The sequence below is a fragment of the Cydia pomonella genome, chromosome 14, assembly GCF_033807575.1.
Source record: "Cydia pomonella isolate Wapato2018A chromosome 14, ilCydPomo1, whole genome shotgun sequence".
In the NCBI taxonomy this organism is placed as follows: Eukaryota; Metazoa; Arthropoda; class Insecta; order Lepidoptera; family Tortricidae; genus Cydia; species Cydia pomonella.
In genome coordinates, this window is record NC_084716.1 from 20,205,656 (window position 1) to 20,782,371 (window position 576,716).

The window sequence follows — 576,716 nt, forward strand, 5'->3', positions numbered from 1 at the left end:
TCCTTTGTTAAATGTCTGTTTGTTCTTAAGACTACGATCTTCAATTATTTTATTCAAGTACAGGTTGGTTGCGATCAACGATACTTTCAGCATCATTCATTAAGCACACTAGTTTAGCGGGTACAGCACATGACATATCTGTAAGGGCTTTTAAAGAAGTAAGAGTAGTCTTATTTTTTTATTCATTCTATGGCTAATTGGAGAGAATCAAGACCTTTCTTCCAACCATTAGACTCATAATTTCGGATTGCCATGTCAAAACTGCCATCATTCGCTCCACTTGATCGTTGAATCGACTTACTCTAGGCGCTATGAAATATTGTTGAATACCGTTCTCCTTACTGTACGTCTTAAATTCAGTTTCGAAACCAGTGTCCTAATGACTTATTATTTGATTAGGTATTTGAAACATGCATGTACATAGGTACTGCAACATATTCATGTTTATCTTTGCACTTATTGTTTGGAATGGCGTCGATTTACTAGTTTTCCATTTGACACAGTTATCCACAGGTTGCATGATAGTATTGGATATCGCGGCAAATAAATAAACTTGACATAATTTTACCAGTGTCTTCTCCCATCCAAAATGGTTCAGGATCGTAAACAGGGTGTAGTAGCTATTTATTATACTCCTTTGGGTCATACCTTTGGAGTATATTTGAATATAAGCTGTATTCGTTCACTTCTTTAACGTGGTTCTGACTTCTTTATTATTGCGGCTAAGTCATGATCACGTTTTAGCGCTATGAAACTCCACAGTTATTAAATTCGCGTCTGAAAAATTCTGTGTGCTTCGTTGACGATAGTCGAGTGACGAGAAGATTCGATACTGACTTTCCGGTTTTATCATTCTCATGTCCATGTATGCAGTGTTTGCTAATACGTGTTTACTGAACCATACTGAGCCATATCATGACAAATGAAACAAGAGGCATCAGCTAATCTGTTTTTTTTTTTTTCACTCTATAGGTGCTATGCAATATAATCAAAGAGATACTAAAGTCTTGGGATCTTCGAATATGGTTGGTATTCCGCTTTTAATTGTCGATATTCATTTACGTTAGTCAAATCTGTATTAATGAATTGTATAAAGTCTTAACTCGCCGTTACTAGTACTTGCGCAGTTCCCATTAACGTAGTAATACTTTCAGTAATGTTGACATATAAACCGGTCCATCTCATCAGATCGGATCCAATTATAAGCTCACATGGCGTTTTGTGAGGTTCTGCTGCAAAAACTAATGAGTACGTTGATAACGCACACGACTACGAGTATTATACAGTGACTAAACAAAATGGGATCGCTTCCAAATGACATTAAAAAGTAATCCTCTCGTTTCCGCGTAAAGTTTGATCTAATGCAGTGTTGTCACATACAATTTTGCCGAAATGGTAGAACAGGGTGCAAAAATAGGTAGAAATGGGTGGAATTTAAAATGAAAAATAGGTAGATCTACCACTCAATAGAAGTACATTTTTATGATTAAAAATGTTTTGAATTATTTATAAGTTCTTAATATTATTAGTACACATGTTCATTAAAGAAATTGAAACATAAGTTAGGATTTCCATTGTTTGTAGGTAATAAACCTGCTTGTATAATCTGTTTCTTTGGCAAGTTTTCATTAAATCGAATCTAGATTCGGTAGAAATTAGGTAATGTACCGTTACATGTATTGAGAATTGCTTACAATTGTACCATTTTGAAAAATAGGTAGATTTCAGGCCGAAGGAGGTAGATAGGTAGAACGCAGGTAAAATAGGTAGATCTACCAAAAAGTAGGTAGATGTGACAACACTGATCTAATGGTCTTCTTGCTGAGGAACGATCTGCTCCGCTGTCAGATTATGCATTGCATTTATTGATTATGCATACTATAAGATTACGCTCATTGGCTTCAATTTGCATTGAAATGTATACGACAGACTTAACTGTAATCTAAGCTATTTAGTCACCATCGTCCTTGAGTTTTTTGAAGCAAACCATTTCTGTGTGACCTAATTTCCCACAATAATTACATTTTGATGGTTGCATTTCTACGGGTTTCGTGCTCACTGTTGAGTCATCAATGGTTAACAGAGGCTTAGGTTCACTAACTTTACTATTGAAACAATTTGATTGCACATGGCCAACCTTGCCACATTTGAAACAAGACAGGAGCGATTCGTCTCGACTGTTGCGAAGCCTAGGCCGTTTGGCTGGTGGTTCAACACTCTTGGGTTCGCGGGTTTTTGTAGTTGACACAACAGAGATCAATTCGGGCACGGTTATGCATTTACTCGATATCAGGCGTAATCGCAGGTATTCATTATCAATACAACCTATAATTGCTTCGACAGCATCTTTTTCCCTATCACCGCTCATAATTCTCTTCCAAATAGTCCACGCCCGTGTAATAGATTCTGATGGATTTGACGCATCGAATTTGAAGTTACGTAATTTGACTATATCATTTGAATACCGTGCTTCAGGTTCAAACGTCTGCACTAAAGCATCTCGTATGTCGCTCCAAAGTGGGGATTTTACAAGCCACGTATCTCCGAGGGTCTTCGCTCGACCCTGTAATAGTCCCGCAATTTTAGTACAAATCTCGTAATCCGTTAGATTCCAATGTTGTTTAGCCCTATCTACGTGCTCGCACCAGTCTCTCACTGGAACTTCACCATCCGGGTTGAATGGCGCAATATAAATATCGCTTAGCCTTGGGCGTTGTGACGAAGTAACAGCTTTTGACAAAATGCCAGCTAAAAGTTGATTACTTGTATTCATGTTTGTTTGATTTTGGTTTGTTAACCTATCTAATATATCCGCTAACGACGATAATATTCGACTGGATTCATTGTTAGAAGCGTTGGTCGCAGTAGAAGTTTGTACGTCGTTATTGTTTATCACGGTCGAAACTGGTACGTGGTTATTTATTGCAGCAAAAGACGACACGATATTCTCGCCATTTATAGCGCCAGGATTCGACACGTTATTGTAATTTGTTGCGATAGGAAATTGCACATTATTTTGCATGATCGCACCGGAAATCGGCATGTTATTTTGAATTGTATTAGCAGGTGTCGAGACGTTGCTATTGCTCGTTGAAATTATCAGGCGCTCATTGATTATTGCGGTAGGAATCGGCAAGTTATTTTGAATAGTTACAGCAGGCACCAAAACGTTATTTTCGTTATTATTGTTAGTCGATATCGTCGTGTTCTTGTTATTTATCGGGGCACAAATCGAAAAGTCACGATGGTTTATGTCAGGGTATCGCTGAGTCGCGGACGCGTAAAGCAATCTTTTTCCACTTCCGATGTCGGATTTACAAGTTGATATTATAGGAGAAGCCGAGCCGTCATCATCTGGCTCGCTCTGGCTCTCCATGTTGTAGCTGAGTTAATTTTACAATTCACTATTTATTTATACAATTATCACGCAATTATTTAATCAAAATACATAAACACAAAATAGCACATAATCTGAGCGACAAAACAAAGTGATTCAGGTGTGATACAGCTCACCCTTAGGACGCGTGGACAGGCCGGCGGCTCGAGCGAAAGTGAATCTTCCTCCGTTCAAAAACAAGCCAACCGGTCTGGCCACGGTCACCTGATTCACGGAAAGGTTAAAAATGTCGCCAATAGATGGCGCACAAACGCAGGTAACGAGCTAAGCCGCTTGTCACCGTAAATCATCTACTATAATTTCACCGTCCGCCGCTAGATGGCGCAGAAAAACATGACAGTAAGCACTCACAGATGGCGCTAATATCAATTACGCCGACAAATATATTGCATTGATTGTTAAGTACATTATATACACCCTCATGTATGTAATATTCGCTTCCGGGTCCGTTATAACGATAACGTCCTGACACAAATAAATCACCTTCAATCAGATCACTAGTATGACATTCAATATTCCCAGTTCCATTAAGTGTAATGTCATCATTCGCATATAACTTTACTATGCAGTTTATTTCATGATCAATTTTGGACAAATCTGATGGCATGTCACGGTTTAGTAACTCCAGGGATGTGCTGGATTTTATGACTAATACATGTGGCAATTCCATAAAATCATGCCCTACTAGAATAGGCACATGTAACTCTTTTAAGGGCACTACAAATGCAGTAATTAATGCCTCAACTTGGTTAATTCTTAATAAGATTTTAGTTTTACCAATTAGTGTTAAACGGGTCTCATCAACCCATTTTATGTTAGGAATGCAATCTTTTTCAACAACCAGATTATGTGTGTCGACAAAGTCTTCTCTTATTAATGTACATTCACTGCCAAAATCAATAAAACACAAAGTGCCATTAGTAGAATTGTTGATGTGTGCTAACTTATAATACTTTGAACTACTTTGAGAAGGGTTTGTCGACTCAACTGCACACACACGTTTATCTGAATTTGCAACTTTTTTTGTTTTATCACTTGAATAACAATCTTCAGTTTTATGACCTATTTTACTACATTTTTCACATTTGATCAATGTCTTTGGACAGTTTACTACAATATGACTTGGCTCTTTGCAATTAAAACATCTCGACCTCTTTTTACACTGATTTGTATGATGTCCTACTTGGTTACAAGTTGTACATGTAACATTACTGCTGCTAGTAGGGACAGATTTATTTTTAAATAACCTAGACTCCTTATTATCACGATTCATTTCTTTCAGATACTTCAATAATTGCTCGGGTTGTGTAAACCGTGCTGACGTAGCACTAGCACGAATGGTCCTATCGTCAAGTCCATGAATTAAACAATCAACAGCCTTTTTGTTTGTAATTTCGCATGCATTTAATAAAGCCATTTTTGAATAATAATAATCATCTAATGTTTCAGTTGCCTTAAGTCTTCTGTCCAACATTTCTCTCAATAAAGAACCATAATTAACATCAGATGGGAAAGCATTTTTTAATTGTTGTTGCCACTCCGGCCAAGTATAATTTACTGTTATTAAAGTTTCATACCAAAGCTTGGCATGACCAACTAATCTAGGCAATGCATAAAAGGAGGTTTGCCTATCAGACCAGCCATAAATCAGTGCACATTCATTAACCTTAGAGATCCAATTCTCTACTTTATGACTTTTAATGGAAGGATTAAATTCAGGAACTATATTTTTATCACACTGAATCTTATTTTGCTCTGGTTTTACAACATTGTTCATAAACTTCATAAAATCCTGGAAAGTAAACTGACCTGATGCATTCGGCACACTTTGCTCAGCATTGATGTGGCTTGTACTTTCCTGGGCAAGTTGATCCTGGTGCTCAGGTATACGGATTGGCCATGCTGGTACAATAGCCTGTGTTGACGGACCACTTTCTACAAGCTGCATTGAATGGCTTGTGGTCGAAGATCCTAAAACCGGACATGTCATATCTTGCATACCTGGTTGCATCGATGTTACCTCTGGATGTGTACATTGAATTGTTGGTGGAGCTTGCATAGATATAGATGTGTCTTCTATCATGTTACTATGGTAACTTTCTGTCCTTATTTCATGAACTGTAGGGTAGCCGCAGTTATTGGCAGATGCAAACTGATCTGTAGCACTTTGTTGCTCTTCAATTGGCGTTTTTAATTCTCTCGCATGTGTATCTTCTCTATGTACTTGCACTTGTACAGTTTCACGTCTTGGAGGGCTCCGAGTAGGTGTATGTGAAAACTTCAAGTTTGATGATCGCTGTCTATGGGGCGTCTCAAGCCTTTTCCGATTATCTTTGATTCTTCGGTGTACTCTCCTAGTCTCTGGTGTATTTCTATGTAGCTTCTTAGATGTCGTACGATAACGTGATCTACTTCTATACACAACTTCTTCTTTCGACGAATCCGTATCGGAACTCGAACTATTTTGACGTCTTTTACGATTCTTGTCAAACTTTTGACGAGATTTTCGACTCTCCGAAGTGATTCTCCGATGACGTTTGAAAGTAGATCGTTGGCGTGAACGACTTCTTCGAGAAGCAGGCACATTTTCATCAGTAACACTGGATGTATTAGATTTAGATGTTGTTCGATTACGCTCACGTTTACGACGCTTACGATCGCGTTTTTTCTTCATTTTTGAAAGTTCATCCCACTTCTGATGATAACTACTGGTGTAATCAGGAATAAAAACTATTGGTCTGCTGAAATAAGTTGGTTTAATATAGTATTTTCACAAAAGCGTTGTAACAACTTCTCTTATTTTCCAATAATCAGTTCTCCTTGTCATAAGCGTTTTGTTAGTACTCATGTCAATTCGCGTTTCGTTTTAGTCAACGATCTTAACAATGCTATGATATTTTAAGATATTTTCTAGTATTAATCAACTATAATATTTTAACAATTTTTATAACAATGTTAATGATGCTTAATAAAACATTAAATTACAATAGCACTACCATAAACTCTTTAGGTGCATTGACCTAACCTGAACAACGTCAGAGAGATATATATGTCTATCTCACTCTACTTCTTTAGTGTCTCTTCGGCTTGCTGTAAGCTGTCAAGCCTATGGACCAGTTTTAGCAAATATCTATCACTTGGGTTGTTTAGAACTGAATATATTTCGTTTTATTATTTAGTTTATTTAAATTTGATTCAGGCAACAATGCCCACATTACATATTCCTTCTAGACTAACATACATATCAATTTTATAAATTTTATTTATATTTAACTAACATTTATCTAAATTTACTTTTAAATTAAGTATTTGTGTTTTACTAATTTTTAGATTTATTTAGTTTCGTTTTGTCTTTATTGTATGCCGTTATATTTTCGTTGCCTTGTAAAGTCGAGGTATCATCGGCAAACAAAATGCAATCATGTTTTAAGTTTTTATGTACAATAAGCAGAGATAACTGACCGCATATAGATTTGTTTGCAGGTGGGTCAGTTATCTCTGCAGCTTACTATACATTAGAAACATGAGTGGGTCTAGGATGCTGCCATGTGGCACAACGAAGTTATTTTTCTTGTATAACAATCTGTATGTTTCACTTAATTGCGAGTCAGATTAGTATTGTACTGTTTTACACACTGTGTTCAATTTAAAAAATAAGTTCTTAGCCAATTAAGCGCAGGACCTCTTAAACCATATCGCGACAATTTGGTTTAAGAAGGAAGAATAGCTTTGTGATCCTAGCGGAATAACGGTTTTTTTTTCTATGAAATTCTATTTCGGGAGAAAACTTTTTCCACTAACTAAATCTTAACAAGTCAATTTGATTTTGATGTCGATCGCTTCAGCATAATATATTCTAGGTTTATAGGTTACGCTTAATAATAAATGTGCTTGTTTTGCAAATTTTGAAAAAAAAAGGACAACCTATAAACCTAGTTTTTCATTATGTCAATAACATACTAAAAAATCATGGAGAATGGAAAATATTTAGAAGTGGAAAGACGTTTTCTCTTTTTGAATGGGCGATCACGTGGTATACTTCCCTCTTAAGAGTTTAATAAGAGTCGTTTGTGACATACACTCCACAAGAAGCTGAAATTAGGCAGTGATTGCAGGCGTTTTCCTTTTATTTCATAAAATGCGATTAAACTTCAATTCTAAAAAGTTTTAGAAGAAATAGTTGCTTCCATTCGGAGAGCGTAGTGGTTATAGGCTCTTTGGAAAAGTCCAGGCCAAAGTTAAAAAGAAAACTGTAGATAATGTGTCAGCAGGAAAAGAGCTTTGCATTCAAAAGGTTGCTAACTTTATATCCAATATTAAGAATTATTGCTCAATCTTAGTAGAGTCTTCGAAAAAGTTTAAGTCGACATTTAAGTCACGTGTAAGTGGCATAAAATTGCTTATTATGCTCTAGAGCAGGGGTGGCCAAGATCTCCTGTTTACTAACGAAACCCTGTGCGAGCTACCAATTACATACTTCTTGAAACCTTAAATGAAACTGGTCTACGTATTTATATATTTTGACTTGCCACGATCGACTGGACTAACAGTCGCGATCGACCGGACGATCGCCATCGACCTGTTGGCCACCCCTGCTCTAGAGAATAAAGTAAAATTATCTATTACGACCCTTATTAACTTAGCAGTAAAGGCCAAAATCTGCCATACAAACGCCAGACCTGCCGGCGCGCCCCGCCGTGCTCCGAGTACGATTTTCTTTAGTCTTGAACAAATACGGTAAAATAACTTAAAATATTCGATATTTTACTCACAATCGCAGTGGAATGTAGAGTATACAACTCGGGCATAAATGCCGCTTTATGCCCGAGTTGTATAATCAACTATTTAGTTTGGTAAACGCTGCTCGTCGAATCGGCCGCTATATTTAACTAAATCACGTCGCACACGCAACTATGAAATTTTCTCATTTAATATAATAAACATTTATAGGTAAATATTAAAACAACTAGAATTTGAGAAACAATCGTGCTATATTTAGTATTGCAAAGTAATACGAAGCAGCTGCAAACAAACAAGAAATCTGGGTTTTTCGTAAGATTTCGGATAAGTTAAAAAGTTAGTGCAATTAAACAATAAAAACTTTTTTAAAACCTTGCATTTAGAATATATGGTGGTTTTGACAAATAAAGACCCATTATAATTTAAAACATAACAAAATATTGAACGATATACCCCTTAAAGTTACCCGTGGGAGGGTTTATAAATAAATACATAATACAAACATTAAAATATAAGCGACTTACAAGCAAGTAGAACAACTTAACATAAGAAAACATTTTTGTACAATGGTCACTGATACGGTTAGCTCGAGCTTTACACTCCCTTAGTTAATTAAAAATATAAAATTCAAGTGCAAAAAAGTAATATCTGCATAGACATCCGGGGATCGAACCCGGATCGTCGCAGTTACAAAGCGGCTGTTTGACAAATGCGCCACTATAGGATATACATAAGTCGATGAAATTAGGCTACTTATTCTCAAGATAGAATTTAAATAAGAAGGTTAGTGACGGATTTTCGTGACAAAAAGCTTACAATTTTTTTCACCTAGCCCCCATCCGCCAACCGTCCGATAAGGAACTTCGTTCCAAAAATAGCCCTAATAAAGACGAACGAAAGCGGATGACGGCTTCCCTGAAATAAACGTAGGCCCCATTTTCGTCGTTATATGTAGACATATTAACATTATAGAAAAAAATATGATGACAAAATAAGATACATTAACCAGCCCCCTCATTTGTTTTATTTTTATTTTATTAATTACACATTATATAGGTTGTTTATAATGTGTTTTTTGCTTCTAAACTTTTATAATAGGTAATAAAAAATCGAAATTTTAATAGTAGTTTTTATAGACAAGTTAATAAAGATAGACTATAAATAAACTTAAAATTAATAATAAAAGTAAACTTAAAATAAGGGTCTTATAAATAGAAAATGTCCTCATGCTCGCTACCGATGGGAAGAAGGAAATGTGCATTCAACGTGGCAATGCAGGCAATTGAATGGACAGCTTGATGGGATTAAGTGTGATTGTAAATAATTAATTATTTATTGTTATGTTAATAATGATGAAATTGATAACTCAATGTATATATATATATATACCGTATTTTTTGACATTTAGATTTTATTCTAGAAAATTTCTAGACTAGTATTTTTATACAATTTTGGTGCTTGAATAATTCAATGTTTTTTTTTTTTAGAACAATAATAACTGCATCTATAAATTGCTCTGATATTTAGATTAAGATGATATTTGTAAAATTTGACGATTTAAAAGTGCTTGTTGCTAGGCCTATTTGAATAAAGAATATATTGACTTGACTTGAATGGCAAATTGTGCAAACCTATTTTCTCTAATGTCAAAAACCAGAGGGCGAAATTGGGACTATGTTTGCATGGATAAGCGATCGTCCCCTGTCCTGTCTTCTTTGTAATTTAATATAAATCCGTCTTTTCGTACGTCATCAGTACCTGCTGGCAAGCCATATCCTTCCCGTCCTTCATTACGTAGGCGTCCGCCATCCATTCCCCCCACATTCCGAACTTGGGAAGCCCGTTGGAATCCACGATAAATCTATGGATATCATATCGTCCCTGCAAACAATATAGAAGCATCAAACCTAGCCACCTTGTTGATATTTGTTCTTCTAATTTAAGCTATTTTCGTTTGGCGTTTTCAATAATTTGAATTACTTGTATTACATGTTATGACTGGTACATTTATATTCATTTTCACGAAATTAACCCATTCAGTTCAAAACGTAGGAAATAATAACTATTTTTATAGGAAATTAAAGAAATGGCGTAGGTATTAATAATGCATTTTATGACATCTCGGATGTCATAAAATGCATTCTGTGACATTTAATTGAATTTTATTTTCCTTTAATTTTTATATCTATTATTATTATTGTTGTTAATAATCTGACATTGTATGTTTAATATGTATTTTTAATGATTTATTCTATTAATCCTCGAAAATGTATTAAGTGTTAATCTTATTTTTATAATGTGTTAACGTGTAATGTATCATGCATTTACGAAATAAATATGAATATGAATGAATGAATATCGCGACATGTTATCATTTTGCCTTTAAGAAGCAATTTCACTACATACTTACCGGGAAACCCGATCTACCGATCTAGCTCAGCGGTGAATGTGAAAAATCTTTATCAAAGTAAAGTATCACATCAAAAACATTTTCATGTAAAATGTTGCCAAGACTAAACCGTAAGGCTCGCAATGTCAAGTTATCAGATCTCTTGTAGAGCCAAGCTTTTTTTTTTTCTTTAAAACTGATCGGCGATTGGCTCTAGTCACACCTGATGGAAAGTGAAGACAGGGCCTAAGATGGAGCTCACCGGTTCAGTAGTAGCCTATTCACTCTTGCTTTAAAGAGACCGAGGTCATATTTATCAAGGAATACAGATGGCGGGAGCGCATTCCATTCTTTAGCCGTCCGTACCAAAAAAGAGGAGGCAAACCGTGCGAACAAATGGAATGTTTACCACGAACGGGACGCTTCTAACTGTACAAGCCCAGCTTCACCAACTTTACACCTTAGTCAAAATATATGGCTTGGCTTTGGCTAGGCTAGGAGTGGCAATGATCCGAGCTGGAAGGCCCTCAAGTGTTCCGAGGCGTCTTCAGAGGAGTAGGCTGCTGCAGCAGCCACAAAAGACGAGCCCGTAATGGCAACGCCGACGGGATGTCGGAAGTCTACAATCGCGTTCCCGAAACCCCGTCCACAAAGCGCGCGGTGGAACACCCCAGGGGGTTTAGTCCGTGGGAGTCGGACATACCCACTCGGCTTCTCCCGTGCCAGTGGGATCCATAACGGATTCCCCCTGGGACAAAAAAAAAAAGGAGTGGCAGTGATTTGATGCAAATTTTAAGTCGTCCTCATGTTAGCTGATAGATGATTAAATGAACTACGTTTAATAATGTTAATTTGGGCTTGATATATATTTTCTTCGCGTTGGTGTGGTAAAAAATGTTGTGTTTCAAAGTTCGTTTAATTAATCCTCGTGTGAAACCGTCTCAACAAGATTCCACTTTTTGAAGTACTCCATTTTGGAATATTTCGTATGAATATTCGCATTAGCAGGAACTTTGCCTCCTTGTAAAACAAAGAACTATTAAAGTATATATATTTTTTGTTTATCTTTAAAAATATTTAATAGCCGTCTAAAATATTTTTACACAATTTCAATCGTGGCTGAATGCCGAATAGCCTTCGGTGCCTAACCTGTCAAAAAATGACAATATGGCGGAAAATGTTTGAAATGTCACCTTTTTTAATAATTATCTTGCTAAAAATTTAGTTTTTTCTTTGTGTGTAGCTCCGGGGGTAAAAATATTGCAAACTCGAGTAATTCTATAGTTTACAATATTTCACTTACTCTCCTCGTTGCACAATGTGCTTTTTAGGGTTCCGTAGTCAACTAGGAACCCTTATAGTTTCGCCATGTCCGTCTGTTTGTCTGTCTGTCTGTCTGTCCGAGGCTTTGCTCCGTGGTCGTTAGTGCTAGAAAGCTGAAATTCGGCATGGATATATAAATCAATAAAGCCGACAAAGTCGTACAATAAAATCTAAAAATTTAATTTTTTTGAGGGTACCTCCCCTACACGTAAAGTGGGGGTGATTTTTTTTTCTGCATTCTACCCTACAGTGTGGGGTATCGTTGGAAAGGGCTTTCAAAACTAATAGGGGTCTTCTACAAACATTTTTTGATTATGTGAATATATTCGGAGATAATCGCTCTTAAAGAAAAAAAAATGTGTCCCCCCCCTCTAACTTTTGAACCATAGGTCCAAAAAATATGAAAAAAATCGTGGAAGTAGAGCTTAAGAAAGACTTTAAATGAAAACTATAGCGGACATGATCACTTTAGCTGTTTTTGAGTTATCGCAAAAAGTTTCCCCTTCATAGTAAAAAGACTTTAATTAGGTACTGATTATGCAAATTTGCCTATTTGTTTAACTCGCGTTTCATCCCTTGGTTAACAATTTACTATACGTTAAGCTCCAGTTTAGCTTATTGTGACGGAAGAGTAACTACGGAACCCTACACTGAGCGTGGCCCGACATGCTCTTGGCCGGTTTTTTATTAACGTACTTTAGGAATAGGAAAGTCTGGTGGATCTATCCCAGCGGCTTCGAACCCTCTCTTCATGTTTTTTCCGGCAAATTGTTTACACGCACATGGCAAGCAGTCGTCGGCCCAAATCATGTACTGCTTCCATGCACCGTCCACTTTCCTTTTTATATCTACGCGAACCTGGAAAATATTGGAATGATACAATTAGATTACTAAAATATAGATGCAACACACAATACAATCACACAATTACACAATACTGTAAACAATCCAATCAATCAGTGTGTACAATCCTAAGGGCATCATTTATTTGTGTGATGAGATATTTGACCCTGAGTCATGGGTGTTTTCTATGTATTTAAGTATTTATATAGGTATATCGTTGTCTAAGTACCCACAACACAAGCCTTATTGAGCTTACTGTGGGACTTAGTCAATGTGTGTAAGGATGTCCTATAATATTTATTTATTTAACATGCATATAATGATAATCTTTTTACGATGTAAAAATATGTAAAAAATAAATAAGGATTATTATCTTTTTGCATGTGTTATGTCAAAATAATGAATATAATGATCGAAGTTAATCAAAATAAGTCGGCGGGATTCGGCAGCGGTCCGGGCCTGGGCCGGGGCCTCCGACACTTCAGTTTTCTATAGAAGCAAAACTTTATTACTCGTAACCTGTCATTATCTCGTAGAAAGAGAAGTGTCGGAAGCGAGAGTCATCCTTAAATCGGTGAGATTTGGCAGGAATAAAATATACAAATAGAATATATCAGGCATATCCTCCTCAGGAATGCGTGAAAGCTTTTCGCCGCACCAATGACTTACAGCAATAGAGTTATCGATGACTTCTGGAATAGTTGCGCCAAGGTCGAAGTAGTTGTGTGTACGGTTAAGCTTGTGTTTGTGCATATACATCTTGTGTGGCATCTCCGCGTCTCTCGAACAATTTTGAGCTACCACCAATGTCCACTTACCCGTGCCCTGCAATTGACATGGAAAAATAAACAATGAAGGGACAAAAATCTTAAATCATCAATTTAGGAACATAAAAATGCACAAGTGAATGTTAAAAACCTTCCGATTCGAGGAATAGCGGAGCAAGAAACTCGGGGCAACTCTTTCTCTTAACGGCATCAAAAAAAAAACATAACACAACAATAAGTAACAAACCAATAACTAGCTTAAACTTAGCCGTTATTTTAATTTACATTGTTAATGTTAGCTTGAATTACATAATACAATGACCTATGATCAATAACAGTATGTGATAACCACTCGGAAGTTTAAGTTTTAACGTACCAAGGTTTCAATATACATACGTATGCAAAAGCGGCTATAGTTTTTAATATTTGTAATACCTACTAGTTGATGGAGGGTAGATTTAGTTTTTTCTGCCAACAAACTGTACTGCAGTTTGGCAGATTAGTAGTTTAAGCCTTTTTGTAATCTTTTGATTCAAATAAATTAAAAAAAAAGTAGATGTATAGTTACAAAATCAAATTCAAAGTGATGAAAGAATTAACATGATTTCTAATTATTTTTTTTTACTCTTTGTACTTACTATCATTCCCTGCCCTTTGATGGTAAATATGAGGACGGAGCATGATATTATACTGCTTATAACATGACGAACCGACATTTTGCAAACTAAATGTACCCTTAATACATATCTCAAGCGTTATATATAGGTAGATCGAAAGTTTTGTAATGTAACAAACACATAAGTGTCCATGTTCTTTTACATGTCGATGTTATCAATTTACAGGGTTAAAGCGTCGGTTGCATTTAGTTTAGCAGACTGCGCACATCAAATTAATTTTATACGCTATACGCTACCAAGAATTCAAATATCAATTGAAACAACGCAAAGTTTTTTTTTTATGTATAATCTTCTTGGATTAAAATTAAATATTTGTACTCGTAACTTAAGAACCTGCGGTTTAAAGCCAGAGGTAGGCCGGAGCGAGTTTGTGTGGAGATCTTATAATTTTGGTAGGTAGATAACCGTCTACATGCATCATCGAATGCTTTGGCGTTGTGGTGCGCGTGTTGCGGCCTCTGCAAGAAACGGTATCCTCAACGCTCGACTCATTCAGTTTCCGTTTCAAGAAAAAAATACTCAAGAAACTATCGCGAACGCTGACTTTTGTTCTAAACAAAAGTTGCGATATATCAGCGATTCCGATGTAACGCGTAACCTCAGTCCTTATAAGCTTTTACACCATTTCATGAAATGATCGGTTATTATGAAATGATTCTTAAATAATAAAATAAGTGATAATAAAAGAATTCTAAAATGACGTTTCATGAAATGACCCAGTTCTATGATCTGGCCAAGGCACCTAACACCCGTTCCTCAGGCCCGTTCGTATATCTTAAGGCGGGATTCCACCAGTGTGCAGTACTGTACGGTACAAGCATTTTAGTACTGAATATCCTTGTGCCGCACAATACCGCACACTGGTGGACACTGCCTTATGGGCCATCGATGGCTACGATGCCTTTAACCCTTGTAACGCCACGCCCAGAGGCGCCGTTAGGCGTGGGCGACATGGATCACTACCTACGGTCTCGCGGTCCGAGGAGCCTCGCGCCTCAAATAAGTATATCTCGGACACAACGTAAAAATATTCGTTATTTCTTGCGCCACTAAAGAGCCTCCCTTGCTCAAATACATTTTTGGCTCCGTCACTGGCCACGCCCGTCGTTTTTTGACTTAACGATGCCTTGTATTCGGGTCAGCTAAAATTTTCCCGTCTCTTCTACTATTCTGACTGCAAACCCTACACTCCAGTCCTATCTACTGGGTACTCCGGTGTCTCGGGCAGGCTGCGGCGGGTGCCTACGGGTTGTTGCGTAATGAGCCGGTGTGCGAGCGTACTTCGTTTGATTTTGTGTTTGAGGCTTAGCTGGTGTGATGTGACGCTGACATAATCCACCGACTCGCTGCCTCTTAGGTTGAATCAGCAGTCATGCGAGCTTACACTGCTATTTCGTATCAACATCGCCTCTCTCTTGTAATCGCCTCCTTCCTAGTCCTTGCTGCAGGATCTGCTGGCTGGAGTTACCCCAAGTATCAGCGTCAGTAACCAACCAACGCCCGTCGTCAGCGCGTCATCATGAACCTTGTCGGAATGCACGAAGGTTCATATTGGGCTGAAGCACACGCGGCAGATGACCGCTTTGCCGACCAAAGGGTTAAATAAATTTGTTTAGTTCGGAATCCTCCGTGTGAAAGTATCAACTCGCGCTTATCTGATTGCCGAGCAATTTAGAACTAGAGTAGCATGAATAGCATAGAATGTTAATTGTTGTCCATTGTTGTACGGTAAATGTTTTAGTACATAAACAAGGTATTACAGGTGCTCTTTGTGAACATATAATATTATAAGTTAGGTTCTTAGAACCACACTAACGAATTTATAACTATAATATTTTTTGCTTTTTCTGATATCAGAAATGCAGGGTTATAATTGTTCGGAATACTTTCATTAGCACATTGAATATGACACGAAAGACACCAAATTATAATCTTCTCGCTTCGGAATAAACGTTCTTCCATATTTTTTTATGAAACTTAAAATTTAAAATATTAGTTAATACTTACAATTGAGAATTGAAATCAATCGGTAAATGGTCACATCATAAAACTTAACTTCAAAATTATTTCTAACCTTTGCGAGGAAAATTAATTTCTAACAATAAACCATTGATGTTATTGCTAATATTGCTTACAATTGAGAATTGACAATATTAATCACAGAAGATGCGGTTCTTGTCTTTTGTGCGGCTAATCAAATTTTATTTTTTTCAAAATCCATTTGCTCAATCCTATTCCTTTTTTAGGGTTCCGTACCCAAAGGGTCAAACGAGACCCTATTACTGAGACCCCGCTGTCCGTCCGTCTGTCACCAGGCTGTATCTCATGAACCGTGATAGTTAGCCAGTTGAAATTTCTACAGATTATGTATCTCGAGGGTCTCATCCAATCACCGAAGTTAAGCAACGTCGGGCGGGGTCGTCAGTACTTGGATAGGTGACAGTTTTTATAGATAATGGTACGGAACCCTTCCTGTGCGAGTCCGACTCGCACTTGACCGGTTTTTATACTTTATCAACCAATCTTTGTTGGCTTTCAAATATGAAAAGATCATATTTAACGTACTGAATGTAAGGATCATTATTTGTAAATAGCTTATATTTTAACTATTCTTACCTTTATTTATGACAAGCTTATAAAATAGTATAAATTTCCTCTTACTTGTCAGTGGTGGTTCCCGCCATTTTCAATTGTTATAAAAGACGAGTACGCAGTGACAAGCGGCTCAAGCGGCCAGTTCGATTACGGACGTTAGAGTCTGGCTAGCCAAATATTGTTGACAGATATTTTCATATTGTATCACCAATTGTCTATGATTTAAAAAAGCGAAGCTACGGCGAAGCGCGGAGACGCCCGCCCGGGGCTAGAGCGGCGTGGCGGCTGGTGGCTCCTCGACGATCGCTCCGGACGACGTTGACGGCACTCTCCATTGAACTCTTCTTATTATGATAATCAATGCCGTAGTTCCGATTACTCCTAAGATCACGTATATCATAGCGTAGTGATGAATATCGTGATATGATATGCTCTCGGAGTTAACCTCGGTGTTCTTCAACTGCTTGAGTTTTTCTCCGAGGTTGTCAGCTTCTCTTTGTAAATCTTCAGTTTCGTTCTTGCGCTGGAGGTAAGGTATGGTGATGTTGATGACGTGATTTATCGGTGCCATAACTGGGTTGTATAAATCTGGTTTCATTTTAATTTCGGACCAGTGAGGTTTATGCGGGAACACAGAGAAATTATCGGTCTTAATAATGCAACCGTGACCTACATTTATAAGCCCGGCATTCGTCAGCTGGTATGCAGTTACTTTTGATCCGCACACAATTGTTGTATTGTAAAGAATAAACTTTTAATTATAACAAATATGAGACTTTATTCAAGACATCTTTAATGAGCCATGACATGTGAATAGATAACCTAGAGTCTATCATAGATAAAACTAGAGTAGTGATACCACTATAACACTCAGGACCAACACTAACCAGGAGAAATCAATGAAATCGCTGACCTATGATTATTAAGAGTTCCATACGAGGCTCCAGATAGTCAAGACTTAAAACATTCTATTGAAAATTTCAATAGAAAAGACACATCTACATCATAAGAAAAGTCATTATGAGTTTCACATTGCCGTAAACCAAAAGAATATTGAGACTATATTTTAGTTGGCGTTAGGAAAGTCAGCATAATATCTGCAGGCTCGAATGGTATTCCCTGCCTGATGAAGGCTTCCTGGATAACACACTCACAGCCAGGGAAAGCTGACGATGGAGCGGATGTTAGCCTAAAAAGATGAAGACAGAAGATTTTTATTGGGAGGCAATATTAATATATCACCTATAGGTAAGGTCTTAAATAAAGGAGGTTGGGACAGCCATTGTGGTATCACAATGCCCATCGCTTGAACAGTTACAATTTTTTTAGGACTTTCTATATTAAGGAAAATGGCGGAAAGGCATGAAATAAATATGAACTCCACTCTATCGTAAAAACATCAATATTGTTAGCAAATGGATCTCTTCTCCAAGATACATATATATGACACTTCGCATTTATCCTTGACGCATAAAGGTCAATCTCCGGCTGACCAAAGAAACCTTTGCAAAATCATACACTCCTAACTCCCACTCTGTGTCGACGTTAAGTCTCCGGGATTCATTATCAGCCTCTACATTTAATGACTTCACACCATTTCCAAATCATGTTAGATACTTACCGAATTTAAATGAGGAGTACCTGGGCGACCGAGCAAAGCTCGGTTATAACTATTTATAGGGAGCGTGCATGAACTATAGGAGGCAGCACAGGAGCCGTCAGATTTTAGGCGCGAGGCGTAAATGTGATGTTTATTGTACCAATGTAGCCCACAAGATGGCAGAACCTACTATGCATAAGAACACACGTGACGTGTAAATTTACACGTTTATTGTTCCGATTCAGGCCAAAAGATGGCAGACCCTCCAACGCGCACGGTCCCTATTGTAATATGGTGGTGTATAGGTGATAATCTTAAGTACATTTTTTTACTAAATTAAACTTGTCTAAAACAATAAAAATTAAAAAATTATATATAAACTTGAACACATACAAAAAAAAGTTAGTCATCGAAATCGTTAGAGCCGTTTCCGAGATCACAGAAATATATATACAAGAATCGCTCGTTTAAAGGTATAAGAAGATTGTATACCCCCAAAAACCCCCATATACCAAATTTCATCGAAATCGTTAGAGCCGTTTCCGAGATCACAGAAATATATATTGCTCGTTTAAAGGTATAAGATATTGGTTACCCCCCCCCCCCCCCCCCCCCTCATCCGATTGACGTATAATATAGCTGTAATGTTATCCATGCGTAAAAGAATTTTGCAAATATTTGCGCTTCAGTGATAATAATATTAATTCACACAACGATGCATTTATATTAAAAGCTTTATCTGGAATTATTGAACACGTCAAATTTTTTCATTTCGAGTGGTTTCTATAAATGTGGGGGCATTTCAGTAGGATGATAAAATCTAATTAGTTTTTGCAATATGTGAAAATATTTTTTGAATAAAACGATAATGCATGAATTAATGAATGATTTATTGCGTATATGGTAATAAACCTACTTCTCGTTCCCTTTCTTATTTTTTTATAAAATTCGAATATTATTCGAATATTCCAATATCTCGTCAGAAAACAAAAGGCCATGTCATACAGTCAGCATCAAAAGTAGCGGAACAAACAAGGTTTCAAAAGTATCTACCATTCTGATACAGTTAACAAAATGCGGTGGTTATATACTCGTATGTCGAACAATTAAGACAGTAAAAGATATACATACTTTTGAATGTACATTTTAGAGATATATCTATATTTGGAAAAGTTATCCGGATTATCAGATAATTTTGGCGCGTTTTTTGATCCGTCACTATTGATGCTGACTGTACAACACTAATAGATCATAATTACATTCATTCATTATTTATTTTAACTACTTTCTTTACTAGTATCAGTGCAAACCACAAAAAAACAAACGTGATTACGTAAAAAACAATTAAAAATACAATCATACAACATAAAGAACAGCGACTACAGCGAATTTAAGTTTTTTATACAAAACTTGTTTTTGCTCTTTCGTTTATTTTATAAACTAGAGCTATATAAACTATTTACCGGTCTAGATATTATACACCGTGTTTTTATTGAATTTCGTTAACTTCGGGGTATCGGTAAGTACGTTTAAGGAAACTAAATGGCATAGTTAATTTTCATAAAAAAAAAAATTGTTTTTTTTTTACTATTTTTATTTTTATAAAAAGTAACTAAATGATGCATATAGCGTTGTTGTAACACGGGCATTACATTTAACTCAACCAAACAATTGAAAACTGTGACATATCAATGTCATTTCGAACGTCGATCGTCCGAGATAGTACTTACGTTTAGTAGCAAATGTATGAACTCGCACTAAACACTAATCAATAAGTAAACAGGCCCTAAGGCAAGTATAAGCCTTATAAGATAAAAATTTATGATTGATTATCTCCGAAATGGAGTTAATTAGAATATCGGTGTCTTTGAGAAAGTTACTTAATTTCAGCTCAGGAATGCACCCTCGAAATTAACGCAAATAAAACAAAACACTGTGTATACCTCATGTCATTGTATGTGCAAAGTTCCATTACAATCCAATATTTAGTTTTAAAATGAGAACGAAACTCTGTTTGTAGTTTGTATGGGAAAGTGAAGTTCGGAAAGTGAGGATTCTTAAAGCGACTAAAGTTAGACAAATTGTACATGTGACGGTTGCATTCTCTCTTCACACATGGATCGTCCGCTGATAGAACGGAGAAGATAGAATAAGGGCGATTTTACCCCATCGACCCATAGTCGTCTCTCGGTTCATATTTTACGGTAATTTTTATACAGGCCACATCTTGCCCGTCCTTTATTATGAAAGCTTCCACCTCAAACGTGCCGTACACGCCTTCCTTTTCCATTTCTTCCATGCTAATGACGTAGTCCTTTAAATGAAACGAGCCCTGGAATGAAGTAGGTTACTTTAATACTAGTCATAGGGAGATTCATAAGAGTTGGCGCGAGTTAATGTCATCATATATAGTAACCAATTTAGTAATAAGATTACAAAATGGCTGTCTGAAAATTGCTTTTACAGTGTTAGGGAATTTTTAGAGCAGAAATTAGTAAAGTAAAATTTTCAGTAGTAGAGTTTATGTATATTTCTTTACATCTTATTTTTAATGTATTCTCCCAATGACTTTTAAATAAATTATATACGACATCCATTTTGCAATTTTGCTTTTAATATCAATTTATCGATGTTAGTTTTATAAGTTTTATTTATTCTTGGACATTCTATTATTTCATTTTCAAATTGTTACAAGTGGATGTTATTATTATTATTATTTTACTATGAAAAAATTAGCCACTGTTTTATTTTCTTAATTTATCTATACTGATTTATTTTATGTTAATTTTGCATGTCGTGTCTTCGACTGAATATACTGGCACTTCTATGTAAAACCTTTTCTGTTATCATCTTGTACCATACGTATTCTGGCAAATTAAGAATATCTAATTCTAATTCTAATTCATCATAGCGGCGTTTCACTATATAATCCTACAGAATACATGACTTTCTTAGTCAACTTATACAACGTGAACGTGTACTCAATTTCAAAAACTCTTATCTTCATTCGGGTAGTTTTGTAAATTGGTACGGTCACGTCTGAAAATATCGATACGAAAATGCCAAAAACACGTATACACGTATTTATTGCTCATACATTAAGGTAGTATATACATATTTTTGGCATATTTTTCGTATTGATATTGTCAGACGTGACTGTACAATTATACCTTGTGTTCAGATGAACATAATAAAAGCCGTCGAGGGTGGGGGGCTCGGGTTTTTGTAAGTCGGGCCATGCTCAGTAGAATAGAATAGAATATCATTTATTTGTAAAACACAGGTGATACAAAGGGTCTTAATATACAAATAGAAACTCTGTGTTTTGCCTATGGTAATAGTGTAAGGTCAATCAATCAAATCATTTATTTGTTAGAATACAGTCAAGTGGATGTTATCAAATACATTTCAAAGAACAGTGTATTCAGCCAGCTAACGGGCATACAAATCTTATATTCATAAATAAAATTAATCTAATGTATACTACATTATATTAAATTTAATAATATAGACTTATTGCAAAAACTCAAACACGGCTAGACCGATCAATAAATGTATTTCCCCCTCTACGTCCCCTAACTTCTGAACCATGGGTCCAAAAATATGAATAAAATCGTAAAAGTAAAGCTTAATGACTTTCAAGGAAAACTGGAGCGAACCTCATCGATCTAGTCGCTTTTGAGTTTGAGTAAAAAGTCTATTTTGATGGACCGGTAACTGCGAAACTCTAATACACTGAGCATGGCCCGACATGTTCTTAGCCGTTTTAAACACCCTGTAGCTCATACAGTAGCTTCATATGATTTCCTGTTGACGCTTGGAGAGCCTTTACACCTCCAAACCTTATCATAGTACATTAAGGACCTATTACATGTCCAAATTTAATGTATTATTAACCCTAGACTATGCATGTCTGTTAGATTGTAGTCATTGTTTATAATAATATTATTTATAAAAGTGATAATATTAGATTATAATGTAATGTTAATCCAGGTATTCCCTGTTTTATTTATTTATGTTGCTATTCCTATATTTTTCATGTCACTAAGTCAATATATGATGTCATTGTACCACTATGAGCTTCCTGCAGAGGATTTCCCGAGGGGCTACAATATGGGGTTCTTCAAAAAAGGAGTGTACAGGTTTTTAAAGAGTCGGCAACGCGCATGTAATACCTCTGGTGTTGCAGGCGTCCATAGGCTACGGTGACTGCTTTTTTTATACTACGTCGGTGGCAAACAAGCATACGGCCCGCCTGATGGTTTCCGTAGCCTATGTACGCCTGCAACTTCAGAGAAGCTACATGCGCGTTGCCGACCCTAAACCCCCCTCCCCCTCGTTGAGCTCTGGCAACCTTACTCACCGGCAGGAACACAACACTATGAGTAGGGTCTAGTGTTATTTGGCTGCGGTTTTCTGTAAGGTGGAGGTACTTCCCCAGTTGGGCTCTGCTCTAGATCTGGAATGACATCCGCTGTGCTGTGCCCTACCACACAAAGCGAGATGACATTCACAATGCCCATACTTCTCTTTTGGACGTAGTTTAAGGACGTACCCGGATCCAAACCACCATCGGGTGCTTACCATCAGGCGGGCCGTATGCTTGTTTGCCACCGTCGTGGTATAAAAAAAAATCATTAAGCAATTTTCACTATATTTTTTCTTCTTTTTTTTGTCACTTTTTGTTTAGTGTATAATAGCAATTTCAGTTTACAGAATTAATTTTTAATTTAAATAAATTATTATGGCTTACTTTTTTAATAGGAAAGTCTGGTGGATCTACACCGCCGCTTACGAGAACCTTTTCGACATTTTCCTTTGCGTGTTTTTTTATAAAATTAGGTAAACAATCATCAGCCATGATCATGTAGGGTTTGCATCCTCCGTCCACCACCTTGCAAATATCTAATCGTATCTGAAAAATAAAAATATATAGCGATTATAAATTAATTACGAGCCGCATGGCGATTGAAAATGGCGGGACGAATGAAAAGCATAATTTGCCGATTACACTACACGTCAAATTATCTTATTTTATATTCTCTAATTGGGACCGTGCGATGTGCATGGTGGGGGTAAGTAAAGCGATCCCAGCGCATAAGGTGGTAAAAATTAGAACTAACTGCGTATATGATGGGTCTTTAACATTTCGTACAAGTTATATGGCTCGAAATGAAACTTTAATTTACGATTACTCCTGAAATATTTATTTAAATTGTATGGTGTATGAGACCATTGTATTCTGTATGAAATGGTTAATATAACTAAGGTGTTTCATTTGATAATTGTTAATACTGTATCCGTGTAAATAACTTTGCAAATGCCACATACTATGTGATATTTTTCTAAAAGTTAAGAATGGGTATAGTAAGTTATCCTTAAAAGAGAGACATTCGACATCGGACTTTTTTGTAGACCCATAAAAGAGAGACAACCCCACCATACATTATGTTGTTATAGATCAAACGGATTAGGCAGCGTTTTCGATTAAAGCTCCTAGCCAGGGAGGTTTTTTCCGACAACATCGTTATATTTCAACCAATTTACACAAAACCTTAACAAGTTATATACCTAAACCATCCTCGAGAATCACTCTATTGATAGATCAAAGTCGTATGAAAATCTGTTCAGTAGTTTTTAGTTTTGGAGTAGTTTTATAAGATGTAGTGCATTGACGTTTTCCCCTAGACTTGCAGACGCTAGGTTGCGTGACAGTCGTGCACATAGCGAATAGCTTAACAAAAAGATATATGTATCGATGTTAACGGAAATGTATGTAATTCCGTCATTGTATATGGCCTAGGAAATGCACACGCTTGTATGAGCCTTATCAGATTAAAATAAAATATTTATTATCTCCGACATGAATGATGATTATAATACCGGTGTCTTTGGGTAAGTTACCTAATTTAAGCTCAGGAATGCACCATTGAAGTTATCAGAAATAAAATAAAAACACGGTGTATAATTCCTAAAATCGCCCGGTAATATATGAAACAAATTATACTAGACATATTTTCTAAGAAATATGTACATTTCCTACATACCAATCGGAAATGTAATAAATTCACGATTTTTGGCAACAATTCGTTTTCGTGTGGGTCGCAATTCTAACCTTACCTTCTGACAACAATTCGTATTCGCGGGGGTCGCAGTTCTAACCTATTCTAATCTTGCCCTCTGACAACAATTCGTATTCGTGGGGGTCGCAGTTCTAACCTATTCTAACCTTGCCTTCTGACAACAATTTGTAATCGTGGGGGTCGCAGTTCAAACCTAACCTAATCTACTTTTCTGGCAACAGTTTGTTTTATACAACTGTGCAGTTTATAAAATGAATAAAGCAGGTTACTGTTTTATTCATTTTATTCACAGAAACCATTAATTGTATACATATCCTAGTACAGTCAAGGTATTAAATATCGATACGGACAAAGTGACAAAAATATGTACACACTACCTTAATATATAGGCAATAAGGTCATGTGTACATATTATTGGCACTTATTCCGTAGAACAATAGGGTATTTGACTACTAGTCAAATCAGGTTCTTTTTTCGAACTGTCAAAACTATTTGCCATTTTAGAATTCATATGAAACACTAGCAAATGACGTCACGGTCAAGTTACCTTCTATTTATAGTTCTATGCGAATTATAAAATAGAAATAGTGTCTAAAAATAACTGCTGTCCACGTTTCTCTATTAATGGTGTGTTGCTTTATTTCGTGCATGGTGTGAAATAATACCGTTATTTCACATGTTCCTGTACCTATCGAACACCGTCGTAAATACTTTTTCGTTAAAGAAGTAGAATTCCCCACTTTCGAGAATGTCTGTTTTGCCCTAGGGTTAACTGGTAGAGAATGCCTTTAGACATTAAGTCCGAATTTTGTGTTTAATTTTATTTTGCAATAAATCTAAATAAATAAATAAATAAAAATAATAATTGCTCTTGCAAGCTGCTCGGGAGGAAGCAAAAGGCTAACGTCGTTAGTTATATGTCTATGAGTATTTTATTTGTGTATGTGTTTTAGTAAAAATAAAATGTATCAGTTCATCACGATTACTAACGGCACAAGAGTCATCGAGGTCGTCCTCCAAATCGATGTCGGCGTCAAACGCGTCGTGCGTGCGATTCAACTTGTGCCGGCGCACATGCAGGGTCCACGGCATCTCAGCGTCATTCGCACACTGCTGCGTGCTCAACACCGTCCACTTGCCTGCGCCCTGTAATGAAATCGCATTTTGAGACATACCTGCTCTGAACCGACGAGAGCTCATTTGGATTTAAATATTTATCTGTAATTTTTAAGGTCCGACCGAGATCTCGGTCTCGGCATTCTCGGCCAAAAATCAGGCCGAGATCTCGGTCTCGGCTGGAATCTCGGCCCATTTTGGCCGAGAGCCGAGAACTAAGCAATGAATTATCATTGGTGAATTTGAATTTTCCGCGCACGAGCACCGGGATCTAAGCCCGGGATCACACCAATCGGGCGATGCAACCAACGGGTGGTTGCATCGCCCGATTGGTGTGACGTTTTTTTGTGATTTTGATTGGTTTAGAACCCACATTTTAAGCCAATTACTTACCAAATACTAAGCGTTGGGATCGGATAGGCGCGGTTGCAACTTGTTCATTTCATTTGGGTCTTTTCGTTTGTGGTTGTTGTTATTGATGAAATAATGAGTGTATATTGTGCTCGGGATGTAACTTAGATTAACTTTTTGTGACTGGAAGATGACACTGGATATTTTGATACTAAATATATTTGTGTTAACGGGAAAAACAAAGCAGTAGGTAAGTACAAAACGACACCTGTAGCGGATTTTTTGGGTTACAATATATAACTCTATATTTTGATTATTATTATTGTACCTTTTTTTGTGCACATCCTTACTGAAAAAACCTGCCAAGTGCGTGTCGGACCACGCATAATGGAAGGTTCCGTACCTTCACACAATACAAAAAGGCCGTACAAGCAAAAGAGTGTATGTTAGTGACACTTTCGTCGTTTTAATAAGATCAGTTTTTTTATAACTCTTAAATGGCTTAACCGACCATATTCTAAATAATTTTCCTGAAGAATTATTTGCTTATCTTCATAAGCAAAAATTTGAAAATGGTTTTGCTATCCCGGTTCAAAAGTTAGAGGAGATCACACTATTTTTTTTTAGCAATTAATTCCAAAAATATTGACTTGATAAAAAAAAAAAACATTTTTATCAATCTTTATGAATTTTTAAAGACCTATATAATGATGAGCCACATTAATTATTTTTAACTTCTAGTTACATTTGTATGGAGTATATATTTAAGAATATATTTTACAACTTTTTTTTAAAACTAAGAAGCAAATTATATAATACATTTACATCTACGTTCCAAATTTGTTTATAAAATATATTGTATAGCTTATGAGTAAAATGGCTGTGACATACGCACAGACCGACAGACATAAGGACGTGACTAAACTATAAGGGTTCCATTTTTGCCATTTTGGCTATGGAGCCCTGAAAATACTATTTAATAGCGCTACGAATTGATTACCTATCATAACTTTTTACTGATAAATCGTCGAATTTTGATATTAAAAACATTTTTAGTGAAAAATTCGTACAAAACTGCAAAAAACTGCAAACTGCAAAACTGTAAAAAAAAGCTAAAGATGTATACAACAGAAACACGAGATGCCCCAACAAACTTGTATTAGACTTCGTTCCAAATAGTTCAGTTTTTATGAACAGTTATTATATGTGTATGAAAATATTAAATATGAAATATTATATTAATACTTTCCTTCCGGAAAATAGAAAACCCTTGCCTTGAAACTCATTTAAAATCTATTCATGCGGACGGAAGAAGTCAAATTTATAATGCTCTCAAAATAAATTCAGAATTCAATACAGATGTGAATAACGAGTAATTTACTGTTTTCTTCTTTGGTCATAAATATTGTGTTGTTAACCTTTATATTTTTGACTTACCAACATTTGCTGCCCTCTTATACCAATGAGAAGACCACAGGAAATAATGATGTTCACTGTCAAACGTCGCATCTTGCAGGGAAGAATAAATTGCGAATTCTGTCACAGTGCGATATAACGTATATAATTGCTTACATGAACATGTTTATCGTGACTTGTTGTCGTATTATCCGCACTTGTAGATCCTATCATTATTGCATAGGTTTCCATATTAACATATCACTACCAGCGACCCGCAGGGCGGGTTCTTTGTTCGTAAGCGCTTTTAGCTACAAACGGGAAAACACGTGTTATGGGCTACGCTCATACTGCGTATAGCTTGCGCTGGCAGTGAATGTGACTGACTTTACGTAACTCGACGCCAATATTCTTAAAAAAAAACGCATTTTTTTTGTTTTCTCAGTTACGAGACGCCATATAATTGACGTCTTTGGCAAAAAATAGTTATTGGTCCCATTTCATACTTACTTACTTACTTACTTACTTACTCCGTTGGCTCAGCGACCCAAAATGAGACTTGGCCTCCGACACAAGACAGCGCCACTTTTCTCGGTCCTGTGCGAGCTCTCGCCAATTGTCGACTCGAAGCTCGCGCAGATCCGCCTCCACCATGTCGCTCCAGCGATACCTAGGGCGTCCGATAGGACGTCCTCCTGCTAGGCGACCCAGGTACGCTCTTTTTACGTTCCGATCTTCGTCCATTCTCTCAAGGTGGCCCAACTAACGGAGTCTGTGGGCTTTACTTTCTCCCATGATGTTAGGTCCCATTTCATGGTAAACTATTTATTTATTCCATTTTTAATTTTTTTGTTACGCTATATTTTTGTATGTTATACTTTATCACGAATAAATGCGATGACATCTGATTTTTTACCGGACCCGGGTATGTCCTTAAACTACGACCAGACACACCGGCGCCCCCCTCCCCTTCCCCTTAATTACGGTGCAGTTCACTGCGATCGCCAACCCGCCTGCCAAGCGTGCCGATTATGGCGCTTACCCCCCAATGCAAAGTACAATAAAACCATGGCCCCGAGAATCCGGCGACCCCGGTACCTTGGCTACGGTAGCCGCCAGGGTACTGGCGCCACTGGCGGGTTCAGGGGTGCGATCGCTTTTATAGCATTTATAGCTGCCGCCACATATATTGTAAGGTGCAGAAAGCATAAAAAGGTTATAATACGGTGTCGTCTGAACAAAGGATTTCCTTTGGCAGAATTAATCTTCGTGTTCCTAAGGCAAATTTAAGAAGTGGAGCCACTCAGATTTTTGTTGCAAGAGGGAGGGATTTTCAGCGTTGGCGCCGTCTGAGGTTAATAATTGTTTAAGTTTAGGTTCAAGTCAAGTTTGGTGTCATTTTCAACTAGATCAAAAATGTAGACGCAGATTTCATCTAAATTGGTTGAGCAGTTATTGATTCCCCATACATCTCCCTTTTCACTTTTAGGGGTTTTTTTTTTGGATAAAAACCATGCTATCCTTTGTTGTTCCCCGGTATACCAGATCTGTATCCCAGATTTCATCAAAATCGATTCAGCTGTTATTGATTCCACATACTAATTTCCACCTTCCTTTTCACACCCTGATTTTTGTGATAAAAACTATCCCATGTTCTTCCTCGGGACTCAAACTATCTCTATACCAAATTGGTTCAGCGATTTTAGCGCGAAGAGGAATTTAAAAGAAGTTTTTTTTTGCTCGGAAAGGCATTAATATGATACCATAAATGAATTCGGCATCCTTGATTTATACGTAAACGATACAAAACTTGGCCTAGTAGCTTAAATGATATAGATATCAAGATAAAGTTCAGAGCCCACCCCTTAATAAATTACATCAAAAATCTTGGTGGCTCCATCTTTTAAATCCATCCTTGGCTCCTAAGGACCAATTCTGCCACAGGAAATCTTTTGTTCACGCAACACCGTATTTTATGACCTGCACCTTCGACTAATAGTCTGTTTTGAACACATTCATGTTCACTGTTCAGGCCTAATTTAATTTTTAAAAGCTCAAACAACCGGACATAGATTTGATATGTTTTGTTTGGCAGTAAAGCGAAGACCACTGAGTGACAACTACCACCAAATTTTGAATTTATGACATTGAATTATATATGAAAATCTTAACCTACCCGCGAGTTCACTGACCGAGCGATCAGCCGTGATACGTGCCCATGTATTACCTTCGGTACTATACATGTACATATACTGCTGGGTACAGGCCTCCTCTCATGCGCGAAATGCATGCCTTATAAGATAATAGTACATTACGATACAAGTGCGAAAAATAGGAAATTCGAAACGAGTGGCGATATATTAAAACACGACAGAAGGGAGTGTTTTAAATCGACACGAGATGCGAATTACCTATTCGCACATGTATCGTACAACGTTTTACAGTAAATATGGCCCTTTAAATGTTCGACACAGTAACGTAATATGCTAATTTTCGCACTAGTGCGGTAAAGTAGCACCATATGTACTGTAAAAATAAATTATTGATTATCTCCGAAATGCAGTTAATTAGAATACCGGTATCTTTGAGAAAGTTAATTTAAGCTGACGAATGCACCCTTGAAATAAACGGAAAAAAAAAACACGGTGTATCGGTGGTTCGACCTTGCCCATCGAGGTGGGTGCCATAATGATCGTGTGGTAGTACTTATTACTTCGGACAACACTCGGCTCAAAGGAGCCATTCTTCTTTCGACCCTGTTAAAGGCGCTTGCACGTGCGAATAGGTAATTCGCAACTCTTTAATTTATCACCACTCGTTACGAATTTCCTATTTACAGCACTTGAATTGGAATGGCTAAAAAGAAAAACGAAACACTATTTATACTTCAAAATTTTCCAGTCTACCTACTTATTTAAGAATACAGAACCTCATGTTTGTGTATGGTAAGGGTCCTGACCAAATTTTCTGTCATCTTTTTTTTTCATTTTTTTACTATAGAGGCCGGGAAACGAAGGGTTACATACCTATACAGGATACGCGGCCGTTAACCCCGTTTCTCGCCGAGATTTGTATTTTGTATAGTGCTTTTCTCAAACTAGCAATAAAATAACCGGCCAAGAGCATGTCGGGCCACGCTCAGTGTAGGGTTCCGTAGTTACTCTTCCGTCACAATAAGCTAAACTGGAGCTTAAAGTATAGTAAATTGTTAACCAAGGGATGAAACGGTACCTTTCACCCGAGTTAAACAAATAGGCAAATTTGCATAATCAATACCTAATTAAAGTAAGTCTTTTTACTATCAAGGGAAAACTTTTTGCGATAACTCAAAAACAGCTAAACTGATCATGTCCGCTATAGTTTTCATTTAATGTCTTTCTTAAGCTCTACTTCCACGATTTTTTTCATATTTTTTGGACCTATGGTTCAAAAGTTAGAGGGGGGGACACATTTTTTTTTTCGGAGCGATTATCTCCGAATATATTCACTTTATCAAAAAATGTTTCTTGAAAACCCCTATTAGTTTTGAAAGACCTTTCCAACGATACCCCACACTCTAGGGTTGAAGCGAAAAAAAAATTCACCCCCACTTTACGTGTAGGGGAGGTACCCTAAAAAAAAAAAAATTTTTAGATTTTATTGTACGACTTTGTCGGCTTTATTGATTTATATATCCATGCCAAATTTCAGCTTTCTAGCACTAACGACCACGGAGCAAAGCCTCGGACAGACAGAGAGACAGACAGACGGACATGGCGAAACTATAAGGGTTCCGTTTTATGCCATTTGGCTACGAATCTACTATTTAATAGTTGAATGCCAAGACATTGTGTCACAATTTGACGTTTAAAAACAAAAGAAGGTTGCTTTACAGGCCATTAAATACACGTGTGATGTAAATTTACGGCCATATTTCGACACATAATGAAAACTTTTAGAACGCCATTTGACTTTGATCCTTATTCTTTCTCTGATATGATTATTTTATGTTATAAATTGAATTATTACAAGCTTTTATTTACTTTCGGTCAGGTCCGTTGTCTGTTTGTAATCAAATCTTGCAAGTTAAATTTGATCCACTTTCCGGTTTCCGATCAAGCTGAAAATTTGCATACATATGTAAGTCAGGTGACAATGCAATATTATGGTACCATCGAGCTGATCTGATGATGGAGACAAGAGGTGGCCATAGGAACTCTGTGATAAAACAACGCAACCTAATTGTGTTTGGGGTTTTTAGAATTTGCTCGATGAGTATTAGTTGCTTGTGGAAAGAAAAGTACAGTCAGCGATAACAGCTTGTACCAAAAATGATTTTTTTTCCAAAAACTTATTATTTATCTATCTTTAACGAGTTGCCTTTTTTATGTATAAATGCTGTACTATATATTAAACTAAATACATGCCTGACTTTATCTGTTTATATTTTTATATATTTTTAGATATTCCCAACTCAATCACTTCCACTTTAAAAAAATTCCATGCATTATTTTCTAACTTGTGTTAAGGTGGTTCGATTTTCATACAAAAAACAATCGCTATTTATTAATTAATTACACAATATTATTACATAACTAGTTGCGCATTTATCTACTTTCGAATATTCATTTGCGCTAAATTAATAGAAAAACTTTGTTTCATACAGAAATCATGCAATAATCAACGTTATATTTTTATAAATTTTACTCATGTGTGTGTGACAAATGTCGTGTACAAATACATTGCGGCGTTGCCACTCCATGCCTCGGGCGGCCATCGGCGCGACGTTGCGATGTTTGACGCGTTTTTAGCTGACTCTGTCGACACTGACACTCAGTGTGACCAGGCGTACGATAATTGTCGTACATGTACGATAATTTGGGCCCCGGTATGACGTAATGTTCCAAAGAGCATTATCGTACACTAAAGTACTATAATTTCAGCCCTTGGATGATGCCACGTTAAAAGTCTAGTACTTAATTTGAAGAAAAATATGACACTTTCTCTCAGAAATAGGTTAAAATTAGTATCTTTTGGGTGTTCGGCTCCTTGGTGTAAGTTTAAAGTTTAAAATGTCACAATTTCCTGTATACCGTTTGAGTCTATCCCAAAAATACACAAACATAAACAGATTTTTTGCGCAATTTAGACGAAAATTGTCTTTTTTTTATTATTAATTGGAAATTTAAGCTTATTTTGCTAGACATTTTTAGGGGCTGCCTTTTTGATTGGCGAACGATATTTTTTTCAACGGTACAATAATATTGACCCTCAAGTACGATAATTCTCTTCCGCTCACCTGGCAACACTGCACACTGCTGAAACTTGACAGGACCTGGGGGCTACCGTGAAAACCTAAATTCGCAAATTGCGGGGATCTTTCTCTTTTACTCTCACTAAGACGTAATTAGAGTGACAGAGAAAAATGCCCGAAATTGACGAATTTCGATTTTCCCGGTAGCCGCCCTGGTGCTTGAGGTACTTGATAGAAAACAACGCTGCCGCATGTTCTGAATTGTGATTTTATGTGTTTTTGGATTAAAAATGATAGCAACGTCTAAATCAAGTTACAAAAATCATCGATATTCTGGTCCGCGAAAAACCAGGAAAAGTGTAACTGTAATTGGAGTCTATAACTAACTAGTTCACTTTTATAAAACTCAATTTTGCCCGAGATTGTACTTAGGTGAATAAGTGTATTGGTTGTAATGGCTAAGTGTATTGATCTTGAATAATTAGTTGGCTAATACATATATGACTCCAACATGATATGGACATTTACATCATAACTATTATACCTAGTTGGTTACTAAGTTCTGTTACTCGATTTCTTTCTTTCTTTCTAGCGTTGTCCCAGCATATTGCCACGGCTCAATGGAGCTTGGGGTCCGCTTTGACAACTAATCCCAAGATTTGGCGTAGGCACTAGTTTTTACGAAAGCCACTGCCATCTGACCTTCCAACCCAGAGGGTAAAACTAAGCCTTGTTGGGATTAGTCCAATTTCCTCACGATGTTTTCCTTCACTGAAAAGCGACTGGTAAATATCAAATGATATCTGTTCTGAAGTTCTGTTACTCGATTTGCAACCTCTTTATTTCCGTTAAAACAAATGCTACCGAAAAAATAAAAAATGAAATAATGTGGTGGATTTGTGAGCTATAATAATTATAGCTATATAATTATTATTATATACCACACATAATGCTTATCTCGTCGTATCTATAATGAATTGGGGCCTAAAAGAGAATCGTATTCCAATTTTTTGAAACGCTTGTATTACTTTCTATATTAACTAAAAGTTGCCTTAAAATTCAGCTTTTATACTAAAAACGGCTTTAAATATGTTAAATTAACAAAATATGTTTTGACAGATGCTTTCGCGCCCAAAACGCTCTTTGAAAATTGTGTGACGTCACAGTTTATGGTTTGACACATAACTACATACACACGTAGAAGATACGAACTGTCAACTGATATTTGTCATTTGTTGTTAATCGCCTAACTGTCAACAGTGTCAATCCGAGAGTTGTGACGTCATCAGAATCTTCAATGACGTTTCGAGTTTGGTCACGTGACGTGTGCCAAAAGATATTTTAAATTCAATATTTACAAAAATATGGTCATTACAGGTCCCCTAAAAGTAGTTTAACATGTTCTTATAATCCAAAAGAATTTTTTGGGATACAATTATGCCCTAAGATTTGTAGATGGAAACAACCCTATTGCGTTGCACAAATGTGGGCACCCGCCAAACATGATTTTGGGTGTGTCATACTCAGGGCTAACACAGATTCATTTCTGTGAAAAAGGTGTGAAAACCGGAAACTGGAAACCGTTCTCGAACCAATAGTGAAGCCCTTAAGCCACACCCTATTTCAAAACCAGCCATGGATCTTTGAACAGGACTCAGCTCCTGCACATACCTAAGGCAAAAACAACTCAAGCCTGGTTTCGAAGGAACAAAATTGACTTTATTGCCCACGAAGACTGGCCGTCCTCCAACCCGGACCTCCTTTCATGTTGGATTATGCCATATAGCAGGTTATTGAGGAGAAAGCCTGTGCTAAACCCCACACAAATCTTGACTCCCTCAAGCGGGCCATAGTTAAGACAGTGACGGAATTAGACATGACAATCGTGCGTGCCGCTATTGATGACTGGCCTCGTCGTTTGAGGGCCTGTGGTAAAGCCAGAGGAGGCGATTTTGAATGATATTGTCATATGTAATTCCTGATTTTGTGTACTTCATTTTAATATATACTTTATTAAACTTTCGTTGGTATATTTTATGTAGATAAAGATTATTGCAGTAACAGAATTTAATAACCAACTAGGTAGAAAACAATGAAATACATAAACACATAAATTGGATATGATGTGATCCGTTGAGTGAAATTGACAATAAATAAAATAAATAAATAATTTTCTATCTCTAGGCATTGTGTGAAACTTCTAGTTGTGTCAAAATATCGGGAAATCAATAATATAAACAAACATGGTAAATATCTCATTTCTTTTTATAATGGTTATAAATAGAAGGCCATGCAATTTTGTAACTCACTGTAATTTAATTAAATGTATCGTAAAAAAAATGTTTTAATTCTACTGTAAAATAGTACCTACTTTTTAGGGATCCGTAGCCAAATGGCAAAAAACGGAACCCTTATAGATTCGTCATGTCCGTCTGTCTGTCCGATTATGTCACCGCCACTTTTTTCCGAAACTATAAGAGCTATACTGTTCAAACTTGGTAAGTAGATGTATTCTATGAACCGCATTAGGATGTTTACACAAAAATAGAAAAAAAAACAATAGATTTTGGGGGTTCCCCATACTTAGAACTGAAACTCAAAAAATCTTTTTTCATCAAACCCATACGTGTGGGGTATCTAGGGATAGGTCTTCAAAAATGATATTTAGGTTTCTAATATCATTTTTTTCTTAACTGAATAGTTTGCGCGAGAGACACTTCCAAAGTGAAAAAATGTGTGTCCCCCCCCCCCCTGTAACTTCTAAAATAACTGAATGAAAAATCTAAAAAAAAATATATGATATACATTACCATGCAAACTTCCACCGAAAATTAGTTTGAACGAGATCTAGTAAGTAGTTTTTTTTAATACGTCATAAATGGTACGGGACCCTTCATGGGCGAGTCCGACTCGCACTTGGCCGCTTTTTTAAAAGGCTGGGCAGTAAGGGATTGCTTTAATTTTAGAACAAAACAGCGTTTTTTTTTTTAAAAATACCGGAAAATCTGGCTTACAAATTTGGACTTTCTTAGGTTCATTCTACTTAGAATCTTCTCCACCCTAGCATTAAAAAAAGATATCCTAAAATATCCATACCATTACGTCACATTTTAGTGTGAAAGAAATTTCAATGTAAAACTAAAATTTCATTACAAATTTTCGGGTTTTTTTAGCACGAGGATTGATTATGCTAGTGATTCTGAGTTGGAAGAACCCAAAAATATCATGATGTGTGAGAATCAGATTTTTTTATATGTTTATGGAAAACGCTCATATTTCTCATAAAATAATTTATTAATAATAGGTACTTGATAATACTGATAACAAAAAAAAATAATAATAATGAGTCTCGAACCCACATCCTCTTGCATGTATTTCCACGTACATACCGCAACGCTATTGAAGCCTACTCACGCTGTGCCAAATTGTCTACTACAAGGATCCCAGTAAGACTGTTTGAATGTGTGAGTGATACTTAGAAATAGAGTCAAGAAACATTCTGTCGACATTAAGGGGTAGTTTTTGTACAATGAAGTGGTCAATGTTTGTTGTAATAGTTCAATATTTATTTAAAGAGTGCGCTAAACATAATTTACAGTATAGAAATACCAAGACTACTCCACAAAAAAATTAAAACTAAAATTTGCAATTGTGGCGCCATCTAGTGAGGTTTAAGCTTTGGGTAACCTAATCGAACCACCTTAAATATTAATACTTGCTAAATCACTGTGTGACACTGCCTTTACTGTTCTGAGCTATCTTCTTGCCCTGGGCTCCACGGAAGACCAGCGCTGTAGCATATATGTTAGAGCATATGCTGAGTGGTGTCCATTTGTAGCCTCTAGTACAGCATCATCACTGTAACTATTGCATGTTATTATAGTTAAGTAGTTATGACTGTTTAGTGTATTATATCTTCTTTCTGTTTTTTCTAATGTGGTGGTGTTTGTAGATGGTTTTGCAATAAACGTTTTTCTATTCTATACGTGTTCAATTTGTTAAATATCAAAAAGTGGCGCCAACTTACCGGGCACTACCTAATGGTTACGGCGTCATCGCTCGAAACGATGCTGCTTTGGCCTTTGATCTATTAGATGGCGCCTTTTTGATATTTAACAATTTGAACACTTATCAGTGAAAGAATAAGGATCAAAGTCAAATGGCGTTCTAAAAGTTTTAATTATGTGTCGAAAGATGGCAGTAAATTTACGTCGCTACAAAGTGTTCTTTGACAATACACCTCTATTTCAAATTCTCTTTGGTATAATTTACTAAATAAATAGTGCTCTAGTCACTAGAGCCTAGTGCAAGGCACTAAACAGATTCTGGCAGGCTTTAATTGGGTCATTCTCAAATTATATGACAGCGGTTAGACTCGACTCCGTCAAACTTTTCATACGTTTAGTATGGTTTGACTGAGTTTAGACGCAGGCACAAATCTGGAGAATGGCCAATTACGGTTCATACCTAACAAGGAGATGTTCGAACCAATAAAACGCACCGTCATATGTAACAATTTTTATTTTACCAATATTAATAATATATTAACATACGTGGTCCAAAGCCACCTGACTCTGATAATAATATAATACAAAGAATTTGCACAAGAGGTCACTGAACCCATAACAAAAAAACGAGCTACGACTAACTAGCAAGCCAAAGGCCCGCAGGTAAAAAAGGAGAAACACCCTTGACGTAAACATTTCATAATATATTAATCGATATCACTATTTAAAACTACTCGGGAGGCAATGCTAGGCCGAAATCAGACGTAACCGCCATCCGTACATACCTTTGCGACCGCCCCTTTACATGAACTTCACATTACTTGCTATCATTATACATTATATACAATGGGAAATAAATATATTATATGCACGACAAAATATATAATCGTGTATGTACACATAACCGCACCCACATATCACAAAATATAATCGCGTCCACCCACGGCCTCGGAACGGTGCATTATCGTGTCCATACACCACTAAATGCCACTAAAGTTTAAATTAACATTTTTGGTTTCCACATTGTACAAACAATTTCGTCCAAAAATATCTCTTACGAATCCCACCCGTGGACAGTCTAAAAAATTTTCAAAATTATACAATAGAAAAGTCTAGAAATCGTAAAAAACTTTTGGGTCCAAATGCGTCAGAAATAAAGTCTTGGTTGGCGAGTCACAATTTTAAATATCTCTAAAATGATTGGTAAAAGTTCCAAATCAACTTGCACAAAAATCTTCGATCCCGAACTAACGTGTGTAGCAATTCGTCATAATTTGAATTTTTTTGGCAGAAAATGTACACTGCATAAACATTCAACATAGTTAAATATATCAATTGAAATGTTGAGACGAGCATCGATACAATAATATCCGCAGTTGAATTTCCGATTATCGTTTATGCAAGTGATCGGATTCGGTACATCATAAGACAATTTAAAGCTTACGGCGAAACTTATCGATGTGAATTTATATTGTTATCCATAATCGGTACAAAGAGACATAACCACTAATTTAATGTACTTAACACATCACCTGTCGTTATACTATTGACTATCGCGCGGTCTTAGCCTCGCTCGAACGGGTGCATAGCTCGAAAGAAACGTCCCTCGTTTATGTAAAAGTAACGTGTATTTTTACACAAGTTGACATTAAATAAATATCCCTTCTGCATTTACATAGACAAGAGTCATTTCTTAAGTTTTACCTAAAAACTACGTGAGCTATATTTTGGGGTTTGTTCCTGGTTCGTCGTATTTCCTGTTTCGTCGGATTCCTGATTCGTCGTATTCTTGTTTCGTCGGAATGATATACGTATAATTAAATATGTCGTGCAGTAAATCTTCATATTTAGCAAATACTGGTTTACTGCACGACATATTCAATTATATGTATATAATGCCGGCGAAACAAGAATACGATGAATCAGGAATCCGACGAAACAGGAATACGACGAACCAGGAACAAACCCATTTTGGGAACCATTTAGACTATACAGTGTGCAACTGTAAGGTAAAAACGGAACTCCCAACTCATTTTAAATCTTGCAGCGATAAGCGTTACCTTTCTATGAAAAACAACGTTGTAAACGCTAGATTTAAATAGTATTAACAATGAAAGACTAGCGTTTTTATGTCGTTTTTGAAATAGAAACCGAAATTCTGAAGGAAAGAACTTTTCGGTTATTAACGCTGGTCGCTTTAGTATTAGTATTAGTAAAAGGGCATAAGTCGTATTAGTAAATTCATTAAATTCAATGCTGTTTGAGGAACAGTAGCCAGAAACATATTATTAAAACGTGACACTCAACACGCTGTTGCGTCGGGTAACGTAGCGTCATGTTTTAATCATATAATTCCGGCTTAAGAAAAATAAAATTTAAGAAGCTTATTAAAAAAAACACTAAATTCAAAACAGCAGCGAAAAAGAAAATGAATTTAAAGAGCGGTTTTTGATCTCACTTTATTCAAGGCGAGAGCGAGACAAACTTATTTGTTCATTTAATGTTGGTATAACTGTAGCCCTTTTAGAGTTGTCGCAGCGTACTCGAAGCGAAAACTGTAGCGACCTTTTAAGGCCACTGTTCTATCATTCAGTACCAAGGTCAGAATGACCTATACTCCGTTTTTTTTAAGATTAGTATTTTTCTAACCTCAAAAGTAAAGGTAATTAATCTTTTCTTCCGAAATGATAAGGTTCCCATGATACAATAATATGTAAACGACACTAGAATTCAGTGCATAGTTACTCCGATTAAATTTTGGAGGAGCAAAGTTACCACTACATTTGAGGTTATAAAATTACTAATCGAAAAAAAAATGGAAACAATGAAAGCCCTACTGATATTATATAGACATTTTACTATTTAATTTCCCGTTAAAATAACTAAATTTTGAGGTTACTACGAAATAATGCACACATTATTGGCCACTTCTATTGACACATCCTGATTTAGACTTTTATAGAAAAGCTAAGACACCAAACACTTTATATGCAACTGCGTATTTAACATTCAAAATACCTAGCCGATGTACGAATGTTTGTATTTCAACGTAATTAAAACGCTTTGCAAAAATTACGGCCTCTAGAGAAAACACGAATGGCTAGCACAACCCAAACATATTCTTAAATAAATAATTCAAACAATTCAAAGTGTATCGATTATACAACCATGAAAAAAAAAACCATAGATATTTGAGTCGCTTAACTTAAAACTTGTAACACAGTATTGGTTGAACGACGGAGTTACTTTATTTGTTTTTATTTTTAAACTGAATTTAGCTGACTCCGACACGGCTATCCTGATTAAGTGCGCGTCCTCACCCTTAGATAAAATGAATGGTATAAATATTCCAATATGGACTATAAACCTGGTTGTGCTAGCAATTGGCTACATAGATGGGCTCGCTCCGTCCTCGGCGTCAATTTTGAATCTCTCGTCACGCTCATAGCATGTCGATGGGCGACGTAACTTGAACAAGAGCGTACTGACATGGACGTACATCATCAAGGACCTTACATTCCTGGATGCTGCGTCTGGGAAATTCCGTTTAAGTCCGAAATATGACATCTATATCATTTTGTATTTACTTCTGCATGGTGGTTCTCATGAGGAATAGAGACATCAATTTTAACGTACCGTTATTCAAGGTTTTGTTCGCACCTCAACAGAATTACCTAGATGCAGGATCCAATTTATCCGCAGCACTGTGGAACGACGCCGTACTTGTGGTTGGACATGAGAAATTTCTGCTTTTCGACGATAAATTTTTACTATACTAACATAAATTTATGAAATTTTGTAAGGATATTGGGAATCTGTTCAGGACTATACCTCCCAAATTCTACCTTTTTTTTAGTCGACACGATAAAAAGTTATCATTGAAAAACAGAAAATTCTTAGGTTCGACCACAAGTACTGCGTCGTTCCACAGTGCACAGGTCCCTCCATGTACGAGTGCAGCCGGCGCCGGCTAGTGGCCGACGGGCTCCACGTAGTTGGCCGGGTAGAGCCCGACGCGCCCGTCCTTGCGGCCCTTGCACCAGCCCTGCTCGTCCTCGTCTTCTAGTTTCTCGAATAGGTCGCCTGGAAATAAAAGATAAAATTATATACAAATGGTAAAATTTAAAATCCGATATAGAATTTTACCCTCATCTAGTATTTAAATAAAATTTTATTGCTGTGCTTCTCATGTCTTGTGATAGTGACAGTAATATTAGATCCCTAGTGGCTTTCATATTGATTGTTACTGTGGCAAGATACGAAGCGGCACAGAAATATGATTCCTCGACTGTAAGTCTACATTCGTCCCAGATTAAGGCCCAATTCCCTTTCGACTGAGACGGAGACGAGAGGAGACATGCGGGAATCAATAGCATTGGTTTGTAATCCAGCGGAGTGAATAAGAGATACTCGTATGGATGCCAATGCTATTGATTATTATATTATAAAACGAGACTTGATCACGTATTAAGTTCTTAATTTACCTCCTACGTTGCTAAAGTTCAAGTTGATAAACAAGACCAAATGCGGGAAGTTCAAATACTCGCTCGGCTAGACGATGTTGATTTCAATTTTAGCCAATCTTCTCTAAGACCATGGGGACAACGCCGTCCTCGAAATCGGTTATTCGCGTATGGTCTAAAACGCAAAATGACTAGTGTAATATTTTGCCTATATCGCTTTTAGTCTACATTGCGAACGGTCTAGAACGCAAAATGACCACTTTTTTATTTCATTAGGTAGGTTAGGTTTGTTAGTTATCTTCAAATGGCCGAAGGCCAAACCGCCCCGCCGCGGCAGCGGGGCTCCGTCGATATTGCTAACGTAAAGATAAAACGACGAAAATGATGTAGGCATTTTGCGTTCTAGACCGTTCGCGATGTAGACTAAAAGTGATGTAGGCAAAATATTACACTAGTCATTTTGTGTTTTAGACTATCCACGAATAACCTCTCGAAATGTCGGAGGTAAATTTAGGAAAGTTTAAATCATCTTATCTCTTATCGCCGCCTCAGTGGCATCCTTAGCTAGGAAACCCATGTGCAAATTGATTTGCCGATCATAACTATCAAATTTAAATAACGAATGAGGGTATAATCATATATAAAAAATTACAAAACTATTGGAAAATTTTCATCATATTGAACCGGTATGATAAACCACAACCGATTGCGATACGTGTAATCCAAATATGATCAGTAATGATATAATTTATGACTGTTCGAGCAAGATAGTGCATTGCCGGTGCAATGTGTTTGCGAAGCCCCTTCTACATTTCCTACAAAAGATCCATCGATTGTGTAAAACGTACAAAACCATACAGCGCCATCTTCAATCAATATAGTTCGGTCATCCACGATGACGCGCAGATATCTCAAATCAAACCCTTAACTATGGAAGGTGGAGGTAAGGAATTAAATCTCCATCCAAGTGTCATCAAAAAACCTTAAATAGGTGGCGCTACAATACCTAGAATACTTATTAAAAAAATCAAATCATAGACAGCGCATTTCACTCCGTCAATAACGCCTAGGTTGTTAGCTACTCTAGCGCTACTCTGGAGAGATTTGGAACTATTATTTATGGCTGACAGCTGGACACTTTTGCAACAGTTCTACCATAAGAGATTTCACTCCTTTTATTTTAAATCCACACTCCATACCTTTAATAACATGGCATGATACCTTCTATACCTTCACCATAAGTTTTACGAGGCCTTAAACACTAGCGGCTGCGTCAACTCAAACGCAGTGCATCTCGCTTACACCAATGTCAGTACGAGGGAGATGCATTGAGTGTTAGTTTACGCAGTCGCTAACGAATATGTCAGTATCTAACTCGTGGTAAAGATACAGCTCTCGAATTCAAAACACGATTTTTTCTTACACTACAATTTTTCTCTTTAATACTTCATTGAGAATAATTTGCGTTAAACATCTACACGTATGCTTGAGTAGAGTAATATATCAAATTTAGAGTTAGCTTAAACAGGCTACCAACTGTGACAAATAGATTAAGGCCTCATTTACACGGTGTGAGAACTCGCATGCGATTTTCATTACATTGCGGTATTTGATCGGTCGGCCGAATTGATTGTAACCTCAATAGTCCGCAATGTAAGTAAAATCGCATGCGAGTTCTCGTGCCGTCTAAATCAGCCCTAACAATTCCATTATTTAATTATAACCGTGTAGAAGGGACGGGGTGTACAGTGCACCGTAATAAGGTAAGGCTCGCCTCAGTTAAGGGTATAGGCGCGGTGGCACGGCACGGCGATGGCGTCCGGTCGCCAGACAAGCTCGGTCTCTAAGGTACAGCAAAACAAACAGGTACAGTAAGCAACAGAATCGGTACAAAAATGACCTGAGTTAGTGCAGAATCATGGGCGCGTCCCGTGCCACCATGCTTGAATCCTTTTCAGTCACGTTAGGTGTACTTTTATTACCTTTCATATGCGTAACAGGGCAATTCTAGTTAAGTTTTTAGATCTATTTCCTTTACACTAATATATGATACTAATTTGACGTTTTTGGTTGAAGAAATGTCACTTTTGATACTGACAAATCAGTATCATATTAGAAAACGGAACTAATAACTAGAACTAGAATTGGCTCGTTAGTAGGTGTCGAACGTGGAACTGTATAGTTCGTGGCCGCGAGGAAGCGCAGAATTGTCAAATCTAACCTTTGATAACATGACAATACGAAACAATATTGTCAGACAATATTCAAGGCACGCGTTTTCGCGAATTACACGATATTTAATATAAATAAGAATCCAATACGTAATGAACGGAATTACGTTCAGCAATATGAGGTTAAATTCTTTGCATTTTGAAAAGAAAACGGTTATTTAAGTAAGTACCTATGTACTTTTGATTATATATATACAGGATGATTCAGGAGACGTGAGCAGGATCAAGCCTGCGTATTAAAGTAAGTGATCAGTAACTGTTTCGTACCAGTATTTGTGAGATAAACATTTAAAAAAAAATCCGTTCAAATTTTTTTATTTTATTTTATTTACGACATTTGGTCACCCTCTTTGTTTTATCCATAACAAGATTTAATGACATCGGAGGCAGGTTACTTTTGAAAAATCGTATCTCACTCAAGTGTGCCATTTTTCCTTTAAAATTTGTCCTTAAAAAAAGTTAGATAACAGAAAAAAAGCGTGATTGTTTTACTTAAATATGACGGTGAGCGATTCATTAACATTTACTGATTGTGAAGGCTTGGTCCTGCTCACGTCTCATGAATCACCCTGTATATATAACCAATCAGTAACTTCATATGTTAACAATATGCAGGTTATATATTTGCCAAGTTTATCTTTTATCCGAAAGAGATATTTCATAAATCAACGGAATTTCCACCCCACATTACGATACATCGGATAAAATTTATTTCTAAACATTGAGAAGTAGACGCGATGCAACTAAATTTTGCAGAGTGGCACGGTTCGACGCATCTAAAAAACAAAGTAAAGCAAGGGTAAACTGATACTACGTACGCAACGTATGAAGTGCATTATACAAACTGATATTTGTATGATTGAAAATACTCGTCATGCATTACGTTGCGTTGCAGACGTGGGCTCAGTTCATCCCTGTCTGGCGTAAGAAATTGTGAAATCATTCGTAAAAAAAAATATTTTGGAGTCGCACCGATCATGCTGCTTGCCCGGGCATGCTGAAATTTTCTAGTAACCGTAAATCTTCTTCGAACGAGTTCTCCAGCGGTTTGCGGGGCGGTTCTAGAGGGAGATGCCGGATGGTACCTCACCTTGCCTGAAGCTGAGCTCGTCGCTCTCGGCGCCCGTGTAGTCGTACAGCGCGCGCACGGGCTGGCCCGGCTCGCCGGTGTCGGTGAGCGCGCCGCCGGACTCCTCGTCCCACTCGTCCTCGTCGAACGGGTTCTCCTGCGGCTTGCCGGGCGGCTCTTTAGCCGGGGAGCTCTTGTTGGATTTTGGTGCGGAGGCCGTGCCGTTCCTGGAATCGAATTACACCGTTTAGTCTGCAGTTGGGACGCGTTTTTAAAAATCGGATCATTATATTTAGTTCACAACGCTGAAGGAGATGATGGAGGGAACCTATCGCAATCTCGAATTTTTCTTTATTCGATGTTTAATTTGCCAAATTTTCATTAAACCGAACGAGTTTCCTTTTAAAAAATCCATCAAATTTTCAAAATTCTGTAGAAATCATTAGATTAGGTTAGATTTGTAACCTTTCTGAATATCCGACAGAAAATTTGGCAAACTAAATACCGATTTTTTTTTTCGAGAAATTGCGATAAACTAGGTAACCGATAATAATCTATCCATTATTTTATTCAGTGAAATTTGTTAGAGACCTTAAGGATGTATTCGTTTAGTCAATTTGTGACAGTTTGGGGCAGATTCACTTTGCTATTGATGCACAAATATAGCTGTGTTCCTTTTTGGCCTATCAAGGAAGAGAAACAGTGAGCACAGGAACAGTTGAGCACTTGTCCAAGGATGTTTCTATCACCAAAATTTTAAATCAGGCCATCAGGAAAGGGCAGGTACTAACGAATCCATCAACATCGGTTCCTCAGAAATGTTGGCGAAGGCGCAACGCGGGTCTGCAAGAGCGAGACGGAACGAGCCGCCGCGTGATAACGGCGCGTGCGAGGGACAGGAAGCGCACGCGAATAACTCCAGGCGCTCGATGCTGCAGGTAGGATAGGATCAAGGATTAGGTTAAGGCTGGGGAGTTCAGGTTTTACCCAATGTATAGGTACTTTGGATAAGTACATTCATGACAGCGTTACAACACTATATTGTGGGGAAAAAGTGTACCGACATCCGTGATTTTAGAAAACTTCCCAAGGAACTAGGAGCATTTTCTCGCTAAAAAGCATTTAATGTACTTTTTATTTTATCACGTTAGGCTTAAAAAACAATAGATACTCACGTGACAGCAATAGGTGCGCTGATGGTCTCCTTCTTGATAACGTTGTTCGTATTGTTGGCGTTCGAAGTATTGTTGTGGTTGGCTGGCGGCGGCTCGTGGTTGGCCTTCGTCGCCATCTTGTTGTTTGTGATCGGCGGCAGCTCCTGGGGGTCATTGAAGACTTAGAGCAGATCGGAGGATGTGTACTCGATGCTTGTATGAAATAGTGCCTTTTGCTTTGATTTCCTAACTTTATCTTACGAATAAGATGTGGTGCGAATTCATTGTTATAATGTAGTCACAAAAGTTGCTGAGGTATTGAGATACAGGTCATAATTAAATTAATTTTGAGCTCTGTGAGTAATTGATAAGACAATAACCGAACACGTCATGCAAGTAGAAGTATTTTGCTTAAATTTACTAGGTCATTTTACAAGGCATTATTTCTCAGAAACATCGAGTTATCCTTCGTTATCATCTGTTATCGTTTTAAATTTCATATATATCGGGGGAATATAATATTTGTATTCAATAAATACTTTATAGGAATAAAATATATTTAACTATAAAATACAGATAATTGTTAATGGTTTCATTAATGATCATGCCAATATGCGATAAGCAACATCCATCATGCGACATTGATAGAAAAATAAAATAAATAATATAAAATCGAAGCGGTACAGCTAGAATTGAAATGAGAATGACTCTCTGCCCACTCCCGGTTCTACAAAGAACTAAATCGCTTCATGCCAACTACTGACCTCTTATATATTATAATAAAAAAATTACCGTATACGTATAATACGGTAATACACGTTATACGTTTTCATTCTCATTTGAATCCCCTGAAGGGCCTACTCACGTCTGTCGGCTGCTCGGGGGCGGGAAAGGGCCGGGACAAACTTGGTTAGGCCCGCTGTCAATGTGTGGACTTAACCTATGTAGGGATACTTTTGGATGAACAATCACAAAGCTTAGTGACTTTAATGAGAATTTATATACTTAAAAGGACAGTATTTTTCAATAACCGTTTTGAAATATGGGGTGCAAATACACTAAGCAAAAAAATAAGTTTTCAAAAATAAAATAATCTCTTTCTACCATATAAAAAAAAAAGATTCCTGTTTGTTTCTGGTTTTTGTTTGTTCATCGAAAAGCAAGAAGGCAGGTATGACAATCAAATTTTAGATCCACACTTTTTGTCATCTACTCTTGGATAGGTACTTTGAACTTACATATTTTTACTTTCTGTCCTAAAAATGTATTGAATAAAGCAAATGTATTATTTATTTATTTATTTATTTATTTAATCTTTATTGCACATAAGAAAACACACTGTACAATAGGCGAACTTAATGCCGTAAGGCATTCTCTACCAGTCAACCTTTAGGCAAAGCAGATAAGTTGTAGGCGGTGCAAAAACATAGGTATAGGTGATACAATTGATACAAGTACGAACACAATACATTCATAAAAAATACACATACATAAACATACATATATATTAATAATATTGATACAAATACATATACTTACATATACATACACATATATATATATATATATGAAATCAGATGAACTTACAAAGCAGAAACATTAAGATTTTCCAGTACTGCCAGCAAAGTGCTCACTTAAGGATTTTTTAAAAGCAAACCTGTTCGGACACTGTCTAATTTTGACAGGGAGACTATTCCAAAGGCGAGCTGCCTGAATAGAGAAAGAATCGGACATGTAACCAGTTCGGTGAGATGGTATAGACAGAGATAGATTGCCAGAAGAGCGAAGCTGACGGACACGAGAGACACCATAGTAGTGGAAGAAAGATTTTAGATATTCGGGGGACTGAGGGTCGTTAAGAACAGAAAAGAGGGTGCAGAGCATGCGAATGTTGCGCCGAATACGAATGGGAAACCAGCCAAGTTTTGAGCGGAATGAGGAGACATGATCGTATTTGCGGAGACAGAAAACAAAACGGATACAATTATTCATTAAACGATCTAATTTGTCCAAGAGCTCCTCATTTAAGTCCGGATAACACACATCGCCATAGTCGATTATTGGTAGGATTAAAGTTTGTACTAATAATATTTTGGTTTTAATAGGTAAAAAGTGTTTAAGTCTGTTGAGAGCATGAAGAGAACCAGTAACTTTGCGGCTTATTTCAGCTATCTGTGTCCTCCAGCTCAGGGTACTATCGATATAAACACCCAAGTCTTTTACACTTTGGCTGTAGGGAATAGGCGTGCCACTAAAGTATACAGGAGGTATAAATTCGAGTTTAAGGAGCTGTCGGGCGCCGCCTATGACAATGGCCTGACACTTGGAGGGGTTAACGAATAGACCGAACTTCTGAGACCAATGTTGGATGTGTATGAGGTCCAGATTTAACTTATCAATGGTGGCAGTAAGGTCAGCAATGTTACATCGGTCATAGAGTTGCAGGTCGTCGGCGTAGAGATGGTACGAGCAGCGAAGGTCCGGAGTTATAAAATTGACAAAGATAGAAAACAATAGGGGTGAAAGAATACCTCCTTGTGGTACACCAGTGGCTAAGTCACACCATTCGGACAAAGTGCGGTCGACACGTACAGCTTGCTGACGTCCACAAAGATACGCCGAGAACCAATTCAAGGCACAAGGCGACACGTTGAGGTGCTCAAGTAGGGCAAGGAATTATTAAACATAAACAATAATTTGAAAACTGTGTTACTCACAACCGGGTACGTCGCTCCAGTTGATAATCTGCTAAAATGTGTGCCCCGAATAAAAATATATTGAATACACTTAATAGAGCCAAATCAAGCTAACTCTGCATCTACTTTGAAATGATGAAGTGTGCTTCACTATAGTCTATAAACGCCATATTCTGATTGGAATTCTTCCACCTCACTGCAAAGTCCTAATCTGACCTTTTCTTTGCAATTTTGGCCAAACAGTGTGGATCTAAAACTGTCCGTGTCCGTGTTGGTGGGTGTCCGTGTACGTACGTCCTCGCTGACGGGTCTCTGGTTGAGCAGCGTGATGGGCGCGGTGGGCAGCGACTCCTTCTTGCCCTTCGCGATCTCGCGGAACTCCTCCGTGTACTCCTGCGACACTAGCTAAGTCACACCCGGCTCGAGACAATGGGACATTCTACCGCTACACGCTACCACCTTCCACCTAACCTAACCAGCTAGTGGTGCCCGTGGAACCGGACTCCGTGTATTCGAAAGTTTAATTTATTAGAGTGGTGGACCTTTCGGTGCGCTTGATATATTTTTTTTTACAGGTGGGTCACCAACTTCTCTGAAGTTAATATCCATAACGAAAGTCGACAGTGGGTTGGGCCCTTTATACATTATGTTAATTCCTGGTCCACTTCGGATGCTTTCAGGGATCGTCAGCGGTAAGCAGACCATCCATTAAGAACCGCAGGATAAGAGAGTAAATCTGCACAAAAACAGATCAGTATTTTAGATCTGCGCTAACTGAAAGTAGTTTGTCCCATAGTCTCTGAGCAGTGCTTGGGCGAAATCAAGAGAAAACATAAAAAATAAAACGATTAATAGAAAATAACACGACCACTCAAAGCATGTTAACTAACAAGCTCCGATCTCTGGAAACATGCAGGTTACTGAAGAAAAAGGAAAGTTACATTCTAATTGAAGGACTATTCAAAACACAGGCGAAATTAAGTGCATTTTTTGTAGTCGCATATGAACTATATAAAATATACAGTGTTTGGTGAGTTGAGCAAAAACTTAAGTATTTTGAATAATCTTTCAGATCAGAACAAAATCATACCACTAAAACAGTAAAAACTAAAAAAAAACTATGTTAAAATAGCAGTTGATCAAGTAGATTTAATCAGCTGACACTAAACACGACCATTCGAAATAGCTGGCAGTGCTGTGCTTGTCTATGTATTGTTTTTGAAGATATTTCTAAGCCTAGTTTGTTTCAACTAAATTGCTTTCAATAATCGCCATCGTAATTGCCTTAGGGGAGAATCATGTCCTATCGATTAATCATGTCGTACTAAAAACCTTACAATGTTTTCCTTATTAAAATCGTTTGTTTGTTTTGTTTTACTAATTTCATTACGTGTAATAACCTATCGTGTTTTGACATCAAAAGACAGGCACCTAACTGTATTGTTTTATTATTTTGTATTGGTCTTCGTCTTCTATAGTCCTTTCGTCTGTTTGTAAACGCTGCTATGCGTGCTTACCGAATACCAGTAGATTTACAAAAGATTCGACTACTGCCATTATCTACGCAATATTGCCAAACTAAATATTTGCTATTAGATCTTTCTAAATAGTCCGTCTGTCAATATTTCGTTACTAAAAAGATTCATAAATTGTATTAGACGTGTATAGTCTCAGACTAATTCTTGCTTCAATTCGTGCGTGCAAATTTGGCAGCTAATGTAAGTAGATGGCGATATACGATTCCTTACATTAGGTATGCAGTAACTTTGGTTGTCAAAATTTCACTTTTGATAATTTTACCACAAAACATGTAGCCGTATAACGCCATCTTTTCCATTTTTTTTTCTAAGACTTGAAACACCATTCAGGATGTAACAAAACTACTGGGGATCCATTTAAGGGCATATTCGGTATCAGGTTCTGATTAGGAAAAATTTGAAGAAAAATTTTCAACCCTCTATCCAAAAGCCAAAAATTTTTCGTGTTAAAAACGTTTATCTTCTGCTTTTTCCTATATTTCCGATACCGAATATTCCGTTAAACGGATCCCGACTATTTTTGTTACACCTGTATCCTATCATTCAATGATTCATTGCTGATGCCGGTGGTTGAATCACATGTAAATCGACCAGACCCGTAACGGTGAGGATGAGTGAGCGTGCTGTGATCTTTGCGTCTCTATTCGTCAATATTGTCGTCTTGCAACCCTCACGGTGTATGCCTCGTGTCACCAAAACCATTGTGAAGTCAATCAAAACTGACGTGTTAGCCCGGTTCTTGGTTCTAGTGCTTTTGTACTGGGCGGTTAGCAGGTTTCGGGAATCCTGTGTGCTATTACGGAATACCGAGGTTTAAAATACCCTTATAAATAAAAATCTGTTGTGTTGAAGAAGTCTCCATTCAGCAACTCGGCTACATACACCTAAAGGTCACCTAAAAAGGTAATAATAAATCACTCTTTCAGAACGGGACACAAGTTGCACTGCTTTTCTACAAAAAGTCCTGTCCTGGCTTCAACTAAAATAAAAAAGTTGCGCGTTTCGGAATGGCTAACCGTGATTAACATTAGTTTAATTTGTGACGAATATGTTTTTTGTATAACACGAATTAAATTCATTAATTAAAGTGCCTAAGTGCAGTGTTGGGATTATGTTCTGGTCCGCATCAAAAGCGCAATGCTGGTTACAATTTTTTGGTGCTAACCAGCCAACCGCCCAGAAGTCTAATTTCAGTTCGATCGAGATGTACCCTTAACATCAGCTAGAATCTACGTAGTAGCTCATGTCTAGAATAATTAACTCTTGTAAACATAGCCGCGATTCAAAGAGTTACGGACTGTGAAAAAGGTGTAATAAAAAATCGTGTCTCGGGGGTTTGTCAACTGAATTTAAGATAACAAGAACTAGGGCCAAGCGATACTTGCTTGAAATGTAAAATTTTAAGCACGATTATTTCCTACACTATTTTTCTACTTTTAAAAACTTTTTCTCAGGGTTTGAATTGTTAAGTTTTAATTTAAAGTAATAATACGTCTAAAGCTGTAAAGCGTTGTTTTATTCGCTTCTCGCTAAAATCTTTCTTTAATTGAAGGAAATTACCGAACGAGGATAGAATTTATAATTATATCCGCGTTCATAAGAATATTGCCGCGTACTTCAAAAATCTAAAATATTCTGGGTCTATACGTCTTCAGAAGTCAAACGCGAGTTAATATCTGTGTCCGGGAACATCTCGATCGATCAAGAGAGCTATGGGCCCTACACCGTGACGGCGTACCATCGCGGCGTTGCCGTAGACCCAGCAGTCGGGCGCGCCCCGCTCGGGCGCGGCGCCGCAGAAGGGCAGGCGCGCGCGCAGGCGGCGCAGGCGCGCCGTCCAGCGCCACGCCGAGCTGGCCGCGGCGCTCGTGGCGGTCACGGCGCGCGTCAGCATGGCCGACGCGGCTTCGGGGAGGAATTGGAATAGCGGCGTGGCTGACGGTTCTTCCTACCATATCACCACAGTATAAGAAGTCTTTATGAGGAGTCTGGTTACCGGTGACCTATCTTCGACCATTTTTTTAAATCTCTTTCGAGATACAACTGAAGCCACATCGGGTAGGAGTTGCAATAGCGGTATGGCTGACGGATCTTCCTACCGCACGAGTAATCAACAATACTGTGTGCGACAGACGAGTATTTCCGATGCCGTTGCTGTGTTTTGAAGTCATGGTTTTCGCAAAAACTGTGTGGCCACGATTATTAAATGTCTGCGCTGCCTGGATACTGCGAGAATATATTTGAATGGACTGTATCGAAACTCGAAAGACAAAGACGCTCTGCCATTTTTTGCCTTCCTTGCGCAGATTACCATGTAACCTACTAAACGTTAAGTACACACATTAGCCGTCTGACAAACTAAAATTGTGGAATCGCGCTAGTAACTTTTTATGAAATCAACTACTACACATGTTATATTCAAAACCCTCCGTATGACCTAGGTCCTATAGCTTATTCCCAAAAAGTCCCAACCTACACACAATCACACAGAAGTCGGACCATTTCACGATTATAATGATCCAATTTAAAATTGACTAGTTCCTAATGATACAGTTAAGAGTAAGCTTCTGGGAATTAGTTGGGTCGCTAAAACTAATCGGCCCTGTGATTTTATCATCCCTACTGAATATTTAAAGGGTTGAATTAAAATCCTACATAAACACGTTATTCAGAATGTGAATTAGCCTAAAACTTGAGAATAATTGAATTTTAGATTAAGTTTACGCACTTTGTTAAAAAAATGTTAATCCTTTTACCTGATAATAAGTTCAAATATAAATGAGATAGAGGTAAAGAATGCGAGGGCCGTGTAAAGTTTGCGTAATTCTTATATCGGTGCGGTATCACTTACAAATATGCTCAGCAAATATTGGCCAATGGCATTGGAAGGTATTAACTAGATACAAGTAACTACAGATAAAAGCGTTAGAACTACTGGGAATTTGAAATTTTTAAAGTACGTAGTGTCATGCTGATCTCATACTAGGCCTAGGTAAGAAACATCTAGATCAACGTAAAGCATTCGGTTAATACGATGCATAGCTTATAGTTGCGTAAATATTGCTTTGCGTGGATGTCGGATATAATACCATCAATTTTCGAATAAACTAAAATTATTAGAAAGAATGTCGGGAAGTATTTATGTGTATGATCTTCCGGAAAAGATACCCCTTCGTCCGTTTTATATAAGAAAAACCTAGAAATCATATTCACATATGCGTTTTTGACTGGACGGTAAATGGGGCACTCCACGTGTAACAGCCATTGGAAATATCTTTCAATTGTTTACCGTATTGCCGCGCAATAAATTCCAAATTACTAAAGGGATGTGAGATATCTTCTAATTAAAAATTTAAGGAACAGATGTTTCGAACGTCAAATTTTTTTTGACTGTCTTTACATTTTGGTGATTTATTCTGGTTGTTTGGTAGTAATCAGAGACCTCTATCTGACTACGGTAAATATCATCAAAAAATGTGGTCAAAATAAACAACCCGGGTCTGGTTTAAATTGATAGTAATCATATCCGACTTTTATAAGTAAGAAGGTTGTCCTTGGCACTTGACACAAGGAGGGATGAGACAATACCTCAAACTGTGGCCACGCCATGGCCATATTGACTCCGTGGTTGTTGGCCCACCACTTGAGGTCCTTTTGGTGGTCTGCATTGTTTATCGTGTGGTGGAACTCCTCGTAGATTTGGGGTAATCTGGAAACGATGGCGAATCAGTCAGTAACAAAAAACCAATTCACAGTTTTATTAAAACAGAAAGAAAATATGGAATGTTATTGGAAGGACTATTTGTATGTTTTAGCAAACCCAAATACACCATAACCATTAGAAGCAACATTGGGCAGCTTACAGAAGTTCGCCAGCATAATAGTAGTAGTAGTAAAACACTTTATTGCATAGAACAAGTACATAACACAGAGAGAATACAATAAATGTGTACAAAGGCCAACTTATCTCCTATATATTATGAGGAGATGATAAAACCTTGGATCTTTCTCAACAATGTGGACTGCTAATAACAATGCTAATGAACCCAGAGAAACTCAAATAACTAATGTTGTGAATTTTTTGGAGAGTGAATGTGTCCACGTTGATCAGATAATCAACCATCTGTTGCCAGAAAATGAATATCTTGAATCCAAGATATTCATCTGGCAATCGGTGTGGTCGTAATCCAATAAGATGGTTGAACATAAACAGCACAGCGTAGACATTAAGCAACGGTACAAAGATCGGAAGATCGTCAGGGATAACGACCCAGAGAGGATTACTCACGTAGGCTCCTGACTGATGTTGAGGCACTTGTGGAAGCTGAACAGTACGTCCTTGAAGAACGTCAGCCGCTGGGCTTCCATCTGCTGACACCTCTCGAAGACACCGCTCATGTCCTCGATGTAGCGAGGATTGTAGGCGGTGATCTCAGCGAGAGCCGCTTGGTATTTCTCTCGGGATTTGGACACTTCCTCGCGGCATTTGGATACGCGCTCCGCCATTTTCTTAACCTGTAACATAGAAAAGGGATATTAAGATTATTTACTGGGAAGGACCAATTAGTATTAGGCATATAATATAGCGCTACTTTGGGGAAATGATGGTATACATTGGCGATAAAGTTTAGACGATCTATACAATTAAGAATTGTTTATAGATAACGTCAATAGAAACTTAATATATATATATATATATATATATATATATATATATATATATATATATCGAAATATAATATCATCGTATATATGGAAATAATGACGTTTCGTAGCATCTGTCATCTTGATATTAATTTTTTTACGATTGACGCTTGTCGATAAACGATTTAGTACAGTTTTCGTTAACAAATAGCTGATATAAATGATTTCCGATGTCACTTTTTACGCAAGAATATCAAACTATCCTGAAAATAGCGAGAACATACTTAAAACACTACAAGACAAGACATACATACATCTACAAGACCGATCAACTCCACTCACTCTTTGTTTTTGCACAACAAAGACATAAAACCGTAGCTTGCAAACTTGCCAATTTATCTTAACACAATGAAACAGTGTACTCAATGGCCGAAACTCAAAAGTGTGTCAGTCGAAACTGGACCACATCCAACTCCCGGCAGTTCTTGATTTACAAATCGCACCTAAATCTGGGCCAGGAAATAAGTCTTCAATTGATAATGCGAATTGGGTTTAATTTATTTTTAGCCAAAAATTTCGCTTGCAGTCTACATGCAGTGGACCGTTTTTGATAAATGAAACTGCATTACTTGTGTCAAAAAATTTCTATTTTTCTAATTTCTAACTATGGACGAAAAATCTTCAAGAAACTTTGGTGAACTTATCCTAATGAAAACACCATTGAGTTCTCTTAGATTTTTTCCAGGAGTACCCAAGAACTTTCAACTCTTAACTCTTCTTTGAAAACTTTCTGTAATTTGCATGTCGGTAGATGTGATGAATTTTATTTCTTGTACTTGTCGCGTGTTCCATGACGTAGGGCACTTTACCCTCACCATGAGTTTTACGCGGCATTAAACGTGAGGGACTGCGGAAATGCATTGCGAGTTAGTTTACGCAGTCGCTAGCGAATATGCCAGTGTCAAACTCATAGTAAGAACACTTATTCATTTGGTTAACATATGTAAAGTAAGCTACAAGTAATGCTGCGGTTGCAAAATTAGCATAATACCTAGGAGCATGTTTCTACAGAGTGGAAATACCATGCGATCGATTATTTAAACTACATAGGAAGTTTTTTGAGAGGCTCTGAGACCTCTAATTAGTTCACGTGATATATTTTCATAACCGGAAAAAATTGTAATAACAATAGAAATAGACAGCTGCCAGATAACTGTCAACAAGGATAATTGTGGATTTTGCTCTTGAATGAGGGTCAAATTCTTTTGTAATGATGTTTAAAAAATGAGATTGAAATGTTCATCAAACTTTATTATAATAATGAACACTTCAGATTAAAGCTAACGTCGAATTTAGAAAATGGCAAATGTCTACTAAACTAGAAACACTTTCTACTTTAGCAACAGTAAGCCAGATGCCTCGGTAACCGGTGCAGTAGCTTAAGGCCCTCAGCACACGGAGTGTTAAGCGTAAGAGATGCGTAAGCGTATCGTAATACGCGCGTAGAACGAGATCGCCACGAGCACGAACAACTTCAAATAAATCCGCACACGAAGCGTCGTCGTAGCGTAGCGTATGAGATTTCTGTCGTCATTATGACAGGCGTAAAAAACAAACAATAAAAAATCTAAAAGATGAAGACATCTGAAGAGAAAGTAAGATCGTCTATACATTCGCCGAACACATATGATGCCAGCGACGCCATGATTTCAACTATAAAATGATTACGCTTACGCGACGCTTGGTGCCCAGAACTGTACTCGTCTCGTACTCGTAACGTTTTTACGATACGCTTACGCGTCTCTGACGCTCCAGGTGCTGAGGGCCTAAGTGTTACTAAAGTATGAAGTGAAGTGTTAGGTTTTATAAATAATTGCCATTTACAAAAGTCACCGCTCTCAAGTTACCCCAATACACCTTCCACAACTCACATTTTATACGTCTACTTTTACAATTAGATTCACGTTTTATCTGTCGGCGGCCGATCGTAAGATCAGGCAGATTGTAATATACCTGTGTAATGTTTTGACGATAGTCAGTGATGACCGTATGTGACTACTAGTCACATTAAAACAATAGACAGATAGGAAAGGTTGCTTCAGATGCCCAAACGGCAAACTGTCCAGAAATACGGGGCACCGTCGACTTAGATAGATTGTCATGTTTCACGATATGCCTGATCTTACGATCGGCCGCCGACTTATCAAATGATTCCCCCGTCTACGTCTTCCATTAAATTCCTCCGCTCTGCGCAGCTACGACAATTTCCGTAAACGTAACAACGTAAAGCCAGGTGATAAAGTGAAGGAAATCACGAGACCCAGCGGCGTCGGCCTACAGCCAAATTCATTATACTTTAAGCTCTTAGGCTTAAGGTTTATAATGCAATAGCGAGTTGTGGTAAATGAAGTGGAGTACCCAGACACTATGTCTGCGGCCACCCCTCACTGAGCACTAATTGGATGCCATTTTGAGATAAATTAACATAAAGATGAGCTAATTTAAAGTGGTTATTAAAATGGATCCATGGTTCGGTGTGCAACTATCAGAATTTGGTATTGTAATGTATGAAGTATTGGTTTTATGGGTAATAATTATTCTGTTTTTTAGGATTGTGTTAAGATACTGTTTATACGGCTTGCCAATGTCGATTACAGATTTATTTACTAGTAGGTGAATTAGAGCGATTCAATTAGTTTTATCTATGTTGTTTGCAAATGGGTGCAACACGTACATTAAGCATTATAACTTTTTTCTATTTTTATTAAACTAATGCAAAGTATAGTTCTTGCTATCCACGATGGCGCGCAGATTTGTCAAATCTAACATTTAACAACATGACATTACACCTCAAGGCACGCGTCTTCGTGAATGACACGATATATACCAACTAAACACAACCTCACTTAATTCTTCATCCTTTCCAAATCCTACGTAAACATTCTTACACAAATTGACTAAGTCCCACGGTAAGCTCAAGAAGGCATGTGTTGTGGGTAATCAGACAACGATATATACCGTTGTCTATATAAATACTTAAATACATAGAAAACATCCATGATTCAAGAACAAATATACAAATATTTCTGCGCAGCCTCATCACACAAATAAATGCCCTTACTGGGATTCGAACCCAGGACCATCGGCTTCATAGACAGGGTCACTACCCACTAGGCCAGACCGGTCATCACATTAGTAAATTAGTGATTACATCTAAACCCAACTAGCTACTACATTATATACATGGCGCACAACACATCTAGACTTAAGTAAATGAACAGCAATAATCTTGCGCCAACAGCAACAGGCCGCAAGTACTAATAAGGTTAAAATGCACTCCCTCAAGCAAGAATATTCTAGCGCATGAGTTAGTTATAACCTATGTAATAGGATTTAAAACAGGACTCGAGGTTCATTAGCGTGACTCGGGAACAGTAGATATGACGGTAGGTATAGTATTGTAGGGGTGTAGCGACATCACATATTCACACACTCACCAGTAAATGACGCTGCGAGAACAAAACGATGTTGCATTAGTGATGCATCTTAGTACGATCTCATTTGACATTAGAAAGCTCATAATTTTTGCAGCATAGGATTCTTATTTTTTTAGGGTTCCGTACCCAAAGGGTCAAACGGGACCCTATTACTGAGACTCCGCTGTCCGTCCGTCTGACACCAGGCTGTATCTCATGAACCGTTATATTTAGCTAGTTGAAATTTCTACAGATTATGTATTTCTGTTGCCGCTATAACAACAAATACTAAAAACAGAATAAAATAAATACTTCTTTGCAATCTCGAGGTTGTCATCCAATCACCGAAGTTAAGCAACGTCGGGCGGGGTCAGTACTTGGATGGGTGACCGTTTTTATAGATAATGGTACGGAACCCTTCCTGTGCGAGTCCGACTCGCACTTGGCCGATTTTTTTTTCTAATTTGCCTTAACGATATCGGAATATCGGTGCCTACTTCGTCAAGAATAAAATCCTATATGAATAAAATCAAATCTTATGTAACAAATCAACCTCGAGTTAAAAAAGAGGAGGTCGTTTAAAGGACTTCTTTATTCACCTATAGCAACATGATCATACAGAAACTCGTGTCAATATAAATAACCGTTTAATTGTCCAAATTGTTTGTCTACAAAGAGGTAACAGAATAATGTTCTAAGAACAAACTTGTTTCATTAGTCTTGTTGAGTCGTCTCTTAACAATACCTACATTTAACGACACTCCCAAAAAACAGAAAATTTATCCGTACAACCGTCTACTTTATTTAAGAGTCTGCAGCAATCTCGGCCGAATTTCACCTTCCTATACCTATAAACATTTCGTTCTCATTTTTAAACTACGTGTTGGATTGTAATGAAACTTTGCACATACATGAGGTATATCTATTGCCTGTAGTTTGTTTAAATAGCTCCAGCTTACAAAACAAATGAAATAGAGCAAAAACAAGTTTTGCATGAAAAACTTAGATTCGCTGTATTTTTTAACTATGGTATCTGAAGCTACATAAACTAATTACAGGTATAGATATACCTTATCCTATTGTAAGTACAAAGTTCCAGAGCATTCTAGCTAGTTTTAAAATGAGAGAGTAACTAGGTTTGTATGTTTGTAGGATTGTATGGTAATTATATAATTAAGGCTAAACTTAGTTAAGATAATCTCGAAATATTCTGATTGTAACTGAGTTCGGACTGTATCTCAACTCAACAACAACACTGAAATAAACAGTTTTTTTTTATGGAGAATCGAGCTTGTTGCGGACTCTTAATGACAGCAGAGTTATTAATGGTAGAAGCGCTAAAGTCTAATAAAAATACATGCCTTGAATTTAAAACTGGAATAGATGTACCTACAGCAAGCTGCAAAATTTCATGAGCAAATTATTAATGAATTCATTCATAAAATGGCTAAGTAACTTTTTGATACGGAATTATGCAGTAATAATGAGCCAGATTTTGTCAAAAGTCGACAGTTGATCATTTACTAACCTCAATACATGGAGCAGGATTTTTTTAGACTTTACACCTCGACAACCAAACACCTTGGTGGCATAAATGACAGCCACGTGACGGCCATGTTCCATAACTGCTGCAACATCGTAAGTCATCTCAATGACATCGGAGTGTCGTATTGTTACGATGAAACAATGGCCCATAACTACGAATATACAAAGGTACCTAACACGTGCACAAGTCTGATTGCACTAAATTTACATACTTTTCATATTCTATATTTGGCAATCTATAAGAAGCCATTATAATATTACAATCAGATAAGTAACTAATTATATTATATATAATTCTGAGAAACAATAATGAGGAAGTGGAAAGAAGAAAAAATATTGCATTGAAAAAGTTTTGGTCTTTCAAACAAATTCATAAAGGAAAATACAGCATGAAGATAAAAAGAACTATAATGTATACTTGTATACTACCCCAGCTTACTCTACCAATGTCAAACATGGACCTACACAACATCAAACAAAAAACAACACAGCGGGCAATGGAAAGAAGCATCTTAAAAGTTAATAAACTCCAGAAAATCAGAAATTACATAATTATGCGACGCACAAAAATAAAAGACGCACTCACACAAGCCAGGAAACTAAAGTGGCACTGGGCAGGTCAAATTTCAAGATACACAGACAACAGATGGACATCATTAGCTACAACTTGGAAAGGTCCACTGTCAGCCAAAAGAAAAGCAGGTAAACCTTACAAACTGTGGTCCTACCTAATACTGGTGGTCGACCTAATAGAAGCAGTAGGCAAAAATTGGATTCAAAAGGGAAGAAATAGAAAATTATGGAAGAAATGGGAAGAGACCTTTACCCAAATGGGATAGCTCAACAAACATCAATACTTGACTTTAAAGGAATTCAACTGTAATTGAGTTATGGAAATAAACAAGGTTTTATTATTATTATAACTAATTGGCTAACAATTCTCAAAAAATTCTCACCCGAAAAAACATATCTAAGCGTCTTTAGGCTATGGTCTCCTATTTGATGCTATACGCGAAGTTTAACGACAGCGTCAAAGTTGCGATCGACGTCAAGTCTGAACGCCACACAGAGCGTCGACGCTCAACACGTCCGCAGTGGAAGACGACGTTTCAGTCGGTGCTCCAGATTGATCACGTTTTATGAAACCCTATCTTTTTGCTCAGAGCCGAGAGGATACTCAGAAAAGACAATTTAACTATAGACTAAGCAGAGCTCGACGAACTGTCGAAGATGCATTCGGAATATTGGCTAATGTTTTTAGTTTTCATACACCAATACACATGGATCTAAGAGTATCATAGACTACCTAATATTGGCAGCATGTTTGACGTACAGGGTACTTAAAGCTTTCATTGATTTTAACAATAATTCGTCTTTTTCTTTATTGAATTTCGCCAGTTTGTATGTGACACGACCTCAACGCTGCAATGATTCAAAATAACTATGGACGAGAAGCAAAGCGATTTAATGCCTCGTACGATGTCAAGACGCCGACGTCGAGGTGTGAAGGAGACCGCAGTACATCTCGATGGCGATTATAGAAGACCACAGCCTTACGCTTTTGACAATAATTTCGCTAAACACTTCCTTAACGGTGATTGTTCGCATTGATAATCGACAAAAATCCACAAATTCCACATTCCCTCTCTTTGCCTTCGTAGATAGTGTAGATAGGTTATCTTCATATCTTTTTTTTTTATTAATCAGGAAACAACTCTCTCTTCTGATCAATAACGGATTTCGCTTTGAGCTACCACTCATGCAGACTTAATTATACATTAATCCGTACACGCGTTGCATTTTCACGTATCACGTAAAGTACACGTGCCTTTGTGAGCACCCTAGCCAGCCGGCTTGAAGCGTCATCCATCATGAACGCCAACTCAGCAGTCCTAGGGCTGTCACGCAGTTTTTTTCATTATATTTAGTGACATCTGATGGATTAACTGTATTTAAATGCTATTTTTATCTCTTTATTTTACACACTTTAGGAAATTAAAGTGATAAAATAGGTTTGGCGTACCTGGCAGAGTAATAAAACTGTAATAAAATTAATAATAAGTAGAATAAATGTGTCATTATCTATGAAAAGGGACCAGTTATAAACGATGCTCCGATACAAATACAACGCTGCGCGACGCAGTGCGGCGTAAGCGCCATCGACAATAAGGTCCATTTTCATAGATAATGCCACAAATTAAGTTGAATGTGGATATACCAAATGTATGGAATACTGAAATGACTCACAATATATACAACAAATACGAGAAAAAGAAAGCTTCTTAAGTACTTACTTTAAACCAAACAAAGTTGATAAAAAAAGCTTATATCTAATTAATTTAAAATACATCCCGACTTCGTCTATACCTTGACCACTAATTGATGGAACTTTAGGACCCGTGCGAAATCGCCTTTTCATACAAAACGTGACCCAACTCATTTTTAAATTTTTTTTCGATTTTTTTATTTTTTTTTTTATTATTATTTTTTTTTCGAATTATAAGAGTTAAGATCATTTAAAAATTTGCATGAAATCTGTTTTTCGCTACTAATTTTTAAACTAATCATAGCTATATTCAATATACATCAAATTATGTAAAAATATTATCCATAATTTCAATATCCAGAGAGGAAAATGTTGACTACGTTTGTACGGAGATGCGGCCGTCCCCTTTCCTAAAACGTTGCAGGTGTATTTCAGAACTATTACACGCGATAAATTGTTTATTTCATGAAAGGAGAATTGCTTCTTCATACTCATTGCATGACATATTACATGTCAAAAATTGAAATTAAATTAGATAAGTAGTTTTTTTTTTATGGTAGAGGAGGCAAACGAGCAGACGGATCATGGTAAGCGATTACCACCGCCCATGGACACCTGCAACACCAGAGGGGTTGTAAGTGCGTTGCCGGCATTTAAGATGGGAGTACGCTCTTTAAGTTACAATTATAATTATTAATTTATAATTGCATTATTATTAAAGTTTCGGGTGATATAAATATGTCAAATTTTATGGACGGCGCGCTGCCGTTGTGTCTCTCTTATAAAATGTGGAAAGTACAAAATATGACAATTGCCGCGACCCCTTGAAAGACACCTTTCACGGTGCCTATACCTATTCAACTTGAGCACGTCCAGTCACCCTCTATCGCTACCCATCTTACCGACGTGTGTGTCTTCTGCTTTTACTCACAATAAACTAGCATATACTTTACGCAAAATTCAATCGATATGTTCGATTGAGAAAGTAAAAAGTTTGCATTCACGAAGAAAGAATGTTGGGTCCTATTGAAGAGATACGAATGAGCAAGTTGGCAACCCTAACATTATTTCAGTTCACCTGATTGATTATCTCTATCATCGTGAAAAGCATGTTCGTTTACACCTAGGCTTTTTATAGCTGGTTATTTTCAGGATAATGCTTTGAGGAAAATAGGTCTGAAAATACAATGTATCATATGAACTGTAGGGACTGCGTCCTACATTCGCCCAAGCTTTAGATGATATTAAATAAATAATATATTAATTTAGCTTTTCCCGTTATGCGCAATGTGCATTTTAGTTAATAGCAAACGTAACTGTTTATTACGAGTTTGACCGTTACAGGGATGAGCTTGTAAAACCATTGTAATATAAGTAATCTGTTTCCTTCCCTTTGTCGGCACTTGCCTTTGTGTTAATGTCTTTTTGTTTTATTTGTTTTTGTCAGTTTCCGAATATTGTTAACTTGAAGTCATAAACTATAATTTATAGCCAGCGGGGTAATTCGTGGGAAACTTTAGGATTCGCCATGTGCGAAACCGTTATAGGTTCTGTACCGCTGTTCCTATTGCGTACCTGATGCAAGGTTATAATCATCGGGATCGCGGGAGTCAGAAGATAGTTCGTAGTCAGACGTCAACTCGTTGTCTCGTACCTATTATCATAGGTTGAGCTTGATATCGTATCGCTCCCTCGTATTCTCTTGGTACCTATCTTTAACGGTTGAGCTCGACTATATATCGCTCCCTACTTATTATTGTAATTAGTGTTTGTTTAGTATTGAGTTGTGTTAATATAGATTTATTATTGTTACCGCGTCTGAACTTTTTATTTGCAACAATCCCAACACCTAAGTACATATACCAAACCCCACTGCCAAAGAACCGTTAAGATATACCATAGTATTAAAACTACTCGCATGTATTGTATGTATGTATTTACTTTATCCATCAACGTTGAAAAAAAGGAGTTGCTATGTTTGCTCGTCACAAACTTTGGAATGACAAAATGTAAAGGTATCACTTTAAACGTCAAATGTCTATGAAAAAGAAACGTTTATTGTGGCATGCCCACACTTTGACACATTGAACTCTGTATAGAATTAACTTAGTTAGACGGACTGTACCTCAAAATCGATTAATTATTTTCGTAAGCCGAATGTAAAGCCAGAGGGCAGCCCTACTGATGTATTCGAAGCGCGCCTAAATGAGATTCAATAAGCCCACAAAACTGGCGTATCGCAACACCTTTGTCACATTTTATCGACAGTCACTTATAGGGAATGGGCACGGTGGCGAGTGAATTGAGCCCATGTTGAAAGGTATTAGGAAGAATACGAAGCCTCAATTGGGCGCTTCATTATCATTGTGAATCAGTCCTTTTAAAGGCTATTTCATGTTTTATGAAGCAAGGATTTCTGAACAAACTTCCCATATTTGAATGCGAAAGGAGAGCATAATGTTGTGTTTCATTGCTTTTTAGAATTCTGTAGTCAACTAGGATCTCTTATAGTTTTCGCCACGATTCCCAGAGCCATAGGGCTACTTGGTTACTTAAGTTGGGTCACCGGCCGTACAAAATGTTTTTTTTTTTTCGTTTTACCCCAATGGTGTCGTTGGATACGTCTTTTAAAATCAATAGAGGTCTCCAACAACCATTTTTGATAAATATTTTAGGAAATAATCGCTCCAAAAGAAAAAAAGTATGAACCCCCTTGGGCCCCCTCTAACTTTTGAACCATGGGTCCAAAAAATATGAAAAAAATCTTGAAACAAAAGCTTAACAAGTACTTTCAATGAAAACTGTACCGAACGTGATCGATCCAGCCGTTTTAGAATTCTTGCGAAAAGTCTTTTCTTCTTATTTAAAAGGACGTAGGCACAAAACGCTGCGAAGATACTCTCTTATGCTTATAATGTACAATGATACTTACTAATAGCGCCTGTTTAGCTTATTCTGGCAAAATGGTAACTACGAAAACCTACACTGGCCCGAAATGCTCTTGGCCGATTTTATATGTGTTAAATAAGATCATATTCTTATTCAGCTGTATAAGAAATCCCTACTGGTCTAATACGAAGCGCTCTTAAATGAGATCTAATCAGCCGACAATACCTCGCGTATCGCAACACCTTGCGCCTTTGTCACAGTGTTTTATTGACAGCCGCTAAGCGAGTGGGTACGGTGGCGAATGAAACGTCTTGAAAGGTATTAGCAAGAATGAAGAGGGTCCATTTGTGTTACTCGTACTTTTGTTACTTGTAGAGCTAAATCGATGTATTTAAGATGATTATTTAGGTTCACAGTAATCAATACGTGTAAAGCACATTCGTTTACCAGCGAGATCACGTGCCCGAGTAAATGAAGTGCGGTGTGAAAATGATTGGGAACCAATGACGTGTCCAATTTGTAATGTAACAGTATCGAGGACTGTTACGCTCTGCTTCCACTGCGTTTCGTGTTTTGTTACTCATTACCCATTTATTTTATTAACCTTTAGTTAATACAGGCGAAACCAGAAAATAAAAGGATGAAGAGTTTTAACTTTACTATTAGAAAGGTATTTTTAACTGTATTTTAAACGTCAAGTGGTTTTTAGTGAATATACGATTATCTTATCGTTCCAAATCTTATAAGGTAAATGTGGAAAAGATCGGCATATTTTTTTTGGTTGGGAAGACCGCCATAGAGCAAGATTTCTCTCATACGTCGCTCAGACATAATCAGAAAGGAAGAGTTTCACTCCTGCTCTACCGACCTTCTGTAAGTGGAGTATGCGTACAAACTGCAAACGCAAGAGTTAGAAACGTCTTCCCCACATTAACCTTTGTTCAATATCTCAAGAAGACCTCATGCTGCAGCTCATAAAATGTATGCAGAATTTAATAATTTTCACAACGCAAATGCTTTGAGCATGATTATATAATAGTTCAAGTTCAAAGTTGGCAATGGGACCCCGAGTATGGTTATGCAAGCGGGCAGATGTATTCAATTTCCTACCTCGCCGTCTGCCGGACGCTTTCTAGGTCAATGTGAGATATTAATAAACCACTTCTTTCAGGGTTTCGATGTGTGTAAATATGGGTTGACGTGTGCACATTTAAGATGTCACATCGTTCTAAATATAAATGGCGAGGGGACCGCTCGCGGTAAAATGGAGAGGAAATGCAATTTACCAGTACGATTGTCTTTATCAGGGGGATGTGGTATTAGTAGCCTAAAGTACCCAGACGGGCGAGTAAGTTCGTGAACTTATGGCTCGACGATTTTTTTCGCTTGTAAAGGACGCGTACTTAGGCTAACACACAAGCGAAAAAGGTCATCGAGCCGTAAGTTCGCGAACTTACTCACACGTCTGTTTGGGTCTTTAGGATAGATTTCATAGGGGAACAAAATAATAGCACTAATTATTAGACCGAAGAAATTATTTATTAATTACAGAATTGCAGGTTTACGGTAAGTCTTGTTGGGGACAATTTTGTTCCCGAGCCACAGAAACCAGTGTTCAATCGTGTAGTGCTTCCGTTACAAAACGGTTCATGTAGGTCTCCGCGGAGTGCGGTGCGAAATATGATTACACTAAGTATTGCTATCACTTTCCATCAGGTATTTAATTCGTTTGTAAAAGTTACGAAAATCCTGGTCACGGCACCAAATTGTCAACACTCCCTGTACTCTATGCTATCTATTTAAAGCGGCGCTAAAGAGGGCGACCTTGGTTGGAAAAACTTGTTATATTTTTATCTGTTTATACGCGGTGTCACTGAATCTCGGAAAAAGAAATTAAACTTGTTTAAGTAGTAAAAAATAACAGTTTTATCATTATTGCGATTTTAAAAAAACCTCTTGAATACATTTAAGGGATAAAATCTTTAAAGTATTGTATGTCGTAAGCTAAAATGTATATATGTTTATTATTGTATATTCTGGTTAAACTAGTAAAAGTTGCACAAGCTAATGTTCCTAAGTGGCTGCCATGTGTGTACATGCCATGTACACAGGTGCAGCATAATGAGTTCTGCAATTTTCTACTGAAACACAAGTAGTTTCTGGAGAAATGAAGGGAAATGGTTTCTGCACTTAAGATCAAGAAATACGGGAAATCTTTGCATAAAAACTCTACACAGCAGCTTCTTGTTATAGTTATTTAACGCCGTTAATTAACAGAACAGAAACGCTAAAAATTTGCAGACCCATGGCAGTGGGTATTATAAATATACAATACAAATACAATACAAATCCTCTTTATTGCACAACCTCTGAAAAAATGTACATGGAAACACATAAAATACATGAATATGATAAATATAATATTATACAAACGCATTATTGCCTTATACAAAGATAATTTAATTAATGGTGCGTACCTACTGTTACAACTCTGTTACAACTCGCGAAAGCAAGTTCCTATGGTTGAACAAACTAAATATCGTAAGATATTTTTGACACTTCGTCACGCAAAATGTAATTATTTCAGATGTCAGTACCAGCCTGGCCGCCCCTTATCTACCCTTGGCTTTAAGTTAATGACTCTAATTAATGGTCTGGATAAACTAGATTACAGCGGGACCGCTAAGGACAGATAAAAAAGATAAACCCGAGCGTAAATGAATATGTCAAAATACGCAGCTGTGCAAGTAGCTTTCAGTTGAGTAGTGTCGCATTTTAATTTATACTAATATTATACTTAATATGTAAGTACTCGAGACAAAACCTGAAAATCATATTATACCTATCTGACTTTCAAATCCGCATCGGCGATTGAATCCTTTAACAGAAAATTATTGTTCGTCATTTGTACTCATCGATTTATTCTGACTGACCATAGCATCTATGTGCTAAATTATATTTTATATTGTACATAAAATGATTACCTATAAATACTTAACCGCATCGTAAACGGCATAACTAACAGCAAAGACCTTGGATAAAACAAATGGGTAATAAGTAATAAAACACAAAACGCAGTGGAAGCAGAGCGTAACAGTCCCCGATACTGTTACATTACAAATTGGACACGTCATTGGTTCCCAATCATTTTCACACCGCACTTCATTTACTCGGGCACGTGATCTCGCTGGTAAACGAATGTGCTTTACGCGTATTGGTTACATCTTTAAAAACGCGGACGATTACTAAAGAGAAGCTTCTCATTCATGTTGTTATTGAAATACTTTAAGAATTGTGTGTTGACAAATTTTAAGTACTTCAAGGAGGATCTGATATTCATTTGGTCTATATAGGATCAGATTTTAACAATATTAATTAGGTTACATAAAGAGGAGGGGAGATAAAAGCTTTGAAAAGCTGATCATTGTTGGAAACATGGAGGGCAAACGAGGCCGGGGACGGTCTCCATCAAGATGGAGCGATCAAGTAAAAGGGTCCCCATCAACCAACTTTTGCCCCGTCGTCAGGGACGCGATGAACAGGCACCGATGAAGGCAGATCATAAAAACCAGTTGTGGAGCATCCACATTCACTGATGACAACGATCCTCACTCATCAGGGAGAAGAGAAAGTTTGAACAGCCTTAGTTGTCAACCTATGTTACTATTTTTTAAGTTATGACTACTATTCCCTAAACTTGGAAATGCGCGAACCGAATTATTTTCGTCTCCGTTGAACAATGATGCAATCAGACACCGCTGTCTCAAAACCGCCTAAAGTTTCTCTAAATTCAATTAAATAGCGCTGAAAACTGGGTGTAGTTTAGCGTTCTGGTAAAACTTTCCTTCAAGTCGATTCAGAAAGCACGATACGAGCCAATACCAAGAGCTACATTTGGCTCGCTATTCTAAAAGTAAAGATTTAAATGAATCTTCCAACAGAAAAATATTCGAGGTATTGCCAGTTTGCGGAGTTTTATCTCGCAACATTTAAATTAAATTTATCTAACATGTATTGATTTTAATGCGGGGATGCATACCGCACTTAACATATGACAGTTAATTATTTAATATTAAAAGGCTATCGACACTATTGATTACATTTATTATTTATTATTTTCTGTACATAGGTACAGAAGAGATAAATTAGAAAATATTATACGGTCAACCTAACCAAAATTGCAGTCATACGAAAGTCATGCGAGTTGCCTGTAGATTTAATGATTTGATGTGTATGAGATACGAAATATTTTCTAAATAACGATGATGTTTAATCTTGCGATACAATCCTGGCTTTAATATTTAACTACTTTTTAGAATATACGAACATTGTCACGATGGGCCAGGGCCTGCCCATAAACAGCCACTTAGCTACGTCGTGCATAGTATATGGGCCAGGGTGGGCAGTTACATTTTGATAACTCGGTGAGACACGGTTAGTACTTATATGGAGTGCTCGGGTGAAGGGATTACCCATATGGACCGCACGAATAGGACCGGTGGAGCATCCTACATATTATTAACCTATACCAAAATCGGTATTTGATAATGAAAGGTTTCTGTTTATTTATTTAGGAGAACTTACACATATTTGACTAGTGGGTAATGTGCCGTATGATTTTTCATCTTAACGGAAATTTAAAAAACGTTGTCTGATGATCCAGGAAATGCTCATCCACCATATTTTTGGTATCAATACTGTACTGGATCCGTTTAATACTCTTTCGTAGTAAACAATTGGGATTGAACACACACGATACAATACTAAGACCGGCCAAGTGCGAGTCGGACTTGCGCACGACGGGTTCCGTATCATTACGCAAAAGACGGCATAAAAATCACGTTTGTTGTATGGGAGCTCCACTTAAATATTTCTTTTATTCCGTTTTTGGTATTTGTTGTTATAGCGGCAACAGAAATACATCATCTGTGAAAATTTCAACTGTCTAGCTATCACGGTTCATGAGATACAGCCTGGTGACAGACAGACCACTGTCCAGTGGAGTCTTAGTAATAGGGTCCCGTTATACCCTTTGGGTACGGAACTCTAAAAACGATAGTGTGCATTTCAGGTACCACCAAGATAATCTTTATTCTTTTTACACTAAAACCATGTGGCACATCTAACTTGTGGGACCATGGAATGATTACTAAACATAAATATTTCAAGAGTAGCGATCCAAATAAAATTGACATTCGAATTACAATTTCAAACAGATTACATTCGAAAGGCCATCTACTATTCTCGCGAAAGCGGACAAATATGGTAGTATACATTTCTGTGACCACCAAGATTCGTATGTTCATAATGAATTGATTCCATCAATGCAAATGATTCTACGAGCGAACCGAATACCGCGCTTCCGATTAGAATTCTCATTCGAATTACAAACGTATTCGACAGCCCATGCAATCCCAAGTCGATATTGGTCCAAACCGCGTCTGCGGTGTTGTCGCGAAAGCGGGCAAGTGTGCCACGGGCACACACCATGGGAGCGTGGGGAAGGCAAAAATGACATTCTTACGATTCCACGGCGGTTTCACTGCGGGTGGATTAGATGCTTTATTGTTTTGTTGATAGCTGTGTTAGTTTATATATTAGTAGTATTAAAATATGTGGCTTTGAGGCGAGTAATTATAATTAACAGTATTCCATTTTTTTTACTAAAAGCAGAGCTATGAATGAATTTTTTCTAAGCAACTTAGGCTAAGAATATGAAATCGAATGTTATTTATTTATATTTCGCCCTATAACTTTAAATATGTAATAGTTATTTGTTTTACAAGGGGGCAAAGTTGTTGTTTAACCTTTCGTGCTAATATTGATACCCGAGCAAGTGAAAGATTGCAAAATTGAAGAGGAGATCGTTAAGTGGAATCTTGAGCGTTGCAAGGGTTTTAAGATACGAGGGTTAAACAAATTTTGCCACCGAGTCAAACACAAAATTTGTCACCACACCAACGCAAGGAAAATACTAACTGTAAAATATCAAACAAAATCAATTCAAAATTAATGTCAATAAATATTTATCATTCAAAATCATCATTTAAAAGTCAAAATTTGCATTTTATTACATTGCTAAACATGTGGATAAAATGCAACTTTCAAGTTTTTGAACAATCAAGAGGTCTTTTACCAGCTGGTGTGGTGGAAAGTACATTTTTAGCACGAAGCGCTTCATGAAAACCTTTTTCATGCCGCCTGCTTTTAATCACCCCTGTCCGATACACGGACCTTTTCAATTACACCTCCTGTTTCCAGTCACCACGGCTTGTTTAATGTTCCCTATTTTGATCAGCAAGATTTTGTGGAGCTTTGTTTGTACAGAGTAATTTGTGTGGTATTATAGTAGATTGTTTTTACATCTGAACTTTTGATTGAATGCCAATGAATGTCGCCAGTCGCATACACAGTTTTCATTTAATGAAATAAATAAAAACTGATTACATTATCGCAAACACTTCGCACATACTAGGCAAATGATCATAATTATGAAACCCTGGGACTTGTATTAATAATACAAACCTGAGACTTAATAATAATAATAAAATTCTTTATTGTGCACTACTAAAGAAAAGCTCATATTACAAACAAAGACAGGACTTAAATTAGTAGTTAACAACAGGCGGACTTATCGCTATAAAGCGATCTCTACCAGACAACCTTCAGATAGCAAACCGGTGGCAAGAAATAGGCTTAATATTAATAATACAAATCGCTGACAGCGTTGACAGACAGACAGACAGACAGACAGGCAGAAGCTAGATAGGAAAAATTAAAAACAACACCGCATTAGGTTATTGGGTGATTAATTTTTTAAACCAAGTAAGTAGTTTTATCCGTTTTAGCGTGTTTCAAAACACGCTAAAACATAAAAAAACCGTTTTGTCTTAATTATCCTTAATTTCCCATACAACGTTTATTAGTCAGTTTTGTAACGGTCCATAGAACATGTACTTATAGTTAACTGCGTTACAAAAGTGGGACACCCAACATTTGTTATGTTTAAAAAAAGTACAGGGTACACTTTTTTCAGAAAATGTCATTATGATAAATGTCAATATTATCCAAATAACAGATAATGAGTTGATAAGTGTATATCAATGCATTAATCAATACTGATAATGAATCTTTATCAGTGCGAAAGTATATCAGTGGGTGAGGGCTGCGATGACTCACAGATAATCGGAATTAGCCTACTTATTGAGTAATTTGATAGGTATGTGTAATCAATGATTGATTTATATAGGTATTGCTCGCTACCAGCAATTATTTGAGCATATCAGAAACATTAATTTGAAAATGATCGCGTAATAGGATGTTTAATTTATTTACAGATATACAGATATTTATTGGTAAAATATTGATTATTGTTGTTAGAAATAAATGTTGGACAATTGTTTGAAATCAATGAATTTTATTTATTTAAGATAAATACATTTTGCATGTCATACATTTTTTACGAATAAAATTGTTATTAAATAAGTTACGAATGTTATAAGTTAGGACTTAGGACCCCATTCAGTACGATGTGTTGAATCAATAGTTGATCAATTGAGTAATAAGCGTGTTCTAAAAGTAATTAATTCAGCTTTTTGTCAAATGTTGAATCACTTTTTGATTCCTTTATGTCAGTCGGTACTGAGTTATAAAGTGTTGGTCCAATGATATTGAGCGACTTCGCGAGCCGGCATTTAGGAGCAAGCAGGACAGGTAACCTGCGAGCTGGGCGACTACGGTTAGATGCACTACACTTGTGCAGGTGTATATTGGTTCTGACAAACATACAGGGACTTAATTCGCACCTGGAGTTTATTTAGGGTGACTAAATAATGACCTGAAACAGAAAAAAAAAATCCGCCATTTCGGGGTTGATCTTATAGTAAAAGTTGCTCAATATGACCTATTTATTCATAACTAACATTATTTAAAACGATTTGATACGGCTTCAAGACAAAAACTGGTTGTGTACAATTATTTAATTTTTCCTTGAGATTTGTGTTATCAAGGTTCGACTGTAAGCTACGGGATATTTCCATCGACGAGTATTTTGACAGTTTATACGAATAAACACTTCATTAGGTCGACCACTTATCATCGAGATTACGTTTGCCTTAACAGTGCAAGCTCGGCCCAATTTCACCTTCCCATCCAAACAGTTTCGTTCTCATTTTAAAACTACGTTTTGGATTGTAATGAAACTTTGAACATACAATGACGTGAGGTATATTTAGTCCTGTATTTGTGTGAAAAACTTAAATTAGCTGTTTTCTTTAACTAAGGAATCTGTAGCTACATAAACTTATTACAGGACTAGATATACGTTATCCTATTGTAAATAAAAAATCTGAGCAATCTAGTTATAGTTAAATAACTTAAGTCACCTGTTGTATGTAGTTGTGACGTGTTCGAATAGACATTTGTTTTGTTTGTGTGTGTCTTTTAAACATGTATTGTCTATTTGAACACGTCACAACTACATCGAACAGGTGACTTACTTAAGTTTTTTACCTATAGTTATTTTAAAGTGAGAGTAACTACGTTTGTATGGAGATTCGAGCTTGCTGGGGGACCCATGATATTCTTCAACTGCATGTTACGTATATATATATTTTTTTATACCACGACGGTGGCAAGCAAGCATACGGCCCGCCTGATGGTAAGCAGTCACCGTAGCCTATGGACGCCTGCAACTCCAGAGGTGTTAAATGCGCGTTGCCGACCCTTTAAAAATCTGTACACTCCTTTTTTGAAGAACCTCATACTGTAGACCCTCGGGAAAACCTCGGCAGGTAGCTCATTCCACAACCGGAGCGTGCGCGGGAGGAAGTTCCTCTTAAACCGCACAGTGCGTGACCATTTAGGTTCTAGGGTGTAAGGATGAACACCCTGCCGACGGCGGGCGGTGCGGTGATAGAAAATAGCCGTGGGCATCATGTCAAACAATTCTTCAGAGCACAGCCCATTGTACAAGCGGTAGAACACACATAAGGAGGCAAAGTCTCTCCTTAGACTTAAAGGTTCAATACCGCTTGTGAGTTTGGGATCGTCGACGATTCGATATAACTGGACATTGCTGAAAGTGCAGTACACTTAAGACTTTTTTAGACAACACGCCACCGCAGTCTTATCTACCTTTAGAACGTGATCTAGTATGAAACTAGAGTAGATATAGGAATACTAGCGAATACCGAGCACGAAACAGAAAATCATTGGTACGCCAAATATTTACCGCTTTGCAAAAACTACGCACAATAATCACAAATTCCGAAACGTGCCTTGACCGATAAAGTATATCCCATAGCGTGTCTGTTATTATTTTTAATTATACTTGCAGCTAAGAGGCAATCGGCAGCGTCGACTGAACGGGTGCAATGTTGTTATTCCATCGACTACAGAGAGAAATACTTTAAGAAACCAGTATAAAGTATATCTGGATTAGCGCGTGTACTGACGTGAAATTACGAAAATGTTTATATAAACATGCAATGCTGTTAGACTCGGACCAAGACAAGTTTGCAACGATTTTGATAGCACAGGCAGTGCAAGTGTTATTTTAAACGTCAAACTTCTATGCAATTACCATTTTGAATCGTTGCAGACTTATCTTGGTCTGACTCTAATATGCTATTGGATACAAAGTGCAACTATTTAGAGGACTCCCTGACCTCACTATCTTGAAGATAAATGACATCAAAATCCGGCGATTTTAGGCAAACATTGGTTTTTTGGCGTTACTTTTGTGTGAATTTATTAAAACCCACCTGTTCCTTACATCGACTGTTATGTTCATATAAAACAGAAGTGTACTTATGTTTTTTATTTATTTCATAATTATTAATGCATAAACAACACTACGTTTTTTCTTTAAACATGATCTGCGCGTGAAGTGAATACGTTATATTGCGAAAGGGATCGACTTAACTCGTACCCAGAATCGTAAATAATACGACCGTTATGGTACATTTTTTTAATAATTTAAGTTACCTACCTACTTCCAAGCTTTTTCAAATATTTTTGCCGCCACAACTGAAGATCTCGGCTAACCAGCGCTCGCGCACCCATTGCGAACACCCACCCAGGTGCTCGTAGCCTAGATACCACGACTGTATCACATAACAAGCGCATTATCATAGCGGGAAAAGTACTGCACTTACGCCCTTATACGTGTAAAGTTCGGTTACATAACGCACATTCGCGGTCATAAGTGTTGCGCGTTGTGATTAATTTAACACTTGTTCTGTTAAATGGTTGTTATGGTTTTATAAATAAGTATTAAGTAAGGAGTAGCATGTAACTATTAAAATGTATAAATACTTTTTTTTATTTTATTAGCCTATTTGTGTGTCCCACTGCTGGGCAAAGGCCTCCCCTCTAGCTTTCCAATCCTCCCTGTGTTGAGCAACGTCCCGCCAGTCCCGCTGAAACGCATCCAAGTCGTCCCGCCATCTCTTTCTCGGTCTGCCCCTGCCACGACTACACTAAATACTTTTAATTTATGGAAATATAAAACGGGCTTGGTCACATTTAAGGGCTAAAAGGGCTTTTTTCTTGACTTTAAAGACCTTGATACAAAAGCTCTTTAGTAGTAAAAAGGCTTTAGGTGAGTAATTCGTTTCCGAAGGTATAAAAATGCTGTAACTTTATACGAAAATATCTAACAAGTCAAGAAAAATAATAGATTATATCTCAGGTTAATATTAGTAGGTATGCAACATAATACAAGGTATATAAACGAACAACGAACGAAAGGTTCCAATATCAGTATCATCCGGATTATACTATACTTATACTACCGATAAACATGTCAGAATAGTGACAAGACGTCACAGCTTATCATTTTACAAGTTATTTATCGAAATATTGATTGCTATTTAAGCCTTTATTGAGACCCCGCGCCTTCGCATGTAATATAATAACTTATATTCTACTAGAACAACTAACGAGACCAACAATGAGCAATTTTTAATAAATAAATAAACATACAGTATGTGTGGCATCAGGGCTTGGAACCGGTATTGAAATACCTGTTAATATCGATCCAAAACTGTTATATTATTTCGTTCATTAAAAACCGGTTAATTGATTGAACGCGGAGTAAAATATTTTTTTCTCTCCTAACCGATGAGGGAACGAATTTGTATGGTTCCTGGAGAACGATGCAATACCGGTTAATCTCGGCTTTCGGAGAGACTCGGTTAAACTCGTCTTTATACGTCAAAGAAATGGCAATACTTTCTCATGCTATCCTTCTTTGACATTTTCAATTTAACCGGTTAATTTCGTTAAACTAAAACGAAAGACGAACTAATTTGGCATAAACCAGTATCTCAACAGAACAATTATTTAACCGGCAATCGCAAATGAAACAAAATCCTTTTCGACGGTTAAAATGGTTTCAGAGTCCTGCATGGCACACACTTAAAAGACTTGAGCAGCCAGCGCTACATTGCAATTCTGAACGGATAATCATTGGAGCGCCTTCTTCTACTCCTCAAAGATATAATTAATCATTTAAATTTAACCAATTAAAATTCTTTGAAATATACAAATGCTATTAAATTAATATAAACTTATTACAGTAACCAAACGAGTGGAACGTCAATTAGATTCAAACTACTCGTACTATTACGAAATTATCACGCCATGTACGGTCAAGGAATTTAATTTCCTACCCATTTCGTACCTTGTCACAGTGACAAACAACATGAAACTAGCTAGAGACCTCATACTATTGTCACTGTGACAAGGTACGAAATGGGTAGGAAATTAAATTCTTTGACTGTACATGAGACTACACGATAAAAATTAATTATATCAAATAAGGTGTCTGACTAATAAGATTATGTACTTTGTATGACGCGGGTGACATGGATTATGAACTAAATTTTAATAGAAATTGTAAGACGAAAAATTTTGCTTCTTCATACCTTAGTTGACTTTGGGTTCCATTAATTGATCTGTGGTCGAATTAGGAATGCGCAAACGGGCAATTTGTCAATGAAGGCAAAAACGTGCTCAAGCTAGAATTGCAAACGTCAAAGCATAAATACATTCAAACCCCTATTGGCAACCTTATCACAACTAGTTAAGAATTACTTTTACCTCGTTAGTGTGACGTTTATTGTGGGTTTTCTATACATTAAGATTATCGGGAGCGCGGGAAAGGAACGTTGCAAATGCATTGCGATGTGCGTAAATCTGAAATGAGTCTGAGGTGATGTGTTGGAGCTCAGAATGGAAAAAAGCAAGGAGTAAAAAAAGGTACACTAACTATTGAAAACAGTTTTTTCTAAATCGTAGGAGTTTTTATACTCTGTTTCGAATTAGTAAATACAGTAAAAAAATAACCTGCATTAAAAGAAGGATGATTCCCGATTTATATATAAGGGCCTGTTTCATAATGTCCAAGTCAAGTATTGGATAACTAATTAACAAATAAATTAAATGCCAGGTAAAACTTCCTGCAAAACTTAGCACTGTATGTAGATACAGTGTAGTAAGACAGTTCAGCTTATTTGAAGATGAAGTGGCAAGTAGCTTATTCAGGACTTTTCTTGGACATTGTGAAACAGGTAGATCTCTGATAGAAGAAGATACTGATAAAAACATATGACGACTTTCAGAATTAATAATCGTGCAGAATTATGATGACAAAAGAACTTAACCAGCAACTTCTTCATTTATCTTTTTTAACATAATAAATGAATAACTAGTGGAGTGTAAATATGCTACTTGAGCATACAATAGTCGTATATAAAACATCAAGAATTTCGCAAAAGTTATATGAAGTTGTTTCTCATAAATGCACGCGTCGTTCAGAAGTTCATTCAGTAGAATGAAGGGTGGAAAATTCATTGAGGCAGCATAATAGGTTTAAAAATAGTCCGCTCTTCCGTGTACGCTCGGTGCTCGCATGTGGAAACCCTCTGGAACAATTAAAACCGCAGACTCGTAGTAAGTATTCTTTGTCTAAGGGCAGAGATATACTGGTCCACCAATATCGTACTGGTTCACCAACATGCTGTGTTTAGTCAGATGTGAAAGCCCCTATGAGCGCAGTTCCATGTTTTTGGTTTGGTCAGCTTTTGACATCTTTAATTTTCCATTATGGTCAGTATACTTATGTACTTGTATCTTCAAACGTTCTTATTTTAATTCACTTTGAATAGTTTTCTAAGACTGCTGTCATATGTTGGCAAAAAGTCGCGCTGAGTCTTCAACTCCAGACATTTTAGTAAGTATATAAGATCGCCAAATTATCATTCGTGTGACATCAAAATGAATCCGCGAATCGCAGGGTTTTGCGAGAATGACAACAATACATGGAATTGAATTCACCAAATTTCCTTCTGAGCGTCAAAGAGTATAGCGCACAATACTTTGGTTTGTAGACGGTCGTCTGCTACGGACACAGGTATCATTAATATCTCTTAAACTCAGTTAAATCAAACCAGTATACTTGCGCTCTCCAACATCAAGTTGTTATGGATATCGATGTCAAGATACACTGGTAAGTACGGGCAAGAGCTCCACTTGAGTTTGAGCAAGCGACAAGTATGTACGGTCAGTTTTTGTAATAACGATCGTCGGAACTTTGGCGAGGAAGTTCTATTGCTCTCAGACTGGACGGAGTTGCAACTTGATCGGAGAAGATAGAAATTAAGTGCGCGAACGGGTAACAAGTACAGTGTACGGTAGTAAAAGTATAGTCGAGCTCTCGAGTAGTTATGCCTGTGAAGGTTGGAAACCTTCATAGTCTCGTGGTAGATAACTGTCAACGATTATTTGAATTCAGAACTATCGCCCTGCTGAAGGAATAAAGATCTGCAGGCGATTTCATTCTGAAAGGGGCAATGAAGCATCTGAGTTAGTCGATATTTCTGTTATCTAGCTGAACGTATAAAAAAAGATCATAATATATTATACTATCAGAAATCTACCTCGAGTGTTTACATTCCCCACCTCAGACCGTATCTCTTTTACAGTACCTATTATGAGTTTAGTTCACTTATATATCCACCTAGAGCAATATGTCCAAGGGTTGAAAAAAACAGTCTCTTAGGTTTTCGTAGAAATATAAATAACGTAAGAGGTCGAAATGATAATTATATGCCGGAACCCAGCGGTATAAATGTTGAAGCTTTAACAGTCAACATGTAAGGAACATCAGCATTCATTGAAACTTTACGTGGAGGGTTAGAGTGGTGGTTTTCATTTATCTGCAGCCCTGACCACTCAAATGTTCGCTGCAACATACATTAAACTACTCTGCTGACCGTCCATAGAGAGTACTGTCGCGATAATATTACAAAACTAATTTGAAACTTAATAAACATAGTTACTGCAAATATCCTTAGCACTGGAATTCTTATTGCGTTACAAGTTGTACAGATGAGTAACCAGTTAGTAATTACATCTCATTAAATAGCTATCGATTGAGTCAAGCGGTTTGACTTGAACCTGTCACGGATGACGTCAAGATCGCGGTTTACAGGTCACGGCTGTTAGGTGATGATGAAATAAACACAGAATATACATATTTAATTTGTAAAAACAAACTAGACTATTTATACATCCCCGTGCTCCTAGGAATTGTTCGGCCGAATCCCTGCCGCTTCTTTTCGCCATCGCCCTACGCGACAACATTTCCATCTTCACCACTTAAATGGCTGGAAGTTCTCAACTGTGCGTTTCTCCAGAAACTTCCTGCCTCGCACAGCTAAACTGTGGAATGAACTGTCGCCTGCGGTATTTCCGGACCGATACGACCTTCAAACTTTGAAGAAAAGAGCGTGCTCCCATCCTAAAGGTCGGCAACGAACTCACAACCCCTCTGGTGTTGCGAGTCTGCTCCTTTGTCTCCAATATCATAAAAAAATATAGGAAAGAGAAACTGCCACGAAATGGCCTCCCTGCATGTGCTATCGACTTCCAGCGCTAATCTTCAGATGAGACTATTAGGCGAATGAATTAATATAGTAGCAAGTGAATCCCGACAGGGCGACAGGTGTTACCCACTAAACCCACTTCTATAATTATGGTCTTTTCAGAACATACGAATAGCAATAATAATAGCATTAGGTAGTTACAGCAATGAAAATAGCGTGTCCACATTGCGTCATATATAGACGAATTAATGATTATGACATGTGCTTATCCGTCTAAAATGCAGACATAAATACTGGATTAAATGTCAGTATTTCATAGATGATTCATGTTCACAAAAAAGCACTTTATAAATCGCATGTAAACCGGTCATTTCACGGCCTAATTATACCAGAATATTTTCTGTAATTTCAATCAGTGGTACATCAAAGTCAATATACCTACACTCAATTTACAATTAAAAAGGTTTTCAACTTTTTGTCAACTCTCAGAGTACATACAATATTATTAAAGTTGCAAATTTGCATTGCCATCCTCATATTAAAAATAACCTGTTCATAGCTCGGTTTCGGCATTAAAATCATGTTTCGGCCGAAGGTTCTGCTTCGGTCAAAAAACTGCCGAACCTTTCGGCCGCATCGAAACTGATTTTCTGTAGTGTACGACCGAAGTTTCAGTTTTGGCAACCTTCGGTATAGAAATCATGTTTCGGTCGAAACTAAAACAAAACCGAACTTCGGTGTCGGAAAAAACCGGTTTCAGTCGGACATCGCCTCAATATCGAAATAAATCACAAGTAGGTAAACAATATTAGCATTACCATACGTAGAGGACGTATTACATAAATCTTAGATCATACCGTGTCAGGGCTGAGCGCATCCTAGCGTGGTTTGTTTTGCCTAGTTTTTGTTCCTAGGCTAGGCATAATCTAGTGCTCAGTGCTGGTTATTTATGCTTAGTACTGTTTATGTCGGCGGCCGATCGTAAGATCAGGGAGATCGTAATGTTCCTATGTAATAATGCTTTGACGGTAGTCGCATTAAACCAAGACACATTCAAATTAAAGTGAGACAGGTTCGTTAGGTTGTTTCAGAAGCCCGAAGGGCAAACTGTTCAAAAATAGGAGTCTTTGAAATGAAAATCTTTGTCGAGTCGGGGAACGAGATTAAGATTTTCACGTGTCATATCTTATCCTAGGGAAATCCCGATCTGCCTGGTTTTTACATGTTCTTGTCCAATGATTTGTCGATTAAAGTAAATGTTAGTATTTCTGTGCCATGACGATCTTTGACAATAAAAAGCAAGAAATTAATAAAATATCGATAAGTTTGCGTAAAAAATTGCTATTTGCATGTCATTGAACGGTGAACACAGAGGAGTCTCTTTTAGTTGAGTGCTTCTTCAACACTGCTGACTGGCAAGAAAAATCAGTGTCTCCTCTTAATATTAGGACTTAGTTATAGACAGTAGACAGGCGAAGACAGCCGATTGGTGGAAAACCTGTTCATTCAAGTCAAGTGCAAATACATATTATATTTCCATACCTAACTCACAAAGGTATACATAGAAACACAGTGGCTAAACAGAGATGATTGTGACCATTTATATACGTAGTCTACAGCGGTATTGATATACGGCACAAAAACCGAACGGGTAAAAATACGGGACGCGATAATTAAATACGGTGACAGTCCTGTATATACAGGACGCATGACAAGATATAGGATGCAAACGAACAGACAAATCGCCTGATGGTAAGCAATTACCTCCACCCATGGCTACTTGTAACACCAGAGGGGTTACAAACGCGTTGCCGCAATTTAAGATTGGAGTATTACGCTCTTTTCTTGAAGGTTTAAAGGTAGTATCAGGCCGGAAAAATACTGTGGGTGACAGGTCACTCCACAGTTTAGCTGTTTGCCATAGTATGCAATAATTAGCAAATCACGGTATCACGGTAGGTATAATATTTTCAACTATTTAAAATGTAACGTTTTTCGTATGATATGTTTTATTTCCTATCATTAGCATCTTTATAGATACTAGCCTAAATATCATGTTTTAGAACAGCTGCTATAAGTTTACATATTGAAACAATTGTGAAGGTTGTTTCCCAAGTCGATATTGATTTTAGTACATTACGATACAAGTGCGAAAAATAGGAAATTCGAAACGAGTGGCGATAAATTAAAACACGACCGAAGGGAGTGTTTTAAATCGACACGAGTTGCGAATTACCTATTCGCACATGTATCGTACAACGTTTTACAGTACATATGGCCCTTTACATGTTCGACACAGTAACGTAATATGCTACTTTTCGCACTAGTGCGGTAAAGAAACACCATATGTACTGTAAAATATGTTTTAGTTTGAAATTCAAAACAAGTATTAAGAAGCAATTTCGAACACTTTAAAGACATGTTAACGTTTATAATTCACTGTGCTAATTTAGTATGAGTATACATACTAATATGCGTATAATTTAGGGGGTAATTTTACTAGCCAGTAGCCACCAAGAAACCTATAAATAGGCCTTTCATTACATTGTGATGTAACAAAAATAGGGGCAAATAACTGTACATTAAAAGACCCATTAGGTAATTTAAGTATAATACATAAAGGATATTCATGCATCCTAAAATGCTGGCACTTAAAACAACTTAGTCGCATGTACTTTGTCATTTTTTATAAGCATTATTTAACTTGCAATGTAATGATGTATGTTTGTACGGGTCAAATCTTGCGAGATAAATTTGACCCACTTCCCGGTTTCCGATGAAGCTGAAAATTTGCATACATATGTAAGTCGGGTGAAAATGCAATATTAGGTATGGTACCATCGAGCTGATCTGATGATGGAGACAGGAGGGAGCCATAGGAACTGTGTGATAAAAGAACGCAACCTAACTGTATATAACGAGTATTAGTTGCACGTGGAAAGAAAAGTACAGTCAGCGATGCTTGTAACAAAAATGAAAATTTTGCCTAAAACTTGTTTTCTTAAATAGTATCTAAGTTTAAGCAGAAAAAATAACAGTTATTTCTAGGTGTGTTCTATTGGAACTTATAACAATCAGATATAGCACCTTATTCCATTAAGTTAAAGTGCATTTTATCTTGGTCAAGTATGTAGATTGTTCAATATGAATGGGATCGTAATTAATTATAATGGCGCCCGCGTCGATATGCTTTTGTACTGTCACGTTGTGACACTTAAAACTTGAACGTGCAAGCGACAAGATGACGCCTCTTCAGTTAGGTTAGGAATAGAAATATAGACGGGGCTTTTTAATGGGGAAAACCTTCTTGAAAAATACATTTTAGGTACAAGCTTTTATCGCTGACTATACTTTTCTTTCCACGGGCAACTAATACACATCGAGACAATTCTAAAAACCGCAAACACAATTAGTTTGCATTGATTTATCACAGATTATATCTGATTTACATATGTATGCAAAATGTCAGCTCAATCGGAACTCGGGAAGTGGGTCATATTTAGCTTCCCAGATTTGACACTAACAAAATAACAATCATACTATTTTGACGATTTGACGACCGGTTTGGCTTAGTGGGTAGTGACCCTGCCTACGAAGCTGATGGTCCCGGGTTCAAATCCTGGTAAGGGCATGTATTTGTGTGATGAGCATGGATATTTGTTCCTGAGTCATGGGTGTTTCTATGTATTTAAATATTTATATATTATATATATCGTTGTCTAAGTACCCTCAACACAAGCCTTATTGAGCTTACTGTGTGACTTAATCAATTTGTGTAATAATGTCCTATAATATTTATTTATTTATTTATTTATACTAACAGGGCAAGTTAAATAAAAGCTTGTAAAACTTGAGATAATTCAGAATCAAGATTCCAAAATGGAACCCAAATATGTCTAGTATCTATTGATAGTATAGTATATATTGTCTGATCTTTCTGTCACGGGATATTTTGGTGGCTGTGATAGTGGATTTCTTAGACGTGTTTCAATGTAGAGTAGGATTTCAAAAAATAAAAACAGGAAAATACGATGGTGATACGATGCTGAGAAATGCGGAAAATAAACATGGTGGATCATCTTTAAATCCGCTAGAAGGTAAGTATGTCAGTGGAACCTTTTATTTACTAGAGTTAACCCTTAGTAGTAACATAAAATGTATAGTTTAGTATTTTCCTATGAAAGGGTTGCTTTATCCTATTGTTACGAAGCTCAACTAAGTGGGTTCTCATTAGATTCCCTTTTTGTGCGATTTTCGACTCTATTCTTATACGTGTTGTATGGATCAGAAGGAAAAATTCTGAAATAATATTTCGTATATTCTTGGCTATTCACACCGCCTACGATGCTCCAGTGTAAATGTAATTTTCTACGAATCCATGGATCAAACTAGACTATACAAGTTGATCTTCAAGACGAAATATATCGTGGATTGGGATAAGAGCGGAATTCAGAAACAATGAAACTGGGAGCCGGATTAAGGAGGATTTCATCGTGGTCGGCCCCGGAGCTTTATACCGACTCTTTCCGACTTTTTGTTACTCGTACAATACTTGTTCTGAAATGCAAGAGGCGTAGGTATTTCTTTGTGACTTAGAGATTAATACTTTTCATAGTAATTCAGGCACATTCATGTTATACAATAGATCCTTTGTCAAGATTTCGCTGATCCGGTATATTCTAGAATAAGTACGAGTAATCACACTCATAATTTTGTTCGAACAGGCGACTGCGAGATACCTACCAGTTGTTTCCTGTATTTTAAACATTGCAACTTAGGGTGCAATATTCTTCAATTCATAATATGGCATATGATAATTTTAGAATATTGAAACCATTTAAAGAAAGCTCCATAAATATGGCCTACCTTTTTAAGTCTTTTCGCTTGAATTATCTTATTAATCCTGTACTTACAACAAATATAATTACAGTCAAACAGTCGTTTTTCTCGCCCTGACCTCTATAACGGAGAGCCTCTCTTGCCTGAACCTCTATAAGCAGCAATTTAATACTGGCAATGTATGACTCATTCTTTATTTTTCAGGAACTGTGTATATTTTTGTTTTCTTTATACTTACAGAGGAATGCTCGGTACAAAAAATGTCAAAACAAAAAATAAACGTGTTGTCGTTAAATGATAAGCTCAGAATTGTTAATGCTTTTGAATCGGGCAAGATACGTAATGAAATACGAAGTGAATTTGGATTAGCAGAATCTACCTTTTATAAAATTATAAAATTCAAATATTCGATAAAGTCTCAGTGCTCCGAAGAAAAGGCTTTTAAAGGCTTTGGAAACGCTCCACAAGTTTGTTGAATACTCAGCAGTTGTTGATAGGGCTATGTTTGATAAAATATATGAATTGGAAAAATGTGCACTAAATATATAAAATCAAAAACACAAAAAAAAACGGATTTCTTTAAATAAAATTGTTAGATTATTTGATTTCATTGTAAACTGATTACTCTAATAAATTATGCTTATCTCGTTTATAACAAAATATTTTGCATATTATTGAATAACCTCTGTAAGTGAGAGAGACTTCCTTGTACCTCTATAAGCTAGAAACTCAGATTAGTGAGAAACCTCTATAAGCGAAAAAAAATGACGGTCCCTTGAACTCTCTCTTAACCAGGTTTCACTGTATTGTTAATTGGTGAACATTATTGAATACTTGTAAGTTTAATTCCTAAGGTCACACATGGTTTAATAGTTAGACGTGTTTGGTAGCTACTATCGTGTGTACTTATATCGGTGCTAGCAGTGCCAACATCAACTCTTAATTGACTTTTGGTAGACCTTATATCGTTGTAATAAGGTTTAGGAATGTTTACGCAATTAACAGTATCTACACAGAGTACGTACACTAATTTTAACAACTTAAAGTATACTCAGCGCGTTTTTATAACCATTCTACCCCAAAGCTGTACTGTAACACATGTTATCCAGAAATATCGATCATGACGTCACAGCTGTGAAGTATTTTATTTCGGAACTAACCAGACGTCCGAATTTATTTACTCGCCTAATGCCGTATCGATGAAAACGATATTTACATTGAAAAAACACCTTGTCCGTACACGCTAAAAAGCACTTTATCTTGATAGAAACACGGTGTATTTCAATCTGTTAAACGGATAGTTATTTCAAGTGTTCGAATATTAAATGTATCTCATTATTATATATAGTAAAGCATCAATTTTCGTAATCACATCAAATCTATTCGATGGTTGGTGGCACCAGGCGGACCCTGCAGGTCTTTTGACCAATAGGTATTAAGAATAATCCATCTGCTGATAAGTAATTGTTTGAGAGATTATGGAAAATAGCTCTAAACGATTGTATATAGTTAGGGTTCTTATATTCTTAGATATAATAACTTTGAATATGGTTCAGTTGGCAGAAAGCATGAAGCTTTGCAAAAATGTAGCTTGTTAATGTTAGCCGACTGTTTTTAATTATTTTAGTTACATCCATAATATGTAAGTTCATGGTTTCCGCTAATGATAATCAGGGATTTAAAAAAATCCTTATGAATTAAACAATGCATTGATACATTAGGCCGGTACTGTATGATGGAACAAGAAACAAAGATGAGCAAGGAAATGAAATATGAATTTTAATCCGCGTGATTTAAGGTCGAGTTTTCCGTGCAAGGTTAACGGCGAAATTCAGTAACTGAATAGTTAAGTTTCAGGGTAAAGTTGGTATCTTAGGAGTAACGTTATCAGTACAGCATAAGACTTGTTATCTCGGGTACGATGACGCAAGTGTGGCGAGGAGAATGTGTAACAACTGGGGCCCATTTCTCGAACGGTATTAGTCTAATATTATTAGTGTGTTGCCATGGTAACCTATACGACATGACAGGGGCCCCTTTCTGGAACGGTATTAGTCTAATATTATTAGTGTGTTGTCATGGTAACCCATACGACATGACAGGGGCCCATTTCTCGAACGGTATTAGTCTAATATTATTAGTGTGTTGTCATGGTAACCCATACGACATGACAGGGGCCCATTTCTCGAACGGTATTAGTCTATTATTAGTGTGTTGCCATGGTAACCCATACGACATGACAGTTCGTGGACTAATAATATTAGTCTAATACCGTTTTAGAAATGGGCCCCAAGTGCTAGTAAAAAAATGATTACTATGTAACACAAGTGTAAAAAACGAACAGTTTATTACACAAGCCATTGTAATGGCGTTGTAGATAGATTCTAAATATGGTTAATTAAAATGGTCTAAATTAAAGATGCATATTTCAATTCATTGTTAACCAAAAAAAACCATACTTGCTAATTAGAAAACTACATACTAATATGACATTGGTGTTTGCCTGATAAGTCAAATCAGCTTCCCTTTTTTTAACAGCCAAGAAGATCAGTCACTACGGAGTTGCAAGCATACGCGTGTTTCGTGCAAAGTTTGAAATAAATTATTTTAACTAACAGTCCCTAATCCCTAATCTCAAGTCTGTAGAATTTCTTATAATACTTCAGTTAGTTAGTCGGTCCAAAGATTTGTCACGAAAAGGCTTTGACTGACGAAGCCAATACTCCGAGCCAAGCGCCACTTGAGATCGAGCCTTAGCTTCTAGCATCGAAGTATGATAAAGCAAACCTATACTAACGACGTGCTTCAAGTATGCGCTGTGTAGATGTTATTTTTGAATTTGATCGCCAGAGGTAAGTTTCATACTACTTAGATTATATAGGAACAATTAACAATTACAACGAATTAGAGTAAAATGTAAATATAGGTACAATACAAGCTTAAACGTCTCTTGTCACCATCAACGTGCCTGCGATACTCGAGCCGGCCAGTATAGCCTGAGACGATGGCAACAGACCTGATGGTATGTCGCTGATACCGTGGAGAATGGGACGAGTGTTGGTGTGGGACGCGACCTGTGTGGACACACTGGCACCTTCACGGTACTACAAAGAAAGCGGGTGCGGCTGCCGAGGCTGCCGAGGCCCTCAAAAGGCAGAAATACGGGGTCTCGACGCCAATTAAAACTTTGTTCCTTTCGGTGTCGAGACCCTCGGTCCGTGGGGCCCGGGAGCTCAGAGCTTCTTTAATGATTTGGCCAAACGGTTGGTTGACGTTACAGGGGACAAAAGAGCTGGCAGCTTCCTCGCTCAACGAATAAGTGTTGCAATTCAGCGAGAAAATGCTGCCAGTATCTTTGACACTATGCCCCAGGGGCCCTTAGGCCTTAGGCTTCTTTAGATATAGATTTTTAGTATTTGATTATATAGGTAATTCAATATTCTTTATTGCTAAATACTACAAATTAAAACATTTAAGATAAGTATTATAAAAACTTTAAAAGATTGCGGACAAATTTAGCTGCCCCATCATGTGGCATTGGATGGAGTAGGTCAGATCTACTTTGACCGATGTCAATAGTAGGTCTGACTGGTGTAACCATTGTAACTAATATAACTTTTAAATTAATTTTACTATCCATATATGGACTTCTGGGTCTGAAAAAAAGATATTTACAATTTATTTTTTTAATTTAATGGCCGGAATCACCGCTGAATTGACGTAACAAACAGGGTTAAATTTTTCAAAAGTTTTCTGTCGGCTCTCTCGAACCCCTTAATTACATACACGTATTTATAGAAAGTGTAATGAATTCGCCAATTCAACTTAACGAATTTCACCAAGAACATATTAATATCACGTGTATCGTATGTGGAATTTGTAGATAAGCTAAAATTACACGTGATTTTACTTACAACGTCATTATAGCTATTACCTTAAAAAGGAAGTGTAATCAATTCGCATCATCGGTATCGAATTCATTACATATTTTACGTATTTCACCAAGAATATATTAATATCACGTGAATCGTATGTGGAATTTGTAGATAAGCTAAAACTACACGTGATTTTACTTACTGCGTCATTATAGCTATTACCTAAAAGTAATGTCTTGACGCGGCGCGTAACTCATTTCATTACCTACTAATCAAGTTTACATCGATAGCAGTACCTATTATTAACCGTGTATAGGCTGTTAATAGGCGCTGGCAGTAATTAACAAAGTAACAACCTACAGTATGACCTTTCAAAATCCAATTTTGAGGTGTGAGGCGAAGGTAGGGTAGGTGTTGTAATAACAACAAATTTACAATCAAGATTCTGTGGAACATATGATATAAACGTTCCAAAAAAGATATTTTTGAAAAATATACATTAAAACAAACGAAACTCGTATTATTTTTTCCTTTAGATTTTTACGTAATAGAGGGGGGGGAGGGGATCGGTCTTTTCTTAATTTTTCTTACATAGGGGCGGAAGGGGGTCTAAAACTGGCAAAAATCGTCTTACGTAATAAATGTAGGACGTCCTAGTTGAATTATGTTCTCCGATCCAGAATTCCAAAGTAGGACGAAACACCTACCAGGCATATATTTCAAGGCAACGGCGTGAATTATTCAGTCCGATAAAATGTCTATTGTAAAGAGGCCGAGTCAAGGAACTCGATCGATCGATAGTTTGTCGTGTAAATAAGTTAAGAGGCGGCTTGTTTGCTGATACAATGGTCGCACATCGGACATACATACATATAATCACACCTAATTCCCGGAGGGGTAGGCAGTGACCACGGATTTCCACTTGCTACGATCCTGACATAACTCTTTCGGTTCCTTCACTCTCATAACATTCCTCATACACGCTCGCCTGTTTAGGGTGCTCTTGACCTGGCCTTTCTTCAGGATTTCCCCGCTTTGATCAGAGAAAGTCCGTCGAGGTCTACCCTTCCAGCACCCTCTTCTACTTCTCCCTTATACACTCTTTTTTAGCCTTGTGTGTTCGGATACACGGTTTCTCATATTTCCGTTGCTTAGATATGGACTAAACTTCAGAGGTAAGTTTTAACTCTGAAGTGTCCAAATATGTATTCCATACATTTTCGTTCCTTCCATTCCGTTACCGTTAGTCTATAAAAAATGGTAACGAAATGAAAAATATAAATCGTGTCATTCACGAAGACGCGTGCCTTGACTCGTATTGGCATGTTTTTAAGGGTTAGACTTGACAAATCTGCGCGTCATCGTGGACGACACAAACTATAAGCTTTTGAAACACTTTTTTTCTCATATTAGTAACGAAAAAGCTCATGATTCTAATTAAAAATAAGTGAAATTCAACTTCTAATAAAATACCTAATCTAATATAATCACCATCGTTGAATTCTAAATAACTAAATCGCGTAGGATATATGGAAAGTAAAGCATAAATTTTCTACAAACGCAAAGTTTTAAACTGTTAGCTAAACTCAATACAGCAAAGCAGTTTGATTGATTACGAGTTCCTTTTAATATTTTGCAACAAAGTTTTGAACACTTAGCGAATTAATCGAAAATAAAAGGTTAATATCGCTTTGATAAATTGCGGTTTAATGTTAGATGTAGCAAGAATACTAAAATATGAGTTCTAGCCTAATAACCTTACCTAACAGGGAAAAGTACCTACGCGTGTTTTATTTATTTAATACACGTACAGTCAAGTGTTAAAATATGGGTCAAAGATATGTCCTATAGCTGGCCGACTTATGAGCGCTATGGGCCAAGTTTTTGAGCAAATTGTGTGCACCCATATTATTACAATTGACTGTACCTACATGCCCGGGTAAATTTTGTATTTACGCCAACTTTTAAATTAAGATTGAAATACTACTTACAATAAACTAGGTACACTTGGTTGCATTTAAAGTGGAACTCGACGACGGAATTTCACAAATATATTTTCGTTCTGAAAGAGATACTGCCGGTAATAAAACGCGTAATGGTCAAATACATTTCTCAGTGATATTTCGATCTATTGCGTTGTAGTTTTGTACCTTATAACATATACTATTAGGTTGTTTTTAGAAATGATAGCTAAATAAGATACGAGCTATATAAAGTAAGCAGTGGTTGTTTCTGCTTGTTCATAAATTTAAGAGCAGACAAAGGTAGGGTACATTTGTGTACTCTTGCTCCGCAATGTCCTTTTCAAATCATGGAATGAATTTTTGAGGTGGCGAACTGGAATATAGCTCGTTTGGAGCGTGAAATGTAAAGTCAGTCTTTCATAATTTATACGAGATTATTTATTTATTTTTAAATGCACAATAAAAATAAGTACAAATGGCGGACTTAATGCCTTAAGGCATTCTCTACCAGTCAACCATAGGGCAAAACAGAAATTCTCGAATGTGGGTGCAGTGAGATTAGTTTACATACCTTTTATATTATTTTATGTTTTTGTGATACAGGAGGCAAACAAGCAGACTAATTGCCCATGGACATTTGCAACACAGGTTTGAAGGTTTGTAGATCGTGTCGGACCATAAATACCGCGGGCGATATCAGTTCATTGCACATTTTACCTGCGCGAAACAGGAAGTTTCTGGAAAAATGCACAGTTGAGGACTGCCAACCATCTAAATGGTGAAGAATGGGTAAGCTAAAGCTAGGTAATTTAAACTATCAACAGTGTTATTCGGCTATATGATCCCAACAAACATGGTACGGGTGAGGAATATACGAATTTCCATATTTAGTGTAAATATGCCGGTATCATGTATACCGGTATCGTGTTTTGATTAGGAAAAAGTAGAAGGAAAATTTTATGACTCGAAACTGGAGTGTTGGCCGACCTGGACAACCTGCCCCATAAAAGTGAAATTCTTTCGCGTCAAAAAATTTTCTTCTATTTTTTCCTTATCAAAACACGATACCAAATATCCCCATTATTTTTGTTACAACCTGTATATTTAAGAAAAATTAAACGCCGATGTCATAACCCCCGCATTCCCAGTATGTCCGTGGAACTTGAACCGTTTGGACTGAATCAGCCGGAGAAATTGGTGATTCACGGAATACCGACCGCTTCACGGAAACGATATGACCTAGATTGTACAGGTTACTTACTTTATTATCGAAAAGCAACAAAGTTACGATCATTAATTTCGATATTATCGAGCGATAGCGTTAATAGGAAAAATATACCAGCGATATTAATTTTATATAGTTGTAACAGTTCTGGAACCCGAACCATAAGCCTCCGTTCATCCACTGTATTTCATAAATCATCAGAGGTAGACTGGTGAGATTATAACCATTATGGAATACGTATTTCTATAGTTCGTGTAATCCACGATGACGCAGAGATTTGTCAAATCTAAGCTTTAATAATATGACAATACGAGTAAATGCAAGCGTCATCATGAATGACACGATCTGTATTGCCGTACCTACTGGCAACTACAAATATTTTTCACAGGCTCAAATCTTATACCTTTAAACGAGCAATTCTTGATATATATATATATTTCTGTGATCTCGGAAACGGCTATAACGATTTCGCTGAAATTTGGTATATGGGGGTTTTTGGTGGTATACAATAGATCTAGATTAGTCTTATGTTTGGGAAAACGCGTGTTTTCGAGTTTTCATGCGTTTTTATTTCGACAAAGAATATGGTCGCTAATTTCGTATTGTCGGCCACTGTCCGTCTGGTCCAGCGGGTTAAGACGCGGACTGCTAAACGAGTGTTACGGGTTCGAATCCCGCCCGGTGACTAACTTTTGTTTTTTTTTATATATGTTCAAGTTTATATATATTTTTTTTAATTGTTTTAGACAAGTTTAATTTAGTAAAAAATGTAGTTAAGATTATCACCTATACACCACCATATTACAATAAATAGTTATAACCGAGCTAAGCTTGGTCGCCCAGGTACTAACTAGATTAAATGATAAAGGAGTCCTTCATTTTGAATAACGTGCACTTGGCGGATTCTTTTTCAAATAGACTTTTCCACAGCGGCTCATGACCTCGCTTTGGTATAATTGGGGTCTTCAAACCGGCCAAATTTTATCCCAACATATCAGAAAAAAAATTGTCCCATTTTGTTGGGTATCAGCTTCTCCACTTTTATTTTAGCTCAGTGGAGCTTTAGCAAATTTCACACTAACCAAATTTATTTCCCTTCGTGACGATGTTAAATATCCAATTCTTTTCCGCGGTTTACGTAACTCGCATGTCGTGTACCATTTGACAAAGTACGAATATCTGTTATTTCCGTGCCCTTTCTTCAACCTTGCTTCTTTCTATTCGAGGTCGCGTTCTAAATGAAAGAAAATTTTATGAATTATGTACACTTAGTTTGAAAGCAGCTGTGTCGATATCTCGAACGGTGCTATAAGATTTTATCGACTTTCTTTCGGTTAAGTTAATGTAAAACTGTTTAATGCGGTCATTATATCGGGTGGGAGAGCGATAAGTATCCAAGTTAGAATTATCTGTTTTGCATGATTTCACGGTGTTGTAGAGATTAGAGTTGCCGCGAATACTCGCTATTATTCGGTATTCGGCATTACTCGTCATTTTTTTGATATTCGTGGAATACCGAATAATAGCTAGTATTATTCGGCATTCGGCGAATAGTCGTCGAAAATAAACTTTTAACGAACAAAAGAACTAATGAGTTAAAAATAATCATTTTTTAAATTATTTTCCTTAATAAAACAATACACAATATCAATTATTATCTGTAATATGTGCCTGTGCCTATCATATTCATGAAATTAAATTAGTAAGGCTTTTTAATTAATATTTAAAATCCAACAGAGGCAGATTGTGGTGCAAAAAAACATTTTTTTATGCACGTTCTGGAGCAAGTCGGTTTCGTTTTTCCTCGTAAATTAAACCTGCCTCGGAAAATAGTCTTTCTGAATAAACAGAGCTTGCTGGTGTGATTAAGTATCGTTTAGCAAGCTTACTTAAAATAGGAAATCTATTCTTATTGGTACTCAAAGCCCACCATTCATATGGGTTTATTTTTCTGTCAGCCTTTGCTAATGCGATGTAGTTGGCTATTTCTTCAGCAGTGGCATTCTTGGGTTGCTCTTCAGTAGGTTGCTCTATAGATGATTCTTCAAAATATGCCCAAAATAGTTTATGAGTTTCCGAATCATGCTCACTTTCATTGTCTAAACGAGACCTTTTGGATGCCGTTTCTGGATCCGAATCATCATTTTCGTCATCTAAAGAAAGCCTAAGACCTTCTCTGAGCGCAGCTCTACGGATCCGTTCAACTTGGGTAGCGTCAAAGTAAAAGTTCTTGTAGCGGGGGTCTAAAAATGTCGACAAGTAATATGTATTCGTAAAGCATAGATCATCCAAGTTAAAACGGGCTTCCATATTTTCTATCAACGCCTTTCTAAAATCATCAACGTGTGCAGTTTGTTGAATCAGCGCATCTTTCATTAGGTATCTATTTACATTACATTAGGTTTTTTTTTTATGTCGAATAGTAATGTCGAGTTATTCGACTATTCGCCAAAGTGAATAGCGATTAATCGGTATTCGACTATTCGCTATAAACACTATTCGCGGCAACTCTAGTAGAGATGCTTTTAGTAATAAAAGCTGTCAAAGGGAAAGTTTAACAAATAACTTACAGAGTTTAAGTTTGAAGCTCAAATATTAACAATAAACACTGCGTTCAAGTCAAACGAGTGAATCTGGGTGATTCACAACGGAGATATATAAAATGGGTCAGTCTTGATGTAGTCTACATTGAGGATTATAACTATTATTAGATCAGGTGGGTCAGGTAAGAGAAACCTAGTTTATTTTGATCAGGGCAAAACCGTAGGTATGAGGAGTCCTTCTTCGTAAGTATTTTTAAATTAATTTTATTCATGCATTTTTAGTATTATCATTTAATTTAGTGTTTTAATATATTTAAGTATCTTTAATAAAAAAATTAAGTACGCGGAAACAATTGCTTATTTTCAACGCTCTTCACTTCAGCCAGTTCAAGACCATTAATAAGGTTTATTTTATCATGAACACAAAATAACAATCTACAAGTCTGTGTTGGTTGTGGTCAGCAGCGGAACAGCGAATGCCAAGGACATTCCAACCCAGTGATTCTTAATTAATGGTGCGTACACTACTGGGCTCTGGAGGCACCCGAGAATTTATAAACAGAATCCATTGTTACCTTGTTTGTCATGGTTTTACTTCCAAAAAGTTGATGGTCCTTGTCGGAAAAATGTCGAGAAGTCCCTTATAAAGTACTTATATCACTGGTCTAACCTGTTGGCGTAGCTTAGAGCAGGGTCCTTTCACTAATTTACGAGTATTCTACCTGTTTGGAGAGCTACCTGCGATTTCCCTAAAGGCTGGAGAGGGTTATCATGATGCTTCATCATAAACTAATGGTATAATTCACGTCAATTTATTGCTCGTACTTCATACTCTGTAGTCTATTATTTAGTATTAGAAGCCTACAGCGTGTCTGCTTGTTATTTAAATTTTCGATTAATATTTACAACGCCTTCTTAATAGTACATTACGATACAAGTGCGAAAAATAGGGAATTCGAAACGAGTGGCGATAAATTAAAACACGACCGAAGGGAGTGTTTTAAATCGACACGAGTTGCGAATTACCTATTCGCACATGTATCGTACAACGTTTTACAGTACATATGGCCCTTTAAATGTTCGACACAGTAACGTAATATGCTACTTCTCGCACTAGTGCTATAAAGTAGCCCCATATGTACTGTAAAGGTTTATAATGTAGACTGTTTGCGTACGCATATCTTTCAGTCGCAATAAATGCAACAATGTCAAACGATATTTTACTACATCCCTTTCGGTTCTTTTAGGTTCTACGAGTATTAGGCCTAAATGAACCACACTTTCACGTCGATGTTCAACCAACAAACACAACAATTTAATTATCGCCTTCAGTCGCCAGAGTTAACTAGCAGCTAACAACAAGAAATGGTCGACTTATTGTACTTACAGGGATGCTTTTAGAAGGCAATGCCGACGGCATCCCTCGCTAGGGCAACTTTTCCTATAAGTGCAGATGACGTCAGATATAGCCGATCGGACATGCATTACGCTCCAATGCGTGCTAACACAAGATGCTCATACTCGGAGTCGTCGAAACGGCGGTGTCCTGACATTGTTGCTTCATACGCGTCACATGTTCACTTCGTGATTAGTACTACACCTACCTGATCAGGACTCAGCGAACTGTCTCCTCCAGCGTTTCGTTCCTGGTTCTGCGCGGTCCGCTCCTGCTTGCACGCCGTGTGGTATTCTAGCCTCGTACGTTCCACTTTCTGCAGCAGCTTGGCCCACGGTTTCTGCGCTTTCTTGAACGCTTCGTCCATTTCTTTCCTTTCTTTTAGCTGGATCATCGACTGTGGACAAGGAAAGAGGTGAATTAATGAAATTGTCATTATCAACAATTGGGTAAATTTAATAATTATTAAAAAAAATCTTATTCTGATTAATGATGACCTTCTTTCTTTGCCCCTAAAGAATACCTAAAACTTCCAGTTCCAGTAGAAATACCTACATTATCTGATTACATAGCTTTTGTTGTTTCCACCGTAACACGAGGCTTTTCATAGTTTTCACCTGTATTTATTTATGTTTTCATCGCACTTGCTCGAAAAGATCTTATTTCATGCAGGTGAACTAAAAGAAAAGGCTTATATTGTTCCCACGGGAGTTATAGATTGTGAAAAAAGCTATAATAATACAAAAGCTAATATAAGCTATGTCAAAAAATTACAATATGGCTGACGAATGTTTGTAATGTTTTAAAGGATTATTTCGCTTAAAATTTTGTTTTTTCTTCGCAAGTGTGATGAAAAACATTGTGCGTAACTCCGGGGGTAAGAATATTACAAACTCGGGTCTTTGATTCATTTACCTCCATCGTTGCACGATGTACTATAATTCATAAATCGTTACATGATCTTTGAATACTACAATTACAATAAAACACTTACTTAATGATGCGACTTTGAAAATGCTCATCTTACAGTTACCGAGTCTCAATAACCTTAGAGGCGAGCTAATCTCTACCATCTAAATAGTCTAGAGACAAACTATCCGCACATTATGTGTACTTAGTGTACACTATGTCTATAGACCCGGTACATAGTTTGCCTTTAAAACCCAACTCGCCACACGTGCCGCCGCATCTAAGGCGGCGATTTGCTGTGTTTGAGCTTTACCCCAAGCTACAAACTTGTTGGCTCCGCGGTTAGCTGAAATAGGACTATTCCCATATACCTATTCAGTGTCGGTAGTGCATCGTTCATAAAGGCAAAACCAGTGTAACGAAGCTGTTCAATCAGAGGAGAAAATATCTATCTATAAATATCTAAAAATGTCTATCGAAATTCGCAAATGCATATGTATATATAATATTATTGGCCCACGGTGTATACCGTGGGCCAATTAAACCCGACAGATTTCAAAGGTGTATTCTTGACCGCATTTAGAGACTAAAATGTCATACAATGTCTTCTGAAATCGGTCTTGTTTTAGAGATAACGACAATTTCTGTGAAAATTTGTTTCTTTTATAACTTAGTCAAAAACGCTTTTTTAGCTGTGAGTGCTGTGACGCTGCCACTATGTGACTTGGTTTAGTTTAGACATACCTACTGACAGATATTAAAGCTTTAAAGTAAACTCGCAATTTTCGTCTGTAAATAATAAAAAAAACTACTTATTCGTTGTAATGATTGTTTTTGTAAATTTTGTAAAAAAACACCAAGGTGTAAAAATAAATAACGTGTCGTGTGCAGAAAACGCTAAAGGAAATTTATTTTTAAACTCATATAACATTTTTTACTCCTTATGACCTCAGGAATGCGTGGTTAAAATCTGTCGGGTTTAATTGGCCCACGGTGTATATCGACGATTGCTGGCTGTTTATACTGATGACAAGTACTTTTCATAAGATATAATAGGTTTTTGCCAAAAATATCATTTTTGGTGCAAGCTATTAACGCTGATCCTACTTCTTTACAGGCAACTAATACTCATCGAGACAATTCTAAAAACCCCAAACACAATTAAGTTGCGTTGTTCCTATGGCCACCTCCCGTCTCCATCATCAGATCAGCTCGATGGTACCATAATACTGCATTATCATCCGTGATGTAGCTACTTATGTATGCAAATTTTCAGCTCAATCGGAAATTGGGCAGGGGGCCAAATTTAAACTAAACCAACTAACATAGCAATAACATTTAACAGGTCAAGTTAAATAAGCGCTAATGGCTTAGCGATAAGAGCGTGCGACTTGCAATACGGAGGTCGCGGGTTCAAACCGGCTCGTACCAATGAGTGAGTTTTTCGGAACTTATGTACGAAATATTTGATATTTACCAGCCGCGCATGTACCTCCTTGATGATGATGATGGGATGGGCTTCATGGGCTAGTTCTCGTGGGCACGTGTTTTTAGCAGCTTTTTTTTAAATAATACTACGTCGGTGGCAAACAAGCATGCGGCCCGCCTGATGGTAAGAAGTCTCCGTAGCCTATGTACGCCTGCAACTGCAGAGGAGTTACATGCGCGTTGCCAACCCTTTTTTTATTACGAAAAGGTAAGCATTTGACCACAATCTGATGGAAAGTGCCGATGCAATCTAGGATTTTTTTTTAATACCGCGACGGTGGCAAACAAGCATACGGCCCGCCTGATGGTAAGCAGTCACCGGATGGAACATCAAAGGTAGTGGGCCAGCGCAGCGATGGTGCGTACGCACATCTCCATGTGGCCCATTCAAACACTCCGCACCCTCGTTGAGCTCAGGCAACCTTACTCACCGGCAGGAACACAACACTATAAATAGGGTCTAGTGTGGTCTAGTGTTATTTGGCTGCGGTTTTCTGTAAGGTGGAGGTACTTCCCCAGTTGGACTGACATCCGCTGTGCTGTGCCCTATCACACAAAGCGAGATGACATTCAAAATGTCCATGCCTCTCTTTTGGACGTAGTTTAAGGACGTACCCGGGTCCGAAGATGTTTGCGTTTGTACAAATAACGGAAATATTACTCTGTAGCATATAGAAAATATCTAACGTTGTCGAATAAAATCGCATAAATTACAAAATATAAAAATGTATAGACGTAAAAAAAACAAATACCTCTTAAAGTTTCTCAGGAAAACCGTGAACTCTGTTATATCACAGCTCCACTGGCGGTAAAACAATAGTATATCTACACGCACAACAATGGGAATGACAATATCTTCCTCTACAAGCTCTGCTCATTAATTTGTGTATAACCTTATGTAATTGCTGTCATCTAAAATTTAATAAAGATAAGTCGCCTTCAAATTAAATCTCATGGCTCCTCTACACGATGGCCCAGAAAGATGGCCATGCGATGGTTAAGACTTAAGAGCACGCACTATGGAATGGGCCATATGGAGATGCGTACGCACCATCGCTGCGCTGGCCTTTGATGTGCGGACGAAAAATCGACACCGTGCCCATCCCATCACCATCCCGCCGCGCCCCGCGCCATAAGCCACCTGTCACCACTACCCTCTCTACATGCTGGCCCATCTTAGTGGGCCAGTATGATGGCCCATCGTGTAAAGAAGCCATCAAGGATGTAAATATAAAATTTATGTTATGATTGAAAAGATAACGTATATTACTTCTTAATTGTGCAGTCACGGACTTTAATAGTTGAGCCATTTAGGGTTTACTTTACATTGCACATTTCATATGTACAATAAAATAAACTAATATCCGCCAGTACGCGAGTCTACTCTAAAACTATGAACTATCGTCACTGGCCTTAAAGTTCTTGAATCTTCATCGAGCCAAACGAGGAATCCCGGCAGGGGGTATGCAAGCAGAAGAAAACTTCAGCAGCGATTGTAAAGAAAATAAGTAGTCTTCAATTTTAAACGAGAAGAAAGGGCTGCAACAATCGTGTGTTCTAAATTTCGGGTCGGAACCTAACCCAAGCATCATTCGGTTACAAGAGCCAGTGACGTACAAATAAGACTTGGATTAGGTTAATTCAGAAGCAGAACTTAAAACTATTATACATATATATACAATCTTTACCTGCGTTAGGGGCAGCCCATTAAGTAAGAACTCTTCTTAAATAATAATACAGCGTTTAAGCTTGAATAATATTAGATAAATGTAATTTGAAAGAGAAAATTTCACCCGAAGAAAAACAAAAGACGAGCGAAAAGGGCATATTTAATACCTTAAAAAAAACACGGTGTACACAATGTATCTAATTAGATACGTACTCGTAAAACTCACAATGGTGTCTAATCACCCGTTGCATGGACGTTTAGGTATATATTAAATATATAAAAATTAATAAAAATAAAAATGCTTTATTTCAGACCTGTTTACGTGATCCATATTATAGTTAGTAACACGCAAAACTTAATAACTACGTTAGTAATAATACCAAACTATATCTATTGATCTATTAATGATATTTCCTGCGCTAAAGTAAATAATATTGACTCAGATCTGTTTCAACAATTTGGCTACCGGTATTTAATTTATTTACATTTCTAGCACGTCCAATGTTGTTTTAAGAGAGGGAATTCCAGAAGCAAGTTTAATTAAGAACGTTCAAGAACGTTTGTGTTCTGAAATGACTGTTGCGAACTGTCTCTTTGTGGAGCGGGAATTCGGACTAAGTTTTGATTAATGGAACTTGGTGCTGGATACAACCCCCTTATTCATAAACGTCTACTAAAGTTACGATGCCGCAAATAATCGTTTGTCTTTTTTAATCATACCAATACGTCGGAAAGGGACAAACGATTATTAGCGGCATCGTAACTTTAGTAGACGTTTAAGAATAAGGGGCTAGTGTTTTGTCATTTTATTACTTATAGCAACACTGGCGGTCGTTATATCTTGCAATAATAGTTATTTGTTTTACATGGCAAAGAACTTTGCCCTTCGACCCTTCGTGCCTGCATTGACATCACACCAACGCGAGGAAAGTATTAACTAATAATAAATTAAAATTAAAACAAGTAATATTACTTTGCTAATCCGCGAGAAAATAACGTGTTAGTCAATCAGTGCTAACCCGTTATACTTACTTGCGTATTTTTACATGCAATTAATGTTCCCACCCTCCCACCGCAAAAATAAATACGCAAATAAATATAACAACCCACCACCAAAAGTACAAAACTCGACACGTGTTTCGCCTCTCTACGAGGCATCCTCAGGAGATGCTGGAGATGTTGACGGTATGACACCCGACAACTCAGTCCTTGTCAGTTGTCAGCATGTAAAAATACGCAAGTAAGTATAACGGGTTAGCACTGATTGACTAACACGTTATTTTCTCGCGGATTAGCAAAGTAATATTACTTGTTTTAATTAGCATGGATTTCCGCAAAGTAACGCCTGATTCTATTAATTATAAATTAAAATCTTGAATTTGTCAGTTAAGTATCAGCAAAGTATAATAAATAAATAATAAATATTATAGGACATTATTACACAAATTGACTGAGTCCCACAGTAAGCTCAATAAGGCTTGTGTTGAGGGTACTTAGACAACGATATATACATATAATATATAAATATTTATAAATACTTAAATACATAGAAAACACCCATGACTCAGGAACAAATATCCATGCTCATCACACGAATAAATGCCCTTACCAGGATTTGAACCCGGGACCATCGGCTTCATAGGCAGGGTCACTACCCACTAGGCCAGACCGGTCGTCAAGTATATAATCAGAATCAATAAAATTCTTACTACTTGGCTAGTATGGTGTTGAGCAAGTCTTAAACATAGACAATCAGAAGAGGAAATATTAGTGGTCATTTTTAGGGTTCCTAGGTAGGGTAAACATTTTTTTGGGGGTTCGCCATACTTAGAACTGAAACTCAACATTTTTTTTCATCAAACCCATACGTGTGGGGTATCAATGGATATGTCTTCATGTTTCTAATATATAATTTTCTTCTAAACTGAATAGTTTGCGCGAGAAACACTTCCAAAGTGGTAAAATGTGTCCCCCCCCCCCCTGTAACTTGAATGAATGAAAGTTTATTCAAAAGAACATATGGTACAGTACAGTAGATGATACAAATATTTACATTGTTGACCCCTAATATGTTCTGCCATATGGCATGTGGCAACTTCTAAAATAGTTCTCGACATTTTCCTCGCTGGATTTTGGCCCTAGATGATTTTTTATAAATATGAGTTCAATCTTATTAATACTTTAAGATAACATATATGTAAAAGCAAATGGAGAAAGATTACATTTTTTTCAGGGTGTATCTCGTGCGTTTTTGAGTCCCTTGCTACGATTATAGAATCTTTCGCTTGCAATATCAAACTTTGCTATCTTGTTGTACAAATAACTATATTTTACAGTACACATGGTGCTACTTTCCCGCACGCGTGCGGGTATTAGCACTTTCCGTGCGTATATCGAAAATTTAAAGAGCCATATGTACTGTAAAACGTACGATACACTTGCGAATAGGTAAATTCGCAACTCGTGTCGATTTAAAACACTCCATTCGGTCGTGTTTTAATTTATCACCACTCGTTGCGAATTTCCCATTTTCTGTATTTGTATCGTAAATAACTATTCCATGTGTGCAGTGTGTCTCTGTATACGCAACGGTGATTCCTATGATTTCCATAATAACTATAAACACTTGCGCATTAATGTCAAGGTCGCCGTGACATCGATACCCAGCAGCTCCGTCCTTCTCTCTTCGTATATCCTGTCTCTTTAATTTTGCTGTTTATTTTCATTGTTCTGTTAAGTGGTAAACAGAATGCGCGTGTAATTCTAGTGGGTATTTGTAGTAAAACAGCCTTGGTTACTTTACCTAGTTTGAGGTTCTGTGCGATTATCTGTTACGTCTAGGCCAGGATTTTTAGTTATTCGATCTGTTTCCGAAGTGCTACTGGTCTGACAGTGTCAAAAGTGACGTTTTTGGTTGAATAAATGTCACTGTTAGTCTTTATAGCAAAATCATCAGACACAGACATATAAATGCAAGATAGTCTCGCAAGATACCGATCCAAATAATTATACCTTACGCAAATACTTCGTTAGTTAAATCATCATCAGATTTGAGGTAGTTTAATCTGATGCTAAGTTATTTCCAGAATTTTAGCTATGATTTTGCGTGGTGTAAAAATTTATCTTCATAAAACTTCGTTATTACTTAATAATAAAGCATTGCTTATATTATTTTGAACATCTCACCCGCCTAGCTGTGCTGCAAACTGTAATGTTTGTACAGTTCAACGCACATGCTGATAGTTGAAAGTGCTGACCATCCAAGTGGGGTTAGACTAAGGATCTCTTGATTAATTGACCACCAGGCTACGGTCAGGCCTCCGCTTCTCTTTCGCAGGCCGGATTGTATGGAATTTGAATCATTCCGCGGGCAGTAGTTTAGGCCGTCTGGGTTAAGACGCTTGTCTACCCGTCAACCTCTTAAAGAGCTTTCTGGTTTAAGTAATACAATTGTTCCATTTTAGCATTCCGTACCTCAAAAGGAAAAAACGTAACCCTTATAGGATCACTTTGTTATCCGTCCGTCTGTCTGTGAAGACCCTTTATGTCGGGAACGCGTGGAGGTATCCAGTTGAAATTAAAACTATATACTCAGGTCTACAGTCCCTTGAAGCTGTGAAAAAAAAAAACTTCTAAGTTAACGCCAATACTAAGATATGGCCGTTTTTGCCGCAAAAAACGTAAATTTCGACTCTGTCAAGGGAATCAAAATTTATAGAGTACTTCGCGTTTATGTAGAACTATGAAATTTGGCAAGTAATATCATCTTTCACTAGAAATACAGGGAAAAATCTGAAAACTATAAATTAGGGAGTACGCTCTTTTCTTTAAAGTATGAAGTTCGTATCGGTCCGGAAATACCGTGGGCGACAGTTCATTCCATTTTAGCTCCTAAATCTACAACACGCACGTGTGTATAATTGTGATAGGGTCGTGACGGGTGTTGCAGAGACAATAGACTGGACACGACCCGGCGTGACGGGGCATACATTACTAGCGCTTACATGCCCGATAGGACATGGGACAGACTATTGAAAGGTTATGGACCCGTGATGACTTTATTTTTAATACCACGACCGGCCCCGCCTGATGGTAAGCAGTTATCGTAGCCTATGGACGCCTGCAACTCCAGAGGTGTAACATGCTAAAAATCTGTACAGTCAGCTGCAGAGAAAAGGTACCCCCTACATATAAATTTTGTATGCATGGGGGTACTTTTTCTCTGCAGCTGACCGTACACTCCTTTTTTGCAGAACCTCATACTGTAAGTGTCATCAATAATTTTAATGATAGGTTTTCACCGTTGTCAGTGCCATTGTGGCGGTTTACTTGAATAATATTAAATAATAAATGACAAAAATGCCCAAAACTATACATGATCAAAATCGAAACATTGTAAATGATGTAAATAATAAACTGCTGAAAAAGAACCTGTCGGGAAATTATACTATTTCGCTACGAAACATTTCTGAATTAATATCAGAGCTGACAGGTAAACAAATCAAAATGTCATTATAGTCTGGTTATTACGACTTGGACAATTGCGGGCAGCCGGACTGAGTTGGAGGGACGCGAAGCGCGAGGCACAGGACAAGAGCGGAAGGCAACGTCTCACGAAGGCCCTCTGGACAAATAGTACCATAGGACGACAACATGTACACGCGAGGAAATACTTACAATAACAAAAATGAGTTTGAGTTTGAAAAATATTTACTAGGCTTTGGAGACGATCAATCTTATTCATTGACAATGTACCAGTACTAATGCAAGGTTACGGAATATACCTACCAACTAACATCATGGTGAGCCGATCTTGGATGCAGTAACATGATAGACGAAATAATTTTTCAGCTATAGAGCTGAGCTGATGGTGTGGCTAATAGTGGCCACACCATCTGGTATGTTACGACTAAATTAAATATAGGTAACTATCTGCAGTAATTATAGTCATTAATAAAATTTCTAGATAAATCAGAGGCATCGCTTACGCGAATTACGACAGAAAGTCGTTTCTCCTAAGATTTTAGGCTGCCAAAGAAAATAAAAAAGATCTAGATACTCTTAGACGATTTTGACCTGTGTGATACGTAAGAAAAAACATGAATTTTATATGGATAAAAAACAAGTACCGACGTTTAAAAAAATGTGGACACCAAATATTTGGATTCTGATTTTGATTCCAGTGAATAAAATTACGTAAGTCAAAATAACGAGTTGCCAATCCACATTGTTTAGACTATACTGAACTGTTGCCATATAAATGAGAAAAATAGCGCCCTCTTGACAATGAACATATATTCCTGGTCAGGCTTTCTTTGTTCACGAGTCATGGGTATTTTCTATGTATATAAGTATTTATATAAATATTATATATATCGTTGTCTGAGTACCCATAACACAAGCCTTCTTGAGCTTACTGTGGGGGTCAATTTGTGTAAGAATGTCCAATAATTATTTTTAAAAAAATACGTTTGTATAGAGCACCGAGCTTGCTGCGGAGTCAAGTTATTCAAAGGAAAGTAGTTATTCAAAGTAATTTTCGAGGCGACGATACATCAAAACGAAGATAGCGCTTTGACTTGGTCATATCATGCAAAAAGTGGCAAACATGTTCACCAGATAAAGATATAGCTAAATAAAATATATGCAATATGAAGCTACAATTCTGGAAAAAAATGTGGTACCATTCTAGAACAAGTGCTAAACACGCGATAACGACACGTCTCAATCAAGATAAGTATCGCGATTAGCATCATTCGGAATTTGACGTTCCGACATGTATCGGAGATTGCTTATCTGCATCTATGTGCGTTGTGCGCATTCGTGCAACTCGTGTGTTAGGAATTGCAGGTGAATTTCGACTTTATAAGGTTTACGGAAGGTCTGTTTTAGTTTAATGGGCCTGAGGGAGAGACTGAGTAATCCAGTAGTAGGATATATTTAGGTGTGATAAATAACTTTGTGTGATCATATTATTAAATATACTACTTCTAGTAAATCACCATCCCGGGGTCATCATCTGGTATGTCACAAAGTGATAAAGATGGTTATACTGTGGCGATAGCATAGTAGGATTTTTATCACCTGTCACTATGCCTGTCACTTTCGCACTTACATACTTATTAAAACGTGATAGGGATGGTGACAGGTGATAAAAATGCGACCATGTTACAAGTGTTACAACCGCTGAACTAGTTTTCCTGTAGGTAATAAAGGGGTATTATATGTTCATTTCCGCTACTCTGAGCTCTGGAGGTTTTCTATGACATAGGTCATTTGATTTTAGTGAATTTGTGGTTGATTCCATAAAAAAATTATACACAAACTTCCTATTTGTTTGTCAATTAATTCCACTTTCTTCTCTATTATCAACATCAATGAGCAATGACCTTTCGCTGTATTACTGTAAAGGGGTTCGGTCTATCTGCGGTGGGGAATGTAAACGCTCGAGGTAGATTTCTGATAATCTATAATAATATTTTTACATACAGTAATAACACAAATATCGACTTCTATAAATGACTGCCGCTTTCGGAATGAATCGCCTGCAGATCTCTTTTCCTTCAGCAGGGCGATAGTTCTGAAATAATCGTTGCCAGTTATCTACCATCAGGGTAGAGAACCTGGAGTTGCAGGGTTCCATAGGCTACAGAAACTGCTTACCATCAGGGGGCCGTATGTTTGTTTGCCACTGAAGTAGTATAAAAAAAGAACAAAGTAAATTAAGCGTTTTTCAAAGAACCAATTAACTTGACGATAAATATAAGAATGCTTGGAAGTTTCTCTAGCAAAAAACAAGTCCTTGATAAAAATAAACATCGGCATAACTGTTATCTTATAAGCGAGCCTTTTATTAAAACATAATGATCAGATAACTGCAATGGATCATCGGTTGATGTAACGCTGATATCATCTCAAATGGCATCATGGCGTCCTGTTATGGGATGCCATCATTATTAAGTCATCTCGTTATCCTGCCTTATTAAGGTTTTCTAGTAACTTTGATACACTATAACGTGATCTATTGATGAAGACCGAAGGTCCATACTGAAGTTATATGTAATACTAAGGCCAACTCAATAAAACAACGCAATCTTATGTTTTAGGCCATTGTAATCTATTTGATGAATAGTGAGTAACTATTTAAAGAAAATTACAGTCACAGTTAAGGTCCGACCGAGATCTCGGTCTCGGTCTCGGTCTCGGCATTCTCGGCCAAAAATCGAGCCGAGATCTCGGTCTCGGCTCTCGGCCAAAATGGGCCGAGATTCTTGCCGAGACCGAGAATAGGCAATGAGTTATCAATGTTATCATTCGTGAATTTGAATTTTCCGCGCACGAGCGCCGGGGTCTAAGCCACTCGTTGGTTGCATCGCCTGTTTGGTGTGACGTTTTTTGTGATTTAAATTGGTTGCGTACCCAGATTTTAAGCCAATTATTATCAAATACTAAGTGTTGGGATCGGATAGGCACGTTAACTTGTTGTGAGTGGAAGATAACACTGGATATTTTGATACTAAATATATTTGTGTTAACGGGAAAAAGCAAAGCAGTAGGTAAGTACAAAACGACACCTGTGGCGGATATTTTGGGTTACAATATAGAACTCTTTATTTTGATTATTGTTATGTGCACCTGTTTTTGTGCACATCCGTACTGAAAAAACCGGCCAAGTGCGTGTACCTTCATACAATACAAAAAAGTCGTACAAGCAAAAGAGCGTATGTTACCGGCCGTTTCGTCGTTTTAATAAGATCCGTTTTTTTATAACTCTTAAATGGCTTAACCAACGATATTCAAAATATTTTCCTGAAAAAGTATTTGCTTATTAAACTTTATTATTTAGAAATGTTTTAATGGTTTTGCTCTCCCGGTTCATAAGTTAGAGGGAATCACACTATTTTTTTAAGCGATTATATCCAAAAGTATTTACTTAATCAAAAATACGTTTTTAGCAACCTTTATGTATTTTTAAAAACCTATGTAATGATGAGCCACATGATTTTTTAAAAACTTTTTGTTACATTTATATGGAGTATATATTTGAAAATATATTTAAAAACTTTTTTCGAAACTAAGAAGCGACTAATATAATACATCTAAACCTACGTTCCAAAGTTGGTTATAAAATATATCGTATAGTTTTTTAGTAAAATGGCTGTGACATACGCACAGACCGACAGACATAAGGACATGACGAAACTACAAGGGTTCCATTTTTGCCATTTTGGCTACGGAACCCTAAAAATACTATTTAATAGCGCTACGAATTGATTATGATAACTTTTTTCTGATAAATCGTCGAATTTCGATTATAAAAACATGTTTTAGTGCAAAATTCGCCTTTTTTTTCTATGTTATAAATTCTCGGTCTCGGTCTCGGTCTCGGCCGAGAATCCCATTGAATCTCGGTCTCGGTCTCGGCCGAGACAAAAAAAGCGTTCTCGGTCGGACCTTAGTCACAGTCGCCATGCGTGAGCGATCGTCAATTTAAGTAATATCTGAACTAAGAAAAACCTCTTACATTTTTTTAAAACAAACAGCAATTATTAGACCTACAACATTTTCTAGCAAAAAACATAGATTGAGAAAATGAAATATCGACAAACCTGTTATCGATAGGCTAAGCAAGTCAAAGATAAATATATAAAAGTAAATTATAATAAGTAATAACCCACCGAAATGTGTATTTATTTAATTTTTAAACAACACCTATTCTCTATGGAGTTGAGGTATCGATAACAGTTATGTCGATAGTTCATTTTGTCAATCACTCGTTTTTGCTAGAAAAAGTTCTAGGTCTAGCAATTAGGTTAGAAGAATAGACAGTACTAGTAAAGATGTCACGGTTATAAGTTTTGCATATGTAACGTTCGTGCATATCGACATCAATGCATGTAACGTGTCAAACATACATGCGATGCAAATAGCCGGCACAGAGCTCTATAACAAACAGGTAATACATATTATTCAGCAAGAGACCATCGCGAGCGCACTATCTCTGTATCTTTAGGTAGGTGAAACTGATGAAGGTCATAAATTGCTTGACGTACTTTTTTGTGAAGACGTTTCTCGTCGGTTATTTTTCTAGGTATAAAAAAATCTAGATCTTGTGGTGGTCTTTACTCGTACTTTAGTCTGTGCCTCAAGGGCCTATTTTAGATTTAAGCTAGTTAAAGTAACACCACTGTATATGTATATCCATTATGTATTCTGTTATTGCAAATAAAATAGTTTTCTACAAAAAAAACAGTTCAATTCGATTTGAACATTCAGGCGAAAGATTGCTGGATAATGTTTAAATATATACATCATTTCAGAAAGGACAATTCTGATCTCAGCACGTAGGTGCTATACTATCGGTCGGCACTGTAAGTAGGTATTAGTCGTAGGTACGATAACAATCTACGTGTAACAGCATATAACAGCGGGGTCATCTGAGAAGCCTTAGTATCCGACCGACTGACCCAATAACACAGGCCACACTGCAGTTTACACTACTAGGTACATAAATAATACAAGTACTTAGAGGCTTCGCTTGAAATTCTATAATATTGGAAAAACGGTTTTGCTGGAATATTAGGTACCAGCTACAAAGACCAGTGTAGTTTTAGAAACTTTATAACTTGGATATAATAACGATTTATCGTATTCTCATTTTAATTCTAGTCGAATCGAATGACAATATTTAGATCTAAAAGACCCTTAAGTTTCAATATACATTTCAAACAAAAAAACTCGACGAAATTGCAACAGAGCATTCGTTAATTTCGAGACGTATTCTGATTACAGGTTATGAATTAAATCTGGATCAATTAAGGATCTAATTCATAACTTTATTAAAATCGGAATACGCCTGATAGCTGGTGTATCTCGAACCTTTTTCACATAACCACAAATACGAAGATTAACCGATACCTGTCGCAGATAATTGGGGACAAACAGCCTCTTGCCCTAAACGAATAAACCGTGTTCATGTCGTGTCATGTCGTGGGTAAAAAAGGCTCAGAATATAGAACGTAACGTAATCTACATCATGCATCGAGATAGTATCGGGCTATCGGCGTATCAGAGCAGAGATCGTGCCTAATCGTTTAACGCTAGATTAGCAATATTTGCACGCGCCGTGTGCTTCCGCGTGCCTGCGCCGGCGCAGCCGAAGCTTGAGAACGTTTTAGTGGTCCCAAGACCATCAAACGCAATTGTCAAACAGATGGACGTTATTAACAAGCCCGCTTGAAGTATGATTGATGCAATTCCAGTCGAGGCGTCAATTCAATTCATTCATATGGTTGGTTGGTATGGTTATGGTTAGTTTTCGAAATTTAGTTTGAATTTGAATAGCCTATTTCAAAGAGAATGGAAGAAATCAGAAAACATCTATATTTTTGTGTTGTATACTTTACAGTTGATTCCATTGTAAACTGGTCATTTGTCTGTCAACTGTCATCATCTGAAGACCCATCCCCGTCTACGAAATAATTAGAGGAAACTGTAGAATCTTATAAGTACACTGGATTTTTGTAACTACTTGTTCATTAACCCCAGAAAGTTAATGTTTGGTAAAATGGAATGGCTGATTAAGAAAATATATAGATTAATTGCTTTTGTAATTGTTTTGTAAATATTTTTTCTTTAAAATAGTAAGTCAAGCAGCTATATAAATGACCAATGAGTATGATACAACCGCCAATAGTAACTCATTATAATCATCTGTTTAACACCACATCATATGTGCGTGCACTGGTATGAGCCGATATAAGTTCACTTCCGCGTCGGTTCGAGTTCGCGGGGCATGCGAGATAATATTAGTATAGTCAAGTTAAGAAAAAGTATGGAAGTAAGTCGTGTAGTCGTGCTTTTTTTGGATTTGTTAGATGGCGCAACTAGATTGATTCCCCCGAGTTGCACCGTTTCTATTATGTACGGAAGACCGTTAAATTTTAGGTATAAACTATAAAGTGCCGTAATTTTGGAGTAAATTAAAAGCTATTAGGTTCAAGCTAAGTAGTGTATAGAGAACACCTTGGTGCATAGTATATCTTAATTAAAAAGATGTGCAATGTATGATACCCTAAAAAAATTTTTTTTTTTTCGATTGCGGCTCGAGGATAAGTCAGTCGGTTGGTGCAATCTCAAGTTAAGCTTTTTAAAGCATTATAAACATTCAGTTAACTTTGCACGCCTGGGCAAATTATGGAACATGTATTTTTAATTATTTTGTACATTGTGCTTCGGGGGAAATTAAGAGAGACGTGAAAATTTTAAAAACGGTACTTATCTAAAGACACTACATTTGCACTAAATAAAAAATAGATTTTTTTCACCGGAAGTTTGTCAAAAAGTTAATAGAATTAATCGCAACGAACTGCAAGCGAAGGTGGTTGGCAGCACGTGGCGCGGGGCGCGCGGGGCGGGGAGATAGCGCAGCGCGCAGCTAGGGTTTGCAATATCCGACAACTTTTCGGATCCGGATACATAGAAATAGGATATCAAGAACGACTGTCAAACTTCAAAAGTGCGACCAAAAATGAAATGCAAGTTTGTGCGTAAATTGTCTATGTGAGATCAAAAATAGTGATGTCATGTTACAACATATTAATAATCTATCGGTGTTTGACTGCTTTATCGACTAGTTATTCAAATGTGTTTGATTGTATAAAAAATGTTATACGAGTAGGTATGAAGTCGCTTCCCTTATGGTCATATAGGGCCCAAAAGGTGCCTATGAAACCAGCATCATATTTAAGTATGTTGTTAAGCATGTTATTCTGACTAAAAAACCATCGGGAGACAGTTTCTAACGTGGTTAAGTCACCAGTTATGACGTCATCAAAAATGGCCGGTGCCGTGTTCAGAATATTGCGTATACCACAGCAAGTATATCACATGTAAGCTTGTGTGGGGTGTCATAAAAAGCAAAATTAAATGCGCTACAATATCGTTTATACATTTGACCTTGTAAATACCATAGTTTGCGAGAAATTTTAAGTTTTATTTAAATATTCCCGAAAAAAAATCCGTTTTTTGTTTTCATCAACTTTACTAGTAACTTTACAGGAAGACATTGTATCAAGATATGAATGCTATATTAATAAGCTATAAAATTCCATTAAAATTTTGAAAATCGGTTTATAAACAAGCAAATTACACTATTTTTGTTCCATACCGGATGACACCACCAAGAGTCGGATGGCTGTTTCAATACAATTTGCAAGGCAAATGATGTTTAAGTAAAGGTAACTTGCTGAACGATATTTATAGTAAAGTAATATTATTATCAAAATTAAGAATACTGAGATCGTTTTATTGTAATTTACTCCGGATCTAGCTAATTAAAGCATATTAAAGTTACACACTAATTAAACAAAAATTTTTTTTTTTACGTATTATTTTGTCCCAGAGCATGCGCAAAGCATAGTGTATTTAAATCCGTGTTTTACTCCCCCACACCCTGTACAGCGTTCTTTGCACTTGCAAGACAATAGCTCCTTGCAGAGGTGTACGCTGGTCCATCATTTTTCTTTCGCCAAGCCTAGTTGCAAGAATCTAGCATTTGTGGGTCGCTATTCAGGTAAATTGGTCCCAATGTGGGTCTGTTAAGCCCTTTTTATATGCTGTAGGAGAGCATCCTGTTGAAGGAATATACTCGATCGCTCTGGTTTTTCCTAAACAAGATCCTCCTCGCAGTATTTACATTACCTATTTGTGTCCCTACTGGGAAGTTATATGTAGGGTTTGCAATTAGAATATTGTGATATTCTAATTATTCGAATATCCACCAAAATAAATATCCGAATAAACTGATTTAGATAACACAGAAATAACGTTTTTAACTATGTTTTAATACAATGATATCACCCCAACTAATTTTAAATGATTACTTGATTACTATAATAGCTAACATAATGTTATCTCTAAAACCGTACTTAATAAGGAGGGTTTATATCTGGATTAGCTGGTGCATAGTTGGAAATACATCCAATGCCTCACCTCGTGTTCATTCGTCATGAAATACTAACTATGAAAGCAATACTTACTTACTTCACTGGATCAGTGACCCAAAAAGAATCTTGGCCTTTGATACAAGAACAACGTCACTCTGCTCTATTCTGCACCACTCCACGCTAGTTGGATACTCCGAGGGCGTTTTAGGGCTACATCGCTCCTGCGGTATATCTTTTCACAGCCCGATTCTCTCCCGTCCACTCCAAGTGACCAAGCCTGCGAAGTCGTGCGGCTATAATCTCGCTAATTATATTGGGTGCCGCAACTAGCTACTCTAGCTCCCTATTTTTCCTACGCTTTCACCTTCTCTATCTTCATCTCTGATAGGTCCCAGAATATTCCGCCAGAATTTCGTCTTCTTCACTAAGAACTTGTTCTTTTTTTTTCTGATTCAGAGTCCAAGTGTAATACTTACCGATGTCATTCATCAAAATCTAATTATTGTCTTATAGACTTGAATCATGGACAGTCTACTGATCAGCTTGGACACTAGAACTCGGCGAAGCGCTGCTGAGCATCTTAGGGCATTTTGGATTCGAACATCTATCTCCTCTTCCCGATTACTTTAGGTAGGTCTTTTCTTTTCAATCTGCGGTGGCAGCATGGTACTATTTTTATCACTTGTCACTATGCCCTTCATGACAAATGATAAAGAGCCGACCATCTTAGCCCTATTCATTTGGAGATATTCTAGTGGTTGATTATCAGACCAATTTTCTCTCCTTCCTACTCTACTATCCTAGCCTTGGCCTTCAGGTTGCTTTTGTTTTGAGCCTATAGCCCCAAGTCATCAGGATATCCAATGATCTAATGTTTGCATTAAGCAACATTCGCATTCATTGTATAAAGTTACTGCGTGACACCTGTATGTACCTATCAAAATTGATGTGCTGTTAGTATTTGAATTGATTAAATATATGAAAATACTATATTTAAATGACAAAATGGTATGAAATTATTCATTAATTTCATTAGAAAATTGTTCCGGTTATAGGTCAATAACCATATTTAACGGATCCGTAATATCCGGATCTTATGACCCGATATCCGGATATTTCGGATATCCGGATCTCAAACCCTACGCGCAGCGATTGTTCCGAGACAATTTGTTTGACACTTTTGACGGACAACGAGCATAAATCTTTCTTCTGGCATTAAAACGGAACTATTGTTTTAAACAATCATTGAGTGAACTAAGTAGTCTAACGTTTTCGTAAGTATATGGAAAAACGCGATTTTTCGAATTTAATAAACATTGAGCGTACCTGTATTTAATTTGTTGACTGTCTGTCTGCATACTCAGAAACCCTACTATTTTTGCAGTACATGCCACTACTCGTGCCTCAAGAGCCGTGCTTCGTCGGTGCATCTACGCGCGTTCCTTCTCTTGCCACTAATCACGCGCTTGTCGCTTCTGTGTATTTATTGGTCTACGTTTTTGGTACTTGATTACAAAACTGCATGTTCCGTATAAAAATGCCAATTTTTTATGGAGTGCGAATTTAAACAAAATCAAATGAATATGATTGCATCAATTTCCAATAGTATTAAAATTTCCCCCGAAGTACAACGACAGTAAAACATGAAAAACTACTTTCCGGGTGTCGCACCATGGTGCGAATTTGACATTGGATTTAGATATTTTTTCTAATTATTTACTCAATTTGCACCGAGTACATTACTTTCCCCAGACCCGCAATGGCCAAAATAGTTTTTTTTTAATGTTGTATTTTTTTTTACCTGTTCCGTAGCTTAAATTAACGTAAATAACACGTGCGAATTTAGATATAAGTGTTGTAAAACGTACGCCAAATTACACCGAGTACACCTTTTTTCTCTTCTTAGTTATAACCATTACATTATTTTCAGCCGATTTCACCCCTTTCCGGGGGGGTGAATTTAGTAACGATTGTATAAAGTTCGATTTTTAGCCCATACAAAACAATCCGTAGTGATTTTATTAGTCCTTAGAATTAGTTCCTGACTTTAGTGAAATTTGAGTTAATTTGACCGTACTAATATGGAGATAAGTGAAAATTAATACTGAATTTGATCGAGCTTCAATACTGTTTTTTTAATACTATTTTTGATGTTTATAAAAAAGAAACATTCGGAAAAAACATACGAACGAGTAGCAAAAAATGCAAAAGTTATATTTATTTACTTTTTAGCGATAAGACCGCCTGTTGTTACCTGGTTCTATTTTCCTTTAAAATTCATTTGTAGTTTTACATGTATGTGAAATGTATAATTGTTGGTGCAATAAAGAATATTTACTTACTTACTTACTTACTTTACACGTCACGGATCACAAAGAAAATTTTTCTTTAAAAGGAACTTCACAAACAACGGGCGATTTTTGTTGACGTATCGGGAAAAATAACTGCCAAATATTAGGGCGTATCCTATAAATACTCGTAATAACGTTATTCAGCAATAAAAAGGCATTGTTTGTTGTTGCTCAAGCACAATTTTTGAAAACAGATAAAAAGTATCCTTCGCTTGAAAACGGCACAAATAACTTTCATCAGTTTCAACCCCTATATACGAATTTGTATCGCCAAAACAAAAACATTTGATAAATACGATGACTCGCAGAGGGATTGTCGCATTTGGCGGTGAGCCACATATAACGCGCCTTTATGGATATGTCATTAGGGATGACATTTGCTCCCGCAGATAAGATATATTTGGGTCAGTGACGCTCTCAACACTGTTTTGTTGAAATCTATCACGATAATATAATGTAATATCATGATATATTTTAACTGTCTTCTTCCGCTTCGTTGCTTTCAAACATCTGTTTATTTAATGTATTTATACTTTTCTTATATTTGTATTATTCTTATGCGTTTCGTCAATGTTTCGCGTTTTCCCCCATTAAAAAAAAAAAAGGTTTACGGGATTTGTATAAAATTTTGGATCCTAAAATTGAAAGGTGTGCCTTTTTGTATGGAAGTGCTTATAAAGAATTACATGCAGATGAAGTCAGGTCCAAAAACTAGTTTGTAATTAACCGTTTTATCTAAAATGGAAAGCATTCATTTTCCTCACCGTACGAAAACACTTAAATGTAATATGCTTAAGAATATAATATGCACTTATGGACTAATAATATAGCAAAACAGAATCGTGTTTACGCGTGCAAGAGTATATGACCAACGCCAACGACGGTATCGCGGCATTTCTGTGCCATCATCGCTGCAAAAAGTCGCTGTGTGGTCTAAAACCTCCCTAAGGTTTACGAATGCTCAGTTAACAGTCTGATGTTACACCTATACGGCTATGCAACTAATTAGTACTTAAGATGTAACCGAAATTAGCATTCGACTTCGCAACGTTTGTAACAGACGTTAATGTTTCTAACTGCTTTGAACGTAGAGCGTGCGGTCGGCAAAACTGACTTTAGTACATAGTCCCTAATTTACAGTATTGATTTGATATATTCACATTGCCGTGTCAATGTTCTATAACATTAATATATTTCTACAATATGTTATAAGATTATTAGGCAAATGTATGCCGAATAATCTATGAGCGAAGACAGTCCCTCAAATTGTAAGACGTCACGGTCTCATCGAAGATGGCGAGACGAGCTTGACGCCTTTGTCTGGTGAAAGACTTCACATTCGCAAGTTAGGGATACGTGGAAGAATTAGAGGGAAGCCTTTGCCCAGCAGTGAGAAACATCATGAGGCTCTTCACCTGCACAGATGTTTTAACAGCGTCTGGCAACTAAAGTAGGGGACCATATGGACAGCAACCTCTGACCGCCTAGACATTTCCGTTCTCGTATGCGACTCAATATATCAAGTGCGATTCCAAGTAGGAGTCGCGCGCGACAGCGCAATGCTAAGGAAGTGAGGAAGGACCGACTCCACAAAAAATTATGTCATCATTTTATAGACATTATCAACGTTTCCAGTCCATCGAGAGATGAGAGCGTACTGTTTTCTGAAGTCTAGCTACATGTTGAACGTTTCGGCATCTAGGAACTATTCAAGAATATTCTCCCATCTCCAGCTGTTTAATTATCTACAACGTGGTTTACTTTGAACAAGATTATAATTACGTCGCTAATCATGTCACTTCACGGCTTCCAGCCGCGACTAATATTATGTCATTAGTTGGTACATAGATAAGCGACGCGCGTTATTATTATCGCCGTTATGTTGAATAGCGTTCCTAATGCGAATATCAAGCTATGCTGTAGTGAGAAGGGTGTACTTCTTCTTTCCTTTGCCTTTATCCCTACTTGGGGTCGGCTCTCCTCGTTCTCATGCGCCAGGATCGTCTGTCTTGGGTTGTCTGTGGATTTAATTGGGCTTGTTCTAAATTGGTGACACGGTGGATCAGGTAGCAGGCCGGCGCCCTGGTCCTCTTTTGGTCTCCTGGAGGGCCAGCGCCTGTTTCACGACATGGTCATCGTTGCGTCTCTTAATATGAAGAAGGGTGTACTTGATAGATATATTTAATCCCACGGGCGTATTAACCTACAAGTCTTTGACGATTACAGTACGGCTGCCACGAGCTTGTCACTGACCTGACACTGACATATTCGCTAACGTCTGCGTAACTTACGTTCTATACATCTCGCTCCCACTTCGCTCAAACTAATATGCCAATACGAGCGAGATGCATAAAAAGTAAGATACATTAAAGTAATTTTAAGATCAATATTTGCATGCTGCCATTGGCTAAACATGTGATACCTACTGCTTATAATGATTATGTCAACTTCAATTTACCATGTTTACGCAAATAAATCATTATCTTATCTTATCTTATCTTACACAAGTAAGTGACAAGCTCGTGATAAGGCTACTGGTCTCAAATCGATGCCTTACGCTGCGTACATCGTCAAATTGTATGGATGGAAGTAGATTGTATTGCCATTAGTTTTAGAACGTGACGCTGACAAATGCCTTAAATCTACAGAAATTACAAATGCGCTCTTAATGCACTTCATAAATAAATCTCGTGTGTCTTGACTTCCTGAGGACTAAAAATCTTTTAAATGAAATACTGTACAATTTCAAAACATGTTACGTTTTTGGGGGCATTTGTCTGGTTATGCGATAATTTTGACACAAAGTCGGGTTAAAACAAAAAATATTACTTTGCTAATCCGCGAAAAGATAACGTGATAGTCAATCAGTGCTAACCCGTTATACTTGCGTATTTTTACATGCAATTAATGTTTAAACCCTCCTACCGCAACTGAAAATCAGACTCTAACCGATGATGCCTCGTAGAGAGGCGAAACCCGTGTCGAGTTTTGTACTCTCGTTGGTGGGTTATATTTATTTGCGTATTTATTTTTGTGGTGGAAGGGTGGGAACATTTATTTACGTGTAAAAATACGCAATGCGTGTAAATAGTATAGTGTTTTTAATAATATATATAGAGAGTCAGAAACTGTGAATAAACCATGTAATAAAAAACGCACTGCGCAACCATGGGTTTCGGCGGACTTGCACAAAATGATTAATAGGCGTGATGAGTTATTTCGCATATGGAAATCGAATCCAAAAAATACGAACTATAGATTGCAATACACTAGATTTAGAAATAAAGTAAATCATTTTATTAATAAAGCCAAAAATGTGTATAGGCAAAATGAACTAATACAATGTCAACATGATAGTAGAAAGATATGGGCCAAGATTAATTGTTGGATAGGAAAAAGTAAGGTTAGTTTGGATGACATTATTATAAAATATTTAGGTAAAGTGCATAGTGTTCAGGATATTTGTGATAATTTCTCTAAGACTTTTACAGAGGAAATACAAAATATTAAACATAATTGTAATGAGAATTTTTTAACTAGATCGAGTTACGTGAGAGAGTCCATGGTAACGCTTCGATTTGTAAACACGAATGCATCTGAGGTTGAGCGAGTTATTGATAGGTTATCATGTCATAAGTCACCGGGAGCGGACGGTATTAGGGTCGAGGATGTCAAATGTTTTAAGGTACAGTTGAGTCCAATTATTGCTGCATTTATTAATATGTGCGTGTCGAGGGGTGTTTACCCAGAAGAGCTTAAGCTCGCTCTAATTAGGCCTATTTTTAAACAAGGGTGTCATTTAGATTTTACCAATTACAGGCCGATTGCTATTCTTTCTGTCATTAATAAGATTACAGAAAAAATAGTAGTCCGCCAGATAACAGATTTTTTGGAAAAACACAACATCATTTCTGATGCGCAACACTGCTTCAGACGTGGCCGGAGCACCGCCACTGCACTTGCAGAGTTCACAGACTATATAAACGAGTGCCTAAATGAGAAAAAGCAGTTGGTGGCGGTGTTTATCGACTTCAAAAAAGCATTTGACACCCTCGACCACTCTCAGCTCCTGCAGGCCATGCACGAGTGTGGCGTGCGGGGCCCGCTGCTGGCGTGGCTGCGCGCCTACCTGGCGGCGCGCGCGCTGCGCACGGTGGTGTGCGGCCGGGCCAGCGAGTGCGCCTCCGTGCGCTACGGCGTGCCCACCGGCTCGGTCTATGGTCCTGTCGGCTACATCATGCACGTAAATAGTCTATGTAATGTGGTAAGTGACTGTAAAATGTATATGTATGCGGACGATACGTGCATGTTGTATGCAGACAAAGACGTAACGGTTGCGATGCAAAAAGTTCAGAAGGATTTAGAAAACGTAATTAAGTGGGCTCACGATAATGGCATTATTATAAACCTTAGCAAAACTAAATGCATGTATATACGCTCGCCATATTGTAGAACAGAAAAGGCTCAGCTAAGTGTGATTGGGCATGATTATGATTGTTTACATAAAGCGGGGCGGGATTGCAGGTGCAACGAAATCGACTTTGTAGAAAGCTATAAGTACCTTGGGTTGACAGTAGACTGTCACATGTCTTGGTCAGCGCACGTAAATAACGTATGTGACAAACTTAGATCTGTGCTCGGAAAATTCTATCATCTACGAAGTGTAGCAAACAGGGCCACATTATATACATTATATCACGCACTGGTAGATTCCATATTATCTTACGGTCTAAGCAGTTACGGTCGGACTTTCTCCTCGTACCTAGACAGAATTAAAGCGATTCAGATCAGATTTTTAAAATTCTTAGTAGACAAAAAAACAAAACGGTCATGTAAAAACAGTTACGATAGACTTTTTTCGATTTGTAATGTATTACCAGTACATGAAAAATGCTCACTACTCATAGCCTTAGAACAATATAGACGTGACGAGTTCAAAAAACCATTAAATCATAAACTACAAACAAGAAGCTTTACCAAGGAACTAACTCATCGTAAACTATTGATTCCAAAAACTTGTAACTATTTTGGGAAGCGGACTAGGAAATACTTGGTGCCCATGATCTTAAATAATGTTACCGATCAAGTTAGATCCTGTCATGATGTGTCCAAAGTTGTGTATAAAAAGAGGCTAAAGAAATCACTATTGGACAGGTTCGAGCAGAATTCTTGACTCGCTTATGTTATCTTAACTAAGTCACTAAGTATATATACTTAACTAAGTAATATAGATCTTTTTTATGTAAGAAAAATGTCACTTCTGTGGACAATATTACTAAGGAAAAGGATTAGGAATACTAAGAATAACTAATCAGATGGATCCCAGACCCGGTGTGGAGCCTTTCCACATTAAAAACGTCATTAGCATAACGTATATTTAAAAAGTTAAGATTACTACGACAATTTCTGTGGGAATGTTCTGTGGTGGGTCTATGGACAGGCTTGTTTCGCTTATATGTGTAAAATCATTTATTGACAAGGGTTCTACAGCGACTAAACTAAACCAATAACTAGCTTAAACTTAGCAGTTATTTTAATTTACAATGTTAATGTTAGCTTGAATTACATAATACAATGACCTGTGATCAATAACAGTATGTGATAATCACTCTGTAGTTTAAGTTTTAACATACCAAGGTTTCAATATACATACGTATGCAAAAGCGGCTATAGTTATTAATATTTACAATACTAGTTGATGGAGGGTAGATTTAGTTTTTTTTTTTCTGCCAACAAACTGTACTGCAGTTTGGCAGATTAGTAGTTTAAGGCTTTTTGTAATCTTCTTTTGATTCAAATAAATTAAATAAAAAAAGTGAAACGGGTTAGCACGTATGGCACGTTATATTTTCGCGGATTAGCAAAGTAATATTTTTTGGTTTAATTAATATGGATTTCCGCAAAGTAACGCCTGATTCTATTAATTACAAAGTCAGGTATTTTTTTTATATGAAAACGTTGCACAAGGATCAGCTAAGCTATGAAGAGATTTCCTCACAGTGCTAATGGTCATCTCGCACCACGAGTTAACAGTACCTATTAGCGACATAGCGCTATGTTATGTGCAATGATTCTTGACTATTGACGGATGCCGTTGTTGCCCAAAGAATGTGTCTTAAGGACGAACCACACCAGAACTTTTTAGTCTTTTTTATGTTATTGGAGGTAAACGAGCATACGAATCGCCTAAAGGTAAGCAAATTACCGTCGCCCATGGACAACTGCAAAACCAGAGAAGTACGTTGCCGGACTGGAGATTGTCGAAACACATACCTACATATATTTATATATTTTTTGGTATAAAATTAACCTTAAGTAGTAGTTAAGTATTGGATCATTGTACAAATGCGTGCCAGCAAACAAATTTACCGGCCGTCTTCAGTAATAAACGGCAGGAACAATAACGGCGCTATAAAATGGCTCCACGCATTCGCACCTACGTCGCGCCCACCTTGTTTTACTGTCCATTAAGCTGATGTTTCGGCACAGGTATCTAATTGTGATGTTTAACCTATGCGGGAAGGCGACGGTGTCAACTCAATTAGGACGTTAGGTGAATCTGAAGAGTTTCTTGGGGCTAAACGCCACAGCAAACTTAAATCATGTAAATCACGTCACTTTTCGATGCATCTGTGATCACAATATTTTTGAATAGCGATTTGAGATTGGCGTTTGTGAGCTGATCGTTCATTTTAATATTTACGACAGTTCAAAACAATAGTCTTTAACTCATCTACGGTTCAAGCCAATTTGGATTTCAATACTAACGCTATGACATCTCTTGTGAAGCCCTAAATGGCTCAACAATTAATGTCCGTGACTGTACCGATGAGACGACACGATGGCAATCAGACGATTGTCGTAATGAGACCATTACGCTGACCGATTGTTCGCGAAACAATGGCCGCTGAATCATTATTACAATCACTGTTTGCGAACTTCAAACTTTTTGTACCTGTAAGAATTAACTTTGAACTTTTGAACTCTCGCTCGCTCACGCTCAAATTTGTACAAGGTGTGGTGAAGTAAGAGGAACATATCCCAGATGAAGGTAGACGGAGGAGATACGCGTCATATTACTCGTGAACGGGTGCTGTTTGTGGAGACCGGTCTGTTTAAGCTTACACGGGCTACATGTCATAAGTTTGTAACTTTACTTTTGAGTGGCATTAACGTGAGACACTTCATTTGGTTCTTGTCTGTTTGATTTAATTTCTTGTCTTTTAATTATTTATATAAGAATTCAAGTCTTGGAGACCCTTTGCATCTCTAAGGATAATTTATTGATCGTTTTTTTCTCTTATCCCATCTAATATACCTAGTATCGGCAGGAGATGAGGTGAATAATTACACACATCAGCCACATAGAATGTACCTACTAATTGCGTATTGTACCTTTTAATTTGTCTTTATGTATTGTGTTTTTCCTTGTACATGTATTTTGAGGTTGTACAATAAAGATGTATAAATATATACAGGTATTGTAGGTAATTGCAAAAAGACAGTTAACGAGGGAATGAGTTTAAAGTGCACGATATTTAACCTAAAATAAATTTTGGTGTCAATGTTGCAGTTGACTGTTGAACTTAATAAAAATTAACACTCAATTTAAAATCTCGCTGTCATTTATATGGCATGTCTTCCCCTTCACTTCAAATCTAAAGTTCTTCAAGAAGCAGGTATTTAGGGTTCTCAAAGGTTGGCAATGCTTAAGTGGCTCCTCCGATGTTGCTTATGTCCATGGGCGGCGATGACTGCTTCCCATCAGGCGGCTCGTCTGCTGCATATTACATAAAAATAAAAAATCTGGTGCCGATACCTATACATAGGATATATGCATATCCGCCAATATTTCTCGGTATAAAAGTTTTCAGACTTGGCCTCATATCAGGTTTTCGTTAAGAAATACAACACAAATTTCTAGTGAGGCATTTCGCCTTAAATGAAGGGGTCAGACGCAGGTTTTGTAATGTTTTGGACGGCGTGTATATTACATGATAATGCACCTGTCGTAAGCTTGCAGCTATGTATGTCGTAACAGCTTCGTTAGCGGTTAAAAGGTTAGCGGTAAGGCAATGAATTAAAAATATAATATTACCGAAAACAAGATGGAAGGACGTAGTGCTAAAAGATATGATTGAGTGCAATGTATCCGAAAACGACGTCAAGGATAGGGCGAAGTATGGGCGAAAGACACGGAAAGCTGACCCCATCACCATTTGGGATATATAGCTTGGAAGAGAGAGAGAGAGACATATAAAAAAACAATAGGACTATGGAAACGAAAAAGAATCAAGGAAAATATGTGCCATAAAATAAATGTATTTCAGCCGATATTCAAATGAAAGAGAAAGAATTTGTAGCATTATTGTGATATCTTCATAAAATAATCGTTGTACATTAACGTCTATCAAATATCTAATAAGCCGTTGATAATCGGTTGTACCAATCCGTCATTTTCATATTTATGTTCGTTAGAAAGGGCCAAAATTTAAGAAAGGTTTCCTAAGTTTGATTATGAGCAGGGGTCGGACAAAAAGTGCGGATGACGTAAAAATGACGTAATCTTGCACACAGGATGATGTTTGAGTTTGTATTTAAACTTCCGTGTGACATGTAGTAACAAAGTAGTATTAATGAAGTAACAAAATAATCGTAAATAAATCCATGGAATTAATAATACAGGTGGTAGGGTGATGTAGTGAATAAAATAAATTTCACGAAACTTGTTACCATAAGGTATAATTATTTGAAATTAGTTAGAACAAGTCTGTGGGATCCTCAGATAAATAGGTTTAATAGTCAAAAGTGGGAACAGTAGGTAAGATTAGTAAAAATAAAAAAGATAATTTGATGTTATTATACTTATTATTTAATGAAATTATGCATAGACGACTATTTTTCTAACAAGTCTATTATTGTTGTCACAGACTTAAAATATGCTACAATGCTACAATAACGAAGTCAATTTATTGTTCATCTGATTGACAATGTGTCAGTCAAAAACGTACTTACTCATTTCAAGTGGCGATATCGTTTAATAAAGAGGTTGATAAATGATAAGTGATAATTGTTTATGAAAATCAAAAATACTATTTGAAATCATCCTATAAGTGGTTTGACGTCATCCGCACTTTTTGTACGACCCCTGATTATGAGGCACAATTAGAAAGCTTGAACTGATAAATTAAAAAAAAATATGGAAAAGACATGCTGAGATGAGGCCATTTCGTGGCACTTTATACTTCCTTTGTTTTTGTTATATCATGTAATTTAATGTGTCTTGTTTGTGTCTACGAATAAAAATTATTCTATTCTATTCTATTCTAAAAGCCCCACTCTTGGAATGTAATACGTTAATTATTCCAGCTACCGCGGCATCTACTTCTAGTTTATTCCACCGTATAATTTGCTGCCAAGAATGAATCTTCATTGAATGCAGACTGCATCTCTTTAATATTAATAAAGCATGGTCGGTGGCTGACATGTCTCCATGTAAATGACGTACGTTGTACGTACTTGGTTGCATATAAGTCTGATTATTCAATTATGTTCAGGCGCCCCTATATAGGTACTTTGATGCAGCGATGTTCAGGAAAAGTACCAAGTAGGTACTTGAAACTGAATTTGTTCTTCCTTCCTTCCATTCGAACCTTAACTTTTCTCAATGTTTCTTTTGTAAGTTACTTCTGAAATATCATTTGATATTAACCAGTTTCGGTAAAAGAAAATATATTGGAATTAGCCCGGGCTGAACCTGAGGTCAAACCCCTCCTGACTTGACCTGAACACAGATGCTTTCGTAAAAAGAGGTTTGAAAAATAGGATCCCGGAGGCCTTTAAGGCGCAATTAGGAAAAGAGCAAAACGGACAACTTTTCTTTTGCTGCGTGTGTATGACCTTTTTTACATCACGCAGCTATTTTACAGCATTTGAGGCATCCAAATACTAAATAGAATACCGGTCTAGTGGTATTTGTGACATTCAACATGTACGGACTCTTCCGGCCGTCTCGCCCGTCCTTTAAAAGGCCGTACGTATTTTCTGGTTCTAGAACGTCGGTAGATACGATATTAAGTGAGAATTCGTAATTCTTATTGCAAAGACATAAGGTCCACGAGTGTTGGTGTCAGTAAGTTCTATGTTATGGAGACGTTAGTGGTGACCGCGGTGGTATGCGAGCCACGTGCGACGGCGTCACCTGACTTTGTTATGGCTTAATGTTACCAAATGTGTAGTCGTGGATGTGATTCGCAATTCGGTGGTTTAAGTGATGCTCACTAATCAAATGTAGATAATGGAAAGGATAATATGAAAAAAAATGCAATTTATTGTTAACCATTAGAAACAAAAGAAATAAAGTCCCTTACGAATCATCGATATGATCAAAATTCACATTATGCCTGGAAAAAGGATAACTTATTGAACTTTATCCAATGTTTCGGAGCTATCGGAGATCACTAGTCCCTCGATTGACCAATTTACCGTACCCGCATGGGAACTAAGTTCAACTACGGTCAGAAACAATTGCATTTGCACCAACGAACTAGGAATAAATGTTCCAGTCATAGAAAATATGTTGCGTGTATAAGGAATTACAGTACTTGTGTTCTGTAAGCTAACAGTAATTAATGTAATTATTGTATTTTCAAATCAATCAATCAAAAAATTATATATATTACCGGTATTCCCCTAAAAATACTGATGGTACCGTATACTCTTTCATTTATACCCAAAAATGTTTTCGTAAATTCCAGCTAATAAACAAATTCTGAGACCCTAAATTAAGTGATTCGTCATTGTCACCGGATAAGGCAGGACCTGTGTTTATTTAGTCTCCTACGACATCTTAACCAATTTGTTGTCCACTGCCGAAAACTTTAAACAAATAAACAAATTGTAAGAGCGCAAATTACCTAATTAAGGGCTGTCAATAACCAATGTCCTTGAAATTGATGTTAATTAAGCAGTTTTTTACGAAAAACTATTTGTTGTAGTAAAACAAAAAATATATATGTTAATATTCATTATAGTTAATAGAATCAGGCGTTACTTTGCGGAAATCCATTCCATTAATATTCATTATATTTCAAAGACCGTGGCCGTACTCGATATATGATTGAACGAAATCGGCTCGATAGAAAATAATTGTTAATATCACCATTAAACGATTGTCTTTTTTTGGGCTTATGTGTTTGCAATTAAAATCACAATTTCAAAACAGTTAGCTACCATTACCTATAAACCGCTAACGAGCGCTAATATTAATTAAACAAATAATCCTCATTTTTTATAAACTTGTTTTTTATTATTCCCTCAGGTCCAGTAACATGCGACAGTACTAGCTCATTTACTCCGATAAAAATGGACAGTGTGCGCGCTTTAGGTATCGACAGCTCTTTAATAATTCGTCGTTTTCACCGGATAAGGCGAAATCACCACACAAGATCTATTTATGTTATATTTTTTGGTATTTTAGTCTGCCCGAACGGGTACTAATAACAAATTTCAGTTCATAGTTTTAGATTAAGTGCTGATTCATCATTTTCACCAAATAAGGCGGCAGATAATCCTATCTTTATGTTGTCTCGTACGATATTCTTATATCTATTCTAATGTCCGTTCGTTAAAATTATGGTCATTACGGTAATCGCCCACTTACCCGCTTGCTCGAGACACTTTTATTCTTGGTATTATTTATATTCTAATGTTGACTTGGCCTAGCGATTTCTGAGTCGAATTGACTTGTATATAGAGATTAGTGTTAATTGAATTAAAGTTTGTTAAGTACTAAAACTTTCTAACATAGTGGCACACTAAGCATAAATGCATAGAATACGGATAGTTCAATGGAATCCTGGAGATTCCATGGATTTATCTGGATGTATTACTTTATAATTTAAATTCTAATGAATCTCTCTTACTGTTATGCTGTGTCATGTTATGTCAGCCAAATCTGTTCTCGAATGACGAAGTTTCGAGACAAGAACCATGGGTGAACATAGCAGTTCAAGCACAAAATAAAAAATTACATAGACAGTACTCGATCAATTTGACCATATGACCCTGGCGGAAACACGTACCTCCGTTTACAATGTTCACAGGTCAATAAACTATCACACAAATTGTCCCATAACACCGTCACGCCAACAGGTCAAGGCGGACTTTCAATTAAAATCTAATTTGACTCAGTAATCCGCGATTAAGTCACCTTAATTCAATTACCGATTCGCAATCACGGAGCCTTAATGAGATTGGACTCATTAAAGATGGAATCGTTTAGTTAGTAACAGCTCTTAACTGATACTGGTTACTTAATGGTAATGAGAGGTTTGTTTGTATTCTGTTCGGACTAATGGTTAGGGATATGTTGTTTTGTTTAACAAATGGGCGAACTCTGGGAAAACAGAGATATTCAAAACGATGAATGTTATTCTGCCCAGCGGCTGTGGCACAGTCGCATTTTTATCACTTATCACTATGCCTGTCACGTTCTAACAAGTACGTAAGTGCGAAAGTGACAGGCATAGTGACAATTGATAAAAATGTGAACGTGCTACAGCCGCAGGTTAACATTAGAATAGAGTTTCTATTACTATATAAATTTAACAAGATTCTACTAGTAGCAGTAGCACCGTTTATATTTAAAGTTCATAAAAACTAGTTGTTTTATATCCGGAGCGTTTTATTCACATGACTCCTTTTAAAAGACCAATATAATAGCGATCGGGCCTAAAAGTAAAAAAACACAAATTATCAATTGAATGATTAAATCATCCAATAGAAAATCAAATGGATGTTTATGAAAAAAATGCTTTCAACGAAGATCACGTGGACGCAGACGCACTTACAAGAAAGAGCAAAGTATTCTAAGATCTTTAAATGCTAAATAATACTAGGACAAAAGAAACCATGGACTATCAGTAATTCTATCTGTCGCCGGTTTCAACTAAGGGCCGGCACACCATCTATTTAACATCTGATAACGCGAGGAAGCTAATGTTTCTGTTCTTTAACAGCTGTCAACACGCATACAAGCCTGTGCACGTGCACGTGCGTGTTATAATATGCACATCTTTATGAGAGACGGCACACCGCTTGCGTATGCGCACAGGTGTGCTCTTGCCTTATCCAAGCCTCGGAAACCGGTTAAATTTCCTAACCGTTATCATGTACTTGGCGCAAATCCTTACAATTTCGGTTTCTCTCGAAGACCCGTTATTTATAAACCGGTTTTTTATGAGAACAGTTCTTGTCAAATTGACCGGTTACGAATAATAAAAACCGGTTTCTTCCTATGTCGGTGTCTATGTTTACGTGGCACACCACCACCAGGCCGGCCGGCCGTTCGAATAAACTGGTTTTTGTAGGTTACAATAAAGTTTCTAAAACGTTCGCGTTCTTATAAAAGTTCAGAGGAAAACCGAAATAAACCCTGTATTTTATATACGGGTTCCAAGCCTTGGCCTTATTCATTTGATTCTATAAATCTGCCTGTATTAATACATTTCACACAGACGCAATCGCGGGAATGAATGATAGTGTTATTACTTGGACACACGCAGGGAATCATAATCACAGACAGGATAACTATCAATAGTTAGGATCTATCGTCGCCGGTTTTAATAAGAGCCGGCCCGGCAGCGGCACGCCATCTATACTGCGCAGTTAAAATCTGATAACGCGACGAAGTTGTATCCCTGGTCTGTGATAGATGTCAACACCATTTTTAGCGTTGATTGGGCCGTTGATTCCCGCCTGATTTAGATCAAATACGGTAATATTTCCAATGACATGGTAAAAACATTATGTCCTAAATCCCAATTTTGGTGACAATCCATAAACCGAATGATAAATTATCTGGACTTTGTGCGAAGTGAGAACAACTTTTGACGGCACTTATGATTATTAGGTAAAAGTACAAGATTTCTACCAAATAAACTGGAACACCATTAGAAATTGACAACCAATTTGTTTTAAATGTTTCAACATAAGTAAGACGTTTACCTTATATATTTACCATCTTATCTTATGATTTTCGGGGGCCCTTGCCCCCATAGGAAAGATCCGCCAGCTACTCAAGAGCTTTTTTGACCATCTCCATGTGCCGAATGATGGAACTTATGGGTAGCCTTTTGAATTCCCTTGGTTCCAGATAGCCTGCTTCAAAGTCCTTCATTCTTCGTCTGGCGAGGACGTGACATTCACACATTAGGTGTGTTACTGTCTCTTCCTCTTCGCCACACATTCGACAATCGGTGTTGTCGGAGTGTCCCATCCTGGCTAAAACTCCTTTGACCCCGTAATGGCCCGTAAACAGTGTAAACACCCCTGTTATCATTTGAAGTTGTCTCTTGCTAAGTTTCCATAGTTTTTTGCTCCAACCGGAGTCTACTCCTTGTATAAAGAGCTTTGAGTGCTTTACATATTTACCATAATATAAACACTTGATAGTTGATACAGATCAGGAACAGGAACAAACAAAATACGCTTAAAGCCAGACGGCTGATAATACACAAGGTTAACATAAATTTCAGTCTAGAATTACAATAATTTGTAAATCACTAGTGCATGTGGCAGATTATCAGACATGTCTCTGGATCCGACATATGATACTAGAGAACTGGACTGTTATTACTAAAGCTTTTCAAGCAAATCGTGCAACTGAAACCAGTATAGATGAGATTGGTAAAGCCCCGTTCTCCAGTTGACGCCGTACAGCGTGAACAGCGTCACATTCATCATACTTTCAGACGTGACCGTACACTGTACAAAACAAAATCTTAACGAGTATATACAGAAAACCGCAGCCAAATAACAGCTCATAGTGTTGTGTTCCTGCCGGTGAGTAAGGTTGCCTGAGCTCAATGAGAGGGGAGGGGGGGGGGGGGGGGGGGGGGGGGGGGGGTTCGGCAACGCGCATGTAACTCCTCTGGAGTTGCAGGCGTACATAGGCTACGGAAACTGCTTACCATCAGGCGGGCTGTATGCTTGTTTGCCACCGACGTAGTATATAAAAAAAAATGTTGTGGATGGGGATCATACTTAGACTGGTTCACTAGAGCCGTTTTGATCGGACAGTGAAGAAAATAACACGTCTGGACAGTTGCCAACTCTCTATGAGTATGATCAGCGACAAGTAAATAGTTAAGATTAGTAGCGTCCATGGAGATAATATGCATTATTAATTATTTTGACGACCGGTTTGGCCTAGTGAGCTACGACGCTGATGGTCCCGGGTTCAAATCCTGGTAAGGGCATGTATTTGTGTGATGAGCATGGATATTTGTTCCTGAGTCATGGGTGTTTTCTATGTATCTAAGTATTTATATATTATATATATATCGTTGTCTAAGTACCCTCAACACAAGCCTTATTGAGCTTACTGTGGGACTTAGTCAATTTGTGTAATAATGTCCTATAATATATATATATATATATATATATATATATATATATTTAATTTGTAAGACGCTTTATAGCGTAACGTAACGATAGTATGATAATGATGAGTCTTTCAGTTATAATAAATGGCGTGTGATAGTGTCTCATTCGATTAAGATCGATATGGAGAAGATCGGCACACATACACCACCACCATACTAACATACCAGGATACATTTATTGCAGGGAAGATCGACACTGTCAGAAAAGAAGAGCTTCACTTCTTTAACTCTACCGACCTGCTGTAAGTGGAGTATATTTACGCAAGAGTTACAAGCGACGAAATAGCTTGTAGAAATGTGGACGGTCTTCGCCGCATTGACTTTATGGCTAGAAACGCCGCTTGGACGGTTTTTATTATTCAAGAGTCTCTAATATGACGCATGCATTCGCAATGCGATGAACTATGAACGTTTTCAGGTTAACCACCCGGAGAAAGCATTTGAAACTATAATAAGCATTTTCCATTATCGATTTTCAATTCTCTGAGTCAAGTTGTTATATTGAACATTGTTTACTTGTCTAGTCATCGTTTCTATAAATTAAATTAAATAGCATCGAATAGCGGAATTCAATTTTCTGTTCGCGTAGTTACGAGTACATCAGAAATTAAATAATCAGAAGAAAGTAATTGAAATTTTTTCACAAATATAATTATTCTTCGGAATTATCCTCTTTATTACAAGCTTTTATTTAGTTTCACCTGTCCCGTTGTCTGTCTGTCGGTCTGTAATCAAATCTTGCAAGTTAAATTTGAACTCTGTGATGAAACAACGCAACCTAATTGTGTTTGGGGTTTTTAGAATTGTCTCGATGAGTAAGTAAGTAAATATTCTTATTGCACCAACAATTATACATTTTACATACATGTAAAACTACAAATAAATAAATATTAAATAAATAAATAAATGAGTATTAGTTGCCTGTGGAAAGAAAGGTACAGTCAGCGATAAAAGTTTGTACAAAAAATGAAATTTTTGCCAAAAACTTATTTTACTTCACAATATGTATCGAGTGCTGCAGGCGCATTATGGACAGCTTTATCCATGTGACAAAATAACCGTCACTTTTTAAAACCGCGGGATTGAAAGTGACGGACACTGTTTTATCACGCTGTCGCGTAGACAAAACCGACTATCATATCCATACAGATAGGTATATCAGTAACTTCAAGGATATATTTGGAAATCGCCTCCAAATTGTTATTTGAATGTATTTTAATCCACAATCACAGGCGGCACTAATAAATAACACACAGTTAGTCCAAATGGCTGTTATAGCTACTGATGTCGCTAGACATACAACCGTGTTTCTGTCAAATTGTGATAAATATAGAACCGTTACTTGGGATTTATTACTTGTCTAACTTGTCAGATTTCTAGGCTCTGTTTTTATCCCGGATTCTGAAATGACAGTTCGATCGCCCAATCTACAACCTACTCGTAATCTGACTAATCGGTCATTGTATTATAAAACCAGACGGATTAGGTAGCAATCCAATTGTGATTGGAAAAGAGTAGTTAGTCAGCTTTACCAGACTACGGCGTGGTTCAGGTCGGTAGCAAACAATCATACCGGCCTGCCTGATGGTAAGCAGTCTCCGTAGCCTATGTACGCCTGCAACTCCAGAGGTGATACATGCGCGTTGCCGACCCTAACACACTGCACCCTCGTTGAGCTCTTACTTTAGTTTGGTTACTTTCTGTGACCGATTTGCAATATTTGTAAATATTATGCGCCGACATCAATTTTAAGTACAGTGAGCTGTGAAAATGCATGGAGAAATTGTGAATGAATTCGCTGATAAAATCAACATGCACTTTTACGGCTGACGGTACAACACGTCCACTGATTTCTCGAGGAACCCTAAGGGACTCCTCGATAAAACTTTGATTTGGTTGGGACGCTCAAACGAAACAGCAAACACAAACAGTCAACATCAAGATTTGTTACAAAATGTACAAATAAATATATATCTGTATATGTACACTTGTATATACAGTCGCCATCAGATATACCGAACTGTACAGTTTGCGTTTAAAAGCATCGAACACAAGCCATCCTTCGGATCTACATATTACAAATTACACAATACATAGTGTTAGAGAATGGTGGATACTTTTTATGCGTTGTCCTATGCGCTAGGAGCTATTGATGCTGATTCTTCCACAATTAAAGCGTTCGCGAAAGTAAAATATTTTAGTAGGGTAAAATCATTTGGTTGAGTTCTACCAGCGTCGTCGTGCGTGACAATGTGTGCCCAATAGCGTAGTTTTCTTATAGATGACCAGAAACAGTAAGTGACTAACCTTGTGGTAGGTATCTTTCTGCCAGTTCTTGATCTGCGCTATGACGTCGTTGACGAGCCGGTCGCGGACGGTGAGGTGTAAGTCGGACAATCTCTCCGCCTCAACCATGCCGCCTTTCCACGCCGCCTCCATCGTGCCGTATTCAGGTCCTGGGGAAATAAAGGGGTTTATTTATTCAAATCATTCATTCTCTAATCTTCTAATGTCATTTTAACTGAGTGTCCGTATGATATGTTGAATGGATACTTCATCATCAGGACTACTTTTTTGTGATATCATTATTTTAAGTTAAGTTTTCCGTGTTAATATGACAATAAATTAAAGTTTACGACCTCGTCTGAGGTCGACTGTACCTACAGGTAGGCCTATATTAATATCTTCCAGACTTTGATTCCCGCGATAACTTGCTAACGCACACATTTTTCATTACCACTATTCACATAACTTTACCCATTGAAAACTGACTCATATCCCCAAGCATTAGAGTCCGTTTTTCCATTTTTACTCGTGAAGTAATTATACCGAGTAGGGTTAACCGCGGAGGTGCAATTTGCGTTAATAGCTGGTAAATGTAGATTGATATAAGCGTTGTAAAAACATTGGCAAGCTCTTAAACCGCCTCACATATTACAAAACAGAACTTTACACGTACGAGACAAGGTTCATTTTTAAAATATCCGATGATATCATCCGAGGTTTTTTAAGTTAGTACAAAAGCCTTCGTGATAAACAACCCTGGGTGATTTTAACCGGTCGTTGGATTCATTTTAATCAATTTAAGCCCGAGGCTAGATATTAGGAGTAATGAGAGTTATGCTTGGATTTTATTGCGACATTTTAGCGAAACCTGTTTAAGTAAGGTCAGTCTCAAGTGTAAGGTTTATTCTACGATTTAAGTTTGAATAGAGGGAAAACAAAAAAATATGAAATCGAACTGCATTTATGCAATCTGTTCTCATTTGGTACTTTAGGAGTTGCAATCCAAATCTACGAGTAAATACAAAACAGAAAAAGATATGGACAAGTGCCACAAAATAGTCTCATCTAAGCATGATGCTGGCGGCTTCAGGCGCTTAAATTGGATTTATGGTGTGCTTAGATATTTTGGAAATACATTAACTTTTAAGAGAGGTATGGGCATTGTGAATGTCATCTTGCTTTGTGTGGTAGGGCACAGCCAGTGGATGTCATTCCAGATCTAGAGCAGAGCCCAACTGGGGAAGTACCTCCACCTTACAGAAAACAGCAGCCAAATAACACTAGACCCTACTCATAGTGTTGTGTTCCTGCCGGTGAGTAAGGTTGCCAGAGCTCAACGAGGGGACGGCGGGTTTAGGGTCGGCAACGCGCATGTAACTCCTCTGGAGTTGCAGGCGTACATAGGCTACGGAGACTGCTTACCATCAGGCAGGCCGTATGCTTGTTTGCCACCGACGTAGTATAAAAAAAAAACTACATATATCTATGCTAGTCTTTACTTAATCTTGCAGTCAGTTATATACTTCCAAGTAACTGAAACTGCGAGAACACAACTTTTTCTCTGTCTCGACAGTAAAAGCCACCGCCGAGTTTTTACACGAAACATTTAACCCGACCAACCTGACCTCAACCATATTTCATTAAACAGGTAGCTCAAGCCCAGTAAATCTCGTCCGAGAGAACAAAATTAAACGACAGAGCGTCCATGGGATCACTTTACTTTTACAAGTTATTGTTTACTCTAAAAACGATCTTATTGTCAAAGTATAAGGTATATTTCCTCATAATACAGTTAGGGGTAGAAATGAAACCGGTCTCATCGCGTGGACTGCTGAAGGCGCAATTTTCGCAAGTGTTTACTGTTTACTTGACGTTTCATAACCGATTACACGCTTGCGAGTCATTTGTGATGTAATAAAGTGTTAATTCGTAAGACGAAGATATAACGAAGTGAAAATACTCTGAAGATGATAAAAAGAATAGAGGTTTTCTAAGTTTTATGAAAAAGGGGTTAAATATTCTGGTAAATATTTGTAGCATTGGCTCATTAGAGGTACTGTGTCTGAGTAACGGCGCGTGCATTCCGAATTCAAACGCGCAAATGACACTTTCGATTTTCAAATCAGCCCAATGGAACGTGTTGAAGCGACCATTGAGTGCGTCGTGCCGAGTTGCCGACCGGCCAATACGCGGACTGAATTACAGATTGGGGCAGGATGTTCCAATTGGACACTCAGGTGAGTGTTTCACTCAAATAAACCAGTATTGTGAACCTCCGAATAATTGAGCGAATGTTAGCGAAGGTCTCCCGTTTCAGCTTGGGCAAAAAAAGCTTTCGTATTTCCGAAATCCGGATGTTCTCCTCGACGGGTCGAAATTCTCAACAGATTCTCGTGAAATTTTGTGAGCAGGTTCGATGATTCAATGGATTTTTTGTCCATTCAGTTTTTGGAAATTCAAAAAATCATATAAGCTCGCAAGGTCTACAGCTCACAGAATTACTAGACTAGTTTATGTTTATTAAGTTGACATGCATATTAGATGCACACGCACACCGCACATCACGGCTAATTTCGAAGAAGATGGCTGCTCGTCTTCAGAAAAGATTGATCTAATATTGCCACTGCCATAGACAGAGGCGTGTGGAATAAAGGTAGGCCTTTGCCCGGCACTACAACATTACAGTCTAGTAAAAATAAACTATACATGCCTCCATAGATCCTCGGACGGACAACTACAGAGTTTTAGCCATATTAACCATATCTTAGTAGGTATTGACCATTAAAAAAATCGGTAGAGGGGTGAGCGAGAGTGACCAAGGGCACTCATTGACTAGCTCAAGGGCTAAAGTTGCTGATGTCACAGGCAGCTGAAGACTGCACCAAGTGGAGAACCGTAAAGCTAGAGAGATATTAGTGAGAAACCGACTTAGGCAGGCATATCGGCAGGGGGCGTTCACAGTTACATTGGTCCGGCCCAATCGAACAGTCGCGTAACATAAACATAGGGCCAGATTCAGATTCGGGCGCCGATTGCGGCATTCGCGGACTTTCCATTTCGTTGCACATGTTTTATTCTCGTTGCATTCGGTTGCGTAAGAGTGAAAAACTGCGGTGAAAACTAAGTTTACATTGGAACTCAGTGGGGTTTCAATGAGCCAGTCTCGATTTATTGGGAATTCAAATGCATTATCGTAAACATGCTATTTATAGTCGTGAGGTGTATTTTAGTGTTTCGTCTATTTATACACAGTGCACGTGCAAGTTACAAAAATAATTCAATTTTAGAAATTGAGTCAATTAAAATGACACTATTTTACTAGCTTTTATTTAACTTGCCCTATTAGTATGTGGGTGACAATCTTGGAAGCTAAATTTGAGCCATTTCCCGGTTTCAAATTGAATTGAAATTTTGCACACATATGTAAGTCGGATGAAAATGCAATACCATTGTACCATCGAGCTGAACTGATGATGGAGACGAGAGGTGGCCATGGGAACTCTGTCATAAAACAACGTCATCAACACAACAACAACATCATCTCAGGCATAAAACAACAACAACTTAGGAGTTTTTAGAATTGTCAGTGATAAAAGCTTGTACCAAAAATGAAATTTTTGCCAAAAACTTATTGGTGTACCATACAAATTTATTATTTATTATTGTTTTTTTTTTACAGTTGGCAATTTTGTTTTAGCTATGAAAAAGTGACTATGTTTACGGTAGTTCTGCGTTTCCAACAGCCTGTGAAGAAAAGGGAAAGCTAATTACGTTTTTTTATCATAGGAAGCAAAGGCGCAGACAAATCGCCTGATGCGAAGCAATTAGCGTCTCCGAAAATAAGAACCTTGAAACTTAAAACCAAAAAAGCGTTTTGAGGAAGCTGGAAATCGTTTTAACACCTTCAATTTCAACAGAAGCCTTATTGAGCTTACTGTGGGACTTAGTCAAATTATGAAAGAATGTCCTATAATATTTATTTGCTCCTAGTGCATTTGCTAGTGTTGTGTTCCTGCCAGTGGGTACGGTTGCCAGAGCTCAACGAGGGTCCTCCTGGAGTTGCAGGCGCGCATAGGCTAAGGAGACTGCTTACCATCAGGCGGGCCGTAAGTTTATTTGCCACCGACGTAGTATAAAAAAAATGCGTGTCATCAGAGTTTGTGCAAACTCAGGAAATGTGCATACATTTTTGCTCTTATTTCAGTTACATAAAAAAAAACTAATTTGATTGGCCTAAGAGCGTTTGAAGTACAAATTATCGTGGTGTTAGGCTAATTGCCATCAGGACTAATTACTAAAATTAATCGTTAGAGATCAATCAATGAACGCAGAGATAACTCCGCTAGTGCACATAAACGCTTCCGCTCGTAATTCGTATAATCACTACAGAACACAGCTAGATGTTTACGTACAGTATTTTGACCTAACATAAACGCTACTACATTCAAAAGCATTACGACGGGTGACGAAATTTCCAACGCTTTTGAATTCATCATAAAGCGCTAGGGATACCTGCGCAGTTTTGCCTGTACAGTTCAACTGCACAGGTAAAGCTGTATAGGAAACTGCACAGTCGCTCCACACACGCTCCGTTTTACCTGTGCAGTTGAAAAAACTGCGCAGGCATACCCTAGTGTGTATGGCCAGCTTAACGCTCCTGTGGTGTGGTGTAATAACATGCAGTGACGACTAACTTAGGTGATCAATGAGAACTCCGCTGGTGCGTATAAACGCTCGTAATTCGTATAATATTTTGTGCCTGCGAGCTCTAACCACGTGGACTGTCATGTCAGACTTAATTTTTTTGTCCTTTTAGGGATAAGTTCGCCTTTGTACATAACATTTTTTTAGGGTTCCGTACCTAAAGGATCAAACGGGACCCTATTACTGAGACTTCGCTGTCCGACCGTCCGTCCGTCTGTCACCAGGCTATATCTCATGAACCGTGATAGTCTGTTGCAGCTATAACAACAAATACTAAAAACAGTATAAAATAAATATTTCAGGGGGGCTCCCGTACAACAGACATATTTTTTTTGCCGTTTTAATATATAATGGTACGGAACCCTTCGTGCGCGAGTCCGACTCGCACTTGCCCGGTTTTTTTGTTTAGTTTTGTCTGTTTTATGTTAACCTGTGTATGAGCATTAAAGTGACATACATACTTTAATATTGTGACCTAAAGTGAATAATGCTGGTACAGAAAAATCTTTATTTATTAGCATTAACACGTTTAATTTAAATCTACATCGGTAACTAAATAAGGATGTTGGTATCCTGTTCTATCCAGTTAATCTTGTCATTTTATTAGTAATTTTTATGTATGTTAAATCACATTTATAATCAGGTCTATAGCGAATTTATTTTATTACCTTTATTTACCGACGTTATAGTTTTTACGTAGTCAATTAAGTGTTTGCCATCGTACTACTGTGACAGCATGATTTGTTGGCGTTCGTGAGCGACACCCGACACCGCAATCAGGCGGCATGCCGTGATACCTTTTGCTGGTTAAGCACATAGTTTTGTTGCAAATGTTATACGAAAGGAATTGTAAGTTTTTCTTGAAATATTTAGCGTGTAGTCAACAAACAAGTACGTCCCTCATATTATAGTTCGTTATTTAGCATTAGAAAAAAGGTAAGCAAACTAGACATGTCTTTTTATTGAATAACGCTTTATAAAAATTAGTAACTATTAGTTATGAAAGCAACAGAATGTAAATGATCGTGTATGATTTACAATTGTTACATATTTCCGTGATTTATTTTTCAAAAGTGTTTTTTAATAAAATGACATGTCGGTATTTTAATATCAAACATTTTGTAAACGCACTTTATGTTAAATTTTAGCTAGAGATACCAGTAAAGAAGAATCAATTCATTGGACGTTTCAATAGGCTTTTAACTAGATGCTTTTTAATTCAATAAATTGCTCTTATTAATGCACTTCAGTTTTATTTAAACAATTATACATAATTAGTAAGCTATCAATGCCCTAAAAGGGTCCTATTGCTCCTAAATAAAGAACATCGTAATCATTTAAGTGACAGCAAGATAACCTGAGAACTATGTACCATCGTCTAAACTGTAAACTGCCTATCCGTAAACCTTATTCCAAAAACATAAGGTCCAACGGCGGTCAAGAGTTTTGCTATCAGTAGGTTTCAAATATTCGCTGTTAAATGCAGAAATCGAATTCCAAAGTGAAACATGTTGAAGAAGACGCACAAATTGCATTCAAGAGCTAAAGTCACAACTCCGTATACGTTGAGGCGCGACAGCTGAATAGACGCTGCCAGTGAGAGCCCATAAAACAATCTCAGGGACTGAATAGTTACTTAACACATAGCAACTACTGCTCTTCATTTTGCTTACCGACCGTATAACGGCGGGTTTTTATTTTGTTGTCAATTTTTTTTCGTCAGATTGCGATAAAATTAGGTGATGAGATAGTTTCTAATTCTGTACAATACAAGCGTTTCACCGTATGTCCTAAATCCTAAATAAAACCGGCCAAGTGCGAGTCGGACTCGCGCACGAAGGGTTCTGTGCCATTATCTATAAAAACGGCAAATAAAATGTGTTTCTTGTATGGGAGGCCCTTTAAATATTTATTTTTTTCTGTTTTTAGTATTTGTTGTTATAGCGGCAACAAAAATACATCATCTGTGAAAATTTCAATTGTCTAACTATCACGGTTCATGAGATACAGCCTGGTGACAGACGGACGGACAGCGGAGTCTTAGTAACAGGGTCCTGTTACACCCTTTGGGTACGGAACCCTAAAAATCTACCACTGAGTTACGATAAAGTATGATATTTTGGACTCAACGGAAACATAGATTTTTTTTGAGACACAAAATTGGTTTCATTCAGAACCATGACTACGACACCGAACCAACGACGAGAGGATTAGATATATTATAAACGTAAGTACATTAGACAGATAAATCCAAAAATTTGATAATGGTCTCGCAAATATCTAGAATATTTCTAAAAAACGGTTACGGTTCCATTTTGGATAGGAGATTTCTTGCCCCATAAGAAAAAAATCTCAAAAATTACAAAGATTCTACTTGAAAAAATTCTCAAAAATTTCCGTCAGAGCATCATTTGAACCACTATCGGCTACCACTGACTAGTACGCTTTTCATAAGCAACCAACAAATGATCAATAGTGAATACAGTGAGAGTTTTCATTTGACGACAGCGTAATTTCTGTGCTCCATTCGTATGGACATTAGGTACCTACTGTGGAACGTGCCAAATTAAAACAGTTAAGCTAATGCGTGCCTAGTGTTTCAACGGTCGTCTAGACTTAGACTGAACATGACTGGACTGGGAAGTTTAGGAAAGTGAGGAAATCGGAAGTTTCTAAATCGAAATCTTACGAATAGGCAAATACCGACTTGACTTGAGATTTGGATCCAAATGTGTCAGTTATAACTCTTATACCAATAACCTATTTCTAATTTCTTAATCTAATTATAATACATGTTTCAAGTTAAGTAATGCATGTGAATGAAAGCTTGGGGTATTAAATTAACATCTAAAGACGAATCAAATGTTTTCGAACCTTTTCTGCTATTCTGTTAATTTGATCTTGAATAATCATTTAATCTCGAAGCATACGTAATTTTACCACATTAAGTCGCGAACTTTAATTGTTGAGCTATTTATTGTTTACATTGGACATTTCATACCATTAGTATCAACAATTCTGTGACCATACTATGTATACTATGTAAATTCTACGTTATTCCGCAAACGTTTTAAGAAAATGAGAAACTATTTTCAAAACCCGTCCAAATACTTTCACCGAAATGAAAATGTCTATCATACTCAGGAGCATACAACGAGTCTGCGAACGGCAGCTCTTTGAAAGACATGTACCTCTATAAGAATAACAGTAAATTGAATACCAGCATCGTTTGACGAAGACATCAAAGGGGAGCGGATACTTTTACTGTACGTCGCACTCGTCGTAAAAGGCGTCTGTGGGCTACTGTCTGAGACATACGTAGGGTTGTCGACCGACTTTAGAATAAGATAGGAATACATTAGTTTACAAGCAAATTCACGCGGAAAAACGGACAAGATAAGTCATGCCGAAAGTCGTCGGTGTCAACCGCACTAGAGTCAGGCCGAGATAAGTTAGCAGCGATTTACAGTGCAAGTGTTATTTTAAACGTCAATCATTTATGAAATTATGACGTTTATTTAACACTTGCACAGGCTGGGGCGTCCAAAACGCTGCCAACATAGCTTGGTCTGACTCTAGTATTCCACAAAATTAGGTGTGGAGTACAGGCACTGCGCGACTTACTAATGTGTATGCATTTTTGGAATAAACAGGTTTTGGGATGGCGATGTGAGCGAAGCACACAGCATGGAGAGGCCCATATTTAATAAAGTGGACAACGAGATTATAAAAATAGGAAGCCCTTATAAGGGTAGCGTATGCCCAATCATTGTGCAAAACATTGGAGAGACTCTTCTAATAATGGACGCCTTTTGTTGTAAAATGTGTAATTTTTAGGGTTCCATATATAGGCGTCATGGCAGGGATCGGAACCGGTTTTTTGCAAAAACATCGAAATAACCATATATTTCGGTTTATTTTATACTCAAAATGTAGGACTCAGTTGTGTTTTTAGATAACGACTTCGTATTATTAGATTGCCCGATTAGGAATGAAATAATGAACAAAGAACTAAAAAATACCGTTTTCGTTCCCATACAAAAAATACCGGTTTCCGATCCCTCATGGAACTGGTGGCATGGCCTCATCTACAGAAGCTCAACTAACACATACATGCGACTTATGCGTTAAGAAGTGTCGTGCAGCAAAAGGCCGAAAATGTATCGGCCGTTTCAACCTCTCTTGACATAGCTTTGCAACAATAGATGCAGTGGCCATAGATGATGATGTATTTGTTTCATTGATTCTCGAAAGCTGATACGTAATGTCTATGAAGTATTAACACTTTAGTACAATTCTCGTATGAATAGATCTGTACGCCTTTAAGATATGGTCGAGAAAGGTATGTTTAGTATTTAGTATGGACAGTTCAACCGGTTCCAAAGCGTAATCGCACCTCTTCGTTACATCACTGAGCGCGGTTTCCTAGTATCGAACTTGTATTGGAATTTGAACTGACAAGAATCTGGAAAAGTTTAGTTCGTTTCTTGAGTGGAATTTTGTAATTTGCTGTCAAGTATTCAATGTGCGACAGTGTCTGGTTATTTGAAATATGTAAAGGAAATGTGTATCTGAAAGATGCACGGAAATATCGTTTGTTACTGTTACATATTTGAGATAATCGGCGCGAGCATTGCGGTTGGCATTTCTGGCTATCCAGATTCTCTATAGATCTCTCGATATAGATCTGGTTATATAGATTTTTATTCAATATTACAATGAAATTGAAGAAATCCTTAGGAAAAGTCAGGTTATGAGTACGCTCAACGAACGAGTACGTATAATAAATATTATATAATTGTCAGCAAGACTAGCAAGTGTAAATCCGTGACCTCTACCTACCTTCGAGAAATAAGTGTAAAAATATGTTATGTATAATCTTTTTGTTCTTTAGGTAGCATATCCTTAACGGACGTCGGCTACCACAGTCCGGGACTCTTCTCTATTCGCAGTCTTTCTCCTAAGGTTTATCCATCCATGTAGTTTTTATTTTCCTTCTGCCCCTTTTCCCTTATTGTTAAAGAACAATATTAAACCGAACCGACCGCTTTCTTTCATCATTGTAAGTACAAATTCTTGTTTCTTTTTCATTATTTAGTACTGCTTGATTGGTAACTTTGCGCCGCCAAGATATCTTAAGGATGCGTTTGTATATCCACATCTCAAAAGCATCAAGTTTTTTAAGCATTTTGTCAGATAATCATAATCACATGTAGTCACATAAACATACTATGTGTTTGTGCATGTTTATTGTTAACAGTAGTGTTTAGATAGTGACTTTTATCTCTCTGTACTGATTTTCTTTTTCGCACCAATTTTAAGTTTATGTTTGGCCCAATGGTTGACTGATAGAGAATGCCTTGAGGCATTAAGTCCGCCATTTGTACTTTTTTTGTATTGTGCAATAAAGGTTAAATAAATAAATAGATATGCCGCCAAAATGAAACAGTTATTCCATAATGTCGTCTTAAAATAAGAGCGTAAGTTCGATTGTATTTCGATGGTTTGATATGACTTTTAAAGTGAAACAATCATTTGTAGGCATTAAAAAAAAACATAATACTCGTATTTAGTAAGGGTCAAATCTCAGTTATAAATTACATCACGCCCATTTCCCAGCCTCTGCAGTAATCACTTTACCTGCATCAGGATTTCTATGAATGCACACGACCGAGTATTGATGAATCATTAAAACATGCGGGCGATCCGATTACTTAATTATGGTAATCGCTAAACGTCCCTTGTGCTGTCCTGTCACTGGCAAAGTAATGAATTCTCGTCGGCCGATGAAAGGCATCCGATGATGGATGGATCTTGAAATGAATATATTGCGTCGCTTGAGCGTTGTATGAACTTGTACATAATTGATAGATATATTGTGTAAGTGGTTGCGTTATGCAGACGTCCGGTTGTCGGCTTATGAAAATATTGTATATGTTCTCTAACTCAATAATGGGTTACAATTTGTCTGACTGTTGTTTATTGATAGTTTTAAATATATCAGTGTGTCTATGTATTACGCCTATTATACAACTTCTTTGTGTTTTTTTTTTTTCATTTTGAATGTTTTATACATAATATGTACATGTTCTTGGAAAATTTATGGACTAATATGAATTGGTATATTTTTTTTCCTAATATGAATTGGTATATTTTTTTCCTAAAAACTATTCTATTCAAAGTGTTACTTGTCACTTTGAAATTTGTCAATAAGAACGTCTAGACTAGGTCCCATAGTGGCGACATCGCCATCAAAAAAGGATTTATGCACTGAAACAAAAAAAAAACTATTTTTTTTAAATTACGATCCGGAATATACCGTTAAAATCTTTTCGTTTCCTCGCGGGTATTTATCATAATGATTGAATTTCAACTTCGCTTTGTTTTGCGAGTTTTCATGAAGTTGTGACTTTCTTTATCTCAGCATTGTGGACGATAATTAATATCATTCCAATTGAACATGCACCTAACATCAAAACGATATTTGAATCATATTTATTGGAATCTCGCTCAGTGTTGTCACATACAATTTTGGTGAAGTGGTAGAACAGGGTGCAAAAATAGGTAGAAATTGGTGGAGTTTAAAATGAAAAATAGGTAGATCTACCACTCAATAGCAAGAACATTTTTATGATTAAAAATCTCTTACTTAACTCTAGACTTAACAGAAGTTGTCCTGTAGTAGCAATAAATAGTCCGTTCATGATTGAATCTCTACAAACTAAACTCTCCCTGCTGCAAGAAAAATATGACTCTGCTGAAAATGAAATTGAGACTCTACTATCGGAGAATCACTGTTTAAAAAAGAAACTAAAGGAGTACGAATTAAAAATTAAAAATCTGACCACTGTGTGCACATCACCAGGAACTATGACGCCATCGCCAAAAGCTGCGAGTGCAAAAAAGTCATCCAAGAAGAAGAGGAAAAAGGTTGACAGATCCAGAGTCGACGAAACGCAAACAGAAAAAAATAAACAAATGGATAATGAGTCCAGCAAGGCACGTGTCTTGACAGCATCGCCTATGAATCGTGACACTCCTGCTAGATCGAGTTTATGCATCATTAGTAGTGACTATACAAGAATGTTGATTAAAGCTGAACGAACCTTTGACAAAGTAAGTCTATGTCACTATCGGGTACCCGGGGGAGGCACTCATCAACTTTTCCAAGGACTCGAAACAAAACTTAAAGATTTCACTTACAAGGACTACTGTGTGATTTTTATTGGACAAAGCGACTTTAGAACCTCAACTAATTATCATAAACTAATTATATTTATAAGAGAACAGATTCAAATGGTTCAACATACTAATATTATCATTTGTACACCAACCTTTATACTAAATAATTATGCAAACCTTTGTAATAAGAGGATTGAAATATTCAACAACTTGCTGTATCTTGATAATCAGACATATGGGTATGCCTATTTATTAGATTCTAATTTAAATTTAACATATTCTAATTACATGTTTACAGTTGGATCTGGGACAATAAACAGTCGAGGTCTTGACATTATATTTAAGGATTTAGCGTATTTTATAAAGTCAATAAACATGCTTACCATTGAGAATAGTGTAGCTGTAGAGCAACATGTTCACCAAAATAGCTTAGCACGTGATTTTTTTCGTGAAGACTAATAATAGCGTGCGTTATTTCGGTCCTGAATCAAAAAATACCCCAAGAAATAATTTAATGGTACTGCATCAAAATATACAAGGTTTACTATGTAAATTAAACGAAGTAGAATTATGTTTGGGCGAGATGATCGATTCGGGAAAGATTATTGATGTTCTATGCTTCTCGGAAACGTTTGTTAAGTGTGGAAGTGAAAATAATATACGCTTACATGGTTACAATTTAGCTGCAACATTTTCAAGAAAAGATAAAAAACGAGGAGGGTCATGCATCTTACTTCGAAATCACATCAAATATAAATCGATAACATGGTGTAACAAACTATCTGCCGAAAAAGTATTCGAATGTTGTGGAGTTGAGTTACCTGACCAAAAACTAGTCATTTTCTGTGTATACAGAATTCCAGATAAAAAAAACCTTAACTTATTTTTCGATAAACTTGATGCGCTTTTGCATACAGTAATGAGGAGTCGTAAAATAAAAGTAATAGTCACAGGTGACTTAAATATAAATACTGAAATATCAGATAACACGTCACAACATTTAAAAAACTTGCTACTAAATTATAACTGTGATTTACACATTACTGTTCCTACACGTGGACTATCATGTATCGACCACATAGCAAGCAACATAAAAAATGCCTTAGGCTATGTCTATAAACTACACCTATCCGATCATGAAACGTGCCAAGTGCTTGAATTCGAAACTTCCGAACCACTAGAATCGTATAATAGGTTTTGGTATATTAAAAAAAGAGACTACAGCGTCGAAAATATAAATAAGTTCCTGAAATGTATTGCTAGCTTAACATGGCATGAAGTAATTAATGAGCCAGATGGTGATCTAGCTTTTAACTATTTTCACGATCTATTTGGTCTTTTTTATGGTCTATGTTTCCCTGTCCGAAGAATAAAAATGAATACAAAATATAAAAAACCTAATTGGATCACAAAGGGTATTAAGAAATCATGTTTAAATAAAAGACATCTCAGATTCTTATACTATAAACATAAAACATCCGAATACAAATTAAATTACAAAAAGTACAGCAAATTACTTAAAGCTTGTATTACTCAATCGCAAAGAAACATTAATTATGAAGCTATGTTTAACTCCAAAAACAAGAGCAAAACAACATGGAATATGATCAAGGATAAAAGAGACTGTTCAACCTTTGAAAGTATTGAGTCGGTTAACGTGAATAACAGATTAATAAATAACCCCGAAGAAATAGCAGAAGCATTCAGCTCCCATTTTCTGAATGTGACTTCAGTTAAAACAGCTAAAAAGCCGAATACAGGTAACATAATACCTGTAAGCGCTAGTATTTTCATCGCTCCTTGTACCGCGGATGAAGTAATTAAACACATAAAATCACTTAATAATACAAAAGCCGTAGGTTTTGATGGCATATCAACTCAAATCATAAAATTAAGTGCAAATCATATAGCTCCTATACTAGCGCATATGATAAATGAGTCTTTTAGTCAGGGGAAATTTCCCACAAAATTAAAACAGTCAATAGTAAAACCGTTATATAAAAAAGATGACAAAGAGAATATGAATAATTATCGGCCTATAACACTTATTTCGATCTTTTCCAAAATCTATGAAAAAGCAATGCATCACAGAATTACTGAATTTTGTAATAAGCATAAACTTATCTCTGAAGAGCAAAACGGCTTTCAAAAAGGAAAATCAACCGCTTTAGCTTGCTATTCATTAATAAGAAATATAACTGAAGAGATAGATAAGGGTAAACACTTAACAGGTGTTTTCTTCGACATGAGCAAAGCGTTTGATTTTGTGAATCATCATATCTTGTTGGCTAAGTGTGAAAAATATGGACTAAGAGGAAATGCCTTAGAATGGCTTAAAAGTTATCTTTCACAACGAGAACAGTGTGTAGAGTTAAGCAGAATAGACGACAATAATGAAGTAATTCAATACAGGTCATCACAAAAAATTAATGAGTCAGGTGTGCCACAAGGCAGTGTATTAGGCCCGCTGCTATTTTTACTATATATAAATGACCTTCCAAGAGTATGTAATCATAAGACAGTCTTATTTGCAGATGACATTTCAATCGTAATTTCTAATGACATTAATGACATTGCTTTTATGAATAATATAAATCTTGCTATTGATTCTATATGTAATTGGTTGGGACACAATAATTTGTTAGTAAACATAAATAAAACGAAATACATTCAGTTCTGCAATATACGAACACAAACTCCGAAGTTAAATATTAAATGTAGAGATGAAATTATTGAAGAGGTTAATGTCACCAAATTCTTAGGTATTTTGGTAGACAGTCATTGTAATTGGAGGTACCATATAGACAACATTTGCACCAAATTAGAAAAATTTACATATGCCTTAAGACAACTAAACCGGGTTGCTGGTGAAAAAGTAGCCCTAACAGCATACCATGGTTATGTTGCATCTCAATTACGGTATGGTCTAATAATTTGGGGTAATGCGAGTTATATAGGGCAAGTGTTCTTAGTTCAAAAGAAATGTGTGAGAGCCATAAGTGGGAAAGGACGTCTGGAACCATGTAGGCCATTGTTTAAAAAATTTAACCTTTTGACCCTCACTGGACTATACATTTTTGAAATCGCAATATTTGTATACACAAATTCTCACATATATACAACGGTTAGTACACACCCTAAGCTCCGACCAAGAGATCCTACAAAATTAGTTATGCCAAGATGTAGAAGCGCGTTACAGAGGAAAAATTGTCACTCTATGTCAATAAAAATATTTAACAATTTACCTCTCGTAATAAGACAACAACCATCGATAACCCAGTTTAGGCGGCATCTATTTACATGGTTAAAAGAAAAATGTTTTTATACAATGAATGAATTTTTAGAATCTGATAACGAAGAATAAAATGTAATCCTTATTTACTTATGATATTTAAAATGAACAATATGATTGAAATTTGTAGTATAATGTTGTATTAATTTTTAAATTATTTCATGTTTGTAAGTACTTATACTAAATATAGTTGTTAGTGTATAAAAAAATTTTTGCATGCTTATTATTAGCTAAGTGTGTGATCTAATTTTACATATGTAAAGATGACCATTAATGTTTACCACACTTAATGCAAAAAAAAAAAAAAAAAAAATGTGTATAAAATGTTTCAAATTATTTGTTAGTTTTTAATATTGTGATGTTAGTACACGTGTTTGTTAAAGAAATTGAAACAAAAGTTAGGATTTCCATTTCCATTGGATGTTTGTATAATCTGTTTCTTTGGCAAGTTTTCATTAAATCGAATCTAAATTCGGTAGAAATTAAGTAATATTCCGTCACATGTATTGAGAATTGCTTACAATTGTACCATTTTGAAAAATAGGTAGATTTCAGGCCGAGGGAGGTAGATAGGTAGAACGCAGGCAAAAAAGGTAGATCTACCAAAAAGTTGGTAGATGTGACAACACTGATCTCGCTAGCAATAATCCATGAACGGACAACTCCGATCGAAATGTACAGATATAACTACGCTATTATGGCATCTGCAAACAAAACTAAAACCCGATGCTCCACCCCTCCGTCTTACAAATTTCTACAGAAAGGGTCAACAGGTTCTGCAGAACAAGAGAATATCCTGTGTCATCCGACTAGAAAGAAAAGAATTGTTCAACCAAAATATATGCAAGTTATTCAGTATCGTTACATCAGCAGCAAACATAGAAAGATGTCTCTAGGCTCTCTAGTCACAGTTCATGCCTATTGTCTGAGTTCTTCGTTATCGGTGCATCTCAAGTTACACCTACAAGACGAAGCCTCAATCAGATGCGATTGGACACGGGTCAAAATGTCGCCGGTGGAGCAACGATGCCTACAAATAAAGTTCGAACAGCAAAACTGACCAGTTGTAGATCTTATGTCTTTGCAATATGGTATATAGTATGTCCACATGGCAATAAGAAAATACATTGACTGATGAGTTTTTTCTTATAAATTGTTAGAAATAACGAGTGCCTGGGGACTGGTTATATCAGATGCGATTAACCATGGGTCAGATGTCGCTGTTGGGGGAAATACGCCAACAATGCTGATAATAAGGAAATGTACAGATGAATAATTAACAATAACCTTCACCTACGGGTGTCTGTCTCGTTTTACAGCCATAAAAGAAACTTTTTTAATGTTTAAGTATAAATAACTTACCGTAAATCTTACGGCGATTCATGTTGCAATAGTACAGAGACGTATGCGTTTTACCTTTCAATCGAAACGAAAATTCAATTGCGCCCAATTTATCTTTGTTTACGAAAATAAAAGTCTAAAATAAATATAGTGAGGAATGCGCTTATTTTATCTCGTATGTGTCATCTCTGCATGTTCATTATAAGTCTTTTAGCCCGTCTATTTATAAGTCAGTGTTTGTAAGTCTTTTTATCTGATAATGATGTTTGTTTGTTTGATGAACTTGCTTTTATGTCTTTCTGCAGTCCGTCTACGCTAAGCTTGCACTTACTCGACAATGTATGGTTAGCCATATTTGACGTAGCGCTTTGCGTGTAATGTTTAGATAGATGGACCCTAGCTCACCAATTCTGTCTTGTGAAACTCTGTGAAGATGCATAAACAGTTATTGCAACATATCTTTATTTATAATATCTCCTTACACTTTTACTCCCGTATTCAACTTAGAAAACCTTTATTAAATTCTGTCCTTTTCTAACAAAACAAATGTGAAAATGACGCAAAAACTACTGTCTTCTTCTTCTTTTAAAATATGGCCTCCATTAAATCTATGAAGATTTTGCCAATGTTAAGTGTCGTTGTTCAGTAGTAACTTTTATGTGCTCGTAGAGCATGACGTTGTTCGGTAGTTGCTGCCAGTAAAGAGATAGCTGGACTTTACTAAAAGCCACGATGGATTGCCGGGTGTTGATTAAAGCATGGTTAAACGCGTTTTAAGATTAATTCTTCATTAGCTGCACACTTCCACGATAGTTCACTGCATACTACTACTGGCCTTAGCGTCTATTTCAGACGATCTAAGGTGCAATGTCTAGAGACATTACACTGCCTGGGACGGAGTCAAGGAAAACGCAGGGATGCCCAGCACCTGCGCCACCCTCTCGACCTCACTGGCCGGACCCACAGGCAAGGCAAGCCAATACGTGTGGAGCCAGGTTGGCTGCAGGAGTCTACCGCAGATTTCAGGTTGGACCCTACTCACGCCTAACGGGGACCCCGTCCCGGGTTTGATTTTGGAGTTTACTTAGTTTTTTGGAGTTCACTGCATAATAAGCTAACATTATTTACACTTTTAACAACATTAATGAGCAAACCACAAAAAAATATTCTCTAGACGTCTTCGCCATCTTCAATCTCACCACAAACGATTATTAACCCTTTACCAGGCTAAGGGATATATATTTCCCACATGCGGCTCTTCAAACATGTGTTCTATTTTCGATGAGTAAGACTGACATTCGATTGTCATTTTTGAACTGTCAGCCTGGTAAAGGGTTAAGGGCTTGATAGACTTAGCATGCATTTATGTATAACGCCATTAGTAAAAATCTTCTTGTCATAATTTCTGTCAGTCTGTCACTGCTTGTTAAAATGTCAGGGTGCTTAGCCAATGTGCCAATCGTTAAAGCTCCGTAGCGTAGCATAGTCTTCCTCTCTCTATCACTCTTCCATATTATTATATTCCCTATTTGTGCGACAGTGACAGTTGTGTTTCGTTCGCTACAGAGCGTTAAAGATTTGCACGTTGGCTACGCACCCTGTTCGTCTTCGCGTCTTGGGGGACGCATCACCTAAACTCATCTTCCTCTATAAGATCATCCCATTTCTTCGCCTATCCTCTCAAGCTTTTGGCATATGTCAGGGCCTGTAGCTCCCAACACAGTCTATGCCCATCGTCGACTCGTTTCGTGGTTCGTTTGTAGTTCAAAACGTCTTCGTATTTAGATACGAGTGACCTGTCTTTAATTCTGCTCAACTCCTTTGTCTCTTTGTCAAAAGCCTAACTCCGAGCAAAAATCTTTTCACCATCAAACACTACCCTAAACTCACCTTTCTCTATAAGATCGTTCCATTTCTTCGCCCACCCTCTCAAGCTTTTGGCATAGGTCTTCTCTATATCCGCTCTCTCCTGTACCAGGGCCTGTAGCTCCCCACATAGCCTGTGCCCATCGTCGACTCGTCTCGTGGTCCGCTTGTAGTTGCCCGGCTCCCAGAAGGAGTCTGAGGTGACTGTGAGCATGGACTGCTCGTCGCTGTGGTGCGACATGGCGGTGCGACAATCACACACCGCCCCTCTGGAAAGAAGGAAAAAGAAGTTTAGAACAACGTATTTTTTAATGATATAGGAGGCAAACGAGCAGTTATATCGCCTGATGGTAAGCAATTACCGTCACCCATGGACTCCTACAACACCAGAGGGATGTTGTCGGTCTGTAAGATAAGAGTACCTATGAGGGTGTTATCGATCCGGAATTAAAGATATAGACTGTCATATTATGCTGTCAATGTTAAATGAATTTATTGTATCAACAACTTTGAAAAACCAACATTAAAGTTGGATTCAATCCCGGTTTTTATTTCGTCTTTTCCTTAAATGTGTGTATCTTAAATGTATTTTGGATCTTAACGACATCACGTCTTTTCTTCAGGTATTAACATTTTGACTTATCCTTACTTTGCAGGGAATGTTTAATACAAAAGAACAATAATTTCGCAGTCGCCATTCAAGTCGAGCTGTAAAGTTATAATACGAGATTGTCAAGCAGATTTGCGAGGTCATAAAAAATAAACTGTTAGTACTGTCACTGCTGTAATACTCGTAAACATACAATAGACAGCCAAAGAAAGTACTCGTAAATAAGAGTAGTTTATATTATCGTGATATACCTAATATAGTTATTTACGATACAAGTGCAGAAAATTGGAAATTCGCAACGAGCGGTGATAAATTAAATCATGACCGAAGGGAGTGTTTTAAATCGACACGAGTTGCGAATTACCTATTCGCACGTGTATCGTACAACGTTTACAGTACATATGGCTCTTTAAAGTTTTGACATATGCACGAAAAGTGCTCTTTCCCGCACGCGTACGGGAAAATAGCACCATATGTACTGTAAAAGAGCTTTTCAATCAAGTACCGTATTTAGGCAACGAAACTTGTTGAGTAGCCAAAAATGTAGTACAAACGACATAAACGCGTATTGAATGAATACGCTCCTGAAATAGCTGCCCGTTTATGTCTTTCCTATGGGAGCGCGTCGGCACGTGATTGGTCAAATTCTTTACAGTTGACTACAGCGTATCGAAATGAATATTACAGTTTAGTTGGGAGCCCATGAAAAGTAATTACAGTTTGGTATACGAAATCTTAATTCAACCATTACAGTCGACCAGTAGGTACAAACAAAATATTTTTTTGCAGTTAAAGCGTTTGCTAACATATCATATAATTCATATATCAAAATGAAAGAGCCGTGTAAAAAAAAAACAATAAATCACACATAAACACAAAATAACAAGTTTACAATAACAATAACATAAACATAGTCTCGCAACCTTGATATTTCCATCAATGACTCCAGCCATCGATTTATACTCTGTGACTAATTATATTTCTGTTCACGTGTTTATAAAATTCACATCACGTCACTTCTTTGGCATTGTGGTCATCTGATGTCATTATTTATATAAAAAATCGGTCAAGAGCACGTCGGGCCATGCTCAGTGTAGGATTCCGTAGTTACCATTCTGTCAGAATAGGCTACACGGGGGCTATCAGTAAGTATCATTATAGGATTTACAAGCATAAGGGAGTACCTTCGCAGTGCTTTGTACGTCTTTTTACTAAGAGAAGACTTTTTACCATAACTCAAAAACGGCTGGACCGATCATTTTCGCTATAGTTTTCATTGAAAGTATGTATTAAGCTTTTGTTCCACGATTTTTTTCATATTTTTGGACCGAGGCCCACGGAACCCAAAAATTATATATATTAAATAATTATTACAAAACAAAACAGTCAAATTAAGGAGTTAATTATAGTTTTTGTGCCTGCAATGTTGTTATCTTAGTCGTATGTTTCGCATAACAATTATATTTCCTTGTTTACGCCCGAATGTGACTTTTAAATGCATTCGTATCTAGATTTTAGACACTACAATTAGTCATGGAAAGGAAAATACTTGACAATCAGCATTGAAGATTATTTTGATGCGACGTTTGTTACATTATCGTACATAATTACGACATAATAGCTATTTTAGACTCATCTCGAATATCGAATCGTACACATTGTCAAACACGTTAATCCTGATAATAAAATTTATAAAAGTTATTATGAGTTTTATTCACTGTCCCTCCGAAGTAGGACACAATTCCACAGACAATAGTGGTTTCAATAAGGCAGCCCTCGATGTGCACGAGTGTCTAGCTACTCAAGCTTATACTAGCTATACTGTAGGTCCATCCAACACAGATCGCTATAAAACAGGACACTATGGATGATGACCAGACACTATGAGGATGTTTAGTAAGTTGAAAACAAGAGGATAGAAACGCAACTGCCCATATCTGCATATTGTCATAAAATAATAGCTCGAAAAGAGAATATTATGTCGGCTGTACATATTCGTCGAGCGCCTCTCGGTCCAATCGAAGAAGCGCGATACGAGACAAGGAAGAGCGAAACGACAAGTAAGGGGCATGTACACACTCTCGGCCTACCTCCGGGTCTCTCGACGAGTGTATACAGCCCACATTAGAATATTATTATATGCGAGTCTCAGCATAAATATTACATAAACCGTTTAGAGCGTAAATATTACGCAGACAAGAACCTATATTATGTTTGTTTATCTCTTCGAACCTCATTTTACTCGCTATTTTCTAGACAGGCATAAAGCATAGCCTCGTCTGTTGACTTTACGTCTACATTCTATCTATCCCTAGACACCGTACGCCACCGCAAATAAACCGAGTGAAATTTGTTTTCTATCTATCTCTCGTGAGCGTAAAACTTGTTTTCTAGAATATATTGTAGATATTAAAGGGTTGAGATGTATACGAAATGAGTTTACAAGGTTTCGCGTTTAATACGTATCAATCGAGGGCCAATATGGGCCCTTAAGCGCCACTTGCACCATTCCACTAAAATTTCACTGGAGCCGGGTACGTTCTTAAACTACGTCCACAAGAGAGGTATGGGCATTGTGAATGTCATCTCGCTCTGTGTGGTAGGGCACAGCACAGCGGATGTCATTCCAGATCTAGAGCAGAGCCCATCTTACAGAAAATCGCAGCCAAATAACACTAGACCCTACTCATAGTGTTATGTTCCTGCCGGTGAGTAAGGTTGGCAGAGCTCAACGAGGGGCGGGAGGGGGTTAGTGTCGGCAACGCGCATGTAACTCCTCTGGAGTTGCAGGCGTACATAGGCTACGGATAATGCTTACCATCAGGCGGGCCGTATGCTTGTTTGCCACCGACTTAGTATTAAAAAAAAAAACCCTTAAATATATGATCACTGTTAGGAGGGCGCTGTTATTCTAATGACATGATGACAGTTCGTTTTAGTATGATAAATTTAGTTCCAATGAAATTCCGCAATATGGCGTGTGATCATATTACTGGTCAGGCTATAACCCAGTGTCAAATTGTACTGGTAACCATGGTGTGGTTTTGACGTCCGGTTTGGCCTAGTGGGTAGTGACCCTACCTACGAAGCTGATGAGCTGGTTCAAATCCTGGTAAGGGCATTTATTCGTGTGATGAGCATGGATATTTGTTCCTGAGTCATGGGTGTTTTCTATGTATTTAAGTATTTATATATTATATATATCGTTGTCTAAGTACCCTCAACACAAGCCTTATTGAGCTTACTGTGGGACTTAGTCAATTTGTGTAATAATGACCTATAATATTTATTTTATTTATGGTAACTCCAGGTTTAACCAGTTAACCCCGGGTAAGTGGGATGGTGAAGGCGCTTAGATTAGAGTTTCCGATTTGCCTTGTTGTTCAGCGAACTAATAAAGTTCCCACGCTAAGTTTTCATGCCAAGTGTATGTCAAGGATGTTATGGAGCTTATAGGGATATGTATGAATTCTTACTACTGCAGAGTTTGTGCAAAGTTAGCGTGGTCAGAGTCTACTTTATTAGAAGACATCAATTTTGTGTGCGAGCTTCCGTGTTTAATTCTTGCGGAAGTTGATCCACTACTCTATTCATTTAAAATCTTAGGTTAGGCTATTTATAATATAAATATAAAAACACAAAACAATACAAAATAAATATAAACACATTATAAAAAACCTAACCTAGGGTGCCGCCAGCAGCGAGGCAGGGCCCAAGCTCAGGCTCAGGGGGCCTACCGCGAACCACGTTCGACGTGTTGCCTCTCTGTCGCACTCATAAATTCGTACGTAAGTGTGACAGGGAGGCAACACGTCGAACGTGGTTCGCGGTAGCCCCTCTGGGCCGCAGAGAGAGGAACCGCCGGACTATCCGCGCCGTATCTAAGAGCCTTCTGCATCTGACCCTAGATCCAACCACCTAGCGAGTCTCTCAAGGTGTTGGTCGAATATTAGGGCTCCTCTACACGATGGCCCAGCGTAGGCCAGTCCAAGGGACGCAGCTATGCGGTGAAATGAGATAGCAATATCACTTGCTCCCTCTAACGAATAAATGCGTCCCTGGGACTGGCCTACGCTGGGCCATCATGTAGAGGAGCCATCACATAATACTCTATTATTATTATTATGTAATTATAGACGAGCAGCTATTTAGCTGATGAGCCTATGTCACACAGTGTCCACTGTGTCCAGCACACCTAGCACGGTTGCATTTTTATCACTTGTCACTATGCCTGTCACGTTCTAACCAGTATGTAAGTGCAAAAGTGACAGGCATAGTGTATGTGATAAAAATTATACATTCAAAGTTAGTAAAGTCGCATCACATCACTAAGTAACATAAGTCTAACTTATTGTTTAACTTATTAAACAGTTAAATATTCTAAACGACATTTATGTTATTAAATAAACTATATAAATATTTGTTTGTTTTAACAATTATTCTCATAAAATACGCCGAAGCACACGCCACCGCTTTAAAGTCCCGGATAGACGTGCGAGTAAGTTCGCGAACTTACAGCTCGACGACCTTTTTCGCTCGTGTGTGAGCCTAAGTACGCGTACTTTACAAGCGAAAAAAGTCGTCGAGCCATAAGTTCGCGAACTTACTCGCCCGTCTATCAGCCACTTTAGTCCCCCGCCAGGTGGCTTGGGTTGGGTTCGCCGACGGTGCCGCCCTTCCACATATGGATTGAAAACCCCTTTTCTACCTTAAAATTTTCAATTTCCTTTAACTATGTTGTGAAATATTTTGTTTATTATATCATAAAAGACTAATTTAGAAACAGTTTATAGTACCTGTTCAATAAATGATGTATACGATACTTACGAGGATGTTAAAATCAAGTTATCCAAACACATATTAAGTAGTAATTTTAGTATCAAATTGAATGTGTATTTCATTCAGGAATGTCTAGCTCAGACCAACCTCACTTAAAAGGTAATCATTAAATCATTACCGACGTGTCTAAAGGTGAAGTTCAAGGGTACGCATTGCGACCTCAAGGTCATGGAAAAACACAAACATGGTAATGTAAACAAGATATGATATCACAGCGAGTGTAAGAGATTAATTCCCTTTCCATTTATTGTTTTACAGTACTTAAGAGCTCCAACAACAACTGACCGCAGCAAACAACTGCAACTTTACCGCACTAGTGCGGTAATTAGCTATTTACGTGCGTATGTCGAAAAATTTTAGGGTATTGTAAAACGTTGTACAATATATATGTGGATAGGTAATTCGCAACTCGTGTCGATTTAAAATACTCCATTCGGCCGTATTTTTTATCGCCACTCGTTGCAAATTCCCTAAATTTCGCACTTGTATCGTAGCTAATGCACTATTGTCTCCAGCTAACACTAAAAAATCTACTACGTATTTGAGAGACTGTTTTAAATCTACTACGTATTTGAGGAGGTAAACGAGCAGTAGGATCGCCTGCTGACGGTAAGCGATTACCGCTAGCGCATAACACCAGAGGTAAGTGCGTTGCCGGCATTTAAGATGGGAGTACCCCCTTTTCTTGAGGGCTTGAAGGTCGTATCGGTCCGAAAATACGGCAGGCGGCGGTTCATTCCACCTAACCTGCCAACTCATATAATCATTCGAATGTACTCTGCTGGATTAGAGTAAAACAAAGAAATGTTGTAGTATTTGGATTCGCTGATGTCACAAATTACAATCGTATTTCGAATGTGTTTGACAAGGATTGCCGTAAAACTAAAATGCACAGCCAGATTATAACTTAAGACATGGAAAAATACAACCACGCTAGTTTAAGCTTGTGTCAATATGTGAAGAAATAAAAAGCAGGTAGGTACACTAGGTACCTAAGATTTATATGTCTCGAGATAAATAAACACTTCAATTAAATTAGCATCATTCATAAAAACGAGAAATAGTGACTTGAGTTATTCTTGTCGTGGAATGACGCATCAAGGTGACGCTGAACTGTCAACTGCAACTGCATGAAGGACGCGACGGGCAGAGCCGTCAGCACTGAAAAAAAGGAAAGCTCTACAAGAAAGAAGAACTGCATTACTGTTGCGACATTACTGTAAGTTATGTATGATGATCACGGCAATAATGCGGGGACGAACATCACTAATTTTATCAAGGAAATTGACAGATACAGCAGCAGTTGGCATCCGAATTTCACCTTTAGACGTTCGAACCTCACATTCAGAGTAAAATTTGCCATTATTGATAGCGGCATAAGTAAGGATATAAATGTAAGTTTATAGTCTCGATAAAGATAGTATGTGCATTAGTTCCATACGAAGCGGTTGTTTATAGTAGCCAGGGGCACCAAGAAACCTGTTCCGGAGAAGTTCCACGGTCGTTCCGGTTGGGATCCCACCAAGGACTATACATATACAAATCATATAAGCGGTGTTCCACAGATGTAAAAACTTAGTGTTTTTTTTTTTGTATTTATTTATGTCAAAAAAGCGTTGGTAGCCTAGCGGCAAGAGCGTGCGACTTTCCATCCGGAGGTCGCAGGTTCAAACCCCGGCTCGTACCAATGAATTTTTCGGAACATATGTACGATATATCATTTGATATTTACCAGTCGCTTTTCGGTTACGGAAAACATCGTGAGGAAACCGGACTGATCCCAATAGGACCTAGTTTTCCCTCTAGATTGAAAAGTCAGATGGCGGTCGCTTTCGTAAAAATAGTGACTACACCGGTTCTCGGGATTAGTTGCCAAGTGGACCCCAGGCTCCCATGAGCGGTGGCAATAAGCCGGGACAAACACTAGGAAGAAGAAGGTATTTATTTATTTAAAAAAATGACACAATGCTCATACTTCAGCATCTGATGTTGGCTGTTATTGAACATATTTATTACAACACTATTATTAAACCATGTGTGCATCATCATTATATGAAAACCCATAAACCTAGATATATTATGCTGAAGCGATCGACATGAAAATCAAAGTGATTTGCTAAGATTTAGTTAGTGGAAACCGTTTTCTCTCGATATGGAATTTCATAGAAAAAGTACCGTTATTTCATTAGGATCGCAAATATATTCTTCCCTGTAAAGTTTGTTTTTCACCGTGTCCTGCTGATCAGGACGGAGACGTCGCCTCTTAAAATCTCCTTGTCCAAGTATAAAATGCGGAGGTGAAAATAAAAATAACGTTGAATATGTAGAAGAGCAGTGGTCCGACTGGGGTTAAGAAAGCGACTAGTGATCGATTATTTTCTTTAGAAAGAAAAGTACGTGTAAATGTACACGAGTAAAATATATGCATGCATAAAGTTATCTCTTATCTAGCCGACGAGATATTCTGTAGGGCTAAGATGGTCGGCTCTTTATCATTTGTCACCATGCCTATCACGTTCTAAAAAGTATGTACCTAAGCGTGAAAGTGACGGGCATAGTGACAAGTGATAAAAATGGAACCATGATGCCAATGCTGGAGTTACATAATATGCAAGCGGCAGAGCGAGTGACGAATAGCGAAGGGTCCGTTTTTCCTGCATCAACATTATCGTTCGCTATTCCCCTTGCGACTCGTCGCCTCGCGTATGTAAGTGCGCCATTATGAGAAATCTCGTTCATCTCTACTCGCTGATCGTCACCGGTCGGACAGCTGTCATATGGAAACATTTGTATGTTGTTAAAGCTACTAGTACCTGGGCGACCGAGCTTAGCTCGGTTATAACTATTTATTGTAATATGGTGGTGTATAGGTGATAATCTTAACTACATTTTTTACTAAATTAAACTTGTCTAAAACAATAAAAATTAAAAAAAATATATATAAACTTGAACATATAAAAAAAAAACAAAAGTTAGTCACCGGGCGGGATTCAAACCCGTAACACTCGTTTAGCCGTCCGCGTCTTAACCTGCTGGACCAGACGGACAGTGGCCGGCACCACGAAATTAGCGATCATATTCTGCGTCGAAAGAAAAAACGCATGAAAACTCGAAAACACGCGTTTTCCCAAACATAAGACTAATCTAGATCGATTGTTTACCCCCAAAAACCCCCATACCATACCAAATTTCAGCAAAATCGTTAGAGCCGTTTCCGAGAGCCCGGAAATATATATATATACAAGAATTGCTCGTTTAAAGGTATAAGATATAAGAAACAACACAATAAATACATCACCTAAGATACTGCAACATATGATGCAATTTTCCGTTGCACTTTTGTCTTCGTCCGTAGCTCACTTGTAAAGCCATCACTTAGTGAGTTCACATAGCTTTGACGTTCACACACAATTTTGTACTTTAACACACTGAATCAAAGTTCACTTTTATTTGGGTAGCTGTTTAATTGACCAAACGTACGCTGACACTGTCCAAAGTAATCAATTTTTAAGTAGAATAACAATTATGTCGTATTAGTTACCATACCATATTAATATACCATAGGCCGACCGCTGACAAACTGGGCTTCGACCATCAAAAAAGACCTACTGACACAAGGCTTGACGCCGGATATGACAAAAGACCGCCAAAAATGGCGCCAGAGTGTTAGATGTGCCGACCCCAAGTGAATGGGATAAGGCAAGGATAATGATGAGTTACCATACCATATTAATTGGGGATATGGGGAAAGAATTCAAATTTGCCTTTTTTCTTCCTGATTAGCAGGAATTATTTTTTTTTCCTCTAACTTATTGTTTTTCCCTGGTCCGGATAATGCAAGCCTTTTAATTATTAATATCAAATTAGGGTAGTTATTCTGCAATTTCGTTTTTAACTAGAATGAAAGTTCAAGTCCGTATAATTTTTGATAACTCATCACAACATTTCTTTGATTTGATTTGACGATCTGTCTGGACTAGTGACCGTGCCTATGAAGCCGATGGTCCTGGGTTCGAATCCCAGTAAGGGCATTTATTTGTGTGATGAGCACAGATATTTGTTCCTGTGTCATGTATGTTCTCTATGTATTTAAGTATTTGTATTTTATATATATATCGTTGTTTGAGTATCCACAAAACACGCCTTCTTGGCTTACCGTGGGACTTGGTAAATTTTTGTGAGAATGTCCCTATAATATTTATAAAAAAAAGACAAGTTGTTTAAAAGTACAACTCTTGCAAGAACACTAAAAAATTCATCGCATTGAAACTGTCGTACCTACGAGTACACACACAGTTGCAAAACTAGAACCTACTTATTTTACAAACTACTGATCTGTGAGTCTTGTTACAAACCGACAATCATCAGCAAATTGAGGATTCATATTTGTAAAGTTTTTGAAGAACTCACTTGCTTTGCTTCGCTTTAATTACGATGGAAGACCAGCACTAGCCCAGCCAGGCTAGCACCATGCTGAGTCGGGAACATTTCCTGGCTTATATGTTATGTTATGTTACTTGTTGTTTTCTTTTTTATTTTGCCACGAATAAACGCTCTCTACTCTACTCTATCGAGGACACAAATCGCTTGATAGTAAGCAATTACCGTCGCCCATGGACATCTGCAACACCAATACTATGCCACATAGCACCTCCACACTTGAGGAGAAAACATGCACTCAGGAGAGAAGCTGAGAAGATCAGCTCCAAACCAGCATTGCCTATCCACAATGAGTTTTTCTACCCACCACCCCAACGCCTAAAGTCCCGAAGTCCTGCGTATGCTGCTGCTCAAACTCTAAATGGTTTCAATGTGACTGAAGCCTGGAAAACTGAATGGACCACTGCTTCTGCTGGCTCTCACGTAGAAACCATAGACCCGACTTCTAAACCATTAGGATTCAACCTTCCCCGGAGATTGTGGTGCCGCTTTAATAGACTGAGAACGGGTCACGGTCGCTGCAATTACTTTCTGCATGAATGGGGGTGGAAGGACTCTGCAATGTGCGAGTGTGACGAAGAAGTCCAGACTATGGAGCATATAATTCAGCGATGCCCTCTGCACTCATACTCGGGACCACCAGAGGACCTGCTGCGCCTAACACCCGACGCAATTGCGTGGCTGAACGCTCTGAATATTGACATTTAATTTTAATTGTAATGTAATTTTTATTCTGTGATATTTATGTAACTACCTATTTTTTGTATAAGCCATACGATTAAATAAATCTGCAACACCAGAGAGGTTAGTCTAGGTCCTAAAGATGGGAGTACGTTCTTTTCTTGAAGGTCGTATACCGAACAATACTTAATCTTCAAGAGATTAATTAAGCTACAATTAGTTGTCAAAGACAATAAAAATAATCCAGCCTATACGTGCCACTGCTAGGCACAGGGCTTGACCTATAGTCCCCACGCTAGCCCAATGCGGGTTGCAGACTTCACATACACCTTTGAATTTCTTCGCTGATGTACGCCGGTTTCACACACATATAAACCCTATTCTTAAATTAGTTAAACCAGGGCAAACTGAAGTCACTAAAACACCATCACGATGCAGTAATCGCAACTAGGATCACAATTACACGGTTATCCCATCTTCGAAGTTTTAATCCCGAAATTTTCATTTAACCGAACGCATTTTTTTTAAACCGTTGAATTTTAAGAGGGTCACCAATCTAACCTATCTAACCCAATAGTTTCTACAGAATGCCTTTATCAAAAGTTTGGAAAATTTTACAGGTGAACAAAAAATACGTTCGGTCAAATGAAACATCGAGCAAACATATTTCGAAGTTGAGATATGTCAGATACTGTACCAAAGGTCACCATTGATACTGTACCAAAATAAGTTCCTACTCAAATCAAAACATCAACACTTCAGAATTCAACCAAGTTCCTTCTGTGCAGCTTTTCCAAGCAGATACTAAAAACATCACTTAACTAAACACACAGCAGTCAAACAAAATCGTCAACAGAGGAAGCTACCGAACGTCATTAAATCGACATAAAACTCTCGACCGACGTGCGAGCAGGACGAGATTGCGGAGATACTAAGTACTAAGTCGACGAGAACCAGTTCGGTTATCCCTGTCTGATAGGCAAGGTAGGAAAGTGACGGATGCCGCCACGCACGGATGGCGTCTGCGCAGGTGTGGTATTCTAATCGCTTAATAAGTTGAAGGGGAACCAGAGTAAATGCCCTGTTTGATTGTACAGGGGCCGAAATTATCCTACGGTGGCAATAATATTAATTATTATTATTAATCAAACTGTTAAATCATTTATTCTTAATATAAATTATAGTATTCCATATAAACGACTAGTTTTGGTTATTTATCCGGATTGCGACCTAAATACGGAAACGTCAAGATTTCTTTGATAATTAAGTAAAGAAAGATATTGAAAAAAACTTTCTAGATAGGAATATGAATATGGACAGTCTAAATACTACTGTTCATATGTTTCTAGATTAGTAAGTACCTGTATGAATCACACGGTAAAATAAGTAAGGTGGTAGTTTTGATTCCTTTACCCCGTTGAACGTATCTTGAATTTTGTTATAAAATCAGGAATTTATTTAGAATTTTACTAAATATTACCCGCCGACCTAAGCCAAGGTCGGGTTGACAGTTAAATTGGTTGACCAGAGCCAACGACTCTTTAAGCAATTTAAGCGCGGCGAGTGGTTTAAGTCTCCCACGGTTACAGAGTGATAACGAGTGTAAACAAACGCGGATCTATTCGCGGGCGACTCATGCGATACTGACGTCACGAGAATACTTCATATTTTGTGCTAATTTTGTGGAATAATTTACGACTATACATATATATATTATATATGTCTTCAAATCGATGTTAGAGTCTGAACAAGCTATCTCTGCACCGAGTTGGCAAACGATAAAATGTGGGCGTGTCACCAATGTCACCATAGACGTCAAATTTCTACTTTTATAGTGGAACAGGCACAATTTGTAATTGCTGGTGTTGTCTAGTGCAGATTTAGCTTAGAAGGACTCTAGAAGGGTTTCATATCGTTACGTCAACACCTAACTCTGAATTTTAACAAATTCCTGTTAGTAAAACTTAAGCGGTAAATGGATCCAACTTGGACTTGGACGTCCATTTGGTAAAGTTGACGCTTAATGTTGCTATAAAGCGTTTAAAGCCCTTAGTTTAGCCGGATCAGCTCCGGAAACTTGTATCGCTCCAAGCCTTAAAGTTACTTCGTCCAAACTAGTGGCTCGTTTAGGGGAACTTAGGGAATATAAGGCTGCAGACGGAGATAAGCAGATGTAAGGGAATTAACCAATAGCATTGGTTTTCTTCGTTCCACTGGATTTCAATTATTCAATGATCATGAAGGATTACAGCCAACCTGTTGAATCCATATCACCTCAGGCGCAGACAGGAGCTCCAGGCTCCTCGAACGCGGTTGGCAAAGGCTAAAAAGTGTCTCAACTACATCGGTCCTAAAATTTACAATCAAGTGTCCGATGACATAAAGACTACTAGAAGCAATATCTTCTTCGTTGCACGATTTCTTAAGTAAAAAGCATGTAGTTAATTAAGAAAAGTACAAAGTCGAATTACAATATACATTCATACTCGGAATCAAACGCAACAAAATTATGCATGTGATATACCTATTATATACCTAGATTATTGTCTTTTATATAATATAAATTATAATCGCAAATACAGCTTATATTGCACAATTATTTTGAAGGAGCGAATATTTAATGGTACTGAATGGCAGAATAGTTGTGCCTTTAATTGTAATTTTGATAATGTGAATGTGACGTGTAAAATTATTATTTTATAAATAAATTATTCAATTAGGTATGGACTCCCGCACGTCTGCTCTCGTCTCCGCCTCACGGATGGATCCGAACATAAAGACACTATTCACATTTTACAGAATGATTCACAGTGATGTCACTGCAGCCTTATCGAACTGGGCGTTGGTTACATCATCGATTGTAAACCGTTGTTATCAGCAAAAGAATCCGATAAAAAACCCGACGCGGTTTAAAATTCACTAGAAATCACTTAAACGCGAAAGTCTTAGTGTAAAATTGACCTCTAGCACAGACAGTTCGAGATAAAAACAAAACACTGGCACGTTCTAGAATTCTCAGGTTTAAGTTCCACAAAAAAAAAAAAACGATACGACCGCTCGGAAACGCCGAGCGATAATACTGACTAGCTAGACTGTTAAGGATAAGTCTAAGAAAAATTCTCGACTTTATGTCATTGTATATTCGAAGGAATTTATAGTTTTTTTTGGAGAATAGCGGCGTGGAAACCGGTCGGCCTTGTAATGAATGTTAGATTCATAGTCCTCATACTTATGTGTTTAGTTCGCACGGAGAGTATTGTGTTTGAATTCTGTATGTGAATGAGTGAACTGTGCTTATAGACTTGGAAATGATCTTAGATTAATGATTGGTATAAACTCAACTTGTTTGTAGATATGTAAGATGCTTTCGCGCTGGGACTGTTACGTAGGTAAGAATTTTTTGTACTCTACATAGCAATAACAATGTTTGTTTTGTACCGCAAATGCACGTCAAGGCATGATTGAATTTAATTGCTAGCTGTTAATAGGGTCCCTTTTGGAACCCTCTGATATGACCACGGAAGCATATCAGTAAATTATAGTAATAAAACAAGTCAACTTTTTAAAAATGTTATGAATGATCCTGGTATAACTTCTATCAGAATAGGGATAGCCATGGTTATTTAACAAGGTTCCCCATGGGAACGAAATGAAAATCGTGTTTTTTTTTACCTCTGGTCCCATACGATTCGTTTACGTCGGGCCCTCAAGGCGTTCGTTAGATTGTTTCCCGCAATTTTGTGGCTAATCCCATGGGAAACCTTATTCAGTATGACCATCTCAATACATTTCTGGCAGTCGGGATTACGAATTCACGAGTACTCAGTAGGTACCTATATTAGAAATAAATATGAAAAAATTAGTACCACCGAGTTTTTTTGCGCCAGTTTTTTCTTGAGGCTGTAGGGTTAGATTGGTAATTTTTAGGTTTCCTCTCCTCAAATGCAAAAAAAAAAACGGAACCCTAATAGGATCTAATTTTTTGGTCGTCGTCCGTCCGTACGTCTATCAGTCAAGACCCTTTATATCGGATACGCGTGGAGGTATCGATTTGTACGGAACCCTCGGTGGGCGATTCCAACTCGCACTTGTCCGGTTTTGACATTCATAAGTGTATTGAAATATGGCTTAAATGAAGAATAAATGTTTTCTTTTTTAATAAGGTATTCTAATTCTAACATCAGTCAGTCATATCCGTAGTAAATTTTTCTCATTCTACTCGTGTTCGTAGAAGCCATTCAACTTAATTATTACTATAGGAAATATATTATTAATAGAATAGCTCAACTAATATATATTCAATGTAAGTTGCACGTGTAGGCAATTCAGCTGAAATACATGTTCTAATCAAGACGTACATATTTGATATGGTTGAGAGTTTACACAGCTGGCGTATGAAACTTATATTAGATTTGAACCATAAACGAAAGAATAATAAGCTATATTACAAGGTAAAAAGGAAAAAAAAATGTTTAATACAATTTGAACGCGTTAAAACTAACCTCAAGGGTATGGGGGTCCAGGCAGCGCATGTCCCATAAGGGAAAAGCCAAAAAGTTCGTCTTAACGAGGTTTCGTCAAATGAAGGGTATGAACTTAGACAGGTTTTTAGAGGTCGTTTTGTTCGTTTGAAAATAATAGATTATTTGTAATGAGGTTAAATATTTCAAGTTGTAGAGGTACTTATAATTTTGGAGGACAATCTTACACAGATCGACTTAGCCTCAAACTAAGCAAAGCTTGTACCATGGGTCCTCTAGGCGACGTTATACATATGTATATACATAGAAACCACCCATTACTCGGGAACAAATATCTGTGTTCATCACACAAATAAATGCCCTTACTGGATTTAGAAGCCGGGACCATGGCTTCATAGGCAGCGTCACTACCCACTAGGCCAGACCGGTCGTCATTTATAATTTTATACCTTCACCACAAGGCTTTGAAAGGAAAGGAATATAGCGTTTTATTTCGTGTTAACGAAGGCTTAGCCTCATCGAGGTTCGAGTTATCTTTGTTGCACTGTAGTAGTAATCATGCTGCGCTGCAACTATTCCCATGAGATGAGAGCTATTGGTAATATACGAAGTTTAACATAAATGTGCGATTTTTAAAACATCGTTAAAATTATTTATGATATGTTAAAAGTTAATATCCTAAAAAGCTAATTAATACAATTAGTGAAGTGTTTTTTTTTTTTCAAACGGACTTTCGTAGCCATAATTACAGCTTTTTTTTCTATTACTTTACAAAAAATATACCTATAGGTCGAATTCTAACCAAAAAGGAAAAAATACTTTAAGTAAAGTGGCTAGTTCAAAATTTAACATATGCAGGTACCACCTGCTGTAAAAGTGTATGGCGACTTTATCGATTCATTAATAATTTCTCCATGCAATTTCTCAGCTGTACATTAAGTTTAAACCATTTCACACACAGTTGTTTCAAATTGTCCATTTAAAACAAATCAACAACAGGTGTCTGTGAACCTAGCATATCAAGTGCTAGCATCTCAAGTTTTCTTGAGAGTTCTAGTAGCATCCCTAATAGTTATATAGTTCTAGGTAGTTTTTTTTAATAGTTCTACTTATTTACGCGAAAAAAATGAAAATTGAAAATGAGATGCTAACTTCCCATTTTGACACACTAGCATCCCAGCCGTTATCCACTCTACAGCCTCAAAATAGCATTTAAATGGAAGCTAGTAACATTTCCAGGCGATCTATAATGAGTTCTAGTCAAAACTGTAAAAAAAAAATTTTTCATATAAGTATGGGATACGAATATCAAAAAAAATTGTAGGTTTCTTCTAACTAAAACTAAGTTTGAGCTGAAATCCAAGGTTTGACAGCCAGCATCTCAGGAGTTCTGGATAGCCAGTTCCCTAGTGCATTAGAATACATACAGTTCTATCTTCTAGAACGAAATTTGACAGAGTTTTGATAGAAATTGTCCGAAAATAGTCTTGAAATCCAGTAAATGCTAAGCTCTGAGCATCGCATCCCAGCCGATGCAGATCTGATACCCAGCATCTCAGCAGTTCTAGCTAGCCCGCTCCCTAGTGCAGTAGAAAACACACAGTTTTATCTTCTAGAATGAAAATTGAAAAAGTTCCGAAGGATTTTTGTTCGAAATAGTCTAAAAATCGAGTAAATGTTAAGTTTTGAGCTAGCATCCCAGCGAAAGCTGGTCTGATACATAGCTTCTCAGGAGTTCTAGATAGACAGCTTCCTAGTGCACTAGAATATACAGAGTTTTATCTTCTAGAACGAAATTTCACCGTTTTTTGACAGACTTAGTCCGATACTACTCTGAAATTCGTGAAATTGCTAAGTTCTGGGCTTAGCATCCCAGCGAATGCAAGTTTAATACCCAGGATCTCAGCAGTTTTGGATAGCTAGCTCCCCAGTTCTTTAGCATCCACACAGTTCTATCTTCTAGAACGAAATTTAGCAGAGTTTTGATAGACTATGTCCGAAAATAGTATCGATATCGAGATATTGCAAAGTTCTGAGCTTAGCATCCCAGCCAATGCAGGTCTGGTACCCGGCATCTCAGCAGTTCTGGATAGCCAACTCCCTATTGAACTAAAATACACACAGTTCTATCTTCTACAACTAAGTTTGGCAGAGTTTTGAAAGACTATGTCCGATAATGGTATCGAAATCGATGTAATGCTAAGTTCTGAGCTTAGCATCCCAACGAAAGCTGGTCTGATACCTAGCATCTCAGAAGTTCTAGATAGACAGCTTCCTAGTGCACTAGAATACACAGAGTTTTATCTTCTAGAACGAAATTTGGCAGAGTTTTGATGGATTATGTCCGAAAATAGTATCGATATCGAGATATTGCAAAGTTTTGAGCTTAGCATCCCAGCCAATGCAGGTCTGGTACCCGGCATCTCAGGAGTTCTGGATAGCCAGCTCCTTAGTGAACCAAAATACACACAGTTCTATCTTCTAGAACTAATTTTGGCAGAGTTTTAATAGATTATGTCCGAAAATAGTATCGATATCGAGATATTGCTAAGTTCTGAGCTTAGCATCCCAGCGAAAGCTGGTCTGATACCTAGCATCTCGGGAGTTCTAAATAGCCAGCTTCCTAGTGCACTAGAATACACACAGTTTTATCTTCTAGAACGAAATTTCATCGTGTTTTGACAGACTTAGTCCGATACTACTCTGAAATTCGTGAAATTGCTAAGTTCTGGGCTTAGCATCCCAGAGAATGCATATCTGATACCCAGGATCTCAGCAGTTCTAGATAGCCAGCTCTTTAGTACATTACTATCCACACAGTTCTGTCTTCTAGAACGAAATTTGGCAGTTTTGATAGACTATGTCCGAAAATAGTATCGATAAAGAGATATTGGAAAGTTCTGAGCTAAGCATCCCAGCCAATGCAGGTCTGGTACGCGGCATCTCAGCAGTTCTGGATAGCCAACTCCCTAGTGAACTAAAATACACACAGTTCTATCTTCTAGAACTAACTTTGGCAGAGTTTTGAAAGACTATGTCCGATAATGGTATCGAAATCTATGTAATGCTAAGTTCTGAACTTAGCATCCCAGCGAAAGCTGGTCTGATACCTAGCTTCTCAATAGTTCTAGATAGCCAGCTTCCTATTGCACTTGAATACACACAGTTCTATCTTCTAGAACGAAATTTCACCGTGTTTTGACAGACATAGTCCGATACTACTCTGAAATTCGTGAAATTGCTATGTTCTGGGCTTAGCATCCCAGCGAATGCAAGTCAAATACCCAGGACCTCAGCAGTTCTAGATAGTCAACTCCCTAGTACATTAGCATCCACATAGTTCTGTCTTCTAGAACGAAATTTGGCAGAGTTTTGATAGACTATGTCCGAAAATAGTATCGATATCAAGATATTGCAAAGTTCTGAGCTTAGCATCCCAGTCAATGCAGGTCTGGTACCTGGCATCTCAGCATTTCTGGATAGCCAGCTCCCTAGTGAACTAAAATACACACAGTTTTATCTTCTAGAACTAAATTTGGCCTAGTTTTGGAAGATTGTCCGATATAGGTATCGAAATCGAGGTAATACTAAGTTCGGAGCTTAGCATCCCAGTGAAAGCTAGTCTGATACCTAGCATCTCGGGAGTTCTATATAGCCAGTTTCCTAATGCACTAGAATACACACAGTTTTATCCTCTAGAACAAAATTTCACCGTGTTTTGACAGACTTAGTCCGAAATTACTCGGAAAATAATGAAATTGCTTAGTTTTTGAGCTAGCATCCCAGCCAGTGCTGGTCTGATACCCAGCATCTCAGCAGTTCTAGATAGCCAGCTTTCTAGTGAACTAAAATACACAAAGTTCTATCTTCTAGAACTAAATTTGGTAGAGTTTTGTAAGACTATGTCCGAAAATTGTATCGATATCGAGATATTGCAAAGTTCTGAGCTTAGCATCCCAGCCAATTCAGGTCTGGTACCCGGCATCTCAGCAGTTCTGGATAGCCAGCTCCCTAGTGAACTAAAATACACACAGTTCTATCTTCTAGAACTAAATTTGGTAGAGTTTTGAAAGACTATGTCTGAAAATGGTATAGAAATCGAGGTAATGCTAAGTTCTGAGCTTAGCATCCCAGCGAAAGCTGGTCTGATACCTAGCTTCTCAATAGTTCTAGATAGCCAGCTTCCTAGTGCACTAGAATGCACACCGTTTTATCTTCTAGAACGAAATTTCACCGTGTTTTGACAGACTTAGTCCGATACTACTCTGAAATTCGTGAAATTGCTAAGTTCTGGGCTTAGCATCCCAGCGAATGCAAGTCTAATACACAGGACCTCAGCAGTTCTAGATAGTCAACTCCCTAGTTCATTAGCATCCACACAGTTCTGTCTTCTAGAACGAAATTTGGCAGAGTTTTGATAGACTATGTCCGAAAATGGTATAGAAATCGAGGTAATGCTAAGTTCTGAGCTTAGCATCCCAGCGAATGCAAGTCTAATACCCAAAATCTCAGCAGTTCTAGATAGATAGCTCCCTAGTTCATTACTATCCACACAGTTCTGTCTTCTAGAACGTAATTTGGCAGAGTTTTGATAGACTATCTCCGAAAATAGTATCGATATCGAGATATTGCAAAGTTCTGAGCTTAGCATCCCAGCCAATGCAGGTCTGGTAGCCGGCATCTCAGCAGTTCTGGATAGCCAGCTCCATAGTGAACTAAAATACACACAGTTCTTTCTTCTAGAACGTAATTTGGCAGAGTTTTGATAGACTATCTCCGAAAATAGTATCGATATCGAGATATTGCAAAGTTCTGAGCTTAGCATCCCAGCCAATGCAGGTCTGGTAGCCGGCATCTCAGCAGTTCTAGATAGCCAGCTCCCTAGTGAACTAAAATACACACAGTTCTGTCTTCTAGAACGAAATTTGGCTGAGTTTTGATAGACTATGTCCGAAAATAGTAACGATATCGAGATATTGCATAGTTCTGAGCTTAGCATCCCAGCCAATGCACGTCTGGTACCCGGCATCTCAGCAGTACTGGATAGCCAGCTCCCTAGTGAACTAAAATACACACAGTTCTATCTTCTAGAACTAAATTTTGCCGAGTTTTGGAAGGCTATATCTGAAAATGGTATAGAAAACGAGGTAATGCTAAGTTCTGAGCTTAGCATCCCAGCGAAAGCTGGTCTGATACCTAGCATCTCAAAAGTTCTAGATAGCCAGCTTCCTAAAGCACTTGAATACACACAGTTCTATCTTCTAGAACGAAATTTGGCACAGTTTTGATAGACTATGTCCGAAAATAGTATCGATATCGAGGTAATACTAAGTTCTGAGCTTAGCATCCCAGCCAATGCAGGTCTGGTACCCGGCATCTCAGCAGTTCTGGATAGCCAGCTCCCTAGTGAACTAAAATACAGACAGTTCTATATTGTAGAACTAAATTTAGCCGAGTTTTGGAGGACTGTCCGATATAGGTATCGAAATCGAGGTAATACTAAGTTCGGAGCTTAGCATCCCAGTGAAAGCTAGTCTGATACCTAGCATATCAGGAGTTCTGTATAGCCAGCTTCCTAATGCACTAGAATACACACAGTTTTATCTTCTAGAACAAAATTTCACTGTGTTTTGACAGACTTAGTCCGAAATTACTCGGAAAATAATGAAATTGCTTAGTTTTTGAGCAAGCATCCCAGCCAGTGCTGGTCTGATACCCAGCATCCCAGCAGTTCTAGATAGCCAGCTTTCTATTGAACTAAAATACACAGTTCTATCTTCTAGAACTAAATTTGGTAGAGTTTTGTAAGAATATGTCCGAAAATTGTATCGATATCGAGATATTGCAAAGTTCTGAGCTTAGCATCCCAGCCAATGCAGGTCTAGTACCCGGCATCTCAGCAGTTCTAGATAGCCAGCTTCCTTGTGTATTAGAACACACACAGTTTTATCTTCTAGAACGAAATTTGACCGAGTTTTGATAGACTACGTCTGAAACTACTCGGAAAATCGTGAAATTGCTATGTTCTGGGCTTAGCATCCCAGCCAATGCAGGTCTGATACCCGGCACCTTAGCAGTACTGTATAGCCAGCTCCCTAGTACATTAGCATCCTCACAGTTCTATCTTCTAGAACTAAATTTGGCAGAGTTTTGATAGACTATGTCCGAAAATAGTATCGATATCGAGATTTTGCAAACTTCAGAGCTTAGCATCCCAGCCAATGCAGGTCTGAAACCTGGCATCTCAGCAGTTTAGAAAAGTTAAAGGCACAACTATTCTGCCATTCAGTACCATTCAATATTCGCTCATTCAATATAATTGTGCAATATAAGCTGTATTTGCACGAATGAAATTCTTAAAAAAATATAAAAGTTATATATAGTCTTCGATTTTATTAAGCAGTATTCACACGATCATACACGTCGGTTTTACACGACTCTATCCTATATCTTGAAATGTTGCTGACCGGGTCGTGTAGACGCGGCCCGCAGCTATATTAATTGGCTGTATGCGTTTTTCTTAGTGGATACATGTTTTTAAAAAGTAAAAAACAATACAGTAATAACTTTCCCGTCGGCTAAAACACAACAATAATGGTTTGAATTTTTTTAATTTGTGTTTGACTATAACGAAGAACTTCTTGTACTATTTTTGCTACAATAAGGTGAACATTTCCGAGTATATTGGAGAAAACAAATTTACGTTTTTAAAACCTGTATCTTGGTCTATAAAATTTTACATAAAAAACTGTATACGAAACTTTTATTTATGTATAAGCAGAATAAATATAATCTTCGATATAAACATAGTTTAAATTTACACTTTCATAGAACAAATTATACGGAAAACGAAATATGTTAAACGAAGGTGCAAAATTGTGCAACAAACTAACGCCGGGTATTAAAAATAGTCTTTCGTTCTAATTATTCAAAAATAAACTTAAACGATATATTATTAAAAGTGAAAACATTTCGTTTAAATAGTTAAATATAACAATTGCAAATATGTAAAAACAAAATCAGCCCATTAGCTTGAACGAATGTTTTCAAATACAAACCCGCTATACCATGTTAACTAACATAAAAAAAAAATTAACTGCCCTTAAAATACTTTTACATTCGAACCATGATATATTTCGATCTAAATCTATTAATTCTTAAATACTGCACTCGCATACTAAGACGCCGTTTTCGAATTTAGTCACAAAAAAGTCAAATCGATAGATTTAGCGTATGTAATTGTACACCTTTTGTTAATTATTATAAATAATAAGTACTAGTTTCTATTAGCACGTCTTGTTATCTTTCATTATAACAATTTTGAAAACAGAGTCACTTAATTAGTAATGATTATTTTTTTGATGGACGTTTAGGTCAACGTGCGTAAAGCAGTGCAGAAGCGCAGCTTATTTGTAAATTTCGTAAAGTTTGCACTGCTAAAAATGGTATTTTTGCATTACACATATCCTGTACTTTAACTTTAATAAACTACATTTTTGTTATTATAAATTTGAAGCAGTGTAAATGAAAGTTGACGAAATCAATTTTTTCCAGAAATTACTTCATAACAAGTGACAATTTCTCTGAAAATCGACTTAATTTCAACGTACTTTTGATACTTAAACAATCCACAACATTTGCTGAAACTGTCCATATACATCATTTTGTATAATATACTACCATATTTTTTGATGAATTTTTAAAACTGTCCCTTTTCGTTACATATTACACAACAAGCGACCTCATTATTAAAAGGCTAGATGATAAAACGTGCTAATAGTAACCAATACGTGTGTTTTAGATATTACGTAACAAAATGTGTACATTTTCAACAACTAAATCTATCAATTTTTCATTTTTGCTCTAAAATCGTTACCGGGCTCTTAATTAATAAATATTGTAGTTTTTTCACTGCACGGCCGCGGGTGCGCTACGAATACCGACCTTACTACTATTCAAATAAGTAACTATTCGAATTTAAGTACTCGTGTTTCCTTGGGATGCCAAAACATACACACCAAGTTATTGTATAGCATTAAGGTAAATTTAAATTCTCATATTAAGTGAATAATGTATATTCTTATGAGAATAAATGTCTTAAACCACAAAATTATGAAATTAGCATCCCAGCCAAAGCAGGTCTGATACCTAGCATCTCAGCAGTTATGGATGGCCAGCTCACTACATAGTGCAGTAGAAATCGCATAGTTTTATAGTTTTGTAAGACTATGTCCGAAAATAGTATCGAAATCGAGGAATTGCTAAGTTCTGAGCTAGCATTTCGACCAATGCTAGTCTGATACCTAGCATCTCAACAGTTCTAGATAGTCAGCTTCCTATTGCACTAGAATTCACACCGTTTTATCTTCTAGACCTAAATTTGACCGAGTTTTGATAGACTAAGTCCGAAACTACACTGTAAAACGTGCATTTCATTAATTTCAGTGATTGTACACTTTAGTTTGTGTTTGTCATTCATTCACCGTTACTTCTGTTTTACTCATTTCCTCAAAGGTTAACTGGAAGAGATCTCATACAGATCGCCTTTGTTGTATTTAATTTACTCTGTAACTGTGTTTTTCGTGTTTTTATTTCTATGTACAATAAAGTATATACATACATACATACATAAATCCAGTAAATGCTAAGTTTTGGGCTAGTATCCAAGCTAATGCAGGTCTGATACCCAGCATCTTAAGAGTTCTGGATAGTTCGGTCCCTAGTGCATTAGAAAACTTACAGTTTTATCTTCCAGAACGAAAATTGAAAAAGTTCTGAAGGATTTTTTTCGGAATAGTCTAGAAATCGAGTAAATGCTAAGTTCTGAGCTAGCATCCCAGCCAATGCAGATTTGATACCGAGGATCTCAGCAGTTCCAGATAGCCTGCTTAGTAGTGCACTAGAATAGATACAGTTTTATCTTCAAGAATGAAATTTGACCGAATTTTATTAGACTAACTCCGAAACTACTTGGAAAATTGCTAAGTCTTGAGCCTTGCTTCCCAGCCAATACAGGTCGGATACCTCGCATCTAAACAGTACTAGATAGTCAGCTTTCTAGTGCACTATAATGCACACAGTTCTATCTTCTAGAACGTAAATTGATAAAATATGGATAAACTATGTCCGAAACTACTCTGAAAATCGTGAAATTGCCAAGTTCTGACTTAGCATCCCAGCCAATGCAGGACTAATACCTAGCATCTCAGCAGTTCTAGATCGTAAGCTTCCTAGTGCACTAGAATACACACAGTTCTATCTTCTAGAACGTAAATTGACGAAATGTGGATAGACTATGTCCGAAACTACTCTGAAAATCGAATAAATGATTAAATGCTAAGTTTTGAGCTATCCCAGCCAATCCAGATCTGGTACCCAGCATCTAAGCAGTTCTGGATAGCCAGCTCCCTAGTTCATTAGAAAACACACAGTTTTATCTTCTAGAATGAAAATTAAAAAGTACAGAAGGATTTTTGTTCGAAATAGTCTAAAAATCGGGTAAATGCTAAGTTCTGAGCTAGCATCCCAGCTAATGCAGATGTGATCGCCAGGATCTCAACAGTTCTGGATAGCTAGCTCTCTAGTGCACTAGAATACACACAGGTCTACCTTGTAAAACGAAATTTGACAAAGTTTTGATAGACTATGTCCGAAACTCTAAAAATCCAGTATATGCCTTTGAGCTAATATCCAAGCCAATGCAGGTCTTATACCCAGCACCTCAAGAGTTCTGGATAGCCCGCTCCCTAGTCCTTTAGAAAACACACAGTCTTTTCTTCTAGAATGAAAATTAAAGATGTTCTGAAGGATTTTTGTTCGAAATAGTTTAAAAATCGAGTGAATGCTAAGTTCTGAGCTAGTATCTCAACCAATGCAGGTGTGATACCCAGGATCTCAGCAGTTATAGATATCCAGCTCCCTAGTGCACTAGAAGCTACACAGTTCTATCTTCTAGACTGAAATTTGGCAGAGTTTTGAAAGACTATGTCTGAAAATAGTATCGAAATCGAGATATTACTAAGTTCTGCTCTTAGCATCCCAGCCAATGCTAGTCTGATACCCAGCAGTACATCTCAAAAGTTCTAGATAGCCACCTTACTAGTGCACTAGAATCCACACAGTTTTATCGTCTAGACCGAAATTTGACAGAGTTTTGATTATGTCCGAAACTACTCTGAAAATCGAGCTTAGCATAAGCTTAGCATTCCAGCCAATTCAGGTGTGACACCCTGCGTCTCAGTATTTCCGGATAGCCAGCTCCCTATTGCACTAGAATACATACAGTTCTATCGATTAGAACGAAATTTAACAATATATTGATAGTCTATGTCCGAAACTATTCTGAAAATCTAGGAAATGATTATATGCTAAGTTTATAGCTAACATCCCAGCCAATGCAGGTCTAATACTCAGCATGTCAAAAGTTATCGATAATGAACTGGAATACACACAGTTTTATCTGCTACAAGCTACAACGAAATTTAGCAGTCTATAGGGAATATTACGCGAAACTCTGCGTAGGGGGCGCCACTACCACAATCCATCACGATCTGAGAATCTACCGCAAAACAAGAAAAACCGAAATTTCGTCATCTAACCTATCTATAACTCTTGCATATTCGAGCGACGAAGAGGCAGATAGCTAAATTTTGATTTTCGCGTTTCCCGGTGATACGTCAATGTCATATAGTATAGCTTAAGGCATAGTACTCTATGGTGTGCGAAAGGTGCTAGTGCTGCATTCTGGCGGCAGACCATTGCAGTAATACTCCCTATTGAAAGTTTAGAGCTTGGTATCCCAGCTAATGCAGGTCTGATACCCAGCACTTCAGCAGTTCTGAACGTTATAAGCCCAAAACTTAGCATTTACTCGATTTTTATTTTATTTCATAGGAAAATTTACAGTTAGAGTAACAAAATAGGTTTCGAAATAGAAGCATTAAGTTATGTAATTACAAGTTTCCACAGGTAGAAACTGCGTAATGTACATGACGTGCGAAATAACAAAATTAGTAATTCCATCTATGCTTATAATTATAGAACTCGGAACTTATAATCTTACTGGCTATCGAGCTTTTTTGTCAAAAAGCTACATTTTGAGATGGAAGCAAGCCACTTTACACGATGATAGTGGAGACCTAATAAAACGATTTTTTTTGGAAGCACCCGTAATTTCGTCCCTTGGGAGCCAAGGTAAAGTGAGGTCTGTTCAAAAAAAGAAAAAAAAAATCTACAAGCTTCACAAATCATTCGATTAAGATACATTTTGTGTCAATCGAAAAAAAATAGCATTGTTTTATTTAAAAAAATATACACAAAATATTTTTAAAGAAATTTAGTATTAAAGTATTCAAATAAAAACAAAACTTTTTGACGCTTTTTTTCAAAACGTGTCTTCCACGTTGGAGAATATCTACTAATAAGTACTTTATTATAAAGTCAAACATATTTCTTATCGAAAACTGAAAACCGCATCAAAATCATTTAAGTACTTTTTAGGGTTCCGTAGCCAAATGGCAAAAAACGGAACCCATATAGATTCGTCATGTCCGTCTGTCTGTCCGATTATGTCACAGCCACTTTTTTCCGAAACTATAAGAGCTATACTGTTCAAACTTGGTATGTAGATGTATTCTATGAACCGCATTAATATTTTTTACATAAAAATAGAAAAAAAAAACAATAAATTTTGGGGGTTCCCCATACTTAGAACTGAAACTCAAAAAATCTTTTTTCATCAAACCCATACGTGTGGGGTATCTATGGATAGGTCTTTAAAAATGATATCGAGGTTTCTAATATAATTTTTTTCTAAACCGAATAGAAAAAAAAATATATGATATACATTACCATGCAAACTTCCACGGAAAATTGGTTTGAACGAGATCTAGTAAGTAGTTTTTTTTAATACGTCATAAATGGTACGGAACCCTTCATGGGCGAGTCCGACTCGCACTTGGCCGCTTTTTATTAAAATTTATGTTCCAGAAGTTGGCGTAGTTTTATTGACATGAAGATTTTTAATTAGTGACTACTTACAAATACCAAAACGTGTAACATGTAACGCGTAACTTACATAGACTTATATTGACTTGCATAGTAATGTATTTTCTGGTTTTGCTCATTGTTATGTGTAAATCATTCGTTTTAGGTAATATGACAGTGTACAATCATACAAATAAAATCTATTTTCGAAATTAACTGTCGTGAGTTATACTAACATTAAACTAATTCTACGGATTTCACTCATGTGTTTTTAGTCACTCGCCGAAGTCCGAAACATGTCGCGCGAGTGACTAAAAACACGTGAGTGGAATCCGTAGCATTAGTTCAAAATCTATTCTATTCTATTCTATTCTAACAAGTGAACAAAAAACAAATTATTATAAAATTTACTAATTACACGCTCTTTGGACTTATAAAGACAAAAACTTCCATACAAATAAAAGTAAGCCAACTTCTGAAACTTGTTTTTTAAAAACTGCTTAACCAATTTTGGAGCGTTTTTCATCATATATTAAAAAATATATTTGAATTTAAAATGAAAAACTTATTTTCAGACATTCTTCAAAGTCTAGGACATTATTTGCAAGAATAAAGCGCAAACGAGAAAGAATAGGTTTTTAAATATTTCACACAAATCACACAAATATTCTTTTAAGAGATTTAGTTTTAACTCTTTTTACGTAAATAAAAGTATTTTTGTTTTCTAATGATATATGATATATAATTATGCACTAGGAAGCTGGCTATCCAGAACTGCTGAGATGCTCTAGGTATCAGACTTGCATTGGCTGGGATGCTAAGCTCAGAACTTAACAATATCTCGATATCGATACTATTTTAGGACACACCCTATCAAATTTTGTTCTGGAAGTTAGAACTGTATATATTATAGTGCACAAGAGATTTGGCTATCTGTAACTGCTGATATGCTAGGTATCAGACCTGCAGTGGCTAGGATGCTAAGCTCAGAAATAAGTAATATTTCAATTTCCATACTATTTTCGGATGCTGGATTTTCAGTGTAGTTACGGACATAGTCTATCAAAACTGTATCAAATTTCAGTCTAGAAAATAAAACTGTAAGTACTCTAGTTCACTAACGAGCTGGCTATCCGTAAGTGTTCAGATGCTAGCTATCAGACCTGCATTGGCTTGGATGCTAGCTCAAAACTTAGCAATTTCACGATTTTCAGAGTAGTGTCGGACTAAGTCTATCAAAACTCGGTGAAATTTTCTTCTAGAAGATAAAACTGTGTGGATTCTAGTGCACGTGGAAGCTATCTATCCAGAACTGCTGTGATACTAAGTATCAGACCGGCATTGGCTGGGATACTAGCTCAGAACTTAGGCATTTCTCGATTTCGATACAATTTTCGGACATAGTCTTTCAAAACTCTGCCAAATTTAGTTTTAGAAGGTAGAACTGTGTGTTTTTAGTTCACTAGAGAGCTGGCTATCCAGAACTGCTGAGAAGCTGGGCATCAGACCTGCACTGCCTGGGATGCTAAGCTCAGAACTTAGCAATATCTCCAAAACGATACTATTTTCGGACATAGTGTGTTGAAACTCTGCGAAATTTCATTTTAGACAATAGAACTTTACGGATTCTAGTGCACTAGAGAGCTGGCTATTATCATTATGGATGTTAGGTATCACTTAACAATTTCTCGAATTTCAGAGTAGTTTCGAACTTAGTCTGTCAAAACTCGATGAAATTTCGTACTAGAAGATAAAACTATGTGTGTTCTAGTACACTAGAAAGTTGGCGATCTAGAACTGCTGAGATACTGGGTATCAGACCAGCTTTGGATGGAATGCTAGCTCAAAACTTAGCTATTTCACGATTTTCCGAGTAGTTTTGGACTAAATCTGTCAAAACACGGTGAAATTTCGTTCTAGAAGGTAAAACTGAAAGTATTCTAGTGCACTAGGAAGCTGGCTATCTAGAACTGCTGAGATACCAGGTATCAGACCTGCATTGGCTGGGATGCTAAACTCAGAACTAAGCAATATCTCGATTTCGATACTATTTTCGGACAAAGTCTATCAAAACTCTGCCAACTTTAGTTCTAGAAGATAGAACTGTGTGTATTTTAAGTCAATAGGGAGCTGGCTATCCAGAACTGCTGAGATGCCGGGTACCAGGCCTGCATTGGCTGGGATGCTAAGCTCAGAACTTTGCAATATCTCGATATCGACACTATTTTCGGACATAGTCTATCAAAACTCAGCCAAATTTCGTTCTAGAAGACAGAACTGTGTGTATTCAAGTGCTTTAGGAAGCTGGCTATCTAGAACTTCTGAGATGCTAGGTATCGGACCAGCTTTCGCTGGGATGCTAAGCTCAGAACTTAGCATTACCTCGATTTCTATACCATTTTCAGATATAGTCTTTCAAAACTCTACCAAATTTAGTTCTAGAAGATAGAACTGTGTGTATTTTAGTTCAATAGGGAGCTGGCTATCCAGAACTGCTGAGATGCCAGGTACCAGACCTGCATTGGCTGGGATGCTAAGCTCAGAACTTTGCAATATCTCGATATCGATACTATTTTCGGACATAGTCTATCAAAACTCTGCCAAATTTCGTTCTAGAAGACAGAACTGTGTGTATTCAAGTGCATTAGGAAGCTGGCTATCTAGAACTTTTGAGATGTTAGATATCAGACCAGCTTTCGCTGGGATGCTTAGCTCAGAACTTAGCATTACCTCGATTTCTGTACCATTTTCAGATATAGTCTTTCAAAACTCTACCAAATTTAGATCTAGAAGATAGAACTGTGTGTATTTTAGTTCACTAAGGAGCTGGCTATCCAGAACTGCTGAGATGCCAGGTACCAGACCTGCATTGGCTGGGATGCTAAGCTCAGAACTTTGCAATATCTTGATATCGATACTATTTTCGGACATAGTCTATCAAAACTCTGCCAAATTTCGTTCTAGAAGACAGAACTGTGTGGATGCTAATATGTTAGGGAGTTGACTATCTAGAACTGCTGAGGTCCTGGGTATTTGACTTGCATTCGCTGGGATGCTAAGCCCAGAACTTAGCAATTTCACGAATTTCAGAATAGTATCGGACTATGTCTGTCAAAACACGGTGAAATTTCGTTCTAGAAGATAGAACTGTGTGTATTCTAGTGCACTAGGAAGCTGGCTATCTAGAACTCTTGAGATGCTAGGTATCAGACCAGCTTTCGCTGGGATGCTAAGCTCAGAACTTAGTATTACATCGATTTCGATACCATTATCGGACATAGTCTTTCAAAACTCTGCCAAAGTTAGTTCTAGAAGATAGAACTGTGTATATTTTAGTTCACTAGGGAGTTGGCTATCCAGAACTGCTGAGATGCCGCGTACCAGACCTACATTGGCTGGGATGCTAAGCTCAGAACTTAGCAATATCTCGATATCGATACTATTTTCGGACATAGTCTATCAAAACTCTGCCAAATTTCGTTCTAGAAGACAGAACTGTGTGGATAGTAATGTACTAGGGAGCTGGCTATCTAGAACTGCTGAGATCCTGGGTATTAGACATGCATTCGCTGGGATGCTAAGCTCAGAACTTAGCAATTTCACGAATTTCAGGGTAGTATCGGACTAAGTATGTCAAAACACGGTGAAATTTCGTTCTAGAAGATAAAACTGTGTGTATTCTAGTGCACTAGGAAGCTGGCTATTTAGAACTCCTGAGATGCTAGGTATCAGACCAGCTTTCGCTGGGACGCTAAGCTCAGAACTTAGCAATATCTCGATATCGATACTATTTTCGGACATAATCTATTAAAACTCTGCCAAAATTAGTTCTAGAAGATAGAACTGCGTGTATTTTGGTTCACTAACGAACTGGCTATCCAGAACTCCTGAGATGCCGGGTACCAGACCTGCATTGGCTGGGATGCTAAGCTCAAAAATTTGCAATATCTCGATATTGATACTATTTTCGGACATAATCCATGAAAACTCTGCCAAATTTCGTTCTAGAAGATAAAACTGTGTGTATTCTAGTGCACTAGGAAGCTGGCTATCTAGAACTCTTGAGATGCTAGGTATCAGACCAGCTTTCGCTGGGATGCTAAGCTCAGAACTTAGTATTACATCGATTTCGATACCATTATCGGACATAGTCTTTCAAAACTCTGCCAAAGTTAGTTCTAGAAGATAGAACTGTGTATATTTTAGTTCACTAGGGAGTTGGCTATCCAGAACTGCTCAGATGCCGCGTACCAGACCTACATTGGCTGGGATGCTAAGCTCAGAACTTTGCAATATCTCGATATCGATACTATTTTCGGACATAGTCTATCAAAACTCTGCCAAATTTCGTTCTAGAAGACAGAACTGTGTGGATGCTAATATGTTAGGGAGTTGACTATCTAGAACTGCTGAGGTCCTGGGTATTTGACTTGCATTCGCTGGGATGCTAAGCCCAGAACTTAGCAATTTCACGAATTTCAGAATAGTATCGGACTATGTCTGTCAAAACACGGTGAAATTTCGTTCTAGAAGATAGAACTGTGTGTATTCTAGTGCACTAGGAAGCTGGCTATCTAGAACTCTTGAGATACTAGGTATCAGACCAGCTTTCGCTGGGATGCTAAGCTCAGAACTTAGTATTACATCGATTTCGATACCATTATCGGACATAGTCTTTCAAAACTCTGCCAAAGTTAGTCCTAGAAGATAGAACTGTGTATATTTTAGTTCACTAGGGAGTTGGCTATCCAGAACTGCTGAGATGCCGCGTACCAGACCTACATTGGCTGGGATGCTAAGCTCAGAACTTTGCAATATCTCGATATCGATACTATTTTCGGACATAGTCTATCAAAACTCTGCCAAATTTCGTTCTAGAAGACAGAACTGTGTGGACAGTAATGTACTAGGGAGCTGGCTATCTAGAACTGCTGAGATCCTGGGTATTAGACATGCATTCGCTGGGATGCTAAGCTCAGAACTTAGCAATTTCACGAATTTCAGGGTAGTATCGGACTAAGTATGTCAAAACACGGTGAAATTTCGTTCTAGAAGATAAAACTGTCTGTATTCTAGTGAAACAGGAAGCTAGCTATCTAGAACTCCTGAGATGCTAGGTATCAGACCAGCTTTCGCTGGGATGCTAAGCTCAGAACTTAGCAATATCTCGATATCGATACTATTTTCGGACATAATCTATTAAAACTCTGCCAAAATTAGTTCTAGAAGATAGAACTGCGTGTATTTTGGTTCACTAACGAACTGGCTATCCAGAACTCCTGAGATGCCGGGTACCAGACCTGCATTGGCTGGGATGCTAAGCTCAAAACTTTGCAATATCTCGATATTGATACTATTTTCGGACATAATCCATCAAAACTCTGCCAAATTTCGTTCTAGAAGATAAAACTGTGTGTATTCTAGTGCACTAGGAAGCTGGCTATCTAGAACTTCTGAGATGCTAAGTATCAGACCAGCTTTCGTTGGGATGTTAAGCTCAGAACTTAGCATTATATCGATTTCGATACCATTATCGGACAGTCTTTAAAAACTCTGCCAAACTTAGTTCTAGAAGATAGAACTGTGTGTATTTTAGTTCACTAGGGAGTTGGCTATCCAGAACTGCTGAGATGCCGGGTACCAGACCTGCATTGGCTGGGATGCTAAACTCAGAACTTTGCAATATCTCGATATCGATACTATTTTCGTACATAGTCTATCAAAAATCTGCCAAATTTAGTTCTAGAAGATAGAACTGTGTGGATGCTAATGAACTGGGGAGCTGGCTATCTAGAACTGCTGAGATCCTGGGTACTAGACATGCATTCTCTGGGATGCTAAGCCCAGACCTCAGCAATTTCACGAATTTCAGAGTAGTATCGGACTAAGTCTGTCAAAACACGGTGAAATTTCGTTATAGAAGATAAAACTGTCTGTATTCTAGTGCAACAGGAAGCTAGCTATCTAGAACTCCTGAGATGCTAGGTATCAGACCAGCTTTCGCTGGGATGCTAAGCTCAGAACTTAGCAATATCTCGATATCGATACTATATTCGGACATAATCTATCAAAACTCTGCCAAAGTTAGTTCTAGAAGATAGAACTATGTGTATTTTGGTTCACTAAGGAGCTGACTATCCAGAACTTCTGAGATGCCGGGTACCAGACCTACAGTGGCTGGGATGCTAAGCTCAGAACTTTGCAATATCTCGATATCGATACTATTTTCGGACATAGTCTATCAAAACTCTGCCAAATTTCGTTCTAGAAGACAGAACTGTGTGGATAGTAATGTACTAGGGAGCTGGCTATCTAGAACTGCTGAGATCCTGGGTATTAGACATGCATTCGCTGGGATGCTAAGCTCAGAACTTATCAATTTCACGAATTTCAGGGTAGTATCGGACTAAGTATGTCAAAACACGGTGAAATTTCGTTCTAGAAGATAAAACTGTGTGTATTCTAGTGCACTAGGAAGCTGGCTATTTAGAACTCCTGAGATGCTAGGTATCAGACCAGCTTTCGCTGGGATGCTAAGCTCAGAACTTAGCAATATCTCGATATCGATACTATTTTCGGACATAATCTATTAAAACTCTGCCAAAATTAGTTCTAGAAGATAGAACTGCGTGTATTTTGGTTCACTAACGAGCTGGCTATCCAGAACTGCTGAGATGCCGGGTACCAGACCTGCATTGGCTGGGATGCTAAACTCAGAACTTTGCAATATCTCGATATCGATACTATTTTCGTACATAGTCTATCAAAAATCTGCCAAATTTAGTTCTAGAAGATAAAACTGTGTGGATGCTAATGAACTGGGGAGCTGGCTATCTAGAACTGCTGAGATCCTGGGTACTAGACATGCATTCTCTGGGATGCTAAGCCCAGACCTCAGCAATTTCACGAATTTCAGAGTAGTATCGGACTAAGTCTGTCAAAACACGGTGAAATTTCGTTATAGAAGATAAAACTGTCTGTATTCTAGTGAAACAGGAAGCTAGCTATCTAGAACTTCTGAGATGCTAGGTATCAGACCAGCTTTTGCTGGGATGCTAAGCTCAGAACTTAGCAATATCTCGATATCGATACTATTTTCGGACATAATCTATCAAAACTCTGCCAAAGTTAGTTCTAGAAGATAGAACTGTGTGTATTTTGGTTCACTAAGGAGCTGGCTATCCAGAACTTCTGAGATGCCGGGTACCAGACCTGCATTGGCTGGGATGCTAAGCTCAAAACTTTGCAATATCTCGATATCGATACTATTTTCGGACATAATCCATCAAAACTCTGCCAAATTTCGTTCTAGAAGATAAAACTGTGTATATTCTAGTGCACTAGGAAGCTGTCTATCTAGAACTTCTGAGATGCTGGGTATCAGATTTGCATCGGGTGGGATGCGATGCTTGGAACTTAGTATTTACTTGATTTCAAGACTATTTTCAGACATTTTCCATCAAAACTCCGTCAAATTTTGTTGTAGAGGATAGAACTGTATGTATTCTAATGCACTAGGGAGCTGGCTATCTATAACTGGTTAGATGCCAGGTATCAGACCTGGATGGGCTGGGATGCTAGCTCAAAACTTAACATTTACTCGATTTTTAGACTATTTCGAACAAAAATCCTTCGGAACTTTTTCAATTTTCATTCTAGAAGATAAAACTGTGTGTTTTCTAATGCACTAGGGAGCGGGCTATCTAGAACTGCTGAGATGTTGGGTATCAGATCTGCATAGGCTGGGATGCGATGCTCAGAACTTAGCATTTACTGGATTTCAAGACTATTTTCGGACAATTTCTATCAAAACTCTGTCAAATTTCGTTCTAGAAGATAGAACTGTATGTATTCTAATGCACTAGGGAGCTGGCTATCCAGAACTCCTGAGATGCTGGCTGTCAAACCTTGGATTTCAGCTCGAACTTAGTTTTAGTTAGAAGAAACCTACAATTTTGTTTGATGTTCGTATCCCATACATATATGAAAAAATTTTTTTTTACATTTTTGACTAGAACTCATTATAGATCGCCTAGAAATGTTACTAGCTTCCATTTAAATGCTATTTTGAGGCTGTGGAGTGGATAACGGCTGGGATGCTAGTGTGTCAAAATGGGAAGTTAGCATCTCATTTTCAATTTTCATTTTTTTCGCGTAAATAAGTAGAACTATTAAAAAAAAACTACCTAGAACTATAGAACTATTAGGGATGCTACTAGAACTCTCAAGAAAACTTGAGATGCTAACACTTGATATGCTAGGTTCACAGACACCAACAACAGCACAAACAAGGCTTCCCCCCCATTTAGGAGGGGAAGTGATTAATCACAACGGGGGCCCCAATAAACCAATGTCAAGTGCAACAAATATACAATACGTATAGAGGTTTACGATATAAATAGGCTCTGATTACATTATAGCAATATAAAATGAATGAAAAGGAGTATACATTTGTTTAAAGGATTGGCGATGCGCATGTAATATATAGATCGTGTCACTGGGAACAATACGCCATCGCTGATATAAAAAAAAAAAAAAAAAAAAAAAAAAAAAAAAAAAAAAAAAAAAAAATTGTTGTGCCTAAAATATTTGAAAATTCCCTCGATCAGCTTCTGACTTGATGATGTAACCAACTGTGAAGCATAGGTTATAAATACCCTTTAAAATAAAACAAAAGGTTCTGTCTCGATTGTAGACTAAATAAAAAAGTGGCTGTGACATAATCGGACAGACAGACGGACATGACGAATCTATAAGGGTTCCGTTTTTGCCATTTGGCTACGGAACCCTAAAAAACCCCAATCAACGAATCTCCTGTATTTTGAAGTCGAATAAATGCGCGGTATAATATTGACGACCGGTTTGGCCTAGTGGGTAGTGACCCTGCCTACGAAGCTGATGGTCCCGGGTTCAAATCCTGGTAAGGGCATTTATTCGTGTGATGAGCATGGATATTTGTTCCTGAGTCATGGGTGTTTTCTATGTATTTAAGTATTTAACTCAACACTAGCCTTATTGAGCTTACTGTGGGACTTAGTCAATTTGTGTAATAATGTCGTATAATATTTATTTATTATTATTGTTTAGTCAAAACTATAATTTATTCGATCTGTCATTATTACTGAGTGCCATTAAACTAATGATTTTGAAATACATTTTACTTACTGATAGTGTTATCGTTATCTATCCATCAACGGTTTGTGGAAAGCAATAACAACAGCACTGCGTATCTATCAATTAAGTATACTTAATTAAACAAGAGTTAATGTAAATGTATACAATAATTTGTAATGGAACTGAGATTTTTTTTATTAAAATTACATTTACTAACTGGTATTTCGTAGTTCCGGTGAAGTTGGCAATGCTGCCGCGTAGAGCGATGGCGGAAAGAAGCGACAGGGAACCAAACAATTTGTCAGAGCACAGACGATTATAATGGCACTTTGTCACGTCAGAGTTGGTTCAGATTTAGCATAGACTATAGACGGACTCTAATTCGTCCCTAACTTCAGTTTTATAAAGTAAGTGTACAGTCAGCTACAGAGAGAGGTACCCCCCCCCCCCCCCCACACCCCCAGCATACAAACAGTCTATGAAGGGGGGTCTCTCTCTGCATCTGACTACATATGAAGCGCATACCGTGCATGCTCTATATCTCGTTATGGTTCCTTTGACCTCCCATTAAACGCACGCTTTTGCCCAAGCTAACGCTCACCCTACGATTAGACATTTTATTGACGTAGTTTAGTTTAAATTGTACTGGTTGGTTTATACTCGCTGAGTAAAGGTAGCTTATGTGTTCGTTTTTTGTATAATCCTTTATAGGGCTCAAGAAGATCTTGTTGAGGCATAGGCTCCTTTTTATATAGAGCAGGGATGCCTAAGCGGTGCTTCAATGAAGACTTCTTATTAAAACTTTTGTACATAGCATTACAGTAGGTACGACTTTTCGCTTTGGTGTCTTTTAGAGGATTGCCATTGGCTGCTGTCGGCGGACGTTGTATACAGGGACGATCGCTGCCGAACTTCAAATTTCGGAGGTCATCGGCCGTCCTCCGTGACGTCAATCAGCTGCGTTCTGAACAGATATACCTAAGGTAAAAATTACTATCCTATAACGTTATGTGGTTGTATTTTTTCAAGAGGAAATTTTTAGGACTACATATAAGGCGGCAATGATACTTGAATTGGGGATTTCTTTTAATCTGGTCCGTTAACGGATTAAACTTCAGAATATCGTGAAATTCCGAAAATCATCCATAATTTTATGATATATCAATGTTCATTTTCTGAATTAGGTACCCGACATTCTGAAGTATACGGCATTACCCGAATACTAAGTTTTCAACGCGTGCGTGTGTTAGTCCAATGATAAATATGACCTACATTTTCGGGACATTTACTTACGGCAGATACTTTCCGCTTATTAGTAAAGGAGTTTTGATTACAATAGTTTTTCACTTTCGATGCACTCCGGAATCATCGGTTAAACACACTTCAATCTTCATACATTCAAAACCTTAGGGAAGTTATCCTAACCTAATTCAAATATTTCTTTCATTATTTTATCATCCACTTAAGTATTATCCAAGCCATGTAAACACAAACCATCTCATCTCGAATAAATAACATTGACTTTTCCAACCAAAATGTTTGCCTCTCCATAATGGACATGGATATTTTCTATTTCTGTCCCAATGTTTGCGTCCATCTATTATGAGACAACATGTCTCGGGAAGCCTATTCAGATAGTAATATCTTGTTATCAATTTGATATGAATATGATCTGTCAGCTGTCATAGTGACATTTCTTCAACCTAAAACAATTTGATAAGAAGAAACAAATTGATATAACAAGAAATTACTATCTGAATAGTTTTCTCGGGTCAACATGTCCGAAGGTAATGTCAACGCGACCTTGGGGTTGGGGCGTGATGAGACTTGTAATTTAATGTGTGTGTTTAGGGCCTACTTTATGCAGATGTTATTCTGATCGTTTTGTGTGATGGTTTTATCAGACACACGGCCCGATTCGAAGAATGATTAAGACGTTTAAGATCTTGGAAAGATCTTTAAAAGATCGATAACTAAACGACATGTCAAAATTGACGTTTATTTCGATTCCACTGCGATCCCAATAAGATCTATCTACGATATTTCTAACGTCAAAGTCATAGACTATACATATACCTAATTCCTGGCAGTCAATCTGTTAGTGCCGACCCTAACTCCCTACTAACCTATTGTGTTAAGGATAACACTCAACGCGGTAAGTTCCCTGTTTCGTACTCCCGATAATGAACTCTATAAACAAGGCTCGGAAAAACGCCCGTCATTTTGAAAACATAACCATAATTTAGGACCCATTTATGAGTCAAAAACGTTTGTTTACTCCACGAACGTCATTGGGGCATTTTTAATATTTGACATTGGTGTAAGTCTGTTGTACAGAACAGGGTTCTCACTAGAATCTCTGTTTTCAGAATGACGGGCGTTTATCACACATAACACGAGTGTGACAATAGGAAGTTGTTTGGATAATGGGCATCAATCAATAATAATGGCGATATTTCTCTTTATTTTATTCACTAACCCTGTTTAAATGTTACGCGATAGTGAACTCTGTTACATGCAATTAAAGGTATCTTTTATAATTACACTCGTGTGACAATAGGAGGTTGTGAGAATAATGAGCGTCAATCAATACTCGCAGAGGTCGGAGTAGAGATCGGAACGGTTCCGGATCGCGCTTTACCGATTTCCCTGAGGAAGAATCGCAGGAAGTTAGTGATCACACGTAGAATTGTTACGATTGTTATACCTAACTTATAGCAACACATATTTGGGGGCTTGGCAGTATTAGCATGTAAATTATGGATATAGAAGAAAATAAGTCATGGGCAAAAATTTCATTTTTGGTACAAGCTTTTAAAGCCGACTGTACTTTTCTTTCCACAGGTAACTAATACTCATGGAAACAATTCTAAATATCCCAAACACAATTAGGTTGCGTTGTTTTATGACATAGTTCCTATGGCCACCTCCTGTCTCCATTATCAGATCAGCTCGATGGTACCATACTATTTCAATGTCACTCAACTTACATATGTACGCAAATTTTCAGCTTCATCAGAAACCGGGAAGTGGTTTTCTTTAATTGACATGCAAGATTTGACCCGTAGAAACATAGTTACGTACATTTCAAGTAAATAAAAAGCTTGTAATATAAGTAAACCAACCAAAATGTTAGCAAGTACATGGTTACCAAAATATTTATCGCGTAACATCATCGGCTGACAGTTCAAAAATGACAATGGAATGTCAGTCTTACCCAACGAAAGTAGAACACATGTTTGAAGTGTTTCATGTGGGAAATATATATCCCTAAGCCTGGTAAAGGGTTAAAGAAAACCGAAAACTTTTACTGCTGAACCAAGCCCGTAAGCGCTTAAAAATGCCAAAAAATTAAAAGAAAATCCTTTGAGTCCTTGTTACAAAAGTGGAGGGTTAGAATTAGCCCTTAAAGTTTAAAAAAACCTTTTATCATTGACAAAAATCAATAGTCATTAGTCATTTTGTTTTACTGTATGTTAACCTGTCTTAACTAACTATTGTGGCGCAGTGATCCAAAGAGGGTCTTGGCCTCCAAAACGAGAGAACGCCACCTGTCCCGATCCTGTGCCACTTCCTGCCAGTTATCGGCTTTGAGTTGGCACAGATCCGCCTGTACACTGTCGCTCCAGCGGTATCTGGGCCGACCCACTGGACGGCGAGTCGGTCGGTCTGTCTTATGTACAATAAATTGTAACATACACACATAAGTGGACAGAGTTAGAAATAAGCGTTGATGCTCCTGACTCATTTAGGCCACAGTAACTGGATGCACTGTAGTAGATATTTATTTATTTATGTATTAGATGGTGGTGGAGAAACGTCGACATTATAGGATAATTTATTATTGCGATTGTTGACACTTGCGCCAGTCACAGCTATCCGTTACTGTTGCAGTAAAAGCATTTATGTGATAAACGTGATCAACACATGATAGCCACGTCAGTAGGATTTAATGTTACGTGTTTATTGCAAGTGTTGAACTGTCATCACTGTCCACGCCAGTCGGATTTCAGGTTTCGGAATGCGGTCTGCGGTCAGCGTAATAGGTACCATCGTTCAGAGTTAACTGACTTTACGTAAGCCCTATTACAAAGACTTAAGGTTTATAAATGGTAGGAGTATTGCTATTATAGACATTACGCCGCGTTACAAGGGAACCGGTGCAAATGTTTGTGGCCTTGGACCGTTAAGGAATTGATTGAGAGTGCAATTAAATTGACAAATGTCAATCGGGTTGCGAGATTGAAAGCAGGTCGGCTGACTTGCATTAATTTGTGAATTTTGTGATATTTTAGTAGATTAATCTACCAAAACAAATGAGGTGAAACATATATTTAGGGTGAGTTATCGGTTACCTAGCTAAACTCTTTATGAAACGACAAAATGACTTAGGGCGATATTTAACTTTTATGAATAAGAAAGTTATTCGATGCAATAAAGATTATTTGTTAAATAATCAGAATCAGAACATTTATTTGCTTTCACGTATAAATACAATTATAAAATATACTCTAACTAAAGTACTTACATGCTAAAATTTATTATTCTAAGGTTCTACTATGGAAGTATGCATTTTAAAATTATTAGCTACGTACATGTCATTTAATAGGAATAAATAACAAAATAAATCATAATAATGATTCGCGAAATATTCATTAAGTAATTCTGTAATACGGCCTATTAATAAAAAAAAATAAAAAAAACATTTATTTCGGACAAGATCCATATACCTATACAAAAACACAAAACAACAAACAATCAAAATATTTCCAACTAAATAACATAAAATAAAATTAAAATATTAATTAAATTAAATTAAAAATACGGATAAAATTAAATAAACATTATTCATTACATTAAATCAAAATTATCAATTATATTACATTAAAATTATCAATTAAATTAAATTAAAATTATAAATTAAATTATATAAAGAAGTCTTTTACTTTTTTGTCAAATAATCTAAAATCTTTACAGTCGTTTATGTCTTGATTTAACTAAAGCTAAAGCTATTTTATTTTATAATCAAACAATGATTTTTATTATAAAATAGACTATATTCCGCATATCAGCATCTTACGGAACCCAAGCTAATGTATAATTAGACACGCCTCATTAACTATTGCGTCTAAAAGGTGCAAGAGCGTAAAATTCAACATTACTTAAGTACTTTGTACAATCAAGTGCGAAATTGTTCCTACGTACGAAATGCCGAGGCCGAAATAGGGCTGCCATCCGTCCGGGTTTTCCCGGATCTGTCCTAGTTTGGAGGCCGTCCGGGGGCCGTCCGGGAGGGGTGTCAACAAGTGTCCGGGGAAAACCCGGACACTTTTCATGTAAGGAAGCACATTAAGAGGCCACAAGTGCCAAAGTTGTTAGTATTCAGGCGTCTAGATCTCAATATTAAAAACACCTACATGCCTGATATTCATATACATAAAACTTCAACATATTTCCTTCAAACTGGTAAACTTGAAAACACGATTAGTAAAAAAAGCCTCGATACTTTTATTTTTCAAACATTGCCCCTTTTTTACATGTTTTTGGTCGGGAAGTCGAAACCCTTGAGTGTTTAAAAATGATTCTTAGATTAATAGTTGAGTAATTACTAGTTCTTTAATCTGGTAAAAGCTTTCTCTTATAAATTTTATAGTTTAGTTGTATACAGCAATTATCTGATTCGGCGCTTACGCCATGTAGTTTGAGGCACCCGCCTACTGTCGCCTTCTCATGTTTTGCGTGTTCCGGCAATTAGATCTATCTCGCTTTCTATTTTTAGAACAGACTGCGCCGAACTCATTGCGCGACGGATGTGTGTCAAATTTTCGCTGGTCATTAATTATTGCGTTTGTAAATACGTACACAAATTGTTAAGCTAGTTGTAAAATATTTTCGTTATTTGTGTTTTGTGTGAATATTTCTATTGTTGGTGTATGTAATATATAGTTTGTGTGTCTGAATTTACAATGGGTAAAACCCGTAAAACAGGGAAAAAACAACATTTAAAATATTTACGGGAAAAAGCCCAGAAGATGAGAGAAAAAAAAAAGTAAGTACATACTTATTTGTGGCTTTCCATCATAGAAGTATCCTTATTATTCATGTGGAATAAGGACCTTTCTAACAGAATTTCTGTTGAAATTTCAGATAAAAAGGACCTTATTGCCCTTAAAGCATAAGGACCCTTCTGTATGGAAAGTCACATTTATCTAACACGTAACGCATCGAACGGAATGGAGTCGCTGTTATTTATGCAAAATAGTAATCATGGGTAATGTTAATTATTACGTTACATGTTTATTAACGTTTTTAAAAACGTAAAATAAGAGTGAATACTAGTTTACACATTTTATTTTATATTGTTTTATCTTGCAGAAAAACTTCCAATACTTCATCTAACGAGTGGCGGGCAGAGACGCCGCCATTATTTTGGAATTTAGATGACGGGTATGTATTTTTTTTTATTTTTATGGTAGAGGAGGCAAACGAGCAGACGGATCACCTGATGGTAAGCGATTACCGCCGCCCATGGACACCTGCAACACCAGAGGGGTTGTAAGTGCGTTGCCGGCCTTTAAGATGGGAGTACGCTCTTTTCTTGAAGGTTTGAAGGTCGTATCGGTCCGGAAATACCGCAGGCGACAGTTCATTCCACAGTTTAGCTGTGCGAGGCAGAAAGTTCCTGGAAAAACGCACAGTTGAGGACTGCCAACCATCTAAGTGGTATTTGGCTTAAAACACCTTATAAATTATTTCACCTTAACTATTCACTATTTTTTTATAAATACTAAGGTGCGTAATGTTAAAACTGAAATTTTTTTTAGGACCGTAAATTTTCTGACAAACCATCCAGAAGGCTTACAAAACGAGGAAAAAGAAGTTACAGATTTACAGTATGGACACAAAGGGTAATAATCTCCACATAAATATGTATATATATATATATATATATATATTTTTATCAATTCATGCATATTTTAAAACTGAAGATAATGATTGTATGTTTTTAGGACGGAAAAATGTTTGTCGGAACATTCTGAAATCATTGAAACAACTGACAATGAAGAGCTTGCCGATTTACAATACGAGTTCCGAAGGTAATGTTAATTGTGATTATCCTATAATACGGATTATTTAGTCACTTACCGGTGTTCGTAACTTAGACATGTAATGCAAATTACGTACTAGCCAACATATCAGGTGACATCGATTATTCCTTACACAGCTAAATTACGAACATTTGCAAGTGGCCGAACAATCCCTATATGTGACTGTACTTTACAATAAAAACAATAGCTTTGTGTGTCCATTGATTGTTGTTATTAAAATAAAATTGGGTACTTTATTTTCAATCCTTTTTTCTTTTTAGGTTTTCTCATGATGATGATAACGAAAACATAACCGGGGGCCCTGATGAAAGAAGAATCGTAGATTTAAAACATTTTTTAACTGAGTTGAAAAGCATTTCCTCCCATTCAAGTGCCTTTGGATGTGGCATTACCAATTTACAATTAATTGGAGAACACAGATTGGGACTTTGTTCAAAATTAAAATTCAAATGCGATATGTGCAACGTGGAACTTTTTATAAATACTTCTGAGAATGCTCCAATAGCAAATCTCAATTTGAATACTGCCGTTGTTACAAGTGCCGCTACTACTGGTGTGGGATATACCCAATTACAAGAAATATTTGCATCAATGAACATCCCGTTTATGACAGAGCCGTTTTACAGGAAAATAAACGACCGAGTTAGCGAAGAATGGGAAAAGCTAGCCACAGTTGAGATGGAAGCAGCAGTTGCTCGCGAAAGGCAATATGCTTTAGACGAAGGCAGGGTTAACAGCGACGGAATACCTGTTATAGACGTTATAGCCGACGGCTGTTGGGCGAAACGAAGTTACAAGAAAAATTATTCTTCGCTGTCGGGCGCTGCTGCTATTATAGGTAGAAAGACCGGTGAAGTTCTGTTTCTTGGTGTAAAAAATAAATATTGCTGCATTTGTGCTCGTGCAGAAAATAAAAAAATAACACCAAAAGAACACAAATGTTTTAAAAATTACTCAGGTTCTTCAACCAATATGGAAAGCGAAATATTGGTTGAGGGATTTAAGCAGTCTTTAGATATGTATGGAGTAATTTATGGAAGAATGATTGCTGATGGTGATGCTTCGACGTATTTAAAGATTTTAGAAGCCCGACCTTATCCACATCATACTGTGGAAAAAATTGAGTGTCGAAATCATCTGCTTCGTAACCTGTGTAATAAGCTCGAAGCCTTAACAAAGGATACCAGATATAAAATCCAAGAAAGAAAACTGATAAATTTGCATAGGATAATGGCAGTACGGAAGGCTATTTGCGCATCTATAAAACATTTGAAGAAAAACAATGACACAAAAACAAAACAAATAAATGACTTGTATTTTGCCATTACTAACTCCTATAACCATGCTTTTAGTAATCATGCAAATTGCCAGGATTTCTACTGCCAAAGTGACAAAAAGAGCGAAGACGTCACTACGAAACTCCGTAACACGCCTCTAGAAATTCAGATCAAAAATATAATTGGTTCCACTGCAGCCAACGCACGCAGTCTTATTGAAGACGTTGACAGCAATCGATGTGAGCAATTTAATGCAATAGTAGCCAAATGTATCGGTGGCAAACGGATTAACTATTGCCTTCGTCGATCGTACCAGACAAGATGTGCAGCTGCAGTGGTGTCTTTTAATTCTAGAAGGCCGCTATATAAATTGCAGAAATCTATGCTTGGCGTGAGTCAAAAGTCGAACTCAAAACGACTCGAGATGCAGAAGTACAGGGCAAGTAATTGCAGACGTAAAATTAAGCCGCGAAGAAAAGTTATCTTTGAAAAATATCCAAATAAAGATAAGAATTACGGCGAAAATTGCTTAAAGCCCGATTTACCGCAAGAAGATTTAGAAAAACTAAAAGAATCTTTTCTAGAAAATTTGGATAAAACAGATGAGGAACGAGAAAAAATTGAAAAAGAAACAATCCTGCAAAGCAACTGTAGCAAGTGGCTAGAAATGCGACGGAACTTATTGACGGCATCAAACTTTGGAAAGATCATTAACAAAAGGAGTAGTACGTCCGCTAGTATCGTGAAGGCTTTATTGTATAAACAGGATCTTTCCGCAGTGCCTTCCATCCAACACGGCAAAGCCAATGAACCAATTGCTCGAATACAGCTAGAGAAGCAAGAAAGTATCAAAATTATGCCTTGTGGATTATTCATTGATAAAAATAATCAGTTCCTAGGTGCATCTCCTGACGGAATCGTGGACGAAAACCGTATTGTAGAAATAAAATGCCCTTTGTCCGGTTACAGAGACACACTTGAAGAAGCCATAAAAACTAAAAAAATTACATTTTGGAAACATTTAAAAGGCCAGTTGGTAATCAACAAAAGGCATGAATGGTACTTGCAAATACAAGGACAGTTAAATATTACAGGAAGGATGGAATGTATATTTGCAGTGTGGACGGGATCAGATCGGCCGATTAAAGTGGAGTTCATACAACGTGACCATAAGTTGTGGAACGAAGTCATGATACCTAAACTCCGATTGTTTTACTTAGAATCTATACTACCAGAGTTGTTAGATCCCAGATACACACGGAATATGTCTTTAAGAGGTTGCAAATCTACTGAAAGCAAGAAACAAAAAATAAATAAATGAATGAATTATTTAGATTGTCTTTTAATTATTTCATTTTACCATTTTATTGGCATGATTTATATGTTTACCCATGTCAATCCATTTTCTAGAAAAAAATAAATAAATATCGGGGGACACTCTTACACAATATTTCAATTAAAACTTTCGCGTTTTTAACGCATATTAAATATTACAAAACATATATTTTAAAACAAAAAACTACAAAACACATAGTTGCGATATAACGATTATACCATAGTTAGATTCTACGGGTTTCATTGTTCTAAAACCAAAGCGAGCGGGCGCGTTTTCTCGGAATATGGTCTACGGCCCGGCCGCGCGGTCGAGTTGAGCCTCGCGGTGTATTGTAGAGGGGAGCGGGGCGTGGGGTGCGAAATCGCTCTAGCCGGCTTGCAATTGTGGACTCTTAAAACTACATGTAAAATTAAAGGTCTTGTTTTTTAAAAATATTATTTTCGGACTCGTCCGGGGAAAAAATGCGATTTACGCCAAATGTCCGGTTTTTTTAAATCTTTGTCCGGGTTTGGCGAAATTCGAGATGGGGCCGAAATGCAGTGTGACCGAATCGAAATTCCTAATACAGTTCGGCAGTAAAAATTACAAAGAAATAAAATAAATAAATGTTTGGGGACAGTCTTACACAGATAGACCTAGCCCCAAATAAGCCAAGTTAGGAAGAGGTATAGGTACTAGGCGACGATATACATCCATAATTATATATTATATTATTATTTTATAACAGCAATGGTAATCTTTTTGCTCTGATAGCGAGTCATTTTGCTTAAGACATTTGTAATTATATAGATATACGAGTATACATACTTATATACATAGAGAACACCCATGACTCAGGAACAAATATGACACAAATTCCCTTACCGGGATTCAAACCCGGGACCATCGGCTTCATAGGCGGGGTCACTGGGCCATACCGGTAGTCAAAAACAAACAAAGCAGGCTATGTGTCGAAAATGCACATTTGTAAAGATAATAAAATTTATATTGGTAATTTTGAAGAAAAACGGAAGAATACACCAGACGAAATTGCGGTTACTGTTCCTGGTAATAACAGCGGTATATTTCTCTTTAGTCCTGATTACGCCATTGTTGCAACAAGTCAAGAATGCCCCAATTACCTTCTAACGGACAAAGGATTTGTAATTTCGGGGATACGTACTCGTAGTAACGATATTTTATCACACTAGGGTTATATTTTTATAAGATATGTCTAATTGTCCACACTTACGAGTCATCTTGCGTATGCTTGCCATTTCCAATGTCGAGGTCAAACACCTTTAATAGTACATTACGATACAAGTGCGAAAAATAGGAAATTCGAAACGAGTGCAGTGGCGATAAATTAAAACACGACCGAAGGGAGTGTTTTAAATCGACATGAGTTGCGAATTACCTATTCGCACATGTATCGTACAACGTTTTACAGTACATATGGCCCTTTAAATGTTCGACACAGTTACGTAATATGCTAGTTTTCGCACTAGTGCTATAAAGTAGCACCATATGTACAGTAAAGTATATTATGTAAGAGTATACTCGGCAACTTGGTTGCTAACAAAAAAAAAATGGAATCGAATTAGGATCTACATTTGCCATCTAGCTACTTTCTTCCCCGCACATGTACCTTCACGACGAATCTCTTTTCATTTTAGCAACTTTTCGCCTCTCAAATAGCATCTTAAAATTTCGAGTTCTTAACACACTGGTGCGAACTTTACAAACTTCGTTATATTTGAGCGGTCTCATTTTTGACACCAAAGCCCGACTATTGTTCTGAAAAATGAGACGACGCGCAATTCAAAGCAGTCTTTGAACTGGTGAAAAAAAAAAGATGGAAAAAAATTGTGTATTATCGCACTAGGCCGCAAAGGTCGGTCGTAATCGTAACCATCAGTGGGAAAGGCGCTGGAAAATGTTGGAGGGAGAAAAGTAATATTATCTGCCTGTTGTGTTTTATTATTTCTAGTGTACTTTGTATGCACACAATAAAAAGGTATTTAGTGGTCATTTCTTTGAGTGTGTTTCTCAATGTTTCAGGGCCAACCCCTTTTCGGACATTATTTTCTCTGCTGTCGTCGCCTATAAGCTTGCTATAAGGCCATGTGGCATTTTTGGCTATTTTTAATGCCTTACGGACTTTTCTAAAGTACATTGCTCTTGCTTGTTTTCTATTGAGCCTTATTGCAAAGACATACAGGCCACCGATGTTAGTTAAAGTATTGGCAGTACAAATACAAATGATGTAATAAATGAGTCGTAACCTTTGAGAAGACATCCCACGTGTGTATTGAGACATTAAGTGTGAAAATAGCAATTCTCCAGGGCGTAAAGCACGTTGACCACCTGGCGCGATTCCTGCATAAAACCAGAATGTTGCAACTATTGTGGATACTAAACTGGGTTTACGGCGCGTGCACCAAAGACTGCAGGTTGACAGACTGTTAAGTAAGTAAGTATATAGGGCAAGTCGCGGAAAGATTCCAAATATTATAAGTTTTCGGACAATTTCACAAGAAATTAGCGAAGTTCCCATTTCGGAAATGGCAAATTTCGTTCCCTATACAAACCATTACAAGTTTCCTCCTAAACATTTACATGTGGAAAATTTCGTAATTATGGAAGTTAAGAAAGATGAATTGTTGTTGTTGTTGTCCTAAGGCACCTCAGAGGTGCAAAGGGCCTTCACAAGTGCGCGCCACGCCTTCCTATCTTCAGCAACTTCTTCTTCTTCTTCTGGCCTCGCTCCAACTCAACCCGACCGCTCGTAGCTCACTTTTGACGGACCGTTCCCAAGAGTGTACACGGCGCCCGGAGCCACGGCTTCCGTCCGGCGGTTTCCAACCGAAAGCTATTGTAGCGTTATTCGTTACCCTCTTCGAATAGTATGTCCAATTCATCTCCATTTCCGTGTTGCGATTTCTTCGTCAATGGGTGATAAGAAGAAGAAGGATGAATTAGGTTAAGATAAAAGAGGTTTCAAACTGCACTGAATGCTTGTCTTGAATTGTGACATAAATCGTAAGATTACTATAATCTCAATCTTATAACTATAATCTACAAGCCGTATCCAACCGTTTTGCGAGGATCGTCGCCATAGGCACGACCTGTGCGGTTTGGACACGAGCTACCTTGAATAAGGCTGACTCATAGCGAAGGGGTGTTAGGAACATTATTTACTCTGTAGGGGCCTGGAGTAGGTAGGAGTCTGTAGTTAGGGTAGAATAGCATAGGGTGTAGTTTTGTGATGATGTTTGCCACTTTCACCCGAGGAAGCGATATATGTGAAGGTTGAAAGGTTGAAGGTTGGAAACCTTCACAGTCTCTTGATAGATAACTGGCAACCTTTATTTGAATTCAGAACTATCGCCCTGCTGAAGGAATAAAGATCTGCAGGTGATTTCATTCTGAAAGGGGCAAGCATCTGAGTTAGTCGATAGTTGTATTGTGTTGTTTGAATCTACCTGGAGCGTATACCATATTTCTTTTACCTAAAAACTTTCCTTTCAATTAGCCTTCTGCCCGAAACACTGCAGATACAAAGAGAAACAGTCCGGTCTGTAGCTGTCGTGATGTACTCTGCGGTCGCTCGGAATGCCGTCCCGACCTGCCTCAAGGAAGAAGCAAGTGTAATACGAGACCCTTACTCCAATCTACAAGGAATGTATTGTAACAAATGGTGCCAATTTGTTTACATCAATACCTTGCGGGTGGAGATACAAACGGTCTCGTCTGTCACAGTGATGCAGTCTGCTGTCTTTTGGAATACCGGCCCGACCTGATAAACGACGCAAGCTTTACTCCGATCTGCGAGGATGATAACATGGAGCTCTCATCTGATCATGGAGACAGGAGGTGGTCATGGGAACTGTGTGATAAAACAACGCAACCTAATTGTGTTTAGGGCTGTTAGAATTGTCTTGATAAGTATTAGCTGCCTGTGGAAAGAAAAGTAGTCAGCGATAAAATCTTGTACCAAAAATGAAATTATTGTCGAGAAAATTATTTAAGGTTATATAATAAAATGTTTCTGATCAGAAATCAGAATCAGAAACAAGGAACTAGGCTCCAGAACTCGAGTTGTAGATGTAGGCATCAAGACCACCAAGCTCAAGTGGGACTGGGCTGGACATGTCTGCCGCATGCACCCGGAAAGGTGGGCTAAAATGGTTACTGAGTGGGACCCACGGAACACCATAGACGGTGCAAGACGGGGTGCAGGCAGACCAAAAAGGAGATGGCGGGACGACTTGGACGCATTCTACCCAAAATGGTGGGGAAATGCCGACGACAGGGTCGAGTGGAGAAAACGAGGGGAGGCCTTTGCCCAGCAGTGGGACACTATAAGAGGCGAACAGAAAAAAAAAAAGTATCAAAACCACACATGTAATAGTTTCCGTTGTTGATTAGAGTACGATTAGAGATTTACGCGTCAACAGACATCAGGCAGCGTGCGCGGGAGTGGATTTATTAACAGCTTGTTGGACATTTACACGGGCGTTAGGGAATCCGTTACACTGGAGGTATTTAACTGTACGAGTGTTTTTATGAATAACACGTGTAGTATGGCTCAATAAAGATTTTTAGATGAGCGTTTTCTGTCGTTATTTTCAAAAAGAATTGGTACAGTCAGCATCAAAAGTAGCGGATGAAACAACGCGCCAAAAGTATCTGGTATTCCGGGTAACTTTTCCAAATATAGATAAATTTCTAAAATTCGCGTTCAAAAGTACATCTTTTACAGTCTTAGTTGTTCTATATTAAGGACATCACTTTTTTGTTAAGCTGTTACAGAATTGTAGTTACTTATGAAACGTTATTTGACCGCTACTTTTGATGCTGACGGTACAATGTCCTACTTCAAATAAAGCGTGTTACTAACGTATTTTATATATTTTGTACACGGCGTTTCACGAGGAACCTTAAAGATTTTAATAGTGTATCCCTTTTGACATTTGAAGATTAAAATGTCCTACAAACTTTTCTGCAATTCGCCTTGTTTCGTTTCCAATTTAAAATATTGTAACTTTTGCTAAACGCCATTTTGATGGTGATGTTGCTAGTTGCCACTATGGGACGTAGTCTAAATAGGTATCCTCATTGATAAATGTAACTATGTAACAGGTTTACTAATAACATATGGTTTTTATGTACAAATACATTTTAAAAAAATTAAAAAAATCAAATATTTTTTTTTGCGAAATTGACCAAAACTCTAACATCCTTCTTTTGGCCTCAGGAAATACCTGGTTAAAATCTTTCGGCTTCTTCGTGATAAGCTGTGAATATCTTGAAACCCAAATCGGATATCGCTTACAAAATCTGCGTCCTAGAAAACCACGACTTCAACTACCAAGACACTTTTAGATTTAAAATATTCATGTTCTGTAGACATGTTACTATCCTCCCGTTACACTGAGTGTGTGAGAACTGAACTCTATGATGGCTATCTTTATTACAATCCCAGGTAACATCTCTCATTCTAGAACCAGTATTTAGCTATTTTAAGACAAATGACACAGGTTTAAGCTTCAAAACTGTAAGCATTAAGCTTATACAATTTCTAGACAGGTCAAAGTAAGCGCATCATAAAGAATGTAGTAAATATTTCTAAGATATAAATAACGCGACAACTGTAGCATAATATAATTGTATAAAAGGCCGGCTCGCGCAACGAGAGGCAAATAAAATTCAATCAGAGGGGAATTAATTGAAATTTACATTAAAATGTAATGAAAATGAAAACCGTCCCCGAACGGCGCTCCGAGTTAATTCAGTTTGCAAGGGATCATCTAGGAATTACATCAAAGAAATGTTTATAATTAATATTTTGCTGGTGCTACAGTCATGCCTAGGATTATAAATGTCAAAATAACTTTATTGATCGAATTTAACTATCGTCCGCTAACATTAAGCTAAATTTACGGTTTAACCACGTATTATAGTCACTCGCGCGACACTTTTTGGAGAGCCTATGTCTCCATTTTGAAGCACTTACAGTTCATAAGCAGCGGTCATTGTCGACCGGTCTGGCCTCGTGGTGACCCTGCCTATGAAGCCGATGGTTCTGGGTTCGAATCCCAGTAAGGACATGTGACGAACACAGATATTTGTTCCCGAATCATGGGTGTCTTCTGTATGTATTTATCTATATAAATATATGGTATGGTATATGTATATCGTCGCGTAGTACCCTAGTACCCACAGCTTTGCCTCTAATATTTATTTATAATATTTGAATAGAATAGAATAGAAGAAATTTATTCAGAAAACGCTTAAGTTTAGGTATCTAATACATGAGACGACAGAATCAATTTATTATTAAGCGTCACTGAAAAGGTCTCCACTCAGCTTAATGTCAAGATACCACCTAAGGGTCTCGACGCTGGTCTTCCGTGGAAACCTTTCCGAGAGAGCGCAGCTACACGCTAAAGTACAAAATTTTATATATTTAAGTACAGAAGTTTCAAGTAAGGCTATAATTATTATTCAATTAAAAACTACAATGACAAATAATTTGCTTTGCTTAACTTCATTGATTAAAAATTAAGATATTAATAAATTTGCCGAGTTTACTTGTATACTAGTAATAGGCATGTAAAGGAAAGGATCCTGCCAAAACGACACAATAGTTCCCTATTAGTTAGGTAAGATAGTACTTACCTGATCATCAATGTGACTTTTATGGATCCATTATCAGACTTATGTTTGCTAATTGTTCTTGATTATTCTATAATACGAGTAGTATAAGAGGCTGTAATTAGCGGCAACCATTTTGGTGTAAGATTTTTCTAGAATAAGATGAACTATTTCTATTCTAATTATTTTATTATGGGCTTCACAATGTCCAAAAGCCCTGAATAAGCTACTAGCCACTTATCTGAAGATTAAAGTCATCGTTGTCGTTTTACAATCTTCAAATAAGCTTAACTGGTAGATAAAGAGCTAACTTTTGCAGGAAGTTTTATTTGGCAGATAATTTATTTGTTAATTAGCTATCCGATGCTTTACTTGGAAATTGTGAAACATTGAAATATTTTTTATTACCAATTCAACTAACTAATGATAGTAATGACGTGAAAAACAACAGTGCATTTCGTCAGACTTACCCAGAACCAAAAAGTAGAGAAAGTGTGCATTACGTACAATTATTTTGCCTTTTCCCTTCTAAAAATTATCTAACAGTTATATTTCCATTGGAATTTATGTAAACGGTGGGAAAATGTGTTGTCCAATTATTGTAATATTGTTATTAATTACATAGACAGGTTAATAACGACTTTCAAGATGCGTACGCGATAGTTATATTAATGTCCAAAATAGATATTAAAAGGTTTATTAAGATTGATGATGTAGGATCAAATATTTATACTTTTAATGAAATTACATTTTATGCAAGTTGTTAATGAATTAACGGGATACTTCGTTCTAAATATGTCGTTAAGGTTACTGCCGAGAATTGTTTGTCGGACTACCAGGAAGCTCACATTCCGATATTTCCGATATGACCTCAGGAGAGTTACCTACTAAATAGTTTTATTTATTAAGTTTCAGTAAGTTTCCCAAGGGTTCCAACTGCGTTGTATTATATATTTCACATCTTACCGATATACGTAACCAACAAAATTGCTTCACTATCCATAACTGTGTTGGGATGCTTACCTGCAAGAGAAAAAATTCACATTAGTATAGGAATTCAGACTTAGACGTAATCTGTATTGATTATAATAGCTATATCTTTAAAAGTGATTATCTAAAATATTGGTTAAATTGATAAAATAATACATTGACTGTAAAATAAGGGCAATATGAACGAAAATGTTTACGAGTCGAACAAAAAATTTAAGGCCAAAATTTAAGGTATCATATTTAAGAGAAAAACTATATCCGTAAAACTGTAACGCACGCCAGAAGGGTTTATGATCATCCGTCACTTCGTTCAGTATTTTGACAGGTCCCGGTAAGTGGTTAATGTAATGGTCAATACAAATTGCAGCGATCGTATTGTTAGACGCGTGCGCATTCGCTACGCCTATTGTTTGCGATGTAATTACCCGCGGTGCAAGGTAGCGACTACTGCGGGTTGCTGGGTGTCGAGAACTTAACGCAGGCAATGTGACATTTTTCATATAATTTCATACATTACAACCGACAGTGCAAGGCAGGGACTACAGCGGATACATAGGTGGCAGGAGATCTGGCATATGCATCGAATACGGGAATGGTATTCAAAAAAGAAACTAAACGGTTATATTTCTGCGGAATCTAAAATCAGGATACATTTTTAAAAGTTTTTCGTGAAGTCTTAATAAATGTGAAAGGCACGTAAAAAAACCGATCTGACATTGGTTATATTACACATATCTTATGTATTTATTCAACGAACAGAGCAAAATAAACAACGCAGATTTCGTCCAAAGTGTACAAAGACAAAGAGCATCCGTAACAATCTTCTTCCAATATTTTACTAACGTAAAATTCAACCACAGACATTGTCAAAATCATTGATCACATAATTTCATACATTACATACGACGTGTCCTCATGCGTGCCTTAGTAACTCTAACTAGTAACTACCTGTGAACCAGAAGTTTCTGTAATGTTTTTTTTACTTTGCTTCTAATGTTTAATAAAAATTGCGGCGGCGATCGTACTGTTTATATAAATACAATTCAATCGCAGTTCTTCCATGACGCGTGCCACATCCTACTTAACAAGGGCCTTACTCACCGCTAAAAGAATTACCTTCTAACGAGATTACGCCTTTCGCCGAGGCCTTAGCTTCGGCCGCAGGATCATTAGCACATATAGACGGGCTTTCTCTGAAATCGGTAATTTACTGTCTTTCTATTCTCTTGTTAGTGATTCTGAAGATTGACAGGTGGATGGATCAACTAGTCCTTATTGTCGCTTAAGGAGAGGAAACAACAAAACACATTCTCCTAAGCTACAAACAGGTAGAAGTATACTTGAGCAAATACTTAGAGACTCCGTGCGCACTAAAGGAGGCAGTCAGCAACCTCAAAACATTGCTAGGCTTCATGGAGCTGGAGCTGGGGTGGTTAGAGTAGCACTAACTAAGTACACTGTTGCGTCAACCAGGTGACAATCGTAGCAAAGAAAACATGTTGTTACATATTTTACTGGAATATATTTAGAAGTTGTCCGTCATGGAATTTAGTCTTTTTTTTTATACCACATTTTTATATATATTTAAATCCTATAATTCTTGGTTTTCAAGGGACTTAGGAAAAGATATTCATGGTAGAAATTAAAAACTGCTACGAAATGCTATAAATCACTTTCGGCTTGTCATATTTTGTAGGTACAGTAGGTGTATTAATTAATATAGAAGTAATTATAGGATTAAAGTAAATATAAAAAGGGGGAAATCAGAGTGAAGATACAAAATAAACTAATGAAATATAATATATATTTTCTGAATCAACAGTAACGTGACTAACAACAGGGACAGACTTCCTTATGAATGATAATCATTATAAAAACATAATAGCTGCCACGTTCCAATGGTTACGTCAAGATAGGTTATTTTCCACATTATTGTTTTACTTTTACAGGAAAGCTTTAAAGTGCAGTTCGAATAGCTAAGACTTCCTCAGTAAACTTCAGAACTAAGTGTTTTAGTGGCAGTTACGCTATTTACTGCCGGCTTAAAGCTTCCTTAAGTTACTTCACGAGACGCAAACTTTCCACTCACACTTTGGATGTGCAAGCTGATGAGATGAAAGACAAATCTGTATCTTTTGTTACGTACACTAGTCATAATCATAATCATTATCAAGAAGATTGTATTATAGGCTAGAAACAGATATTTCGATTATTTTTATGTTTGTGAGTTTTGTAGCTTGATATTTTTAAACCCAGGATATACGAGTGAAGGTAAAATTCAGCTACAAAAATAAGGACTACAGTTATCGATAATTCGGTCAAACTTTTTTCTGAAAACGTCATTTCATACGAACTGACACTGCCAAGCCTTTAGGTCCCAAACAATGCTTACGAAAAGGCCAGACCACACCGAAATGCAAAAAATATCACGCGCATCTTCTCCTTACAAGATCAACTTTGTACTAATGATGAGTGTTTTGTGTTCATTTTTGTACAATAAAGTGTTTCACTACTACTTTATATATAGGAGCTGCAGACGAAGACCAAGCTCTTTTTGTTGAATAAATACACAGTTCGGCAGATATAGACATAGACCAATAACTGCTTATGGTTGGAAAACAAAGGTGTCGCGGCATACGCATCCGATGTGGACTGCCTTTCAATCAATACAGATTAATAACTGTGTCGTTTTCAAGCTTTAGCTTAAATAGCACACCAGTTATCTATATCTGTCCTTTCAATCGTCCGTCACTCGTTACCCGATCAACGGCGACGTAATGGAATCAATTTAAATGCAAATGCGACACGCCGCGACAAGGAAACCATCGTGACACTCGGAAACTTTCAGGGAGTTATTTGAATGGTTTACCGATCGTAGTTTAAATGTAAACCAGTAAATGTTGGCTTTTTGGTTGTGCATAGTTAATACGAATCTTGAGTCACTGGTGCCTTAGCAGCCTGCATTTCGCTTACTTACAGATTGAAGTGGAAACTCAGCATTTTCGAGCGGGACGAGCGAGATAATGTGCGCCGTGCCGTGCTTTATATACGACGGAAAGCAGAGGAATGGTTTGATATTGTGCGTCCAAATGCTTAACACGAAAACTAAACTACATATAAAATGATCGATACCTTGAGTAGTTCTTGAAAAGTCGGACGGATCCGTCACAGCCACATACGTCTTATTTCGCATCACAGGATAGTTGCAACCTTGTAGCTTAGACAAAGTTTTTAATAGTATTTTGTGCAACAGGTACATAATAAGGGTTATTAAATACAAGGGCCGAAGTTAGAAAACAAAACGAAGTGAAGTTTTGTAAAGACAGGCCCAAGAATTTAATCGCATAGTAATATTTTTTAAATACAGTAATATAGGTAAGTATAGTTAAAATTATAAATAAAACCAAAAATAATATAAGTTATTGCTTTGTGATCTACAGAAGTTTTGCCTAGAAGTCAGAATAAAAAAGGAAACAACAATTGCATTTTTTTTTAATACTACGTCGGTGGCAAACAAGCATACGGCCCGCCTGACGGTAACCAGTCTCCGTAGCCTATGTACGCCTGCAACTCCAGAGGAGTTACATGCCCGTTGCCGACCCTAACCCCCCCCCTTCGTTGAGCTCTGGCAACCTTACTCACAGGCAGGAACACAGCACTATGAGTATAATATTGTTTTTCTACTCGTCGACAGTAATTGTTTAATTAAGATTTCGTATACCAAACCATAATTGCGTACTTTTCATGTATGGGCTCCCAACTCTACTATAAGATTCATTTCGATACGCTGCAGTCACTATAAAAAAAAATTACCAATTATGTGCCGCCCGCTCACATAGAGAATACTAAACGGGTCGCGCGTTTATGTCTTTTATTCTACATTTTTGTCTACTGATATTCTTACCAATTTTCATTGGTAATTATAAATAAAAGTATTATTTTAGATGACTCTTAGAAAAAGTATGGTACACAATAGTCATATAATCAAGCTTATCAATCTCGTACTTTACTTAAGCAACTCAGCAAGCTTCGTTGCCTGAACACGGCACTCAACTGAAAGCTCTCTATTATATAACGACATACACAAATGTCTCTGTTTGACCCAATGGTTGACTGGTAGAGAGTGCCTTTTGGCATTAAGTTCGCCATTTTTTTTCTTTATGTGTGCAATAAAGTTTAAATAAATAAATAACGATTATAAATAAAACTAATCTAACCTAACAGCAGTGCTGTTAGGATAGGTGGATCCTATAGACAGGTCCACCGACGGAGTCCCATGCACCACGTTTGTTCTGAAGTTGATTTAATCGACAAATAAGAGTGCCGGAGTAGAAAAAGGATCAGGCGTGACAGTAAATTAAATACACAGTGTCAGTATAAACAACTATGAGCAATGGAAACCACGCCAAGGCGAGTCAGCAGTGAATAACAAAGTCCAAAACAACAGGCAATGCATAGCCAATGACAATGGAGAATTATTCGCTTATAAATTACCGGTTAACGTTAGTACATTCGTCACGTCTTTAACTGAGGAGAATGCTAAGTATTGTTACGTAAAGATGAGTTTCTTCGTTCGGTAAATAATTCTTCGGGTGTTAAACGCTCTATTCTGGTGTCAGCGTGGAGATGAATTGTCTGTGGACTTGGCTGGTTATTTGTAGAATCTTATGGGACCGGTTTTCATAATGCTGCAGTCGATTCATATTTATTTCTTAGCTCAGAGTTGAGTCAAGAGTCTTATCTAAGAAAGATAAATATCTCGTAGCTTCGAATAAAATAAAACATGTTTTCGTCAGGAAAACAATGTTTTCAAACTCTTTTTTCTACTTAATTTTTCTGTAAGCTGGTCTTCCAGTGGAGGCGAAAGGTAACCATACAACTATTTTAGCCACTTAGAATCGCCTCTGAGTATCTACTAGGTAATGACAGCAGCTACAACCAAAAAAAAGCGGCCAAGTGCGAGTCGGAGTCGCCCATGAAGGAATCCGTACCATTTATGACGTATTAAAAAAAACTACTTACTAGATCTCGTTCAAACCAATTTTCGGTGGAAGTCTGCATGGTAATGTACATCATATATTTTTTTTAGGTTTATCATTCTCTTATATTAGAAGTTACAGGGGGGGAGGGGACACATTTTACCACTTTGGAAGTGTATCTCGCGCAAACTATTCAGTTTAGAAAAAAATGATATTAGAAACCTCAATATCATTTTTGAAGACCTATCCATAGAGATACCCCACACGTATGGGTTTGATGAAAAAAGATTTTTTGAGTTTCAATTCTAAGTATGGGGAACCCCCAAAATTTATTGTTTCTTTTTGTGTGAAAATCTTAATGCGGTTCATAGAATACATCTACTTACCAAGTTTGAACAGTATAACTCTTATAGTTTCGGAAAAAAGTGGCTGTGCCATACTATATAAATAAACGGGCAGACGGACATGACGATAGATTCGAGATAGGGTTCCGTTTTTTGCCATTTGGCTACGGAACCCTAACTAGTCCCGATATTGGTTTTTCGATAACACTATTTTGCTCGTATTCAACTTGATATAAAGCATAAACCGCAGATCGAAGCAAAGTGTAAGTTGAATCGGAAACATATCAATGTCAACATTTCAATTTGGCGTAAAACTGTTTATCCGTTACTCCCATTGTCAGGTCCATTGTTTTGCGTCACACACCACCAGTCGGCCAAGGCCTTTACGTCATAATAGATTTTTCATGACATTGGTTTTTCTAAAAATTGAAACACAATTCTTACCAATTGGGGGCGCTGAGCTTCTTTGAATAAAAAATGTAAATTGCTTCCGAAGTACCAGAAAGGGAGTGGAATTAAAAGGATGCTCATTGCTCAATCTCAAAGAGACGGTAAAATTTTTAGCAAGAACGTTCCGGCCCACGCAAAAAGAAAGGTAAGTTAGGTAGTAAAGATATTCTTCTTATCTTCATTTTCTAAGCAAAGGTAAATCTAGTCTTCAATACTGGTCTGTGGTAACCCTGCTTATGAAGCCGATGGTCCTGGGTTCGAATCCCGGTAAGGGCATTTATTTTATTTAATGAGTACGTGCAGATATTTGTTCCTGAGTCATGGAAATAGAAATAATTTATTCGTAAGCAGAAACACAAAATGTGTGTGCACAAACACACATGGGTGTTTTCTATGTATTTGTATACCTATTATATATATGTATTACGTTGTCTATACACCCACAACACAAGCCTTCGTGAGCTTACTTTCGGGTTTAGTCAATTTGTGTAAAGATGTCCTATTATCTAATTATAAATATTTAATAATACGCCACTTATACATTTAACAATTCTTATATTAGTTTTTTAAAGTGAATTTTGCTCCTTGAGGTTAAGTGAGATGTATTTATTATTTTATTTATTTTATTTTATTTCAATAAAATACAGTGGATACTGACTTAATATTAAATACAACGTCCCACAACACTGTTTGCACAGTTTGACTGTGGGATCCGTGGGGCTATACTAGGTACATAATACTCATAAAGTCTAATTATTTGTAGAAAAATCTGATTGATTTAATTGTCTAATTGTGTAAGTAGATGTAAGTAAACAATGTCATCAAGACATTCTAGGAATAGTATCATAACATGCAGCGAAATCACTGGCCATTAGCTAACTACGTTCAAAGACAAGTAGTCATATGTTTTCATTAGGTCAACCTTATCTAATACCCAATATTATTGCGGTTCAACCTTGTCGATATCGAGTAAAAGGTTGCTATTTCGCAGATTGAGGGCTTTTGCGGAAATTATTATTTACGATATCAGTAGTCGGTCAATATTAAAAGCATTAACAGGTAACCTAACTTACTAACTATAGGTAACCTTGCGTTCAAATATGTGTTGATAAATTTAAGATATAGTATGCTTCTGTGTTTCAAATAAGGAACTTATCTAAAACCAGCCGCTTACAGATCCCTACGTAATATTAATAAAACCGGCCAAGAGCATGTCGGGCCACGCTCAGTGTAGGGTTCCGTAGTTACTCTTCCGTCACAATAAGCTAAACTGGAGCTTAAAGTATAGTAAATTGTTAACCGAGGGATGAAACGGTACCTTTCACCCGAATTAAACAAATAGGCAAATTTGCATAATCAGTACCTAATTAAAGTAAGTCTTTTTACTATGAAGGGAAAACTTTTTGCGATAACTCAAAAACAGCTAAACTGATCATGTCCGCTATAGTTTTCATTTAATTTCTTTCTTAAGCTCTACTTCCACGATTTTTTTCATATTTTTTGGACCTATGGTTCAAAAGTTAGAGGGGGGGACACACATTTTTTTTTCTTTCGGAGCGATTATCTCCGAATATATTCACTTTGTCAAAAAATGTTTCTTGAAAACCCCTATTAGTTTAGAAAGACCTTTCCAACGATACCCCACACTCTAGGGTTGAAGCGAAAAAAAAATTTCACCCCCACTTTACGGGTAGGTGAGGTAACCTAAAAAAAATTATTTTTTTAGATTTTATTGTACGACTTTGTTGGCTTTATTGATTTATATATCCATGCCGAATTTCAGCTTTCTAGCACTAACGACCACGGAGCAAAGCCTCGGGCAGCCAGACAGACAGACAGACGGACATGGCGAAACTATGAGGGTTCCTAGTTGACTACGGAACCCTAAAAATGCGTAATTGTCTCTGTTACTTCTTCACAATTAAACCGCTTTAGTGATTTACATGAAGGAGAAAGTTCGAGTCCTGGGGAAGGGCATGTGATAGTTTTTGTCACGGAAATTATTAAATTGTAGCGAGCATAACTAGCATTCATCAAGAGATTCAGGGGATATAAAAAGCTTAAGGACGTCTTTCTAACATTTAGTATAGATAGAGGATAAATTAGTAAAAGCAAAAGAACGATAATAACTGTCTTCGTAAACGAGAAGCACTTTATACTACGTTTTCTTAAATTCTATTGATATAATACATTTAAAGGAGCGAATTTTTACTCTTCGAATTTGCCCCAAATGCCTAAAGTTCCTGGAAAAAAATAATTATTGCAATGCGTTTTACAGGACTTTCCAAATAAGAATTAAATGTAGTGGTTCACAATGATTATACTGCGGTAATACAAACAAATTGGCATTAAGAATTTCAATGGGAATCATATTATGTAATAGAAAATAATGATTTGTATAAAATGGGCTGCATGGGCGTCAAAAGGTCCCTATTACGACTACTCTAAATCTTTTATCCGACCCTTATTCCACACTTGTTACGCACACTTGTCATATAAGCTTAATAACAGCTTATTTGGTAACCACGCCTCGAACTTTCCCTGTAATTTTTTTTTGACGTTTTTATTCAAGTTATTGTGCAATTTATATTGACAGCTATTATGTTAGCCACAATACAACATAAATAATAAGTTCTTAAGGAGTTTGTGACCAAGATGTTTGTTATTGTTACAAAGATTGCTTATATTTTAGTGAATGAGATGTATTGTGTAGCAACGACATTAGTTAAACGTTCTTGGATGGAGATAAGATGTGCTAACGGTTTCTACGCGAGGGCATTATTCCTTGTTTTGCATTTGATATTGTAATATTATTAATAATTTTACTAAAAACGTTGTTGTAAGTATACTAAGAATGTAAGATAGGTTTACATAGGTAGGTTAGCAGTAATTAGCAGAGCACAGACAATTTCTGAAAGGACAAAATAGGATTTTTTTTTAAACTAATGTTTTTAGTTTTTTATGAAAATTATCTGATTGACTGAAAGAGAATGTTGTACATCTATTAGTGTGTGATTATACTAACGATTATTGAATTATCTTATTTGAAATATTGGATATTCTAATGTATGTACTTCCTTTGTTACTTTTATTTTTTATTTTATTTGTTTGACATTTAGAATTTATTCTAGAAACATTCTAGACTAGTAGTTTTTATACAATTGTTTTTTTACGATATTTTTTGAAATTCATAGTATTAAATTTGATCTATGAATTATATTCATTAGTATTATATATGGAACAATGTGTACATCAATAAATTGCTCTGATAATTAGCTTAAGATAATAATATGTAATACTGTCTTACTATTCATAAGTGCTTGTTGCTAGGCCTACATGAATGAAGTATATTTGAACTGAACTGAATTGTAATAAGCTTTATTTTTAAACGACTGAGTGACTGAAAGCGATCAATTGTGTTTACTTCTGCAGCTTAATCCTACAAAATGCTATTCCATTACGTTCTAGCCCAGAGGGCCTACCGCGAACCACGTTCGACGTGTTGCCTCCCTGTCACACGTACGTACGAATTTACAAGTCTCTGATCTGCATCTTCACAAGTGTCGTGTCTGTCAACGCCATCGCACGGAACGGACCGGACACGTATGTCCGCGCCCGTCGCGAAATGACCAGCGGCCAATCATCCAATAACAACGGTCGATGCACTTGTGTCTTATTATTATTCTTTATAATTCTTATTCTATAGAAAATATATTTGCTCTTGAATGCTTATAAAAAGATAGAATCAAATAAAACTAAGATCTGCAAAATGTATGCCATTCCATATCAATACGCAATCACGGGCAAACATGGCTGTACCTCTGAAGTCCTCTGAACACGCTTTAGCGAAAAATTACGTCATTCGCGTGAGACCGCATTAGTGTTCGTTTATATCAACATATTACGATAATCGATTGCTACTCCCACACTCCTGAGAATGACTCCCTTTATTTAGGTACATCAGCTCAATATGCTCTTCGGTCTGAATGGAAATTGGTACTTCCATCAAGCGTGCGTATATTTTATGAGTTGACATTCTGCAGTTATCTTTGTGGGCTATCGTCGTCTTGATTACGTTGCATTTGAATACATTTCGAAACGATTTAAAGATCGAAAGGTGTGTACATATTTAAATAAAGATAACGACAGTGTGGAAAAGATTTGTGTTTTAAATGTTTACAGAAATAAATGCTTCATTCATGATATCTTTTACATTTGTATAGGTATCTAACCAAAAATGGCCAATGTAAAAATGTTCAAATAAATTCCGATCAGCTGAAGATCAAATCGGTGTTTTGATGAACAGACAAGTTTGCCTATAAAATATTGGCTGTACAGTCGCCATCAGATATATCGGAGCGGCTTAGGTACTCAAAAATATATGAACACGAACTCTAACACCTTGACAATAGGGCCGCTCCGATATATCTGATAGCGACTGTACAGATTTAAAGTAACCTAGCGGGCGAGGAGTCGATAATGATTTGCACAGTTGTGTTGAGATTATTTTAAACACCTCGCCCGCTGTCTGCCTCTGTAGCTGCATGCATGCGACGTCTAACGTCGAGTTAATACGGAAAGTGGACAAACAGCTATACAACTGTTACACTATACTTCCGCCGTTTAGGCGTCTCCGACCATCCGCGACGAACGGACATACAAAAACTACACTAACATTTACATGGTCGTGTTTGGTCTGTTTACAATCATTGCAACTTGCCTCGTCGAGGTTGTATAAGCAAGTTACAAGACAACTTGATTTTGAGGAACTATGGATTTCGAAAATAGAGTGTATGAATTGTCATTATTACTGTGTATATAAGGTTCTATTTTTTTATTCCGTGTGGGCCCTGGACCCAACCCAACGGGTCAAAGGTTATGTGTACTGATTCTGTCGTCGTAGACGTTCCTCAGCTACTGTGACCCTTTACTTTCCCAAGATTTATAGATGGCATAGTCTGTCCGTTTTTTTAAGATCAAGTACGCCATAGTAAATGTATGGCGAACTTGAGCTTAGAAATTGGATAGGCTATACACTAGTGGCCACCATAATTTCCAAGCTTTTTTTTAACTTGCTATGTTTGTATGTATGTATGTCCGTCCGGGTCAAATCTTGCAAGCTTAATTAGACCCACTACTCATTATTCGATTGGGCTGAAACTTTACATACATGTATAAGTAAGTTGGGTAACAATGCCATATTATGGTAATTCATAATTAATTGATTTCATAGAATATGGTATATACAATTCTGGTGTCGTTGTTTTTTGGTATAGAGCAGCATATTCTGCCATCACTGGCAATTTACGGTCAAGGAATTTAATTTCCTACCCATTTCGTACCTTGTCACAGTGACAAACAACATGAAACTCGCTAGAGACCTCATACTATTGTCACTGTGACAAGGTACGAAATGGGTCACAAATTAATGAAACAACAACAACGAAACCTGATTGTGTTTGGCTTTGTTAGAATTGTCTCCATGTATATTAGTTACTTATTGAAAGAAAATTACAGTCAGCGATAAAAGCTTGCATCTTAAAATGATTTTTTTTTACAACAAACTTATTTTTGTACTATCATGGTGACAAGCGGCCATATTGTAAGCGGAAAGCGGTAACCTGAGGGATTCAATAATATCTATTCATCCGGAATCCAGAAAACTAATAGAGGCATAGGGTTAATGACATCAATTTCGTAGTTACATACATCCACGACATTCGTGACTTTCGACCCATCTTGTTTACGCCACGATTTAACCGAATCTCTCTAATCAATCTGCGTATCAAACCGGTCTAAAGTGATCAAGTAGTATCTTAGATTATTATAGAAAAGTACAAGCCATTATGCATCTTACGATTTAAGAGAGAAGGATTAGTTGAAGCTAATGCTTGGTCTGGAGTAATTATAAAATTTAGAAAGGTCGTTATCTGAAGTCATTGCCAAGGTCATATTAATTTATTCAACTGGCATATTAGCAAGATCAAGATATGTAGTTAAGCAATTTGCAGACTAAAACTATTTAGGCTCAGTGATCCAAAAAGAATCTTTGCCTCCGAAACGAGAGCATGCCACATGTCCAGATCCAGCGCAACTTCCTGCCAGTTACTGACGCGAAGCTGAGGCAGATCCGCCGCCACACTGTCTTTCTAGCGATACCTTAATTTGCGGACGCATCAATAATATAAACCAATGTGTTTTTTCGGTTCTATAAATAACATATATATGAGTTTTTCGGAACTTATGTACGAAATATCATCTGATATTTACCACTAGCTTTTTGGTGAAGGAAAACATCGTGAGGAAACCTGCATACATCTGCGAAGAAGTTCAAAGGTGTATGTGAAGTTCCCAATCCGCATTGGGCTAGCGTGGGGACTATAGCCCGAGCCCTCTCGCGCATGAGAGGAGGCCTGTGCCCAGCAGTGGGACGTATATAGGCTAAATTATTATTATTATAAATAACACAAGATTAATTGAAATCATTGTCACTAATGCTATATTTCTGAAAAATGTACCTACATATGTCTCACTGTGCATTTTATATGAATACTCGGAAACAAGGGTTAGGTAGGTACTTAGGTAATGTACCTACATGTACTTAGGTACAAACGATTTAATTTTTTGCTTCAGACAACGACATTAATGGCTAGGGGATTAACACAAAAACAAGCTTGTATAATGCACTTTGCAGCTTGATTTAAATAATTAATTTAAAGCAGGTTTTTAAAACTCTTTGCAAGAACACTGACCTAGAAAACTGAAAACAACATTAATTATTATGACTCTGGTTTAAGGTCATACTTATCAATGCACTTAAGTGTAATAAATTAAAGACATGATAATTAATGTAATTGCATAAAAACAAAGCTATCTGGACGACTCGGACGTCATATTTATCAATAAGTAAAAATCCCATTTGATTTCTCCAGTGAAAGTAGTTCGCTAAGGCTAAGCGGACGTGTTTTGTGTAAATATATATATAAAAAATTGTATATTTGTTGTTATATTGAGTCAAATAGGTATTTAAGATGGGTGATGCACGCGAGGGACATGTGGATGAGAATTCAAATGATTGGCGGGCGGGATTACCGAGCGAAGCTCGAAGGCAATTCGTGAAAGCACTGTGAGTATAACTTATTTATAGGGCTCATGGATATTAATACCGGAATTCTGCAATCCCAAACCAAATATCGAACCTATTTTTACGATACTTCAATACCGGAATAAATAAAAATACGAAAAATGTAAAAACTATGAATCAAACGGCTGTTGGCACATAGTATGAATCGATTTATGTAACAAAATATTTAAAATAACCATTTTCATTGTTATTTAACCGATTTTACCTTAAATTTTAAAAATTGTATGGTCATCCTTCAAGTCTGTATTAATTCCGGTATTGAGGGCCAATATCGGGCTTCTATACTGGGGCCCATTTCTCGAACGATATTAGTCTACTATTTTTAGTCCAGGAACAGGGACCCATTTCTCGAACGATATAAGTCTAATATTATTAGTGTTGTCAAGGTATATAACCATACGTTTTGACAGTTTGTGGACTGATAATATTAATCTAATACCGTCCGAGAAACGGGCCCCAGTCAAATCGTATGGCTTGCCATGACAACACACTAATAATATTAGACTAATATCGTTCGAGAAATGGGCCCCTGGGATCGAGAATCGTCCGGTATTGCATACTCTGATTCTCGGTTAAATAATGTAGACTATTCTTCATTCTTCCAACACCGCAGATTGTGGTTAACTACGTGGAAGCGGCCGAGATTAAGGTAGCTTAATTCAACCACAAGCATCCATTTATTATTACCTTCACGATCAACGTATATCTCTAAGATTTACTGTTTGTTAATATTCCTGTGTACAATGTGATATTGTAACTATTGCAATTCTTTTTCGGTTTAAATATTAAAAAATAAACTCGAACGATCTTGATAACAAGGATTATCTAGGTTGATAATCAATCGTATACCAAAACCATACTTACAGTTTAATTTTAACGTTCGATTTCATCTAGTACGTACCTGTCATAGATATCTGTACTGATTAGACTAACTATCAAACGCGATCGACTTGACAACTAGAGGGCACGTTAAGGTCACATTTATTGATAAGTGTCACGTGAAAATCTCAAGATCACAAAGTATCGAACCGAAAAAAGTCTTTGCCGCAGTTATCATTCTGAAGGGCAAAAAGGGTTCCGTTATCGGGGAAGTCTGTTGTCTATATGTTGCCGTCGGTGATCTTAAATAGGTATTACGCACGTTCTCAAAAGTTGTAGGTACCTACTAAGCATGATATTTGACATTCAGCCATGGAATGACTGTCTTCACTACCCATAGGTTGTCTGAAAGAGATTGCCTCGAAGGAATAAATACGCCCGTTGTCTTCCGTCATGAATAAATTATAGTAAATATTCTTTTACTATAACCGACAGAGGGCGCAGCGGAGAGAACGAGAGGATCAATTGACATTTTTATTTTCTTATATCTAAATATTGTGCTGGATGCCTAGTACATTAAACAGTGTACTACCTAGTCAAAATTAAATCTCGAGGATGTAACGTCGATAGTATAACTAAGATTATTTTGACTGGTCGATTGACTGAATGACTTCAGTACCCCTAGTGTAAATAAATTCGATTTTGAAACGTGACGTACGCGTTTAGTCTCATTTTGTATTGGAGTTAGAAAGAGCGCGCCAAGCGGGACGTTTTGGAAACTCAAAATCCTATACAAAATGAGACTTAACGCAAACGCGTTCGTCACGTTATGATGTCGATAAAATTTACACTAGGGGTACTGAATTGTTTATTCATCTGTCGTCAATTGCGGTCAGTGCACCAGTGTTTGCATTATCTCTTAATCCAAGTAAACTATAGAAAGAATGAATCTTTTATTTTTCTTTTCTCAGGGAGAAAGCAGCACTAGGATCAAGACTACCAGGAGTAGCATCGGAGGAAGCGGCGACGCAAGCAACGTTAATAGAAGACGAAGTGTTCAGTAGAGCTCGTTCGCACCCGGAGTACTTGAGGTTATTAGCTTTGATGATAACTCAATTGAAGGAGGTTTAAGTCAACTATTTTTACTTAATGTTGTGACTAGTTCTGATTATATATATTTATTTCTGAATTATACTCTAACTCCCACACCTCAGAAGTTGCCGAGACAAATACAATTTTGGTTTGACAAAATAAAGATTTCTAAATATAATTTCATTATACCATGTTTTTTAAAGTTTAAGGGTTTAGAGTAAGGTCCGACCGAGAACGCTTTTTTTGTCTCGGCCGAGACCGAGACCGAGACCGAGATTCAATCGGATTCTCGGCCGAGACCGAGACCGAGAATTTATAAAATAGAAAAAAAAGACGAATTTTGCACTAAAAATGCTTTTATAATCGAAACGAAGACGATTTATCAGAAATAAGTTATCATAATCAATTCGTAGCGCTATTAAATAGTACTTTTAGGGTTCCGTAGCCAAAATGGCAAACTTAGAACCCTTATAGTTTTGTCATGACCTTATGTCTGTCGGTCTATGCGTATGTCACAGCTAGTTTACTCAAAAACTATACCATATATTTTATAACCAAATTTGGAACATAGGTGTAGATGTATTATGTATATATCGCTTCTTAGTTTTAAAAAAATCGTTAAATATATTTTCAAATATATACTCCATATAAATGTAACTAAGAGTTTAAAAAAACCATGTGGCTCATCATTAGTAAGGTCTTTAAAAATACATAAAGGTTGCTAAAAACGTTTTTTTGATTAAGTAAATACTTTTGGAAATATTCGCTCCAAAAAAATAGTGTGATCCCCTCTTAACTTCTGAACCGGGAGAGCAAAACCATTTAAAAATATCTGAACAATAAAGCTTAATAAGCAAATAATGTTTCGGGAAAATTATTTTGAATATTGTTTGTTAAGCCATTTAAGAGTTATAAAAAAAACTGATCTTCTTATTAAAACGACGAAAGTGCCACTAACATACGCTCTTTTGCTTGTACTGCTTTTTTGTAATGTATGAAGGTGCGGAACCTTCCATTATGCGTGGTCCGACACGCACTTGGCCGGTTTTTTCAGTGTGCACAAAAAGAGGTACAATAAACAATATACAATACAAACAATAAAGTAACCCAAAAAATCCGCCACAGGTGTCGATTTGTATTTACCTATTGCTTTGCTTTTTCCCGTTAACACAAATATATTTAGTATCAAAATATCCAGTGTCATCCACTCACAACAAGTTAATCTAAGTTACATCCAGATAACAATATACACTCATTTATTCATCAATAACAACAACCACAAAACGAAAAGATACAAATGAACAAGTCATTACTTGCAACCGCGCCTATCCGATCGCAACACTTAGTATTTGATAAGTGATTGGCTTTAAATGTGGGTGCGAAACCAATCAAAATCACAAAAAACGTCACACCAACCGGGCGATGCAACCAACAGGTGGCTTAGACCCCGGCGCTCGTGCCCGAAAAATTCAAATTCACCAATGATAACTCATTGCCTAGTCTCGGTCTCGGCAAGAATCTCGGCCCATTTTGGCCGAGAGCCGAGACCGAGATCTCGGCTCGATTTTTGGCCGAGAATGCCGAGACCGAGACCGAGACCGAGATCTCGGTCGGACCTTAGTTTAGAGTACCAACTTTAGAGGTAATAAACTTAAGTAAATATGAGGCTTCTAATAAAGTCCAATAAAGAATTATCAATAATTCTAATGTTATTAAAACATTAACTGATATCGTGTAACATAACAGAGTTTATATGGTTTTATAAGACTGTGAAGGTACACAGTTACTATGGGTGACTTATTAATAAAAGTTGGTTGTAGACACATGTTTAATGTATGTAGTTTTACCATTTATTTGGCTGTAATAGTCACTCATATCCTTCAATTGGGACCGTGCGAAGTGCATGGTGGGGGTAAGTAAAGCGATCCCAGCGCATAAGGTGGTAAAAATTTTAACTAACTGCGGATAGCGTCTTTAACATTTCGTACAATTATATGGCTCGAAATTAAACTTTGATTTACGATTACTCCTGTAATATTCATTTAAATTGTATGGTGTAAGGGACCATTGTAAGCTGTATGAAATGCTTAATATAACTAACGTATTTATTTTGATAATTGTTAATAATGTATCCATGTAAATAGCTTTGCAAATGCCACATATTACGTGATCTTTTTCTAGAAGTTACGAATATGTATAGTAAGTGATCCTTAAAAGATAGACATTTAACATCGCGGACTTTTTTGTAGACCTATGAATGAGAAACAACCCCACCATACATTGTGTTGTTATAGCTCAGACGGATTAGGCAGCGTTTTCGATTAAAGCTCCTAGCCAGCGTCATTTTTTCCGACAACATCGTTATATTTCAAACAATTTACACAAAACCTTAACAAGTTATATACTTAAGCCTTCCTCAAGAATCACTCTATTGATAGATGAAAGTCGTATGAAAATCCGTTCAGTAGTTTTTAGTTTTGGAGTAGTTTTATAAGATGTAGTGAATTGACGTTTTCCCCTAGACTTGCGGACACTAGGTTGCGTGACAGTCGTGCACGCTCCCAATAGGGTTTGAGGGTTAAACAACATCAGTAGCCAGAAATCATAAAGCTTTTGCAACACTCACAACCATAATGTGAAGAGACATGTGACACTGCCATTTTGGATTAAAACAGACATAAATTACGAAAATATTTTATGATCTGTGAAAAAGGGCCAAGTGATCAAATCACGCTATAATGCACTCAATATCAAACGCTCCACGTCAACCTTTTTCCCTGAGATACCCATTGTATTGTATTGTAGTACGGGCGATTTTCCGCAACTTGACGACTGGCGCCTATTTTGCGTGACAGAGGGGGGGCTACTCTTGCCAGCCCAACTCCTCGAGGAATCCTATCAAACCTTTGATGTTGAGTAGGACCTCAGGGAGGTCTCTCGGGGATCCGTGAGATACCTATATAACTCTACATCTACATACGTGCACCTAGGCACCACTTGTGTTTATCCGAGCGCTTACAGACGGACGGGCAGACCGTTTTAATTCGAGAATTAGTCACGAACATGCAAAGGCACAAAGGAACAATGTGGCACAGAGAGGAATATTGGAAACATTGCAGTGACCTCTATACTCATTATTTTGACTAAGCTGGATTTAAACGCTTTGCAAACTGCGCGTTGGGATGCAAAATAACGTTTGTTATGAATTAATGGAGAGTCATTTAATACTATTTTACAGTACATATGGTGCTACTTTACCGCACTAGTGCGAAAATTAGCATATTACGTTACTGTGTCGAACATTTAAAGGGCCATATGTACTGTAAAACGTTGTACGATACATGTGCGAATAGGTAATTCGCAACTCGTGTCAATTTAAAACACTCCCTTCGGCCGTGTTTTAATTTATCGCCACTCGTTTCGAATGTCCTATTTTTCGCACTTGTATCGTAATGTACTATTTCAGTACATATACATATGGTGCTACTTTTCCGCACTAGTGCGTAAATTAGCACATTATGTAACTATGTCGAAAATTTAAAGGGTCATATGTACTGAAAAACGATGTACGATACACGTGCGAATAGGTAATACGCAACTCGTGTCGATTTAAAACACTCCCTTCACTCGTGTTTTAATTTATCGCCACTCGTTACGAATTTCCTATTTTTCGCATTGGTATCGTAAATAACTATTTTATTTGGTCATATTTTTTTAAATAGCTTCTTTTTGTCATTCCAGTGAAGCGGTAAACTTAATCAACAATAGGTTTTTAGCAAAAATATAATTTTTGGTAAAAGCTCCTAGCGCTGACTGTATCTTTCGACAGGCTAATACTCCTCGAGACAATTCCTTAAGCCTCCAACACAATTAGGTTGCGTTGTTATTACAGAGATCTGATGGTCACCCACTGTCTCCATCATCAGATCAGTTCGATGGTATCATAATATTGAATTGTCATCTGACTTACATTATGTTATGCAATCTTTTAGGTTCATCGGAAACCGGGAATTGGGTCAAATTTAACTTGCAAGATTTTATTACAGATACATAGACAACGGGCCAGGTGAAGCTAATAAAAGCTTGTAAAAACTTGAATACTTTCATGTTACAATATTCTGTTAGAATCACAGCCATCTTATTTGCATACATTAAAATAGAGGTCAGTGGTACTGGAACTTCGCTGTCTTGATAAGAGTCGAATCAAGTAATTATATTCTAGGTTTGATAAGTTGATTGTATTAAATCAATCAAAACATTAGGGTGCATTTATAAATCAAGATAAACTAAAATTTGCGAATAACACGAACCCACTTATCGATAAGCGTCTGGTTCCGTGACCCTGACGTCAATTAGTAACGATCCGAATGATTCGTGATTATCTATCTCTTTATAAAATCTTCTTCCTCCTGCCCTTATCCCACGTTATGTGGGGTCGGCACAACATGTTCTTCTCTTCCATTCTCCTCTATCTTTCGTCACCTCAGCACTCACTCCTTTCTTTCTCATATCCTCTTTCACACAATCCATCCATCGTTTTTTGGGTCTACCATCCGCTCTCCGTCCATCAACATTCATTCCTAACATTCTTTTTCCTATATGGCATTCATCCCTCCTCATTAAATGCCCATACCACGCTAACCTACCATCTCTTTATAAAATGTAAAACTGAAATGGCACATGTTGCTTCGAGACCAGACTCAATACATGGTTTTACCATTCCACTTCCTTTTCATTCAGAGAAGTCCAAAAACATACTTGATATGAGTTATGACAATTATTATGGGCTAGATTAATTTGCTGGATGCGTTTTTCAGACCAAAAGTCACATAGGGTCAACTCATAATTGCCGGGAATGCCATCCACTTATCGGCAATCGGTTTGCTCTGTGAGCATCACCAATGAATAACGTAACGATTCGACTGCCCTGGAATTATCACCTAGTATCATTCAAAACCAAAAAGAAGTTAGTAAATTTTAGAAGCAATCAATTCAATACTTTATTTCGTTGAAGTAAGGATCATGAATGAATGGTCAGTGGGACGTGACTAAAAAGTATGGAGATTGGTCTTATTGGTTTGTAGTGATTGTACAGTTGAATCATCGTGTTGTTTAGCTTTGATTGCGCCGATTGGATTGTTAATTGATTGGTATTCACTGTTTCCACTCATAGTGTTTTGAGATAAGGGCGAATTCCTGAAGTGGATACCTTGATGTGGTAAAAGGTAACATATGTATACTTTATGTTACCTATTGATAGGATAGACCCAATACCTGTTACATTTTTAGTTATAAATTGCTTTTAAAAATAATAATACCATGCGAGACATTTAGATAACCTTAGAGGTGTGGATTGATAAACGATGTATGAGTACATAAATTTGTTTTTGGATCAGTGTAATATTTTGTTATAATAATAGTAAATCAATGCAACAATAGTTCAGTAGATTTCGTGACCTAGTAAAATACTTAAATTTATTTTCACGCATTTCGCGTCTAGTTGTCATCCAATTAAAATTGCACGGGCGTTGCATTCAAACTTCCATCGGTATATTTTAAAATGGCTTAAAACGTGTTTGTTGTTTTTAAATTCGGGCAATAAACGGAAAATGTATCGGTGTCGAAAGTAATATTTCTTGCTTTATTCTTCATAAATCATTGAGGTTTAACAGTTTTATGTTCCCAATCAACTTTACTTCACTGTAATTGACATGTATCAATTTCATAAATTACTGTATAAATTATAGCACAAGATTTTATACTCGACACCTGTCGATTTTCTATCATTTCAATTTTTAACGCTGAAAGTCCAGCATCCAGCATCTCCTGAGGAATTGAGGATGCCTCGTAGAGAGGCGAAACACGTGTCGAAATTTGTACTTTTGGTGGTGGGTTGTTATATTTATTTGCGTATTTATTTTTGCGGTGGGAGGGTGGGAACATTAATTGCATGTAAAAATACGCAAGTATAACGGGTTAGCACTGATTGACTAACACGTTATTTTCTCGCGGATTAGCAAAGTAATATTTCTTGCTCTAATTAGCTTGGATTTCCGCAAAGTAACGCCTGATTCTATTAATTATTTATGAAGATTATATAATACATTCAAGACCACATTTCTTCACACCCAGGCTTTAGATATTTACTCAAGAATAAAATAAGGGGAGAGCAAAGGTTAAATGCACTTCCATTGTGGCAATATTTATCCATTCGAGTCGAGCAAGAGTGCGCATATTTTGGTGGATGTCCTTGTATTCCTTTTGTACCTAGTTACATTATTCCCAGGGATACACACGTCTAAACTCACCTTATCCATTGCCAGTTATGTATTTTTTGTACTTTTTATTTTCCTGCCAATTTGACTCTAAAACAGTAATCATACCCAGTACGTATCATCATCAATTATTTTATCATACAGCCGCTCATCGTCGTACAATTGCTATTAACTTTCCACATACATTACTACAAAATTGAATGTTTAACAACATAATGAAACATTTATTAGGCGCTAACTACGCGCATTCAACGCAAAGATATAAAGATATTGCGTGTCTAGGAGCAATTAAAGATGGGATCAACGCAATTAGTTGCGACGCTGGACTAGTGCTAACATCAACTATTTAGACGATCTACTTTAAGATTCAATTATAAATACAGTATTGTAGAGATCATTTAAACGAGATAATTTTGTGAAATGCCTCAAGCAAAGCAATAATATAGTTCGATCACAGTTGACAAGTTCAATCGCAATTGACGACTAACGGGTCAATTACGATTAACAATTGACGATGATTATCGTAATCGCGATTAAGGTTAATTCAAGTTCATATATATGGCGAGTAGGATTAATTATAGATGGCATCAAGGCAATTAAACGTGTCGTTAGAGCTATGACGAATCATTTACAAGATCTTTTAGAAGATCTATTTTAAGATTATATTTCAGACTAACTAGCTTGTTCTAGTAATAATCTAAGCTTTAAAATGTTTCAATCAAACATGAATTGTCCAATTGAATTTTATAACGGTTCCAAGCCGAGTCGGTAGTGACGAAGCTGGATTCAAATTAAGAAAAGAACTTTTTGTGTGTTTATCATGAATATTTGTTCTTGAGCTATGGGCGTTTTCAATGTTTCTGAGTAGTTAATTCGTTCCCTAATACGCATGGCACAAATGGTGCTCAGTTTAGGAAGGACTAGGTCGATTTGTCTTGTCCCTATGATATACTTGCATCTTCAACCCAAGTTTCATCTAACAGCAGAACATACTCGTAGTGTATATCCCAAAATATATTAACATATTGTTGCTGGTATGGAGTGAAACCTAATAACCTATGATGGCGGCACGTATGAGGCCAAATATTCTCCATCGCCGCCCACATCCGTTGTACGTTTTAAGGCTACAAACACTATGTTTTCTAATGCATATCTTTCAATTATTATCGTCGGCATAGAAATGATCAGCCCTCGGGCTACCAATAATGCGTAATCGTCCACAATGACAGCTGGTTTAACATAAACCTTATCACAAACGCGTAAGGCCCACGAAGGGTCAGCTAAGAGTGTTGGTAGTAATTTGGTTGCACGGGTCCGAGTGATATGTAATTCGGTGCAATCTACTTTGCAATCGATGATTACGATTCGATCCGAGAGTGGAATGGTTATCCAAACTAAGTAGCGCGTATGAGAATCGATCTCAATTTTTTTTTAGGTCCAATCACGTGACCAAAATATACTTGTATGATGTGATAAAGTGAAAGGCTACGCGTAAAGGATGTCCCAAAAATAATGCAAAATTTGTATTTATTTGAAAGCACTTTGTTTTTCGTTATAATATTATTTGTTTATGAAATCATAAAATAAAATAAATGGGATCATGTGTGGAATAACGCGTCGGGCAAATAGTCTCCACGGCTTCGCTGGCACATACGCACTCTTTGTCAAAAAATTCCGTGACCATTTTGCATAAATCTGACTGAATTTCACCGATGCCGCGTCGAATTTCCTCCTTCAAAGCAGGTGGTTGTGAGCTTGTTGGCATAGATTTTGACTAGAATGACTGTCATGAATTGATCCACTCTCCCTGAATTTTGCAATCACTCTTCTACAGTTGACGAAGTCAAATCAATGTACCGACCATTTTTACACATAAATTTTCGAACTGTGCCCGCCAAACTTTCATTACTGTTGAAATATTGTTCAATAATGAAAACGCGTTCTTTCGTATAACCCGCCATTTTTACAAACCCTAAACATTCGGCTGCCAAATAGTTTTTTAGGGTTGTCAGCACTAAAATGAAAAAAATTGTGGCAAATTCAAATCTTTCGTTCTTTTTGGGACACTTTACAAAACTCACTATTAGATTCCGACCAAGAGGGAAACTAGACTAATACTAACTAAATGGCCGCCCCTTTTAGCTGCCACTTCATTGAGGGGAAGATTAGACGAGACGTGTGAGAATCAACCAATGCTATGTCTTCTCCGCACGACTTTCTGCTTATCTCCGCCCTAGTGCATAGGCAGCGATATCGTCCGTCACCGGAGCTGTCACGTTCCAGTAGGTACGACAAAGAAACAGCTACCAAAGACCATCCTATCCATGATGATTGGGATTAAATGTCTACATTGGTAGAACAAGTGAAAAAGTGACCTTAAGTTAAATAGCTGCAACATTATTTGCACTTTTTATCTTGTCATTATCATCTCAACTCTATCACGCCTGGAGAACTATATAAGTGCCAAAGAGATGAATGTCCTGTCCACAGCGAGAGGACGTAATAGCGACTATTACGTGAATATGTCGTGTTCATACCCAGCTCCTGCATTAAGCCATAATTACAGTACTCTCGTCTTTGCATGCGACTCGCAAAGCAGTCTACGAACGCGACACACTTGACGATACTCAAGTCAAACGCCAAGAAAATATCGTCATTTTACTGATATTTCCAGTAGTAATTCATGACTGTTTTACAAGTTGTTATTGAACTCACATTGTTTATTAGTTACTTTAGATCAACTCTTGCAAGCAAGATTACCTATCTTCGGTTTTTTAAAGTGACTCTCTTCGCACTAAATCACTTACGTTGTGTTGGGAGGAAAGGAATACTCGTAACGATTGGTCTCGGTCTCGGTAAAATTATGAAATAAATAATAATCATCTTCCGTTTTTCTTTATACTACGTTGGTGGCCCACAAGCATACGGCCCCCCTGAAGGTAAGCAGTCTCCGTAGCCAAATGCAACTCCAGACTTACATGCGCGTTGCCGACCGTAACACTGTGTACCCTCGCGTTAGCCCGGATTTTTGCCACGGCTCATAGGGGTCTGGGGTCAGCTTGGCAACTGATCCCAAGAATTGGAGACCTTCCAACCCAGAGGCAAAACTAGGCCTACTAAATATTAAGTAATAATAATCATGCTAGTTGAAATTATTTCATTATCACACCGTATAAAATGCCGGATAAAAGTACTCATACAGTTACTTATTTATGCAGAATTATATTTAAGGCTAAAAAGACAAAGTAGATAGGTTTCTTGCTGATTTAAGTATGAAAGGATACATAATATGAGTAAGTAAATAAATAAATAAATAAATAAATATTATAGGACATTATTACACAAATTGACTAAGTCCCACAGTAAGCTCAATAAGGCTAGGTAAGTAAGTAAAAACTTTATGGTAAAAGAAAATATAAATATTGATTACATCAGATAGAACATAAATGTGTAGTACGGTCACGTCTGAAAATATCGATACGAAAAAAGTGCCAAAAATATGTATACACGACTTTATTGCCCATATATTAAGGTTCTGTATACATATTTTTGGCACATTTGTCGTATCGATATTTTCAGACGTGATTGTACAAAGGCGAACTTATTCCTGATATAAACCCGACCATCGTACTTAGACTGAGTGAGGATATCTTCCATAAACACTATAAATTACGATGCATTCCTTCACGGCAGTTACGTACCTACTCGTTGCAAATTATAAACACATAAAATATTTACGATAAGCGAGTACGTAGAAAAGCCATAACTATGGGAAATGATGAAATAAATATTGTTTTTACGGTGGTTGTGAACTTGAACAATGATTTGAAATTGGAAGTAGTGAGCAAAATGTGTAGTTCTTTGAAGTAGACGATAAGAAATGGCATGGTATTAATGGTATGTGTAGAATAGCGATGTGGTGGAATATGTTCGCAAGAAGATCCGTTACGAGCTGAAAGTGCTCCAGCTGCGATCGCGGCATTACGTGCACTTCAGATAGTTTGTGGTGCGCGTGCCGCGGCCACTGACTGCTAGAAACCATCGCGAGCGCGGACTTCTGGCTGACGGGTGTGGTATTTCGGAGGTTCCGTAGGAACCGCAACAGAAGAAGGTAAAAGTTTCGTCATTTCTGGAATGGGGAGTTAAATATCAGATAGGAAATTGTACTACAAATCCATTTAATATAAAATTTTAATTTCTTATCGTAATATAAAAGAAAAAAAGAGCTCCGTCAACAAAGTTTTGTACGGAGCTCTAAAAACGTACTGGGAAAGTAAAATGTTCTAGTGCATAAACGTATCATTTTCTGCACACTTTTTAGAACACACCCACTTTCAGAGCACTAAAAATGAAAAATGTTAATAAATATATATTAAAATATATGTACTAGTAGGTCTGATCGGGTTGTATTTTAAATTCAATATACGTGATGTAATCCGTTTAAAATGTTTTTCACCACACTAACTGGTACAGGGCCTCTAGATTGTTCAAAAACTAATGAGAAAGTTGCATTTTATCCACATGTGTTGCAAAGTAATCAGATGCAAATTTTCAGCTGTTTCCTTATGTTAGCTGGTGGAATTGACTTTTAAATGATGATTTTGAATGATACATTTTTATTGCGTTCAGTTGAATTTGATTAAGTTTGATTTCTTTTGTATTTCATAATTAGTATTTTCCTCGCGTTGGTGTGGTGAAAATTTTTGCGTTTCACTCGGAGGCAAAGTTTATTTAACCCTCATACCTTGAAACCCTCGCAACGCTTAAGATTCCGCTTCTCGAACAGTTGGTTCAATTTTGAAATCTTTCGCTTGCTCGGGTATCAATATTAGCACGAGCGGTTAAACAACAATTTTGCCCCCTTGTAAAACAAATAACTAGTTCACCACACCAACTGGTAAAGGCTCTCTTGATTGTTCAAAAACTAAGGAGAAAGTTGCATATTATTGATATTATATACATGTGGGGCAAAGTAATCAGATGCAAATTTTGAGTTGTTTCCTTATGTTAGCTGGTGGAATTGTATACATTTTTAGGACGTTCATTTGGATTTGATTCGTTTTTTTTTTTGGTATTTCATAGTATTTTCCTCGTATTAGTGTGGTGAAAATGTTTGTGTTTCACTCGGAGGCAAAGTTTCTTTAACCCTCGCAACGTCTAAGATTCCTCAGGGTATCAATATTAGCACGAGCGGTTAAACAATAACTTTGCCCCCTTGTACACATCATTCCATGATAAGGTACGTTTTAGTTGACAATTCCTCTTGCATCCTTAGATTCTAGTAGCTATCGTACACGTCACTAACACGACAAATTCCTTGGCTTACGGCGTCCACGTAACGGTGCCGCGGCCGCCGCTGCCCGATTTGGAGGCTTTCCGCTCCAGCCGGTCTATAACGTAATCGGTATTCTTTGTAACCGTTCGAATATCATCGCTTCGAGAGAATTGCGGAAAACGATGTTGTTGCAAAGTATTTTAATTAAATATGTGTCATCCTAAAATGTGTGTACACATTGCGCGTTTTGCTCAAATGCGTAAAATAAGAAACTTCTCTTTATTCACATGTTATTTCTAATTTCAATCATTAATTTGATCCATGGCATAATGCAATGCTTATAAAGACTTTGTCGCTTGCCATAAAGACGCTTTGTCAGGTTATTCGTAAAAGATACAAGCAACCCGGGCCGGGTAGCTCTTTTACGCTACTTGTTTTGTATGAGTCATAACTCCCTAGGGAGTTATAGCTGTCTTTTTTCACAATCCATATCCCGCGGGAACAATATAGGCCTTTGTCGTTCAGTACACCTGCATGAAATGAGATCTTTTTCGAGCAAGTGTGATGAAAGTTTTTATATTTACAATTTGAATACCTTCCGTGTTGCACACAATGCGTTTCATCACACTTTCACAAACCTATAAAGGAACATAATGTTCAGAATCGCGGAAATCACTCTTTTGACTACTGCTAAACTTGCGAAAACTTCAAGAAACAGCATAAAAATTACTTCACATTACGAGTATGTAACTTAGTCATAATCAGACATAAAAGTTTTTGTGGCAAGAAAGTGTTCGACAAATTGAAATATCGACATGTCTGTTATCGATGTTACCTTAACGTTACCTGTATACCTATATTTTATGAAGTGAAGATAGCAACCGCAAAATACACAACTCGTTCGATATCTTCTTTAATATATTGGTATTTTTCTATTCTTTTAATAAATGTACTTAATAAAGAAATTATGTAAAGATTTGTAATTAATTTTCATTCTTGAAATTTCTCGGTAGTTAACAGCAAGTAGAATTTACATATCTTAATTATTAATCTATGACTGGCTTTATCCATAAATCTCGATGATTAATTTTTTCAAACACTCGTTTTTGCGCCAAAACTTCTATGTCTGGTCATAATCAAACATATATGTACATATTACATTTTATATTTTAAGACAGTAACATTCGATAACTGTATTTACTAATATAGTAAAACGCTATCGGCACCAAGGCCGCGTGATTCACCGTTTAAAGGAACACTTGTGTCGTATTGTGATAGTATTTAATTTGTGGCTGACTCAACGTTTACGTTTTCTTTAGTTTCGCGGTCGCCTTGCGGTGAACCTTGACTTTCACAGCTGGAGGAACGTAGGACGGGCTGTGTCTTTATTTCTAATTGAAATATTGTCGAAGTTAGGCATATTACAAATTATGAATGACAAAATAAAAAATGGGTACATCTTGCTCTAACCTAAATACTGGGCCGAGAAGATAGGGGCGTAAGCAATCCATAACTTATGTAGGTACGGTACCACTTTCGAAAATGATAAGCATGTATTAGCAATACTAAATTCACAGGATGATTCAGGAGACGTGAGCAGGATCAAACCTGCGCATTCACTGTTTCATAACAGTATTTGTGAGATTAACGTTAATTTATATTTTACCGTTAACAAAAGTATTAATTTATTTCCGACATTTATGGTCACCCTCTTTATTTTATTTATAACAAGTGACAAATTGAATGTCATCGGAGTCTGGTTACTTTTGAAATAACGTATCTCACTGTTTTACTTAAATATGATGGATTGTGTAGGCTTAGTCAGTGTTGGCCGAAACTTTGATGCAATTGAAAATAACCATTACAAATTGAACCGAAAACTGTAACCGCCCGTTACAGTTTATGGTTCAATTTGTAATGGTTAATTGTCAATTGCAATTAACGTTCAGCCAACAATGAGCTTAGTCCTGCTCACGTCTTATGAATCAACCTGTATGACTATGAATAGGTATGCATATGAATATGGAATTGATGCTTCAAAAATGTATTTAGTAGTTCTTCAGACATTATCAGGGTAGGGTATACTTTAAGTGATCAGATCTAACCGTGTTTTTCAGATCTTTTTAGACAGAACTGATTTATATACCATAATGAAAAAACTGTCCTAACCGAGAGACTATATAAAAATGGCGTTCTTTTTGTATCTAAAAGTTTGTGGTCCTTTCAAGTATTTGTGACCGCGGCCGGCAAAACGTCCCACATTGCCGCTTGCAATAAGAACGAAATTTTCTTGTATCTTTATACGAATAACCTGATATGGCGTCCTTATGACAAGCGACAAAGTGGGACGTTTTGCCGGCCGCGGTCATATTATTCTGCCCTCCGGCCGGAAAGCGGCAACTTTTGCGCTAAACGAAGTTGCATATGGTTTTAGGTCAGGGCAGGCCATAAGATAATAACAACTGGTTTATGGGGTGCCGTCCCTCGTAAATACTCTTAAGCAATGAACCGGTTGAAAATAAGGGTACCAGCGTGAGTGTGACAATTGAGTGTCAGTCTACTAAGAATCGAGTCACATATTCATCCCATTGCACGATTTTTATTTTTATAATATTATAAAAATACCTAACAAAGACTGCCAAATTCGGGACCCACCTCTTTGCCCTCTTAAATAGCGAACATAAAATATTATTAGTATCGGCTGTTAACCCGATCGGTCGGTGCATGCCGTCTTATGTTTCAGAGCCCACTTAAATTTCGCTCGCGACCCATAGTTTGGAAAATGCTGATATACAGTAAAAAACGAATCACCAGAACCGTGGCTCCTAGGACCAAGGTTCCAAGGACGGAAGGGAAGGAAATGACACCACCTACACCCCAAAAAAATTAGACGGGTCACGTGCCGAACACCCTGTAGACAGAACATAAGTAACAAAATACTGGTACATGAATTATGAACAGAATTAGATGCCGTAAATACATATGTGGAATTTTCAGCTTTCGCGGCTAGCGCCATAAATGCCATAATCTCTTGGCCTCCAGGTCACAGCAGCACCCGTCCCAATTTGCATCAGTTGATATTAGTGTAAGACAAGGCACCTTAGACGTACTTGGCGATCAGTAAGTGCTTGATTTTAAGTAAAAGTAATAAAATTCGCAGTGTTGACAATTAACGTGTCCCGCCGAGTTTCTTGCCGGTCCATATTGGGATACCCTCCTCCAATTGAGGGGGGATTTAAATTTTCTCGGGTCAGAGGTGTAGGGTTAGAGCCGGTGAAGCTTTATTTGACGTTCATAAGCGCATTGTAATATACCTACTTGAATAATAATATCTTTTAACGACTTACAAATGATAAATCCGAGCAGCGTGGCGCCCCCGTCCCGGAGCTCCTAGAGTATCATCGATGCACTTCACAGGCACGAGCACAACACTATCTGTGGACAAATTAACATACAATCAAATGCTTGTGCTGCAACAACGTAAGATAAATAAAATAAATATTATAGGACGTTCTTTCACAAATTGACTAAGTCCCACAGTAAGCTCAATAAGGCTTGTCTTTTGGGTACTTAGACAACAATATATATAATATATAAATATTTATAATTACTTAAATACATAGAAAACACCCATGACTTAGGAACAAATATGCTCTAACTATGCTCATCACACAAATAAATGCCCTCACAAGGATTTGAACCCGAGAGCATCGGCTTCATAGGCAGGGTCAGTCACGGACTTTAATTGTTGAGCCATTTAGGGTTTACATTTCATACCGTTAGTATTGGCAACCAAATTAGCTTGAACCTCAATGGATGAACAAATTAGCTTGAACCCTTAATGGATCGACAAATTAGCTTGAACCCTCCATGGATCAACAAATTAGCTTGAACCCTCAATGGATCAACAAATTAGCTGGAACCCTCAATGGTTCAATAAATCAAACAACCGTCCGTGACCGTACCTATAGTCAAAGCTACGCTAAATAAAATGAATGTGCTAGGCTCCCAAAAATGTCTACATACATTTTAAGTGGCAGCTATTCCATATGAAAATTAATTTCCATAAGGACCATCATACGACGCGAGAGGAAAGAGTAAAATCTATATATTATTTTGTCAAATGTCTATACAATTTGGAGAATATATCCTATTCTGTACATAATAAGCGCAAATTCAACGTATGGCCTACATATCTTTCAATTATTTCGAAAACGTATGGTACTCGTAAGTCAACGAAAAATTTAATACATTTTGTTGTCCCAAATTGGGATTTCGTATATATTCCAGCCAAAATGTGGAGCTCTTCAAACCAGCCAAATTTAATGCAAATTTACGAAAAAAAAAACAACAACAAAATAAAATCTTAGATCTATCAGTTTTAGATTAAAATGTTTTAATTTCAATTTGTAATATTTTTTTGCCATCAAGAATTTATACTGAAATCGCTATGACCATATTGCACTCCAGCGGCTGTAGCACGGTCGCATTTTTATCACTTGTCACTATGCCTGTCACATTCTAACAAGTATGTAAGTGCGAAAGGGACAAGTGATAAAAATACGACCGTGCTTTGTAGCAGCTTCATATATAGTACCTATGTATGCAGACTGCAAGCCACGGCCACAGAACAGCCGGATTTCCACTATATCCACAATGGCCGTCCTTGGCCGACCCTCATCCCAGTACTCCTAACACTACCAACACTCAAAACTCAACCTAATAACCGGCTTATAAGACTTGTTTTCCAATGGTAAGGTTCAGTAAAAGTCCATTGATGATTATGCGAAAAAAGTCTCGTTGAAAGAATTCATCTCCGTGGAGGTATAATAATAGAATGATGGTATAGCAGGAAATTAAGTAGTTCTTTGCAATGCACTGTTTTCAAGAGCAAGACTGCAGTATTCAAAGTGCATCGAATTTCCGTTTCCGTTGCAAACATAATTGAGTCCCTTAATTTCAAACTCAAAAAAATCCATCTGTTAGATTTTGGTATTAAGAAAAGTTGATAGGATAGATATTTCCTTAGAGGGTCGAATGGATTTATCTGTTTTGAAGTTAAGCGACACAATTTCATGATAAAATCGGGAGGAGATAAGATATATTTTGAAGAATTGTTATATAATGTTGCCTAATATTACAATGAAATGTATAACACGAATTCTTAATCTACGAAATTTTAAAAAAGTATATGCAGGTGTGTGTACGTGCAGGTTGGCCAAAAAATACGTTGACAATTTTTTTTTTGAATATTTTGCATATTTACACGTCTGTTGAAGAATGTCACTAAAAATTAAAACTAAAATCATTTTACTAGCATAAAACGTATTATCTTCAAAATATTCTCCTTCAGCTTTGATACACAACCGCAAACAATTGTTAAAATTATTAATTATAATTTTTGGGACATTACGAAATAATATGGAGGTAACACGAAAGTTCGATCTACGAAATGTTAAAGTATTTCCAATGTCAGGACCTAATCTCATATACTTCGGACATCACTCACGCCTCTCCCCGGATAGCCTGGAGAGAGTTATTATGACGGGCAAAGTTGAGGGCACCAGACCTCAGGCCCTCCCCCTACTAGATGGTGAGCTCAAATCACTGCACCTATGCAATTAAAATTGCACGAGGCCATGCGTTTGGCGAGGAATAGAAGCCTATGGAGGAACCTGGTCTTCAACAGAAGGACATGGTGTCACGATTCTGAGCATTGATTGAGGGACCGACTAAAGAAGAAGAACCATTTAAAATCTCACTGAAACAGATTTTCGACGATTTGGCATGTAACATCTTCAAACATTAAACAAAAAAGGTAATAAGTACTATTTATTTCAAATCACCCATTTATTTGGACACATGAAATTCATGACCGATAGAAGATTAAGTTACAAAACCTAACAAAAGGAATTTATTGACAATCTGTCCCCCAAATATCGACGAAAACGAAACAAATACCGTTTTGTAAACAAACTGACAAAGTTATAATTTACTACTCAACTGTACCTTAGAAATATCGTTGTCTGTTGGTCAACTTCGTTATTCTAAGACAAAAGGCCGCCACAAACTTCTATAGAACTCAAATAATCACTTCTAAACAAAACAAATAACACGAAACATCTTCACTACACTAAACACTTCACTTTACCACTTGAGCTACTTAGTGCCAAATAGAAAAGAATATTCACTTACGAAGAAAACATGTTTTGATTAGTTTTACGGTCTAGATAAACTATTTTTTTGGAGAAAACTTTTTCTGAATCAGCATTTTTTATGATCTTTAGAAGTAGATTATGTTTGTTTGAGTGTACCTAAATAGATTCGACCAAATAGGTAGATTTTTTGATATCTATTATTTTTTTTACATAGGTATAGCCGCGAAATTGCACGATAGTTGAAGTAGTTACAGTAACAGTACTGTTACGATTTATAAAAATTTTACTACAATAACTAAACTAACCTAACACACGTCCAATGAGAGGTACGCGGGGCGCGCGCGGTCGAGTAGTACTAATCGAATTAGTGGAGTGTGCGAAGGGAGCCGGGGTGGAAGCAAGGGTTAAGGACGGACAGCCGAAAGCGTGAGGCGTGGTTAAGACGGCTACTATAACCAGAAACCGCTTCTTTTGTTCGTCTATTTGCACCGGTCAAAACTCATAAAAACATGTATTGAACGGCGTGAATACCGACATATTCACGCCGTTCAATACATGTTTTTGTTGAACGGCGTGAATATGTCGGTCCATAGGGACTTAAGCAGTCGGCTTACACCATTATTAACCCTTTGACTGCTATAGACGTCAACTGACGCGCGCAGCTACAGCTTCGTGCATTCCGACAAGGTTCACGTTGACGCTCTACACACGACAAGCGTAGCGTTCAGAGGGTTAAAATTGCTCCAGTAAAAATGCGCGACAAGTAATTGCCTGTTGCACCTTTTCAGGAGAATGACGCATAAATTTAAAGACTAAAGAGCTGCTGGAATGTATGAATCGGCGGAAAGAACACTGAGCACTTAGTATGACACGGCATATAAATACTCCCAAGAAAGAGTCATTCATGTACGTGCCCATTGTTAATGAATAGGTATCCAAGACCTTAAAGTATCTGCAACAGCAAAAACGTTTAACTGAATCGAATAGCGGACCAAAACAATTCATACCGACTGGACCGCTCCCAAACGGGGGCAAAAAATATTTAATTTCAATACAAACTTAACTGTCTCTGATCGCGTGCTTTGGAGCAATGACCATTTCTACTAACTCTCCCTACATCGTACCTAACCCTAATTTATCATTGCAAAAGTATCTTTAACAATGTGTCACAAAGTTCACAATTGGAAGCATTGTCTAATATTAATATGAGGTTAGGAACATTTCGATTTAAACGAGTGCTCCGGTCCGGTCCTAACAATTACTTCCAAAACAAGCTCTCTGGACTTGCCATTCATCATTCGAGAGCAAATTACTGGTCTCCGATGCTTCCGTCATGGTTTTAAAGGACTTAAGTACTTCAGAAATGGGTCCATGTATGTTCTTTTGAAGTAGGAAAGAAGACATGCGTTTGGAGTCGTCATAATGGGAATAATGCAATGGTAATGGTTTCACTATTTATTAGACGATGAAAGATAGAAAGCGGGCTAGATTTGTAGCAGTTTTGTATCCTTGTTTTTCATCATAGCTCATAACACATAACATTTTATTATGAGGGGTGTCAGAGAAAACTTAAAAATTAAAAACCCTAGAGGTTATTCTTAGGTAGGCCGTCGTTGTCATAGATGATGATGATGGTATCCTGTTATCCCTCATCAGGGACATATGCTCTCAGAAGGGATTTCCATTTTTCACGGTCCAGCGCGGCCTCCTCCAGCTCCGCCCAGCCGAGGCCAACTGCCTCCTTTTCCACTGTGCGCCTCCAGTTGGTACGTGGGCGAACTTGTCCCTTTTTTTTGGAATTTTCCAAGCCCTTGCTTGGATAGGCCTTGCTTGCTTGGAAGGAAACTTAGATCGACGAAATAAGATCTACCTACAGTCTATTATAAGTTGCTGTTAGTTTACTACTTACTAAATTTGTGAACTTACAATGTTACATTCAACGGTAGAGTTAATTAAAAAAACGAAGGTTTTTCTTATCTCAAACACGTAGCAAAACAATTATAACAAACAGATACACGGTCAAAGATAGGAACAGTACTAAAAGGTTTCAAGAACCAATGAGATCGTTTGGATACTGTCACTTATTGGATTTATATGGTCTAACGGGGCCAACTTTGACCTCTGCTCTAAAGGGCAATGTGGTCAATGCAGATGTATATCTACTGAGGAATGTGGGTAAAAGGCTCCCTGTCACTAGAGACCTAGTGGTATCATTAGCAGTTTATAAAATGCCTGTTTCAGGGTATGTTTATTGATTGTGATGTCACCTGAAATCACTATGCACTATGCTAAATGCACTATCCATTTGTTTAGTAGAATCGTTGTGTCAACGACTTTTTTGTCTACGTTAAAATAAATCTGTGTATTATTTTTTAGGGTTCTGTACCTCGAAAGGAAAAAACGGAACCCTTATATCATAGGATCATTTTGTTGTCCGTCCGTCCGTCTGTCTGTCTATCAAGACCCTTTTTCTCAGGAACACGTGGAGGTATCAAGCTGGAATTTATACCTATCAAATACTCAGGTCTACTGTCCCTTGGAGCTGTGAAAAAATCAAACTTCTAAGCCAACGCATTCAAAAGATACAGCCATTTATGCCGCAAATTTTCGACACTCGCAAGAGAATCAAAAACAACAGGGTACTTCCCGTGAACTCAGAATCTTGAAATTTGAAAAAATTATAGAACAGATAAAGGAAAAATTGCGAAAACCGTACATTTTTGTACGGAACCGGCCGGCACTTGGCCGGTTTTTTTTTTACTTGCTTTTACTGCTGAATGTATAGTCACCATCAGTTAAGTACATCGGAGCAGCCAAGATTCTTACAAAATAAATAAATACGTATATTTGGGAAAAATCTTACACAGATCGAATAAATAGATAAATACATACGAATGACATGACTCGTGAATAAATATTCGTGCTCATCACATAAATAAATGCCCTTACCGGAATTCGAACCCGGGATTACAGCTCGTCATGGGTCTACAAATACCTGAACACGGCTTTATTATCAAGACGATATACATATATTTGCTCACCTTAGCCGCTCTGATATATGTGCTGACCTATGTAACAGTGTATTTGTATTCAAATGTATTCAAACCCTAAGTTACGTCGAGCAGATGATTTGGTAGGTATCACGGAGCACAGCATGCTAATTTTATGTGCTCGTCCGTTACGAGGATTTGCATCGAGATTGTGAAAGCAACAGAACTGGTAATAATCGATCATGTTTGCATAACATATCCTTGCGCCAACTTAGCTTGTAGGAGAGGTAATTTATTTACAATTGAGCCATTTATTAGAAATAACACGTTACTTTGAACGATTTAATTTTTAGTAACTCATTAACTAGCTTCTATTGTGCACACTACGACCTAATCTCACAAGTAAGCGCAATAAGACTTGGGTTGTGGGTCCTAGACGACAATTCATTAGAGCAGAAAACATCCGTAACCCAGGAACAAATTTGTGTGATACACAAATAAATGAATCAGAAACATTATAAAAGGGAAAATAAATTGAAGGAGAGAGAGGGGAAGACCAAGAAAAGTTATATGAGCCAAGTAAAAGAGCATGTAGAGACCGTGTCGTACCAGGACACTAAAGGGCTGGTTCCGGATCGACCAAGGTGGAGACAACTTCATCAAGTTGAACCGACAAGAGCCCTGCTCTTAAATTAGAGAGAAAAAAAATTAAAATCGCTCGTACCAGGATTCGAATCCGACCTCGTGCTTCGTAGGCAGGGTCACTACCGACTAAGCTAGGAAGCCGTTAAAATTGGAATGGATTTTGCTTATTTGAGAAAACTATGAAACAAAATAAATGCAAAAATACTTTGGTTTTGGTTTATGTCTGCGGCTTACATAGGTATACAAAATTCAAATAATATCTCCCGATAAGAATCGTCACCACATAAAAACAATGTATGGAAATCTCACACAGGTCTTGTGGATGCCGCTATATGTCAAAGGATAAACCCAATCTCAACAGTAAATATAAAAATAGACACTAAAATGACAGGCAACTTTTACACAAACCTGTAAAAAGGCTTACAATCATCGTGACATAAAAACACTTACGCCGTTTTGAAAACAGACCCCAAATACCAAGTACCAAAACAAGCTCTTAAAAAACGTTAGACAAACACCTACACACGGCAGCATCTGAGATAACCTTTTTATGTCAAAACGGTGTTGTTTTTATAAAACGAACACTCGCCCACAAAATATACAAATGACATCATAATGACAAAAAAACAGTGTAACTATGAAATCAGGTTAGGTCAGCGACCGGACCGAAAAGCGGACGGTGATTCCAGTAAATGTGAAATGGCTACAAAAACGTATCTCGATCTGTGAGATAAGCATCTTTGTACAAACTCATGTCGCTAAATGTTTGACAGTGGAAATTATACTCTGTTACGCTGGACGTAAGGTTTTATTTGTAAAAGAGGTAATTGTGCACAATAGAGAATTTTGCAGTCGCAATAACAGATGTTTTACACGATTTCGTTTAATTTGTAACGTTCGGCGCAGATGAATTTAAAAATAGAAATGTGTAGCTCATTTTAGTAAACTAGTATGAAGATCTTAGTCCTAACAGCCTAATTACGTAGGTACCATAGATATAAGAAGTAAGGTAGGTACCTACTTGTAGGAGAAAATAAACAACATAGGTAAGGACCTGTTTCGCAATGTCCAAGTAAAGTCGTGAATAAGCTACTTGCCACTTATCTGACGAATAAGGTCAACGTTGGCGTTTCACAATCTTCAAATAAGCTTAACTAGTAGATTAAGTGCTAAGTTTTGTAGGAAATTTTATCTGGCAGTTAATTTATTTGTCAATTAGCTATCCAATACTTGGACATTGTGAAACAGGCCCTTAGTATGTCATTTTAAGTATCCGAATTCAGTGACAACTTCATAATGAAGTAAACGAAAATGTCAAAATGAAATGAAAATTTAATTTCAAATTAAATGATTTATTAATCGATGTAGAGAATAGTGTTTACTCTAAGAACATTAATAGTGAGAAAGAAAGGCTTTATTTGAATGCAGTACTAATGCCATCCTCTTACTTAGCGAATATTAACTATCTAGATAACTTTTGATGCCTTGGTCACGAAAGAAACCGCTGGACGCTGGCTGTAATTACCGTCATACGAAGATAAAGAACAAATGTAGCAGCCAGAGCTGTAACCGCAAACCACTTAGTTCAAAGTTCAATCGATCATATATTTGCCTCTCTATCGAAGATGCAAGAGTTATAGAGAGGCATATAGGCGAAACTGCGTGACTTACACGCGGTAGTTTATTAGCGTATTCGTTTTTCTCGAGGCATTCTTGTGAGTGTGATATGATTTTAACTGAATCATTAGCAAATTAACAAGATATTAACCGATCTAAGCGTTTGCAGGAAATGCCTGTAACGATTTTCTCCAATTAATGGCAGAGCAATGCGTTTAATAATGAAGAGTGCGGTGCTAAGTGGAGATGAGGATAGGCACGCTATTGGAGCATTATGAAATTGCTGCTTCCGCTGAGATCTTACCGTGTTAGCAATGTTGATAGGTTTGCACCTCATTTGTACAGTAAAAAGATGTAGCAGTATACTTTATCAATACATTCAAGATTAAAACTTGAAGTATAAAAAAAAAAACATACGTAAGGCGCGCAATGTCGCCCGTCATGTCAAGCGAAATCCGGCAACGTCGCGGCACTTCACACGACGTCGCTAGCGACACGTGTCGTGGGACAATTATCTGTAAGTCTAATAGCCGTGGCTATGATCGTGTATTATCACAGAATAAATAATAGTACTACCATGCAGAAATGACACTTCCTACATAACCGAAGTTTGACAGCGATTCAGGGACGAATCATGCCATCCCTTTCTAATGTATGGCACTATCCCTTTGGGCTATTTAGGGTTATCAAAATTTAAATCATTATCTTGTCTGTGATCGTCCACGCAAAGGGACGCTAAGTTGTGCCAACCCTAATAATTGCTCGGAGCAGTGCAGATCCGAACGGAGCCGAGATTGACCGAAAGGAGGAGTGTCGCCCCACTGGTAATATGAAATTTTACAAGCTAACCAAGCGTGATGAATTATATATCACACATTCGGAAAATACTAAACAAGACACTTTAGATAGGAAAATAAACTATTTCTATGAATGCTTATCGTTAAAGTTCGATGTATCAAAAGATATGTACCTACTTGAAAACCTTGAAGTTAATTAGTAACATCGAAACACATATCTCCATTTCAGAATGGGAATCTCAATGAAAAGCAAATTAATTGCGACTGATCCCTTTTAAGAGATAAAGAGATTCTCAGTCGGACCTTTAACCAGAATATGATGATCTCTAATTATACATAAGCTGTTACAGGAAAGGTGACAGTTATACTGGTTCATATGTAGCATGTAGCGAACTCTCGGTAAGAGACAGGCAAGGCCAGAGTCATCGTTCGTGCTTCTGCGATACGCCTAGGTCAAGTATTCCAAAGCGAGACTTTAAGCATGTACGCCACTTAATATGGAATTTAAGTTCTGCCTAGATTCATAGAATGTTCAAATTTGTTTAATATGACTATTAAAAAGCATTTGACACTAGATGTTTAATGGGAATCGTGCATTAGCCGAACCAGTGCTTGCGTGCTCAGATCATTCTGATGGCTCAGATACACGGTGCTCAAAATTGCATAGTTATACATTGCCGACTACTGAGGTACAATACAACCAATTTAATCGACCAATTCGACCAATTTAATCGACATCATCTAAATGCTCTAATTGAGCCTTGTTTCAAATTTCACATTTCATCAGAATTCACAAACTCCTTGGCTGCCTGAGCGTTTGAATCTCGCGATTGGCAAGGCAATGCACGACTAGGTTTGACCGGGTACCAGGCAGGTAGATCGAGAACTCGTCTGCGATCAACCGGCCGGCCCATTAAAATACCACAGCCCACGCTCGGAGAGAAATTACTATTTACATAACAAAAAAGTTCGAATACAGGTGGTATCAGAGCGCTATTGGGTTTACTAAATGTGGGTGTGTTTTTGATAAAGAGGCATTATGGGGTGGACCAAGGAAGCTTACTACATGTAAATATTTTTAATTGAATAAAATATTTTATCATTATGAAAACTTTTTTACCTCTTAGACAAACAAGTGCTTTGCCTAAGACACCTTACAGGGTGTTTATTTAGTCACCTGCAATAATTTACAGGCTGAATATATAGGTCATACTGAGCAACTTTTACTATGGGACCTAACCCCGAAATCGCGAAAAAAAAATTACTCTCTCACAGAAAATGTTAAGGTCAGACCCCTGTAGAGAAAAATCATCGCTTCAAACCATCAAGAAAGTGCGCTAGACTGAATCGAAGTAAAAAGCCCCGAGAAGAGATGTTTCGAATACCGGCTACCGAAATCTTCCATTTCTCGAAAAAAGTATGTATAACATATGTAGGGTTTTCATTCCTTTTGGTCAACCGGCCTTGCCAATCCTTGATATGAACGAGGTCATTGTCTCTTTAAAGCAGACAATTAACATGACTGCATTGATATCCGTTACGCTCTGACTGCAATAATTACACAGCAAATTAATTTCGACTGCCTGCAGCGCCCACTCGCCAAAGTGCAACATCCCGCTAAAGTGCCGGCATATTCAATTGCAGATATCCTTAAAAACTGATCCGGGAGAGTTTCTAATCGTTGCCGAAAACGTAGCAAGGTTTATTGCAACGTCGGATGGGTGCGTTTTCCAGTTTCCGGAAAGAGTGTTGCAATGGGGCACTGGAGCGTGCTTCCACGATCATTAGGTTTGTTCAACGTGTTCGGAACTGGCGTTGGAAAGTACGGATTGCGAAATGAGGCGAGGTTATCACTTATATTTAGCGTTTGGCCGGCGCTATCAATGTGGCCAACTAGCCAAAACATGAGAAATTGCGGTGATATAAAGTGACCAGATAGCTGTGACATTAGAGGTGCGACGTGTAGGCGAAACATAGATATGGAAATGATAAACCAATAAATAAAATGTATTGGCACTGGAGGCCTTGAAAACTTTTTTTCTTTTTTAGGTATAATAATAATAAAATGCTTTATTGCACACTACAAAAAAAAAATGGTACAAAGTATGTAAAGGTATAAATATGTAGGTAACAACAGGCGGACTTATCGCTAAACAGCGATCTCTTCCAGACAACCTTCACACATACACTTACATTTCTTGTGTTGTGTTCCTGCCGGTGAGTAACCACCAGAGCTCAACGAGGGGGGGTTTAGGGTCGACAAGCGCATGTAACTCCTCTGGAGTTGCAGGCGTACATAGGCTACGGAGACTGCTTACCATCAGGCGGGCCGTATGCTTGTTTACCACCGACGTAGTATAAAAAAAACACATAAGACGTACATTTCAGTGTATAGGCTTCGAAAAAAAAACCACAATATTTGTAAGAGGTTCCTTATCCTAAACTGCACTAGAAGCAAACATATTCTAGAATGTCACTTATCTAACTTATCTTACAAAGGCAATCCGTGGCATCAAATTATTTGGTTCCAATTGTTTGATTTTTTTCTCAATGACAGAACTTTATAGTTTATGTAAAAAAAGATAGTTGATAGTTAAAAGGTGTCAAATTAGAAGCTAGATTTGACACCTTTAATTTTAAATACTTTTTAGGGTTCCGTAGCCAAATGGCAAAAAACGGAACCCTTATAGATTCGTCATGTCCGTCTGTCTGTCCGATTATGTCACAGCCACTTTTTTCCGAAACTATAAGAGCTATACTGTTCAAACTTGGTAAGTAGATGTATTCTATGAACCGCATTAAGATGTTTACACAAAAATAGAAAAAAACGATAAATTTTGGGGGTTCCCCATACTTAGAACTGAAACTCAAAAAAACTTTTTTCATCAAACCCATACGTGTGGGGTATCTATGGATAGGTCTTCAAAAATGATATTTAGGTTCCTAATATCATTTTTTTCTAAACAGAATAGTTTGCGCGAGAGACACTTCCAAAGTGAAAAAATGTGTCCCCCCCCCCCCTGTAACTTCTAAAATAACAGAATGAAAAATCTAAAAAAAATATATGATATACATTACCATGCAAACTTCCACCGAAAATTGGTTTGAACGAGATCTAGTAAGTAGTTTTTTTAATACGTCATAAATGGTACGGAACCCTACATGGGCGAGTCCGACTCGCACTTGGCCGCTTTTTGTCACGTTTTTACGACAAGATTTTTTTGATTGATGAGGCCTGTTAGTTGTTAAACTCGCAAAAACAGGCGTATCGAGATAACAGGAGTTGAAAATAAACACATAAATCAGTGGGACAAAAACTAAGTACCTAGAAAATATTTAATTAGTCCGAGCTGAGAAAAAGAGTCGACTGCCCACGATGGTTAATAGTAATTAAATTAACATTGTATTGAATATAAAGTAATTTAAGCAATGCACAGGCATACAATGTAAAATACATATTTTTTTATTGCTTGAGGCTCTTTAATAGGATACATTTCGGAGAGTGTGCTGTGGAATTGCACAACCTTATTCCTCCGTCCCCATTTCACCCTCGGACTACCAGACAATCGGCACTTCGGCACCGCTTCATGGTAGGTATTCCACAAATACGCACGAAGCGTTTCGCTTCAACATTCCTTATGCGAACTGCCAAGGAGTGGAATGCCCTGCCCGAGTCTGTGTTTCCGTATGAGTACAATCTGAATCTCTTCAAGGCTAGAGTAAATAGGTATCTCATAGCCCTCATAGGTAAGCGTGCTCCACCGTAGACCGCATCATCACTTATCATCAGGTGTGATCGTGGTCAAACGCCTGCCTATCCTCCATAAAAAAAAAAACATTCTTAAGAGAAATTGTTTTTTGGATGTAAGTGCTGAAAAAGAGTATAATAACAAGCTTTTTATTAACTGAAAATGAATTTTCTTTTTGGTATGAATATAATATAACTGAGTATAATAAATGATCACGTAACTCAGCTTGCTGGATAGTATTTTACATGTTTGATAACCGTAAAGGCACAGGACAGACACGCCATACTACGGAAATTGTTTGAGTATCTTTTTGCTCACGTCATGTCTGTCTGTATTACGCATCAATGTGTGTGTAAGCTCCTTAGGGCAGTCAGTTGAAAATATTTTGAAACAACCATGGTACAATTAAAAGTGGTTGTTTACTTGAAATTGACAAGTACCCATATTTGTCAATTATTTTATACTTCATCGGTGGCAAACAAGCATACGGCCCGCCTAATGGTAAGCAGTCTCCGCAGCCTATGGACGCCTGCAACTTCAGAGATGTTACATGCGCATTGCCGACCCTAATACAACAACATTTTCAAATTTGCGCCCAACGATTTGCTTTTTGTCTCATTCTTGACGCAGGCGCCGCACGCGCTTCATCCCTCAATCGCGCATCGATGGTAACGACCAATTTCTCCGTATATGGGCGCTGCATCCCTCGGTCGTGCATCGATCGTAACGTCCAATCGCTCCGTGTGTTGACTGGCATTTTCGAAACGATCTTCACGATTTTCGTCAGATTGATCGAAGCGATTAATCGTACCATTAGTGAACCCCCTTAGACCCGTTCTAATCACTAAATATTCGTTCTCAACATATTAAAACACTTGATAATGTATATAGGCGGATAAGTGATGGACCAATGATAATAAACTGCTGCACTTTACTGCTGCGTAAGCGGCAAGTTTTTTAAAATAATGTATTAATGAAGGCAATGATTGCAATACTGGCATGCGATGACAGCGTTATTATGGCTTACATGACAGTGTGTCGTGATTCATGCAACGAGAATGTAATGAGATCCGCAATATTTGCGTTGGTATTAAATCAATATTGAACGTAATTATAGTGTTGACTACCTTATACAATTGGTACTGCACGTGCCATTTAAGATTGCATATTTCTCAGGATACCAGATGGGTAGCCCCGTTCTAATCACTAAATATTCGTTCTCAACATATTAAAACACTTGATAATGTATATAGGCGGATAAGTGATGGACCAATGATAATAAACTGCTGCACTTTACTGCTGCGTAAGCGGCAAGTTTTTTAAAATAATGTATTAATGAAGGCAATGATTGCAATACTGGCATGCGATGACAGCGTTATTATGGCTTACATGACAGTGTGTCGTGATTCATGCAACGAGAATGTAATGAGATCCGCAATATTTGCGTTGGTATTAAATCAATATTGAACGTAATTATAGTGTTGACTACCTTATACAATTGGTACTGCACGTGCCATTTAAGATTGCATATTTCTCAGGATACCAGATGGGTAGCCTGTGTATTTAACACAAAAAAGGTAACAAAAGTTAATGTTCTAGATTTTATAATTACGCGCAGAACTTAATTTACATGGCAGTCGCAAAAGATTTGTGTATGTAAAGGGTGGTGTACACAAACCGACTCTACCTTGAGTACTGCGAGGGCCGTTCGAACGAGTGCGACTTAATGTCGCAGGTCGCAGATGAAGTGGCTGCACTAAGGATGTACGGAACGGACTAGAAATCTATGTAAGTAGGGTGCCGGGACCATGTTAAACACATATCTGGTGTGTAGGTATTCTCCATTAAGTTTTTGCACGATTTTGTTATAGACGAAAAAAATGCGTTAATTGATTTTGTATTTTCAGAAAGATATGGAAGAAAAAGACATGCTGCGCCGACCCCAAATGAATGGGATAAGGGCAAGCGAATGATGATGATGATGATTTTCACAAACAGGACCGAAATTTCTGGCCACAGCAGCCCGCTACTTAGAGTCAATATCCACGCCAGTGTTGTCACATACAATTTTGGTGAAGTGGTAGAACAGGGTGCAAAAATAGGTAGAAATTGGTGGAGTTTAAAATGAAAAATAGGTAGATCTACCACTCAATAGCAAGAACATTTTTATGATTAAAAATGTGTATAAAATGTTTCAAATTATTTGTTAGTTTTTAATATTGTGATGTTAGTACACGTGTTTGTTAAAGAAATTGAAACAAAAGTTAGGATTTCCATTTCCATTGGATGTTTGTATAATCTGTTTCTTTGGCAAGTTTTCATTAAATCGAATCTAAATTCGGTAGAAATTAAGTAATATTCCGTCACATGTATTGAGAATTGCTTACAATTGTACCATTTTGAAAAATAGGTAGATTTCAGGCCGAGGGAGGTAGATAGGTAGAACGCAGGCAAAAAAGGTAGATCTACCAAAAAGTTGGTAGATGTGACAACACTGATCCACGCCCACCACTGTTAATATTAATTAAATTTATTGATACCCATACTCTAGTTTAAAGTATGTTTGTAACCTATAACGTAATGTAAGTTAGTTAATAAATAAATATGGATCAAGTCCATGGAATTCTCCAAGTTATTTTGCTCCATATACATCGTGTCATTCACGAAGACGCGTTGCTTGACTTGATTGCCATGTTATTAAAGGTTATATTTGATAAATCTGCGCGTCACCGTGGATGACACGAACTATATCAATAAAAGAAAAACAGTAGGTACCTAACTCAATGAACAGCTGGATGTATGAGTAAGGCTGCCTTCTGGACGCAAGCGGGCATTCTTACAACAGAGCTAAATCTATGAACCGCTCGTCGCCCCGCAACCCGCTGTCGCCCTGGCCACGGTTTAAGGTATTTAGGTTAGCTTATGCTACAAGCAATAAATCCTACGTAATCTACGTCATTCGCGTTTTCCGTTGTCCTTCAATCCCTCAGTGTCGCTGATATCTTCGATAACATGCAAATTACAATCGACTCTCCAAATAAACGATGCAATTTCCGTCTTATTACAATAACATAAGGTTGACTATTGACTAATATGTTCATATTTTTGATTTCTACGTGTACTGTCTAGGGAACCGGTTTGTGGCATTATTCGCATAGCTGATCAAGTATTTGCTAATTTTGCTACGCGTGTAATGTAAAATACTAAAATAGTGACGGAACCAGATGATCGCCCTCGTCGCAATGATTAATAACTCAAGATAGGTTTAAGGCGTTCCGAACTTCCGAAATTGAAGCACTTACATTGTGACAAATTCCCACTCACCGAAAGAGAAAGAGACAAGCTCATGTTCAACAACGAGAATGACAAAGATGAATGGAATGCGAACATTAATCAAACATAACAGATTTCGTAGGTATAGAAATAAATATGGAAGTATTTTTTGCGTTCCTTATGTATGAGTATAACATATCAGTTATATAACATTGCCTCGTCCATTACCTTGAATTTAAGTTATTAGTACAAGGGTTTTTTCAAGTTTTGCGCTTTTAAAGTTTTAACCTTACTGATAATTTCGGGATAAATGTCTTCAAGCTTTCTAGGGAAGCTAACTACATAGCATTAACGTTATGTGAGGTTCTATAGAAATAGCAAATAATGTAAATCAATTTACCTTCATTTCTTCGAAATCTCGCACTTTTTGTGGGCGGCCAATCGGCCATGATTTTATCAGCAGTGTAACTTGTTAAAATACTTAAAATATATATGTTAATTATTAATATTTCAATGAAAATAACCGTCGTATACCTTTAAGGTTATATGTCAAATGTCAAAATTGTTTACATTATTTTCAATTTGTATTGAACATCAGTTTAGTCTCTTGCATGTGTCCACACGATTATGACTGTTGGTCCGCGTTGTGGTAAAGTAATACTAATAACTATGTACGCATTAAAAAAATGTTATAGGAAGAATAAGTAGGTATTATAAGACTTTTCCTGGTGTATACCATAGTGCTTATCTTATCGTTGCGGCATGTGGTTAAATTTAACAAAAACCATGCATCGTCCACCATTTTATTTTTCATGGTTCAAAAATATCACGCATAATGCACCTAAACATGTTAAAACGGAAGACTTTAAAAAAATTGGTGAAAGACACAGATCCAGAATTGTTTCATCTAAGTATTTACCTACTGACATATGTATATTTATTGATTTTCGCTACCCAAAGGTTGTCTGGAAGAGATCGCTTTTTAGCGGTAAAGAACGCCTGCTGTTTACCTTGTTTCTGTTGTTTTTTTTTTATAGTTTTCTTTTATTAAGTTGTGCAATAAATAGGGTTGCCATACGTCCCGTATATACGGGACTGTCACCGTATTGAACGATCGGGTCCCGTATTTGCACCAAACCCCCCGTATCCCATTGCCCCGTATCAGTACCAAATAATTATGGTAACCCTAGCAATAAAGAGTATTTGTATTGTATTTACTTGGCTAGAAACTGTTCAACCTAATACGTATTAAGGTCGCCTGTTCCGATCTAGGTATTGTTATTAGACAATATCCAGGTTAGCTTATACGTAGCACCGACAAGCGACAGGCGACCTTGGTCGTGCTTGCCAATTTCCAAATTCCAATAATACCTGCCTAGATACCTGAGCTATGCAAGTCTATGTAGGTATTTGTCTACAAGTTAGCCTAGATAAAGGGTCCATATTGGCTCATATACAATTCTGTGGCCCTAGTGAAAAAGGGTACAAGTCTCTGGCAGCGCAGGTGTAAAGGGATGTAAGTTCCACGTAACACTTATGCCCTTATACACCTAAACTGCCAGAGACTTGTACCCTTTTTCACTAGGGCCACAGAATTTATTATTCGAATATTTTTAATGATACCGCTTTGTAGTCATAATCATCGTTTCTCCGAAAATTGTTTCTCATTTATATTTTTAATGGTTTTTTATACTACTACCTACATTATTCATAACGATACATATTCCGTTTTTTTTTTACTCATAATATTATTACTGAGAATGTATCGGTGCCCATAATGTTATTACTGAGAATGTATCGGTGCTCATAATGTTATTTGTATCAATTTCTTTATTTATAAACTTATTTCATACAATTGTTTGATCAGAAGTTATATTAAAATAGAATATATATATATATATATATATATTATTATATATATTATTTAGAAGTTATAGTAGTCAAAACGAGGACTAGCATAATATCGCCCACCTTTCTGGCAGGATTTCGGTTCTGCGAGGGTCGCAGTTCTAACCTAACCTAACCCACCTTTCTAGCAGGATTACGGTTCTGCGAGGGTCGCAGTTCTAACCTAACCCACCTTTCTAGCAGGATTACGGTTCTGCGAGGGTCGCAATTCTAACCTAACCTAACCCACCTTTGTGACAGGATTTTCCAATCATTTTTGTTTAAAATTAAAATTAATAATGATCATTACTATGTAAAATTTTATGAAAAACATTTTCGAAGATTCAATAATCGAATTCCCAATTTTATTACTTTAAATCGATATTCGAACAATAATATATGCATCAATTTTAGCAATAGAGATATTTATGAGGAATGACATTATGAATATAATAAATTCGAAGTTACAATCATTATTGTTTAAAATAAATATGTGTAATGATCATTAGAATGTAAAATTTTATGAGAAACATTTTCGGAGTTTCAATAATCGAATTTGCAATTTTATATGAACTTTGGCGCACCCCTAGATAAGTATCATTTAGGTACTAACCCCCCTTATTCATAAACGTCTTCTAAAGTTACGATGCCGCTAATAATCGTTTGTCCCTTTCCATCATACCAATACGTCGGAAAGGGACAAACGATTATTCGCGGCATCGTAACTTTAGTAGACGTTTATGAATAAGGAGGTTAGACTCTAGGTATGATAATGGTACTGCTTGTGCTGAAACAACAGTTAGGAACCAGAATTATTTTTCACCACACCAGCTCTTTAAGGTTTTCTTTATTCTTCACAAACAGATGAGAAAGTTGCATTTTATCCACAAGACAAAAGTGACAAAGTGATTAGATGCAAATTTAGAGTTGTTTCCTCATGTCTGGTAGGATTGACTTTTAAGTGATGCATAGCATTCATTTAGACTTGATTTGTGATTTTTACAGTAGGTATTTTATTTTTACTTTATTTTATTTTATTTGGGATGCTTACTGCCTAAAATACATAGTTAATAGACTTATCTACTAGATGCAAATGACAAGCTTCCACATATATAACACAAATATGAAGGTCTCGAAATAGCCAAATATTACACTATATAAGTTGTATTCAGGTCAGGAACTATGAATGAACGCAGAATTGGGTATTGTTAACTATCTATTAACAATAATATTTTCCTTGCATCGTATGAATAATTTTGTTTCACTCTGTATTAGCAAAGTTTTTTTAACACTCATGACTTGAAACCCTTGCAACGCTCAAGATTCCACTTTTTGATACTAGTTTATACTATATCGGAAAACTAAATTCTTTTTATTCTTCCAATCCTCATGCATGGCTCCAAAAGCTGGATGCTAAGGAAACATTTGATCTGTAAATTACAGACTTTTGAAATGTGGATCTATCGTAGAATGCTTAAGATAAAATGGACCGACAAAATTAGTAACGAAAGAGTCATGTTATTAATGAAGAAAAAGGTGGAAGTCGTAACAACTATTACTACATATTTCGGACATATATATAGAAACTCAAAATATGACTTATTAAAACTAATTATTGAAGGGAAGATTGAAGGGAAACGAGGACGTGGGAGAAGGAGAATATCATGGACAAGGAACATAAGAGACTGGTTGGACGTGGGCAGTACAGAGAAACTAATTCGCATGACTTCAGATAGAATGGCATATAGACATAAGGTCGCCAACCTCCGGAATGGAGAAGGCACTTAAAGAAGAAGAAAACTAAATTACATTTTTTTTTTCTTTTACATAAATCCTTACTAGCTATTGTGAACCTATTTAGCTGGATTTTAATTCCGGCAAAGGAATTTATTTGTGTATTTGTCACAACTACCTCTTTATTTTGGGCTTAAGTTATGAATGTTGCCCATGTATTATGTCATTATCTTTACATGTCTATTATGTGACCAAATTCTTCTTCCTTGCCGTATCCTCATGGCTGAGGGACGTGACGACTGTGGACACTCTTCACCAATGCTCTCCAAGACGCTCTATCTAGGGCCCCGTGGCATGCTAGCCTGAAATGTGGTTTTTGTCTCTGAAGTTATTCTGTCATTGAATATACAATATTCAATAAAAGACTCAAATCACTCTTGATCGAACTGGCGTGTTATAACATAGATAACTTTGTCAATAGGAGTGGCTAACCCAACCACACAAAACAACCAAGTACCTACCTATTTGTAAAATGTATACAATGAATAATTTATGTTGTTTATTGTACATATTGTAAAATGACATGTAAAATACTTAATTTTTATGAATAAAGTTCTGAATCTGAATCTGTCCGCCCAACACATGGCCATATGTCCCTCCCTACGCTTCCTGGGCATGCGGCCAGTGATTATGAGCTTTCCCAGACTATCTGGACCTGTCCTGCTTAGATGGCCGAAGAAACTAAGTACATGTTGGGTGCAAGCAGTGGAGAGCCTCGTTTTAATATTAAGTCCATCAAGAATAGATGCGTTATGAATTTGTAATGTTTTTCAAATGTTTCAAATATTTTGTTTATACGATATTATTTCCCAATATTTAGCATATTTATTACTTTTCTAGTTACAAATGTTAGAATGCACACCTAGATAAATACTACTACAGGAATTCAATAAGACTATTGGTTCATGAATGAATGTTTTTTTTTATGAATGAACAATCAGCTGATGACTTCAATCCTTTAGCTGTTGCGTTATTTCTATAATATTGGAGATATTTGTGCCACTATCAATTTATTTAATCATAACACATCGTATATTAATATATTGTTTGTTGTAAAAAATAAAGAATAAAGAAAAAAAATGCGCTGGTGTCTTTGCACGAATATGACGTTAAAATAAATTAATATAATTGACTACAAATTCAACAAATACCTATTACTTTTACGATATAAAAGAATCTTATCAAATTCCACACCATCTCTAATCTTCCGTTATCTCAGACCCGGCCGAGAGCCAAGACTAAACGATCACGCGTCAGCTTTCGTGGCAAACCTGCCCTCAACCTAAACCTGTACTAGCACAATCCAAATAAAAAACTCACCTGTATTTCTTGAAAATTAAATAAACACCGATCCGTAATCCAATATAACGTATCTTCCACTGATCCTATTATTATAACGACACAACAAACATTCTAGCACCGTATCACACAAGCAATTTAACTGACACGCAAAACACTAATGCACGGGAAACGTTTTTCCTGATTAATTTCATTCACTTTTAAACACCGACGGATTGGAAACGTGATTAAATTAACACAAAATTTCGGCAACGGTCGTTTTAGCATCCCTTCCAACTGAACCATCGGCCATCACTAAAAATGTTGCTATACGAAAGTCACGTTACGGACTCACGTGTACAGTTGCCACAAGGTAATATGTCATTTATAAATACTTATTTTATTACAAACATATATAGGTGAAAAAATATAATATTTTAATGCATATTTCTTAAAATAAAGAGTATTTCATGGATGATTGACGATAATATTAACTGAGGAGCTAACAAACTGTTTACATGTTTTTTTGTTTCTGGCAATATCTTAGCTGTCACTAGTTGACATTTAGCTGTTAGAAGGTACGTTTCAGCAGCTTATATAAAAGCTGGTAACTAGTTATCGTGTTGTGATATTCGTTACTTTTTCATTTCTTTTGTTTACTTTTAAGCAGTATAAACAAATATTAACGTATGTTCAACATTATGTGAGTAAAACAGTGCAGCAGAATTAATATTCTTTATAACAATTTTAACATCGTTTTCTGTCGTATCTGCAACACTGTTAGATGGATAAAGTTGCCATATTCATATTATTACTCAAGTTCACGGACTTATCAAGTTTTGCGTATCATTGGTAAGAATATGAGATTTATTAAGTTTACACATTCCTCATTTCATCAGCACCAAATGAAAACGGCTAGGTATAGTAGTTAAAAAATAAACATGTTCTATCAGACGTTCTGTTTAATACTTAACTCTAAATTAAAAATCCCCTTACAAAATTATACTGAGTGCATTTACAAAACAACAACAGCGCCATCTAGTGAGTTAAAACCTATTTAAAAACCATCGCTCGTGTACCATCTCATCAAAGAGAATTTGAAATAAAGATGGTCAAGAACATTTTGTAGCCACAGTAACTGCCATCTTTCGACACATGATTAAAACTTTTAGAACGCCATTTGACTTTGATCCTTATTCTTTCACTGATATTGTTAAATTTATTAAATATCAAAAAGTAGCGGCTTACTTAATTCAGAACCCTATATCGTAAAGGTTTACCAGCTTTTAGTAGGTGTCCGACTGCACTAAATAGGTGTTTTACAGATTCAAGCTAGGACGAGTGAGTTAAGTAAAACGTGTGAAGCGTTTAAGTAGCAAAATGAACTACTTAAATGTAACTTGAAGGACCCAATAACTACCTACCCAATTTTTGTATAGATTACTTTGGGACTCCCCAGGCAATACTCAGGGCTGAGATGCCTTGTCTGAAGTCTGAGTAGGGCTCATAAAACAACAAAGCTTGGGAGATTTCAATGTTTATCCTAATCTTCAATGCCAAAAGAATAGGTATATGGTCAGTGCGGAAAGAGGAGTCATAGAATGTATTGGTTATAACTCCCTTAAAATCCACGACTCTTCTCTTTCCGCACAGAAACTAGCCTTCGTAGAATTCAAGTCGTTCATCCTTTTCAAGATCATAATAATCCCTATATAAAACTGTACGGGCGATGTAAACAAAAAACAGTGTGACATAGATATTCCATTTAATTTTAACAATTCCTCTGTAACTAAATAAATCACAACAACAGTTTTAGTTTCTTTTATACATTAAAATGGTTCAAAATGGAATTTATGTTATGCATTAGGTAAAAACAAGTTCAATATAAAAATGAAATAAAATGTAAAACAACAGTTTAGGACAAGAATTGTTTTTGCATAGATGTGATGCTTTGTATACGATATACATACGAGTGATTACATACATAACATACAGTTGCAGCATAGAATAAGTATGAAGCGAATATTAAATATCTAAGTAACTTTACATATACAGGCACAAGATTTTTAAGTCTAACACATCAAAAATATATACAAAAATACATATGACTAAACATAATAAGAATATTCGGTATAGGTACAAATGATTTTATTTAACCGCATGCATTTATAATATTTAACGCTATAAATATTTTATTTTGTATATTGATTGATATATTTAAATTTTCTGTACACTTTTATTCATACCAAGAAAACTTTGAATCCTGATGAAACATACGGAATACTTCATTTATTTCATAAAATTGGATATTAATTATCATCATGAGAGACATAGACGAAATACTTTAAGTATAGCTCGTTCGCGTTAAGAATGCAGTAAAATCATCATTGCATTGTAACCAAATCTCGGAAACCGGCTAAATTTCCAAACCGTTATCATGTACTAGTCGCAAAACCTTTTAATTTCGGTTTCGCTCGAAAAACCGTTATTATTGAACCGTTTTTTATGAGAACAGTTCTCGTCAAATTAATCAGTTTAGAACAATAAAAACCGGTTTCTTCTTAAGTTGCTGTCTATGTTTACGTGGCAGCGTGGCACACCACCAGGCCGGCCGGCCCTTTCGTCGCTCGTCGAATAAACCGGTTTTTTAGGTTAATAAAGTTCTTATTACGTTTGAGTTCTTCTAAAAGTTCGGAGCAAAACCGAAATTAATCGGTATTTACCGGTATTTTATAAACCGGTTTTGAGCCTTGCTCGTAACTAATCAAATCGTATTCAATTAGAAAGTATGTCTTCAACTGGTCACTGTCAATTTGATTTTCTAATTAGGAACGATTTGATTGGTGACGGGCCTGGCTAGGCCGGCAGACAATGATGATTTTACTGCATTCTTAACGCGAACGAACTATAGTCTCAATCCGAGAATATGTACAGTCCATAATAAAGAAATACTACATTTATAGAACTTATACACCGTGTTTTTATTTTTATTTTCGTTAATTTCAAGGGTGCATCCCTGAGCTTAAATTAAGTAACTTCCTCAAAGACACCGGTATTCTAATTAACTCCATTTCGGAGATAATCAATAATTATTTTTTATCTTATAAGACCCTTACGAGCGTGTACACTTGCTTTAGGGCCTGTTTACATATTGATTAGTGTTTAGTACGAGTTCATACATTTGCTACTAAACGCAAGTACCATCTCGGACGATCGATGTTCGAAATGACATTGATATGTCAGAGTTTTCAATTGTTTAGTTGAGTTAAATGTAATGTCCGTATTATAACAACGCTATATGTAACATTTAATTACTTTCTATAAAAATAAAAATAATTAAAAAATAACAAAAAAATATATATATATTTTTTAAATTAACTATGCCATTTAGTTTTCTTAAACGTACTTACCGATACCCCGAAGTTAACGGAATTCAATAAAAACAAGGCGTATACAACCATTGTTTAAAAAGATTACACTGTGCTTTGTTGGCACAAACGTAACGAATGCTATAACATCTTTAAGTATATTTACTAATCCCGATAATATTTATTTCAAATACACCAAAAGCTGTCCTTGTTAGATAAATTATCGCTTTTAAATCCCTTTAACCAGACAGACAGGATGTATATGTGATTCTAATACAAGGCCATAACACTTCAAAAAGTAGTCACACTTTTGCCACTAGACTTGGTCTCTAGACGTTTGGAAAAATACTGAATACTACACATAATAGGCACTACCCATGTACTTTATATCTGAAGGAAATATATACATAAACGGTAGTATGGTTAAATGTGGCTGCGGGGTAAGTACGGCCTTCACATTTGGCCCCATGGGGGCCTGTTTACACATTGAGTAGTGTTCAATAAGAGTACGTACATTTGCCACTAAACGCAAGTAGCAGGTATCAAATGTACGAACTTGCAATAATGCAATAAACATTTATCAATGTGTAAACAGGCTCTAATAACCAGCCACACTTACCCGCATTGACCTTGAAAATAAAAAGTACTAAATACTGTAATGGGTTGGTTTGCTTAGTTTATCTAATATTATGAGATACTTTTTATACACATATTTTAATTCGAATTCTTCCAAAGACATCTAGAGAGTTCAAAGCACACATTAGTACATTACCCACCCAGCAAAAATTGCTTATATTTTTCATTACACGAATAATATATATACATTTTAAAAACAGTAAATACCCATTTTACATACAAACCGAAGCTACCACAATATCATTACATGTTATCAATATATAATATGTATATGGCCATAATCTGTCCCTTATACTTAAAATCTTAGCCTAGGAAATGTTTGGTGTCACATTTTATAAGTCTTGTTTAAAAACTTTTAGGCAAGCTATTGTAAGATGTTAATCTCTGAGGGAGTGAAACTTTCATGTAGCTTGGCTAGAAGCATTTAAACGGGCCATACTATATTGCAGTACAGATTTATTTGCTGTATCTCAAGGTGGAAAAATATTTTTTTCGCCAGCTGCCCTAATAATTAAAAAACATCATAATACAATAAGAAATTCACTAAAAATAGTAACACTGAGCTATACATATAACTAACACCATAGTAAAATTAACTAGAACATCCATAAAAATCACTGGGCCAAAAATCATGTGTGTTGAGTTCAACAAACAAATCAGTATTACAAATTGCTATCCATACTCAAAGGCTCCACTCCAGCAGGCATGTGAAATATTTTTATCATGTTTGCTTAAATAATACAATACATACAACGACTTGACACAATATGCCTTGAATATGGATTGAAACAATAACGAATTGCATCAAAGGAACCGCGTCAGTTTCAGAAACACAATACTGGCAACACTTTTGTACCAGTGTTGCCAGGTACATATTTTTTTACCCCAACCACTTCTTTTTTCCACAGTTTCTGAAACTCTCGCATTGTAACATTAAATATATTTTTCAATAATAAATGCACGCTAAGTACGCAAGTATAAAATATCTATAATCACATTTGCTCGCCTCGACCGATATTTTCTAAATAATGATTAACATAGTGGTATGTTGTACACTGTCCAGACTGGCTAGGCGTCGCCGCAGCAGTGCGGGCAGTCCAGACTGGCTAGGCGTCGCCGCAGCAGTGCGGGCAGTCCAGACTGGCTAGGCGTCGCCGCAGCAGCGCGGGCAGTCCAGACTGGCTAGGCGTCGCCGCAGCAGCGCGGGCAGTCCAGACTGGCTAGGCGTCGCCGCAGCAGTGCGGGCAGTCCAGACTGGCTAGGCGTCGCCGCAGCAGCGCGGGCAGTCCAGACTGGCTAGGCGTCGCCGCAGCAGTGCGGGCAGTCCAGACTGGCTAGGCGTCGCCGCAGCAGTGCGTGCAGTCCAGACTGGCTAGGCGTCGCCGCGGCAGTGCGTGCAGTCCAGACTGGCTAGGCGTCGCCGCGGCAGTGCGTGCAGTCCAGACTGGCTAAGCGTCGCCGCAGCAGTGCGTGCAGTCCAGACTGGCTAGGCGTCGCCGCGGCAGTGCGTGCAGTCCAGACTGGCTAGGCGTCGCCGCGGCAGTGCGTGCAGTCCAGACTGGCTAAGCGTCGCCGCGGCAGTGCGTGCAGTCCAGACTGGCTAGGCGTCGCCGCGGCAGTGCGTGCAGTCCAGACTGGCTAGGCGTCGCCGCGGCAGTGCGTGCAGTCCAGACTGGCTAGGCGTCGCCGCGGCAGTGCGTGCAGTCCAGACTGGCTAGGCGTCGCCGCGGCAGTGCGTGCAGTCCAGACTGGCTAAGCGTCGCCGCGGCAGTGCGTGCAGTCCAGACTGGCTAGGCGTCGCCGCGGCAGTGCGTGCAGTCCAGACTGGCTAGGCGTCGCCGCGGCAGTGCGTGCAGTCCAGACTGTCTAAGCGTCGCCGCGGCAGTGCGTGCAGTCCAGACTGGCTAGGCGTCGCCGCGGCAGTGCGTGCAGTCCAGACTGGCTAGGCGTCGCCGCAGCAGTGCGTGCAGTCCAGACTGGCTAAGCGTCGCCGCGGCAGTGCGTGCAGTCCAGACTGGCTAGGCGTCGCCGCGGCAGTGCGTGCAGTCCAGACTGGCTAGGCGTCGCCGCGGCAGTGCGTGCAGTCCAGACTGGCTAAGCGTCGCCGCGGCAGTGCGTGCAGTCCAGACTGGCTAGGCGTCGCCGCGGCAGTGCGTGCAGTCCAGACTGGCTAGGCGTCGCCGCAGCAGTGCGTGCAGTCCAGACTGCAGGAGTCGCCGCCGGCGCGGCCGCGGGAGCGCTACCTTTTCCCGCGCACTCCCAATTTCTCCTGCACACATTGTACAACAAATTAGACGTGTATGGAAAAAGATAATGATTGTAAAATGCTACGATATTTATTATAAATTTCATTTTGACACTCGTAGAGACTACACCTCCAAATCTTTTTAGTATTAGTTCTCTGACATTGACTTTTACATCTCCAAATTTCGATATGAACGGCTCAATGTACGAAATTCTTCGTCCCAAACATCCTTACTCTACCTGCAAAACTCGCACTGCCTCTAGCAGCTCCTGCTTGTCCGCTAGCAAACTAGAGACTTCCTGCTGCGCCGTGTGTACGCACTGACGTAACACTGACACCTCTTCCGCTTTTCTGGAATGAAAATAAAAATAACGTGAAAAAAACCGTTGGCAATAATTCTCTAAAGTAATTAACATTTTTCGCAACTGTACATATTCTGCACTCTTCAAAAACTATTTTATCTCTCGCTTACCAGTAGACGGGGACGCATCAGAGAAGGGTAGGCCGAGTTGTTAGAATATAATACTTATTACGCTCTCAAATCAGTATTATCTTCCGCGATCGTCTCTAAGGTAATCAACCTCTTCGGTAATTATACATCTACTCAGATTATCAATCCTCCCTTTCGCACAGTGTGGGATTTTCGATCAGATTTGACTATTTTCATTGTTTAATTCATCGCATTAGTCTCGTCAAATAAAAGCTCAGAATGAAACTCCAAAATTTCTATCATGCGTAGTTTTGGAGATAATCATAAACTTGAGAAATGTCCATAGAAAACATAGAAACGAAATTTCTTATTTTATGTGCATCTTTTTTGTGTCAATCTAATTTATATCTATTAGGGATATATTGAAGTATACATTTCATCAAAATAAAGTTAAAATTTCTTATTCTGGGTGGCGATATAATTTTTTTTAATATATTGAAAAACTTTTTTTTGCTCGATAATCCTACATTTCTAGCATTTTATTTCTAAACAAAACTGTTCTATGCTATAAAAGGCGGTACTGAAAAAAAAATTGAATTAAAATAACGCAGGATTGCCGAGATATGCATTTTTAAATATTTGGGTCAGGGCTGTCACATAACTCCGGTGGTGTACCTAGGTGAATACCTACATAGTTACAATGTCTGGAAATACAATGAATTATAATGATTAATCTTTATTGTTTTGATATTTAAGCATTTATTCAGTACATTAAGTATTTATAAGATAAATTGTTACACCACAACGGATGTGTTGTTATGTTACTAACCAATATAGTCTAGCCTAAAAGCCTTAACTCTACAGCAGAACGAACGGTCATATCAGCACTGCGTTATATCTCTGATGAAGGATATCATGTGGTATTGGGAAGGGGTCCGCCCTCGCCAATTGCTTTAAAAGCAATTGCTGAAACCCAATACTTATACATTATATCTGGAGGAGCGGGGGTGAGGCGTCATGGTGCCGGTAAAGACCCATGACGCTGCTTTGCCCCGGCAGGAGCTGACCCAGGCCGGTGAATCCAGGAACAAATTCTGGCGTTACACGAGGAAAATCAATAAGCAAATTACAATCCTAGATCTTTTTCGGTGTGCGTTAGAGTCATCTGATCCTTACATTTCACATTTCTCCCTGAAAGACCGTTTAAGTAAACAAAAGCGTCAGCCTATTCCGGCAAAAGTTTTGGCCATTTTAAAACCAATCGAACCAAATTCTTCCATTGCAACAGAGGAGTCGGATTTGTCGGAATTGGAGTTAAGCACGGATTTAATTCTCCCTACAGAAGAAATTCTATTTCATCAGATGATGATGATAATGATGTTGACGATTGAAGACGATTCTCATTTAACTGGTTAATTCAAATTATCTGTTAAAAACTATATTACTGTATCATGTCTGAAAGTCAATCTTGACAACCCTATTTCCATAGAAATCGGTAAAAAACTTAGAAATGTTATAAATCCTAAATCCCGCAAGATTAGCTTTTGAAGATTTGAGTAGTTATAGTTAACCATATTTTAAATACATTTAATAAAAAATAAAACGCTAATATCGGAAAATATAGGAGATATAAAAAAAAATGTTTGAAAACTTTAGTAACTTCTAACTTTTAACTGAATGGCACTAAAATGCTGGATTTTTCGTACAATTAATGAGTATCTCTCACTAAAACTCAGAAATAAAAATTGGAACTATATTGACGGTACTTTAGTAATTATGCCAATAAACATGTTTACTTAAGGTCATTGACCTAATCAACAAAAAAATATTGTGCATTAACTACGCAAGATAATCATTCGGGAGTTTTACACTGGGATGCAGGATAGTATAATGCGTATTATAAAAATATAAAACGAGGGTGGTCAAAACTGATCGAAAATCCCACACTGTGTTCGCTTCCTCCAATTCATTTTGCTGCGATGTCGACGGGGACGGGTCAAGTACAGAAGGGCCGAGTCGTAAGAAAAAAAAACTTACTCTTTCAAATTCCTATCATTCTCCGCGATTCTCGCCAGCTATTAAACACTTCCGTAATGTTCTGTACTAAAACTAAAAATCTTCGATCTCGTTTGTTCTTATTCAAGTTGTTATGGTATAGACGGGGGCTTGCTATTAAATCGGACAGAACGAGTCGTCAAAAAAAAAAAACTTACTACTACTCGATCCTAGCCGAATTCATTAGCATCTTACGTGATTCTTCATTTTCTCTATTTAAACTATCAATCTTCCCTCTCGCTTCCTCCAGTTCCGGTTGGTGCGATGTCTACGGGATCGGGTTGTGTTCAGGAGGCCCGTTTCGCAAGAAAAAAATAATACTTACGCTCTCAAATCTCTGTTATCCTCCCGAATCCTAGCCAAAGTCATCAACCTTTTTCTTAACTCTTCATTTTCTCTACTCAAGCTATCTATCTACCCTCTCGCTTTTTCCAGTTCCGGTTGCTGCGGTGTCGACGGGGACGCCTTATGTGTCAGGAGGGCCGAATCGCAAGAAAAAAATAATACTTACGCTCTCAAATCTCTGTTATCCTCCGCAATTCTAGCTAAAGTCATCAGCCTTTTTCTCAACTCTTCATTTTCTCTACTCAAGCTATCTATCTTCCCTCTCGCTTCTTCCAGTTCCGGTTGCTGCGGTGTCGACGGGGACGCGTTATGTGTCAGGAGGGCCGAATCGCAAGAAAAAAATAATACTTACGCTCTCAAATCTCTGTTATCCTCCGCAATTCTAGCTAAAGTCATCAGCTTTTTTTCTCAACTCTTCATTTTCTCTAGTCAAGCTATCTATCTTCCCTCTCGCTTCCTCCAGTTCCGGTTGCTGCGGTGTCGACGGGGACGCGTTATGTGTCAGGAGGGCCGAGTCGCAAGAAAAAAATGATACTTACGCTCTCAAATCTCTGTTATCCTCCGCAATTCTAGCTAAAGTCATCAGCCTTTTTCTCAACTCTTCATTTTCTCTAGTCAAGCTATCTATCGTCCCTCTCGCTTCTTCCAGTTCCGGTTGCTGCGGTGTCGACGGGGACGCGTTATGTGTCAGGAGGGCCGAATCGCAAGAAAAAAATAATACTTACGCTCTCAAATCTCTGTTATCCTCCGCAATTCTAGCTAAAGTCATCAGCCTTTTTCTCAACTCTTCATTTTCTCTAGTCAAGCTATCTATCGTCCCTCTCGCTTCTTCCAGTTCCGGTTGCTGCGGTGTCGACGGGGACGCGTTATGTGTCAGGAGGGCCGAATCGCAAGAAAAAAATAATACTTACGCTCTCAAATCTCTGTTATCCTCCGCAATTCTAGCTAAAGTCATCAGCCTTTTTCTCAACTCTTCATTTTCTCTAGTCAAGCTATCTATCTTCCCTCTCGCTTCCTCCAGTTCCGGTTGCTGCGGTGTCGACGGGGACGCGTTATGTGTCAGGAGGGCCGAGTCGCAAGAAAAAATAATACTTACGCTCTCAAATCTCTGTTATCCTCCGCAATCGTAGCCAAAGTCATCAGCCTTTTTCTCAACTCTTCATTTTCTCTAGTCAAGCTATCTATCTTCCCTCTCGCTTCCTCCAGTTCCGGTTGCTGCGGTGTCGACGGGGACGCGTTATGTGTCAGGAGGGCCGAGTCGCAAGAAAAAATAATACTTACGCTCTCAATTCTCTGTTATCCTCCGCAATCCTAGCCAAAGTCATCAGCCTTTTTCTCAACTCTTCATTTTCTCTAGTCAAGCTATCTATCTTCCCTCTCGCTTCGTCCAGCTCCGGTTGGTGCGGTGTGGACGGGGACGGGTAGTGTGGGGGCGGGCCGAGGCGCAGCACGCCGGCGCGGTCCCGCGCGAGGCGCAGCGCGGAGAGCGCCACGTCGAGCGGCTGCGGGGGGGGCGAGGAGATGGAGCGCGTGGGGCGGTCTTCGATTAGGTGGAGCTTCACATTTTCTATTAATACCTGAAAGAAATGTTAGGATATTGTCATAAATTTCTAAAGCCTTGTCCTTAATTAAGTCAGACTTGAAATATTTTTTGTGATATTCAATTTTTCAATATAAATTATTACAATTTTAAAATTACAAAATAAGCCTGGTAAATAGATACAAAAATTTTAGTTGTCAGATTTGGCATTGTTAATCCGTTTCCAATCAAAAGTTATTTATTGTGGGAAACTAGTGTCAACAAGAATATTCTGCCATAAGAATCCAAATTAAATTAGTAAATTACCCTTTTCGCTTAAGGGGGAGCCCCCCACGGTTTACATCGATTTTTGACTAGTTTTGAGCCGTTACACCTACATTTGCACTATAGATAGAATTATAAGACAAACGGCTATCGGTTCTTTAATATTTTATCTCCATTCTGGTCTGCCGGATTTTGAAAGAAATGAACACTTATTTTTTTATATATTTTATAAACATTGTCTAAAAAAACACATTTTTCATTACTCGATTGCTATTAAGGATTTTACATATACGAAATCTACACATTTGGGTTCATCTTCGACGTCTCTAAAAACTGGTCAGAGATTTTAATTTTAAACTAATTAACACAAAAGTTATGGCCAATAAACCAGTTTTTCGGCCTAAAATTGTTCAACTTTTATACCAAATATCTCGAAAACAGTGAACTTTGAAGTAAATATGTGACACTATACTGCTTAGAGCCGTTGCTGTTAATATGATAAGCTACAAAAAACATTAGAAAACTTAAGCGATTCAGATCGAAGGTCATTGGCGTTGGGAACCCCCTGAAATAACTAGCCATTTAACAAATTAGAGTGCCGGGCACCCGCTCGGCGGGCGCTCTGTTCGTAGTCGTTTTCCTCTACAAAGCGGGAAAACGCTAGAATCGGCAACGCGTGTAGCGCTACGAAAACGTTGGCAGTGAATGCGTTAATAGCATTAAAATTTAACCATACGTACTTCCAAAGGCATGGGCGGAGCGAGCACCTCGTCTTCAATGAACTCGGCGAGCGCCAGGGCCGTGCTCATGTTTAGGGCTATGCTCAGTTCGCTAACACGGGCCTCTAATAGCTCCTCAAATGGCGCCAGCCCTGATGTTACACCCTGAAAATGATTATACACACTGTGTTTTTATTGAATTCCGTTAACTTCGGGGTATCGGTAAGTACGTTTAAGGAAACTAAATGACATAGTATATATTTTCAAAAAAGTTTTTTAAAATTATTTTGGTCTATGAAGGAACTCATGAAAGGTAAACTCCCAATTGCACTAAAGCGCAAGCTCGTCTACATGTGCATCTTACCCATCCTCACCTATGGTGCCCAACTGGTCATTAACAGAGGCGCAAAAATCACGGCTCAAGGTTTGTCAAAGGGCAATGGAGCGGAGTATCCTGGGTATCCGAAGATCTGACAGGGTGAGGAACACAGAGCTTCGCTCCAAAACCCGTGTCGTCGATGTTGGGATGAAGACCGCCAGGCTTAAGTGGGACTGGGCTGGACATGTCTGCCGGATGAATGATGACAGATGGGCTAAAATAGCCACTAGCTGGCATCCCCGGTGTAGTCGTGGCAGAGGCAGACCGAGAAAGAGATGGCGGGACGACTTGGATGCGTTTCAGCGGGACTGGCGGGACCTTGCTCAGCACAGGGAGGATTGGAAAGCTAGAGGGGAGGCCTTAGCCCAGCAGTGGGACACACAAATAGGCTAATAAAAAATATATATATATATATATTTTATAATTTTATTTTTTATATAGAGTAATTAAATGTTGCATATAGCGTTGTTGTAACACGGGCATTACATTTAACTCAACCAAACAATTGAAAACTGTGACATATCAATGTCATTTCGAACATCGATCGTCCGAGATAGAATGTACGTTTAGTAGCAAATGTATTAACTCGTACTAAACACTAATCAATATGTAAATAGGCCCTAAGGGAAGTGTACACGCGCGTAAGGGCCTTATAAGATAAAAATAAACTATTGATTATCTCCGAAATGGAGTTAACTAGAATACCGGTGTCTTTGAGAAAGTTACTTAATTTAAGCTCAGGGATGCAGATGCACCCTTGAAATTAACGGAAATAAAAAAATACGGTGTATATTAAGTTACGTTATAGCGAAGCACTGAACGCGTATAAGGCCCGTGCACGTTGGAGGGTCTGCCATCTTGTAGGCTGAATCGGTAACATAAACTGTACATTGACACTACACACCAAACCAAGTCCTCTACAAATCACATACGTTTTCTTGCGCATTTTAGGTTCTGCCATCTTGTGCTATATCGCAAGCTTAAACTTTACATGTACACTTCGCGCCAATAAACAGGGGGCTTCTGTGCCGCCCACTACAGTTTATGCACGTTCACTATAAGCGCTGATGTTCTGGCTTAGCAGTTCACCGATAAGACACGCTTCCAAATTGGAGGGCATGGGTCAACTCCTAGTACAGTCACGTCTGAAAACATCGACACGATCGAAGTGCCCAAAATAAGTATAGACGACTCTATGGCCCATATATTAGGGTAGTGTGTACATATTTTTGGCACTTTATCCGTATCGATATTTTCAGACGTTTATCACTCGCTTAACACATCTCGCGAAAAACATCTTGAGGAATCAGGGCTAAAACTAATGCTATAATTCTATTTGTTTAGCGGAGTTTACTTTTTAAATAGAAAATATATAATCCCCACAATGTAATACAACTTATGACTTCATCAGGAACGCTCGGTAGTTCGTACCTAGCTTCAGAATCCCGATTTCAGATCGCATTCGCCCAACGGAGGACATTACAAACCAACATTAAACCACTTACGTTCTCATCAGGAACCCTTGGTAGTTCAGATCTGGTCAACCTAGCAGCCACTTTTGGAGTATCTCTGGGCTTCAGGTCGCAGTCGTCCACGGCCGGCTCGGTCCAGGCCCGCGCTCGCATCGAGAATTTGTTCTAGAGATTACGTTTTATTAGCTTTTTGCCATATCAAAGGTATTGTAAAGCTGCAAGTTATTGTTTAATCTGTCTATTAGTTTCAGTTTCGTAAATTGTTATTTTGATGAATATTTTTTTAACTAGACTTAAATAGACCGGGATATCACCCGTGATTACCTTTTATTATATTACAAGCCTTTATTTACTTTCACCTGACCGTTGTCTGTTTGTAATCAAATCTTGCAAGTTAAATTTGATCCACTTCCCGGTTTCCGATTGAGCTGAAAATTTGCATACGTATGTAAGTCGGGTGACAATGCAATATTATGGTACCATCGAGCTGATCTGATGATGGAGACAAGAGGTGAACATAGGAACTCTGTGATAAAACAACGCAACCTAATTGTGTTTGGGGTTTTTAGAATTTGCTCGATGAGTATTAGTTGCCTGTGGAAAGAAAAGTACAGTCAGCGATAAAAGCTTGTACCAAAAATGATTTTTTTGCCAAAAACTTATTGTTCCATCCCAAGACAGAGAGATTTAAGTCTAGTGAAACTAACCGTGAATCATTAAAAACTGAATACATTTAACACATATAGATACTATGACGAAACATCTGCTAGCGAAATCTTGTAATAAAAAAAATTGATGGTAAGTTTAAACAATTACTTGCAGCTATAGTACAATGCCTTTTTAATGGATGTGTTGTGGTAGTGGTATTTTGGTTTTTGATTATAAGAATATTCAGTATAAAGCATAAAGGAGACACTTATCTTTGTAGCAAACTATAAGTACATGAAATAAATATGCAAATTATGGATGCATGTATAATTTCTGGTAATACATTACATTCATTTCATTATGAACATCTCTAAAGTATTTTGTTATATAAGAAACGTATTCAGTGTCTCTTTTATACAGTATATTATCATTATTTTTCTCAATGAGGGAATAGAAATCTGTTTGAAACAACAAATAATTACATCCCTTCATTAAAGTTCCTTTCCATTTTTTTATCATAAAGAAGAGACATAATGATAGTGTAAGATAGTGTAACATCGGCATTATTGGCAAATTATTATCAGTTATTATTATTAAATAAATGAATGACTATAATTAAAAGGGATAGCCGATAGAATCTGTAATTAAAAGGGATAGCCGATAGAATAATTCGTCTAAGTTTGCAGTGAAACATTTTGGCAATACCACCATAAAGATCACATTTTCAAAAAGATTTCACGTTTTCGGTGGTGTTGCCAAATATATTAATTAAAATGTGTTATAATGATAATGACCCAGAAAACCAAAATAGCAAACTCCACACTAGCATCAATAATTTATTTATTTATATAAATATTATAGGACATTTTATTACACAAATTGACTAAGTCCCACGGTAAGCTCAATAAGGCTTGTGTTGCGGGTACTTAGACAACGATATATATAATATACACATATTTATAAATACTTAAATACATAGAAAACATCCATGACACAGGAACAAATATCCATGCTCATCACACGAATAAATGCCCTTACCAGGATTTGAACCCGGGACCATCGGCGTCGTAGGCAGGGTCGCTACCCACTAGGCCAGACCGGTCGTCACACAATCAATATAACACATATTTACTGTTTCAACAGATTTCCTTAACTATTTCAAAACCATGATCACTTTTAACAACGCCTTATAAAAGTGACAATTATATGTGCACTATGCCTCTAACAGGCGCACTAGGTAGCCAATTGAACGCAGTGTCGTGCAAAAATGGTATTGTTTAAGATTATTCTTGAGTTTTAAGGAATACAAACCATTGCAAATGCAGCATAAATGTTATTTATTGTAGAGTAGGTATGCATTAAATTCTCGTCTCATGTCGTCCAAATAAAAATGGGTTATATTGTAGCTTAAGCATATTCTTGAACATAAATATTATACAGAATAGAGGTAAAATTCTCGTTTGTCCGTATTCTCATTGAATTATAATGATATGAGTAAACGGTTCAATTTGAAGTATATTGCAGTTACGACACTTTTCCGTACACTTCAAATAGAGCTGTCGTTAGTTTTCAAGCTGGCCCTTACGGCTAACTCTTTGTCTATCGTAAGTAAAACCGCACGTGCTACTACCTGCAAAGGTTCGGGGATTTGCGTATAACGCTCAAAAAACCAGTGTAAGTGCGCTCTCCGATAACGCGCCTTTGTTACGCATCTCGATGACACATTTTAGACTGGTACTGTAGCGTTCGCGGCGCCGGCACTCAGTAAGCATTGGAAGGACCACACAAAGTTTCGCAAAATAAGTTTCCATTAGTTCATGTTAAATCTTTTTGTAATTTCCATAGGAGTTCTAATGTAAATAACCGGTTAAAGTGACCAAACCTTTTTAATGCAGGTAAGTAGCACGTGCGGTTTTACTTACAATATACAATGAGTTAGTCGTAAGGGCCAGCTTGAAAACGAACGACTATACTTATATCATTAGGGTTCAATTTAAGTTGCTTTTGAATAAATGCTCAGATATACAGTTTTTATTTTTTGTTTGGACGATTCTAAATCGCAAACTCATGCAATGCTATAGGCAGTGTCAAATTGTTAGTGTTCAAGTCAAATGGCTACATTTAAAATGGCGTTTATGTAACAGTTTATAGATGTATGTATATCTATTAATAATCAGGCAATTACTAGTGTTTAGTGAAGAAAACCATGCTAGAAAACTGAAAAAGGGGGTTGGATTTTTTCCACTAAAAAGTAATATTGCCTAAGGATGTTCTAGCAAGCCTAAGATGATCGCGCTTATCTTTAGAAAAAAAAGTACGACCATCATATAAGTGTCGGATCAAGGTAAATCAGCACAGACTTGACAATGACAAACTATGAAACGTGTTACGATAATGATAAACGTCAACTTACTATGAAAATATAAATTTCACTTCTTTTTTTCTCTCTTTTCTTTCTTTTTATTTTTTAATCTTTTTTTGTGGTTTTTAAATTTGTTTTCTTGGTGGTGTAATGATATTTACTTTTTCAAATCAAATCTTTGTCAAATCTTGTGCAGAATTAGCTTTGACGAACTCTATGTAGGTATATTAATGGATGAACCTAAACATGCAGTGTATAACTGGCTATAACTATTCCAGTGTTATGTTAGTGTGCACTATACCTGTTGTGACGTCAGTAGGCGTTTGTGTCGCTAGAAACGGATTAGAAATAAACAAAGAATGTGATTTAAAAGCAGCAGCAAAGATATTTCCAGTCACGATGTATAAACTTCTGACAGCTGATAGTAATGAGGGCTATCGCGTTTAATTTCGCCGCTAGGGGCACTAATGTAGACGTAGGTGTTTCAAAATGTCAAATGTATAGTTGCGACCGCCAAAATGTAACTTTTGGGGGTTGCAAACTTTTTTCTCGCGAATTTTTACTCCTTATTCATAATTGTGGTAAATATTTTTCCATCTTTGATTAAACATGGTAAACATTAGATGTAGCCCAATTAGTAAACCACCAATTTAAATATAAGCAAAATTAAACAGGTTCAAAAAACGGCAAAAGACGTTACAATACCTTTGTGTTTGTATATTAGAAGGATTAGAACGTATTGACTTTTTTTTAAATAAGCATATGTAGCAGAATTTTGAGATCTGTTCTTCTGGACTTCACACTACAGCGGCGGCAACAAGTGAGCACAAGAACGATAGCCCTCATTCTATGCACATCAAGTCGAGAGGAGCAGATTTGACTAATAGTTAGTCGAAATTAGGGGTGGACGAATTAACCGATGTTATCCTACAACTAACAATGATGTATTATTACTACTGCTCTCATTGAAGATACTTGCGCCTCTCTCGGCTTGAAAAATTGGTTGAGCGTCTTTTGATAAATACACGGGCTGCTTTTAGAAATGTGATAATAAAATAACAAGTAAGTACGTATTTATAATTTGTCATAAAATTAAAAAAAATAAATAAACTGAAAACATTGAACGAATATTTTGCATTTAATAATTAATAACGGAACTTATTACGAAGACTTATTTCTGATCACATCTCCTAAAACAATCTGTATTTTCAACGTCAATCTAGAAGCACTATTCAATATTGAATGAACGTGACGGAAACATCTTCCTCATCCATTCACACATACAAACCCCCTTGGCTACGACACGACTACCCAGAGGTCCCCAACCTTTTTTCTCACAAGGTCTAATGGTTGGGTACCCCTGTACTACCACTATCTTAACATACACTACTTGTTAAACTCTCTAAGTACCTTGAGTCGGTTCTGGGATAGCCGAGCGGGCGGGTTGCGAGAAAAAACACAGGTATACACATAGTTTTAGAGAAACTGAGGATGCATTACTGTTGTGGTCTGCTTAAACTTCAAAAAATCGATCGGGTAAACTATCAATTTAGGCTCTCTGAAGTAGTCATAAGCAGATTAGCTAAGCGGGTGAGGTGCCCAAAATGTCCTGAACACAACTTTATTCTTAAACGAGTATAAAAGTGTAGGTTTTTTTGAACATCATTTTCGATTAGCTACTGCAATGAGTACAGCAGTGCTGAAATGGTTCCATTGGCCCTTATTTTGGGACCCGTACAAGAACAACTGCTGCTTTCAGCTAACAGGGGAAATTGTAGGAGGTCGAAAATGCCGAAATTATAAATGATAGATTTTAAAAACGTCTCAAAATTTCCACATTCATATAACCATACATAATCACTTTTGCTACTTTTATATTTTCAAGTAGTATTTCTTAAAGGACTAATTTCAATTAAATAATTCTAAATATAAATTTATATCAATAGATAGATGTTTTGAAGTTTAACCAGACCATAAAAACCTGTTAAACAAATTAAACGGCAAATATAGACCTTACGTTACACGAGATACGATGGAATTTTGGATGGTAGAATACGGTGGTACAGACATGCACAAAATCAGCTTCTACCATTGGCTGTACGTATTTTTGAATCATTCTCTACAAAAAGTAAATTATGTTGCAATTTAACGATTCTTCGTTGCGCTTTGTGGCAGAATGAAAACCTTTTTTTTTCAATTTCAAAAGTGATACATTGCAAATTAAAGTTGTCCCGAACAATATTTGATGCCAGAATGACGCTATAATAATAGCCACACAAGTCAAGTAAAAAGTTTTTTGCGTCTTAGGCAGGCTCATTGCAATATTTAGATGTTATTGAGCTACATATCACCTCATCTTACAAATTTTCGTGAAGTAGAGTTAAAAAAAAAACAATTGAAGATTTGCCTAGTCAACGGTAGAAGCTGTACATGAAAATGGTTATTCTGAGAGAAACGGATAAAATGGTGAATGTTATCATGCCAGGTATGATGACATGGAAAATGTATCGAATGTCACAAATACAAATGGTACCTACGGGTGTAAAAATAATGCAGTCCGTCTAAGTACAATGTGTCAAGTGTAAAAATATGGATTCTTGCAACTTACTCAAAAATATGTCGCATAGCTCTTAATTCGCCGAGATACGAGCTATGACATAATTTTGAGCAACTTTTGTGCATCCATATTTTTACACTTGACTACTCACAAAACACTTTTAACCGATCAAGGCTTGACAATAACATTTCCGAATTGTCAGTTCAGTAAGTGTAAAACATCATCATAAAGGTCAAACTTCTATTCAAATAGGTATGTCTGACAAGTGGATATCATGTAGCGGCAAACTTAACTTAGATGGACTCCATAACTTTACTTTTACACTTAGATAACAAAATCAAGGGAATTCGATATATAAATTAGACGATTAATTCATAGTCCCAGCAAATAAAATAAATACAAATTCAATAATGACACCTATCAATGCCAAATATTATATAACCTATATGTAATTTGTAGGTTATAAAATGATTTATCTACACACATATCATAAACCCTCTATGATGCTTTCAAAATTCAGAAATAATGGCCAGCATTAAGAGCAACACAGTTACAACAATTTCCTTATCTGTGAAAATGTTATTATTGCTTTATTACCTAATATCAAAATGGATTGACATTCAAATTGCGAACATCTCTGAAAAACAAGCAATTTGATTTTACCTCTATTCTAGTATCAGTCGAAATGACGTTTTATTCGAAATGGAAATGTCAATTGCAAACAATTTTGACAAATCTCACATGTTCGGTGATATCGTACAATATGGCAATCGGCCCCTGACTCTAGCTTGTCTCTGTCTCTGAATTAAAAAACTACGAATACGTGACGTGCCAGTGACATGCCTGAAAAAATGCTTCATTTGTCGCCATTCAGCTAGTTTATCTTTTAATTAGTTTGTAAGTATAAAATTAATTAAACTAACTATTATAGCAAAACTTTCGTGTAAAATGAGCGATTAAGATATTTTGGAGACGCCATCTCATATCCGCGAGTGTCACCACTGTCACCAGAGAACAACGATGCCTCAATGCTGGCTCGTTAGTGAATACATCATAAAGAGTTTATAATATATGTGCAGATAAAATAGTGTATGTAACTGTACATCATTAGGCATTAAATACTCGTGAGGTCCTTTTAAGAAACTCAGTACGTTCGTTTCATAAACTCACACTCGTTTTTTCATGCCTTTCATTATTTAGCAGTTACATAAACTACTATTGTTATTTGACAGTTGTCAAAATTGGCATTTTATTTGTGTGAGACCATAATGTTTAATGTCACAATACTTAAATACGTTTAACATCTTATCTGTAATATTGTGTACGACGTATAAACATGAAATCGGGAGTGATGTTGGCATGTATGTAAGACGTCACGGGTAATGTGGTGAATCGAAGTGACACTGTAATGTATTCTGACACATGTTACATATAGTGCCAACTTGCAAAGATTTTAGTCTAAGTTATGTCTTTAGCGACTTTGCAGCTTACCACCACGCTTAATCGCAGCCTCGTTACAGTCATCTTTAAATGTTTCCACCTTCTTGATTATTGACGGAAAAATTGACTTAGATATAAAAATATATAAAGTAAAATTTACGATAAATAAAAATAAAGTCGAAAGAAATCTTTGCAAGTTCGCGAAACAAATTGTATTAAAGATATTCGTTCTCAACAAAGTATCTTTTAATATTACTTTGTACGGTAAAAGATACACGGTCGAGAGAAATATTTTGAAACTTCTAAAGCCTTACGAGATAAGATAATAATAATAACTCAATTTTGCTTCCAAATTTTGCATTAAGGCGCAGGGTAGGGCAAGGCATTCTCCATATAAACCTTGTGCAAGTTTTATTCGTTAGTTTTGGCACTATAGCATTTAATTTCATTTTTTGCTTGTATCTATTGGATATACGCAGAAATTGATCTAGAAAATTTTCTTTATTAAAAAAAAATACAAAAATCTAAAAAAAAATAAAAAAAAATACATCAAGCCCTAGCTAACAGAAAAATAAGCATATTTACCAAAAATAATAACTGTAGCGCCAACACAAACGAAGAAAAACGCGCACAAAGTTTGTATGGAAAGAGCTTGCCCTACCCTTCGCCTTAACAATTCCAAGTTTTAACAACTTCAAAGTCTACACGTAGGCCTCAGAACCCAAAACGTCCGCAAAGTCCATTCAAAAGTGAACCTTATCCGGTATGAGTTTAGGTCTCACCTGGAACTCGTCCCAGGGTATGGCGGCGCACTCGTCCGTGCGCAGCTCCCCGGCGGCCAGGCGCAGGCGCGAGGCGCCCGCCGCGCTCTGCTGCACCGCGTGCAGCTCGTGCAGGCGCCACGTGCACGTCGATATCTGGGGTAACCAGCTCCACTTGTACCCCCTTATTCATAAAACTGTGCAACCTCTTACAAACCACTCTTAAATAAATAAATATTATAGGACATTATTACATAAATTGACTAAGTCCCACAGTAAGCTCAATAAGGCTTGTGTTGAGGGTACTTAGACACCGATATAAAAAATATATATAAATAATTAAATACATAGGAAACACCCATGACTCAAGAACAAATATCCATGCTAATCACACGAATAAATTCCCTTACCAGGATTTGAACCCGGGACCATCAGCTTCGTAGGCAGGGTCACTCCCCACACACGCACCCACCCACTAGGCCAAACCGGTCGTCAAAAATAAATAAAATAAATAAATATTATCTCTTTCACAAACAAACAAACACCAAAATGACAGATTGGGACGAACGCCATTAAACTCTAATCAGACTTTAAACTGAGACCGACGAAAAGCAGAAAAAGTGTGTATTGGGTAATATTCAAAGCTGCATACGGCCTGCGGGGTTATTATGACAAAGACATAAATGTCAGTGTTAGATCAGTTCACGTACCACATCTCGCCGGCGACAGGAGCTGGTTACAGAATGGTCGCTGGGCGAAGAGGAACGTTCCAAAACTTCTGCCGCAACCTCTACACCGGCCGTAGACATACGCCCGTGTTCGAACTCTCTATAACAATAAGTAACAAAAATATTAGCAAAATAATCTTACAAATAAAAAGTCTAATTGTCACACGAGGACATGTGCACGGTCAGGATGGCCGTGTCGGAAATCAAAATTTATTTCCTGGCCTATAACTCCAGCCACATATATACTCTGGCAAACCAACTTAATCAGTAGAAAAAGGCGCGTAATTCAAAATTTGTATGGGAGCTCATACCTTCGTTCCTACATTTTTAAAATCGTTGTAAGTCTTCGCCGTAATATCGATTCTAATTTAGACTACACACCTGAATGCCTGATCCGCGTCGAGAGGTGATTCACAAGCCAAGCCTACAACGACATAACGTTCGCTGTCAGAGGACGCCGTGGAAGCGGCGTCGCTACGTGCGTCGTCGCGCGTCCACGCGCTGTCGATAGATGTCACTAGAGACGTCAGTCCGCGACGCATTGAAGAGAAACCTAGAGAGAGATGAATCTTATAAATTACAAGAATTATAAGTTATGATTACAAGACAGACGTAAGTAAGTAAGTTCAATGCGGCCAATTCCGTTGAGTATTTGCCGGAAGCTTTCGACTGCTTGAATTAAAAGTAATCGCTGCTTATCGATGAAATTGCCAATAGGTAGCGTTTGAAAAATAGTTCATTGAAAACTGTTGTGTGTTGTGTTGTGTGTTTTGACCTAGATAAATTCAAGCGGAGATAATGTAAGCCTCGAACATGTTTGTTAAGGAAATCGTTTTCGAGGTTTTCGCGGGCATTGATTTCACAGTTTTTTTTTTTTTTTCAAATAAAGTTATAATACTCAGGTTAATACATAATTGTATCATATTAACACAGTATAACTTGTTGTAGTATATTTACCTATCCTATTTATTTATTCAGTCATGCGTTGTACCAATAGTGTTGTTTCCATCTACAAATCTTAGGGCAGAATTGTATCCCAATAAATTCTTTTGGATTATAAGAACATGTTAAACTACTTTTACGGGACCTGTAATGACCATATTTTTGTTAATATTGAATTTAAAATATCTTTTGGCACACGTCACGTGACCGAACTCGAAACGTCTTTGAAGATTCTGATGACGTCACAACTCTCGGATTGACACTGTTGACAGTTAGGCGATAAAGAACAAATGACAAATGTCAGTTGACAGTTCGTATCTTCTACGTGTGTATGTAGTTATGTGTCAAACCGTAAACTGTGACGTCACACAATTTTCAAATGCGTTTTGGGCGCGACAGCATCTGTCAAAATATATTTTGTTAATTTAACATATTTAAAGCCGTTTTTAGTATAAAATTTTAATTTTAGGGCAACTTTTAGTTAATATAGAACGTAATACAAGCGTTCCAAAAATTGGAAACAACCCTATTAGCAACGTCTTAATTTTTGATTTAAAGATGTTTTTACTAGCACATTCGTCTTCTACTGATAACTTGTTAAATATTCGCGGTGATATAGCTACGCGTCCTTTTACCATAGTAGTTGCTAGCGGTTGGCTCCACGTATTTACGACGCTTTAACCCTCTTAGCGCTCGGGTATATACTCGCGGAGTTTTAAATTTGGGATTATTAAATTGCTCAGTTGCTATTAAGTACTTAACTTGATCATGCACGTGCAGGATGTTCAATTTCTTAAATAAGACCGTGTTATCGTTACTGCAGTTTACTTTCGTTTTTGTATCAATTATATTTTTAAATATATTTTTTAATTGTAATTTTAATATCTTTCCAATGTCCAAATAAGTTTTGAAGGTCCATAAGCTTTAAACCGTATCCAATTACAGCGTCTGCCACTTCATGGTATAACATTCGTAATATTTTATTATTAACTATATATATTATGTACGTAAACTAGTGTTTGTTAATTTAGTCTGCGTAGCCGCGAAGTGAATCAAGGCATAAAAAGTTGATATTCACGGTCATATCATATCGCCTTGTATTCTATGTAGTGTTTTCTATTTTGTGCAACAGAGAACAGTGCAGTAGTCAGTACCTCCAAAACTAAGGCCTGGACTGGGCGGTGGCATTTCCTCCGCAGGGAGTGGTTGCGCTGAGCATATCTCCACAGGCTGTGTACTGCTAATGATACCGCTATCGCCGACTAACGTAGATGGCGCCATTGTCGTTTCAGATCCTATGGTGAGAAAAAACAGCATAAACATATTCAGCAAACATGTGTGAAACATATTTTTTCCCTATAGTAAGAGTCGTAAGTGTTTTATAAAATCTGTATTATGTATTTATTAAATTATTTATTCTAACAACCTTTAATATTAATGAATCCCACGTAAGATTGGTTACAAAACAACAATGTGATCACGAAAATTCTCATTCATAGTCTTTAGTTTTCAAGCTGGCCCTTAGTAAGTAAGTAAGTAAGTAATATTTTATTTGTGAAACACAGGTTATAATACAGATGACAGTGAAATGATATAGTACTCTGTGATCTACCATATAGGTGTACAAATATTTAGTCTTATAGCTAACTTATTATCTTACGGCTAACTCATTGTCTATTGTAAGTAAAACCGCACGTGCTACTACCTGAATAAAAAAGGTTCGGTCACTTTAACCGGCTATTGAATTACAACTACTATGGAAATTACAATAAGCTACAAAATTAACTAATGAATAATTTCTTGCAAAAAGGCGTGTTATCGGAGAGCGCACTTACACTGGTTTTTTGAGCGTTGACTAGCCCGCGCTCACGTGCTAATTAGAATTACAAGCCAATGACCGAACCCCTTTTTTACAAGTAGTAGCACGTGCGGTTTTACTTTACATTTAAAACTTATCTAGACAGATACGCTTGATGAAACTATAAGTGGACAAAAAAACTAAAACTCGCTGTAAAAAAAGTGACTCTGAGGAATTGTTTGTGAAATGCCGTATTTTGCCAGTGCGTGAGGAAGTTGTTGCTGGCATTAGAGCAGTTCAATAAAGATGAATTTAAAATCTACCTAAATCACCCTAGATTAACAAGAACAATCAGTAAAAAATGTTAGAGGGTCAGTCATGTGGTAATCATTATTATGGAAAAAGAAGCAGAAGGTACCTGGTCCCCAAATTGTATAATGAAATACCGCATGATATAAGGGAATGTAATATGTTTAAAGGTAAATTGAAAACGTTTCTGTTAAACAAAATTAAATTACCACCACAATAAGCAAGAAGATGTACTGTACTTATTTACTTATTAATGAACTAGGCAATAAGCTAACCCATCTGTCTTTAAGGGAGTTCCCTCTGCCAACAAACTGTCTTGTAGTTTGGCAGAAGAAAAACATTGTAAAAGCAAGGATTGTTTTTACCGGAATATTTTTTTTAATTTTTTTTTTATTACAATAGAAAAAAAGTTAGCCGTTGGTAAGGGCCATTGTGAAAACGACTATACTAGAAGACTGACCCATTTTCATGTCCTGAAGGCTAGAAGAGTCCAAAGGAACACTGTCGAGGTCTCTGGACGACTCCTGTCCAGGGCAGTTCGAGGGCAGAACCAGCGTCAACTCCACTGCTGGCACGACCACGCCTACAACTATTGACCTACAACAAAAAAAAAACAACATAGTTAAGTTCCGGCCTAAAAACTTTTTTTTATAAATACAGTGGTTTATGCCTGTGCAGAGCGCTTTATGAAACCGCGACTGATTTTTAGGTAAGACTAAAACTTTCGTTTTTAGAAATTCAATCAGTTGAAAACATACAACATTATCTATGATTTTGGACACTGAATACTAATTCGCCCAAGATCTTTTAATGAATAAATATTATAGGACATTATTACACAAATTGACTAAGTCCCACAGTAAGCTCAATAAGGCTTGTGTTGAAGGTACTTAGACAACGATATATATAATATATAAATATTTATAAATACTTAAATACTTAGAAAACACCCATGACTCAGGAACAAATATCCATGGTCATCACACGAATAAATGCCCTTACCAGGATTTGAACCCGGGACCATCAGCTACGTAGGCAGGGTCACTACCGACTAGGCCAAACCGGTCGTCAAATCGGTCTTTTAAATCGGTAGGTTCTTGAATATTGGCTTAATAATCACCGATTTCAGTGAGACTCGTTCTAGTACATTTGGTAATAAACTTTACGTAAATGTCTTTAAGGTCTACATTACCCTGCACTAGCGTCAGGTTGCCTGGCCGCATCGTGGGCGAGCCAAGCCATCATCTCCGAGAGCCGCTCCAGCTGGCGCAGCAGGAAGAGCATCTGGTAGTGGTTGAGCTGCAGCCCGGCCAGGCCCGTGGTGCGAGCCACTGCCCAGATGCGGGAGAAGTCTTCGTTGAAGCATAACTGTGGGAAAAAGTGTGTGTGTGTTGTAGAACACGTGGTTGGAACGAAATATATTATTATTGATAAACGTAGTATATTATTGATTGACAAGTACAAAAAAAAAATAGAAACTGCTCACAAAATTTCACAAATCAGTTCAGAAATGCGACTTACAGGAAGGGAGAACAACTAAACATAAGAAAACAGTTTTGTACTAGCTGAAACTGATACGCTTAGCTCGAGCTTCACACTCGCTTAGTCAATCAAAAATATGAAATTCAAGTGCAAAAAAAATACAAAAAGTAATATCTGCATACACGTCCGGGGATCGAACCCGGATCGTTACTATTTACCGCCAACTGCGCCACTTCGGTTCTACGGGTCAAATTGATTCAAATGGCCTAAATATCAATCGTATGATCGATTTTCATGCTTTTAACACAATTTGCAGCGTTTTTTGGCGTACCGCTAGAACTATTATGAATTTATATCGTGATTGTCAGTTTGTTTTCAACCTTACTTAACCCTTTGAACGCCAAGAGCCACTAAAGTGGTCGTGTTGTCGTATCTACCACGCCAACGACCACTAAAAGGGTTATGAAGACGCTGTCAAAGCAATTTTACTGTTTTACTATAAAGTGTAAATTCGTTTGTCATTCATTGAGATGTTGGCATGTATGCCACATTTTGATGCGAGAGAGAAAGCGTTCAAAAGGTTAAAGCTTCTAAACCCCGCATAAGGCTAAAGGATAATCAACCTTGTGTAAAGAACATAAGGTCTACATTTGTACGTGTTACCCAAGCTGTAAGGGGACAGGCGTCCAACAAGGGCGCAGGTTTGCCGTTGGTGGCGCGCGCGCCGCACAGGTCCGCCCACAGAGGCTCGACGCGCGCGCACCATATACTCCTGTTTTCCCGCCATAGCAGTTCTGGGCATACCGCTGTGCCGCGATCTATGTCGTCCAAGTCTAAAATAGAAGATAATATTTTATTTTAACCTATTTTTTTTTTGTGTCATTTGATATTTACCACTAGCTTTTCGGTGAAGGAAAACATCGTGAGGAAACCTGCACACATCTGCGAAGAAATTCAAAGGTGTATGTGAAGTCCCCGATGGGGACTATAGCCTGAGCCCTCTTGCACATGAGAGGAGGCCTGTGCCCAGCAGTGGGACGTATATAGGCTGAATTATTATTATATTATATTATTATTATTTTATTTTAAAGCTTGATTTGAAATTGGTGTCTGAGAATGTAGAGATTTAAAAAAGAAAATAACTTAAAAAAACGCTTGATGTAAGTAAGTAACCTTACCTTATGCCAGAGAATTTGGAATGGAGGTGGATTGTCAAAGAAATTCTTTGTAGTTACAGTAAATTTACTGCCATCTTTCGACACATAACTGAAACTTTTAGAACGCCATTTGACTTTGATCCTTATTGTTTCACTGATATGTGTTAAATTTGTTAAATATCAAAAAGTGATTAAACTATGAGTGACTTTTTGATTCAATTTCACTCACAAAATTTTACAAATCAGTTCAGAATGCGACTTACAGGCAGTGATAACAACTAAGCATAAGAAAACAGTTTTGTACGAGCTGAAGGTGATGCGCTCGAGCTTCACACTCGCTTATTCAATCAAAAAATATGAATATTATAATTCAATTGCAATAAAAGTACAAAAAGTATCTATAAGTATCAAAAAGTAAATCTTCATACACGTCCGGGGATCGAACCCGGATCGTCGCTGTTACCACCTGTATCTAAAGTGGCTATTTGCCAACTGTATCATTATAAGATATACGTAAGTCAGTGAAATTAGGCAACTTTTTTTTTTATACTACGTCGGTGGCAAACAAGCATACGGCCCGCCTGATGGTAAGCAGTCTCCGTAGCCTATGTACGCCTGCAACTCCAGAGGAGTTACATGCGCGTTGCCGACCCTAAACCCGCCCCCCTCGTTGAGCTCTGGCAACCTTACTCACCGGCAGGAACACAACACTGTGAGTAGGGTCTAGTGTTATTTCGCTTATTTAACGTATTTTCGAGAAAGCCATGACGGAAAAATCTTACACTTATTTCGCCTAGCCCCCATCCGCCAACCGTTCAGATAAGGAACTTCGTTCCAAAATTCGGTCAGGAACCTTAACACATTCACTGCCGGGAACCCACCTGGTGGGCTATCGTGAACTTTGTTCAGATGCCGGACAACCCTCTGGGCGGGTCGTTTTGTACGCAGCTATAGACCACCGGTTTCTGGGGCAGTGCGCCGTTTTTTTGTCTGACAGTGAATGTGTTAAAATACACAGACGCAAGGTTAAACTCACTTTCGGCGTGCAGGACGAACTGTTCGTGTACGGGGTCCATGTCGCCCTCGGAGCAGGGGAAGCGGCCGCGCGGCGGCGCCAGGCGGCGCAGCGCGGCCAGCGTGCCGGCCAGCTCCGCGCGCGAGCCCGCCGAGGCTGCGCCACCAGATAATATAGTCTATTACACGGACGCTTGGTGAACGTCAGCGGCCGCTCCGTCGGGGACTTGACGAACGGTAGCCACCCAATCGTGTAAAATACTAGATTGTTAACCAAGGGATAAAAGTGAGAGCGTCAATAGTCCGAGACTGAAATGGTGCCTAGTTTAATTAAAATACATGTGTATTAAAAAAATACATATATATATATAATATTTTATACTATTTCTTGAGGGACGTTTTAATTAACAATTTAGGTATAAGTTTCGTTATTTATGGAATAAGCATTTAAATATCAGACCAATTTTTATATCGGGTTAAAGATATTTATTATTCTCAAAAGAAATTGACATTTAACTTCATGAGACTTAAAAACTATTTACATACATGCCATGCAATTGCGCCCGTGAGCTCTGATTTTATACTTACACTAATTTTTATATAAAAAATCCATAAAAAAAAATGTTTATCGCAAAATAAACGTACTTGGAAAGTAAAATGCTCTAGAGCAGAAACGTGTTACTTGACGAAACGTGACACACTTTTAAAGCATGAAAAATTAAATGTTTTATATCGAGCATCCGAAACCTATCTATTTTAGCATAACTAACAATACTTCTGTGTCCTCTATCCTCGTAAGGCCCAAGGTCCTACCTATAGGACTTATTCAGTTCGATGAAATTTAAATCGTATTCAATTAGGACAGAGTTGCATTTGTTTTGTTTCGTGCAATTTTCAAACAAAATAAAATCTACTGTATTCCGTGCAATATAGGTTCAAATTCCAGTGGCAAATTTTGGATTTTTCATTTCTATGGCTGGGCCTTAAGAAGCTATACTATGACTCAAATCTCTCCTGAAATTTCATCGATTTAGTTTTTTCTTTCGAAATGGCCATAGTAATTTTTGGTTTTAATGTATACTTACTGGTTCTTGGCGACTCTCGTACGTTGGTCAGTATAGCTCTGGCGGTGCATATGTGTAGCTCTTTAGGCCGGTCGCGCTGTTGAGGGATGTGTTCTGGTCCTGCCTCTAGCACTATCTGAAATTGGAACACTTTTTATTTTATGATACTCAAATTTTTTTTTTTTTTATACCACGACGGTGGCAAGCAAGCATACGGCCCGCCTGATGGTAAGCAGTCACCGTAGCCTATGGACGCCTGCAACTCCTTGTGTACTAAATAACCGCTAACGATCCACCATGCAATAAAATGACGATAAACAATAAAAATGGCGGTGTAATTTGAATCAATAATTGGCGACTTTCTTACTGGAGGTCGCAGGAACTAACTCCGGCACGTACCAATTTCAACTTCGAACATTTTGTAGTTCTCGTTCGATATTCGAAATTTCGGACGCAGGGCTGTGCCAAGGCATTTCTTTTATTTTTAAAGTCCTTGATTATTTTAATCCCGGTACACACATAGAAAGGTAAGTATATGTATTATACTAAGGCACTTACTATGGTCATTATACAAGGTGTTACAATAATGACGATATATTTGAAAGCATCGTTAGTATCATATTCCGATAAGGAAAAAGTAAAAAGAAATATTTTATCGTCGATTCAAATACCCACCTGCCATTACTAAAAACAAAAAATTATTCACAAAAAATGACTTCAGTAATAAAAATATTATATGATATATTTGCCCGCCGGCGATGGGGCACCATACATATGCTTAAATTTGTCGCGTCGTCACTTGTTTTCACCCGAGATCCGCTCATTATTTTTGTTCGAAGTTGGACTACACGGTATACACTGGTCTTACCTTAGGCATTATAGCTTCGGCTCGGACGTCATAATAAGCAGTTCCGCTAGCCGCAGCTGTCGACGAATGTATGGTAGCGCCGACGGCGGTGGCGGCCGCGCTGGCCGCCCTGGCCACGTGCGGCAGGAAGGCGCCGAGCCACACGGCGCTGGCCACGTCCACGTGCACGCGCACGGGGCTCAGCTGCACGTACAGCTTCGGGGCGGGGACTGAAAATGTAACATACCTTTGACAATGTTCTCTATTAAATAAATAAATGAAAATAACTCAATACCCTGTTGATAACGCGAGACCGTTATGCAATAATTTTAATTCCTAATCGTGAAATCAAATATCACGAACTCAAACTATACTCTGTATCTTTAGGTATTTAAATAAAAATATACAAACAATTTGTAAATTTTCGGGTAGTAAAAATTCAAAATTCAAAAATTTATTCTGCAAGTAGGCTTCAAGGGCTCTTTTACAAGTCAATACAACATTTATAGTAACATCATATAGTGACATGAAAAATACATAACAACATTTATAAATACAACAGCCAATACCTGGGTAAACATAACATTATAATAATCTTAAAATAAATAATTACTACAATACAATAGAGATGTATAGTCCCTATGGTTAAAAACACATTAAATCTGGAGATGTAAAAGGTCCCCAATGTCAGAGTACTAATACTAATAAAAATTTGGAGGTGTAAAGTCTCTCCAAGTGTCAAAATAAAATTTATACTAAATAAATAAACCGCGTCTGGACTGTTAAACTAGCAGTCTCATAAACTAATGCTACATTCTGTACATAACTAGTATGTACCAAGTCAAGTACATTATACAATATGACAGAGACGTATAGTCTCCACGGTTAATACATTAAGTTTGGAGCTGTTAATACGATTTATTGGTTAACCAATCAAATACAAAACCGCCTGGATCTATCACTGAACGACCTGACTTTAACCTACATTATTTGATCATGTAATGTTTTCATCTACCCTCAACTGGCTTAAGGAGCCATTTATACAGAGTATAGTCATATTGCTTTATAGTACACGATTATTTAAAGCTATCAGCCTACGCTAAACACTTTTCAAGTTTTCTATGTGTCAAATTTCTGCAATTATTTTTAGTATGAATTGGTAATGAACAGAGACAAACGGTGTAACTTTCGTATTTTTACAAGCTTTTATTTAAATTGCCCTCTTAGTATGTCTTTTTAGGGTTCCGTAGTCAACTAGGAACCCTTATAGTTTCGCCATGTCCGTCTGTCTGTCTGACTCCGAGGCTTTGCTCCGTGGTCGTTAGTGCTAGAAAGCTGAAATTTGGCATGGACATGTAAATCAATAAAGCCGACAAAGTCGTAGAATAAAGTCTAAAAAAAAATTTTTTCTTCAACCCTACAGTGTGGGATATCGTTTGAAAGGTCTTTCAAAACTAATAGGGGTCTTCAACAAACATTTTTTGATAAAGTGAATATATTCGGAGATAATCGCTCCGAAAGAAAAAAGAATTGTCCCCCCCCCCCTCTAACTTTTGAACCATAGGTCAAAAAAATATGAAATAGAAATCGTGGAAGTAGAGCTTAAAAAAGACATTAAATGAAAACTATAGCGGACATGATCAGTTTAGTTGTTTTTGAGTTAACGCAAAAAGTTTCCCCTTCATAGTAAAAAGACGTACACCCACAGTTCATCCCTTGGTTAACAATCTACCATACTTTAAAGCTCCAGTTTAGCTTATTGTGACGGAAGAGTAACTACGGAATCCTACTCTGAGCATGGCCCGACATACTCTTGGCCGGTTTTTTATGGATGATATAGGCAGGCGTTTGACCACGATCTCACCTGATGGTAGGTGATGATGCGGTCCACGGTGGAGCACGCTTACCTATGAGATACCTATTTACTCTAACCTTGAAGAGATTCAGATTGATGTATGTATGTATGTATGTTAATGTGGGTCAAATTTTGGAAGCTAAATTTGACCCCACTTCCCGATTTCGGATTGAGCTAAAAATTTGCATACATATGTAATTCGGGTGACAATACAATAGGGTACCATCGAGCTGGTCTGATGATGGAGACAGGAGGTGACAGGAACTCTGTGATACAATAACGCAACGTAATTGTGTTTGTGGTGGTTACCATTGTCTCCACCACCATTATGCTACTATTCGTTTTTCTTTTGTTTACGTATTTTAATCAACTTTGTTTTTATGGTTTTCATGATCGAAAACGGATTGAGATTATGAGATTCATCTTATTATTATGTTTGTCAAATCTGTCATTGGCTGACCTGGCGCTAGTTATGCACGCTTAATGCCGCGCTACGATACACGATACGGACCGGTACGTTCGTTTTGTCCGTGCAATTTTATTTAAACTTAGTGTTAAGTATGTTCGTCATGTTTATTTTATGTTTCTTTCTTTTTGTCTGTTACCTTCCGTGATTATTTCGCACTCGATGGTCTCATCGGAAGATCAGCGCTGGAAGTCGCCAGCAACATGCTGAGATGAGGCCATTTCGTGACACTTTACTCTCACTATGTTCTCTTTTATGTATGTCTATTACTGTTTGTGTGTTTATGAATAAAACAAATTCTATTCTATTCTCGTTGAGTATTAGTTATCAGTGGAAAGAAAAATACACGCAGCGATAAAAGCTTGTAACAAAAAAGTACTTTTTGCCAAAATCTTATTACTTTTATGTTTATAATATGTTATTTCTCAATGTCCAAGTAAAGTCCTGAATAAGCTACTTGCCACTTATCTGACGAATAAAGTCATCGTTGTCGTTTAACAATCTTCAAACAAGCTTAACTGGTAGATAAAGTGTTAAGTTTTGCAGGACGTTATATCTGACAGTTAATTTATTTGTTAATTAGCTATCCAATACTTTACTTGGACATTGTGAAACAGGCCCTTATAGTAATAATTTGCTTACCAGGAAAGTTAACGTCCCCCGGATAGTAAAAGTGCGTCAGTTCAGCGTGTAGTAGTCCCGCGTCGCCCGGCATTGTGGACTTTTCTGCGCACACTAACGGACGCGGCGCCTCTCGAGATTTAGTTGACACCTGTCAAACAATAAATATTTTTTTTTAAGTTAACCCTAGTCATAGCTTTTAATTCTTAAGATGTACTAACAAAATATGGACCATGTTTGTCTGAAATAAATGCATTTTATTTTTATTTTTTTAATAAAAAAAAATCAAATACAAATACGTTAATTTCATTACTTTTCATCAAACTTGCTCGAATAAGATCTTATTTCATGCAGGTGTGCTGAAGGATAAAGACCTATTTTGTTCCCGCGGGAGTTATAGATTGGGAAAAAAAGGGGGGAACTCCCTAGGGAGTAATAGCTTTTTTAAATTATGTCACTTATTCATACAAATCGAGTAGCATAAATGAGTTTTACTTTTAAAATACTGACATTAATAATTTTTACATTTTTGTTCATGTTAAAAATTATTTAATTTGATTAATTTAACAGCCGTTTAAATATTTTTACATAACTTTCAATCGTGGCTGAATGCCGAATAGGTCTGTGCCTTCGATGTATCACCTGCCAAGAAAATACAAAATGGCGGACGAATGTTTGATATGTCACCGTATTTAAGAATTCGCTTAAAATTTTCTTCGCTTCGCAAGTGTGATGAAAAACATTGTGTGTAACTCTGGGGGTAAGAATATTACAAACTCGGGTCTTCAATTCCCTCCAGCCTGCGGCTATCGGGAATTACAACCCTCGTATCCAGAGTTTCACTTACCCCCCTCGTTACACAATATACTATTTTACAACAGTTCATAGGTATAAATGTTAGATTGGTAAGTAATCCATCTTAGGTACAAAGTGTAGGTAAGTATTTATCTCAACAATGTGCAACAATTTGATTGTGTGTGTGTAAGTAATGAAAAAGGTGCGGGTACAGCTTGCTGAGTTTAATTTATACCCGCCCTGGGTCAGCTAATTGAAGAGGTATCGGTATTATTTAGCGAATTATACAATAGACATAAAAAATGAGAACATTTAGTAGGTAACAAGAGTTTTTACGGGGTAAGTAACACTGGAACAGAATAATAAATAACATGTATTTTGTATCATGGAGTTAGTATCTACCTAAAAGTTAACTTTATGAACGCATCCCTCACCGGGCTGGTAACGTGTATATCCTGGAATTCCTCTTGATGATTCATATACAACTTTTTAAGCCCAGATTTTGAACTGTTGGATACTCTTAGCCTCGCACACAGGTGGGGGGATATCATTCTAACACTTAGCATGCATTCCAACAAAAATGCGTGAGTGTCGTGGAATTCTCGGTTGGAACGAAGTACAGTCAAAAATATGAAATTCAAGTGCAAATAAAATACAAAAATAATATCTACAATCTGCATACACGTCCGGGGATCGAACCCGGGTCGTCGCTATTACCACCTGTTTTTAAGCGGCTGCTTGCCAACTAGCGGTGTCTAGAGATGAGAGCGTGCGACTTGCAATCCGGAGGTCGCGGTTTCAAACCCTGGCTCGTACCAATGAGTTTTTCGGAACTTACTCATACTCATACTCTTTTATTGGTAAAATATACAATTTTACATGTCAGCAATAAAATACTCAGTTGAAATTAAATTAAAAATTATTTACATTCGATTAAATTAAAAGGATACAAATACAAATAAATAAAAATGACAAGTTAAAATTATTAAGTTATTCGGATAAATTAAAATCATACATTGTTGTTAGGTACATTTAAAATTAAGAAATTCATTAATGTCATAAAAAGCTTGGGCAGTTAACCATATTACGAAACACGAAAATACGAAATATCATTTGATATTTACCAGTCGCTTTTCCGTGTAGGAAAACATCGTGAGGAAACCGGACTAATCCCAATAAGGCTTAGTTTACCTTCTGGGTTGGAAGGTCAGGTGGCAGTCGCTTTCGTAAAAACTAGTGGCTAATCCAATTCGTGGAATTAGTTGCCAAGCGGACCCCAGACTCCCATGAGCCGTGGCAAAATGCCGGGACAACGCGAGGAAGATGTTCGACAAACGTTAGTACATTCTCCTGTTCGCGAGAACGCTCATTACAAGTGAAAATGCTCGCTGTCAGCAGTAGCACCTTCAAATGTGTTTTATTTATTTTACCTTAGTATGTACACTAATAAGATATCGTAAAATATCATGAGAAACATACAATTGCATATTATTATGATGGCTCAAAAATTTGCACGAGATCCAAAACAAGTGTACACAGCCTGCTTTACAAGTAAGCACAAATGTTACAAATTAATTTAATACCATATCATAGCTACAGTGAAAAATACCTGAGAACAAATAACTATCTAAACATAACAATATAAGAGAGTAATAAACTTTACATTATAAAGATTAAACCTCGCAAATGAGACAAACTTAGAGTCAAAGCTGATGTCATCGGAAATGTGTGATAATTACCTTGTAAACGGTAAAATCGTCTATCCTAAGTACGAGGCACGTGGTCATTAACTTGCCCAGCTGCTGAAGAATCTTCGTTCTCGTCGGAGAAGCTGAAACAATAACCAATTTAAAAGTACTAACAAACTTTTATTTAAAGAGTAAATCGACTAAAAATCTCTGTCTTAGCGTGCTCGGTACAAGACAAAGCCAGATTTTGAAACGGTGTTTTCCGATTTTTTAAAGTTTTTGGTCTCCCATGCTCCCATGAGCCGTGGCAAAATGCCGGGACAACGCGAGGAAGATGATGATTGATCTCATTGAACTTAACACTCACTTATAAATTGAACATATGGCGCGCTTTTGCAGTACAAAAATGGCGTTGACATCAGCAGCACTACCCCAAAGCAATATGCCGTATGACGTGATACTATGAAAGTAGGCAAAGTATACCAATCTAGCTGTCTTTTCATCTGTTAAGTGACGTATTTTACATACTGCAAACGCCGCAGAACTGAGCTTCTTTGCGAGAATATTTATGTGGGAACCCCATTGCAGCTTGGCATCCAATGTTAAACCTAGGAATACTGTACTGCTAGTTGGTTCTAGTTTGATGGTGACCGTCGTTTGTGTAGTTTTGGTCCGATTGCGTTAGAATACCTTGTGAGGTAGTGTTGGCGGACGGAGCGGTGGAAGCACTGGTTTGTGAGGGCGTCGGTTTGTGACTGATGCCGTTGGACACTGGTTCTTCGTTCTTCTTCTCTTGACTGGGCTGCGAGTCATTGAAAAGGAATTAAAATCCATTATTTTAATTGTGTAAATTAGGAACTTTTTCTTCGTATCCTAGTCGGTAAATCCCTGTTTACGAGGCTGTAGCAAAGAGAATTTGAAATAGAGGTACATTGTCAAAGTAAACTTTGTAGCCACAGTAAATTTACTGCCATCTTTCGACACATGATTAAAACTTTTACAACGCCATTTGACTTTGATCCTTATTTTTTCACTGATACATGTTAAGTTTGTTAAATATCAAAAAGTGGCGCCATCTAATAAATCAAAGGCTAAAAGTATGGCGGCATCGTTTGATATTTAACAAATTTAACACATATCAATGAAATAATAAGGATCAAAGTCAAATAGCGTTCTAAAAATTTTCATCATGTGTCGAAAGGTGGCAGTAAATTTACTGTGGCTACAAAATTTTCTGTGACAATTCATCTCTATTTCAAATTCTATTTGGCCGTAGTCACAAACACACAAATAAAGGTATTTATTTGTGTGATGCTGTGTCCACACATATCGGGATTCGGTGAATATTCGTGATGACGTCTCTTTCATTTCCCTTTAGTAGCGAGAGATGCCATCAACATACAGAAATAAGAAGTAGAGTGCTCACTCTATACATCAGTTTTGGTACCAAAACGTTTATTATTTTCGTAGTCGACATCTAGCATCGAGTACCGGAATTATCAGTACCGCTACTTGACACTAGATGTCTCGGATGTCGCGACTGACGAAAATTGTATTTCTAAACAACTAATATTACAAGCAGAAGGAGTTCCGGTTATGCTATTAGCTGAAATTTGTTGAGCGTTACTCATCGTTCGTCGCGACATCTATTGCCAAGAAGCCGTAGTGATAATTCCGCTACTCGATGGTAGATGTCGACTACGAAAATAATATGCGTTTTGGTACCAAAACTGATGTATGGAGTGAGCACTCTATGCATACTTCTTATTTCGCCGAATCCCTATATGTATGGACGCAACATGATGAGTAGGGATATTTGTTTCCGAGTATGAATATTTTCTATGTATCTATCCCATACATAATATTTTACACTGGAGGCTTTTTTATGAAAATCGTCATATTAATCGATTTTAAAGGATTTAGTGGTACAGATTTCGAAATCGATGTCAATTTAGCACTAAAATACAATATGGCAGCCATGCTTTATGAAAGTCGTCATTGAAGTCGATTTAGAGGTTTTCAGAGCAGCTACTGTTGACAGCGATATTCAAGAAGAAGGCAATTAAATTCGTTAATAACTACTGACATTTTACAATTCAGTTTTTAGTAGAATAAATAAATAAACAAAAATGTACCTTATTACTAGGCGTTATGGGTCTCGGGTCCAAGAGGTCCAATAGTGACCCACAAAACGACGATAAGGCTTGCGATAGCCATTGGGTGTGAGGTGTGGCGGCCTCCCTGGGTCATTTTATTAAATAAAGATTACAATCTTAAAACACACAATTAATTTATATTTATTTATTATAAACTTTATTGCACATAAAAAAAGAGTACAACAGGCGGACTTAATGCCAATAGGTATTCTCTACCAGTCAACCATAAGGCAAAACAGAGAAACTTCAAGGTGAGTGCAGTAAGAATTAAACAAAAAAAAACCGTAAATTTTAAGCGAAATAAAATTTCTAAATAAACACTATAGTGTAGTGGCAGTTTATGAATTTCAAATGATTTTTAAGACCCTAAACTATTAAACAAACGTCATTGTTTCTTTTGTGCGATCGGTTAGCTCCCGTATTAGCCACGTTACAAAGCAACAATGTCCTTTAAAAAGCAACCGTATCGTGATAGTGTTAAGGTTCAAATCTATGTAACAATATGAGTAATGGAATTTCTACTGTTGAGTTTTTTTTAAATACCGTAAATAGTTCTTACCGGTATCCTCGCCAATGTCTTCGATCGTTGGAAGCTCTGTGGTAAGGGAAGAGGTCGGCCTGCATGCTCACTAAAGTAACTTGCAGCGCGCCGCCGTTAGAAAGGGACGGATGTTCCGATCGGCCCACTGGGAAGAAAGGGACAACAGTTAACTGGCGCAGTCGGTGCGGTGAAAAGGGCTTGGCTTTCAAACTGGAGGTCGGGGGTTCGAATCCGTTCGTACAATGATAATACTTGCAATTTGTTAAGATGGCATTGTGTCTAAGATTTATTTTGACAACTAACGTAGATACCGCTGTACAGTCGACGTCAAAAGAAACTTTGTAATAGGGTGAAAAATGTATACATATTTTTGACGTGGACTGTTCAGTCACGGACGTTAATTGTTGAGCCATTTAGGGTTTACTTTACGTTGGAGATGTCAAAGCGTTAGTATAGACAAGCAAATTAGCTTGAACGGCCGCCGCACCGACGTAATCCACAACCGGAAGTGGGCGGAAGTTGCCTTGACAGTTTTAATCAAAATAGTTACTCTTAAATGTGTGCGATGCTACCTGTAAAATAGGTAAACTACATGGTTAATATAAAATTATTTCTGAAAAATAAAGTGACGAAATTTAATTTAAGTCCGTGACCGTACAGGTCCGTACATTTTTTTTTTACGGAGTGGGAATGCATTTACGCACGGTGTGTGGGACTCGCCACTCCTTTCCCCTCTCCTGGCAAGAGGGGGGGAGAATTTAGCCCTACCCACTAAACCCACTCCGGCGTTTCACCCTCTTTGCCGTTCGTGAGGGCGCACTGGGATCGATGATGACACTCACCACGGCGCCCTCCGGAGGTCCGTACATTATGTGGTGACTTTGGTTGTCAAAAGACGTTTATCAATTCACGCACCACAAAACATATGGCAATGTATAGCGCCACCTATTTTAGCCTGACAAATTCGAAGCTCCATTTTTTCATAGATTTCTCATCTGGTAAAAAAAAGCGTGTGCGTCGTGGAAGACTCAGTTTGAACGAAGTTAAGAAAGTTGACATATACTGCTTTTCACATCACATATATATTATAAGACATTATTACACAAATTGAATAAGTCCCACAGTAAGCTCAATAAGGCTTGTGTTGAGGGTACTTAGACAACGATATATATAATATATAAATATTTATAAATACTTAAATACATAGAAAACACCCATGACTCAGGAACAAATATCCATGCTCATCACACGAATAAATGCTCTTACCAGGATTTGAACCCGGGACCATCAGCTTCGTAGGCAGGGTCACTTCCCACTAGGCCAAACCGGTCGTCAAAGGTATGAGGAAATCAATTTCATGTTCGTATACGCGTTCCTCATCCTGATCCTCATTCTCATTCCTTCTCATTTTCATTCTCAATTGTTGAAACTTAAGAAAGGGTCATGACGGGTTTTCGTGACGGAAAAATCTTACACATTTTTTCGCATAGCCCCCATCCGCCAAGTCCGTACCGCCTTATTATACGACTACTTTGACTTCGTTTCAAAAATAACTCAAATGTGACATTATGAAGAGACCTTATTGTCGGTGGCGCTTAAGCCATTATCAACGATGCTCCCATATTATAAACAACGCCGCGCTACGCAGTGCGGCGTAAGCGGCAATGCCGGATTTAGATGTCTGGAGGCCTCGGGGCAACAAATGAGTGGAGGCCAATCTGACCCCAAATTATTTTCCAAATATAATGGACAATTTTCCGAAGTCTCTATTGTGGGGGCCCCTTTTTTGTGGAGGCCCCGGGGCTGTAGCTCCGGTTGCCCTCCCCTAAATCCGGCCCTGGTAAGCACCATCGACAATAAGGTCCCTTTTCATAGATAATGTCACAAATGTAAAAGTGTACTTACAGCCGGGATCGTCACATAAATGAAGGTCTATCCTCGGCGCCAACAAATGGTACGATGTTTCCCGAACGTCGTGTTTCGCGAACATTCGCGCGAGAATATCGTGCTCGCTCGACGACGAGCGGCTGTGAATTTGTTCTAGCGGCTCTTCTACCTGTGGGAGAGATTTTAATGTTTACATTTGCGTGTTATATTCCGAATGGTGTTCAGACTTTTAGCCGAATTATTATCGTTTTACTAAAGGGACCCACTGACTGCCAGTTCGCCGGACGATATCGGCATGTCAGTTCGCAAAAGCTGACAATCGCGAATAACTGACAGGCCGATATCGTTTGGCGAACTGGTAATCAGTGGGCCCCTTAAGTTTCACTTGGTAACCAAGTTTCGTAAACGAATTAAAGCTTCGCGACCAGCTTAGAAAATGTAAAAGTGAAAAATACTTAGTTAATTGATTCGTTATCAGCGTGAACTCACGACGGTCTTAAGCGCCATAGACGCTGTTGGCGTTTAATTTCTTTATGTCAAATCCCGCATATTGAAAAAATCCAAAAACTAAAAAATACTAATAAAATAAAATAAAAAAAGTTTAAGTACCAAAAAAATTTACAAGATTTCCTTAACCTATGACTGCCACACTAGGCTATGCCTGTGTTGTGGAGTCAGATTGAAGACAATACTAATTTGAATTACATCCTACGCTTGAATTAATCTGGTCACATAAGGAAAGAACGTCAGCTGGTCGCATTAACATGTAAATAATAAGCGCTTTACCTTTTTATGATAGCAATAACCAAACATGAAACTTTGCATGTAGCATTTCATCAGGTGAAACGCCATAAACGGATTACGCAATTTACACTTTACGCATACTCTAGGCGTATTTTTATATGTTCATGTTAGAGCTGACGGTCTTTCCACCACTATACAACCGGCTGACGGTTTTTTTATTATTTAAAACAGCATCTAAACTATCATCTAAAGTCTGATGACTGACGATACGCATACTTTGGGCGTATTTTTTATATGTTCACTTTACAGCTGACGGTCTTTCCAACACTATACAACCGGCTGACGGTTTTATTATTATTATAAATCAGCATCTAAACTATAATCTGACAAAGTCTCATGACTAACGATACGCATACTTTGGGCGTATTTTTTATATGTTCATTTTGCAGCTGACGGTCTTTCCACCACTATACAACCGGCTGATAGTTATTATTATTATTATAAAACAGCATCTAAACTATAATCTGACAAAGTCTCATGACTAACGATACGCATACTTTGGGCGTATTTTTTATATGTTAATTTTACAGCTGACGGTCTTTCCACCACTATACAACCGTAATATGACCGCGTTCTGTTACCTTTCTGGCAGCCTTGGCCCTGGTGGCGGCGGCGGTGGCTCGCTTGACGGGCTCGGCCAGCGCCGCGGCGCACGCCAGCATCGCGCGCAGCTGCCCGTCGGTCAGCGCCCACGCCACCGGCTCCGGCCTGATCGCCAGGCGAGAACCGATCACGGCGCAGTCTAGACATAAATGTACCACTATGTACTTTTCGAATACGAGAAGTAAAATAACTGATATAAAAAAAACTGGGCAAGTGCGAGTCGGACTCGCGCACGAAGGGTTCCGTACTATTATTTATAAAAATGGCAAAAAAATTATGTTTGTTGTATGGGAGCCCCCCTTAAATATTTATTTTATTTAGTATTTGTTATTACAGCGGCAACAGAAATACATCATCTGTGAAAATTTCAACTAATTATTACGGTTCATGAGATACAGCCTGGTGACAGACGGACGGACGGACGGACAGCGAAGTCTCAATAATAGGGTCCCGTTTGACCCTTTGGGTACGGAACCCTAAAAAGCATGACTAAGTATAAACTTTTATAGTATCTTAAGGGTACTCAACTAAAAATTTAGGTAACAATATCGTTATTTATGGAATGGGTAAAAAATTAAAATAAAATCAAACAAATGTATTTAAAACCAAATTTTAATTGCTTATCGTAAAAAAATGAAAAAATATAACACATCACATTCTGCACACTTCATAGAATAACAAAGACCCATTTCAGACCATGAGAAATGAAAAATGACCCACTACTTTGCACGACCATGCTAGATTGAATGATGCTTTGATATTTTTGGGATTTCCTTTCCAAGTTGAGTGTAATAACTAATGTCATAAATTACGTACTAACCAGGGAGAATATGACGAAAATTTACAGTCTAAAAAAAAAGGAACAAGTGCGAGTCAGACTCGCCAACTGAGGGTTACGCGGCAACAGAAATACATCATCGGTTCATGAGATACAGCTTGGTTACAGACGGACGGTCAGCGGAGTTAGTAATAGGGTCCCGTTTTACCCTTTGGTTATGGAACTCTAAAAATAGTATTCACACTCGGTTGGGACAGTTGGTCATTCTTCATACACCCAGGAGGTTTTCCCGAGAGTCTACAGTATGGGGTTCTTCAAAAAAGGAGTGTACAGGTTTTTAAAGGGTCGGTAAAATTTACATTAAACAACCATAAAAGGTTAAAAATACTCGCTAAATATCAAAACATCCTAAAATATTGTCTAAAACATTAAAAAAAATAGTAAAAAGTAACATAATTATACCCTTTTAATTGCTTTGAAAAATGTTGAACTGGCAGATATCATATCATAGCCACAACTTGACTAATTTACTTTTAAAATGTTCAACTATTATATTTACCATTTTGTTTGTAATGAGTAGTGTATATTACATCACTTAAAAAAATCACACATCTTAATATATATATAAAATGCTAATGTGCGTACGTAAAGACAGGGTTTTCTCTACCACCACCAATTCCAATCAACTTCCTTTTGGGGTGGTAAATACCCCTCGATCTCCCGGTGGGAATAAGAGAGTTTGGTCGCGGTGGGTGGAAGTGGGTGGTTGTGGGTGGCAAAAATATGAAAAAATATACATCTGTCCTTTTCTAACTCATGAGAACTTCTGGAAAGTTCTAAAAATTTCTGGACTAATCTACAAAACTAGAATGTGTACAACTGTAACAATCGATCTAGAATGTTCGAGAAGGTTCTAAAAATTTCTAGAATGATCTAGAAAGATTCAAAATTGTGTGCAACTGCTAAAATCGATATAGAATGTTCCAGAAAATTCTAGAAATGTCTGAAATGATCTAGAAAGATTCAAAATTGTCTGCAACTGCTAAAATCGATGTGGAATGTTCCAGAAAATTCTAGAAATGTCTGGAATGATCTAGAAAGATTCAAAATTGTGTGCAACTGCTAAAATCGGTATGGAATGTTCCAGAAATATCTAAAAATTTCTGGACTAATCTAGAAAACTCTAAAATGTGTACAACTGTAACAATCGATCTAGAATGTTCGAGAAGGTTCTAAAAAATCCATATGGAATGCTCTAGATAGTTCTAGAAATGACTATAATAATCTAGAAGCTTCTAGAAAGTTACGAAATGTGTGCAACTATTGAAATTAATCCGGACGATCCAGATCGAAATTAAGTACATCGGAATGTTCTAGAGTGTTCTGATACTAGAAATTTCGATTTCCAACGGTATATAAACCGAAAATAAGTGACTTTTTGTCAATTGAACCGTGTTTACAGTCGCGAAAAGATCAATTGAAGTCAAGAGTAAACAGTGATTACATAAATTCAAGTGATTTGAACAAATGAGAAAGTAAAAACTATTTGACTATTCTAGAGTGTTCTGATACTAGAAATTTCGATTTCCAACGGTATATAAACCGAAAATCAGTGACTTTTTGTCAGTTGAACCGTGTTTACAGTCGCGAAAAGATCAATTGAAGTCAAGAGTAAACAGTGATTACATAAATTCAAGTGATTTGAACAAATGAGAAAGTAAAAACTATTTGACTATTCTAGAGTGTTCTGATACTAGAAATTTCGATTTCTAACGGTATATAAACCGAAAGTGAGTGAGTTTTTGTTAGTTTTATCATTGTAACAACCAAGATATGCGTTTTGGTTAATTTTATTACACTTTTTATATTTACAAAGCCAAGACGAAAAAAAGTATTTGCAAAACCCAAAGTGGTTTCAAAAAGAAGGAAAATAGCACGTCACAATGAAACAGAAGAACAAAGAGAAAAACGTCTTTTGAACATTCGTAAAGGAGTAAAAAGAATTAGAGAAAATTTAACCGAAGAGGAAAGAGCACGTATTAATGAAGAAACACGATGTCGAGTAAGATCACTCCGAAATCGTCAATCGGCTGATCAACATGAACTGGAAAATACCAGAAAACAAGAAAGAATGACTACTTTACGCCAACGACGAGCTGCTTCATGTAAAATTGGAAGTTTAGAACTTCAGGCTTTCCATTATGATTGCAAAAAACAATACAATGAACATCCAAGTATTGTCATCGGAAAAATGGATACGATATGCGAGTATTGTCATGCACGGAAATTTAAAGGCGAATACTGCAGTTCTGTTAAATCGATAAAATATGTATGCAAATATATTAATAAAGGCAGTGATATGGCTGTTTTTACGTTAACCAATGAAAACCAGCATGATGAAATAGTACAGTATCAAATGGGTCGTTACATTAATACCAACGAAGCAATTTGGCGAATTTTAAGTTTTCCAATACACGATCGAGATCCACCGGTTCAACATTTATCCGTCCACCTATAAAATGGACAACGTGTGTTTTTCACAACAGAAACGGCATAAAAAGTTGCGACGGAACCACCGACTCGAACAACTTTAACAGCGTTTTTTGAATTATGCCAGAAAGACCAATTTGCTAAGACTTTACTCAGAAGTACCCAGCTATTATACATGGGATACAACAAGTAAACAATTTAATCCTCGAAAACGTGGAATGCAAGTAGAAGGACATGATGTGTTCAAGAGTGTAACACAATAGGACGAGTCTACACAGTGCATCCAAAAAACGCTGAATGTTTCTATCTACGCTTATTACTTCACACTATTCGTGGTCCAACGAGTTTTGAAGACCTAAAAACTGTCAATGGTTACATTTTTGAGACATCGTGAAGCATGTCAAAGATTAGGTCTACTTGAAAACGATAATCATTGGGATACACATATAATGTGTAATATGTAAATGTATTTATCATATATGTAATACGTATAATATCATATGTAAATAATTGTGTGAATAAAACATAAATTTTCCATTTACTAAGGTGTTTTTTATTTTAACTTATAATTATTTCAATTAGTTAATTAATTAAATATACTTTCTATACACCGCATATTTAATGGTCGACTACTTACTTACTTACTTTCAATATCTAAGATAGAAATCTATATTATCTACGTTAAAAAATGCATCCTCAAATATTTTTTATACCATTAAACATGCGATGTATTATAACCCGAGCAACGCCGGGTTTCGCAGCTAGTTTATATTAAAATATAAGCTTTTTTTTATTATTATATGACATTATTACACAAATTGACTACGTCCCACAGTAAGCTCAATAAGGCTTGTGTTGATGGTACTTAGACAACGATATATATAATATATAAATATTTATAAATACTTAAATACATAGAAAACACCCATGACTCAGGAACAAATATCCATGCTCATCACACGAATAAATGTCCTTACCAGGATTTGAACCCGGGACCATCAGCTTCGTAGGCAGGGTCACTACCCACTAGGCCAAACCGGTCGTCAAAAGCTTGTTTCCATACCTACCTAAAATTAAATGCAACTCACCCGCTAGCCTCTTTTTGATCACAATTCGACAGTGTGTGTTGCCCAGTAACAGCCTTAGTGGCGGTAAATTCGCGGACGCTCCATGCGGTTTGGCTTCTATCCGAGCGCTCTGCCATTCTAGCTCCTAAAAAAATAAAAAGTAAATCTTATACATATTGTAAGTTGCGAGATCGATGGGACGTTCTTAGTAACCAGCGAAAGACAAGTGTTAACGACAAGTAGATTATTTTTTTTAAAGTCAAACAGAGCTAAAAAAAAGGTCCACCGTTGGAATAAAGGTGTTGATAAAGTATGCAAGAGCAATCACCCTCAGCACTAACTAAACCACTTGTTCAGTCACCAAACTGAGTAATCAGTCTCCAAGCATCACTAACTAATTATAGTTAGTGGTTAGAAAGTATACAGAGTAGCAAAATATATTGCATAGTATAACTGTGTCATTTAGCGAAACTATCAAATAAAATAAAATAAAACAAACTCAGAACTTAACTATTCTGTGGAAGATAAATGCTTACACGTTCTATCGACGCTACCGCCATCTAGCGAACGGTTTGCATACATGTCGAATATATGCCATAAAACTGTGAAAGACTAACGCTTGCGCGAGCTAACTCGACGGCAACGCCATCTAACGAGCAATTGGGTAAACTTTCCGTATTGGAAGTGATGTTGTTACAATACTAAAATAACAGTACATTACTATAGAGGACGGGAAACGAAGGGTTGCAGACCAAGTAGATATAGACGGCCGAGCCAAGTCAGTTAAAAGTTAAATTGGGTACTTGACACATGTTGAATATTATAACAAAATTTAGTTAAATGGATAGAAAATGAGCCATCCATTATAACAAAGTGGAATTCAAAAAATTATAATGAGATTATAAAAAAATACAAGGCTCCGAAACCTCAAAAAAAAATATTTTTTTTTGTCTTCCAAAAATTCGATTCCTTACATTTTATTGAAAAATAACAATACACATAAACACAATATTTCAGGGTCAAAATGGCAATTTCCTTGATCTTCCATACATTTAGGACAGACTTATATGATGTGACGTCACATCACCTTATCATTTTGTTAGAGGCGTTTCAATCGTCGAGTGCGAGCGTCAGACTTTAACTCTCATTTCTGACCTTTGTGTTGCTTAAATGCCATGAGTCCTATATAGACATTTGATCCTCAGGAAAATCAAGATCGTTTAACATTATTTACAAAAAACAGTCAAGCCAATTAGCTTAGAATTACTCCATTCTTAGAATACCTTGACTCTTTCCAGTTACCTTAAATATTAAAAGTTGGCCAGTGTCAGGATTTTTGATCCTAGTCAGTCTTAGGTCCCCTCGCCGGCCCTCCGGCGTCCTTGATTCTACGGTCACTCTGGATATCTGAAACAAGGGTATTCTCAAAATTACATTGAAACATCCTTAACTTAGTGATTATACACCGTGTTTAATTGAATTCCGTTAACTTCGGGGTATCGGTAAGTACGTTGAAGGAAGCAAAATGGCAAAGTTATTTTTTTTTATGTTTTTTTTTTGTTATTTTTTTATATAAAAAGTAATTAAATGTTACATATAGCGTTATTAAAACACGAGCATTATTATATTACATTTAACTCAACCAAACAATTGAAAACTGTGACATATCAATGTCATTTCGTACTTAACACTAATCAATATGTAAACAAGCGCTAAGGCAAGTATACACTCTCGTAGGGACCTTATCAAAAAAAAAAATATTGATTATCTCCGAAATGGAGCTAATTAGAATACCGGTGTCTTTGGGAAAGTTGCTTAATTTAAGCTCAGGAATGCACCCTTGAAATTAACGGAAAAATAACACGGTGTATATGTATAGTCGCGGACTTTAATTGTTGAGCCATTTAGGGTTTACTTCACACCGGTAGTCTTGACATCCAAATTAGCTTTAACTCCAAATGGCTCCACAATTTAAGTCCGCGACTGTACCTACAGTCAACTTTATATATTTTGCTAATATTTTTAAGAAGCGTTACTATTAACACTCACTCCAATGTGAAATAGAGTGCGTATTCTGATATTTTGGTGCACATTGGGCGCTCTTGCATATATGTACTTAAAGCCCGACCAGAAATATATGATCATTGTCAAGAGGGCGCTGTTATTTTCATGTATAGGGTGACAGTTCAATTTAGTACGAATAATTTAGTTCCAATTAAATTTCGCAATATGGTGCGTGATCATATATTACTGGTCAGGATTTACACAAGAACAATTAAATCAGGACAGCTGCGCAACGACAAGATTAGATGTAGATAATTATTTTCACATTCTTTTATTCTCTTAATAATAAGCGTGTGTACACTTGTACAGTTCATTTCGCACACCTCGTCCGCTTTGCCATTTATGCTGTTGACTGGACAGGGACAGTGGGTAGTTAGATGAAAGTAGAAGGTACTATAATAGCCATATTGTGGTATGTTTACCTGCACGTTGCTTGTGAACGCGTCGCACGCGAAGTCTATTTGCACTTGATTCACAACCACCGAGATTCCGTCTATTACCTGCCAACAAACATTACAATGTACTTTTACTATTGGTAAGAAATATAACCCCCAACCATGGGTCCAAAAAATAACACGCTACTTAGAACAGCATAGTACAAAGAGTGGGGAAGTAGGTTATCTTCATGAAACTAAAATTTGACTTATATCTCTTAATTTTGTGCACGTGGACATTCTTGTATATAGGCATGGACTTTTTATTATTGTATTAGTGTAATATCATATAAGTTAAAGTAAAGTAAAAAAAATATTTTTTTATAAGCAAGAATATTATATATGTATGTATATGTAAGTATATGTATTTGTATCAATATTATTAATATATATGTATGTTTATGTATGTGTATTTTTATGAATGTATTGTGTTCGTACATGTATCAATTGTATCACCTATACCTATGTTTTTGCACCGCCTACAACTTATCTGCTTTGCCTAAAGGTTGACTGGTAGAGAATGCCTTACGGCATTAAGTTCGCCTATTGTACAGTGTGTTTTTGTACAATTATAAAAAATTGTATTGTTTGCATGCTGTTTTTGGACAGCTCAATAAGGAGGACAACAACAAATGTGAACATCTATAACTGTACTTTTTTCAAGCAAATAAATGATTTATGATTATGATTTAAGAAAAAAATCGTGAAATAAAAGCTTAATAAATACTTTAAATGAAAACTATAGCCCACATGATCGGTCCAGAGCCGTATTTATGTTATTGCAAAAAATATTCTCTTCTTAGTAAAAAGACATACAAAGCGTTGCGAAGGTACTCCCTTAGACTTTTAAGGTGCGACCAGACCGCAGCTTAAAAAACGGTCACGATACGGAATCGCAGTGACGCATCGTATGCGTACCGTTTTTGACGCATGCTCCCCACACCGCTGCTTAAAATACGCTGACGCACCGTAAATTGATCTGCGTAAAAATCGCAAAAAATATTACACGGAGATCTTATGGCAGACACCACACCGGTGACGTAAAAGACGCAACTGTTTTGTAAATGCAGCGTGTTATACGCAAAGATTTGCGAACAAAAAAGATTCGCGTGAAGCACGTCACTGCGATTCCGTACCGTCACCGTTTTTTAAGCAGCGGTGTGGGGAGCATGCGTCAAAAACAGTACGCATACGACGCGTCACTGCGATTCCGTATCGTGACCGTTTTTTTAACTGCGGTCTGGTCGCACCTTTATGCTTATAATGTAACTACAAAGACAAAATTGCAAACTGTATGTATGCCCCTTTCTCCTCCCCTTGGCCATCGGATAATGAACTGCCCCCCCCCCCCCCTCCTTAGCCCGTCGGCTGGCGACCCCCGGGGTCGCAGGTACGTACCTTATGAATGTAGCTGTATTTGCCGGCGGCGGGCATAGCACCCGCAGCGTCGGGGTTCACTACTCTGGGTTCGGTGCATACTTCTAAGGCTATCCGGACCTCATCTAGTTTCTGAAAGAAAAAAGTGTTAAGTACTTGGTTTTGTACTTAAGTTACAGTTCGTTTGGATATCTGGGAGACATATAAGACTCAAAAATGCGCGGTTTTACAGAGATAAGACCTAGCTAGATAGATTTTTTCGCCCCCGAAAACCCCCATATAGTCAATTTCATCGAAATTGTTAGAGCCGTTTCCGAGATCCCCGATATATATATACAAGAATTGCTTGTTTAAAGGTATAAATAAATATAAATATTAGGTATAATAGAAGTCTGAAAGACTGAGCAATCCGAACTCGTGATTATCTACATTTTTTAAATACAGTAGCGTTGCCTAGCGAATTAGGTTACATTTGACGACCGGTTTGGCCTAGTGGGTAGTGACCCTGCCTGCGAAGCTGATGGTCCCGGGTTCAAATCCTGGTAAGGGCATTTATTCGTGTGGTGAGCATGGATATTTGTTCCTGAGTCATGGGTGTTTTCGATGTATTTAAGTATTTATATATTATATATATCGTTGTCTAAGTACCCTCAACACAAGCCTTATTGAGCTTACTGTGGGACTTAGTCAATTTGTGTAATAATGTCGTATAATATTTATTTATTTGTATAATAATAATAATAATTCAGCCTATATACGTCCCACTGCTGGGCACAGGCCTCCTCTCATGTGCAAGAGGGCTCGGGCTATAGTCCCCACGCTAGCCCAATGCGGATTGGGGACTTCACATACACCTTTGAATTTCTTCGCAGATGTGTGCAGGTTTCCTCACGATGTTTTCCTTCACCGAAAAGCTAGATTTATTTATATATATAAGCTAGATTTATTTTTATTTGTATATTTGATTAATTCACTCGTATAGTCCCGGAAGGACATTTGCATATTTTATTCAATTATAACCACCCTCCGAAAGCCAAAACGCGCAGGAAAACGAAATAACTTAAGGTTAATTTCTCATCAAATAATGAATCCAGTGTAGAGGAATTATGAAACGCTAATAGGGCACCGGGGAAATCAGTGGGGGGTTAAGGCCCAGTCATACCGGACTGACACATACCTATTAGATATATTTGGGTTGGGGCTGGTAGAGAATGCCTTATATCATTAAGTTCGCCTTTTGTACTGTAAGGTTTTTTCTTTAGTGCATTAAGTTTAAATAAATAAATAAATTTCGATCGGTTTTTGGGCACGACGAAATTGACTCCTGTGCTCTTTTTCGATTTCTTTAATTTATTTAAATTTAGAATGCAGAAGTAGTAGTTAGTTGATGGAACTTGAACTAAAAAATTACGTTCTCTCTCCTAACCGGTAAGAAAGAACGGAATTTTACTATCCGCTACTCGCAATAGTTACTCGTCTATCTCGCTTCGATATTTTCAACTTAACCGGTTAATTTCGTTCCACATAAACCGACAGCGAACAAATTTGAAATAAACCGGTATCTCAACAGAACAGTTCTTTAACCGGTAACCGCAAACGAAGACGAAATTATTTTCATTCGCGGGTGAATGAACGAAACCGGTTTTAAAAGTAAAACGGTTTCCGAGCCTTGCGCAGAAGTGTAAGATTGCATACTTAATTTAGTATGTTCTTGTCTTGCATCCCACTAAAATGCCGAGATACATGAGATGGTACAAAAAGTAAAATTTTAATGTTTATTTCATGTAAGTTCGGTATGTAACAAAGCTTTCCAATATCATTTCTACACTCAAGTATCATGTATTATTTGGTGCTACTGTATTTTTTTTTTTCTGAATACATATTTAATAACAATATACATAATGGATATATACAGATTATTACTATAACTAGCTTATATCTAAAATAGGCCCTTACTGTATTTATATTTGAATATTAATGTAGCGACTTTCAACGCGATGTTTATCACAAAAATTCTGATATCAAACACTCAAACAATTTATATATGAATAATCGATATGACCAACGCTGTTCATGAATGTATAATATAAATTATAGGTACTGTAAATACCAGTTCAGAAATTATCAACTGAAATTTATATTACGAAGAGTCCGTGATCCCGAGTGGTCAACAAGTTACGGTGTTATAGCCATGAATGCTGAAGATGCAGGTTCGATTCTTACCCTGGGCAAAGAGAATTTGAAATAGAGGCGGATTGTCAAAGAAAACTTTGTAGCTACGTAAAAGATTTTAGAACGCCATTTGACTTTAAAATATCAAAAAGTGGCGCCATTTTACCGGGCATAATGGCGCCATCGCTCGAAACGATGCCGCCATACCTTTGGCCTTTGATCTATTACTTAGTTCGCACCACTTTTTGATATTTAATAAATTTAACACATATCAGTGAAAGAATAAAGATCAAAGTCAAATGGCGTTCTAAAAGTTTTAATCATGTGTCGAAAGAGGTTCGGGTTCTGAAGACCTTAGTCGATTTTCTGTTTACGACTTTTATTTAATTTTATAAAAATTCAATAGCACACAAGTGCGCGTTGGCTGTATAAATATTTGTCGGCACGTTTACTAGACACTTCTGCCGACCAGAGGGCTGGCCAGTGTTTTGTACGGCGAATAAGTATCGCCCACGTATCGCCATTTGGCGAGGGAATACGGCCAACCTGCTGGGAACCTTGCCCGTTGACTGCGATCTGGGAGTTTTTTATTTTATTTATTAGGAGAACAAAATGTAACGTAAGGTTCTATTAAAATTACCTTACACACTAAAACATGCATTTTCCTCCACAACAGTCCTCACCGAGATACACAGTCCAATTCAGTTTACTTACTCTAATTATGAATAGATATTTCCTATTGGCACAATTTTTTACCTTTAGGTTTTCGTACTCAGTAAGTAAGAAAAGAGGAGGCCTTCACCTGTGAAAGCGGGGTTCTTGAATAATTTACCAAAAAAAAAACAAATACGTAAACAATTTAAGAATTCAAGAAATAAAAGGCTTTTTATTTTATAAGTAAGAAAAACTGTACACAAAGAAAATTCACACTCGAGGGGTCAAGAGGGGTGGTGTCATGATAATACATTTGGCATTCGATGACGACCGGTCTGGCCTTCATAGTTGGTAGTAACCTTGCCTATGAAGCCAATAGTCCTAGGTTCGAATCCCGGTAAGGGCATTTATTTGATGAGTACAGATATTTTTTCCTGAGCCATGGTTGTTTTTTATGTATTTAAGTATTTATATATTATATATATCGTTGCTGAGTACCCACAACACAAGCCTTATTGAGCTTACCGTGGGGCCTAGTCAATTTGTGTAAAATTGTCCTATAATATTTATTATTTATTCGTATGTATTGCAGGTAATATCATAACATTAACACCCCTCTTATAATCATAGCACTCACAGCTCTAGTGCAAACAAGCGGTAACATGGTTAGCATTCAATGTTTATTTTAAGTCGAGTTTGCATAGAAATAGCTGCACGGGACGGAATGTGTTTATGATTCTATTACAGCGTTTTACGGGGTATTTTAGGGTTCTGATTAATAAGGCAACAGGAGCTATTAGCAAGAGAGTTTTAATAAACTGCTAACCGCCAAAAGTACCCATTGTTTTTAAGAGGCTGTCAATACCTAAAGCGCGCACACTGTCTATTTGTATCGGAGTAAATGAGATAGCACTTTCGCATGTTACTGGGCCGGGCAAGGGAATAATAAGAAAAATATTTAAATAAAAAAAGTGGATTATTAGTGTAATATTTTACACAATAGCGGTTTAGATATAAATGTTTTGAAATTGTGATTTTAATTGCAGACCCATAAGTCAAAACAATAAAGACATAAAACCGTTTAATTGTGATTTTAAGACCAATCTTTGCAATTATTTTCTATCGAGCCGATTTCGTTCAATCATGTATCGAGTACAACCACGGTCTTTGAAATATAATTAATATGAAAATATTTTTTTTTTACTTGACTAAAACAAATAGTCGTTCTTAAAAAACTGTTTAAGTAACATACCTAGTAATTCTGTTGATTAAGTTAGATCGGTTGTAGTTTTTACTCACTGATTTAAACTTGTTATGTGTTTCGTGGTCGCGCGACAAACTAAGTCGCACTATTGAGGACTGGTTAGGTCATTTTCCCGAAATCATTATTTCCTTGTAGCGTAATTTCCAGTCGCATTTTTTCCTATTCTTAATTTACACCAGACGTATTTGTTCCTAACATGATTTTTCCATTCGCATATTTTCCCATTAGACAATTTAACTATTCTTTATTTACACTAGACGTATTTATTCCTTGCAAAATTGTCGGTGTTGGGAGTGTTGGGATTGGGACGGTGAAAATTTAACGGTAGGTTAGGTTCGTTAGGTATCTTCAAACAGCCGAAGGCCAAACGGCACAGAATAGGAGCCCCGCGCAGGCGGGGCTCCGTCGATATTGCTAACTGTACGCAATTTGGGTGATTGTGGATACATTGTCTAATGGGAAAATCTACGCATGGAAAAATCATGCAAGGAATAAATACGTCTAGTGTAAATTAAGAATAGTTAAATTGTCTAATGGGAAAATACGCGAATGGAAAAATCATGTTAGGAATAAATACGTCTGGTGTAAATTAAGAATAGGAAAAAATGCGACTGGAAATTACGCTACAAGGAAATAATGATTTCGGGAAAATGACCTAACCAGTCCTCAATAGTGCGACTTAGTTTGTCGCGCGACCACGAAACACATAACAAGTTTAAATCAGTGAGTAAAAACTACAACCGATCTAACTTAATCAACAGAATTACTAGGTACCTACTTCATTATCCACAACCCAAGTTACTAAACTACTTTTTATGTAACACATTTGTTATAATTAAATTAAAACAAATTTGCACTTAATTAACACAATGAACTAACATCATTACCATAATAATATCTAGATAACGACGAACTGGACATGTTGAGTTTTAAAAGGACGTATAACTGCTCTAAAAAGCCGTTATTAGGCCCTGTAGTAGTGTGCACGCCAAAGTTTATCAAAGCAATATGATTGCTGGTTTGTATTTGTTCAATCGAGGGTAATGACTTTTATGAGTACGGCTAGAGAGAGTTTCATGACTTTGACGACCGGTTTGGCCTAGTGGGTAGTGACCCTGCCTACGAAGCTAATGGTCCCGGGTTCAAATCCTGGTAAGGGCATGTATTTGTGTGATGAACATGGATATTTGTTCCTGAGTCATGGGTGTTTTCTATGTATTTAAGTATTTATAAATATTTATATATAATATTATATATATCGTTGTCTAAGTACCCTCAACACAAGCCTTATTGAGCTTACTGTGGGACTTAGTCAATTTGTGTAATAATGTCCTATAATATTTATTTATTTATTTATGACTGGGTATCGGTGGACCGTATGGTTTACGAATTGTAAAGATAACTTAAAATAGAGGTGTATTGTCAAAGAAAACTTTGTAGCGACGTAAATTTACTGCCATCTTTCGACACATAATTAAAACTTTTAGAACGTCATTTGACTTTGACCCTTTTCTTTCACTATTTCAAATTCTCTTTGTTGTTAGTAAACAATTTGGATGATGGTACAATGTTTTCCATCCATATTAATTGAAATAGTGTTTTAAAGATTTTGAGATCAATTGCAAAACTAGAATTTCAGAATGACTTGAGACATGGGAAGCCAGAGTATCAATGTGTCGTTTCCAAGCAAAGTCCCACTTTGTCGCTTGCCATAAGGACGCTTTGACCGGTTATTCGTATACAGATACAAGCAAATCTCGTCCTTACGGCAAGCGACAAAGTGGGACCTTTGACTAGACTTCCAAATAATCTCAAAATTATAATACCTATACAGCAATACAAAATACCAGTAAGTATGGCAGTCGCAGAATTACATATTCATAACTTCCATTGGCGTTTTTATTCCGGAACGTCAATTGCATATCCGGAACTAGATTTTATACCAATAAGATAAGATAATATGTATCCTATGCAAAGGGCCATTGAAATGTGATGCCCTCTGTTTGAATAAGTAATGGAAGGAGAAGGAACCAAAGATTTGTTGTCATTTCCACCTCAGCGGCCACAATTATTATTACCTCTTGGCTCTGCATCCTAATCTCAAGAATTAGCACAGGCTACAGTTAAGAAAGCCACAGACATGAGTGTCATGACCTTCCAATTCAAAGTGGAGGCTAGGCTTCATTGGTGCAGTGAAACTTCGATTGCAAGAATCAGCAGGGAAATGCCAAACTTACTGTTTAGGAGTTTTTGTCTTATCTACTTGGAGAGGTTCATATAAGAGTATTCGAGTACAGAGGTAAAAAAAATTAAAAAAAAATCGTATTAGTGAGGTACCGTAACATGCGAGTAAAGTACAATCTTATTAATTTCTTCGAGTTGCAGAGATATGTTTATAAATAATTTTAAGATATAGAGGTGTAGTATTTATTTCGAGTTCTAGAGGTCAAATTTCAATTTTCAAGTTATGGAGATAAAAATTTGTACTGTACCGTGAAGGAAATCGTTGGCTACTTCGTCTTACTTCATGAAGTTACATTTTTCGAGTGATGGAGGTTTTGGGCATTGAAATCGCATTGTTGTCCTTCAGCGATTCGAGCGATTGTTAAATATCAAATGTGTCGTACATAAGTTCCAAGAAACTCATTAATACGAGGGTCGTTTACGCTCGACGTACAGTCATGGACTTTAAACCCTTAACGCATGTCATAAAACATATTTTGTTTAAATTTGAACTTTAACAGCTGTTAATAGAGTTGAAAACTATAACTGACAAGATGGTTGCATATACGTAGCGCTGGTGGCCTAGCGGTAAGAGCGTGCGACTTGCAATCCGAAGGTCGCGGGTTCGAACCCCGGCTCGTGCCAATGAGTTTTTCGGAACTTATGTACGAAATATCATTTGATATTTACCAGTCGCTTTTCGGTGAAGGAAAACATCGTGAGGAAACCGGACTAATCCCAACAAGGCCTAGTTTACCCTCTGGGTTGGAAGGTCAGATGGCAGTCGCTTTCGTAAAAATCTACGCCAAATCTTGGGATTAGTTGTCAAGCGGACCCCAGGCTCCCATGAGCCGAGGCAAAATGCCGGGACAGCGCGAGGAAGAATAAGATATACGGTAACGGGATAATTGTTGGGAGATGTCATAGCGTCACTATTGACAACAAAATCAGCTTGAACCGTAGATGGGTCCCCAATTAAAAGTCTGTGACCGTACGAAGTGTCAAAGGTGTCCAATTCCTCGACTCCATCTAACTACGCCTGACGGGTGTCAAGATCAAGCCACGTCTGTAAAGGACGAAGCCCTAAATATAGCAGACCTTTACCGGTTCACTGGGCTGTTATCAGATGAATAATTATCCTAGTTTAATATCTTGATGGAGATAACTATTCTAAAAATACGCGCTCAAGTATTTTCAATACAAATAAAAAATGCACAATATTAGTCCCGGTTCAAGAAGCGCGGGCTGGACGTCGTGACAGCGGACATGGGTGAGAACAACCTCTCACCTGAAGATACCGAAGAGCGGGCAAAGTGGAGAAAATTGAGTAGGAAAGCGGACCCTGGCGCTAGGCCGGGAAAACGCTAGGTTGAAGATTAGTCCCGGTTCAAACCCTACACGCCAATAATCGCCAAATTTCTTTAGAATGGTGGTAAACCAAAATAATATAGAAACAATCATTTTACGAAAAGGTCATACACATTGTAGACAATAACATATTGTTATGTCGATTACCTGCAAAACACATCTTTGTATATTAATTATTTAAACACGTTTGACACGTTTTCGTTTAAAGATAACTAATCTCATATTCATATTTATTTATTCATCTGTACAAATTCAAGTTGATGCTTACATATAGAACGTGTCATCCACGAGGACGCGGGCCTTGACTCGTATTGTCATATTATTAAAGGTTAGATTCCACAAATCTGCGCGTCATCGTGGATGACACGAACTATATACAGATACAGAGAAAGAACAGGGTTTGGGCCTTCCAGTTGGCCTGGTTTTTAGGCGAGGCCTGTCAAAGTCAAAGTCAAAATATTCTTTATTCAAATAGGCCTAGCAACAAGCACTTTTAAATCGTCAAATTTTACAAATATCATCTTAATCTAAATATCAGAGCAATTTATTGATGCAGTTATTATTGTTCTAAAAAAAACATTGAACTATTATACATATGGTAAACTTAATAATAAGAATTTCACAAAAGGATCGTCAAACATCAAAATTGTATAAAAATACTAGTCTAGAACCTTTCTAGAATGAAATCTAAATGTCAAAAAATACGGTATATATATACATCGGACCCGGGTACGTCCTTAAACTACGTCCAAAAGAGAGGTATGGGCATTGTGAATTTCATCTCGCTTTGTGTGGTAGGGCACAGCCAGTGGATGTCATTCCAGATCTAGAGCAGAGCCCAACTGGGGAAGTACCTCCACCTTACAGAAAACAGCAGCCAAATAACACTAGACCCTACTCATAGTGTTGTGTTCCTGTCGGTGAGTAAGGTTGCCAGAGCTCAACGAGGGGGGCGGGGTAACGGTCGGCAACGCGCATGTAACTCCTCTGGAGTTGCAGGCGTACATAGGCTACGGAGACTGCTTACCATCAGGCGGGCCGTATGCTTGTTTGCCACCGTCGTAGTATAAAAAAAAAAAAAAACATTGAATTATCAATTTCATCATTAATAAAATAACAATAAATAATTCGTTCTTTACAATCACACTTAATCCCACGGTGTTTCATCATTCATGTGGTCTTGTGTGCTATAATAGGCTGTCCCGTAGGGAACCAGCTTACATCCGAGTTTCACAATCTGGCGCGAATCAGTAAAGAAAGTATGAAAGTATTTTATTTATCTAAAGGTACGTTAATCTAGGCTAAAATTAAATACAAGCTAGTCAAATGTAAGGAGACAGAGCTGCAGAGGTTATAATAGATATATCAATAGGTAAATTAATTTCTAGCATATTGCTTAATGTGGGTCTCTATTGTTTCCCATAATTTTTTAAGCCATAATGTATTGTTTGTCCGCATTTTCGTTAGTCATAATTTGGTTTTTCTCAGAAACGCGTAACTTTTCAGAATTGCCATAAAACAATAATTATGTCAAACAAAGGGATCCGTGCTTAATGTATGTGATTTAATGTCAATGCGTGCGTGCGTGAGTGCGTGCGTGCGTGCGTGCGTGCGTGCGTGCGTGCGTGCGTGCGTGCGTGCGTGCGTGTGTGTGTGTGTGTGTGTGTGTGTGTTTGTGTGTGTGTGTGTGTGTGTGTGTTTGTGTGTGTGTATGTATGTGTGTGTGTGTGTGTGCGTGTGTATAAGAGAGAGAGAAGTTAGATAGGAACGAGACAAAGATTTTCATGTTTCACGATATGGTTAGGAAAATCCCGATCTGCCTGATCTTACGATTAGCCACCGACATAGATATACATGCTGATTGCTACTACACTACATAGCTACCAATGAAATCTAATATAACTATAATGAATTAGTCATTCAAATGAAGCTGTGAAATTAAAAAAATCAATTGATTTCAAACTACACAAAAAACCTTAATCTTAGAGTTATTTTTCAACGACTAACAATCCCAAATATTTACTGTGTGATAATCTGATAATCACATTTGCTATAATCAAGTTTTGGGCAAGTGTTAAAGAGATTTAAACTTTATAATCATGAAGCAAAGTTGCTATTACGTCAGCACGTCACGAGTCATCGAGCTAGAAACGTGATCTGAATACTTATTGTTAGCGTCACTCAAGGCATTGTCTTAGGACCAATACTATAAAGTTTTCCAGATCATAAAATGCTCGGATGAGAAGCAATAAAGACGGTTTATTATTAGACTAGACGATAGCTGGCTAAATTTGATAGGTTTCGATCCGTATTCGATCAGAAGTATAGACAATACACGGTGTTTTTTTTAAACTCCATTACTTCGGGGTATGGCTAAGTACATTTAAGGAAACGGAATGGCATAGGTAGTTATTTTTTTTGGTATAAGTAATTAATAGCATTGTTGTGTAACGGGCATTATATTTAAATCCACCAAACAATTGAAAACTATGACATATCAATGACATTTCGAATATCGATCGTCCGAGATAGTACTTGCGTTTAGTAGTATAAATGTATAAACTCATACCCAATATGTAAACAGGCCCTAAGGCAAGTGTACACGCCCGTATGGGCCTTATCAGATAAAAATAAATCATTTACACTTCCAAGGCATTCCAAAAAAAAGTTTACTTTGTTAGGGTCATGACATATATTACAGCTACCTAAATAACCTGTAGAAATCTGTATAATATACTGTTGAATTTAAAGCTAATTTAACTAATATTATCATGCCAAATATCAGTTTCTTAGCTTTATCAGAAGTGTTAAAACACACTTTTCTAGTCCCCTCTGCAGGGCGTGCATGTAGGCAGAAGAGACAGCCACCCACGTCATTTCCGAATGCCCAGGGGTGGCAGAGTACCGGGCATCCGGGTACAACACCTCGGTTCGCCGCGGTCTCTCCCAGAAGTCGTCGGCAACATCAAGGGTCTGCGACGCTTCTTGGTAGAGTTGGGTTGGCCAGAGTAATACCGACAACCCGCCACGCAAAACAGGCGCAATTATATGACGTCGAGTTGCGGAAACCAAATCCGCGAGTACCTATAACCTAATACACTTTTCTGGAATGATCCTTCCATTATTATTATTATTATTTATAGCCTCATATCATAAATACATTTTTTATACTGTATCTATAGTTTTTCCTTAATCTACGATAACCGATTCTGTGTGCCTTTGGGCAAAGGCCTCCCCCAATCTTCTCCACTCTTCCTTATTTTGCACTAATCTGGTCCATATTTTAGTCCTTCCAGCCATGTCTTCTATTTCATCGGACCATCTTTTAAATTGCCTACCTCTGTTTCTTTTATGTCCTCTAGGATGCCATAGTGTTACAATTTTGCTCCATTTATCTCCTCCTCTAATAGTATGTCCAGCCCACTTCCATTTCAGTTGTTTTGTTTTGTATGTCACATCAGTAAATCCTGTTTTGTCTCTTAAATCCTTGTTACTTATTTTGTCAATTCTTCTTCTCTTCAAGATGCTTCTTTCCATGGCTCTCTGAGTTATAATGATCCTTCCATATTACGTTGCAAATGGAATAAAAACTGAACACAATAACGTCAATAACAATAACATACCTACGCTACTTTCGCAAAAACATTTCACCGTGGATTATTCCGTCTGGACGCCTTAGGTACCGCTGGAGAGACGAAGTGCAAAAAACCTTAGCGAACTCGGCGCCGTCAACTGGACAGAAATGGCTTTGCACAGAGAAGTAAGGCGGTCTTTGGAGTTAGAGGCCAAGATCCACTTCGAGTCGCTGCGCCACTGCAGTAAGTAAGTGAATTATTCCAACTGTACTCACCAACACAATAGGCACCGTCTTCAGCTTCGTCCACTGTATCCGGAAAGTGGCTTTGTTGCAGGAAGCTGACGTCAGTCGCAGCCATCCTGGCAACTCCAACAAGTCTGTCAGCAGATCCTCGTCAAGGGTCAGATCTTGCAGCTCTCCAGAGCCTCGGAGGGCTGATAGGGAGATTTGCTCGGGTGATAGATTTTTTGTAAACCTGTAGAGAAAAATTTGATATTTTTAGTTAAGATTTTGATTTAGAATTTTTGCCACAATCAGTCATGAAATCATTTGAAAATGATATCTGAATTACATGTTAAAGTGATTACTAAGGCATTAAACAAAATTAGAAATTTAATTTTATAAAACTGTATGTATAACTGTGTGCTGTGTATCCCTTTTTAGTTATAAGACAGGCAACTCTTCTTGATGTTTTTGTATTCTTTGAATGGTTTTTTGAATTGAGGTGTGCAATAAAGAGTATTTGTATTGTATAGTATATTGTTGTTGGCAAAACTGAAGTGGGAGTGGGCTGGGCATGTGGCCCTAAAAGACGGATTGTGGTGCAAGAGGCTGGTAGAGTGGAGACCTTGGGGAGAGTTGCACCCAGCAGGGAAGCCAAGAATGCGTTGGTATGACGATATTAAGAGAACAGCTGGATCAAAATGGGTACATAGAGCGCAAAACAGACCAGAATGCCAAAAATTGAAGGAGGCTTACATCTCAAAGATTGAAAAGGGCTAAGAAGACGAAGAAGAGATATTGTATACGCAATATACTGTAAATGTAATTGTTAAATTTTATAAGTATGTGTACACAAAATGTTAAATTGGGTTCTTCTTCTTTGTCATTGTACTCTTTGCAGAGTGTCATGGTTGTGGTAAATTGGGTTACCAACTCATTTATAAAAAAAAATACTTATTTCTAAATACAGGTTTCGGAACTAGCCTTAATTTTCACTGACTTTCATGAAATTGAGTCTACATTGTGAATAATTCATAATCAGTTTAAAAACATGAAAAAAAACTTGGCTAACATTCAAGGTATTTCCTTGTAAACAATTTCGCAGTCTGCACTTTTTACAAAAACTAAAAAACATGCCCTTCCAAAAGCAGCTTTATGTGGTCCCAATAAGGCAAGATTTACTTTGAACTGAAGACTTAGCATAGAAAATCATGTGTTCAATCAAGGTTACTTTATTTGAACATAATTGGTTGATTCATGATATGCTCTTATTTTAAGCATTGAAGTTGAATTGTATGATGCATTGTTTGAATGATTTGTACTTGTAGTATAATATGATGGATGTACAAGGTTGGTTTGTGGTTTTATGCAAAATGAAAATATTTATTAACATTTTCCTCACCTGAGAGGTATAAGTATGAGAAATTTCATAAGTAAATTGAAAATATTAGAGAAGAAACTAAATGTTGGTTAAGAGTGTAAACCTGCCAATCCATTTTTGAAAACAGAATTTTTTTACCTATTTTTGTAGACATTAAAGTTGAAAACAAATAAATTTCAAAAATGGATTTTGCAGGTTTACACTCTTAACCGATAATTAATTTTAAGTTGAGGTAAGAACACACACAAAATATAACTATTTTTACAGTCTTATTAGAAACCCTTAATACAATATAAACTTGTGTAACATCAAAGCAAGAGTGAATAGGCTACTGCTGAACCGGTGAGCTCCATCTTAGGCCCTGTCTTCACTTTTCATCAGGTGTGACTAGAGCCAATCGCCGATGAGTTTTTAATAAAAAAAAAAGAAAAAAACAACTAAATAAATTGTAATAATTATGAGTAAGTATTTGTTTTAATAAAATTAGTCTTTACTTCTGAGTCTAAATATAATACCATGATGTTGTTTTTCAGATATCATGACTAGTTGTTATTATTTTAAGATTGGCAGACTGGGATTCCCCACACCTATACTCAACATAATATACACAGGTATACTTTCGTCTACCAAATAATAGGCTAGCTTTATCTATAACAGAGCTTAAAATAGAACAGTAAAGCTCTAAACCCATTTTCATAAACAACATCACGAAACTACAGCATTACTATCAGATACATTTAATTCAATTATTATCAACGATGTTTAGCTTGTTTTAACAGTCAAATAAAGATGTACATACCTTGAGAGATGCTTCAATAATTGGTTTTTTATTATAGTAACCATTTCTACAACTAAATTATAAACTTCTAACTAATCTCAAAGGATATTATCAAAAAATCATTATTATAGAACAGAACCTGTACGACCTTTTCTTTTGTGTGAAATGTCAATGTCAAAACCATACACGGGCGTTTTTTCACGACCAACTACGGGTCTTTTTCCAATTCATATCTAGTCTAAACTTTTTTTGTTTTAACTGATGTTAGAGATAAATAAATTTTTATAGGCGATTTCATAATTATTTGCTACCAAAAGTTACAAAAACTAGCTCGATGCAAAGTGAAACTTTGTAAGAAACCATAACGTGTAACGAAACGTTTCAGCAGCTGTCATTTTATACCAAGAAACGGCGCGGTTTTTGTTTGCTTGTTGTCAAGTGCAATTATTGATTTTTTGATCACAAACATATAAAAGATATTTATTGTAGAAATAGTGTGAAATCTGAGTTGGGGACCAAATATACGATAGTGTCAAACTGTCTGGCAGTTAATACCCAAAAATTAGACCTGTAAGCTTCTTAAAACAAAATGTTGTGTCAAGTAATTTAATTGTCAGATTTAGACGTATTCTACTCTTTTGTACTATTTAACTGATAATGTTTTGTGCTTCTCTAGTTCCTAGACACGTATATTTGTATCCAGTTGTTATTTAGAATAGACTTAAAGCTTATAAAGTGGCAAGTTTTTATAGTTGGTGCAGTATTTTTATGCAATTAGTATTAAGTAAGTAGCACTTCTTTCTACTTGTATTATCTACGTATTTAATTACAGTTTATGTAGACTTCACGAAATGGTAAACTTTAATGGAAAAATCACCTATACCTATGTAAAGCTAAGTTTTTTTTATTTAAACTGTATTTAGTACTTTTCTCTTTTTTAGCCACTGGCCAGTATTTGCACGCTTCTTAACAGCACAGATGGAGAAAAGCAAAACCTTTGTAGACACAGAGTACTCGTCTGGTGATTCTAAAATGATCAAATCCAAACAGAAGTTCACGGAAGAAAACAACAACGAACTTGATGAGTTGACGAAGGATTTCTCAGAGATGGGTTGTATCGTGAATCCGGACAAGCAGCCATCTAACATTTGTGTCGAGACATGTGTATATGAGTCTTCCGGAGACGAAGCTAATGAGAATGAAGCAGAAGGTTACTCGGATGAATTTGAGGAAGATAAGAGTGAGGATGAGGAGTTGAAGTTGGAGCCGGTGTCTCCGAAGAGCAGTAGTAATGGGAATGAGTTGGCGATGAAGCTGACTAATAGCCGATCTTCTATGTCTAGTAAGCCACCGGCTACGGTGTCTGGTCGATCTACCAGTACTGGGTAAGTTTGTAAAGGGCTTATTCCTAAAAATGTAAATAAAAAAATAAAAATAAAAATTTAATCTGTTTATTGTTATGATAAAACAAATACATGTCTATTTACTTAGAACTAATCTTATATTTTTAATATATGGACTAAGGCAAGGATAGGGGGATGCAACCCCTGGTTAAGTTATTTAGTTACAATTAAATATTTTATATGCTATTGAGTCTGTTTATAAATTACTTTCTATAAAACGAACAAGTGATAGACGAAAGGGATACATAAAAACAAATGTGATAATGAATATCTGCGCTGGTCTTTGTAAAATTGAAATACCTAATAATATCTCGCTGTTTGTTTTTATGACATTAGTATATGCAGGTTTGATTAGTAAATGCATTTAAATAAGGAAATTAACTGGGCAGTTTTTCATAATCACTGCTAACAAATTCAGACTACTTATGAGATATGCATACAATTTAATATATAGTATGTAAATATTCTTTATTGCACCAACAATTATACATACATTTTACATACATTTAAAACTACAAATAAATTTTAAAGGAAAAAAGAAGCCGGTAACAACAGGCGGTCTTATCGCTAAAAAGTGATCTCTTCCAGACATTTTAGGTACCTATATAGTTAATGTAAGGCAAGGGGGTCATCTATTAATTACATCACATGTTTAGGGAGAGGGAGGGGGATATGAAAATGTGACATGTTGTGACAAGGGGCAGGGGGGAGTCAGAAACTTTGTGACGTCACTTTAAATGCATAATTAACTGAAAATTTATTTAATTTTTTTAACTCACTGTACAGTGAAATAACAAGTTTTTGGAACGATAATCGTTTTCATTCGTTTAATTTTCTTTCCTTATCAGTTTTGGGTTTAAATTACTAATATTTTTTTTATCAAAAATATTTTGAAAGTTTTTTTACTGAGACCTAATTCGATTTGCCAATTTCTTTGGAAACAAAAATGCCATAAATGTGACGTCACACCAGGCGCGAGGGGTTTGCCAAATGTGACCAAGTAGGACAAGGAGGGGGAGGGGTCAAAAAACCTAATAATTCGTGTGACTTAATCAATGGATGACCCCAAGGCCGGTGAGGGCATTTATTTGTGTGATGAACACAGATTTGTTCCTGAGTCATGGGTGTTTTCGATGTCTTTAAGCATAAGTATATATTTATTTAGTATACGTATGTATATCGTCGCCTAGGACCCATAGTACAAGTTTTGCTTAGTTCGGGGCTAGGTCGATCTGTGCAAGATTAGTTTTGACCTGGAATTTTAAATAAAGATCTTTTTCTTGTTACCCTGCCTTAGAATGTACAATGTAAATTAAACCCTACCCCCTTACCATTACAGCTCACAATTCGTCCCGACCACCCGCCGAGTGAACATGTCGTTCTCGAACGACAGACTCCGCGAGATCGAGCGACACAACCACATTCTACTCAACAAAATACTGACGGCTAGAAACCGGACGAAATCTTCCATACCGCCTGTTGAGCCGCCGCGGAGACCACTGCCCCCTGCGGCGGTACAGCGGAAGCAGATGCAGAAGAAAATCGACCATGATAATATGGTAATAGAGTTTATTTTGACAAATATTCATTACTATATTTAAATAGATAGAAACAACTCTTCCGTGCCGCCAGATGAACCACCAAGGAGACCACTGCCCCCTGCGGCGGTAGAGCGCAACCAGATGCAGAGGAAAATCGACCATGATAATATATGGTAATAAGAGTTTATTTTGTCAAATATTCATTGCTATATTTAAATAGAAACAAGTCTTCCATACCGCCAGACGAGCTACCGCGGAGACCACTGCCCCCTGTGGCCTTGCAGCGGAAGCAGAACCAGAAGAAAATCGACCATGACAATATGGTACTTAGAGTTCATTTTGTTCAATATTTTTAACCCCCGACGCAAAACAAGACATCTTCTTTTTTGAAATTATGGCCTCAGTCCAGTGGGACTATTTCGCCAGTATCAAGGTCATTAGGAGCTTTAAATACGCCTAAAATTGTACGGTTAGTACAAGACAGTGTACGGTGATTTTATCCGCTCTTGTAAAGCGATAGCTGAACTTTACAAGTAGCACGTGGACTACCGGCCGTTGACTCCAAAATGGTGATTCAACGCGTTTCAAGATTAATTCTCCATTCACTGCACACTACCACATTAGTTTACTGTATAATAACTATAATCAGCTATCGATATTACACTTTAAACAATATTAATGAGCAAAAAACAAAGTAATTAATCACGAGGCGTGACTATCAAGATGACGCTCGAACCGGAAGTCCAAAAAATACATGTTATATGTTTGCGCCAATGTCTGTCTGACTGTGGCATGTGGCCGATTTCAATGCGGTTTTATTTACTTGTAAGCGAGTTTCCTTGCGATGGTTAGTATGAAGAGCTCTTTTCTAAAATGATATAAGACAGTTTTTAATTTTTTTTATAATTAGTATTTGCATACAATGGATTTTGTTGGCATGTATTAACATAGGGTTTTTTATTTTTATTTTAAATATTATTACATACTTATAACCAGTCGAGTACATTAGGAAACCACTGCCCCCTGAAGCAGTGCTGCGGACGCAGATGTAAAAGAATATCGACCTTGACAATATGATAATTGGGTTGAATTTGTTAAATTAAATATTCACTGAACTCGGGTCTTCAAGATCACTTCCCCCTGATGTAGTGCAGAGTGAGCAGATGCAGAAGACAATCGACTAAGTATATCGAATCTTACGAATATGGTATTATGTGAAAAATATCAGTAAGTCTATGTACGAGTATACTAGACACGATATTCTCTGCGGTTCAATACGAGGTATATGTAGAACAATGGAAATTGTACTCTACACACTATGGCGGTCAGTTAAAATTGAAATGCTTTTCTAGGACTCACTAATCTATAAGTTTTTCCCATAAAATCTAAATATATTTCAACGAATCCAGCTTTCATGATTCATTTGAAGACAATTCATATTTCCCGAAAGTGAGATTTAATTTGAGCTTTGAATCTGATTGGTAAGGTTTAAATTCTCTTGGGGTGTACGGTTAACCTATTTGATTCCTAGGCCACTATAGAACCATGTCACAATGCCTTCTACGACAGTGCTTATTGAGTGATGCGTGTCATGTATAGAGTAGTTAAAGCGACAAGGTTCTATAGTGGCCTAGGATTCAAATTGGTTGACTGTATGTGGTCGATACAGTTAGGAAAGGAAATATTAACGCCTTGCAGATTTAGTTCAGCACTGTGTTTATTTTATTGATTGCTAATAAAAAATGTCAGGCGTTATCACTCAAGATTGCGTGTATGTTATTTTGTTAGTGTCTAATCTTGGAAGCTAAATTTGACCCACTCCGATTGAGCTAACAATTTGCATACATAATTATGTAAGTCGGGTGACAATGCATAATTATCAGTGATCGGAACTATGGGAGTAAAACTTTAACAAAACTTGTTAAGCGGACATAAAATAGTGCATACAGCCCTAAAAATATTCATGTCTATAGGGAAAGAAATAGTATAGTACTTACAGCCATAAAAATATTTACATTCATAGATATTCGAATATGTTTAAGGCTATAAGCACTCTTTTTACGTCCGCTTGATAAGTTTTGTTAAAGTTTTACTCCCATAGTTCCGATCACTGATAATTATGGTATCATCGAGCTGATCTGATGATGGAGATAGGTGGCCATATCATAGGAATTCTGTGATGAAACAACGTAACCAAGTTGTGTTTGGGGTTTTTAGAATTGTCTCAATGAGTATTAGTTGCCTGGTAAGAAAAGTACAGTCAGCGACAAAAGTTTGTACTAAAATATTTTTTTTGCCAAAGGCTTATTTTTATTTAATTTAAGCAACAAACAGTCTTATACAAAAAATTATGTAATCATAAGCAATGTGTTAATAGAAGCGCTGGTGGCTTAGTGGTAAGAGCGTGCGACTTTCAATCCGGAGGTCGCGGGTTCAAACCCCGGCTTGTACCAATGAGTTTTTTCGAACTTATGTATGAAATATCATTTGATATTTACCAGTCGCTTTTCGGTGAAGGAAAACATCGTGAGGAAACCGGACTAATCCCAACAAGTCCTAGTTTTACCCTCTGGGTTGGAAGGTCAGATGGCAGTCGCTTTCGTAAAAACTAGTGCCTACGCCAAATCTTGGGATTAGTTGTCAAGCGGACCCCAGCCTCCCATGAGCGTGGCTATGTGCCGGGACAACGCTAGGAAGAAGAGAGTAGCAATGTGTTAATAATATAAGTACCTTGAGTACCCTTCCTTAATTATAATATGTTCTAATCTAAAGTAAGGTGTGGTAAGGTAGAAGTACTAGTGCTCGACGCTGCACTAGTCATCGACATGGGCACTTTATTTCATGGAAATATAGGTTAAATTTGAACAACGAAGATTTTTCTGTATTCGAACTTAATCCTTGTCACTTCGACATAAAGTGCCCATGTCGAGTACTAGTGCAGCGTCGAGCACTAGTACTTCTACCTTAGTAGTATTCTATATTTTTCCTACTCCTCTACTGTTATCTGTCATTTATGCATTCATTAACACGAATATAAGGACATACATAAAAGATTTCAAGAAAAGTCTATATTGTCTATTCCTCATAAAAGCTCTTGTGCTTTTATAAGCTATAACGTTACTGCGATTAATGGCTACCAACCTAACAAAACCAAAACGAATACAGTTTTAAACTAAGTGCATTGCTGCCAACTTACAAAATATTCATTTGGTTGCATAGTAAAAATAATTACTTCATAAGTCAGAAACACGCATGTGACACCCGTAATATAGCAACACCCATAGACTACGAAGACCGCTTAGCGTTGCTTGTTAGTCTCCGTAGGCTACGGTGGCCAAAATTGAGAAAAAACTGTCCAAAAAATTAATTTAGCAAGTAGCAAGTACCAGGGCCTCATGAGTTACGAGGAGGTGTCGCCGACCGGCCGGCCGCGGCCCGGGGCGGGCCGGGCGCGGACAAGGTATGCTCGCGCGTCTTGGCTATATACTTACTTTTGCTGTAATTTGTTTACCTAAATTAAGATTTATTTTTGTTGACTCGTAGGAAAAATATTGTATGCAACGTTGTATAAGTAGGTCAAAAAATTCTCGTGGCGTATTCCTTTACAATGTTCGCCTACGCCTTCGGCTCCGGCTCACATTGTAACTCACGCCACTCGCCTTTTTTGACCCTTCTTATACAACTGTTGCATAAAATACTATTATTAAATGAAGTATCGTTGCCATTCCAGATTTTGCTGAAGAAGATTCAACGCGCCAAGTCGTCGGCGCTGGGCGCGCGGCGTTGATGGCGGCGCGGGCGCGCGGCGCCCGACCAGAGCCCGCCCGGGCGTCCACTTGTACACCCAGCTGCCGAGCTGTATGGCCACATTATGGATCTAATATTTCTTAATGTGTTCATGGGATTTTGCAGCTCCCTGTACTTAATACTTTTACACTTATTATACTTACTTATTTATACTACGCGTGTTTTATTTACGTTCTGATTCTATTCAAATACATATGAAAATGTGACGTTTGTTGCACTCGCCGAAAAGTCTACGCAGAGTAGAGAGTTGCCAGTGGTGCGACACTCCTTTCGGCTTTTTTCGGCTCCGTTCGGCTCAACATTGCTCCGAGCAATTATTAGGGTTGGCACAAATATGACATTTGGTAATTGCACTCGCTGAAAAGTCTACGCAGAGTAGAGAGTAGCCAGTGGTGCGACACTCCTTTCGGCTTTTCTCGGCTCCGTTCGGCTCAACATTGCTCCGAGCAATTATTAGGGTTGGCACAACTTGACGTCCATATACGTGCACGACCACAGATAAGATAATGACTTGAATTTTGACTACCCTAAATGGCCGAAAGACTGCACGATTGGCTCGAATTCATTTGCGTGACACCGCTCGCGCCGTACTAAGCCCATTTTTATTGCCCGTAAGGCCCGTCCTTAGATAATATTATGTCAATGGTTTATAGAGGGTACTATTGCTTTAGACTATATTTATTGCTTCTATTTTTGTGTGAAATTCTTAATGCGGTTCATAGAATACATCTACTTACCAAGTTTGAACAGTATAGTTCTTATAGTTCCTATACCATTTTCCATGGCACTATTTTCGTACTCTTTTATTATAATTTTATTTAATATAGGCTGATGCAATATTTGTTTTATAGCTCCCACCGCAGCTGCTATTCCATTTGCTTACCAAGCGTTCCGTAAAGAGGTCATTTTGACTTAACATTTTTTCACAGTTAATTTTTGTACCAACCCTAAAACTTTAAAGAGGTTATCCATTCACCTCTTCTTCTTAGCGTTTGTCCCGGCTAATTGTCATGGCTCATGAGAGCCTGGCCTCCGCTTGGCAACTAATCCCGAGAATTGGCGTATGCACTATTTTTTACAAAAGCGACTACCATTTGACCTTTCAATCCAGAGGAGAAACTATTAGGCCTTGTTGGGATTAGTCCGGATTCCTCACGATGTTTCCTTCACATGACATATCGGACATAACCAGGAGATTGAATATCTGATGTCCGAGCCGAACATCATTGGAGAAACGAAAGCCGCCAGAATCCGATGGCTCGGGCACGTAGTCCGGATGGGTGAGGATCGTGCAGTGTGGAGGGCGTACTCTGGCGTTCCAAATGGCCGAAGACTGTCTGGACGCCCTAGGTACCGCTAGAGAGACGAAGTGTAAAAAGACCTTAGCGAACTGGGCGCCGTCAACTGGACAGGAACGGTTTTGGACAGCGAAGCATAGCGGTCTTGGGTGTCGGAGGCCAAGATCCACTTCGGGTCGCTGCGCCACGGCAGTAAGTCGTACAGTCAGCATCAAAAGTAGCGGATCAAACAACGCTTCATAAGTATCTACCATTCTTTAACAGCTTAACAAAAAGTGATGTCTTTAATATAGGTAGAACAAGTAAGACTGTAAAAGATATACTTTTTAACGCGAATTTTAGAAATTTATCTATATTTGGAAAAGTTATCCGGAATATTAGATACTTTTGGCGCGTTGTTTCATCCGCTACTTTTGATGCTGACTGTACATACATTCCGAAAAACTCATTGTTACATTGGTAGGGTATCCATTCACCGAAATATGTTATTAAATTTCCCGGTGAAGTTTAAATTGATTTTAATTATGATAAAATGGTAGGGAATAATTTCCAATTAGCTCTACTATCACAGCGGTGCAGGACCTTCATAAACTCTTACTTTGCTTTATTTTACAACAGAGTCATACACATTTTTAGCAAACTCGTCTTTCCTGTAGACATCGCAAAGTTATGGGAACCTAAAATTAATTTTTACGCGGCACGTTTACAGGCGGGATACATTTTTTCAGTACTTAATTGAGACTCACATAAGAGAAACGAGATAATATATGTATGTAAAGCCCGACCAGAAATATATGATCATTGTCAAGAGGGCGCTGACGGCGCTGTCGTGTCTCAGATATAGGATGACAGTTCCGTTTAGTATGAAACATTTAGTTCAAATGAAATTTCGCAATATGGCGCGTGATCATATTTTACTGGTCAGGCTTTACCAGAGTCGTTAACTTTAATTGTATGGTCCACATAAGTGACCTTTTTTTCTAAAATGTGTTCGACTTAACACCTTTGGTCCTCCCATCCAAATCCAGCTGCTCGAGCTCGCCAAGTATCGAGAATAGGACATCCAGACAAGTTGTTCCAATGTGCGTCAGAGACGCCCGAAAAGGCTCTCTGTAACACCGTGTCGTAAGTAGCTAATTCATGAATGTAAAAACATTTGAATAAAGTTTAACTTATTGTCGTAAGTATTTATATCATAAAGCGTTTACGTGAATGAAAGCACCTTGCGGACGAATGATCTCGTAGCATTAATATCATAGAAGTTTGACGTTTAAAATAACACTTGCACCGTCTGGGCGAAATCGCTGCCAACTTAGCTTGATTCTATTATAACCCGAGGACCAATATAAACCCTCTTACCAATCCGCTACCTCGGTCATCCTTGGTGGGGTGCCTTTGGTATTGGTATTGGTATTCGCGGGCTTGGTTTCCGCAACTCGACGTCGTAATTCGCGCCTATTTTGAGTTGGGTTGGCAAGAGTAGTGTCGGCACTACTCTTGCCAACCCAACTCTACCAAGAAGCCTAGCAGACCCTTGATGTTGCCGACGACATCTGGGCGAGACCCCGGAGAACCGAGGTATTGTGTCCGGTACTCTGCCAACCCTGGGCATTCAAGAATGACCTGGGCGGCTGTCTCCTCTGCCTCCATGCACGCTCTGCAGAGGGGGCTATCTGTAACACGTAGGGTTAGTAGGTGTTTGTTTAGTGGGGCGTGGCCTGTTATAGCCCCAGTCAAAAGCCGGAGCTGTGGCCTCGTCAGCTGTCTCAGCCTCCTCGACAAACCGGGGTCGATTGTCGGGTGGGCCTCCTTCGCCTGCCTGCACGTGCCTAGGTTAGACCAGTGTGGGGTGCCTTTATTCCACATATGAAACACTTGTAAATACAAATATTAAGTTGTCTATATTATAAAATGTCTCTTAGTGTGGTGTGCCTGTCGGCATAGGCCTCCTTCCAACTCTTTCCAGTGCTGTCTGTCCAAAGCAACTCTGGTCCAGCGGGGTCCTAGAGTAAACTGGATGCCATCTTCCCATCTGGTTATTTGTTGACCTTTTTTGCGCTTGCAGCCGAGTAACAGTGGCAACTACCACGGTATTAGTATTTACTACAGTGACTGGTTGTATTCGACCGTATAGTAGGCGTTTGTAAGCGGTTGGCAACCAAATAGTTAAGCTCTATTCAAAGTTTGCACCAGCAGCTTGGCCTCGGACTGACGGATTGGTTGCCGGCAATGTACTTACGGGCGTAAAGTACGACATCTGGCCAATTACATCCACATGAAAATGGACCCGATGTTGGGCCCGACTTTAGACCTGAGCAAGTCGTTTTCCGGTTCACCAAATATCAGCACATCGTTATACTCGTAGTCTTATCGGAAAGAGAAGAGTCATGGAATGTATTGAGCCCCATATATTCTACGACTCTTCTCTTTCCGCACAGACTCTAGCAATATTTGAAAAATAAAAATACTTTGTCTTTAATGGCCAAAAATGTTCAATGTTTGATATTTTTGCATTTGAACTATTTTTCTCTCTTGCTCAGTCCCGACTTCGGGCCCGTTTGCAGACTAAGCAACCGATTCGCAAATGGCGTTATACAGTGCGTGTATGCTCTTATTTTTTATTTTACATTTCAAGGCACATTAAAGCCTTGCTAAAGATATATTACAGCCTATAGGATTTATACAGTTACAGCCCTTTGAAGATCCGTTGGGTCGGAAGGAAGGACGCACAAAGCGTGTAATGTAGGGTCCGGTTGATACCTGAACTGAAGGTACTAGCATTAGCTAGCTATAGACTTAAATCGACCGGGATTTGAACCGTGATTACCTTTCATATTGTTTTTGAGCTCCCGATATTTAGACGCAGCTACATGCATTTTGTTGATAGGTAACTGAAGATAGCGGGTGGGTGTCAAAGTTGTGTAGACCGCGCTCGGTCTACCCTCTACGCTACGTCTAGTTAAACTAACCATGAATCATTCAAAACTGTTATTAGCTAGCTATACTACGTACAGATGTGTCAGGTACATATGTCTAGGTGATCTGTCTGTATGGCGAGGCACAGAGGGCTTACCGCGAACCACGTTCGACGTGTTGCCTCCCTGTCACACTTACGTAAGAATTTACGAGTGCGACAGAGAGGCAACACGTCGAACGTGGTTCGCGGTAGGCCCCTAGGCCCTCTGATGTGTCTGCGGACAGTCTTCGGCAGACACGTCTAGGTGCGTAGACAAGATGCCAATTGTTAACGCTCCGTAGCGAACGAGACGTTACGGAGCGTTAGCGATTGCAATCTTGTCTACACACACTGTGCCTAAATCCGCTGTACGGTAGAGGAAATTGATTCTTTAGCAATTTGCGGTTCAAGTAAAATAGGTTGTCTTAGAGCTTTCCAATGTAAACTGAACCGTACCATACGTTACTTTACCTAGCTATTGAGCATGGAAATATTGCATAAGACTAATAATGTAAGTATAGGTACAATAGGTATTTCGTAAATTATCTACCTTTTAAAGTGTCTATCTAAACGAACTCACAGGCACAAATTCTCAGTTCTTCTCTATCGAATAAATTTACACTAGGGTACAGATCAAAAAACTGCACTCGGCATCTAGAGGTATCCTTACGTCCCTGTCGTATAATTTTACAATGTAAATATTTATTGAAAAGTTTCATACCAGCGCTACTTATCTTTAGCTACGTAAGTGTACCACTTATGTATGTAATTAAGAAAGAATGTATCATTCTATCATTGCTCGCGGGAGGGAAGATACAGTGTCAAAAGTCAGAGGTCATGTTTTTCTTACGATAATGATACTCTGGCAAACACGTTCAATAAACACTGGTTATAATTAGTTGTTGATTGATTCCAATCAGTTTTCCTTTTATAATTATTGTGGAAATTTACTAGGTGAGTGTCAAAGGTCAAGTTTAGAAGTTAAAGACAGGGTTAAAATATAAGATACAGTGTGTACTATCTGTATAATCTGTAATTACATGTTGTGTAATATGTAAAGGGATGTTTCCATTCGGCGTATTTATTTTAAAACAAACAGAATTTAATGTAACGTCACAATGTTACAATGTTATCAGTGACGGTATCATTTAGGGCTAAGATGGCCGGCTCTTTATAATTTGTCACCATGCCTGTCACGTTCTAATAACAAGTATGTAAGCGCGTAAGTGACGGGCATAGTGACAATGAAAATGGAACCATGCTGCCACCGATGGTCGTATTTATGGAAGGTATAGTTAAGGAATAGAATCTCCATATACCAAAAATGTCCGACAAAAAACCATAAATAGGTGGCGCTACAATACCTAGAATACTTAAAGAAAAAAATCTAATCAAAGAATTCACTCCGTCAATAACGCCTAGGTTCTTAGCTACTCTAGCGCTACTTTGGAGATATTTAGAACTATTATTTATAGCTGTCAGCTGGACACTTTTGCAACAGTTCTGCCTATGGAGATTCTATTCCTTGCCCCTATCTTCCAAAGTCGCATTTTTATCACTTGTCATTTCATGCGTCACTTTCGTACTTACACACTTGTTAGAAAGTGACAGGCATGATGACAGATGATAAAACACCGACCATATTAGCCCTACAGTATTTAAAAGCTGATATTATCTGTGGTATACGTCTCATTATTGATGCCACGTCCTTTATAGGGATGATTTATTAAAGTTATTATTAGCAGTGAACGTGTTTCTCTTAACGAACACTTTATGTAGTGTCGAAATAATAACAAAACATTACCCAATTGTATGTTTCATCACGTTCCTCTGATATGAAACTGTAAACTCATATTTTAAGTATTTAAACAGATTCTATTCAGCTCCTACGTGACAATAACTCGGTGAATCAGCCTTTGGGAAACGTTAAATAATGACTCATGCATCACTTAATGAATAATTTATTACTCTCTTACGCAAAAACTACGTAATCTTTTAATATGCTACTGTAAATATTTAGTTGTTTTTTGCAAGTTTACTTTCAATTTTCACGCTTCACAGAGTGTTAAAAATAAGTGTTTTAGTAGTCATAATACCTATAATAATATTTATGTTATGATTTAATGGTCTGATGTAAGAATCTGCTTCCAGTAATACATCAGGTACACAATGTGTTTTTTATACGTAGATTTCTGGAGAAATACTCTCTGTACCTGTACTCACGTCACAGATGATATGCCTACTTTTTTTAGATCATATCTAATAATACATGTTAAATTTAGTCGGTTCAGTCAACATCAAAAGTAACGTATCAGACAATACGTTAATAGTACATTACTATAGAGGACGGGAAACGAACGATTTGTAGGTATAGAGCTTTTCTCAAACTTGCAATGAAATAAAAAAATAGGATGATGATGATTGTTTCATGTCCTAATGTGATATATGAATGGTTATTCAGTGCGTGGGGTATTGAAGGGGAACAAAAATATAATTATTTTGGCGCTTTTATTCTCATGTATAGGGTGACAGTTCAGTACCCCTAGTGTAATTTTAGTCGATAGCGAAACGTGACGTACGCGTTTGCGTTAAGTCTCATTTTGTATGGGTTTTTGAACAGCGCGCCAAGCGGGACGTTTTGGAAAGTCAAAAATCTCATACAAAATGACACTTAACGCAAACGCGTACGTCACGTTTCGCTGTCGAAAATATTTACACTAGGGGTACAGTTTACCTAGTATGAAAAATTTGATTCCAATGAAATTCCCCAATATGGCGCGTGATCATATATTACTGGTCAGGCTTTAATAAAGGCTGGGAAATAGGATGTTGTCAGCTGTGTTTGAGTAAACCCGCCAGCAAAGTGAAGTCGTTTAGTAACACCTAGTAACACTGAGAAAAAAAAACATTTAAAACAATTGAAATTGCATTAACGTTTAAACAGTTCCATATGAGCCTATCGAACAAAACAGTAAATTTTACTGTGCCGAAAAGACAGCGAATTTTACTGTTTTGAGTTGCTAAGATGTTGTGACTGTACGTTTATTTTTTTCGTTATTTCAATACTTATAAATGTTCAAACATTTAACATTACCGTTTTTATTTTACTGCATGTTTTTAAATATTTGTTGATATTGTATAAAATAGTTAATTTTAATGAAAATCACTTTAATGTGTGCTCTATAGATCATATTTTTTTCAGTGAACACGACCCCCAGGCTGGCAACACTTAATTCGACCTAGGTATGACTGTATTAGTGTTGATCCTAAAAAAATACTCGAAAATGCAACCTAAAACCAACTGCTAACATCCCTTAACTTCGCGTTGTAAGTATGATTTACAATTAAGGTTTAAAGTAAGGTTTAATTGAGTTCTTATCTTCTTCTTCCTCGCGTTGCCACGGCTCATGGGAGCCTGGGGTCCGCTTGACAACTAATCCCAAGATTGGCGTAGGCACTAGTTTTTACAAAGGCGATTGCCATCTGACCTCCCAACCCAGAGGGTAAACTAGGCATTATTGGGATTAGTCCGGTTTCCTCACGATGTTTTTCCTTCACGGAAAAGCGACTGGTAAATATCAAATGATATTTCGTACATAAGTTCCGAAAAACTCATTGGTACGAGCCGGGGTTTGAACCCGCGACCTCCGGATTGCAAGTCGCACGCTCTTACCGCTAGGCCAGTCAGCGCTTCTTTTAATTGAGTTCTTATACTATAAACAAATCTCCGGTAAAAATAACATTTGAAGGAATATAAACATTCGTATTTTGAAAACGAGCATGATGTTCAGCTTTAAATGATTCTTATTTATTACCGAATAAACATACATTCGCGGTCTATAAATACTTAGAAAGTTTGTTTGAACTCAAAATGGGTCAAGGCACATCTCGTTGCGATAAAAATATTAAACCTAAATTACTCTGTTTTATCTTTAAACGCGATAATATATCTAAATAGACTTGCCATTAATTTTCAAAACATCAAATAAACTGAGTTTAGCATATGTTTATATGTTCATAAATTATGTAAATGGTATGCAGTGGATGGTTGTTTTTACAAGCTTTTATATAACTTGCAATGTATGTACATACATATGTAACTATGTTTATAATAATAATATTAATCTTGGACACGGAGCGGATAGTCCGGCGGTTCCTCTCTCTGTGGTCCTGACCACTGGCAGCTCGGGCGCTGCCCCGCTTCTGGCGGCACCCTAGGTTAGGTTTTTTTATAATGTGTTTATATCTTTTGTATTGTTTTGTGTTTTTATATTTACTTTTATGTACATATTGTAACGAGATAAATAAAGGAATAATAATAATTCAGGCTTCATGCGTCCCACTGCTGGGCACAGGTCTCCTCATATGCGCAAGAGGGCTTGGGCTATAAGTCCCCACGCTAGCCCAATGCGGATTGGGGATATCACATATACCTTTAATTTTCTTCGCAGTTGTATGCAGGTTTCCTTACGAAGTTTTTCTTTACCGAAAAGCTACAATTGTGTTTGTACGGGTAAAATCTTGCAAGTTCAATTAGACCCACATCCTGGTTTCCAATGAAGCTGATGAGAATTCGAGTCAAGTGACAATGCAATATTATGGTACCATCGGGCTCATCGGGTGATGGAGACAGGTGGCATAGCAACTCTGTGATGAAACAACGCAACCTAATTGTGTTTGGGGTTTTTAGAATTGTCTCGATGAGTATTAGTTGCTCGAGGAACGAAAAGTAGGAACATATATCTGTGGTGTTCATACAAATAAATGCCCTTACCGGGATTTGAACCCAAGACCATCGGTTTCATAGGCAAGGTCACTACTCACTAGGCCAGACCGGTTGACAAAATGGTTCTGTTTGTATGTCTTGACTTTCGATTATATCCTCTTGTGTTCTGTACTTCTTCTGTAGGGTTGGGTATACAAAAAACCTGTACTAGTTCAATCGCTGGTCGCTGGTTGCCAGTGAGAACAGTTTCTCAAGAAGTGTTTTCTATTCTCTCCCTGTGATTTTCGTTGTGAAACAGAAATCAGAAGAGGCATAGGAATGGCCAGAAATGCAATGTCCCAGCTGCAAGGAATATGGAGGAACCGCAATATTTCGAGAAAAACCACTGGTCTACGCTCTAGTCTTCTCCATTTTCAGCTACAGAGCTGAGACATGGTCTCTGAAAAAGGCTGACCGCAACCGCATTGACGCGTTCGTGGTGCTGGAAGAAGATGTTGCAAATACCCCGGACTGCTTTCCGTACAAATGTGCATATCTTGCGCGAACTGAACATCAAGACCAAGTTGTCAACCATCTGTTTACGCAGAATTTTGGAGTTTTTCGGCCACATAGCCACTAAAGAAGGCTACAACCTTGAACAACTCATTATTACTGGCAAGGTTGATGGCAAACGGCCAAGAGGTCGCAGTCCAACAAGATGGGCAGATCAGATCCGTTCCACCCTAGACACCCAACTGCACGTCGCACTACACGAGGCCAAGAACCGAAACAGATGGCGGGATACCGTCAGAAGAAAGTTGATTCTACTGGGACTTGACAACGCTCAACAATGAGGATACCGGCGCGAGGAGAGAGGATTTTTGTCGCCGTAGCGACGAATATTCTTCTCATATATCGGATCGAAGTTCACAAAGTTTGACCAATGGCTTTATTTGTATTCGTCTAGACACCGTCTCGTCTGAATATCAAATCTTGTCTCGTGGTTCAATCGTAGTGATTTAAAAACGTTCATTTTCCCGAATAAACCTCCTTAGCTCTGCAAATATTAATTTGCTGGTTTATAAAGCTAGTTTCGTTTGCTACTTTCCGTAAGGCGGTGCCTTAAAACAAGGTAAGGTGTGGTAAGACTATCACCAGGGCAAGACAAACACTTGTATGGAAACCTCATACTGTTTGTCTTGCACTAGCAAAATAAACTATGTTCATCTCACCCCACCTTTTACCTCATATCAGTTGCTATCGCATACATATAAAAGCGATAGTAATTTATTTTATACTTTTTGATTTCGTTTTTTTTTTAAGTTAACTCTTTAAGATTATAATGAAAATGTATTTATCGGCCTTTGTTGCTTGACAAATGACAATAAATAAAATTTTGATATCTCAAATAAGTTTTTACCAAAAATGTTGTATTTGGTACGAGATTTTATCGCTGACGGAGTACTTTTCTTTCCACAGGCAACTAATACTCATCGAGATAATTCTAAAAACCCCAAACACAATTAGGTTGCGTTGTTTCATCACAGAGTTCCTATGGCCACCTCTTGTCTCCATCATCAGATCAGTTCGATGGTATCATAATATTGCATTGTCACCCGACTTACATATGTATGCAAATTTTTAGCTTCATCGGAAACCGGGATGTGGGTCAAATTTAACTTGCAAGATTTGACCCGTACAAACACACATAGTTACATATATAGGTCAAGTGTAAAAATATGGGTGTACACATCTTACTCAAAAATATGTCCCATAGCATCTTATTCCAGTGGAATAAGAGCGTAGTACCATATTTATGAGACGATTTATTCGATACTTATTTTTGCACTTGACTGTACATTGCAAGTTAAATAAAAGCTTGTAAAAATATAAACATTCACATTGATAGGTACAGTCAAGGTATTAAATATCGACACGGGCAGAGTGCCAAAAATATGTATACACGACCTTAAAGAAGTGTGTACCTACATATTTTTGGCACAATGTCCGTGTCGAAATTAAATACCGTACAATCATCACGTACATAATGAACACGACGGTGGAATCCGTTTATTATGAAAAAAATACTAATTAAGGCCTTTAAGGATAACACACTTTATAGATACATAATGTTTTCCATAAATAATATAATATAATTAAAATATGATTGTAAGTTCCAATGACCGTACCGAGACCGACTAAAATATTTACATAGCTGTTTAATCACTGGTCGTAATCAAACAAATTTCTATAGATTGTAATGTTTGTACAATACTACGGCACAAGTGCCCTTGACCAGGATAGGTTAAGTAAGTACATCGTTAAAGAACCATTGTTACGTGTTTTTACATTACATTATTAATTTTCAGTCTGTGGAAAATTTTGGGGTTTGGTGTGCTAATTAATTTAATTACAAAACATGTGTTGACGTCATGAATTGCTGACATATTTGGTAATCCGATTTATTTATTTTTTATTAAAAAGATTCGATGTGTTTTACACATGTAACGGTAACATTCATAGAAAAATTAGTAAGAATTAGGAATTTCCGGGCCGGTACGACTTTAAGGGGTAAAACTGGTATTTGACGGGGGTAATAAGGGGTCATCCATTAATTACATCACACGTTTAGGAGGAGGGAGGGGGTCAACAAAATGTGACATTTTGTGACAAGGGGGAGGGGGGAGTCACAAACTTTGTGACGACAACTACACCAGTAATCGTAAATTTATTTTAGTTTTTTTCATTCGCTGTACAGATAAATAACGAGTTTTTGGAACGATAATCATTTTATACGTTTAATTTTCTTTCCTAAACGTTTTTTTTTATAATTACTAATATTTAATGTTAAATAATTCGGTTCGCCAATTTCGTTGAAAAAAATTGCCAAAAATGTGACGTAACACCACGGGGGGAGGGGGTTTGCCAAATGTGACCAAGTGTGACAAGGGGGAGGGGTAAAACCTGGGTAACCTAGAAATTCGTGTGACGTAATTAATGGATGACCCCTAACCTGAATTAAAGATAACAAAGATTAGACCTATAAGAAAGACTATTGATGATTATTGGGAGGAGGGGTAAAATCAGGATCCCTAGTTAGTCTTAGGGGTGACAAGACTGAAAAAGTTAGGAACCACTGTTCTAAGGAAACCTTTCCGAAAAGAGCTTACTCCCAGCTTAAAGGCCGGTAATGCACTACACTACAACCCTTCTGGTGTTGCAGCGTTGCAGGTGTCCGTGGACAATGGCAATTGCTTACCATCAGGCCATTCGTCTGTTCGTTTGCTTCCTATATCATTAAAAGATTACGGTAAAGGGTAGATGAATGTGTGAGTTTTCCAATAGTCCGAGACTGAAATAGTGTCTTTCACCCGAGTTAAACACTCTACTTTTTATTGCGAATACGAGGAAAGTAAATTCAACATGACTAAGAATGATCGTAAACTTACATAGTACTTCTTAATAATTAACAATTTAGGTTAAAGTATCGTTATTTTTTTAAACTACGTCGGTGGCAAACAAGCATACGGCCTGCCTGATGGTAAGCAGTCTCCGTAGCCTATGTACGCCTGCAACTCAAGGAGTTACATGTATACTATTTCCAGTCTAATCCCACAGGAAACACATTTGTTTTAAATAACACATTCTTATCCTGAAAAATACCTATAATACCTAGTATAAATGAAATAGAAACATAAAATGCGAAACCAATTTTAAGAAATAAATAATCTTGATGTCTGTCAGCCATGTCTATCATGATTGTCATGAAATCTCATTAGTCAAATGTAAACAAACATCATTGAAAACACGGCAAGGCAAGACCAAAACAAACTACGCACCCGTCGTCGCGAGGTCAAGGCGGAGGGAACACGCACGTCTGAGTATCGTATAGAAAAATCTGCGCCTACTTACAGGCTAATTCGAATTCGAACGTACGCTGAAATGAGATTGAAAGGGTCATTCAAATATCGCGCATTTCGCTCGTAATTGTCCGTACATGTATTGGCGCGGGCGAGACACACGATAACTAAATAATACTCATATGATTCAAATATCCTTTTCATGTTAGTGTACGTTCGAATTGGGCTTTAGTCTTTTTCTTTCTTTACAATCCCCGTATAATTTTTTTTTTGTTTTCGTGACTCCATGCCCCCTCAATTATAATTTCACATCAAAAAAATAAAGTGCTGGCAGTTTACTAGTTACTTGGCTGACGCGACGATCCAAAATGAATCTTGGCCTCCAACACAAGAGCACGCTACTTTGCTCAGTCCAGAGCGGACTCGCGCCAGCTTTTGCCGACGTCGACCTCACGGAGTTGTGCCTCCACTCTACCGGCCCAAGTATAGCTAACCCAAGTAAGCCCTTTTGACTGCCTGATCGTCACCCATCCTTTCGAGGAGGCCAAACCAGCGGAGACGATGAGCTTTGGTCTCACCTATCATTAGATTCGGCTCGGCAATCAGTTGTATTATTTCGGCATTGATTCGAATCCGCCGAGTGCCATCGTCTCTTTTGTCCCGTTGTCTGTTTACTCTTCTTGTTTAAATGCTTGTTCTTCTTAATTTCATGTTCGTGTGTTTTGTGATTGTGTGTTTTATCTTATAATTCTTAGTTGTAGGGTTGTTGTATTGCAGATGGCATCTTAAAGATGAGCTGACCTAGCCAACGCAGGCGGCTCATCGATCGAACTGCCTGTAAAACTGAAATGGATGTCATTTACGAAAGAAACAGTGGCCAAGCCTCATGTGGGTTGTTTTTTTTTCTTTGATCTCAAATTACTTAAATCGGAATCGTGGGAATTGTGTTTTAAGGATGGGTCGCCACTGCTGCTCATGATCACATAACAAATGCGCCCTAAGGATCAAAGAATTACAAACACATGGGGAAACTTTCTGAAGGATCCGTCCTCTAATTACGAATCGTCTTTTTCGGTTCCGTAACTCAAAAGTGAAAAAATTAATGCTTATAGTATCTTGTTATCCGTCCGTCTGTCTTGCTGTCAAGACCCTTTATCTCGGGAACGTGTGGCGTATCGAGTTGAAATTAAAATCATATATTCAGGTCCACCTCCCCCCTCCAGGTAACCCTCGGTGGGCGAGTCCGACTGGCACGTTACTTGCCGTCGCCCATGGATACCCCCAACACCCTGGGGGTGCGGGAAGTGCGTCACAACCGGCCTAAGATGGGAGTACACGCTTCTCTTGAAGGTTCGAAGGCCTGCGTGAAATGGAGCTACAGCATACTCGTATAACAACTGACGACATCTGCAGGTCGAAGGGTTGAAACAACTGAATGTCAAACTTGGCTGACGATGACGTAACGCGAGTCAAAAACCTCAGCTTGCGTAAGCAAAATGTTTATCAGTAACGTCAATGAAGTAGCGTAAAAATTGTCGATTAGATACGAACGTAACTCATATTAATGACCACTAGACGCGATAGATATGCTTATGCCCAAATATTAAGGGTCAGTTTTGTATAATACGATTAGTTTTTGCGTTGAATCTGTACTACGCAATTACGTATTATTGTGACGTAGATATTTTTAATGTATTCAATATATTTGACATAACTATAGCAGATAATGGTTTCGGTTTAGTTTAGTTTGAATTATTTTCAGTTAATTGTATTTATATTGTTGATATGTTTTTTTGCTTGTATGTAAATTCAATGTTGACGTGTAAAGATGCCTTTGTGGCGTATTTGTTGAATAAATGTTGAAGTTGAAGAAAAAGTTGTAGTTGCAATATAGTGCGGCTCTTAGCTCGATTTATTATTGAGGTATGCATGCACTTTTGGCTGGATCGGCCGAAAAGAGGACAGTCGTACTTTTTTCAGAATTTGTTTTTCAATACTTATAAGGAACAATAGTTAGTGCTTCTGGGCATTTTCCGCAAATTGACAACCATTGTGCTTATTTTGCGTGAAATCGAGGTAGCGCTACTCTAACCACCCCAGCTCCTACACGAAGTCTAGCAAAGCTATCAGGTTGCTAACTGCCTCCTGTAGTGTGCACGGAGTCCCTAGGTGTTTGCTCTTGTATACTTCTACCTGTTTGCAGTCTAGGAATTGTTTCCTCTTCTTTCATGCACGTGCACATGGGGCTGTCTGTTTTACCCATATTGTGTAGGTGTTTGTTTAAGCCACTCATCCAAACACCTCTTGTCGAGAAAAGTAAATAGAGTTGTTGTTGGCAACACGAACGGAATGCCAGAGAGATAGAGCGACTATATGATATCGCTTGTTATACTAAATATTAAACTAGGGTTTTTTTATACTACGTCGGTGGTAAACAAGCATACGGCCCGCCTGATGGTAAGCAGTCTCTGTAGCATATGTAGGCCTGTAGCTCCAGAGAAGTTACATGCGCGTTGCCGACCCTAACACTCCGCACCCTAACAGCTGCTCCTGTGAAGTATTGTGTGTCTTCTAGCATATGCTTGGCAGAATAAATAATGCACCAATCAGCAGCACTGTATCACATCTTATGTATTCACATCTTCGAGCGCCTTCACCACCAAACATATTTTTACAAGCTTTTATTTAGTTTCACCTGTCCCGTTGTCTGTCTGTCGGTCTCTAATCAAATCTTGCAAGTTAAATTTGACCCACTTCCCGGTTTCCTTTGAAGCTGAAAATTTGCATACATGTGTAAGTCGTGTGACAATGCAATATTATGGTATCGAGCTAATCTGTGATAAAAACAACGCCACTTAACTGCGTTTGGGTTTTTTAGAATTGTCTCGATGAGTATTAGTTGCGTGTGGAAAGAAAAGTACAGTCAGCGATAAAAGCTTGTACCAAAAATGTTTTTTTTTGCCAAAAACTTACCTATTTACATCTTCAAGCACCTTCACCACCAAACGTATTTTAGCACTTTGTCCGTATTGATATTTTCAGACATGCCTATCGGTTATTTGACACATGTTTTGCAATGATATTTATAGCCCCATTGTTGTATGGAAAACGCCGCAGACGTGCTCATATGGATTTGACGCACTAGCTAGAAAATAAATAAACATTGTGCTCGTTATTAACGACTATTGTTATTAAAATGGCCGATATTTGTGCAGCTGGGGATCTTCGTTTGATATACCTGGGTTAAACACACGTTTAAAAATTGTTATCACCACACCAGCTCGTAAAGTCTCTCTTTGAACTTCAACAACTGATAAGAAAGTTACATTTTACCCACATGTGTGGCAAATTGTGAATCTGATGTAAATTTTGAGTTGTTTGCTCATGAAGGCTGATAAGAATTGAATTTTTAAGTGATGACTTTGAATGATAAATATTTAATAATATCTTAATTTGATTTGTAATGTTTTACGTTAGTATTTTCCTCTCGTTAGTGTGATGAAAAATTATTTTTCACTCGGGAACAAAGTTTGATTAACCCTCGTGCCATGAAACCCTCGCAACGCTCAAGATTCCACTTATTGAACCACTCGCTACGCTCATGGTTCAATTTTGGAATCTTTAGCTTGCTCGGATATCAATATTAGCACGAGAGGTTAAACAATAACTTTGTCCCCTTCTAAAACAAACAACTATTTCTCTTTTGTTACTGAATGACATCTACTTAAGATTAGATACTGAAATACTGAACGATATTAAGGTTAAATAGTACCTATACATGTATACTGTATAAAATATAAATTGGCTCGGAATAATGTCTTGAGGCACGGAAGCGTACGAAAACTCAGTTCAGAGTCGGAAGCGTCAGCTAACTTTAGTCGTAAAACAGAAATAAATCCTACTGGCCTAATTTTACGTAGGCTCTATCTGCCCTAGTTTGTAGTTATCTTGATCGATATGCATGTATTATAATATAAACCGGCCAAGAGCATGTCGGGCCACGCTCAGTGTAAGGTTCCGTAGTTACTCTTCCGTCACAATAAGCTAAACTGGAGCTTAAAGTATAGTAAATTGTTAACCAAGGGATGAAACGGTACCTTTCACCCGAGTTAAACAAATAGGCAAATTTGCATACCTAATCTGTACCTAATTAAAGTAAGTCTTTTTACTATGAAGGGAAAACTTTCGGCGATAACTCAAAAACAGCTAAACTGATCATGTCCGCTATAGTTTTCATTTAATGTCTTTCTTAAGCTCTACTTCCACGATTTTTCTTTCGGAGCGATTATCTCCGAATATATTCACTTTATCAAAAAATGTTTCCTGAAAACCCCTATTAGTTTTGAAAGGCCTTTCCAACGATACCCCACACTCTAGGGTTGAAGCGAAAAAAAAATTTCACCCCCACTGTACGTGTAGGGGAGGTACCCTAAAAAAAATTATTTTTTTAGATTTTATTGTACGACTTTGTCGGCTTTATTGATTTATATATCCATACCAAATTTCAGCTTTATAGCTCTAACGACCACGGAGCATAGCCTCGGACAGACAGACAGACAGACAGACAGACAGACGGACATGGCGAAACTATAAGGGTTCCTAGTTGACTACGGAACCCTAAAAATTGGTAAATACGGAGTGCCTTTGTCTGTTGGCTTAGACGGCTTCGTCATAACGAAAACAAATAAAAAGATTGTTTACGTACCTACGTAACGTTCGTAAACGCATTACGTCATTTACGTCACGCAAATCTGTTAGGATATGCTCATATTCACACGCCTTGGATTATTGTACTTACTTTAAAAACCTCGCATACCAGTAATGGTTCAGTATATGTGTATAAAACTAGTTCTTACTGAGACAGTCTTGCCATTTAAGTATTTGTTTTTGTAATCCCACGGGAAACTACGCATTAAAACAAGATGAGTTTTGACTTTTTGTTATTCCTATAAATAACAGGTGTAGAATGTGGAGAGAAGCGAATCATAAAATTAGATGACGAGTCCAGATTGCGAGAAAATCAACGCCTTTTTTAAGCAAAAAACGAATAATTACAAAAAAAGGCAAATCCAAGAGCCGCATAATTAAATATAAATTTCGAATATCAGATTATCAGATAATAGAAGAGATAGGTACTTAAATTGTTAATATTTCTTGTAAGCTTTTAAAATGTCTTACACGCCAGTCACACCACACGGGTCCCATTTAAATTTAATTTCTAAAATTGAAACAAGTATAGACTTTCTTTTCTACAAACAGTTTTCTAGTCAGCAAACGAGCAGACGAACCGCCTGATGGGAAGCGGTCATCGTCGCCCATGGACATAAGCAACACCATAGGAGCCACTTAAGCGTTGCCGACCCTTGAGAACCCCAAATACCCGCTTCTTGAAGAAGCCCATGTCGTAGTGCAAAGGAAAAACAGATGAAGGTTAGACCTGAGCGTTCTCTGGTGTTCCCAATCGTTTTCTATGGTTGTGAGACATGGACTAAACGAGCAGATTTGATCAAGCGTATCAACGCGTTTGAGATGTGATGTTGGCGCCGGCTTTTACGGATACCTTTGAAAGCTATGCGTACTAATAAGTCCATATTGGAAGAGCTACACATAAAACGCCGGTAGTCAAAAATATGCCAGGACCTGACTCTCATATACTTCGGACAATCTCTCACGCCGCTCCCCGGATAGCTTAGAGAGAGCTCTTCTAGATGGTGTACTCAAATCACTGCACCTATGCAATTAAAACTGCACGAGGCCATGCGCTTGGCGAGGAATAGAAGCCTATGGAGGAATCTGGTCTTCAACAGAAGGACATGATGTCACGATCCTCAGCATTGAGGGACCGACTGAAGAAGTGCAAAGGAAATACTTTCTTGTTAAAGTAATGAAACTTGTTACGCTTTTGACCTTAACAATCGTTTTGGTGAGTGGCGCGCATCTCACGCATGATTCTCACTTTATGCTTGCACGAATCAGCGTGAGCGATCTTCAAGGTCGTTTCAAGACCAATTCAAAACCATATTATTATTTATTTGTTAGCCTGTTGTGTCGCACTGCTGGGCAAAGACCTCCCTGTCTTCCACGCTTCTCGGTCTATGGCAATATTAGGCCAATCTTTCCGATAGACCATAACAAATTCTTAAATCTAAATCAAGCTCCTGGCATCACTTTCCGTTTTAGGTCATGTTTGTCCCATCGGAGTACCACAAGCTTAATAAGTCGCTATAATTAAAAACGAGATTCATCCGGAGTTGACTAAAGAAATCCAGAACTAGCTAGACTTTTTCCAGGGTCTAAGTTTCAATCGCTTGCCGAGACTTCATCTCAGGTGGACCAGTTTAAGTACCTATAGTCTCTATTATACTTTTTTTTTTTAATATCACGACGGTGACAAACAAGCATACGGCCCGCCTGGTGGTAAGCAGTCACCGCAGCCTATGGACGCCTGCAACTCCCTTTTTGAAGAATTATATCAAATAATACATAGTAGTAAAGGATCTTATACTTAGGTACCTACCGCAAAAATTATCATCCATATCATCCGATCGGAATATTTGCAAGGGTTTCATACGGTTAAACAAACTTTGCTACCGAAATTCTTCATCGCACCAACGCGAGGAAAAAACTAACTGTAAAACATTATAAATCAAATCCAAATGAACGCTATTAAAATATTTATCATTCAAAATCAACATTCAAAAATCAATTCTACCAGCCAACATGAAAAACAACTCAAAATTCACTTATTTTGCCACCCTTGTGAATAGAATACATCTTTCTCATCAGTTATTGAAGAATAAAGAGAGTTTTTACGAGCTGGTGTGATGAAAAATTTATCAATATAATGGCGAAATGTCGTTTTTGGATTTTATGTGTATATAAAATCGTCCAATATTTTGCCCAAGTTATGATGTCCAACCTATTACTGGTTTGCCCGTTGCGATAACTCGCTAGCCGATGGACACAAAGTGTCCAGACAATGACAACAGTAATGAGATACAATTGGTTGATTATTGTCGTAATTATTGGGACGGACAATAGTAATTAGTCGGTCGGAACCGGACTTCGGCTTTCGGTCAGTAACTCTTGCTTTGCAATTATAATGAGTGCTTGTCTGTGAGAAGTGAGAAACTAAAGCGAAGAAAAATAAATATAATAATATGAATAGTGTCTACTATTCATATTATATAATTGATTGAATTGATTTTTTTACTAGAAATTTAATAATAGATTGCGATGATTTTTTAACTCTTCATCTTTTTTCACTTTTTCTATCGATAATATCGATATTTCTATCGATCGTTTTCTGTGGATAAGGGTTGAATTAACCTTTAAAGCAATTAACATTTGGGTATGTCTGCAAGTAAAGAGTAACAGGAACCTAACCGCCGCCGCCATACAATCCAACTTAAGCTCTCATGCATTTTAAAATTACATAAAATTTTATATGAAAATTCAAGTAACATTATAGGTATGTCGTTATTGTTCAATCAGAGAAAAAGGCTTCACAGCTCTTAACTTAGGGTACCGATGTACAGTCGAATCGACCAAGGTGCTCATAAATATCTGAACACGCCTTTATTGTCAAGGCGCCAGCGTGTGTTCCACGGCGTGTTCACCTCAACAATGTTTGCACCTCAACCGCTCCGATATATCTGATGGCGACTGCATACACTGTATATAATTGCAGACTACAGGCCATTATTAAACGGGTCACAGGTGTTACGAATAGCTCCACTCTACGCCAAACCGAAATGAGTTGGCCCAATAATTTAATCCATTTATTTTCCGTCAAGTGTAATATTAAACGGCTACCGTCCTTGTTTTGGGGTTATTCCCTCTAGTTACCGCCAAGTTGTTACCAGCGGTAACTACTGGAATTTTTTTCCCACTGATAACTAGAAAAAAATCGTTATTATTCGACTTTTAAAGAATTATGAAATAAAATAATAAATATTATGGGACATTATTACACAAATTGACTAAGTCCCACAGTAAGCTCAATAAGGCTTGTGTTGAGGGTACTTAGACAATGATATATATATATAAAAATATTTATAAATACATAGAAAACACCCATGACTCAGGAACAAATATCCATGCTCATCACACGAATAAATGCGGATTTGAACTCGGGACCATCAGCTTCGTAGGCAGGGTCACTACCCAATAGGCCAAACCGGTCGTCAAAATTATTGATTAAATCATTCTATATTTATACTGTTTTTATTACATTTGGAGAGTGAGTAAATCGGCGAACAGCATTGTTAAGACTATACGAAACATGCTATTGTAGGAGTAAGGTTTCACATATAATTTTTAATCTTAGTGTAGTTGTTGTGTAATATTAATTAATAATTTATTATAATGTAATGGGTAACCTTAATAAATTATATTTTTATTTATTTATTGCACGTTAACCAAATTTTGGTGGTAACTACTGGGAAAAAATCCCCAGTAGTTACCAACTTACCACCAACTCGGTTTGGTGGTAACTACTGGCATTTTTTCTCCCTTTTTTCTGGTAACCACTTGGTGGTAACTAGTGGGAATAACCTTTGTTTTGTAACTGGAAGACCTTTCGCTCTTCATTCAAACATCCTTAAGTATATTTTACAACGAAATAAATGGAAAGTTTTGTGCAGATAAAAATATATTTGGAACGAAAATAACCGCGGGCCAGTGATATCAAAAGGTAAACAGATAACTTGCACTGTTTATTTGATTCCGTTGCTGTGTGATTAACCTGAGGCAGTGTCGCGGCCCCTCAGGCCCCGTCCCTGACCCCACTCACACCACAAGCTGTTACTGGCCCCAGGCGCGGCCAAACAGTATAGCCATGTTAAAAAAAAAAAAAAAAAAAAAAAAAAGTGATTAACCTGTTATGTAGGTTACCGTGGCACGCTTCGGATAGGAAAATTCGATATGTATATAATATTTACCTATAAAACTTAAAATCTAAAAATAAATAATTTAAAACTAACCCCCTGCGGCATGGTACCGTAGATGCTGGCAGCATTTCCTCGTATATTATATTAAACATACCGGGTGTTTCCTGTAACATGAGCAAATAATTAAACCATATATTGTACTCCTAAAAGGACATAATTTTTGATTACTTAACGATATTTAAAAATTATGAAATATTTAGACATCAGTGTGTTTGACGTTGCTTGTCACGCGTTAAACGTAACAAAATTCGCAATACATTGCTTCTTAGAATTAAAAAAATATCACATCAATACATTGCAGTTTTTGAAACATTCCAAATTTGTGGTTCTCCAGATACGATACCGTTAAAATTTTTTGTTATAAAATATACTTCAAATAATAGCTGATATCTTCATTTCTAACCATAAGAAAGCAATTTTAAAAATATTAACACTAAGTTTATTTTTATTTTTCATTATTACAAAGTGTGATCTATCAATTAAATATTAAATAAAAAAACCATAAAATTATTATTTAGTAAAACTGGATGGCCCGCTTCTTCTCAGTTAACGTGGAGCGGTGTCTATGTAAGATTTAACTGAAAAATCACCTTTAACGCCACGCCACACCCCCCCCCCCCCCTCGTGCTCATCCCTCCAGACTTTTTCTTACTTAAAGCTTAGATATTATAGTTGACGAATTATAATTTTATTCGACATATAAGTTGTTCGAGAGATCGGTGCAAATAATATTTCGTCAACCATACCAAAAGAACACATTTATGGATGCCAGTGTTTTGAAAAATTAAAAAAAAAAACTAAATGAAACTATTTTCAAAATTGCATCCTTGAGGTTAGATAACTAAGTGAAACTATTTTCAAAATTGCATCCTTGGGGTTAGATAACTAAGTGAAACTATTTTCAAAATTGCGCGACTGTGACAGTTGCGTTTCGTTCGCCGAGCGTGAACTGAGCGTGAACGATATGCACGTTGGCTACGCGGGCAGAGGAGTTAGGATAAGTTATATATTTATTTATTTATATATTTTTTTATATTTCTTTATTTTCACCTCAAGTATACAGGGTTATCCATGAGACGTGAGCATGACCTAGCCTACACAATCTGTAAACGTTAATGAATCGTTCACCGTCATATTTAAGTAAAACAATCATGCTTTTTTCTGTTATCTAACTTTTTTTAAGGACAATATTTGATTACTTATGTACGAAATATCATTTGATATTTACCACTAGCTTTTCGGTGAAGGAAAACATCGTGAGGAAACCTGCATACATCTGCGAAGAAATTCAAAGGTGTATGTGAAGTCCCCAATCCGCATTGGGCTAGCGTGGGGACTATAGCCCGAGCCCTCTCGAACATGAGAGGAGGCCTGTGCCCAGCAGTGGGACGTATATAGGCTGAATTATTATTATTATTTATTTGATTATCTACAATCATGGACTCCCTACAACACTTAATTACCAAAGATAAATTTCTTTAACCGTTATGACAGCACTTTGATTATGAAGAAAATGAAATGTCACATTTGAGTGAGATACGATAATTCAAAAGTCACCAGACTCCGATGACATTCAATTTGTCACTTTGTTATGGATAAAACAAAGAGGCACCATAAATGTCGTAAATAAAATAAAATAAATTTTATGAACAGAAAATTATAATTTATCGTTAATCTCAAAAATATTGGTACGAAACAGTTACTGACAACTTACTGAATACGCAGACTTGATTCTGCTCACGTCTCCTGAATCATTCTGTATAAATATATAAGAATACCATGTAAAAGCAAGTCTAGCCACGTGTTTTTGTATCAAGATATTTGTCTACATTACCTAGGTGATCTCACTTAAATACAACTCCTGTTTTTCGCCTAAGGCCACAAATGCGTCGAAAATGTGTAACTATTGATTGATACGGCCCTGACCTGTCTATCTGTCTGTATTGTTTAACAAAAAAACAATAATAGGTATAGAACTGTGTTTACTGCGACAGTAGTTTTCCAAGGATTTTTCACGGACCTAAATGCGTAATTACCTCCAAATGCGTCGTAAGTATTACCTGCAGTGAATACCCCTTTTGTCATATATTGTATTTAAGCCTCAGCTTTTTAATTTTATTTTCTGTAATGGGTGATTTATCTGAATATTTTGTTTTTGTATTTTTCTTTAATTTATTTAGCGTTACGGTTTAGTTTTTATTTTAAAGACATTCCTAGAAAAAGAACAGAATACCCTTTCTAATTTAGGAACTCGAGTTAGCCAAGCATGTTAACAAACCGTATAAGCAGTTAACCGAGTAACTTTAAAATTGATAATGTATATGTGCATTTGAAAAAAGAAATGAAAAAAAAATGTTTTTTTTTTTTTATTATGACTTGGCTAAACAACTGAAATCAAAATATTAATATTCAAGTTTCTATCGCTGACTGTAAGTTCAACAGGCAACAAATTCTCATCGAGACAATTCTAACAAACCAAAACACAACTAGGTTTCGTTGTTTTATCACAGAGTTCCTATGGCCACCTCCTGTGTCCATCATCAGATCAGCTCGATGGTACCGTAATATTGCATTGTCACGTAACTTAAATCTCATATACATCATGCACCGCGATTGTTATGCCATTTAGGGTTCTAGCTAAATTAGTTGTTCAATACTTGCGCTATGGATGTCCAATTTAGCTAGAACCCTGATTGGCATAACAATTACAGAGCGTAACTGTACATACATGCAAGTTGAATCAAAAGCTGTAATAATAAATTTATGGCTACAATTTCATTTCTGGTACCACATTTTTTATCGCTGACTGTATTTTTCTTTCCACAGTTAACTTTTAATACTCATCGAGACAATTCTAATAAACCCAAACATAATTCGTTTGCATTGTTTTTTCACCGAGTTCCTATGGTCACCTCCTGTGTCCATCAACAGATCAGCTTGATGGTACCATTGCATTGCATTGTCACTCGACTCACATATGTATGCAAATTTCAGAAACCGGGAAGTGGGTCAAATTCAAAGTGGGCAAAATTTTACTCGTACAAACATAGTTATAGCTTAGCATAGTTTCACCGAAAACGGTGAAGGGAAAATCGTGAAGAACCTTGCGTACATCTGCGAAGAAAATCAAAAGTGTAAGTTTTAGCTTAATCGGAAAATAGGAAGTGTGTTTAATTTGACCCAAACTTATACATACAAACAAGCTTTTGTTTAACTTGCAATGTATGTAATTGCAAGTTAAATAAAAGCTTGTAGAGAGTCTGTGCGAAAAGAGTCGTGGAATGTATGGGGCCCAATACATTCCACGACTCTTCTCTTTCCGAACAGACTATTAAAAAAAATATATTCATAATTAAGTACCTGATCCAAATGAATGCGTAATGCCTATTAAAAAAAATCTTAATGTCTATCCAACAAGAAATAAAATTCAATCAAATATGAACACATCATGTACAGCATTAGAAGGTCCAAGGTATTATGCAACCCGATTAAGTACTAGCTCAATGCCTAGGGCTTGTCAGATATCTAGGACAACTCGCGTCCGGTCCATTGTAACTACAAGGACTTTTGGCCTAACGGAACTGAAGTTAACTGGTAGAGAATGCCTTCTGGCATTAAGTTCGCCTTTTGTATAATTTTTACTGTGCAATAAAGTTAAAAAAAAAATACAAAAATAAACTTAATCGACAAAATAGTAATTATCGAATGCTCACAAAATTTCACAAATCAGTTCCGACAGAAATGCGACTTACGGGCGGGGAGGACAACCAAACATAAGAAAACATTTTTTTATTAGCTGAAACTGATACGCTTAGCTTGCGCTTCACACTCGCTTAGTCAATCTAGAATATAAAATTTAAGTGTAAAAAAAATACAAAAAATTACAAGTGTAAAAAAAATACAAAACATACACAAAGCATATCTGCATACGGTCCGGAGATCGAACCCGGATCGTCGCTATTACGTCGTGAAGTCGGTGATATCTTACACATTTTTTCGTCTAGTCCCCATCCGCCAACCGTCCCATAGGTAACTTCATTCCAATAAATAACTGGGGGCCTAAGTCAAGATAAAAATCGTTCATCGACAAACGCCAAACGAAAATGTATCGAGATGACAGTGGCATAGACATAGTCACGGAGCTATTTCGATCCAGTATTTAAGAGGGAAGAATAGCTTTTTGAATCTAAAGAAATAACGGAATTTTTTCTATGAAATTCCATTTCGGGAGAATACGGTTTCCACTGATTAAATCTTTACAAATCACTTTGATTTTGATGTCAATCGCCTTAGCACAATATATTCTAGGTTTAGCATTTTTGAAACAAATAAAAATTGTTTTGCATATTTTTAAACCACTTGCACCATCCTACTAACCCGGGGGTAAGCGGTTAAACCGTTTACCTAGTGTTAAATTCTACTGATAACCATGGTAACTACAGGTTTAACCGGTTAGCCCCGGGTTAGTGGAATGGTGCAAGTGGGCCTAAACTTACTTTTACAGTACATATGGTGCTACTTTACCGCACTAGTGCGAAAATTAGCATATTACGTTACTGTGACGAACATTCAAAGGGCCATATGTACTGTAAATCGTTGTACGATACATGTGCGAATAGGTAATTCGCAACTCATGTCGATTTAAAACACTCCCTCCGGTCGTGTTTTAATTTCCTATTTTTCGCACTTGTATCGTAATATACTATTTCATGGTGTCAAAACATACAAAAAAATCATGGATAACGGAAAATATTTAGAGGTGGAAAATCCTTTTTTTTTATGGACGATCATGTGGTGCAATTCCCTCAAGATTTGACTGGAGTTTTCGCGATTAACTCCCGTATTCGTCTTAAAACTATGAACGAAAATCGTGTTGGTTTAAATCAATATATGGAGTTTTCAACTTAATTGAGACAATTGAATTGATTACCGTACAATCTGCGGCCGAAGTTGCTAAGCGTGCGAGCTATTCCAAATTCAAAATAACGTAACTCCATGATGACACATGATGATTTTTATAACAAAATCTACTTCTAATTTATCATTGACAAACTGTACTGATTATTATAGACTTATTATTAAATGATTATGATATGTATATTGATATAAAACTTGTTGGAATTATGTAGTTTTAAGTGATATTACTGGACATTTTAATTAATTGCTTGTATACGCACTGCTTGTAAATTTTAATTTAGTGCATGGTGCATGCTAATTGCTATTAGCATTTAAACTTAATTTCGTATGCCTTTGGGTACGACATAGTGGAACAATTTTCTCTTTTACTATCATATGCAATAACATGTTGTGTACACCTATGGTCGACGAATAAAGAATTTGTATTTGTATTTGTACTTAAATAAGTTTTTGGAAAGAAAAACAGTTTTGGTAAAAACTTTTATCACTGACTGTACTTTTCTTTCCACATGCAACGAATACTCATCGATACAATCCTAACAACTCCAAATACAATTCGTTCGAGTTGTTTTATCACAGAGTTCCCATTGGCCACCTCCTGTCTCCATCGTCAGATAAACAAACAACAAATATACAAACAAATAACAAATCTATATTTTATAGAATTACAAAACGACAATTTACCAGGGGTCGCCGCACTAGGCATGGCCTGTAACGCGGTGAACCAGTTACGCTCCACGTTATCATAAATAATCATAATATTGTATTGTCATCCGAAAGTGGCACGTGGGTCACATTTAGCTTCCAAGATTTGACAGTGGGGGTCATACATATAGTCCGCGTCATTCACGATGACGCGCAGATTAGCCAAATTGACCTTTAATTATATTAAAATACGAATTAAGGCAAGCATCTTCGTAGACGCACACGATCTATACAAAGTGCCCGTGAGCATTGCGAGAGATATTAACGGTGCATTCCTGATGGCAACAGAAGCAAAAAATGTTAGGTACATATATGACTTTTTTTGAAATTCGACAAAAAAAATTGCTTTTTTTCCCCCCATTTTGGACACTCCTGTACATAAAACGTAATTTTTATTGATAAACACAACCTAAAATTAACTAAAATGTTTAATTTTATTTGGGGGTAGCCTCTCGAATTCATTTTTTTAATTTTTCGATGTCAATCAATATTAGCTATGTCCAGACTAGACCTCAAAGTGGCAATACCGCAGTCAAAAATGTGTTTAGTACCGACTTATGGCGAAATAATGATTGCGAAAAACATAAAAGCCCTTGAAATTGTATGGGATAACACAATACCCAGCGCTAAGTGTAAGTGTCGTAGAAGCATTCATCACAATATATTTCTTTCACGAGTTAGCAACAAAAACGCTATTTATTATTAATTTGTAGATGTATAGTCAAGAACAGGTATACTGAAGGCCCTTATTATCTTAACAATAGCGCTCATATTTCAATGTTTTTTGTACGTGTTGTTGGTTCAGACGAACCAGGAAGTATTTCATATCTGCGTACTATCTGTTAGTATACAAACAGACGCCCTTTTCTCAAAATTACCTCGCACAAATCACTAATAAGCCATCGTATCCCTTAGTAACCCTCATTGGCCAAACGCCAATACATTTACAAACAACTTTCCAAAGCTCGTATTTATTTTTACGTGCTATTCCAAAAAGCAATCTCTGGTTATAACATTAAGGTTTATACTTAAAGAAAGCCATAATTATATTAATTGAATTGAAGAAAAAGGAACGGCGTCAACTGGTAATTTCCGAATGCTCGTATTTATCATGTTTCAGCAGCTGGAAAAACAACTTAATGGGCTGGTTTTAAAGTTTGAAATGGAAGGAGAGGGTATTTTTCGTGTTTTTAAAAGATATAGGTGAGAGATCATATCCGTATTTTCCTTGGAAATGCGATTTTTAGTAAATCGCGCGACTGACGCACGCATAAATCTTCATTTTTAACGACACTGCGGTTATTTTATTCCTCAAGGATTTAGTTTGATATATTGGACGTTTCTCGGGAGTCACTATGTCTGTTGGACGGTGTGTTGAAATATTGCGGTGCTCAGTAGTTTTTACTACTTGGAGGAAAATAGTAAATGGTGAGTCTGACGTAAATAGGTTGTTTCTGGGAAGGGAAGAAAAGTCAGAAAATTTGACTTGGATTTTGGCACCTGTGAGTGGCAAGAGTGAGAATATTTTCTCAGAGTAATTTGGGGCTAATTGGAAGCCGTAGAATACTAGGAATCATATACCTTGGGTTCGAATACCGTTCAATTCTTAGAACAGTTTTAATTTAATTTATTCATTGAGAAGTTCTACAGCGTTTACAATAAATAATATACAAAAAATAACAGAACTCCCTGGAATTTACACAAAATAAAATATCATTTGTGGGTAGACTTGTGAATTGTGCTGTACAAGAATTGTAAATATAAATTGAATTGTAGATCTTTAAGATACAAAGAAAAAGAGAATAAGAGAAGAAAAAAAGTAACTGAAACCTGGGAAATTTCCTAAAATGTGTAGCTAAAGTTATAATTTTGCGAGTATCACTAAGAACAAATTAAATTTCCTACTTTCCTATGAAGATATTTTAATTTCTATTTATTTCGTAAAAGTATACAATTATTATTGTTTTATTAGTATTCCGATTGTATACAATAGGTATACGTAGTTTCATAATTTCGTGAGGAAAATGGTTATTCAATATTAAACGTCAAAATTTATAGACGATATTTAGACTTTTGTTGTTGGGGCCAAAATATTACATTCGTCAGAATTTGGGGCATTTCAGAAAAGTGTCGGGTACGTGACGCTACGGCATGATAACGTCTGATAACTTAGCTTTAGATTCAACGGTACCTAATACAATTATTAAGGTAGCTGCCAGCCTGCCAACGCGTCACATTCCCGATAAAATACATCTACCTATTTGTGGAATGCCCATTTTAGCCGTGCATGAATAAATGCTCAGTGTAGTGTTCCGCAGTTACCCGTCCGTCAAAATAGACTTTTTGCAAACACTTGAAAACGGCGTAACCGATCAGGTTCGCTATAGTTATCCTTGAAAGTCTTTTCTAAGCTTAACTTTCACGATTTTAGTCGTATTTTGGACCCATTGTTCGCCTATGGTTACCCCATACTACGAGTATAGGGTAGACGCCAAAAAAAATCATCCCCACTTTTTGTGTCACCCTAAAGAAAAGTTGTTATACTTTTTGTTTTACGATTTTATCGGCGTAACTGACTTGTATATCCATGCCAAATTTCAGCTTTCTAGCACTAACAATCACGGAGCAAAGCCGCGGACGTACAGACGTACAGACTACAGACAGACAGAAACTATAAGGGTTCCTAGTTGACTACGGAACAAACAATAACACACTTAAAAACAACCTGTTGTATCTATACTTCTGAGGCATGAGATAGTTATCTATTAACATACTTAATTGTAGAAAATTGAGTAAACAATGATCATTATCATACATTTCTTGCCCTCGTAACTTATATTCATTTGATATCCTACCAATAACAACAAATACAATTGCAATAATATTCCAGACAAAGTAAATAATAATTACAAATACGTTTAACTACGCTGCATTTACGATATCAGTGATAATCAATCATTTAATCATTCGTTAATAGATTAAAAGAAAAAACACTAGATAAATAATACTTTTTAAGATTTATTTCAAGATTAGTTTGATGAATGAGATGATACAGGTTGCCAAAACAACGTTGTAATATAATTTGAAAAGGTATGATAAACCAAATATTAACACACCCACCTTAAGTAGGTGATATTATCGGTGAGTAGAGACCCTTAAGGGGCTCTCAACACCCAATGTCGATGAAATTGATGTTACTTAAACAGTTTTTTAAGAAAGACTATTTGTTTTAGTCAAGTAAAAAAAATATATGTTCGTATTAATTATATTTCAAATACCGTGGTTGTACTCGATACATGATTGAACGCAATCGGCTCGATAGAAAATAATTGCAAAGATTGGTCTTAAAATCACAATTAAACGGTTCTATGTCTTTATTGTTTTGACTTATGGATCTGCAATTAAAATCACAATTTCGAAACATTAAATTTATATCTAAACCGCTAACGAGTAAAATATTACACTAATAATGCACTTTTTTTTATTTAAATAATTTTCTTGCCCCTTGCCCAGACCCAGTAACATGCGACAGTGCTATCTCATTTACTCCGATACAAATAGACAGTGTGCGCGCTTTAGGTATTGACAGCCTCTTAAGAGGGAACAATAGCTTTTCGATTCTAACGAAATAACGGTAATTTTCCATGAAATTCCATTTCGGGGGAAAACGTTTTCCACTAACTAAATATTAACAAATCAAAGGATTCTGATGTCGATCGCTCCAGCATAATATAATCTACGTTTATAGGTCGCTGTTTTGAAAAAAAGGAAAACTTATAAACTTAGTTTTTCATTATGTCATACTCGTACAAATCTCATAGAGAATGGAAAATATTTAGAAGTGGAATAACGTTTTCCCTTTTTGTATGGACTATCACGTGTGGTATACTTCCCTCTTAAGTAACCATTGGTGGACCTTAGCTCTTTGCAATCACCATTACGAATCTCTGTTAGCAGTATGGATGATGGTACATTATCGATTGATTGATTTTTTTAGATGGGCTATGAAATACATTTGACATTAAACTAAAAGATTTTTGTAGTGAAAACTTCTTTAGCGGCGCTGTACACTTTTTGGGGTGGGAAAAAAAATGTTAAACTCGCGACAGGTCACGGGACCGACAGATTCGTCAGATTGAAAATTCGTAAGACGGACACGTGACGTAGTCGTTGAAATTATGGATGGAAGTTGATTTTTCTGAGAGATAAACTTTTTAATGTTAAATAATTGTAAAAGTTCAGAAGTGTTACATTTTTAATGTAATATAAATTGTCATGTTTAAGTACGATAGCCCAATAAATGAATATTGTATTTTACCACATAAATGATAGTACTTTTATAATTAAATTCCCCTGGTCCCCTGCTCAGTATGACTTATATATTTAGTGTACCCGCAAATTATTGTAGGTGAATAAATTTATACCCTATAAGAGATCGGTAATTAATTAAAGAAAAAATAAATAAATAATTCAGCCTATATACGTCCCACTGCTGGGCACAGGCCTCCTCTCATGTGCAAGAGGGCTCGGGCTATAGTCCCCACGCTAGCCCAATGCGGATTGGAGATAAGCGGTGGTGGCCGAGTGGATATGGCGTCCGACTTTCAATCCGGAGGTCGCGGGTTCAAATCCTGGCTCGTACCAATGAGTTTTTCGGAACTTATGTATGAAATATCATTTGATATTTACCACTAGCTTTTCGGTGAAGGAAAACATCGTGAGGAAACCTGCATACATCTGCGAAGAAATTCAAAGGTGTATGTGAAGTCCCCAATCCGGTAATTAATTAACGTATCATTTTCATGGCACCGTATTGTGTATAAGGAATACATGTAGTATTAAATCAGTATACTAAACACCAATTTGTCATTTGAATAACGTTTTCTTATCAACCCAATCAACCCGTTAAATTCGGTGCCATATCAATTTACCATGAATTTACCCTTATTTACGAGACGGGTTCACCACAGTTCAGCACACATCATTTGCCGGAGCAACGCTCGCCGTAAATTGGGTCGTTAACCAATTGATATGTTACTTTATTATCAATACTGTAGGTGGTTCCATTTTTATCGCTTGTCGCTATGCCCGTCACTTTCGCACTTACATACTTGGTAGAACGTGACAGGCATGGTGACAAATGATAAAGAGCCGACCATCTTAGCCCTACTGATTGCGTTCTAACTCTGGTGAGGTTGATTCTTAACAAACATTGTTCAGTCATCATCTTCCTCGCGTTGTCCCGGCATTTTCCACGGCTCATGGGAGCTTGGGGTCCACTTGGCAACTAATCCCAAGAATTGGCGTAGCCATTAGTTTTTACGAAAGCGACTGCTATCTGAACTTCCAACCCAGAGGGTAAACACTTCACCGAAAAGCGACTGGTAAATATCAAATGATATTTCGTACATAAGTTCCGAAAAACTCATCGGTACGAGTCGGGGTTTGAACACTTTGAACCCGCGACGGATTGCAAGATTTGCAAGTCGCACGCCTTATCGCTAGGCCACCAGCGCTTCGAATATTGTTCATTAGTAATATATTAAATTTAAACGAAAATATGCTTATTACATTATTTTTGGCGTTAATTTAGACTCTCGGTCCGTAGGGCCCAGCAGCATGTACAGGGCCCCCTACCGAGATCTGAGGAGATGACTCACTCTGGAACTGTCCGGGTCGGGGCCGAGACGTCTGGCACTTCGTTTTCCATACAAAGCATTTCGTGATCACCTTGGAAGTAGCTGTCTGTAGAAAACGAAGTGTCAGACGTCTCGGCCCGGACCTCAGAACAGTGTTCTAAAGTCAGTTATTTTTAACGCGAATGATATTTGAAATATTATTATCTGCCTCTGGGTTATAGCTCTTGAATATTCGAGCGATAGAAAATGGTCTACGCCATCGGGGGTAAGAGCTGGCCGCTAACTCGATCAAATCATAAAAATTATAATTCAGTGGAAATGCTGTCACTGCTGCCAGCATTCTAGGAAGGTAGGCACCTTGCCACAGAGACTGGAATAAATTTCTAGGGTTCCGTACCTAAAAAAAGGAAAAAACGGAACCCTTATAGGATCACTTTGCTGTCCGTCCGTCTGTCTGTCTGTTAAGTTTCATTATGTCGGGAACGCGTGGAGGTATCGAGTAGAAATTACCATTAAAAACCGTTGAAAAAAACCTTATACTCAAGTACCAACCATAATCATATACCTAGAACCTGTGAAAAAATTCAAACTTCTAAGTTAACGAAATAAAACGATACGGCCATTTAATGCTACAAAAAAAACATTTATTTTGACACTCAAGGGAATCAAAATTAATAGGGTACTTCCCGTTGACCTAGAACTATGAAATTTGGCAAGTAATATTGTCTAACACTACACAAGTACAGGGAAAAATCTAAAAACTATAGATTTGTAAATTAACATTTCTGGAAATATATTTTCTTAGTTTCTCACAAGTGAAACTTTTTAAATATTAGGATCGCTAAATTTTCTTCAGTAGTAAGTACCTACCTAGCTTGCTTGTGTGTCAAATAACACAAGGAGTCTAGTGGCAGTTGAAGTATTTTACCTATAATATACATAGACAAATAAGAAGCTATAATTATACAACAATTATTATACAATAAACTCGTCTCTTTGTCCTTCCATCGTCTCTTACGACCGGACGACCGAATGCATCAGAGACATAGTAACAGCTGACATATGACAGGCGAAAATGACCCTTTTGCCAATGTCATTGTCCATATAAGGCGCGTCGTGGCGAGATGTTTACAGATAATTATGAATATATTTACATTTATAATGACACGGGCCGATTGAGTAGCAACAGATATTTATTGTAACAATAGAATTTGTAGCGTTAAGTAAACTGTACGATGCTTTTGTTTATTTCTAGATATTTTTTTTTTTTTTTTTTAATACTACGTCGGTGGCAAACAAGCATACGGCCTGCCTGATGGTAAGCAGTCTCCGTAGCCTATGTACACCTGCAACTCCAGAGGAGTTACATGCGCGTTGCCGACCCTAACCCCACCCCCCTCGTTGAGCTCTGGCAACCTTACTCACCGGCAGGAACACAACACTATGAGTAGGGTCAAGTGTTATTTGGCTGCGGTTTTCTGTAAGGTGGAGGTACTTCCCCAGTTGGGCTCTGCTCTAGATCTGGAATGACATCTGCTGTGCTGTGCCCTACCACACAAGGCGAGATGACATTCACATTGCCCATACCTCTCTTTTGGACGTAGTTTAAGGACATACCCGGGTCCAATATCGAGGCATATTACGACGAAGTTGAAATACCGATGATATGTATTTAAACTATTTAGAACATTACGAGCGGGTGTGATGATTAAAAAATATACCGAAGTCTAACCTAACTTCTAGATGAAGCATTACTCCACACGGATATTTAACGCCTGACATATTAAATAATACACGAACGACACGAAGATATATTGTTAAGAATACGACGTGGGCGAGATTTGGGCAGACTAATCCCAAATAGGTCATAGGTCGTTTGTAGTAGATGCCAAGCGAGCTTATGTAAACAATTTGTCTATTTTCTTTTTGTTTCACTCACGACGTTCCAGATAAAATGCTCAGATTTCCAGACAATACGGAGGAACAAATTCAGTAATCCGTAGGTATAATAGTCCATAGGTACTCTGTGTTAATCCAATTGTTTAGTCCCAACGCTGAGAATTATTTTTTTATCATTTTATCAAGGAGATAAAACTGAAAAACATGAAGCGTTTAGGGTGTCCCGGAAGTAAAGAGACAACTTTTAAAGTCTTACTGGCTGAAAATTTGATTTAAAAAAAGTACAGTTTTAGTGTCATTACGTCTATGGTTTCATTATCTATAAGTAATTTAAATTGGGTATTTCGTTATTGCGTATTAGCTTTTCTAAATGAATCATCAAAATAAAAAGCACTTGCCTATAGGGTTATTGACAATTGGCTTACGTTAGTCTCATATTTTCATATTTAAAACGATATTTTAATTACAGGTTCTCACTTATAGAAATATAATAAATTATAAAAAGTTTTTGCCCATCTTAATTTTTACAAGTTCCTACAGCATAAGAACAGATCTATCTATATATATATATGATTCATTTTTACAAAAATAAATTAAATAAAAGAAAAAAGTAGTTGAATCCTGTAAGTACATATTCAATAATGCACCGAGCCCTGTCCTGCGCCAGAATTATTGTCACCCACGAAGTGTCTAATTAATTTATTTTTTATTACTGCTATGCTATCATTAATCATATAGTAATAGTAGATTGTTAATAAGTTATAATGGTCCTATGGCCGGTTTAAAGGGCTTATTAACCAACAATAGAAGATATAGAAATGACGAAATGCCAATAATGTAGGTAACTATTGTTTTAGTGGGTCTTCTGCGAAACAGTTCGTGAATGTATTAACAAGGCGTGATTCACTACACTGTTAAGTGCCAATAAATTTCCACCTAAAATTCTCTTGAAACTGCAACGATATGGGAAATCCACTTGTAACTGGTGCTGAAAATAGACTTCTCACCAGACCCATTGCAGTTCATTGAAAACAAGGGTTGACAAAAAAAATAACCTTTAATTCGCCTTTATTGCATAACTTCGTCTTCTTATATTCTCCCTCGCGTTAAAAAGGCATTTTGCCACGGCTCATGGAAGCCTGGGGTCCGCTAGACAACTAATCCCCAGAATTGGCTTAGGCACTAGTTTTTACGAAAGCGACACAGAGGGTAAACTAGGCCTTATTGGGATTAGTCCGGTTTCCTTACGATGTTTTCCTTCACCGAAAAGCGACTGGTAAATATTTAATTTATATTTCGTACGTAAGTTCCGAAAAACTCATTGGTACGAGCCGGGGCTTGAACACTTTGAACCCGCGACCTCCGGATTGAAAGTGCGCTTTTACCGCTAGGCCACCAGCGCAGCGCTTGCATAACTTCGTTTTAGCAAGCATTAAATGCAGGAGATACTTACTATAAAAATACACATAGGTAGGTATTGCATTTGTAATTTTGTATAAGTGCTTTTGATTTCTAAAAGATCCTATTATTAGCCGTGACCTGGTGATAAGTAACCAAGAATCGAAAACCGGTATTTTGTGTATGGGAACTAAAAGTGTACTTTTTCGTTCTTTGTTAATTATTCCGTTTCTAATTGGGCTTTCAATATTTATGATTTAAAATAAGTTTAAGTGTAATTTTCATAATAAAACAAATTATAAGGCAAAGTTGGGGACGCGTGGCGAAAATAGTCAGGCTAGTTTTTATTGGTTTATTAACTATTTACGCAGCTTTTTCATTGTAAATTCAATGGGACCTATTTATCAGTAAAAATATTATTTTACTTGTGCGAATTTGGGACCAACGGCGAAGTAAGGGAACCCTAATGTATATACTTTTGCCAGCCCCGATTTTTAACGAATTGCAACAATGATATCGTTTTCTTCTCATTATCGATAGTGTCAATGCAATATTTAAAGGTATTTTACTATTGACACACTGTAGTGTACCAATAATAAAAAATAAATGTAAATGTAAATGTGTGTGTATTAGTCAGTAATTAAACACATTTATTCGCGAATGGTTTTTGTTTACTATCCGCCGGCCGCCACCCTTATAACACCTTACAATCGCGTGCGCAGATGCCCATTGATGGACGCTCAGTGCATTTAAGTCGCATAAAACATAAACTTTTGTTAAAAAAAACAAGGGTTATTGATTTTGTATTTATTCATAAATTTTGTTTTTGTGAAAGTTTGAAGAATGTATGGTAATATAGGGAATACTTTACTCCTATAAGGATGAAAAGGGCTCGCGATCCTGACTAGAAATAACACAAATTTAGCAAAAAAGGTCACATAAAAAAATGGCAAACAAGAAATGCGCATTAAAATCAATTGGATTGGATTAAAACCTTAACAAATTATGAAATCTGAATATAACAACCAAATAATAACGGCATACATAATACAATGCAATTCTATTACAAGCATTGGCCTAGTGTCAATAAATCGAATGATTTATGTTACATGTTCAGTTTCCACGAAACAGCGCAACGTGAGAAAATCACGTACCCGGAGCGCCAAAATAGTCGTAACTAATATCAGTGTAAGTGTAAATATTTAAATCCTAGTTCTTGGCAACAACCATTATGTACCTCAGATTTAAAGTAATATACTTGGGTCAAAGTTCTTTTCGTAATCTTGTTTCTGATGACTCGGTCAAGCTAAAATCTATACAGACCTATAACTAAGTAACTCAAATAATTACTAGTCAGGCATTAATAAAATAATGACATATTCATATCTGCAACGCAGGCTTCGTAAAACCATAAATACGCAACAGGCGTCGTCAGGATTACTAGTTACTTTTTGGCACCCCTTTAAGCACTTACATTTACATTTTAAATCTGTTATTGATTTTATCTTTTGTGGTGCAATAGTGTATTTACTTACTTACTTAATCAACGTCAATTTAGCTCTATTATAGCGCTCTTCTACCTCTTATTTAAATCGTAACCCTATTGTAGCGCTATTTTGCAACCTAAGGTTATAAAAATATAGCCAGCAAGAGATGCAATAAGAGCAAATTTAGTTCTTATGGCAAGCGACAATGTGGTACCTTTGCTTGAAAATAAAAAAAAATGAAAAAATATAAAATAAATATTATAGGACATTATTACACATACACAAATTGACTAAGTCCCACGGTAAGCTCAATAAGGCTTGTGTTGCGGGTACTTAGGCAACGATATATATAATATATACATATTTATAAATACTTAAATACATAGAAAACGTCACGAACAAATATCCATGCTCATCACACGAATAAATGCCCTTACCAGGATTTGAACCCGGGACCATCAGCTTCGTAGGTAGGGTCACTGTCACTACCCACTAGGCCAGACCGGTCGTCAAAATGTCACATTTAATGAAGTGCCTACTTAAATAATGCATGTAGAGGGAAGTATACCACGTGATTGTCGCTACAAAAGGAGAAAACGTTTTTCTACTTCTAAATATTTTCCATTTCCATGATTTTTAGTATGTTAGTGACACAATGAGAAACTAGGTGTATATGCTTTCCTTTTTTTTTTTTTCAAAATGTGAATTACAATTGTTTTTTTTTTTTTAAAGCGAATCCTATAAACCTAGAATATATTATGCTGAAGCGATCGACATCAAAATAAAAGTGATTTGTTAAGATTTAGTTAGTGGAAAACGTTTTCTCCCGAAATTGAAAGTCATAGAAAAGGTACCGTTATTTTGCTAGGATTGCAAAGCTATTCTTCCCTCTTAAATAAGGTTCTGCATACTGGAAAATACCGATGGGGATCGTAAAAAAGGGGAGTGTCATAATAAACATACTTAACGTCGGGGAAACACGACGGCGTCAACCACAGGGGACCTATTTCACTTTTCTACGGGTTGTACTTGCATGACAACTATATGGAAAGAAAGAAAAAGAAATACATGTTAGCTAGTTCATGCCAAGTTTCATGTGATGATAGTGGGTAGTGACCCTACCTATGAAGCCGATGATCATGGGTTCAAATCCTGGTAAGGACATTTATTTGTGTGATGAACACAGATATTTGTTACCGAGTCATGGGACTCATTGGGTGTTTTCTATGTATAAAAATATACATTTATCTATATACGTATGTAAATCGTCGCATAGTAGTCATAGTACAGTCACGTCTGAAACTATCGACACGATCGAAGTGACAAAAATATGTATACACGACTTTATGGGCCATATATTAGGGTATATTATTATATTTTTCGCACTTTGTCCGTATCGATAATTTCAGACGTGACCGTACAAGCTTGGGGCTAGGTCGATCTGTGTAAGATTGCCCCAAATATTTATTATTTTATTATTATTTAAGCTTGAGTTCTTAGAATGACAGCGCAACTTTTATTGTATGGGAGCGGCGCGGCTGTTTGGCGGCGGGTTTGTGTGACTCTTAAGTAGGTTGTAGTGATGGTGACAAATGGGCGTAAGGTGAAAAATGTATTCAGTGTTCATTACTTTTGTATTATACAATAGTTCTCGAAACGGCCCAGCCACATTTTTTTTTTATATTATAGGACATTATTACACAAATTGACTAAGTCCCACAGTAAGCTCTATAAGGCTTGTGTTGAGGGTACTTAGACAACGATATATATAATTTATAAATATTTATAAATACTTAAATACATAGAAAACACCCATGACTCAGGAACAAATATCCATGGTCATCGCAAGAATAAATGCCCTTACCAGGATTTGAACCCGGGACCATCGGCTTCGTAGGTAGGGTCACTACCCACTAGGCCAAACTGGACGTCAATGATACGGACGATATTTTGACTAAGGTGTAGAGTTTGTGAAGTTAGGACGTTGACGGACGTTGGTTAGGACGTGTAGAGTTAGAAGCTTGGGTCTACATGAGATCTGATAAGTTTTTGGCAGTGCGAGCCGATTTTACATGAAAATGTTTTGTTGGTTATAATTTACTGTGATTAAGAAGTTAACGACATGAAAGCGATAGCGATATTGAGCGGTTGATATTGATTTAATACCTAATTAATTTTGTGGTTAAAGTTTGAAAACGGGGAATTCTGTTGACACGTACATTGTGAACAGTTTATTAACTAATAAATCTAATTCAACTTTCAAATGCCACGTCATTTACAAGATAACTCAAAGAAAACTTCTTATGTCAATCAATAGATAAAGGTGACGACTTGTTTGTGTTGGGCGTTACTTTGTAAACTTGTGTTAATTAAATGGAATCTAATTAACACAAGTTTACTCTCAAAAGTTATAGAAGCTGTCATTATAATGGTCCGTCGGCTAAGGGTTATAATATAAGTCTTAAAAATTATAAAACTATTATCTAGTAGTTCGGCCCGAACTGAGAACTCGCGCTATTGCAAACTGTAGTCTTTTATTAACTCCAGCCTGCGGCTGTCGTAAATCTTTAGACTCTCGTTTGCAATATTTCACTTAGTCCCCTCGTTGCACAATGTATTATTTATTCAAATTTGACTGCCAATTTTTCTTGTATGGTGGAACGCTTGAAGTCATTCTAGATTCGGTTTTGTCTTCATTTCTCTATAGATATGTTAATATACCTAATTATGAATTTACAATACTGTTTTTTTCACACCTCAATAAACGAAAAATGGGTCTCTATTGTTTCCCATACAGTTTTAAGTCATAATGTATTGTTTGTCCGCATTTTCGTTAGTCATAATTAGCTTTTTTTAAACCTAACCTATCTATGGGATAACCTTACGAAAATCCTGAGAACTTAACGGTGTCGGAATTATGGCTAATGATAATCTGACAATCATTACATTGTGACTTTCACAAATTATGTCACACAAAGGAATCCAAAGAAAAAAAAAATATTTCTTTAATATTTTCTTCCTAAATATGTACTGAAGAATAATGCCTAAGACATACCCAAGTACTTGCATCAAGAGAATCCATTGTGTAACGCTAAACACGTCGGGTACTCAAAACAAATCGCAAAGAACCGAGTATCATAGCTCAAATATCATTGTGCCTGTAACTGTAAACAGCACGATCAATCGTACCAGATTGTGTGCTCGAACACATTGGCCGACGGATACATGAGATGATGTGGCTACAGATAGGTATGCTTAATGTCAAGTCTAAGGACATAGCAAAGTGGATTGAGAAATAGTAGATTGCTAAGCAAGGGATGAAATGCACTCATTTCTGTGAAGGTAGTAACCAATAGAATAGTCCGAGACTGAAATGATGCCTTTCACCCGTGTTAAACAATCTACTTTTCATTTGGAATAAGTGGAAAGTAAAATACATTATGTATTTAAAAAAACATGACTAATTTTAAACTTTTACAATATTTCTTGAGGGACCTTTAAATTAACAATGTAGGTAACAGTATCATTATTTATGGAATGGGGAGCAAAATATCAGAATGGAAATTGTATAATAAAATCCATTTTAAACCAAATTTTAATTGTGTATCGTAAATTTAAAAAAGTACTTGGCCAGTTAACTGCAGAAACGTATCATGTTCTGCACCCTTTTTAGAACAACAATGATCCCTTTCACAGCATGAGAAATAATTTTTTTTTTATCATAATATGAAATACGTAGGTGTAAAGGTACAATACTAAACTTGGAAAATTAAGAGGAAATCTTAAAGTTTCTTAGTTGTCTATTAGGTTTTACTCGTACCTAATTTGATATTGTAAATAAATACATAATAGTTATTTACGATACAAGTGCGATAAATAGGAAAATCGTAACAAGTGACGTAATCGACACGAGTTGCGAATTTCCTATTTGCACATGTATCGTACAACGTTTTACAGTACATATGATCCCTTCAATTTTCGACATAGTTACATAATGTGCTAATTTACACATTAGTGCGGAAAATTAGCACCATATGTACTGTAAAATAATTATCATAATTTGAAATACGTAGGGGCAATGGTACAATACTAAACCTGGAAAATTAAGAGGAAATTTTAAAGTAATGTTGTCGATTAGGTTCTACTCGTACCTATTTTCATTATAAACAAATAAATATTACAGGACAATCTTACACGAATCAAACCAGTCAGTCAGTAAGCTCAAGCTTCCTGTTTCTGGAAGTTACGCCAGGAGAAAGATTTGCAAGGAGAAATTAAGATTGTTAAGATTTTGGAGCGAGACGTTTTTTGTTTTCCGTTACTAATCCGAGCATATCTGATATGTATGATTATATTTGATATAGGTATCTATATCTACATGGAAATCCCCAAATGAAATGACTCGTTTTCATTGTTCTTTCTATTTATTTATGAAGTAAGTACACGATTGAAAAACGATTTCTAGCAACAAATAATATGTGTCATCGATTACATAACCAGGGTTTTCCAACTTCTTATACTGGACACTTGACAACGAGATTACAATTTACAAAAATATACATGTTTGCCTTTTGTCTTAGAACATTCAAGATGCGAGATATCTTGAAAGAAGGAAAAATCCTTTTACCACAATTTGCGAAATGTATCGGTCGCTGGTGACTCACACTATTCAAATTGTTTCCCCACTAACTTACAAACAGCAACACTTGAGAGGATAATCGAGGACCACTTCTCCATACAAACGTAGACCTTATTTTCCTCACTGGATATGGATATTATGGAAAATATTTTCTTAAAATTCGATGTATATTAAGCATAGCTAGCCCCCCTTTGTTGGACTTTATTAGGTTTTTTGATTATTATGAGAGTTAGGAGCCAAGAACAAATTTTATGCATATCTTTAAAGGTTCTAAATAATATAGAAAGTAAAAAAATAAAAATTAAAGAAAAGAAGGGGTTTAGCTATGTAATTGTGTAATAGTTATTTACAGTACACATGGTGCTACTTTACCGCACTAGTGCGAAAATTAGTATATTACGTTACTGTGTAAAGCATTTAAAGGGCCATATGTACTGTAAAACGTTGTACGATACATGTGCGAATAGGTAATTCGCAACTCGTGAGTCTTGTTGATTTAAAACACTCCATTCGGTCGTGTTTTAATTTATCGCCACTAGTTACAAATTTCCTATTTATCGCACTTTTATCGTAATAGTACATTAGGTACGATACTTATATTGCGAATTACCTATTCGCACATGTATCGTACAACGTTTCAAAGTACATATGACCCTTTAAATTATCGACATAGTTAAATAATGTGCTAATTTACGCACTAGTGCGAAAAAGTAGCACCATAATATCAATAACCAGAAAGAAAGATGGAGACTACGTTTGTATGCAACCCGTCCTCTACTGTCCTCTGATCATCGGTGAGCCTTGTGTCCTTGCAAATAAGGTTTACAAATTGTCAGTTAACAATCTAATGTAAACAGGCTAAGTTATTATTATTCATGCTCATTTGAAGTTCGGAAGGACAGAAGTCCTCTGTGGCCGGTGCCTCTATTCGCCGCGCTCTAAATAATAGTGGTGCGCTAACAATGTATATTCTGATCTCGTATTCAGGATTAAATAGGGCAAACTGGCGTTCGCAAGCTTGTTTCTCATTAACATTAATGTTGACGATGGTTACTGAAAGATTTGACAATTTGATAGACAATTTGATAAAAAAAATCATAAATAATAGTGCCTAATATATTTGTAATTTAAGAACCGTGTATGTAGGCGCATATCGGATAAATCTTATAACTTTTTTTTTTTTTTTTATATAGGTAGGTTTATTTATGTGGCTCTATAATATGTTCTTCATCATATTTTACATTGTTATTTATTAAATAAAACCTTATTGCACAAAAGAAAAAACCGAATATACCATGAGGCGTTCTGTAGCAGTCCAGTCATCCTTACAGTAAACATCTAATTACTGTTTCATTATCCAATTCTGAATATGAGTTGGACTCTACCATACTCTCTTAATCATTATTATAAATCTTTAAACGGTCTTAATCATTACCATCTTTTAACGTACATATATTAATGCATCCTAATTTTATTTTAAAGTAGGTACCTACATAGGTATCGACAAGATCTGACCTAACCTAATCAGAAGGTATTTCAGAGATTTTGTCAAGATACTATATGTACAAGATAAAATACTTATATAACATAATGGATGCTTTTCGCGTGACGAATTGCAAACTATATTTACATGTCATGCCTTATCTAGGGCGTGCGTTTTGCAGTGATCTCGTTCAATGAAAACTTGTTTGCCCTGCGCGCGTGCACTTGCTACTATATAAGGCAAATGTCAAAACGGAATTAAATTCGATAACAAATGCCTCCAACATGTACTTATAAAGACAGACGATGAAGCTTGAAGGTATGAATGAAATTTAAAGTGTCCTTACAATATTCTATAGTTTTACTAAAAAATTGTGTACAGGTTTATAAAGATTGGCAAAGTGCATGAGACGCCTCTGGAGTTTGAGGCTACGGTAGCCACTTACCATCAGGCGGGCCGTATGCATGTTTGCCACTAAAGTGGTCTATAATTATATATATTTTTTTATACTACGTCGGTGGTAATATATTATAACATAAAAAGGATAACTCAATGAAAATTTGTCTCTAAATGGAAATGTATTTACCAAGAGTTTTCTCTATTCCGTACATTTCACTGGAGTTTTTGTACGATTTAAAATGTAGGTTATGGAAACGTATGAGGAATTGTTTCTCGCTAAGGTCGCGCTAATGCCTTGTGTAGAACTTATCGGGCTTCACTCCTCATAGAAAGCAGGTCAAGCTCAGTGCGGTACGGACACATCTCCAGTTCGTCGCGTAACATTCAATAATACATGAGCCGCTGTGACGCCCAACGCAGACGGCGCACACAGACGCGTCCGTATGTATAAAGTGTAAACACAGCCGCGTGGAAGGTATAAATAGCGGCGCCGGTCCGCCCGCCCCGCACTCTGCTTCAAGCATTCGCTGAGAGCACACCTATCTATCGCTACTAAAACTCGTTATCAGTCAACATGGTTGTCAAACTATCAGTTTCCGCGCTGTACGCCGACGGTTTCCCTACGCTGCCTAAAGCGAGGGGACGCGAGGAGTGCATCGCTGCCGACTGCCCGAGAAGACAGAAGATGCAGCAGGTATCGCTACCTGCCTTGGTGGAGGACGACTCCGAGGTCGAAGAGACCTTCGAGCAGGAGCAGCGACCTTACATCTTGCGCGCTGAACATCTGAGGCGCCAGAAATCAGTTTCTCCACCACGGCGCGAGAGACTGCAGCGCCACATGGTACTGCCTTCACTTTCCGAGGATGAGGAGCCTTGATCGCCTTTCTGAAGACCCCTGGATTGAAGTTCTGAAGCCGGCCAGCAGGCCGCAGCCCCGAGCGAAGAGAACCTCTGCTCCGAGAATTCTCCCAGTGATCGGACTATGTAATGTGCAAGGTGTAGACTGCAAGTGTCATGTGCAACCAAAAGTAATGCTAAAAGCGTATTATTTAAGTTAAAGCTAACCTAAGGTGTCACTAAGATAAGTTTAATAAAAGTTTTTTTATGATATTTCTGCATTTTAATTAGATTTCCAGTCCTGTGGGGTTTTTATTGCTGTGTTATCAAACTCAGTAAGTAGATACTCGATTTTAGATGCAGCGTGTTTGAGTTAAAAGTACTAGCTTACATGTACTTTATAGGAAACTAATAATTAATGACTCCATTCTAGTTATTAACTCTAATAAATAATTTATTTTTATGGGCTATATAGTAATTCGTTTAACTCAAGTACGCTGTCGTCAAAATTCTCCAAGATTGCATAGGTATCAATATCACATACTTACAGAGCAGGATCCTTCACAAATCAATAAATATACATTTCAAAACGCATCTAAATACAGCAAATAACTAGTGTGGCTAATAGGTATCTGGTGAAATGTGCAGCTTGGGTTGATGCAATGAAAAAAATCCACCTGAAATGAGGTCGACTGTAATTTATATGACTGAACTTCAATGAAATCGTTGAGTTTCAAAACTATCAAGTAAAATGAACAGGAAAACCTTGTTGTGAAAACCAGAGTTAATATATGTTAGGCTATAACTTACAGTAGTAAAACATACCAATAACCTCTCTGATAAACATTATTATGATAGCCAAGCCACGGCTCAATGCTCTTGTTCAATACAAATATGTACTTACCTACGTCATTCAGCAAACATAACACTTTATTTACTCAACTCAGTACCTATCAATTTATGTACAGTAAAGTATCGTTTGCAATACAACTTTGGATATTGGAATACCTATATGTAATTGAACTGAAGTTCCTAAATAAGTGCGAATTTTATTTCTCAAGTGTACGCTTTACATGAAAACTGCATTTCTGGAGTTGCCATATTAGATACTCAATTAAAATCATTTAGATCAGCCATATTCAAGAGCATGGTCGTAACACACAGTGTTTCAAGTATGATGTAAACATATAAAACTTATAATGTCCGAGAAAGAACCAAATGAAAATGAATCATTCCACCAGATTAAAGCTTACGAACACTTCTTTTTTCATATGTAAATGTCGTCAAACTAAAATTGTTTTATTGGTATTCTGACAAAAATAATACCTAGCATTCGTAAGCGAAATCAAAACTTGTTTCCGCAGTATAAACTCGGTTCTCCATACAAACGTACTTACGCTCTATAATGATTGAAAATATATTAAGTTTTAATCTTATATTTATAATGTGTTGACTTATGTGCCATGCATTTACGAAATAAATATGAGTATGAATATTTTAAAACGACTAGGTGGATTGATATGAAACTTAGCACTTACAATAGGATAAGGTATATCTATGCCTGTAATTAATTTATGTAGCTTCAGATAACATAGTTAAAAAAATACCCTTTTAAAAATTTTCATACATAACATTATTTGGCTCTATTTTGTTTGATTTATAAGCTGGAGCTGTATAAACTAATTACAGGCATACTTATACTCCATGTCATTTAATGTGCAAAGTTCCATTACAATCCAATATTTAGTTTTAAAATGTGAACGAAACTCCATTTACATGGGAAGGTGAAATTCGGCTAAGTTTACCGGAATCTTAAAAAATACGACAACAAAACTTATGAAAAACTAGGTACGTTAGAAAGCAACCTTATTTACGCAGAATCATATTGACACGCATAAAATCTTTCTGTTAGCGAAAAGTATCAAGTAACCAGTTAACTGACAGGTTGATTAACGATGATGATTGGACAGAACCGTGAAAATTGTAATAGACAGATCATTATTCAAAGTCGTCGCTCGGGTTTAGGAAAACAAATGTCAGAGTCAGAGAAATGACGAGCAATTGGTTCCATTCCTTCAGCTGTCTTGATTTTGACGGGTTTTAGTTACGCTATAACAAAACTACGTTCGGCGTCTATTTAATCTTCTATCTAGGTATGTATTGTATAAGTGAGGAGGCATATCAGATGGGACGTTGTAACCTTATACTATAACACTCGTTGAAATGACCATGCATAATTTGATATCCTCCTTTTTCCGCTAGTCTTTCATAAAAAAAAAAACATATTATTCCTGAAAGTCAAACATACCTTATTTTTTATTTTTTTATACCACGACGGTGGCAAGCAAGCATACGGCCCGCCTGATGGTAAGCAGTCACCGTAGCCTATGGACGCCTGCAACTCCAGAGGAACCTTATTTTTTGCTTGATTATAATGGGCAAGGTTATTTTCGACATATTTTTTCGCAGCACGCAGAAATTGTTTCATCAAAAGTTCTCTGATTTTAAAAACAATAAGACATTATTAAAACCTAAATCTCCATATTACCTATGTAAGAATATGATTTACTTAGTTTCTTCCGTTACTAATCCTAAGTAAAATCCATTCCCTATCAAGACATGTTTTCAAAAGTTTTTCAGAAGTCTTATTTTACTGTTGGTACCAATTACCAACCGTAAAATAAGACTTCTGAAAAACGTTTGTGTGGTTGGGCACAGTACAGCGGATGTCATTCCAGATCTAGAGCAGAGCCCAACTGGGGATGTACCTTCACCTTACAGAAAACCGCAGCCAAATAACACTAGACCCTACTCATAGTGTTGTGTTCCTGCCGGTGAGTAAGGTTCCCAGAGCTCAGGGTGCGGAGTATTAGGGTTGGCAACGCGCAATTAAGTCCTCTGGAGTTGCATGCGTACGTAGGCTACGGAGACTGCTTACCATCAGGCGGGCCGTATGCTTTTTTGCCACCGACGTAGTATAAAAAAAGGGAACTGTAACTAAATGTATTCATATTCTTATCATATTAAATACAAACCCGTACCGGTTACACTTGTATTGTACACATAATTGTACACATAAATAATTATCGACGCAATAACCAAAAGTGAATTGTCCTTCGTCAGCAGTTTGATAACACTTATCAAATATTTCAGGAAAATCCAGTTTACGCCCGCACACTAAATATTGGGTTGCCAGCTGATAAGTATAATTAAGTAAATGAATTTGTTTTCAGTAACTGAAAACCTAATTAAACTCGTTAGGATATCAGATTTATGAGGGCCTGTTTAAATTAATACAATCATTAAAAACCAAAATAACAGTAGCGATGTAATTAGTCCGATAAAATTTATATAGATAACGTTAAAACAACTTTAATACATTAAAATTACAAAAATAGGCTTCTGTTAGCAACAATATTTCGGTGCACTTATTTGATTCCAGCCAATGGGCTGTACAATCCCAATCAAACAGTAACATAACATATAATGTGATATTTGATATTGGTATTTAAATAAGGTAGGTAAGAATTATTGCCAAAAGAAAATATGAAATAGAATACTTCAACCAAACAACAGCACAGCACACACACACACACACAGTCCTCAACTGTGCGTTTTTCCAGGTACTTTCTGCCTCGCACTGCTAAACTGTGGAATGAACTGTCGCCTGCGGTATTTCCGGACCGATACGACCTTCAAACCTTCAAGAAAAGAGCGTACACACACACACACACACACAACAACACTAACACTGTACTTATACTGTTTTCAATAAAATTATTTGTATTTGTATTTGTATTTGTACTCCCATCTTAAAGGCCGGCAACGCACTTACAACCCATCTGGTGTTGCAGGTGTCCATGGGCGGCGGTAATCGCTTACCATCAGGTGATCCGCCTGCTCGTTTGCCTCCTCTATCATAAAAAAAAAAACTTAAAGTGTTTTCCTATGTTTTGATATCTACAGACCTACCTTTTCAGAAAGAAGGCGTTTTGTTTTTCATTCCACATAATTATAAGCCTTATAAGTACTAAGTAGTAATTTTAAAATGCGTAATTTCCTATACAAATAGAAATATGCATATGCATAGCAACTACTACAATTTCTTTATTGTTTTGAAGTTCATTGGTGACGCGTTGATAACGGGCGATTATTTATTCAATTTATTACATTACGTCGGAGATAGTGGGCGTTCAATGACAAACACTTTGTTAATATATATTATATGGGAAATATGGAAATTAACTTATTGCTCAATTGCTTTATAACTTCGATGAGTTTTATATTTTTATAATGAATGTAAAGTATGTATCTAATCAAGTTGTACGTATTGATCTCGGGAGTGATCGAACAGTCATATCACCAAATGATTCGGTCAAATTGCGTTTTATGAAAAACAATTTACCTATAGCCAGCTTGAAATGAATGTAGTATGATACCTTTGGGTATGATGCATTACGCGTCCCATCCCCTCTCCCTGATGCAATCCTCCCTTTTTAGGATGAAATATGTCTCGGCTGACGGTTTTTTTTTTATTATTTTGAGAAAAGTATTAGAGTTAGGAAAAAAGTGTCAAGGTAAGAAATAATCCTTTATAAATTTAAAACCGTAGAACAAGCTGGTTTTCCTTAACTCCCGTTACGATTTATTTTAGTGCTATGTTATATTTAACTTCAACAAGATAAATGAATATGTTGAGTCTTACCAAAAATCGCGTATCATCTGTAACGTTTGTGAAATGTTGACGATTGAAAATTATGCTGATCGGCATTGTTCTAATAAGGTACCTACTTTGTATCGTTTCGAAAAAGGTCACTTCTGTGAACAAAATATCAAAAGTTAACGACCACGCACACACAGACGCACCCAACTACAGGTTCCTATTTAGCCGTAAGGCTATTATTACTACAACTGCTCTGTCGTCGTAATGAGTAATAAGTACTTCTAGTTTTTGAGTTATAGATAAGTAATCAAATAGTTAAAATTGTTACAAACAACCACTGTTTATTATGGAGGAGCGGGACTTCCTGACACAGGTATTTCTTACCTACTAGGAAGACCCAACCTTGTTTGTCATATGTGTACCCAACATTTATGAAATAAATCATTTTCATTTTCATGTAACATGTCACGTTTTTTATTTACTGAAGAATGTATCCCGTCTGTAAAGGTGTAATTCAAAAATTAGCTTTTGATTTTCTTAACATTGCGATGTCTGCAGGAAAGCATACAATAAAATGTGTATTATCCGTAAAGAAGGAAGGAAGCAGGTTGTCCTTACCTATGTGATGTCGACATATCACACATTAAGTCTAGTTAGTACACCTAGTCAGGAGCATGCAGCCAGCTCATGGCATGAAGATGATAATAAGATAGCATCGATATGTAAATAGAGATGGTTACGTCTACAGGAGCTATTGCGTAAGGAAGCTGTTTTTAAGGAAATTCGAAGCATTAATGTTACAGTTAGAATGAAGATAAGCATCCTAGAAAAAAAAAAATATTTTTTTTTTAGAGACAAGTAAAAATAATCTTTCGATTATTGTAGTTTTGCGTTTTTTTATTTTTATTTTTTAGGGTTCCGTACCTACCCAAAGGGTAAAACGGGACCCTATTACTAAGACTGCTGTCCGTCCGTCCGTCCGTCCATCTGTCACCAGGCTGTATCTCATGAACCGTGATAGCTAGATCCTAAATAGCTCAACAATTAATGTATTTTCTCTCTTTTCGCTCCCTATTCCACCATAATGTTTTTAATATAAGCTCGTCGGTATTCATATTTAGCTACATATACGACGTTGTTTTGTGGTTATAAAGATTCAAGGAGATCTTATAATAGGTGCTCTTACCAATTGAGTAAACAAGTATTTAATTAAAGTGAATTTAATTATCGATAAGCATCTTATACTTGCTGCAATGCCAAAACGGTATTCGTAGGATTATCGCCTCATCCTCCTTGGTTCGCAGGCTGTCACATAACTATTTAATAAGTTATTCTCTGTATAGGGACCGTGCGCGTTGGAGGGTCTGCCATCTTGTGGCCTGAATCGGAACCATAAACATGCACATTTACACGTCACGTGTTTTCTTGTGCATAGTAGGTTCTGCCATCTTGTGGGCTACATCGGAACAATAAACATCGCATTTACGCCTCGCGCCAAAAATCTGACGGCTCCTGTGCTGCCTCCTGCAGTTCATGCACGCTCCCTATACCCCTCAATGTTGGCCGAACGTTAATTAGAATTGAATATATTGAATATTTACCATTACAAATGTAATGGACGGTTTCTTTACGGACTTTACGAACAAGTGTGATGAAAAGTATTGTAAATATTAATCCTACGTAAATTAAAAATATGTACCTGCTACCTGTAAGTACAAAGCTAAAACATTACAGCTATCCATACATTTTGCCTCACATGTGACTTTAGACCCCAGTTGTATGTAAAGTTTACCACAACGTCACTGCATGGCCACAGTGAAGTCATCATATGTTCGATGGACATATCACGTAATAGACGTGTGAAGTAACACCCACACTGTTATGGCTACAGACATATTTTAAGTTAGATTACTCGAACGTATCAAAAACCATGCTATTTTCTATGCAACACTGATTTACACTTCCACAATTTTCACACATTATTATTTACTTTAATGGGAATTAATTGCGTATACATTAAAGTAAATGTTTTCGGAACGAATTGTGCCCCCCCCCCTCTAACTTTTGAACCATGGGTCCAAAAATATATGAAAAACATCTTAAATCAAAAGATTAACAAGTTCTTTCAATAATAACTATAGCGAACATGATTGGTCCAGCCGTTTTTGAATTATTGCAAAAGGTCTTCACTTCTTAGTAAAAAGACGTACAAAGCGCCGCGAAGGTACTCCCTTATGCTTTTAACGTACATGATACTTACTAGCAGCTCCCGTTTAGCTTATTCTGACAGAATGGTAACTACAGAACCCTACACTGGGCATGGCCCGACATGCTCTTGGCCTATTTAATTCTTCTCACACATCCCGGTGTCCGATTGAAAAATAATAATAAACTAACATGAAGCCGATGTAAAGATGCATTAGTAATTGTAAGATGGACAAAGGAACTGCAAGAATAATAAACACGTCGAGTTTGAGCTCATTAGAAAAGTTTGAGGCAGGGAATATTCAGGATAGATATCCAAAAGATAGTAGTAGTCAGCAATAAAGGCACGTTTTTACAGCAACTTGTTGAAGTGAAAACTTCTTTGGCGGCGCTGTGTACTTTTTGTGGTGGGGAAAAAATTTTAAACTCGCGACAGGTCACGTGACCGAGAGATTCGTCAGATTGAAAATTCGTAAGACGGACACGTGACCTGATCGAAAAACTGTTACAATGTCATTGAAGCTAGTAAGACCGCAATAAATGAATATTGTATTTTACCACATAAATAATAGTACTTTTATACTGATAATTAAAGCGATTCGTGCAAAATTATTCCTTAACCATTCCAAAATATCAAAAATGCATAACGTTAATATTCAAGTTTTCACTTCTGCCGGCACTCCCGGAGTGCAACCCGTTGTTTTTTTTTTACATGATTCGCTGTGCCTGCGGCATCTATTTAAATATATATCTGCGACTGCGGCCTTTGGTCGAGGCGACCACTAGGTCAGATTTGTTTGTTTACGGTACTAATATAATTGGGCGATGTTTACGGAACAAAATGTGCAGTTTGGAGCCAAGTGTAAATGGGTCGTAATTAGATGCGTGATTAGTTTTTTATTTGTCTTTCCTGTTTTTAATAGTAACAATAAAAAAACACAATAACATATATAGAACATCGGGGCACTTAATGCAAACCTCTTTTTACAAGCTTTTATTTCATATGCCCTGTTAGTATGTATGTGTGGGCCAATTCTTGGAAGCTGAATGTGTCCCACTTCTCGGTTTCCGATTGAGCTGAAATTTCGCATCCATGTGTAAGTCGGGTGACAATGCAATATTATGGTACAGTCGAGCTGATCCCATGATGTAGACGGAGGTGGCCGTGGGAACTCTGTCATAAAACAACGCAACCTAATTATGTTTGGGGTTTTTAGAATGAGTATTAGTTGCCCGTGGAAAAGCACAGTCAGCGGTAAAAACTTGCCCCAAAAACTTATTAAAGTTTGAATGTATTTGTTTAAAGTTTTGCGAAGCTCTTGAGGTGGTTATGAGTTGTAGTTTTATTCGTTTGATTTTGATAAACTCATTTCTGAGCGTTATAAGAATATTTACTTACTTAATTTTATTTATTAAGGTTTGCTAACAGGTATAATACAAATACAAATCGACTTAAATAATAACCACAAAAATCAAACCGTAGTATTCACCCAATTATAGATAAACACAACTTCCCAATACTACGCGCTTACATTTTGTACTTATGTTAAAATTCTTAACCTTAGCCAAAACAAAACAAAAAAACTACAAGCATTAAGATACAAGAAAGTAAAATGAAACATAAAACAGATGTAACTATTCAAGAACTAACCTCTAAGCTATGAGAAACTACAAAAACTCCAAGAATACTACAATTTTATGTACCTAACTAGTACAGAGGTACAAGAGCAAAGGCCCCTTAATAGTATCTGTACATATTTAAAACTACTACTAATACTTTTTTTTTATTTGTACTAAAATAAAATAAATAAAATAATTATTTGTACACCTATGTATAGAACACTTCTACGAATTATCAACAGATTATAACGATAACCTACTAGACCAGCGGTTGAACAAAAATGGGTTTCGATAATATTAAAGTTTTTTCTTTTTTGATATGTCATTGGGAGTATGTTAAATAATACTTTGGTAAAAAGTTAGAAATTTTAAGGTTGAGCTTTCGGTTATATTTGAATATTTTAATTTTTGCTAATAACTAAGTAAATATAGAATTAAAGTTACAGAAAACTTTAGCATATCGAATAACACTTCAATTTATGTACAATTTTCAGTTTTTAGAAATCTGGAACAGCTGCTTTCTGGTAAACGTAAAAACACGAGTTATTTTGTAAATATAGAATTAGAGTTGCTGATATTGCAAAATTACGATATTATCGATCAACTTAGTATTCTAGTAAAAAGTTAGACATGTAGACAATGTGCTTGTCTAGATATTGATTTCAGGTTAAGCAGTATAGCTAATATTGAATTAAAGTTTGTAGAGTTAATAATAATCGATCATCAACAATGATCTCAGTTACTAAACAAAAATTTAGAAATATAAAATCACGGCGACACTCATTACTGATATGTATGCATTCCTTGCTTATATAAATACGTTACGTTTCAAACGCGCGGCAAGTTTGCGCGCGCCGCGCGCTGTGGCAGGAGGCAGCGAACAACGGTAGTGGGGAGCGGGGTGCCCTTGACTGCGTCTACGGTCCATCAAAAAAATTCCTAAAGCGTGTTTTAAATTAATAGCAATAGAAAATTGTTATTTTGTTGTTACTATAATAGGTATTGCCCGCGGTTTCGTTCACGTAGAATTACACGCGTTACATGAATATTATTTATTTATTTAAACTTTATTGCACAAACAAAAAAAAAACACAAATGGCGGACTTAATGCCAAAAGGCATTCTCTACCAGTCAACCATTGGGTCAAATAGAGACATAAAAAACACATTCTCATACAGATGACCACCCTTCCTTGTACCATTTTAAAAGCCAGTTGCAGCTTTTCTTTCCCGATTTTTTTCATACGTTTGGACTTGGTATTTTCCTCGCGATAGTTATTTGTTTTAAGGGGAATGTTGTTGTTAACCGCTAATGCTAATATTGATAACCGATAGTTATATAGAGATACGTTATAAGGTATATGCACCCTCATGTTATTTATTTCTGATAAGAAATAAATGTAAGACAAAATTCACAGTGATACATTTCAAGTAGGTTGCCTTGTAAGATTGCGTACGGATAGTTTTTTTGTTTGTTATTTCATCGTATGATATATCAAATGAAAGCTTATTTGAAAGTTGCCGTATTAAAAAAGTTGGTCCAGTTAATGGTCGCCTAGATTAACCGATTTTTAAATAAAATGTAGGCAACCATGGACTGGACCAACTTGTTAAAAAGGCAACCTAGTACAGTTAGTAATATAGTACCTGGGCGACCGAGCTTTGCTCGGTTATAACTATTTATTGTAATATGGTGGTGATAATCTACATAAACTTAAAAAGTAAAATGTGAACTGACAATTATTATTATTTACAATCGATTTTAACCTTACAGCACTTGTCACAGAGTAACGCCATCTATTGTCGATTTCTCTTATTACATAGGTCATTTTTTTTTACTAAATTAAACTTGTGTATAACAATAAAAATTAAAAAATTATATATAAACTTGAACATATAAAAAAAAACAAAAGTTAGTCACCGGGCGAGATTCGAACCCGTAACACTCGTTTAGCAGTCCGCGTCTTAACCCGCTGGACCAGACGGACAGTGGCCGGCAACACGAAATTAGTGACTATATTCTGCGTCGAAAGAAAAACGCATGAAAACTCGAAAACATGCGTTTTCCCAAACATAAGCCTAATCTAGATAGATTGTATACCCCCAAAAACCCCTATATACCAAATTTCAGCGAAATCGTTAGAGCCGTTTCCGAGATCACAGAAATATTATTATATATATATACAAGAATTGCTCGTTTAAAGGTATAAGATAAAATAACTTTTCTTTTGATATATCATGTGACGTTTTCGTTTACACACTAAAAGCACAGTGTAAAAAGTAACAGTGGGCCGACGCCTTTGATGTTTGCGTAAATGCCGACACCGCTTAAGGTCTCCGTACCTACCTAGGGTTATCACAGACTTACACAACTGCCCAAAAGAGGATGGAAATGTTTTTAGTTTTCATGTTGTATGATGTATGTGTACTAATTTTACAAATGACGTCCATTTTGGAAATAAAGATGGCGGACGTCACTTTTTTGAAAAAGTCGTCATGGGTGTTGTTTTCTGGGTTTTTAGGGGTGTGGATTTCAAAAATGACATCTATTTTGAAAATAAATATGGCGGACGCTACTTTTTGAAATGGGTGTCGATGTGTGTAGCCGTCATATCAACCACCTTTAATTCTAAAATGGTCTCTATTTTTGAAATCTGCACCAACAAGAACCGCCAAAATTGACGTCATTTTTGTAATTGGAACCCCGAGGAACCTCGGAAATGACACCCATATCGATTTTTAAGAAAAATTAATGTCCGCCATCTTGGATTTCAAAATAGACGTCATTTTCGTAATCGGAATCCCGAGGAACCTCGGATATGACACCCATATCGACTTTTAAGAAAAAATAATTTCCGCCATCTTGGATTTCAAAATGAACGTCATTTTCGTAATCGGATCCCCGAGGAACCTCGGAGATGACACCCATATCGATTGTAAGAAAAATTAATGTCCGCCATCTTGGATTTCAAAATGAACGTCATTTTCGTAATCGGAACCCCGAGGAACCTCGGAGATGACACTCATATCGATTTTTAAGAAAAATTAATGTCCGCCATCTTGGATTTCAAAATAGACGTCATTTTCGTAATCGGAATCCCGAGGAACCTAGGATATGACACCCATATCGACTTAAGAAAAAATAATTTCCGCCATCTTGGATTTCAAAATGAACGTCATTTTCGTAATCGGATCCCCGAGGAACCTCGGAGATGACACCCATATCGATTTTTAAGAAAAAATAATGTTCGCCATCTTGGATTGCAAAATGGACGTCATTTTCGTAATCGGAACCTCGAAGAACCTCGGAGATGACACCCATACCGATTTTTAAGAAAAATGAATGTCCGCCATCTTGGGTTCCATAATGGATGTCATTTTCGTAATCGGCACCCTGAGGACTTTCAAAAATAATGAAAACATCAAATACTACATGATACATATACAAACAGAAGCAAGAAACAATTTCTTGCTTTTTAAAGTCTTAAACTACTCATAATTTCTTAAAATAAGTTATAAAACATGTCCGCCATTTTGAATTTGAAAATTGATATCATAATATTCATAATTATGATATATTTTTGTTTACACTGAGACAAATAATTAGCACATGTCGTATGAAATATTTTAATTGTGTGTTTTTTTTATTTTTTTTTTATTACGTCGGTGGCAAACAAGCATACGGCCTGCCTGGTGGTAAGCAGTATCCGTAGCCTATGTACGCCTGCAACTCCAGAGGAGTTACATGCGCGTTGCCGACCCTAACACCCTCCCACCCCTCGTTGAGCTCTGGCAACCTTACTCACCGGCAGGAACACAACACTATGAGTAGGGTCTAGTGTTATTTGGCTGCGATTTTCTGTAAGGTGGAGGTACTTCCCCAGTTGGGTTCTGCTCTAGATCTGGAATGACATCCGCTGTGCTGTGCCCTACCACACAGAGCCAGATGACATTTACAATGCCCATACCTCTCTTATAATGCCTGTGCTAAAAATGTGATTGCGAACTACCTGCAATAACTATACAGTACCTGGGCGACCGAGCTTTGCTCGGTTATAACTAACTATTTATTGTAATATGGTGGTGTATAGGTGATAATCTTAACTACATTCTTTTACTAAATTAAACTTGTCTAAAACAACAAAAATTAAAAAAATATATATAAAATTGAACATATAAAAAAAAAAAACAAAAGTTAGTCTCCAGGCGGGATTCGAACCCGTAACACTCGTTTAGCAGTCCTCGTCTTAACCCGCTGGACCAGACGGACAGTGGCCGGCAACACGAAATTAGCGACCATATTCTGCGTCGTAAGAAAAACGCATGAAAACTCGAAAACACGCGTTTTCCCAAACATAAGACTAATCTAGATCGATTGTTTACCCCCAAAAACCCCCATATACCAAATTTCAGCAAAATCGTTAGAGCCGTTTCCGAGATCCCGGAAATATATATATACAAGAATTGCTCGTTTAAAGGTAGGTATAAGATAATTAGGCATTAAAACACTCGTGTGATCTTTTTAAGAAACTCACTTCGTTCGTTTCCTAAGCCCACACTCGTGTATTTTAATGTCTTTTATTATGTAGCAGTAACATAAACTACTAATATATGTTGAAAGTAAGTACAGGCGGCTAACACAATGGTAACAAAAGACAAAAGTTTTGAAAATGTAATTTTCATCATCGTCACTTGGCTGTACATTTGAGGGCCTATCGCGAACCACGTTCGACGTGTTACCTCTCTGTCGCACTTGTAAATTCGTACGTAAGTATGACAGGGAGGGAACACGTCGAACGTGGTTCGCGGTAAGCCCTCTGATGCCACCTCCATTAGTCTTTTGTACGCCGGTTGTTGAGGATTGTAGAAGGACCAGGCAGAATAAAAAAAAATGTTTAAAAATAGAAATGTACTGTATTCTGCCACACGAGTACATATAAAAATAGGAAAGATCAGTTGCTTGTTTCAAGTTCAAAGTTGCAGTGTCACAGCGTTAACTAAAAGTGAATATCATAGACAGAGGTCGCCCCCGTCTCCCGCAGTCCCCGCTGAAGCCTTGCGTTTCGTTCCAACATGCCCGCCCACGTTGAAAGGTTGGTCTTTCAACTGTAGATTTACTTTTCGACTGGTAGTGGACATATTTTGCTGAACGCGCGACGGATGATCCCAGACGACGTCCGGATGTCGGCTACGCGATTGATGCCATCAGATCCAGCGATGACGCTAACGATTCTGCCGAGCTTCCATTTCATTGGAGGCAAATTGTCTTCTTTGATGACGACCATGGTACCGGCTGCAAGTTGACCCTTGGCTTGCCTCCATTTGGTTCGCTCCTGAAGTTCAGAGACATATTCTTTATACCAGCGAACCCAGTAGTGTTGCCTCAATTGTTCTATCCTCTGGTACCGTGTTAGTCTCAAAGGAGGAATCTCTGTTAGACAGGGAGTCGGAAGAGCTGTGAGTGGTCGTCCGATCAAAAAATGGCCTGGAGTAAGTGGTAGCAGATCAGAAGGATCGCTAGTTAAAGGAGTAAGAGGCCTTGAATTTAAAATGGCCTCTATTTGACACAATGCACAATAAATCTCTTCAAAAGTTAAGTGACAGTTACCTAAGACTCTAACTAAATGGTGTTTAGTGGATTTCACCCCGGCTTCCCACAAACCGCCAAAGTGTGGTGAATATGGTGGAATAAAGTGAAATCGAATGCCGTCATTGGCTGCAGACTCAGATAACGTCTTCGCATGACTGGTAAGGAATCTCTTTAAATCATTATATGCCCCGACGAACTGTGTTCCATTGTCGGAGTATATGTCAGAAGGTAAGCCGCGGCGACTAACGAATCGCTTCAATGACGCCATGTAACCTTCTGCAGACAAGTCACTACATAGCTCAAGGTGTACACATTTCGTTTTAAAACACACAAAGATCACGATGTATACTTTTATGGTTTGACTACCACGACCCTTTCGAGACGCAGCCAGTATAGGACCGGCATAATCTACCCCAACAACCTCGAAAGGAAAGCCTGGCGTTACTCGCGGTGAGGGTAAGTTGCCCATAAGTGGCGCTATAGTTGCACCGCGCATACGAGTGCACAGGACGCATTTGTGATACGTTGACCTAGCTTGGGTACGACCACCGATTGGCCAATAGGTAGTCTTTACATACGCTAGCATGGCTTGAGGTCCCGCGTGTAACAAAATGATGTGAACGGAATTAAAATATGTCACCGTTATAAAATGCCCTTTCGGCAAGATAGCTGGGTGCTTTTTATCAAAGTTAAAAGGCCCGTTTCTAAGTCTTCCGCCTACACGCATAAGTCCTTCAGAATCCACAAAAGGATTCAGTTTTGTAAGTGGGTCTTTGGCTTTGAGTAAGGCTTTATTTTTTACATCCTCATATGAGTAAAATGATTCTATCTGCGCTAATTTTACTAAAGTATTCATAGCCGCATGAAGTTCATTTGTGCTAAGGAATCCTGAATATCTAACACTACCCGGTCTTGCGTTATTAATAAACCGTAAAACGTAAGCCGTGACTCGTTTGAGTTTAGTGAAATTGGAAATCTTCGTAAGGTTCAAATCTGATAGAGGGGATAGTGTAGCTTCGCTTGCTACATTAGCAGTGATTACCTCAGCTTTAATGTCGTCACTATCCTTGCTCGCGTGATGATTTTTGGGCCAGTCATCTTCGTCATTACGGAGGAACTTTGGTCCATTCCACCAAATATCAGCAGCAGCAATTGAACCCGCATCAAGTCCGCGTGAGACCAGATCAGCTGGGTTGTCCTTAGTAGGTACGTGTCGCCAAGGCCAACCGCCAGTGATTTCGAGTATATCAGCTACGCGATTTCGTACGAATACTTTGAGTTGGTTTGGTAGCATTCTAAGCCAACCTAAAACGATCATAGAATCGGTCCAAAATGTACAACTGTCTGCTTTCATGCGAAGTGATGTTAGAGCTTTTTGGTAAAGCTGCGCTCCAGTCAAAGCTCCACATAATTCTATACGGGGAATAGTTACCGGCCGAATTGGAGTTACTCTACTTTTTGCCATGAGTAACCGAGTAACTACTCCTGTGCTAGTGATCGTACGTACGTACAAGCAAGCTCCGTACGCAGATTGAGACGCATCCGTAAAAATATGGAATTCCACTCGCGACGCGTAGATTCCTACGACACTGCGAGGAATGCTTAAGTGGTTTAATTCAGGTAAAGACATTGTTATATTAATCCACTTTTCAGAAATGTCTTGAGGAACTTCATCATCCCAAGAAACTCTTGAAAGCCATAAAAGCTGAAGCAGAATTTTACCCTGTATAACAACTGGTGACAGAAGACCTAGAGGGTCAAATATTTTTGCTACTGTGGAGAGGATAAACCGCTTGGTTAGTTTTTCAGGGTTAGGTCCTAAGTCGATAGTAAAGTACAAGACATCGGCTCCACTTTTCCAACCTAGCCCTAGCGTCTTACTTTCGTCCAAGTTGCCAAGATTAAGGTTCCTAGATTCGTCGTTATGTTCATTTATGAGCCTCGGCTCATTTGAGCGCCACTTGCGTAAATGCATACCGGCACTTTTAAGTACTGCACTGACCCAAGCTATAATGCTTGCTGCCTCTTGCTCAGTATCAGACCCGGACAAAAAGTCATCCATGTAAAAGTCATGGGCAATGATTTCAGTGAGTCGAGGGTCCGAGCAGTCCAGTGATAGCTGTTTAAGACATCTAACAGCTAAGAAAGGAGCGCTGGCCGTACCATAAGTTACCGTATTTAATTGGTATGTGCACAGAGGTTCAGATGGATCCTTGCGCCAAATGATTTGTTGCAAATGCCTATCGTCAGGGTGCACGACTATCCTCCTATACATTTTTTCCACGTCAGCCGTGTACACAAAGCGGTATTGTCTAAACCGTAACAAGATAGCTATGAGATCGTCCTGAATAGTAGGTCCTACATACTGAATGTCGTTCAGCGTCACTCCGGTTGACGTGCGTGCGCTAGCGTTGAACACAACCCGCAATTTTGTCGTGAGACTAGATAGCCGCAACACGCCGTGAAAGGGCAAAAAGTTTCCTACTATCTCATTGGAAGTAACCTTGGACATGTCTCCCAAAGTCTCGTATTCTTTCATAAAGTCTTTATACATAGACTTCAATTGTGCCTGTCGCTCTAGTCTGCGCTCTAACGATAGAAAACATTGTTTTGCCCGCTCATAAGAATCGCCCAAAGAAGATGCAGGCTGCTTTAAAGGATACCTAACCATGAACCTACCGTCTGGTAACCGAGAGGTATTTTTTATGAAGTGTTCCTCGCAAGCCCGTTCATCGTTGGTATAATAAGCAGTCGCGGGTTTTATTGTCGCTTCGTCTAACTTCCAAAAACGCGTCAATTCGTCATCTTGATTATTCATTTGAACAAAATTACAACAAATGTTTTTAGAGTTAGGATTATGCGCATTACGACCAGACACTACCCAACCTAGCTTGGTTTCATAAACTGTGGGCTTGTTTCGTCCCAATTTAATTCTATCATTACCTAATAATTCCCAAAAGACCTCGGCGCCAAGAAGAAGATCGATAGCTGCCGGCGAGTGGAACTTAGGATCAGCCAAAACTAAATGTTCAGGTATGTCTAGCATTGATACATTTACCTCTTGCAAAGGTAAGTCGCATGTAACTTGTGGAAGTACGTAAAATGACCTTTTCATACTAAAACTTTTGTCAAACAAAGATGAGAACTTTGCGTCGCATAATTTATGTACAGTCGACTTCATATTTTTAATACCGGTCAAAGACGCATTCACCTCCCTAATAGGTAAGTTTAGCTTTTTACAAAAATCAGCTCTAATAAAATTAGGTGAAGCCCCATTGTCCAAAAATGCGCGCGCCATATGCGGTTTACCGTCACGATCGTATACTTCTACTAGGGCAGTAGACAGTATGACTTGACCTTGTAAAGCAGGATGGGCCGGCAACAAGAGGCCGCTGTTAGCACTACAGCTGGGGCCAGGTGCGGGCTCATCGTGCTCGCTCGGACTGCTAGGAGTCACTTCTATAACAGGCATTGCTACTGGAGCCTTCGACGGCATCCTATCCACGTGTAAAAGCGAGTTATGACGGAATGAACACGACTTGCACGGACCACGCCTACAATACTTCGCTATGTGCCCGGGTTTTAAGCAATTCAAACATACTTTCATCCCTTGAATCTTATCTGCACGTTCGTTATTAGATAACGCGAGAAAGTCGGGGCACTCAAATAACCAATGACCTCGCTTACATAATGGACATTCATATGAAAATAGTGGACTACTCACAATATTGGTTTCACGTTCATCTAGTCCTACGAAACATTTTTCCTTTACCCGTCGCACGGCGGAGCGCGCGTGCGCCGCGGAGTCAGCGCCGGCGCCGGCGGCGAGCGGCCAGGACGCGCGACGTCCGGGGCCATCCATTGCCATGGTTTCCAATAGATCCACACGATCGCTGAGGAAATGTATGATAGCATCGAAAGTAATTGTTTCGCAACTAGGCACAAACTCCTCCCACTCTCGTCTTGTAACATTGTCAAGTTTTTGACAAATTATATACACTAATAATGTATCCCAATGGGTGGTTGGTTCATCAAGGGTCGCTAACGCACGTATATTTTTACATATCGTGTCTATAAGATGCCGAATAGCTGTCGGTGACTCCTTGGTAATTGGGCTTACATTGAATATGGCCTTAATATGATTATTCACCAATAACCGCTTATTGTTATACCTATCGCATAATAATTGCCAAGCTATTTTATAGTTACTACTAGACAATGCCAAGGATTGTACAATTACCGCGGCACTGCCTTCTAGTGAAGCCCGCAAATAATGAAACTTGTTTACATCATCGATTGAGTCGTCATTATTAATCAAACTATCAAATGTGTCGCGAAACTCAAGCCATGTATCATACGAGCCTCCAAATTTCGGTAAAGAAATGGTGGGTAACTTACATTTTATATGTGGATGACGCCGTGTATTGTACTCGGAACCCCCATCGCTAGGCGCGACTTTAGTATGCATGGTTACCAATTCCCTAGCCGCCGCGACTGACGAGTAGTACAAATCCTCGAAATCCGACCTCTCGTTCAATTGGGCCTCGTCATCCTCCGCCATACACTCCAACTTGGTTTGAATCTCATCATACGTGTTGTAAACACATTCCAATTTAGCAATCCGAAGTTGAAGTTCCGTCACCTGAGCCGCACACAATACTTTTTCGGCTAACTCGCGTATATAACCTGAAAATTTAGTTAAACGCGACTTAATATGACCCCTCTTTTTAACTAACTCTTTAATTAATGCTTCATTCATCTTAAATTGCACTTAGTATTTACCTTCTTAGCACTATCAAAACTCTGTTCCACCAAAACACCAGCACAATGAACCAAGAACGTAAACTAAACCACTTTCTTATGAATTTAATGTTAATTACTCCGATGTTGTTTACTATAAGCAATCCGGGCAAGTTATGGCGATAAGTACCTACGTATGGCGGCCGCGCGTCCCGATAGATATGGCAAAAAAACGTTTGTCCGCGCTCGGCCGATGCACTTATTATGCAATTATGTAATTGAAGAATTTGTGTTTTAAAGTCTGATTTATTTGTATTGTAGATTATTAAATAGGTTTTGGATATTGTTTTAAGACGTAATATAGGGTTTTTTAGGCTAAGTTTATATTTAAGTTGTGTCAAATAGAGGAATATTATTGAAAAATAGCTATTAATGACTCTTATGTAAATGATAGAAAGATATTAAGGAACGGACTCACTTTTAGCTCTCTTAACCTGTTCACTCCTTATAGACGACGTCGGAATATAGTTTTCCGGGATAACGGTAGAACAGTTGACCACTTTGTAGCTGATGGGTGAAGATATAGCCGCCTCGGGATGTTTCAAGCTGCACTCCTCACTGGAAATCCGGTATGTTGGATGCGCAGGAAATATTTCACACGATGCGTTTCTCCTTTGTCTCAGCCGTTGTGGAGGTCCTTTGTCCTTAATATCTCGTAGCTCGCTGATTCAAATAATTATCTGGCATCGAAGACCATGTTGAGGATTGTAGAAGGACCAGGCAGAATAAAAAAAAATGTTTAAAAATAGAAATGTACTCTTCTTGAGTGTTCTGTCGATACCCCCGTCAGGGGGGTATGAGGGGCCGCTACCGCACAATGGCTGCGGCGGCTGTTGCGGGTCGCTTCCCCACCGACTGGTGGGGTGGTCGAATGGCCGTCTTTTTGGGGACGGTGTGGGTAGCTGAGAAATGTACTGTATTCTGCCACACGAGTACATATAAAAATAGGAAAGATCAGTTGCTTGTTTCAAGTTCAAAGTTGCAGTGTCACAGCGTTAACTAAAAGTGAATATCATAGACAGAGGTCGCCCCCGTCTCCCGCAGTCCCCGCTGAAGCCTTGCGTTTCGTTCCAACACCGGTATAGCCTTCGACTCAATGTATAATCTACACTTTTTATGGAAACGTAGTTCCTCCTTCCCGTAGAAATATTTAACACGTTCGCTGCGATATAAGGCTTAAATGCCCTATGCATGTACTCCCACTCCGTGCGGAGGCGAAAAACGGTGAACTTCCCGTGGTGCGGGGGGGTGTATAATGAGAATTTCTATATGTACAAAAGAGACAAGTATAGGTTTGAGTTTAGGACTTTAAGGGCTACTAAATAAAGCATTAAAACTGTGGTAAGGTTTTTCGGCCTGATAACGCACTGATTAATATTTTTTTCGATTCCTTGCGGGTAATAGGCCGTAAGGCCCGACATAGATCACAAGGTCTCTCCACCCCTTCCCGCACTGTTGTAGGTGATAGAATAGTTTACTTCCGATTAGTGTTGTGACATCATTAGCGGGAATAGACGTAAATACGATAGTGCACTATTCAAGTGTTTGTTTACGTTTTTGTGATAGTTCATGGTGTTTTATCATTTATTATGCCTCGGTCAAATAAACGGTGCAGAAGAATGCTGGAATTATCGTTTCAGCAAAATGAAAGGGTAAGGCAAGAATTATTAGTGAAAAAATAATGCCATATTAATAATATATATTATTTACTTTCAGATGGTCAAAATGAGGTAGTCTTAAAGAAAAAACACAACTTCGAAAAGAAAGGTGAGAAGAGGAGAATTTGTGCCGGCTGCTACCAAAAGCTGCGTGGTACACTCAACAGCCGAGAAGCAAATAGAAAAGTAAAGAAAATAAAATCTTTCTGCGTAGAATGTAAGAAAGGATACTGCTTGTCATGTTTCTATAAAACTCACATGTAATTAATTAATTTTTCACATATAATGTGAAAAATAATACTGGCTGTCTATTTTTTTTGATTCTTTAATAAATGATATAAAAAGGATATGTCGATAACTTATTTCCCATCACTAATACTTCCTAAAATAAACCTATTATTCAGTGCGTCATCGGGTTACAAGGCCTTACATGTATTTTTGTATATATCTCTCAAGTAAATAGTAGGAACCCGGGGCGAAGCAAGTACTGTAACCACCAACTCGTCGACTATCGATATTGATAGGGATGTGTCCACATTTTTCCATTTTTGTATAATTATAGTCATTTATATGAGTCGATACCTTACTAGGTCAATGAGCCCCATATCGCCGCGGCGTAAACATTGAGTATCAGGCCAATCGGCCATTTAACGCACCATATAAAAAAACGTCAGTTTTAGTTCCGCAGCGAACGTGTTAACTTTCCCATCACCAAGAAAGATTATTTGCTCGCAGTTATTAACTGCTCAATTCCTCGTTTTTTCTCTGTTACTAAGTCAGTACAGTACACATATCAAACATTTTTCACTCATTTTGAAGTCATAATAACTTTTATTCTATAATTAAATTCATGTAATGTCCGCATTTAATTGATGTGCACGATAAATAAACAAATGAATGATTTGAAAGAAAAGACAAACAGCGCTTGAGAAGCTGAGCGGGGGGCGCGGGCGGGGCGAGGTATCTATCGCTCACTAGGTCGGCTACGATAGGCTCCCGCGCGCCGAGCCGACATGTTGACGGACCAGCGCGGCGTGGTTATGAATTTCGCGCCTTTTTAAGTTGATTTTACTATTACAATGCAAGCTACACACAGATATTTCTACCTTTCCATAAAATGGCTGCATATATTATTTTATAGTAATAGACTTATCTCTACGGACTTTAATTCAATATTAGATCTTACAGGACAAAAAACGCATATTAATTGTAAAGCACATATCCTATTCTTCTAATTTTTTGCCTTGCCTATTAACTTAAGAATTTAGATATGATATTGTGGATTTTTCAAACTTTAATTCAATATTGACAAAATAATAAGCTAATTTGAGTTTGACAAAGTAGCACGTTGATTTTTTTTCTAAAAATTTGATAGCATAAAGCTTCATACATATTATAAAAGACGATGCTTAAATTTTGTACTTTAATTCAATATTCAAAATTCATCAATAAAAATACATAAATACCTTATTTATATCTAACGCTCGTTCTAAATTTTCTTCATATATTACAAATATGCTTAAAAATATGTCCCATACCAGATAAACATCACTTTTCACTCTTTAGAATTATCGAAACTTATAGGGCAAAAATCCGGTCCCACTATTGGTCTATACTGCCTACCATTCGATCGCAAATGTCAAAGGTTAAGTCCCGATTACAGCTCACCTTTAAACTTTAAACTAAACTTGAAATTCAATATTGATGTTTTGATTAAGCTGGGCTGTTGATTAAGCAGGAGTGTCTGGGGTAAATCACTGAGATATACAGAATATGAAAACGATAGAAAGTAATCAATTACTTAAGTCGGCAGTCCCCAGCAGCCGGGTTCTTTATGCAAAAGTAGATACCTACGCTCTCATTTTAAGACGACGATAAACTAATTACAGGACTAGGTATACCTCATGTCATTGTACGTGCAAAGTTTCATTACGATCCAACACGTAGTTTTAAAATGGGAACGAAACTCCGTTTGTATGGGAAGGTGGAATTCGGCCGAGCGAGCTTGCTACGGACTCTTAAACTCTTGTCTATGTATTAAGAATTCAGACCGAATATTTAGTTATTTTTAGGGTTCCGTAGCCAAATGGCAAAAAACGGAACCCTTATAGATTCGTCATGTTCGTCTGTCTGTACGATTATGTTTTGCATCTTTTTCGATAACGTTTCTTTCTGCTTTATAGCATAACCGAGGTTTGAACCCACGGACTTTGACAACCACATAAATTATGACAGGTTAATTGTTAAGAATACCCTATATTTTTTTGTGGAGTCATAATATATTACCGGTCATTTTAGGTATGATTTCCCGGATATAATTAAGATATCCTAATCCAGAAAAAGATTATTTGAATCCAGGTTATAGACTATTTTTCCGCTTATTTCGCTTTAAGGTGTCCGAATATTAGTTGTTATCAAACACCTTAAAACATTTTATAGTAGTTTATGTGACTGCTACATAATAAAAGGCATTAAAATACACGAGTGGGTTTAAGAAACGAACGAAGTGAGTTTCTTAATAGGATCACACGAGTGTTTTAATGCCTAATTATGTACAGTTACATAAACTATTTTATCTACACAGATATTATAAACTTTCTATGATATATTCACTAACCCAAATTACAGGGCATCGTTGCTCTCTTGGCGGAACTCGCGGATATGTGGTGGCATCACCGAAATATTTTTATCGCTCATTTTACACGAAACTTTTGCTATAGTTACTTTAAAAACATCAAACATATTTATTTTATACTTAAAACTAATTAATAGATATCTGTACGTCAAATGGCGGCAAATGAAAACATTTTTCACGCATGTCTCGCATTCGTAGTTTTTTTTTTAATTCAGAGACAAACTAGAGTCGAGGTCCTATTTCCGTATCATTCGATACAAACTAACATGCGAGATATGTCAATATTGTATGCAATTGACATTTCATTTCAAACAAAAAGGTTACTCGACTGATATTAGAATAGAGGTCAAATGGAATTGCTTTTTTTTCAGAGATGTTCCAAATTTGAAGTCATAACCAAATCGATTTCGATGTAGTTATGAAGCAATTACAACATCATCACAGATAAGAAATTTGTTATAACAAAACAGTATATTGTATTGTTGGCCATTATTTACGGATTTTGAAGGCATCATCAGGGTTTATGATATGCGTGTAGATAAAATATATTCAAATCTAATTCGTGAACTGCTTATACAATAATTTGTTGCAGTCAACCATTTAAGAAAATAAGCTTTTCAGTTAATTAACACCAAAAACAAATTAATTATTTACAATGGTCATGGTCATCATGTATATTATTAGGATGTATATATGTGCTTTTATAATGGTAATGTAATGTGTAACTTCTATTATTTTTTTATTCTTTTCAAATATATTTAATATTAAAAGAGTAATTTTCGAGTTCTCGGCGTATTTAGCTGGGCTAAGCCAACCAGTCTGTTATTATTTAGACTTTATGAAAGAACTTCGGGCCTTGTTAGCTCCCATTCATTATTTTCTTCATGAATTATGAATGAAGGTTCAATATTTGTCGGAGGTAGGATATTTGAATTAGAGGGTAAAACATACCTATCTTTTTTTAAAAGATTCTTTATTTACAATAATAATATGTAGTTGACAACCAGTTTGGCCTAGTAGATAGTGACCCTGCCTACGAAGCCGATGGTCCCGGGTTCAAATCCTGGTAAGGGCATTTATTCGTGTGATGAGCACGGATATTTGTTCCTGAGTCATGGGTGTTTTCTATGTATTTAAGTATTTATAAATATTTATATATTATATATATCGTTGTCTAAGTACCATCAACACAAGCCTTATTGAGCTTACTGTGGGACTTAGTCGATTTGTGTAATAATGTCTTATAATATTTATTTATTATTTATTTATATGTATAATGGATACATACAGATGATTACGTACTATAACTAGCTTATATCTAAAATAGGCCCTTGAGGCATTGTACCAAGGATGCTGGCAGCATTTCCTCGTTGTATCGCAATACTGATACGTAATCAATTAGCTCAAAGTTTCTATTGAAAATGGGATTTTTTGGGAATTTCTCGATAATGTTTTAAACAAAACATTGACTCGAGGTTCATTTAAAGGGCTTATTATTTCATCAACACCAACATCAGGCTTCCCTTTTATTTACACGGAGGCTTTGAGATTATAGCCCCCACGTTTTCTTATCGTGGATGTGGATAGACACACATTTTTTATAGCAAATAAGGCAATTTTTTCATGATGGTTTCCTTCGCTAAAAGTGAACTGGTAAATATTATCTGATATATTATCAAATATAAATAAGATAACTCAATGATTACTTACATTCTGATGATATCTGCATTCAGAGCCGTCGGGATAAACGGAAATATTTAAATTTGTGTTTATTTAAGATCTTCCTCGCGTTGTCCCGGCATTTTGCCACGGCTCATAGGAGCCTGGGGTCCGCTTGACAACTAATCCCAAGATTTGGCGTACGCACTAGTTTTTTACGAAAGCGACTGCCATCTGACCTTCCAACCCAGAGGGTAAACTAGGCCTGGTTGGGAATAGTCCGGTTTCCTCACGATGTTTTTCTTCACCGAAATGCGACTGGTAAATATCAAATGATATTTCATACATAAGCTCCGAGAAACTCATTGGTACGAGCCGGGGTTTGAACCCGCGACCTCCGGATTGCAAGTCGCACGCTCTTACCGCTAGGCCACCAGCGCTTTTGTTTATTTAAGATGCTAATTAAAAATTGGGGCATCAAACATTGAGCTTTACATTTACCAGTAATTTCACGACCCGCATGCACTTTACGTAATAAAAGACTATCTCTTCTTCTTCCCCGCGTTGTCCCGACTTTTTGCCACAGCTCATGGGAACCTGGGGTCCGCTTGACAACTAATCCCAAGATTTGGCGTAGGCACTAGTTTTTACGAAAGCGACAGCCATCTGACCTTCCAACCCAGAGGGTAAACTAGGCCTTGTTGGAATTAGTCCGGTTTCCTTACGATGTTTTCCTCCACCGAAAAGTGACTCGTAATCAAATGATAATTCGTACATAAGTTCCGAAAAACTCATTGGTACAATCCGGGGTTTGAACTCGCGACCTCCGGATTGCAAGTCGCACGCTCTTACCGCTAGGCCACCAGCGCTTATGTTTATTTAAGATGCTAATTAAAAATTGGGGCATCAAACATTGAGGTTACATTTACCAGTAATTTTACGACCCGCATGCACTTTACGTATCACTTATTTTCCCTCATACAATTCCGCACGTGACATTATGCTCTAAGTTATAAAACTACAGCATCATGTTTTCGAGAGATACCTCCACGTACAGTCACGTATCAAAAGTAGCGGCTCAAACAAGGTGTCAAAAGTATCTACCATTCTTGAACAGCTTAACAAAATGTTATGGTTCTATATGTAGAACAATTAAGACGGTAAAAGATATACTTGTGAACATATATTTTAGAGATTTATCTATATTTGAAAAAGTTATTCGGAATATCAGATACTATTGGTACTTTGTTTCATCCGCTACTATTGATGCTGACTGTACAGTCACGTATCATCGTCTTACCTTAAAGGTCGTATGTTCAGACAATAATTATACAGACATTTTCACCTACAATGACTCTTTGAGTGAGTCACGTGAAAGAGTGTAAACAAAAGTTGAGGATAAGTTGCGCAAATCTTCGGGTCAAAAGTCTTTTATTTGCGTTGGAAGTTTAAATCATTGTTATTTAGTGTGGGAAGATGACTGTGGTGTGTTCAATTTTTGTATTAGCAGGTCCGCCTGGTAACGAAATTATGAGATTTATTGAAAAGATGCTTAGGGTGAAGCCAAACGAGCGTAATTTTTTAGTTCTGAGATGCGTAATTTCGGGTGCTCAATTTCTGCTGCATTCGGTTTCATATAAAACGTCTGTTTGGTTCACACGGCGACGCAAAATGAGTTATCTGCCGACATACATTAGAAACTGCAGCTGAAAAATAACTGAATAATATAGAATTACGCAGCTCACAACTGACAAAATTATGCTCCTCTGGCTTCTCCCGTAGCTATCGCTCTGCTTTTCCGACACATGTATAACGGGAAGTGCTCCTAGGAATTGTTCGGATTAATCCCTACCGCTTCTATTCGCCTTTGCTCTAGATGGTGTAGATGGTTCGCAGTCCTGAACTGGACGTTTCTCCAGAAACTTCTTGCCTCGCTCAGCTAAACCGTGGAATGAACTCTCGCCCGCGGTATTTCCGGACCGATACGACAATCAAACCTTCAAGGAAAGAGCCTACTCCCGTCTTAAAGACCGGCGACCCCTCTGGTGTTGCAGGTGTCTATAGGCCATGGTAATTACTTACCATCGGGCGATTTGTCGGATCGTTTGCCTCCTAGGTACGATATAAAACTATTAAAAAATCCTTACTAGGTACGGCGAGATATGAACTCTGCCGCTCTGGGACATTGGCCATTAGCTCTAGCAACTCAATTAAGTTTCGATAGCTCTGATGGGGATACCCTTTAATATTGAAATTCCAATAGTTTTTGCGTCTCTGTGCATGAGCGATGGAGATGGATGGACGAAACATTTTCCGAATTAAGATTTGCGCGATAGCGCAGCTCAGCTTGCAGATTTGTAAAACTGTGAGAGAAGAAAATAACGGATAATATCTGCAATATCATACGTAATAATATAACCAAAAACTCATTTAAATTCTAGTAACAAAGTTGCTTTATGTTAGTTTAACGTAGGAAAAGTAACAATAAGCTTGCCGCACGCGTTTGCCGCAAAAAAATAATGACGTGTTTTCGAGACGCAGACGCGGCAAAGCCATTTCGTTGATCGCATGCGTCTCGCTGCAATTACTGCACAAAACAACCAACGCTTAAATCCACAAAAAAAGAGTAAACAACATTCAAACCACATTATCCATCAAAACAATAAGATATTATAAGGAAAAAATCCACCGTAAAACGTCATCTTTTAGTATTTTTTCCTTAAGCAGAATTTTTAGGACAAAGTATTCATAAGGATACTTGAATTGGATTATTGAATTGCAATATCTGAAACCCTACCTAGGCTCAGATCCTTCGAGATCTCTGTACTTATCACTTGGAAATGAATAAATTATTTTAATGATTTGATATTTTACTTTGAACTCTATTGCCTATTGCCTGTGGTATATGGGTGACTACTACAAGCAAAGGTTACCTCACAAGACGTCGACATTCTCTCGACAGAGATGTTTCTCGAGCAAAACGAGCCAGAACAGAATTGGGACACTGGCTTAATAGAGCAACGACTTATCCAATTGTGTCCCTGCGAACAAAAAGGGACTTTAAGGCGACTGGCGCTTACTCTATGCAGCTTTGCATTTGTATTGGACCATTGCTAAAAGTGGCTTAAGCGCCATTTACCTTTAGGTCCCTTTTCATACGGACTTACACAAACGAGCCCTAATTTTGAAATTTGAGCTACTGTGTACTGGGTGATGCTGGGGTCATGACCTGGGATGGCAGAAAGTGACTTGAGACGTTAAGCTAGTACGTTAAGCTTACTCTGCAGCGGTATCATGGTTCCATTTTTATCACTTGTCACTATGCCCGTCACTTTCGCGCTTACATACTTGTTAGAACGTGACAGGTATAGTGACAAATGATAAAGAGTCGATCATCTTAGACCTACTGCACCAGTTAGTTTTCATAAAAAAATGACATTTATGATGACATTTCCTACTCTTTGTCATTACAAATAACTTGCAGAGTTGGCTTGGTCTGACTTTATGAAAATCGCATAAAAATGGCTAATTTAAGCCCTCAAGGTTTTCTATAAAGTATTAGCTGTATATTTTGTGACGATTTAGTTACTCGTCCTTAAGGAGAAGTTACTCAGTAGTAGGTATTGATCATTTTTGACAGCCTGATACGACACCCCGTTTACCTTTTATTTTAATAGGTCATTGCAAGTTCTTCATGGCTGATCTCTCTTCTTCCTTGCTTCCACTTCCATAATGGTTTTTAAATGGTTTATGGTTCCAAGATCTTTATTCTGCCATTTCCTAAAAGTTTTCAAAAGGCACCACTTATTTTTTCCACATTAAGAACTTTCAACCTTTTATTTGGAATTATGGCAGTTGGCAGACCTCAACTGTGCATTTCTCCAGCAACTTCATGCCTCGCACAGCTAAACTGTGGAACGAACTACCGCTCGCGGTATTATCGGACCAATACGAACTAGAAGTTATTCAAGAAAAGAGCTTATTCCCTATCTTAATGGCTGGCAACGCACTTGTAACCCCTCTGGTGTTGCAGGTATCCATGGGCGGCGGTAATCTCTTACCATCAGGTTATTTGTCTGCTCATTTGCCTTCTATATCATACAATATAAACGTGTTTTTAGTCATAGTCATTTATTCATAATAATTTAAATATTATATTATCAGTTTTTATATAACATTAAAATTTTATTACTTAAAATATTACGGTTATATGATTCAATTCGATAGATTACATATAGTTACTATTAAATTCCATTTCTAAATTGTTGGGTAGGTCAAAAAAATCTTTGATGTTATTATACAAAGAGTAGTCCAAAAGCCATTTACTTAATTTTTTCAAAAATATTTGAGAAAATGGGTACTACCCGCATTCTTTATCTCCGCTGGGAGCTTATCTGATATTTTAGGTGCTATTTGTGACATGATTTTAGATTACTAAACCTTATATTCAAGTATATATTACTTTTTCATCCAGTTAATTCTTTCCGTCCGCTGCCAGGACTATATTTCGAAAGCTTTCAGTCGCTCGTTGTATACTAGACGTATACTCGCAAAAGAAACCCTAGTTGCAACACAATCATTTCCCGAGCAATATAGCAACCTCATAGGCAAATTGGCTAGCCTGTGTTTATGGGTAATTGTTACGGTGAAATTGCGGTCATATTCCGCTTCGCAGGTTACACAGCTATGCTAATGAACGTGGATTAATTACACCATAAATTATGCCTAATTGTCGATAACGATTCGAATGGAGGCTTGAGTTAGCGCGCTCTTTACTAAAGTCCATACAATTTGAGAATGCTTGCGTACAATCAACCATTGGACGAATTAAACCCAACCGATTTTAACCATCGTTACTGAGGTCATGAGGAGCAAAAAAATGCTATACGACATTTGGCCAAATTCGCAAATTTTTTTTTTTAGATTTTGTTTTTGCGTTTTCTGTACTCGGGTTACACGACATGTTAATTCACAGATAAAAAATAGCGAGTTTACTTTAAAACTTTCTGTTAGTAGTGTTCGTAGATACGAGTATGTCTAAACTAAGTCACTCAGTGGCAGCGTCATAGCTAAAAGGCCTTTTTCACTAAGTTATAACTGAAACAATTTATCTCTAAAACAAGATCGATTTCAGGAAACTTTGAATTTAGTCTCTAAATGGAGTCAAAAATAAAACACCCTTAAAATCTGTCGGGTTTCATTGGTGCACGGTGTAATATGGAGTCCAATTGGTAGTGTGTAGAAGTTTGAAATTTCTTCTAGAAAGTAAATTGTAATTCCAATACGGCCGATAAATTAACCCAGATATAGAATTTATCAGTGTAATCATTAATTAATTTTTATAAGTTACACTTAATTATGACCACGTAGAAATTTACAGCAACTATGTCCTGCAAACATTCTCGCAGACAATGACATTACGAGATCCGAGCTTTTTAAAGTAACCGCCAACAAGCGTTGACAGTTACTTTAAAAAGCTCATATCACTTGTGTGTTGCTCTGCATTGCGGGCTGAATTATTATGTATAGTTAATATTCTCATTGTATTTCTAAGCAAAATTTATTTCAATATACTTCTTAGGTTCTATGTTAACCACCGTTTAAATATTCGCCCATATTGAATTTACACACTGTATTATAAGTGTGGGTTTCCCCGCCAACAAAAAATGTTGCAATCACACTTATGGATCCACCGCCAACTTATCAAGACCAAAACGGTTAACCATCAAATACAGCCTCTAACCATTAGAAACCTTATTGCGACGATATAAGATCTACTATGGATTAAGTATGTCGTTGTTTAGCATTCACAATAATCTATAGTCCCATTGACAATATAACTGGTTTGAGATTCCCCGTAAGATGTGACGTTAACTGATTTCAATTAGGAAAATACATATCGTTGTTGCGTATTTTCCTTTTGGTGTCTTGTCGTTTACCTGGTATTTCAAGAGAGTGTTAAAGAAGAGACCTTAACAACCTACTGTTGTAACTTATCTATCGGTTTTTCAGAACAATTATTTATATAAATAAACCGAACCAGGGTGAATACTCGTAAAGTCGTAGATATTCGATTTAGCCAATGACGAAGCAATAAAAATAAAGCCCACCCCATCTCATCCCAATGTAACGTTATATTGGGGAAATTCGGGTCCCTACTCCCCGTGGAATACTTACCAGAACTTAAGAGGAAAGTGGGGGCACGGATGCGAAATCACCTTTTCATACAAAGGTAGTCCTCATTTTCCTCTCTGGATATTAAAATAAATAAATAAATTTTATAGGACATTATTACACAAATTGACTAAGTCCCACAGTAAGCTCAATAAGGCTTGTGTTGAGGGTACTTAAACAACGATATATATAATATATAAATATTTATAAATACTTAAATACATAGAAAACACCCATGACTCAGGAACAAATCCATCAAATCCATGCTCATCACACGAATAAATGCCCTTACCAGGATTTTAACCCGGGACCATCGGCTTCATAGGCAGGTTCACTACCCACTAGGCCAGACCGGTCGTCAAATATATAGTCGGATATTAATATTATTGAAAATATTTTGACACAATTCGTTGTAAGTATATCGACCACAGCTATGCTTTTTTTATTAATATAAGAGTTAAGAGCATTTAAAATTTGGTATGAAAACGGTTTTTCGCTCCTAATTTTTACATTCTTCAAAAAAATCTAAAAAATTCCAACGTAGGGGCATATATATTGTTAATATACATCAAATTGTGTAAAAAAAAAACCAATTTATCAATATCCATAGAGGAAAATGGGGTCTACGTTTGTATGCTGAAGCGGCCGTCCCTTTCCTCTTAATGCCGTTATGTGTCAGAAAAATTACCGTCACTCGGTCCCCTCCTCGCTCCGAAATCACATTGCTTTACGGAGCATTAGACAGTTCTCGTTGAAATGAACCAATGTAAGATGACCTCGAGATCGGCAATAACTTTTTAATCGGAGAGCCCATTTCTTCTATGACCTTATTTCTAATAAGGCCGAGGACCTTATGCTTCTGCAGCTGCACGTGTTTTACCTGAGATTTTCGTCAAATGCACACAACATTTATTTATTTATTTAATTTGAATTGCTTACATGTATGTACATAGTGTGGCAATGGCAGATGTTTCTTAGAAATAAGTAAATTTTGATCCTTTTCAATTCTTAATTATTTTAAATAATTACTTATTAGGTTTTCCTAGAACCAAATTAATAAAATTGTATTCATTGTCTTGTAGAAATTCATCTACTGTATAAACTGTACAGTTATAACATTCAATAGAACGTTAGCCTCAAGACTCTTGAATTTTCTTATTAGAAATAAGGCCATAGAAGGCATAGCCTCTTAAGGCCCAGCCATAGAAATAAAAAATCCAAAATTTGCCACTGGAATTTGAACCTATAGTGCACGGAATACAGTAGATTTTATTTTGTTTGAAAATTGCACGAAACAAAACAAATGCAACTCTGTCCTAATTGAATATGATTTAAATTTCATCGAACTGAATAAGTCCTATAGGTAGGACCTTGGACCTTACGAGGATAGAAGAAAGGCACTCTCCGATTAAAAAAGAGCAGAGTTAACACATTACCCGTAGATGTTTGTTCGTACTTGGATGAAACAGCTGCGACGCAGATATTCACTGTAGCTGCTAATTTAATGAATCGAATATAACTCAGTGTTCATAGAATAGGCGAAATTTATTAAAAACAAGAGACGCTGACTCCAAGGGGCGGTGGCTCGACACTTGGAGAGACTTTACACCTCCAAATTTTATTAGTATTAGTACTCTGACATTGGGGACCTTTTACATCTCCAGATTTAATGTGTTTTAAACCATAGAGACTATACATCTATATTGTATTGTATTAATTATTTATTTTAAGATTATTATAATGTAATGTTTACCCAGGTATTGGCTGTTGTATTTATAAATGTTGTTATGTATTTTTCATGTCACTATATGATGTTACTATAAATGTTGTATTGACTTGTAAAAGAGCCCTTGAGGCCTACTTGCAGAATAAATTTTTGAATTTTGAATTTTTGAATTTTGCTCCTCGTCCTCTTCGAATCAAATAAACATGGTAAGTGGAACATATGGAACACAAATAGTTACATCTTTCTCACCGCTTGTAACAAAGCACCTTCAGCTTTCACAGATATTTTTAGATATTAGCGGCCCGATTCAAAGAATAAGGTACGATAACCATAAGTTCTGGTTTAGATAAGATCTCATTTAGATATCGTTTGTATGTCGTATAATTGACAGAAGCAAATCGATTCGGGCAACCAATGTCACTTTGACGTTAGAAATATCGTAAATAGATCTTGGTGGGATCACAGCGGAATCGAAATAAACGTCAATTTTGACGTGCCGTTTAGTTATCGTTCTTTTAAAGATCTTTCCAAGATGTTAAGTTTGTCTTAATCCTTCTTCGAATCGGGTCGTAAGTTAGCTAACACAATCCTGCGGAAATTGAAATATGTAACACACTCATTGGCAATAAACGATATCTCATTCATGACTTGCGGCAATATTTTCGTCATATCGCCGGTAGCGGCAGAAGAACAAGCACAGAGTAACGTTACGGCGTGGTGTGCGCTATAGAGAAATAACCACCTGAGCCTCAGATTTAGTAGTAGTAGTAGTAAAACACTTTATTGTACAAAAAAAAAACATAAAACAGGAAAGAACACACATCATTTGTACAAAGGCAAACTTAACCCTTTCAGGGATCTTTCTTAGTTAACCAGTTAGATTTATGAAACTCCTAAAACGATTTAGTGCGATAAGAACAACTGCAGCTTTAGCGAAAACCCCTGCGTAAGTCTCAGAAGTCAAGGTTTCCTTCTTGATATTTTCCTCATCCAAAACTTAACCAATCGTACCGAAATGTTGGGAAGAGAATGAGAAAGAAATTATCTGTGTCTCACCGTTTTGATTTTTGCGTTTATTGTTGCCGATTTTGTATGCTAAACAGAGGTTTACGGCGCATTTTTTTTGGCCGATTTTCACGCTGTTGGAAGTAATCCAGTTCTTATAAAATCTAGAATATCAAAAAAAGCAAAACGTACTGACACAGGTAATGGTATATTTGAACTCATATAAAAAAAAAAACATCTAGGGCAGGGGTCATCAAATGGCGGACCGCGGTCAGGATCCGGACCGCCGACCTATTTTTACAAGCTTTTATTTTATTTAACTTGCCCTGTTAGTATGTATGGGACAAATCTTGCAAGTTAAATTTGACCCACTTTCCGGTTTCCGATGAAGCTGAAAATTTGCATACATATGTAAGTCGGGTGACAATGCAATATTATGGTACTATCAAGCTGATTTGATGATGGAGACAGGAAGTAGCCATAGGAACTCTGTGATAAAACAACGCAACGTATCTAATTGTGTTTGGGGTTTTTAGAATTGTCTCGATGAGTATTAATTGCCTGTGGAAAAAAGTACAGTCAGCGATAAAAGCTTGTACCAAAAATTTTTTTTTGCCAAAAACGTATTTTTGCTTATTTATAAGTAATAAACTCAAGTAGAAACGGATCGCGATGGTAATTTTATTTTCGATATAAGAACTGGACCCCGAAGAAACTAATTGATCTAGGGCCAAAATTCAGAGAGGAAAATACCGAGAACATTTGTATCGAAAAATTACCACTCATGTTTCCCCTTAATGGCGGTTCTAGACTGTTCTTACTCGTTGTTTTGACCTGAAGCCAATCATCGCATTATATGATTATAGGTCGTACGCAAACACCCGGACAATTACATTAACTGGGCCCTTCAAATAGAGCAACAACAACCCGTGTAGATACATTTCGTCCACACTGTTCATTCACAATTCGTAAACCTTATTGTAAAGACATAAAACTACCGAAGGGCATTTTTTTTTAAATCTATGTCGGTGGCAAACAAGCATACGGCCCACCTGATGGTAAGCAGTATCCGTAGCCTATATACGCCTGCAACTCTAGAGGAGTTACATGCGCGTTACCGACCCTAACCCCCTCCCACCCCTCGTTGAGCTCTGGCAACCTTACTCACCGGCAGGAACACAACACTATGAGTAGGGTCTAGCGATTTTCTGTAAGGTGGAGGTACTTCCCCAGTTGGGCTCTGCTCTAGATCTGGAATGACATCCGCTGTGCTGTGCCCTACCACACAGAGCGAGATGACATTCACAATGCCCATACTCGTACCACACAATGCATCTAATGGTGTTGTTATTAGTAAAATATACATTCTTTATTCAAGAGAAACGACCCAAAAAGCAAGCCTCTACTAAAATATAGGTATAATTACAAATCTACTTGAAAAACTAATATCGAATTCCTTGGAAAAACCCTAGGCAGGTTGCTTAATTCATAGAGGCTAGCGAAATTTCTTAATTGGATAATTGTGTAAAAGTTTCCAAAATAGTGAAATTTGCAAATGGAAAAACTTCGTTGTTGCCGCCGCTGTGTCAATTTCTTTTGGCCAAGTTGCCACGGACATTTACGGGTACAGCGTCGGCATCAACAACGTCGCAACAAGACTTAAATCAACCGGGATATGAACCGTTATTACCTTTTATATTGTTATCGAGCTCCCGATATTGCGACGCAGTTACATGCATCTTGTTCACGGGTAACTGGAGACAGCGGGTGGGTGTCGGCGTTGTGTAGACCGCGCTCGGTCTACCCTCATTCGTGCGCGTCGGCTGCGTTCGCTTTCAACGTTACCACTGGTCGCGTCCACACTTTTTGGTCCCAAGCACACAGTGTTTGATCGCTTTGTGTTTTTTTGTGTTTGTGTGTGTTTTGGGAGCTCAAAAACAGTATGAAAGGTAATCACGGTTCATATCACGGTCTATTTAAGTCTACTAAAACTAACCGTGAATCATTCAAAACTGTTAGTCCCAACAGTAATGCAGCTGCAGTTAACATCTGGACGTCTCCTTTAGGATATAATTTGACTGTCTGTTCACCAACAGGCCCGTCAGCTGAAGTTCGGATAACAACTGCAGCTGAATTAATGTTACATCATTGCTGCGGCCTTGACGCGGACGCCAGCACTCTCGATTTCCTTGATTAAACGAGTGACGGATTGAATATCATAATCGCGGCAATAATGCGGCGGATATCCTTTTTTAGCGGTTTTTAAAGTAATCTAGTTCTTCTAAAAACAATAATATTAAAAAAAAACAATACGTATGTACAGACACAGATACTGATAATATTGAACTCATATAAAAAATATTCATCTAGGACCAAACTGTCTATAAAATTTGAAAATAAAAAGTGCCATATGTTATTTGTATAGTTATTTACTATGAATTATTTTTAAGAAGTTTACAGTTTGTAAGAAGGATATGATTCTATTAGATCTAGATAAGTGGTTGTGTTGGTCGGTGGAAAACGACTTAGATACTATCTAGATACGCCTAGGTCTGCCCGCGCTAGTTATTTAGACTAGCTGGAATACTAAGGCAAGGTCAGACTTACCTAGCATACCTCAATAACCTTGACTCATAGTTTTCAATGTTTAATTAAATAACATTTATAACGATAAAATTGATTTCTTAGTATATCTGCAATACATTATAGGTATTAGTATTAGGTAGTAAAATTGTAGAAATAGCTTGTGGATTGCCCAGCTAAACAGGTACGAAGTGGGTGTAAATGTATTGAAATATCTCTGCGTTGCTGAAAAATATGTTATTTTTTTTTATACTACGTCGGTGGCAAACAAGCATACGGCCCGCCTGATGGTAAGCAGTCTCCGTAGCCTATGTACGCCTGCAACTCCAGAGGAGACACACATGACATTTTAAGCTATTTATTTTTATTAGGATAGTCTTTTATTAGGAAGTGCTGGTGGCCTAGCGGTAAGAGCGTGCCACTTGCAATCCGGAGGTCGCGGGTTCAAACCCCGGATCGTATCAATGAGTTTTTCGGAACTTATGTACGAATTATCATTTGATTGTGAGTCACTTTTCGGTGAAGGAAAACATCGTGAGGAAACCGGACTAATTCCAACAAGGCCTAGTTTACCCTCTGGGTTGGAAGGTCAGATTGCAATCGCTTTCGTAAAAACTAGTGCCTACGCCAAATCTTGGGATTAGTTGTCAAGCAGACCCCAGACTCCCATGAGCCGTGGTAAAATGTCATGTGTGTTTACTTTGCTTCGTGATTCTTAATGCTAGAGAGCTGCAATTTAGTATTGTACATATATAAATTCATCATGTCGACAAAGTCGTAAAAATATATATATATTTTTATGTACCTACCTATGTAAAGCGGGACTGCTTTTTTTCGCTTTTTTTGATAAAGTCAACATTTTCAGTAATATTCAGAAAAAAAATGTGCTGCCTTCCCCATTAACTTCTGAACTATGGTTTCAAAAAATATTTAAAAAATCGTGAATGTAGAGCTCAATGAAAACTATAGCGCACATGATCAGCTTTTGAATTATCGCAAAAAGCCTAGTAAAAAGACGTATAATGCGCTCTGCGAAGGTACTATTGCTTTGTTATTTATATGATACCCTGTTCAAAGCCTATTGTGGCGGAGGCGTAACTAACGAACCCTACCCTGAGCGTAGTTCGACATGCTCTAGGCCATTTTTTCTTTTCCTAAGAGGCGAAATTATCAGTGCTTCGAAAAATTAACGTTTTATAGGGTTTGCTTCCATCTCAAAATGTAGCTTTTGGGCAAAAAAGCGCCATAGCTAGTGTAGGTAAACTAAATATGAGGAATGTTGTTGATCGCATTCTTCTTAAATGCTAAGCCGGCGTCAATCTGTGAGATGATAGTCCTAGATTAAGCCATGCTTACATAGCGCGGTTGGGAGTGCTCAATCCCGTCCAAACGGTCTGTTTACCGCAAACAGACGTAAACATAGGCAAACAAACGTAAACATAGGCAAACAGACGTAAACATAGGCAAACAGGGTACCTAATGGAGTAGTGTTTGTCCGACGAGCCGGTGCCAAATTACCAATGACTTTGTTAGTAAGACTCTGTGCCGATTCAGCTTAAATAACTTGTTACGGTTTTGATCATATTTTGATAACATCTTCTTGCTTACGCTGATTGGTGGATAATCGTCACGGTCGTGTCAAAACCAAAACAGTCATCTCTGCTTGTACAATGTACAGAATGGAGTGATCAAAAATTAACCATTAAATGCACCAATTCCTCCAAAGTGATCCTACAGTATGTCTCCATTAGCTTTATATGCAGGGCTCGATTCTACTAGCAATTCGAGCTAGTTTTACTATGGGACCAACACCAAATTCGCAAAAAAAATTCGGCTTGTCCATAGAAAACATCGACATTAGCGGGCCTACCGCGAACCATGTTCAACGTGTTGCCTCCCTGTCACACGTCGAACGTGTTCCGCGGTAGGCCCTCTGATCCGCCAAAATGCCACTTTAAAAAAATACACTATAATAATTAGGTTACGTAGAGAATCACGTAAAAGACGTTGGTTCGCTTCCAGCCTCGAGTACTGCGGGAAAATCATGGTTCCATTTATATTACTTGTCACTATGCCCGTCACTTTTGCGCTTACATACTTGTCAGAACGTGACAGGGAATGGACAAATGATAAAGAGCCGACCATCTTAGCCCTACTGGAGGGCTTGGCCGCTTTTTTCTTTTATTAGATTTATTTCTTATACGTTTTGTGTTGTTTTGTAAAAAAGGCGGATAAAGAGAGTATCATCAGCACTTGCTTACTTTTAATAAGAAAGGCAGCGTACCGAGCTCTAAAAAAGCTGGCAACAGATTTTGTTGAATTTCCGGAAGTCCGCTTTTTTCTAGAATTACGTATTTTGGAACCACAGTTTGAATGTTTAAAGAGGGAAATTTCCTCGACTTTCAGGCCGACTGTTTCTGGAAATATTCATCAATATTAATCACCTTATTCGTAACTTACTAAACGAATCACTACACCTTATAAAACAAAGTCCCCTGCCGCGTCTGTGTGTATGTATGTTCGCGATAAACTCAAAAACTACTGAACGGACTTAAATACGGTTTTCTTTTAACAACAGGGTGATTCTTGAGGAAAGTTTAGGTGTAGGTATAATTTGTTGTGTAACCCGTGCAAAGGCGGAGCGGGTCGCTCGACTCACCTTAAGAAAACGTGGGCGATAAATAACTACTGTTCATCTGACAGCCACATTTCTATAAGGAAAGCGAACACATCTGTATTTTCACACAGGAAAATTCCAACCAATTTTCATGTGGAGGCACTTTATCTCGATAAGACGGGGAATAGGGGGCGTTCACCCCTGAACTCTGAATGTTACGAAACGAATAAGGTTTGGAATATAGCTTGCGTGACAATTACTTATTTAGAAGTAAAATGTCAGTTTCCACGTGTGGAGGCGTGGAATTAGCCTTGCAAATAGGCAATAACAGCTGATGACATGTGAAAACTTGCCGTCTTACTGATGACTGATTACCATTTTATTTATAGATTTACAATTCTCAAATAATTTATCCCAAAAACATTAATCACAAACGCATAAATAATCAATAGAAATCATTACAAAAAGAACTTAAATAAAACCATAGTATTACAAAAAAAAAATAAGCACCAGTATATAAACAAAATATACACTATACGCATAAATTCTCTCTCGAATAATTTTGAAGATAAACTGTACTAAAGTCAAAACAAAATACCAATGTCAAACACGCTTTTAAAATAAATAAATGTTGTAAGCTCACAACAACAAAGGGTATAACCGTGTTTGGATGGCGAAACTGCCTTTAACGAGAAAATGGTTTTCCTTTTGATCGGATATTTTTCTGTAAAAAGTCCTTAATTATTTACATAATATACACAAATCTCAAAAAAATCGGGCTAGGTTAGGTTAGGTTAGTACTACTTTAGTAGATAATAAATAAAAACGATTTTCCTTTTTTTTATTATCTCAAAAATCAAAACGATTTTGGGGCTGATATTTGGTGAAATTACAACATATATAAAGATACTTATCCAAGCAAAAGGAAAACCATTTTCTCGTCAAAGGCAGTTTCGCCATCCAAACACGGTTGTTTACTTCCACTAATTAATTTACTTAACACTAAATTCAACGAAGACCTACACACAACGAAGCTACGTCTGTACGGAAATTAAGAGAACCCAAACAGATCATTTAGACTATCAAAATACTCAGCTTTGTGTACCAAAAGCTCGGACGCCTGTGTTGTCTCCTAAAACGTTTGTTTATTCTAGTGTTTCCAGACTAGACCTAGAATGGAAGGCCTTGTGCGTACAAACAATAAGTTCCAAGAATGACGAAACTACTCTTGACATTAATGCAAAATGTATTGCGCCATTGTTGTTCGCATATAACGATAGGATATTTAGGTATTGTACCTATATGTATAGTTAAGCGCATTAATCGACCGTCCACAATAGTTTAACAAAGGACGATTTATGAAATTTATAGTAATTAGGTACTTTCATAAAGTTTAGTTATTTTACATTTATTTACCATAAAACATTTACATTGAAAGATATTAAACTGTAAGTTATAATACTGTTACGTCTGACGACTTTCTGAACCTCCCTAGGTACCGCTGGAGAGACGAAGTGCAAAAAGACCTTAGCAAACTCTGCGCCGTAGACTGGACAGAAACAGCTTTGGACAGAGAAGCATGGCGGTCTTTGGTGTCGGAGGCCAAGATCCACTTCGGGTCGCTGCGCCGTAAGTATGTATACTCTGTCAGCGCCGCCTCTATAAGGAGTTAGCAAAGCGCCTTATAAAGGGTTCGGTTGACCAGACGGCTGGCCTGTATTTCGCCCAGCGGACAAGCATTGCTATCCAGAGGGGCAATGCAGCCAGCCTTCTGGGCACCCTACCAAGCGGTCTCGACTTGGGACACATTTATTATTTATAAGTTTTTATTTTAAGTGTTTAATTGTGTTTCCACCCATTTGTGTTGAATTATAATAAAAATTTACTTCTCTGAGAGTTGCATATGTGGGTCGACCTTAACAACTTTGACTATGAGGCCAACCACATTTCAATGTTTTCTATGGAACAGTAGATTTTATTTCGCGATTTCGGGTTTGATATCATAGTAAAAATTGTTCAGTATGATCTATATATCCACCGCTCAGAGTATGGTTCAGACATAACAAAATCATTATGTATAAACAACATGACTGAAACTCGAATAATCTAAAAGACTACACTACACCATGAACGTCTTTGTTGATATCAATAATATAAACAAAGAGGTTCATAATATCATATTATAGCTTTCCTTATGTGTATAAGTAACACATTCATCGCTAATCACGACACGATGTCGTTTTGCCTCTACGAAGCGTATCCTCTACATACCGGGAAAGCCATGTTATCCGCTACGACCGTAGCTCAGCGGTGGATGTGTGAACCGTGGAGTATAGATCTCGATTTCCACTGGCTAGCCTAAATTTTTAGACAGTTGAGAAATGTTCCTTGAGATCACGGAGACAAGGAATACCTACATATCTTTTTCAATATGGCCGCCAGCGCGCCATTCGGGAGCCATGTAAATGAAATTCATAATGTACACATTCGCAAACGCATAACTGGTTTTAAGTCAGGTCCCCACTGAAAACCAGCGCCACGGATTGCCGATTGACATTATGCTGAGTAGGGATCCTATTTTAGCGTAGGTATAATGTTTTTTTTAAATGTCTGAATGTTTCCTATGAGAATCGCAAATGCTAAACTTTTGAGCGCTTCGCGGATATCGTGCTAGCGGCGCGGCAGCGGGTCGGATGCACTAACATAATAATATTAAGATTAATTCAACTATGATTATGGGAACGCAATCATAGTCGCAAATCATCTACTTAATACCTTCCTTGTCAGTTTAGTGTGAATGATGGATGGTTCAAGCAACGCTTGCTGCGTCGTTGCTCGGGAAGCGTGACGTCAATGGTTTAAACAATAACACGGATTATTTATGAGACGAAAATAAACGTAGGGCCGTTCATGATCACTTAATGTAGGGACAATTTGTTGATCTGTAGGTCAGTAGTGCGCTGATAAAATATCCTTCCCGTTCTAAAATAATCCTACCATAACAAAGGTCTAGGCCACGAATGGCATGTCATAATCGGAGACGTGAAACATGAACATTTATTTTATTCGCGATACTTAACGAAACTGGAATTTCTTTATAATGCGTCTAGCGCCAATTACATCCACCCTTCCCGACTTCGGGCCTGATAATCGTTTTCCGTTTCACGGAAAATCATCACATCGTTTACAATATTTGAACTGCAAAAAATGATTTGTCTGTAATTGCCAAAAATGTTTAATGTTTGATATTTTTGCATATGAACCATTTTTTTACATTTCAAATATTGTAAACGATGTATTGATATTTGGTGAAACGGAAAATAACTATTTTCGGGCCCGAATCCATAGTGTGGATTTAATTGGCATTTCACTGTCGCACTCATATTCTCGTTAGATAGGCCGATTTTTTATTTGCTGACGATTTTATTTATTGAAGAGCTCATTCCGGACGGAATAAATCTCAAAGTGTTAAAAAAACGTATTAAGTTTTCCGCTGTGTTACGAAAATACTATAATTTTTCATTACTTCGCGGAAGATAATTACTGTAGAAAATGGGCTATCAAAATCGCTGCCAACTTATCTTGGTCCGACTTTAATACTACGGCTCGATATCTCGTGTCTCGATAAAGTTTAAGAAGACGCAAATGCTCTTTACTTTCCACTGTGTGAGGGCCAAAATACAAGACGATAGGTATAAAAGTGCCTTACGCCTACAGTTCTCATTGATCGAAGACCGAGCCATGACCACTATAAAATAGTGCTTCGGAAGTAAGGTCACTGTCCACTAAAGCTAATAGCGTAGCCAGAGATATGTCTCCATTATGTCAAGTCTTGTGTTCCAGTAGCAGACCGATCGTAGGCGAGGGCATAAAAGGGAAATACCAGCTGAGCTCCTCAGATTTGAGAATTTTAGGTAAATACTAAAACTAGTGCGTTAAGGACAACTGCAGCTTAGGCGAAAATCGTGCGTAAAAATCTCTGTAATCGAGGTTTGGTTCTCGACATTTACCTCATCCAAAACTTAACTAATCGTAACAAAATTTTGGGAACCAAATGAGAAAGAAATTATCTGTGTCTGACCGATTTAATCTTTGCATTTATTGTATGCTAGGCATCTGTTTACGGCGCATTTATTTGGCCTTTATAGCGCTTTTAAAAGTAATCTAGTTTTTTATAAAAACAAGAATATCAAAAAAAGGAAAACGAACAGACACAGGTGGTAACATTGAACTCATATAAAAAAATTATGTAGGGCCAAAATCCAGAGAGGAAAATGTCGAGAACGTTTGTATGGAAAAAAGACCACTAATGTTTCCTCTTAAAGAAAAATGTCGATATAATAGAAGACTTTGAGAATTTGCTACACACTCAAATGGTGTTTCAAGAAAAAAGTCGAACACGTGACTTTATTTTTTAACACTTTTGATAAAGCTAAGAAGCCGATATTTAGCACGATAACGATCTATAACTTAGTTTTAAATTCAACGGTATGTAATACAAATTTCTGGGTAATTCCAAGAGACTGTAATACCAGTTACCAATTCTTTCGTGTGTTTTTACATTAATTAAGAAAATTTAAGTATCCAGATCTACCTGTAGGGCTACGCCAGACATACACACACTTAAATTTGCTTAATTAATGTAAGAAAACACGTAAGAATTGGTAACTGACGTTACAGTCTTGTGGAATTACCCTGTAGATTATTCTATTAAGGTAAATGCCATATAGTTACATCACGTGCTCGACAAAGCAGACATTTTTGTGAAAGGCCCCAAAAGATAACCACAACCAGCCTGAAGCGTCAAGTGTGAAACGTACGTTGGAGCTTCTTCTGAACATCCGACTCGACAGGGCGATGGAAATAGCACCCGTACTCAAGGGATTTCCTGAAAAAGATAGCCTGAAGCCGGACATTACTCTCTCTAAGACAATTATCTGTAGTTTTCCGTGGAGTCTGTCAAGGGATAGATTTAGACGCAATAGAGTCTATCTTAATTATTAATCTTGCATTGCCTCTGACGGGTTTGCGTTATTTACGTACACTCAAGTACTATAAACTGGTCGTTTTGCGTGGAAAACTTCGAGGAAAGTGATGATAAGTGCGTTTATTTACATAATAGATATATACAGAGGTGTTACAGTAAAGTAACTGTAAAAATACTAAGCTAAATTAATAACTAGCTTAAATCTAAAATAGGTCCAATGCGTCAATTGTACCAAGGATGCTGGCCGCATATCCTCGTTGTATCGTAATGCTGATACGTTGTGCGAGGAAGCCGCCAGCTCTTCGGTAACCAGTTACGTCAACCAGACGCTTCGCGATTTCTGCATAAAAATTGTGCGCGCTGGGACCCCATGGATCTAGTGGTACTAAATGGTACTCTCTATCGATATCGAAGCTCTTATCTTTATTACGTTTCAGTGATGATTCGTTTTATTTCTCTTTAGGATACTACGTTGCTGCTTAATAAAAAATAAAAATATCTGGGAAACCGAGTTTTGTTCGGAAAACATATTGAAACTAAAAAATGCGCGTTTTCCCAGAGATAAGACCTAGCTAGATCGATTTTTTGCCCCCGAAAACCTCCATATAGCAAATTTCATCGAAATGTTAGAGCCGTTTCCGAGATCCCCGAAATATATATATATACAAGAATTGCTCGTTTAAAGGTATAAGATTAAGTAGGTACCTACTGTAAGTTTTATAATTTTATGCGTGCTCACCTAGTCGATCTCTTCTATACAAATTAAAAACAAAAAATATATCACATTTCATATTTCTACGCATGCCTGTAACGAGCAATTGTGATAAAAACACATTTACTGACTAATAATGTCAATCACCCGGCTTATCAAGCGTACATATCTCCCAAATGTTACATCAGTGACCTTATTCGTTGAATATCATTCGTTAGTCGAAATATCCGATAATGTGACCCAAAAACCGCTGATCTATCAAATAAATACGATCCATTGAGCGACTTTATATGACACTTTCCTATTGCGCAGTTTTCCCGATTTCATTACAGTTTTCCCGAAGCCTCTATTACCTATGCATTAACGCATCAGATATAACATATCCAAGTTAGAAAAAACCAAGCATTTTTTTTACCACGATGGCTCAAACGAATTTAGGGCGAACTGCCAGATATTTCGTATCTAATAAGTTTCCAAAAACTGGTAGGAGCCGGGGTTCGAACCCGCGAAGTCCACATCGATACCTTCTTTACCTCTACGACATAACTATGTAAATGATTAGTAGACATATTATGGCTTGGATGCGTGTCAATTTCCATCCAGCAAGCGACCCGTATAATCAGGGTTCCGTTAATCGCATCCTCAGAAGAGGGTCGCAAAGAGGGGTCACCTCATTTCGCAAATCGTGCCAAAGAGGCTCCATAGACAGGATGGCTTGACCCAAATAGGGCGGAAATTTAAGCCTATATGTTACGAGTAATAGCTATGGTAAGCATTTTGAGCGTCCCTGTTTTTGATGTCTGTATTTTTGCGTCTATAGAGGTATAGTCTGATTGAAACGAAACAGTGTTTTTCGGGGTTCCGGGTTCGTGTAGTTCGTGTCGTTCGAGTATTAAATTTTGCTAGTAGTGTGATGATCTTTATGGACAATAAACAAGATTTGATATTTTGGCTGCCGTCGCGAAAAACAAAAAAGAAAACAGCGAAAAGCAAGAGTGACCGTATGAAGAAAGTCCCTCGGCGTAAGTATTTTTAAAGTAATTTTGTTTATGCATAAATTTTATTACACACACGTACAATGGTATCCTAAAGTAACAATACGTGTACTTACCTTATGTAACTCGCGAAACATGAGAAAAAATATGAAAGCTAGCTATAGTTAAATGATAATTGTCATGTAGGTAAGTATGGAAGAGCAGGGCGTCTCAACACAGGCCCTGCAATAACGATACGTCAGGATTTTCCTAGACAAGTCAGGAATTTTAGTCATTTATCCGGATTACGGACGGACGGATTATAATTTACGGACACTACTAAAAAATAATAAAAAAATGTTTTGGAATGTTCAATTTGAGCTCTTTCAAATGATGATGAAGACTTGACCTATAGTCACTAGACTTTGAAATTTTGCCCCTTCTTCATATCGGGCATTTCCCATAGTTATTCAAAATAAAATAACAAAATAATACTTTCAATGTGTCTGGGTTAGCGTTGTTCATAATTATTCCAAATTTCAAATCGATAGCTTAAGTGGTTCTCGAGATATTTAGCTTTGTTACAGACGGACGAACGGACGGACGGAGTCGCACCATAAGGGTTCCTTTTGTACCTTTTTGGTACGCAACCCTAAAAAGGCATTATCATTTAACTTTTTAATATCTTTAAGTAGGAGTTGAACTGTTTATTTACCCTACGGGTGCTTCTCTTGCCTCATGGTTTATCTTACCCCACCAGTTTGGCAATCAATATTGATTCAATGACATCGGTGCACGGTGCGCACAAGATGTATGTCGGGTCAAAGACATATCAAGTTCTATTTGTTTTAATTCGAATAAGCTTCTAGAAGTTTTTGTGAGTGTTTCGCTCGTATATGCGTTATCGTTAATGGTATCGTATATATGGCAGGGATCGTAACATTCGTTATTGTTAGATAACCTTTTCCATTCAATTTAGCCGGTTTGATTTGGGTTAGTTGTGGTTTTATTACAACATATTTTGTGTTGTGAAACATTTATAAATTCTACGTCTTAAAACGGTCTACAAAATTAGGAAGATATTTTTTTTCAACACAGTGTACTAGTACACAGTGTTGAAAAAACAGTTTAGTTAGGAACCTGGGTACCTATGCAGAATAGACGTTTATTTATATAATACTCATATTAAAAACTTTAAGAAGGTACGTTTTAACAGTTTTGATTGATCACCCACCCGACCCGCTATCTTCAGTTACCCGTGAACAAGATGCATGTAACTGCGTCAACATTTCGAACCAACCATAAAAATTGTCTGTGTGGCAACCATAAAAAATGTATGAAACATTTTGGCTGGCTAACTTTGACATTTTCTATGGAAGAGAAATATTTTTTCGCGATTTCGGGGTTGGTCCCGTAGTAAAAGTTACTCAGTATCACCTATATATTCACCTCGTAAATTATTGCAGCTTAATAAATTAACACCCTGTATAGTAAACCCGATCAATAAAAATAACAATCGTACTTCGTCAAATCCATAACAGAGAAAAATTGTATGGGAATGACAGAAGCGATAAAAATGACATTACTATTTCCATACATTATTTAAGTCTCCATTGACTTTTATATCAACGTTTGTCATCTTGGTGGCATCATGGTTCCATTTTTATCACTTGTCGCTATGCCCGTCACTTTCGCGCTTACGTACATGTTAGAACGTGACAGGCATGGTCACAAATGATAAAGAGCCGACCATCTTAGTCCTACAGGTCAGAAGGTCTCGATTATAAATACTAATTAACAATTACTCACGTAACTAAATACGTTTATAAGCATTAAATTTAACTGAAGCCTTGAAAATGTGTTTTTTGATACTCGCAATATATAGTCCTCATCGTTTTCAATGACGGCGACCCGAAATAAATTTATGGACGTTGTCTAGCATGAACCCTAATGTGGCTGGCCAGGCCGAACTTGCTCTTAAATCTATTGCACGCGTGACAATAAAGTTGGCCAGCTACGTTGAACGTGTACACGTAGGAGGGCTTAGGTCTCTTTTTCCGTAACTGGCGTTTTATGTCTAGGCTAGTGAGGCAGTAATGCTCAAATGTCACAATACCTAGCTGTTGTAACCACCGATGTCACCACGACTGTCAGTTTTTTTCCTCCCGCCCTTTGGCCTATCACATTGCGGTCGGCAGTTCAGCACGGCACGAGCGATAATAGGAATCACTTTGTTATTGTAAATTAGTAATTGTTCGGGCTATCGGGCTCTTATCACACCTGTGGAACAAATGATACCATGTCGTATGTTTTACACTAGTAACATATTGATTTTATTCCGTTTTGAAACACCTTGAATATTATTAGTTCTTTACACTCCGGAATCGCAGCCCAATTTTTAATATCCGATGCTATACATTTTTTTTTATACTACGACGGTGGCAAACAAACATGCGGCCCACCTGATGGTAAGCAGTCTCCGTAGCCTATGTACACCTGTAGCTCCGAAGGAGTTACATGCGCGTTGCCGACCCTAACACTCCGCACCCTCGTTGAGCTCTGGACTTACTCACCTACCTACCTACCTACGAAAAAATCTGTTATTTGTGATTAATTTTCGTATGCCATTCATCTTTGTCATACTTCTAGATAAGCATAAGCTTGTATCTTTCTCTTTCGATGAGCGGGAGCTCGTTAGCTCGTGCACATCTCTATGGCTTGCCCAGATGCGACTAAAGGCAAGTTGTATAATTTGTCACAAGGTTACACTTCAATTTTGAAACGCCTATAGCCTTTGAGTTATAATAAATCATCGGTCTAACAATATTGCCTGTTTTGTGAAACAGCACAGCCGGTGGCCCGTTCTATCCCCTCGGGAGCGGCATTGTTCTTTGTGCTGGCTATTTTTGTATTGCCCCGAAGTGTTCCGGTACGTGTTCAATATAATACCGTACCTACGGTTCGGTACCTAACGGGTTAGTTATGATTATGATGTCCTCCCAAACGTATCCGTGGACGGCGACATCCTGACAATATTTTTTAACCAACTAGGTCCGATTTGTTGTAAGTTTCTCTAAGTCGAGCTTCATCAAAGCGCGAAGATCTCAGGTAACCGTTGGATGAGAGCACGAACACCGGTCGTTGTAAACCTAAATGGACGCCTTTATTTCCAACATCTTTCTGGTGTTTTCACGCCTTATCCTGAGGCTTAGCCTGAGGTCCGCTTGGCAACTGATCCCAATGGTGTAGGCAATTGTTTTTACGAAAGCGACTGCCATCGCACCTCCCAACCCTCATTTGAATTAGCGGTTTCGTCACGATGTTCTCCTTCAAATTATATCGTAGGTCCGAATCTTCCGAAAAACTCATTATTAGTACTAGCTGTACTAGCTAGGGTTTGAACCTGCGACCTCCGGATTGACAGTTACGCCCCAACCACTAGCGGTTCCCAATGCTGTATCCAACATACACGGACCTTAAATTAAGAATCTGAGTGTTTGTTCAAGAACTTGAGAGGTGGGTGAGATATCACTAAAGAATTTCCACCTACTTATTGGCCAGTCACAAAGATAGCGATGATGATGATCTTCTAAAATGTGATGGCACTTGCTCTAACGATCGTCTCGTTCCTTTTTGGCTGGCCTAAAGAAATTCTTCAGCTACCGCTTTTTAAAGGACTTAACTGTCATACCTTGTCTACCGAAGATAGCTCTTTTGTGCAAATGCAAAAATGTATGGCCTGAGTCACTGAGGAGCGACCATGCCAGACATATTACACGCTAAATTGCACTAATGACTGTTACTATCAACAGCTAGTATGTATGGCGCAATTCTGTAACGCAGTATCGACTTTAGACTGTTGTATTAAAATTCAAATTTCAAAGCAAGTTTCGGAAAAAAAACATATAACTGCAATGTTTGCCAAACGGGTTATAAGCTTGCTTAAACACTGTCCTTAAGCGCTTTCTTTAAAGGCTAAATTGGCGTGCAGAATCGATTGCCAACAAAAAAATTGTAGTAATTTGCGAGCGAGTCACGAGACGCTGTAAAGGTAAACATTGTAGTGCCAATCGCTTTCAATATTTGCCAAAAACAGCGATGTAATTAGTTACTCTATTACTATGAGCAATAGGTTTAAAGTAGCATTCCATTTTAAAGCGAAGTATACGTTTGAATATAGTCTTAATTTCTTTAATGGTAAAGTTGTTAACAGATGTTTAATTTCTGATTAATAGCAAATGTTGTTGGTGCCAAATTAATGCCAAGAGTGTCACAATGGTTGTTGGGGGACAATGTGGACATTGGGCCGTATTCGCGGGCAGGGTGCCATTAAAGTCGACTTTACTCCGAATTGGGTCTTGTGGGGGCAAAGACCCGGGCAATAACAGTGCGAAGTTCAACATGTTTGTTCTTTAGGCTCTTTTGTTTACATATGGTGATAATATTGATTGAGATACTGTAGAAACAGGTTCAGTCACCAGCAATTATGTCCTACATAACGTTGCGCACAAAAATATCCGACACACTCTTATGGCTGTACACATAGATTGCGTCAAATATTTTTGCACGCTTGTTTGCGCAAGATATCATTGATAGTGACTGTACTATGACAGCAATTTCTTATAATAAAGCCTGGTGGCCTAGCGAAGAGAGCGTGCGACTTCCAATCCGGAGGTCGCGGGTTCAAATCCCGGCTCGTACCAATGAGTTTTTTGGAACTTATGTACGAAATATCATTTGATATCTACCAATCGCTTTTCGGTGAAGGAAAACATTGTGAGGAAACCGGACTAATCCCAACAAGACCTAGTTTGCCCTCTGGGTTGGGAGGTCAGATGGCAGTCGCTTTCGTAAAAACTAGTGCCTACGCCAAATCTTGGGATTAGTTGTCAAGCGGACCCCAGGCTCCCATGAGCCCAGGCAAAATACCGGGACAAGGGGAAGAAGAAGAAGAAGTATAATAAAGCAGGCATAATACATATAGTATTTCAAAGTCGAATAGGTCCCTGGCCATTATACGATTTAACTTAATTCAACACACGAGGACAACTCTCAAACGTGTTACTAGTTCAACAGTTAAACTACGAGTAGCTATAGGATTAATATAGTCACTATCAGAGACAAGTTACAAATAAAGACTGTTAATTTCCATGTTGTTTATAATGTAGGTCAGGTGACATTATATTATTAATTGACTCAATCGATCCTGTTTCTTGTGAAAATCAAATGTCCCATACAGACATGGATTAAAACAAGTCTAACATCAGTACTCGACCTTTAAAACGCTTGGTATCTTATTAAACAACTTGGCAAGCCTCTGTAAAACTGAAATAGATGTAATATAAGTACTAAACAAAAAGTGACGAAGCCCTCCAGTAGTGAAGGCTGGATGATATTAATTTCATTTGTGCCCAAAAAGTTGTACAACTCTCTCTTAAATTTTCTTACTTTCTAACGAACTCAAATGTCAAAACGACGGATAGGTACAGTCGCGGACTTTAATTGTTGAGCCATTAAGAGGAATTCCTAGTGGTGATTTTTCCATACAAACGCTCTCGACTATTTCCTCCCTGAATTTTGAACCTAGAGCAATGATTTTTTCAAATAAGATCAATATCATCAATATCTGTGCCGCTATGTTTTGCTTTTTTGGATTATTTTATTTTGAAGAAACTTACAGCGCCTCAAAAATCGCAAAAACGGCTCAATTGAATTGGCTGTAAAAAAAGGCACAGTATACAAATATGACAATAAATATCCAAAAAATCAAAACATAGCGGCATAGATTATTTCTTCCTCTTGCAATTTCCAAAATTTCATAATGATTGGTTGCGTTTTGGAGGAGGAAACAGTCGAGAGCGAAACCTCGATTTTTGAGTTTTTTGCGAGTGAATTTTAGTCCGAGCTGCAGTTGTCCTTATCGCACGAATTGGAGGCGGAGACAGTTTATAAATATACGTACACAGAAGGATTAGTGATGGGCATAACATCCTTATTAGGGATTGCAGAACCGGTACTGTTTTAAAGAACCGGGATTTTCGGTACTGGTGGAAATAGGAACAGGGATTTCCCGGTACTTTCGGAACTGGTCTAATTATTTCATTATTTTAAATAAAACGACAGCATTTTGCGAATTTAATAATCAATTAATCACAATTTCTTTTACTACGTAGGTATAATCACAATAAACAAGGCAATTTTTTTTAGAAATACTTATAGTATTTTACATTGCTCACACTTGTGCGTCACAAGTAAAAGATAACTACTTTCATGTTTGCCACTAGATAGCAAAAATGAAATTACATTAACGAGGGGATTTATATATATGTATCGCAGTCGTATTGTATAATCCACCGTATTACAATACGGCTAGCCGATCTCAAAATAAGGGCCATTTTGAAATGCGGCGGTTCAACGATTAAGGTAGGTATGTTGGGTAAATACCGGATGCGGGTGAAGAACGTAGGACATTCATGTCTCCCTAATTTGGCTTTATTTTTTTAATGTTGACAACATTGTGTAAGATGCCATTTCATTGCGCCTCGACTGCCAGTGTCCCCGCGTCGCTCAGGGCGCCGGGCTTGTGCTATGCGCAATCACAGGGAGCAAGATATTTTCGCAATTTTTTTCTTCTATCCGATCTTCGCCCTGTAATTTATTTTGCGTATTGTGACGAAACTGTTTTTGTTTTAATGTATAATTTCTTTTTCGATATTTTTTATATAACTATCCAATCAAAACAGACCTAGGACTGCTGCAGACCGATATCCGATCTTGACCCTTCCAGGTAAAGATCCGAGAGAAACAACCCGATCTTTACCTATTTAAAAAACAGCAGTGATTCTCAAACTTTAAATTTTCTTCAATTTACCTACTGACCTACTTAATTATCACATTTATTGTTTTCTTGATCACACTTTCGTACCATTATTTTTATCCAGTACCACTACCAACGCGACGGTAAATCAAAAGGAAGAGATTTTGGGAGTCTATTTTGTATGTATGTATATTGTATGTGTATGTACACCTACGTACGGACAATGTCATTTTTTTAATTTCCGCAACTCAAAGGTAGCCTGGAAGAGATCGCTTTTTAGCGATAAGACCGCATGTTGTTTACCTGTGCTTATGTTTCTGTTTTCTTTTGTATTGTTTTCTTTTATTGAGGTGTACAATAAAGAGTATTTATATTGTATAGAGATGATGATACATGTTGAATTTTATAACAAAATCGAGTAAAATAGATAGCAAATGAGCAATTTTTTGCAATAAAGTACCTACACATACAGATGCATATATAGATGTGCACGCATACATACATTGCTAGTTTCGGATACAAAATAAGAGATAGGGCTTCGAAATTAGTTTCCTTAAAATGCTTCAAGAGGGCTCCCTTTTCCTAATTATTTACTTTACTCTTTACATACGATCCTTACATTTTATAAAAAAAAAGATTGTATATCAACTATATATATAATTTCAAAATTATACCAATAAAATCGCAATTTTACTTATTTTCCATACTTCAAGATGGGCTCTCAGTGACTTTGACCTTTTTAAAGAACTACTTAGTCTTTTTGATTTCTAAGTTTGATTCTTATTTTTTTGGCGACCTTCATTAAAAATGACTGGGCACGATTATTTTTTTATTTCGATTTTTGTCCCTCCTACTTAAGCACGTAATATCTTCCAGTACATTCCTTTCAATAAACAATACATTTACACTTTCACTAAACCTGTACAGTTCACGAGATCTTAAATTGTCAAAACTTCGAAACCTATCTATTATTTTAGTCGTTTTTCTTATTTTATTACTTCGGGTAAACCTTACAATAAGAGGTTTCTTAGCACATTGATTACATATCAAATTGCCTTATATTAGGTATCAAAGTTTGAGAGCCACAATTTCCTTCTGACATAGGTATCAAAGTTTGAGAGCCACAATTTTACCAATTTTTGTATCAGGGTTCAGATCGGATTCAAAAATACGAATTAAAAACTTTCGATGACAACTTTTAAGTTTGTAATTATTGGTGGCTGCAATTTATATACATTCGAGAAGGGTAGAAACCGGATCTATTTTTTTGTGATATCTTATTCTCTTTCCATTAGAAGCAACTTTTTTTCACCATCCTATGTTCTCCCTTGATGGCAAAACACTCGTTACCCTAAAAAAAGTATGTCTCATCTTTACACAGGTACAAAACTGAAACCGTTCTATATTGAAGATTACCAAAATTCAGGCCGAATCTACGGTTATTATTTAACGATTTGCTCCGTACTTCAAGAATCTATCATGTGCTGAGATCTTGAAAAAACGTTTTTTCACGAGTTCTCTCAATTGGTCCCAAAATTGTCCGGCATTACCCCAACATACTTTACTCAGATTGTCATTGCGATACGTTCTTCAATAAGGCGACCCAAGTTTAGCACCATCGTACTACAAGTAAAATAGATTGTTGTTTAACCATATATTTATACCTACTTACAAAATTTCACAACACACCATGATCACACCCAACTTACTGTCACGGATAGGTACAGTCAAGTGAAAAAATATGGGTGTATACATCTTACTCAAAAATATGTCTCATAGCATCTTATACCAGTGTAATAAGAGCGTAGTACCATATTATGAGAAGATTCTTTCGATACATATTTTTGCACTTGACTGTACGACGACGACCGAAGCAGGGACATCATTCTTTTTTGCAGTTTTTACCTATATGGTAATTAATAGATACAGTATAATATAAAAATGAAAAACAATATTATGTGATCAAAATATGAGATCTGTGATATGAGACCAAAAACAACTTGCTTCGGGCAGCGCAGGATGAATTCCGTCCGGCTCGCGGGCGACGTCGACATGTCGACGCAACGGCGCGCAATGAGTGAGCGCTCACGTCTCGCGTCTGTGTGTGCGCACTCACACTTAGATAGCTCCCGCTCCCGCCCACCGCAGCGCGACAGAAACATAGCTTCAAAAATTCGAGATTTGAAAAGTTGCTCAGCTAGGAATTGCTCTTAAGGTTTAATTCACGTTGGAGATGTCATGGCGTTAGTATTTACAACCAAGTTACTTGAACCGTAGATGGGACAGCAGTTAAAGCCTGTGACTGTACAAATTATTTTAACGGCACTTTAGATTTGGCAGGTGGAGTCCTGCCGCCATTTTGGTGGGATTACATCGTTTTTTTCCTAGTATTGTATATATTTTGTTGATATTCTCTATAATTTATTTATTTGGGTTTGCCAACAAGTAAAATACAAAAAATACTTATAAATTAATTACAAGTTATAAAATAAGATTGCTTGAGTATTCACCCAATTACAGACAAACACGGCATGCATTTAACAGATTTTGCTACCTTTAACTGACTCAGTCAAAGGCCCTAGACGCTACTTACGAAGCAATTCTCTAGTATAATAATCGTATAATAGATTTGACAGACGTTTACGAATATTGCCATAACTAATGATACATAAGTGTCACGTCACGCCAATTTCTTTTACTACGTGTTGGCAGCTTGCACATTTGCACGGATATTATCTACATATTTTTGTATGGATCAATTTTACATTATCGGTCATTATTCTTCATCTGTCCCTCACTACTACGAGACAATACAGAATGACCTCGCTTCTGCGCGTGATTTTATTTTTAGTTCGCAAATTACGGGAAGATCGGACACTTCCGTGGTCCATCGGGGGCGTCGGATTATTAAAATATTGCATCGTTTATGGGTCATAATTGTGAGGCACGTGGTATAAAGTTTTTAATTCTAAGGTTACAAATACTGCAAAAAAAATTGTGGCGGCAAATTGTCAAAGAGAAGCTCCCTAGAAGTGGCCACGATCCTCATTGACGAGGAAACCGATGCAAGGAGGAGGAGGACAAATGCTTAATGATGTGACAAAAATAATACATTACTAGCTTTTGCTCTATGTACGTTAGAGAGATGATTTGATGTTTCCGCTGGGATGACCAATTAACTTTCGCGATCTCCGGTCATATGGCAAAAAGGTCTTTCAGTATACATACAGATTTCATACAGGGATAAGTGCGCCTTTGTTGTATTTAATTTACTCTGTAACTGTGTTTTTGTGATTTTATTTCTTGTATGTATAATAAAGAATATACATTACATACATATTAATCTCGCAAAATGAGTAGTAATAAAAATAGTCAGTCCAAAAGACAGGTATGGGCACTGTGAATGTCATCTTGCCTTGTGTGGTAGGCCACAGCACAGCGGATGTCATTCCAGATCTAGAGCAGAGCCCAACTGGGGAAGTACCCGAAGTTACAGAAAACCGCAGCCAAATAACACTAGAACCTACTCATAGTGTTGTGTTGTGATCCTGCCGGTAAGTAAGGTTGTCAGAGCTGAAGGAGGGTGCGGAGTGTTAGGGTCGGCAACGTGCATGTAACTCCTATTAAGAAAAAAAGTCAGAAATCTCACGTTTTATGAAATAATTGTATCGTATTGTACAGACTGTTTAATCTTGTCTTCCTAGGTAACTTGATCTTGTACAAATAACATTAACAGTGACAACAACTTAACATGTAACTATATAAGGAAAACTGATAATTTTCCTGAACAGTTGTGATGGGTACAACTTATCGAAGTAGGCTACATTAATATTGCAAATAATACCCGTATTCATTTTTAACATATGTATAATGTACAGTCAAATTCATATATATGTATACATTTTTCAATTTATTGCAATGGATTAAGATGAAGAATTGTATACTTTACATATTTATGAACTCGAGTGTCATGATAACTATTGAAGTAACTATTATTTGCTAAGTATACCTACTTACTTACTTGTACTTGTAGGTACTTGGATGTTTGCTGGAAATCTGATGGACACACTTATATGTACTATATCCTATAATCCAATTAGAATAGTATGTAAGGAAGAAAGAGTATTTGTTTGCAGAAATTGCGAAGCGTTGTCGACGTAACTGTTGGCTGAAGAACTGGCGGCTTTCTCGCACGACGTATCAGCATTGAAATACAACGAGGAAATGCCGCTAGCATCCTTGGTAAAATGCCGCGAAGGTCTATTTTAGATTTAAGCTAGTTGTTAATTTAGTTTAGTATTTGTACAGTTAGTGTACAATTAATCAGTAGTATAAGTCAATATTAAGTGTATATTGCTCTGTAAATTGATCACGTTTAACCGCATCCCTGTAGAAATCAGATCATATGTATTGTGGTTTTCATTGTTTTCCATATCATCGTTTCAATGCGCATAGCAAACCGCGTTTTCTCGGTTTATATGTGGCAGCCATCTGGTTTAGTTAGCCAATTGATTAGCCGCCTAGGCGGATAGAAAATAACTCAATGTCTAACAATATGGCTTATTGAAAGTCAGCTCTTTGAAAACGGCTGGTTCACTCGGCTAAGTGATTTAAATGTAGGTAACCTAATAAAAACGTTAAAGAAATGAAGAAATAAAATCAATAAATTGACAGTAAAATAACCAACCTAACCAACATAAAATTCATCAGTGTAACTATATGCCTACACGACGTTCAGCCATCTGGTTAAACGTTGCTTTCAATGACTGCTGGTTGTTTTTCAGTCAATTAATTAGCTGGCTAATTTCATTACTGCTACGACATACATACCAAGTCGGTTAAAATATCATGCCATTTAATTTAGAATCTTATGTAAAAGGTATTGGGTTGTTTTTTGTTCAGCGCTTCAAACAATTAGCATCGTTTATTTGTTTACTAGTTGGAAAAATAACATTTATTTTTAAAAGTAGTCGTCAAAACAAGTTCTATTTTTAGAGAACGCAATGCTTGTTTGGTACACAGTACACGGGTGCTTGTTATTTTGGGGCATTAAATGCAGATATTAATGTTACTTCTCAAACTGACTTTTTTCCGATGTTTGATGAAAGACATTGTTGCAGACACCTGCATTTTAAAAGGTGGTTTAGCTCACTAAAATGTTGATAGAATTTAACGTGTTATTAACCTAATGTAACGTTCTTTGATACGTTTTAGTTGTAGAAGTCACATTATATTGTACGTATAAAATAATAATAATAATAATATTATTATTATTGTGGTTTCGGGCCTTTGAGTGCCACGTCCACCAGGTAGTGATCTATTTTGACAGCCCTTTAAAGTTCATTACTGATGCCCGTTGAATCCAGGAAATTCCAGATAATAATTCAGCCTATATATGAGAGGAGGACGTATATATACGTCCCACTGCTGGGCACAGGCCTCCTCTCATGTGCGAGAGGGCTCGGGCTATAGTCCCCACGCTAGCCCAATGCGGATTGGGTACTTCACATACACCTTTGAATTTCTTCTTTTTATTTCTTACTGTACGTATAACATTTATAAATCGTAAATGAAATTTATGAGATTTTAAAAGTGGTTTAGCAAATGATTAATTTTTAAATTATGATTGTATTTTTTTTTTAATAATATGTATTGGATCTTTAATATGGTTTTGTCAATTTGGATTTTTTTTTTAAATACTTTAGGTTGTTTATTATACTCGAAATTTGAACTTAGTATACTTGAAAGTATTAGAATATTTAGCATCTATACTGGAGACCGATTCAGATTTGAAAATATGTTACGGTTTTGATTTTATTTCAATACAACCTTGAAAACCTAACGGATTTATGTTTACGCTAGGAAAATGTTTAGCCTTTATCACATTGCTCCCCACTTTGGAACGACGTCCGGTGCTGCCATTATTAACTTTGTATAATACTTGGCTCTGCCTCTCCGTGCGAAGGTGCGAATCGCACGACGTCTCACGCTTTCGGACGAAGATGCGGCGCGCGTCGCAGGGTATGCCACACCGAGCTTCATAGTCCATAGTACTGTCGCAAATCGCAGCTTCGGACGAAAACACGGAGAAAACCGCACCATCGTACCGTCGTCGCTTCGCACTTCGCAACGAGCACGGCATCGGCAGTGCGATAAGCGCCGCTAGAAAAATAATGACTGGAGCCCATTCTAAGATGCACCCTGCGTTTCAAGTTAATTCAAGAAGCTCCGGTTGGGCTTCGGTTTTTCTGACGTGTTGAGGTCACCATGTACGCGATCGAGACAGCTTCTAGAGCGTTCTGACAAAACCACGAATACCTACCTCACTGATCCCTTGTTGAGGCATTGGTAGGTAGGTTATGTAAATGTCAATAATATTTCATATAAAAATAAGTTACATTTCAAGGTTAGGTTAGGTTAGGTTAGGTTAGGTTAGGTTAGGTTAGGTTGGGGTGCGGGATTGGTAGACCTCCTCGTGGTGCACCCTGGGAGGGGGAGAATAGCCGCTCAGTTGCGCGTTCGCTATTCTCCCTCTGCGAACTACCAGTCACAGTGTGGTCATGGCAGTCGAGTCTTCTCCTGCGCTGGCTTAGTGCCGTGTTTGTTGTGGCTGGCTGCTCCCGACATGCCTCAGCTAATCTGAGGTGTCAGGGGATGCAGCCGTCTTAGAGGTGGTGCGTTATGCATCGTTGGATGTCGGGCGCTTTGGCGCGACGGCCGCTTTGGCGGCGTGGGATGGCGAGCCTTCAAGGCTTGCGGCGCGGCGGGTCTGGCGGTCACGGTCATGTGGCTGCTGGGTGGGTTTCAGCCTCCCGTTGGGCAACCCGTAACCCGCACTGAGCGGGCCGGGGGCGCTGCTCACTGAGAGTAGCGCTGCGTGGAGTAAACCACTATAATAAATCCCCAATCCCAAGGTGAGCGGATCGTGCCGATGGGATGCATGGCTGGAGGGAGTCCAGTGCCTAGCGTGCGGGGGAGCTCACCCCCGAAAAAAGAGACAACGATGTGGAGCATTGATAATAGAATGAAGGTAGATTGCGAAAATATTCCCCTGGCGGGTCTCCGAAAGGAGGAAGCCCGTCCGCTCACTTCGGTGGGCGGCTGCCCTCCGTATGCAGGGGTGGGCAACAATCGCCTCGTAGGCCGGCACGGTGCCGGTCTCCGTGAACACAACCTTGGCGCAACGAAAATGGACTCTGATACAATTTGGAATCAGGATCTTGTCGAATGGGAGGTGAAGGACTGCGACCTGATGTCGCACTCCAACACCAATGACCTTTGCGAGAACGCAGGAGAGTGCTCAAATGACAATTTGGGCACTTTAAGACTGAGAGGTGGTGGTTCACCGTCGCGAGACGAAAAGGGTCGTTTCGTCCAGAGATCAGCCCCAAAAAAATCCGCAGTGGCCACGGAGGAGCGTCCGCTAACGACGGTGCCCCCCTCGGACGGTGAGATGTCGGAGCCCTCAACAAGTGCAGGGTCACGGAGTCGACTGAGGAGCCGGAGATCGCTCCCGGACATCCAAGTGCTTATAACCCGCTGCGACTCTCCAGCTCCGAAGAGCTGCACAGGGTTTCAGGCTGCAACCGTAAAGGAAAAAGAGACGGGAGCCTGTGTAGGCGAAAAAGAGGCAAATGGGCCAGCTGTTGATGACCGGCATGGAGATGATCAGCCTGAGTCAGACTCAGCCATGAGTTGCTACTCATTAAGTGACAGCGACAGACGATTTTGGCGGAAACGCACTCTGAACGGCTCTGGCTCGGAATCTGACGGGATCGCCGAGAAGAACAAGTCGCAGTCCACATCAAAGCGAGGTCGCGGTCATGCCATAAGCAAGACCCGAGAAACTAAAGCGGCGAGGGAAGAATACCGCCGGCAGGCGGCTGAACACGCTGAGACGGAGTTGGAAAGCATGACCATCCGCATGCGGCCAGCCGCGGAGCATAGAGTCGCGCATGGCACAGAGGCAGAGAGCCAGCTAATGTCGGCTCTAAATACGCAAGTGCTTGACAGCGTGGCTGTGGTGAACAGAGTGGTCGCTACGTCCGGGAACTTGAAGGGTACCTACCAGCGGAAGTTAAAGGACGCGGCCGCTGCGATCACTGATTTCGCCCAAGTGATGCTTGAACGAACTACCACAGAGGAGACCAAGATGCTGCAGCGGACTGTCGCTCGACTGCAAGCGCAGATATCAGACCTCCAAAAGGAGCAAGAGGAGCTTCGGAATGAGCTGCGACTTGCCAGAGCAGCTCCGTCACCGCTGATACCGGCATCTCAGCAGTCGCTTGTGACGCCATCTGGCGCGTCCCAAGAGGAAGCCGAGCGGACAATGATGATGAGGGTGGGCAAAATGGTAAACGCCCGTCTGGAAGCCTTAGAGGACAGGCTCCTTCCAGCTAAGACTGTGCGGCCACCGCTGGCCGCTGACAAAACAAAAAAGACGGCCCAACCTACCCCTAATGTGGACAACAGGCAAAGAGGAACACCTAGTACAGCCCCAACGGTACAACCCGTCGCTGGACCTAGTGGGCTGAACAAGGCACCTGGCAAGACAAAAGCGCCTCCTACACCTTCCTCCACCGCACAAGAGGGCCCCAAAGGCAGGAAGCCAGGAAAGAAGAAGGGCAACAAGACAAGCTCACAGCCTGCCGCAGTTGCGGCCCCGAGAGAGCTCCAACCACTGCCTCCTGCGCCCGCATCCTTGGGCCAGCAATGGACTAAGGTGGTCAGCAAAGGGGCAAAAAAGAAGGCCGCTGCGCAGTCGAAAGCGCAGCCCGCAGAGAAGGCGAAGACCCGCCCTAAATCAGGCCGTCGTAATCTCCGTCCACCACGATCGGCAGCAGTGGTACTGACGCTGCAACCGGAGGCGGAGGCAAGCGGGGCGACCTATGCCAAGGTGCTGGCCGAGGCTAAGGCCAAAGTCAATCTCACGGACCTTGGCATCTCGGTCCTGCATTTCCGGCGAGCAGTCACCGGTGCACGGGTCCTGGAGCTGCCAGGAGTCACCAGTGACGAGAAGGCTGACAAGCTGGCGCAGGAGCTGGCGGAGAAGTTGGGGGAGGGAGTCAAGATCACCAGGCCGACGAAATGTGCCGAACTCCGTCTGTCAAACCTGGATGACTCTGTAACCCCGGAGGAGGTAGTCGCCGCTGTCGCCCGAGTTGGCGAATGTGCCACAGACCGGGTGAAGACAGGGGGTATTCGCCTGGACTATAGTGGTCTCGGCACCGTGTGGGTGCGCTGCCCGGTTTCAGCGGCAAAAAAGGTGACCGATGGCGGTCGTTTACTGGTGGGGTGGTCCTCGGCACAGGTCAAACTGCTGGAGCCGAGGATAATGCGCTGTTTCCGCTGCCTGGAGTGCGGGCATGTCAAGGCGCAATGTCAGGCGCAAGTGGACCGCGGTGGACTGTGCTACCGTTGCGGAAAGCCTGATCACAAGGCGGCGCAGTGCTCGGCAGCGCCTCATTGTGCTGTGTGTGATGCGGCGGGCAAGCCAACGAGTCACGTCCTTGGCTCCAAGACGTGCACTACGTCACGCTCGAGGAAGGGAAATAAGGCTAGCGATGGCTCTCGGGTCTCCTCGCAGCTTTCTCAGGCGGCCACAACAACAACACCCGTGGCCCGCAAGGAGGCGGTAGAGGGAATGGCCTTGGATTAGTAATGGCCATCCGATTCCTTCAGGCGAATATAAACCGTAACCCCCGAGCCCAGGACCTGCTGGCCCAAGGCCTGGCGGAGTGGCAGATCGGTGTTGGAGTCATTGCTGAGCCCTATTCTGTCCCACCTAGGGACAATTGGGCTGGAGATTTGGACGGTCTAGCGGCAATAGTCGTCAATCCATCCGCCGGTTCTCAACCGCTCCAAAAAGTGGAAAGGGGCCACGGATACGTCGCAGCCTGGATTGGGGACATAATGTTGGTCGGAGCGTATTTTTCGCCAAATCGGACCCTGGCCGAATTTGAACAGTTTCTGGTGGAGGTTGGGGCCCTAATCGGCAGAAGCTGCCCTGGCATGGTGCTCGTGGCCGGAGATCTCAACGCCAAGTCCAGGGCGTGGGGATCCCCTGCAACGAGCCCCAAGGGAACGGAGCTGGAGGAGTGGGCGGTGTCGACTGGGCTGGTTGTTCTCAACCGAGGGTCGGTAAACACGTGCGTGCGGCAACAGGGTGGCTCCATCGTGGACGTCACGTTCGCAAATGCTGCCCTGGCGCGCCGTGTTCGAGGTTGGGAGGTGCTGGAAGATGTGGAGACGTTGTCGGACCACCGATATATTCGGTTTGAGATCTCCACTTTTCCGGCAGACCCGAGCGGCCTAAATCGGCCCTTGCGAAGAGATGGCCCGCGTTGGGCGCTCAAGCGCCTGGACCGGGACATACTAATAGAGGCTGCTGTGGTGAAGGCCTGGTTGCCAGTCCCTGAGGGCCCAGTCGAGGTTGACGCGGAGGCGGAGAGGATGGGAGGTGTCATGGTTGAGGTATGTGACGCGGCCATGCCGCGGATCGGCCCAATCCCCCCAAAGCGTAAAGTGTACTGGTGGTCCGTAGAACTCGCGCAGCTGCGAGAGTCGTGCGTTGCTTCGAGACGCCAGTATACTCACTGCCGGAGGCGTCGCATCCGAAACGTGCCAGAGGAGGAGCGGCTATATGCTGCATACTCGGCGGCCACCAAGCTGCTGCGGGGGGCGATCAGCAGGGCAAAGGAATTAGCCGAAGAGGAGATGCTGGAAACTTTAAATAACGATCCGTGGGGAAGGCCGTATAAAATGGTGAGGCGCAAGCTTCGCTCCTGGGCCCCCCCACTCACGCAAAGTCTCCAGCCGCAGTTCCGTGAGCAGGTGGTCGGTGCTCTGTTCCCAACGAGAGACGAGCACGTACCCCCACCCATGATACCTCCAAGGGGAAGGGTAGCAGATGTGGGTGAGGCGCCGGAAGTAACGGAGGGTGAATTAGGGGCAGCGGTGCTACGGCTCCGAGCCAAAAACACTGCCCCTGGCCCCGACGGAGTCCCCGGTCGGGCCTGGGTTCTGGCCTTAGGCCCGCTTGAGCCACGCTTGAGGGCGCTTTTCAGCGGTTGCTTGGCGCAGGGACGGTTTCCTCGTGTGTGGAAGTCAGGGAAACTTGTCCTTCTGCGGAAGGAGGGGCGACCACCAGACTCACCCTCGGCCTATAGGCCGATAGTGTTACTGGACGAGGCTAGCAAGCTTCTGGAACGCGTGGTGGCTGCTCGTCTCGTACGTCATCTTGAGGGGGAGGGTCCGGACCTCAGTGTCCATCAGTTCGGTTTCCGTCGGGGCAGGTCCACCATTGACGCAATTGCGAGGGTGAAGGATCTGGCGGACGAAGCAGTGTCCCGGGGTCAGGTGGTTTTGGCGGTGTCTCTTGACATCGCCAACGCATTTAACTCCCTACCTTGGGCTTGCATCAAGGCTGCACTGAGGCGCCATGTCGTGCCAGAGTATCTGCGGAAGACGGTGGAGGATTATCTCACCGATAGAACCGTCAGGTACCCTGCGCGCGGTGATTGGGAGGAGAAGGAGCTGTCGTGTGGCGTTCCACAGGGGTCTGTTCTAGGACCACTCCTGTGGAACATCGGATACGACTGGGTGTTGAGGGGGGCCAACTTGCCGGGGGTCAGCGTGACCTGTTACGCCGACGATACTCTGGTGACGGCTCGCGGCAGCACCTTCAGGGAGGCATCAATTCGGGCCACGGCGGGAGTGGCGTCGGTTGTGGCCCGAATTAGGAGGCTGGGGCTGGAGGTGGCTTTGAACAAATCTGAGGCCCTGTGTTTCCATGGGCCCCGGAAGGCCCCTCCGGCGGGTTCTAGCCTAATAGTGGGGGGAGCGTCCATCACGGTCAAGTCGACAATGCGGTACCTGGGCATAGTCCTTGACAGCCGTTGGACGTTCAAAAAACACTTTGAGGGCCTTGCTCCCAAACTAATAGGGGCGGCGTCGGCTCTTAGCCGACTTCTACCCAACGTCGGCGGGCCGAACGTGGGCGGTAGGAAACTGTACGCGGGGGTGGTGCGGTCGATGGCCCTGTACGGCGCGCCCATCTGGGCCGATTCCCTGACCGCCGAAAATAAGGCCCAATTGCGAAGGCCGCAGCGGGTCATGGCGGTCAGGATGGCGAGGGCGTATCGCAGCGTCTCCCACGGGGCAGCGTGCGTGTTGGCGGGGACTCCGCCTTGGGACCTCGACGCAGCGGTGTTAGCTGATATTTATTGGCGTGTCACCGAGGCGCGGGCCAGGGGGATCCAACCACCTCTGGAGGAGGTCAGACGGTGGAGACTTGACTCCCGTCGAGTGCTCCTCCAGAAGTGGAAAGAGCGACTGGAGGCGCCTAGCGCCGGCCACTGGACCATCGAAGCCATTCGACCTGTCCTGGAGAGATGGATCGGAAGAAAGGGGGGGCTCCTCTCCTTCCACCTTACCCAGGTCCTCTCGGGGCATGGTTGCTTCGGGAGATACCTGTGTAGGAGGGCGGGACGGGAACCGACAATGCAGTGTCACGACTGCGGCGACGCTGAAGATACGGCGTTACACACGCTGGCGGTGTGCCCAGCGTGGGCAGAGCAGCGGGCCGCACTCGTGGCTGTAGTAGGTAGAGACCTTTCCTTGCCTGCGGTGGTAAGAGCCATGATTGGTGGGGAGAGGCGATGGGAAGCTGTAGCCTCCTTCTGCGAGGACGTGATGGCGCAGAAGGAGGCGGCGGAGCGCGGCAGGGAGGAGGATCCGGCCTCTCAGCCAATGCGCCGCAAGCGCGTGGGGCGGCGGCGGTTGGCATACGACCGCCGATTACCCCCATAAGGGTACCTGTGGGCGGCAGGCTCGGGGACATCTGCCGCCTACACTAGGGTCCCTGCGTGGGCGGGCGCGACGTTTATCAACGCGCTCACTGAGGTGGAGGGGTGATTCCACGAGTCGAGTCCGAGTACGGACGGTCGCTGGCGAGGTCGCGGAAGAGTACTTCGGCGTTCCTGGGACCTCGCCCTATAGCACTGAGGCGGCAACAGAGGGGTTTTAGTGGGTAAACCATGGGTCTCATCAGCCTATATGGGAGTCCCACATAACCACCCCAGGCCCGCCCCCGCGCCTGGGTGGTATGCGTAATGCATTTCCCCTCTTAAAAAAAAAAAAAAAAAAAAAAAAAAAAAAAAAAAAAAAAAAAAAAAAAAAAAGGTTAGGTTAGGTTCCCCCCGCGGGTTGCCCACCTTGTCGTGGTGGAGGGGCTTAGTAGCCGTGGCTTGGTCACCCACGGTGAAACGAAGAGGCAACCAGGGCCGGCCTGTTTGAGGTGCGGGCTGGCCCGAGGAGGACGCTCCAAGTGGGCTTGGTGAGCCCGCTTGTGACGCGCTGGAGGTGGACCGTCGAGGAAGAGGAGTGTCGGTATTGCGGTGAGCCGTTCTCCCTATCCTCGACGGCCGAGGTGGGATCGCAGGGGAAGAGGCGTGATGGTATCACGATGCGCCACTCTCCCTATCCCCTGCGACCTTGGCGGGGCCGTTCCGCAGTAGCGGCGTTGGTGGGGCTGCAGAGGAAGAGGAGTGTCGGTATTACGGTGTGCCGTTCTCCCTGTCCTCTGCAGCCGAGTTTGTGGTTTGCGGCAGAACCATGGACCTCATCTGCCGCCGGGCGCTGGAAGTTTTCTGGCGCCCGTGGCCTCCTTGTGGCGGGCTCGGGGGGGTCCGCTACACTGCAGGACGGAGGCCGAGGAGGAAGGCGCGTCGAACCATCTGGCGCGCCTAGCGTGAAGGGCCTTCGGGCATTTGCGAGGGAGCCGCTCGCGGGCGGCTGCCGCCGGTGGGGTCGCGGATGAGTGCGCAAGCGTTCCCGTAACCCCACCAATAAGGCGGCGAGGTGACATATGGGGGGTTTTTAGTGGGTATACCGTCGGCCTCATTAGCCTGGACGGGAGTCCCACATAACCACTCGGGTCGCCCCCCGCACCCGGGTGGTATGCGGAATGCATTTTCCCCCCTAGAAAAAAAAAAAAAAAAAAAAAAAAAAAAAAAAAAAAAAAAAAAAAAAAAGGTTAGGTTAGGTTAGGTTAGGTTAGGTTTTTTTTTTTTTTTTTTTTTATATAAACTATGTGTTTATGGGTGAATGGCCCTCGCTAACGATACGGGCGACCATTCACCCTGCAACTGTTATTTATAGAGTACTATTGGGCTTATGTATGAACGCCGGGACCCGACATAATCGAGACCCGGCACCCATACACTTAATTTAGTCATGGGTATAGTGTCCCCGCATTATATACGGGCAACACTATTCCATGTACATGTGAATGCTGTAATTTACGTATTGTTGAATTTCTTCAGGCTGTTAATAATTTTGTTAATAAATTTATTGAAGGACTCTATTGTTATCTCTTTGTTAATTATGCTATTTATGTCATACGGATCTATATTAGTGTTGTCACATGTTATTTCATGTTCAATACGAATGCGGTCAAACTTAGGACAATGCTTCAGAAGGTGTTCAATTGTCTGACAGCTTACATAGTCGCAGGGGCACAGATTATCTTCCGCTATTTTAAAGCGATGTAAATATACTTTGTGGTATCCGTGCCCCGTGAGTATTTGAGTTAATTGGAAACTGATGGACATCGTGCTGCGTAGCCTCCTTATTATCTCGATACTTGGTAAGTACTTTTTTGTATGTACGCCAGTTGTACTGTCTTCGTACCATTTGCTTAACAGAGCGTATGTATGCTTTTTATGATTTATCTTATGATATGATAGCGGAAACAGATCATAGTCAGGAGCTTTATGTAGGGCCGCCGCTGCCTTGGCTGCCAAATCGGCCCGTTCATTTCCGATCAGACCGACATGCGCCTTGATCCAGTAAAATTTTATCTCTGTCTTCCCCGACTCTTTGATGTTGTATAATATTCTGTGGATGCTATTGACTATCCTATTTGTACTACTACGATTGTTAATTTCTGTCAAGGCAGCTTTGGAGTCAGAGAAGACAGCGACTTTAGGCAGTTCTTGTTCAAAGCATTCTCTGCAGGCTCTCTCAAGCGCAAGGCACTCTGCCTGGAAGACGGTGCAACTGTTGTGTAATTTCAGCTGTTTCATCGAGCTTCTGCCGTCGGGGTAGTCAACCACAACAGCTGCACCGACCAGCCCATCGTGCTTGCTTCCGTCTGTAAATACCCTGTGCATCTCCGCATCTTCGTAAAACGGGTCCAGTTGATCTTGATTGATCACCTCCCCAAACTCAATGCTGATCCTGTCCGCCGGATGAAGCAACTCATCAACGGAGACCCTTTTGTCATACTTTATATCAGCCGGTAAGTACTCCGTTATCTGAGTACGCTTCACCCTTTCGGTCGAGGCAACCTCCTGGATTTTCAGATGAAGCGGTGTCAACCCGGCGAGTGCGATAGACGCAACTGTAGGCAAAGTCCGGAAGCCATGGATAATCTTAATGGCGAACCCACGCTGGAGGCTGAGTAGTTTATTAGTTACCTTCTTGTAGTTGACAGCACTGTACCAGATTTCCGCGGCGTAGGTAACAATAGGTTCGATGACTTGTCTATAGATAGTCTCAACATTACCAGCGTGGATTCCCCATGTTGGCCTTATATATATACAAAGCTTCTTGTAAACGTTTTGCGCCTTGCGAATTATATATTTGCTATGTTCGATGAAAGTAAGACGTTCGTCAATTATTACGCCTAATAGTTTAAGTTGACTGTCGAACTTTATAAGTGTGTTATTCATCTCTATTTTAGCTGCCTTTGCCTTTGGAGTTGGTGTAATCATTTTCGTTTTTTCCGGACCAAATGCCAACTTGTTGTTCACTCCCCATTCGTAAACAGTCTTCAACATTTGATTGGCATTCCATTCCAGCTGCGTCAGATCTCGTCCGGTGCATATAAGGAGTACATCGTCCGCATAGGCTTGTATGTGGACTCCAGGAGGCAGGGGTTGAGTCAGAAGAGAGTCGATGATGGTATTCCAGAAGATGGGTCCAAGAACGGATCCTTGGACACATCCCCTGGTTTGCGGTTTGGTGATGCAGGCATCCGCGTAATTCAATATAATGGAACGGTGAGTGAGATAGCTTTTTATGATGTTATAAATATTCCCTGGACACTGTACTTCTTGCAACCGGTCTAGAAGGGCTGGCCACCAGGCATGGTCAAAGGCGCCTTGGATGTCTAAAGAGATGGCCAGCACCAACTTTTTGCTCTTCTTTGCTTCTTTTATATATGTTATTGCTTTAGACAGCGCATCGGTGGTAGAGTGCTGTTCTTTGAAGCCAAACTGGTATTCGCTGCAGGCCTGGTTTTTCTGAAGAAAATACGTGAGACGCTTCGCGATAAGCTTCTCAAGAACCTTACCTAAGACATTAATTAGGCCGATTGGTCTGAAGGAAGATAAACTATTGTAACTGTCTTTGTTAGGTTTAGGTATGGTCTTTATACAGGCTGTCTTCCATGGTGTAGGGAAGTGATTTAAGGATAGGCATCTGTTATATATGTTAGTAATTAAGTTGGGGTAGATATCTATGATATGTTGACATATATCGGCGGTCAGGTGATCCAGACCCGGTGCTTTTTTGGAAGACATGTGTTTAATGGCTTCATTGACCTCTTCAATTGTGAATGGAGGCTCGTCATCTGCGTTATAATTATTGTTTTGTACATAGTTTCTTATCCGTGAGTGATAGATAGTGTCTTCTTGAGGGTTGTCATCCGGAAAGAATTTAGATGTTAATTTTTCTGCGGTATCTATTGAGGATGTAGTGTAATGATGTGCATCTATTTTAAGTGTAGCTGGTGGCTGTGGGTGAGGTTTAGACTTAAGGAGACGATTAGTTACAGACCATACGTCGTCCTTGCCTTGTTTGCTACAGAATTCCCGGAATGCGTTTGTAGACGTTTCACGCATCTTGTCCGCGTATTCTTTCCGCGCTTCCGTGAGTTCTGCAACAATATTGGTCAGGTCTTTGTTTCCTCGTTTTAAGTCTTGTAGCCGGTGATGCAAATGGATAACTTTCTTTTTAAGTATGGTAAGCTCGGGTGTCCACCAAGGTACGCGTGTGTAAGGTGTTTGTTTCCTGAAAGTTGAATTGCAAGTTTTTGAGATTACTTTAGTAATGTTGTTAATAAGAGTGTCCATTTGTAAGTTATTTAGATTATTCATGTTAGTATTGATTAAACCGGATGTAGTCATATTCTCTTGAAGCGTGTTTTTGAATAGTTGCCAGTCAGCATGGTTAGTGTTATATTTATAGGTTGTGGTAGATGTCTTTTTCTTGACTTTATTATTAATATTAATATTAAATTGTACAGCATGATGGTCTGATGATGGTATAATTGCAGGACTAATTTTCCAGTCTTCTATGTTACTGGCAAAATTTGCAGATGTCATTGTTAGATCAATTATTGATGTTCTAATTCTGTTGTGGGTGATGGTTTCAAAGGTCGGTTCTCTGCCTATATTGCATGTGACCATGTCACTGTTAAGCAGTATATCATACACGCTTTTGCCCCTGTCGTTGTTTTTAGAGGAGCCCCATGAGGTGTGCCAGCCATTTAGGTCTCCGCACACAATGTGCGCTTGATGTTTGTATATTGTCATCACCTCCTCCATATGGTGTAGTGTTCGTGCTGGATCATCTTTGGGTTCAATATATACAGATGTCATATACATTTTCTTGCTGTCTCTAGTTACGATTTGGATAGTGACTAGGTTAGCAGTGAAATGCTGCGTCATGCCTAGACATGCACCTAGCCCACGTCTGACCGCAATACAGGCCTTGGTTGTGATATTCTTGTCGCTCTGTTGATAGATATCATAATCAGGTATGGATTTCATTGTCATGCTTTTTCCCGTGTAAGGTTCGGTAATGAATATCACATCATACTTTTCGCTAATTGCACATCTTATCAGTTCCTCGGTAGCGTGCTGACTGCGTCCCAGGTTGGCTTGCACAGCTTTTAGCATTATTTTATCTATTGTTCTAAGTGGTCCAGTAGTTCTGTGTACATTATTATTACTGTGTTGTTGCATCTGGCTGCCCTTAGCAATACTGGACCGATAGCCTAGCTATCCGGTCCCATTTTTGCCATTCTGGGCAGTCAGAGCGATAGGCTGGGTGATCGTGTTCATGCCCTAGCTTTTTACAATTTGCACAGCTGGGTTTACTGGTCTCTCTTTGTGGGCAACTGCGCGTGTCATGTTCTAATGTGCAGTGGCCGCAGACGTTTTTGCTCGCACAGTTTAGCGCTCTGTGGCCATACTCCTGACAGCGGAAACACTGTATGATCGGTGATTGATCGTATACTGGTATCACCTGATACCCCACCCTAATCTTGTTATCCTTAAGTGTGGCCCACATAAGAGGACTAGCCTCAATGATCACGTTATTAGTCGCATCTGTCCTGCCTCTAGTGCGACGAACGACTCTGATCAGCCGATCCGTTTGCGGAATATCGCTGATCATGCTCTCGTTTTGTTTTAGCACGGCCTCTGCCACTTTCTCGTTTGTAACGTCTGGTGTGACTCCGATAAGACGCAGCAGAGGTTTCCGTAACTGAGGTGTGGTGACTGTGAGTCTCTCTGTATTTTCTTTCAGAGCTTCGGCATATTTCTTACGGTCGTTTTCAGTGTTACAGGTCACTGCGACCTTTTGCTGTCTGGTGACGCGAACATTGTTTATTGCTATTCCCATTTGCACGACATCCACTTTCTGTTTAATCTCCTTCACTATTTCGTCACCGTTATGCCTAGGATCAATTGATTCTATCATAACAGTGTATCTCGGTTGAGTAGTCGCCTCAGTTTGCCCAGTTGCCACGTTTACAACCCGCTTTTGCGCTCGCCTCTTTCTCTTAGAGAGGACAGTGACGAATTCGCCTTCCCCTTGCATTTCTTCCGTCTCAACAGGTGATGCATTTGAGGCGGGGCTCGCAGTCTGTTTTACAGCACGAGTTGTGTGAGACTTGTCATCTTTTACATGCCTTTGGAGATTTTGTAATGTAATTTTTATGTCTCCGAGCTCTTGACGAATGGTGTCCCTTATTATTTGCGCCGTTTCATGCTTTTTCGGAAGTTCGTCCATCTTCTGTGAAAGGCCGTACAGGCTCTCGGTTACTCCAGTCATGCCCATCACACTCGGTCCCTCATTTGTATCTGCTGTAATTGGGGCTGTCAGATGGTCTGACAACCTAGACCGATTGCGAGTGGGTGGTGGGCTCCTGGCATCGTCGAGCACCTGTCGAATCTCCTTCACTTTCGATGGCTGGAGGTCATACTTCATTATATGTTTGGCTTTATCAAGGGCCTTTGTTATTTCGAAAGACGCCCTTGTTATGGCATCCTTATTTATTCTATTGACGCTCTTCTCCTCGTTAACCGCCTTATATGTGAATTTGGCTAAGTGGCCAACGACTGAAAAGAAAGAGTCCATATCGGTAACGTCTGATGCGTATGCACCAATATCTATCTGCTCATCTGGTTTAAGCTTCTTAGAGAGCTTTGCTTTGGGCTTGGCAATTTGTATGGGGTTTTGTGTCAGCGCCTCTGATTGCTGCTGCGATTGAGATTGTGATTGTAGCAGCTGCTGCGGTTGCAGTTGTGGTTGTGACAGCGGTGGTGGTAGTGGCAGCTGCATTTGCGGCTGCGATTGCAGCTGCGACTGCGATTGCAGCTGTGGCTGTGATTGCAGCTGCGGCTGCTGATGTGGCTGCATTTGCAGCATGTCAATGGGAGGAGGTATGGCGGTTTCCGACACTTCTGTAGTTGAGTCCTGGCTAAGCAAGAGTCGTTCCATATCATTCGAGCTGTCCATACCGAGCTCACCCTCAGGTCCAGACGTGCCAGCAGGCTCCGTCTCCGTTTCCGCCCGCTCAGCACGTCCGGGCGTGAAGGCTGCGCTCGTGGTACAACTCTCCAGCATGTTCAGGTCCATATCAGTGGGGCTCACTTCAGTGAGATTTTTTGCTGCGGTACTTTGGTCCTCGATACGGTCAAGAACGACTATTGGCTGCTCCCGGGGATCGTTTGGTTGCTTTGGAGGAGTGTCCTGAGACTCCTGAGGAGCTTCCTGCGACCCTTGCCTAGCAGATCGAAGACGATTTCTTACAGGTGAGCGAAACACCATTTTGGAAACTGTAAGTGTGAGATAAAAATTTGGGGGGGGGGGGGAGGTAAGGAAAACTTGAAATGTAGAACGAAAGAATTAATTTTTTGATGCACAAGAGTGAAAAGATGATAAAAATCTACTGGTGGGATTAAAAGTTATGGGGAGTTATATTACAAATTTTAGGCGAAACTAAGAAATTTTTAAGAAAATTGAAAGTTTTGTTTCAGAAAAGTTACATAAAGATTATAAATTATATGTCAAAAGATGCGCTTTGACAAGCGGAGGTTAGGTTAGGTTAGGTTAGGTTAGGTTAGGTTAGGTTGTCGCGGAAGCGTGCTTTGGCGTCCCTGGGGCCTCGCCATATAGCGTGGAGACGGCAAATAGAGGGGTTTTTAGTGGGTACACCATGGGTAGGGAGTCCCACATAACCACCGGGGCCCGTCCCAACGCCTCGGTGGTATGCGTAACGCATTTTCCCCTCTTAAAAAAAAAAAAAAAAAAAAAAAAAAAAAAAAAAAAAAAAAAAAGGTTAGGTTAGGTTAGGTTAGGTTAGGTTAGGTTAGGTTAGGTTAGGTTGGGGCGCTAGGTTGGGTAACCTCCACGAGGGTCTGGGTCATTCCAATTTCTGTTGATCCTTGCGGATCCGCAGTCAAGGGAATGGCTTATGGCTGGTGCGCCCTGGGGGCAACGGTAAGTGATTTCATGCGTGGGATTGCTTACCGGTGCTGCTAATAACCCGACACCCGGGAACATCCCGGGAGGGGCGGGGGTAGGATGCTCTTGGCGTGTCCCTGTGATCTCCGAGGCTATACCGGACAGGGCTACCCATACCGGGCAGGCGAAGAGGGAGGGACATTACCAGGAGCAGGGAAGGGGAGGGGGGGGGGACGGGTTTACCTGCTTTCGGTGTCGAAACCGGGTGGACAGGCCCTAGCCACCGTCCCGAAACTCGTTATCCCAAATGATAAGGTGTTGTTGTCATGTCTAGCAGCCTTTGATGGGACCGAGGACCTTGCCTTGGTCGGCCGGGTCAAGAGGAGTTAACCTCAATAAAAAATCCACAACCCCCCGCATGGCGGTTCACCGTGCTGGGGTGCTCTTTTTAGAGCGGCTGGGGTGCTCATCAGTCACTAGTGGCCAAACCTGTGACACCGCCCGACCTCACAGTGTATATAGGGCCACAGCTTGGGTACGGGGATCTCTGCCCCTGTGGAGTTTTAGTTCTCCCCTTTACGTGGGATTCAAATGGCATTGGAAATTAAAAAAACACTTAAAAACGGCCCTTCTCAGGGCCAACTTAAAAACGGCCCTTTTCAGGGCCAACTTGGAAACGGCCCTTTTCAGGGCCAAAGCGAAAACGGCTCTTGTCAGAGCCCACAGAAGCGGGACGATGGCAAAGGGATGCTGGTGCAGGGCATCTTGCGATTGAGGGGTGGCGGTTCGCCGCCACGAGACTCGAAGGGTCGCTTTACCCGTGGACAAACACTGAAAGGAGTGGAGACCGGGGGGACTTCGGTGGTGGATGCTGGGATCCAGGAGGAAGTGGAAGCGGCCGCAGCAATTCATTTTGAGGCTGCCAGGCAACCAACTGTGCGGGTATCTCGGCTCCCTGATAACACTGGAGCACACAGGGCACATAAAGTGGGGGCCAAAAGGGTCCACCCCAAGGACGAGGATCAGGGACTCGAAAACGAACCACCGAAAATAAATTCGGCTCGGAGGGGAAGAAAGGCCAGTGGGGCAGGGTCAGTGGCTCCCCGCCTCAAACTGAAGAGCTCAGCTCGAGTGGGGACAAAGGCTGCTGGTCACTACGTTGGGTTGTCGGCAGCCCGCAATAAGCTGCGTAACAGCGTGGGCCCAGATACCGAGCAGGAAGATGAGTACATGGACGACGGCGACTGCTGGAGTGAGAGTCGAGCATCCTCAGACTCGGAGGACACCAGGCCAACCCCCGGTACAGAAGTCTCCTTGGAGGCCAAGGAGACCTTGGTCCTGGAATTCACGGAGGGGCAAATAATTGAGGAAGTCTGCTCAGAGGCGAAAAACGTGTTAGAGGAGGCCCGCAAGTCCGGGAACCTAAATGGCCAGGTCCACGGCAGAATCAATGCCTCGTGTCGTCGCATCATACAGGCGATGCAGGAACTACAGTCCCGCGAGGAGGGGGAGGAGCTGCGTATCCTCAAAGCGGACAATAAGAGGATGAAACAGCAGCTTGCGCAACTCCAAACGGAGACGAAGGCGCTTAGAAAAGCTTACTCTGAACGGAACAAAAAAGCCAAGGCGGTGGCACCAGCGTCGGCACTAGAGGCACATCAATTGCCAGAGATAGTCGCGGCAGTGTTCGACGAATTTAAGGAGGACTTGAAAAAAGAACTCTTTACCTCCCTGGGAAATATGATAAATGTGCGAATAGGAGAAGTGAGAGCACTTCTTCCCCCGGCGCCGACACTCCGCCCGCCTCTAGCGGCGGACCGCAAAAGGGCAGCTGCGGCCGCCACCACGACGGCCCCTCCTACGGCTCGCCCGAATAATCTGCCGGATGATCCTTGGACTCCATTACCTGTTCATGCTCCGGTCCCTGCTCCCGTCGCGAAGCCCAGGATAATGGCAGAAAAAGCTCTAGCGTCAACAGGGTCAACGCTAATGCCTCCTGCGAGAGCCGCACCTGGCCCAAAAGTGCCGCGGAGAAAACAGGTGACCACCGAGCAGGTACTCCAGGGGGCTCCTCCTCCTCCCCAGAATACTGAGGCATGGACAGAAGTTAAGAGGAGGGCAAAGAAACACCCTCGATCGAAGAAGGCTAAGGCGACAAAGCCACCAATCCCGGCACCGCGAAAGAAGTTGCCGGTACCGAGGTCCGCTGCTATTGTAGTGGCACTGAAGCCGGGGGTGGAGGCATCGTACGCCTCTGTGATGGCCAAGGCAACCACGTCACTCAAGCTGGCGGAGGTCGGGCTTGAGCACGTGACGATGCGGAAGACGGCAGACGGCGCCCGCATCATCGAAATCCCTGGGGCTGACAATGCTAGGGCGGCCGACGATCTCCGCGACAAAATCGAGGGACTGGTCGGAGATGTAGCGAGGGTATACAGACCGGTTAAAATGGCAAGAGTACAGGTAGCCGGTCTGGATGAGACAGCTACCCCGGACTTGGTGGCTGCCGCGGTAATGGCAAAAGGAGGATGCCCCAAGGAGCAGGTCAAAGTGGGAAACATACGGATGGTACGCATTGGGAGCGGGTCAGCCTTAGTGCAATGTCCGGTTACGGTTGCCAACATCCTCCTAGCGTCTGGCCGTCTCACGGTGGGGTGGGCATCTGCCCAGATTCGAGCATTGGGTGTGGAGCCTATGCGTTGTTATAGGTGTATGGGCACCGGGCATACGAGGGCAACCTGCCCCTCGCCAGTGGACAGGAGCGAGCTCTGCCACAGGTGTAGCAAGCCTGGGCATAAAGTGGCTGAATGCAGGGCGGAACCGTTCTGTGCAGTGTGCCATCATGCTAAGCGCCCACATAGGCACCACATGGGAGGAAAGGGATGCTCCCCGCCTAAAGCCAGAGGCCTCGACACCCCCGCACGGACCCCGGAGGCATCAGCACCGGCGCCAGCAAAAGGGGAGACACCAATGGAGGGTATAAACGCAACGCCTTAATGCAAGCACACCCATTACGGAAAGAAATCCTGCAGTGCAATATCAACCGCGCCGTCAGAGCACAGGATCTGCTCATGCAGGTCATGGCGGAGTGGGGTATTGACCTGGTAGTTGTGGCGGAGCCGTATGCAGTCCCTCTGAGGCCGCATTGGTACGGGTCAGCGGATGGGAAGGTGGCCTTGGTAGTGCCTGCAATGGGTAATAATACTCCATTGGTAGGAATACAAAAAGGGCAAGGGTATGCGGCGGCCAAATGGGGGGAAATATTGGTTATTGGGGTTTACTTCTCTCCCAATTCACCGCTGCACGCCTTTGAGGGATTCCTCGACACTATCGAGGGAGTCATCCGGGGAGCTACTCCTACGCAGGTCATGGTCATTGGCGACCTGAATGCCAAGAGCCAGGCGTGGGGTGGCGTCGCCGAAAGCCCTAAAGGGGCAAAGCTGAGGGACTGGGTGGCAGCGATGGGGCTTGACATCTTGAACCGGGGGCACGTCAATACGTGTGTGCGCAGGCAGGGGGGGTCCATTGTGGACGTTTCGTTCGCGACCCCGGCTATTGCGACACGAGTTTATGATTGGCGCGTCCTCGAGGAGATAGAGACTCTCTCCGATCACTTGTATATCCGGATGAGAGTCTCCCCATTGCTGGCATCTGCACTACCGGATGACGGTGCAAGGAGGAGGGCAGGAGCATTTCCAAGATGGGCGCTGGCTAGCCTCGATAGGGAGGTGGCGGAGGAGGCAGCGATGGTGCAAGCTTGGTGTGCTCCCCCTCCTGAAGAAATTGGGGTAGAGGAAAGGGCGGCTAGATTTCGCGTGGCACTGACAGCGGTATGTGACGCAGCCATGCCCCGCGTGAGGCGACAGACAGAAAAGCGCCAGGTGTATTGGTGGTCTGAGGAGATTGCGGCCCTCCGCGTGGCCAGTAACAGAGCCCGCCGAGCCTATACCAGATGTCGACGAAGAAGGCATACTGTGGAAGAGGAGGACATGCTGCACAGGGCCCTTAAGGAGGCAAAAAAGGCCCTCAAAACGGAAATTGCGCGGCGAAAGGACGAGGCGTGGAAGGAGCTACTGGACACACTCAACCGGAATCCATGGGGACGGCCGTACAAAGCTGTACGGGACAAAATGAAGAGGGCGCCCCCTATGGATGCCATGGATCCGGAGCTCCTTAATCGGGTTGTTGAGGGTTTGTTTCCGCCAGCAGACGAGAACTTTGTCCCACCGCGTATGTCGGTTCCAGAACGGGACGATCCGGAGGGTCCCCCATTTGACGTCCCGGCTGTGAGTACCGAAGAAATGGAGTGGGTCATGGACCGTCTGACAGCCAGCCGCAAAGCCCCGGGTCCGGACGGGGTGCCCGGAAGGGTTCTTTCTGTGGCACTGAAGCACCTCGGGGACCGACTTAAGACCCTGTTCGAAGACTGCCTGAGAGCCGGGCGCTTCCCGAGGTGCTGGAAGGAAGGGAGATTGTGCCTCCTGAGGAAGGAGGGCCGACCCGCAGACTCACCGTCAGGGTACCGCCCTTTGGTGCTGCTGGACGAGACGGGCAAAATGTTCGAGAGGATTTTGGCCGCTCGCGTCCAGCGGCACCTCGAGAACACGGGCCCAAATTTGTCTGATCGGCAGTTTGGTTTTCGAGTGGGGCGGTCCACAATGGACGCGGTGAGTACCCTTAGGAGGCACATTCAAAACGCGGAAGACCGGAAGGAGGGAGTGGTGGCGGTGTCCTTGGACATCGCCAACGCGTTTGGCACTCTCCCGTATAGTGTCATAGGAGAGGCGCTCCGGTACCACGGGGTGCCCCCCTACCTAAGGCAGGTCATAGAGCACTACCTGACCGATCGGGTAGTGCTGTATGAAAATAGTCAGGGACGGCGCGCACGTACAATGGCCTGTGGGGTTCCACAGGGGTCCGCATTGGGGCCCCTCCTGTGGAACCTCGGGTATGACTGGGCCATAAGAGGGCAGCAGCTTCCACGTATGGTCACCATCTGTTATGCAGACGACACGATGGTGGCCGTGCGTGGAAGGGAGGTCGAGGATACCCTTTGGAGGGCGGCGGTGGCAACGGACCTCACTGTGGGGCGTATTCGGCTCCTTGGGCTCCAGGTGTCCCTTCCGAAAACGGAAGCCATCGTTTTCGGAGGGCGGGGGTGGCACGTGCACGAAGGGATGACGCTGCCGGTGGGGGAGGAGGCTGTCCGGGTCAAGACCCATGTTAAATATCTGGGCCTTGTTCTGGACAGGAAATGGGACTTCGTTGAGCACTTCACTAGGCTCATCCCCCGCCTGGTAGGCGCTACGTCGGCGCTGGGGCGTCTGTTACCTAACGTGGGGGGGCCGAATGCCCCATGCAGGCGATTGTACACGGGGGTCGTCCGCAGTATGGCGCTATATGGAGCGCCAATCTGGGCGGAAAGGCTGACGGAGAGAACTCGGGCCCTACTCCGTCGGCCGCAAAGAGTTATGGCACAGCGCTCCGCTAGAGCCTACTGCACGACCTCCCATGCTGCGGCGTGCCTCTTGGCCAGCACCCCGCCGTGGGAGCTAGATGCTCAGGTGCTGGCAGAGAGGCACCAGATGAGGACTGAGGCGAGGGACCTGGACCCGGAAGATGTAGAAAGGGCGGCGCGTAGGGCCCTAGACAGGCTCCGGGAAAGGTGGAAGGACGCGCTGGAGGAAAGCCCCTATGGGACATCTACCATAGGTGCTATCCTCCCCAACATGGAGGAATGGTTGGGCCGGAAGCACGGGGCCCTAACATTTAGGCTGACGCAGGTGATGTCCGGACACGGCTGTTTCGGGCATTACCTGCACAAAATAGGGCGCGAATTGGGGCCCCAGTGCCACGAATGCGGAGCAGATGACGACACGGCCCAGCATACCCTTCAAGAATGCTGTCGCTGGGATAGAGAGAGGGCGGACTTGAGTGTGGTCCTAGGGACCAATGACTTCTCGCTGCACAGCATTGTAGCTGCGATGCTGCGCAGCGACAGCAACTGGCGAGCAATGGCCACCTTCTGCGAGAATGTCATCTCGCAGAAGGAGGCCGCCGAACGAGAGCGCGAAGACAGCGCTGATGCGCCACCGCAACGGCGCAGGCGGAGAGGGGGGAGACACAGGCGATATATCATCGCTAACAGCTAGTCCCTCCCCTCCTTAGAGCCAGTGGGTTGGGGGCCCACGCGGGTCGGCTCTACTCGACTGGGAAGAGAGTCAAGCGTCCTGACTCTCTTCCTCATGGGTGCGGGTGCCCGACTGGTCGGTCGGGCTGCCGGGGGGCGTCGCGGATGGAATGCCACAACCGATCCCATGACGCCCCCCTAACGGCAACGCGGGTGACGCCGCAGGGGATGTTAGTGGGTATTCTCCTCCCCTCCCTCTGATTAGCAGAGGGAGTTGTGGGGGAGCGAGTCCCACATACCACCCCCCAATGGGCTTCCCCAGCCCGGGGGTGAGATGCGTAAAGGCATTTACCCCTGCGTCAACAAAAAAAAAAAAAAAAAAAAAAAAAAAAAAAAAAAAAAAAAAAAAAAAAAAAAAAAAAAAAAAAAGGTTAGGTTAGGTTGGTGGGTGGAACACGGATCGGCATCGAGTCCACAATGAAATACCTGGGCCTCACACTCGACAGCCGGTGGAAATTCCACGCCCACTTTCAGCGCCTGATGCCGAAGCTACTGGGAGCAGCTGGTGCTTTAAGCCGTATACTCCCAAACACGGGCGGGCCCAAAGCGTCATGTCGACGGCTATACATCGGGGTCGTCAGATCCATGGCCCTGTACGGAGCCCCAGTCTGGGCTGACATATTGAAGAGGAAGGAGATAGCCCTACTCAGGGCACCTCAAAGGGCGATAACAACTAGAGCCATAAGAGGGTACCGCTCGATCTCTTTTGAAGCGGTATGTGTGCTGGCAGGGTCTTTACCATGGGACCTAGATGCGAGAGCCCTGGCAGCGGTTTACCGTTGGCGTGAGGAGGCGCGTCATAATGGAGAATCGCCAGCGCCGAGGGAAATTGTAGGTCGGCGAGACGCAGTTCGACTGGAAATGGTGGAGGTTTGGGAGCAAAGGCTGGCGCACCCTAACGCAGGCCATCGTACCATCGAAGCGATTCGTCCGATTCTTAATAAGTGGCTAGACCGGACACATGGCGTGCTAACATTCCGGTTGACTCAGATCCTCTCGGGACACGGATGTTTCGGGAGGTATCTAAAGGACAGAGCCAGAAGGGAACTAACCGCAGTATGCCACCACTGCGACTGCCCGGAGGACACGGCCCAGCACACATTGGAAGTGTGCCCAGCCTGGGACGAAGAACGACGCATTTTAAGTGCTGTGGTGGGTCATGACCTCTCGCTGCCCTCCATGGTCCGTGGCATGGTGGACAGTGACAGGTCATGGAAGGCTGTGCTAGACTTCTGCGAGGCGGTCATGGTGCAGAAAGAGAGGGCAGAGCGCGACAGGGAAGACGACCCGGCTTCCCAACCGTTGCGCCGAAAGCGTGTGGGGCGGCGGCGGCTGGCCTATGATCGCCGACTTCCCCCTTAAGGGTTCCTGTGGGCGGCAGGCTCGGGGACGCCTGTCGCCTACACAAGGGTCCCTGTGATGGCTAGCGCGCCGAAATAATGACGCGTTATTAAGGAGGAAGAGGGTATAAAATATCCTCCAGAGTTGTGTCCGGAATTTTCGGACAGCCGCTGGCGAGGTCGCGGAAGAATGCTCCAGTGTCCCTGTGACCTCGCCTTTTCAGCCTAGAGGCGGCAAAGAGGGGTTTTAGTGGGTAAACCGTGGGTCCCATTAGCCCGTACGGGAGTCCCACATAACCATCCCAGGCCCGTCCCCGCGCCTGGGTGGTATGCGTAACGCATTTCCCCTCTATAAAAAAAAAAAAAAAAAAAAAAGGTTAGGTTAGGTTAGGTTAGGTTGAGGAGGCGACGGAGATGTGGGTGCAGCGGCTGGAACGGCCGAGTGCTGGCTCTCGCACTATAGAGGCGGTTCGCCCAGTCCTCCGTGACTGGGTTGAAAGGTGCTCCGGGGTTCTTACCTTCCGACTAACGCAGGTACTGTCGGGGCATGGCTGTTTCGGCAGCTACCTGCACAAGGTGGCCCAGCGGGAACCGACTCCGGAGTGTCACCAATGCGGAGCCGATGTAGACTCGGCCCAACACACACTGGCTGAGTGTCCAGTTTGGGGCGAGGAAAGAGAGGAGCTGGTCGCCCAATTAGGGCAAGACCTTTCGCTGCCAGCCGTAGTTCGGGCCATGCTGGGCAGCGAAAGAGCGTGGGAGACCGTGCTCACGTTTTGCGAGCACGTCATACGTGACAAAGAGGCGGCCGAGCGCGAACGGGAAGCCCTGGCCGAGGCCAACCCGATGCGCCGCCGCCGCACAGGCCGCAGGCGTGCCGCCCATGAGCGGAACCTGCCGCCCTAATGAGAGCCAGCGGGCGGTGGACACGGGGGCGTCCCCGCCCACGATGCTGGCTCCCGAGATGGTAAGCGCGACCTCGTGTCCCGGAAGCGCTTCCATTGAGACGATCGGTTAGACAGCACTAACCATGTGATGGATCCTAGTCAGGATAGCCGCTGCGGGGTCGCGGACGAATTGCGAGAGCTTCCCCGTAACCCCGCAACCATAGCGGTGAGAGGACACCATGGGGTTTAGTGGATAGTGGGGCCCATGTACAGCCCTGAGTTCCACATAACCGTCCGGGTTTAACCCCCCCGACCCGGCGGTATGCGTAAAAGCATTCCCCATGTAAAAAAAAAAAAAAAAAAAAAGGTTAGGTTAGGTTAACCTTCGACGCTTAACGAGTATGACGCGCGATGTCTAAATATCTAAATAAAGGAACTGTTTTTGAGTGTATGTACTTCAAACAAATAAGTAAAAGATTTTTGAAAGCATTCATCTCGTAAATTTACCAACTTTTTACCGGATCCCTTTGTTTGAAATAATGTTGGTCATAATTTTGAAACCGTTAACTTTTCAGGAATTTCCTTAGGTTATTCTATAGATAGGTTAGGTTAGGTTTGTTTTATGGAACTGGAATATTTGGTTTTATGGAAAGGAACTGTTTTAAAGTTCATGTACTTAAAACAAATAAATAAAAGATTTTTGAAAGCATTCATCTCTTACCAACTTTTTACCGAATCCCTTTGTTTGGCATAATTATTGAAAGTCATAATGTAATTATGGTCAGATTATCATCAGTCATATTTCTGAAACCGTTAACTTTTCAGGAACGTCCTTAGGTTATTCTTATAGACAGGTTAGCTTAGGTTTGTTTTATGGCAATCCTGAAAAGTTACGGGTTTCTGAGAAAAACCAAATTATGACTAACGAAAATACGGACAAACTACATTATGACTTAAAACTTTATAGGAAACAATAGAGACCCACTTTTTACGAGTCAATCAATTCATATTTCATCTATCTCTGGAATCAACCTGATCATTTATTACTTTACGCCAGACAAAGCTCGCTCTAACCACAACATTGAGCCAACAAATACTTCGGAAGTACTATTATTAGCTATAACAAAAGACTGCTGATAATTTTCAAAAGCTCACACTTTGACAACCTTTGTACTTAAAAGTATACTTTACCCGCTTGCAACTAGTGATGTTTTCCCATGGCATGATTAAGTTAGAACGGTTTATGGCAGATATATGTCGACTACATAGGTCTCGATTCAGCACGTGCGTTTTTTCTCACGCGCTAATGTGTTTAAGTAAGGTTCCTGAGTCGGGTTTCATAATGCGAAAGGTGTCTCTATCTACGTGTTTTTGCTTGTAAGATATTTCATTATTCTTTTATTTAATGAAATAGGTAGCAAACGACATCCAATTTACAAAATTTCAGCTCAATCGAAAATCGAGAAGTGGGTCAAATTTTAGATTCCCAGATTTGACCCACACTAACCAACTAACTTAGATACTAACAGGGCAAGTTAAATGAAAGTTTGCAAAAAACATACGAAAAATGTTATTTATACTGATTCCGACCACGCTAAGTTTTCATTCCAAGTGTTACGTCAAGTATGGAGCTTATAGTGATATGTATGTATTTATACTGCTATGGTTGTGCATAGTTAGCGTGGTCAAAGTCTATCGAAGATTCGGGGACATTGACATATATCTAAGGACGGGCCTTACGGGCAATATGTATGAGGCCAGTACAGCGGTGTCACGCACACGAATTCGAGCCAATTGTGCAGTCTAACGCCACAACGCGATTGGTTGATCAGTTCGCATCACGCGTGCGATTGGTCGCACTAGTTGCGTTAGACGACACGAACTAGCACCATTCTTAATGCCCGTAAGTCTGTCCTTAGATATACATATATCAATGTTCGGGGATATAAACAAAGATCTATTTCCAGAAGTTACATATCAATATTATTTTCTCAACATTTTTTCCTTAAAGTTACATAACCCTCCAAAGGTAGGCCATCGACTCCCGACCGATTATGTCATTTAAATTTCAAATTTGATTAATTGAAATAAAACCAAAATTCCAATAACTCTAAAACGACATATGCCACTTGAAGAGATAATTAAGGAAAATGCTAATTATTACGTATCACTTTGCATTAATGTTTATACTTAAATGCGGGTATTGATCAAAAAAAAATCCGTTGTTCGGCCGGAATTTCCGCGATAAGAAGCAATAACATAAATATTTAGCACACAATAATACCTATGAACAATCCCAACTCAATACATAACAGGAAAGAAGTAAATTAGGTATTTAGTTGGTATGCAAATTATCCATTATTAATCCTTAAATTAAAGCAATGTTAAATAATATTTTTACAATCAGTAGCTTGAGATTTTTATTCACTGTTAAAACTCAATTGAAGTCCCTTATGTTTAATTGTTTTTGCTTGACCGACCTTGCTTTGTTTCAGTCTCAAAATAACTTTTTATTATTAATATCCTAAAATAAAGATAAGATACAGATATTACTACTTACATTACTATAGAGGCCGGGAAACGAAGGGTTTATAGGTATTATTCTCGCCGAGATTTGTATAGTGCCTTTCTCAAATTTGCAATGAATAAAAGTAGTCTAATTGTTTTATTCGTAGGTTTACACAGCTAAAAACCAATTAGGAATCTTCTACTATTTGATGATTGAATTATGGAGTGTGGAATTTAGAGGAGTGGCATCTCTTATGGTAGAACTGTTGCAAAAGTGTCCAGCTGTCAGCTATAAATAATAGTTCCAAATCTCTCCAGAGTAGCGCTAGAGTAGCTAAGAACCTAGGCGTTATTGACAGAGTGAATTGCGCTGTCTATGATTTGATTTTTTTGTTCAAGTACTCTAGGTATTGCAGCGCCACCTATTTAAAGTTTTTTGATGACTCTTTTTGCTACATGGAGATTTCGTTCCTTATCTCCACCTTCCGTAGATTGAATGTCACAATTTGACGTTTAAAAACAAAAGAAGGTTGCTTTTAGAGGCCTCAGAGGGTAAGGCTGTATGAAATTCCTTTACATATCATCTTCACTCATCGCACCGGATACTTAGTATTCCCGGACCCAATTTGAAGTAAGTCATGTCAACATTTCTTTGCAAGTTTGAGAAAAGATTTATTATTCATGTAGGCATGTATACAGTGCGGTTATGAACGCCAAATAAAGCTACACCTGCTCTAACCCTACACCTCTGACCCGAGAAGATTTAAATCCCCCCTCAATTGGAGGAGTAACGTTCAGGTTTTTAATGGGTCGGCAACGCGCAAGATACAGCTCTTTAATTGCAGCCGTCCATTGGATACGCTAACTGCTTACTATCATGTGGTCCGAATATTTGTTTCCCACTGACGTGTTATGAAACACTATACATATGAATAACGTACTATTTAAAGCACCATTTATTAAAATCAGTATCTAACCCTCAGTTCAAATTGGGTCAAGATAACACTTGGGCTTCAAAAATATAATATTGAGTCAGTTCAATTCAAAACATTATTTACGGAAAAGGCGAAGTTCGCAAGGCGAACTACAGCATGAGGATACACGCGCAAATAACAACGCAAATTACACCTTTCGTGCTCAAGAGAACTGTCAAATTTTTCCTTACACATTACTAACAACACGATTTTATGAATGTTTGCGACCCCAAGAGACTTAAAAAAGGGCACGCGAATGATTACGATGATGTGTTTACTGTTTATTTTTTAGTAAATATACTAAAGATTATTTAAAAAATAAACGATTTCACAAAGCAACATACAAATCTCATGCTCTGAAAGAGGGTCATTGTTAATCTAAAAAGTGTGCAGAAAGTGGTACGTTTCTGCATTCTGCGCATTTTACTTTCCAAGTACGATTTTTTTCATATTTTACGATAAGCAATTAAAATTTGAGCAACTGATCTTTAACTCCCCATTCCATAAATAACCATACTTTTACCTAAATGGTTTCTATGCAGTGTTTCATTTCTATGCAATAAAATTAATTAAGTCTTTATGAAATTTTTCTAAGAGAGTGTATAAGGGAGAAGTAGAAGAGGGAGCTGGAAGGGTAGACCTCGGCGGACTTTCTCTGATCAAATCGGGGAAATCCTGAAGAAAGGCCAGGTCTAGAGCATCCTAAACCGGCGAGCGTGTATGAGGAATGTTATGAGAGTGAAGGAAGCGAAAGAGGTATGTCAGGATCGTAGCAAGTGGCAATCCGTGGTCTCTGCCTACCCCTTCGGAAAATAGGCGTGATTATATGTATGTACTTATAGTACGGTCGCCAAATCTCAAAAGCCCTCTAGAAACACGATTTAATTGACTCGGCTCGGCCTTACCCACAACCGGTATCAATGTGTTCGGACAGTTCTCCTGATCACCGTACATGTGGTAGTAAAGCGGAAAAATGGTGGAGGGGATAGTAATGACGTCACAAAGATGGCGGCCGGACCTATTCTTTTTGGCGGTGTATCTCGAAAACCACTTAACCGATTTGAATCATCGAGGTGTCAAATAATAGCTTATATTATGGAGATTATTTCCTTTTCTACAAACATTTACGTGAAACCTATAGGAAAAAAAATAATCACAAAAAACAGTTTTTTTATAAAATTATTATTTTTTATTTTGTAAAAATCTCCGTAAATATTAGCATTTCGCAAATTTTGTTTAATATAAAACATATTGCTTCATTATCAAGGAATATAATGAGCCTTAAAACATACAGATCGAGTAATAAACAATGAAGCTACACTCATTTATTTGCGCATGGGTAACGATAACTGGCTTTTACCGGTCGAAACTGTGGTGACTGTTACGATACGTATTGAATGGAATTTATAGAGTATCGGTTTTAATTACTGAAATTATAATTAAAATTATAAAAATCAGACACAATAATGTTACCTTACTTCGACGTTTAGTCTCTTTTTTCGTCTTAATCATAGGTAGGTACATATTTCTTTTTACTTAAAAATTTTATACAGGGTGAACTTTTAACCAAGCCGCTCCGAGGCCAGATTTAATTGACTCAGCTCGGCCTTACCCACAACCGGTATCAATGTGTTCGGGCGTTTCTCCTGATCACCGTACATGCAGTAGTAAAGCGGAAAAATGGTGGGAGGGGATAGTAATGACGTCACAAAGATGGCGTCCGGACCTATTCTTTTTGGCGGTGTATCTCGAAAACCACTTAAACGATTGTATTCATCGAGGTGTCAACTAATAGCTTATATTATGGAGATTATTTCCTTTTTACAAACATTTACGTGAAACCTATAGGAAAATAATAATCACAAAAAACATTTTTTTTTTATACATTTGGTTGGTAGGTTTGTCTTATGTTTTAAAGCAGTAAAATCTTTCAAGTCGAAACACAGTATAAATATACATTTTGTTGTCTAATCTAAAAGTATGATGTTCATTGTTTAAGACTGATTAGTGATTACTGAATTAAATAACATGCTATTTGTTATTTTTGTTTTATTTTTTAAATCAGGTATTAATTTATTCACTATGTATCACTATACAGGCAAAATGTGTATCATAGTTGGTCTGTAAGTACTTACTACTTGTGTCGAATATATATAAGATAATATATAAGATGAAATTTTAACCACCAGCCATACTCTGCGCAGTGACTTTACAGGTCATACTGAACAACTTTTATTATGGGACTAATGCCGAATCACGCAAGAAAATTTGGATCTGGAATGACACCCACTGGCTGTGCCCTACCACACAAAGCGAGATGACATTCACAATGCCCATACCTCTCTTTTGGACGTAGTTTAAGGACGTACCCGGGTCCATGACGCATGCTCGCCACACCGCTGCTTAAAATAAGCTGACGCACCGTAAATTGAACTGCGTAAAAATCGCAAAAAATATTACACGGAGATCTTATGGCAGACACCGTACCGGTGACGTAAAAGACGCAACTGTTTTGCGAACAAAAAAGATTCGCGTGAAGCACGTCACTGCGATTCCGTACCGTCACCGTTTTTTAAACAGCGGTGTGGCGAGCATGCGTCAAAAACGGTACGCATACGACGCGTCACTGCGATTCCGTATCGTGACCGTTTTTTAAGCTGCGGTCTGGTCGCACCTTGTATTGTATTGTATTGTATTGTATTCGGGCGTTTTTTCCGCAACTCGACAACTTGCGCCTATTTTGCGTGATATGTTGGGGGTGGGCTAGTCCTGCCAGCCCAGCTCCTCGAGGAATCCTATCAAACCTTTGATGTTGAGTAGGACCTCGGGGAGGTCTCTCGGAGATCCGAGATGTTTAGCCCTGTATGGAGTCACTCCGCTGCATTCCAGCACCACGTGAGAGGCTGTTTCTTCTGTCTCCATGCAACCTCGGCACAGGGGACTGTCTGTGACACCTGTTGTGAAAAGATGTTTGTTAAATAGTCCATGACCTGTTATGACACTGGTTACCATACTCAGTCGGACCTTCCCTAGTTGCAGGAGCGCCCTTGTGAGTTTTCCGTTGATGCCAGGCATGGCTTCTTTTGCCTGTCTGCATCCAGTCTGGTTCAGCCAGTGTTCTGTGTGTAGTTTCCCTGTACGTGCCAGCAGCATTGAGCGTACCTTGTTAAATGGTATCGGAAGAATCGGTTCCGGACCAATCGCCCCCGCATTCGATCCTTGCCTGGCAAGCTCGTCCGCAGCATCGTTACCTCGGGATCCACTGTGTCCCTTGATCCATTGTAGGGTGATCTTGTTATTATGACATACCTCCATTAGTCGTTCGTGGCATTCGTGTATAAGTTTGGATGTAACTATATGGCTATTTAGAGCCATTAAGACTGCTCTACTGTCGGAGAGTATGCGGATGGAGGATCCTACTACCTTCCTTGCAGTGATGGCAGCCGCCGCGTTTATGATGCCCATGGACTCAGCTTGGAATACCGAGTTATGGGCTCCTAGCGGAGTGGTGATCGACATGTTCAGGTCTTCTGAGAAGGTTCCAGAGCCCGATCCGCTGTCTGTTTTGGACCCATCAGTGAAGATTCTCAGCTCCCGGGGATTGAGTCCTTCATGATTGTCGTCCTCATATAACTGTATTTTGTACCTTTTATCGAAGATAGCTTGTTTGTGAATCCGGTCCGTGCCTGACCTAAGCACTGGAAATTCGTCATACACCTTTTCCAGGCATTTTGTGTGAAGAGCTCACTGTGATGTTAGACCATATCTTGAGGGTTCGCAACCTTACCACTGAGAGACTGGCCTCTTGCTGTATGTGTAGGTGCAGCGGTGGAAGGTTTAGCATGACCTCCATGGCTGCAGTCGGGGTAGACCTCGTGCAGCCAGTGGTGGCCGCGCATGCGAGCCTTTGAAGTCTTTGTAGTTTGTCTCGTACGTTGCCTAGGTTTGTTCTTGGCCACCAAACCAGAGCACCGTAACAGAGTAAGGGGCGGATTATCGTCTTATAGAGCCAGAGGGTAATTTTCGGGTTGAGTCCCCACCTCTTACCAATCATCCTTCTGCACTGCCAGAAGACAACTCCCGCCTTGTCTATCCGTTTGTTGATGTGGTTGTTCCAATTGAGTTTATTGTCGAGAGTTAGTCCTAAGTACTTAACTTCATCGGACAGCTGTAGCTCAGTTTGGAAAAGTGTTGGTCTGGTAAAGTTGGTCGCACCTTTATATGGGACAGTCAAAATTTTTTTCGCGATTTCGGAATTGGTCCCATAGTAAAAGTTGTTAAGTATGACCTATAAAATCGCTGCGCAGAGTATGACTGGTGGTTAAAAGTTCACCCTGTATAAAATTTTTAAGTAAAAAGAAATATGTACCTACCTATGATTAAGACGAAAAAAGAGACTAAACGTCGAAGTAAGGTAACATTATTGTGTCTGGTTTTTATAATTTTAATTATAATTTCAGTAATTAAAACCGATACTCTATAAATTCCATTCAATACGTATCGTAACAGTCACCACAGTTTCGACCGGTAAAAGCCAGTTATCGTTACCCATGCGCAAATAAATGAGTGTAGCTTCATTGTTTATTACTCGATCTGTATGTTTTAAGGCTCATTATATTCCTTGATAATGAAGCAATATGTTTTATATTAAACAAAATTTGCGAAATGCTAATATTTACGGAGATTTTTACAAAATAAAAAATAATAATTTTATAAAAAAACTGTTTTTTGTGATTATTTTTTTTCCTATAGGTTTCACGTAAATGTTTGTAGAAAAGGAAATAATCTCCATAATATAAGCTATTATTTGACACCTCGATGATTAAAATCGGTTAAGTGGTTTTCGAGATACACCGCCAAAAAGAATAGGTCCGGCCGCCATCTTTGTGACGTCATTACTATCCCCTCCACCATTTTTCCGCTTTACTACCGCATGTACGGTGATCAGGAGAACTGTCCGAACACATTGATACCGGTTGTGGGTAAGGCCGAGCTGAGTCAATTAAATCTGGCCTCTGAGCGGCTTGGCGACCGTACTATTATGTATGTCTTTGTGTGAATATGCGACGTAATTTCAATAATAAATATGTTTTTTCCATTTCTTATGCGTTTCTGGATAAAAACAATAAACACTAGGTGTAGGTATTATATGCGGTTAGTAACGACGTATTAATGCAAAACAATATTATCTACATACGTTCGCATGCCTATTGTTTGTCTAGCTATGTACTTAAGGTAAAAAAAATATGTTTACTAATAACAGAAACAGCATTACCGAGAAGCAAATTTTCTGATAAAATTTATGCTACATACACACACAGTCATACAGTCGCACACACTAATAATACGTACACTAATAATATATTGGTACCTAAGCATTAACTATAGCAAAGAGAATTTGAAATAGAGGTGGATTGTCAAAGAAAACTTTGTAGCCGCAGTAAATTTACTGCCATATTTTGACACATGATCAAAATTCTTCTTATTCTTATTATTTCACTGATATGTGTTAAATTTGTTAAATATCAAAAAGTGGCGCTATCTTACTGGGCATCGTCTAATGGTTATGGCGCAATCGCTCGAAACGATGCCGCCATACCTTTGGCCTTTGATCTCTTAGATGCCGCCACTGTTTGATATTTAACAAATTTAACAATCAGTGAAAGAATAAGGATCGAAGTCAAATGGCGTTCTAAAAGTTTTAATCATGTGTCGAAAGATGGCAGTAAATTTACAGCAGCTACAAAGGGTCTTTGACAATCCACTTCTATTTCAAATTCTCTTTGACTAAAGGTTCTAATTATTTACTAAAAATTAAAACTATATAGAACCGTAATAAGCTTCTACTACTGAAATGGTAAATAAAGTAAATTCACTGACAGCTAGTAAGAAAACTAAGGGCCTGTTTCACTATGACCAAGTACATGACAACTTGATGTACCTACTTTAGAAATGATATAATATTACTTACGGCCTTATACATAAAATTTAGCAAACCTCTGTTTTTTTTTTTAACAAACACATGTCAGAATGACGGATAAGGACAACAAATAATTATCAAGGGCTTGTTAAATTTACATTATTACATTATTCAAAAAAAAAAAAACAATTCTAAATAGCTTGACAATTTTAGGGCAAGCCGTGTTTTAAATAAATTTAAAGGTATTTAATACAAGTATGATCCATCTCTCTAGATAACAAAAAGTCAGTGTTGTTGAATGTCGAACGATACATTTTTGGCAAAATTTTCATTTTTTCTACAAGCTTTTATCGCTGACTGTACTTTTCTTTCCACAGGCAACTAATACTCATCGAGACAATTCTAAAAAGACCAAACACAATTAGGTTGCTTGGTTTCATCACAGAGTCCCCATGACCACCTCTTGTCTCCATCAGATCAGCTCGATGGTAACATAATATTGCATTGTCACCCGACTTACATATTCACACACTAATATAATGCCGATTGGCGCGTACGGTGTTAGTGTTGATTGATTGAAATAAATAAATAAAATGAAATGAATTTCTAAGATTTGACGTACACAAACATGCATAATACATACTAACAAGGCAAGTAAAAGAAAAACTTGTAAAATGGGTTAAAAAAAACACGCGATTATCAACCAAAAACAGAGTGTTACCTACCTATAAGTAAATACAGTTTAACAGTTGTATTTGCATGTATTTAGTCTATGGCGTCAGAGCTCCCAAACGTTCAAATCTGAATTTATTTATTTTATAAGTCCAAACTCTACCTAAAATATACGCTTATGCAATCCGGTAATATTTGACATTCATACATTTTGTAACTGTTTCTTCTTTTTGTTCTATAAATAACCGCATTAAGAATTAACAGTTTTTTTTTTACTGGGCATCAATGAGCCTTATTTCATCACACTAAGGTTTACGAATTATCAGTTAACGGTGTGATGGTTCCGAAATACATATATAAATACATTTCCTTGTCGTATACGTGTTGAATAATAAGAACTACTTTAAATTCCGTGTGTGGTTCCAGCATTATAACAGGGCACGTTTAACGGATATATTTCGTATGTACATAATACACATGTTATTGTTTCAATTTTTCAGTGTCTGAATTGGAATTGTTACTTTTATTAAGGTTTCTGGACGATGCATCGTGTTTCACGTACATAATAAGAAAAAGTGAATGTAGTTAGCAAAATATTAAAGAGAAATATGGCCTCTGCCTGCTAGTTGGAAAAAATATATTGTAATATATGTGTATGTAAATAAATAAAAAATTAAAAAGCCTTTATTTCTTACAGAGTTAAATTTACAGTAATATTATATTTAGTTACAAAAAGTAGTTGTTGTTAGTAAATATTTTTAAGGTAACTAAAAATTATTATAAAAAATATTATAATAGCGTTATAATGTTTATTTTTATTTTATTTATTATATGTGTATGTATAGTTTGTCAAGTCATTTCGGCCAATAGAAATGGAAAAGCAGCAAAATTATAAAAAATGTTGGCGCGAAGGTTTATCGTCCCGTTAGTCCCTTAGTAAATTTGCTAAACTAAAAAACTTATTTTACACACTATATAGGGGTCATCGATTAATTACATCACACGTTTCGGGGTGGGAGGGGGTCAAGAAAATGTGACATGCTGTGACAAGGGGGAGGGGGAGTTTCAGAGCTACAAACATTGTGACGTCACTTTAAATTCATTAGTATTTATTTAATTTTTTATTCGCCGTACAGTTAAATAACGAGGTTTTGGAACGATAATCGTTTTATGCGATTAATTTTCTTTCCTAATCGGTTTTGTGTTAAAATTACTATTTTTTTTTTTTGCCAAAAATATACAAATGTGACGTCACACCAGGGGGAGAGGGGTTTGCCAAATGTGACCAAGTGTGACAGGGGGGGGGAGAGGGATCAAAAAACCTAGAAATTCGTGTGATGTAATTAATGGATGACCCCAATTATATGTATATATATCCATATTTATACCACGTCGGTGGCACACAGCGATTCGGCGGGAGCGATGTTATATGCATAATATACAATTTTCACTCATAATTCACTCATAACGTTCGTAACTTTGGGATTTTCCCACACTGAATAAAGAGATATCATGATCTAGCAACGTGATATACATTTATATGACTTTATATGACAGTTAATAAAATTAATCATTTATAATCGTACACTTCGTACAGTCATACATGCAATCAAACGTGGCTATTTTATGCAGGTAGGTACTTCGATTGAACATTCCAATATATAATATAAGGATTAAGTAAAAGTGCGGAATAATTTATCTATATATTCTTCTTCCTTGCGTTGTCCCGGCATATTGCCACGGCTCATGGGAGCCTAGGGTCCGCTTGACAACTAATCCCAAGATTTGGCGTAGGCACTAGTTTTTACGAAAGCGACTGCCATCTGACCTTCCAACCCAGAGGGTAAAACTAGGCCTTGTGGGGATTAGTCCGGTTTCCGCACGATGTTTTCCTTCACCGAAAAGCGACTGGTAAATATCAAATGATATTTCGTACATAAGTTCCGAAAAACTCATTGGTACGAGCCGGGGTTTGAACCCGCGACCTCTGGATTGCAAGTCGCACGTTCTTACCGCTAGGCCAACAGCTGATTATATGTCTACCTTGCATCTTTGCAATAAGATTTATGTACGTATTGCCATTTAACGGTGTGCATGTTAATCGAGGGCATGGAATCATGCACTTGTCATAAGATCTGTGTAAGAGAAATATGATCTCCACGTGTAAATTTAAGTCACCGAAACAAATAATACTTGACTCAATCTAGTTTTACCGAAGATGCTACACGAGGCAATTTGCTTCGTCAGGTGATGTATATGATGCTAATTAATGCATCATTGCATAATGTGTCAACCAAATTACGTAATTAATCTACTTCAAAAAAGAGTTCCTCGATTCGTCCGAATTTTGGATCTTATTTAGCTTCACCGCGAGTCTTCTTTGTATAAATCTACACATATATATATATATATATATATATATATATATATATATATATATATATATATATATGTATATGTGTGTGTGCTTCAAATCTTGTAACTTAAATTTGAACCACTTCCTGGATGATTGAGCTGAAATTTGGTATACTTCTGTATTTCCGATGACAATGCAATAGTATGCTAACATGGAGCTGATCTGATGATGCAGTCGGAAGGTAGCCAAAGGAACTCTTCGATGGGAAAACGTAAACACATTGAATTTAGGCTCATTTGAAAGGTCTCTAGAAGTACTTGATAGACATACAACAAAGAGAAAGTGCAGTCGGCAATAAAAGTGTGTGTCAAAAATATTTTTGACGGTTACTTGTTTTTGGTTTGGGATCTATGTTCTGGCTAGATCGATATGATTTTACTTTTACTTATCCAGTTGCATGAGGTTGCTTCTACTCCAATTAACATTAAGTCGTTCATATTTATTATTCATGCTCTGAAAATAGATCGTTGTAGTTCTAAAAAGTGTGCACAAAATGATACGTGTCTGCTCTAGAGCTCTGTACTTTGAAAGTAACTTTTTTTTTTAATTGTTAGGTTTAAATAGATTTGTTGTACAATTTTCATTCTGATCATTGACACATGGGGACATTCCATAAATAACGATATTTTGACCTAAATTGTTAATTGAAAGTACCCTCAAGAAATACTACTGAAGTTTATACTTAGCCATGTTTTTTAAATGCACATGTATTTTAATTTCCTCGTATTCGAAATGAAAAGTAGTGTTCAACTCGGGTGGAAGGGTAGAGTAGAGTAGAGAGCGTTCGAGCACCAAACTAACTCGACAGAAATGGTTGATTTTCATCCCTTGGCTTGCAATACGTCAGAATGTCCCCTGACATGTCAGGATTTTTGGTCCCTCGTCAAGATTGGGGAACTGGGCGAGTGTCAGGGTTTTTTTAAAAGCTCTACTAACCATCAGAAGCTAGCTAAGAGTTTGGAGTTGAGCAGAGGATAGGAAAGGCAGGGGTTGAATACAACATATGGTGTCCAGTTAAGGGGCTAGTGGCCACAAAGATTTTCGAATAAATAGACTCACGGTAGACCGGGCTGGGGCCGGGCCGGAGCTTCCAGCGCTTCGTTTTGTATGGAAAGCACCACGTGATCGCAGATCAGAAAATGACGTGGCATTTAATGGGCGATTTTATACTTTACCGAGGTAATCGTAACAGTAAATTATTGGTCCGTGCAGGAAATGTCGAGATTTTGAGGATGATGCCCATTTTTATCATATGGCAGACCTATCTCTAATAGTTATGAATATGAAGAGTTACACGCATCATTTTATTTTCCGTGGTCTACTTTGGAACCTTGACACGAGCAATCTACTTTGACCGTAATTTTATTGATGCATGCGGTTTTATTACAGCCTTCATGCGAAGGCAGGCTATAAAATGTATTGCACAACACCTCTTATCTATGAATTCATGGCTGCCATAATATTCAGTGTTGGTAGTTACACTAGATATAAATAGTTTTTTCGAGGTTAGATAATTTTCAAATGAAGCTTATTACTTCAAAACGATCAAACAAATATCGAAAACTATTGCCAATTTTAGGGTATGAAGTTAAGGAACGTACATAGGTATTACGAAAATCGAAGTTCGTCAGTTGCGGGCATTTATCTACTACTTGGACCCGGGTACGTCCTTAAACTACGTCCAAAAGAGAGGTATGGGCATTGTGAATGTCATCTCGCTTTGTGTGGTAAGGCACAGCACAGCGGATGTCATTCCAGATCTAGAGCGGAGCCCAACTGGGGAAGTACCTCCACCTTACAGAAAACCGCAGCCAAATAACACTATACTTACTCATAGTGTTGTGTTCCTGCCGGTGAGTAAAGTTGCCAGAGCTTAACGAGGGGAGGAATGCTAGGGTCGGCAACGCGCATGTGACTGCTCTGGAGTTGCAAGCGTACATAGGCTACGGAGACTGCTTACCATCAGGCGGGCCGTATGCTTATTTTCTACCGACGTAGTATTAAAAAAAAAACTCTGTCACTCTAATTTACGCCTTAGTGAGAGTAAAAGAGAAATATCCCCGATATTTGCTCATTTCGGTTTTTTTTTTTGCATTTTAAATCAAACAGCTTCGCTGATCTCGGCGTTGTTACATGTATAATGTATTCTAGTTGTTTCCATGTAGATTATGTTGTATGTATTAGTCTGTAGAAGCATGGATGTCGTAATATAATAACATTCCGAACAAGTGCAAATTGCGCAACTACCGCGTGGAAACTGTATCGGTGGCGATGTACCTATCACTGTTCGATGTATAATAATATACAGGTTGCTGGACACTGTAATAATAAACATCTGGTATATTTCATAAAATGTTTAAAAGTCGTTCGTTGGTCGAGAATAAAGAAATCATTTAATCATTTATTTATTTGCAAGAATGTCCATATAGTACACAAAACAAGTTCTTATGTTCTGCTCTACAAAACATGCATAAAGCTTAACCTATTTTAAACTTAATTAAATATAAAATACATATATATAAATCATTAAGCATATTAAACAAAATAATATTAAGACACAAGTCAATTATCGGAATGAAAGGAACTGGTAAACAATTTGTAGTTTCAAGATCATTTTCAAAACCATATTTATATTGATTTAGGTATGTTTCTTTTACTTTGTGATTCATCAGTTCCGAAGAGTGTCTAAAAAGTGAGAACATTTTAAATTTTTGAAATAAGAATGTTTTTTCTTCACACGAAAAAAAAACTATATTAATCATTAAAATTGTGCTCAAGGTTGAATGAAGACTGGCGAGAAACTGCACAGGACCGGGATTAGTGTCGTGTTGGAGGCCAAGACACACTTTGGGTCGCTGCGCCAAAGGAGTAAGTAAGTAAGTATTAAAATTGTATGTTATTTCTTTACCTTTTCGACTCCATGTCAAACACAAAAGCACTCGGACGCTAGTCACCGAAGTGTCAAAACTGAAATTGAACTTTATGCATATGCACGTAGGCCTATGTTGCTCTGTGGTCTGTGACGGATTAATCCGTCTTCGGCGTCGGACCTACGGTGCGGATATATCCGTCATTGGTGACAAAAAGTTTAAAAGAAACTCATTCCTTTCCATCAAAGGAAAAGTACTGATAAGTTTACTATAAATGGCATACACCCTGTGCGCGTGCGCATTAACGAGGTTACCACGCGTCGGGTGTCGCGTTACTAGGTACTATGTGGTACGATAAACAATCTGCACGTGGAGTACTGGAATATCACCAGGCATTCTATAACTAGGCTTAGTCAGAGACTTGTAAATATTCAAGACGGTTAAATCTCCAGATTTCATACAGTACCGCGTTCCTTGCGTGCCTTTTTACAAGCTTTAATTTTACTTGCCCTGTATGTATGTTGTTTTGTTAGTTATATAGGTTGAGCTGAAATTTTGCATATTTAAGTAAATCGGATGACAATGCAATGGAAGATTATGATAACGTGGAGCTGATCTGTCAGTCAAGTCCAATTTTACGTTTTAACATTGTAAATACCAGTGGGATTGGAGTTTTTATGCGCACATAACCACAATGTGAAATAGTACATTACGATACAAGTGCGAAAAATAGGAAATCCGAAACGAGTGGCGATAAATTAAAACACGACCGAAGGGAGTGTTTTAAATCGACACGGGTTGCGAATTAACTATTCGCACATGTATCGTACAACGTTTTACAGTACATATGGCCCTTCAAATGTTCGACACAATAACGTAATATGCTAATTTACGCACTAGTGCGGAGAAGTAGCACCATATGTACTGTAAATATTTACAGTACATTCGTGTTTTTATTTATAGCCACTCGTTTTGAATTTCCTATTTTTCGCACTTGTATCGTAATGTACTATTTCATTTCTGATGCTCTGAAAGAGGGTCATTGTTGTTCTAAAAAGTGTGCAGTAAATGATACGTTTATGTACAATCACGTCTGAAAACATCGATTCGAAAAATATGTCAAAAATATGTATACACTGCCTTAATATATGGGCAATAAAGTCGTGTGTATATATTTTTGGCACGTTTTTCGTATCGATATTTTCAGACGTGACCGTACTATAGCATTTTACTTTCCAAGTACGATTTTTTTTTGATATTTTACGAGTTTAAACAATTGAAATTTGGTTTTAAATGGATTTGTTATACAATTTCCATTCTGATATTTCACTAAATCCATAAAAACCCTACTAATACTTTTACCTAAATGGCTAATTGAAAGAAATGCTTTAAAACATTATGCTTAGTCATGTTTAAAAAAAAACACATGTATTTTATTTTCTCGTATGTGGAATGAAAAGTAGAGTCACTCGGGTCGGAGACATCATTTCAGTCTCGGATTATTGGTGCATTCACTGCGTTCGAGCCTCAAGCTACCTCGACAGAAATGGGTGCCTTTCATCCCTTGGTTAACAATCTACTTTTTCATGTTGACATCTACCTGCCAAATATTTTTGGAAGAAATATCAAAGTCCCTACAAATATACTATCTACCTAAAATAAAGATTTACGTTATTCCATGATTACAGATTACCTTTTCGCAGAAATGATACGTACCTAAGTATTTACATTAAGTATTAGTCCAGATTAAGCGATTACTGGATAAGGCATGCATTGATAACCACCTGCTTCATTAAAAGGCGTATATCACCAAGAACTTGCCTTAATATTCGTCCTTACGTGTAGCTGTCGTACGTCGATCGATTACTTAGTAAAAAGTATTGCTGAAAGTCATCTTAAGAATAATTATGATTAAATGTAAGCCGGAAACGTTGTATCACTGTTATCACTGTCCCATAAAACAATTTTATGTGTTTTAAATATTAAACTTACAGAATCATGTGACTTGAAAATTCTGCTAATGGCATGGTATACCTAAAACTATACTTGCCCCAATTTTTGGCAATGGAGTTCGTCTAGCGACAAAACAGCTATTCGAGTATTTAATCACTTTCCAGACCGAATCCGAATGATAATAAGGATCAGGATGATGGACACGGACACGGACACGGGCACGGACACGGGCACGGGCACGGACACGGACAAGGACACAGACACGGACACAGACACGGGCACGGACACGAATATGAGACATGAGCATGAGCATAAAAATGATATCCTTATATGTGATGTGAAAAGCAGTATGTGTGACATGGTACCAAAATTATTTCCACCTTGGGCGTTAACACGTTGAATTCCGTCGTTTCCGTCACGACCCTTTCTTAACTTCGTTCCAATGTGTTATACGACACTTACACATTTTTTTTTGTTATCAATAGTCAATGACAAGACCCTTGAAAATAATAATTTAAGTTTAAAAAACACTAGAAAAACACGCTTTTATAAATTTGAAACCTGATCATGTTCAAAGTCCATTACGTGACCTTTCTCACAAGTGCAAACACGACTATGATACGATATTCCATCATGGAATGCCAGTGCCTATCTTCCAGCTTCATCATCAGACCTTGAAACCTAATCGTGGTCAAAGTTCAGTACAAGATTTTTCTAACAAATCCAAACACAGCAAATACGATGTTCCATCATGAAGTTCCAGTTCATATCTTCCGGCTCCATCATCAGATCAGTTCGACAGTACCATATTGTATTGTCATCAGAACTACATACAGCGTGCTCCACCATAGACCGCATCATCACTTACCATCAGGTGAGATCGTGGTCAAACGACTGCCTATCCTCCATTAAAAAAAAACTACCAATTTTCATGACGCTACGATCCTTGGAAGATGGTTCAATTAGTTACCTTAGATTCCATTACATAGTTATTAGTTAGGTTTTCTGGAAGAGATCGCTTTTTAGCGATAAGTCCGCCTGTTGTTACCTACTCACTTATGTCCTTTCTTTGTTTGTAACATGTATTTTTCTTTGTAGTGTACAATAAAGTATTTTATTATTATTATAGTTAGTTACATACAGGTCGACCTACTAAAAGCGTGTTAAAAACATTGCAATTCTATTTTAAGGTGAATTTGGATTCCAACTGCGGCTGCATTACTGTTGCGACATTACCGCTGCAACCTAGACGCGGGCGCTGTATTTGGCAATGTTCAATAAAATGTGACCTATTGAACTTCATAGTCGCGACAGTAATGCGACAGCAAACATCACTTATTTGATTAAGGAAAAAGACATATATAATAGGTACTATATCGGCCGCCACTAGGCCGCAGCAACATGTAGATACAGCAGTAATGTCGCAACAGTAATGCAGTTGCAGTGGACATCCAAATGCGATCTTAACAATGATGAATTAAGTTACCGCTATATTTATTAAGGGTTAATTTAGAAACGATACCGTCACTGAATTTAAGCCCTAGAGATATTGCTGAAGTCTGCACTAGGACATAAATTGCATTACTCTAAATTCAGCATCCACTGATATTTCGCGTTCACCTCTGACCCATACCCTTAACCGGTAGTTTATTGATTTTCCGAGCCACATCAGAATGAGAGCAGAAGCTTGACTGCTAGAAATTGACGCAACCATTCATGAAACTATTATAAATGCAGTATCCACTGACATTTCCCGACACCCACATCTTACTCGAAACACATGACCCTCTGAATCCGTTGTATTATATAAATATTTCTATAAATCATAGCAAATAAGAAGCAAAAACACGAATGCTAGGAACTGCAGTGCCACCACAAGGAACAAAAATATACCATGTATATTATTCAAAAGCCAAAGTTACGCACGGTTAACCCAATTACTTGTACATTTACTCGTAAACACATATTTGGAGAGAATCTTACAAATAAAATAACACAAATCAATCCAGGCAAGTCAAAGATTTCTGTTTTTTTTTTCAAATTATAATGATGGCTAGTCTTTGAAATATTTCCAAATCCTTGACTGCTGAACACGAATCCATTTTGATAAGTCTACGTACCAAATTTGTGTAACTCGAAGGGACTATTTAAAGGGATATGTTCGCCTTTGTACTGCCTGTTCTGTTTCTTTTTGCCTTAATAATAAGTAATACATAAAGGATGACTCACACCAGACCGGGCCGGGGCCAGGCCGGAGCTTCCGGCACTTCGATTTCTATGGAAAGCACCACGTGATCACCGATCAGCCGTCATAGATGAGAAATGACGTGTCGGACGCGTGGGTCCGGGCCCGGGCCGGTCTAGTGTGAGTAATCTTTTTTCACTTTCATGCAAAAAAAAATATTTACTTATTCTACATGGAGAACCAACAGCTATAACTAATTAACTAGGCTATTACCGACACACATAGTGATATAGAGACAATTATAGGACCTCACATAAAGCAACATGTTAATATTTAATATTAAGTTAAATAACACGCACTATTTTACAAGAACGCATGCAATAATATGTTAACAACGTTAAGTATTAATTACTAAAACTGATTACTTAAGTTGGATCAAGTTACACAATGAGTAAATTAATACGTAACAATCTATTACATACATATGAATGTACATGAGTACCAAATAGCAACTGACCAATTAAATATCTAGTATGGTAATTTACAATATAAATATCCATACATTATATAACAACGAATACTCGTAGAGTCTGTGCGAAAAGAGAAAAGTCGTGGAATGTATGGGGCCCAATACATTTCATGACTCTTCTCTTTCCGAACAGACTACATGATAATTACCTACCCAGTTTTTCATGGTAAGTAAGTAATAGTACATTACGATACAAGTGCGAAAAATAGGAAATTCGAAACGAGTGGCGATAAATTAAAACACGACCGAAGGGAGTGTTTTAAATCGACACGAGTTGCGAATTACCTATTCGCACATGTATCGTACAACGTTTTACAGTACATATGGCCCTTTAAATGTTCGACACAGTAACATAATATGCTACTTCTCGCACTAGTGCTATAAAGTAGCCCCATATGTACTGTAAAATATATTCTTTATTGCACCAACAATTATACATTTAAAACTATAAATAATTTTTAAAGGAAAATAGAACCAGGTAACAACTGGCGGTCTTATCGCTAAAAAGCGATCTCTCCCAGACAACTTTTAGGTATACATGGCATGGCATGGCTTAGGTAGGCATGGTAGTTCATGTTATAAAGATCAGTTACTGCCATTTTTCAACACATGTGTAAAGTCATTGTACTTCCCACCCCCTTATCTATGGGTATATCTAGGGCGATGTGAATGTGACATTAACATCGCCCGAGGGAGCAGTTAGCTTGCGTTAGGCTGCATCGTAAACTGTGAAGTGTATGAGGGGTAAGGGTTTACAATTTCCGCAGGTTAGGTCGTGGATTTATGACAAAATGTGTGTTATAATTTTGTATAAAATATTCAGTGTTTATTTTTAAACGTGTATTAATTAGGTTAGTCGCAGAAGCCCTAAATATTATAGTGAAATAAGTATTATCTCTGCAACTATAGAAGTAGAACGTGCGTTATTGTGGAATTCTATCCTTCAAGAAGAAAAAAGAATTCTTTACAAGAATAGAATACGAATAAGAATGATGTATTGCAGTACTGTGTACATTTGTAGATGATAATCCTGATACAATTTGTTATTTCCAACAGTTACCCATTTCGGGTATGCAATACTTAATTAAATTATCAACTAAACTTAAATAACATGCAAAGATCAGACCAATACCATTAAATACCGATATCAATTAATGTTCAAAATATAAATGATTTATCAAGTACCGTAAAACCACCCAACTATGGTCCACAAATAAACTCAATTTTTCTCGTTCAGGTGTGTATTTTACTATATTTTTGTAGTTCTAAGGCAAAGTATGTTTCTAAATGGAAGGTAAAACTAGGAGTAAACCAGAAGGAACATTGGTATAGATACTTAATTTGCTTTTGAACTTGTGGACCATAGTTGCAGTATTGGACTATAGTTGGGTGGTTTTACGGTAACCAGTTTTTAAATCTTACCCGAAATCGGTTACCTTAAGTGTATTTATATCTGGCCTAGTCGGTAGTGACCCTGCCTATGAAGCCGATGGTCCCAGGTTCAAATCCCGGTAAGGCGATTTATTTGTGTGATGAACACAGGTTTGTGTGTTTATTCCTGCGTCATGCGCGTTTTCTATCTATATAAGTATGTATTTATCTATATACGTATGTGTATCGTCGCCTAGTACCCATAGTACAAGCTTGGCTTAGTTTGGGTGGTTTGGGGCTAGGTCGATCTGTGTAAGATTGTCCCCAAACATTTATTTATTTATTCTAATTGTTTCTCAATCGTATGGGTTTTGACAGAAACATCTTACACTTTTTACGCCTAGCTCCCATTCGCTAAGCGCGTGCCGGCCGACAAAAATCCAATTCTCCATAAATTGGACGAATTGCTGTAAACTCTTCATATATTTTTCAGAGTCATACACGTTTACAAATGTTTTGCCTCAACACGACCAACTCTATTATCCAAGACACATTTTAAATTAAAAGCTAATTGATACCGTTCCACGCAAATTGCAACACAAATCCGTTAATCCGATTCCAAACGGTCACGTAAATCCTTAAAATTTAACAAATATTTAAAAATCTACAATTTGAATTTTAACCTTCAGTGCTCATCTTAAAGTGCATTTTCATTTGAGCAACCTTGATGTCATATTGTGACTTGCGTGGCCTAGGGTACAATGATCGTGTTTCTTTTGTTTATGCATTTATTCTTCGATATGACTAAATGCATCCCAATGACGAAAATGCTAGTCTTTCAATAGCATATGTGTGAATGTTTTTGGATGACTAATAGGAATATTGTAGCCGAGTTTGTCCGTGGGATAATTTATTATGAAGGCGCAGACGTACAAAAATTGTACTGTTATATGAGTTTTCATCTCTCCTAATCGGAAAGTTCACCTTTCATAGGCGCATGGCCGGGTGGAAAATTGCATTTCCCACCCTAGGGTGGACAGTATTTTTTTTTTTTATTTGTACTTCGAACAACGGCTAACAGCCATAAATGCCATATTATTCAGTTAAAAGCTCTCATATTTAGCTTCCCCATTTTCTTACCAAGTATTATTAAAAAAATATACTACTTGTATTTAATACTTAAATGTATGATATAAACATACATATTTGTTAATAAATCAATATATATAAAGACAAATGTTTAAAATATTATCATTACATTACACTTGTTTTAAGGTGCGTATACATTTAGGCCGTTTAAGACACAACCCAATTTAAGATTAGATTGTCTATGGTTTTTTATTATTAATCTATTTATTGACAATAACAATATACATAATGGATATATACAGATGAATACTATAACTAGCTTATATCTAAAAGAGGCCCTTGAGGCATTGTACCAAGGATGCTGGCGGCATTTCCTCGTTGTATCGCAATACTGATACGTTGTGCGAGGAAGCCGCCAGCTCTTCGGTCACCAGTTACGTCAACCAGACGTTTCGCGATTTCTCCAAAAAACTTGTGCGCGCTGGGACCCCATGGACCTAGAGTTTCAACGCCAAAAGGTACAAAAAGGTACTCTCTACCGAGGCTCTTATATTTATTGGTTATGGTTTTAGATTTTTTCCGATCAAAATGTAAATGGCGCCAATTCCTGCAAGTCATAACTCATAACCTACATTTCTAGTTCGTGTTTGACTTTCTTCATAGTCAAAATGAAAAGTAGAGTGTTTAATTCGGGTAAATGAAACCATCTCACCCTCAAGCATAATATCTTGGGGGATATGGTTCACTTTCCACCTTTGGTTAACAATCTACTATTTTTACACGTTTTAGGGTCCTTATTTCCGTTGTCTTGTTTATTGTCCCCAAAAAATGTGACGGAGTGGAGCTTTTTGTATGATATTAAATTTTGAAAAACACCCCAAACACTAGCGTCTCTCGAGCGTCGGCGTCTAGTCAACTGTTGCCTGCTGCTCGACACAACGTTGATGAAACTTCGCAGCGACGCCATTTTCTATAGCGCTGATTAGACGCCGACACTCAAAAGACGAGTGTGGGGTGGCCTTAAGCGACACTGATTCTCTGCAATACCTATCTGTATTTTACGACTAAACTAAGTACAACAGTAGTCTAGACTCCATAACTTATTCTTTAGTCAGAGATAAGGATTTAAGTAAGATTAATAGCCTTTTGAAATATTCATTTAAAAAGCTACAAAGCGATAAAGAATGCAGCATACAACATAAAGTCACTTTGAGAATACTACTTCAACTAGCACGATTTATTACTATTTTATTGAATAATTTATCCGATTTAGAACGCCATAGATACGCACTTCTGCGGAGTTCTTTCTTTGGGTTCTTTCGGAGAAAATATGTATGTACATGTATTCTAATGCTATATAATCGATGATCTTTATGAATAAAGAGTAATGTTATTTAGAATCTGATGGTACCCTTACGCAAAAAATACTTAGTTCGTCGAGTCGTTATCACAGTGTACTCACAATGGTCTTAAGCGGCATAGACCCTTGTGGCGTTTAAGTCTTTTATACCAATTTCCGCATTTTAAATAAATCCAAAAACTGGACCAAAAAAATATTTAATCATAGAATCTGATCACAACATTTCACGAGAATCAGTTAATAATTGTGACCTGTAGAGGGAAACATCCCGACATACGAAAGCAAAATGCCCGAGTTAAATGGAGACAATACATTCATTCAGACCACCTATGGCCATAACATATCATTACGTCGGAGGGGTGCTGACCTGCAGCGAGTGTGGCCGCATATTCGCTGCTAAGATTGGCTACGTCAGTCACCTGAGAGCGCACCAGCGACACTCTCAGCGGTAGAAAGCAGTTGCTGTGGCCGAAAACGGCTAGGAGACGATGATGCTATAGTCTCGGTTACGAATTCATTTACTTTAAAAGGCACTGCACCTACTTAATCTTGCTGGTTTAACCCATTGGTTGACTGGTAGAAAATGCCTTAAGGCAAGTCCGCCATTTGTACCTTCTTGTATTGTGCAATAAAGATTAAATAAATAAATAAATACAAGCAACACCACAGAACATATCATGTTCAAACAAATATTCCAAATCCTTAAAGGTGTCAAACCGTTGTACAGTTTACAGTTACACAAACTTACAGCTGCGCTCCGAAAACCATTTTCCCATTATTTACATACCTTAACACAATGCTGTAAGGCTGATAATCGATTGACAGTTAGTTTATTCATGTGGATGGGCGTCAGCCATGTTCTATTTTAGCGTAACGGTGTTTGGCCTCGAACCTTTATTTTGGGGTCATCTGATTGATTTTCAAAACATTATTGAGAATGAGGTAAAATATGAATACCATTGTTTATGTTACTTAATAATCAGTCGCATATCTTAGAATTTTATTATATCTCTTCTTCCTCGCGTTGTCCCGGCATTTTGCCACGGCTCATGGGAGCCTGGGGTCCGCTTGACAACTAATCCCAAGATTTGGCGTAGGCACTAATTTTTACGAAAGCGACTGCCATCTGCCCTTCCAACCCAGAGGGTAAACTAGGCCTTGTTGGGATTAGTCCGGTTTCCTCACGATGTTTTCCTTCACCGAAAAGCGACTGGTAAATATCAAATGATATTTCGTACATAAGTTCCGAAAAACTCATTGGTATGAGCCGGGGTTTGAACCCGCGACCTCCGGTTTGCAAGTCGCACGCTCTTACCGCTAGGCCACCAGCGCTAGTTAGAATTTTATTTAGAATTTTATTATATGCAAATGATTATTATTTCAGTTACATGCGTTACACTTATGGACAAAATTACCTAATACCTACATTTTAATATATGCATACTGTTTAATACAGTTGGAAAATGATTAACAATGTTATATTTGTTGACTAAGCTTTTCACGTGCAAACTTTATTTATGAAATTTAAGAAAGTGTTAAAGACAGATTTATAACTAAAAATAAATAAATTTACATTTAAAAAAATTAGGTCTAGGTTATAATTAATACTAAACAATCATTCAATTTGTATTAAAAAATAATAGGTGTTATTAGGTTGCCATATACCCTAGGTATTCTATAAAATTATTTACAATACATATGGTGCTACTCTCTCGCACGCGTGCAGGAATGAGCACTTTCCGTGCATATGTCGAAAATTTAAAAGCCATATGTACTGTAAAACGTTGCACGATACACGTGCGAATAGTTAAGTCGCAACTCGTTGAGAATTTACTATTTTCAGCACTTGTATCGTAAATAACTATTCTAGGGGCCCTTGCTCCTTCAAGGTGCATTTAGGTAAAAAAAATGGATTGTAGAAATTTCCTGATAAATATATAACAAAACTTCACAACAAGGAAAACGCTTGAAAACCAAATTTCTTCTGAAAGCCGAGTGACCTGGAATAACTTTTCTGTGTCAATGTCTCTATACCAAGAATCCAACGAAATCTCGTACCGCGTTCATATAAGATTTTAGTGAATTCTTATTAAAATATAAATACACGCGCGTTTTTCTTTAATGACAGGGTACATGAAGCTTCTAGGCACTAGGTATTTTCTTTGACACGATATGACTACATCACAGTTTAAATATTAAATGATGTCATATTAACCACAATTCCTATGAAAACTAAACGCATTAATTCTAAACGGAGTCGTATGCAGAACGATAAATCTTATTTACATCACTTCTTAGTCACAAAAAGTTCACCCTTCTTTTAATATTTTTTTTTTCCACTAATATAACAATTTTATTGATCAATTTATACTAACATGCAAATACAAATGCAATCCGCCACATGCTTCGTCAAAACACAAAATTAATATCGTAAAATTTTAATATTGTGGTAAAAAAGACAATAAAAATCTAAAGGTTTTCTTGTTTTGTGAAACTTTCCACAGGCCCTTGCCACCTCACTATGGTTTTGTTTCCCAAACCAGAATTCTTCTTTTTATTCATAATTCATTTCATTGTATTCATTTATTATTGACTTTATCGGGACATCATCGCATATATTTAAGCTTTAGAATTACCTCCGACGGTTAAGCATAGGTATTACGCGGCGTTTAACCGCTAAACTTTGCTCGGAAAATATATAAAAACTAAACATGCGTGTTTTCCCCGAGATAAGACCTATCTAAAAACGCCCATATGGAAACTTCATCGAAATCATTAGAGCCGTATCCGATATTGAATGATGAATGGGAATTGAATGTACGAGTAGTAGATATAGTAGAGCGAATATCGGCTAAACATTTTGGATTGGGTCGGTAGCTCGACTATGGTCGTGTACGTATCCCCGTAGGCATACTATATGTATGTATGCATGTAATATAAAGCATTTCCCTTAAAAGCCCTGTAAACTGTACGCCCAACAAGGTATCCAGATAATCTGAGGCCAATAGAATGTAGATTGAACATTGCTAAAAAATCCCCCCAGTTAATGGCTCGGAAATTGTACAATAAGTTACAGAAAGAAATTAAAGCTGAAACTAATATCAACACTTTCGGTCTCCAAGTAAAGAAATTGTTACTCGATAAGACAGTGTACAGTGTAAAGGAATACATAAATAATGAATATAATGACATTTCAAACATGTAAATTAACTAAAATTCTTAATTTTTAAATATAAATTGTATACATCCTCTATCCGCTAAACGATAATGGCAAGTAATAATAGATTAATCTGTATATTTTTGACGGTCTTAATATGTATTCATCTTTATATTCGATTATAATAAAAACATGTAATAATTATTGAGAAATAATTGAATCTAAATCTAAATATTCGAATGGGATAATATTTTAGTAGTATGGTCTTTTAAACGCATACTTTTCTTGAGAACTTCATAACAACATGATCGAGCATTATTTGCAGCTACAGAAATAAATGACTGGTTTATCGGAGCTCGATGCTAAGATTTCTCCGAATCGTTAAAGAACTGACAGACATGTGCTTTTGTACCTACCTGTCTCGTGTTTTTTTTGTGGAAGACTTTATAGGATTCGCTAGTCGCAATATTCGAGAAAAGAGAAAAGTCTAATCTTTTACACCTATTTTGGAACAAATTCCCTGGTTAAAATATTGGAGTTTTTAAAATTATGGCATTTTAAGCTGTTTGTGTAGACGGTTATTTAATTAAAAAAATAATAGTTAGTAAATATCATTTATTATCAGGCAACTAAGGCCCATAGTTATATACCTTACAAACTAATATACTTACATACAATAATAAAAAAATTATAAGCTAAAAAATATTTGGGAAACTAATCGCAAATTTCCAGGAAAAAACCGAACTCTTTCAGACCCTTTACCGAAATTGTATCAACTCTTTAACGTTTCAATTTTCTCCACGTTTCCTCTTACGTCACCCGTTTCTCAAGAAACTTTGTATTTTACATTTCAAAGAGTTTTATAAGCACTTAGTACTTCGGCAAAACATTTTTATTGGCTTCACAACTTTGAAACTTAGCGACTTATAACATTTGACTTTGAACATAACTTTTATAAGCATTTCCAAGCACTTTCCTGACTTGTTCAATAAGTACTTCACAACTCTTCTTCTTCTTCTTCTGGCCTTATCCCATTTTTATTTGGGGTCGGCTCTCCTAATCAATTTTCTCCAGTTATATCTGTTCCGGGTCGTCGTTGGGTCTATATTCTTATTCTCTAGGTCTTTCTTAACTACGGAAATCCATGTAAGTCGGGGTCGTCCACTCTTTTTCGGTTCTTTCATACATTCGAGCACCTTTCTAGTTTCAATAAGTACTTCACAACAAGAAATATAAAAATGCGAATGAATATATTTACACTATTAAAGCCACTCATATAGTGCACAAGTTGATATTATGTACAAGTTGCACGTACGAAGTTGTTTTTCTAGACGAAAAATTCTGAATGAAAAGCACTCACTCACTCATGATTATAGAATCTTTCGCCTGTTTGTGACTCAAAGTCAGCACTATCGGTAAAAAAACAATTTTGCTATTTTAAAGCTCAAATAACTAATTACCTACATGTTATTACTTATTCACAGTTTTGGGCTAAGATATCATGCATTGAGTGACGAGTGCGAAACGGAGTTCGCTGCCAAAGAAGGCCTCCAACAGGGTGCGTAGACAAGATGCCAATCCTTAACGAAACGAAATGAACGAAAGCAACTGTCTCTGTCACACTAATACGGAAGAGTGACGGAGAGAGATAACTACGCTACACTACGGAGAGAGAACGATTGGTAGGCGGGGGAAGATTTTTTTTTCCTCGCATTAAATTCTACAACTCTGAAACTTTTTTCTAATCTATATTGTGTTTACAAATGGCCACGATACTACCACGGTATCTTGTCCTGGTTACGTACCTACAGTAAGCTGCAGAGTTGAGTGACCCCCCCGAATTTTTTTTGCAGGCGAGGTCACTTAACTCTCCAGCTTACTGTAGGTACGTCTTTTGGCTGATATCATGATAACATCTTTGGGTATAGTGTCGAAGTTTTGAATTACGATTCGGTAGCTTTCGGCATAAACATCGGCCTAAAGTTCGGTTTTTCTGACAAAAACTAGAGCAAAATCGAACCTTCGCTTTCTGTTTCGGCAATAGATCCGGTTTCGGTAAGACACTGTGTAATTATTAAATATATTTTTGACTTATTTTATGTCCCGTCGTAGTGAAAAATAATGAGTAATTAATCGCAAAAGATTAAATCAATATTTTTTAATATTACTAATAATTAATATGCATTCAAAACACGAAAGTAATGTGATATCTACCAATAGGTGTTTTTATTTTGGTCAGCCATCATTAAAACTGTTTATCGTCTCTTTCTGTGATAGACGCCATCTGTCCTAGTGGGTAATTAATGGGACACTTCCCAGTGCCGTGCCAGACGCCGCGACGGCACTTACCTCTATATGTAGTATACCATAGCGTCCGCCCGCGATTTTGGCCGTGTACAAATCGATTAAGCTTTTAAGAGGGAAGAATAGCTTTGCGATCTTAGCGAAATAACGGTATTTTTTCTATGAAATTCCATTTCGAGAGAACTTTCTTGATAAAATCTTAAAAAATCACTTTTATTTTGATGTCGTTCGCTTCGGCATAATATATTCTAGGTTAACTTATAGATTACGTTTTACAAAAATATACATATGTTTTGCAAATTTTGAAAAAAAGGAGAATCTAATAAATTTAGTTTCTCATTGTGTCAATAACATACTAAAAATCATGGAGAATGGAAAACATTTAGAAGTGGAAAAACGTTTTCTCTTTTTGTATTAACTAGCACGTGGTATACTTCCCGCTTAACATCATTTTCACCCCCTAACGGGCTAGGGGTTGAATTTATGTTATAAAATGATTTTGCATGGAATTTTTGTGAAATAGTATTATAATCAAGCTTTTTAATCTCGTACCTTACTTAGGCAACTCAGCAAGCTTCGTTGCCTAAACACGGTACTCGACTGAAAAGCTCTCTATTGTGTCATGATTGTATTAAAATACTATACATTTATTTAGAAACATCACTGTGTTTCTAAAACTGTTTTTTCCTGCTCCAGATGTTATTCTCAGTATTCCGAATGCAAGTGTTTTATTGTTCCCAATATATCAAGCTTTTTGTTGAAATGATAAACAATGCAAATTAGTTTGTTTTGTGGATCATTTCTCTATGAGTTATACGAATGAATTACATCTAACATTGCTCTAACATTGTTTTGTTTTAAGTCATTGACCTGTCAATGTTTACGTCAAACTGTTTTGTAACTAATTTTATATAAGTATTTATAATTTGGCGTTGAAACTCTAGGTCCATGGGGTCCCAGCGCGCACAAGTTTTTTGGAGAAATCGCGAAACGTCTGGTTGACGTAACTGGTGACCGAAGAGCTGGCGGCTTCCTCGCACAACGTATCAGTATTGCGATACAACGAGGAAATGCCGCGAGCATTCTTGGTACAATGCCTCAAGGGCCTATTTTAGATATAAGCTAGTTATAGTAATCATCTGTATATATCCATTATGTAAAAGATTAATTAAAGTATTTATAGAAATACAAATATATATATATTTAAAGAAATCGTGAAACGTCTGGTTGACGTAACTGGTGACCGAAGAGCTGGCGGCTTCCTCGCACAGCGTATCAGTATTGCGATACAACGAGGAAATGCCGCCAACATCCTTGGTACAATGCCTCAAGGGCCTATTTTAGATATAAGCTAATTATAGTAATCATCTGTATATATTCATTATATATATTGTTATTGTAAATAAAGAGCTATAACAGTATTTATTACGAGTATTGTCAATGGTCATGGAAAATATCAAATAAGATTTAAAAAAAAGGGTCTAGTCAAATGTAAAATTATGGGTGCACAGTTGCTCAAAAATATGTCCCATACCTCTTATCTCGGTGAAATAAGAGCTATGGGAGATATTTTTAAGTTGCGTGCCATATTTTTTCACTTGACTGTACATCTACAAACTCAAGTTTTGCGTTAACCCCGTCTACACCTACACATGTTTTTCATAAAAAATACACATTGTAGCCACGTCACACTTATCACATTAATGACTCGAATGTGCCCTCCATAATAACAGTATTAAACATTGATTGCTAGTTCCCCATTAACGATATAATGGCTCGACATCCGCTACCCTATCATTAGAAACGATCATTTCCAATGAAACATAGATTAACTTTTAATTATAATTATAAAAGTTTTCAGCTTTATTCGTAGAAATATGATTTAAAGTTTTAAGCTTTCCGTATCGTATATACTTATGTTACCTATCGAAAACTAGCGCAATTAGCTTACCATGGCAATGCAGTGTGAGAATTTTTTTTCAGCAACTAGTGTTGATTTTCGTTCAATCGACAGTGGGTTCATTCAAAGCGGTGACGGCCCAGTGGATGACGTCCGACTTTTTATCCGGACGCAGGTTAAATTCTGGCTCGTACCAATCAGTTTTTAATGTGATAGTCAGCCGCCTAGAAGCAGTCACCGTCGCCGCTGGACATAAGCAACATTCGGAGGAGCCACTTAAGCGTTCGGAAGATATATACGAAATATCATTTACTACGGTATGATATTAAATTTTTCGGTGAACGAAAACATCGTGAAACCTGCATACTTCTGTGAAGAAATACAAGAGGTGTAGATATGTAGTTAATGTAGTCCTCAACATGAGACTAAATAAAGTCTAAGCTCACTCGCGCACCTGTGTCCAGCAGTTTTTTTTTTGATATATATTTTGGGGACAATATTACACAGATCGACCTAGCGTCAAACTAAGCTCTTATATAACTAGATAAATACATACAGTTCTAGAGCCGAGCCCAACTGGGGAAGTACCTCCACCTTACAGAAAACCGCAGCCAAATAACACTAGACCCTACTCATAGTGTTGTATTCCTGCCGGTGAGTAAGGTTGCCAGAGCTCAACGAGGGGTGGGAGGGGGTTAGGGTCGGCAACGCGCATGTAACTCCTCTGGAGTTGCAGGCGTACATAGGCTACGTATACTGCTTACCATCAGGCGGGCCGTATGCTTGTTGGCCACCGACGTAGTATAAAAAAACGTATATAGGCTGAATTATTTTATTATTATTAACAAAAATGTACCTAAGATGCTCTTTGTCTTTCACTACGTCATATCTTTATTATCTCTCAAAAAATTGTGCCTAAACCTGGCCCATTCTTGAAACTTCATTCTTAATCATAATTTTTAGGGTTCCGTAGCCAAATGGCAAAAAAACGGAACCCTTATAGATTCGTCATGTCCGTCTGTCTGTCCGATTATGTCACCGCCACTTTTTTCCGAAACTATAAGAGCTCTGTTCAAACTTGGTAAGTAGATGTATTCTATGAACCGCATTAGGATTTTTACACAAAAATAGAAAAAAAACAATAAATTTTGGGGGTTCCCCATACTTAGAACTGAAACTCAAAAAATCTTTTTTATCAAACCCATACGTGTGGGGTATCTATTGATAGGTCTTTAAAAATGATATTGAGGTTTCTAATATCATTTTTTTCTAAGCTGAATAGTTTGCGCGAGAGACACTTCCAAAGTGGTAAAATGTGTCCCCCCCCCCCCCGTAACTTCTAAAATAACAGAATGAAAAATCTAAAAAAAATATATGATATACATTGCTATGCAAACTTCCACCGAAAATTGGTTTGAACGAGATCTAGTAAGTAGTTTTTTTAATACGTCATAAATGGTACGGAACCCTTCATGGGCGAGTCCGACTCGCACTTGGCCGCTTTTTCTAATATCGATTATCGATTAATATTTTAGAAGTGCTTTGCTTTCCTTTGCTCCCTGTTGCTTCTGTTTGCTATTATTGTTACGCTAGCTTTCATTATTGTTTCCTTGACTTCTAAAAATATGTTTAAACAAGATTATTTGCAACGCGGCGCCAGCGTGCATAAAGTACTCACTGCACCCAACTATCCACTTATATACTTTATGTCATTGTGATAAGGTCCACGGATAGTCATGTGTCATCAATGGTACATCAGCACAGATTTGCGTCACTTGTAAGATCTATATCGGTGGGAGGTCAAGCGGCCGCCGCGCCGTCTCTGCGTATTTAGAGTCCCTGCCTGATATAAATAACAGAGACATGTATAAATTATCGGGCATATATCTGGACCTTGGGCGAGGCTGCTAAGGATCCGAGTAAATCTATACTGACTAATTGACTATTTTAATGGACTTGATGGTCTCATCGGAAGATCAGCGCTGGAAGTCGCTGGCATCACAACGCTGAGATGAGACCATTTCGTGCCTTTTCCTTTATGTATTTCTGTTTTGTATAATTTTCTCTTCTGTAGTTTTAGGAGGAGGGGGTTTTTGATAATAAATAAAAATAAACGTTCGTGTCGAATTGCAAATCTCCTCTTTTTTAGGGCTCCGCACCCAAAGGGTCAAACGGGACCCTATTACTGAGACTTCGCTTTCCGTCCGTCTGTCACCAGGCTGTATCTCATGAACCGTGATAGCTAGACAGTTGAAATTTTCACAGATGATGTATTTCTGTTGCCGCTATAGCAACAAATACTAAAAACGCAATAAAATAAATATTTAAGGGGGGCTCCCATACAACAAACATAATTTTTTGCCGTTTTTATAAATAATGGTACGGAAACCTTCGTGCGCGAGTCCGACTCGCACTTGTCCGGTTTTTTAAGACGGTTAAAAATAAAGTCAGCCATGATTTCAGCACCCTATTATGAAGCTAATATGTCAAATATTTTTTTTATAATTAATGAGGCTAACGCTTCTAAAATGGAAACTTTTTTATCCATTAATTTAATCTGAAAACCATTTAAATGGCAGTAACACACTTAATCACAATATAAACTGTCGACACGGCTGTTTGATCTGACTCGAAATAAAGATTCTCTAATTTATCCCGTCAGTTGTGGTGGAAAAACACTATTTCTAAGCTGATTAAATGCTCGTTAACTTGTTGTGGGACTATTCTCTATTCTAATAAACATGTTTTGATATGAGTTCTAAATAAAGAACGTTATTAATGATCGCTTTGAAAGATGCAGTGAAAAAATTGCACTCTAAAATTATGACAGCTTCCGTGAGTCCGATTCTGATTTATTTTTATTTTATAATAAGGTACAGTCACGTCTGCAATTATCGGTACGAAAAATGTGCTAAAAATAAGTATACACTATCGTAATATATGGGTAATAAAGTCGTGTACATACATATTTTTGGCACAATTTCGTATCGATTCAGACGTGACCGAACACTAAACAGATATGGTAAAATATCATGAGAAACATAAAATTGCATATTATGGCTTAAAAACTAGCACGACATCCTAAACAATTGTACACAATTAATTTAATACCATATTATAGCTACAGTTAAAAATATCAGAAAACAAATAACTACATAAGTATCTAAACATTACAATATAAGAGAGTAATAAATTTAACATTATAAAGATTAAGGCGCGGTGTATAGTAAAATGCGCTATTTTTAAATCGATATTTACAGGCTTGTACAAGGATTTCATCGATTATTTTCTAGTATGTATAACTTCAGTCTTTGAACTAGCCGTATGCTTGTCAGAAACACGATGGCTCATCTTTTTCTCGATAGATTTTTGCTTTGAAAATATGCTTAAAACTGTATTTATTTCGATATTTTAGAAGTACTATGATGAATATCAATATGAAATTTACTTCATTCAATAGCTTTTAAGTTACTCTAACATTTTGCTTGTCAGTTTATCGATGCGTTAAATTTTTCATTCATAATTATGAATTCAACATTTTGTCTACTAAACGTTACCCTGCGCGGCAATACCGTCAGTACCCCAGTACGCCCGTGACCACTGTCAGCGTCGGACCTGTGCTAGTTTAGCGGACGTTACATAAAATGGATAATCACACTATAAATACACAAATATATTATACACACAATGTTTTCATCACTCTTACGAAGAAAAAACTAATTTTTAAGCTAATTGATTCTTAAATACGGTGACATTTCAGACATCCATCCGTCATATTATCTTTTTTGACAAGTTTTACACACGCACCTGTCCGGCATACAGCCACGATCCAAATGATGAAATGGTGCCTTGCACCCGAGTTAAACACTCTACTTTTCATTTATAATACGAGGAAGGTAAAATACATATACATTTTAAAAAACACTGCTAAGTATAAAATTCAGTAGTACTTATTTCGTGAGGGGTACCTACTTTTAATTATCAATTTAGGTAAAATAATATTTTAAATGGCTATTACAGTAATAATCAAATTGAATACCTATTTCTAAACGTAAACAAATAAAATTAATCCGCTTGTTTAATTTATATAAGTCATTATATTGGAACAGCTTCATTTTTAACACATACAGGATGCAGGAGATATACTGGATTTAAATATGTGGGATTTAAATAGTGCTTAGTGAAAGGTACCATTTCACGTTTTTGTGGAAGTGCTCAAATGGCTGTAATAGTTTATGTTATAAGTGTTGAATTTGTTTGGTATTTCTGGTTTATTAACTTTCATATCAACTATTTATTTTGTAAGGTGAGCAGGAGTGATATTTACCCTTCAAATTCCATTCAAAATTTTGCAAGTACTCGGTTCGGAAGTTCGTATATATTTGTACCTCTCGCCAATATTTTTATTTCACTGGTTAATTATTCTGTAAATTCAAGAATGTCACTAAATTCCATTTTTGATAATGTTAAACATAAAGTCCTTTGTAAAAGTTTGGTATAATACTTTTATACCATGCTATTTCTGTTTTGTATGAAATGAAAACTGGTGACATTTTATTTCTTTTTTCAAGTATAAATTTCGATGACACTGCCGTCAATTTCAGGTCTCAGCCAATTTTATCTTCTTCTTTAAAACCTTGGACCTTGTTATGTCTTTGTGATATGCTTTTACTATTTTTCCTGCCAATACAAAATATAAGTGGAAAAAACCGATCGAAAGTTTTGCAAAATATATTTTCTTCATTTTTGCATTAGGGTGCTTATGTGTAATATGTATATATTAAAATAGTTTATTTTAGTCAAGGCCTATAGTATATCCCTTCAAGTGGCAGAAGCCAAAACGTAAAAAGTAGTCACGTGGCGGGGCCCCGTCGGGTTTTCAGCGCGGATTTAGAGAATATTACAAATTCCACTATTTAAGCTTATCTATGTATAAAAGTATATATTGAAGCATATATCGTTAGAATAAGCACTAAATACGCTATTCGAATAGAACAATTAAATTATTGTCTTCTTCTTCTTGGTCCCTCAATGCTGAGGATCGTGACATCATGTCCTTCTGTTGAAGTTGTCCTTGTTGTTGTTAAATTATTGTAATGTTTATGCATTTCGCCACATGCACCTAACTAATCAAACCTAGCAACAGTGACATTTTTACAGTTTCCTTATTAAAAATGACTACCACCACAAAACAAAGTTATGATTGGAGGTAATTGTTAATTAATTTTCTACGTAGGGCTTAAAATTCAAAGGTTAAGTCATAAAAAGTGCCCGTGAGGAAACGGATTTTTTTTAACCACGTATTCCTGAGGTCATAAGAAGAATTTCATGTACAAGTTTAAGTCAATTCCGCAAAAAAAAATGTTTTTTTTTTTACTTTTTGTATGTTTTTAAACATATTAAGTTCATGTTCTTGGAAAATTTATGGATTAATATAAATTGGTAGTTTTTTTTTCGTAAAAATAAGTCTATTCAAATGGTACCTTGTGACTTTGATATCTGTCAAGAAGGTAGTCTAGACTAGGTCCCAAAGTGGCGACTGGCGACATAGCCATCAAAAAGGCGTTATGCACTAAAACACAACGAAAAATATTTTTTTTAATTGGTATTAACTCTGAAACTAGGCGAATTAAAAAAGTTTATATGACATTTTTGCCTCTAAATACCATCCGGAATATACTGTTAAAATCTTTCCGTTTCCTCGAGGGTACCGTGTATTTACAAAATAACCTCTTTAAAAATCAAGACAGAACTCGACCTAGGCGTTCGATCCCGGATGAACGGTCCTTAGCAACCAAGCGTTAACAAGCGTGTGTATGTATGTTTTCCTTGTCTAACTTGCTAGCTACTTTTGGGCGCTAGAAGAGCGTAAATATACTTCAAAGCCTTTAATTTTGCCACTAAATATGGCAACACCTCACTAACCACCCTCTGTTGGCCGACAGCTTTCTGGCTATCGCATCGACCCGTGAGTGGTGGGCCACCACTTGAAGGGATAAATAACATAGTTGACGATAAAATAATTTTGTTCATCGGAAAGTTTTGTATGTTAATTAACTTTACGGAACAGGTCTTAACTGTACTTCTTTCCAAAGGAAAATAATACTCACTGAGATAATTCTAACAACCTCAAACGCAATTTGGTTGCGATATTTTGACACAGAGTTCCTATGGCCACCTCCTCTCTCATGCATCAGATCAGCTCGATGGTACCATAATATTTCATTGTCACCCTACTTACATATGTGTTACGTAGGGTAGACTTATAAGTATGTCGGTAGTTGCACATTGAAAATAAATCAGTCTGCTATGGATCTCGATCTTTCATTTATCTAACATTGGCGCAGTCGAGTTAAGAATTAAATTTAAAGTGCTTTACGCTCCATTTTAACATGCCGATCGGTAAAATAGAACCATTTTCGTTAGAATCTGATTGGGACAATTACGTGCGTCGCGTAAATCAGTTTATTAAGTTGAATAACATAAGTGACGATCTAAAAGTGCCCACGTTGTTAACGGTTGTCGGTGGCGAGTGTTACAATTTACTTTGTGATTTGTGTTCCCCTGACCATCCGGAGGACAAAGGTTTTGACGATTTAGTGGCCTTATTAAAAAAACACTTAGAACCAGAAAGATCCGAGATAGCCGAGAGACATGTTTTTCGGCAAAGGGTGCAACAGCAGGGTGAAAGCATTCGTGTTTACCTTCAAGGGTTAAAACATTTGGCTAAAACCTGCAACTTCAGAACCGGCCTCGAGGAAAATCTACGAGACCAATTCGTCTCAGGTTTATACAGCGAGGAGATGCGCTCGAGATTGTTCGCCGAGAAAAACATAGATTACAAGAGGGCCGTGGAGTTGGCTAGCGCGCTCGAGGCGGCGGAGCGGCACGCGAGCACGGCGTGCGCCCCGGCCAGCGGAGCCGGCGCCGGCCCCGGCGCGGCCGACGACGGGCTGCATCGCGTGAGCGGCGGCCGCGGGGCGCGCGCCCGCCCGCCCGTCGGGGGCGGCGGCAGCGGTGCACAGCGGGCCCCATGCGCGCGATGTGGCAAATTTACTCATCCACCAAATAAGTGCCGGTACAAGAACTTTTCATGTGATTCGTGTGGCGACAAGGGCCATTTAAAAGTTATGTGTACGCGCAAAGGTGAGAGTGGCGATTTTTTCAATAAAAGGACGGCTAAAGGTCAGTACTTTTTAAATAATAGTAGCGAATCGGACGACGACGATTGCCATTTTTATAATTTGATCTCGAAGGGAGATAACGATGGACCGTATTTAGTGAATTTATCTGTGAACGGTACTTTTTATAAATTTGAGGTTGATACGGGAAGTAAAATATCTGCAGTGTCCAAATTGTTTTATGAAAAACATTTGTCACATTTGCCCATTAACAAAAATGTATTGTTGTTAAAATCTTATATTAGTGATCCTATCAAGGCGCTCGGTTATATTGACGTTGATATACTTTGTGGACAAAATTCGGCTAAACTCAAATTACATGTTATTGAAAATGGTGGGCCCCCGCTTATGGGTCGCACTTGGATAAGAAAATTAAAATTGTTGGAGTATATACAATTTCACAATATATCTGATAGCGATTCGATGGCACATCTGTTAAAAACAGAGTATCCGGAGGTATTTGCGGAGGGTCTAGGTACTTTCAAATCGCGTATTCGGTTGCATCTAACAGATGATGTCCCTGTTTTTGTGAAGGCGCGCGCGCTGCCGCTGGCGCTGCGCGAGCGCGTGGAGCGCGAGCTCGAGCGCCTGCAGCGGGAGGGCGTCATTTACAAGGTCGAGCGATCGGATTACGGAACACCTATCGTGCCGGTTATTAAGTCTAACGGTGATATCCGTATTTGCGGGGATTACAAAATCACAATAAACCCTATACTCAAAGACTTTCATTACCCACTCCCGCGAATAGAAGAGATATTTGCAACGTTAGGAGGCGGCGAACAGTACACAAAATTGGACTTATCGAATGCATTCCAACAGTGTCTGTTAGAACAAGAGTCTCAGCCGATGACGGCTATAACCACACATGTAGGAACGTTTGTTTATCGGAGGGTACCTTTTGGTATTAAATGTATACCAGAAAATTTCCAAAAAATTATGGAAGAGACACTTAGTGGCTTGCCATCTACCGCAGTATTTGCAGATGATATTTGCGTCACCGGAAAAGATAGGGCAACACATTTGGCTAATTTAAGGGCAGTTCTGCATAGACTTAAAGAAAATGGACTCCGTATCAATTTCGATAAATGTCAATTTTTCAGAGATAGTGTGACTTACTTAGGGTATAACATTGATAAGGACGGTTTGCATACAGATACAAAAAAAATAACGCAATAGTTGCAGCCCCTCGTCCCACAAATGTTACACAGTTGAAAAGCTTTATGGGCTTGGTAAATTTTTATTCTAAATTCTGTTCAAACATGAGTGACATCCTTAAACCATTGTATAATTTATTAAAAAAAGACGTGGATTGGGTGTGGAGCAAAGATTGCAATATTGCGTTCACCAAAATCAAGAAGGTATTAAGTAGCGCGCCAGTGCTGGCGCACTACGACCCGACGCTGCCCCTGGTGCTCTCGGTTGACAGCAGCGCGTACGGGCTTGGCTGCGTGCTGGCCCAGTGCGGCAAAGATGGCCGCGAGCGCCCGGTCAGCTGCGCCTCGCGAACGCTTAGCGCTGCGGAGCAAAACTACTCGCAGCTAGACAAAGAAGCTTTAGCTATAGTTTTTGGGGTAACAAAACATCACCAGTTCCTGTATGGCAGGCGCTTTATACTTCGTAGTGACCATAAGCCTCTCAGTTACATTTTCGGTAAAAATAAAGGCATTCCAGTCACAGCTGCAAGTAGATTACAGCGTTACGCTGTTACGTTGTCTGCTTATGATTTTAGTATCGAATTTGTACCGTCTTCACAGAACTGCCAAGCCGATGCGCTGTCTCGTCTCCCTTTGCCCTCGACTGGCATTCGAGCTGAAAGAGAGGATGAGGCAGGCAGCTATCTAAATGTTATTCAGAGAAGTTTCCCACTTAGTTTTAAAGACATTAAAACTGAGACAGCGCGAGACCCAGTTTTGAGTAAAGTTATAGGGTATGTTATGTTCGGTTGGCCGAAAACTGTAAGCGATGTTATGCTAAAATCATTTTTCATTCGTAAAGACAGCATTCATATTGATCAGGGATGTTTATTATGGGGTTATAAAATTATAATACCCATGACCTTGCAAAATGACATTTTAAAAGAAATTCATGATGGACATCCGGGGATAATTAAAATGAAACAAATTGCTCGTAATTATGTCTGGTGGGGGACGCTTGAAACAGACATCGAACGAACGGCACGTGAGTGCGACGCTTGCCGCGCGGTGCGCCCGGCGCCGGCGCCGGCGCCGGCGCCGCTTCACTCGTGGCCGTGGCCCGAGGAACCCTGGTCCCGGTTAAATATTGATTGGTTAGGGCCTTTTAACAATAAGTATTACTTGATTGTTATTGACGCGCACTCTAAATGGATAGAGGCGGAGAAAGTCAACAATACCTCTGCGTCAACAGTTATATCGTGTTTTAGGAGAATGTTTGCGCGTTTCGGTCTGCCTAAACGGGTGGTATCCGACAACGGACCGCCTTTCAGTTCACTCGAACTGAGGACATATTTTGAGCTAAATGGTATAAAACAAACCCTAACGCCGCCCTACCACCCAGCAAGCAACGGGGCAGCCGAAAATGCTGTGCGATCCGTAAAACGAGCCTTAAAAAAGGCAGTCGTTGAAAACGAAGACGCAGAAACTGCCTTGAGTAGATTTTTGTTCAGTTATCGCAACACGGAGCACAGCACAACCGGGCGAGAACCGGCGGTCGCGCTACTGGGGCGGCGGCTACGTGGACGCCTAGACCTGCTGCGCCCTGACGCTAGTGAGGTCGTGCGTGAGCATCAGGTCGCCAGTGAGCAGCGCCGAGCCGCGCGTCTACGCCAGGCTACCGTTGGAGACCCGGTCATGATCAGAGATTACAAGAAGCAGAATAGAAAATGGACGGAAGGAGTAGTTATAGACCGTCAGAGCCCCGTATCATATTCTGTCAAAACTGGAGATGGCCAGGTACACAAACGGCACATTGACCAAATGTTACAGGACAAACGCAAGTCTCGGTTTTCTCTTACTCAAGTCCAAGAGCCTTTGGTGAACGATGACGAGCAACGAGAAGTCATTGAAAAAGAGAACACAGTAGATGAATGGCAGCTTGCAGAAGAGGAACTGAAGTCGCACTTGCCCCCTGTAAAAAGTCCAGTTCAAAATGCCGACTGTAGAATGGGGCCCTCCTCGCCGCAGGAGGTCAAAGGCCGAACTAGGCGACAGGCCGCTTTGCGTTGCATAGAACAATTACAAAAAACTAAATGACCTAGTTAATTACTAAGTATACATACACTCCGCAAATAACTTCAATACTTAGCTAATATTTTGTACTTAATAATAATGATTAAAGATATGAATGATAATTGCACAATGTATCAACGCAACCTTGAACTTCATTCATAATCTTTAAATAAATTATCGATAAGGAAAATCATGTACAAACATTAACTTTAATAACTTAGTATCTGTGGACCTTATGTCTTCGCAATAAGGTTTATGAGTTGTCAGTTAACAGTGGGGATAATGGTAATAACATTTAGTAAAGCCTACTTATTTTGAAGTTATAGAATGTATTCCTAAATAAATAAATATATATTGTAAAAGATACGTAGACTTGAATCATAAATATCATAATACATAATGTATAATTAAAAACTATAATAAGTATCTAGGTTCCGCTGTGAATATAATACTGTTTATTTCACTCGTTTAACTTTATTAGCAGTGCCATTTAAATTAGTTACATTGAAATTGAACATGGTCTTATACGAGAACCTACATAATTTCTTGTAATTATAAGACCATATCTAGTTTAGGTATAAGCTATTATTGTGAAATGAGAGGGAGGTGTTACGTAGGGTAGACTTATAAGTATGTCGGTAGTTGCACATTGAAAATAAATCAGTCTGCTATGGATCTCGATCTTTCATTTATCTAACAATATGTATGCAGATTTTCAACTTCATCTGAAACCTCAGTGGGTCAAATATACTTGTAATATTTGATTACAGACAGAGTAGACAGACAACAGACTGATTCTTTATTAGACATTAATTAAAGTCAGTCAATTATACTCATTACTATATAACTTCGAAGTAGTAGTAGTAGTAGTATAAGTGCATTTTTGCCATTATAAACTTTAAGTAATAAATAATAATAGCAGTTTTCTCGACTTTTGCATTTAAAATTTATAATCGTCTTCATTGTCGTCAATTCAAAAAATAATATAGAAATAGTCGTTACAGTTAGAGTCATGGTTCTTTTTTGAGAAGATAGCATAATTTATCGACTTTTTGGAGCTACATATGCTTGTGCATACCTTATGCTTGTTTTCAGTTATCTCAATACTAGCAAAAACATGCTACCTTTTTACGTTCACTTTCACAAATGACTTAGCTTTGCTAGTATTCTTCCTTTTTTCACTACTTGCCCGAAATTGACTTCTATTGCATTTTTAAGGTCAACTACGTTTTGAATAGGTATCTATATATGATTTAAAGCAGACAGTTGTAACTTTTGTCTGAATTAGTAAGTAATATTATTTCGACACAAAACGATTTGGTATCATTTTACTAGGTTCTCAATTTGCCGCGGTATACTCTAGTATTATATATAATTATCAAATTTTTAATTTCATTAAGTTTAAATCATAATCAATATAAATTTCCGGAAAAGATCCCAGAACTAACAAACCAGAATACGGATGGCGTCAGAATAAGGACGTAGGCTTGCTGCGAGCGCGGCGCGCGGGGCGCCCGCCTGCCTGCTTTACCACTTCGTCTGCTTCACCCCCTCAAAAACCTAAAATCTGTCTATAAGAGCGCCTTAACCTTGCAAATGAAACAAACTTAGAGTCTGATGTCATCGGTCAGTGAGATAGGAGGAGAAAAGGTTGTCAAACAAACATTTCTTAAACCTAGCAATGATCATCGGCTATTAAATTACTATATTGGCAGAACATTGTAATTAAAAATTAAGGTACGGTTTGATCAATCAATCAAATATTTTATTTCTTTGAATGTGGTACATTGTAGGTTGGTATTACATTTCTTGATCAGCACATCCTGCCAGAAGCGGCATAGAAATACTAATGCATGCATGTCATAAAATTAAGTCACTAAATTATAAATTATAGAGAAACATTATCTTATTTGGAAACGAAGATCACTCACGCTGATAGGTGCATGCAAAATGAAGTAAAAGTTGTGCGAGAGAGGCGTGCCAACCACCAAGTCGAGGTCGTGTTAAAACCGTAACAAGTTGTTAAATTCGAATCGGGCTCTAGGGTTGGGACTGTTTTATTTTGTAATAAACATAATATTTATCTTTTATTTAACTTGCAATATAAGTATGTATCTATGTTTGTACGGGTCAAATCTTGCAAGTTACATTTGATCCACTTCCTGACTTTCAAAGAAGCTGAAAATTTGCATACATATGTAAGTCGGATGACAATGCAATATTATGGTACCATCGAGCTGATCTGATGATCGAGACAGGAGCTAACCATAGGAGCTCTGTAATAAAACAACGCAACTGCGTTTGGGTTTTAGAATTATCTCGATGAGTATTAGTTGCCTTTGGAAAGAAAAGTACAGTCAGCGATAATTGTACCAAAACTGTTTTTTTTTGCTAAATACTTATTTTGACATGAGTTCTAAATAGAAAGCTTTATTAATGATTGCTTTGAAAGATGTAGAGAAAATTTTATTTACACTTTTGCGACTCGCGCTTTTACTATTCGACTCCATCAAGGTCTAAAGGATGGGTTATGATTTCAGCAGGTTGAGCATTTGTTTGTGTAGTGCGTTCCACCGAAACATTAAAATGATGAGCCGGTTATGGTTAATTAGGCTTCAATTTGGGTATTGTACCTTAGACCATTTTTGCATTGGATTACAAAGGGCATTCTTCGTTTTAACGGCCTTAATAATTTGGTACTTGTCCTCGCCCATAACACACAGCTTATTTGCCCGTATGCTATAAAACTGTTAACGTAATGCCCCAGAAACTTCATAACTCCATAAAATATAAGTATGTACAAATATTGTAACAGTCATCGCATCATATGAAATTGACAAACGACATCCGACCGACATTTGCTTTTATGAAATGTAACTTTTTGTAAAAGTATTAATAAGCACGGTTATTTTTCATGGCGCTGAAAAATACTTCCTTGTTTCGGGAAAATTATTTAGGACAGTTCGGCGACCTCCCCAACCATATAGGTATCTCTTATTATGCCTATTAAATCCTAAAAAGAATAAAATATTGTCTGATGAAGCTAGTTAAAGTATAGGATCTTATGCTTAACAGTACATCTTATACAAGTGCCTAATTTATTTTTACCCATACCTGGAACTTTGTAGCGATTTGATTTGTATTTTAAGAGTATTTTATCTTTTACGTTTTAACCTCGTAAAGCCCGTCATGCAAAATTTTCCTAATTACGCCGCTAAGCGTTTGAGCGATTTTTATGTGAAATAATCTTTATTTTGTATTTGAGTAAAGAATTTCTTTATAAATATTTGTCTTATTCTACAATCCTATAACCATTTCAAGTGTAGTTTGACCTTTTACCAGTACCTATTGACCTATTTCGTTAGTCAAAAGAAATTCATGTTTATGTAATGAGTTCCCGTCCTGATTCATGGCGACAAGTTCCGTTATCAGTACCGATGTAGTTCTGGGATGATATCTTATCGGTTGATGATTGGGCTGACCCGACGCAAATAAAACTATTTTGTTTGTATGTATTGCCATAATTATTATCTAAATATCAAATATCAAATATCAAACATTTATTCAGCAAATAGGCCACAGGGGCACTTTTACATGTCCATTTTTACAAACAATAAATTAAAAAAAAAAAACAATTACAAATATCGAATCTATGAAATAATAAATACTTTATTAGAGATGTATACTGTCTCTAAATGTCAAATTACACAAAAAAAACTATGATAAAAAAATAAAACCATAAAATACTAAAATTCTTTAGAGATGTATAAGTCTCTAAGTGTCAGAGATAAAATATAAAAATATATATTAAATTATCCTTAGAGATGTAGAGGGTCGCCAAGGCTTGAATTCTTATATAAATAATTAAAAGACAAAAAAATTAAAACAGACAAGAACCGAATGAAGTGTCTCACGTTAATGTCACTCAAAAGTAAAGTTACATACTTTAACATAACCTGTACCCCGCGTAAGCTTAAACAGACCGGTCTCCACAAATAGCACCCGTTCACGAGTATGACGTGTATCTCAGCCATCGCCTCCCTCAACCTTCATTCGGGAAAGTGGCGACCCGATCAACGACGCCACCGTAAGTAAAGACTTTTAAGCGAGCATGACATGTTCAAGCTGCCGGGTTGTATTAATATAAATATAATAAAAAAAATTGTGAGATACAACATTTGTGCTTGTAAGTTACATTAAAGACGGAATAGCGCCACATAAACGCGACTACATATTATTCATAAGGAGTGCCTACCTATAAAACTAAATTATAAATTTAAATTGACTTAGAGATGTATAGGTCTCTAAGTGTCCAAATCATTAAAATAGGTATTAAAATAAAATGAAATTTAAAATAAAATAAAATTTAAAATAAAATAAAATTTAAAATAAAATAAAATCTTAGAGCTGTATAAGGTCTCTAAGTGTCCAAAACTAAAATAATACAATCAAACGAGAACACGATGTTCTCTTGTGTCAGTTCTACTGGACGCTAGTATGGTTATTTCACAGGAAGAAAACGAAAACACTATTACTGACATTTTTATCATACTATCAAGATCAAGCTACTGGCTTAAAGGCATCCTTATCATCTATGAAATCATTCACAGCATAATACACCTTACTTAACAAAGAGCTCTTAACGTGTGACTTAAATTTGTTAAGAGGCAAATTCACTATATCAGTGGGAACTTTGTTATAAAAACGTGTACAGTTCCCGACGAAAGACGTACTAACCTTACGGAGGCGGTGGGCGGGCACAGCAAGTTTATGCTTGTTTCTAGTGTTAATGTCTAAATTAAGCTATCAAAAAGAAATTAAATAATTATCGTTATAGAGACCGTTTAAGCGTTGCACGACTTGCACAGAACGAAGTGGCCATACTTTGTAATGGCGAGTGACTTTACATACAATAATAAGAATTTGTAAGTGTAGGGGCCGTTAGTTAGCCCTTACACTTGCTTGATGCGACTGGTAGCGCTGGTGGCGGAGGTAGAATAATACACTGAAGGTTGGATGGTTACTGAACGATTTATTGAGGAAAACCAGGGTTCATATAGTGGCTGTCTACGTGCATGGCATTTAGGTGACATTTAACAATATTAAATATAATTATAATTTCTTAGATGATTTATACCCTTGACATTTCTATTGTGCGTTAATTAATCTATTTTTTATTTTCTTAATGTCACATGACGTAGGGCTTACGTTATAGTTTATCGCAACGTAAGCATGTACAGTAATGAGACTGTGTACAGTAAGAGACAGACATAATAATAATAATCTTATCTTTCTACATGACATTAAAGCTCTCCAAGGGGCCTCTACGTGTTGGATCTATATCCCCACGCAAGCCTATCAAAACACCGGGATTTATAGGCCCGTGAAATCCAAGGAGATACAATAATCTTAAAAAGTAAACATTATTTTGGCATTCAACAGTTTTCTCCCGCGTCACCTTTTCCTGTTGCTGTGTTGTCCCGTTAAAGGAAAAAATTAGAAATGTTATATGAATGTTCAACAATTTTACGTATACCTACGCTAAACTATTGGAAAACACATAAGAAAAGGAAAGAACTCAACTCAGTGGATCGACGATCAGGCTAAGATCGCAAGATACAGTCGCATTAGGGTTTGTTGCGAGAGCACGACTGGCAGTGGGGCGATATTTGAGAAATATTAAATGTTTAATGAAACTACTCAAACGGCAGGCAGACCAGACGTTATAGACAGCTGAGTTATTCAAAAGTTAAAGCAAAGGGTGACCGAATTTTCATATTAGAAGATAATATCATAGGTAAACGTTTTTAAGATTGAAGGCAAATAATGCTTGTGTCGAACATTTAAAGGGCCATATGTACTGTAAAACGTTGTACGATACATGTGCGAATAGGTAATTCGCAACTCGTGTCGATTTAAAACACTCCCTTCGGTCGTGTTTGTGCAAAGTGCAACTCGTTTTGGATTTCCTATTTTTCGTACTTGTATCGTAATGTACTATTATTGCTCACCAATATGAAAAGAACATGATGACATACATATATTCTTATAATATATTAATATTCTTTATTGTGCCCAAGTTAAAGTTAATAATATAATATTATGATATGATATAAAAAAAATAATGTAAGTATCTATTGAAAGATTGTCTTTTTATAAAACAGTAATGAATGGGTTTAATAAAATAATTAATAATGGTTCCAACTTTCAAATTTTCAATAATATGAGTACCTACAAAGCAAATCGTGGCCCTCAGAAACCTCGGCGACGGCTCGTCTGGTCGTCACAGACCAAAGCTGAGTAAATAAACGCATAAATGTCAAAATTTGTCACACACTAAATAACCAAGAGCTAAATTAACCGTACTAACTCCTTACACACCTCCCAATTCCGAAACCAATATATTTACCGTTGAAAAACAACATCTGTAAACGAAACTCCACCTTATTATCTTCATGTTAAGATATAAGAAACGATTTTTAAAGTTTTCATTGCTGTTTTTGTAAGTTGGTAAATGTACTCATCTTCGTAGAATCGGTTGGCACTGTGCCAAGATATAAAGTTGTCTGATAAAAGTAGCTAATGAAGTGAACAGGCGACGATGTAAATGCGAAGTTGTAAGAAATCTGTACTCGTGCCGTATTTTTCCTTTCTGTTACTGAGAAACTGTTTATTGTGAAATGTTCGTGGAAAATTACTAAATTAAATTGGTTTTACATTTACCTATTTAACTATACACCAGGAAATGAGATACAAATTGAAAGAAATCTCTTTTCTTGGCCATTCATTTTTTACAATGTAAACTATACTATAGACTTCTTTTATTGCATCTATTCTGGAACACCTACCGACATGACATAAATTTATTTCATTTTGCTACCTGGGGGTTGTGTGGAAGAGATCGCTTTCTATGCGAGATGCTATAAGACCTGTGCTGTATTATTTGTATTGTTTCTGTACTAAGTTGCAATTAAGAGTATTTGTATTCTATTGTATACTTTATTAATAGCTACGACTCTTTATTTTTTCTATAATTCCCAATGAATGGCGTTGCTACAGCTTTTAGTGATAAAAAGTGTCGTCAACTTGATAAGATTTGTCCATCATGCAAAGAAATACCTGCAGCTATATCGTTATACCCAATGTAGGCCGAACGATAATTAGAATTGACAATATTACAATTTAACATAAAAAGTTGAACCGTAAACCCTAACGGACGGTTACAGTTTGCGGTTCAATTTGTAATGGTAAATTTTCAATATTATCAATTCTAATTAACGTTCGGTCAATACTGGTTATACCTAGGTTTTTACTATGTCTTACTGGCCTTAAAGTAGCTAGGAAAGTAACTTGTGCTTCCGAGGAATCCATAGAACGAATCAAGCACCTTTTTGCGAGATCGCAAGTCATGCTAGCCGGTTGGTTTTGTTACTTAGTTACCTTGAATATTTACGACACTTCACTATCGACATATGATTACTAGAAACAATTAGGTACCTGATTGGACCTGAGAAACTATTATGCCGGTTAATCACGCCCTTTTGAATAAGTTATCAGTAACAAGTAAACACCGTTTCCAGTGAAGTATGACAAAGTGGACATTCTTTTCAGTTTACGAAAAATACCAAGTTCTATAGCCGTTCAATCTATTCCATAAAAAGTTCGCTCAAAAAGTGAAGGAAGCCATAATACAATAAAAAAAGACCGTGAATGAAAATCGGATACAAACAGACATAACACTAAATAGGTGATAAGCAATGAATTCGTATTTAGTTAAGACTGTACAAGAACATATTTCCGAGTATTATCAACTAATATGCCTATTTATGTACCTTAGAATATATCATTTATTAATAAGTAGGTGTGTTTAACAAAACGTGGTTTTGTCGTCATAATCCCGTCAACTGCGCACATTGCATTTATCTCGGCTATCTACATCGATACATATATCAATAAAGATAATTAGATTGACTGTCGAGTTATCAATTGTTAATTGATAATCTATTTCACAGTTACATGGTTTTTTCGAAATATTATTTATTGCGCATTAGCATTTTCATGTTGTATTTATTAATTCCTACTGATATTATGTTGGAACTAAAATATCAACACAAAAATAACACTAATATTTAAAATGTATCTTAAATTCACTTACTTATACAAAAAAGGTCAACATCAAGACCTGTACCCCTAGTGTAAATTTGATCGACATCATAACGTGACGAACGCGTTTGCGTTAAGTCTCATTTTGTATAGGATTTTGAGTTTCCAAAACGTCCCGCTTGGCGCGCTCTTTCTAAATCCAATACAAAATGAGACTAAACGCAAACTGGTACGTCACGTTTCGAAATCGAATTTATTTACACTAGGGGTACTGTTCTTCTATTCTGACAAGTAAAATAGGAGCGGAGCCTAGTAATAGTTTTTAGACGTTTCGTCTACTATGTAGACTTTACCCTTACACACATAATTTAAATATTTTTGTGTCAATATTTAATCATCCAAATACAATTTCAGTTAATACACACCTACACATCACCTAAAGTTGTCTGGAAAAGATCTGTGGTGTAATAATAGTACGGTCACGTCTGAAAATATCGATACAAACAAAGTGCCAAAAATATGTACACACTACCCTAATATATGGGCCATAAGGTCGTGTATACACATTTTTGGCACTTCAATTGTGTCGATGTTTTCATCGACATGACTTTACATCACGATACAAGTGCGAAAAATAGGAAATTCGCAAGATATATAAAACACGACCAAAGGGAGTATTTTAAATCGACACGAGTTGCGAATTGCCTATTCGCACATGTATCGCACAACATTTTACAGTACATATTTCCTTTTAAATTTTCGATATACGTACATAATTATCGCACTAGCGCGGTAAAGTAGAACCATAATTATGTACTGTAATTATAATTACTTACTAAATTTGTATTTTAACTAAGTAAGTGACGTAAATGTAAAGTACTACCAATGTAAAGTACAAAGTAAACTAAGTACCAGTGTTAAGATAAGTAAGAGGTGTTGAAAGTCTCAGCGATATCAGCTGAAGTTGCTCACAGAGCTGAAACTGTGTTACGAGGATTTATACGTTTTCTCTCACTAAAAGGCGAGTAAAGTGTTGGTCACACCGGCGAAGCGAGCCGAGAGTCTCGCGAGCACGCTTCGGCGTAGTGACATTTGTAAAACTCTGTCTAAAATATTGCACAATCGCTTTTTAAATCATTAGTGGATTCAATTTGAAATACAATGCTGACTTAATCCATTCAGCATTAATTACGAGTATCACGACACACTGTCGTTTTTCCTCTACGAAACATTTCCTCTACATACCTGGAAACCTATGTTATCGGCTACGACCGTAGCTCAGCGGTGAATGTGGTACCGACGCTGACTTGCAGAGAAATGTAATTTAGCTTTTGAAAAAATGTTAAATTGAACCACAATCTCCGGACATCTAGTTGTTTATTACAAGGGTGGATTAAATGGGGATGCAAGCCAGCATAGCTTGGAATAATATTGCAGTAATATAGTTGTCGGTAGGAAAAATAAATAATGTTGGTTTCCAAGTATAAACTTAACATACACCGCAAGGAAGCGTTTACGAAAAGCGATACGTTCTCATAATATTAGTAGGCGCAATTTTACTTGTAAAAATGCCACACTGCGCCCAACACTATTAAATTGCATCATACTTCATTTTACTTCAAAAGTCCACGTTCATCTCTAATTTGATTAGCTTAGGCAGATTGAAACGAATTATTACCTACGGGGTTTTCTAATGCAAGAATATCTATATGGGTTGACCACGAGCTGCAGTTGTAATCGAATGGAAGTCGTACGAATAAAGAAGAATTTCGTCTCGAGCAAAGCAGTGCCCTGTTTAGGTGAATTCATTGATTTATTCGACATTCTCCGTGTTCGCCGCTGTCCCTGGGACAGTGGCCTAAGGAACCTTGATCTCCATAACATAATGATGGAACCTCATGTTTATCTAACCAGGCCAAGGCGACAGTTCATTTGTAAAATAATATGGTACGTTCTAGATTAGTGGAAGGTGATTTACAATTGCCTCTTTCATTATTGATATGTTGTGACATATCAAAAAAACTATGTATACCTAGTATCATAAATATGCACTGTTCTTAATTTGATTTTACAGGATGATTTCAAAATATATGCTAAGGAAACTATTTTTATTCTAGCCATCGCCTAATATGTATTATGTTCAATTAATAAACTAATTTATTTTAAATAATATATTAGTAGCTAAAGCTGAATAGCAGCTAAATAATAGAAAGTATTAAAATTTAAAATGAGTTTAGAATGGCATATCGTCATTATTACTATGTATGGCGCCATCACATATCTTATCTTATACCTTTAAACGAGCAATTCTTGTATATATATATATATATATATATATATATATATATATATATATATTTCGGAGATCTCGGAAATGGCTCTAACGATTTCGATGAAATTTGCTATATAAAATCGATCTAGCTAGCTCTTATCTCTGGGAAAACGCACATTTTTGAGTTTTAATATGTTTTCCGAGCAAAGCTCGGTCTCCCAGATATTGTATGTATCGGAGATAATAAAGTGCTCACAAATATCGGAACATTACTCCTCCTTCTTCCTCGCGTTGTCCTGGCATTTTGCTACGGCTCATGGAAGCCTGATGTCCGCTTGGCAACTGATCCCGAGAACTGGCGTAGGCACTAGTTTTTACGAAAGAGACTGCCATCTGAACTTCCAACCCAGAGGGTAAACTAGGCCTTATTGGGATTAGTCCGGTTTCCTCACGATGTTTTCCTTCACTGAAAAGCGGCTGGTAAATATCAAATGATATTTACCAAATAAATATTGGAACATGACTATTATTCAGAAAGTCTAAGCATATCCAGGAAAAAAGGATATGTAGCATAGCCTAGTAACAAGTTTGTTTTTGACGCTTCACGTAGCATTAGATTTCCTGAAAGAGAAGTGCAAAGAGAATTTGCAAATTTCAGCACGATGTTTTCCGTTCACTGTAAACACACATACCAGCCGTTTATGATATTAGGTAAATGGATTTACTAAAGTAACCCGGACCGTCGTCGCCAGTTGTATTTGTGCAAATAAAAATCGTCATAAAAGAAAAACTACGCAGTGTTTTCAGAATAGTTTACTATTTATTTAATCTACCAACAACATCAATTCAAATAATTTCAACAGAGACGCTAAAACGATAACCTAATTCATTACCGTCCCGTCATTACTTCGGGGAGCGCATTCGACCTCGCCATGTCATCACAGCCGCGCCTCCAAAACTTACTTCTACCTAATAGGTCTGGCCATTCAAGGTCGCCATTTTCATTCAGTCCCGACGAACTGCGGCCCCGAGGGACCGGCTTCATTCACATTATGGCGGCAATTCCATTCATTCGTTCATTTTATAATGGCGACGCGGTTTTATGTTTCTATCCGAGACATGTAAACATAAAGCTTTGCAATATCAAGTTACATTACTACAATGTATAACAATTGTGAATATTAGAAGTTGACAAAATCAAGAGAGATAAGAGATAATTTATTCACGTGCATAGTGATCTTAGATTAACAATAATGTCCGTCATGTTTCGCCTCTCGGTCTCGGCGTAAAAATTATAAATTAAATAACTACACTAAATCCTTAAAATCTATTACCATTTAAAAAGTAATTAATATTATAATAGCAATTTTCCAATAACAATTCTCTCATCCTTTTCTTAAATATGTCAATATTACAATTCCTAACGTCTAATGGTATCTTATATTTATCGTATATTTTAGGCGCTAGACCAAATAAACTTTTCTTTAATAGATCAGTATTGGCAGTTTGGCTTACTATCTTATCATTATCACGTGGTCTGAGATACTACATTATGACGCTGAAATCGATCAGGATTATTTTTGACGAATAATGCTACTTCATAAATATAAATGCAGGGAAATGTCAATAACTTATATTTTGTAAAATATGGTCTACTACTATACTTATAAAACGGGATTTGAAATTTATCCTACTTATCGATTGGTTTAATGTGACTACCGTCAAAACATTACACAGGAACTTTACGATCTGCCTGAACTTACGATCGGCCGCCAAAAATATATAAGTAGTGTTTTTATTTAGGGCGGTATCAGATTAGCGTTTTATACGAGCGTACGCGCGTGTAAGCTAGTATAGAAGACCAAATGTAGGGAAATGTAACACGTGCGTAAGCTCCTAAAAACCAAATGCATGGAAAAGCAAAGCGCGTGTAAGCTGTAACGCCAAAACGATAGTATACGCGCAGAAAAATACGCTACTAGACTAAATACTGAAACCGCCCTTACCCATGATCTTTAATGACCCTATTCGCTCCGTGTATGACTGCGGCGCGCCCTATTGGGTGTGGGACAGATTGCTTATTTGACAGATGACAGCTGCCAAATACTTTGAAGGTGTCGTCCCATGAAAGTTGATATTTTCGCCACGTCGCTTGTATTTCCCCTCATCACCAACTTCGCACATAGCGAATAAGCACGAAGTTATATCTACCAATTCTTAACACTATTTATATTTGCCCAGCAACGCGGACAGGGACAGTCTTAAATATTAACTTGTCTCTGACCATAAAGCGTCCCTGAGGCTTTTATTTCAGGAATTTTGTAAAATTTACAGCGTATACTAGAACACAGTTTTCTACTCAGGGTTATTGTGAAATTGGATTAGGTGGACTCGGGTTTTTACTCGGAGAAATAGGGTTGTTTCCATCTACAAATCTTAGAGCAGAATTGTATCCCAATAAATTCTTTTGAATTATAAGAACATGTTAAACTACTTTTAGGGGACCTGTAATGACCATATTTTCGTAAATATTGAATTTAAAATATCTTTTTGCACACGTCACGTGACCAAACTCGAAACGTCATTGAAGATTCTGATGACGTCACAACTCTCGGATTGACACTGTTGACAGTTAGGCGATAAACAACAAATGACAAATGTCAGTTGACAGTTCGTATCTTCTACGTGTGTATGTAGTTATGTGTCAAACCGTGAGCTGTGACGTCACACAATTTTCAAAGAGCGTTTTGGGCGCGAAAGCATCTGTCAAAATATATTTTGTTAATTTAACATATTTAAAGCCGTTTTTAGTATAAAAATTGAATTTTAGGGCAACTTTTAGTTGATATATAACGTAATACAAGCGTTTCAAAAAATTGGAAACAACCCTATTGTCTTTTAGTAATACATTATGCAAAATTAAATGGCGGATGAGACAGAGAAAAACAGCATTTATGCATTAAATCCGTCCGTTGTAATTTATTTTGTATTTTGTGCAATAAAGTCTAAATTAATAAATAATAAAGAAAAACAGAGCTTATTTTTTTCCCATTGCGCATTACATCGCCGAGCGGAATACTCGTAGATATTATCTTATAAAAAGGTGGCGTTGAAACTCTAGGTCCATGGGGTCCCAGCGCGCACAAGTTTTTTGGAGAAATCGCGAAACGTCTGGTTGACGTAACTGGTGACCGAAGAGCTCGTACAACGTATCAGTATTGCGATACAACGAGGAATTGCCGCCAGCATCCTTGGTACAATGCCTCAAGGGCCTATTTTAGATATAAGCTAGTTATAGTAATCATCTGTATATATATATTATGTATATTGTTATTGTAAATAAATATTATACAATAAATAAATAAAAATAAAAAGGTTAAAATAAGTTGGCATATAAGTTATTGTCATGATAGTTAATTAAAATTACCTCTATTTTATCCTTCTGACTCTTTACACTATCTTAAAGTGTAAATTTTTCATTATCTTCAACACAGTTTCTGCTTACCTACCCATGTCTACCAGTAATCTAATTGGCTGTGGCTATGGTGTTGCCCTGAGGGCTATTTTTTTTTATACTACGTCGGTGGCAAACAAGCATATGGCCCGCCTGATGGTAAGCAGTTTCCGTAGCCTATGTACGCCTGCAACTCCAGAGGAGTTACGTGCGCGTCGCCGACCTTAACACTCCGCCCCCTCGTTGAGTTCTCCATACAAACGTAGTTACGTTCTCATTTTACACAAACATCTAGCTAGATTGCTCTGAAACTTGGTACTTACAATAGAATAATTTATCTATGCCTGTAATTAGTTTATACAGCTTCAGACATCATAGTTTAAAAAAATACAGCGAATTTAAGTTTTTCATACAAAACTTGTTTTTGCTCTATTTCGTGTTTTAACATAGTTTAAAAAGAGAACAAAACTTCGTTTGTATGGGAGGGTAAAATGCAACCGAGCTTGCTGGGGACTCTTTAAGTTAAGATATTCCTTCGTTTACAAAATTTTTACACCTTCTCGCTGTAAACCGTGTATGTATTCTCTATCTATTTTATCTACTACTGCTACTAGTACTAGGTTACTAGGTTATCTCCACGCTTAGGATTAGAAAATGCATCTAAATTCAGATAACATGCACTAACCAAACTTTTCCATAGATAAGGCGCAGTCCTGTAAAAGTGTTAATTATGTTAATAAGAAGGAAGTGTCTATTTAAAACCTAATTATCATATATTAATAGATCAACATTCGTGTCACGATGTAATTGTTCAACATGGCAGCTAAAATTAGCCAGCCGATATATCGGGATGTTTGCATACTAAAATAATATGCGGATGTTTCCTTGTCGTGTCAAGAAAATAAATATAATATTATGTATAGTCTATTAAATCTAGATAGATGGACGAACGTACAGGGGCCTATTTCTCGAACGGTATTAGACTAACATTATTAGTTCACGAACTGTCAAGTCTTATGGGTTACCATGGCAACGCACTAATAATATTACACTAAGTACTACCGTTCCAGAAATAGGGCCCATATTAGGCTAATATTATTAGTGTGTTACCATGATAACCCATACGACGAGTCGAGGACAGGGGCCCATTTCTCTAACAGTATTAGACTAATAATATTAGTCTACGAACTGTCAAATCGTATGGGTTACCATGGCAACACACTAATAATATTAGACTAATACCGTTCGAGAAATGAGCCCCATTTCCCTGACTAATATTATTAGTCTAATAACGTTCGAGAACAGGGCTGGTCTATTCACAAGAGCTGGCACGAATGGAATGAATGAGTGAATATCTTATCCATTTACCAATAAAATGGTAGCCCTGACTGCATACCGCTACAGGTGTCAATCATACAATTAAAGTTTCGTTCATCCCATTCGTGCCAGGTTTCGTGACATAACCCAAATAGTACTGAATGCCTACAGTGAACATCTAAAACGAAAATTGTTTATTTGCCTCTCTATCGCTTTTTACATATTCGAGCGATAGACATATATCTAACTTCGCGCTTTTCGCGACTTATTGCTAATCTAAATTGAACCATTTTACGGAATAATTAAGTCAAAGAAGACTAGAGAAGCGATTACATGATTGCTATTTTATTTTATAATAATTTTTAGGAACGTTACTCACACAAAAAAATAATATATAAATACACAACAAAGACAGAGTCAATAGCAGTGTTATTATGGCTCTGGTCTTCTGTAAGGTGGAGATACTTCCCCAGTTGGAGTGCCCTTCAGAATTTTTGGTCCTTTTTCCGGATTGCGGGGGGACTGTGTCAAGATCTCAGGGTTTTTTTAGAAACTTTAACTTAGCTGATCTAGGGCGAGCATTCCTTTCCTATGGTCCTGAACAGCGCAGAAGAGAAAACAAGAAAAAACTTTCTCCTAGACTGCGAACAGGGAGAAGTATACAGGAGCAAATACCTAGGGACTCCGTGCACACTAGGAGAGGCAGTTAGCAACCTGAAAACATTGCTAAGCTTCATGGAGCTGGGGTGGTTAGAGTAGCGCTACCTCGTTTCACGCAAAATAGGACACAATGGTTGTCGACTTGCAGATAATGCCCAGAAGCACTATGGACGTAAGTAGTCTAGGATTTGTAATCATGAATCATCACTACTGTTTTTCAAATCTTAATATAAACATTTATCTTATCTCTTATCGTGCAATACGCTGCTTATGCATAGAGTGTCTGAATCAGTAGTCATAAATAGCACAAGTAGCATAACCAGTTACTTTCCTCACTTGCCAGTCAACGTGACTCTAATCTATGGATTGCTTGCCCGTAAGATACAGTAAATATTCATTCCGTTATCTACAATTTTTCATGCGCTTTGTATGACGGTTACAGAATAGAAAGAACGAAAAATGAATGGAAGTTTTGGGACCCTATTTTTCTCCTGTTCGAAACAAAATATTCTTCTTCCGGTCTTGTCCCATTTCTAATCGGGGTCGGCTCTCCTAATCCTCTTTCTCCAGAGATATCGTTTCTGGGTCGTCGCTGAGTCTAAATTGTTATTGGAGAAGATTTTTTATTAGAAGGGAGGGAGTTTATTGGAGTTTTCAGAAAATAGTGCAGGTACCCAATTTGCGTAGGTACGAAAAGCTAATCGCTATCAGTTTTACGACAATTAATAATTATTTTGTCTTTTTTACATTGGAATATCGTTTATAGTTTATAAATGAACACCAAAACCAATTTAAAACTTAATGCTCAACTTTCGTTACAAAATTGACAATTATTAACTTTTCTTAACAACTAAAGATATAGTAAATAAGAGAAAAAAATTGTGTAAGTATAAACTTTAAGTAAAATAGGTGCTAAGTTGTTTACAGCACATATTTCACAACTTTTCGATTAATTAACTCATAAAAATTAACAACAGCGGCACGGAAGGCTGGCTAGGTATTTAAAAAAACCGGACAAGTGCGAGTCGGACTCGCGCACGAAGGGTTCCGTACCATTATTTATAAAAACCGCAAAAAAATATGTTTGTTGTATGTGAGCCCAACTTATATATTTATTTTATTATGTTTTTAGTATTTGTTGTTATAGCGGCAACAGAAATACATCATCTGTGAAAATTTCAACTAATTTCAAATTACAGCCTGGTGACAGACGGACGGACGGACGGACAGACGGACGGACGGACAGCGAAGTATCAGTAATAGGGTCCCGTTTGACCCTTTGGGTACGGAACTCTAAAAATCGGACAAACCGGAGTCGGACTCGCCCACCGAGGATTCCGTACTTTATCGTATTGGTTATTATAGCGGTAACAGAAATACCTACATCATCTGTGAAAATCATCATCGGACGGACAGCGGAGCCTTAGTAAAGGGTCCCTTTCCCAAGGTTTTACCCTTTGGGTATGGAACCCTAAAAACGTGGATAAAAATGAAGTTATAGAATTAGTAACAAGTAAGTAATAAGCATAGTTTATTGTTTTCCTAATGAAAACCTCGAACAATAGGTAGTTAACACAGAATGTGGTTAAGTTCTAAGGTATAGCAATATTCATCGTAGTTTCCCAGCATTCCTATATTATTACATTTTTTGCGTTTTTAATAACAATGAATAGGTATGCCCAATACCTAACAGCAATATACATGGTTGAAAATCAAGCTTCGGACGGTCCAAGATTACCCTTTTGGTTGTAGTTGACGACCACTTAATGCGTGCTGTGCGCACTTGTCAAGAGGCCCCGTACGAGACAGGCCAAGAACGAGTGTGTTAGTTAGTTAGTTAGTTAGTGCTTCTGGGCATTTTCCGCAAATCGACAACCATTGTGCCTATTTTACGTGAAACGAGGTAGCGCTACTCTAACCACCCCAGCTCCTCCACGAAGCCTAGCAAGGCTTTCAGGTTGCTAACTGCCTCTCCTAGTGTGCACGGAGTCCCTAGGTATTTGTTCCTGTATACTTCTACCTGTTTGCAGTCTAGAAGAATGTGTTTTGTTGTCTCCTCTTCTTCCATGCAGGCTCTGCACATGGGGCTGTCTGTTTTACCAATATTGTGCAGGTGTTTGTTTAGTGTGTTGTATCCTGTTATTAATCCTACTATTTTACGTAGTTTCTGTCTAGGTATTTTCAGTAGTATTTTGGTGAGCTTGTAGTTCAGTTCCGGTAGAACATCCTTGGTCTGCCTGCATGTGTCCATTTCATTCCAGTACTTGTTGTGCAGTTGTCTATGATGTAAGTCTAGCTGGTTATGTATGTGGGATATTATATAACGAGTGTGTACATGCTGCTCCATTCTCGTCTCGCTCTTCTTTGTCTCGTCTCGCGTTTCTCTGATAGGATCGGAGCAGTACCGAGACTCTCGGCGAGAGCCTCTCAACAAGTGTGTACAGTCTAGGTATTAAATATTGACACGGACAAAGTGCCAAAAATATATACACTTTAATGTATAGGCAATAAAGTAGTGTATACATATTATTGGCACTTAGTCCGTGTCGATATTTATTACCTTAACTGTTCATCCATCATAAGGACAGAAACAGAAAGGTTTCATATGACATTTCATTTGTCCAAATCGGCAAACAAGAATACGGCCCGCCTGATGCTAAGCAGTTTCCGTAACCTGCAACTCCAGAGGAGTTACATGCGCGTTGCCAACCCTAACATCCCCCCCCCCCTCATTGAGCTCTGGCAACCTTACTCACCGGCAGGAACACAACACTATGTGGTCAACTGGCCATTACCGACTAGCCTAGGCGGACGTTAAAGTGACCACTTCTTGTTTCACACTCTGGAGACATCACTGATCATTGAAAGCAACGATGCCAGTAATTGGTATAGTCAAATGTAAAAAAAGGAATAGTAAACTTTGTCTTGCCGGCTGGTCCCTCTACAATTAAATGTTACTGAAAATTATTTTGCCTAGTAACAAGTAATATTATTTATTTATTATTATTATTACGGCGTGGGCGTACATTGAATCCTGAACGAAGCGAACTAACTGAACCCTGAGCGTAACGCTTGCATGAGACACATACTGCTTTTCAAATCACCTAGGAGGAAATTATTATTTAAAATTATTATTTTAGCTAAAAATATTGTATTAAAAAAGTAAAAAAAAATGGTCCTGGAACAGAAAAGTACCACTTTGATCCCTACTAGCAGGGAAGAAAAAGACCTTTTCCGAATAGGTGTTTTGATAACGATATAGATGAGATTCGACTTCGTATCAATCTCAGAAAAAAAATGTTTTTGAGTAACAATCTGCTAAAATGCTCTACGAACGGATCGACACAAACGTTTAGCAGTTCGTTCGGCATACTATACGTCAATACTTCAATAGTGGTAGATGCTGGTAGGTGAAGCTGCTGACGCAAGATGAACGAGGCGAACGAACCCGGTCCGGACCAAGGCTAGGCGGGGTGTGAGCCCCTACTAGGTGTATTTGTTGTGTAGAAAAAAGGTACATATCTAAAGAGCTCTAGCAGATGGTGTTTTGAAGGGTCTGCATATCCTAACGTCCCTAACCAGTCAATATAGTGATTTATTATACTTCATCAGAGCTTGTTCATCTTTTCACATGCTTAAATAGCAGCATCTGTGACCAAGCGACAGCGTTCGTGGCTATATAACCCAATTCTTGAACTAAAAAAAAAACATACATATTTATTTAATCGTATGGCATACATATCGTAAAAATAGAAACAATATAATTAATTAAATGTCTACACATAGACCACCACTACTTCATGGCTTCGTCGCTCAGGGTGATCAGGTCTTCGGGAGGACCGGCGACATAACGCGTCATAGGGCAGTCTTGAATTATGTGCTAGATGGTTTGGGCTTCCACACCGCAGCTGCAGACCGGAGAACATAAATATTACTTTTCTGGTCGGCGAAATAATAACGTGCTAGTCAACTAAAGCTGAAGTGGGATTGGGCTGGCCATGTCTGTCGTATGCCGAATGAGCTGTGGGCCAAGATTACCACAGATTGGCAGCCCAGCGCAAAACGGGGTTTTGGCAGACCACGTCGGCGATGGCGAGAAGAGCTAGACTCCTTTTTAAAAGAATGGCCGACAACTGCTCAGAACCGGGAGGAATAGAAAAAGCAGGGGGAGGTCTTTGCCTAGCAGTAGGACACAACAAGCCCTCAATGATATTCAATCAGTGCTAACCCGTTGTACTTACTTATGTATTTTAACATGCAATTAATGTTAACATCCCTCCACCGCAAAAATAAATATACAAATAGATATAACAAACCACCGCCAAAAGCAAAAATTTCCATACATGTTTCGCCTACGAGGTATCCTCTGGAGATGTTGACGGTCTGGCGTCCGGCAACGGAATAACGCGTCTAAAATGGTCGGCCATATTTTCAATATGCGTAAGAATGTCATATGATATTTATTTATTTAAAAGTACATTAAATTTTAACTATGCGTATACATATTGTATTTTTTTATTAAATACTTATTTACCCAATAAATATGTTTTGAACGCAGAGTAGGCATACACCTTTTGTCTTTAAGAAAACATCTCGCCACATCTTAATAACACTATACAAGTGAGAAAGAAAACCGAAGTAGGAGCCCCGAAAGCGTAAATACAATGGCAGCTGCCCCAGCTTACGTCAAACTCTTTATTTGCGTTAACGTTTAACCTAATTCAGATTACCGTTAGCCAACTGGGTTACGGCTGTTTTCACCTATTTATCCGATAAAGCCGGGCAAAGACTCGTGTTCAGATGTTTATCAAGGTGCTAAGGAAGAAAATTATACTCACACTAACATAAACAATATTACATTAGGATAGTAAAAATATTGTATGCATTCCTCAGTGCCTTAGTGTCTCACTGTAATACTGTGTAATATGTTTCAATAAAAAAAATGTAAAGATATTTCATGTGCAAAGTCAGGATTTTACAGGAGCTTGGTTCAAAGGCATAAAGAAATGTAACTGTAGTTCCATAACTTTTTTAATTATTCTAACGAAATCCTCCATATACTCTAGTGTACGTGTATTTTAGCGAAGCCAATAAGCACTTGATCCAGTATACGTCAAAATTTGACAATTATCAGGTAACAATCTTACAGTAACTAGCTACGTATAACCGTTAAACCTGAATAATTAAGTGGCTTCAACAGCAACTGCTAAGGAGCTTCTAGGGCTCAAAAGACACAAAACCTGCGCGGTGAACAGAAGAGTGACTGCACACTGTAAGTTGAACAAACACATGCTTCAAATTAGAAAGAAACAACTATGCGACGTGCATGTTCTGCCAGGAGTCCTCTCCACTCCAAGTACAGGTATTATCAGGTTAAATTTCATTCAAAGTAGAATTGTATGTTACCTAATTAGCAACCGATTCTCGTGAAATTTTGTGACCAGATTTTGAAATATGTTTTTTTATCGATTCAGTTTTTGTTTTTTTTTTCAAATTGCGGAAGTTTCCATAAGTACAGTCGGCGTCAAATACTTTGTAGCAGTCAAAGTGGCCAAATAGTTCGGTACACCATACTAAATATATGGTGTACCGAACTATTTGGCTACTTTGGTTACTACAAAGTATTTGACGCTGAATGTACATAAGCACCAGTAAAGTCTATGGCGCTTGAGACTTTAGTGACGTTACTGAAAATGACTCAAATAAATAAATATTTTTCATTTTTACACTTTTTAAGATTAGCGCGAGGTCTACAGCTACCATAGCCACTAGTATTATAGTCATCGTCATCATCATCATCATCATCATATCAGCCCTTTATCGCCCACTGCTGCGCATAGGCCTCTCTTCCAGTACGCCACTTATCCCGGCCCTGAGCTAATCTCATCCAGAAGCGACCTTCCGAACGTCGTCCACCCAACGAGCCAACGGATGCCAGGGGCTTCTTTCATCCGAAAGCGGCCACCATTCCGTTAACAATTTAGTCCACCTGTCATCAATCTGCCTAGCAACATATAACAACAGTATTATAGTAGGTATTGATAACGTGTAAGACACATATCAGGGACTGGCTTTAAATGTGGTTATGTAACATTTTTTCTGAGACACGGCTCGGTAAATAGTGCAAAATTAATGATGCTGAAAAGCATCATATAACGACTTCGTTTACTGCTGAAAATTATGTAACTTGTATTCCTAAGGTTGTATTTCTAGCGTAACTGTTACATAATAAATAACAAGAGGATGTAACTTGTTTTGTAATTATAAAAAAAAAATACTAGCTGTAGTAGATGGATATAATCGATGCATATAATTCATTTTCGTTTTACTTTAGTTTTATTTTCAGTGGAGTAATTATGTACAAGCTTTTATTTAACTTGCCCTGTTAGTATGTAAGTGAGTTAGTGTGGGTCAAATCTTAGACGCTAAATTCGACCCATTTCCCGATTTCCGATTGAGCTGGAAATTTGCATATATATGAAATTCGGGTGACAATGCAATATTATGGCACCATCGAGCTGATCTGATGATGGACAGGAAGTGGCTATAGGAACTCTGTGTTAAAACAACAACCTAATTGTGTTTGGGGTTTTTAGAATTATCTCGATGAGTATTAATTGCCTGTGGTAAGAAATGTAGGCAAAAGCTTGTACCAAAAATGTCATTTTTGCCAAAACCTTATTGAGATGTTATGTTGATTGCTACTCCTGGGGACCCCAGGTTCCCATAAGCGGTGGCAAAAGACGCCGGGATAACGAGAGAGAGAGATGATGGAGATGTTATGTTTAGCAATATAAGTATGCATCCGTTCGTGTAATTTTACGTCGGCGTCGGTGCAAGTTTATCGATGCTGCGCCATCGCGTCCCACTTTACGTCTAATTCCTACGCGCGAATGCCACTTTACGACCAGCCGGTATCAAAACCGGAAAGCACTAACCGTCAAGAATTTGTTAGTTTAAACTAAAATATCTTTTATTTAAACTAATTATATCGCGTATAATAATTTTAAAATACATTCCGACATTTCAAACCTTTTGCAGCCTTGGTTGCTGCTCAACGGAAGACCGAGGAAATAGTACATAGTACTATAGAGGCCGGGAAACGAAGGGTTGCAGGCTAAGTAGATATAGACGGATTGGAATATGCGGCCAGCAACCCCGTTTCTCGCCGCGCGTAGTGCTTTTCTCAAACTTGCAATGAAATAAAAAAATGTAGTCAATTTATTTTATTCGTAGGTTTACACACTAAAAACAAATTACAAATCTAATACTATTTGATCGTTGAATGTCTAGACGTTGTGTCACAATTTGACGTTTAAAAACGAAAAAGGATGCTTTACAAGCCTAGGTGTGTAAGGCTGTATAAAATTCCTTTACATAATTATCATCTTCTTCACTCATACCACCGTATACGTAGTACAGAATACCTAATTTGAAGTAGTCTTACTTCAAATCAACATTTTATTGCAAATTTGATAAAAAATGTATACAGTTCTTAAAATGTTGATTACCGTAATTGTAGTGAATTGTGTGTCATTCATTTTGATTTATATGAGTTTTAACGAATAATTTTAGTTTACCTAAAACATTTTTTTTTTATTCATTTTAATTAACACAGTATAACAGTTAAAACTAAAGCACTGTGAAATTACATATTGAACCTAGACAATCTAGACATGTATAATTGGAAAGAGTTGACATGAAACATCAAAATACTAATTAGAATACAGGTGACACTTATAACACAGAGGAGGGACGAATAAAATATAAATGAATTATGTATGTATGAAATCTAGATTAGGAATATTCTGTATTTTGCTAAGCCCTATCCGGGTCCTAGTAGATATGTATGTACCTAGCATTAAGTTGCATTTGTCTACTGTAATCTACTTTGGTTGCAAATAAATATTGAAATTGAAATTGAAATGTATAGTTTTTGTTTCATTACTTTGGTATGTGGAAATAAAATACCTGGAGTGTCCGATAGATACTTACGCCGTACTTGGTAGTATTATAAATAAAATAAATAAAATGCAGGTGACTCTAACTTTGCTCAACCCGTGACCATCAAGATGTCGACTCTTTGAATTCCCCAAATCCAAGTGAACGAGTCTGTACCACACTCTCTTTAGCTTCCGCCCCTCAAGTCAAAGCATTACTCAGCACCCCGATATTAAACTCAGGTATTTTAAGAATGTTGCCTAGTAAAATTCATATTTGCTTACACTGTTTGGTACAATTACTAAAAAATCATGACATTAGGGTCATTGGGTAATTAGAAATTTAGTCGATCGTCAAACCCATTTCAAAGCACCTACGTCTCTCTAGTTTTCAGGCATGTATATATCGCTTATGGTCGATCAGGGAATGGTATTAATCATGCATTAGCTGACCTGGATAACACAATTACGGCAGTGTATCGATAACGATGGTTGGTTTATATAGAAACATTTAAATAGGTAGGTACAGTTGTTGCAGTTATAGCGTAAACATTGTTGGCAATTGGAAAGTAATAAATATTTTAAGAATAATATTGTTTTGCCAAATAAGCGTCGGTTATTAACTAACACAAACGGGACTTAATCGCGTATTAAGTTTTAAATTTACCTCCGACGTTTCGAGGACGGCGTTGTCCCCGTAGTCTCTGGGAAGACTGGCTAAAGTTGACATCAACATCTTCTAGCCGCGCGAGTTTTTCGAACTACCCGCACTTGATCTTGTTTATTGACTTGAACATTCTGCGCACTAGGGATGTTACTTTATCGACACACAACACTAACGATATTCGACTGTCGATATTCGTTCTCGCTTACATAAACTAACGACTGGATTCCATGTGGATGAGATCCCGTTTGTGTTAGTTGATAATGTGTAAAAACCGTGAAAGTTTAAATCAGTGTTAAGCGTCGGTTTTTCATATGTTCGCTGATTTTTTTAAATACACTGTTCAAAGGGCACCTTCAAAGTGGCAGCAGATACCGAGAAGCTAAAGGAATCCAGACTAAGGTGGTTCGCACATTGATGCGTAGACCCGTAAATCATGTAGTGAAGAAGTGTTTCTCCATGGCTGGAGGAAAGGGAGGAAGGCGCAGGCCAGTAACTACCTGGCTGACGAATCTCCGTAGAGATATGAATTTGGGCCTGTCCAGTGTCGGCGCTTATCAGCGAACAAAGTGACGCCCCAAGATTAGGAAAGCCGACCCCGCGTAACGGGATGAGGTGAAGGTAAAGAAGACTGTTCACGTTACTTCGGGGAAGCCTACGACAAAAGGATCAGACGACGAAAGTAGTGGGTCATACCAACGGTGATAAACAGAAGTTGTCTCTCTCTGACGTTTAATTTATATTTGCGAATTAGGTATATAAATTACTTTGTATTAAAATCGGCTTGTAAAGAATAATAATTTTTATTCAATCGTAATAATCAGAATCATAATAATTCTAATTCTTCTTCTTCCTCGCGTTGTCCCGGCGTTTTGCCACGGCTCATGGAAGCCTGGGGTGCGCTTGACAACTAATCCCGAGAATTTATGTCGTCACTAGTTTTTACGAAAGCGACTGCCATCTGACATGCCAACCCAGAGGGTAAACTAGACCCTATTGGGATTAGTCCGATTTTCTCACGATGTTTTCCTTCACCGAAAAGCGACTGGTAAATATCGAATGATATTTCGTACGTATCCGAAAAACTCATTGGTACCTACGAACCAGGATTTGAACCCGCGACCTCCAGATTGCAAGATTTGCAAGTCGCATGCTCTTGCCGCTAGGTCACCAGCGCTGTAAAATAAATTATTGTAAAGGATTCAATTTATAAAACGGGGTTTGGTCCACAAAAACAGTTTTGCCTAATTACTGCCTGTAAACTGTAGATTTGTCCTCCAGAGACATAAGTGACCACGGTCGGTAAAAAGTCCCACTTTGTCGCTTGCCATAAGGACGCCTTGACAGGTTGTTCGCCTTGACAAGCGACAAAGTGGGACGTTTTGCCGGCCGCGATCACATATCCTCTCTACCAGCCTACCATCTAATCTACCAAATATTTGACGGACACATGTCATCTGCACGTGGTAGGATCAACTACTTAGGTCATACTGAGAGTTCCTGGAATCTTGAAATTATTAAAAAATCTTGAAAAAAATCCCTGATTTATAATTTTCAAACAGCAATCCTCAAATACAATACAAATCATCACCGAACAAATTGTATCTAAAAATAGACAATAAGTTATATATCCAGCAAATAAACATTTTCATTGCGTGAACTCTAAATGGCACATTCCAGAGACTTAATATTCTGTCCCGTCAACCAGGGGACAAGAGTAATAGGTCCAGTTTTCTAGAAGGAATGTTGAATAACGATATTCAACATTCCTTCTATTGCATATACGTTAAATGGTTTGGTATTTTTACTGTTACGCTGTTTTTAGCTTGTTTGAAATAAAAATGTACTTAATAGATGGCCCATCATGGAAAGATTTTACATCTGCCACAATTGCGTGCTTGGTTAAATTCAATACCATTACACAGGGGTTTTAAAAGTGACCCAGGGGAACGTAACCATGGTAGAAAAGTGTGACAAGAAAAAGTTGATTCACCCACGTAGGTATCCCCCTACAGCTATTACCTGGAACTAATAAATAAATCCGACATTACCCACCAATGCCATAACAATCCACGTGTGTATGTCCCATACAACATTAATGGCGACCTGAATCCAAGCATTCCTTGACCCAGCGTACTCATAACTATTCGCTGTTCACTGAATGTCTGCCTTATTACAACGACATACAGTCTATCTGTAGTCAGTTAAGTGTTGTTAGTACTGTAACTATAACTACGTAGCGCCTTGGCCCTTTTTGTATTAACTGTGGCTATGGAGGTTTTATAAGATAAGGCGTTTGGGAATTGGATAAAGATTAAGGAATTAATTTTAGACTTATTTATTTAAACTTTATTGCACAAATTTACAAAAAATTGTACAAATGGCCTTAACGGGTTACGGATGACTCACACTAGACCGGGCCGCAGAGGCGGCGTTAGGCGTGGGCGACGTGGGCCACCGCCTACGGCCTCGCGCATCAAATACATATAACTGGGAAGCAACGTAAAAAATGACTCGTTATTTCTTGCGCCACCAGAGGGCCTCGCTAAATGTACTTTGCCCACACCAAATTTTGGTCTTGCCCCGCCACTGCCGGGCCGGGGCCCGGGCCGAGGCGTCCGACACGTCATTTTCTATTACGGCTGATCGGGGATCACGTGGCGCTTTCCATACAAAATAAAGTGCCGGAAGCTCCGGCCCAGAGACAACAGCAACAGTAAATTCGGTGCAGGTCTCTGGAGAGTTGATATAAGAATAGATACAAATCGAGATTACTATGATAATATTAACGGTATTGAAGGTGGAGGTAAGGAATGGAATCTCCATGTACCAAAACGTGTCATCAAAAAACCTTAAATAGGTGGCGCTACAATACCTAGAATACTTCAAAAAAAATCAAATCATAGACAGCGCACTTCACTCCGTCAATAACGCCTAGGTTCTTAGCTACTCTAGCGCTACTCTGGAGAGATTTGGAACTATTATTTATAGCTGCAGTGGCAGCATGGTTCAATTTTTATCGCTTGTCACTATGCCTGTCACTTTTGCACTTACATACTTGTTAGAACGTGACAGGCATGACGACAAATGATAAAGAGCCGACCATCTTAGCCCTACAGGACCCTATTGCAACAGTTCTACCATAAGAGATTTCACTCCTTTTAATTCCACACTTCATAATTAACGAGTTTGAGTAATTGCATTACGTTCAGATACACACTGTATTTACATGCGTGCGTGCGCGTTACATTGAAATTAAATAATAATAATAAATCATGACATTAAACTTTCACGTAGCGTCAGGGCAGAAATGAGAGCCGACTTCTCCGTAAATATAAATACTACTACCGTCTCATAACGCCTAATCATACACTATCAAAGTCTGTAGAAGTACAACAGACTACCTATGTATATCACAGATACAGCTTCCACCGCGGTCAGGCTACGCAAGTGGCTTCTTGATTTAACCTTGTACAGTGTAAAAGACTTTTTTGAACTACCATGCACAGAAAATCATTGACTTATTGCCTGACAAACGATTGTATTAATAATTAATTTTATATTTTGTACATTATGTCATTATTTATAAGTTTTTATTAAGTTTTAGAATACATTTTAGTTTAGTTTTATTGATTAGTTACTTTACTTATTTAATTTTAAATTTGACTGTGTATATTGTCATTTTATGTCCCCTTTAAATAAAAACATGTCAACAAATATAGTTATACATTGTATAATAGTTTATTATATCATCATCATCATTCTTTATTGCAACCATGGTACAGTATAGATGTTATACATAATATACAATGTCTCACATGGACCCTGCAAGGGCACAGCATTTCAACTTGTAACAAGGGTGTTATTAAAAAATATTTGTATTTTGTAAAGCTCTCTAAAGGGTCTCTATGTGTTCGATCGATATCCCCACGCAAGCCTATCAAAAGACCGGGATTTTATAAACCCATGCAATCCAAAATGCAGAAACAAAAAGTAAATCAAAACAACAAATAATTTTAAGTGAACTCTAAATTTACAGTGGACATTACAAAACAGAACAAATAATAAAACCGGACAAGTTCGAGTCGGACTATCTAAACGAAGGGTTCCATACCATTATTAATAAAATCGGCAAAAAAAATATGTTTGTTGTATGGGAGCCTCCCTTAAATATTTATTTTATTCTGTTTTTAGTATTTCTTGTTATAGCGGCAACAGAAATACATCATCTGTGAAAATTTCAATTGTCTAGCTATCACGGTTCATGAGATACAGCCTGGTGACAGACGGGCGGACAGCGAAGTCTCAGTAATAGGGCCCCGTTTGACCCTTTGGGTACGGAACCCTAAAAACTATAAGTAATAGTCTGCCTTGCCAGGACACCCAACACATATGTATATTTGGTGCTCCTCAGGGTAACCCCACAAATATTGAGATTATGTATAAAGATGTAAAGATACATAGCGTAACATCTTTGCGATTTTTAGGCGTTATGATAGATTGTCACAATAGTTGGGAAGTCCACATTGAACACATAGTTAAGAAATTAACCAGGTTTATCTTTGCTCTACGTAGATTGAGGAATATCGCTTCCAGTCAAGCAGCGGTATCGGCATTTCATGGCCATATAATGTCCAACCTCCGCTATGGCATCATCTTATGGGGCAATTGCAAAGACATTGACAGAGTTTTCAAGGTGCAAAAAAAATGTGTAAGGGCCATCTGTAGCGCCCGAAGTAGAGACTCATGCCTGCCATTGTTTAAAGAATTACAAATACTAACGGTCCCTTCTTTATATGTATATGAAATCTGTCTTTATGTGAAAAAAAATCTACACAAGTTTAAAATACAAAAAAGCAATCCGAGAATAACGTTCAAACTCCATGGTTTTAATTTGTGCTATCCCATTGATCACAAAACAGCTTACTTTAGAAAGAGTGTATTTTATATGTCTATTCACACATTTAACCACTTGCCTAATGAAATTAAAATACTTGAACTACCTGAATTCGGACGTAAACTTTATAAATGGTGCTTAGACAAAGCTTACTATAAGATAAGTGACCACTTTATGCCGTCGAGTTAGTATGACATATTATTTGTTACCAATAATTTTATTCGCATCACATGTAATATTTGTATAATTATTTAGCTGTAAGATTAGTTTTAGTATTAACATTGTACGCCGCATCGCGGTTGATTGTGATGATTCTACCCTAACATAATTTTAAGATCATTGTAACTCACAATATGACAATAAAGATTTCAATTCAATTCAATTCAATTGGGTTTGCCTTTCCCGTAGCAAGATGGGGTCTCAATGGATCTACGGCGTAGCTCGGTAAAGTCGTAGCGTACCTACACGTATGACGCTGCCTATGAAGCCGATGGTCTCGGGTTCGAATCCCGGTAAGGGCATTTATTTGTGTGATGAGCACAGATGTTTGTTCCTGAGTCATGGATGTTTTCTATGTAATTATGTATTTGCATATTATATATAAATAAATAAATATTATAGGACATTATTACACAAATTGACTAAGCCATATATAATATATAATTTTTTATAAATACTTAAATACATAGAAAACACCCATGACTCAGGAACAAATATCCATGCTCATTACACGAATAAATGCCCTTACCAGGATTTGAACCCGGGGCCATCGGCTTCGTAGGCAGGGTCAAAAATATAATAATAAATATATCGTCGTCTGACTTCCCACAGCACTCAAATTTTGTGAGAATGTCCCTATGGGACATGCGTTTGCCTGCAGGAGGAGTATTATTCAACCGGCTATCACGTGTTTCACTAATACTCCTACTGCCCGGACCCCCATATCCCTATTTTTTATTTATTTGTGTGATTAACACAGATATTTGTTCCCGAGTCATGGGTGATTTCTATGTAATCATCAGGCTGACCGAAAAGGAGATGGCGCTGGCTGGACGACTTGGACGCATTCTATCCAAAATAGTGGGAGAATAAATTCCAACGACAGGCTCGAGTGGAGAAAACGAGAGGACACCAATGTAGGCTACCAAAAAAAGTAAGTATTTATCTATATACGTATGTAGATCTTCGCCTAGGACCCATATTACAAGCTTAGCTTAGTTTGGGGCTAGGTTGATTTGTGTAAAAATGCCCTCAAATATTTATTTAATAAAGAAATACTATGAAATTTGGTGAATTACTTCACACAGTCATTTACGCTGATTAAGTCGGCGCTTAATTTCAGGGAACCCGACAATTGGCCTCAGGCCGAAGGAATGACGTATTCGTTTAGTACTATTAAGAAAGGAATTAGTCGTAGGTACCAAGAACTTGCTATGATGTAAGTCATGTTCTACCAAATAGATATCTACAACAAAATAGTACATTACGATACAAGTGCGAAAAATAAGAAATTCAAAACGAGTGGCGATAAATTAAAACACGACCGAAGGGAGTGTTTTAAATCGACACGAGTTGCGAATTACCTATTCGCACATGTATCGTACAACGTTTTACAGTACATATGGCCCTTTAAATGTTCGACACAGTAACGTAATATGCTAATTTACGCACTAGTGCGAAAAAATAGCACCATATGTACTGTAAAATATTTTTAAGGTTAATCTAAACTTCTATTTGGTTTTACTTTCCGAGTTTGTCTTAAAAACCTTTTACAGTTATTTAAAGTTGTACACTACTTACTTGTTTCTACTCAGGATCATAACTCACGACCTCTTTCGATTCTGAAAGGAGGATACTGTGTCCCGAGATTTTTATATCCATTTTGTTACCATTTTTGATAGACTTTATATGGCGGTAACGGAATGGAAGGAGAGAAATGTATGGAAAATGGAACATTTTTTTCTCATATTATGTTCCAAAAAGACGTGATTCTGAGTAGAAATAACATGAAAAATTGCATATTTTTTAAATAAATAGCTCATACACGTAACACAACTTAACATACCTACCTACAATTTTGACGCTATAACAAAACTTCCGTGAGACACAGAAATTAAACGGGTTAACATTAAACTCACGTATTTTACTTTTTTTTTCTGCGCCGGTCCGTCAACGCAAGCTCCTGACTACACTCCTCGGTACGGAGTGAAACATGTCGAGCGTTCTCGACTTTTATTACGTGAGCGATTCGTTTTAACATATTTAATTTTGACGCTAATACAAAAACCTTGAGTCATTGTCATCAAACAAAACCTACAAAAAAATATTCTCGCATAATGATTAAATAGGAATTTCCGGTTCTGTAATAAACATTACAGTGCTAGAGGAAATGACGTACATCCTGAATTTGATGTAGTTGTCACCAGCATAAAAAATGCATGTTTTTACAAACATTCGTCATCAGTACAGTCTGCTAAGCAAGACTGGTAGAATAGATAAGATTAGATTACGTTTACTTGTAGCACAACATTAGATTTCAGTACTATATTATATTTATGTCAATTTGTATGAACCCATATTGTGATTGTCAAAAAATCATATTTGTTGTTTGATATAGGGAGCGTGCATGAACTGCAGGAGGCAGCACAGGAGCCGTCAGATTTTTGACGCGAGGCGTAAATGTGATGTTTTTGTTCCGATGTAGCCCACAAGATGGCAGAACCTACTATGCACAAGAAAACACGTGACGTGTACATGTACATGTTTATGGGTCCGATTCAGAGCACAAGATGGCAGACCCTCCAACGCGCACGGTCCCTATTTACGACGAGTTATTATGACGGGCACAGTTGACACCAGACGTCAGCCCCTAGGTAGGTAGGTAGCCTAGCGGTAAGAGCGTGCGACTTGCCCGGCCCCGACGACCCCGGCTGGTACCAATGAGTTTTTCGGAACTTATGTACGAAATATCATTTGATACTTACCAGTCGCTTTTCGGTGAAGGAAAACATCGTGAGGAAACCGGACTAATCCCAACAAGGCCTAGTTTACCCTCTGCGTTGGAAGGTCAGATGGCAGTCGCTTTCGTAAAAACTAGTGTCTACGCCAAATCTTGGGATTAGTTGTCAAGCGGACCCCAGGCTCCCGTGAGCCGCAGCAAAATACCGGGACAGCGGAAGGAAGAAAATTCTATTTACACACTATGTGTTGTAATCTTAATTTTCTTTGAATGTATATTAAATATACATAATTGAAGCTTCAAATGCATTATTGACGACAAAACTAAGTCAACGAGGAAATGCCGCCAGCATCCTTGGTACAATGCCTCAAGGGCCTATTTTAGATATAAGCTAGTTATAGTAATCATCTGTATATATCCATTATGTATATTGTTATTTTAGGGAAATATATTGAAAACAGAAAAAAAAGTCAAGTGCTAAAGTAAGCAATAGAAAATGAAATAACTCGTAATAAATCTGCGTGGCACACTAACCCACAAAGAGGCTTGTTTACTGATCGTAAAACTACACCAAGGTTTACAACCGACTAGCTTCTACACACGATTTCGTCTGCCAGAGATGACGATGATGGTCATGGATAGACACTGTCCTATGTCCTTCCTCGGGTTGCAAACTATCTAGGTACATACCTATTTTGACGACCGGTCTGGCCTAATAGTGGGTAGTGACCCTGCCTATGAAGCCGATGGTCCCGGGTTCAAATCCTGATAAGAGCATTTGTTCGTGTGATGAGCAATGGATATTTGTTCCTGAGTCATGGATGTTTTCTATGTATTTAAGTATTTATAAATATTTATATATTATATATATCGTTGTCTAAGTACCCTCAACACAAGCCTTATTGAGCTTACTGTGGGACTTAGTCAATTTGTGTAATAGTGTCCTATAATATTTATTTATTTTATTTATACCAAATTTCATCTAAATCGTCGTATGCGGCATTTCCGCACCGATAGTACCTTCAGACCTTCAAGAAAAGAGCGTACTCCCATCTTAAATGCCGGCAATGCACTCTGGTTTTGCGGGTGTCCATGGGCGGCGGTAATCGCTTACCATCAGGTGTTCCGTCTGCTCGTTTGTCTCCTATATCTTTAAAAAAATCGGACAAGTGCGAGTCAGACTCACCCACCGAGGGTTCCGTACTTTTTAATATTTGTTGTTATAGCGGCAACAGAAATACATCATCTGTGAAAATTTCAACTGTCTAGCTATCACGGTTCATGAGATACAGGCTGGTGACAGACGGACGAACGGACAGCGGAATCTTAGTAATAGGGTCCCGTTTTAACCTTTGGGCACGGCACCCTAAACATGAAGCCAATGGTCCCGGGTTCAAATCCTGGTTAGGGCATTTATTTTTGTGATGAGCAGGGGTCATGGCTGATTTTTATGTATTTAAATATTATATTAACACAAGTTCTAAATATAGAACCATCACTTTATGTTAAGAGGCTGTCAACACCCAATGTCCTTGAAATTGATGTTACTTAAACAGTTTTTTAAGAAAGACTATTTGTTTTAGTCAAGTAAGAAAAATATATGTTCATATTAATTATATTTCAAAGACCGTGGTTGTACTCGATACACGATTGAACGAAATCGGCTCGATAGAAAATAATTGCAAAGAATGGTCTTAAAATCACAATTAATCGGTTTTATGTCTTTATTGTTTTGACTTATGGGTCTGCAATTAAAATCACAATTTCAAAACATTTATATCTAAACCGTGGTCGAGTTAAATATTACACTAATAATCCATTTTTTTTAATTTAAATATTTTTCTTATTATTCCCTTGCCCAGGCCCAGTAACATGCGACAGTGCTATCTCATTTACTCCGATACAAATAGACAGTGTGCGCGCTTTAGGTATTGACAGCCTCTTAAGCTGTTACAGAATGGTAGAAACTTTTGAAGCGTTGTTTGATCCGCTACTTTTGATGCTGGCTGTACAACAAACGTGGTGACATCAGCAACTTCGCCAAAGAAACGTCTCAGTCAGATGCACTAGTTGGTTCCGAGGTTCCGACTAACCAATTAGGGATATAAAGAACCATCTCAATTCACAAAGATCTACATACGGAACTTTGAAAGGGATCATAAAATGTTTTAGAACGATACCTACAGTAGTGTTTTCATAACTATAACCGGTGTGGTCTGGTTTGGTCGGATTGAACACGCATATGGAGGTCTGGTTTGGTCGGATTGAACACGTATATAGCGGATGTTCAATTGCTGACTGTTACTCATTATTTAATCAGTCCTTCACGAGTCATATAGTTCCCGCATAGAGAAAGCCAGATTTGCGGCACGACCTACATTTTCTCGTATCATGTCCTAACTTTATAGGACTCTAGAGACCTAGAATATAATAATTTTATGAATAAAATTATTCTGATAAATAGACTATATCCTTGTGTATATACAGCTGCATCTCGCCCGCGGATCTGCGTAAAATGTCAAAAGATACAAACATTTTTAAAACCCTTAATTTTACGGGAATATACTTCCCTTCCCGCACAGGCCGTATATAAGACTAGTAATGGAATACTAAAGAATCGATAACGACTTTTATAATCGACAATCCCAATAAGACCTCGTTTACCCTCTGGGTTAAAAGGTCAGATGGCAGCCGCTTACCTAAAAACTAGTGCCTACGCCAATTCTCGGGATTAGTTGCCAAGCGGACCCCAGGCTCCCATAAGTCGTGGCAAAAATGGCGGGACAACGCGAGGAAGAAGATACTTCCCTTCCCGCACAGGCCGTATGTATCACTAGTGATGGAATACTAAAGAATCGATAACGACTTTTATAATCTACTAAATCATATATAATATAACGTCATCGTGTCTGTACGTAATCAAAACAAATAATATTCATCTTCATATAATTATAAACAGGGGCTGCATTTTTAGAGTAAGTAATTTTCAATATAAGTAGATGTCATAGTCTTGAATTGTCGCATTAATAAAAATGTCGTATCGACGCGGAAACGTGAACAATGCGCAGCACTATGACCAATCTGTACCCCTAGTGTAAATTTATTCGATAGCGTCACGTTTCGCTACGCAAACGCGTAAAGTCTCATTTTGTATGGGATTTTGTGTTTCCAAAACGTCCCGCTTGGCGCGCTGATTCGAAATCATATACAAAATGAGACTTAACGCAAACGCGTATGTCACGTTTCGCTATCGAATAAATGTACACTAGGGGTACTGGGCGCTTTTTAGTACCTGCCTTTAGGTGCGTTACGGGGTGATGGGGTACGGACAAATAGTACCCGTGCCGCACCAAAGAAAAAAAATTGCTTTCAGTGCGTTACGCAAAAATACTTCCCGTACATTTTTTCTTTTGAAATGGAATATACTTGAAGTAAGAATATCGGGAGTATAGTCATCTTTATCTTACTCACACGGGAACATAGAAAAACCACCGCCGCACCTGGGGCCAACCAAATGGGTACAACCAAATGCTTCCCGTAACGCAGCGAATGTGATAAACAATGACTTATGGTCATAATAACTTATACGGGCAAAATAATAAACGGCACAAATTATACCACATGAGTTTTTTCCACAATCTCACGTGCCCATTGAACCAAATTGGATTCTTGTGACCGAACTGATTTATATGTTGCCAATTGATTCCCAGAAAGCAATTGACAAAACAATATGTGCTGGCCAATCTAAGTGACATCTTGGACTAGTCATAGTTCTAATGTATCTCGAGATCAAATCATATTTTTTATCTGAATTATTAGAATGTGTTTGTGAAGAGGCTAAAAATTCCTTCAATTGAAATCTGATGCAAGAGTTGGTACATTTTCGTTGGCACTAATGGAACGCTACTTAAATATGTATGGGCTCTGAAATATATGTTTATGAATACCCAGATTTATGATTTTTTAAGTAGTTGTGAAATGAAGCAATCTGTGCAACTATCACATTTACATATGTATTATCAGTACCTACTCGTAGTGTCGATTTATAAATAAATACCCTTGAATCCTGCAACATATTTGGACGACAAAATATTTGGACGACAACATATTTGGACGACAACATATTTGGACGACAACATATTTGGACGACAACATATTTGGACGACAAAATACCCTCGAATCCTGCAACATATTTGGACGACATACTCGCATCTCCACTGAGACGGAGATGAGAAGATCTTCCACTTACCATAAAGCAAATTATTGTGAGATTAAGGCATTTTAATGTCATCAGGCCAGGCAAAAAAAAACATTTCAGTCTACCTATTCAAGTTTTCAAAGACGCTCTCCGTACTAATAACCACACCTACCACAACACGAACACAATTATTCATTAATTTCATTACTGAAATTCTTGGTATAACCCAATTGGGTGTAACCAACGGCCTTCATGAGACCTTGACATAGAAATGTTCTGATCATGAAACACGGCATGAGTATCGTAGTACGGTCACGTCTGAAAATATCGAAACGAAAAAAGTGCCAAGAATATGTATACACAACTTTATTGCCAATATATTAAGGTAGTGTATACATACTTTTGGCACATTTTTCGTATCGATATTTTCAGACGTGACTGTACGACTAAAATTAACGATTGATCGCCAAACTTTTGGTAGCCAAAAAGGCAGGCAAAATATAATTTTTAGATGTTTTATAAAATGTTGTATTGAGCAATATTTATGTTTTACCGTATATTTGCGCGCGTATCAGTTTCAGCTTGTTGTAAGCGTATCAGTTTCAGCTTAAGCAAAATTGTTTTTTTTTTATGATTAGTTGTTCTCCCTGCCTGCAAGTCGCATTTCTGAACTGATTTGGGAAATTTTGTGAATAGTTTCGATAATTATTATTTTGTCGATTAAGTTTTTTTGTTGTATTTGTTAATTAAGCATATACTACGTTTATCAATATTTTTTTATACTACGTCGGTGGCAAACAAGCATACGGCCCGCCTGATGGTAAGCAGTCTCCGTAGCCTATAGTTGTATACGCCTGCAACTCCAAAGGAGTTACATGCGCTTTGCCGACCCTAAACCCGCTACCCTTGTTGAGCTCTGGCAATCTTACTCACCGGCAGGAACACAACACTATGAGTAGGGTCTAGTGTTATTTGGCTGCTGTTTTCTATAAGGTGGAGGTACTTCCCCAGTTGGGCTCTGCTCTAGATCTGGAATGATATCCACTGGCTGTGCCCTACCACACAAAGCGAGATGACATTCACAATTTTGGACGTAGTTTAAGGACGTACCCGGGTCCAATATATACTTCGTTCCAACCGAGTGTTCCACGACACTCGAACACATTTTTTTTAAATTGGATAATTTAAAGGTAAGCATTTGACCACAATATCACCTGTTCGTAAGCGCCGATGCAGTCTAGAATGGAGCATGCTTTCTTAAAAGATTAAAGAAAAGAAAAAGATTCACTCTCGATATGAAAAGATCCAAAGTATGGTGCAGATTTGCATGAAGTGAGTTCCACAGTCCTTAGCCGTTCCCATAATAAAGCTGTAAGCAAAGCGTTTAGTGTGAATCACAGGCAGAGTTACATAACAACGTAAAGGCCTAGTTCCACGGTGGCAGAGCGGAGATGGAATGGATGGGGTATATGGGAGAGATGACACAGCGGGCTTTCAACTTAAAATCATTACAAACAACAACAAACTGTACCGATTGTACGTGGGTGGGCTTAATATTCGCATGAGCAGAAAATAAATAGACTGAATTGGAAACTGCACAATCTGAAACCAACGTTGTGTTATCCGTGACCTGCGTGGGACTTGACCTGTGCATCCACGTGTTTCGAACTGCAACAATGTCCTTATAATTAAAACTCAGGAGTTTGAGAGTCTAAAGGAGCCGGCTGATTACCAGTTCGCCGGACGATATCGGCCTATCAGTTATTCGCGATTATCAGCTTTTGCGAATAACTGTCAAAGATAAGACTTAACCACCCTTAAGTCTTATTTTTGAGTAAAATACATGTATTTTATTTTCTTTGTATTCGAAATGAAAAGTAAAGTGTGAAACTCGGGTAAAAGGCATCATTTCATCCATTGGTTAACAATCTACTATTGCCTCACTCGCAATGTTTAATCGTACATAGTAAGACATTTTCACGGTTTTTTTTTTATACTACGTCGGTGGCAAACAAGCATACGGCCCGCCTGATGGTAAGCAATCTCCGTAGCCTATATACGCTTGCAACTCCAGAGGACGGTGACTTATGCTCAAAACATAAGTACATAACAATGTTATTGTCATCAGATTATTACATCAATCATCCTTATTACCTCTATGCGTTCTTAAAGGATATCAGAAAACCGTTGTACAACGTCACCGATAACAACTGCATTTAACTACAATTATCGCCATTATTGCGAATTTATTGTGACGGCATTCTTTGCAATGGCGTTTGTCTATTACATTATACAGTCACGAAGGTTTGACGTCAGAGTCAGGCACTAGTATACAACGTGTTTTTTTGACACGACATACACCGCGATGGCAAACAAACGTAGAATGGTAAAATAAAGATCTCATATACGATGTAAAGGGGCCCACTGATTACCAGTTCCCTGGACGATTTTTTTTTTATACTACGTCGGTGGCAAACAAGCATACGGCCCGCCTGATAGTAAACAGTATCCGTAGCCTATGTACGCCTGCAACACCAGAGGAGATACATGCGCATTGCCGACCCTAACCCCCTCCCGCCCCTCGTTGAGCTCTGGCAACCTTACTCACCGGCAGGAACATAACACTATGAGTAGGGTTTAGTGTTATTTGGCTGCGATTTTCTGTAAAGTGGAGGTACTTCCCCAGTTGGGCTCTGCTCTAGATCTGGAATGACATCCGCTGTGCTGTGCCCTACCACACAGAGCGAGATGACATTCACAATGCCCATACCTCTCTTGTGGACGTAGTTTAACCCGTACCCGGGTCCAAGGACGATATCGCCCTGTCAGTTATTCGCATAAGCTGACAATCGCAAATTTGACAGGCCGATATCGTCCGGCGAACTGGTAATCAGTGGGCCCCTTAATACCAGTAATACCTCTGGAAGTAGCCGGCGTCTGTAGTTATCAGTTTACCATCCTACGTTTATTTGCCATTGCGGCGTGTGTCGTGTCTTTTCGAAATTCGCGATTGTCAGCTTTTGCGAATAACTGACAGGCCGATATCGTCCGGCGAACTGGTAATCAGTGGGCGGTCTTACACCGTATGTGAGATTTTTATTTTACGATATATAACGAGCAGGCGAATCACTTTCAAAGGCAATTACTGTTGCCCATGTACACCTGCAATACCATAGGGTTTGCAAGTGTGTTGCCAATACAATGCACTCTAGTCTCATATATAGGGACCGTGCGCGTTGGAGGGTCTGCCATCTTGTGGCCTGAATCGGAACCATAAACATGCACATGTACACGTCACGTATTTTCTTGTGCATAGTAGGCTCTGCCATCTTGTGGGCTACATCGGAACAAAAAACATCACATTTACGCCTCGCGCCAAAAATCTGACGGCTCCTGTGCTGCCTCCTACAGTTCATGCACGCTCCCTATAGGTAAAAAACTTAGTAAGTCACCTGTTGTATGTAGTTGTGACGTGTTCGAATAGACAATACATGTTTAAAAGACACACACAAACAAAACAAATGTCTATTCGAACACGTCACAACTACATACAACAGGTAACTTACTTAAGTTTTTTACCTATAGGTACTATTTTTTATGGCATAGCACAGTGGTGGGCAAACTTTCTTCATGGGGGGCTAGAATGTGTAAGAAATTTCAGAGAAGGGACCGAATTGCAGCAAAACGCATTTTGATTAGAAACCGTTAATTAATCGTGTAAAATAACAATATAAACGTTTTGGACCGGCGGCGGGCCGGATAAAATCCGATTGCGGCCCGGAGATGGCCCGCGGGCCGTACTTTTCCCACCATTATAGCCAATCGATCAGCTTCGTAAACCGGATCAGAATAAGAAATCTGCGCTATATGTGAAAGATCTAGATGATAATAGAATATGTAAATGATGCGTTTACGTGACGAGGCATATAACACGTATAAAGCGTCTGGACTAGATAGAGATAAATTGTATTATCATGAACTGAAAAAATGTGTAAATAAAGCCTTATTTCATGAAACGCGTGCGTATTTTAACCAAAATATTAATCAAAATGCCAGCAACTCTCGAGCTCTTTGGAATAATCTTAAGCGCACTGTCAGAATAACTAAAAAATCACATGAATCAGAAATACCTTCACATTTACATGACCCTGAACGTATCAATTTACATTTTCTGGAAGTTGCAGGTAACGTGGCAGCACCGCAATCATATCTTGCTAAATTTGAAACCAGTCGCTTTCATGATTCGACCTTCAGATTGGAGCCAGTGGGAGAAGACCTTGTTCTTAAAATAATCAAGACCTTAAAATCGTCCGCTCTGGGAGATGACGGTATCTCTTTAGACATGTTGCTTCTTACCCTTCCCCATTCTCTAGGTGCAATCACTGCAATTATTAACAAATCTATTTCTACCTCCGTTTTTCCTGACGCCTGGAAGGTTGCATTGGTAGCGCCGCTTCCTAAAACAAATAATGTCACAAGCTTTAAAGATTTAAGACCGATTAGTATACTTCCGTGTTTGTCCAAAATACTTGAGCGCGTGGTATACATGCAACTGTCAGCTTTTCTCGAAACAAATAAAGTTCTTCCAACCCTGCAATCTGGTTTTCGCAAATCTCGTAGCACGACGACGGCACTCCTAGATGTAGTTGATAATATTTTGTCAGCACAAAACGAGGGTCATAGTACGATATTGACACTTTTAGATTTTTCACGTGCTTTTGATGCCATAAACACGCAATTATTACTATCCAAAATGAAATACTATGGTTTTGAGTCAGATACGGTCGCATGGTTTGCCAGTTATCTTAGTGGCCGCACGCAAGTAGTTCAAATCCCAAACAATACTAGTTTATATGCAAAATCAAAGCCATCAGTCGTCTCCAGAGGTGTGCCGCAGGGCTCAATCCTGGGTCCGCTCCTTTTTATTCTCTACACAGCTGATGTCAGTGGTATCATAGAGAATTGTAATTTTCACCTTTACGCTGATGATATCCAAATTTACATATCTTTCGACCCAATTGAAACTGGTTATGCCGTTGACAAATTAAACAAAGATCTTGAGAATATTACAGCCTGGTCCGAGTCAAACTGTTTAGTATTAAACCCTAGTAAATCCAAAGTTATGTTTTTTGGTTCCAAGAAACAGATTAACCAGGTGGAAAACCATCAACCGATTATCATTATCTCGGGAAATGAGGTAGAACGTGTATCGGAGGCGCGAAATCTGGGAGTTTTGATGGATGAGTCATTGCGTTTCGAGGGTCACATAGCGCAAATTGCGAAGAACGCATTTTACAGACTTAAAGTACTTTATCGGATTCGCGATTTCCTTAGTGTTGATTTGCGAATTAAGTTTTGTCTTTCATTAGTACTCTCTAAATTTGATTATGCTGATGTCGTTTATGGCCCACGTTTATTAGCTAGTACAGACCGGATGGTGCAAAGAGTGCAAAACGCCTGCACACGTTACTGTTTTGGAGTCGCCCCACGAGAGCACGTGACGCCATATTTGAACTCAGCACGTATTCTTAAAATGTCATTACGCAGAGAATTGCATCTTTCATCTCTGTTATTTGGTGTTTTTAAAACGTCTAAACCAGAGTATCTATTTAATAAGTTTAAATTTCGTGGTAGCAGGTCAAGCTTGTATGGAATCAGATCGGTTTGCGATGATTTGTTACTGCCTCGCTGTCACTTTGCCGTTTTCAAAGGTAGTTTTAAATACTCAGCAACAAAATGCTGGAATAACTTACCGCCACCTATCAAAAACTTAAATACAATTAGTACTTTTAAATTAAAACTCAAACAACAACTTCTAGAATTTCAAAGCATGCTACCTCCTGGTACTAGAGTAAAGCCGTCGTATCTGTAGTGGTCGAAATCGTTCTTATGCGCCGTTCAACTTTGTTAATCTCGGTACTTACTTATAGTAAAATTATTATATTCATTTATTTCCTCAATATATACTTTATTACCCAACGTATTTATTTAGCCTAAACATTAAACCTACTATCACATATGTCATAGTATCATACAGTATAATCTTATAAATATATCCATAAACATAAACATATATTTGCATACCTATATTATTTTCTACACAAACTAAAACAGTCTTAGCCATACAGTTTCCGACAAGCAGCAAGCAAATTCGTATTGTACGAAGGGTCGGCCTGAAAACCAGCGTTGTAGTAGGTAAGCCTGCTGCAACACATGCTGAGGTTCGCTCCTTTTTAGCATCATAATTTTAAAAGTTTTTTATATCTACATGTAAACATAAATTTGTGCCTAATTAAGTTTCATTTTAAGGCTTGTAATGTTTTGTAGTATTGCCTGTAAACATGTTTCAATTCAATGTGGTGTTAAATAAATAAATTCTATGTCTATGTCTATGTCTTCATGTATTATATTAGCGACACATTTAGATATTTAGCGCTCCACGATTCTGTAGCGTGTGCACGCTAAATAATTTAGATTGAAACGCATTAAATAACTAAATCAATAGCAATTTGAACACGAGAACTCTAAACTCTGCCAAAAACAAAATACAGAACTTATAGTCACTACCTGAATAGTGTACTATAGGTACACATCGTATAAACCATCTTCTTCCTCGCGTTATCCCGGCATTTAGCCACGGCTCGTGGGAAGCCTGGGGTCCGCTTGACAACTAATCCCAAGATTTCGCGTAGGCTCTAGTTTTTACGAAAGCGACTGCCATCTGACCTTCCAACCCAGAGGATAAACTAGGCCTTGTTGGAGTTGTTGGGACAAGTTCGGTTTCCTCACGATGTTTTCCTTCACCGAAAAGCGACTGGTAAATATCAAATATCAATAGGTATGAACCGGGGTTTGAACCCGCGACCTCCGGATTGCAAGTCGTACGCTCTTACCGCTAGGCCACTAGCGCTTCATATTGTATAAACCATAATTTTTTAACTTAGAATATTTGGGAAAGAGTTAAAAATGTTCAATTTTCTTATTAGCTAGAATAGGTACGTATAGTCGCGGACTTTAATTGTTGAGCCATTTAGGGTTTACTTTACGTTGGACTTTATACCGTTAGTATTAATAACCAAATTAGCTTGAAGCTTATTACGTGGCTCGAAAATTTAAGTCTGTGACTGTACTATATCGAACTTTAAAATAATTCTATGATAAACATAAATAAAATAAAAATTGCAAAACATCGACAATAAGGATTTGGATTTGGATCCTGGGGTTTGAATCCTATTCATTACAGGAGGCCGATTTTAGAATTTCGAGCGCTCGATTTCGTCGAAATAATATTTTTGAAATACGAGCCATAGAAATTGGGAATCGAGCGGTATTTACCACTCGTTTTCAATTCCAATAGGAGAATTTAAATGCCTAGTAGTTGAGATATTATTGTACAAAATACAGAAAATAGAGTAGTCGAAGTTCAAAAATCGGCCCCCACGGCGCCAAGTCACAATTGTTTATAGAAAGCGCGAATCGAAATTAAAATAACTTATGGAAATAATCAACTTCTCGTTCGCCATGTCATCCCGAAAAAATTAACTGTTCGAATGGATTTTCGGCCCGATTCGAACTTTAAGATACGTCAAAAATTTCCTAAAGATACGATATGGATTGGATATGTCAGCGTCAAAAGTGTTTCTTCAAACAAAAACGTCACTTGTCACTCGTCAATGACGTATCTAATCCATATCGTATCTATGGAAGGTAGAGTGAAGGAATAGAATCTCCATATACCAATGTCCGACAAAAAACCATAAATAGGTGGCGCTATAATACCTAGAATACTTGAGAAAAAAATCTAATCATAGACAGCGCACTTCACTCCGTCAATAACGCCTAGGTTCTTCAGTTCTTAGCTACTCTAGCTCTACTCTGGAGAGATTTGGAACTATTATTTATAGCTGACAGCTGGACACTTTTGCAACAGTTCTGCTTATGGAGATTTTATTCCTTGCCTCTAACTTCCATAATAGTATCTTTTTAGCAAATGTTTGTCGATAATCGAGTGCTTTCTTGGCTACGGAGCAACCATTTGGTTTCATAAAGCACCAACATTGCGTCATATGCGTGATGAAAATCTGTGTATTCGTCACACAGGTCAATTGATCATGAGCATGAGCATGGTTTCCTGAAATCGTACATTGTGCCCATAACATCAATTGAAACGTACACACCGTGACTCATTTTAACGAACAAATTTACGACCAGTTTTAAATTACATACAATTAATTGGATTTCGTCATACTCATAGCACGTGCTGAAAGGCATGGAAAGGCTGAACTTTCTGGACTCTCAACTTGTTTAAGGTTTCTTAAAGACGAAGGTTCTAAATAAATTGGTTATACGTCATAACCCTTATCGTAGAAGCCATAAAAGTGTTATCAAACAAGTCTTGTTTGATGTGTATTCACGTTGGCACACGATGAGATTTGTCACGAGTTTTTTATCCTACACGCAAGATTTTTAGATAAGTCAGTGATTGTAAGTTTACGTAGTGGTTTTAGTTTACGGATGATAAGATGTTTTAACTTAACTCGTCATTATCATTTAATTTCTAGAGTCTCGCGTCAGCAAATAGTAAACATCAATTAACTGACCGAAGTGTTAGTTAGGCCGTTTTAACTTGGCCTAATGCTTTCGTATGTCTGAATGTTCTCCTTTATAGGTCGCAATTCTCAACCGATTCTCGTGAAATTTAATGACCAGATTCCATGATTAAATTGAATTTTTATGTCGAACCAGATTTTCGAAATTTAAGATAATGCGGAAATTGGCATAAAGGACTTAAGCGCCAATAGCAGCGTCTATTCTGAGGTCACTGTGATGTTTTAAGTGTTTTTCACTTTTACGTTTTCTAAACTTATCGCGAGATCTACAGCTCCCGGGGCCACTATTTATAAATCTTGTTCGAAACCAACCGATTGTAAAGGATATGCTGCAAACACTTATAGTACCTTTTAACTTAAGTTTATTTAAAATCCTTTTAACTTAAATTTGATTTAAGAATAATTTCGTTTCTTCCTAGAACGTGCAGAATGTGGAATAAGGTGCCTGCTGAGGTATTTCCTTTGCGCTACGACATGGGATTCTTCAAGAAGCGGGTATTTAGGGTCCTCAAGGATCGGCAACGCTTAAGTGGCTCTAGTGGGGTTTTTAGGTGCACTCAATGTATGGGAACCAATATTTTTCTCATTAAAGCATGAGACTTGGCACACTTGTTACTAAGGTGGACCAGAGTCGAAAACGCCCGGGAGGCAGCGGGAGACACCCCTCTAGGGGGGAGGGGGAGGGGGTGAAGTTTTCCTACGCCGCGCGCACTGTTGGTCGTTATAACTACTAAACTATAGCTACTAGGGCAAGTGTGGTATCATTTTCGGATAAATAAAAGATGGTCAATCATTTTCTAAAACAAAAAAAACACCTTTACATAGAAAAAAATTGAAATACGGCCCAAAATCTAAAATCTTTTGAGTAAAAAAAATCTTTCAAGGTCAAGAAATTTTTAATGATTACCGATATCGGATTAAAAAAAATATATTTAAAAAGGCGCATTAATACAGATTCCAAAAATATAAGTAACATTGCAAATATTTAAGAAAAAAATTGTTTAAAAAAATATAGAACACCGCGCGGCAGAGTCGTAAAAAATTCTTAGCCAATTATGAACATCAAAAACGAGTTTTATAGGTTGCTAGTGTCCTGTAAGCTGTAACTAATAAGGATGGAGTTTTCATTAGATATAGTATATCATCATATCAGCTCATATATGTCCCCACCGAGGGGCTCGAGCCTACCCTGCATTAGGGTGATCGGGCCTTAGTCGATCACGCGAGCCCAGTGCGGGTTGGTCGACTTCACACACAAGCTTCGAGTTTCCTAGCAGCCGTGTGCAGGTTTCCTCACGATGTTTTCCTTCACCGTAAGAGCGTCGAATAAACGTACATATGAAATCGAGATTCGAAAACACATTGGTATGCGGCCAGGATTCGAACCACGACCTCCCGCACAGGAGGTAGCGGTCTTAAGCATTACGCCACCGACGCTCTCTATATATAGTATATAGCTCAATTTTAATAATTATTTGATAGAAGACATTTTTTATCGTGTGTATAAGCATATTTAAACTTATGGCTCAGCTGGGCACGATTTCAAGTGACCCAAAATCTATAAAGAAATTAAACAAACAGTATAGAATTTTACTTAAAAATGTTTATTATTTACATTGTCCCCCACAATCGCAAAGCTCCGTGCACTTAAGTTGCCGCTGAAAGCACCGGCACCTCGAGCCGCCGCACCTCTTTTTGCATCTGCACCGGATCATTTCCAGGCATGCATCTGCAGCTACGGGCAAGTCTGTCCATGTAGGTTGCCAGCTTTCACTGACTTTTCTCCATCCCCAGTTAGATGGACAGGGAAGATTTTGATTCGGTGACATCTGACCCCATACATGGACTGCTTGGAACACTGCCCGCAGGAAATGCTGGTATAGAGCAGCTTTCGTCGGAGGTATATTCTCCAATTGGCGGTCTTTTTTCGAGAATAGGTGCTTTCGGGCTTCGTTTACGGTTGTAAATGAACTGGCTCTAAAACAAAACAAAAAAATTAGTTACTAGACTATTTTATTGTATTGCTAGTTTTAAAAAGTGCTTATTACCTGTCATATAAAATGACGACAAACTTTTCGATTACTGTAAACGCCTCGCTAGTACTCCCCTCATATGCTGCCAGAAACCCTTCTGTGGCATTGGGAAATGCGTTCCATGCATCTATTGCACTTTTTTTCCTTTCCCGTTAAAATAGGACACAGTATCACAACCTGTGAAGGCATGGAACAGGGGGAGGACTTTCGCTTTTTGTGGCCCTGTAAAAGAAAATAATATGTTTTATATAGCCCGCCTAGTGTTATAGTCTCAGTGCATTCTAATCTATTCTAGCTAGTGGCTAGGGCGTAACGTAGATAAATACAATTTATAATTATTTTTTACCTAGAGTTTTTGCTATTTCGTGACAAGGAAGGTACTGGTGGTGTTTACCAGTACCTACGTGTACCCACAGCTCTTCTAGCTCAGGTACTAGGCGGGCTATATAAAACATATTATTTTCTTTTACAGGGCCACAAAAAGCGAAAGTCCTCCCCCTGTTCCATGCCTTCACAGGTTGTGATACTGTGTCCTATTTTAACGGGAAAGGAAAAAAAGTGCAATAGATGCATGGAACGCATTTCCCAATGCCACAGAAGGGTTTCTGGCAGCATATGAGGGGAGTACTAGCGAGGCGTTTACAGTAATCGAAAAGTTTGTCGTCATTTTATATGACAGGTAATAAGCACTTTTTAAAACTAGCAATACAATAAAATAGTCTAGTAACTAATTTTTTTGTTTTGTTTTAGAGCCAGTTCATTTACAACCGTAAACGAAGCCCGAAAGCACCTATTCTCGAAAAAAGACCGCCAATTGGAGAATATACCTCCGACGAAAGCTGCTCTATACCAGCATTTCCTGCGGGCAGTGTTCCAAGCAGTCCATGTATGGGGTCAGATGTCACCGAATCAAAATCTTCCCTGTCCATCTAACTGGGGATGGAGAAAAGTCAGTGAAAGCTGGCAACCTACATGGACAGACTTGCCCGTAGCTGCAGATGCATGCTTGGAAATGATCCGGTGCAGATGCAAAAAGAGGTGCGGCGGCTCGAGGTGCCGGTGCTTTCAGCGGCAACTTAAGTGCACGGAGCTTTGCGATTGTGGGGGACAATGTAAATAATAAACATTTTTAAGTAAAATTCTATACTGTTTGTTTAATTTCTTTATAGATTTTGGGTCACTTGAAATCGTGCCCAGCTGAGCCATAAGTTTAAATATGCTTATACACACGATAAAAAATGTCTTCTATCAAATAATTATTAAAATTGAGCTATATACTATATATAGAGAGCGTCGGTGGCGTAATGCTTAAGACCGCTACCTCCTGTGCGGGAGGTCGTGGTTCGAATCCTGGCCGCATACCAATGTGTTTTCGAATCTCGATTTCATATGTACGTTTATTCGACGCTCTTACGGTGAAGGAAAACATCGTGAGGAAACCTGCACACGGCTGCTAGGAAACTCGAAGCTTGTGTGTGAAGTCGACCAACCCGCACTGGGCTCGCGTGATCGACTAAGGCCCGATCACCCTAATGCAGGGTAGGCTCGAGCCCCTCGGTGGGGACATATATGAGCTGATATGATGATATACTATATCTAATGAAAACTCCATCCTTATTAGTTACAGCTTACAGGACACTAGCAACCTATAAAACTCGTTTTTGATGTTCATAATTGGCTAAGAATTTTTTACGACTCTGCCGCGCGGTGTTCTATATTTTTTTGAACAATTTTTTTCTTAAATATTTGCAATGTTACTTATATTTTTGGAATCTGTATTAATGCGCCTTTTTAAATATATTTTTTTTAATCCGATATCGGTAATCATTAAAAATTTCTTGACCTTGAAAGATTTTTTTTACTCAAAAGATTTTAGATTTTGGGCCGTATTTCAATTTTTTTCTATGTAAAGGTGTTTTTTTTGTTTTAGAAAATGATTGACCATCTTTTATTTATCCGAAAATGATACCACACTTGCCCTAGTAGCTATAGTTTAGTAGTTATAACGACCAACAGTGCGCGCGGCGTAGGAAAACTTCACCCCCTCCCCCTCCCCCCTAGAGGGGTGTCTCCCGCTGCCTCCCGGGCGTTTTCGACTCTGGTCCACCTTAGTAACAAGTGTGCCAAGTCTCATGCTTTAATGAAAAAAATATTGGTATTGTCCTATAACGACCCCACTACTCATATGATGTTGCTTATGTCCATGGGCGACGATGACCGCTTCCCATCAGGCGGCTCGTCTGTTCGTTTGCTGACAATACTATAACATAATATATATATCGAATAATTCCATAAATGTTTTTCAGTAATAATGAGAATTGTGAATGGTTGGTTTGGTATGTGCTTGTAGCTAGGTATAGGTACTTGAACAAAGAATATATTGAATCTTTAATCTTTCCTGAAGGGATTAAAGTTTCGTTTATTCAATATCTTACTAATTCAGTACAGCATTTTCGGGATATTTTATTTGCTTATTTTCTCATTACCCAATATTTGCTTTGCTATGCAGGATAAATATTGAACTCAGAACGTAAACCATGCTCAAACTGTACCCCTAGTGTAACTTTGATCGACATCATAACGTGACGAACGCGTTTGCGTTAAGTCTCATTTTGTATAGGATTTTGAGGTTCCAAAACGTCCCGCTTGGCGCGCTCTTTCGAAATCCAATACAAAATGAGACTAAACGCAAACGCGTACGTCACGTTTGGAAATCGAATTTATTTACACTAGGGGTACTGAAAACAATCGAACAAAACGGAAACGTTTCAAGCGCCTGGAGAAAAAAATAAAGTTTTATCAACAGCTGCTACTTCCCAGTTAATTTGAGCATTTGGAGGCGATATCGGGAGCTATACATAAGACCGGTTATTATTTGATCCGATCACGCGAAAACACGGTGCTCCCTTATCTACGGCTCTGTGCATTGTTCGATTATCTGTGGTTAGGTTAGGTTATGACTTATGATTTGGGCAGTTGAGTATGCATATCAAATCACATGTGGTCGAAGATACACGGGTTTTAGTATTCCTTATTAGTTAGCGCCAACCTATCTCTTCCTTGGGTGTCGTAAAAGCCGGCTAAGGGATTACTTTGGCAGGTCTAAGAATCATTTATTTTTATATTGTGCATTACAGATAATGAATACAGATGTTATAAACAATTTTTGTTCTCTGTAAAAATGTCTTGCGACGTACAATAATTATAGCTGCCTAGCGCATGCAATATTATTGAAAGTCATAATGTACTTAATGATTGTCAGATTATCATTAGTCATAATTCTGAAACCGTTAACTTCTCAGGATTTTCATAAGGTTATTTTATAGACAGGCTAGGTTTGTTTTATGGCAATCCTGAAAAGTTAGTTTATGAGAAAAAAAAATTATGACTAACAAAAATGCGGACAAACAATATATTATGACTTAAAACTTTATGGGAAACAATAGAGATCCGTTTTTTTCGCATCGTACAGAACCATACTGTGGGAATTCCATTTAAGTACATGCACTTGGCGAATTAGTTTTTATCAAAGATTGACTATAATTGGTTGTATAAGACGCGTATCTAAGAAGAAATGTATTTCCGAGTTTGACAGCTGAAGAATGTGGCGCTGTATGCTGTAAAAGTGCATTCGCACTTTATGAATGAATTCCATTCCTTTTGCAGCTCGCCATACAAGTATATAGGGTAAGTCGTCAATTACTGGCCACTCTTTAATAACTGGCTACCTTATATTAAAAATGAATTTTATTCACCTATAAACTTAATTCATTTTAGTATAAGGTGGCCAGGCCGTGTAGCCAACTTGCAAATCGCTTACGCTCCGTAGCGATCGCGACGCAACTGTCACTGTCGCACTAATATGGAAGCGTGATAGAGAGACACGATAGCGATTGCCACCTTGGCTAGGCCGGCAGGTATTAATTACTACTAATATTATTAAGTAGGTACTAGCTTTGTAGTTCGAAGCACAAATTTTCTTTATACTTTACACATCTAACACAATTAATGAACGTTTGGTTCTCAGTGCATGAACAGATTGAACCTTTAGTGCACGAGTAGTTTGAACTTTATCTCCAATCGGTTAATTTATAGCGTGTTCCGTATCAGGGCTCCTCTACACGATGGCCCAGCGTAGGCCAGTCCAAGGGACGCAGCTATGTGGTGAAATGAGATAGCAATATCACTTGCTCCCTCTAACGCATAAATGCGTCCCTAGAACTGGCCTACGATGGGCCATCATGTAGAGGAGCCATCATATGAGTGGGCTTGGACATTGCACGTGTTACCCCACATTACACGCCGACTGGGTAATAATTCTGGCTGTAAGTCAGAGTAGTATAATATATAGGTGCATGTGCCTATCTACCAGCAACATTATATTTCTAAATCATAACATTCATAACATAGATACAGTGCGAAATGACAGAGTGGAAATAAAATAAAATAGAACTAAACAAATTTCATACAAAATTGTTGCCATTTTTAAGCATTTTACGTCAAAAATGTGTCAGATGGCCTACCGCGAACCACGTTCGACATGTTGCCTCTCTGTCGCACTTGTAAATTCGTACGTAAGTGTGACAGGGAGGCAACACGTCGAACGTGGTTCGCGGTAGGCCTTCAGTTACGAAGAAACTGGCGCCCTCAATTATTTTCTACTATTTTATGTCGTACTGTAGTTAGTTATACGTGCTACGCTAAAGGTGAAAGTTCAGATTTGTAAATGGCAACATCGTTCTTATTTTGATGTGAAATAATGTGTCAGAATACCATACCTTAGGTCACTCATTTTATCAATGACATTGACGGTGACATCGCCCGGTTCCCGCTGTTGCCACATTGCATCAGAATGATCTTAATATGCAACTGGTGTGTGTGTGAGGTGTGAAAAGCCAAGGGCGAGATTCTGACCTTCAACGACCCGCTTTGACCTCGGTGCGAGGCCGAAGGGCGAACTGTAGGAGAGATCTCGAAGACCTTGAAGCGCGAACCTTGTGCGCCTGACGTTTTTATGTACTCAGCAGGAAATTGATAAGCGAAAGAAGTGTTTAAAACTATATACACTACGGCCATCTAGTATAGGTACCCTGCCCACGAAGCAGGAGGTCCCATGGCTCGAATCCTGCAGCTGTAGCATGTTCGGCGTTTATCACCTGTCGCGTCATGCATCCCTTTCCCACTTACATACTTGTTAGAACATGACAGGCATGGCGACCATGTTATACCGCCGCTGGTAAGGGCATTTATTCGAGAGTTCACATCATCACATTTGTTTATTTATTTAAACTTTATAGCACAAAATACAAATAAATGTACAAATGGCGGACTTAATGCCTTTTGTTCCTGAGTTATGAATGTTTTCTGTGTATAATGTATACATTTATTTCTATCTATTTATTATGTATTTTTTTATACGTCGTCGGTGGCAAACAAGCAAGTATATCGCTTCTCTGTGACACTAGGTGGATTTGTGTTAGATAGTACAATCTCTATTTACATAATAGATATACACATAAGTTTTACTATAAGTACATAATATATATTACAAAATATTCTTAGTAGAAATGCATGTCTCTCGTGGTAAGATATACTTACAATTAGTAAGTAGTTTATTTTGACGACTGAATTGCTCACTCGCAACCGCAAGAATTTCAAGCACCTGGCGTGTCGTTCTCATCTCAGCGAAGCCGCAAAATTGCGCAAAGGGTTTTACCGTAAAACGCAATCTCTACTACACCGAGACTATAGGCATTTAGGTAATAGGTATGCTCTAAGTCAGTGACTCCCAATCTTTTTGAGTCCACGGCGCACTTACAAATTTAAAATTTTCGATGTATTAATACCTAAGTATCTACTTTCTTATAAGAAATCATTACAAATTTTTAGTAGTCCCCTTTCCGGTTCATAAATGATTTCATAGCACCTTTGAATATGAATCGATATATTGTAAAAAAAGTGAGGTTACCAGAAAGCATAACATAAACCCAGTACCTAGTTACATGTCAAACTTCATGACATTTTCCTACAAGCGATTACTCCATTTACGGCCCGATTCGAAGAATGATTAAGACACGTTTAAGATCTTGGAAAGATATTTAAAAGATCGATAGCTAAACGACATGTCAAAATTGAGGTTTATTTTGATCCCGCTGTGATCCCAATAAGATCTATCTACGATATTTCTAACGTCAAAGTGACATTGGTTGCTCGAATCGAGCTGTTTCTGTCAATTATACGACATACAAACGATATCTAAATGAGAACTTATCAAAACCAGAAATTATAGTTATCGTATCTCATTCGAATCAGGCCGTTAACATTGCTCGGACATCAGTTACATATTATCCAGTACTTTTATTAAGAACTTACATAAATTAGACGTGGGCATTAGATAGCTATTGATGACATAATTTGCGTCATAAAATACAACTCAAGGGTAACTATTACGAAGCATATTGCATTACCTAGAATTACGTAACATTTTATTTACGCTTTGTATGGCTTGACTTTTAAGGTACCTACCTACTTATTCTACTGAGTAATACCTACTACTAAGCATTGACTTCGGAGATGCAAGCCCAGCCTGTGCAAGTGTTAAGTAAACGTCTTCATTTCATAGATGTTTAACGTTTAAAATAAAACTTGCGCTGTCTGGGCTATCAAAATATGAGTAAGAACACTACCAACCAACCTGCTAAATTAATAATCTATACATATAAGTACTTATATACTGTACTTAAATAAAAGACAAACCACATATGAAAATTTCAAAGCCAAATTTTGGAAACACTTTTCGATTGATATTGATTGATAGGCACCAGCGGTGGCAGCATGGTTCCATTTTTATCACCTGCTTTTGTCACTTTCGCGCTTACGTACTCGTCAGAACGTAAAAGGCATGGTGACAAATGATAAAGAGCCGACAATCTTAGCCCTACAGGTCTGTGAGCTGGTCTGTGAGGTGATAAAAATGGAACCATGCTGCCACCGTTGATGTAGGATCGCTATGAGATTTCATCGAATGAATTGTTAGAATTAAAACTATCTTAACGTGAAGCCTGTGAACTAAATGGTAAAACTAAGTTTTATTGACATGACGCTGAAAAGCTTTCAACATTATTAAGGTGAACATTCAACACTAGGTTAAACGTTTTAAACGCATGCAACTGTGTCATCACGTCACGCAAGTGCAAATCAGATGCAATTGAATTGCGTAACAAGGCCGTTGTGATATCTCGTCATGGCCCGAACATGATTGGAAGTATCATTAATTGTACTTACTGACCACTGATAATTGGTTCGAGTAGAACTTATGCCTTTGCAAAGGTTTACACCGTGTCAACTGTGTGGGCACTGGTGCTGGTCGTGTAACTTGATTCTGAATAATTATTATGCATATCTGAGAATTCTAGGATACTCGTATGCGAAGTTTAAGTAGCGATCGAAATTTAGCGTGTTGAGCCGTATAGATCTCTCTATACCCAGTTCAATAGATCATGTAAAAGAATACATAAGTAGGTAATTGAACGAAGCGAAGTTCTTACATTCAACTTGGAACACACCGCTGCACTAGCTAGGGGCACGTCCCGGCATTTCGATATTTTTTTAAATGAACTATCAGAGGATAGTTTGTTACGCAATAACTTAAGAAAATGTGTTCTAATTTAAATTAAATTAGGTAAACGTGTTGTAAAGGGTATATTATTTTATCCATTAAATTATAAGCAGGCTCGATCAAGGGGTTATGGAGCTGGAAGTTAATTGTTGTCCCAAAGCTATTTGTTAAGGATCTTGCTATACTGGACAACTCGTTTAAAAGAAAATAGGCGTGATTGCGTGGCCATAGTGTAGGTACATAGATAGGGTAGTTGGACTAATGTCTGCTCAATTGTGGTGGATACTCGAAATACTAAAATCGAGCACTGCGGTGCGGATTTGCGGAAGGAGTTTTATACGAAATACTTTACTACTAATACAAAGCTGCGGTTCCATTTTTATCACTTGTCACTATGCTCGTCACTTTCACACTTACATACTTGTTAGAACGTGACAGGCATGGTGACAAATGATAAAGAGCTGACCATCTTAGCCCTACGGGTTAACATTGGACACAGTTTTGATTTTCTCCTTTTTTGAATTCATTGGTCATGACAAACATTGATAACTAAGGATCTGAAAGGCCGTTTAATATGAATCCGTAGTCAAAATTGGAACAAACGACCTCTTCCCTTTCTTATTCAATCGCGTCGAAAATTAAATAAACATCTATGAATCTACCCTATATAGTTCGAACTACTAGTTACTTATCGTATAGTGATCGTCGAATACAACTTGAAATTTAATAACTTAATTACAAATTAACTTTTTTTTATACTACGTCGGTGGCAAACAAGCATACGGCCCGCCTGATGGTAAGCAGTCTCCGTAGCCTATGTACGCCTGCAACTCCAGAGGAGTTACATGCGCGTTGCCGACCCTAAACCCGCCCCCCCCCCTCGTTGAGCTCAGAACATTATAGTTATGGGGGTACAATACAAAAGTTTATTGCTATATTTGCGACATCTGCTATTCTTAATGCGGAAACCTATCAGATATTACATTCTACTATCTACTTTATAAAATTGATAATGGATTAGATAATTCACTAAAGAAACCTTTGATATTAAGCCAAAATTACTTAATGGTTTAACTAATTAATTATCTATTTTAGATTTAGATAACCTAATGATAGTAAAATTCTTTAAATATCAATATATATCATACGATTAAGATTAACTATTAATATTCTATTTTTAAACCGTCAAATATTAAAATCCAATTATAGCACACTGAATGGTTAAATTTCATATTGTGTCGTTTTCTTCTATGAATTTTAAGTTTGCATTGAAAAAACAGGTATTAATCGCATCATGCATCTAATAATTGTTCAAAAATATAATTACAAGGACCGTTATAATTAAATATTACCTACGTCAGAAAGACGTTACTAATATCAACATTATTAAATTTATTTACTCTGTTAAAGTAAACTAACGTTTTAAACTCCTGGCTCCGGCCCAACTGTGAGCCACGTGAATCGATGAGAAAATACTGAGTCATGTGACAGAACAAATAGGTGATAGCACACAAGTTTGCCAAGCGTCGTGGCACTCATCACTTTCGGAACAACGTTTATTGTAGAGATTATAGATTTGCATTAGGATTAGATCTTACCTAGGGTTGCCTAGGGTATCATCATCATCATTTTAGCCTCCAGTCGCCTGCTGAGCATAAGCTTATCTTCGTGTACGCCACTTGGTTCCCGGTGCTGGGCTAGTCGCATCCAGAAGTATCCCGCGATTTTTCGAATGTCATCCACCCAACGAGCCAACATTGCCAGGCGCTTCTTTCATCCGAAAGCGGCCACCAATCCGTCAACATTTTGGTCCACCTGCCATCACTCTGCCTGGCAACATGCCTAGGGTATATATATATGTGCCAGGATTTGTCGTCGTTTATCAGGGTTGCGGGGGGACTTCGCAAGCCAGGGTTTAAAAACCTCAACCAAAGAGAATTTAAAATAGAGGTCGATTGTCGAAGAAAATTTTGTAGCCACAGTAAATTTACTGCCATCTTTCCTCATTTTGATCCTTATTCTTGCACCGATATGTGTTAAATTTGTTAAATATCAAAAGTGGCAACTAGCTTATAGTTTAGAGTAACTGACGAATGAAAAGGAAAAAAATCCAGACCCCTAAAACGCTAGGAAGATAAATGCGTAAAGTAGGCGGTCCTACTTGGAGAAGACTAGGGACAGAAAAGAGTGGAGGAGGCTGGAGGATGCCTACGCCGCAGAGGCGACTTCCATAAATATAAGCTAAATATTATTATTACATTCAATTAATACATTTAATTTAATTTAATTTAATTTAATATTTTAATATATATATACAGCATTACAGTCGAGACCAAAACACTGTACAGAAGACTGTTAAGAAATGCATCAAATGTAGGACAATATTGAGTATTTATTATGTCTGGTGTACACTGTAAGTGACATTATAAAAAAAAAGTATCAATGTCAATCTAACTGATTTTCCCATTTCTTTCAATTTTAATTAAATTATAACATGTATAAATTTAATCCATTAATTATTAACGTAATGTTAGAGTAATTCATATTTATAAATAAATGAATAAATATTATAGGACATTATTATAGTCTGTTCGGAAAGAGAAGAGTCGTGGAATGTATTGGGCCCCATACATTCCACGAGTCTTCTCTTTCCGAACAGACTATACACAAATTGACTAAGTCCCACAGTGAGCTCAATAAGGCTTGTGTTGAAGGTACTTAGACAACGACATAAAATATATAAATATTTATAAATACTTAAATATATAGAAAACACCCATGACTCAGGAACAAATATACATGCTCATGAGTCATGACACGAATAAATACCCTTACCAAGATTTGAACCCGAGACCATCAGCTTCATAGATAGGGTCACTATCCACTAGGCCAGATCGGTCGTCAAAATTAAGAAATAATTATTTACTTTATTAAATTAATTTATGGTAGAATAAAGGCTTTTATTTTATTTCATTTATATAGTTTGGAGTTGTAGCTACAGCATATGATGGCTTGTAGTTATAACAGATTGTTGAAAGTCAATTATAGAGACGCCAGTGGGGTATGGACAAATGAACGTCCACGAAATGTAAGGATTTTTAGGGTGATGTGCCGACTTCTGTCAGGATATTCCATTTTTAGGGTGATGTGCGGACTTGTGTCAGGATATTCCATTTTTAGGGTGATGTGCGGACTTGTGTCAGGATATTCCATTTTTAGGGTAATGTGCGGACTTGTGTCAGGATATTCCAGTTTTAGGGTGATATGCGAACTTGTGTCAGGATATCCCATTTTTAGGGTAATGTGCGGACTTGTGTCAGGATATTCCAGTTTTAGGGTAATGTGCGGACTTGCGTGTCAGGATATTCCAGTTTTAGGGTGATATGCGAACTTGTGTCAGGATATTCCATTTTTAGGGTGATGTGCGGACTTGTGTCAGGATATTCCATTTTTAGGGTAATGTGCGGACTTGTGTCAGGATATTCCATTTTTAGGGTGATATGCGGACTTGTGTCAGGATATTCCATTTTTAGGGTGATATGCGGACTTGTGTCAGGATATTCCATTTTTAGGGTGATATGCGGACTTGTGTCAGGATATTCCATTCTTCATATGGCAACCCTAAACTTACCCGGATAGGTACTCAGAATAACTTAAGTAAACACGTACAGTGTTAAAAAGTGACGTTTGCTCTATCACATCCATATCGGAGTCCAAACAATTGGCAATGGGCATGTGTACATAGACGTCATTAACAAACATTCAATTTTTTTCAAATTTTAAAGTAACAAGTAGGTATATCCATAGCAAGGGTCGGAAACCGGTTAAATTTCCAAACCATTGTTATGTACTTACTTGGCGCAAAGCCTTTTAGTTTCGCTCGAAAAACCGTTATTTTCAAACCGATTTCTATGAGAACAGTTCTAGTCAAATCAACCGGTTTAGAGCAATAATAACCGGTTTCTTCCTATGTCGGTGTCTATGTTGATGTGGCACACCACCAGGCCGACCGGCCGTTTCATCACTTGTCGAGTAAACCGTTTTTTAGGTTAGAATAAAGTTCTTATGTTCTTAGAACGTTCGCGTTCTTATAAAAGTTCGGAGAAAACCCGAAATTAATCGGTATTTACCGGTATTTTATAAGCCTTGATCCATAGACAACTTTATGTTTCGCACAAAATAAATGTCTTTAACATCAAAACATGACCTTTTCATACCGGATTGTTATAACAACGATACACTATCATTTGTCAAAACCACGTATTTTGATAACGATATCAGTCGACATGCATTGATAAGGTTATCGCTTAAAATGGCGCCACAATCATTAGCTGATTATTCGACATTATTAACGCTGTTTTATAACATATTTATCAGTTCTATATCTGACATGTAATCGCTGGGAAATTACGGAATGGAAATAAATTTTCCAACGTGAAACTAAGAGTTCGTTTCCGGTTGTTCTTTGTTTGAAGCAAAAACTATTGGTTGTAGTTTAAGACAAACTCCTGCCTCTGAGTATGATAGCTGTACTAGATGGCGCTGTATTTTTCCGTATGGTACTTATTGAATTGTCAAACGTCAACCTTTGTCAACCAGAGTTCACAACCAGAGTTGACAACTGAATAATGTCCGGAGCCGCACAGCGCCATCTACCTATTTATATAAGTATACATTTTGTACCTAATGCTTCATGACTAGGTAATTTATGTAACATTACGTCGCATAGTCGTTCGACTTGTAGCTGGCCCCGAACCGCTAATCTTTTGTCTATTGTTGCCACTACCCGCAAAGAAGGGCCGTATATAGTAAACACCCCTATAATGGAACAGGCACCAGTAATGGGATGGTATAGACAAATCCTGTTAAACAAGTATTTACCAACAGTTTTTAATCACTGGCAACATTTTACCATAAACAAGAGCCAAAGAGCTGCTTAAGTTTAATTTTTCATTGATATTTGTTAGTTTTGTTAATTAATGGCGCTATACATATCCCGTGACGGGAGCAAAAAACCATAGTTTGAATTGGTTAATAATATTAAAACCAATTGCAGTAGCTTTCACTATATACATAGAAAACGTAAATACGATTTGAACGTTCAACTTTTAAAGCATAAAGCGGTAGAAATTTTACAGATCTCAATGAAATATCAAAAATACTCCAAATTTTCTCTTTAATGCCGTTTACATAATTCTAATTGGTACCTGAGCGCGGGATAGTCCAACGCTCAAAAAACCAGTGTAGGTGCCCTCTCCGATAACGCGCCTTTGTTCCGCATATCGAGGACACAGACTAATAGTTATGTTATGTAACGTTCGACTCGCCCGCACTCAATAACCGTATTAAGACCACACAATAAATCGAAAATAATTTTTCCATTTGTTCACTTTGAATCATTGCAATTTCTGTGGGAGTTATAATGCAATAATTGGTTAGAATGACTGGACCATTTCTTATGCAGGTTAGGATTAGCCGTTCGGGGCCAGTTACAAACCACTATCTGTGTATGTTTCAAATTTAAATTAAATTCTGATGAATAGGGTAAAGGCACCAGTAGTCAGCCTTATAACGCATTTTTAAAGTTTGTACTCTCGACGTTTCTACAGGATTAGTCGGATAAATAAACGCATAACATGGTTAGATCAAGTGTTTATTATAGTTTTAAAATAAAGTATGTCAAAAAATAACAATCCTCTTTATAATATCTATAATTAAGATTAAACAAAAAATGGCACTTTTCTCCAGTAGTCAGCCTCTAAAATCCAGTAAGCAGCCTTTGTGTACCCAGTACTCAACCTTTATAAACTTATTATTTATTTATTTATTTAAAACTTTATTGCACAAAAGACAAACTTAATGTACAAAAGGCGAACTTAATGCCATGAGGCATTCTCTACCAGTCAACCTTAGGGCAAAGCAGAAAAGATTGTAGGCGGCGCGTTTAAAACTAAAAGAAATTGTTATTGAAAGAATTAGAGTCCTAATACACATAAATTAATTATAAACTACTTAAATACATAAAGACACATACATACATTACATAAATAAATAAATATATATATATACATATATATACATAATATACATAACCGATTCGTGAGACTGATACTTAATTGATCTTTAAACTGCCAGCAAATAAATCACGCAAAGATTTTTTGAAAGCAAACTTGTTGGGAGCTTTTCTAATGTTAGGGGGAAGACCGTTCCAGAGACGTGCTGCCTGAATGGCGTAAGAGTTAGACATGAAGCTTGTTCTATGAGTGGGGATAGAAAGAGAGAGATTGCCAGTAGAGCGAAATTGACGGTCACGAGAAGCACCATAAAAGTGAAAGAAGTACTTAAGGTATTCAGGGGAGTGTGGATCATTGAGAATGGAATAGAGAGTGCAGAGCATACGAATATTACGCCGTTGACGAATAGGGAGCCAGCCCAACTGGGAACGAAACGAGGACACATGATCATATTTCCGGAGACAGAAGATAAAGCGGATACAATTATTAAGAAGACGGTCCAACTTGTCAAGTAGCTCTTCATTTAAGTCAGGATAGCATACATCACCATAGTCGATAATGGGTAGGATTAAGGTGTTAACTAATAAAGTTTTAGTTTTGACTGGCAAAAAGTGTCTGAATTTGTTAAGAGCGTGAAGGGTGCCCGTAACCTTCCGACTGATTTCGGCAACCTGCGGTCTCCAGCTCAAAGTACAATCCAAGTGCACACCTAAATCCTTTACAGACGGGCTAAAAGGTATAGGAGTGCCATTGAAACACACCGGCCTAATCGTATCCAGATCCAACTTGGCCAGCTTGGCCAACTTATAATAACAATGAAATAAAAAAACACTATTATTTGTATTAAAGTTAACGATATTATAATATTTATCATTCCTAGGTAGGAAGCTAGAGTATAGGTAGGTCTAGGTACCTATACTCTTATAAGTACAATTCTCATGCCACGAAATGTGTAGGCCATAGGTGCTTAAAATTATTCTTGCAAACTAATAAACACTGTATTTATCTTCTTATTATTTATTAATGAATATGTTTATTTAATAGAATTCATTATTTTTAAAATCGGCTTAAATGCTGGTGTATGCAACAAAAGTATGTATACACTTTTGAACCTTATTTAAATGAGTTAAAGTTCATAATATTTGGCAGCGACGTACCAAGGAAGATAATGGCTGAGTACTGGATCCGTGAACCCCAGTGGTCAGCCGCATTAAAACGTTATTTCAAATGCGGCTGACTACTGGGTTTTACTTTTAATTGACTGAGACATGCCTAACTAAATTTGAAAATGTAAATGTAACGGTCCTAACGGTCGTATTGGATCGAAAATAAAAAAAATAACTAATAACCCGATAGTCAGCCGCGGGAGGCTGGGCACTGGATTTTTTGTAAAAAAGTGGTATCCAGTGGTCAACCTCCTCAATTTCTAAGTTAAATATTGATATTTCTATTTAAATATAACGCAATTTAATAGATAAACTAACCAATAAACCCATCATTAACAAAAAACAGTAACTTTTTATATTAAAAAATATTTTTTCTCACGCGTTAAAAGAACATCACGAGCAGTAAAAAATATGGCGGACATGACACTCCAGCTCTCGTCAATAAACATCACCTTTATGAACGAGTATAATATTTCCTCTCCCCGGTACCTCACCGCACCTGCCGCGTTACGTATTATTAACGAATAAGGAATCAGAGCATCTATTTGACTACACGCAATTTGTTTAATCGAATATACCAGATATTTATGACCAATAAACGACTTTTCCTACTCCTCTACTGTTATCTGTCATTTATGCATTCATTAACACGAATATAAGAACATACATAAAAGATTTCAAGAAAAGTCTATATTGTCTATTCCTCATAAAAGCTCTTGTGCTTTTATAAGCTATAATGTTACTGCGATTAATGGCTACCAACCTAACAAAACCAAAACGAATACAGTTTTAAACTAAGTGCATTGATGCCAACTTACAAAATATTCATTTGGTTGCATACTAAAAATAATTACTTCATAAGTCAGAAACACGCATGTGACACCCGTAATATAGCAACACCCATAGACTACGAAGACCGCTTAGCGTTGCTTGTTAGTCTCCGTAGGCTACGGTGGCCAAAATTGAGAAAAAACTGTCCAAAAAATTAATTTAGCAAGTAGCAAGTACCAGGGCCTCATGAGTTACGAGGAGGTGTCGCCGACCGGCCGGCCGCCAAAATAAATTAAGATTTATTTTTGTTGACTCGTAGGAAAAATATTGTATGCAACGTTGTATAAGTAGGTCAAAAAATTCTCGTGGCGTATTCCTTTACAATGTTCGCCTAGGCCTTCGGCTCCGGCTCACATTGTAACTCACGCCACTCGCCTTTTTTGACCCTTCTTATACAACTGATGCATAAAATACTATAAAAGGCTGACTACTGGTCCCTGGCTGGCCACTGGTGCTGTTACCCTATGCGAATTAAGACACGCATAGTTCGATGTTCAAACGTGCATTCATAAATAAACATTATGATTTTAATATTAAACTGATAACTTTCAATACCTAACTTGTGTGTTTAAATAGGTTAATTTTAACAGAATTATAGTACAAAGGAGCACGTGTCTGAAGTAAAAAAGTAGAGATCTTTTCGACCATATCGGCGCCGATTTAATTTAAGACATTTTCATTAAATCTATCAGCGATCGAATCACGAAATTCGAGTAAAACCTTAATTCCCGTAGCCGCGCCAAATCGCTTTATAAATGATAATCAGATAAATTGACTCATTACTTTCTCAACCTCGTATTTAACACAAGTATCTACAAAAACTAACCTTAATTAACTGGCTATACAGTTTAATTTCAATGCAAAGTCAAGCGGATACGAGGTTAATGGAATTACAACACGAAATTCTGGGTTTAGTGGTTCCAGCAGTGACGCACGTTGTTTCCTGGTACTGGGTTTTATTCGTGGGCGTGGGTTTATCGTGCCGTGCCGTTCACACTATTAACTGACGATTGGTAAATCTTATTGCAAAGACATAACGTACAGCGATGATCAGTTCGTGTTGCTGTTAGTACACTCAATGTTAGTGACTTTGCGCTTTACGTGGCCATGGCAACAACACTATTTTATTTAAATTGTAGTCTATCTGTAGGTATCAAATAAATTATAGTCTTTTCGTGCGTCTTTCTTCTCGATGGTTAGATGTTATTCGGAACTTGCTAACTTATTTTACTATGTTGGCAAACAAGGGTACGGCCACCTTAGCCAATAATTGTAACGCACTTTACGCACGCAAAAAATCCAACAAAGTGATACGTTTTTATTGCTCTTAGTGCAGTAAGTGTCTAGGTAAAGTATTCGATAGCTAATTAACAAATAAATTACTGCCAGATATAACTTCCTGCAAAACATAACACTTTATCTACCAGTTAAGCTTATTTGAAGATTGTAAAACGCGAACGATGGCTTTATTCGTCAGATAAGTGGCAAGTAGCTTATTCAGGACTTTACTTGGACGTATAGAAACAGGCCCTTAGTACATAGGTGCACTAGTACACATTAGGTATTTATATCCAATAGTACCTACTTATATACTGTTCTCGTGTAGTCATGTGTCTCGTGTAGTCATTGTCAACGTCATGAAGATGGGATGACAACTGGCGCCAAGTCAAACCAAAAGATAAGATATTTTCTACCTTTTTTAGGGATCCGTAGCCAAATGGCACAAAACGGAACCCTTATAGATTCGTCAAGTCCGTCTGTCTGTCCGATTTTTCGCGTTGTAACTTCCAGTTAATTTATTTTCTTTCTTACCTTCCCTCACATGTTTTCATACTGCATTGGTGGCAAGAAAAACTATTGGCAATCGACCATATTCAATGTCAATATAAATGTGTAGGTATAGTTATAGACGAAGCGAATCTCTTAATACATTTCTGACTTCGAAAAACTGACATTTACCTGACACACGTATCCCTTCTCTATTATACATATATTACCTAAACCTATGCCCCATTATATTTTTATACCACGTTGGCGTTAATACTACCCAATTTCCCGCTATGAAAAAAGTTGTGATCGGTCACTGGTTTTGGTTGGCTAAAATAGTATAGTACAGTTGAGCTGGGTGTTCATTAAATCCTAAACTAACTATCCTTTTTAGGGTTCCGTAGTCAACTAGGAACCCTTATAGTTTCGCCATGTCCGTCTGTCTGCCTGTCTGTCCGAGGCTTTGCTCCGTGGTCGTTAGTGCTAGAAAGCTGAAATTTGGCATGGATATATAAATCAATAAAGCCGACAAAGTCGTACAATAAAATCTAAAAATTTAAATTTTTTTAGGATAGCTCCCCTACACGTAAAGTGGGGGTGAATATTTTTTTTTTTTTTGCTTCAACCCTACTGTGTGGGATATAGTTGGAAAGGTCTTTCAAAACTAATAGGGATCTTCAACAAACATTTCTTGATAAAGTGAATATATTCGGAGATAATGGCTCCGAAAGAAAAAAAATGTGTCCCCCCCCCTCTAACTTTTGAACCATAGGTCCAAGTTGAGTTATCGCAAAAAGTTTCCCCTTCATAGTAAAAAGACGTACACCCACAGTTCATCCCTTGGTTAACAATCTACCATACTTTAAGCTCCAGTTTAGCTTATTGTGACGGAAGAGTAACTACGGAACCCTACTCTGAGCATGGCCCGACATGCTCTTGGCCAGTTTTTTTTCTGTGTCTGATTAAGAGTCCCCAGCAAGCTCGGTTCTCCATACAAACGTGGTTACGTTCTCATTTTAAAACAACTAACTAGATTGCTCTGAAACTTTGTACTTACAATAGGATAAGGTATTTCTAATAGTCCTGTATTTAGTTTATGTAGCTTCAGATATCATAGTTTAATAAATAAGCGAATTTAAGTTTTTTATACAAAACTTGTTTTCCGGAGCTATACAGGACGTCCCAAGACAGGTACTTTCCCTTGATGTCCCATAGTCTTGGGACGCCCTGTGTATACTAATTACAGCACTAGATATAAAGTTTCATTACAATCCAACATGTAGTTTTAAAATGTAGGTGAAATTCGTCAAAGCTTGCCGAGGAAATTTCAACTGAATACATAGAGTCTATAACGGTTTATGAGATTGAGCCCTCTGGTAGACAGACACTAAGATTTTTATCATATTAAATCGGTGACCAACAAGCATACGACCCGTCTGATGATAGCCTGTTGACGCTTGCAAGTTGCAACTCCAGAGTCCAGAGTGACATACGTGTTTCCGACCCTTAAATCATCAAATAAGTTAGTGCACAGTTATATTGAGATGTAAATCTTAGGTAAATACAAATTATTTATTTATTAAAAACACAATTTAACATCATACCAAGACAGTGGCAAGATCCACAAAGCAGGCTTCGTCAATATGTATATGTAAACAAACAAAAAACATCCACAACACGCTTCGTCAACATATTATGCATCTATCCTACAAAATAGATATCCACAACAGGTTTCGTCAAATCTTTAATGTACTATTATAGTACCTAAATATTCCTACATAACACCTATTTACATAGGTACTTATTAAAAATATATATAAACAATTAACAATCCTGTATCTCATCAATTTCTTGTGAGGTAGCAATTTGGCATGATGATGAAGTCAATGATTGATGACCCATACTCGTAGGAACGCAATTCTACAATGACCTATATACATATATTTATGGGTATACAAATATACCAGTAACTTATATATCACCAAACCTCACATCTCCGACGAGATAATAGGTTTTCAACTTTAGGTATTGTTGGCTAAAGTTGCAAGTCCTAATGCCCCTGAAACGAAATTACTAGGTTTGCGATTTTAGCAAACAATGTGTGGTTTATCTCAATCGCAGAAAGTGAGAATATTCTTATCAGTCATCCGTCTTTGTTGAGTACACATTATCGGACGAGAACTTCTGTCTGTCTCAACCTATATATTACCAATAAAATATAGCAACACGTGACGATATTGACGGAATCCTGATAGAAAACGATCTTGCAGCTGCTACTGCGGCTGACCGCTGAAAACATACTTTTCTCAAACTTGCATTGAAATGTTATCATGACTTTCAAATCAGATCCGGAAATACTACGTATCCGGTGCTATGAGTAAAGATGATATGTAAAGGAATTTCACACAGCCTTACACACCTAGACCTGTAAAGTTACCTTCTTTTGTTTTTAAACGTTAAATTGTGACACGTCTTAGCCTTCAACCATCAAATAGTAGTAGATTCGTAATTATGTAAACCCACAAATAAAACAAATGGACTACAAATTTCTTTCTTTTTTAGGGTTCCGTAGCCAAATGGCATAAAACGGAACCCTTATAGTTTCGCCATGTCCGTCTGTCTGTCTGTCTGTCTGTCTGTCCGAGGCTTTGCTCCGTGGTCGTTAGTGCTAGAAAGCTGAAATTTGGCATGGATATATAAATCAATAAAGCCGACAAAGTCGTACAATAAAATCTAAAAATTTAATTTTTTTTAGGATACCTCCCCTACACGTAAAGTGGGGGTGAATTTTTTTTTCGCTTCAACCCTAGAGTGTGGGGTATCGTTGGAAAGGTCTTTCAAAACTAATACGGGTTTTTAAGAAACATTTTTTGATAAAGTGAATATATTCGGAGATAATCGCACCGAAAGAAAAAAAAATGTGTCCCCCCCCCCCCCCTCTAACTTTTGAACCATAGGTCCAAAAAATATAAAAAAAATCGTGGAAGTAGAGCTTAAGAAAGACATTAAATGAAAACTATAGCGGACATGATCAGTTTAGCTGTTTTTGAGTTATCGCAAAAAGTTTTCCCTTCATAGTAAAAAGACTTAAGTACTTTAATTAGGTACTGATTATGAAAATTTGCCTATTTGTTTAACTCGGGTGAAAGGTACCGTTTCATCCCTTGGTTAACAATTTACTATACTTTAAGCTCCAGTTTAGCTTATTGTGACGGAAGAGTAACTACGGAACCCTACACTGAGCGTGGCCCGACATGCTCTTGGCCGGTTATTTAAATCTCGTATACAAATCTCGGCGAGAAACGGGGTTGCCGGCCGCGTATCCCTATCGTCGACTACTTGTCCACATCGCCTGCAACCCGTTCCCCGGCCTCAGTAATGTAGTATTTACCTATCAAATAACTCACGTCATCGTATTCAGCAGGTTCAGGTTATCTTTAAGTATTATTAAAATAAAGATGCATTTTATAATATGTCACAGTAAGCCAATTCTACTAGTCATGGAAGCCACGACAAGCACTCACCACGGGAGTCGAATAGGCATCAAAATAAAGACAATGATGGCATATAGGTACTTTATATAGCATTAAAAGGCTTATATATTGACTTCAATTGTGATACTTACAATTTGCTGCATACTACTGCAGTTTTTGTAAAGTTTAATATTGAGAAAAATCTGTTATAGGAGGTTGTTTTTAAAAGAAAGATCAAGAAAACAAAACCAGTTTAAGTAAAGGTAATTTATTAACAAAGATTACAAAAAGATCCACACTCGATATACATTTTCAATTTTCATATCACAGTTCAAAACTACAAATTATAACATAATGCTTAAATAAACCTAGAAATTGTCATCTTGAAATATTTCATAACTTAATAGTAACTATTTATATTGCATCGGCAATAGATTGTAAACTAACACCTATTACTGTTTCACAAACTTTACACTAATTGCTTTTACACTCTGGTATAACTAAAATGTAACTATGCAATCACGGAACAAAAAAATATGTTCTGTGTATGCAATCATAACAACATATATGATATGCTATCGTAACTAACAACAACATATACTCCATATAGTAACACTGTGTCTGAAAACCAAAACAAAATAAAACTTTTAGAGGCCAAAATGCGTTTTGTACTTTTTGAAGGTAATATAGTGACCCTTAGCCAAGTGTATCGAGCGAGATGGTCCAACTGCGCATTTGGCTGCGACCAGCGACCAACATAAATATAACTATTTTTACTGTATGACTACTTTGAAAATACTATTTTACGTTGATAAACTAATCTGCCTTATCTTCCGTGCCTTAAAGTGTCGATATAATTATGATAAACGTATGAAAACTCAATGATTCTCAATAATAGTCCTCGTCAACTTAAAACAAGATAAGATATCTAAGGCGTGACTAGTTTAATCACATGATTGCAATATTAATCATATTAAGTGACTGACCAAGACAGCTATTAATGTTCATTGGAAATTAAAAACAATGTCTTACACTGCAGCGTAGTGCATAACAAGATTTATACTCGGGAAACGGGGACAGTGACCCAGAAACTCGCGGCAAAACAGATATGCCTGAGGTATACGTATAAACTCTCGGTTAACGTTACACTTTGTGACTTACACTATAAATACGAATTATTAACTATTTTATTCCATTTTGTGCGCACATAACACTAGAGGTACACTACGGCACAGAATTTCAAAACCGTATGTAGCTAAACACTTCTAACCGGTGAAGTTTCCATGCCACTGATGAAAGATCTTCATCCACGCAGCTAGCTGCCGAAGCAGCGTGATTTGGAAAACAGGTCACACATTGACCAATCAATGCACAAAGGCTAAGCTTAAATCTTCAACACTCGTCATGCTCTGGTAGCGACGGTAGACGCCTGTATTTTTGCCTCCGATGCACCGTTTTGCTGCACTTCTTCAGCTCGGTATTGCTGCATTCCTTGTCTTCTGGTAGCGGTGGTAGATTCCGCTTCGGTCGCCGAGGAACTACGCATTCGGTAGCAAAATGGTTCCAATCTTTGCACCTTAGCATGTCGACGTCCGGATAGTCGGCGGGCAGCAGCGGGAAGGCTAATTTCACCATCATGTTTCACACGGTCGCTTGGCGCGACGTCGGCGGGCGAACTAAACGGCCACGCGAGCGTGCTACTGTATATACATACAACAATTATTTTTGGATGGTCGTATGCATACAAACAATAGCATTCTACGCACTGCCCTTTCTGAACGACGTGGGCGAAATGCAGCGATATCAGCGTCTTCAAGGTTCTGCAGAAACATCTTAAACACAACTTTGACTAAAATATTTCGAAATCATTGGTGACACTTTAGACATATGAATTTAAAGTACCATTAATGTTAATGTGTATTTCGATTTGAGTGTTTATTTGTTAAACTAAGTAGATAACAATTATAGGCACGTGATAGACGACATACCTATTTACCAAAACAGTAAACAATCGATCATTCAAACAGAACTATATTCTGGAAACTACGACAATAATAATCTCTCTGATAAATTTGTCTACGCAGCTGTGATTAATTAATTCACAAATTACCAATACTAACCTCCGCACGCGGCTTCGTCCACGTTAAACTTTCACCCCAAATGTATCCCCCCGAGAGTATGAATTAAAAAATGCAAAGGTGGGGAAATACCGCGGTCTCGGTGCCGAATACAGTTTTGTTCCGTTCGGCGTCGAGACCCTGGGTCCGTGGGGTCCTGGCGCTCTGAGTCTCTTTAGAAACCTTTCAAAGCGACTGAGGGACGCAACTGGGGACTGGAGAGCTGGCAGTTCAGCGGGGTAACGCAGCCAACATCATCGGGACCTTGCCGCAGGAACCTTTTTTAGATTTAGTTTAGTTTAGTGTAGTTTTATTTTTGTATAGTCTGTATTTAGCTTAATTGTAATTTTAAGTTTTTATTTATTGTTTCTGACATGTTTTTGTACCTTATTAAAAAAAGTTTCTAAATGGATCTCTATTACAACATTCGAAAACTATAAAATATTGAAAATAGTATATATTAAACTGTTCAGGTTATGCATTGTCTGTTAGTATCATAAAAACCACACACTTCCCGCTAAATGCTTTGAACATTACATTATATACTATATTACATTATTATTAATAACTTGCCAAATATTAATTTTGAAAGTAAACTAGTATTTTACAGCAGAGTAATTCACAAAATGGACTTGGACTAAAAATAGACCAGAAGTTCAACTGGAATCCACATATTAATCATGTTTGTAACAAACTTAGAGCTATCTTGTCAAAATTATTTGTACTTAAAAACAAAGTTCCCTACACTACATTAAGACTTTTGTACATGTCAATGGCCGATTCAGTCATAAGTTACGGTTTGGAGAGCTTTGGAAGAACATATAAAACATATCTAAACGACATTTACAACCTACAATTACGTCTACTTAAAACGATTGTACCTACAAAAATCAAATATAAATTCAAAGATAACTATGAAAATCTATTCAAATACTGTAAAGTGCTAACTGTATATGAAAAAGTTGATCTAGCCATTGTAACTCAATACTATAATCATATAACAGAATTAAGAAAAAAAACACGACCTGCGCGATTACGTAACTTAGCCAACCTCCCGACATTTGAAGTTGCAAAAACAAACAATGTATACGGGCAAAGAGTGTGGAAGTGCATGTTACCGAGTATCTTGAATAGATTTCCACAGGAATTATTAAAACTTATAGAAGGACGAACAAGTGGACAAGCTAGAAATATGATTAAAAAATACTTTATTAAAATAAGAGGGCAGTCTACCGAAATCATTTAATTAGATGACCTATGTACCTAAAACTAATAATAATTAAAATGTATAAATATTTCATATAGACTCCTTAACTCAAAAAATCTTTTGAATTTAAGATTAGTAGTTAAGTTTAAGATTACGTAATGTGATTTTTTTTTATTGAAATAAACAGCTGAAATTTTAAATTTTTTTTTTTTTTTTTTTTACATAAAACTATGTAAGTTTGTTCAACCTTATCGATAGAGTGTCTCTACCGATGAACTATGAACTTTAGAACATATGCCGTCCACTCACACGTGTGGGGTGGGTGTGTGCTGCAGTTGCCAGCAATAAAAACGAGTCCTTTTTAGTTACGTCAGTATTTCAATTACGTCTAGGTTTACGACGTGTAATATAACATTAAAAATATATAGGTGCACGGATTCGGTTTTGGGTTACATTGAGATACTGGACATGGACGATGTAACTTTTTCCGTCACAAATGGGGATGGACCGACTGTGGCATTGTGGCATCGAAGACCAAACTATGGAGCACATCATTCGGAGATGTCCTCTCCGCGCCTACCCGGGGAAACCAGATGATCCCGTCAAACTGACGCCCGAAACTGTGCAGTGGCTGCGTAAGGATGTTGCCTAATAATCTTTTATGTATCTTTGCCTATTTGACAATATCGCCATACGATTAAATAAAAAACCTTGGGATTTTGGTGGCCGTGAAGATGATGGTGAGAATGTATGCATAATAGTAACAATAGTAGATTGTTAACCGGGTGTGTAATGTTTAATACAATTAAACTCCTCCTCATTTTTGGTACGGACGGCTAAAGAATGGAATGCGCTCCCGCCATCTGTATTCCCTGATAAATATGACCTCGGTCTCTTTAAAGCAAGAGTGAATAGGCTACTACTGAATCGGTGAGCTCCATCTTAGGCCCTGTCTTCACTTTCCATCAGGTGTGACTAGAGCCAATAGCCGATCAGTTTATAATAAAAAATTAATAAAAAATTAGGAAAAATCTATCGGACACTTGCCATAATGCCATTTCGTATATTATTACTTGACATAATGTTAATATTATTATACGTTGATTTTATTATGTTATGATTTAATATAAACCGTAATTGATATAATGCTTTTTTTTGAATAGATTTTTAACTGGTATAAAGACATATTGTATAATGGATTTTGTTATATTATATTTTAATATAAAGTAATACTTAATAGAATCAAAACCATTTTTTTTACGATGTCGCAGTTCTAACCTATGTAGCGTTATTAACTAATTAATAACATACTGAAGTCAAGATAAATAATAAAATTAATAGTTCTACGCTGTCTCAGAACGCACCCATAACAGAAGCACTTAGCAACCGGTATGAGCTACACTCGCGCTCCAAATAAGGTAATAGCGGGAGCAACCGCGTATGATTGGTCGTCCACTCGTCGGACCGCTATTCCCCCGGCATCCTAGCCGGCCGCTTGCTGGCATTCGACAAAATGTCACACAGACCTCTGGCCGCGTCGCGTTTTCGCGGTGTCTGTGTTCGTGCACATACCTTTAGAATTCCCCGGATTTTATGATAATTTTTATAATATCTGTATTCCATATTTGTTAAACGTAGTCACTTTGTGGAAGTGAAACTTTGTGTTTTTGTTATTTCCCCACTTTTGGGTAAGTGTGAATATAAATGATTATGTAAGATTAACTTTAAGCTTGTCATTAAATAATTAGTGCTTTTGCCCGCTAGTACTACGGCTATTTTTTATTTTCGTCTGCAAAGAATAGTCATATTTGCCTAGATATGTATAAAAGTATGCAGATAATGCCACTGAGCAAGCGTAATAGCTGAGGGATCAGATCGCCATTTATCTATTGTTTTACCCTTCCCTTTTATTTCTTTTACTCAGACAACGTAATAAATTATGTAGTAATTGCTACTTAATAGTTATGATATGTAGACTTTCAGAGATTAGACTTTTCACGAATGTCTAGATAACTTATTTTCGCACACCTTTTGCCGCTTGCTTTGTTAAACTCCGCTCTGCCTTTTGATCACCGCCACACTCAACCTTTGGCACTTCTCCTTGTTGTTTGCTCATGGCGCTGAACAAAGGCATCGACAATAAGAAGTTTTCCATACTAACCCGTGGCACCGGCACATTACAGGAACACAATTCCGGCTGTTGGCATTTGAGGGATACGGTACCTGAATCCGGACATTTTGTCAAAATCCCGATTGGCGGGAAGTGCCTGCAACATTACGACGCTTATCAGCTCGCCCGCTCGTGCCGCCGTGTCTGCGTTGCTACCTGCAATTGCACCTACCACCGGCTGCGCGTACCCACATACAAGGGAAGTGTTGTTGTGCGGAATTCCAAGGGTGTGAATATAATCGTAGGTTTAATTTTACAGACTGTTCAACGTAGGTAATTTTTGTAGATCCGCGACCTGTTAGTCGTGCATAATAAAGTAGTTATTTGTATCTAATCGTTGTATTATTTTATCCTAGCTCGGTGGAAAAAATAATAACGCGACAGTGGCGCCCATAGCGTGGAAGTTGAACAGTTCTGTATTCCTACATAATTATTACTCTTTGATAAATACTTTTTCACTTGGGATTCACGCTTGGTTTGTGTGTGTGCGTTGTAGAATTGTGAAGTTGTATTTTAAGGTTTTTTTTTTGTTGCAATTTGTGTTGAATAATTAGGGTATAGAGTGGAGTAGTTTATTAAGTCATTGCAACAATAACCTTTTTGACCCTTATTTTGCCTTTGTAAACACTCTATACACTAATTTGGCTTTTTATCTGTTTTTCTCTTATTTTTTTTTTCTTTTTGGTTGCGCATCATTATTTCATTTCATTTTCTCATTCTCTATTCATTCTTGATCTATTTCTTCCGTAACATTATTTTTTCCCCTTTTAAATACAGCTCATCAACTAATATACTACTGTAACAGAACGGAGTGCTAGGTTTTTTTATTCACACTTATCCAAAAATCAAAATGTCCGAAATTAAGTTTCTCTCGCTACAGAAGCCCGAACTCACTTATGAGGTAGCTATTCGCGGCGAAACCCCTTCTGCAACTGTTGAGGGGCTGCGAAAGCAAATAGTAAAACTTGCCCCCTTATTACCTTCTGACGATATTTTAGAGTCACCATTTGATTCCAAGACTGATATTTCGGGGGTCGATGAATCGTTGCTGCGTCTGGAGGATATGGTAAAACAAATCTCGGCCACCTTTGATAAAAATAAGCTTGCACGAGCAAAGAATCTGCACAAACATATAACGTTTAGACTGGGCCGTATCGACACTTCGCTATCACCTGAACTTGTTCAAAATCTCAATAACAGCGTTAATAAGTCCGAGGACATAGGCGCGAACTTGGATAACCTTGAACCAGTTTCCCAACCATTGTCGTCTGCTAGTGCTTTCTCAGATTCCGTCCCCCTTGAAGCAAGAGTTATCTCTGTTTCTTGCGATAAAGGGTTTCTTACAGAGTTATCTAAACTAAAATATAATGGAAAGACTTGTGTTCGAGCTTTTATAAAGAGAGTCGATGAATTTACTTCGGCCCGTTCTATTCCTGGATCCAAGATACTCTCTTTTGCTACAGAAATATTCAGTGACGATGCTCTTCATTGGTTCCGTGGTATCAAGGATCAGGTTTCTTCTTGGGAGGTTGTTTGTAAGCGCTTGAAGGAAGATTTTAGCCGACCAAATTACGATTATTTTTTTCGCGAGGAGATAAGAGCTCGAACACAGGGCGAGCGCGAGAACATTACTGTCTATTTAGCTATTATGGCCGGCATGTTCTCACAACTAGATAAACAACCTACAGAGGCTGAAAAACTGGAGATTCTATTACACAATATTAGGCCTTGCTATGCCGCAGTATTGTCATCCGTGCAGTCCGTTGCGGACATTGACACCTTACGCTTGCTTTGCAAAAATTATGAAAATATTCAATCCCGCCTCTCTCATTTCCGTGAACCACCACGAGTAACACAGGATACTATGGCGCCGGATTTCGCTTACTCGCACTCGAGCAGTTCAAACCGTTTCTTTAAACCTTTTGCGTCCACCGGTAACAAGTCCTCGTCATATTTAAGTGGTTCCCAGAATGAAGGCAGCCCCAAGCCCGTGCATGCTGTTACAACAAAAAATAAATTTTGCCCACGTTGTAGGGATGACTCTCACTCTCTAAGGAATTGTAAGGCCGAACGGACTATCTTGTGTTTCCGTTGTGGTCGACCTGACGTCCGTTTCTACGACTGTCCAGATTGCCAAAAACCATCTTCCAGCCTTCCAAAAAACTAGTCAATCAGAATTGTAGTGCATCTGGGTCTTGTAATTTCGATAGATCTGAATGGAATGACTGGTTAAAAGTCGTTAAAAATTTCTTTTGTGTTTACAAGGTCGCTTCAGTTCTGAAAACTAAACCCAGTGGTGATAACAGGGCCTACATTCAAATAAAAATTGACAATAATAATGCTGTCGGTCTCTTAGATTCAGGTGCTGCGGCAACTATTCTGGGTAGTAATGCGCACAAAGAACTATTAGACTTGAATCTGACCCTACATACGGATCACTCTGAAAAGTTTGAGGCTGCCGGTGGTCACATCTTAGATTGCATTGGCTATATGTTGTTGCCTATTGAATTCAACAATACAGTGCATATGATAACCGCTTATGTTGTTCCGTCGGTGACAAATCCCTTAATTCTAGGACTGGACTTTTGGAGGAAATTTGAGTTATGTCCCAATTTAATTGGCACTATTGACATTCTTCAGACTACTAATTCCTCGCGGGTTTTACTTGACAGTATTGATACAACCACCCATATTATGGGTTTAGAAAGCATGGATAGCACGCAGCGTGATAAAGTTCAAAACATTATTGATTTGTTTAAACAACAATCCACGACCGTAAGGGGACTGGGTCGAACTTCTTTGATTTCCCACCACATCGATACAGGTGATGCACCGCCCATCAGGCAACGTTACTATCGCATGTCCCCTGAAAAGCAACGCATCCTAACTGAACAGGTGGATGAAATGTTAGCCCTTGACGTTATCGAGCCGTCTGAAAGTGCGTGGCAGTCCCCAGTGCTAATTGTTAGGAAAAAGAACGGAGAACCTCGATTTTGTCTCGACAGTAGAAAGCTAAATTCGGTCACTAAGAAGGACGCGTATAATCTGCCCTATATGTCAGAGATTTTAGATAATCTACGAGACGCGAAGTACCTCTCTAGTGTCGATCTTTCAAAAGCCTTCTGGCAGGTACCCATTGTTGAAAAAGATAGGGATAAGACTTCGTTTTACGTCCCCGGCCGTGGTACATTTCGTTTCAAAACTACCGCTTTCGGGCTAACTAACGCCCCGGCTACGCAACAACGCCTGGTAGATATGATGTTTGGTCCCGAATTTGATTTAAAAGTATTTGCCTATCTTGACGATATTATTTTGGTTAGCACTACCTTTGAAGAACATATATCACTATTGACTCGCGTTCTTGACAAATTAAAGTCCGCAAACTTGACGATAAATATCGACAAATGTCAGTTCTTCCGTAGTCAACTTAAATATCTTGGATACGTAGTCGACTCTCAAGGGCTACGGACTGACTCCGATAAGGTGGCCGCGATTGAAAATTTTCCCGTTCCGACTTGTAAAAAAGATTTACAACGATTCTTGGGAACAGCGTCATGGTATCGCAGGTTTGTACCCAACTTTAGCACTTTAGCAGGCCCACTGAATAAACTTACTTCGAATAAAAAGAAAGCACCGCCTTTTAGCTGGTCGCCAGAAGCGGACGCCTCGTTTAAGAATCTTAAAAAATGCTTAGTTACAGCACCTGTCCTAGCTTGTCCAAATTTCCAGCTGGCATTCGAAGTTCATGCAGATGCTAGTAGTTATGGGATAGGAGCTATGCTAACACAAACACAAGACGGTAAAGAAAGACCAGTTGCTTATATGAGCAGAGCCTTGTCGGGAGCTGAAAAGAACTATAGTATAACGGAGAAAGAGACCCTTGCAGTCTTAACAGCGTTGGAACACTGGCGTTGTTACTTGGACAATGGTAAGACTTTCACTGTTTACACAGACCACTCAGCTCTAAAATGGTTCCTTACCCTTGATAACCCAACCGGTAGATTGGCCCGTTGGTGCATAAGATTATCTTGTTTTGATTTTATAGTAAAGCACCGTAAGGGTTCTGATAACATTATCCCGGACGCATTATCGAGACTCCCACCTATCGACAGTATTTCCACCGCTAACTCTTTTAGTTCAACTGCAGATAACTGGTACAAAGATAAATATAACACTTGCCTTAATAATCCCATATGCTTACCTAATTTCAAAGTTATCAACAACACCTTGTTTCGGTTATCAAAAAATCGCTTCCCGTTGACATCTGAGTTTGCCTGGAAAGAAGTAGTACCTGACGAACTACGTGAAAAAGCCATTCATGACTATCACTGTGAACCTACTGGCGGCCACTTAGGCATTCATAAAACGTACTTACGTCTGGCCCTATGCTACTTCTGGCCAAACATGCATGCGGATGTTGTGTCTTTTGTGTCTAAATGCTCGACTTGTTTGGCTATTAAATCGCCTAATCATACCACTCTGGGTGAAATGGGTCGACCTAAACAGTGTTCTAGACCGATGCAAATGATTTCAATCGATTTTATCGGACCTCTGCCAAGAAGCCGGAAGCAAAACACTTTTCTCTTTGTAATTGTTTGTTGCTTTTCAAAGTACTGCATGATGTTTCCACTTCGTAAAGCGACGGCTGCTTCTGTTGTTAAGATTCTTGAGGAGGAATGGTTTTTAGTGCATGGTGTTCCGCAGACTATTCTTTTAGACAACGGTAGCCAGTTCATTTCTAAAAGTCTTAATAACCTATTCGTCCATTACAAAGTTCCAAACATATTTTTCACGGCTAAATACTGTCCGCAGGTGAACACTGTGGAGAGGTATAATAAGACGATTGTTACCTGCATATCATCTTTTATTGAAGATGATCATAGAACATGGGATACCAAATTACGAAAAATACAGTTTGCTATGAACAATTCTACAAACGAAACTACTCGTTATACACCCTCCTTCATTGTTCACGGAAGAGAATTAGTTACGTGTGGTTCTCATTACGTCAACCCAAACTTGGATGACGAAATAATATTCCTTCCTAGGGATGTATATTGTGATAATATAGGTTACCTTTCTAATGTGTTTAACGAAGTACAAACATCTCTTTATGATGCGTTTGTCAAAAACACAACAAGATATAATTTACGGCGAAAACGATCTGAATTTTATATTAACGACACGGTCTGGAAGCGAACCTTTTACCAAAGTGATAAGGATGGTTTTTTTTGTAAAAAGTTAGCACCCAAATTCGTTGAGTGCAAGGTCACAGAAAAAAAATCACCACTTATTTATCGCTTGCAAGATAAATATGGCAATGATCTGGGACTTTGGCATATTAAGGACCTAAAATGGACTAACCAAGGTTAGATGTGTTAATAGTTTCTGACAGTAGTATCAGCACTACAAGAACCGGATTTTACTTTTATTGAGAGATAACTAAAATCCTGGAGAGGCGGGCGGAATCTGTAGCGTTATTAACTAATTAATAACATACTGAAGTCAAGATAAATAATAAAATTAATAGTTCTACGCTGTCTCAGAACGCACCCATAACAGAAGCACTTAGCAACCGGTATGAGCTACACTCGCGCTCCAAATAAGGTAATAGCGGGAGCAACCGCGTATGATTGGTCGTCCACTCGTCGGACCGCTATTCCCCCGGCATCCTAGCCGGCCGCTTGCTGGCATTCGACAAAATGTCACACAGACCTCTGGCCGCGTCGCGTTTTCGCGGTGTCTGTGTTCGTGCACATACCTTTAGAATTCCCCGGATTTTATGATAATTTTTATAATATCTGTATTCCATATTTGTTAAACGTAGTCACTTTGTGGAAGTGAAACTTTGTGTTTTTGTTATTTCCCCACTTTTGGGTAAGTGTGAATATAAATGATTATGTAAGATTAACTTTAAGCTTGTCATTAAATAATTAGTGCTTTTGCCCGCTAGTACTACGGCTATTTTTTATTTTCGTCTGCAAAGAATAGTCATATTTGCCTAGATATGTATAAAAGTATGCAGATAATGCCACTGAGCAAGCGTAATAGCTGAGGGATCAGATCGCCATTTATCTATTGTTTTACCCTTCCCTTTTATTTCTTTTACTCAGACAACGTAATAAATTATGTAGTAATTGCTACTTAATAGTTATGATATGTAGACTTTCAGAGATTAGACTTTTCACGAATGTCTAGATAACTTATTTTCGCACACCTTTTGCCGCTTGCTTTGTTAAACTCCGCTCTGCCTTTTGATCACCGCCACACTCAACCTTTGGCACTTCTCCTTGTTGTTTGCTCATGGCGCTGAACAAAGGCATCGACAATAAGAAGTTTTCCATACTAACCCGTGGCACCGGCACATTACAGGAACACAATTCCGGCTGTTGGCATTTGAGGGATACGGTACCTGAATCCGGACATTTTGTCAAAATCCCGATTGGCGGGAAGTGCCTGCAACATTACGACGCTTATCAGCTCGCCCGCTCGTGCCGCCGTGTCTGCGTTGCTACCTGCAATTGCACCTACCACCGGCTGCGCGTACCCACATACAAGGGAAGTGTTGTTGTGCGGAATTCCAAGGGTGTGAATATAATCGTAGGTTTAATTTTACAGACTGTTCAACGTAGGTAATTTTTGTAGATCCGCGACCTGTTAGTCGTGCATAATAAAGTAGTTATTTGTATCTAATCGTTGTATTATTTTATCCTAGCTCGGTGGAAAAAATAATAACGCGACACCTAATCTAACCCACTTTTTCTAAATATTAGTCTGTGTGGGATCACAGTTTTAACCTGACCTAACCCAGTTTTCTGGGAGCCTTTTATTTCTATTGAGACCTATATATAATTATATAATAAAGTTTTATTTTTAACAAGCAGATACGTCTGCGAGCGATTTTTCAAACGCACGGATTGCGGAGGTTCCGGGTTCAAGTCCTGTCGGAAGAATAACTTTTTCCATTTTCCCTTTAATATAAAATTTGGATAATTGTATAATGTCTCTAGTTATAATAAATATGTATCAGAGTATTTAATAATTATGGCAGTGTATATTAGACGAAGTGTTAATATACCCTATAACCATTATTCCAAAAATTATATTATGTATGTCGTTGTTTAGGTAAGTAGTATGCTTTTTATTACGCTATTCAAAATATAATATGAAATGTAATTATAAAAAATGTAGTGCACCCTTGATAACCAGGGGATGAAATGATGCCTTTCACACCAGAGTTAAACAGTTTTAACCCCCTTATTCATAAACGTGTACTAAAGTTACGATGCCGCTGATCATCGTTTGTCCCTTTCCATCATACCAATACGTCGGAAAGGGACAAACGATGATCAGCGGCATCGTAACTTTAGTACACGTTTATGAATAAGGGGTAAGTACCTAGTAGAGACTACAACAAAGACCAAAGTGAGGCTTTTCATTTCGAAAATAGAGGAAAATAAAATACATGTGTATTTGAAATATGCAGTCGGCTCCTTAGCTCGATTTAGTATTGAAGTACAGTATGACTATAACTTATAGTCTATAATTACATATAAACTTTTATACTATTTCTTGAAGGTAGTTTCAATGTGTATTTCAAAATAATGGGCAGAAAATAAAAAAAGGGAAATAATTTATTAAATTAAATTAAATTATATTTTGTATCTTTTATAAATTTCAATAACAGAAATTATAGTATTGTAGTTAGAATAAAATTAGTATAATTTTAGATTAGTATAAGATTAGTTTTAGGCTAAGTTTAGGTAATCTCACTGTTATGTATAATATAAGTAGTCAATGTTAGGTACTCCATAATTGTTGTATATATCAGTATTTATTACCTTTTAAAATGTGTTTAGTGTAAGTTATAATATGTATGATGTGGATGTACTTTAATAATAAAATAAAAAAATGAACAATTTAGAAATGTTTGCATAACAGCGAAATGAAAAGTAGAGTGTTTAACTCGGGTGAAAGGTACCATTTCAGTCTCGGACTATTGGCGCTCACACTGCATTCGAGCGCCATTCGACTGAAATGAGTGCCTTTCATCCCTTGGTTAACAATTGTTATTACAAATACTTACACAAAAATAGGGAATTGGAACTATATGCACACCAGTCAACAGGTCGATCAATAATAACAAAATCGGTTTTAGAATTGATAATATGTATTTGATTTCTTTATTACCTAATTTCAGTTTTTTTTATTACTTCATTGTAACATCTAGTAAGGATACAATCGAATGGAATATAGTCATAGTCATTTATTTATAATATTATAAATATTACATGTCAAGTTATTTAGGCATAGTTGCAATATAGGCAACATTCAAATTAATTAAAATATTATGATTGGTACAATGTCAATTATTAAATTAGGCATTATTAAGTTGCAATTTAACATTCAAATTATATTCAATTAAATTAGAAAAATTCCATTTATAAATTATTAGAAAGGTCAAAAAAATCTTTAGTGCTGTAGAAAGAGTAGTCCAAAAGCCATTTCTTTCATTATTTTCTATATATTTTGATACTGCCCACATTCTTTATCTCCTCTTTATATCATCCTGTTCGCTTTCTGCCACTAGCTCTCGAAAATACTAGTCGTAATGATAATGTTGACCTCGCGCCGTGTTATCATCGGTAAATAAATGGCAAACACATTACTTGCAACCGAGCCAATGTTGTTGACTCCTAGTTGAAGTGTTTACATCTTGTAAACTTATTGCAACGACGTAATTTACACACGTATCAGTTCTTCAACCCTGTAACTGTACAGATTATAAGAAATCCTTAATTCAAAATTCATTAATTGCCATCTTAAAGTTCCAAATATTCTACTTCAAAGTAAAAAAGTTTTTGCAAATTGCCATCCGATTTATATATGTATGCACAATGTCAGTTTAATCGGAAATCGGGAAGTGGGTCATATTTAGCTTACAAGATGTGACTAACAAAATAACATACATATACTTAACAGGGCAAGTTGAATAAAAGCTTGTAAAAATACAGAAAAGATGATATTATAAGGTGGTCATGTTTTCCTTTATGTGGCCTATCAAGGGTTTATCAAAAAGTATATTAGATTTTTGTGACAATAGGACCCGAAGTGGAATACGAAGGTACCTACTTCAGTTTGGGGAATAATTCAGGCAACCATTCAAGTTTCCTAACTACTGATGTTGTTTAACAGCCACGTAAACAAATTTATAAAGGACCTTATCATTCGAACAACAATATCCTGCAAAGCAAAATATTCTGCTAGTTGTTATTGTAGGTAATCGTAACAAAGTGTGTAAATAATAATTGGCTAACGCTTGAACTACCTAAGTGGCTCGGTTTGTATTTGATATCACAGCTGTGCTGTGAGTCAGGGTAATCGTTATAGATAAGGAGTCCGTTTCAGAATTCAGACTTAACAAATTGCTACGGTAAATTTTTTACTCATTCATTTTTTATACGACCTTAAATATTAGTATTTACTAAATAAACGAGACTTAATCGCGTAAAATTAAGTTTTCAATTTACCT

At 38.0% G+C, this 576,716-nt stretch overlaps 8 protein-coding genes and 2 long non-coding RNA genes across 14 annotated transcripts; 4 read left to right on the forward strand and 6 right to left on the reverse strand.

Moving 5' to 3' along the window:
* Positions 1-8,369: 8,369 nt before the first annotated feature.
* LOC133525165 (uncharacterized) lies at positions 8,370-14,243 on the reverse strand. Its single transcript, XM_061861424.1, has 4 exons — positions 14,098-14,243; positions 13,362-13,517; positions 12,546-12,707; positions 8,370-10,018 (listed from the first exon to the last, which is right to left on the reverse strand). Exons 1-4 carry the CDS (start codon positions 14,173-14,175, stop codon positions 9,860-9,862), a joined length of 555 nt encoding a protein of 184 aa, XP_061717408.1. The 5' UTR covers positions 14,176-14,243; the 3' UTR covers positions 8,370-9,859.
* A 5,033-nt stretch (positions 14,244-19,276) lies between these two features.
* Positions 19,277-27,472, reverse strand: LOC133525166 (uncharacterized). The gene is made up of 4 exons (XM_061861425.1): positions 27,319-27,472; positions 25,405-25,560; positions 23,085-23,246; positions 19,277-20,663 (listed from the first exon to the last, which is right to left on the reverse strand). Exons 1-4 carry the CDS (start codon positions 27,388-27,390, stop codon positions 20,493-20,495), a joined length of 561 nt encoding a protein of 186 aa, XP_061717409.1. The 5' UTR covers positions 27,391-27,472; the 3' UTR covers positions 19,277-20,492.
* A 9,540-nt stretch (positions 27,473-37,012) lies between these two features.
* Positions 37,013-255,090, reverse strand: LOC133525167 (protein kinase C and casein kinase substrate in neurons protein 1). Of its 4 annotated transcripts, XM_061861429.1 has the most exons (12): positions 254,811-255,090; positions 233,928-234,015; positions 150,726-150,970; positions 132,338-132,486; positions 95,429-95,617; positions 57,809-57,820; positions 53,956-54,182; positions 53,256-53,376; positions 48,424-48,522; positions 45,455-45,597; positions 44,301-44,506; positions 37,013-40,599 (listed from the first exon to the last, which is right to left on the reverse strand). In XM_061861429.1, the coding sequence occupies exons 3-12, from the start codon at positions 150,940-150,942 to the stop codon at positions 40,487-40,489; spliced, it is 1,476 nt and encodes a 491-aa protein (XP_061717413.1). In that variant the 5' UTR covers positions 150,943-150,970; positions 233,928-234,015; positions 254,811-255,090; the 3' UTR covers positions 37,013-40,486. The 4 variants fall into 4 exon arrangements, with proteins under 4 accessions (XP_061717413.1, XP_061717410.1, XP_061717412.1 ...); XM_061861426.1 differs by lacking the exons at positions 233,928-234,015; positions 254,811-255,090 and adding an exon at positions 159,449-159,615; XM_061861428.1 differs by lacking the exons at positions 48,424-48,522; positions 233,928-234,015; positions 254,811-255,090 and adding an exon at positions 159,449-159,620.
* Positions 255,091-260,845: 5,755 nt separating this feature from the next.
* Positions 260,846-318,790, reverse strand: LOC133525170 (bridge-like lipid transfer protein family member 3B). Its single transcript, XM_061861432.1, has 29 exons — positions 318,617-318,790; positions 316,488-316,689; positions 304,978-305,088; positions 303,568-303,645; positions 302,384-302,488; positions 301,103-301,226; positions 296,725-296,885; positions 295,358-295,508; positions 293,471-293,597; positions 292,891-292,996; positions 291,446-291,557; positions 290,807-290,898; positions 288,294-288,423; positions 285,352-285,560; positions 284,505-284,619; positions 283,442-283,576; positions 281,912-282,081; positions 280,959-281,134; positions 280,227-280,363; positions 278,814-278,954; positions 277,099-277,270; positions 276,700-276,817; positions 276,011-276,145; positions 272,642-272,653; positions 268,255-268,386; positions 266,392-266,535; positions 265,129-265,424; positions 261,257-261,368; positions 260,846-261,041 (listed from the first exon to the last, which is right to left on the reverse strand). The coding sequence occupies exons 1-29, from the start codon at positions 318,658-318,660 to the stop codon at positions 261,012-261,014; spliced, it is 3,777 nt and encodes a 1,258-aa protein (XP_061717416.1). The 5' UTR covers positions 318,661-318,790; the 3' UTR covers positions 260,846-261,011.
* A 256-nt stretch (positions 318,791-319,046) lies between these two features.
* Positions 319,047-325,498, forward strand: LOC133525169 (cilia- and flagella-associated protein 97-like). 2 transcript variants are annotated; one of them, XM_061861431.1, is made up of 4 exons: positions 319,047-319,165; positions 319,537-319,980; positions 321,338-321,557; positions 325,270-325,498. In XM_061861431.1, the coding sequence occupies exons 2-4, from the start codon at positions 319,574-319,576 to the stop codon at positions 325,324-325,326; spliced, it is 684 nt and encodes a 227-aa protein (XP_061717415.1). In that variant the 5' UTR covers positions 319,047-319,165; positions 319,537-319,573; the 3' UTR covers positions 325,327-325,498. The 2 variants fall into 2 exon arrangements, with proteins under 2 accessions (XP_061717415.1, XP_061717414.1); XM_061861430.1 differs by lacking the exon at positions 319,047-319,165 and adding an exon at positions 319,193-319,379.
* Positions 325,499-369,391: 43,893 nt separating this feature from the next.
* LOC133525171 (uncharacterized) lies at positions 369,392-370,792 on the forward strand. The gene has a single exon (XM_061861434.1). The coding sequence runs from the start codon at positions 370,257-370,259 to the stop codon at positions 370,557-370,559; it is 303 nt and encodes a 100-aa protein (XP_061717418.1). The 5' UTR covers positions 369,392-370,256; the 3' UTR covers positions 370,560-370,792.
* Positions 370,793-383,900: 13,108 nt separating this feature from the next.
* LOC133525172 (uncharacterized) lies at positions 383,901-390,148 on the reverse strand. Its single transcript, XM_061861435.1, has 2 exons — positions 388,321-390,148; positions 383,901-384,339 (listed from the first exon to the last, which is right to left on the reverse strand). The coding sequence occupies exons 1-2, from the start codon at positions 389,353-389,355 to the stop codon at positions 384,121-384,123; spliced, it is 1,254 nt and encodes a 417-aa protein (XP_061717419.1). The 5' UTR covers positions 389,356-390,148; the 3' UTR covers positions 383,901-384,120.
* Positions 390,149-443,706: 53,558 nt separating this feature from the next.
* On the forward strand, positions 443,707-446,700 carry LOC133525228 (uncharacterized). Its single transcript, XM_061861517.1, has 2 exons — positions 443,707-443,739; positions 444,394-446,700. The coding sequence occupies exons 1-2, from the start codon at positions 443,707-443,709 to the stop codon at positions 446,698-446,700; spliced, it is 2,340 nt and encodes a 779-aa protein (XP_061717501.1).
* Positions 446,701-540,371: 93,671 nt separating this feature from the next.
* Positions 540,372-540,993, reverse strand: LOC133525173 (uncharacterized). Its single transcript, XR_009800527.1, has 2 exons — positions 540,837-540,993; positions 540,372-540,765 (listed from the first exon to the last, which is right to left on the reverse strand). It is a non-coding gene; the product is annotated as an uncharacterized LOC133525173 (long non-coding RNA).
* A 349-nt stretch (positions 540,994-541,342) lies between these two features.
* On the forward strand, positions 541,343-541,965 carry LOC133525174 (uncharacterized). The gene is made up of 2 exons (XR_009800528.1): positions 541,343-541,500; positions 541,572-541,965. It is a non-coding gene; the product is annotated as an uncharacterized LOC133525174 (long non-coding RNA).
* The last annotated feature ends 34,751 nt before the right edge of the window (positions 541,966-576,716 follow it).

Excerpts from the sequence above, each read along its gene's own strand:
- LOC133525165 (XM_061861424.1), bottom strand. The coding sequence starts at position 14,175 with ATGTCGGTTCGTCATGTTATAAGCAGTATAATATCATGCTCCGTCCTC. Across the intron at positions 13,518-14,097 it reads TCAAAGGGCAGGGAATGATA|GGCACGGGTAAGTGGACATT; the intron begins GTAAGTACAAAG and ends TGTCAATTGCAG. Across the intron at positions 12,708-13,361 it reads TCATCGATAACTCTATTGCT|GTTCGCGTAGATATAAAAAG; the intron begins GTAAGTCATTGG and ends AATATTTTCCAG.
- LOC133525167 (XM_061861426.1), bottom strand. The coding sequence starts at position 159,522 with ATGGCTTTACAAGTGAGCTACGGACGAAGACAAAAGTGCAACGGAAAA. Across the intron at positions 45,598-48,423 it reads AGAGACCCGTCAGCGAGGAC|GAGCTGCCGCCGATCACAAA; the intron begins GTACGTACACGG and ends AATGACCCCCAG. Across the intron at positions 40,600-44,300 it reads CGAGCTCAGCTTCAGGCAAG|GCGACCTATTCGAGAAACTA; the intron begins GTGAGGTACCAT and ends TTTTATTTCCAG.
- LOC133525169 (XM_061861431.1), top strand. The coding sequence starts at position 319,574 with ATGGAGAAAAGCAAAACCTTTGTAGACACAGAGTACTCGTCTGGTGAT. Across the intron at positions 319,981-321,337 it reads GGTCGATCTACCAGTACTGG|CTCACAATTCGTCCCGACCA; the intron begins GTAAGTTTGTAA and ends TTACCATTACAG. Across the intron at positions 321,558-325,269 it reads AAATCGACCATGATAATATG|ATTTTGCTGAAGAAGATTCA; the intron begins GTAATAGAGTTT and ends TTGCCATTCCAG.
- LOC133525228 (XM_061861517.1), top strand. The coding sequence starts at position 443,707 with ATGGCTTATGGCTGGTGCGCCCTGGGGGCAACG. Across the intron at positions 443,740-444,393 it reads GGTGCGCCCTGGGGGCAACG|GGCCAAAGCGAAAACGGCTC; the intron begins GTAAGTGATTTC and ends GGCCCTTTTCAG.
- LOC133525172 (XM_061861435.1), bottom strand. The coding sequence starts at position 389,355 with ATGAATGAAGCATTAATTAAAGAGTTAGTTAAAAAGAGGGGTCATATT. Across the intron at positions 384,340-388,320 it reads ATGAACGTGAAACCAATATT|GAGCGAACCAAATGGAGGCA; the intron begins GTGAGTAGTCCA and ends TCTGAACTTCAG.
- LOC133525170 (XM_061861432.1), bottom strand. The coding sequence starts at position 318,660 with ATGGTTACTATAATAAAAAACCAATTATTGAAGCATCTCTCAAG. Across the intron at positions 302,489-303,567 it reads CGTTCACAAGCAACGTGCAG|ATATCCAGAGTGACCGTAGA; the intron begins GTAAACATACCA and ends CCCTTGTTTCAG. Across the intron at positions 276,146-276,699 it reads CCTGTCGCCGGCGAGATGTG|ATATCGACGTGCACGTGGCG; the intron begins GTACGTGAACTG and ends TGGTTACCCCAG.
- LOC133525166 (XM_061861425.1), bottom strand. The coding sequence starts at position 27,390 with ATGCGACGTTTGACAGTGAACATCATTATTTCCTGTGGTCTTCTCATT. Across the intron at positions 23,247-25,404 it reads ACCTCGATGACTCTTGTGCC|ATACGATTAGATATTTGCAA; the intron begins GTTAGTAATCGT and ends TTTATTTTTCAG. Across the intron at positions 20,664-23,084 it reads CAGACTTTCCTATTAAAAAA|GGCTCGTTTCATTTAAAGGA; the intron begins GTAAGCCATAAT and ends ACTTCATTCCAG.
- LOC133525171 (XM_061861434.1), top strand. The coding sequence starts at position 370,257 with ATGGTTGTCAAACTATCAGTTTCCGCGCTGTACGCCGACGGTTTCCCT.